General features: G+C 43.6%; 2 protein-coding genes across 4 annotated transcripts; one reads left to right on the top strand and one right to left on the bottom strand.

Moving 5' to 3' along the window:
- The first annotated feature begins 160,565 nt into the window (after positions 1 to 160,565).
- Positions 160,566 to 479,612, top strand: IGF1R (insulin like growth factor 1 receptor). Of its 3 annotated transcripts, none has more exons than XM_010382159.2 (21): positions 160,566 to 160,688; positions 220,650 to 221,195; positions 405,543 to 405,855; positions 411,605 to 411,753; positions 414,293 to 414,437; positions 423,549 to 423,763; positions 426,149 to 426,275; positions 427,858 to 428,096; positions 430,790 to 430,957; positions 431,500 to 431,704; positions 436,966 to 437,249; positions 438,639 to 438,775; positions 439,294 to 439,453; positions 444,305 to 444,404; positions 444,981 to 445,051; positions 449,564 to 449,793; positions 450,057 to 450,167; positions 454,019 to 454,178; positions 458,049 to 458,178; positions 463,646 to 463,780; positions 472,107 to 472,488. In XM_010382159.2, the coding sequence occupies exons 1-21, from the start codon at positions 160,595 to 160,597 to the stop codon at positions 472,486 to 472,488; spliced, it is 4,101 nt and encodes a 1,366-aa protein (XP_010380461.1). In that variant the 5' UTR covers positions 160,566 to 160,594. The 3 variants fall into 3 exon arrangements, with proteins under 3 accessions (XP_010380461.1, XP_010380460.1, XP_030786082.1); XM_010382158.2 differs by having other exon boundaries at positions 160,595 to 160,688; positions 444,302 to 444,404; positions 472,107 to 479,612; XM_030930222.1 differs by lacking the exons at positions 160,566 to 160,688; positions 220,650 to 221,195 and adding an exon at positions 252,092 to 252,115 and having other exon boundaries at positions 444,302 to 444,404.
- Positions 479,613 to 483,328: 3,716 nt separating this feature from the next.
- Positions 483,329 to 533,634, bottom strand: PGPEP1L (pyroglutamyl-peptidase I like). Its single transcript, XM_030931132.1, is given in 6 exon segments — positions 483,329 to 483,650; positions 483,652 to 483,799; positions 484,542 to 484,768; positions 486,481 to 486,603; positions 525,934 to 525,986; positions 533,452 to 533,634. Coding segments are annotated over 6 exon segments (657 nt in total). The 5' UTR covers positions 533,486 to 533,634; the 3' UTR covers positions 483,329 to 483,578.
- Positions 533,635 to 536,478: the final 2,844 nt, after the last annotated feature.

The following is a 536,478-nucleotide window of genomic DNA, read 5'->3' as shown; positions in this document are numbered from 1 at the left end:
ACAGTAAACACCAGAGTGCAGATATTTCTTCAGCATACTGATTTTATTTCCTTTGGATATATACCCAGAAGTGGGATTGCTGGACCATATAGTAGTTCTATTTTTAGATTTTTGAGGAGCCCCCATACTGTTCTCCATAATGGCTGTACTATTTACATTCTCACCAACAGAGTACACACATTCCCCTTTCTCCACAACCTCACAGCATCTGTTATTTTTTGTATTTTTCATAATAGCTGTTCTAACTGGGGTGAGGTGTGGCTTTGATTTGCATTTTACTGATGATTTGTTGTGTTGAGCATTTTTTCATATATCTATTGGCCATTTGTGTGTCTTCTTTTAAGAGATTTGTATTCAGCTCATTTGCCCTGTTTTTAATCAGATTATTTGTTTTTTTGCTGTTGAATTGTTTGAGTCCCTTGTACATTCTGGATGTTAATCTCTTGTCGGATGAATAGTTTTCAAATATTTTATTTGATTCTGCAAGTTGCCTCTTCATTCTGTTGTTTATTTTTCTGTGCAGAAGATTTTTAGTTCAGTATAATCTCACTTGTCCCATTTTGATTTTGTTTCCTGTGCTTTTGAGATTTTCTCCATAAAATATCTGCTCAGATCAACGTCCTAAAGCATTTCCTCTACGCTGCCTTCTACTATCAATAGTTTCATAGTTTCAGGTCTTACAGTTAAGTCTTTCATCTATTTTGAGTTGAATTTTGTATATGGTGACAAATAGGGGGACTAGTTTCATTCTTCTGCATATAAATATCCAGTTGTCCAAGCACTGTTTACTAAGGAGACTGTCCTTTCTCCCAATAAATGTTCTTGGTACATTTTTCAAAAATCAAATGTCTGTAAGTACATCGGTTTACTTCTGGGTTCTCTATTCTGTTCCATTGGTCTACATGTCTGCTTTTATGCCAGTACCGTGTTGTTTAGGTTACTATACCTTTGTAGTATATATTGAAGTCCAGTAGTTTGATGCCTCCAGCTTTGTTCTTTTTGCTCAGTATTGCTTTGGCTATTCGAAGTCATTAGTAGTTCCAAATTAATTTTAGAATTTTTTTCCTATTTCTGTGAAGAATGCCATTGGTATTTTGATAAGGAGTACACTGAATCTATAGATTGCTTTTGGTAGTATGGTCATTTTCACAATATTAATTTATCCAACCCATGCACACAGGATGTCTATTTTCTGTGTATCCTTTTCAATTTTTTCATCAGTGTTTTATATTTTCCCTTGTAGAGCTCTTTGACCTCCTTGGTTAAATTTATTCCTAGTTTGTGTGTCTGTCTGTATGTGTGTGTGTGTCTATTGTAAATGGATTTCCTTTCTTGATTTCTTTTACCACTAGTTTGTTATGGATGTATTAAAATACTACTGATTTTTTATGTTGATTTTTGTAGCATGCAACTTTACTGAATTGATTTATCAGTTCTAAGAGCCTTTTTGGTGAAGCCTTCATGGTTTTCTATGTATAAGATCATGCCATCTGCAAACAGGGACAATTTGACTTCCCCCTTTCCAATTTAGATGACCTTTATTTCTTTCTTTTGACTAGTTGCTATAGCTAGGTCTTCTAGTACCGTGTTGAATAAAAGTGTTAAAAGAGGGCATCCTTATCCTACTCCAGATCTTAGACGTAAAGCTTTCAAATTTTCCACGTTTGGTATGATGTTGGCTAGGGGTTTGTCATATATGGCCTTTATTGTGTTGAGGTAGGTTCCTATTATACCTAACTTAAGAGCTTTATCATGAGGCAATGTTGAATTTTGTCCAATGCTTTTTCTGTGTCTATTGAGGTGCTAATATGGTTTTTATCCTTGATTCCACTGATGTATCACATTTATTGATTTGCATATGTTGAGCCGTCTTTGCACCCGGGAGAAGAATCCCATTTGATCATGGTGAACAATCTTTTTAATGCATTGTTGAATTGGTTTGCTAGTATTTTGTTAAGAACATGTGCAATATGTTCATCAGGGATATTGGCCTATGGTTTCCCCTTTTTGTTGTTGTTGTGTCCCTGCCGAGTTATGGTATCAGGGTAATTGTGACCTCATTGAATGAGTTTGGAAAAATTTCCTCCTCTTTCATTTTCTGAAAGAGTTTGAGAATAATTGGTATTAGTTATTCTTTAAGTGTTTGGTAGAATTCAGCAGTGAAGACGTCAGGTCCTGGGCTCTTCTTTGTTGAGACTTTTTACTGATTCAATCTCATTACTCACCTATCAATAATAACCTTGATAGGTCTCTTTAAGTTTTCTCTTTCTTATTTGGTTCAATCTTGGTAGGTTCTATGTGTCCAGAAATATATATATTTCTGCTAGCTTTTCAAATTTGTTGTAAAGTTGTTTGTAATATTCTCTAATGATCCTGTGTATTTCTGTGGTATCGATTGTAATTGTCCCTTTTCATTTCTGATATTATTTATTTGGGTATTTTTTTCTTTTTTCTTGGTTAGCCTAGCTAATGGTTTGTCAATTTTGTTTATCTGTTCAAAAAACTAACTTTCATTTGTTGATCTTTTGTATTTTATTTAGTCTCAATTTATTTTATTCTGCTCTACTCTTTATTATTTCTTGTCTCCTACTTATTTTGAATTTGTTTTGTTCTTGCTATTCTAGTTCCTTGAGATGCATTGTTAGGTTATTTGAAATATTTTTACTTTTTTGATGTAGGTGTTTATTGCTATAAACCTCCCTCTTAGAACTGCTTTTGCTGTCTCCCAAAGGTTTTGGTATGTTGTGTTTCTATTTTGATTTGTTTCAATAAACTTTTAAATTTCCTTCATAGTTTCTTCATTGACTCTTTGGTCATTTGAGAGCATGATGCTTAATTTCCATGAATTTATACTATTTCTAATGTTCGTCTTGTTATTAATTTCCAGTTTTATTCCACTGTGGTCAGAAAAGATACTTGATATGATTTCAATTCTTTTAAATTTGTTTAGACTTTTTTTGTGGCCTAACATGTGGTCTATCCTGGAGAATGTTCCATGTGCTGATGAAAAGAATGTGTATTCTGCAGCTGTTGGATGAAATGTACTATAAATGTCTGCTAAGTCTATTTGGTCTAAAGTGCAATTTAAATCTAATGTTTCTTTGTTGATTTTGTCTAAATGACCTGTCCAGTGCTGAGAGTTTGGTGTTGAAGCCCCCACCTATTATTATATTATAGTATATATCTCCCTTTAGATCTAATAATATTTGCTTCATATATCTGGGTGTTCTGGAGTTGGATGAATATAGATTTATTATTGTTATATCCTATTGCTGAATTAACCTCTTTATCATTACATTATGATTTTCTTAATATATTTTTACCATTTTTTAAAGTCTATTTAATCTTCGCATAGCTATTCCTGCTTGCTTTTGGTTTCTGTTTGCATGAAATATCTTTTTTCATCTCTTCACTTTCAGTCTATATGTGACTTTACAAGTAAAGTGAGTTTCTTGTAAGTACCATATAGTGGGGTCGTGTTTTTTATCCATTAAGCCAGTCTGTATCTTTTACATGGAGAATTTAATCTGCTTACCTTCAAGGTTATTATGGATAGGTGAAGACTTATTCCTGTCATTTTGTTAATTGTTTCCTGGTTGTTTTGTATGTAATTTGTTCCTTTCTTCCTCTCTTACTATTTATAATTGTAGTTTGATGATTTTCCATAGTGATAAGATTTTATTCTTTTGCCTTTCTCTTTTGTGAATCTGTTCTCCCAGTGAGTTTTATATTTTCATGTGTTTTCATGATAGTGATTATCATCTTTTTGCCTCCAGATGTAGGACTCCTTGAGCCTTTTTTGTAATGTCAATCTAGTGGTGACATTACAAAGTTTTGCTTGTCTGGGAAAGACTCACTTTTTGCTTATCTGGAAAAGACTTTATTTCTCCCTTATTTCTGAAGTATTCTTGATGACAATTTTTTTTTTCTTTCAGCATTTTGAATGCATTATTCCATTCTCTCCTGGCCTATAAGGTTTCCATGGAGAAATCTGCTGTTAGCCTAATGAGAATTCCATCATATATGACTTGATGCTTTTCTCTTGCTGTTTTTGGAATTATCTCTATGTCTTTGACTTTTGATAATCTGACTATAACATGCCTCAGGGAGGGACTTTTGTGGCTGAATCTATTTGAGGATCTTTGTGCTTTCTAAATCTGGATGTCCATATCTCTCCCCAGACTTGGGAACTTTAGGTTTTCTATGCCTTTTCCCTTCTCTTCTCCCAGAACTCTCATAATATGAATATTTGTTCTCTTACTTACCTGTCATAAGCCTTGTAGGCTTTCATCACTCTTTTTCATTCTGATATCCTTTTTGTCCTCTAATTTCAAATGACTTCTCTTCAAGTTCAGAAATTTCTTCTTCTGCTTGATCAAGTCTGCTGTTGAAGCTCTCTATCGTATTTTGTATTTCATTCACTAAATTCTTCAGTGGCAATATTTATGTTTGGTCCTTTTTAATGATTTCGATCTCTGTTGAATTTCTCATTCATATTGTGAATTGTTTTCCTTATTTTGTTGAATTATATCATATTTTATTTTATCTTTTTTGGTTTCCTTAAGATCATTATTTTGGATTCTCTTTCTGGGAACTCATTAATTTCCGTTTCATTGGTGTCCGTTACTATAGAGTTATTGTGTTCCTTTGGTGATACCAAATTTGCTTGCTTTTTCACATGTCTTACGTTCCTATAGACAATGTCTGTGCATCTGATGGAAGAATCGCCTCTTTCAAGCTTTCTAGACTAGATTTTATAGAGAAAGACTTTCACCTGCAGTTGCATTTTAATGTGCCTGTTGGGAAGGGTGTGGTGACTCTTTCCAGATAGGCACAATGTTATAGTCTCCATGCAGCTTCTTTATTTGTGCACAACATCAGGAATAACTGTGGGTGCCACAGTGGCCTAGGCTGTAGAAGTTTGTGGCAGCAGCAGCAGTGGTGTAAGTTGCTAATGTCCTCAGTGTCAAGGGATTTGGGGGTCCTCCTAGGCTTATCTTCCCTACAGTGTGGAGACTCAGCCAAGGGGATCCGTACTGATGTCAGGTCTGACATGGCCTACAAGTAGTTGCAGTGGTGCTAGGTTCCAGACTCAGGTGCTTAAAGCAACTGTGGAGTCAACATCCTAGGCTCAGGGTCTCACGAACCTATTTTGGCACTCAGGTCTTGGGGTACAGGTTCACTTTCTGTAGCAGGGTTGGTTGAAGGTTGCCCACAAAGCCAGGATCTATGAGTCTGAGGCACCTTCTAGCAGCTCAGGCCCACAAGGTTGCATTGTAGCTGTGATTCTACCCACAGGAGGCAGGGCACAGAACTGGCCCAACTCCAGGGAAGAAGAGATACTCTAAGGTTTGGGCCTGGGGAGAAAGGTACAGCTGCAATTTGGGAACCTGAGTCAACAGGGTTCGGTGGCAACTTGGGTCCCACAGGATAAGGCACCATGCAGTAGTGATTCTAGACACTGGGATGGTGGGGCTCACCAGTATTCCAGACTTTATGAGACCAGGTGCAGAAGCAACAAGTACCCCAGAATGATGGAACACAGCTGTCCTTTGCTGTGTTCCTGGGGGATGGGGGATGGGGGAGGCTAGGAGGCAGCAAAGCCATAACTCCACTCCCCAAGGAGAAAGGTATCTCAGCAACTCAGACTCTAGGGATCTAGTTCAGCTTCAGGAAAGCAGGATACTAGAGTTATTTGGCCAGTAGAGCAGAGTGTATGAGCTCAGTCACTGCTCTGTTTCCCTGGGACATGGGATACTACATCAACTCAGCCCTGGGATGTGTAGCTGCTCAGCTCAGCCAAAGTTCTAATTCCCCACAGGGCAATGTACCACTTCAGCTTAGGTCTGTGGGATGTGACTGTTCTGGGTGCCCAGGCATTGATTCCCTGGGATGCTAGACATCACCTCAGCTTAGGTATTAGGATGTGTGACCACTCTGGATAGCCAAGATATCATTTCTTGATGTAGGGTGCTGCTTCAAATTAGGCACTGGTAGGCGTGGCTGCTCTGGGCAGCCAAGGACTATTTTCCCAGGAAGCAGGGTACTGCTTCAGCTCCAGCCCAAGGAGGTAGAGCTGGTGGTAGGTGGAGCCACTTTACCTCTACTTGGCCCCATGGGGATGGGTGTAACAGCTGCTGGCAACTTCACTTGGGGATGTCAGGCCATCAGGCTGAGGTGGTTCTGTGGCAGCTTAACCTCAGAGATGAAAGGAAGCTGTGGCTACTCAACCCCAGAGCCAGACATACCCTAGCCATCCTTCCAATTCCAAAATAAGAGAACGCACTAGCCATGCAAGGCACAGGGGCAGGGCACAATATTGGCTCCTATCCTGTGGGGAGCATAGCTGTATAGACTCCAGGCAGTCCCTTCAGCTGGGCTTAGTGCCTGTGAGGGCTGCGGGAGACCCCAGCAGAGAGGTCTGTAGGTGTGATGGAGTGAGGTCCAAGGTGGTAATGGGGTTTTCTGGGATCCCCTTGCCTAATTCCTTGCCACAGGAAAAGCTCCTCCTGGTTCCCAGATTATCCCAGTTGGGAGAAGAAGTGGCGGAGGCCCATCTTTCCATTCTCTATGTGGCCATCGCAAGTTTCTGTGCTCACCAGGGTTTCTCTTAAACCTCTGATACACTTTGGCACTCTCTCTCTCGGTTATTTTCATTAACAGGTAGTTGTTTATTTGTTGTTCTGGCTGTCTTTGTAGGGGGTCAAGCACTAGAGGCTTTTAGTTGGCTATCTTGCTGACATCTCACACCGAGTTCTCCGGTATCTCATTTACTAACTCCCTTTTCCAGGTGAGCCTCAGAGGGTTAAGAAACCTGCTCAAGGGCTGGGCACGGTGGCTCACGCCTGTAATCCCAGCACTTTAGGAGGCCAAGGCGAGCGGATGACTTGAGGTCAGGAGTTTGAAACCAGCCTAACCAACATGAAACCCCGTCTCTACTAAAAATATAAAAATTAGCCAGGCATGGTGGCGGGCACCTGTAATCCCAGCTACTCATGTGCCTGAGGCATAGGAATCGCTTGAACCCGGGAGGCGGAGGTTACAGTGAGCTGAGATCATGCCACTGCACTCCAGTCTGGGCAACAGAGTGAGATTCCATCTCAAAAAAAAAAAAGAAAAGAAAAAGAAAGAAACCTGTTCAAGGTTGTTTGCCTAGAAACAGCAGCACTGGAACTGAATGTGAACCCGAGTGCATCTCGCTGGCTCCAAAGCCCCTGTTCTAAGCAGTATGCCCCAGACGAAGAATGAACAAAAGACAAGAGGGCAGAGCTGGGCCAGACCCAGGCAGAGAGGTCAGCAGAAAGAGAAAGGAAAGGAATAGACGAGGAGAGGACAAACCAAGGCACTGTGCTGAGAAAAGAGAGGCCAGCCAGGGAAGACCTTAACAGAGTGAATGCCTCATGCCTGTGTAATACTATAATGGTGGATACATGTCATCATTCATTTGTCCAAACCCGTAGAATGTACAACACCAAGAGTGAACCCTAAAAATGTAAACGATGGGCTCTTGGTGACAGTGATGTGGCAATGTAGGTTCATCAATTGCAACAAATGTCCCAGTCTGGTGGGAGATGCTGACCACAAGGGAGGCCCTATCCATGTCAGGGAAGGTGGCATACAGGAAATCTCTGTACCTTCCTAAGCCTGAAACTGTTAAACCTAAAGCTGTGAAACTGAAACTGGTCTAAAAAGATAAAGTCTTAAAAGGGGGAAAAAAAAAAAAAAGAAAAAGCTTCACACTGACTGAGGGTGGAGACTGGATTAGGATAGGGGCGAGGCTGGAGGGAGAGAAAACAATGGGAAGCCATGGGGATGCAGCCAGAAAGTGAGGAGAGATGGGCGGCAGCAGTCAGGCCGACTGGGACGGAGGTACTGGGGAAGAGATATGGGCTGCGAGTGGACTCATCCACAGCAGAAAGAAGGGGGTAGTGGCCGGGCGTGGTGGCTCACGCCTGTAATGCCAACACTCTGGGAGGCGGGAGCAGGTGGATCACCTGAGGTCAAGAGTTCGAGACCATCCTGGCCAACATGGAGAAACTCCATCTCTACTAAAAATACAAAATTAGCCGGGCATGGTGGCGCATGCCTGTAATTCCAGCTACTTGGGAAGGCTGAGACAGGAGAATCGCTTGAACCCAGGAGGTAGAGGTTGTGGTGAGCTGAGATTGCACCACTGCACTCCAGTCTGGGCAATAAGAGCAAAACTCCATCTAAAAAAAAAAAAAAAAAAAAGGAGAGGGTAGCAGCTAGGGCAGCCAGCCCTCAGGCTTCAGCAGAAGGTTGCAGGTGCCTTAACCAAGAGGAAGCAAAGAGGAGGAGGAAGAGGAGGAAAGTGTGGGCTGCATTTTCAAATGCCTGATAGAGATGGCAAAGTGAGCCAGGCCAGCAGGCAGCTGGATACATAACCGGGAGCTGAGAAGAGAGAGAGAAGAAGTGTCCATGTCCCATGCCGTCACAGACGCCAAGGAGGGATCCATTCCACTCACACACATTTTATCTCCTCAAACTACCTGCAAATTGCTCATGTCTGGCCCCTGGTCTGGAAGGGGCTTCAAGTGCCCCTTCCTGCCCCTTTTTGCTCCCCCACCCATTGCTCTCCTGGAGTCTAAGTCACCACTGCCCGGTTACAAATCCAAGAAATATGTAGTTCCGCAAAAAAAGAACACAGTTAAACCAAAGTGACAGGCCATCTTCCCAAAAGCAAAACACACATAGAAAAAAAATGCTGAAAAGTTCTGGCAGAGGACAGCACATAAACACATTCCAAGGCATTGCACGACTTTTATGCAACATTGAACTGGCCAATGATATAAGAGGAGGGAAAAATACGCAAGTTGACATAGCAACTGTCACATCACATTACTCAGGCTACCACTTCCATGCAGATGTCTTCCTTAAAGACAAACACTTCCCCAGATGCCCCATGAACTTGGGCGCCTCTTTGCCACGGAGAAGGAAACATCTGGTTTGCAGTAGATTTGCATCAGCCTCCCTGTGTTTCTCAGGCCTTTCTTGCCTTAAGCAATTTTGTTTTCATGAGTCTAGATTTTAACTAGAGGAAGATGGAATGAGGTGGGGTGCCTGAATCCAGAGGTACAGCTGAACTGCAAGGTTTTGGGGACAAAAAGAAACCCATGCTAAAGCTAGCACATTTAGGAAAGGAGTCTTAAAATCACCGGCTGGACCAAGGCAGGCTTGGCACGTTTCTCGGGTTTGGAGGAAGCAAAGAGAGATGCAGACAGCACCCCAAATGTGGTGGTAAGACCTTCAGCGTGCCTCCCAGAAGCAGCCCACCCCCACCACACCAAGCCCAAGGCTCCGTCCTTGACACTCGAAATATTTTCCATGGAGCTTCCCTGTTTTCCAAATACCATTAGTCCCTTGGTAAGAATGTGGGATGCTGTTTTCCCCTATATTTAAATCCAACTCACAGTAAGTGCCATAAAGAGGGAAATCCCAAACTCTAGCCAACATGTGCTTCCAGAACATTTTGCTGCCCTTGTGAACAGCCAGCCCTTCAATTGGCACCATTTAGGGCCCAAAGAAAACAAATCTCTCTGTTCCTAGCTTGGGGCTCCTTTAGGTTGTATGAGAAGTAGCTTGGGTTGCTACTCAACCTGGGGGCCACCTAACACTGGCCAGACATCCAAGGCCACATGGGCACCTTAGCTGCCCAGAGACGCGGGTATTTAAATAGAGCCTGAGTTTCTGGACAGAGCTCTTTTCCCTCAAACTGTCAAACCTACTTAAGCGGGGCTCTGCCAGTGTGGAGGGTGGGATTTGACCTGCCTCAGCTGACGTTTCCCTTTGCATGATCCAGAAAGAAAGCACAGACTAAAACGTAAAGATGCTATGTCCACACACTCATGGCAGGGATGTTCACAGGGTGCCTGCTAACCAGGTGGTCCCTGAAGCAGGCTCCGGGAAATCTCCACTCTGCATCCTTTATGTTCATGAGCCTGTGGGGCCATCACACTTCAAAGCCAGAAAAATTGCAATCACTGCTCCACATGCCAAAACCCAGATTTCGCCAGGTCAGCGAGCCTCTCCCCGACTCCCACCACCCCCGTTGTTTTTTGTTTTTTCACTAGATATACACAAACTGTCCTCATCCTGCTAGTCAGCACTGCACTGAACACATCCATCCCACCAGAGGGTCCAGCCTCTCCCTTCAAGGCCCACCAGCAGGGACCAGGACTGCTCTAGCTGGGCCCCCTTCTGGGAGTTCGAAATTCACAACCCCCACTGGCTTCCAGCCCTCCATCCCTGACCCATCCCCAAAATCTGGGCAGCCCACACAGCAGAGAGGAGCAGCCCAGACAGGACCTCCTGGACCCAAGGAAGTTCCCTGAGGTTCCCTCCTGACCACCACCTGCCCCCCGCACAGCCCAGAGAGGGTCTGGCCACAGCCCCGCCATGTCGCAATCTCCCGGCCCAGGACAGCCATTCGGAAGGCAGGCTACACCAAGGCTCTGGTTTCAGCTGAATGTTTGCCTTGGCCCCTGCTGTCCCTGTAGGCTATAACGGGCATGCTTTTCCAGGAAAAAATCATCATTTTTTGATTCTCTGCTTGTTTTTCTCCGGGTGCACATGATGTGCAATCACCAAAAACTGTAAATCAATTAGCAGCCATTTGAAGGGTTAGTGCTATGCTTGGTCACAAAACGTCCTGGGAGTTGGCTGGAGGGATAGATGTTCTAATCAGGGAAGTCAACAACTGCAAACACTATTGCTTCAGCCTTCCTTCTCCCTCAGTGTCTTGATTTCTGTTTCTCAGCCAGGCTGCCTCCCCATCCCACATCTCCCCCATGCAGAGACCTAACTAATATTTAGCAAACACCCTCTGTGGATGTTGGCCACCCAACAGAACCCAGAAGATGTAAGTGGCAGGACCCCTCTCTTCAGAGAGATTATAATCTACCGAAGAAGGACAACCACAGGTAATGACCAGGGCGAGGAATAGCAACAGGTGATAACTGCAAGGCGTTATGCCCCACAACACAGACACGCTTAGAGCACAGGTTCCCACCCAGGTGGGGGATCCAGGCCCAGACTCCTCCTCTAGCTGCCGAATCTTACTTCCCCCTGCTTTTGCTGTTCCCCAGACTCTTCAGATGGGAGCTCAGGTTGACCTTGCCATACACTTTTTCTCCTAGATAACCGAGCATGGTTGGTACTACCAGCTAGCCATGCTAAAACCTTCCTCACTCACCGTTGCTTTCAATCCACTCCATGTGTCTCCAACCTCTGCCCCCTGCCAGGCAAGCCCCCAGCAGTTCTGCCCAGGTTGTCAGCAGCCTCCTTAAGATTCACTGGCGTGTCCTTCCTTCCATCCATCCTTCCTTCAAATCATGGATAGGGCATTTTGCCAAGGGCTGAAGACATAGAGCCAGGATCCCCATCCCCAACCCATCCCCATAACATCACCAGGCTTCTTTGGAAATCTGTGCTTCCTTTCAGCGCTCCTTCAGCATGCCCCCATGCAGCCAAGGGCTGAGAGCAAGCAGGGAGGGCCTGCTGCCACAGGTCCACAGCCCCTAGTGCTGGGGACAGAGCCAGCCTCTGCGAGAGCCAGGTGCGGGCACCACCACTAAACCTGGATGCCAGGAGGCAGAGCCAGAGGTCCTGAGGAAATGGGCAGTGGGCAGTGGACAACTTACCTGGCTCCACACCCCCATACTGGCCAGACTGCCACTTCCCTGCCAAGAACCAGGGAGGGCTCCCAACTGCTTCCATCAATACCCAAGAGCCTCCTTATTCTGAAAACTTCTGTAGCACTGTGGCATCATATCTTTGTCATTTTACTCAATTATAATTTTTTCCTTTTTCTAAAACATTTGATTACAAAAGTTTTCGAACATTTGTTACAGTGGACACCCACACACTCACTACCTAAATTTTACCATGAATATTTTCTCATCCTTACCTGTCTGCCTATCTATCTATACCTCTCCTATCATAGGTTTAATTTTGCTGTTTTTACTCTTTAGTCTGTACATGCTGAAGCTAATCTGTTGTGAATTCCTTTTACCGCAGACGTTTCCAGAAACTTAAATCATGAGTAGAAAGAAATTTTATATTCATTTTTATATTATGGGTGAGGATTTTAATTTTATCTCTTTTGGTTTTTTTACATGTAATTCCTCAATCTGTTTGGAGTTTATTTGGGTTGTTGTATAAGGCAAGGGTCTTGCCTTTGTTTATTTCCCAAACAGCTGCATTTGCCTGCATATCAATTATAGTTTGCCATTTTTAATCAGCCTCTGGAACATTCATTGCCTTGCCCTCTGATCATCTGACCTCTGGGCTTCATATGAAAAAAAATATATAAAACAAAAGTTGTCAGAAAGAGAGTTGATAAGAGGAAATCTGACAAGACAAATCAGCAAGTTTCCTGACAAGGACAACAGGAAGACTCCATGTAGAAGAACTAAAGGTGTGACCCAGGAGCTGGCAGAAAAGAGGTCCATTCAGAAAGGGTCAGATGTTACAAAGGTGTTACAGTGGGAGATGGACAAAGGTGCCCATAACTGAGTACAGAGCCCCAGGCCTGACACAATCCTTAAAGGATAAGGTGGGGAAGACCAGAGCACTGAGTAAGCTCAGGCAGGCTGGGAAACTGCTCACAAAAACAGGGTGAGGGACCTGGGTAGGCTGGCTAGACTCGGAGAGGAGAGGCTTGAGGAAGAACACACGTTGGCCAGATGCTCTAATGGTCACAGGACCATCTTCACTGGAAAGGCAAATAGTCCCCAAATTAGGAATGGGTTGGAAACTGGAAATAGTGGACTGAAGTATAAGGCAAGGGTCTTGCCTTTGTTTATTTCCCAAACAGCTGCATTCGACTCCCTATCAATTACAATTTGCTATTTTTAATCAGCCTTGGGGACATTCTTTTAGAGATTTGCTCCTTTTAGAGATGCTCAAGTCTCTAGACCCAGTGAATTCACATACCAGGGAGCAGAAGCTGTGAATGTGATGCTGAAGTTGAAATCCGCTCTCTGTAATTATACAATGACAGGAATGGGCCCAAAAGACCAAACATGAACCATTGCTACCCCAGTGCATAGGGGGATAACCTGGTTCTCCTAGCGTCCCCTCCTGACAAAGGTCTAAAGTGACTTGTGAAAGATGGTTTATAAGGACCAAGAAAAGAAAGACTAGGCTTAAAATCAGTATGAATTCACCAAAACCAGATAATACAAAACTGACCTTACCTCCTTTTCTCAGAGTGTTCCCAGGCTAGTGTTAGGAGAACAATTAAACATAAGCCATCTCAATTTCAGCAACCAGATTTCCCTGCACTCTAAATTTCAAGCATTCATTTCATAAAGTCTCTTGAAATCTTTTTGTGGATGAACCAGCAATGTGCGCTAAATAATGGGTTGAGTGTGTTTTTAAAGGTACGATAATTGCATGAATAATGATCAGCATTTTTTTAGGTACTTGGATTACAAATAAAGAAAGCACATCTTCAGGACTGGGCATGGTGGTTCACGCCTATAGGCCTGGCACTTTGAGAGGCCAAAGTGGGAGGATCATTTGAGGCCAGGAGTTCAAGATCAACCTGGGCAACATAGGGAGACCTTGTCTCTACAAAATAAATAAATAAATAAATAAATAAATAAATAAATAATTTAATTAGCCAGGCATGATAGTGTACACATGTATAGTCCCAGTTACTCAGAAGGCTAAAGCTAGAGGATTGCTTGAGCCCAGGAGTTTGAGGTTACAGTAAGCTATGATAGCTCCATAGTCTGGACAACAGAGTGAGATCCTATCTTAAAAAAAAAAAAGTGAATGAATGTCTTCAAATGACACAAGCTATACAGAAGGAAGAAAGAGCTAATATAACTGGATAGAAGGACCAACTCTTTAAACACAATGAAATAATAGACCCAAGTAAAACATAATCAGAAAACACAGGCATAAATCTTCATGACCTTGGATTAAGTAATGGTTTCTTAGATATGACATCAAAAGCAAACACAACAACAACAAAATAAAGTGAACATCATAAAAATTAAAAACATTTGTGCTTCAAATGATACCACCAAGAAAGTGAAAAGACAATCCATAGAATGAGAGAAAAATTTTGCAAATCATACAGCTGATAAATAATTTTTATCCAGAATATATAAAGACTGATTTTAAATCTCACAGCTCAGTACTAAAAAGACAAATAACCTGATTTTAAAATAGCAAAAATTAGGAATAGACAGTTCTTTAAAGAAGGTATACAAATGGCCAATAAACACATGAAAAGATACTGATATCATTAGTCATCAGGGAAATGCAAATCAAACCAACACCCAGAGACACCACTTCACATCCACTAGAGTGGCTATTGACTTACTGCCAATAATAAGTGTTGGCAAAGATGTAGAAAAATCGGAATCCTTAAACATTGTTGAAGGAAATATAGAATGCCACAACAGCTTTGGAAAACAGTACAGCAGATCCTCAAAAGGTTAAACATAATTACCATATGATTCCGCAATTAATCCCACTCCTGGGTTCCCAAGAGAAATGAGACTATATCCCCATGCAAAAACTTGTACACAAATTTTCACAGTGGCATTATTCATAATAGCCCAAAACTGGAAATAATCAAAGTGTCCATCAACTGATGAATGAATAAACAAATGTAGTGTATCTGTATAGTGGAATATTATTCAGCCCTAAAAATGAAGGAAGTACTCAAACATGCTTTACATGAATGATCCTTGAACACATTATGCTATGTGAAAGAAGTCAGGCACAAAAGGCCATATATTGTATGATTCCATTCATAAGAAATGTCCGCAATAGGCAAATCCATAGAGAAAGTAGATTAGTGGCTGCCTGGGGCTAGGGTGGGTAGAGGGATTGTGATAGATATAGAGAGTGGGGTTCGTTTTAGGGGTAATGAAAATGTTCTGAAACTGGTTGTGATGATGGATGCACAACTCTGTGTATGCTAAAAACCATGAACTATAAACCTTAAGTAGAGGAATTATATGGTATGTGAATTGTATCTCAGTTAAGCTGTTATTTATATACAGTGGAATAAAGGTAAGGTCCTATCTTTAGGTTTGAAACATCAACTACCCAAACTTTGAAAGAGAGTCACGTCTTAATAACAAGTTCGTGTGAAAAGCCCAGGGCCAGGCACGCAAGTGGTGAGTGAAGTGTCAGGTAAAGGTGAGCCAAACTTAGACGGGAAATGCCCAGGTAAACTGAGCAAAATGTCCAGTCCAAGAAGAGTGAACACTCTCACCATCCACCACTCTAGTCTCACAGTTCTCTAGACAAGCATTTCGCAGCCTGCAGTGTGCCTGCAAATCACCTGGGAATCTTGTTAAAGCCCAAGTTCTGACTCTGTAGGTCTGGGGTGGGACCTGAGATCCTGTATTTCATTCTTTTTTTTTATTTTTATTTTTTGAGATGGAGTCTCATTCTTGTTGCCCAGGCTGGAGTGCAATGGCACAATCTCGGCTCACTGCAACCTCCACCTCCCAGGTTCAAGTGATTTTCCTGCCTCAGCCTCCCAAGTAGCTGGGATTACAGGTGCCCGCCACCAGGCCTGACTAATTTTTGTATTTTTTTAGTAGAGTAGGGGTTTCACCATTTTGGTCAGGTTGGTCTTGAACTCCTGCCCTCAGGCAATCCACCAGCCTCAGCCTCCGAAAGTGCTGGGATTATAGGCATGAGCCTCCGCACCCAGCTGAGATCCTGTATTTCTAACCAGCTCCTCCCTGGTGATGCCTTCCTCCTGGGCACAGGCCACACTACGAAGTAGCAAGGCAGGAAAATAAGGCTCAGAGACACTCAGGAACTTCACCAGGGCCACCCACTCCTAAGGGTCAGAGCCAGGATCTGAACCCAGGACTTACTTACTCCAAAACCCAGGTGCTTCCCACAATGGCACCCATGACACAAGTTCTGATGTCGTGCTAAAAGAAACCTAGACCTGAAACAGGGACCCAGGATGGGACAAGCTCTGCAGCCTGCATCCCAGGAGAAGCAATTGGAGACTGAGAGATGTGTGATCTGGTGGATGGGAGGACTTTGAAAATATGGCACACCTGAGTGGAGAAGCCACGCCCACCTACCTGGATGACCCCACGGCGGGGCACAAGGCCAGTGGAGAGGCATATGGCCCTATCAGTTTGGGCTCCTCATGAAGAATGTTCTAACAATCAGAGTATCCCAAAATAGAACAGGCTTCTGGGGGTGCAGAGGCCCAGACCACAGGCCAGTGCCTCCCAGAAAACACCTTTGTGATTTTGACACATCTGGACACCACCTGTCCTCTTATTAGACCTGCCATAAATGAGGCATCATTTGCTATAATTATAAAAATACTTTACAAAGACAAAATATAGCATTCTAGCTAAGGGTACTCAGCTGGGAGGCCCACTTTATTTGTTTATTTATTTTTTTAAAAAAGGAGATTAAAAAGTGTTAGTCAAGCACTAAAGGCATATTGGCAGGAAGCAAAATCATTTTCCTCAAAATATTGAAAATTAAAACCCCAAAGATCATCCTTTTTCTCCATCTGAAATTCAGTCGCACCTCCTTAAAATCATCTTGGAAAACACTGGAACTAATGACCTCAACACCCTTTCAAATCATGAGTTTCTAGACCCCTGTGTTCCTTCTCTAAAGTGAAATAGCCCTAGTTTCCTCAAGCATTGCTCAAAAGGTTTCGAATCCTCTCATCCATCATCCCTGTTACTCTCTGTGGATAAGTGCTGTTTGCTTCAGTCACAGCCTGAGCAGCACCAAAGAAAACTGAGCTATAATTGAGCTGGACCTATGCTTCCATTAGTGCCAAATCACGCCTGCCTTAAGGCTTACCTGATGAGAGCCACTGTCTCTTTACCCAGAGGGAATCGAGACACATCCCCTCCAGCCCATCTCTGATCAACTGGGGCTTTTGGATGGACTGCATGACATTTATACAAGGAGGCAGTTTGGATCAGTATAAGGAACAACTTTCTGACAATTAATAAGAATTCAAGAAGAGGCCGGACGCAGTGGCTCACGCCTGTAATCCCAGTACTTCGGGAGGCTGAGGTGGATCACTTGAAGTCAGAAGTTTGAGACCAGCCTGGTCAACATGGTGAAACCCCATCTCTACTAAAAATTAGCTGGGTGTGGTGGCACACGCCTGTAATCCCAGGTACTTGGAAGGCTGAGGCAGGAGAATCGCTTGAACCCTGGAGGTGGAGGTTGCAATGAGCCGAGATTGTGCCACTGCACTCCAGCCTGGGTAACAGAGCAAGACTCTATCTCAAAAAAAAAAAAAAATCCAAAAAAAGTAGTTCAAAAACAGACTAAGATTGTCCCTGGGGAAGTCCCCAAGCAGAATCTGCCAGGGTGGTGATTCCAACTGCCAAACTTTCACCAGAAGCTATCCAACAGGCCCCCCACTCGGAAGTCCATACTTCTCTAACACAACATGCAAAGACAGAGGAGAAACAAGCCAGGGTGCACTTCCTGGAGGAGTCCGGGAGCCCTGCAGACTTCATGCCTAGGCTCTGCCCTGGAATGGTCCAATGCATCAGATTTCCTGCCGTAAATAATTTCATTCTTACAACTGTCTTGTGAAGTAGGTAAGCTGTTCCCATTTTGCAAACGATGAAACAGATGCTCAAAGAGGTTAAATAACTTATCCCCTCTGCCAGTCAGTTGGCAGAGCCAGGATTCCAAGCCAGCTCCATCTGACATCAAAGTCCATGTTCACCCTATTATGCTGCACAGGACACAGGAAGAAACAGAAAAAGCTGAAGGTCATCATCTGATGTCAATCTTGAAGGCTAGGATGAGTGCTTTTGATTTTACACGGAAGATGAAAAAAAGGCCACAACTTATTTGATGAGAAAAGTTTTTTTAATATTTGTAAACATTTGAGATCCATTAATAATTAACAAATGAGAATAACAAAACAAGCGGAAATAAATGAAGTAACAAATAAGGAGACATAAGTGAAAGCTGAAGTCCTTACAAAGACACAGGAGCAACCTAGGAAAGGAGGTTACTGGCAGCCTTCAGCCACGTCCCCTCAAAGAATATAAACCAGCCTCTGTCCAGAGAAGCATCCAGAAAGAGTACGCCAGGAGCCACGGGGACAAGGACACGTGCCTCTCACCCCCGCTGTATGGAAAGTGAAGTCACAGTTTCTTAAAGGGGAAAGGTGGAAAGCTTCATTACTTACATCATAACAGCAGACTGCCACCATGAACGATAACCACTTGCCACAGGGGAATTCACAATTCCAGGATGTTTTTCATTTGCTTGCGGAGTTATCGGAAGTGACTATGATGAATTCAACCACCTTATCAATAATTAACTCATACCCAGGGCTTATCAAACAGCTTCTGATTCCTTTAGCTTCCATTTAAACACACAAATACACAAACATGCACGGCCTTCACAAATAGAACTTCTCCAAGAAAGTGACAAAGGAACTAGTGATAGCATTCTCCACGGTCACAGTTAAGCATAGAGGGGAGGTGACACATTTGTCAAAGCTGTGAAGAGGGTCCCTGATACCATCGGCCGCTGCACAGTCCACATGCTTCAAGTCACAAGACATGCTCTGGAAATGTGCAATGTGTTTGGGAAAGAACTCGGGTCTGCTTCCAAATACCGGATTAAAGAGCGAGAGCGTGGGGCTCCAGGAACACCTGAGTGCTTTTTTTGAAACCATGCAAAATCACAGCCAACACAATTGAGCCCACAGCAGTAGGAAAACATTTCAAAACGTTATTTAAAGTGCTATTATATATAACGAATGGTCCATAGTGAGATGTCTTGGAGCTTATGAATATTTATTATAGTACATTCTTGAAAACAACAAAAAAAATTAAGTCCAATACAAATGAGAAACAGATTTATAAGAGTCAGTCATATGTTTACATTATGCAAATTGTAGTTAAAGACCTATAACCAGAATATTGTTAAATGCCTAAAAGGGGGTGGTGGGGCAGCTGATATGTGAGCATTTTCTTAAAATGGGCAAACAATATTCTTAGAGTTTTTGACAATCTGTGCACTGAAGGGTTCATGTGGGTACATCTTGTTACCTTCAGCGACTTGGTGGTGGAGTCACAAATCCAAGGCGACATCAAAGGCCTGAGTTTCTCATAGGCCCTCTGTTCACAACACCCAAAGCTCTACCGGACAGAGGTAGGAAACACCCTGAACCTTGACAGAAAGCTCTCACACACATCTCAGCCACCTCCAGCCCTGAAGCAATGAGGAGGCTTTGCCAGCACGCTGAAAACTCCCACACAGCTAGCTAAGCACACTTGAGTTTCACGTTTAGCAAAGACAGAGGCCTTGAGGACGTGCAGAACAGCTTGCCCCAGAGATGTCACCTTGGGCTTTGTGACATGTACCAAGTGGGGCATCTTCTGAGTACAGGTCCCAGACAGACATGCAGGTGACAGACAAAGGTCTATCTCTAAGGAAACTGGAAGCTGAAGGAGGCCCCCATTTGCAGTTATAGTAAAAAACCCATAATCCCAAACTTTCACCAGATACCACATCATCAAAGGAAGGCTGACCAATAGTATTAGCCCATTTTCATGCTGCTGATAAAGACATACCCGAGACTGAGTAATTTATAAAGAAAAAGAGGTTTAATGAACTCACAGTTCCACATGGCTTGGGAGGCCTCGCAATCATGGTAAAAGGCAAAAGGCACGTCTTACATGGCAGCAGGCAAGAGAGAATGAGAGCCAACCGAAAGGGGAAACCCCTTACAAAACCTTAGATCAGCCAGGCACAGTGGCTTACGCCTGTGATCCCAGCACTTTGGGAGGCCGAGGCGGGCAGATAACCTAAGGTCAGGAATTCGAGACCAGCCTAGCCAACACGGTGAAACCCCGTTTCTACTAAAAATACAAAAATTAGCTGGGCTTGGTGCCACAGGCCTGTAGACCCGGCTACTCAAGACACTGAGGCAGGAGAATTGCTTGACCCGGGAGGTGGAGGTTGCAGTGAGCTGCACTCCAGCCTGGGCAACAAGAGCAAAACTCCATCCCCCCAAACAAATTAGAAAATAAAACAAACCATCAGATCTTGTGAGACCTATTCACTACCACGAGAACAGTATGGGGGAAACTGCCCTCATGATTCAATTATCTTCTACCAGCTCCCTCCCACAACACCTGGGAATTATGGGAGCTACAATTCAAGGTGAGATTTGGGCAGGGACACAGCAAAACCATATCACCAATTAAGCTGTATTATTATTATTTCTTATTAGGAAAGCAGTACACAGCCATTGTAAGAGATCTGCAAAACACAAGATAAACTATAGGTATAATAGAGGAGAAAATTTCTGCATAGGATTAAAATTAAACTGAGAGCCCTCACTGAAACGAGTTCCTTCACTTCTTCTCAGGGAGGACAGATGGGCTGTACCCCTTCTCTGCTCCCCACCTCACACTGCCCACTGCCACAGCCCCCAGCCCCTGCCCCAGATGCCATGGAGCCTGGTGGTGCCTCTTCTCCAGAGGACTTACTCCAAGGATATGAAAGCCAGTCAAAAATAGTCTCTCCATAACACAAAGGAATAATAAATGAGTTACAGATTACCTAAACTTCACCACCAGAAACAAAACCCCACCCAATCATCACCTTGCAAAAAAATCCCTACCGTGCCCTAACTGTGTGGTCTTAGGTCAGTTACTCGACTACTCAGAGGCCGCATGTCCTTGTTTGAATGTGGGGGATAAGAATGGTTCCCTGGCTGCACAGGGCTGTGGAAACGCACCAACAAAAGAACCCCACTCAGCACTTGCAATTCTGTGCACCGTTAATAAGAACAGCAAGCGCCAACCTCAAAAGCAGCTCTGAGGCCTGCTGCTGTGGGCAAGAGGCGGTTCTCATGTCTTTTAATACAAAAACCAATATACAGGCCAGGCGTGGTGGCTCACGCCTGTAATCCCAGCACTTTGGGAGGCCAAGGCAGGCAGGATCATTTGAGGTCAGGAGGTCAAGACCAGCCTGACCAACATGGTGAAACCCCATCTCTACTAAAAATACAAAAAAATTAGCCAGGCGTGGTGGCACACCCATAGTCCCAGCTACTCAAGAGGCTGAGGCAGGAGAATCGCTTGGGCCGGAGAGGCAGAGGTTGCAGTGAGCTGAGATCGCACCATTGCACTCCAGCCTGGGCAACAGAGCAAGACTCTGCCTTAAAAAAAAAAAAAAAAGCTGGGTGCAGTGGCTCACACCTGTAATCCCAGCACTTCAGGAGGCCAAGGTGGGTGGATCATGAGGTCAGGAGATCCAGACCATCCTGGCTAACACAGTGAAACTCCGTCTCTACTAAAAATACAAAAAATTAGCCGAGCGTGGTGGCGGGTGCCTCCAGTCCCAGTTACTTGGGAGGCTGAGGCAGGAGAATCACTTGAACCTGGGAGGTGGAGATTGCAGTGAGCTAAGATCACACCACTGCACTCCAGCCTGGGTGACAGACTGAGACTCCGTCTCAAAAAAACAATATATATGTCAATAAACAGAAATACAAATGCACTACTGGATCCCTAAAAGCTGAAAATAAATCAGTTCTGCTTTCATGTCCTTCTAAGTTCAGCCTATGAGCACAACCATCATCTCCTAGGGATTTGATTCCATCCATTGTTTATGATGAAGTCAAGATGCCCGTTTTTGAAATCCATTAATGACCAGCAACCTGTCTTTGCGTCCTAGGAATTAACCAAAACCAGTATCTTACGTTGAGGTTCATCACGGTGTACCATGCAAAAGCAGGTATATGAAGCTTCAAGTTTCACCCGAAAAAATAATAAAATAACCATTTTGTTATTTCATCATAATATGGGCATGGGAATTTACTTAACATTAATTAGCATGGTATGCATTGAAAGAACACTGTTGCACAGAACACAGGCTTAATTTGACAGAACATAGCCACCACAAAAATGGAAACCTTACCCATGCTAAGCTAAACAAAAGGGGAATTTCAAAAACTTCTCCCATCTCCCTCCCAGCACACCTTTTCTTTCCCACATCCACATGTCCGTCTATCCATGTGTCAGCTAGACACCTACTTGTCGGCCAATTGCCCTTCGGCTCTCCCTTCCAAACACTTTCTACCGCAGCAGCCTTCTGGATCCCAATCTGCCCATCTCGGGCCCAGCTCTTCTCCCAGGGTCCCAGTGGCCACTGTATGGACACAGCCTGGGACGTGCCCGCCTCCTCCTGGGATGCCACTCAGGCTGCCTGCTGTCCTGGCTCAGTCCAGCAAGCAGTCTCAAGAAAGGCACACCTTTGGCCAGGCGCAGTGGCTCACACCTATAATCCCAGCACTTTGGGAGTCAAGACAGTTGGAACACTTGAGGTCAGGAGTTCAAGACCAGGCTGGTCAACACAGTGAAACCCCATCTCTACTACAAATACAAAAATTAGCCGGGCGGTTGTGCCATATCCCTGTAATCCCAGCTACTTGGGAGACTGAGGCAGGAGAATCGCTTGAGCCTGGGAGGCGGAGGTTACAGTGAGCCGAGATCACGCCACTGCACTCAAGTCTGGGCAACAGAGTGAGACACTGTCAAAAGAAAAGAAAGAAAGAAGGAAAGAAGGAAAGAAAGAAAGAAAGGAGGGAGGGAGGGAGGGAGGGAGGGAAGGAAGGAAGGAAGGAAGGAAGGAAGGAAGGAAGGAAGGAAGGAAGGAAGGAAGGAAGGAAGGAAGGAAGGAAGGAAAGAAGAAATTGACATGTTCTCTGGGCCCTGCAGGCCCAGTCCAGGCTCCCTATCAGCCCTGGGACAGAGAAGCTCAACTTTGGGCACTTGTTTGTCATATGAGAGAGAAACCAGTGTCTCTAATACTGAGATTGTCCCAGAGGCTTCTCACAAATGTCCATATCCAAAGCCCTCTTTGTGGTCATCACATGAAAAAGGTCAGTGTGCTCTGGTACCAAGTCTGTTTTGAAAACCAAGAACAGTATAAGAAAATTACAAAATAACACATTGGCTGAGCTAGGCAGGCAGATTGCTTGTTAAAATTTGATAGCCACCGGGCACGGTGGCTCATGCCTGTAATCCCAGCACTTTGGGAGGCTGAGGTGGGCAGATCACCTTAGGTCAGGAGTTCAAGACCAGCCTGCCCAACATGGCAAAATCCCTTCTCTACTGAAAATACAAAAAAAAAAAAAAAAAAAAAAAAATCAGCCAGGCGTGGTGGTGGGCGCCTGTAATCCCAGATGCTTAGGAGGCTGAGGCAGAGGAATCACTTGAACCTGGGAGGCGGAGGTTGCAGTAAGCCGAGATAGTGCCACTGAACTCCAGCCTGGGCGACAAGAGCAAAACTTTGTTTCAAATAAGTTGACAGCAGACCTCCACAGTTTCAGAGAACTATTTCTTAACAAATCCTGCAATCTATAAATGTCTTGGTCTTCGGTGTCACTTTAACGAAGAGTCCCAGAGCTGGCCCTCCTGAAAAGGTTGTGTGCAACATGGTTCATCCACAAGCCAGTTGTTATAGGCCATTAAACCCAACATTTAAAAAGCATTGGATCAACATGGAAAGACGGCTGAGTACAATGGCTCATGCTGTAATCCCAGCACTTTGGGAGGCCTCAGTGATCACTTGAACCCAAGACTTTGAAAGCAACTTGGGCAACATAGTGAGACCCCATCTTTACAGAAAATAAAATATTAGTTGGGCGTGGTGGCACATTCCTGTAGTACCAGCTACTTGGGAGGCTGAGGTGGGAGGATCACTTGAGCCTGAGAGGTGGAGACTGCAGTGAGCTGTGATCACACCACTGTACTCCAGGCTGGGCAACAGAGAGAGACCCTGCCTCAAAAAAAAAAGAAAAAAGAAGAAGAAAAAAGAAAAGGAAAAGATGCTTGTTATAAACCACGTTGTATTCAGAGAGTAATCTCACCTATGTTTTAAGAAATGCAAAAATACGAAAGTCAAAAGCAAACACATCCGAATACTCACAGCAGTTAACCATGGATGATTTTATTTTCCCCATCCTTTGTAACAGTTTCTAAACATTAAACGACGAGCATGTACTGTTTTATAATCAGAAAAATCGGTAAGTATTATTGTATTTTAAATGCGATAGGACAATTTCAAGACTGGAAAAAGAGTTAATTATCAGAAGGAAATATTTTTAGGAGGACCAAAGTGAAATGCCATGATGTATCCTCAAACCACTTCCTTATCTTTCTTTTTGTTTTGAAAAACTTCTCTACATTCAAAAAGAAAAGTTAAACCTTTGAAAAGCAATGAGGAGGTCCAATACTATTCCAACTCAGACTATTTCAACATCCTAAATGGCAGAAGACGGCTCCCATTTCTGTCTCTTTATGAGATGGAGTCTCCGTCTGTTGCCCAGGCTGGAGCGCAGTGGTGCCATCTCAGCTCATTGCAACCTCCACCTCTCACGTTCAAGCCATTCCCCTGCCTCAGCCTCCTGAGTATCTGGGATTACAGGCACGCGCCACCACACCCAGCTAATGTTCTGTATTTTTAGTAGAGCCAGGGTATCACCATGTTGACCAGGATGGTCTCGATCTCCTGACCTCATGATCCACCTGCCTCAGCCTCCCAAAGTGCTGGGATTACAGTCGTGAGCCACCGCGCGTGGCCTCCCATTTCTTATTAACTACAAAAATAGTAAAATAGTAGGAAATCAAATGATTGCTTTCAAGAAACTTTTTTTTTTTTTTTTTTTTTTTTTTTTTTTTTTTTTTTTTTGAGACAGAGTTTCACCCTTTGTTGCCCAGGCTGGAGTGCAGTGGTGCAATCTTGGCTCACTGCAGCCTCTGCCTCCGGGGTTCCAGCAGTTCCCCTGCCTCAACCTCCCAAGTAGCTGGCATTACAAGTGCCCACCACCACACCTGGCTAATTTTTTTATTTTTTTATTTTTAGTAGAGATGGGGTTTCACCATGTTGGCCAGGCTGGTCTCGAACTCCTGGCCTCAGGTGATCTGCCCGCCTCTGCCTCCCAAAATGCTGGGATTACAGGCGTTAGCCACTGCACCCAGCCGAAATTTTCATTTTTCAGAAAGGGAAAAGGGAAATAGGTATAGTCATTTCGCATTTCTATCACATTAAAACAACTTAATTTTAATAGCTGTCTTATGTTGTCGCCAATAACACTAAAATTCTTCACTCACTGAGCATACTACATATTTGGGTGGGGTGAAAGTAATGTAATCCATAAATACGTGTGAAATAAAAGCAGATGATTGAAACTGCATCCTGAAGTACTTCAGGGCTAACTCTTGTAATTCTCCCCACTTCCGAGATGATCTAGCAGCACCCCTATACTCCATGCAACCCTGCCCCTCACCACCCGGGCTCACTAAGCCCCTATCTTTGACAGAGCTTTCGCCTTTTTGGCTTAACAGCCACTGGGGGGCGCCAGAAGCGTGTGAGGAAAGCGACCTCCCCCTGCAGATCAAAAACGTGGAGGCTTTTGATCACGGATGAGCGCTGGATTCTTCAGGGAATGACTGCGAGCTAGCATCTCCAAAATCTCAAGGAAGCCACACAATAAACTGTACAAGCCATTGTTTTCATTAACTCAGGAACAACTTCAGTGCTGTGAAATAAAACCCTGTCTTCCTCAACCAGTTTTGCCTGCCAGATAACAACAATATCTGGTATGAGTGAAATTGTATCCAAATAAAACAAGAAAACTTTGTCTCTTTCAACAGATCAGCCTCAAATGTGAAAGAAAGGTAGCTGACATAGGTATTGACTAAGATTTACATATTCTTTTTACTTACTGCAGGGAGGAAATAAAGATCTTACACAATTTTAATACTTCACCCACAATCCTACTGTCCTAACAAATGGTTTTCATTTCTCTCTGTTGTTTTCCAGTCCCTACTCACAATGCATAGAATTTTATCAGTGCTAAAAATCAAAATTGATATAACTTCATTCTGAATCACAAAGTTTTGGAACTGAATCAAACCTTAGAGACTGAAGACCAACCAATCCCCTCATTTACAAATGGGGAAACTGAGGTAGCTGGGCATCGCACACAGTATCTCACTTAATTCTCATAACAACACTATAAGGTATGTGCTGTTATCGTTGCCAGTCTAGAGATGACAATACCAAGGCCAGAGAGGTTAAGACACTTGCTCAAGGTCACACAGCTAGTAAGTGAGTGGTAGACATTCACACAGGCTGTCTGGCTCACTGCCTGGCAGCTCTGGACTCACACTCTGGACTCCAGAATCCCAATGTAGGATTCATTCTGCTTCTCAGGGTGTGCTTATTCTAGTACTCACTCCAGAAGGGGTTGTCTTTTTTTTTTTAATCTATTTTATTCTTTCAATAACATTCTACTCTGTAAATTAGATTTTACAGAGCTCTTCGCCAAGGAAGATCACGCATACCTTCTCCCCAGTGGGAAGACAGAAAACCCCAGATGAGGCCCCAGCTCCTTCCCTAAGTGAGGCATAGTAAGCCAGAGCTGCTTCCTGTTATGTGTCAGGGTCATCTTCCAAAACATCTACAGGGTACATGCCTGCTGGGGTGAAAGAGGCAAGAAAGGACATTAGTTTTACTCTTTTGTGAAAGGAAAGTAACCTATTTCTTGAGGAGTTTTTTAAAAAGTTAACACTTGGGCTGGGCGCGGTGGCTCACGCCTATAATCCCAGCACTTTGGGAGGTGGAGGCAGGAGGATCACAAGGTCAGGAGATCAAGATCATCCTGGCTAACATGGTGAAATCCCGTCTCTACTAAAAAAAAAAATACAAAAAATTAGCCGGGCGTGGCAGCAGGCGCCTGTAATCCCAGCTGCTTGGGAGGCTGAGGCGGAAGAATGGCATGAACCCAGGAGGTGGAGCTTGCAGTAAGCCAAGATGGCGCCACTGCACTCCAGACTGGGTGAGAGAGTCTCTGTCTCAAAAAAAAAAGTGAACATTTGCTCTAAAAATTATGTTCACCTATTTTTAAAATTTTTTTTTTCCAGAGACAGGGTCTGGCTATGTTGCCCAGGCTGGACTTGAACTCCTGGGCTCAAGTGATCCTCTGAAGTAGCTGGGACCACAGACACGTTGCACCTTGCCCAGCTCACATATTTTTTTAAAAAATAAAACAAACAAACAAACAAAAAAATAGCAGCACAGCAGACGGTACCAAAGAAAACAGAAGACATTCCTGACGGCAGGGTTGGCCCCAACCCCAAGAAGATGAAGCATGAGCCCTCTTAGATGGCTGTAAAGTCAGCCTAGAGACCATGTAAACACTCTGGTACCCTGAACATGAGACTAACGGGATAGAACTTGATAACTTGGTCAAAATCCAGCCTGAGTTATTCTTTTGCTAGCTTATGTTGGCCATGCAGATTCATAAGATTATGCCAATTCTTCTGCTTTAATTGGGCTACTCTTTGTAAGACTCTGTAAGAGCACTGCTAGTATGACTTATACAACTACATGTCCACACACAGATGGGCTATCGTACATATTAATGTGCTGGTTATTCGTCAACTCTTCCTCTGCATCTCTTTCCTCTCACCTTACTTTTGGAGGTAAATTATATCCTTGAATACTCAGATGATGTTTTGTGTGTGTGACAGAGTCTCATTCTGTTGCCCAGGCTGGAGTGCAGTGGTGCGATCTTGGCTCACTGCAACCTCGGCCTCCGGGTTTCAGGCAATTCTTGTCCCACAGCCTCCCAAGTAGCTGGGACAACAGGCACGCACCACCATGCCTGGCTAGTTTTTGTATTTTCAGTAGAGCCGGAGTTTCACCATGTTGGCCAGGCTGGTCTTGAACTCCTGACCTCAGGTGATCTGCCTGCCTCAGCCTCCCAAAGTGCTGGGGTTATAGGCGTGAGCCACCACACCCGGCCAGCTCAAACAAATAGATAGCATCCAACTTCACCTGAGAAGCAGCAGTTGGTTTCCCACTCTGCAGCAACCAAAGATTCTGCCTGGCATGTCCCCAGGTGGGGAGGGGACTGTATCCCCAATCTGTGGACTCCACCTCAGCCTCTGATTCACCTCTGAGCATCCCATAGGGGAAGGAGGCTGACACAGCAACTGGCTCCTCCTCCTCCTCCTCCTCCTCCTCCAAGGTAAGCCTGGACGTAAGCACCCACTTCGTGCCCCTTGTGGAACAGCAGCTTCCCCTGCTTGTTTCAGAAGCACCATTCTCCCTGCCAATCACTATTCTGGAATCAAAGACTGCAAAAAGTGGCAAAATGTGTCAAGTCTTCAGTCCACCAAGTTTGCCTAGGAAGAATTTTACTGCTGCGAATAGTTCCTGGAGGGAGAGGAATAGTTCCTGGAGGGAAAGGCTCCTATCTTTGGAGGATGTTGACAGCTTCAGTGGACCAGGACTCAGCCTCTGCAGAAGCCTAACTTCCTTGTCTCCCACTTTCCAGGGTGAAAATGTCATGGACGTACAGAGTGGTAAATAAACAGCTGAGTAAACACATTCTTCCAGCCCCCTGGCCTGAACCTACGGGCCTTCCCTACTCCTCACTGGGCCCTCCAGGTGCACAGCTTAGGAGCCAGATGGATTCGCGATAGCACCCCAGTTCCTTACTCAGGGACCACTCAGCTCTGCCATAAAGACCAAACTGAGCCTACACCACCTCTCTCCCATCGTCCTGACATTCATCCCTTAGCTCAGGGCCTCAGCATCTTTTCTTTTCTTTTCTTTTCTTTTCTTTTTTTTTTTTTTTTTTTTTTTTTTTTTTTTTTTTGAGACAGGGTCTCACTCTGTCATCCAGGCTGGAGTACAGTGGTACGATTTCAGCTCACCATAGCCTCAACCTCCCAGGCTCAAGGGCTCCTCCCACCTCAGCCCTCGAGGTAGCTGAGGCTACAGGTGCAAGCCACCATGCCCGGATAATATTTGTTGGTGGTGGTGGTTTGTTTTTTTTGTTTTCTTTTTTCCTTAGAGACAGGGTTTTGCCATGTTGGCCAGGCTGGTCTCAAACTCCTCCTGGACTCAAGCAATCCACCCACTTCAGCTTCCCAAAGTGCCGGGATTACGAGCTTGAGCCACTGGGCCAGGCCTTCAGCATCTTGTAACAACTACCTGCTCCATCCATCCATCCGCCATCCCTCCATCACCAATTAAAATAACAGCAGCTGACGTCTTTTGGGCTCCAGTTGCCAACAAGATACTGAGCACTCCACACCCGTGATCTCACTGAATCCTGCTTAACTCATTTATACAAGAGGAAACTGAGGCCTCTAGAGGATAACGCTTGGCCAGTAGGTGACAGCACTGGGGCATAAGCCCAGGTCTATCTGATTTCGAAATCTGTGTAAAACATTCAGATGGGGCTACCGACCCGATCAAAACAGTCCCCTTTACCAAGCTCAAATGTCATTTAAAAGTCCCAGGTCAGGCCACGTATAGTGGCTCACGCCTGTAATCATAGCACTTTGGGAGGCCAAGGTGGGTGGATCACCTGAGGCCCAGAGTTCGAGACCAGCCTGACCAACATGGTGAAATCTCATTTCTACTAAAAATACAAAAATTAGCTGGGCATGGTGCCAGGCGCCTATAGTCCCAGCTACTCAGGAGGCCAAGGCAGGAGAATCATTTAAGCCCGGGAGGCAGAGGGTGCAGTGAGTTGAGATCGTACCACTGCACTCTAGCCTGGGCGACAAGAGTGAAGCTGTCTTAAAAAAAAAAAAAATCCCAGGTCCCTCCCCTGCAGCACCCAGGGTGCCCTATGCCCTCCGCTGCAGGGCTCTCTCTGTCTGTCCATCCTCAAGGCTCATCTCAAATGCAGCCAGCTCTCTCCTGGAGCCCTAAAACACAAGGGCAAGGACTCTGGGGGACACTGAGTCCTGTGTTCAGCCTAGGATAGGATGAGCACATGTGGGCCACATCCTCTATCTTGCAGGACTCTCCAACTCACACCTTAACTCTGTATCAGAGCGGTCACTCCCCATCTCACAACAATGAGAGGAGCTGGGGCATGCCGAGTACAACACAGCTTCCCTCCCCTCCCCAGCCCACCATGAAGACCCCTTCCTATGCTTTTCCCATACAAAGCATTTAGTCCATTTGGGTGGTTGTTCAACTAAGCGCTCTGTTGAAACTGCTATTCATTTCAACTCACTGGGCAAGTGGCTTCCCACAAGTCTGAAAAAAGATTCACTGAATGTTCAAAGAAATTAAGAAAAACAAACTGGAGAGAGGGCTGCTTCCACCCTGGGGCCTGCACGCATGCTGCATGCTCCTCCCATGGAAACCAACTTCAATAGCTACCTTTCTCAAAACACACCCAGGAACTCCAGCGTTAAGGGGCAAGGAGAGATCTGACCTTGATTTTCACTCTCCTGTCGCTGGCCCTGTGTTCTGGGAAAGATGTTTGTCAGATCTGGACCACCTGTCTCCTACAGCGAGGTTGCAAGTTCAACCGAAGAGCTTGATTAACCAGCCCCATGAAGACGCTGACCTTGGCCCCTTGTGAATTGACCTCCTGCCAGGGGAGTGCAAAGACACTGTGGTCATTTGGTTTGCAGGGAGGGGGGCACCTCACCCAAGGCCATCAGGTCTGAGGCCTGGGTGCTCAGGGTCCTGCCTGATTCTTGCAGGAAGCCTAGGGTTGCTTGGTATCATTTCTGGTCACATGTGATCAGGAGAAATGCAATAAACGTTTTGCTCCTTCCACACCCTGACATCGTTTCCCCTGCAGGTTATGCTGCGGGGGCTGTCAAACTCCCTCAAAGAACTCAGTGGGCTCTGTCCCAGGGCACCCACTGCCCCAGAGCTCTAGTGCTTGGGCAGCCAAGAGGCCACAGGGACAGGTCCCTGGGGGAGTGTTCTCAGCACTGAAGCCACCAGGATCAGCAGACACAGCCCAGCTCAATGATCCTGAGAGTGGGGGCAGCATCAGGCCCACCTCCGGAGACCAGGGTCCCAGAGGCCACATAAATTAACCCTCCCAGACCACAGCAAACTGGGGGAGAGCTTAATGCTCACAAAGTAACGCGGCACCCAGTGGCTTGGTTCCCTTTTAAAGACTGAAAGCAGGACGCAGTCCCCTGTGTTCCCAGGAAAAAGAGCCACAGAGCAGGCGCCAGGGCCACCTCTCCTGGGCCGTCCCTCAACGCAGCCTGGTGACAAGGGGCACCAGACTGAGGCCTGCAGCTCCAACCCACACTAAGGCCCCAGGCTGCCCAGCTTTTTTTGTTCAAATTAATTCTCTTCCCTGAGGGATACTTCCCTCTCACGAGGAGAATGTTTGGGTTGGCTTTCTGGAAAACTGGGTGGGAGTGAAAAATAGGAGCTGCTTAAGGCATGAGGGGAGGGAGGATGCAACACTCACTAGGAAGAAAGATACCCCTCCCTACCCCGGGCGAAAGAAACCCTCCTCATTACCCAAGAGAAAGACCCCTCCATCTCCATCCCAGGAAGAATGAACACACACACACACACACACACACACACACACACACACCCCTGCCCTGCCCTGGGAGCAAGGAAGTGCCTCTCCCCCGCTCACAACCCCTTCACTCCCCGAAAACCCGCAAGGCTGAGCTTTGGGAAGTAAACAAGTCCGGGGCTTTACGCAGGCGCTGGGGGCCCAGCCAGGCGGCTACACTCGCTCCGCTGGTGACGGGAGGCACAGGCTTCCAGATGTGAAATGCTAACAGGATTTAATGGCTTGAACTGAACAGGAAATATTTTTCCAAAGCCAAAAGAATGTAATCTTTTCAGTACAATGTAAAACGCTTTTATGAAAAAGGCACAGAGTTAAAACAATAATTCACTGCAGACTGTAAAGAAACTGAAACCCCCCAGCAAACCCCAAATATAAGAATTCCCTTTAAGCATATGTTGACGTAGTTACCTTAAAAACAAAAATAATGGTGCATCTTAACGTGTTCTTTAGGGAAAATACTCAAATCATTCAGAATCTTTGTATCAAAGCTTGGGTTCCCAGGGTTGCCGCAATAGAGTAATTCACTCCCTCAGCCACTGCCTGTCCCATCAGCCGCTACACACGGCTGGGTCAGCCACTGCTGATCAGTCCAGCAAGGCCTAATGTGCAAGGCCTACCACCTTTTGGTCCTTTCTGTGTAAACTGCAAGGCCAACTAATGAAGACCTTGAACGGGATCAATGTTCTGCAATTAATCATTGATTTAGTATCATTAGTAAAATACTCTCTTCAAAGACTGCCTTACCACAAAGGTTAGCAAAATCTTTTCATTTTAACAAATGTAATTTGTATCATATGGACCCATTATTTTAAGAAACATTACCAAAGGTATTTTAAATTTTACTAGCCCCACTCTTAGAAACTTGGATTTTGCCGAAAGCCACTACCTGGCAGTAACTATGAGGCAACATGTCATGGGAAAAGCTGGCTGAAATCATTTGATTTTTTTTTAGTAACATGGGCTGTCATTCTTCAACTACAGTAAGAACAATTCTTGTTCCGGATAATGTGAACACATTTCTAAGGATACAAAATTATGAAGTAGTATTCAAGTCTTTTTTTTTTTTTTTTTTTTTTTTTTGAGGCAGGGTGTCACTCTGTTGTTCAGGCCAGAGTGCAGTGGTGCAATCACGGCTCATTGCAGCCTCCACCTCCCAGGCTCAAACAATCCTCCTGCCTCATTTTTAAATTTTTTTGTGGAGACCACGTCTCACTACATGCTGATCTCAAACTCCTTGGCTCAAGCAATCCTCCCACCTTGACCTCTCAAAGTGCTGGCTGGGCTTACAGGTGTGAGCCATTGCACCTGGCCATCAAGTCATATATATATTTTGGGAGCAAGCCCCCCAAAATCTGGCCATAAACTGGCCCCAAAACTGGCCATAAACAAAATCTCTGCAGCACTGTAACATGTTCATAATGGCCCTAACGCCCAAGCTGGAAGGCTGTGGGTTTACGGGAATGAGGGCAAGGACCACCTGGCCCACCCAGGGCGGAAAACCACTTAAAGGCATTCTTAAGCCACAAACAATAGCATGAGCAATCTGTGCCTTAAGGACATGCTCCTGTTGCAGTTAACTAGCCCAACCTAGTCCTTTAATTTGTCCCATCCCTTCATTTCCCATAAGGGATACTTTTAGTTAATATCTATAGAAACAATGCTAATGACTGGTTTGCTGTTAATAAATATGTGGGTAAATCTCTGTTCGGGGCTCTCAACTCTGAAGGCTGTGAGATGAGACCCCTGATTTCCCACTTCACACCTCTATATTTCTGTGTGTGTGTCTCTAATTCCTCTAGCACTGCTGGGTTAGGGTCTCCCTGATCAAGCTGGTCTCGGCATATATATATGTTTTTTTTTTTTTGGAGATAGAGTTTCACTCTTGTCGCCCATGCTGGAGTGCAGTGGTGCAATCTTGGCTCACTGCAACCTCTGCCTCCCCAGTTCAAGCAATTCTCCTGCCTCAGCCTCCCGAGTAGCTGGGATTACAGGTGCCCAACACCATGCCCAGCTGAATTTTTTGTATTTTTAATAGAGACAGGTTTTCACCATGTTGGGCAGGCTTGTCTGGAACTCCTGACCTCAGCTGATCCACCCACCTTGGGCTCCCAAGGGGCTGGGATTACAGGCATGAGCCACTGTGCCCAGCCTCAAGTCCTATTTTTAAACAATAGTTAAGAATAGATATTGCTTATACAAAATCTTTTTTTATTTTTGTTTTTCTTTATTTTGTCACATAGGTGGTCTGTTTCTTCACAAATCAATTTTCTTGTAAAAGGAATTTATTGTAGAAGAAATCCTTATTAAATAAGAAATCTGCCCTAGGTGGGTGGGGGGGACAGTTAAATGACTAATTTTGGGCTTAGCAGAGAGCATGAAAACTAGTTTCGAGGACAACATCAGAAAATATAGGAAGCTTCTGCAAGGGTCTGAACCCAGCTATCCTACACACCCACGGTAGTGGCGTAGCATCTAAAGGGAGAATAGTTCCAAATGCCACCTCAGCAGCTCAGAATCCAGAACCAGAAATGCATCAGGGGCCCCGATTTCTAGGGAGTCGTGCACTTCACAGCACAGTCCAGTCCCCAGAGCTGCGTGTTCTTAAGCTGTATGCTTTAAGAAAACTCAATACTCACAAATGCAAACTTCATTCTGAGCCTCCAAACCTCACCACATGATGCTTTAAAACTCAGAGCTACTTTTAACTTAAAGTATGCTTATGTTTAATTTTTTTTTTAAGGAAGGCTGTTGGATTCAGTAAGGAATGCCCACAGTTGTGCAAGGCAGTGCCAGGCATTTATTTAATATCAGAGAATCTGAGGTTTTGTGCAGTCATCACTACAACCTCGCCGGTATCATGCTGGCCTTTTCCCAAGTGCATCTGCGGAACGCTAACTCCACAAGCTATGCTTGAGATGCGCTTATGAAAGGGGGTTTCTGAAGTCAGCAAGATTAGAAAAGGGTGGCATGCCGTGCCTATCAGAAATCGAGGACTTTTGGAAATCCTGCAACAACAGAGCTTGCTTAACTCAGCATTTATTTCCCAAACGTATTTAACTAGAGACGCTTTGTCCCAGAACGTTGACAGGTAACAAAACCACCTTGGAGAAGAGTGCTTTGGAGTGATGTCACAGTGGAAGGACCCATCACTGTCAGACAGAGGGCAAACAGGCAAGCACCCGGAGTTTAAGGTCAGAGCGTAAGAACTCAGGGCCATTTGAAAGAGCCACGGTGACAGCAGTACATCCCTCTACACAGAGGAGGAGAGAACAGAAGGTAAGGCAAATAAACACTTGGATATTTTTGTTGTTTTTTTGAAGAGCATTTGATTGCCAAAATATTCTCAGCAAAGAATTTTTTTTAAGTTGGAAGACAGAATGTAGAATATGTTAGAATTTCTTGAGCAGACAAGCAAAATTGTCAGGGAATGAAGAGGCACTGCTGGAGGTCTGCAGGTGGTGGCGGTGAAGGTTCTATTACCCAGTAATTGACAGGCAGCCTGTTGCTCTGTTATCACATATTTAGTATTGGACAACTTGCAACTTGTCATTGCCTTGACTGAAAATAAATCACTTTTCCCAAATCTAAGAAGGTAAAATATGCAGATGACTTTCTGTGCCACCCACAAAAAGGTTTATATAATCCCAATTGCTTTTAATAAGAAGGTCTTGTAATCTGAGCATTGTTACTTCTTACTTTTAGGCACTTTTACTAGATAAAACTATCTTTTCCCTTTGAATCAATCAAAAGGAGATGAGGTGGGAATAAAACGTACTGTTCCTTTTACATTCAAAGAGGTGTCACGTCTGGGGACCAATGGGCCTCTACATTTGGGGCAGACAGGAGGATCTAACACCTCGAATATCTGCTTCCTTTTGAATGGTAACCAAAGACAGGTCCTGACCTTGACCGTGCAGGAAGCTCAGGCTTCCCTCACCACTGACCTTGAGCCACCCCATCCCTGTGGTCATCATGATGTTGCCCTATTTGTCTAACCTTTACCAGGAAGGAAGAGGGCTTTGGCACATGCACAGGAAAACACGGAAAGCCCGACTTTTCGTATCCTGAATTTAATTGACCAAGAACTTGTAAAAATACCAAGTCCCAGTGTCAGTAATACCACAACACCATGCGGTGGCCCCAAAGCTGGTGGGAAAATGCTGTGGTGGAACAACTGTCCAGCATGGATCCGGAGCCCTAGACCACACAGCACACATGAGAAGAAAAATAACCCCTCATCACCATGATACATTTGCCCATTAGTCACAGAATAAAATTTCTCAGAACTTACCCCTAAATTGTGTCTATTAATGGGCGTTACAAACTGTCATCCAAAAATCACATCCTTACATGCTCATCTATTACATTTCAAACAATAAAACCTCTGAAAAGGAAAAAATGTTTTTCTGTTTGGCATGCCTAGTTCTGTGCAAGCAATAAGGAGACTTGAAAGCACATTGGTCCTCGTCTGCACAGCTCAGTTCTGGACTAAGTTGGTGCACACCGTCTAAGTACTTAGACTCCAGATACGCTGCCCTCAAAAAATGAATGGTGTTGAACGTGTTTATCTTAAACTTAGAAAATGATTTACTCAGGGAAAAAGGAGTCACTTCCAAATAATTGAAAATGTATTAAGATGACTATATTTTTACAAGGGCACTGAACTCATTTGTGTAAAACTGAAAAGTAAATGAGGAAATACATGCAGAATACTAATGTTTGCATCAAGGTTGCAATATTGGTACCAATTCAGTTTTAAATTGAAGAAATCGTAAAGGAATGTAACATTCTGCCTTCTGCAAATAAACAATATTTCTGAAGTACTTACTGGGAGAAAATGTATGATATTACAAAATTTGGTGATATGTTCCTATATAAAAATGTACTCTAATCCCAGCACTTTGGGAGGCCGAGGCGGGCAGATCACGAGGTCAGCAGATCAAGACCATCCTGGCTAACATGGTGAAACCCCATCTCTACTAAAAATACAAAAAGTTAGCTGGGCGTGGTGGCAGGCGCCTATAGTCCCAGCTACTCAGGAGGCTGAGTTAGGAGAATCACTTGAAGCCGGGAGGTGGAGGTTGCAGTAAGCTAAGATCACACCACTGCACTCCAGCCCGGAAGACAGAGCAAGACTCTGTCTCCAAAAAAAAGTGCTCTTTTAAACCTTACATTTGCATAGAGTTTTCCAGTTTACCAAGGGCTTTCACATTTCCTCTCTTGTTTGAAACTTACATCAACCCTACGAAGGCAAAGAAGCACGAAGTCCTAACCCCATTTTTCAGGTGTGGAAACAGAAGTTCAAAAGCAAGAAGTTATTAGTAATGAGGCTGGGGCTCAAACCCATGTCTTGAGATTTCTAGCAGAGCCTTCACTGACTCACCTACTTACTAATTTCTATTGTCCTACCCACACACTGTGCAAACAGCAGCCAGGGCTCAGCATTGCACTTTTGAAAATACCACTAAACTAACTTGCACACCCACGTTCATAGCAGCATTATTCACCATAGCCCAAAGATAGAAGCAACTCAAGTGTCCATTGATGGGTGAGTGGATAAACAGAATATGGTACACACATACAATGGAATATTATTCAGACTTAAAAAGGAAGGAAATTCTGACTCATGTTACAACATGGATGAACTTTGAGGACATTATGCTAAGTGAAATAAGCCAGTTACAAAAGGACACATGCTGAATGATTCCACTTATATGAGGTACCTAAAATAGGCAAATTCATAGAGACAGAAAATAGAAGTTATCAGGGGTTTTGGGGAAGGAAGAGTGGAGAGCTTTGTTTAATGTTTGCAGAGTTTCTGTTTGGGATGATTTAAAAAATCCTGGAGATAGATGGTGATGAAGCTTGCACAACAATGTGAATTTACTTAATGCCAGTTAAAAATGGCTAAGATGATAAATTGTATGTTATGTATATTTTAACACAATAAATAAAATGTCGGCCGGGCACGGTGGCTCATGACTGTAATCCCAGCACTTTGGGAGGTCAAGGGGGGGGGGGGTGGATCACCTGAGGTCAGGAGTTCAAGACCAGCCTGGCCAACATGGTGAAATCCCATCTCTACTAAAAATACAAATAATTAGTCGGGCGTGGTAGCAGGTGCCTGTAATCCCAGCTACTTGGGAGGCTGAAGCAGGAGAATCACTTGAACCCAGGAGGCGGAGGTTGCAGTGAGCCAAGATCGCATCACTCCACTCCAGCCTGGGCAACAAGAGGACAACTCCATCTCAAAAAATAAAATAAAATAAAATAAAATAGGCCAGGCGCAGTGACTCATGCCTGTATTCCCAGCACTTTGGGAGCCTGAGGTGGGTGGATCATGAGGTCAGAAGATCGAGACCATCCTGGCTAACACGGTGAAACCCCATCTCTACTGAAACTACAAAAAATTAGCCAGATGTGGTGGCATGTGCCTGTAGTCCCAGCTACTCAGGAGGGTAAGGCAGGAGAATTGCTTGAACCTGGGAGGTGGAGGTTGCAGTGAGCCGAGATCACACTACTGCACTCCAGCCTGGCAACAGAGCGAGACTCCGTCTCAAAAAACAAACAAACAAACAAAAACTAAATAAATTTAAAAAAATAAAATGTTGAAAACACTGAATATCTGGACCCTTCCTTCAAAAGTTTTGTTTTATATGGAAAGGCATGACACATTATTATTTTAGATTGTTTTCACGGAGGTAAAATACATATAACATAAAGTTTCTCACTTAAACATTTTTAAGTATACAGTTCTGTGGCATTATGTACATTCACACTGTTGTGCAATCATCATCACCACCTAGCTCCAGAACCTTCTCATTTTACCAACTAAACTTCTGTACTCCTTGTACAGAAGTGACTAACCCTCCCTGGCAACAGCCATCCCACTTTCTAAATCTATCAATATCACTACTCTAGGTGTTTCAGATAAGTGGAATCTTACAATATTTGTCTTTTTGCAACTGGTTAGTTTCATGTACCATAATGTCTTCAAGGTTCATCTATGTTGTAGCACATGTCAGAATTTTCTTCCTTTTTAAAGCTGAGTAATATTTTTTTCAGATTATTAGGTTTATTGAAACCATCCTCTTTTTATCATACATATAGACCACGTTTTGTTTGCCCATTCATCTAGCAGTGGACACTTGGGTTGTTTTCACCTCCTGGCTATTGTGAAGAAGGCTGCTGTGAACACAGGTATACAAATATCTGCTCAAGTACCTGCTTTCAATTATTTTGGGTATATATTCAGAAGCAGGATTGTTGGATCATACAGTAATTCTGTTTACTTCTTTGAGGAACTTCTACACTGTTTTCTGCAGCAGTGACACCATTTTATATTTCCATCAGCAATGCCCAAGGATTTAAATTTCTCCACATCCTCAGCAACACCTGTCATTTTTTGTGTTTTTGTTTGGTGGTTGTTGTTGTTGTTGTTTTGTTTATTTTGAGATGGAGTCTTGGTCTGTTGCCCAGGCTGGAGTGCCATGGTGCAATCTTGGGTCACTGCAACCTCCGCCTCCTGGGTTCAAGTGATTCTCCTGCCTCAGCCTCCCAAGTAGCTGGGATTACAGGTGCTCACCATGACGCCTGGCTAACTTTTTGTATTTTTAGTAGAGACGGGATTTCACCATGTTGACAGGCTGGTTTCAAACTGCTGACCTCAGGTGATCCACCCACCTCAGCCTCCCAAAGTGCTGGGATTACAGGAGTGAGCCACCATGCCCAGCCAGTTCTCATGTTTTTGTGACTTGAATTTCTCTAATGATTAGTTATGTTGAGCATCTTTTCATAAGCTTATTGGCCATGAATACATCTTCTTTGAAGACATGTCTATTCAAGGCTGGGCACGGTGGCTCACGCTTGTAATCCCAGAACTTTGGGAGGCCAAGGCAGGTGGATCACTTGAGGTCAGGAGTTCAAGACCAGCCCTGGCCGACATGATGAAAACACAGGAGGCAGAGATTGCAGTGAGCTGAGGTCGTGCCACTGCACTCCAGCCTGGGCAACAGAGCAGGACATCATCAAAAAAAAAAGAAAAGAAAAGAAAGGAAAAGAAGAAAGGAAGAAAAAAAGAAAAAGAAAGAAGGAAAGAAAGAGAGAAATATCTGTCTGTTCAAATCCTTTGCCCATGCATTCAAAATTTTTAACATCAACTTTGAAAAACTTGCAACAGCAGAAAGATAGATATTCATTCAGCAGGGGATAAGTAAGTGTGTGTGTGTGTGTGTGTGTGTGTGTGTGTGTGTGTGTTGCTTCCTCTAGAATACACTGCAATAGGCAACCAAATCAGAGAATCAGAGTGCCAAGAGTTCAGGCAAGATACAATGACAACTTAGTCTAGTGATGGCATTGAAGATGGAGAGAGCGAGATGGGAGACTTGAGCCAGGTTTTGGCAACGGACGTGGCAGAACTTGCTGCTAAGCTACAGATGCAGGGTGAGGGCCAAGCTGACCTTCTCCTTTAACTCTTCCCCTCTATAAAATTCAACTGGCAGCTTCCAAATTGTGACAGACTAAGACTGTTTCCAGGGTTCCTTTATAAACCTATTAAGATCCTAGCCTTCCCAAAGGGTTAAACTGATGAACACACCAACACAAGAATGAGATGCACATTACTCTAAAACAACAAATATTTTTAAAGTATTTTAAACTGAGCAAGTATGAAAAGGCAAATGAAATGCCCACAAGAGAATGGCTTTCATATATTAGATTGAAACCTGGAGAAACTCAAAAAATGATACCATGACTCTCCTCAATATTAGGCCACGCAGATGTTTGGACATGAGGGCAAGGGCACCCATTTTGAAGTCATTCAGACTTGACTTCAAAAATCCCTGAGCATATGATTAAAGAAATTGCCAGGGAAGAATAAGCATGAACTACAGAATTGGACCCACAAAGACCACAGATATTAAAACTATTTCATATAGAAGATAATGATATTATATAAGTTTCAAGACATTTAAATAAAGAATTTAAATGGCCAAGATTTTTCAAATTGCCCAATAAGATTCCAGGGGGAAAGAACTTCTAGAAAAGAATGTCTTTAATAGCCAATAAACTGGAAAATGTGTCTGAAGAAATTACCCAGAATGCAGCACAGATGAACACACAGATGGAAAACTTGAAAGGCAGGTTAAAAGACAGGAAGAATAGAATGACGAAGCCCAGTAACTATCTAACTGAGGTTCCAGATGGAGAAATTAGAATGAGGAAGAGTCAAGATTTGAAAAAATAATGCTTGAAATTTTTCCAGAATTAATGAAAAACATCTACCCTAACATTCTGGAATTCCAACCAATCCCCAAAGCAGGGAAAATAAGGGAAAAGTCCCCACTTAAACACACAGTAGTCAAACTGCAAAACAATAAACACAAAAAGATGACTATAAAAGGAGCCAGAAGGGCTGGGCATGGTGGCTCATGCCTCTAATCCCAACACTTTGGGAGGCCGAGGAGGGTGGATCACCTGAGGTCAGAAGTTCAAGACCAGCCTGACCAATACGGTAAAACTCCATCTCTATTAAAATTACAAAAATTAGCCAGGCATGGTGGCATGCGCCTGTAGTCCCAGCTACTAGGAAGCTGAAGCACAAGAATCGCTTGAACCTGGGAGGCGGAAGTTGCAGTGAGCTGAGATCGTGCCACTGCGCTCTAGCCTGGGCGACAGAGAGAGACTGTGTTTCAAAAAAAACAGAGCCAGGAGGAAATGGCAGACCCTTTCAAGAGAATGGCAATTAGGACCAGGCGCCATGGCTCACGCCCATAATCCCAACACTCTGGGAGGCCAAGGCAGGCAGATCACCTGAGGTCAGCAGTTCGAGACCAGTCTTGCCAAGATGGTGAAATCCCCGTCTCTACTAAAAATAAAAAAATTAGCCAGACGTGGTGGCACACACCTGTAGTCCCAGCTACCTGGGAGGCTGAGATGGAAGAATTGCTTGAACCCAGGAGGCAGAGGTTGCAATGAGCCAAGATCATACCACTGCACTCCAGCCTGGGCAACAGAGCAACACACTACCTCAAAAAAAAAAAAAAAAAAAAAAAAAGAAAGAAAGAAAATGGCAATTAGATTGACAGCTGCCTTCTTAAGAGCAACTATGGAGCCAGGAGACAATGGAGTACTATTTTTTAAAGTGCTAGAAGAAAAATAACTTTCATTCTCCATCTAGCAAAAGTAACTTCCAAGTCTGAGGCAAATAAAGCAATATTTAGAAAAACAAGACCCGAGGAAATTTGCTACAAGAAGATCCCCCTAACGTTATTTCTAAAGGATGCCCATCAGGGTATAGAAAAATGACTCTCGAAGAAGAGGTGATGGTTGCCATGCATGCATGAGGGCAGACCCCACTGCCACCACCCCAGTGAAGCACTTTGGCAGGCACCCCCCAGTGGAGTGCTGTGGCCAGTGGACTGGGAACACACTGGCCCCTGCAGTGCAGCAGGTACTTAACCTTGAGGGGCCAGAGAACAAAGCCATAGGCCTGGTCCCAGCCCCCCAGGGTTAGAGCACACAGCCTAGTCAGGCTGAGCTGTGCCTTTGGCCCCTGAAATCTTCCGGAAGCCAAGCCAGTTGACTGAACCCACCTTATGCCACAGTCAAACCCTTAAGGGCATCAAAGAAGATAAAAGCAAAAAAATCCATTGAAAGGACAGCAACTTCAAAGATTAAAGGAAAATCAACCCACACAGAAGAGAAAGAACCAGCAAAAGAACTCTGTCAACCCAAAAAGCCAGTGTCTTCTCACTCCAAATGACCACACTAGTTCACTTTAAACGGTTCTTAACCAGACTGAAATGACTGAAATGACAGTCTGATAGGATAGGAATGAATCTGTATAGGAATGAAACCCATCAAGATTCAGCAGAAAGTTGAAACCCAATTCAAGGAATCTAAGGAATCCAATAAAACAATACAAGAGCTGAGAGATAAAATAGGCATTTTAAGAAATAACCAGGCAGGGTGTAGTGGCTCAGGCCTGTAATCCTAGCACTTTGGAAGGCTGAAGCTAGTGGATCGCTCGAGCTCAGGAGTTTGAGACCAGCCCAGGCAACACGGTGAAACCCCATCTCTACAAAAAATACAAAAATTATCTGGGCCTGGTGGTGTGCACCTGTAGTCCCAACTACTTGGGAGGCTGAAGTGGAAGGATCTCTTGAGCTGGGGAGGCAGAGGTTGCAGTGAGCCAAGATCATGCCACTGCACTCCAGCCTGGGCAACAGAACCAGAACTTGTCTCAAAAAAAAGAAAGAAGGAAAGAGGGAAGGCAAGGGAAGGCAAGGAAAGGGAAAGGGAAAGGGAAGGGGAAGGCAAGGGAAAAGGAAGGGAAAGGGAAGGGAAAGGCTGAGAAGGGAAGGGAAGGGAAGGGAAGGGAAGGGAAGGGAAGGGATAGGGAAGGGAAGGGTTAGGGAAGAGAGAAAAGAAAGAAAAGAAAGATCAGACTGCTACCATGAGAGGATAAGAGAACGTGGTCCCCTTGGTGTGGGCCATGGTGGAAGATCAGGCCCCAGCCTCACCTCAGGGGCAGGGATGGCAAGGAGCATGGGACAGGGGGATCCAGTCTGCATTGCATCAAAATTTTGTTTTGTATTTTGTTTTTAATTTTCAGATGAATAATTCAGTGGCTATGCCAAGGTTGAAATATTTTTCTGTTTTCAGTAAGATGTGAGAAAAGGAAATGAATTTTAATGAAATGTTTTGGTTTACTTTATCTGAGGCTTCCAGTGTAATGGGATTCCCACGCCCTAAACAGATGTCAGCTGTTTTATCCTCTTGCCTGCAAAAGGCAACAGAGAGCTGGGGCTCCCCTGCTCAGCCCTCTTGCACCCGCCTCCCCTATTTCCCAGATGGGCAGGACTACCTGTGAGCGCAGCACTGGGAGAACTTTGAATGTCCCAGTCATTTAGAAAACTAAAACTGCAAGTGATGATTATGATGTCTTCACAGATGCAGACCAACAGGTCTCCATAGGTGAGACCAAAGCACCTGTTCCAGGTTCCTGAGGCCTGTGCATCCCTGCCCTGCCAGGAGGCTCAGACTTTGGCAGATGGCCTACGCTCTCTGAGCCAACGACTCCCAGGAAGAACTTGAGTGTCATAAAATTCTGAAAACAAGATTTAAGGAGAGGTGGAGAAATGTGGCAAGATCTCTAAGGAGAACGCAGAGCTGTCAGGTGGAGGTGATGTCACAGACGTCTGAAAATCTGCCAGAGCATGAGCTAACTTATAGCTGCAGGCTCAGGACATGTTTCTGAGCAGAAGTTTCTGAACTAAGTTGGCAACTAACAGACCGCATAAATTCCCTTAAAGGGGATTACTGATGGGATTCCTTCTGATTCAATAAAACACCTGCCCAAAATGAGCTGTCATCAATGGATCCATCAAAGGAATGATACACTGAGCCCTTCCCAAGTGTTCATGCAGTCGGGTGAGAAGAGGCGAAGATAACCAGACCCTGCCTGCAAGGGCTTATGAGCATATGCTTGTTGAGGCAGCGACTCTGCATGACAAACTGAAGAAAACCCAAAGAACATCTGTAACCAAGTGCTCCCTGCCTAGATTCTCAACTGCCACCATCCCTGGGGTGTTGCCATGTCTAGAGATCCGAGTGAATATCTGAAAAGAAAAAAAGAAGAGTAGTTGTTGAAAGAACACAGCTATAAAAGATTTATGTGGCCACTGGGGGCTCATAATAATTATCTTTTCATATCCTTTGCCAGTTAAGATTTTCAAATCACATTCTGTATCATTGTTCCCCTGGTATGAAAGGGTGAAGGTCTTTGTCCTGGTTTTACTGGTGATTTAGAGCACTGGGATTCCCAATCCCAGCTTCCCAGCAGCAACTATGCTTGCCTTTCCTGTGTTGTGAAGGGGTTGTCCAGCAGGCAGAAAACCCGAAGACTGGAGGACTCTAACGAAAGCCACACCAGAGCCTCCCCTACTCCTTCTTTTTCCCTAGGTCTAGTTCTCCAACATGGGAAATGTCCCAAGCCTTCCTAGTGGAATGTGATTGTGTCACTCACCTTCCCATAGGTGGCCAGCAAAATGAGAAATGCTGTTAATCAACTTTCAATGTCTTCTCTGCCCAGCGCTTTGATTCCAACAGCCTGTAAATGCTGTTTCTACACTGGATTAGTCCTTCAACCCCACCAGACACGCGGTCTACTGTGCTCAATTTCATCAACCTGCATTACCTAGAGGCCAAGCAGACACCATCGTCCTCCCTTGGGGATGAGAGGGTGATGGAGGGGACCTCAGGAGCCCAGCAGGAAAAATGTCTGTCTCCGCAGGCTTTGCAGAGATCCTGGAATATGATAATGTGGAGGGCAGAGGCAGGTGGGAGAGGCATGTGTAGATCAGGCTTGAGGAATGGATCTGGTTAGGAAAAATGGGGTCAACAGGGCAAACAAAGCACCCCAGCGTGTCGACAGCTGCAACTAAGGGATGAATGAATCAATAAAAACCTGTAGGAATGTAACATAATGCAGAAAAACATAACTATCCCTTTCTCTGCCATTAGACAAGCTGATTCTCATTTACATGGGAGCAACAAACAAGAAACACTGGACAGAAAAGCTGTGAAAAAATACAATGAGAAGGAAAATTTCCCTGCCAATAGAACAGACTACAAAGTCTTCATAATTAAAACAGTGAGGAAATGGCCAAGTGTCCACAAAAAATCCAGAAAGAGACCCAGAGACATACAGAAATATATCTGGTGACTCATTTTAGAGGAGGTAAATGTTAACATTTTAAATACATGGTGCTAGGACAAACGGATAACCATCAAAAAGACAGAGCTGGATCCACACCTCACACTGTACATGAGGATAAATTCCAAATGCATTGAAATTTAAACGTGAAAAATGAAATTTTAACAGTGTAGGAAGAAAACATGAACACATTTATTTGGAACTTTTGTGTAGAAAGGCCTGTCTATGATTTTAAAGATCCAGAAGCCATAAACAAAAAAAAATTGATTATATAAAAATAAAAAGCTTCTAGAGAGGGAAAAATATCATAGCAAAACCAAAAGATAGATAAATGAGAAAAAAACATTTTCAACTCATACCTTCTTAATATATAAAGACTTCCCAGAAATTGAGAATATGAAAAACCTATAGCCCAACAGAAAAGAGGCAAAAGATTGGAATAGAGAGTTCACAAAAAAGAAATACAAACGGCTCTTTTTTGAGACAGTCTCGCTAAGGTTGGAGTGCAGTGGCACAATCTCAGCTCACTGCAACCTCCACCTCTCAGCCGTTTTTTTTGTTTTTTTGTTTTTTTGTTTTTTTTTTTGAGACGGAGTCTGGCTCTGTCGCCCAGGCTGGAGTGCAGTGGCGCGATCTTGGCTCACTGCAAGCTCCGCCTTCCGGGTTTAAGCCATTCTCCTGCCTCAGCCTCCCGAGTAGCTGGGACTACAGGCGCCCGCCATCTTGCCCGGCTAATTTTTTGTATTTTTTTTTTTTTTTAGTAGAGACGGGGTTTCACCGGGTTAGCCAGGATGGTCTCGATCTCCTGACCTCGTGATCCGCCCGTCTCGGCCTCCCAAAGTGCTGGGATTACAGGCTTGAGCCACCGCGCCCGGCCATTTTTGTTTTTTGTTTTTTGTTTTGAGAGATGGTCTTGCTTTCATGCCCAGACTGAAGTGCAGTGGCTCCATCATAGCTCACTGTAACCTTGAACTCCTGCGTTCAAGCAATCTTCCTGCCTCAGCTTCCTGAGTAGACAGGACTACAGGTGTGCACCACCACACTCAGCTAATTTTTAAAACTTTTATGTAAAGACAAAGACGGGGTCTCGTTATGTTGCCCATGCTGGGCTCTTAAATTTATAAAGGATGTTCAATGAAGAAAATGCACATTTAAAACTACACTGAGATACCATCTTTTATACATCAGCTTGGAAAAATCCAAAAGTTTCAGAACACTCTACAGATGTCTGTGCACAAACCTAGCTCACGGAAAGAAAAAATGGTTCCATTCTTGTAGAAGGCAATCTGGTACTTAAATGTCTAACAGGATGGCTAATGTACTACTGTTGCCCAGTGATCCCACCTCTGGGAATTCAGCCACAGCTGCACATGGACAAAATTATGCATGAATAAGATCTATCATCGTAACATTATCACAAGGAGGAATATTGGAAACATCTCAAGTGTCCATCAATGGGACAGCAGTTAAATAAACCTTGTAACACCATGCAACTGTTAGAAAAAATGAATGAGGGGCATTCTGTATCCTAATATGGAAAATTCTCCATAGTATAGTCAGGGGGGAAAGCAAGTCTTAGAACAGTATGCTATCTTTTCTGAAAGAAAAGGGAGAGATAAGATTGCATATTCATGTTGGCATGTATTTGCATAAACAACACAAGAGTAATACACAGGAAACTAATAAAAGTGGTTATAGGGGCGTGGGATGGAACAGAGTAGCCAGGGGTGGGGCAAGGACTGAGACTTTTGGTCTGCATCTGGTCCCGAAGGGGAATCCAAAGTCTTCCCAGAGGAACCAAGTGGATGAATTAAATTTCAAATTAAAAAAACAGGGTTGTGCACAGTGGCAGGGGCTCACACCTGCAATCCTAGCACTTTGGGAGGCTGAGGCAGGAAGATCTTTTGAGACCAGGAGTTCAACACCAGCCTGGCCTCAAATATCAAATAGTGAGACCCCCGTCTCTACAAAAATAAAGAAATTAACCTGGCAAGGTGGTGAACCTGCAGTCCCAGGTACTTGAGAGGCTGAGTGGGGAGGATCACCTGGGCCCAGCAGTCAGAGGCTGTAGTGAGTTGTAATCACACCACTGCACTCCAACCTGGGTGACAGAGCAAGACCTTGTCTCTAAAAACAAACAAACAAACAAATAAACAAAACAACAAAAACAACCAAACAAGCAATCAAATAAAAAAAGAAAAAGTCAATAGGAAGAAATTCAAATGACAAAGAACTTACTCTGAATCTCTGCTCCATCCTCCAGATCTTTAATCTGAGTTCCATCCCTCATCCTGTCAAAACTCAACAAGGAGTTCCAAGTTTGGAGTTGGTGTTTCCTGAGAAAATCAGCTACAGGTGATTTGCAGGTTTAGCCTGGCTATTTGTGCAGTCCAAATGTCCAAGCCAGATTTCTACAAGACAGTAAGATTACACCACGACAGTGGGAGCACACATGCATGTCTCTCCTATTTCTGATGTTATGTTATAAATATTTAAAATAAAGCAATCTGGCCAGGTGCGGCGTCTCATGCCTGTAATCCCAGCCCTTTGGGAGGTCTAGACGAGTGGATCACTTGAGGTCAAGAATTCGAGATCAGCCTGGCCAACATGATGAAATTCCGTCTCTATTAAAAATGCAAAAATTAGTCGGGCGTGGTGGAGCGCACCCTGTAGTCCCAGCTACTCAGGAGGCTTGCTTGAGAATTGCTTGAGCCAGGAGGTGGAGGTTGCAGTGAGCAGAGATCACGCCACTGCACTCCAGCCTGGGCAACAGAGAGAGACTCTGTCTCAAAAAAAAAAAAAAAAAAGAAATAAAAATAAATAAATAATATATAAACATAAAAATAAAATAAAGCAATCCTTTATGATGTTTTAAAAGACTATGAAAGATGTATTTACAGGGTAGTTCCCTGCATGTTTTCTGAGTGTGTATTGCGGAGAAGGCTCTGCGTCAGACCTCAGGGCCCCCTCGCTACTAGGAGAACCAGCAAAGTCCCTGTGGGCTGGGTCTTCCCCAGTACGCTGTGCTGTAGCTCAAGCCACTCACCTTCATATTCTGTGCCCTGGCCACACAGGTCTCCTGTTAATTTCTTGCCTTCACCTGTGCTCTGCTAGATACTGTTCACGCTGCTGTCTGCCTTCCCTCACTATCTGACAGGTTGACTTCTATTCACATCTCAGGTCTCAGCTCAAGAGCCTCTCTTCACACAAAGCACACCCGTTGTTGCCAGGGGCTAGGTTGGGGGTCCTGGAAAATGACTGCTCAGGGGGACAGAATTTCTTTCTGGGTTGATGAAAATGTTCTGAATTTAGACAATACTGATGGTTATAAAACTCTGTGAAAATGCTAAAAACCACTGAACTGCAACACTTTAAGAGGCAAATTTTATGGTACGTGAATAATATTAAATCATTCTTTAAAAATCCCTTCTTAACCGGGTGCAATGGCTCACACCTGTGGTCTTAGCTACTTAGGAGGCCAAGGTCAGAGGATTGCTTGAGGCCAGGAGTTCGAGATCAGCCTGGGTAACATAGTAAGATTCCTCAATCTCTACCAAAAAAAAATTAAAATTAAAATTAGCTGGGCATTAGTGGCATGCACCTATAGTCCCAGCTACTCAGGAAGCTGAAGTGGGAGGATCACCTGAGCCCAGGAGTTTGAGGCTCCAATGAGCTATGATTGCACAACTGCTCTCCAGCCTAGGTGACAGAGCCCCGTTTAAAAAAGAAAAAAAATTCCCTTCTTCAAGGAAGTCCTCCTAGGTACACCTGGACACTCTACCTCAGAGGACTCTGTGACACCCATTACAGCAGATACCACAATTATAAATAGTAATGGTGTTGCTGGTTACTAAATGCAGTAGGATACTGAGGGTGTGGTAGGAGGGGTACACTGTCAATAATTTAAAAACAAGAACAGGCCGGGCACAGTGGCTCTCACCTGTAATCCCAGCACTTTGGGAGGCCGAGACGGGTGGATCACGAGGTCAGGAGATTGAGACCACCCTGGCTAACTCCGTGAAACCCCGTCTCTACTAAAAACACAAAAAAGTTAGCCAGGTGTGGTGGCAGGCACCTGTAGTCCCAGCTACTTGGGAGGCTGAGGAGGAGAATGGCATGAACCCGGGAGTTGGAACTTCTAGTGAGCCGAGATTGTGCCACTGCACTCCAGCCTGGGCGACAGAGTGAGACTCTGTCTCAAAAAAAAGAAAAAAAAAACAATAATAAAACCAACTAAAAATTGATCTTCTCTTTACCATGCTATGTCCTGGCAGTTCTAAGTAACATCAGTGACAAAAGTCACCTCCCCTCCTCAAATATTTTTTGGTTTAAGTTCTAAATAATTGCAGGGACTACTGTTGAGTTTGAGTGATATGCTTGTAAGCTTCAAATTAACACATTCTAATTACTTATCCTTTAATAAGCATTATCGTTCTACATATAACTTAATTCAGAAAATTCCTAATTACAGCAGCCCTCCACAGATGAACTCAAGCAATAGGGTTTGTTTGTTTGTTTTTGAGATGTTTGTTACTATAACAATTTGGAGTGGCTCAGCTAGCATTTCCAGCCCTGTGATACTATTTATGCCTGCCTTTAAAGTGTAGAATCAAAGTAAACACTGATAGCACACTGATAATAGAGAAAGAAAACAGAACTTGATGTAGCTCAATTCTCTCACTCTGTGTAACTGCGTGAGTTTTGATCTGTGTTTTAAAATTTGAAACAGTGAAACAGTGAGAAGTACAAGTTGTAATATTTTTGTTTGATGAATGCAAATTTTAGTCCATGTATAAAATATTTAATTAAATTTGACACTTAAGTTTATTCTTTTCTGCTAATTGTTGTTTGTTTTAAACTAAAGGACAAGGCCAGGCACTGTGGCTTACACCTGTAATCCCAGTACTTTGGGAGGCCGAGGTGGGCAGATCACGAGGTCAGGAGATTGAGACCATCCTAGCTAACACGGTGAAACTCCGTCTCTACTAAAAAATACAAAAACTTAGCCAGATATGGTGGCGGGCGCCTATAATCCCAGCTACTTGGGAGGCTGAGGCAGGAGAATGGTGTGAAGCCGGGAGGCAGAGCTTGCAGTGAGCGGAGATAGTGCCACTGCACTCCAACCTGGGCGAGAGAGTGAGACTCTGTCTCAAAAAAAAAAAAAAAAAAAAACACTAAAAGACAAATTAAAAAAAAATTGTTACAACAACATTAGTAGTTGACTAAGCTCTACCTTTTACACAGTTCACTTACAGAGAGAGGAAGAAACAAGAGAGACAAAGAGAGAGACAGAGGGAGAGACAGAGAGACAGAAAATCAAAGAAGGAAAGAGAGGAAGAGACAAAGAAGGAGTCAGAGAGAGAGAGACAAAGGAGAAGTCGAAGAGAAAGAAAGAGAGATGGAAGTACTAAAGAAAAAAAACTAACCTATTCCTTTAAAAGCCAGGGTAAATTTCTGTCTACCCAGCCACGGTATATTCTTCTTATGTGGAATGTTGACCTATATCTGCCTCCCCACTAACTGGACAGGTACCTGTACCTTAGTCTTTCTAAGTCCCAACATTAACATTGCCCCAGGAAATCAGACCTTATCAGTACCCCTCAAAGCTCAAGTCCATCAGCACAGAGCCATACAACTATTACGCCTACCTATAGGGCTAGGAATGGCTACTGCTACAGGAACCAGAATAGCCGGTTTATCTACTTCATCATCCTACTACCACACACTCTCAAAGGACTTCTCAGACAGTTTGCAAGAAATAACGAAATCTATCCTTACTCTACAATCCCAAATAGACTCTTTGGCAGCAGTGACCTTCCAAAACTGCTGAGGCCTAGACCTCCTCACTGCTGAGAAAGGAGGACTCTGCACCTTCTTAGGGGAAGAGTGTTGTTTTTACACTAACCAGTCAGGGATAGTACAAGATGCCACCCGGCGTTTACAGAAAAAGGCTTCTGAAATCAGACAAAGCCTTTCAAACTCTTATACCTCTGGAGTTGGGCAACATGGCGTCTCCCCTTTCTAGGTCCTGTGGCAGCCATCTTGCTGTTCCTCGCCTTTGGGCCCTGTATTTTTAACCTTCTTGTCAAATTTGTTTCCTCTAGAATTGAGGCCATCAAGCTACAAATGGTCTTACAAATGGAACCCCAAATGAGTTCAACTAACAACTTCTACTGAGGACCCCTGGACCGACCCTCTAGCACTTTCACTGGCCTAGAGAGCGCCCCTCTGGAGGACACTACAACTGCAGGGCCCCTTCATCGCCCCTATCCAGCAGGAAATAGCTAAAGCAGTCATTGACCAAATTCCCAACAGCAGTTGGGGTGTCCTGTTTAGCGGGGGGATTGAGAGGTGACAACATGCTAGCAGCCCTCACTCTTGGTGCCTCCTTGGCCTCGGCATCCCCTCTGGCAGGGCTTGAGGAGCCCTTCAGCCCACCATGGCACCATGGGAGCCCCTCTCTGGGCTGGCTGAGGCCAGAGCCGGCTCCCTCTACTTGGGGGAGGTATGGAGGGAGAGGCCCAGGCGGGAATGGGAGCTGCGCATGGCTCTCTCGGCCAGCGCAACTTCCTGGTGGGTGTGGGCTGGGCGGTCACTTGGAGCTGCTGACTGGCGCCCCAGGCCCTGGGCAGTGAGGGGCTTAGCCCCTGGGCCAGCAGCTGCAGAGGGCGCACCAGGACCCCCAGCAGTGCCAGCCCACCTGCGCTGCACTCGAATTCTAGCTGGCTCTCAGCTGCCTCCCTGCGGGGCAGGGCTCAGGACCTGCAGCCCGCCATGCCCAAAACTAGCACCCCAACCCCCGCTTCCACTGGCCGAGCCTCCCCAACTAGCGCTGCCCCCTGCTCTGCAGCGCGGAGTCCCATCAACTGCCCAGGGGCTGAGGAGTGCGGGTGCATGGCACAGGACTGGCAGGCAGCTCCCCCCCTGGCCCTGGCACAGGATCCACTAGGCGAAGCCAGCTGGGCTCCTGAGTCTAGTGGGGACTTGGAGAGGTTTTATGTCTAGCTAAGGGATTGTATATACACCAGTCAGCACTCTGTATCTAGCTAACCTAGTGGGGACTTCCAGAACTTTTCTGTCTAGCACTCTGTGTCTAGCTCAGGGATTGTAAATGCACCAATCAGCACTCTGTCAAAATGGACCAATCTGCTCTCTGTAAAATGGACCAATCAGCAAGATGTGGGTGGGGCCAGATAAGGGAATAAAAGCAGGCTGCCCCAGCTAGCCAGCAGCAACCTGCTTGGGGTTCCCTTCCACAGTGTGGAAGGTTTGTTCTTTTGTTCTTTACAGTAAATCTTGCTGCTGCTCACTCTGGGTCCACGCTGCCTTTAAGAGCTGTAACACTCACTGCAAAGGTCTGCAGATTCACTCCTGAAGCCAGCGAGATCACACACCCACCGGAAGGAAGAAGCTCCAGACACATCTGAACATCTGAAAGAACAAACTCTGGACACACCATCTTTAAGAACTGTAACACTCACCACGAGGGTCTGCGGCTTCATTCTTGAAGTCAGTGAGACCAAGAACCTAGCAATTCCAGACACATTAACTAGTTACTGAACAATTATTTACATAAAATAATGTTACATGAGGCTATAACCAAAATATTAATGTTTAATCTTTCATAAATATAAAACTGATTGAATAACTGGATTGAGTTTTTTCCCTTTTTTTGCATGATAATTTATTTTTATTCATTTATTTACAAGATTATATAGAGATTCAATAAAAGGAAATTTCCAGTGTTTGCATTTATTTTCTATCTATTTTTGTTATTCATTTCATGTTATGATTATTGCTAAAAAATAATTTAAGCATATAGAGATTATTTTCTAACACTCCCTTTATTAAACTGTAATATTCATGAAGAATATATTAATGAGCTACACACATTCTTTACTATATTTCTAAATATTCTCAATGTATATCAAATACATAATAAGGATGTATATTTTGAAGAATATTCATATTTATTTAAAATATCTAAAAAATTGTTTAATGCAAGGCTTTGGTAAATTGCTAAGTTTGGTGAATTAATTGTTTGGTGATTTAGCCATTCAGTGATTTGTTTTTTGCCCCGTGAGATAGATAGTTTTATCTTTACCTCCATGGGAAAACTGAGGTACAGGGTATGTAAAATATTTGTCTATGGTCAGAAAACCAGTAAGAAGAGCTATGATCTCAACCAAGATCTTCTAATTCTAGCCATTATACTATATTGCTTCCTTACATACCTCCCATTAAAACTAAAGTTGACCATGAAATACCATACAGCTATAACTTCATCAGAAATGCTGCCTCGGTGAGGATGAATAGCCACATGGGACTACAGACCCCCGTCTACACACCTATGAGTCCAGCTCACACTTCAGCCTAGTCATCAAGAATTACAGCGAGACTCCATCTCAAAAAAAAAAAAAAAAAAGAATTAGAGATCACACAGGGGCAACTCATCAAATGCCAAGGACATGTGTCCAAGGTGGTTCACTGGGTCCATCCTCTGGGCCAGGTTTTTTATCATGTTAGGTTCATTCCTGCCTCAGGGCCTTGCACACACAGTTTTGTTGTTGTTGTTGTTTTTGTTTTGGTTATTTTTGTTTTTGAGATGGAATCTTGCTCTGTCGTCCAGGCTGGAGTGGAATGGCGTGATCTCAGCTCACTGCAACCTCCACCTCCTGGGTTCAGGTGATTCTCCTGCCTCAGCCTCCCAAGTAGCTGGGGCCACGGGAACACACCACCACACCTGGTGAATTTTTTTATTGTTAGTAGAGACAGGGTTTCACTTTATTGGCCAGGTTGGTCTGAAACTCCTCACCTAGTGATCTGCCCACCTCGGCCTCCCAAAGTGCTGGGATTATAGGCGTGAACCATCGCGCCTGGCCTGTTTTGTTGGTTTTGTTTTGGCCTGGCTTTCCCCTCTGGCTTTTGAAATAACTCTTCCTCATGTTACCTCCTCAAAGAGGCTTTCCTTGATTACCATATCTAAAGTTACTCCTCCCAATCACTAACCACCGTCCTAGTGCTTTTATTTTATAGCATAAAGAAACAACAGTTTCTATGCACCATTCATCCATCTATATTTTTCTTTCTCTCTCTTTTCTTCTTTCTATGTCATATCAGTGACTTGTATAGAATAGATTCCTAATAAGTATTTATTAAGTTATTGAAAGAATGAGGCCAGGCACAGTGGTTCATGCCTATAATCCCAGCACTTTGGGAGGCTAAGGCAGGCAGATCTCTTGATTCCAGGAGTTGGAAGATCAGCCTGGGCAACGTGGCGAAACGCCGTCTCTACCAAAAAACACACAAATTAGCGGGGTGTGATGGTGCGCGCCTGTAGTCCAGCTACCAGGGAGGCTGAGGAAGGAGAATCACTTGAGCTCAGGAGGCAGAGGTTGCAGTGAGCCACAGTGGCGCCACTGTACTCCAGCCTGGATGACAGAGACAGACCCTGTCAAAAAAAAAAAAAAAAAAGAAAGAAAGAAAAGCATCTTCATGTAATCACAGTGCTAAGGATTCTTCTGAGGTCACATCCAGGCTCAGTGGGACATAGCAGTGAGAAATGAGCCTGTGCTGTCATATGCAGGATGTGGGGAGAGCTGGTGCACCAGCACCTGAGAACCCTGACTTCCATATTATCCATAATGAGGGGACAGGCTAGGGCACCCAGCAACACACTAGCATCTGTCTATTCACAGGTGGGAGTCTTCAGGAGGGGAAGTGGGTAAGGCACAGGCAGGGCCCTGCCCAGGTGGAGACTGGTTCTGTGTCCAGAGTTTTTTCCTTCTGGTGGGTTCATGGTCTCGCAGACCTCAAGAATGGAGCTGCAGACCTCCGAGGTGAGTGTCAGTCCTTAAAGATGGCATGGACCCAAACAGTGAGCAGCAGCAAGACTTATTGTTAAGAGTGAAAGAAGAGAGATTCCACAGCATGGAAGGTGATCCAAGCAGGTTGCCTCTGCGGGCCTGGTGGCCAGCTTTTATTCCCTTATTTGTCCCCACCCATGTCCTGCTGATTGGTCCATTTTACAGAGTGCTGATTGGTCCATTTTACAGGGTGCTGATTGGTGCATTTTACAAACCTCTAGCTACAGAGTGCCTATTGGTGCGTTTTTACAGAGTACTGATTGGTGCATTTTACAAACCTCTAGGTAGCTACAGAGAGCTGACTGGTGCTTTTACAATCCTCTTGTAAGACATAAAAGTTCTCCAAGTTGACACCTGACCCAGAAGTCCAGCTGGCTTCACCTCTCAGTTTCGTGTTCTACTCCAATACCATCTGGACACCTTCATTCTGGGATTAGGGATTTGACGGGTGAGCAGGTTACTCAATAGCGTTCAGAGCTCATAAACCAAGACTCTACCTGCTTCCCACAGCCTGCGTTCTTGGGAAAGAAGCAAGAGAATAAAACCAGCCTCAGCTATATTGAATTCTTTCCTTCTCCTCCCAAGTCATTAACAAAGACTGACACTGTAGTATTTATCAAAAAATCTTGTTCCCTAAGTGGTGATACAGAATAATTATCTCAGCATGCAATCAGCTCAGCGATCTTCTTCAAAGTAATTTGTGGCAAGGATATGCATTTTTTAAATAGATTAAATTTTCAAGAGCTTGCCTCTGAAACCTGGTCAGAATGTATTTACAACTCACCTGGTAAGATGATGCATATCTTGAAGCTGGAATTCTCTTTCGTTAGGTCTTGCTTAATTGAATCAAGCAAAGTCATTTTGGGATCGTCCCAAAAGAAAACCTTTTATCTCAAGGCAAATGTGGTTTAACAAGGCCCTAAGGTAAATAAAACCCAGGTTTCCACTCACCGGAGCTCTGTGCTCCTCCTTTCAAAAGCCTACCACTCTACTTCATTTGTTTTTCTTTTAAGTGAGGAAATTGCTTATGGAGTTAACTTGCCAGTGAAAGCAACGAGTTGCCTCTCCCCTCCTCCCCGCCTTTACTGTTAAGAAACACCTTGTTTCTCTCCCTTTCTTCCTTCCTTCTTTTAAAATAAATAAGTTATGCATAGCGGGAGCGTGCATGCAATGCTCAGGCGTGGTCCTGGTATAGCCAATAGCGTCATATTTAGCCCTGTTTAATTCCCACTGTCTTGGGTCTAGAATTTAGACTTTTGAGAAACCTTTATGGAATTAACGAAAGCTCAAAGACCAAGATTCTGCATTCCCCCAAATCCTGGAGTGCAGTAGGAGCCCATGCAGGGCTTGGGACGGGCTCTTTGCCTCAGCAGACAGGACAGCTTCTGCATCCGTGACCACCTTCCCGCCCCCCATCCCCCCCATCCCCTGGTGATATACTTCTAGCGCAGTCTGGGGCTCTGGAGGTCGGGGGGCGGTTCCGGGATTCTGCAGCTGTAACCAACTCCCCTGTGGGGGCATGAGGCTGGTCCCGGGGGCTCAGTCCAGCCTAGAGAAGTTGTGACAGATAATTGACGTGATCGGGAGGGGCGTCCAGGCAGACCTCATGTGACTTCTAAAACCAACCCCACAAATCTAGAGTGTGGCTTGCGTGGTCAGCCGCCTGCCCAGCACCCGGTAAACAGTTTCTCCCGGAGTCTCTGTATCTAGCCCCGATTCTTTGTCTAGAAAAGTACCCTTGTCTTCCCTGGCACCCTTCGTGGTGGGTTTCCTTGACTCAGCATAAACTCCCGTTCCAGCCCAAATCAGAGGCGGTCGCAGCAGCCAGTTCCTCGTCTCCATCAGCATCCGCGTTGTAATTTCCCCGTACTGAGCTGTTGCTCATATCAAATGTCACTCGGGGATGACTAATAATCGATGTTGATTACAAGCCTGCAGCGTTACGGTAAGGGAGCGCGTGCAAACTTAGACCCCAGTCATCTGACGGTCACGTGGGCGGGCGTCGCGGCCCAGGCCCCCGCCTTCTCTGTCCTCCGTGATTCGGTGCATGACACGGTACTCCGCGAAGGGCAGTCGTTACATAAACCCAACGAGCTCACACCGTGCGGCGGGCAGCCGCGCGAACACTCGACCCGGACACCTCCCTTCAGCTCCCGGCCCCTAGGCGGGACCGCTCCCGAGCTCGGCACAGGGAGGCCTGGGCGGCGCCCGAGGTGTCTGGATCCCGAAACAGGACCCCAGGAGTTTCTCACATCCAGGACTGGCCCCTAGTTGTCAATCCAGAAAAGCCATCCTCCGTCCTAGATCCAGCCTATATTTCACAGAAAGCGTTCCTCCCCCATCCCCAAAGACAGCAGGGGTGGGGCGGAGAGGGGAGGCCCGGGGAGACTGACTCTATTATATAAACTTGTAATTGGCTCCGGCTCCTGCGGCTCGGGCACTGCAGGACGTTTCCAACCAGATGGGTTGTGAGGCCTGGCGGCTTCCTCCTCCTCCTCCCTCCCCCTCCACCCCAGTCCCCTGGCCAGCCAAGTCCCACCCTTCTGCCTTCCCAAGGCTACCAGAATTTCCCTGTCTTTCCAGTCCTCCCCTGCACAGGAGATGGCACCCAGAACAGAAATGCATGATGATTTGAAAATGGTATTCCATTGTTAAACGAATGTATTCCCAGCCTGCTAGTCCTGGCTCCAACTGACTCTTAGGCTCAATCACCTCAGTAACTCAAGTGTTCCAAGCTGGGAATCAGTCATCTCAGACCAGCGTTCTCAAATGAACTGGGGGTAGGGGAGTTGTCAAAACTCAGAGCGCTGAGCCCCACGCCCAGAGTTCTGTTCAAGCACTCTAGATTGGGCCCTAGAAATGTGTATTTCTCTCTTTCTTTTTAGAGTTAGGGCCTTCTTCTGTCGCCCAGGCTGGAGTCCACTGGTGGAGTCATGGGTCACTGCAGCCTCCACCTCCTGGGCTCAAGCCATCCTCCTGCCTCGGCCTCCCTCATTATAGACATGAGCCACCACACCCAGCGAGGAAGGTGCATTTCTACAAGTTACCAAGTGATGCTGATGCTGTGGAACCACTAGTATACACAGGGGCAGTGTGGTGGTTTATATATTTTTTCTTGCATTAAAAAAGTTTGCAAAACAAATTAATAGTGTGAACAGAATGTCAAAGACCAGCCTCCTCTCAGGGATTCTCTAGCAGTCTAGAAGCACACATTTACAAACAACAAACATGTTCATTATAAATTATAACATCTATCCCTGTGCAGGATGAAACAACTCTTCAGGAGCACCTCAAATTAGCAACCAAGGTTAGCTCACTCCAGCAACTTGGAAATTAAGCATTTTATAGCAGCAGGTGACTTCAGAGACTGGCCAAGCAAAAACCTCATCTAATAGGTGAGAAACAAATGAAGGGCAGCAAGGTCGGTGGATTTGTGTGGTGAAGTGGGAAGGCCGACATCCAGGTAAGCATGTGTAACTCCCTGGATAGGGTCAAACCCCAGCCTCCACCACTAGCTAGTTCTGTAACCTTCTTTTCTCCATTTCCTAAACTGTGAAATGGGATCAAAGTCTATCTTGCTGCAATGTTGTGAAAATTATATAGGATGTATGAAAGAAAACCACATAGTTCAGATCAGACTTCCATATGTGTCATAGTATTGCTATTATTATTATTAATGGTCAAAGCCACCGTGCTCATTAGCAGGACCCCTGATTTCTCATCCAGATTGATTTTTTTTCACTGCCCTAGTGAGTAGGGAATGTTTCTTTAAAAATATGTACCTATGGCACTTACGGCTCAAGCTTCTCCAGTGAGAAGCATTTGCTCCTAATTAGTCCAAATAGATGCAATGTGTTGGACTTTGTGGTTGTTTATGAGTCTGATGGAAGTAACAGTCACAGCCCAAGAACCAGGAGGATTCAAGATGCCACTTTATAGTTTTTATGAAATGCATACCCTGAATGGTGTGACTCAGTCTCTCCTGGTATTTATTTATTTATTTATTTATTTATTTATTTATTTATTTACTTTTGAGACGGAGTCTCGCTCTGTCGCCCAGGCTGGAGTACAGTGGTGCAATCTTGGCTCACTGCAACCTCTGCCTTCTGGATTCAAAGCAGTTCTCCCTGCCTCAGCCTCCCAAGTAGCTGGAATTACAGGCACCCACCACCACACCCGGCTAATTTTTGTAGTTTTTGTAGAGACAGGGTTTCGCCATGTTGGCCAGGCTGGTCTTGAACTACTGACCTCAGGCGATCCGCCTGCCTCAACCTCCCAAAGTGCTGGGATTACAGGCATGTGCCACCGCGCCTGGCCTCTCCTGGTTTTCAAAATTGGTGCTTTCAAATGTCACGGACCAGGGACAGATGTTGTATAAATTATTACTGCTGCTCCGAGGGCAAATACCCTGAGAACTAAAGAATCTTTGAAACTTCAGTCTAGAGCTTAATATTGCCCCCTCTGAGCCCCTAAACAGGTGATATTAGTGCCAAAACTGCTTCCTCTGTATTTTCAGGAAACAGGCTGTTACTCATACCTTTGCAGCCTTTCACATCAACCCCCCTGCTGCTGGGAGAGTCCCAGGAGTGAAAGGGATGGGGCAGGAAGGGAAAGCAATGGAACGATCCAGGTGGGTAAATTGGAAATATAGAACCTCCTGGTGTGGCACTGAGCACCCTTGTGGGTGCTTGAGTACGTGGGTACGTGGCATTCACATTCCCACAAGAAATGAGATGCTAAACTGCTAATAGCCTCCCAGGGGTTTAGTTCCCTGCTGCTATGCTTTCCATGATTTCATGAGAGTTTAGGCGCATTAAAATATCACAATTTAGGCCCACATGTAAGGCGTTCACTCATGCTGTTGACATTGATGCTGAAATCCTGTAAGGAAGAAAACCTCTTTTCCTCGTAATCCGATTGCAATTGTCAGTGTCAACGGACAATTCCAAACAGGATCACTCTTACTCTAAGAAGCAGTGATATCCATGGCTTTTAAGTTGTTGTAGTGATACACAGAACAAGTTTGACCTGTTGCTTTTAATTCTCAGAATTTGTGTATTTTCCACATTAATTTGTTTTCCATCTCTCCAACCTGACGAATTCAGCCTTCAGTTTTATTTCATAATTGCTCATAACATTTTTAATCCCTCCCCATCTTTGATCCAAATGGTCTTTAAGATTTTGAATTTCTACTATGGTTCCCATAACTCTTTGGATTATGAAACCACAGGCATGGTTTTTAAATCCAATCAAGCATAGTGAGATGTGCGTGTCTAATGTGTCTTCAGGTAGGTGGCATCTGTAACTAGGTAGAAATCTATTTTAAATAAATATACTTATTAGTCTGCACATTTATTCTGGTTTTTTTCAAGTTGTTGTCATAGAGCAGTTGCTTATTTTGTCTTTTCGACTTCTTGATATTTTCCTTCTGGGTCGGTAAATTTTTAGCATGTCCTTAGGTACTGTAAGAGAAAGATTTTGATTTACCCAATCTTTTACAAAATCAAGAACATGGCTCATGCTTCTTGAGATTGCAAGTGAGATTTTGATTGTTTCTCTGACAATTATTGATGTATGTAATATATCAAGACCTGTTGTTTACAGATCCCTCCTAGGAGGCAGAGTTGATATAAAATTGAAATAATTGCTCACTTGGTGCCCTTTCAAAGTTGCCGTGTGATTGTTCCTCTTGGGTTAACACTTGGGTGTTAAACACATTTCATTATCCAGCAAACACACTGAGAACCCATTGTGCCAGCCCCAGTTCCTCAAGCTGGGCATACAGAGGGAAGCAGAGTGAAGTCTGAGAAAGGCCTTTTCTGTGGGAATCTGGTGATGGTGGCAAAATATGAACAAATTTTATCCCTAATGGAGTATGATAGGAAGAAAGGCCAGGGGCTATGGAAGCCAGAGGGAGGGGCATCTGAACTGCCTCTGGAAGGCCAGAATGGCTTCCCAGTGCAAGCAACACCTCAGCTGAGCATCACAGGAAAAATAAGAGTTAAGCAGACAGAATAGGCCAATCAGTTTAAATGGTGCTTGAGGCCAGGTGTAGTGGCACATGCCTGTAATCCCAGCACTTTGGGAGACAGAGGCAGGCAGATCACTTGAGGCCAGGAGTTCAAGACCAGCCTGGCCAACATGGTGAAACCCTTGTCTCTAAAATAATAACAATAGTAATAATAATACAAAAATTAGCCAGGTGTGGTGGTGCATGCCTGTAATCCCAGCTGTTCAGGAAGCTGAAGCATGAGAATCACTTGAACCTGGGAGACAGAGGTTGCAGTGAGCCAAGATTGCACCACTGTACTCCAGCCTGGGTAACAGAGCAAGACTCTGTTTCAAAAAATATATATATATACTTGAAAGCACTCTTTATATAAGTTAAGATCTTGCTTGTTTACAAATAGCCAAGACCTAAATGAATAATTGCTGAAACAAGATAGAAGCTAATTTCTCTCACATATGAAGAGGCTCGTGATATTGAGGCACTCTGGTGTCAGCAACATAAGGTCCTGCTATCTTGTTGCACTGCCATGTGTGGCTCCATCTCCACGTCACCTCTTGGTCTGAGATGGTTGCAGGAGCTCCAGGTGCAACAGCCTCATTCCAGGCAGCATAAACATAGAAGGGAAGGAAGAGATGCCCTCGCCTTTTAAGGAGGCCTTTTGATGTGCCATACTTTCCTCCTTGACCAAAACACATCACATTGTTCTACATAGCTGCAAGGAAGGCTGGGGTATGAGGTCTTTGACTGCATGGCAAGGTGTCCAGGTATTATAGAATTCAGTGTCATTACTAAAGAAGGGGAACTACTGGGAAGCGACCAACTAACTGTCTCTGCCCTAGTGACTGAGTGTGGGGAGAAGGCTGCCTGAGCAAGGCAGAGAAGGAAAGCTTATCATGTTTCAGAGAATAGATAAAGATAAGTAAGTCAATCTGGTTTAGAGTTTGGTTTGCCAAGCGATAAGGCTGGGAAAATAAACAGATGCTGGGTTGTGGGAGGTCTTGTAAACCGTGCCCTGATGGGAAGCTGGAGTTCTATCCTGAGGACCATAGCGAGTGGTTGAAGGAGTTTTATCACTGAGGTGGAGGGGAAAGGCATTGGGAGGTGAGAGCAGGCCCATCATTAGGAGGCACTCACAGCCTTTCAAAAGAAACTATGACAGCCTGAACTAGGTGGTGGAATCAGGGATGGGGAGGCATGAACAGATTCCAGAGATATTAGAGAGGCAGAACTGGTCAGAAGTAGGTGAGATGTAGGTGACACATAGGTGTAGAGAGATTAATAATGGCAGACACCCGGGCATCTGGGTGGATGTGACACCATCCATTGAGATAACAGGGATTCCGGAGTAGGTGGGTGGAGAAAGTGAGCATGGTTTGGACGTTGTAGCTACAAATACAGATTGGGTTGATCCATTTTTTAAGCAGCTTTGATGGGGTATAATTTACGTAACATAAAATACATCCATTTTAAGCGTACAGTTGGATGAGTTTTAGTAACATGCAGTTTTGCAACCCTCACCATTACCCAGTGTTGGAAGATTTCCACTGTCCCAGAAAGCTCCACCGTGCCCATTTACAACCAAGTTCCTCCCACTCTGAGCTCCAAGGAATCACTGATTTGATTTCTGTCAGATCCACCTTTCAAAGTGTAAATTCGATAAAATGATGAGTGCAGTGATTCTCTGACGGGGAAGGTGTGGGGGGTTGTGGGGAGTCCTGATCCCCCAGGGCAATGTACAAGAATCATCTAGGAAGCTTTTTCAGACTGCACATCTGTCTGATGCCCCCCCAAGAGTTGAGTTCCCTTCATCTCCCCCACCCCGCAGAGTGAGCCATTGTTAGAGTCCTGCATAAGAAGTATCTTCAAGTTTGCTGGCCTGGCAAGGTGGCTCACACCTGTAATCTCAGCACTTAGGGAGGCCGAGGCAGGTGGATCAGTTAAGGTCAGGAGTTCAGACCTGCCTGGCTAACATACTGAAACCCCATCTCTACTAAAAATACAAAAATTAGCCGGGCATGGTGGCAGGTGCCTGTAATCCCAGCTACTCGGGAGGCTGAGGCAGGAGAACTGCTTGAACCCGGGAAGCAGAGGTTGCAGTGAGCTGAGATCATGCCACTGCACTCCAACCTGGGCGACAGAGCAAGACTCTGTCTCAGAAGAAAAAAAAAAGAAGAAGTATTCTTCAAGTTTGTTGAGGCAGGCAATGATAGAGAATCTCTAAGTCTGTTGGTGGTTGTTTTTGTTTTGTTTTGCTTTGTTTTGAGACGGAGTCTCACTCTTGTTGCGCAGGTTGGAGTATAATGGCGCGATCTTGGCTCACCTCAACTTCCGCCACCCAAGTTCAAGCGATTCTCCTGCCTCAGCCTCTGGAGTAGCTGGGATTACAGGCCTGTGCTACCATGCCCGGCTACTTTTTGTAATTTTTTTCTTTTCTTTTTTTTTTTTTTTTTTTTTTAGTAGAGAGGGGGTTTCAGGCTGGTCTCGAATTCCTGACCTCAGGTGATCCGCCTGCCTTGGCCTCCCAAAGTGCTGGAATTACAGGCTTGAGCCACTGCGCCTGGCCACTTGTTGGCTTTTAATAACTAGCTTGATAGATATTTTATTTTACTCTACTGTTTTCAACTAGACATTGACACTCCTAGAATAGAGCTCAGATTTGTGTTATGTCCCAAATAGCAGATGAGATGGAGCTCAAAAGCACACACTATGTGACATGGCACTTTTTGAGGAAGTCCCCTTGATTCCCCGCAGAAAGTATCTCCATATTACCAATTGCACTCCTTGAATGAAGTTTTTCAAATGCAATTCAGCAATTTACAAATCCAAAGGGTGCCCCAGCCTCACTTGATACTATAACCATCTTTTTTGGCTGTGAATAATTCCACATGTAAACACAGATGGAATATTCTTTTTTAGTGGCAGTGCAACTCTGTTGAGTGGTTTGAGGACACACTGGTTTGAATGTCCCCGGTTTTCTTCAGGAAGGACTGTTCCATCAGGGACACCTTTTCTTAGTACTTGACTTTGAACTAATTACAGATATCTGAAGCCTCTCAGACTCCATTTCAATTATCTCTATCTTTAGTAATATCAAGATTTCTTAATTAGTTGCTAATACCATCAATGCTATGAAGCTTAAGATTGCTGTTTTACAGAAGAGTATTATATAGGCACTTTTTCCTCTGCTCTCTTGTCTCAAAGCATGAAGGATTCAAAGTGGCTTTTGGGTAGAGACTGTAGTTCTAACAGGTTTCCATTCCCCAAAAGGACTTCTCTACTGTCTCACCCTCCCTTGCATAGGTAGGAAAAGTGAAAATATTAAGCACCATACAACCCAAAGCTTTAAAAATCATCTTACCAAATACTCTTCAAATTCAACTTTCCTTCTAGCTGGCAGTACTGGTATTGTAAGTCTTTGAAATTAATGCACAACTTCTCCAGGAAAAAAATGGCAAAGAGAGGTTACCAGGCGTTGCTTCATCCCACACATAATTTTTGAGCATCTACTATGTGCTAGGCCCTGTTCTAAGCACATGGGATACAGCACTGAACAAGACAAGAAAGGTCTCTGCTTCCTGTGGTGGACATTCTAGTGGGACAAGAAACAAATAATAAGTAGGATGATGTCAAAGTAGCAACGTAAAGCAGACAGGGTGCCAATAAGTGATGTGAGGAGAGTCATCAGTGAGACCTTTAGAGGAGGTGAAATTTATACTGCATCCCAGATGGAGAAGGGAGTAGCTGAGGTCAGGAGGACCATTCCAGAGAGAGGGTCTGGGACAGGAGAGGGCTTGGCATGCTCAAGGCATTTCTTCGAGGCTGGGGGTCTGCAGAAGAATGATTAGGATGGGAGGAGAGTGGTGTGTAATGGGGGGACCACAGGGCACCCTTCAGATAAGCTGGCCTGTAGCTCTCAGCAGGACATTTGGATTCTATGGTAAGATACATGGAAAGTCACTGGAGGAGGGGCTTTGAGCAGGCTAGAAGCATGGCACACTTGGCTTGGTAGGAAGATTACTTTGACTGTGGAGTAAAGCATGGGTGGGACAAAAGGAGGCAGGGAGACAGGTTAGGAAGCCATTACATAATGGAGGTGAGAGATGACTATGGCTCTGAATTGGATAATGGTGTGGAGGTGGAGGGAAGGGGTGGGACTGGGGACATATTTTGGAGTTGGAGCACTGGGCTGTGATGACATGGGAGGTAAGGAAAGAGAGGAGTCAAACATGGCGCCAAGGCTCTTGGCTGGAAGACAAGATGGCAGGGGTGCTGTTTACCAGGGTGGGGAGGAGAGCGTGCGGTATGGAGAGTTCTGTTTTGAACATGTTAAGTCTGAGATGTCTAGTCATTCATTCATTCAACTCTCCTAGAATGTACATTCTGTTTCAAACACCAAGCACTCTCACTGGAATCCTAAAGATAAATAAAGCAGAGCCCCTGCCTCCTAGGCATTCCTAGACTACTAGAGGACGTGGACCTGCAGGAAGAGGGCTGCGACGGTCATAACAGAGGGGTGTCAATGGACCAGGCATGCCCACCTAAAGCAGGGCTTAGGGATGCTTAGGAGACAGGAGTTCTCTGAGCTGTGTCTTGGGGGATGAGGCCAGTAGCCAAGTTTTCCCATAAGGGAGATTTCCTTTGGGCACTGGAGATTGTGGCTGTCGGGTCATCATCATCCAGCCCTCGAAAGGAGGACCTTACAGAGCAGCAATCAAACCACAGTGACTGTGGACCAAACTGAAATAGTTACACATACCAGATAGCATTGATTTTTTAAAAAAAAGTATAAATACACTATACTACATTGGCCAAAAATAATAATTTTGAAAAGGAATATGTATATTCTTTATTTTATTTTATTTTTTTAATTTTTAGACAGGGTCTCACTCTGTCACTAAGGCTGGAGTGTAGTGGTGCTGTCATAGCTCACTGCAAACTTGGTCTCCTGGGCTCAAGTGATCCTCCTGACTCAGCCTCCTGAGTAGCTGAGACTACAGGTACGTGCCACCACAGCCAGCTAATTGTTTTTATTTTTGTAGAGACAGGGTTTCTCTATGTTGCCCAAGCTGGTCTCGAACTCCTGAGCTCAAGTGATCCTCCCACCTTGGCCTCCCAAAGTGCTGGGATTATAGGCATGAGCCACCATGCCCAGCAAGAAAAGGTATTTTTCTATGTCTGGAGGTGTCTCTCCATGTAGGGGGATGTAGAGAAGTTAAGGAACTTGCCCAAGGTCACTTAGTTAATAAGTGCCTAGCCAGAATTTTATCCCAGTAGGACTGGCTCCAGTGCCCAGTCTTGCCCCTGCCCCTGTATGTGCCATCATGGGATGATTAGCTGGTGAAAATTAGGACATTTCAGAGCAGTGTGTTCAGGGTGATCACGATCCTTTTTAAGTTTGTGGTGGGGGAGCACTTCATCACAAACATATATTCACATATATATTCTGTGCATAGAATTTTTCTAGGATTTCTTTTTAAACTTAAAGGTTACATTTGGGGAGTAGGAATGAGGTTAGAGGAAAAGGAAACTTGAAATGTTATATTTTTCTGCTGCTTGGATTTTTTTTTTTTTTTTTTTTTTTTTTTTTTTTTTTTTTTTTTTTTTTTTTGAGATGGAGACTCGCTCTGTCGCCCGGGCTGGAGTGCAGTGGCCGGATCTCAGCTCACTGCAAGCTCCGCCTCCCAGGTTTACGCCATTCTCCTGCCTCAGCCACCCGAGTAGCTGGGACTACAGGCGCCCACCACCTCGCCCGGCTAGTTTTTTGTATTTTTTAGTAGAGACCGGGTTTCACCATGTTAGCCAGGATGGTCTCGATCTCCTGACCTCGTGATCCGCCCGTCTCGGCCTCCCAAAGTACTGGGATTACAGGCTTGAGCCACCGCACCTGGCCTGGATTTTTTTTTAAGTGAGAACGTATTAATTTGTCATTAAAATCGTAAATTCAGGTCATCCAGGCAGGGCCAAGCCAGCATCCATGTTCCACCTGGCTGACCACCCATTCCACCTTTGTGGAGTTCTTAGGATCCTGGGTGATTTTCCATTTAGTTGCTGCCCAAGACCACTTTGGGGCATACTTGGGTAGCAAGGACCCTCACTTTGGAAGCTTATCTTTTGTAAATTTAGTTCCTGAACCTTCTTCGAGACCTCACACCAATCTCTATTGCCCTCACCTTGGAGCCTGAGGTCTAAAGAGAAGTCATAGAATTCTTTTATTGTTACCCTGGGCGGAACATTCTCTATTGTCTTGCCCTGAGGGATTGCAATACAAGCCAGCAATCTTTTAGGAATCAGAACCCTAGATACTGGACAGCCCAGAATAACTAGAGGGTACAGATAGCCCAAGCAGGGTACTTTCAGGCAGCAATAAAGAGGAAAAGGGGTGATTGGGGTTCAGACATTTCTTTTCTACATTATTTACCTGGCACCATCTCAATGTGATAAATACCTTAACTATAGATGTGGCAAATAGGTTTTTACCGTGAGTGCCAAATATGTTCAATGATTATTGGCTGCCAGGAGCACTAAATTGAGAAAACTTCTGAGACAGAGTCTGAGCTCTGCAGAGAAAAATGAATTAGTAATTGATTAGTGACATCTGCCATTGGCAAGACACATTGCTGTTGCCATAGATGCCTCAAGTATGTGTACCAGGTAGTTCTCATCCCAACTTGAGTTCAATCCTGCCTTTGGCTTTGTCCTCAAATGAGATGAGTAATTCAGTCTCCCAGCTGATATGTATCTCTTTCTTCCCCTACACTCATAGCACTTGGTTCATGCTTCTGGAACCACACTTGCCACAGCCTGCCTCGTGCGTGCCTGAATTAGTCACATGTGTGTCTGTCTCTCTGGAGCTCACTGCTCCAGAGGGAAGGAGTGGTGGACAGGTTTTGCTAGAGGTGACAAAGATTAATGGGGAGAGAGGGGACTGTCTTGAGGATGAGGAAAGGATTCTGCTGGTCCTCTTGTTTCCAACCCTACTGCACTCCATGGCATTCTATGGGGAATGGCACACAGGGAATGCTTGTGGGATTGAACTGTGTGGAACTGAATGTTCGTGGGGTCCCTAAGACATGGGCAAAATGGAAAGTCTGGAGGAAGCACAGCCAGAGAGGAGAGAAGCTGTGAGGCGGAAGTGGCCAATGTGTATAAAATACTCATTTCATTTAGTATTACTTACTTATTTTTTCTTTTTGGTTTTGAGACAGGGTCTCTCTCTGTTGCCCAGGCTGGAGTGCGGTGATGCAATCAGGACTTGCTGAAGCCCCAACCCTCCAGGGCCAAGCAATCCTCCCACCTCAGCCTCCCGAGTAGCTGGGACCACAGGTGTGTGCTACCATGTCTACATTTTTTTTTTTTTTTTTTTTGAGGCGGAGTCTCGCTCTGTCGCCCGGGCTGGAGTGCAGTGGCCGGATCTCAGCTCACTGCAAGCTCCGCCTCCCAGGTTTACGCCATTCTCCTGCCTCAGCCTCCCGAGTAGCTGGGACTACAGGCGCCCGCCACCTCGCCCAGCTAGTTTTTTTGTATTTTTAGTAGAGACGGGGTTTCACCGTGTTAGCCAGGATGGTCTCGATCTCCTGACCTCGTGATCCGCCCGTCTCGGCCTCCCAAAGTGCTGGGATTACAGGCTTGAGCCACCGCGCCCGGCCCATGTCTACATTTTTTATTGCTTGTAGAGACCGGGGTCTCCTTATGTTACCCAGGCTGGTCTTGAATTCCTGGGCTCAAGAGATCCTCCTGCCTTAGCCTCCCAAAGTGTTGAGATTACAAGTGTGAGCCACGATGCCTGGCCTCAATTTATTTCCATGGTTGCTGTAACAAGTCACCATAAACTTAGTGGTTTAAAACTCAGATTTCTTATCTTATAATTGTTATAAGATAAGAAATCCAACACCCTGGACCTGTGTTCCATTTGAAGGCTCTAAGATAGGATCTGTATGTGCCTTCTCCAGCTTCTAGAGGCTACCCGCATCTTTTCCATCTTCAGAGCCAACAACAGAGCATCTGCAGATCTCTAGATCTCTAGATTCTCTTCTTTCAACCACTTCTCCCACAGTCAGGGCTCCTTGTGTTTACATTGAGCCCACCAAGATGACCCCAGAGAGTCTCCCTGAATTTCCTTTGCCAGGTCAGGTGCTATATTCATAGGTTCCAGGGATTCGGATGGGACATCTTTGAAGGAGCCACGATTCCACCTATCACATCTTCAAATTAACATACAGATGACTCTGAAGCTGCTGCCGGCACAGTTGAGGGATGTTTCACCTGACTCAGTATGGGAGATCCCTCCTGTTGTTTCACAAAGACCAGAGAGGCCCATGGGGCCCCAGGGGCATGGGACTACCTGTCCTCTCCATCATAGCAGCATTATGGTGGCATTGGTCAAGCTTCGAGGTTCCTGTGGGGTGGTTTTCAGCGTCCTCTTTTTTTTTTTTGAGATGGAGTTTCACTCTTGTCGCCCAGGCTGGAGTGCAGTGGTGCCATCTCAGCTCACTGCAATCTCCACCTCCTGGGTTGAAGCAATTCTCCTGCCTCAGCCTCCCGAGTAGCTGGGATTACAGGTGCCTGCCACCACACCCGGATAATTTTTGTATTTTTAGTAGAGACGGGGTTTTGCCACATTGACCAGGCTGGTCTCGAACTCCTGCCTTTCAGTTTCTGTAGCATTATCTAGTCTGGGAGCCTCAGCAGGGGCATCCTGCTTCCTTGAGTACCAGCAGGAGCCTTTCTGTGGCCTGAAGACAGTCCCCTCTCTCCCAGCTCTTCTTTGGGACCTCCAGCAAAATCTGTCCAACAAACTGAGAGTTTTTCAAGACAGGATCCTCTTCTTCCAGACATGCACATGCTTTAAGCTTTTAGTAGAGCAAAATTCCCTGAGGTAAATAATTACAAAAGGCCCAGTGAGATGCTTGGAAATAAGGCGGAGGAGGGAAAAACACAGAGAAGGAAATATACATTAATACCTCAGAAATGTCTCAGACCACACCTTTTGCCCAGTTTTGCCTGGAGCCTGTCTAAATAAGCATTTAGCCTTATTACAACTCTGCCTGGGGTGTGCTTCCCATGTGGGCCTGGGCCATGGGAACTAATCCTCTCTAAGCCCTGGGCAAGAGGCAGCACCCTGGCCACTGGCTGTGATGCTCATAAATGCCCAGGCCAGGCTGCGCACATCAGAGCATCCCTGGGAGCTGGCGCATGTCTACACAGCTGGCAAGGAGACCTGCCTCGGCGTGAGAAGAGGCCTGTTTAGAGTAGAACGCCCGGAAGGATTTATGGAGGGCCGGCTACTGAAATAGAGCAGTCATTAAGGAGAGGTGGGCAGCCGTTGGAAGCGGGAATATTTAGTAATGACATGGGCACAAACGTTGGTCAGGGAGGGCCTTCCTAGAATGTGCTGTTTTCTATTTGCTTTGTGGGGGAGGAGAGTCTGCTGCCTTTTTTGGAAAACAGGGATAAAAAGATGTGGATTTAATGCTTGTGAGAGGCAGAGGAGAGCCCTGAAAACGAAAATCCTTAACTCAGCCCCGGAGGCACAGGTGGGCCCTGGCTGTGACCCTGGGACTTGCTGTGGGGCTGAGACCAGGGACAGGCCCTGGAGACCTACCCAAGCAAATCATGCCACCCCAGAGCTAGCTGGGAAAGACTTCTGGGTTTTCCATCTTGCCTGTACTTCATTTTATCTGCAAAGATCAGCAAGACAAGCTTTTACTCTTTCCCTTCTGGGATTCTTTTTAAAATTCCTAACGCTTTTGAAAGGACATTACCTTAGAATCTAAGGCTTAGATGGATATGTTTTTTGTTTTGTTTTGTTTTTGAGATGGAGTCTCACTGTTGCCCAGGCTGGAGTGCAGTGGCACAATCTTGGCTCACTGCAACCTCCGCCTCCTGGGTTCAAGCGATTCTTCTGCCTCAGCCTCCTGAGTAGCCGGGACTACAGATATGCACCACCACGCCTGGCTAATTTTTGTGTTTTTAGTAGAGACGGGGTTTCACCATATTGACCAGGCTGGTCTCAAACGCCTGACCTCATGATCCGCCCACCTCGGCCTCCCAAAGTGCTGGGATTACAGATGTGAGCCACTGAGCCCAGCAAGATGGATATAATTTTATATGTGCTACTGGAGAGTCTTTACAAACTTTTCCTGTAATTTTTGTTAAGTTTCTTGCATTGACTTTCCCCCGGCACAGGTAGCTGCATCAGAAATGATTTCCCGAGGCAGGAGGAACACTTGAGCCCAGGAATACTAGGCTGCAGCAAGCTATGATTGCGCCACCATACTCTAGCCTGGGTAACAGAGCAAGACCCCATCTCTAAAAAGAAATTTAAAATTTAATTTAATTTAAAAATTAAAAATTAAATAATTTCCCAAATAAATTATTGAAATCGGAAACCTCAAGTGCAGTCATTTCTTTGGGTCTGCCCAGCACCCCTTTCCTTGGGAAAATCTCCTTCCCCCCCTTTGTGGTCCTGCTGATCTGCCAAGTATGAGACTCTTCTCTCCCTGCAAAAAATGGGTACGTGACCTAGGGCAGGCATGGTGATGGGTCACAATAAAAAAAATTTTTTTTTTGAGATGGAGTCTGGCTCTGTTGTCTAGGCTGTAGTGGCACGATCTCGGCTCACTGCAACCTCCATCTCCCGGGTTCAAGCGATTCTCTTGCCTCAGTCTCCCGAGCAGCTGGGAATACAGGTGCGTGCCACCATAGTTAATTTTTTTTTTTTTTTTTTTTTTTTCTGAGACGGAGTCTCGCTGTCTCCCAGGCTGGAGTGCAGTGGCACGATCTCTGCTCACTGCAAGCTCCACCTCTCGGGTTCACGCCATTCTCCCGCCTCAGCCTCCCGAGAAGCTGGGACTACAGGCACCTGCCACCACGCCCAGCTAATTTTTTTGTATTTTTAGTAGAGACGGGGTTTCACCGTGTTCGCCAGGATGGTCTCGATCTCCTGACCTCATGATCCGCCCGCCTTGGCCTCCCAAAGTGCTGGGATTACAGGCGTGAGCCACCATGCCCGGCCCACAAATACATTTTTTTTTAATGTAAAGACATTTTATAAATTCAAATGAGCACTTAAAATAATAGTTTTCCCAGTTTCTCTCTTTTGTTCATAATGGCTCATTTCTTCATTTGCTGTATTTGTACCTAACTCATGTGTACATCTTCATTGGTCTTGTAGCATTGAGAGAGCAGAGGGCCAGTTCTTGTCTCCACCTGCATCAACAGGACCTTGCCCCAGGTCTTTTGGCCAGCCTGTGCAACTGAGGGGCCACCCTGTTGCTGACAGCCAAGTACTTGTCATGAGAACAGAAGTCTACGCCATGGAAATTGTGCCCCAGTGCTCCCAGAACTGCCTGAGAATGGTGCAAAGAAGGAACGTTAGTCATTGGGAGACAGCTTGTGTAGTTTATGGCATGGCTTCAGGAGCCAAAATAATCATAGTTCCATTCCGGAGCTACCACATATCAGCTGCATAAGGTTGGGACCTGCTCTCTAAGCTTCCTGTTCTCAACAGCCGCATCTACTAAATGGACCTGATAGTAATATCTAACCCATAGGACTGGACTGAGAAGTCAGTGAGTTATTGTTACTAATTGGACCCCAGATCCCAGAAGCAGGACTGGTTAGGCCCAGAGTCTCACAAAATCATTCATGAAACCCCAGGTTAGCCATTTCCCAGCTATATAACTTCGACGAGTCACTTACTGTCTCAAAGTCCAGTTTTCCTACTTGAGAAAAGAGGATAATAACGACAGCATCCTTATAGGAATGAGCGAGGACTGGATAAAATAGCACTTGTCAAATGCTTGGTACATCGTAGCTACTCGGGACACATCCACTGTCATGGGGACAATCAAAAAAGCTCTTTCCCAACAGATTAGAATGGGCCCACCTAGTTGTCTTTGCAAGCAGCAAACCTCTCCCAAGTGTGAGGTGTGGCAAGGGGCAATCAGCCTGAGCTGGGGCATCAGGGATTCTGCTTCTGGCACATTCTTCAGCTGCTTGCATACATGGTCACGCATGCATGTGAGCACACACACACAAGTGGGGACACCTTGTGCCAGGAAGTCTCAGCCTTTTCTTGGACAACAGGCAATTGCTATGAAAATTGGTTTCAATATTTTCTATTTGCCAATTACCCATTTTAATTCAAATGGAATCTCCTTGGGCTGCATCACACAACACTCTCCTCTCCAATTTCCCAGGTGAGGAAATGTATTTCCTGGCCAGGTATGGTGGCTCACATGTGTACTCCTCGCACTTTGGGAGGCCAAGGCAGGCAGATCACTTGAGCTCAGGAGTTCAAGACCAGCCTGGCCAACATGGTGAATCCCCACCTTTACTAAAAAAAAAAAAGGGGGGGAAAAAATTAGCTGGGCGTGGTGGCAGGTGCCTGTAACCCCAGCTACTCAGGAGGCTAAGGCAAGATAATTGCTTGAACCCGGGAAGTGGAGGTTGTAGTGAGCCGTGATTGTGCCACTGCACTCCAGTCTGGGTGATACAGCCCGTCTCAAAAACAAAAAAAAAAACAACAAGGAAATGCATTTCCATGAAACTTTACTCTTCCTTCAAAAGGTATTTATTTTAAAGGGTTTGATTTTCTTATTGTGCAACAATAAGTTGATATGAAATTTATTTATTTTAATGTAACTGGCTTTTAAGTTATCAAATTTTACCTTTAACCAACTGTGTTTTTGGTCTGATACTAACTTAATAATTTAGACATTGTCTGGTTTTAAATGTGCTGTCATTATGCTATGATGATTTGGCATGGGATATTTTATTCTCTCCAGAGAAATACTGATGCTCTGGAAACAAAAAACTGTTGAATTTTTATTTATATATTTATTTCTTATTTTTTTAATTTTTTTTTGTGATGGAGTCTTGCTCTGTCACCCAGGCTGGAGTGCAGTGGCTCAATCTCGGCTTACTGCAAGCTCCACCTCCTAGGTTCATGCCATTCTCCTGCCTCAGCCTCCCAAGTAACTGGGACTACAGGCACCTGCCACCACACCCAGCTAATTTTTTTGTATCTTTTTTTAGTAAAGACGGGGTTTCACCGTGTTAGCCAAGATGATCTCGATCTCTCGACTTCATGATCTGCCCGCCTCGGCCTCCCAAAGTGCTGGGATTACAGGCGTGAGCCACCGCACCCGACCTAAACTTTTATGTTTTTAAAAGAAAACCGATAGGCCTTTTGGTCACTTGAAAGCTAAAAACAAATCATACTGATATATTTAAACATGCTTGTGAACCATTATTTTCAAGAATGAAAAGTATGAAGAACTGGTATTTCTAAATAGTCTTTGTTGAGAGGATAGGAAATCCCAGTCTAAACATAGCCTTGCAAAAGAACGGAGAAAGGCATTCTGCTCGCAGGACACGGTGCCCACTGTGGCTCCCCTGGGCACAGAGGAACCCTTTCCAGGTCTAGCCTCAAACTTGATGGGCAGGCGGACCCGTGAGTAAATGAAAGTTCCATTCATATGGCTCTTTTCATCCCAGAATCAAAAAAGACTGCTGAGCGCCCAGGTCAATGAGCCGCGGTATAACCGCAGACGGGCAGCCACCTCTGAGACGAAACACAAACCCAGGTTCTTGCCAGAATATTCCACCAAGGGGATGGGCAGCCACCACACACACCTCCAAGGAGCCGTGTGTCACACTCTGCTTCCCTAGATGTACCAAATGTTTTGGCCCATTAGCATTCAGCTTAGCATTTTTTCCTATCTGCCTGTGTTTGTCTCTAGTCCCACTCTCTATATTTTATCTCCCCAGCCTGCTTGGGGCATTATAACTAGCCTAGCTCAGGTGTTTGTTTGTTTGTTTGTTTTAGAGATGGAGTCTCACTCTATCGCCCAGGCTGGAATGCTATGGTGCGATCTCGGCTCAGCAACCTCTACCTCCCCGGTTCAAGCGATTCTCCTGTTTCAGCCTCCTGAGTAGCTGGGATTACAAGCCCGTGTCACCATAACTGGCTAACTTTTTGTATTTTTAATAGACAGGGGTTTCACATCATTGACCAGGCAGGTCTCGAACTCCTGACCACAGGTGATCCACCCGCCTTGGCCTCACTCAGCTTTTAAAACCAGACAGACCGGCTGGGTGCAGTGGCTCATGCCTGTAATCCCAGCACTTTGGGAGGCCAAGGCGGGCAGATCACAAGGTCAGGAGTTTGAGACCAGCCTCACCAACATGGTGAAACCCCGGCTCTACTAAAAATACAAAAATTAGCTGGGCATGGTGGCGCATTCCTGTAATCCCACCTACTCAGTAGGTTGAGGCGGGAGAATTGCTTGAACCCAGGAAATGGAGGTTGCAGTGGACCGAGATTGCACCACTGCAGTCCAGCCTGGGTGACAAAGTGAGACTCTGTCTCAAAAAACAAACAAACAAACAAAAAACAGACCAGGCTCTGAATCTCAGCTGAGTGTCTTAACCAAGAATAATTTAACACATATTTATTATCTATGCATTGGAAAATTTTAATTCTAACATCCCTTCTGCGCCTCAGTTTCCTCATCGGTAAAATCACAATAGTGCCCACCATATAGGTTTGTTGTGAGGATTAAATGAGATAACCCGGAGAAGGTACTCAGCACAGAAGTTGGCACCTACTACATTCTTAATACATATTAGCTATTATTATTTGTATTTTTATTATCATCACTGGAATATGTGGGTAGCCTTCCAAGGTTTTAAATGCCCTACTTTGAAGAACAGCTGTCACTCAATGACAAGCTTCTTGCATAATGTTAAAAAATAAGTTCCACATCATCACAATCCCACAACTTTAGGAGATGACACCTTCTATAAATTTGAACACGATTGGGGTAGAAATGAAATAAATATCAGTTCAATGATCCTACCCAGCCACATGAAAAAGTGGGGAGAGATGGCCTGTGTATGGGAGGTTCTATTTAAAATAATTTAATCCTTTTGACCACCTGCAATATTTATTTCTCTTTTTAAAGTTTAATTTCATTTTATTTTAAGTTCCAGGATGCATGTGCAGGATGTGCCGGTTTGTTACATGGGCAAATGTATGCCATGGTGGTTTGCTCACCTATCAACCCATCACCTAGGTATTAAGCCCAGCATGCATTAGCTATTTATCCTGATACTGTCCCTCCCCCCAGCCCCCGGAATAAGCCCCAGTGTGTGTTGTTCCCCTCTGGCGTGTCCATGTGTTCTCACTGTTCATCTCTCACTTATAAATGAAGACATGTGGTGTTTGGTTAAGATTTTTATTTCTTTCCTGCTCATTGGAATTCCATCACAGGTGGACAGGTTGGTGTACTGCTTGGTTTTCTCTCTGGAAGCCTTCGCTTTCCCAGAGGCTGACCCTATACCTTTGTGCTGACTCTTAAGCAACAGACAAACCTAAGTCACTTTAAGTCACAGATTAAAAGCATCCAGGTTAAGACATTAGTCAACATTTTAACTGTCACTCAAAGCTCAGACTTCTCCCCTTCAGGCAGCTAAGAACTGGATGCCCATACATCAGGGTTTGCCTAGAACAGCCCCAGTTTACGTCTGTTGCCCTGACATCCTGTCCTTGTTGGTATCTGTCATGGGTTTTCCAGTTTTCATGAAGTATTGTTAATAATAGTTGCATTAAAAGAAGCTAGGATGGGTTTGGGGACCTCCATTTGGTACTTCCAGCTCTTCCAAGTTCTCTACTAGAAGCATGCAAAATTCATGCACAATAAACAGACTCATGCACAATTAACTCAAATGTGAAAACTGAAAGATGAATGAAACTCTCCCTAGTTCTTTCCAGATTCAAAGTAACTCACATCTTCATTTCAAGGATGGTATGTCGGGTGATGGCTAATAGAACAGTTTGCCCACACACAAGCATCTGGGGACAGCTGGCTCCTTTCAGTCTCAAACAGTGGTGAAAGAATAATTGGTGTCACTGGGCTGACCAGCCACATGGTGTACCAGCCAGGCATACCATGGTCTGTGCTGAGTCACAAAGCTGCCAGGCTTCACTCGGCAGAGTTAGCAAAATACGGGAAATCGTAGGTTAAGTGTGAGTGAAATATGTGCAGAAAATAGAAGCTGCAGTCCTGCTAACAGGCATTTAGAGAGTCATCTGAAAATCTTTGCTCTGGTGCTATTGTTACTTATTATATGATAAATCCACAACTATTAATTGGTAATGATTTTTATTTTATCATAGACCTGCAGTAGCAATGACCCATAAAACAATGTAGGTGCATGTTTAATGAAATATATTAAGTACTGCATTTCCATTTCTTAAAAAATTTGACGAAGAATATATAATTTGCACAAGATGTCTGTCAACATTTCTCCCATCAGAGGAGCTGTGACAATTTTACTGGCCACATGAAAACCAGAAAACACCAATCTGCTGAAAAAGCACTAACGTCTATTACACATGATGCTTGCAATTGCAGATGGGGTTTTATATATTACTCTGGGAAGCATGACTTTTCATTTAGATCAAATGTCTTTATTCTAAATGAATTTTGCTCATTTTCAATTCCACGTTTTCTTGTGCACATAGAAAAGGGAAACCATAGCTGTTAATGTGCTGGCTCCACTGGAAGCAGAAGAATTTTGCATATGGTCAAGTGATCCCCAATTTATATCAGTAACATCAGGTGCTTCAAACTGAAAAACAGTGAACTAATAATATAATGGTTTTCATCTAATTCACGGTATCAAAGTCAGGTTTTTGGAGGCTCACTCTGTCAACACTGAAATGGTTGATATATGGATAATTTTATAAATCCAAGTAAGAAGTTCTACATTAAATATGAAATTGTTTTTATAGTGATAACAGAATTACCAACTTTAGTGTAGCACATAGTATTGTAGTTAAAACATTGTTATTGCTAAATTGAGAGCCGTATGGAACAGAAATTGATTTAGAAGTGGTTGTGGTGCACAGATAATTTATTGCATCTAAACAAGCTGATACATTTTCTTTTTAAAATGGAAGCAGTGGTTATCTGTTTATCTACCTTTCTACCCACCTATTAGTAACTGAACTACAAATTTTTTGCAACTGAGATGATGGTGAGCACAAAAACATACTTTGGCACGGCAGTATGTCATGTCCTTGGCTTTTTTTCCCCCTTTTAGTCATGAATAAGATTATAAACATATTGGAGCCTTTAAAGAAATATTTTATAAACCAACCAAATATCCTGTAATGGAATTAAACATTTCTGAAAATGAGTCATCCAAATGTTGGTTGCATTTTGGTTACATTTTGTTCCAAACAAATTGGTTGGAAATATTCAATCAAATATTAAAAGAATGAAGCAACCAAAAAAAAAAAAAATCAGCTTTTAAGACTTTTTAGAGAATGGCAATTGCTGAAAACAAGGCTTGAAGTGGGAAAATATTAAATTTTTTTCTCCACAAAAGTAAGGAAGGCATAATGAAATACCATTTTCATGCTGACTAGGATGGCTATAATAATAATAATAATAAATTAGTTAAATCGGAAATAAGGCCAGGTGTGTGGCTCATGCCTGTAATCCCAACACTTTGGGAGACCAAGGTAGGTGGATCACTTGAGGCCAGGAGTTTGAGACCAGCCTGGCCAACATGGTGAAACCCTGTCTCTACTAAAAATACAAAAATTAGCCAGGTGTGTAGTCCCAGCTACTCAGGAGACTGAGGCAGGGGAGTCGCTTGAACCTGGGAGGCGAACGTTGCAGTGAGCCAAGATCATGACACTGCACTCCAGCCTGGTGACAGCGCAAGACTCCATCTCAAAAAAAGAAAGAAAGAAAATAAGTGTTGGTGAAGATGTGGGGAAATTGGAATCCTCGTACACTGCTATGAAATAGCAGTGGAATAGAAAATGGTGCAGTTGCTATGTAAAACAGTTCAGCAGTTCCTCAAAAAATTAAAACTAGGATTACCGTATGACTTAGCAATTCCACTCTTAGGTAAATAACCCAAATAATTGAAAACAGGTCTTCAAACACTTGGACAGGACTATTCATGGCAGCACTATTCACATTAGCCAAAGGGTGTAAATAATCCAGATGTCCATCACCGGATGTATGAATAAACAAAATGTAGTATATCCATACAATGGAATAGCATTCAACCATGAAAAGGAATAGAGTACTGATATGTACTACAACATGGGTAACCTTGAAAACATGTTAAATAAAGGAATCCAGAAACAATAATCACATATTGTATGATACCATTTATATGAAGCATCCAGAACAGGTAATTTCATAAAGGCAGAAAGCAGAATAATGGCCAGGCATGGTGACTCAAAGCCTGTAATCCCAGCACTTTGGGAAGCTGAGGCAGGTGAAAAACTTGAGGTCAGGAGTTCAAGACCAGCCTGACCAACATGGTAAAACCCCATCTCTACTAAAAATACAAAATTAGCCGGGCATGGTGGCACATGCCTGTAATCCCAGCTACTTGGGAGGCTGAGGCAGGAGAATCACTTGAATTCAGGAGGCGGAGGTTGCAGCGAGCTGAGATTGTGCCATTGCACTCCAGCCTGGGCAACAAGAGCGAAACTCCATCTTAAAAAAAAAGAACACAGAATAGTGATTGCCAGGAGCTGGGGCTGAGGAGTGGAGAATGGAATCGGGAATGGCTGATCTGCTAAATGGGTATGAGGTGATGAAAATGTTTTAGAACTAGATAGAGGTGATGGTTGTACAACATTGTGAATATAGTAAGTGCAACTGAATTGTACACTTTACAATGATGAATTTTATTTCAAATTTTAAAAAAGGAAGAAAGGAACTGAATATATTCAACTGTATCATCTGCAAGATTTAACTTTGAAATTCTGTAGTCATGCTTTGAAATATCTTGATTTATAGTAGGAATATTTAGGTGGGGCTTCTTTTTTTATTAGATGTTTAGTAGTATGTTCAGTCGCAGAATAGAATGTAATTGAAATACCTAAAATGAGGTGGAACTTTTTTTAAAAATAGAGAAAACATATTTAATTAATTGCGTCTTGCACAAATATTTGTCAAGGAAAAGGTATCTGAATGAATCCAAAATGACAATACCTGTGAAAATATGCTGACTGAAATATTTGCACATTTCAAAGACTGAAAAAACAGAATACTCCATTCAACAGAATTTGCTCTGTGGTTACCATGTACCTCACTCTGCACCTATCAAGAGAGGTTTTTATGTTGTTGTTGTTTTGTTTTTAAGAGATGGTCTCTTTCTGTTGCCCAGGCTGGAGTAGAGTGGCACCATCACAGCTCATTGCAGTGAGAGTATATTGTTAAAGTTATTATGGTCTACAGAGAAAACTCAGTTGAAGATGTTACCAATTTCAGTTTATTAGTCATAATAAATGCATAATAAAATGCTTCTTTGAGGATGGCTACAGCCAATTTTATTTTTTAAAAAAACAAGACGACTGCATTTTTAAAACATATGTTAGAACAAATAAGGCTAAGAAACTGATAAAAAGTATGTGAATATGCACAAGATTTGTAATTCTGCTTATGTATTTGTTGTTGTTGTTGTTGTTGTTGTTGTTTTGAGACAGAGTCTCACTCTCTCACCCAGGCTGGAGTGCAGTGGTGCAATCTCAGCTCACTGCAACCTCTGCCTTCCGGGTTCAAGCGATTCTCCTGCCTTAGCCTCCCAAGTAGCTGAGACTACAGGTGCCCGCCACCACACCCAGCTATGCTTATGTTTTTTAATGTTCAGATTAATAATCATAAAGGCATTTCATTTTTCTCTTTAATGTACAGAGATATTTTTATTTTTAAAGAAATGTGTTTTAAAAATTATTTTTGAATAGGACTATTTTTACAATATAATACAACAGGCTGGGCGCAATGGCTCACGCCTGTACTCCCAACACTTTGGGAGGCCGAGGCGGGTGGATCATTTGAGGTCAGGAGTTGGAGACCAGCCTGACCAAAATGGTGAAACCCTGTCTCTACTAAATAAATTAAAAACAAAATTAGCGGCCGGGCGCGGTGGCTCTCCCCTGTAATCCCAGCACTTTGGGAGGCCGAGGTGGGCGGATCACGAGGTCAGGAGATCGAGACCATCCTGGCTAACAAGGTGAAACCAAGTTTCTACTAAAAATACAAAAAAAAAAAAAAAAAAAAAATTAGCCTGGCGTGGCGACAGGCGCCTGTAGTCCCAGCTACGCAGGAGGCTGAGGCAGGAAGAATGGCGTGAACCTGGGGGGCGGAGCTTGTAGTGAGCCGAGATCGCGCCACTGCAGTCCAGCCTGGGCGACAGAGTGAGACTCCGTCTCAAAAAAAATAAAAATAATAAAAAAAAAATTAGCTGGGTCTCTACTAAATAATAATAATTTAAAAAATTAGCATCCTTGTAATCCCAGCTACTTGGAAGGCTGAGGCAGGAAAATTCTTGAACCTGGGAGACAGAGGTTGCAGTGAGCTAAAATTGTATCACTGCACTCCAGCCTAGGTAACAGAGTGAAACTCCATCTCAAAAGAAAAAAAAAAAAAAAATATATATATATATATATATATATACACACACACACACACACACACACACATATATATACACACACACACACACACATATATATAAATACAACAAAGGATTGTGTAACATATATTTTAAAATAACATTTTATTTATGGTTAGTGCCAACTTTCACCCTCAAAATGTCTACTTTGGATAATTAATCATATGACCGCCCCAGGGGAGTCGCGGAAGGCAGGGAAGCGGACATGCTCCACACCTACCGCTTCTCTTTCCATCCTTCCCTCCCACAGTGACTAAAGGTGAAGCGAGAAGTAAGGGTATTGGAAAGTCCAAACCTGACTGGATGTTTTGAGCTTTCCGAGTTTGGAAGATATTTGAAGATGACTGTCTTGTGGGCACTTTCACAGGTTCTACGAAGATTGTCTGCATTGGGAACCTCCACCAAAGATCCCAATAAGTCGGCAATGCATATTCTTTGGGGACCACTCCCCACTCGGCTCCCACCACTGCCATTCATTTGCTCTGATTCTGGTTATTGGAGTCATGCCATTCTCCAGGAGTTCCTGTGGATCGAGAGCAGTACTTAACATTAGCCTGGAAATGTCACACCAGAGAGCAAAGAAATGCTCAAAGACCAATGTAGTCATGTCAAAAGGACACGAGACTTCTCAGTAAGTTTCTACTGGCCAAATTTAGACAATTTGTGCATCAAACTAATAATGAATATGATTGATTAGAACATATTGACTGTTTTTGTTTGTTTGTTTGTTTGAGACAGAGTCTCCCCCTATTGCCAAGCCTGGAGTACAGTGGAGCGATCTTGGCTCACTGGAACCTCCACCTCCCGGGTTCAACTGATTCTCCTGCGTCAGCCTCCGGAGTAGCTGAACTACAGGCGTGCGCCACCACGCCCAGCTAATTTTTTGTATTTTTAGTAGAGACAGCGTTTTGCCATATTGGCCAGGCTGGTCTCGAACTCCTGATCTCAAGTGATCCACACCTCAGCCTCCCAAAGTGGTGGTATTACAGGTGTGAGCCACCGTGCCTGGCCCTGATTAGAACATATTGAATGAATAAATATTCATTAATGAATAAATAGAAAACAATGAGAATGCAGGGGGGAAAAAAGAAGCAGCTCTTCTTTACTGAAAAACGTCATCTGATAAATATACAGGTGTAGAATTTAGAAAATTAGCATTTTGCACCTTCAGTGTATCAACTGATTCAGGTAAGGGTCTTCTCTAGGTGATAAAACCATTAGATGAAAAAGTATTGGGGGACTGGATATCTGTATGATGTCAAGGCATTACTCTTTTTAAAAAGATATCTTTGACCAGGTGCAGAAGCTCATGCCTGTAATCCCAGAATCTTGGGAGGCTGATGTGGGAAGATTATATTTGTAATTTTGTATGCTAAAAAAGCTTCTTCTTCTTTTTTTTTCTTTCTTTTCTTTTTTTGAAACTGAGTCTTGCTCTGTTGCCCAGGCTGGAGTGGAGTGCCATCATGTGATCTCGGTTCACTGCAACCTCTGCTTCCTGGGTTCAAGTGATTCTGCTGCATCAGCCTCCCCAGTAGGTGGGATTACAGGCACGCACCACCATATCCTGCTAATTTTTGTATTTTCAGTAGAGACAAGGTTTCACCATGTTGGCCAGGCTGGCCTCAAACTCCTGATCTCAAGTGATCCACTGGCCTCAGCCTCCCAAAGTGCTGTGATTACAGGCGTGAGCCACTGTGTGCAGCCTAAAAAAGTTTCTTACACAGTTTCAAATCCTACAAAATCTGGTTCCCTTCAGGGATGTCTTACCTGAACCCCAAGATTATTGGGATTATCCTATGAATGCCCTAAAGGCACCTCCTACTTTTACTTGGTGGTTCTGACCATGGTTTATAGTTATACACTCATCATGGCATCTGCCTCCCCTCACACCTTAGTTTCTGAGAGGGCAGGGGCCACATCAGGTATTGTTCCCAGTTATATTCCCAGTGCTCAGCACAGTGCCTGGCACATAGTAAATGCTCAATAAACGTTTGTTGAATGAATGCATGAACGAACGAATGAATATATACACATGCCTTCTCTCTTTATCAGCATTAAGTAACCTGATACTCTATCAGTCTGATTCTCTGATTGTTTGTGTAGTGATTTTCAATTTCAACAGGTGGCCTAAATTGTGAAGGTGGTAAGGTATTGCCTTGATGTGTTTTCTAGGTATTAGCTTTTTTTGTGTATTTATTTTTCAAAAGACAGTTGATCATAAACCTTTATTTTATATCTGTAAAGTATTGTGCTGCAAAAGGTTTTCCTACTTTGTTACTTAAAAAGAAATAATGTTCTTTTTTGGTGTTCTCAAAAAAGTATGTATTTTCTCCCTCATGTACTAAGCTTTCTATGCTTGTATAACTTTTGCTATTAATGTCCATGAAATGCTATCTTCCTGTATGAAAATTAGATACCTTGGAGGAATTCATTCAGAAATCGGAAGGACTCTTGGTGGGTGTGGAGTACCAGGAGCCAGGGGTAGTCCCAGCAGTGTCAAGTTAAGTAGGAAACCACTCACTAAAATGGGGAGAGAAACTCTTGTCAGGGCAGTTCTGAGGATGGCAGGGAGATGCTGTGTTTGAAAAGTCCTCCTCAGACCATAACGTATGCTGCATTTTTTTTTTTTTTTTTTTTGAGACAGAGTCTTGCTCTGTTGCCCAGGCTGGAGTGCAGGTGGTGCTATCTTGGCTCACTGCAACCTCTGCCTCAGGAGGTCAAGTGGTTGTCCCACCTCAGTCTCCCGAGTAGCTAGGATTACAGGTGTGTGCCACCATGCCTAGCTAATTTTGTGTTTTTAGTAGAGATGGGATTTGGCTACGTTGGCCAGGCTGGTCTCGAACTCCTGACCTCAAGTGATCCTCCTGCCTCAGCCTCCCAAACAGCTGGAATTACAAGCATGAGCTACTGCACCCAGCCCATATGTTGCAAATACTAAGCTGCCCTTTTCTTTCCTCCTCCTCCCTCTCCTCTTCATCACAGTGTTTTACCAAGGTTTTAACATTATTAAATAGATAACTTATACCAATTCAAGGTACTCACAGAAAAAAATCTTGGGAAAAAACGTAATTCCATATGTTTATTACTTCTATTGCAACATTTTAATAAAATCATATTTTTGTTTAAATGAAATGTTTTCTTCTCTAAAACAAGGATATAGTAATTTTGTATGTACTATAGCCCAGTTTTAAAAATTTTAAAATGGAAAGTTCTTAAGAATGATTTTCCAGAAACAACAATACTCTTATTTCAATTCACAGAATCCATTGCCAGTTTATTCTTCAGTAATTTTACATGAAGAGGAGGCTAGATTTCTTCCAATATAAGTTCATCTTTTGATATCTATTACCATCTTGTGAGCTAAAATATAGAACTATTTTCTCAATGAAAAAGCATCCTTTCATTGAGAATGCTCACAGTGGAATATGAATTTCAGCCTTGTCCCAGTGCAAATAACAATATGGAGAAATGGGTTGAGTGTGGTGGCTCAAACCTGTAATCCCAGCGCTTTGGGAGGCCAAGGCGGGTGGATCATTTGAGGTCAGGACTTGGAGACCAATCTGGCCAACATAGTGAAACCTTGTCTCTACTAAAAATACAAAAAATTAGTCGGGTGTGGTGGTGCAGGCCTGTAGTCCCAGCTACTCAGGAGGCTGAGACATGAGAATCACTTGAACCCTGCAGGTGGAGGTTGCAGTGGGTAGAGATCACACCACTGCCCTCCAGGCGGGGTGACAGAGGAAGACTCCATCTCAAACACACACACACACACACACACACACACACGCACACACACACGAACAAACCCTGTAGGGGAGCAATGTACGTGTGAATGCATGGAAACAAGGAATCTTCTTATTAACCCTCTTAATCCTATGTCAACCAAAAAGGATTTTTTTTTTTTTTTTTTTTTACTGTAAGCTCCCCCTCCTGAGTTCACACTGTTCTCCTGCCTCAGCCTCTGGAGTGGCTGGGACTACAGGCGCTCACCACCAGGTCCGGCTAATTTTTTTGTATTTTTAGCAGAGATGGGGTTTTACTATGTTAGCCAGGATGGTCTCGATCTCCTGACCTCGTGATCCGCCCGCCTCGGCCTCCCAAAGTGCTGGGGTTAAAGGTGTGAGCCACCGCGCCCAACCAGAAAGGGTTTTTAATGTGTTTCTTTCTAAAATTAAAAATAGGCTAGGCACAGTGACTCATCCCTGTAATCCTAGCACTTTGGGAAGCCAAGGTGGAAGGATCAGTTGAGCCTAGGACTTCAAAACCAGCCTGTTCAACATAGGGAGACCCTCATCGCTACAAAAAGAAAAATTAATTAACTGGGTGTGGTGGCACATGACTAGGTTGCAGCTACCCAGGAGACTGAGGCAAGAGGATCACTTGAGCCTAGAAGGTCGAGGCTGCAGTGAGCTATGATTATACTGCTGTACTCCAGCCTGGGCAACAGAGCAAGATTCTGTCCCAAAAAATAAACAAACAAATAAATACATACACACACACATAACATTTATTTTATTATTATTATTATTATTATTATTATTATTGAGATGGAGTCTTGCCCTGTTGCCCAGGCTGGAGCGCAGTGGTGCTGTCTTGGCTCGCTGCAACCTCTATCTCCTGGGTTCAAGTGATTCTCCTGCCTCAGCCTCCCGAGTAGCTGAGATTATAGGCATGCACCACCACGCCCGGCTAATTTTTGTATTTTTAGTAGATACGGGGTTTCACCATGTTGCTGAAGCTGGTCTCAATCTCCTGACCTCAGGTGATCTGCCTGCCTTGGCCTCCCAAAGTGCTGGGATTACAGGTGTAAGCCACTGTGCCTGGCCAAAATAAATAAAATTTAAAATTAATATAATAACATGAATTCGGCCCAAGATACTTCTGTTCAGCTCTGAGCTTGCTTATGCATTATTACTCATAAAACCTACCCAGGACTGGGGCCATTGACAGACACCCACTCATACCTAAGGTTCCGTCACCCTTACTGAAAACTATCACAGGAATACAAATATTCACAGGTACTCTATTTTTATCTAAAACGAGACAAGTAGAGGCTGAGCTGATGGTTCTTCTGATTTACCAGTGACCTCTGTCACCTGACCCTCAGGTCGATCAGTCAGTTCCAGCAGGAATGTTTATCAGCAGATGGTTCACTACCACAAAGGTCAAGTGTGTTCACTGAAGAAAGTTTAGAGAAAACAGAAATGTACAAATCATATAATAAAAATTACTATAACCCTACCCCTGAGAAATAGCCTACTGTGAACATTTGTGTGGAAGTTCTTTCAGTATGTTTTCTGAGCATATATGATGATTTTTTTCATGATTGTCATCAATATGATTTGCAACTTGCTTCTCTCATGTAGTATATCATGAATGGTACTTCATATCATTGGATATATCTCTCCCTCCCTGCCTCCCTCCCTCCCTCCCTTTCTTCCTTCCTTCCTTTCCTTTTTTTTCTTTCCTTTTTTTTTTTTTTTTAAGACAGAGTTTCACTCTTGTTACCCAGGCTGGAGTGCAATGGCATGATCTCAGCTCACTGCAACCTCCACCTCCCGGGTTCAAGCGATTCTCCTGCCTCAGCCTCCCGAGTAGCTAGGATCACAGGCATGTACCACTACTCCCAGCTAATTTTGTATTTTGAGTAGAGACAGGGTTTCTCCATGTTGGTCAGGCTGGTCTCGAGCTCTCAACCTCAGGCAATCTACCCGCCTCAGCCTCCCAAATTGCTGGGATTAGAGGTGCAACCTTTTTTTTTTTTTTTTTAATTGAGACAGGGTCTCTCTCTGTTACCCAGGCTGGAGGCTGGAGTGCAGCCTTGACCTCCTGGGCTCAAGTGATCCGCCCGCCTCAGCCTCCCAAAATGCTGGAATTACAGGCATGTGTCACCAAACCCAGCCAAAGATATTTTAAAATCATGTTTAGAATATATCTCATGAGGCCAGGCAAGGTGGTTCACGCCTGTAATCCCAGCGCTTTGGGAGGACAAGGTGGCTGGATTGCTTTGAGCTCAGGAGTTTGAGACCACCCTGAACAACATGGCAAAACTCCATCTCTACAAAAAAATACCAAAAATTAGCCCAGCGTGGTGCTGCGTGCCTGTGGTCTTAGCTACTCAGGAGGCTGAGGTGAGATGATCACTTGAGCCCAGGGGGTCACGGCTACAATCAACTATGATTGTGCCACTGCACTCCAGCCTGGGTGACAGAGCAAGACCCTGTCTCAAATGAATAAATAAATAAAATATCTTCATGGTAGCCATTCTAATGCTTGTGCCATAACATACTTGATGATTCAGTATTTAGTGACATTTGTATACAATTTTGAGGATACCCTTTTCTGTACTCAGAATGCATTCTAAAAGTAGAACTTCTGGGACAAAGGATAGTCATGTTTTTAAAAGCTTTTGATAAATATCTTTAAACTGCTTTTTAGAGGGCTTCCAACAAGTTGAACCTCAGATGTCCTTGCCAAACTTTGATATTATCATCAAAGCAACAATACACTTAAAGAAAAAAACAATTGGCTGGGCACAGTGGCTTACACCTGTAATCCCAACATTTTGGGGGGCCAAGGCAGGTGGATTGTTTGAGCCCAGGAATTCGAGACCAGCCTGGGTAACATAGTGAGACCCCATCTGATACAGTTTGGCTGTGTTCCCACCCAAATGTCATTTAGAATTGTAATCCCCGTAATCCCCACATGTCTAGGAAGAGACCTGATGGGAAGTGATTGGATCATGGGGTGGTTTCCCCCATGCTGTTCTTGCGATAGTGAGTTCTCACGAGATCTGATGGTTTTGTAAGGGGCTCTTCCCCCTTCACTCCTCATTCTTCTCTCTCCTGCTGCTTTGTGAAGAAGGCCCTTGCTTCTCCTTCACTTTCTGTCATGATTGTAAGTTTCCTGAGGCCTCTCCAGTCATGAGGAACTGTGAGTCAGTTAAACTTCTTTCCTTTATAAATTACCCAGTCTGGGAAAGTGATTTATAGCAGTGTGAGAACGGACTAATACACCATCTCTTAAAAAATAAAATAATTAGTCAGGTGTGGTGGTGTGTGCCTGTAGTCCCAGCCTCTTGGGAGGCTGAGGTGGGAGGATATCTGAAGCCCAGGAAGTCAAGGCTGCAGTGAGCTGTGATCACACCACTGCACTCCAGGTTAGGTGACAAAGTGACAAAGTGAGACCCTGTCTCAAAAAATAATAATAATAACATTAATTATATGTTTATATTCATTGATCATTTGTATAGATTTTTTTGGTGAGGGAGTTGGGGAGAGGAAGAATCACTTCTCCATGTCTACTAGGGCGAGGAGTTGTCTTTTTTTTTTCTTATTGAATTGTGAATAAGCCTAGTTTTTACAAATGACAAATTTCCAGGACACCAGAATAAGTTACTTGGTGATGGTCAGATTATGTTATATTGCGCTAATATCATACTCATCTTTTGGATATAACACTCACCAGGCACAAAAAATATTTTACCGATCTGGCAAAAAATATTTATGCCGATCTGGAGTTAAAGTGCCAAGTCACTATAAACCCACCCTTGGCATTTCAAATTGGGGGTCCTTGGAGTGGGGTCCAGCCCCCACACCATCCTGGAGAGATGCCTTCTGAAGGCCACACCACCTCCAAGGGCACAGCTCCAGTGTGCTACTATATTTCTGTGAGGTCCACTTCTCTGTGATGGTCTTGGGGAGGGGGCCGGTGTCCTTTTCTGTATATGCTGCAATGGAGCACATGGTGTCAGGTGGCTGGCCCCAGACACACCTGCTCTAAAGGCAGCCTCAGGGTCGTCATTTGTGAGAAAAAAGACCAGTAGCCGGGCACGGTGGCTCACACCTGTAATTCCAGCACTTTGGGAGGCTGAGACGGGTGAATCACGAGGTCAGGAGACCGAGACCATCCTGGCTAACACAGTGAAACCCCGTCTCTACTAAAAATACAAAAAATAAAATACAAGCTGGCTTGCAAAAATACAAGCCGGGCGTGGTGGCAAGTGCCTGTAGTCCCAGCTACTTGGGAGGCTGAGGCAGGAGAATGGGGTGAACCCAGGAGGCAGAGATTGCAGTGAGCCAAGATCGCGCCACTGCACTCCAGCCTGCGCAATTAAGAGACTCCATCTCAAAAAAAAAAAAAAAGAAAGAAAGAAAAAGAAAAAGAAAAAGAAAAAAAAAGATTGGTAGTAGCATCTCACTCATCCAATTGTGGTGAGACACAAATGAGCTAAGATCACTAAAGCACTTTGTGTAACACACACACATATCAACTGCAGTGAAGCAGTTGACTTTTTCTCATCAATTTATAAGGAAAACCAGGCGGGGAGCTTGCAGTGAGTCGAGATTGCGCCACTGCACTCCAGCCTGGGTGACAGAGCAAGACTCCATCTCAAAAAAAAAAAAAAAAAAAAAAAAAAAAAAAAAATATATATATATATATATATATATATATATATATATATATATATATATATATATATGGAAACCTTGTATTTTAGAAACAGCACCAAAACTAACTTTCCAGGATGACTTAACTAGCTGGTTCCTTTCTGATGACTCAATTGTGGATTCACATGCACATAATCTCATACTCCTTTCTTGAATAAAAAGTTCACTGAGCACCAAAAGTGATGTTATTTATATTATTTTTCTACAAGCCTGGCAGGTCCAGGAGAGTAACAGAGAGGAGAGGAAAGAGGAAAGTGGGCTAAGACCTAGGCACCACAGAGCACCATTTTGGCACAGTTCGAGTTGGGTAATAGCCCCACCAATCCACCCCAGACAACCCCTGCCACCTCCTCAGAGCAGGATAGTCCTCATGAGCCTGGTCACTAAGTACGTACTTTGCTCTCTCCTCCTGAAAAGCAGGTGTCTTACAGGTGCAAGGTTCTCCGAGCTTCTAGTCCTATCCAATGTTGACTCTTACCCAACGTGGCAAAGCGGAAACCACAAGGAAAACATCAATGGAGCCCACATCCCCCACCAAAATGCTCGCTGCAGCCAGACAGCTGGCCAGGACACTGTTGTCAGTGGAGGATGTGCGTGTCACTGAGGATTCCAAGGAATTTGGCTTGTTCTGCACTCTGCCTCTCTAGCTAAATGAGTTCCACTTGTACCCTGCATTACGGGCTCTCTCAATTAGGCAAAGTGGTGGTATCCCTTCCCAGCACAATTGACAACACTAATAAAAATAGATAACGTATTTTTAAAACCTACAGCAGATTGTCATGGTAATAAATAATTGTATCATGTTGCTGTCATAGCAACGAAGTCTGTATAACACAGACAAATCAAGCCTATATGGAATTTTTCTAAATTTAGGTGTTTGAAAAGAGTTAAAATAGTCTGTAGTCATCGGGAGCATTAAGAAAAAACTCCTTAACCTTCATTGGAGAACATATTTTAGTCATTTTTTTAAAAATCTGAATTGCTTGTTTTAATATTTCTCCATTCTCTTCAAATGATAAAACTCAACTTTTTTTGTCATTATATATTTATTTATATATCCTTAAGACCTTTCATAAACAGTAGAAGACTAGATCTCTCTCTCTCTCCCTCCGTCTCTGTCTCTGTGTGTGTGTGTGTGTGTGTGTGTGTGTGTGTCTGTGTGTGTGTGTGTGTGTGTGTCTCTGTGTCTGTCTCACTCTCTCTTTCACTTTCTCAGCTTTAAAGTAATTTCCAAGGCGGCATATCATAACTCTTGTACTTTCCCTTGGCAGCTAATGACACAATATTAATGGAATAACAAGTTACATTAGTTAAACTACACCATATCAAATTAATAGCTAGTTTCCATACTCTTTGCTCCATTTTTTAAAAAAGCATTCATTACTGCATGATATCCAGTGTGTCATTAAGCACTGGAGATTACCAGAGCAAACTATGATTATTTTCTGACACAGTAAACTTTCCTTCCTGACTTCAACTAAATGCTACTGAAATGACAAATAAGTGACATTGCCCAAAAAGGACAGGATTTTTTTCACAGATATGTAATTATTGTGCCATTAAGAGAAATCTCCAAGTCCAAAATAATTGCATGAAAAAATTCTGCAGTTTCCCGCATGACAAAACAAGACCCATGTCCCTTGATTTTTTTTTTCTTATATTTGGTTTCGATGAAATAAAAAAGTCTCTTTTTTCCTCTGTAAAGATTTCTTCTCTCTGAGTCCCCACCAGGGGCTGTTGTACCATAGAAACAGGGTTTAAATCTGAGCTTAGCTACCTACATCAAGGTAATTTGCAGCATGGATGGGTGGTATTCTTTAATTCTTTAAACTATGTGTAGGTATTATTTAGAAAAAAATTAAGATTAGGTTATACATTTTTAAAGATAAAATAATTAGGCAGGGTGTGGTGACTCATGCCTGTAATCCCAGCACTTTGGGAGGCTGAGGTGGGTAGATCACCTGAGGTCAGAAGTTTGAGATCAGCCTGGCAAACATGGTGAAACCCCAAATCTCCTAAAAACACCAAAATATTTGCTGGACATGGTGGCACACACCTGTAACTCCAGCTACTTGGGAGGCTGAAGCAGGAGAATCACCTGAACCTGGGAGATGGAGGTCGCAGTGAGCTGAGATCACGCCACTGCACTCCAGCCTGGGTGACAGAGCGAGATTCAGTCTCAAAAAAAAAAAAAAAAAAAAAAAGAGAGAGATAAAATAATTAAATGAGATAATATGTGCAAAGTTAGCTGCTGCTTTCAATTCAAGCCAAGGATTGAATTATATTCAACTTTAATAAGAAAGTAAAATGATGAGATCTTTAAACAACTTCTATTATGTAAAAAAAAAAAAAAAACTACTGTAAGCATCAAAGTAAAATATACATCAGTGCCTCTAATGTTATTAATTTTTAATGTGTTGTATCCCTTTATAATTTTCATGACTTATTTTTCCCTGACGCACTGTATTAAAAGGTGACTGTCAAAGAGTGAACAGACACTGGCCTTAGGCAGAGAGGGAAGATGGTATCACATACGACAGCATTACTCTATTGGGGGCCACCAGTTTTGCTGCCTGGCACCCTGAGCGAGTGGGACGTCGTGGAAAGGGAGACAAACCTTATGTTTCTGTGCCACCCCACGGCCCCTAGCTCTGATCCAAATATCTGATGGCTGAGTATTTATTAATGCCTGCAGAAGAAACCTGAGAAGGAATTATAGAGATTACAACTTGCCAAAAAACCAGACCTGAATATATTAATAAGAATAAAGTACACAGGAAGCCCAGGAAAGGAGGTCCCGTCTCCCTGTGGATTCTTCCCCCAGAGCGGATGCCTGCCTGACCATGGCTGCAGATGTGACCTTTTCTCTTGTCAGCTGTATGCAGGCACAAGAGAGAACTCAATGTCTTTGCAGAGAGAAAACTTACTTTGGGGTGGTGCTGACTTCTTCTCTTCTACTTCTTAGAGGATTCCTTTTTCCCTTTACTCTCTGGGGTTTTGTTTGACTTATTTCGTTTTGTTTCGTTTTTAAAAACAGCCAAACTTTTGGATAATATTTTACAAGCAAGTCATGTCTTTTAAAGTTGTACACCCATAAAAACTTATCACGAGTGCAAAAACTCCTTCACCAAACACAGAAAGATGCATGGCTTTGCCATTTTCATTACTGCAAAAACTGATTTCACAGAATTACAAATCCAGGTATATAGAATGTGAATTTTAATATACACTTCTAAAGACAGAAGGAAAAAGAATAAAATTGTTACCTGAAGTGTAAAGTTAATTTGCTATTTCTAGATGATGTTACTATGGATGATTTTTATTTTCCTCTCTTACATTTTACCCCATTTCTACAACTAACATTTTTATCTGAAAAAAAAAAAAAAAAAAAAAAAAACCCTGTAAGGGGAATAAGATTCATCTTCATGTGTATCAATTGCCCTAGCAATTCTGTGACCCCTTCAGCTTTTACAACCTGTGGGTTCAATTTCCACAATTATCCATGCCAACTGAGAAGAGGTGACACAGATAAAGTCATCCTATTTTTTAATTGTTATATTTATTGTTTGGGAAGTATCATTAATATTATCATTGCATTGCATATGAATTTTTTAAACAACTTCAAATTGTTTTCACTTTAGTTATTTTATTTTGAGACTGCAACATAACTTTACCCATTTTACAAAAAAAGAAGATTGAATCACCTCATATCCAGTTTTTCAGAAGCAGTTTTTATATTGTGTCTCTCTGGGAAATCCAAAAGCCACTTGGAGTTGACATTGATTTATCAGTGGTATATGATGTGTGTGTGTGTGTGTGTGTGTGTGTGTGTGAGAGAGAGAGAGAGAGAGAGAGAGAGAGAGAGAGAGAGAGAGAGAGAGGTGGCAGCAAATTCATCTTCCTAATTATGTTTTGCTTAGGCAAACATAAAAGCCGGCTTGCATTCTCTGAGCATTCGCCAGCTGGGAAGTGGAGAGTGTTTTGTGATGGGAGAAGTTGTCTTGAGATTCAAACTTGGCCATATTTAAACAAACAAACAAACAAACAAACAAATGAACAGGGAAAAACATTTATAACATGTGTAGAATGTGTACATGAGTAGCAAGAGTTAATATCATTATTATGTAATGAGCTTAGGCAAATTGATAACAGCAACACTAAGATCTAACGAATAAAACGGGCAATGATTTCTGTTTTCAATATTTTCCATGACTAGGAAAAGAAATATTTCTAGTTGAAAATATAGAAATGTTTGCTCAAACATTGCATTTTTGTTCAACTCTCTAATAACCAAAGAAATTAAATTTAGATCAAATTGGGATGAGACATGGGGATGCTTATTGTAACTAAGCATTTACAATGTGAAATCAATACACTAATTTTGAAAATTATCCTTTTCAAACACAAATCTGTCAATGCAGATCAATATGTATTAAGAGCCATCAAAATGTCCAGAAATTTTATAGTTTTAAGGCAACAATTATATATGTATGTGAAAAATATAAAAAGGTGTTTGTGATATGTAAGAGAACTATGCAGCAATGTGAAAAAACTATTCCTGATAAAATGTACACTGGGAAAAAAAACACACAAAATTGCATGTACCCTATGGTTATAATGACTTAAAAATAACCATGGGCAAACAATGGAAAAGAAAGACATCTGAAAAACAGTGATTGTGGAGGTTATTCTTGTTACTTTCTATTCTCAAATAGTGATGGTTGGTTTTTTTTTCTGTTTTTTGTTTGTTTGTTTGTTTGTTTGTTTTTAATTTTTTTTTGAGACCGAGTGTCTCTGTAGCCCAGGCTGGAGTGCGGTGGTGCGATCTCAGCTCACTGCAACCTTCACCTCCCACGTTCAAGAGCTTCTTCTGCCTCAGTCTCCGGAGTAGCTGGGATTACAGGCACATGCCACCACGCCTGGCTAATTTTTTGTATTTTTAGTAGAGACGAGGTTTCACTGTGTTAGCCAGGATGGTCTCGATCTCCCAACCTCGTGGTCTCCCCGCCTTGGCCTCCCAAAGTGCTGGGATTACAGGCGTGAGCCACCGCGCCCAGCCATTTCTTATTATTTCTATTCCTCTCTCAATTATTTGTGTTGTTATTGCTGTTTGTTTGTTCAGTTTAGTTTTGTTGTTGTTGTTTTGAGACAAGGTCTTGCTCTATCGCTCAGGCTGAAGTGCAGTGGCTCCATCTTGGCTCTCTGAAACCTCTGCCTCCCAAGTTCAACCAGTTCTCGTGCCTCGGCCTCCTGAGTAGCTGGGATTACAGGAGTGCACCACCATGCCCAGCTAACTTTTGTATTTTTAGCATATTTAGAGACGGGTTTTCACCATGCTGGCCAGGGGGGGTCTCAAACTCCTGAGCTCACGTGAGCCACCCACCTCAGTCTCCCAAAATGCTGAGATTACAGGTGTGAGCCACCGCGCCTGGCCCCTTTCTCAATTCTTTTTTTTTTTTTTTTTTTTTTTTTTTTTTTTTTTTTTTTTTTTTTTTTTGAGACGGAGTCTTACTCTGTCGCCGGGGCTGGAGTGCAGTGGCCGGATCTCAGCTCACTGCAAGCTCCGCCTCCCGGGTTCACGCCATTCTCCTGCCTCAGCCTCCCGAGTAGCTGGGACTACAGGCGCCTGCCACCTCGCCCGGCTAGTTTTTTGTATTTCTTAGTAGAGACGGGGTTTCACCGTGTTAGCCAGGATGGTCTCGATCTCCTGACCTCGTGATCCGCCCGTCTCGGCCTCCCAAAGTGCTGGGATTACAGGCTTGAGCCACCGCGCCCGGCCCCTTTCTCAATTCTTTAACAAAAAAATACAGCCATGGACCATGCATACCTGGAAAGCTGGGGGTGGGTGCTCGATGCCAGCAAAGTGATGGAAAGCAGACCAGTGTCTCCCTCGAGGTCTAAGAATATATAAATGCCATCCTATAAACCAATAGGAACTTGAAATGATTTTATATGGAATGATGTCTTTTTGTACATGTTTTTATCATCAGGACTACAGAATCTCAGAAATGCCTTTACTCAGTTACCATTTAAGGACTTCTCTAAAGGGTGATTCTGAGAATAATCTATTTGAACAGAATTTTTCCCCCTTGTAAAACCATACTTCAGAATGGTATTCTCTGAACCACTCCCTCACTCTCTTAACAAGGACCTATGTCATAAATTCCTGCTTGGTTTCGTTCTAGGAAAAGTGTTTTTTGTTTTTGTTTTTTTTCCAGAGCGGATTAATTTGGAAGTTCTCTTCTTTAAAACAAAAACAAAAACTCTCTTTAGCCTCATCGCCTGGACGAGAACTCTTTTCTGTTACTCTGGGGTTGCCAGGGAGCCACGAGCCAGTCTTTGCCTTTTTCACTGTAATCACACCTTTGCCTATTTGACTATAATCAATCATGCCACGTGTCTGTAGCCTTGGCTTCCTTCAGGTTGTCTGTGTTCTGTGGTTTTAATGTTTGATGTTTTATCTTGAAGTTCTCTCAGAAGTAGATAGGCGCAGAAATTGAAAATAAACAAATGAAGAAAAGAATTTTGTTATACAAACAGAACATACTAATTGTTTTTATTTGAAGATGCAAACCATCTAAACAAGTAGAGAGGAAATCAAAGTGTGCCTCTACCCAATCCTGTGCCGGGAAATAACCCAGTTTGAAGTGTATCTTTTCATATTTATAATTAGACAAACTTATTTTTTTCTAAGAAAAGAAAGACCCGTGGAAACATGTGTTTTTAACAATGGGTTTAATGTTTTGAACATTTAAACTTTTTCAAAAGTGTATGCTTTTTTGAAACATAGACTGTGACATCCAGGTTTGTGCGATTGCTCACAATTCCACGTATGTGAGGCATGCTGAGATTCAGGTGTGTTTTCCAAAAATAGAAGAATTGTGTTTTGTGTGGCAGAAGGACTGCAATTTTACATATAGATTAAGAAATTACTCATAAATCAAAATAGTTAATCAAACACCTCTCTGAAGAATCTGAGCCACTTAGCTTTACAAATTCAAGTGAAAGCTCTGCAGAAACACAAGCGGGGAAGCCCTCGGTTGTCGTTTCTGGGTTTGATTGTTGGGTGTGTCGTTTTGATTTTGTCTTTTCCTTTGGTAGGAATGGAACTTTTGTTCTGATTGTTCAGACGTGTGACCAAAAGCAGTGCTTTCCAAAGGCTGCTTCAGATGAGTGTCACCATGGATCCTCTTTTCTGAACAGGAAGCTGTAGGACACCTGGAAAAGATTGGCCAGGCATGGTGACTCACACTTATAATCCAAGCACTTTAGGAGGCCGAGGTGGGCGGATCACCTGAGGTCAGGAGTTTGAGACCAGTCTGGCCAACATGTGAAACCCTGTCCCTACTAAAAATACAAAAATTAGCCAAGCGTGGTAGCACATGCCTGTATTCCCAGCTGCTTGGGAGGCTGAGGCAGGAGAATAGGAGAATCACTTGAACCCAGGAGGCAAAGGTTGCAGTGAGCCAAGATCGCACCACTGCACTCCAGCCTGGGTGACAAAGCAAGACTCCATCTCAAAAAAAAAAAAAGAATTCTTAATGATTTTAGTTGTTGTAGAAGATATAAAGATAGCTGGGGCCAGGTGCGGTGGCTCACACTTGTAATCTCAGCACTTTGGGAGGCCGAGGTGGGCGGATCACTTGAGGACAGGAGTTCAAGACCAGCCTGGCCAACATGGTGAAACCCCGTCTCTACTTAAAATACAAAACAATTAGCCAGGCGTAGTGGTGGGCGCCTGTAATCCCAGCTACTCAGGAGGCTGAGGCAGGAGAATTGCTTGAGCCCAGGAGTTGGAGGTTGCGGTGAGCCGAGATCATGCCATTGCACTCCAGCCTGGGCAATAAGAGTGAAACTCCGTCTCAAAAAAAAAAAAAAAAAAAAAAAAAAAAAAAAAAAAAAAAAAAAAAAAAAATCTGGGATGTGTATCATATCTCACTTTATAAAAACTGGAGGCAGGGAGCCACAGTTCATGCCTGTACTCCCAGCACTTTGGGAGGCCAGGGCAGGAGGATTGCTTGAGCTCAGGAGTTTGAGGCCAGCCTGGGCAACATAGGGGGATCCTGTTTCTACAAAAAAATTAAAAATTAGCCTAGTGACATGTCACATGCCAGTAGTCCCAGCTACCCAAGAGGCTGAGGTGGGAGAATTGCTTGAGCCCAGGAAGCTGAGGCTGCAGTGAGCCATGATCATGCCACTGCACTCCAGCTTGGGCAATGGAATGAGACTCTGTTTAAAAAGAAAACAAAATTGGAGTCAAGTTAAAAACTATAAAGAAAAAATTTTAAAATGAATATCATAAACATAATAAAAATACCATAAGCAACGAAAGGTTTATATAAATATTAACATACAAAATAACCTGATTAAAAATATTTTTGGAAGTATTAAAGAGAATTTAAAATCAGAATTATGTGTTATTTCCATGGCTTTCTTTTAGATCTAGTATTTATTGGTAGAGAATATGCTTGCAATTTCCCAAAAATGGATAACTATATCATTACAAGTTCATCAAAATAGAAAAATTTGAGATGCAGTTATATTATTTAAATGACTATTGATCCTTTAAAATTATTTTTAATGAAAAGAGAGTGTAATTCCTGTTAAAATAAGAAATTATACTTAATAGTTCATTTATTCTATCTATAAGCAAGCCGAAATGTCTACATTAGTTACAAAAGAGATGTTTCATTTACTTAAAAGGCTACATTTTTAAAGATGGTTATTAAACATAATAACTTAAAATTTTGTTGGAAGTCTGGCTGGGCATATTGCAGAGGATGACTAAGGAATAGGTTTAGAATACCCTATTTCTTTTTACTGACAGGAAATACACATCCCAAATCAAGAATGTTTGTATAAGAAAAAGCAAAAATATTCACTTGAAATATTCATGTGAACACTACACAATTCCCATATGGCACAAAGACAATCTCTTTGTGATGTACCATGTTAGTTTTAGGTGGTGATCAGAAATAGTACCACCCTGCTATGATTTAGAGAAACTTCCTCCAAACCACAAAATCTGAGGGGAAAAACACTACACAGACACATACACACAGACACACACACATATACTTTGTCTCTCTCTCTCTCTCACACACACACACACACGCACACACACCCCTTAAAAGCAAAGTTTTATTTTACATTCAACTTTAAAAATTTGGCAATTGACCAGGCACCGTGGCTCATGCCTGTAATCCCAGCACTTTGGGAGGCCAAAGCGGGTGGATCACTCAAGGCCAAGTTTTCGAGACCAGCCTGGCCAACATGGCAAGACCCCCTATCTCCACTAAAAATACAGAAAAAATGAGCCAGGCATGGCAGTGCATGCCTGTAATCTCAGTAACTCGGGAGTTTGAGGCAGGAGGATCACTTGAACCCAGGAGACAGAGGTTGCAGTGAGCTGAGATTGTGCCACTGCACTCCAGCCTGTGTGACACAGAGAAACTCTGTCTCAAAAAAAAAAAAGAAAGAAAAAGAAAAAAGACATGAGGAGATTTCAAAAATACGTTTGATTTTTAAAATTCAGCATATTTTACCCTTAAAAGTTGTATTATTTTGGGGTGAATGATTAAGCAAACAATGGCATAATCACACCTTGGAATAATATTTAGCAATAAAGAGAAAGGAAGTAATGATACCTGCAACGACTTGGATGAATCTCAAGGAACTTATGCTGAGTGAAAAAGTCAATCCCAAAAGGTCATATTCTATAGGATTCTATTTATATATCATTCTTGAAATGACAAAATTATAGAAATGGAGAACAGATTGATGCTTTTATATGTGGTAACAAGATCAGAATTTTGTTCTAGAGAATCCGAAAGAGCTTCTCTGAACATCTACTGAGACCAGGAGAAACCAGAAGTAAAGGAGGAAGGGGAGGGTGGGAGAGAAGTCAGAGAGGCTGTGAAAGGACAGTGATGGATGATGGAGCTGCTTTATATCTTGACTGAGGTGCTAGATACTTGAACCTACACATGTGATCAAACTGTGGAGAGCTAAATACACACACAAGTGAGTACAAGTAACAAGGGGGAAATCTGAACAATATTTCGGATTGCATCAGTTTTAACCATTTCATTGTGATATTTTATTACAATTTTGCAAGATGTTACCATTGGAGAAAAGAGTACAGTGTACATGGAGTTTCTCGGTATTAGTTCTTACAACTGCATATGAATCTACAATTTTTTCAAAACAAAAAGTTAAAATTTTAAAAAGTCACATTGTTTTAGGATTGTACCTCCTAACTTGAGTTAAAACAACATCTTACCTCTCAGAAGATGAATATTAGTAAGATATATATGCTGGGAAAAAGCAAAAAATGCTCACTTAAAATATTCAAGTGGGTCAGGCGTGGTGGCTCATGCCTGTAATCCCAGCAATTTGGGAGGTCGAGGTGGGTGGATCACTTGAGCTCAGGAGTTCGAGACCAGCCTGGCCAATATGGTGAAACCATCTCTACTAAAAATACAAAAGTTAGCCGGGCATGGTGACAGACACCTGTAATCCCAGCTACTTGGTAGGCTGAGGCAGGAGAATCACTTGAACCCCGGAGGCAGAGGTTGCAGTGAGCCGAGATCATGCCACTGCACTCTAGCCTGGGTGACAGAGCAAGACTCCATCTCAAATAAATAAAAATTTAAAACATAAAATATTTAAGTGAATATCATCCCCACTGGTCCTGTATCTTTCAGAGATCCTAATGACATATTTAATGGAGCTGAAGGGGCCTTTCACCCTTGGAACAACCCAAATGCTTCTGAACACTTGGAAGCTCCAGGTATAGCCCTGCTTCTCCTGGTCTCAGTAGATGTTCAGAGAAGCTCTTTCAGATTCTCTGGAACAAAATTCTGATCTTGTTACCACATATAAAAGCATCAAGCTTCCAAAAGCCTATGTTGTCTAAAACATTTTTCTCCTTCTGCATAGACTTCCCTCTTTCCTCAACTGGTGTTGTGTTTAGACTTTTTTAAAATTTTTTTCCTGAGATAGGTTCTCACTCTGTGGTCCAGGTTGGAGTGCAGTGGTGTGACCAATAGCTCACCACAGCCTCAAACTCCCTGGCTCAAGTGATCTTCCTCTCTCAGTCTCATGAGTAGCTGGGACTACAGGCGTGTGCCACCACACCTAATTGTTTAATTTTTTGTAGAAACAGAGTGTTGCTATGTTTCCTAGGCTGATCTCGAACTCCTGGCCTCAAGAGATACTCTCACCTCTGCCTCCCAAATCTCTGGAATTACAGAAATGAACCACCACACCCAGCCACTGTGTTTACATAGAACCAGAAGAAAAGTTCCCTCAAGTGTGCATTTTCCCAATCCTTGGGGTTTTACACGTATAAGAAGCTTGCATTCTAGCTTCATGTCCTCATTCATTGTGGCCACCAGAGGCTGTGCGCCTCCACACCCACCTTGGGTTTCTCTTACTTCTTCCCTTTTTCCCAAGCCATGGAATAGGTCCAAGAAAGCCATTGCCTGGAAGAGCTCAGAGATGCCCCCTTTTTTGGAGCCCTCAGATCCTCCTTGCTAAGCTTTACAACTACGTTATGATTCTCCAAACCAGTGGATCTTTCTGGGGAAGCTGTTAACAACTGCTCTAGAAGGAAATAACTCTGTTTCTAAAGTCAAGTATTTTAGCCATTAACACACGGAAGAGTTCTCCTAATTCATCTCTTTCTGTCTCAGAACCTGTCCAACCCTTGGCCCTGGTTTGGGTTTTGCTGCTACTTACCCTGTTCTTTTCTGCTTTCTCCTGCATTTGTTTCCCAGAAAGCACACCTGTATCTTTTCGCCTTCAAGTCTGTCTAGCCCACATATCTCCTGAACCACGAACTCAACAGGTCCCTCCGGGAGGATGCCACCTTCTCTCTCTCGTCATAGATGAAGCCCAGGAAACAGGACTGCCTTTTGCTGTTGTTGTAGGGGGTGAACCCCTGAAGGAAAGAATTGCCACGATCCTTGCGGAGGAGTTGACACAGGAAATGTTAACGTTCTTATCTGTTTGGAGGAGGCACTGTGTACTCCTTGATAGCAATGCTTAATAAATTGTCTCCCAATAAAGCCAGGGTGAAATAGGATTTACTAATTTACTAATTTACTAATTTCAGGGGGACCGTGGTATATGTTATGTAAAATAGTTTTGAAACACTCCCTTCTTTGGTTTGCCTGCAATGATAGTTTTGAAACATTAAAAAAAAAAAAAAAAAAAAAAAAAAAAAAAAAAAAGAATGAGAAACCTTCTTGATGCTAAATACAATGAGGTGGGGAAGGCTCATGCTCTGCTCTCCGGGCAGCTCCCACGCAGCCCTGCCTGGAGGGAAGGTGTGAAGATGCTAACAGCTCTCTAGGCTCTGTCACCTCCCTGCACATTTGCAGGTCGCATGGTTCCCTCAGAAAGATGACAGTCAACATGAGCCACCTGGAGGTGACAGACACACCATAGTAGGGAACAGGATAGGCCACCCCCCTCAATTTGGTTCAAAAGACTTCCTTCTCTTCCTGTGTCCCACCCCCCCACCTTGTGGCAAACTAGGGAGGCAGATGTAGAGAGCTTCAGGTGAAAGGAGTGAGGCAGCAGAGGAGTTGCTGCAAGAGCCAGCTGATGCCAGCATCCCCGCTCTACCTCACGGCACTAGCTCCAGTCTGCGACACCAGTCGCACCGCTCACCTGACCAACCAACTGCAGCCTGCTCCGCCTCCACAAGCCCCTCCTTAAAGGCTCTCTGACTTGGTTACTCCATTTCCCCTCCTCCACTCTCCCTGCCAGCCCCTTGAGCTTCATGAGAAAGGATTGGACAGTTGAAAGTTCTATTTGATTTCCCAGCTCTGTTTTTAGCTTTTCTATGCCAACATTGTAAAAGAAACAACAGGGCTGGGTGCGGTGGCTCACGCCTGTAATCCCAGCACTTTGGGAGGTTGAGGTGGGCGGATCACAAGGTCAGGAGTTCGAGACCTGCCTGGCCAACATGGTAAAACCCTGTCTCTACTAAAAATACAAAATTTAGCCGGGTGTCGTGGCAGGTGCCTGTAATCCCAGCTACTTGGGAGGCTGAGGCAGGAGAACTGCTTGAACCTGGGAGGCAGATGTTGCAGTGAGCTGAGATCGCACTACTGCACTCCAGCCTGGGCGATGGAGTGAGACTCCTCTCGGGGGAAAAAACAAAACCAAAACCAAAGGAAGTTAGCCAGGCTCAATCGCTCCTGCACCTGGATCCCTGGCTGCTGGCGGGGTGGAGGTGGGAAGATTGCATGAGTCCAGGAGTTTGAGTCCAACCTGGACAACATAGCAAAACTCTGTCTCTAAATAAATGAATAAGTAAATAATAATAAGCAAATTCCTATAAGATTTTGTGCATTTTGTGATGTGAGAGGCACAAACATTGGTCATCTGGGCCTTCAGGGACCTAATTAAAACAATCTATGTGAAACAAAACATTGGCTTCTAGTTCTGTCAGACCAGTAGCCTCAGTAAAGTCACTCTGCTTTTCCAGATCTCAGTTTCTCCTTTTGGAATACAAGGAAATTGAGACACATTATTTCTGATATTAGTTTCAAAGCTAATATCCTATGGTTCTAGGAAATATATATAGGAATTCTTTTGAAGGAGTTTCCTAAAAAATGCAATGCCATTTTAACAGAATTAGCAAATTTAGGCTGAGTGCAGTGGCTCACGCCTGTAATTCCAGCACTTTGGGAGGCCAAGGCGGATATATCACCTGAGGTCAGGTGTTCAAGACCAGCCTGGCCAACATGGCAAAACCCCATCTCTACTAAAAATATAAAAATTAGCCGCACCTGGTGGTGCTTGCCTGTAATTCCCTGGCACATGCCTGTAATTCCAGTTATTGGGAAGGTTGAGGCAGGAGAATTGCTTGAACCCAGGAGGTGGAGGTTGCAGTAAGCCAAGATGGCACCACTGCACTCCAGCCCAGGCAAAAGAGCCAGACTCTGTCTCAAAAGAAAAAAAAAAGGGAATTAGTAAATTTGTATATTTTTAAAAGTTCAAATTAGATTTAAATATTAAGGATCCTTCTATCAGTATTTATATCCAAAAACTGACAGTTATGAGGTCACATAGAGAGGTCAAAGAGACCACAACATGGAGTATTGACTGACAAACTGATCACTTTTTTTTTTTTTTCTCTTATTGGAGACAAAGTCTCGCTCTGTCACCCAGGCTAGAGTGCAGTGGCGCGATCTTGGATCACTGCAACTTTCACCTCCTGGATTCAAGCTATCTTCCTGCCCTCTGCCTCCCAAGTAGCTAGGATTACAGACGTGTACCATCATGCCCGGCTAGTTTTTGTATTTTAAGTAGAGACAGGGTTTCATCATGTTGGCCAGGCTAGTCTTGAACTCCTGACCTCAACTGATTCACCTGCCTTGGCCTCCCAAAGTGCTGGGATTACAGGCGTGAGCCACCCAGCCCAAACTAATCACTTTTAATATTTATTCTCAATTAAATAGGCTTCCAGATGTAAAAGTAACACCCACTCACACCTATCACATCACTATTTTGTTGCTGTTGTTTGTTGAGACAGGGTCTCACACTGTAACCCAGGCTAGAGTATAGTGGTATAGTCATAGTTCACTGCAGCCTCAAACTTACGGGCTCAGGCGATCCTCCTGCCTCAGCTGCCCAATTAGCTGGGACCACAGGCACACGCCGCTGTGCTCGGCTAAATTTTTTGTTTGTAGAGACAGGGTCTCGTTTTTGTTGCTCAGGCTGGTCTCAAACTCCTGGCTTTATGTGACCCTCCCACCTTGGGTTCCTGAAGTGCTGGGATTATAGGCATGAGCCATTAAATCTGGTCTCACATAAATATTATTTTAGGTCAACCTCTTTCTGATGATGATGACACTATAAATATCTAACAATACAAGGCAAAGAAAAACCAAATTGGCCACAAAATGATGATAGTATGAATTGTTTAAAAAAAAAAAAAAAAGCCTCAAAGGTCAGCCCTGATGAAAAAAATCGCATTATTTTATCACTCTGGAACTGTTCTGGCAAAACCCTACTACCAAAGACAACAGCTGAGTCACCCTTGTTCTTATTTAAATTGGTACATGGTTGCTATGGCCAGATAATTTTGGTTAAATTTTAGCTTATGTTTTTGGTATTAAGCTCCAGTTATACTGTTTTTCCCATCATTTGCTATATAATTTGGTTCCTGCTTTCAATGTTTTGTTTGTTTGTTTGATTGGTTAGTTTTGGTTTTGTTGTTGTTTAAGGGATGATTCCTCCAGTATTGATCATCAGGCAATGAGAACCCATTCAACTTACTGAAGAAGACCAAAGAGATTGCCAATTTAGAAAGAGTGGGTTGGGCGTGGTGGCTCACACCTGTAATCACAGCACTTTGGGAGGCCAAGGCAGGTGGATCACCTGAGGTCAGGAGTTCAAGACCATCTTAGTCAACATGATGAAACCCCGTCTCTACTAAAAATACAAAAATTAGCAGGGCAGGGTGGTGGACACCTGTAATCCCAGCCACTTGGGAGGCTGAGGTGAAAGAATCGCTTGAACCCTGGAGGCAGAGGTTGCAGTGAGTCAAGATCGTGCCACTGAACTCCAGTCTGGGTGACACAGCGAGACTCCGTCTCAAAAAAAAAAAAAAAAAAGAGAGAGAGAGAGAGAAGAAGAAATAGTGGCCAATATACTCAAGGAAATTGCCAAGTATAATGGATCACCAAAAACTTGCTCCATAGTGTCAACACTGAAGGGACTTGGGACTGAGCGAGATGAGGGCTGTGGGGGACTTGTTGCAAAACCTGTTCAGATAATAATAGGTATTGTTTATTGAGGACTTACTATACTTCAGAGTTTACTTATACCATCTCTTTTAAACTTCACAATAATCTTACGAGACAATGACTATTATTTATCTGGTTCTGTAGACCAAGAAGCAACCATAGAGCTGTCCCAAATGGATACATCTACTAAGAGGCTAGGGAAGACACAGACCCAGTCAGTCTGGCTCCAAAGCCCAGGCTCATATATATCAATAGTTCTTAAACTACATGGGGTCGCTAGAGGAGGGCCAGGGACCTGGGTCCTTTTTGAAAGTTTCCCAGATATGACTGAGTACAGGGGCTCATACCTGTAATCCCAACACTTTGGGAGGCCGAGGCAGGCAGCTCATTTGAACCCAGGGGTTCCAGACCAGCCTGGGCAGCATGGAGAAACCCCATCTGTACAAAAAAAAATACAAAAAAGTAGCTGGGTGTGGTGGTGCACGACTGTAGTCCCAGCTACTCAGGAGGCTGAGGTGGGAGGATCACTTCAGTCTGGGGGTCGAGGCTGCAGTGAGCCATGATCACACCACTGCACTCCAGCCTGGGTGACAGAGTGAGATCTCATCTTAAAAAAAAAAAAAAAAAAAAATTCCCAGATGCTCCACTGTACAGTGAGAAAGGAGATCATTGGCTTAGAGCAGCACTTCTTTGATTCCAACATGCACATGAATTCCTGGGGAATCTTGTTAAAATGGTGACTCTAGTCGGGAAGTGCTTCAAGTTCTGTGATTCTGTGATTCTAATAAACTCTTAGGAGAAGCTCGTGTGGATCCATGGCTACCGTCTAAGGAGCAACTAAGAAATTCTTTCTCTTTGGGGGTTGGGGGGTCATTTTGAAAACAGTTTTGGGAGTGGTAACCCCCTGCCTCATCTGCAAGCCCCGCCTTGGTGATATCACTACAAGGGACCCTTGAAAACTCACCCTCAACCAGTTTTCTACAAGCAGGTGGTCTCCCTTGCTTCACAAGGAGGGGAAGTAAAGGAAAGATTAATCTTTCATACTCTGAGCCACAGCAATGCCAATTTGATATGGGTAGGAGTGAAAGGAGAGTAACCTCCAGACACCCTCTCTAGCCCCTTCCATCTTCGGTGGCTTTAACATCAGCCCGGGCAGCTGCTTACTAGTACCCAGGACTGACGCAACTCCCTCTGTTCTGGCACTTCAAGGCCAAATCTCTGCTTTGCAAAGCGACCCTGAGGCCATTCTGGTTTCTTCTGGAGCACCAGGATCAGTGCCAGTGGAGGGGAATAGACGTGCTCCACCCTGGTGCCTGGGAGAAACGGAAAGCTGTTTTTTGAGAGGTGTTGCAACCCTCCTGCTTCTAGCTCCCGCTGCCCTCCAACAGTCCTGTCTCCCAGGGGCACACATTGCTGATATCAAATAACTTATTGTTTAACGGTAACTGAATACATTGTGTACAGAAAGATACAGTCATTACCAGATGGACCTAAAATCTACATGATACAAACAGGCACTAAAAGACACATAGAAAAAGTGAGTGTGCCAGAGAATTACATAAGGCTAGGGTAGACAGGGAGTCACGAGGATGGCGAGATGTTTATTGTCATAATGGTATCTGTGTAAAAAAGGAGCTGTGCCGTTTAACTTCAAAGTGGATGTGAAGAGCAGTGTATACATTTGAGAGCTGCTGAGACAAAGCTCAAATGCCAGGAAACTCCAAGCATTTGGCTTCTGCCACTTCCAAAGAGATGTGTGCATGTGTGTGTGTATTTAAAAGGGAGTGATGAAGAGGGAGCTATTTAAAGGTAATCAGGATGATACAATATTTCCTTTCATTATGTTGCATTGTATCTGGAACTAGATCACATGGTTTCCACAGCTTGGCCATGATGCTTGGGCTTTTTCACTTGCCAAGGGCAAGCATTGAAGTCCCCTGTGAATATGTCCCAGAGGGACCCCAAGAAAGAATGGCACTGCACACTACTCCCACTCTGAAATTTTCTCCAGGTCTTTAAAATGTCCAAACCTGGGTGGGAAGGAGTCTTCTCTCTCCAGAAGTTAAACTTCCAAAACAAATGATTGGTTTGTTTTGTTCTTTGTTTTTTACTATTGTGTGTTGTGTGAGTTGGAAGGCTCCTGAGCCAGACATGGGAGGGGAACATGCAGCTTGGCACTTCGTCATTGTTGACACCCAACTGGTTCCTGTCCCACATCTACCACATCACCAAACCATCACGCATCCTTTGCACATGCAACCTCTCCTTTCTAGAAGCAACAGCCTGTGTCCAAAGCTACCTTGCTTTGTGGAAGGGCCCCTCAGCCACACCCATTTCGATCAGTTTTGCTTTCTTAGCACTCCTCACGCCTGAAGAGTGTCTTGGAGCAGAATCTATGACTCACTGGTTTACCAGGAGTTCACAGCCCCGAGTCATTTAAGATCAGAACATCAAGAACAGAAAAAAGCCCCAGGATGCCTTCTAGGAATCTGATGGCATCCAGAAGGAAAAGTGAGGGTTCTCTGGACTCTCTAATAGCCTCATGAAAGACCAAACGTACATTTAAAAAAAACCAGAACATATTCCATCCACTGCTACATCATAAATTCTCATTAAAATGACATTTTGCTCCGAAAAGATTCCAGTTGGCATTTTAAGATATTTCTTTTTTAAAACTACTTAAATATGTGATGTGTGAAAAGCATTGAATTTTACCATTTGTAATTGGAACTAACATTAAGCAGAATTTGTCAACAAGGTTTGTGTAGAAATGTATATAAATATACAGACTTTTCATGTACATATATAGCATATGCTGGATGAAGAAACTTATGAAAATACACAACATACAATTTCGTAAAGCAATAATTTCTTAGGCAAAAGAAAAAAAAAACACAGTTCAGGGTAAATTTTAGAAGATTTAAAAAAACTTTACCTCAGAGTTGACTTTATGAGAAAGCATTCCCCTCTGGTAGGTCTGATTGTATCATTGGTGTCTTTCCCACTAGACTGTGAGCTCCACAGTCTGCAGAATGGGAATGTGCCATCTGTGTTTTCACTACCAAATCTCTAGCCCGCACTCAGCACAGCACTTAGCACCACAGTAGGGTTCTACAAGCATTTGTTGAATTAACTAAGTTATATGTGACTGCTAGGAAAGCCCACCCTTGCATTGAAAGAGAGAGAGAGAGAAAGGAAGGGAGGAAGGGAGGAAGGAAGGAAGGAAGGAAGGAAGGAAGGAAGGAAGGAAGGAAGGAAGGAAGGAAGGAAGGAAGGAAGGAAGGGAGGGAAGGAAGGAAAGATGCTGATTACTTTCAAATGAATTTATTTAATTCAACACCTGGGAAAGTAATCTTGTAGCTTGGCATTCCAGCTCTGGTTGTATATGCAAGTCTTAGTCATAGTGGCTAATATTGAGGGCTTATCACACATCATAGGTCATCTTACCAGATCCTAACAACACTTTTTTTTTTTTTGAGACTGAGTCTTTCTCTATCGCCCAGGCTGGAGTGTAGTGGAGCAATCTCGGCTCACTGCAACCTCCACCTCCCAGGTTCAAGGAATTCTCCTGCCTCAGTCTCCTGAGTAGCTGGGATTACAGGTGCCTGCCACCATGCCTGGCTAATTTTTGTATTTTCAATAGAGATGGGGTTTCACCATGTTGACCAAGAAGGTCTTGAACTCCCAACCTCAAGTTGGGACCAAATCTCAAGTTTTTAGTCCACCTGCCTCAGCCTCCCAAAGTGCTGGGATTACAGGCATGAACCACTGCACCCAGCCACAATACCTTTTTGAGTAGATAGCATTACCATCATCACTATGCCCATTTTACAGATGAGGACAGGGAGGTTAAATTGTTGCCCAAGGTCACAGAGCCAGCAAGGGGTAGAGTCAGGATTCAAACCCAGGTCATCTGGCTCCATGCCCCAGGCTGAATTGCTGTAGATGCAGTTCTGCAAAGCCATTCCTCAGAAAGAGTATTTTGTTTTTAGGTGATAAAAAAAAGCCATCTACTTCTCCAAAGGCTCACATTTTAAATTTAAAATTCAAAGCTAACAAAGCTCCAAATCAGAACCTACTGACCTCACATCCAAGCTCAGAAGATGTGACTTCCAGCAAATTACTTAACATCATTGAAGGCTGAAAAAATACCTGTCTCCAAGAGATGATGTGTGGAAATTCTCTGGCTCATGGTAGCCACGGAACTAATGATCGCTAAGTGCATTTAATGTCCTTGCTAGAGTAAAGAAAGCGCCGGGCAAAGCTTATGGCTCCTAGTAGGTCCTCCATGTCTGTTTTCTTCTTCTCTCTTCTTCTGTCTTTCACACACATTGGGAGAAGAGTGTGGATATTATGTCCACATCATTGAGATAAAAGGTATTTATCAACAAAGAATTGCAGTTGCAACGGGAAAGTAAGACAAGAGCATGGGATCCATGGTTTGTATGAATGCAGATAGCAGGGATGTGATAGCATACATGCTGGCAAATATTATGTGCCTAAAAGCTGGAGAGCTGCAAAACAAACCATTCCTATTTATAGCTGAGAATAGACAGCTCGCAGGCTTCGCCACCACGTGTTCCTCTTGCTGCTCAGATGAATGGGGGCTTCAGACCAAGTCCCAAGTTTTTAGTTAACAATCCACACCAAGTTTTAGATTTAACATTTCCAGGGCCCCTATGTCATGAACTAAATATGTGAAGTTCAAAAAACTGGAATGGAATTTAATTTGCAGTGGGATCAGGACCTTTTGCGAGTGACTGATTACCTAGGGAGGATATAATGCATACACATGTGCAGGAGAGAGCTTTAAGCATGAGGGCAGAGCTGAGGCCTCCTTTAAAAAAATGGTAGATACAATTCCGAGAACAATCAGGCCCCTATATTTCTTGAGCTGGAGAGAATTGGGCATACAGGTATGTTTACAAAGACTGGGCTCACTGAAGAGGTTTTAAAAGACCAAAAAATGTCTCAATGGGAAAAGATACCTTCTGCCCTGCCTCCCCCGCCTCCTCCTCCTCCTCCTCTCTCAGCTCATGCACATGTACACACACACACACACACACACAAACACACACACACACACTGCACTGGCAAGGATTCCATCCCCAAGGCTCCTTGCTCCAGTGAGTGGTCACTTCCCAAAGAATGTGCTCTTTGGGGTTCCCCTGCTAGGAAGCCTCCAGCCCTCTCTTCTGCCCCTGCCTGCTCTCACTCTCACTGCTTTCACTCTCACTTTCTCTCCCTGGAAGCCCTTTCCTGATTTACACTGATAGCCTGAAATCCTATGAATTCAAAGCTGCCACACTGTGTTCATAGCAAACATATATTATATTATTTAGTTCCTTTTCAATTACAAAGAAATTTCCTTGAAAACAATCATTCACAGGAACTTGGCCATGTTTTATAAATGGGAAATAACAAAGTGGCCAAGGAAAGCCTCAATAAACACGCAGGGAGAGGACACAAATCCAAATCAGTCTTCTTATAGACTTGAAACTTGAAACTTCATAACTTTTCACAGTAGAATACTGAAAGCCAGGAGACACAAATCATTCTAAAATAGTGAGTTAGCTGTACAGATATTACAGAAAAGTCTAGATAAGTTGAATCATTGGTTTCACTTTTTCAAAACACCTAAGGTTTTTAAAAAACACCTTGTTGTTAAGAAAGTAAGGCCAAAAAAAGGAAGAAAGTAAAAAAGCCAAATTGGAAAACAAAATGGGGGAAAAATATTTGAAGAGCCTTTTTTTTTTTTTTTTTTTTTTTTTTTTTTTTTTTTTTTTTTTTTTGAGATGGAGTTTCTCTCTGTCCCCCAGGCTGGAGTGCAGTGGTGCAATCTCGGCTCACTGCAACCTCTGCCTCCTGGATTCAAGCAATTCTTCTGCCTCAGCCTCCCAAGTAGGTGGGACTACAGGTGTGCACCACCATGCCCAGCTAATTTTTTTGTATTTTTACTAGAGACGGGCTTTCACCATGTTGGCCAGGCCGGTCTCAAATTCCTGACCTCAAGTGAGCCACCCACCTTGGCCTCCCGAAGTACTGGGATTACAGGCGTGAGCTACCATGCCCAGCCAGATCCTATGTTTGATAAGGGACTAACATCCACAATACGTAAAGAATTCTTTCTCTCTGTTTTTTTGTTTTGTTTTGTTGTTGTTGTTGTTGTTTGTTTTCCTAAGGCAGAGTCTCGCTCTTTCTCCCAGGCTGGAGTGCAGTGGCACAGTCACGGCTCACTGCAGCCTGGACCTCCTGGGCTCAAGCGATCCTCCAACTTCAGCCTTTCAAGTTAACTGGGACAACAGGCATGTGCCACCAAGCCTGCCTAATTTTTATATTGTCTGTAGAGACAAGGTTTCACCATGTTGCCCAGGCTGGTCTCAAACTCCTGGGCTCAAGCGATCCCCCTGCTTTGGCCTCTCAAAGTGCTGGGATTACAAATGTAAGCCCCCACACCCAACAAGAATTCATACAGCTCAATAACAAAAAGACAAATAACCCAACTGTAAAATAAGCAAAATATTTGATTAGGTATTTCCCCAAAGAAGGTATACAATGACCAATAAGCACAAGAAAAGATGCTTTGCATCAGGAGTCCACAAGCCCTGGGCAGTGGACTGGTACCAGTCCGTGTGGCCTGTTAGGAACCCAGCTGCACAGCAGGAGGTGAGAGTCAGGCCAGTGAGCATTACTGCCTGAGCTCTGCCTCCTGTCAGATCAGCTGCAGCATTAGATTCTCATAAGAGCACGAACCCTATTGTGAACTCACATGTGAGGGATCTATTTTGCACACTCCTTATGAGAATCTAACTAATGCCTGATGATCTGAGATGGAACAATTTCATTCCGAAGCCCTCCCTCTCCCTCCACCCCACATCTGTGGAAAAATTGTCTTGCACAAAACTGGCCTCTGGTGGCAAAAAGGTTGGGGACCACTGCTCTACATCATTAGCCATCAGGGAAATGCAAATCAAAACCACAATGAGATACCACTTCACATCCTCTAAGATGGCAATAACAAAAAGCAAGTAGTAGTAAGGATGTGGAGAAATTGGAAACCTCATATACTGCTGGTAGAAATGTAAAATAATGCAGCCACTGTGGAAAACAGTGTCACAGTTTCTCAAAATGTTAAACACAGAGTAGCCATATGACCTGGCAATTCCACTCCTAGGTATTTACCTAAGAGAAATGAAATCTGGCCAGGCGTGGTGGCTCACGCCTATAATCCCAGCACTTTGGGAAGCCAAGGTGGGCAGATCACCTGAGGTCAGGAGTTCGAGACCAGGCTGGCCAACATGGTGAGACCCTGTCTCTACTAAAAATACAAAAATCAGCTGGGTGTGGTGGCACATGCCTGTAATCCAAGCTACTTGGGAGGCTAAAGTAGGAGAATTTTTTGAACCCAGGATGTGGAGGCTGCAGTGAGCCAAGATGGTGGCATTGCAGTCCAGACTGGGCAACAGAGTGAGACTCTGTCAAAAAAAAAAAAAAAAAAAAAAAGGAGATAGAGAGAGAAAAATGAAATCTACATCCACAAAAGCTTATACATAAATGTTCATAGCAGCATTATTTATAATAGTAAAAAAGTGGAAACAACTCAAGTGTTTATCAACTATGAATAGATAAAATGTGGTATATCCATATAATGGAATATTATCCAGCCATAAAAAGGAATGAAGTACTGATATATACTACAATGTGGATAAATCTTGAGAACAGTATGCTAAGTGAAAAAAGCCATGAATAAAATAGCACATATTATATGATTCTATTTATATAAAATGTCTAGAATAGGCACATCTATAAAGAAAGTAGATTAGTGTTTGCCTAAGGCTAGGGGTGGTGAAGAGAGTAAGGAATGACTGCTAAAAGGTTTGGAGTTTTTTCTTGGGGTGATGAAAATGTTCTAAAATTAGACCGGGTACAGTGGCTCACACCTATAATCCCAGCACTTTGGGAGGCTGAGGCGGGTGGATTGCTTGAGCCCAGGAGTTCCAAACCAGCTTTGGCAACATAGTGAGATCCTATCTCTACAAAAAAAATAAAAAATAAAAATTAGCTGGTCATGGTAGCATGTACCTGTAGTCCTAGCTGCTCTGGAGGCTGAGGCAGGAGGATTGCTTGAGCCCAAGAGTTCGAAGCCATAGTGAACTACGATCAAGCCACCGCACTCCAGCCTGGGTGACAGAGCAAGACCTTGTCTTTAAAAAAAAAAAAAAAAAAAAAAAGGAAAGAAAAGAAAAAACTACATTTTAAAATTAGATCATGGTGGATGATTGCATAACTCTATGAATATATAACACCATTGAATTTAACACTTTAAATGGGTGAATTTTATGGTACGTGAATTTATCATTTTGTTCATAGCACACCATAGCACACCTGTTAGACTATTTCTATCCTTAATGGTAAAAAACAATGTTTTGACATTAAATTGGAAAGAAATGACAATGGTTAGGAGTTAAACTTTCCACTTTTCTCAATATAAGTACTAGAAAATGTCATCATTGCAGAGAACAGAATTCATTTACTTTATAGAGCAACAAAGGATGTACTTTTCAAGGTCTTTCCCACTGAAGAATGCTAAGCACTTTAAAAAAAAAGTAATTCTTTTAAGAATTATAAACACCACCTAAGTGTTTTTTTTTCCCAAAACTTTCAAATAAACACACCCTAACAATTATTTTATTTTCTCAGGCACTAGCTAAATATCTTAAGTGGGGGCTTTTTTGTTGGTATTTCCCACCCCGCAAGCCCTTGTGTGCAGGTGGTGCCTCATAAGTGTTTGTTAAGAAAGTCTATGCACAAAGTAAATGACATCTGCCTACAGGATAGTGGTCCTGCTGTTTACAGTATTTCCACTGGATACATGAAGAAAATATGGAATGATTTCCACACATTTTCTCTGGCTGTTAGGCTGTGTATTCTCCTGCTCCTTCTGGAGATTCCAATTCAATACGTGCTCACCCACGAAGCATCTGGGACACACAGGGCATGTGACAAGTGCTTCCCAGGGAACAAAGGTGAGGAAGGTGGTTCCCATCCTTGTGGCACCTTCCATTCATGTGGAGATGAGAAGATCAGCCAACCACGAGCATCACACAGCAGGGCCTGCCATCAGAGTGGGTGGGCTTCTTGGGGAGCCTGGGTTTGATATATACCTGGGAGAAGGAGAGAAAGCAGCAGAAGGAGGGAGGAGTGCAGGGAGCAGGAGGGGGTCTTTCCAGACAAGAGGAACATCATGAATGAAACCTGGACCCTGAGAAGAAAAGGACCAACCTGGGAGAAGAGTTTAGGGGAAGGTGGAGATGACTCAGGGAAGCAACAAAGCCCATTTTCTTTTCTTCTCTTTTATTTTTATTTGTATGTTTTTTTTGAGACAGAGTCTCACTCTGTCACCAGGCTGGAGTGCAGTCGTGGGATCTCAGCTCACTGCAACCTCCACCTCCTGGGTCAGCCTCCCGAGTAGCTGGGATTACAGGCACGTGCCACCACACCCAGCTAATTTTTGTAGTTTTAGTGAAGATGGGATTTCACCATGTTGGCCAGGATGGTCTCGATCTCCTGACCTCGTGATCCGCCTGCCTCGGCCTCCCAAAGTGCTGGGGTTACAGGCGTGAGACACTGCACCTGGCCTCAAAGCCCATTTTCAATGCCACTGGATGAGCAGCTCTCCTGGGAAAAAGTGAAGGAGAGGGAGTCAGGACCTCCTGTGGAATACAGATTTGGCAAAATGCCACCCAGGGAAATGAGGACATTGGCTGCTGATTCCAAGGGACTCTCCTCTGCACATGTGTGCTTAGCAGGATAGATGCAAAAGCCCCTGTGTTAGGCAAGGAGCTCCTATGTCAGCTGATTCACTTCTCCAGTGATGATTGGTTCTGCCATGGGCTGGGACGACCTAGCAACAGTAGCAAAGTCTGAAGTGTTGCACGTATGCTTACCATTTTTATGTTGGGTCTCAACGGACTAATAATTTATGGAAATGTTTCATCACGGTCCAAAACAGAAGCAGAAGCATTTCCAAACAAATACTGTTTGGAAGTTTGGGAAGGACCCAAGAACACAGAAATGGCAGTTAAAACTCAACATAAACCCAGCAGCAGAGGCTTAGAGGCTGCAGGTAGCAGGAATTCCATTTTCTAACAATCCCGGGAAGGATGACAGTTAGTGGGGAAAAGAAAGTTATTGGACAGTGGCTGGGAGCGGTGGTTCATGCCTGTAATCCCAGCACTTTGGGAGGCCGAGGCGGGTGGATCAGAAGATCAGGGGTTCGAGACCAGCCTGGCCAACATAGTGAAACCCCATCTCTACTAAAAATACAAAAATTAGCCAGGCATAGTGATGTGCACCTGTAGTCCCCAGCTATTTGGGAGGCTGAGGCAGGTGAATTGCTTGAACCTGGGAAAGGAAGTTGCAGTGAGCCGAGATGGCGACACTGCACTCAAGCCTGGGTGACAGAGCAAGACTCCATATAAAAAAAAAAAAGTTATCGGACAGCTTCCGTTTCTCCTACCTGTTGGCTAGGGCCCCTCCCACGTGGCACATGGGTAGTTTCTGGTATGTACCTTGACTGCTAGGTGAGCTAGTTGGGGCAGGAAAGGACACTGAGGTTCAAATGGTCTCAGGAGGAGATTCCTTCCTCCTCATTCATTGATTCCTGGAGGGAAACCATTTCATCCTGTTGTACGTCAGAGAACTGTCTACAGCTTTTCACAGAGTAGTGGACTAAGGATTTTCTCATCATCACTGAGAGAAAGCTGAATGAGAAAGCTGAAGATGGACTGGGAGATGAAAACACAGGGGCATATTGCACGGAAGATGCCTGCTTTTCACTTCTAAGATGCATCGGCCTCTCAACCTACCAGGTAACCCCGACCCTCTCTGCAAGGCCATGTTTTAGCCTCTGCTCTTCTAGAGCCTTCCTTGGCAACCTCTCCCAAGGCCACCAAGATGGCAGCAGTTCTCTCTGGCACCATGGAATCTCACCCATCCTTCCCCCCACCCTCACTGAGCTGGTTCTAAATCACCAGTCTCTCTCTTGGACAGAGGGAGGAGGCTGACACAGGCATTATCTGTGTGTCTGTAGCTTCTAGAACTATACCAGCACACGGTAACCCCAATAAATGTTTGCTGAGTGAAAAACCAATGGTCTCTTTGATATCTGATGGTAAATACAGATGGAAAAGGTCACCACTGACATCTTTTCTTCTTGCTTTGCCCTCAGTGGAGTCTACCTGGCCAGGGACCTGATCTCTTGACCTTTGAAATGGAGCAGAAAATAAAAATGTCTCAGGACTTAGGGATGCCCAAAGGTCACCTGATCTAAACTCCTACTTTTATCGATGAGAAAACAGGACTTTCCAGTGCTAATCCCAATTTAACCCCATCCCCTGAGTGCCCAGCACTTGCCATGAGATCCTGTTATACATGGGAACAGATAGGGAGGGCACTGAATAGGAACAACTCCTGCAACTGCAGGAAGTTACGTACAGATGATTGTCTCTAGAAGTGAGGGACCTTGGCTCAGGTCCCAGCCCCTCTGTCCTTTGGGCAAATCCAGTAAATTTTCAACCTCAGTCTCCTCATCTAGAAAATGGACAAGAATCATTGTTACTATACGGTTTTCATCACAGGACTATTCTGAACCATTTGAGCTGAAGGCCCTTGGAAGTCTGTAAACACTTTCTACATGTTAGCTATTGTTTTATTTGTTGTTATTCACCATAAACCCAAGGCTATTTAAGAAGGGAGAAGATGGCCGGGCGTGGTGGCTCAAGCCTGTAATCCCAGCACTTTGGGAAGCCGAGACGGGCGGATCACGAGGTCAGGAGATCAAGACCATCCTGGCTAACATGATGAAACCCCGTCTCTACTAAAAAATACAAAAAAATAAAAATAAAAAATTAGCCGGCCGAGGTGGCTGGCGCCTGTAGTCCCAGCTACTCGGTATGCTGAGGCAGGAGAATGGCATGAACCCGGGAGGCGGAGCTTGCAGTGAGCTTTGATCCGGCCACTGCACTCCAGCCTGGGTGACAGAGCGAGACTCCGTCTCAAAAAAAAAAAAAAAAAAGGAAGGGAGAAGACATATTGCAATGTGGCAGTTCATTTTATAAATGCTGAGAGATTCTAAAGATGGGACACGTGAGGATGCCCAAGGTCATTTTATTTTATTTTATTTTATTTTTTCGAGATGAAGTCTCACTCTGTCACCCAGGCTGAAGTGTCATCCAGCTCACTGCAGCCTCCGCCTCCCAGGTTCAAGCAATCCTCCTGCCTCAGCCTCCCAAGTAGCTAAAATTACAAGCATGTGCCACAATGCCCAGCTAATTTTTGTATTTTTAGTAGAGATGGGGTTTCATCATGGTCGCCAGGCTGGTCTTGAACTCCTGACCTCAAGTGATCTGTCTGCCTTGGCCTCCCAAAGCAAAGTGCTGGGATTACAGGCCTGAGTCACCATGCCTGGCTTTTTTTTTTTTTTTGGCAAGGTCTCACTCTGCTGCCCAGACTGAGGTACAGAGGTGCAATTTTGGTTCACTGCAATCTTGGCCTCCCAGGCTTAAGTGATCCTCCCACCTTAGCCTCCCGAGTAGCTGGGACCACAGGCATGCACGACCACACCCCACTAATTTTTGTATTTTTTGTAGAGTCGGGGTTTCTCCATGTTGCCCAGGCTGGTCTCAAACTCCTGGGCTCAAGCAATCCACCTCCTTCCGCTTCCCAAACTTCTGGGATTTCAGGCGCGTGCCACCACACCCAACCGGGTTAATTTTCAATCCTTCCAGCCTATCCCTCCAGGACAGATGTAGTCCAAGTTAACTGTCTGGGGCCAAGTCCTGAAGTCTCTCATTCACCTTCCTTGGCTGGCATTTTCTGCCCTGCTGTAAAGAGATAGCAAGGCCCCCTACTGTCATTGTCTTGGGTGATAAATGGATGAGGAAACAGGGGTGGTTGTGTGGTAAAGGCCCCAGGACACTAAGGAGACCCTCCACTCCTGTATTCTTCCCTATTTGGATAATACACAAAAGCATAGGACCCCAGTCCTGCCACTTGGCACCTGTTTCTATATTTTCCCTCATGAGTAAACTGCACATCATTTTCATACACACATCATTTATAAATTAGTAGGTTCAATGACTGAGATGTTGATGATTTTCCTGGGTTTATTTGTATAAGAAGTGAACACTTCTTGATTGATATCTATCTATATCTATATATGTATATATCTCTCTGTTTAGAACAGATTCCTCCCAAATACAAAAGCAATGCATGTTCAATTCATACATTTACTCATTTATCCTCAGATTTATTTGTTACCCTCTGTATGCTAAGAGCTGTCCTAGACACAAGAGAAAGAGTAATGAGCTAAAGAGACAGAAACCCCTGCCCTCATTAAGCTTAGGTCCTAGTAAACTCTGGATGCAAAAAACTAAAAATTGAGGAAAAACACAAAACATCCCCCTTAATTTCAACTCCTAATGGTTTTGAAATGCCCATCCATTGCTTCTTTTATCTCTTCATTCTGAGATCTTAATCATTTTTAAATAATAAATAATGTAGTCCATTCTTGCTACTTCTCTGTATATTTGAAAATTTTGATAATAAATTTTTTGGTGTTGTTCTTTGAGGCAGAGTCCTACTCTGTTGCCCAGGCTGGAGTGTAATGGCATGATCTCAGCTCACTACAACCTCCACCTCCCGGGTTCAAGCGATTCTCCTGCCTCAGCCTCCCGAGTAACTGGGACTCCAGGCACCTACCACCACGCCCAGCTAATTTTTGTATTTGTAGTACAGGTGGGTTTTCCTCATATTGACCAGGCTTGTCTTGAACTCCTGACCTCAAGTAATCTGCCCACCTCAGTTTCCCAAAGTGCTGGGATTGCGGGTGTGAACCACCATGCCTGGCTTTGATAATAAAAATTCGAAATCTGGGCAATCCAGGCACTTGAGCCCTCTCCACCTGTGTCACCTTTCTAGAGGAAAACAGGTTGCCCTCTCAGTCTCCTGCCTGTTTTTCCAGAATTATTCTGTGGATGTTCAGGCACATTTCTGTGCCAGCTTGGATTCCTACCTATGAATCCCAAGAGGCTGTGCTCCCTGGACAAGCCCATCCAGCTCAGCCTCACCCCTAGACGATGAGCCCATGATGATGGAACACTTCCTCAGGGCTTGGGCTGCCTCTGTTCCATCCATTGGCCTGTACCTATGACCTGGGCCAAGGCTGAAAAGGTTAGGGCTCTAGGCAGGATGTGCACCTCCCATCAACGCTGTGCAGTCCAGGCACAGAACCATGACCTCCTGAGCCTCAGCATTCACATTGGCAAGAGTGGATGACGGTCTCTATATGGCCTCACAGTGGTCTCTGTGGGGTCAAGTCGGTTGGGACAGCACCTCACAGTCCTACTTGCAGTGCATTTGTATAGTAAAAAGTGACCTCACCTTGGTGGCACATTAGGATCCCCTGGGGAGATAAGAGATACATCTACACAAATGCCCAGGCCCCACCTGGACCAGTTAAGTCAGCCACACTGGAGGTGGGGGCCCAGGCACCGCCAGTTTTGAAGCTCCCCAGGTGGCTCCAGCAGGCAGCCAGGCTGTGGACCAGGATTCAGGAGCACATGGACTCCCGGTAGAGTTTTGCAGAATGAGTCATATAGACAGGAATGCCAATTAAGTTGTGGTATGTGGGCTGTTTTTGCAGTTCTGATTTTGGGAGAGCATGGTTGTTACCAGGTTTGTTTTTAAGATCACAGGTGTTTCATAAAAGTCTGAGAGGACATCCACCAAAGTGTTCCCAGAGGTGAGAAATAAGTTAGCATTCGTGGTTGGGGGGTATGTATTCGTGGAGGGGGAACCCTGTGGGTGCTGGCTCTACAGCAGTTTTCAGTTTGCTGTGCACAGCAGTGTGCATCCAGTGGCACACAGATGATTTGTGCACTTTGCTGCAAGTGTGCTATGCTCTGTTAAAGCTTTATTTTATTTTGTTTTTGAGACAGGGTCTTGCTGTGTCATCCAGGCTGGAGTGCAGTGGTGCGATCTCGGCTCACTGCAGCCTCCGCCTCCTGGATTCAAGTGATTCTCCCACCTCAGCCTCCCAGGTAGCTGGGAAGATAGGTGAGTGCCACCACGCCCGGCTTTTTAGTATTTTGTATTTTTTAGTATCTTGTATTTTGTATTTTTAGTAGAGATGAGGTTTCACCATGTTGGCCAGGCTGGTCTTGAACTCCTGACCTCAGGTGATCTGCCCACCTTGGCCTCCCAAAGTGCTGGGATTACAGGCATGAGCCACCGGGCCCAGCCTGTTAAAGCCTTAAAAGTCACACACACACATGCACACACACACACACACACACACACACTGCCACAAAAAGGTTAACAGTAGTTACCCTTCAGGTGGTTAGAATTCAATCAATTTAGGCTTTTTTCCTTTGTACTTTTCAATATTTTTTGAATGTTTTTCTGTGAGCAGCTATCGTTTCACAAAAATAAAGCATTTATCTGAAAGAAAGTCAATGGAGAAGAAAGAGAGGGCAAAGGAAGAGAAAGGGAGAAGGGGGAGGCTTTTTTGTTTTTGAGACAGAGTTTCGCTATTGTTGCCCAAGCTGGAGTACAATGGTGTGATCTCAGCTTACTGCAACCTCTGCCTCCCGGGTTCAAGCAATTCTCCTGCCTCAGCCTCCCGGGTAGCTGGGATTACAGGTACGTGCCACCATGCCCAGTTAATTTTTTGTATTTTTAGTAGAAACAGGGTTTTACCATGTTAGCCAGGCTGTCTTGAACTCCTGACCTCAGGTGATCCGCCCACCTCGGCCTCCCAAAGTGCTGGGATTATAGGCGTGAGCCACCACACTCAGCCTGGGGAGACATTTTATTGCTTATCAGGATAGCTCTCTTGGTGTCTCATACTTCAGTAAAGCAAATAGTCATGATGTGACTGCTTCCTATTTGAGATCTGTTCCCTAGCAAGTAGTCTACCTTGGTAATTGCTTTTGCCCCTCTTCTTGAGGGATCCTGCTAAGTCCTGAGAGCCCATCTTCAGCTCCCAGCATCCCAGAAATATTGACTACCTGGGCCCTCTCTGACCTTGGGCAAGGCCTCTGTTGAAGGTTAAGCAAGAACCCAGGCATGCTCACCCCAGACACCTACCCAGGGGATGTCAAAAGAAACTGGGGAACTCCAGGTACAAGCTCCAGCAAGAGAGGTCTTTTATGTGTGGAAAGACTAACTCCACTGGGTGTCTGCATGAATGCCCCAAAATTCATCCAGCTAGACTAACTGAAAATTCATTTTCCCTCTTGGACTTTATGCTTCCCTCAAAATTTCCCTGCTGGATAGAGAGGGGAAGGAGCAAGTGTTATCAATCCACTAGTGTGATCTGAGAGCATGAAAAACAGCAACTATCACCCAGTTGTAAAGTTATTCATCCTCTAAATAAAGTTATTTTGGACTCTTATTGGTGACTTTTTTAGTGGACTCTTATTGATGACTTTTTTTTTTCCAGACAGGGTCTCACTTTGTCACCCTAGGCTGGAGTGCAATAGTGCCAGCACAGCTGGCTGCATCCTTGATTTCCTGGGCTCCAGTGATCCTCCTACCTCAACCTCTAGAGTAACTGGGACTACAAGTGCGCCACCAGACTTGGCTGATTATTATTATTATTATTTGGTAGAGACAGAGTTTTTCCATGTTGCCCAGCCTGGTCCCAAACTCCTGACCTCGAGCAATCCATCTGTCTCGGCCTCCCAAAGTGCTGGGATTATAGGCATGAGCCACCGTGCCCAGCCTGTGACTTCTTTATTACTCCTTGGTCAGTGGAAGAGAAAGAAAGTGCTATTATCTGCCAATATATCTGGTCAATTCAAAACTAGTATTTAAGTACACTATTGACCATTGCCCTGTAAACAATGAACAGGTCTCTATTTCAAGGAGAATTGTCCACAGCTGTATCAACAAAGGTTTCATTCTCCCTGTCCACCAGTGGGAGTGCACATGTTATTTTGAAAAACAGGTGTAAAATCCCCATTGCTCAGTTTAAGTGTGGTTGTGGATTTCTCCTGCCTCCTTCGGAGCTGGAATCATATCAGGTGGAAATGGTCCTGGCTAACATCTCACCAAGCACCTACTCTGAAGGACGTTTGAGGTGGGTAGAGGAGTGGAATCTGCAGAATGGAAATTTACCTTTTTTTCTTTTTCTTTTTTTTTTTCTTGAGACAGAGTCTTGCTCTTGTTACCCAGGCTGGAGTGCAGTGGCACAGTCTCAGCTCATTGCAACCTCTGCCTCCTGGGTTCAAGTGATTCTCCCGCCTCAGCCTCCCGAGTAGCTGGGATTACAGGCATGCGCCACCATGCCCAGCTAATGTTTGTATTTTTAGTAGAAACAGGGTTTCACCATATTGGCCAAGCGGGTCTCAAACCCCTGACCTCAAGTGATCCTCCCGCCTCAGCCTCCCAAAGTGCTGGGATTACAGGTGTGAGCCACTGCACCTGGCCAGAATGAGAATTTTCAACTCCCCTTCCCAGAAAGCCACATTCTGAGAAATGGAATTCTGTGTAGAAGCAGCTTTCTTTTGGAGCATGCCCTTGGTTCCTGGGACTGGAAGCAATCATCTCAGGGGGCTCTGTCTCTTCCCTTTTGAGTGAGTTCAGTGGGAACAACATCAAAGGAAGGAAGGACCTGAGTTCAAGTGCAGGCTCTGGGTAACCTTGAGCAAGCTTGAGCCTTGAGACCTTACCTCTGAAAAGGGTGATAACACATGGGGATGATGGTTTTCTCTCAGAGTTCTTGGGAGACTTCCATGAACTGGGACAAGTGAAAGTACTTTGTGGCTAGTCAACCACCATGCAGCAAGAGACAGCTTTGCTGCAACCACAATTTCATTTCCTGTTTTCACTCTATCTTCTGTTCTCCTTGGAGTCCTGGCCACCAGTTGCATGGTACTTCCCATTGAGGAGTGGCACAGGGTAAGGATTCACTTTACCAGGCTTGGAGGATGAAGGAGAAGGTGCCAAATCATTTGTTTATTTACATGCTTATTATTTGTGTTGTCACATTACAATGCCAGTTCCTTGAAAACTGTCTGCTGGGTCTATCGCAGTATCATGGCAGTCAGGGCAATGCCTGGACCTCTTTACCAATATATCAGTTATCAATCTTATATTAACATTGTCGTTGATATTTGTCATCAACTTATTATTATTATTAATTTTGTGATAGAGTCTTACTCTGTTTCCCAGGCTGGAGTGCAGTGGCACGATCTTGGCTCATTGCAACCTCTTCCTCCCTAGTTCAAGCAATTCTCCTGTTTCAGTCTCCTGAGTAGCTGGAATTACAGACACCCGCCAACATGCCTGGTTAATTTTTTTTTTTTTTTTTTTTTTTTTTTTTTTTTTTTTTAGTAGAGAAGGGGTTTCGCCACGTTGGCCAGGCTGCTCTCAAACTCCTGACCTCAGGTGATTCATCTACCTCGGCCTCCCAAAGTGCTGGGATTGCAGGCATGAGCCACCGCACCCGGCCTCATCAACATATTATTAATTATATATTATATATTACTTCCGTTATATAATATTATCAATTATATAATAATATACCATCAATATTTTAAATTAAAAACTCCCCATCAAGGGGGAGCCCATGGAGGACAATGGCATAGATGATCCCCTGCAAGAAAGAACTTGATGTCAGCTCTGTTGAAAGGTCACAGAAGGCTGGGCATGGTGGCTCACGCCTGTAATCCCAGCACTTTAGGAGGCCAAGGAGGGCAGATCACCTGAGGTCAGAAGTTTGAGACCAGCCTGGCCAACATGGTGAAACCCCATCTTTCCAAAAAAAACAGAAAAATTAGCTGGGTGTGGTGGTGGGCACCTGTAAACCCAGCTACTCAGGAGGCTGAGGCAGGAGAATTGCTTGAACTCAGGAGGCAGAGGTTACAGTGAGCTGAGATTATGCCACTGCACTCCAGCCTGGGTGACAGAGCGAGACTCCATCTCAAAAGAAAAAAAAAAGAAAGGGTCACAGCACTTTTGAGAAATGCCATCAGAACATTCAGACTTTAGGCCTTAGTGCTTTACAGTGCCTCAGTGATGTGCGAGCCTCAAGCCCTACCAGTCATTGGGGTTGCTCTTCCCCGGCCATCTGACTAAGCTAGAATACTATGATTCACACATGTCCTCATCAGAACCTCGAAGCTTCCATGACACCTCCAGGAGACTTTCCTTCTTGCTTAATATTTCTTTTTTATGAGCTCCAGAGAAACTTTCTATTCTGCATGGTATGTCCAAAGCCTTATTTAAAAAAAAAATTCTACTGTTCTCAATCCCATGCTGCGCAGTTGGATGCATTTCCCCTGAAGGGGCAGCTTCTGAAGGCTGAAAGTTCCAGAAGCTCCTTTAGTTGAGGCCCCACTCATAGAAAAAAGAAAGAGTTGGCTAGGTGCAGTGGCTCATGCTTGTAATCCCAACACTTTGGGTGGCCAAGACGGGTGGATCACTTGAGGTCAGGAGTTCAAGACTAGCCTGGTGAACATGGTGAAACCTCATCTCTACTAAAAATACAAAAATTAGGTGGGCATGGTGGTGCACGCCTGTAATCCCAGCTACTTGGGAGGCTAAGGCAGGAGAATTGCTTGAACCCAGGAGGCTGAGGTTACAGTGAGCCGAGGTCGTGCCACTGCACTCCAGCCTGGGCCAACAGAGTGAGATTCCATCTCAAAAAAAAAAAAAAAAAAGAAAAAGAAAGAAAAATAAAGACTTATCTCAGGAAGGTCTGGGAGCCACGTACATTGGCCAGGCATGAAACTGGGAAGGCATTTTGCAGGCCTGGCAGGCAGTGAGTGCCCCTCACATTTTAGTTGGATGACTAAACACAGAACATTCTATTTGTTCTTTCCAGAACCTGGAACTCGACAGCAGGCTTACGGAGAGCATCAGAAACAAAATAGGAAAAATGGAGTCGAGGTTTGGCCTTGAATACAAGTAGCGGGGAGGCTACCTGCTGGAAAATCAAGAGACAGCAGACCCAGGCCAGAGGCAGAATTAAAAAAAGTGCTGGGCCGTGCGCAGTGGCTCACGCTTATAATCCCAGCACTTTGGGTGGCCGAGGCGGGCAGATCACGAGGTCAGGAGATCAAGACCGTCCTAGCTAACACGGTGAAACCTGTCTCTACTAAAAATACAAAAAATTAGACGGGCCTGGTGGAGGATGCCTGTAGTCCCAGCTACTCGGAAGGCTGAGGCAGGAGAATGGCGTGAACCCGGGAGGTGGAGCTTGCAGTGAGCCGAGATTAAGCCACTGCACTCCAGCCTGGGGGACAGAGCAAGACTCTGTCTCCAAAAAAAAAAAAAAAAAAAAAAAAAAAAAAAAAAAAAAAAAAAAAGTGCTGCCAAACTAGAATCTAGGCATCAACTAACCAGGGATTTTGTAACCTGCACTTTGTGAACTCACTCTTTTCTCTTTCTTTCTCTCTCTCTCTCTCTTTCTTTCTTTCCTTTCTTCCTTTCTTCCTTTCTCTCTTTCTCTCTCTCTCTCTCTTTCTTTTCTTTCTTTTCTTTCTCTCTTTCTTTCTTTTTTTGAGATAGAATCTCTCTCTGTCACCCAGGCTGGAGTGCAGTGGCGCGATCTCAGCTCACTGAAACCTTCGCCTCTTGGGTTCAAGCAATTCTCCTGCCTCAGCCTCCCAAGTAGCTGGGACTACAGGCATCTGCCACCACACCTGGCTAATTTTTTATATTTTTTGGTAGAGACAGGATTTCACCATGTTGGTCAGGCTGGTCTCGAGGTCCTGACCTCAAGTGATCCGCCCTCCTCAGCTTCCCAAAATGCTGGAACATGCTACAGGCATGAGCCATCGTGCCTGGCCTGAGCTCACTCTTTTCATTTCCGTCATCTGTGTCCTTTCTGTTTTCTTAATTTTTAAGAAAGTCCCTTGTGAAAAAGGCTCCATCTTGTTCCAGCTCTTCCAAGGGTAGACAGGGACAGGTCTAGACTCTGTGTCTGGAGCCAGAGAGACAAAGGGGGCAAAGAAGGGATCCTGGTTTGGGAAGGGCTGCGACCACCCAACCTGTATTTGTGCAGCTTCTCCACACCCAAGGAATGCTGTTCTCTCTGTTTTAGCCTTATAACTGTGATATAATCAAGGTCGCTGGAGAGAATTTACATTAGAACCCCACTGGGGTGGAAAAAACTTGAGAGGAGCCCACCAGGACAGCTCTCCCCTCCTATAAATGCAGATAGCCCCTCGACCAGAACTTTTCAGAGTGGATTTTTGGGGCCAGGGTTCTCTGGGTAGTGGCAGGCGTTTCTCAAAGAGAAGGTTTCAAGGTCAAAGCAGAAAAGCAGTCATTACCACAGGACACTCAGAGCTGCATCCATTTGTAGTCAGCTGAATAATAATAATGATCTCTAAAGAGATCAGGCCCTAATCTTTGGAACCACATGTAAAGGGGTCTTTGCAGGTTTGATTAAATTAGGGATTGAGAAGAGAGATCATTCTGGATTGTCCAGGTAGATCCTAAATTGTAAGATACTTTATGAGTGGCAGGCTGAGGGAGATTTGGCATGGATGGGAGGGGAGGAGGCAGAGATAAGCAAGATGTGGCCACAAGTCAGGCAGCCACCAGAGGCTGGAGAAGGCAAAGAAGGGACTCTCCTGGCACCTGGGAGGGGGCGTGGCCCTGTGGACCTGACCTGCGGGCTTCAGACTTCTGGCCTCCAGAACTGTGAGAGAACAAATTTCTGTTGTTTTAAGCCATCAGGTTTGTGGTCATTTGTTACAGTCCCCACAGGAAACAGATATGTTCATTTAAAACTGTAAATTGGCCAGACGTGGTGGCTCACGCCTCTAATCCCAGCACTTTGGGAGGCTGGGGTGGGCACATCACTTGAGCCCAGGAGTTTGAGACCAGCCTGGGCAACATGGCAAAACCCCATCTCTACAAAATACAAAAATTAGCTGGGTGTGGTGGGTCGCGCCTGTAATCCCAGCTACTCAAGAGGCTGAAGCAGGAGGATTGTTTGAGCCCTGGAGGTCAAGGCTGCAGTGAGCTGTGATGGCACCACTGCACTCCAGCCTGGGCAACAGAACCAGACCCTATCTCAAACAACAACAAAAACCTTGTAAATTTCCTGAAGGTTTGGGACTCTGATTTGTTTCCTGTTTCATCCTGAGCCCCTAAATAAGACCCGCTTTGGTAAATGCAGGTAAATTTATGGAATAAATGTTGGGTGTTCACGGGTCTCCAAGAGGAGGGTAATAATTTGTGGTGCTTCCCAAACTTAGTTACCAAAAGAACCGTTTTCCAAAAAAACATCTTTTGATTCAAGGGTTTCTCACTCTGGGAAATACTGATTTTTGTTGTTGTTGCTGCTGCTGCTGAATCTTAGGAAAAATGTAGAGGGGGTTGTTTAAATGGTGTATTCTACAGTGCTGGCTTTTTGCCCCCTTTTTTTCCCCCTAGTAACCTGGTTTTTACCCTTGGAATGCTCAGCACTTTACAGTGTCCCATTTTTAGTGGGTGATGGGACATGCTTGTGGCTGCTGACGCTCAGATTGTGAGGCAAAGTATTTATGGGAATGAATGGCTCTGATCACACATTTGTATTAACAAAAAGTGTGATGCTTTGAAATGTTTAAATGCCAGACAGTCATTATTTATATACTGTCTATTTAAAAGGAGAGGCAGTCAGAAATGTCATGCCTACCCAGCTTTACAGTAATAACACTATTTATTGCAGGGATATAAATTGTCACACTAGCAATATTTAACAGTGGCATCCAGCTTCCCATCTTCAGCGGGTGCTAGCACGGTATTTTGTATGTCAACTGCAAATGATCAATTACAGTTCTTCTGAAGGGGGTCAACTTCTTTTCTTCTCCAAGGTGATTGGCAGTGTCTACAAGAATGAGAGAAGCCCTTACTCACATTGCCTTTGTCAGTGTGTTTATTTTAGGTTTATAAAAGAAAAGTACACACAGGTATTACTCAGATGTGTAAGACTCTGGAGCCAGAGGCTAGGTGGATGCAATTCTTGTCTTTTGTTTGTTTGTTTTTTGAGAGGAGTCTGGCTCTGTTGCCCAGGCTGGAGTGCAGTGGCACAATCTCTGCTCCCTGCAAGCTCCGCCTTCTGGGTTCACGCCATTCTCCTGCCTCAGTCTCCCGAGTAGCTGGGACTACAGGTGCCCGCTAATTTTTTGAATTTTTAGTAGAGACAGGTTTTCACCATGTTTGACAGGATGGTCTTGATATCCCGACCTCGTGATCTGCCCGCCTCTGCCCTGCAAAGTGCTGGGATTACAGGCGTGAGCCACCGTGCGTGGCTGGTGGATGCAATTCTTTCACAGCACACAATAACACATAGCAGTGGGTCCTGCTGAGCCCTGTGCATGTGGTATTTTGAATTTACTCACAAGATGCACTCCTAAGAAGGAGGTTGAGAAACACAGGAAAAAGCTGGTGAAAGGTCCAGGTGAAAGGCAGGTAATAGTGGTGGCTGTGTTGAAACCATTTCCAACCTGGTTTTTCTTTTTTTCTTTTTTTTTAATGGGGTCTGGCTCTGTCGCCCAGGCTGCAGTGCAGTGGCGCCACCTCAGCTCACTGCAAACTCCGCTTCCTAAGTTCAGATAATTCTCCTTCCTCAGCCTCCCGAGTAGCTGGGATGACAGGCGTGCACCAACATGCCCGGCTAATTTTTGTATTTTTAGTAGAGACAGGGTTTCACCATGTTGGCCAGGCTGGTCTCCAACTCTGACCTCAGGTGATCCGCCCGCCTCGGCCTCCCAAAGTGCTGGGATTACAGGCGTGAGCCACCGTGCCCAGCCTCCAGTCTGTTTAAGAAAGATTTTGTTGTTTTCCCCCCGCCCCCCTCCAAGAAAAGATAACTATTACAAATTCTAAGAAGTTCTGGAAGAGAGGGTATTACATACCCAGGTGGCAGGAGGTTGCTGAGAAACAGAAGTATATTTAAATGATTAGTAATGGGAGATCAAACTTCAGAAATCAAAAGATCCCTAAGAAAAGAGAGCTTTTAAAATCTAACATCACAGGATTCAAAGGATGAAGTAAGTTCTCAAGTATGTCTCCCTTTCTAGAATTCAAGAATATTTAGCTCTGTTTTGTTATCAAGGTCAATTGCAGTAATGGATACTATCTGTTGTTTCTCAAGATAAATTTGCATTTTCCCTGGGTTCTTTTGGAAAAGTCAGGTCACTTGGGAATAACAATGTTCTGGGTAGATGACAGAGCAAGAGGCTCTGTATGATAATTCTCTGTTAATACCATCAAGATATCAATTTAAAAAAACAGAAATCTTGAGACTATTTGATGAATATATTAAAGCTTAAGAGAGAAAGAAATTAGCCCTTCTTAGGAGTTAGGTTAAAAAAAAAGAAGAAGAAAGGTAAACACTTTAAAAATAAGTGAAACCTTTATTCAGTACACACCATTAATAGCAGGAAAGCCATTAAAGCTCCTGTCCCTTCTAAAAATAACAGCTACAAGAATCACAATCAGGATATAGATGACCTTCATTCTCAAATAAAGAGGAATGGGACAGAACAACCACTGCATCTGTTGGAGTTTTAAAACCATAAAATGTAGTGACTGCTTTAAACAGAACCATTTAGAACAGTCTAGAAGCAGTAATAAAAGAAAGAGAGAGAAAGAGAATACTCCAGAATACTGAATTACTAAAATAAAGAATAACCTGGAAAATCAAGTGTGTGATAAAGAAGGATTAACCCTTCGATAGATAACATAAAAGAAAAACCATACAACATGGTTTTCCAACCTGGCAGCCGGGGCAAGAGGTCAATAAATGTTAGCCACTGTTGAAACTATTCCTCCTAAGAAACAATTAAATTATGGCCCCAGCCCATAATTTAAACCATAAGCCAATAGAATTTCCAGAACTGATTAAAGAGCTTAGATTGGAAACTGAAACAGACAGTGGTGAATATATACATTTGATTTTATAGGCATTTAAAGTATTCCACATCTCATTCCAAAAAAGAATCTCAGCTCTATGGGGCAGTTACATAACAGACTAGCTATAAATAAAGAATGAGATCAATCGATATATAAATAAATGAACTCAGCGATAATGAAATCGTCACCAGAGGCTTGGTCTCTTTGACCACTCTCAGCAACTCTCCCAGAGTATCTCAGTGTTTAGGAGAAGATACTGCAGTCAGTGGCAGAGCTAAAACTCTAAACTCCGTGCTCCTCCCAGCAAGGGCCCATAAAGTCTGACAACCACGCAACAGCAGCCAGCTAGTAATGCTCAAGTTTCCGAGTGGAGAACAGAGAATGCGACCATGTTTTCTCAGTGTTCAGTGTGAAATGAATACAAGTCACTGGCATGATTTTACCTGTTCTATTCATGTTCTTATTTAAAATGTAATCAAGATGGGTGGTTTTCTGCTTTCAAAAAGTGCTTTACTGTAGCAGCTGAGACTGTAACCTTCCTAAAGGCAATGGAAAACTATATATAGGCTTCCTAAAAAGGATTAAAAAAAAGAAGAGATTCTCACAGATTATCTACCAGATTTGATCTCAGAAAACGCTGCAGATGCTCCCTGACCATACACTTCCCCTCCAAATAGCATTTCTAGAGTCATAGCAGTGAATGATCAGCATCAGTTACAGTAAAGTGTAAGAATTATTTTAAAACTATTTTATCTCAGACATACAAGTTATGAAGAATGGTAAAAAGGAAAGGAGGAGAGGGCAGGTGTAAAGTTAAATGTGCAAAATTCTAAATGTCAGATTTTTATGAGAAGTTGTTACTATGTATTTAAAAAATACTAATATTTGTTTTATATTTCTTTTTAGAATTAAGTGAAGTAAAAGCAGCTTAAATATAACCCTTTCCCAAGTGAAGAAACAAAAAAGAAACATAACAGAAAACAGAATAATAAAAATATGGTTACAATGGTTTAAATATAACAATTACAAGAGCATGCCAATAGATTAAATTTCTATATATTTTTAAAGAGTTTCAGGTTGAATTCAAGAAAAAAATCCAAGAGTATTCTATTTAAAAGAGAAAGAAGAGGAGATGTGGAAAGAACAAAAATAATTGGTTAGGTAAGAAAATATCAATTAAATATATTATAATATCAAAGCAGTATATAAAGCAAAAAGGGTTATGTGTGAGTTTGTGTGACAACAAAAGGTAAAATAATCACTAAAAACAAAAAGTATTAAATTTATATGAACTACAACACATTGTAACAAAGTACATAAAAAAACTTAGACTTGCAAGATGAAATTGAGAGAAACAAAATAGTAGCAGAAATCCTTATCCCATCATAAAAATTAGATGAATTAGGGGGGGAAAAAAAGAAATAAGACTTTGTAAAGCTGAAAACTACAAGAAAGAAGGCCGAATTCGCAATTTTATGGTGAGAATTTAAAGAGAAAATGCAGAATATATAAAACTTTCAGAGAAAAGAAATGAATGGAACTTTTCAATAAAGGAAAAACACCAAAAATTGTATGCACCTTGCTGCAAAAATGTGAATAGTTTATTTTAAATAGATGAAAAATAACTAAATATCAATGAAACAAAAATTCTATCACCTGGTCAAGGAAATTTAAAATATAACAACAAATCATTTCAAAATATGAAAAACGAAGATACTATTCAATAAATATTTGAACTTAGAGAAAAGATATATTTAAAGAAAATGTATTGCTTTACATGTTTTATTAATAAAGTAAAATTTAAAAAACTAGAAATACATTTCTAGATAAAAGACTAAGCAAAACCCTCAAGAAAAAAACACACAACAGCAGTAAACAAATTGATTTTGTGAAACTGTCACAAAAAATTCTGCGAAATGCTAAAACAGAGAGCTCTCTTACTTTGAAAAGATAAAAAAAAGTCAATTCACTATCAAAATTAATGAGATTAAAAACCCTAGAAAGTTTTGAAAATCAATGAAAAGACACAAAATCATTAGTGATTATGGTGCCCATTTACAATGGTGATGTACTTAGAAATTTAAATAAGATGGATGATTTTACAAAAGTTAGAGAATATAAAATGGTATCATGAGAGACAGAAACGTGAACAGGCCAGTTGCTAAGGAAGAAATGAAGAAGGGTAGCCAAGAGACTGCTTTCCTTGCCACTAGGAATTAGCTGGAATTTTTTTCAAAATTTCAAATAAAATTTAATTACACCTAATACAAATTTTTCTTAAGTTAAATAGTTCCTAGCTTATTCTAGCTGGCCAAAAAGATTCAGTTCTTAAAAAGTGTAATACTACAAAAGAAATCTGTCTCTAATCAAAACGCTTGTAAGTGTGAAAATATCTGCAAGTAGAATGTGATCCTATTTTTAAAGATTTGTTTATCATATCTTTATGATAGGGTTTATCACTGTAATATGTTTAGTTTAAAAATATAAAGTGATGAATAAAGTACACAATTTAAATAAATTCAGGAATAAAATTTTTTATGATCTTCTTGATACAATATTTAAATATTTGATAAAAATTTAATGCTCCTTGTTATAAATTTAAAGACAGAAATAGGAAAATATTTCTTTAACATGATATAACTTATCAGTCTGTAACAGAAACTTTTGAAGGACCCCACTTAAAAACAAGCAAAACAAAGATGCTTTTTCTTAAAATTATTTAGCTATCGTTGGAGATTCTTGTCATCCTAACAGTGCTTCAAAAATGTACTAGAGAATCAATATTACAAAATAAAAAACAGAATCATTAAGTTGAACCCAAAGAAACTAAGAATTCCAACTAAAAGTGTTAGAAATAAAAAGAGAAGTCAGGAAAGTGTCCAGATAAAAGTGAAATCCACAAAACCCTAAAGCATTTCTACTAAAAACCAGCAAGTAACTGGTAATTGGTTTGGGGCAGTCTCATTCACAATGCTGACGGAAAATATACAATATTTGAGAATTTTTCTGATTTGAAATATGCAAACAAAACTAGAAAATGCTAAACTTTAAAAGGAGATGTAAAGAAGGATGAACAAATGCTTTATATTAGGTGATTAAATATAAAAAAGAATTTATTTTATCTCATGGTAATTTTTAGATCTGATTTACTTTTAATCAAACTATAAAAATACTTATAAAATCTTATAGCAAAAGCTATTCCAAATTTATGTCTGAAAAATAAATAAGCATGAATGGCAAATGCAATTTTTAGAGACTTTTCCTCATTATGAAATAATAAAAACAAAATGCATGCTCACTGAAAAATTTTAGAAAACACAGAATAGTGTAAATGTGAAAATTAAAATCACCATGGGCTTGGTTTAAATGCAGAAACAAATTTAAGCGCAATAGAAAATGCAGAAGTAGATTGTGGTATGTGAGAAACTGGTGAATCATAAATATTGACAAAGCAAATGGAAAAGTAATAATTATTTAATAAATGCTCTGGGGACACTTAGAAATCAGAATGAAGAAAACAATTAACCTGACCTAGACCTCAAAACCATTACCATAATAAATAGCGGGTTGATTAAATGGGAAACTAATAATAATAGTAATTATAGTAACAATAGAAAAACTAGGAGAAGAGTAGAGCTATGTATGAAAATAATTTTGATTATTCAAACAACAGAAAAACTAGATTGATATAATTAGATTTCTAAAAAGTCATATAAGATAATGAAAAATATTTGAAATAAATTATAGGCAACTGTTTAATATCTAAAATTGATGAAGGATTTATACAAATCGATTAGAAGAGAAGCAAATACCAGTACTCAAGAGACAAATGTTAAAAGCAAAGGGAATGGTTTAAACAAAACAAAACACAAATAGGAAACCAACATCTGACAAACCAAACACCTTTTCTAAAATTTAAAGAAATTCAAGTGGAATCAATGTGTTTTCATTTCACACCCATGAAATTAAATGAAAGGAAAGAATATGATAAAACTCATTGATAGCTGGACTTTGGGGAAAAAGAAGACTCCTATTTTGTTGATGGCAATAAAAATTGGTTCATCTCTTCTGGAAAGAAATGTGATGATCCATGTCGCATATACACACATAAAAGTTCCACCCAGAAACATTCACCTCTCAGAATTTATCCTAATGAAATTAGTTTTAAAAAAAATTATATATAAAGATGCTTATAATGGCATTGTTTAGAATTTCAAATGCTGCAAGCAGTTTAATAGTAATTTAAATAGTACAAGAATAGTTGTAAATGTTAAAAATCAACTTCCGAAGTGGTTATGCAGGGCAGGGAGGGCACCCACCACACTATGTATGATCTTGTTTGATCAAAGAATTATTCTGCTAAAGAAAGTTTAAAATTAGCTCCTTTCCAGGACAAAAAAAAAAAAAAAAAAAAAAAAAATTTTTAAGATAATTGCAGATACGTTGAAAAACATGTAAAAAACAAAGTGGAAAAGCAGAACATAAAAGTGCAGGAAAATGTGTAAAACTATGGATAATGGTGGTGTAAAATGCAGTAATATAGGGATAAAAATCAGAAGAAAGGCTTAAAGTAATAGAAATAAACAATTTAATTAAAGAAGGCGAATATTGTTTTTAAATTGGTTTACATAAAATTAAAATCTTAGGTTTAAGAGTGGAAAAAGAAAGGATGAATCCTTAAACTCCAACTAGTGTATGAATAAAGTGCTTTTGAGTATGCATTTTTCAAATCTCACCTTAGCAAGACCTCCTACTGGAATAAGTGGTAGGGGGCGCAAAGCAGAAGAAAATTATTTCGGATCTGGGATCTTTGTCATTTCCTGGGGATCATTTTCCTTCAGCAAAAAATGCTCAAAGAAGAAGTGTGAGTTATTTGAGCAACTTAAAGACAAATCTGTTGACTTATTGGTGTTTATAATGTACCCATGTATGGATTGTTTTTTCTGGTATCAATTAATATAACATTGGGTAAATATCTTTATGATATTTTATTTAAAAAGTAAAACAAACATATTTCCATCAAAAACAGCACCATTCTGCCACTTCTTATTGATGTTAAGTGTATGTGTGTGTGCGTGTGTGTGTAAGTTCACGATTCTAGGAACACGTGGAGGAGGAGGGGGTCTTTGGGGCCAGTGATTCTTGCTCGCTCAGTCAAAGGAGTTTTTGAGGACAAGGACCATGTGAGTTTCATCTCTATGTGACCATAACACAGCCTAATCCAATGTTGCTCCTATATAGATCACTGCTGATAAAAATAACCAAACCAAACCAAACAAAAATACTAAAATAATTAGAAAGGAATTTAATAAATTAGAATGATGGACTAGACAACAGTAAATTCATCAATAAATATAAGTGAAGGATATGTGTCCTTTAAGAGAATTTATCCTAAACGATTTGCTGTTAAAATGTGTTCTGAGCCTCTTATTATTAAGATGCCATTCAAATTTTCATCCTTAGAGCATCCACAACATCAGCATACAGTATCTCTATGTAGTTTTAATCCCTTACTTCCAAAAGGGCACACAAGCCCTTCCTTATATTTTCAGAAAAGCTGTTTGAATGAAAGCTCTTTAGTTCTCTCTCAACTTTGCACCTTGACCTGATGTCTTAACATCAGAAAAGTTGCAAATCCAACAGAGTCGTCGCATTTTTGGAAAATCAGCTTGGGCTATCATGGAGAGCTCTCTGGACATGGGGACAGAAGTCTTTGGCGTGAGTTTCTGCTTTGTCCAGTTTTCCCAGACCTCAGAGTCCTGACATATAAAATAGGGTAATAGGCCGGGCGTGGTGGCTCACACCTCTAATCCTAGCACTTTGGGAGGCGGAGGCGGGTGGACTGCTTGAGACCAGGAGTTGGAGACCAGCCTGGCTAACATGGCGAAACCCCGTCTCTACTGAAAAAACTAGCCGGGTGTGGTGCCACGTGCCTGTAATCCCAGCTACTCCAGAGGCTGAGACACAAGAATCGCTTGAACCTGGGAGGCAGAGGTTACAGTGAGCCCAGATCGTGCCCCTGCAGCTGCATTCCAGCCTGGGCAATAGAGCAAGACCCCGTCTCTAAATAAATAAATAATACATAAAAATAAAATAGAGGTAATAATCATGACACTGTATGCACTACCAAGTTTACACATTAGTTCTAAGACTCAAAAACAATTTTTTAAACTAGATAACATATGTAAATGTTAAGGTGCTACACAAACACGTTATTCTTTCATAATACCTGAAGACTATATTTCTTATATTTGAGAATCTGAGCACTCTTCAAGAATTGTGCACTCAGTATAAAACGTACCGTGTTCCAGGTAGTGGCCTTGTCTGTCCATCCCACCCTGCCTCCCTGTCCCCACTCCCAGGCCTGGCCCGCCTGCTCATATAAGGCACAGAATTCCAATCTGGTGCATCTGCCGCCCCCACTCCCCATTCACTCCCAGCTTGCCTCCTCCCAGGTCCCAGCATCCTCATCCCTGGCCTCCCATTTGTTTCAAATGATTCTGTGCCTTTGGCAATCCCCAGGCTCTCCTCAAAGCCTGTTTTAGAAGGAGCTCACCACTCCTGCCCATTTGTGGGTTGAATTTGCACCTATGATGCTTCTTCTCCCTCATTGCCCCAGACTGCTGACCTCTGGCCCACAGCGTTTAATTAGATGGATAATGAGGATTGAATGGGTCTGTACTTGAGGAAGTGCAGAAGTATTTCATGGCAAAGAGAATGACAGTAGCAAAAACTAAGAGGCTGGAAAGAGTGGTGCACGCTTCTGCATGTGACTTGGGGAAGGCTTGGATGGCTAAGGACGGCAAGTGTAACTTCCTGGGCAAGGTAAATTCTAAAGGGATCTCGGCACAGATAATAGTGTTAAAGAATGGCTCATACTTTGAATGTGACAAATTGCTATTGATTTCTTCCATCCATTCTTAATCTAAAAAGTTAATATTTTTTCCTTTCTATACCAATACTATCATTGTCATATTTCTATGGAATTTATTCTGATCAATTTCAGAGACTTTTATAAGATGTAATACTCAGTGAAGATGCAATAAAATCTCATATTTGGTTGCTGAAGTATAAATAACAAAACTTCCTATGGTACAAATTAATAGTACATATACATTAAGAGATTTTTTAAAATTCATATTCTTTGATCCAGCAATTTTACTTTAATTTATCCTAAGTAAATTATCAAATGCTCATAAAATTTTTGTACAAAGATGGTCACTACAAAACTATTCAAAATTGAGAAAAAAAGGAAAACATTTTACATGTCCAACAATAGTTGATATGGTTTGAATACATTAAGGCTCATGGATAAGATTGAATTCTACTGATTGTTACAACATGCAGTGAGAAAAGCAGGCTCTGCATAATTCTGTGTGTTTGTGTGCATGTGTGTGTATGTGTGTATCTGCGTACATCTATACTTCTGATTAGAAGAGGAAACTGCACAACACATTAATCACGTTATCACTACTTGGTGGAAGAATAGGCGGCTTTAATTTCATTTTACTTTTCAAAGTTTTCCTAGCTTTCTTCAAGGAGTATTTGTTGCTTTATTGGAGGAGGAGTTTGAAGAAACCTAGTTTAAAATTTTTTATTGAGGTAAAAGACACACAAATTTTGCCTTTTTAGCTATTTTTTAAGTATACAATTCGGTGGCACCAATTATATTCATAATGTTGTTCAACCATCACCACTATTTATTTCTAAACTTTTTTATTTTCCCCAAACAGAAACTCTGGACTCATAAAACAATAACTCCTCATTTCCTCCACTCCCCTAGAGTCCTTGATTACCTCTAACCTACCTTCTGTCACTATGAATTTGTTTATTCTAGATATTTTATATAAGTGTAACCATGCAACAATTTTTCTTTTGTGTCTGGTTTATTACACTTATAAAGTTTTCTAGGTTCATCCATGTTATAGCATGTATCAAAATTTTATTTTAAAGGGTGAATCATATTCCATGGTATGAATATTCCATATTTTGTTTTTCTGTTCATCTGTTGATGGGCACGTGGGTTTTTTCTACCTTTCAGCTACTGACTAATCCTATAATGAGCATTCATGCATCGGTATCTGAGTCTCTGCTTTTAATTCTTTTGGGCATATACCTAGGAGTGGAGTTTTTGCATCATATGATAATTCTACAATTAACTTTTTGAGGAAACTGCTGCTTTTCAAGAGAAAAATACATATTTTAAATTTCACTGTGGTTCAGCTTTCAAGAATATAGTGTAGAAGAGGGCAGGTTGATGTCAGCATCTATCAGTTGTAAAACTGAATGCCTCAAAATGTTCTGTGTTTCATACATGCCCCCACCAGCTAGAAACTTAGGCCAACTTTTAAAAAATGTCAATATAAATTTAATTTATCCAAATATCGGTAAGAGCTTTATGTATGCCAAGCATTTCAGAGCTAGAAGCTAAAAGAAACTTTGTGATCAGTAACTCTTTTTGGAATGTTTCGAGTTGCAAAATCACCCCTGAGAAAACCACATCATTTACTTTATTGCAATCTTTTGCCAACACTTAGATCTTTTCCTCACATTTCCACATGCTAAGTTTTCAGTTCCAGGCAAACTGCAAGTATTTTCATTTAGGAATTCCTTTTTTTTCTTTATAATCAGAATGTCACTTTAAAAATTTAGTCTGAAATTCAATACCGTTTAGTTTAAAGAAAATTTTGTTAGGTAACTTGTCAGAAAAAGATGATTGATTGCGTATGGGTTGAATATTTTAAAAATGAGAATCATGGAATTTAATAAAATATACTGTTTTCTCTTGGGTTTAAGACATCTACAAAGGATCCAACTCAAATATGAAGTTTCACCTTCCCTAACTTTTTCCAAAAAAGTATTTTTTTTATTAATCTGACAAAAGATATCTGGCCAACAGTTGTCAGGACAGGGGATATCCTTTTTTGTCTGTTTTTAAAAACTCTTCTGTACAAAGAGAAGTCTCTATAAATAGGAGAATGGGTCAAGTATCCATAGAGAAACAAGAATCTATAAAAATCTGAGTTTCAAAATTTTCTAGTTATACCACCTATTTGTATAATCTAAAACCACAGGTACCTAGGATATATTCGAAAAAAAAAATAAAATCAAATAAAAGAAAGTGACCCAGTGTGTTTTATAGCAGAGCAGACATATTTTTCTAAATGGGCTTATATGGCAAGTGGGGACATTGTGAGGAGAACATAAAAGTAGACATTTAACAGACAAAGGATTCATATCTAGAATGCATAAAGAATTCCTATAAGTCAATAAGAAAAAGACAAACAATTCAGCTTACAAAAAGACAAAGGGTTGAACTGGTAATACCCGGAAGAGAAAGCTGGAATGGCCAATAAGCATATAAAAATACACTCAGCTTCACTAGCAACTGGGGGAATGCCAATTAAAACAACCACGAGAAGGCATTTTATATCCATGATATCAGTCAAAATAAAAAGATCTAATGACATCAGATATTAGTGTGGAAGCAGGGAAATAAGGGCTCTCACCTCTTGGTGGGAGTGTAAATGGTAAAACCACTTAGAAGAGTAATTTGAAAAAAAACCTAGAACAGTTGAAAACATGCATCCCCTGTGACCCAGCAATTCCACTGCTTGGCATACACCCTAGAGAAACTCTTACACGTGTGCTAAAGGAAACAAGTGCAACATCCTTCACTAAAGTTGGCAAGTGTATGGGGGAAATACAGTTGGGGCATGCTGCTCAAAACCTATAGAACTTTGTCACCCAAGCACTAACAAAAGCGACAATGTTTTAAAAATTATGACACAAACAGAGTTGGTCCCATGCTGGCATTGTTCCCAGCATCCCAGGTGTCCTTTGGAGCCTTTAACCTGAGGCTCCTCCTTCCGGGACAGGTAGGTAGAGAACGTTTTCATCAAAATTAAAAATATGGCCCCTGGACTGTATTTTTTAAGGTCCGCAGTTTTAATACAAGGAGAAATGCTTCCAATTTCTTTTTTTGTTTGTTTTTGAGACAAGCTCTCGCTCTGTTGCCCAGGATGGAGTGCAGTGGCGCGACTTCAGCTCACCACAACCTCTGCCTCCCAGGTTCAAGCAATTCTCCTGCCTCAGCCTCCTGAGTAGCTGGGATTACAGGCACCCGCCACCACAGCTGGCTAATTTTTGTATTTTTAGTAGAGACGGGGTTTCACCATGTTAGCCAGACTGGTCTTGAACTCCTGACCTCAAGTGATCCACTCGCCTCAGCCTCCCAAAGTGCTGGGATTACAGGTCTGAGCCACCACGCCTGGCTGAAATGCTTCCAATTTCTTAATGTTATTCTTCTGTACCCACAGCAACACCATATAGCTTAACAGCTGTATGGAAAACATAGTGCTCCTCGAAGGCACTAACTATGTAATTATTGGTTCTGAAGGAAGACATTTTAGTAGATTTTCAGCTCCAGGTCTTTGTTCACTGCTAAGACTTTTTTTTTTTGAGACGGAGTCTCCTCTGTTGCCCAGGCTGGAGTGCAGTGGTGTGATCTTGGCTCACTGAAGCTTCTGCCTCCCGGGTTTAAGCGATTCTCCTGCCTCAGCCTCCGGAGTAACTGGAATTACAGGCGCCCGCCACCACGCCTGGCTAATTTTTGTATTTTTAGTAGAGACGGGGTTTCACCATGTTGACCGGGATGGTCTCGATCTCCTGATCTACCTGCCTCAGCCTCCCAAAGTACTGAGATTACAGGCATGAGCCACTGCGCCCGGCCGACTTTCTCTTTTAATTGCTTTAAAACAGTAACATGTTATGGAAAATCATGTGTAAGCTAACATGACTTCCGTGTTCTAACATCCTTCCCTTATTTACCAATTGTGTGTTAGGTAATTTGTACAAGAAGTAACCCGAATTGTAATAAGGATGTACATTTCAGCATTGTTTGTTATAGCAAAGAGCTCCGTAGGGAAACCTGAAAGTCCCTCACTTGGCAGTGGTAAGTAAAACCTGGTATATTCACATCATGGGACAGTATACAATAACTAATGCAAATAAACTAGATCTATGTCTATCAATATAGATTGGTCTTGAAAATATAATATTAAGTTTAAAAAGTAAGGTGCAGAACATGTAAAGTTAAAAAAATTAAAACAATACTAAGAATTATAGGCAGCAAAAATATAAAATGCAAATCAGAAAAATACATACCAAAATAATGATCATAGTTTTCTCTGTAGTGGGCAGGAGGAGGATAAAATCATGGAAAGGAACTTCTATTTTATCTCTCAATTTTATTTCGTTTTTGAGACAGAGTCTCACTCTGATCTCGGCTCACTGCAACCTCTGTCTCCCAGGTTCAAGAGATTTTCCTGCCTCAGCCTCCTGAGTAGTTGGGATTACTGGCGCCCGCGACCATGCCCAGCTAATGTTTTTTGTTTGTTTATTTTTGTTTTTTTCTTTTGAGACGGAGTCTCGCTCTGTCGCCAGGCTGGGTGCAGTGGTGTGATCTTGGCTCAGGCAACCTCCACCTCCTGGGTTCAGGCGATTCTCCCGTCTCAGGCTCTGGAGCAGCTAGGACCACAGGCGCGCGCCACCATGCCCATCTAATTTTTGTATTCTTAGTACAGACGGGATTTTACCACGTTGGCCAGGAAGGTCTCAAACTCTTGACCTCGTGATCCACCTGCCTCGGCCTCCCAAAGTGCTGGGATTACAGGGGTGAACCACTGCACCTGGCCTCTAAATTTTATTTCTTTTAAACCAACGAAATTCAAGGCAAAAATGAGAAAAATGTTTTCATTTGCTAAATCTGGCTCATGGGTAAAGTGTCTCTTCAAAACTTTTCTCCTTAATTTTCTGTGTCAAAATTTTTTCCCAATTAAAAAAATAGGAATTTAACTCAGTTTGGTAGACACTTACTGAATGCCTAGTATGAGCAATCACACCCCTAAGTAACACTGGTAAAAGAAATGACACAAACTCTGCCTACACATCATTTACAAGGAGTGGAGATAGTAAAGAGGGGTGTGAGAATAGGAAGAAGGAAAAGCTAATTCCACCTCTGGGGAACCAGTGCTGCTCCTCCCTGAAAGACACCAGGTTTTGTAGAGTGAGTGAGTGAACAGCATTCAGGAGGGAGTTTTTTTCTTTAAGGGATGACATGCAGATATAGAAAGGTTTCTTTCTATTTCTTTCTAATGAAAAACCTAAGAAAATGAGACAAAAGAACCCAATGATGTCATCATAAATGGCACAACAAACCTGAATTCCGCTGTTTTTTGTTTTTTGTTTTGAGATGGAAATTTGCTGTTGTTGCTCAGGCTGGAGTGCAGGGGTGTGATCTCGGTTCACTGCAACCTCCACCTCCTAGGCTCAAGCAATTCTCCCGCCTCAGCCTCCTGAGTAGCTGTGACCACAAGCACACACCACAATGCTCAATGAATTTTTGTATCTTTTGTAGAGATGGGGTTTCATCATATTGCCCAGGCTGGTCTTGAGCTCCTGAGCTCAGGCGATCCACCCGCCTCAGCCTCTCAAAGTGCTGGAATTACAGGTGTGAGCCGCCAGGCCTGGCCTTAAATGTGATTTAAATAAGCCCATGGAAAGAAGTTAACCCCACTTTGCTCAATAAATTCATTTTGTAGAACATATGTTAAAAATGATCACTATGTCTGTGTTTAAGGCAGACTGTTTAACACCATAATACTGTAAGTTGCATAGTCTTCGGAACTTATGCTCTCCTTTGACTTCAGTTTCCCCATCTATAAAAACGGGTATGAAAATAGCGACTATTTCTGTTTGTTAAGGAAATGGAGGTGATGCATTGTGTGCAATGTCTGGTCAAGAGCTGGTACTCAACAAAGTTACTTTCCTCTTCTATAAGAACCTGTTTATAGACAGAGCGAGACTCCATCTCAAAAAAAAAAAAAAGAACCTGTTTATATGAGTAATGTCTACATTGCACTAGTTACAAATATTTCTTATCCATTCATTAATGTACATTCTCTTTTATCACAATTTTTATTTTAATAATAATTATTTTTATAATTTTGAAAATAATAAAAGCTACAATCTATTTAAAGGATTCTGCGGTATAAATGCTTCCCTATTTCTCAGAGCTTTCTTGTAACACAGAGGCAGTGAACACTTTGGTGTTCAAAGTATGTCTGCAAAAGGCCTCAGAGGTCTCTGAACACTAGGAAGTGTTTGCAAAATTGCATGTATGAATAGAGACAGATTTTTCCAGGGAGAGAACCCATGACTTTTATTAGATTACTCCCACCTTACTCCAACTGCTGCTATAACCTTATATTGTGTGTCTTTTACAATAACCCAGTTTTGCAACTATACAGGAAATTGAAAACTACTTGCCCACCTTTATGTTAATAAAAAAATTGGCCAGGCACAAACCCCATCTCTACTAAAAATACAAAAAATTAGCCGGGTGTGGTGGCGGGCGCCTGTAGTCCCAGCTACTCAGGAGGTTGGAGCCGGAGAATGGTGTGAATCTGGGAAGCGGAGCTTGCAGTGAGCTGAGATTGTACCACTGCACTCCAGCCTGGGCAACAGAGTGAGACTCCATCTCAAAAAAAAAAAAAAATAATAATAATAATAAAATTAAGGAGGGGAATTAGAGTGGGGTATGAGGATAAAAGAGAATACACTAACATAAAGAAAAAGAAAGGAGCATGCTACAGACCAATAACAAGGAAGATGAGGCAGGGCATAGTGGTGCATGCCTGTAATCCCAATGTGGAGGTTACTTGGGAGGCTGAGGTGGGAGGATCACTTGAACCCCGGAGGTGCAGGTTGCAGTGAGCTGTGATTATGCCACTGCACTCCAGCCTGAGCGACAGAGTGGGTACCATGGCTCACGCCTGTAGCCCCCAAATTTTGGGAGGCTGAGGAGGGAGGATCACTTGAGTCCAGTAGTTTGAGAATAGCCTGGGCAATATGGCAAGATCCTGTCTCTACAGAAAATTAAAAAATTAGCTAGGCATGGTGGTGTGAGCCTATAGTCCCAGCTACTGGGGAGGCTGAGGCAGGAATATCACTTGAGTTCAGGAGTTCAAGACTGCAGTGAGCTATGATTGTGGCACTGCACTCCAGCCTGGGAGACAAAGCAAGACTCCATCTCTAAAGAAAAATAAAAGACAAGAAGTGAAAAGAAAATAGAACTAAACAACAGCTCAGTGATAGCATCTAATAAAGTCTTCTTCTCCTCTCTTTTTTCCTACTATCCTAGTTGTAGACCAAGAGGAAATATTTAATGAAAATTCAGTGCCTTTATTGCAAATATCAAAATTTGGAGAGTGAGGAAACTTTTTTTCTTTTCTCCCTCCTCCTCTTCTCCCTCCTCCCCCCTCCCCATCCCTTCTCCTTTCCTCCTCCTCCTCCTCCTTCTTCTTCTTCTGAGACGGAGTCTCGCTCTGTCTCTCAGGCTGGAGTGCAGTGGTGCAATCTCTGCTCACTGCAAGCTCTGCCTCCCAGGTTCACGCCATTCTCCTGCTTCAGCCTCCCGAGTAGCTGGGACTACAGGCATGTGCCACCACACCTGGCTAATTTTTTGTATTTTTCATAGAGACGGAGTTTCACTGTGTTAGCCAGGATGGTCTCAATCTCCTGACCTTGTGATCTGCCCACCTTGGCCTCCCAAAGTGCTGGGATTACAGGCATGAGCCATCGCGCCTGGCTTCTTCTTCTTTCTTCTTCTCCTTTTTCTGTAGAGAGAGGAGCCTTCCTGTGTTGCTTAGACTGGCCTTGAACTCCTGGCCTCAAGCAATCCTCCTGCCTAGGGCTCCCAAAGTGCTGGGATTACAGGCGTGAGCCACCATGCCGCCTGCACATTTCTATCTTTATGCTCTAAGTGCTGCAGATTTGGGGGAGCTCTAGCTGTGATGGGAAATGTCCAGACCCCTTTCTTTTTCTTCACCCTGTTCCACAGGTTGGCGTCTTTATGCCTTCATATGCCCTTCTCTCTTTGGTCTCTCGAGAGTAACTTGGTGCTTTCTTCTCTGTGGTCTTCGGAGCCTCTTTAGGAGTTCTGCTTATTCCTCTTCCTGAGGCCAGGAGACTGTTGGCTATCCTAGTGATCTGATCACATCAACACCCACTTTTTCCTTTTGAAAGTGGTCATGGTCATTTTTTCCATAAGCAGGGAAGAGCAACTTCTTCTGAGGATTACATGGAGCACAAAGGCCACAGAAGCTTCCCCCCAGTCTAGGGGTGGGATCTTCGCGCCCACCAGTAGGTTTTAGCTCCAGAAGGAGGGCCTTGTGTGCTTGGCCTATAGGGAGCCCTAAAACCCCAGTCCCCAGCCTCCATTGTCCTGAGGCGTCCCCTCCTCTGCCCTCGCTCTCTGCCTCATTCGTCCCCACCCCACCACATGGTCTCCTCTTAGGGGATCTCATAATAGGCAGTGGTTTTAAAACTTTTTAGAAAAGGTGCTGGAATCATTCATTTCAAATGAATTTTTCATCCAAAATCTAATGTATAAAACAGCTTGAAGCCAGGCAGAGCTTGGATGGTGGAACTGATCATTTCTTCACTTCCTTAACTTCCTTTGACTCCTCCCCAACCCCTTCTTTTGACAACCTCCAGGAGGGGCTATACACTGAGGAGCCATTGATAGAAGGAAGCAAAGCAGTCACTGCTGGCCAAGCATGGTGGCTCACGCCTGTAATCCCAGCACTTTGGAATGCTGAGGTGGGTGAATCACTTGAAGTCAGGGAGTTCAAGACCAGCCTGGCCAACATGGTGAAATCCTGTCTCTGCTAAAAATACAAAAATTAGCACACCTGTAGTCCCAGCTACTCGAGACGCTGAGGCAGGAGAATCGCTTGAACCTGGGAGGTGGAGGTTGCAGTGAGCCGAGACTGCACCATTGCACTCCAGCCTGGGCAACAGAGCAAGACTCCATCTCAAAACAAACAAACAAAAAACAGTCACTACTCACTATTCCTGTCAAGGTTCTTGGTCACAAACAGCAACATCCAACTATAGGCCCTTGATCCCAGGAATTTATTGGAAGACTACACTACTGTATAGCCGAGAATTATAAGGAAGGCTGGGAGAACCAGGCTCAAAAAAAGCGGAAAGGACCATAGGGAACTAGATCAGCTGAGCTATGGTCATGCAGTTTATGTACTGTGCAGTTCCAGAGCATCAGTCACTATACTTGCGCAGTGCACAACCTGCACAGCCACCCATGTAAGTTCTGAGCAGGGCCCTTGTGACCCCCTTCAGAGGTACGTGGTGTTCAGATGATGGGCAGCCCAGAAGGACGGTGTCCTTCCTGCTCCTTTGTGCCAGCTCCTTTATTTATTTCAGCTCCTTTCATCCTCTCCAGAGCCCATCCTAAAATCACTGGGGACCTTGTTAAAATGCAGATTTCGAGGCTCTCTCCCACGCCACCACCCACCTCCCCGCCCCCAGGATCCTGTCTGATAAAAAGTTCTGGGTGGTAGCCTGGGAAGTTCCATTTAACAAGCACCTCAGCTGATTCTGATGTGGGTGGCACAGGAAACACATTCAGAGAAACACTGCCCTGCATGCTAAGCTTTATGATTGCTATTTTATAAAGGGGTAAAGTTTCACTCACCCAAGATCACATAGCTGGCAATTGAATTCAGACCCTTCTGGCTCCAAAGTGTATGCACGTTTCACCATAGTCAAGACATTTCTCTTCATATCGGTTTCTGAAACTTCAGTCTTTTTTCCTGTTCCAAATGTTACTTCATATGTTTCTTTAAATTGATTTTATTAAAAATAAAACTGACCAGGCATGGTGGTTCATGCCTGTGATCTCAGCGTCTTGGGAGGTTGAGGTGGGTGGATCACTTGAGCCTAGGAGTTCGAGACCAACCTGGGCAATAGCAAGACCCTGTCTCTTAAAAAAATAATCAGCTGGGCATGGTGGTACATATCTGTGATCCTAACTACTTGAGAGGCTGAAGTAGAAGGATCGCCCGAGGCTGGAGTTTGAGGCTGCAGTGAGCTATGATTGTGCCACTGCACTCCAGCCTGAGCAACAGAGCAAGACACCATCTCAAATAAAAAATAAATAAAAATTGGCCAGGAGCGGTGGCTCATGCCTGTAATCCCAGAACTTCGGGTGTCTGAGGCGGGCGGATCACGAGGTTAGGAGATTAAGGCCATCCTGGCTAACACGATGAAACCCTGTCTCTACTAAAAATACAAAAAATTAGCCGGGCACGGTGGTGGGCGCCTGTAGTCCCAGCTACTTGGGAGGCTGAGGCAGGAGAATGGCGTGAACCTGGGAGGTGGAGCTTGCCATGAGCTGAGATTGCGCCACTGCACTCCAGCCTGGGAGACAGAGTGAGACTCCATCTCAAAAATAAAATAAAATAAAAATAAAACCTAGATTTATTTTTTTTAAAATGTTTATTATTTTCATAAATAGAAAACCATTATTACTTGCTATTTGCTATAAATAGGAGGTAACCATAAAAGTAAACTGGCAAACTGAGAGCAGTGGGTCTTGTCTGTAGTCCGAGCTACTCAGAAGGCTGAGGCAGGAGGATCACTTGAGGCAAGGAGTTTCAGACCAGCCTGGGCAACACAGCAAGACCTTGTCTTTTAAAAAAAAAAAAGGAAAAATCTTTTAAAATTAGCCAGGCACGGTAGTGTGCCTGTAGTACCTGCTGCTTGGGAGGCTGAAGTGGGGTGATTCCTTGAACCTAGGAGTTCGAGGCTACAGTGAGCTATCTTATTTTAAAGATACAGGGTCTCACTCTGTCACCCAGGCTGGACTGCAGTGGTATGATCATAGCTCATTTTAGCCTTGAGCTCTTGGGCTTAAGCCATCCTCCCATCTCAGCCTCCTAAGTAACTAGGACTACGGGCCTGAGACATTTTGTTCTGGTTTATTTATTTAGTTTTTTGTTAAGATGGGGTCTTGGTATGTTGCCTAGGCTGGTCTTGAACTCCTGGCCTCACGTGATCTTCCTACTTCAGCCTCCCACAATGCTGGGATTATGGGCATGAGCAACTGTGCCTGGCCTGCAGTGAGCTATGATTGTGCCACTGCACTCCACCCTAGGTGACAGAGCAACACCTGTTTCTTTTTCTTTTCTTTCTATTTTTTTTTTGAGACGGAGCCTTTCTGTTTCCCAGGCTGGAGTGCAGTGACACGATCTCGGCTCACTGCAACCTCCGCCTCCCAGGTTCAAGCGATTCTCCTGCCTCAGCCTCCTGAGAAGCTGGGATTACAGGTGTGCGCCACCACACCCAGCTAATTTTTGGATTTTTAGTAGAGACAGGGTTTCACTATGTTGGGTCAGGCTGGTCTCAAACTCCTGACCTTGTGATCTGCCCACCTCAGCCTCCCGAAATGCTGGGATTAGAGGTGTGAGCCACCGTGCCTGGTGACCTTATTTCTAAACAAACAAACAAACAAAGTGAACTGTTAGTGACAGATCCTGACCATTCTGAAAACAACAGGGCTGAAGTAGTGCAGCCTCCAGACTTGGTTACCCCAGTCCTACTCCAAACACACACACACACACACACACACACACACACACACACACACACACACACACGGCATTCATGCAGCATACATGAAGCTTTCTTAACCTGAGGCCCAAGTATAGGCTCAGAGGAGAGAACAGTTTTTGTGCTGCTTGATCTATCAGAATGTTTTCCTGAGTTGAGCGTCCATTGCCCACATTTGAGTCTCAAAGAGGCTCACTATTGAAAAAGGTGAAAAACTGCTGTTTGAAGTGAATGTTTCCAATCTCGCTTTTCTCTTTAGCTTATGTTACGTGATTCCTCCTTCCATCTAATTTTCTTCAAGGATATCCTCCCGCTGTGTCCTGGACTTGGTGCTCTTTATCCCTCACAACTGGGTTTCAGAGACCTGTTCTGAAGGGACATTTGGCCTGTGTTTCCATGAATGCCCCCTGGAAGGGCACAAGACAAGCAAGTCCTGGCCCCACAGAGAGGTCTGTGCTGGGAATGGATCATGACATGAAACTGCCTCTCCCTGCAGATCTCTGCTTTGTAAATAGTCCGCACCTTTGGTCTGGATGCTGTAATAAGTTGAAGCATTTCTTAGCAGCATTTATTTTTCTTCTTAAAAAATTGTAAATTGAGGCTGGGCACAGTGGCTCACGCCTGTAATCCCAGCACTTTGGAAGGCTGAGGCAGGAGGATCACCTGAGGTTAGGAGTTCAAGACCAGCCTGGCCAACATGGTGAAACTCCATCTCTCCTAAAAACACAAAAATCAGTTGGGCGTGGTGCCAGCTGCCTATAATCCCAGTTTCTCTGGAGGCTGAGACAGAAGAATTGCTTGGACCCAGGAGGCGGAGGTTGCAGTAAGCTGAGATCACACCACTGCATTCCAGCCCGGGCAACAGAGTGAGACTTGATCTCAAAGAAAAAAAAAAAAAACAAATTATAAATTGAACAATGAGTAAATGGATGGCAGATGGTGAGAACCAGGGTTCTCACTAATGGATGGGAGCAAGGGCAAGGAGGAGGAGGCTAGGATGATCCATGTTCTAATGGAGCAGTTGGAAACTTCAGTAGGAACTTCAGTTGGCTTCACAGAGATACAGATGGTTACATGTTGAAATATTTTCAGATATGTGTAAATACACGAGTTAGTATGCCCAGATGTGTTTCCTTATTTCATCAGCTGAGAGGACCTAGAAGCAATGACACCCCAGTAGCAACAAGCACACCTGGCAGCTGGCTTTTGGTTTCTGAAAGCGTTCTCCAGTTTCCACTGGAACCAGGGCTCCTTGGAGAAGTAACTGATTCTAGGACTGAGGCAGGAGATATATGAGATCAGCCTGGAGTATCTTGTAGTGCCAGAAAGTAAAATTGCTAAAACCAAAACAAAACCCACAATGATGGGGGTATGTCAAGCGGACCCAAGAGGCAACTGAAATTACTCTCAATAGCCAAACTTGGAACAATCTGAGCAACAAAATAAATTAAGTATTACTGGGTTATAACCCAAAATATGAAATAAATACCCACAAGCCTGTACTGATATAAATAAAAAGTTATCACATAAATAAAGGAGGAGAATAGACAAACCTCCTGTGCAGAAGAATTCTAGATAACTTACATACATACGTTTCCCTTATGGAGGTGGAGAATAAGTGTGGGATATGCAGAGTGACTTCCTTTCAAAGAGTACAATATATAAAGAGAGAGAAAAATAGAGATAACTTTACAGTAGAAAACTTGATGAACATCACCTCAGGCAGGTGATCAATGTTAACATCATGTTGATAGAATGTACCCTTGTTATGATGTGATGAGAACAGCACTGTACCTCTGGAGTCTTTCTCCCAGAAACACATTATCCAACATGATGAAACTCCATTTCTACTAAAAATACAAAAAAAAAAAAAAAAAAAAGAAAAAGAAAATTAGCCCAGCTTGGTGGTGTGCGCCTGTAGTCCCAGCTACTCAGGAGTCTGAGGCAGGAGAATTGCTTGAACCCAGGAGGCAGAGATTGCAGTGAGCCGAGATTGCATCACTGCACTCCAGCCTGGGCAACAGAGTGAGACTGTCTCCAAAAACAAAAAACAAAAAATCATCACAATAATGATGTCTTAATATTGGTTCATTAGTTGTGACAAATGTAGCATAGCAGTATAAGATGTTAAAAATATGGGGAATTGGGTGTGGTTACTGGTCTGAGATATGGGACTCTCTGTACTAGGTTTGCAACAGTTCTGTAAATCCAAAACGATTCTATACTAAAAAGTTTATTTTAAAAAAGACAAAGGAAAAATTTATAAAACAGTTCAAGCCTACAGAAAATACACAAAATAACTTACAGACACACATGTACCCACTATCTTGGTTTAACAGATATTAACATTTTGGATCATTTGCTTCTGATATCTTTTGTCTTTTAAACAAATAAAAGGTTGTCAATATAGTTAAAACTATTCTCTATTTTTTATCTCTTCCTTCATCCTGAGAGATGAGGTCTGACTGATTTTATCACTTTCACGAATATTTTATACTTTTGACACCTATGTATGTATCCACAAACACCAATGCTATTGTTTTTTGTATTGATAGTTACATAAACAGTAGCATATTGTTATTTAACCTTTGCAAATTGCTCTTTCACACAATATTGGCTGTTAAATCTATGTTGATTCACTTAGATCTAGTTCATTCATTTTAACCTCTGTATAGTATTTTACCTATTCTACCGTACAAGTAAAGCACCACTATTCATCCTTTCCACTGAGGGACACTTAGATTGTTTCTAGTATTTTACTATTGAAAACAATGTTCCAATTAACAGTCTTGTTTGTGTCTCCTGGTGCATAGATCAAGAGCTTTTGGGGTATCCTCCTCAGGAATGGGGTTGCTGGGTTGTGGAGTAGGTGTATCTTTAACCTTATGGATATTGCCAAGTTGCTCTCCAAAGTGTATGTACTAATTTATCTTTCCAGGAGCAGTGAATGAGAATGCAATTCTCCCCATTCATCCCTGTGAACAGTTGGTACTGTCCAATTCTTAATTTTGCCAACCAGGTTGCTGAGTATATTTTCATGCTTATTGGACGTTCTGGCTTCTTCTTCTGTGAATTGTCTGTTTATAGCTATTGCTATTTTTGTACTAGTTTGCTTATAATGTTCTTATGAATACATATTTAATTTGTTACAAAGGCAACACAAGGTTTTCAGCTACCTTAGCCCAGTGATGTATCGGAGCAGGCTCACATCATCTTGCAAGAGACAACTGTGCACCTCTTTTCAGACTTCTGTATCCAGTGACCTTACATTGGTAGCTTAAATTGGCCATGGTGGGAATATTTCTACAAGGGAAATTGGGAAACTCTACAGATCTTGAATTTCCCCACCCCATAGTCCATGTTAAGCATTCACCAGCATACCACTATCTTAACCTCCACCTTGGCCCAAGCATCTCCCACAATATGACTGATTTGAAAATAAACCTTGATCTAAGTTGGCTTTTCAGTCTGTTGTAACTGGGCCTTGGACCTCTTTCAGGAGTGATTTCTTCAGGGTTTCTGTAATATATGATAAATTCAATATCCTTTTGAAATAATGCATCTTCTACTCTGAAGTGGATCACTATTCATTTAAAGCAAAGCAAGGCTCCTTCGGCAGCTCATCAGTCACAACAATGCAAGCACAGAGTAGAATCCAAGTATCCAGTGATCCTGCAACTGGAAGGGATGGCCTGCCATCTTCTCAATCTTGTTTCTTTGGACAATTTCCCCAGCAGGTATCAGTTCAGTCTCTGCATGGACATTCTGATGACAGAGGGATTTCTCCCACACTACGCAACTCTCCAAGCAGAGACTGCAAAATAATACTGACTTTTTGTTTCAATTGGAAAAGAAGAAAAATTCTTTAAAATAAATGAAATTTTTGTTTTCCTTCCGATTAGTCTAGCTCTGCCCATTGGCATTACCTGGATCAAGTCGAATGACCAATGGGCAGAGCTAGACTAATGGAAAGGAAAACAGATTTGAAAAGTCTAATGACTTCTTCAGGTATTTGAAACCAGAAATCATATACGACCTCTCTTAATGTCTGTATGTCTTAATAATTCCTCATGGATGTAGGAACCAGCCCTTCCCGGGTTTAGGTCCCTGTGGTCTCTGTTCAGTTCTCTGGTTGATCAATGGTACTCCAAGAACAAATATAAACAACTTGATTCTGCAGCTGATTCTCCACATTGCAGAGCTGCAGACATCTGCATAACTTCAAAATCACCTTATTTTGTAGCCTGTTCATGAGGCCAGAAATAGAGTTTGCTGCTAGTAAGGAGCCTGACACAATGATGTTGTGTTTAAAAATGTACTGAAGAATTGTGCAAATATATTCTACAGAGTAAGGTTCCACTAGAACTTAATATCATTCCAAAGAGAATGTTTTGCAGGAACATTCTCAATGATCAATTGAAGGATCCCTTTTGTGGGTTACCTGGGACCACTTCCCCCTGCCTTGGTGATGTTTCTGTTTGTTTTTCCATACTCACATTCTTAGGAGAAAATATATTGAAATTCAAAACTGCTAACAAATATTTTATGTTATACTTTTAAGAAACCCTGGCTGGGCATGGTGGCTCATGTCTGTGATCTCAGTACTTTGGGATGCCAAGGTGGGCGGATTGCTTGAGCCCAGGAGTTTTAGACCCACCTGGGCAACACAGTGAGACCTCGTCTCCATTAAAAACAAACAAACAAGCAAAAAAACAGCTGGGAGTGATGGCACACTCCTGTAGTTCCAGCTACTCAGGAGGCTGAGGTGGGAGCCAAGATTCACTACTGCACTCCAGCACTCCAGCCTGGGTGACAGAGCGAGATCCTGTCTAAAAAAAAAAAAAAAAAAAAAAAAGAAAGAAAGAAAGAAAGAAAGAAAAAAACCTCTAATATGTGAAAAATCTGTATTAATAAAAAAAAAATTAGGAAGCATTCATTCCCTGAGCCTGGCTGCTGTTGCCTGTGTGTTAATTTATAGATTTATTAATTACTTGACAGAGAAGGCAAAAGTACAAAATGTACAACTAAATTATGAGATATCAAGGTACCACTGGCAATTAAAAATCAAAAAAGAAGTCATATTTTAGAGCGGAAAGGTCAATGTCAACATGATCATTTCATAGAGGAGAAAACAGAGAGGTGAAGCCACTTGCACAGAGTCACACAGCTTTGCAGAGTAGGGCGGGGTAAGGCAGAGGAGTAGTAGCTTGTCTCTTTCTGGCATGCTGCTGATACAACATCTCAGAGCTGGTGGCATTAATCAGAGGAAACAGAACTTTTGATTTAACCCCACTTTTCATGTACATCTATGATGCATTTCAACAATGAAGAAGCATCTTTTGTACTGTCTGCCAGACAGGGATCCTTACTATTGATATGTTTGAAAGTTAATTACATGGAGGAGTGAAGACGGCACACCCATCTCAGAGACTAACCACTGCAAATGACAAGCAAAAAAGACGGAGCCATTACAGCGATCCTGGTCGGGTTTATTTTCCCAGACTACCATGTGGGGAGTCAAACATAACCACCCTCAGGTCGGGGACAGGCTTGTGACGATGCTCAGGGTAGTGGTGGAGCCCCAGAAGCCTCCAATTTCCATTTTGGACCCATGGAGATCTCCAGGGTGCCTATCACTCTTGGCCCAGGCCTGGGTTTTCCAGGAACTTCCCTGATTGATGTTTTACTGAACATGATGCCGAAAGTTAGTCACAGCAAGACATTATCTCAGCTGTCTCTGGGCAAATGCTCTCTGAAACCTCCACATCGCTTTTAAAGTATCATGGAGAAATGTAGCATTTATGCCTTGGGAGCTAGCTATCTATGCAGAGCAAAAATAGAAAATCTTCTCAAGTTGAGTGTAAACAGATCCTCAACAAGACTGAGACTCTTGTTGCTTGTGGATGTGTGGGGACTGGAGTCAGCTACATTATCACTTGTATTTTTCCTGCCCTTGGGTTGCTCTGTGGAAACCATTTGATGCCTTCCACAGCTAATGCCCCTAAGGAAAGACCTTAGGCAGATATACACTGAAAGTATACTCATCTGTAGACAGCTGTGGGCAAGGATGTTGGAGTTTAGCATCCCTATTAACTCGCATAATAGTAAAAATGGGAAGCATTGTGCTAACATTTTATTTTTTAGAACAGTTGCAACTATCTAAATTATAATACAATCTTAACAATTTAACATTCAGATACAATTATGCAGAATGAAGTGCACCCATCTTAAGTGTACAGTTTGATGTGTTTTTGATAAATGCATATACTGGCATAGCTAACATCCCATCAAGATATAGAGCATTGCCATCACCCAAGAAAGTTCTTTATGCCTCTCCCTAGTCATTTGAAACTTTCCCTTCTCCACCCACCCCGGGCAGCCATGATTCTGATTTCTAGCTCTAGATCAATCTTGCCTGTTTTTGAGCTTTACATAAATGAGCTAATACAGTATGTACTCTTTTGGCTTATACATTATGCTTTGGAGACTCATTTATGTTTTTGCATGGATTAGTAGTTCATTCCTTTTTACTGCTAAGCAGTTTTGCATCGAATGGATATATCATGATTTGTTTATCCATTCTCCTTTTGATTTACATTTGGGTTGTTTTAGTTTTTGCTATTATGAACAAAGCACCTACTGACATTCCCATAGAGGTATTTTTGTGGAATTTTCATTTCTTTTGGGTAAATAGCTAGGGGTAGACTTGCTGGATCTAAGTTAGTTGTATGTTTAACCTTATAAGAAACTGTCAAACAGTTTACATAACGCACTCTTAATGAACCTTATTACCTATGAAGTGAGGTCTTTTAAATTTTTTGTCTTTTGATTTTTGTCTTAAATTGCATCGATATTAGATGTGTGGACATTCTTCTGAAATATCTTAAGGATCAGACCTTGATTAACTGTGTTATTTTAGTAGATTTTTAACACTTCTGAGTTGTTTATACAAACAGTTCAAAATCTGAATGACTCCCACCAAAAAACCAGAATGATCTCTCTCATGGATCTCTTCCATATTTTTATTGATCTTCTTTAATGTTTTATACATACAAAAATATGTGGAACATGTGTTATTAAGCATAATTATAAAATGGAAATTCATAAATCTGTCACTCAATCCAAGAGTGAATACATTTCCAAATTACACTGGAAACCCATGTGCCTAGGAGCTTCTTATCCTCTCCAAAGGAATTCACATCCTTCATTAATTCTTTTGCTAAAACAAAAGCAAAACAAAGCAAAAATATTATTTGAAGCAAGGGATTTCTATAACTTTTAAAGTTTTTCTTGCTTTTAAGAGCTTTATCAAAATGGTGTTATGCTGTGTGCGTTTTTGATACTTGTATATTTTTACTCAGTGTGTTTCAGAGATCTGCTCATGTTGTGTGGGGCTGTAGTTTATTCACTTTTGCTGCCAACATTCCTTTCTGTGAATATATCGCAATATATTGTATTACTTGATACTTGTCAGTTGTTAGTTGTGCTGTTTCTCATATTTGCACTTGATGTATATGATATACATTACATTTTTTGGGGAGTCTGGTACATTTAGCAGAATAATTTGAGATGAAACTGTTATCAAGTAAACGACATTTTTAAGAAATGAAAACATGCAATCAGTTTCTGCTCCAAAAGAGGGAGAATCTATAAGATACCTGGGTAAAATGGTATAAAATAAAAAGTGTGGTGCATTGTCAGTGTGGGTGTAAAGCAAAGACTCCAATTAATTTTTGTCTACATGATTTTATTTCAAGGTTGAAAAACTAAGTTGGACTTGTGTATGTAGAATATAATCACTGAAGAAATACAAATCACCTCCTTTGTCCATGTGGTCAAGTTAGAGCCTAAAGACAACCTAAATTTTTGTTCTTTTTTTTTTTTTCCTAAATATTAAGCTATATAATGACACGCTTCCCACTTCACTGTTTAAAATAACTTATTATGATTGACTTCCAGCTACTTCAGGAAAACACATTTAAAAAATTCACAAATGAAAATCATTTTATTAAAAAAACACACAAAAACAAATAAATTCTACAACCCCTACAAAAACCTGCAAGTATTTAAAAATTCTATATACCTTTTTATGTTCTTGGAGACAAATACGCATCTTTATTACTAATACTAAAAATACATTGGGTAGTATTTGAAGATTTTATATTAGCACTAGCCTTTTAAAAATCAGTTCTAAATTTTTGTCTTACAAGCATGTATTAAAAATTCTGAAATCAAGTACAACGAAATTATATATCAGTATTTCTTTGCATTTAGCTCCAGAGTGGATCTGCAGGAATCAAGACCAACCTCATGCAGAGAACTTCCTGAAGAAATATTTAAAAATTAGTAGACTGGACTTTAATTCTTCATGTGTAGTGTCTACTTTTTAAACAATACATTTTAAGTTTAAGATTCTAATAAATTTCTTTTTCTGTTAAATCTAGGAACATCTAAAACTGAAACTCTTTGTTTAAAAATCAAGCTGAATTTCAGTTAAAAAAACCCATCCCATTATATGAATAACTTTCTTAGGTAAAACAAGGTTTATTTTTCTTCTATACAACTGACTGAATTGAGCTAGAAATTTCCAAGGAGAAAAATGATCTAGGAAACAACTTTAGAAAAAAAGGGCTAAGTTTCCGTTATGATAGCTTTTGACTTGTTTTCAGCTCTTAATTTAAAAAATTATTTACGAACGATGGATACACGTTCTAATGCAGAAATCTTTTAAAATTAGAGAGTAATACAAGAAACCTATTACCTTCGTTTACATCAGGTCCCCTCTTACCATCCTACCCGATTGTTTATGAGACAACCACTTCTTATCTCGACAATTCACAACTCTTTCATTAGCCATCTTAAAAAAATTTATTATTGACATCAATTAGCCTGAGTCATGAAATTGGACCACATTAAGGGCGACACATGGTCCAATCACTGTTTGTAAAAGTCCACGTATTTCAAACTCCTCTCTCCTGCCATTGCTGGGCTGTTTCCCTCTTTGAGGACCTGGTCTCCGCACCATTTATTCATTAGATGGCAGTCCTAGGGAAGTCTCGCTTTGGGGAACCTCTCCTCCTGCACATTCAAGAAAACCACCGCGGAGAGTTAGGGTCGGTACTGGTTTCTAGTCACTTACGTAGCAAACGAAGCAAGAGGAACGTGCCCGGGAGGACTCAAGACAGGTGTGGGTGGGTTTCCGCAGTAGCCGCTGATCCCGAGTGCATGCCGCCTGTTCCCGGGTAGGGACCGCAGCCAAGTGAGGCTTCCCGGCCCCAGCCTCCACCCACTTCTCGGGGCCCCGGACACGCCCCCCAGCTTCGGAGCCCCGCAGCGTGCACGCGCCCCGGCCGCTCCCCGCAGCCGCCCACGTGGTGGAGCCCTGAGCCGCGCGAGGCCGCGGAGAGCGCTCGGGGCGGGCCGCTGGTCCGGGAGGCCCCGCCAGCGCGACCCAGCCGAGTCAGTCCCCAGCCCGGGCCCCCACATTTCCTCCCCCGGAGGGAGGGAGGCGACTCTCCCCGTGCTGCCCTCCCCGGCGCCCGCCGCGCCCTCTGGCGGCCGCCGCGGGGACGCGCCCTGGGCACGCGGGGCCGCCTGTCTGGGCCCCCCTTCCGGGGCGCGGGGCCCGAGAGGGGCGGCGGGGTCCTCTTTCCTCGCGCCACTCCGGTCCGAGCCACGCGGGCCGCGCCCTTCCCCCTCCGCTCCCCGCGATCCCCGCAACTCCGAGCTCCCCGGTCGCAACGCCGCGGGTGCCCCAGCCTGGCGTTAAAGTCCCCGGCGTAGTAGCCAGGGGTCCCCTTTTTCCCAGGTGCGCCCCTTCCGCCACGTTCAGGCTTTCCAGTACATAGCGAAAAAAATGCCGCATGCACGCACTTATTTATTTTGCAACAGCTGCAAGGAACAATGAAGCTTTTCAAGAACCAGGGAAACGCGCTTTCCAGCCGCGCTGTTGTTGTTTTCAATGAACCTCTCCCAGCACCGCACTCCCCGCCCACCCCGCCCCTCGCCTGCCCACCCCGCCCCTCGCCTGCCCACCCCGCCCCTTCCCAACCTTTCGCTGCCTACCCACCCCTACCCCGCCGAGACCCGGTCGGCGGCGGGGGCACTGGTTTTGGAGTCGGGCAGGAAGGGAGGGCGCGTGCGGGGTGGCCGGCGCAGTGCTGCACTGGTGGGGGCGGGAGCGGGTGGGCACGCGCGCATTTCTCTGTGCGCGCGCGGGAGTCGGCGGGGCGGGACATGTGGGCGGCGCCTTGCAGTCTCGCGCCCCACGCCTGGGCTCCGCTCCGCACGTCTCGGGGATCCCGGGCTCCGGATTTTGGCGCGTGCCGGCCTGGGCCAGGCCCTCGGCGCGCCGCTGCTGCGGCGGTGACCGCTCGAGTGTGCGAGCGGGCGCGTGTGCGCGGAACCGGGCGCGCGCGCGCGCGCGCGAGCCCCCAGTGTGTGGCGGCGGCGGCGGCGCGGCGCGGCGAGGCTGGGGCTCTTGTTTACCAGCATTAACTCCGCTGAGCGGAAAAAAAAAGGGAAAAAACCCGAGGAGGAGCGAGCGCACCAGGCGAACTCGAGAGAGGCGGGAGAGCGAGAGGGACGCAGCCAGCGAGCCTGCCCGCGGCCGGCGCTCGCAGACCCTCGGCCCCGCTCCCCGGACCCCCCCCCTCCCGCGCCCTCCACGCCCCTCCCGCGCGGGGGCAGCTCCACGGCGCGCCTCGCCTCGGCTGTGACCTTCAGCGAGCCGGAGCCCCCGCGCAGAGCCGGCGGCGGCGGGCGGGGGCCGGGCGGGGGCAGCGTGGGGCGGGCGGCGGCGCGGAGCCGGGCGGCGCGGCGGGAGTGCTGAGAGCGACGCGGCCGGCCCGCCGCTTTGTGTGTGTCCTGGATTTGGGAAGGAGCTCGCGGCGGCGGCGGCGGCGCTGAGGGAGGAGGCGGCGGCGAGCGGAGCCCGGAGGAGGAGGAGGAGGAGGGGGAGCCGCTCATTCATTTGACTCCGGGTTTCTGCCCCTCGCCGGCCTCGCCTGCGACCCGGACTTGGGGCGATCTTGCGAACTGCGTCGCGCCCTCCCGCGGCGGAGGCTCGGGATCGGGCGTCCGGCCACCTCCCGCGCGGCCAGGGCCGGGCTTGTTTTTCCTCGCCGAGGCAGATTTGGGCTTTGCCCCCTTTCTTTGCAGTTTTCCCCCCTTCCTGCCTCTCCGGGTTTGAAAATGGAGGCCGACGACGCCGACAGCCCGCCCCGGCGCGCCTCGAGTTGCCGACTCCGCCGAGCCCTGGGCCGCTGCTGCCGGCGCTGAGGGGCTGTCCCGCGCCGCCCGCCCCGTCCGCGCACCCGGAGGGCCCCGGCGGCGCCGCCTTCGGAGTATTGTTTCCTTCGTCCTTGTTTTTGGAGGGGGAGCGAAGACTGAGTTTGAGACTTGTTTCCTTTTCTTTCTTTTTTTTCTTTTCTTTTTTTTTTTTTTTTGAGAAAGGGGAATTTCGTCCCAAATAAAAGGAATGAAGTCTGGCTCTGGAGAAGGGTCCCCGACCTCGCTGTGGGGGCTCCTGTTTCTCTCCGCCGCGCTCTCGCTCTGGCCGACGAGTGGAGAAAGTGAGTATGTGCCCGCCGCCCGTGGCCACTGCGGGAACTTTTCCTTCGAGGGGCTGCGCCCTGTTTGCGAAACCCGAGTTGCCACCGTCGCAGCTGTCGGGCCCCCGGGCTCGGGAGCGGCGGGGCGGGGCACGGGGTGGCTCTGCCGGGAGGGAGGCTGCGGCGGACCTGGGATCCGGGCTCGTTCGTCTGGAGCCCTGCGGGCCCAGGCTCCGCGCATCCCCCGTGCTGGAAGGGCCTGAGGGGCTTTCTCTCTCGCCGTGCCGACGGTCCTGTCCCCCGGCTAGGCTCGAGGACTCGGTAGGGAAGTTGGTGCCGGGGCGAGCTCCGCGGGTTCCCGGGCCCCGCAACCCGCACCTCGCCCATCCGGAGCGCACGAGCCTCTCCGCACATAGCGCTGATCCCCTGCGGCGCGAAGGCAGCGGAGACAGCACCCTGGGCCGTAACGTGTCTCCGCTGCTGGGGCTGATCCGGCAGTGGGGAGCAGGCATCCGCCCGGCCCGCGGGGTGCGAGTTGCCCTTGAGGGGGGAGGTGCCCTGCGGAGAGGCCCCGAAGCTCCAGGAAATGTCTCCAAGCGCCTGGCGCTGCCTCCCGACGCCCAACGTGCTTTTTCCCCTCGGGCTCCTCGGGTTCCTGGCCTTGCCCGTTACTTTGGCCCGCTTCTTGTTGGGTTACCTGCCCCTGGCGTCCCGGGGCTGGGCGGTGGGGTGAGGGGAAGCGCTCTCTGGGCAGCTCCCCGGGGAGTGCGAGGCTGGGAGTCTTCCTCAGCTTATCTTTTACGGGGAGTGCCCACTGGGCCCCCAGTTCAGAGGGCTCTGGGATGGTCTCTCAGTTTCTCCCGGGCAGGGGGATGGAGGGTTGCTAGGGCTGCATCCGAATGTGCGTTGGTGGGTGTGTGGTCGGAGCCGACGTGCATTCCGACACACGTGCTCGCAGCGCGGGGTGTAGTCGTCGCCTCACGGGGACACCGAGACGCCCGTGCCTGGCGAGAGGTGTCGTACGCTGTGGGTTTCAGGAGCGCCAGGGTCTGCGGCGGTGGGGGAAGGGTGTTGTGTTTTGCGAGCCCGGAGCCCTGGCCTTGGTTTTGTTGTGGGCGGCGTCGTGTCGCCCTCCCTTGTGCAGCCCCGCACTTCCTTTGTACGCAGTTAATAAGCAGTATCGTTCCATACTCGCTATGTTTTGCAACCTGATAGCTTTTGTTTTGGTGGTGTTGGGTGGGGGTAGGTAGGGTAGCGCGGGGATGCAGGGAGTGGGAACTCCCCCCAGTGTGTACGGCCACAGGAGGTGGGGGTTTTATTCTCAAAAAATTGAAAGTGTGGCTTACTGGTACATTCAAGATGGTAGGGTAATTTGAACACGATTAAAAGTTTAAATGTCGCAGAACTGGGACCGGGAACGGTGAGGGCGTGTTGGTGAGTAATGGTAGCCGAAGGTATGCAGGTGGTGCCGACTAACTTCGAAAAAAATCACGACTGAGCCTTCAAGAGTGAGGGGGAGAAGTAGGAGGCAGCGGAGGTTGTCTGGCCCCATCACTGGGGCAATTCAGAAAGGCTGTTTCTATAAACAAATCCTTAAACGTCTCTTAAGAAATGAGTGCGCGACGGAACGAGAGCAGATCGTGGTTCGCGTGTTTACTGCCGAGTGGGACGCGAACTGGGGCCGGACCTTCCACAGATCTGGGCTCTCATGCTCTTTGTTTTCTAAACTTTCAGCGGACTCGATTGGGCGAAAGCCTTCCGGCTCCCTTTACTAAGTCGTTTAGGTGATGTTTGAGGGGGACAAAGGAGGGTTTTTTATCTTTAAATGATAAGTACGATTTAGAAGACACGGGAGAAATAATCCATTTTATTATGGTGTGCAGTTAAACTGTATAGCTTCTCTGGTTTTGTGTTTTTAATGTTAGTTCTGAAATTCAAAATAGCAGGGATGGCCTTCTCCGACGCAGGAGTCGGGCATTTTAAAATAGGCTGTTTTTCTTTTGGAGTGTTCTTCTTGAAGGATATTCTTTGTGCGAGACGATGGTTTTTGAGAACACAGACAGGAGGGGAGGGGGTATTTTAATGTATGTTTTTACTCCATGATGCCAAAGCTTCCTCCAAGGATCCCTTTACAGTGGTTAGTTCCTTGACCTCATGGGTGGTCAGAAGACACCCCAAATCTCGATTATGGTTTGCTGAAGTCTTGACTGACTCAGTACCTGCCCCTCCCTCCATCTCTGAAATGTGGAGGATTAAAAGCTATGCCTGTGAACGGGCGTTCAGTTTTTAGCCGGGAAGGTGCTAGACCACTTAACTCTGATAGAAATAAGGTGCTGAGCCGTATCAGGGAGGGCATTCTTTCAGCTGTTGTCTGGTATAGAAATAAAGACAGGGTGTTGTTGGTTCAGTTGCAGGTATTTTGCTGGCGTATTGAGAGATTAGAGTTTTCTCTTTTAGTGTGATAGCAGTAGAAAGAGTGCTGTTTATCTTAGAAAACTTAGTTTCTGAAGCAAAGGCAGTCATATGGATGTGTTTGTTTTGTATCACCATAATGTGAACCAGAGCATCTCAATGAAGGAGGTTCGGAGGTTCTGAGTGATAGCCAGATAATCTGATGGCTATTTTCTTTCTAAAAAGTCAGCATGCACTTTAAATTTATTGTACCCATCTCCTTAAAAGGATTCACTCATCTTTCTACCCCAGACATCCTATTGTCAGAGAAATGTAGGTATGTGAAATGTTGGTGTTTAAAGAAGTTAGTGTTTATTACCAGATGGAGAACCCAGAAAAAGAACGTTTGAAAGAACCTAAACAGCAAATTATAGTTTAGATTCTCTAGAAAGATATAGCAAGTAAATGGTATTTTGTGGAAGGGTGGGGTTTGTGTCAGGATTTAAAATTTAAAAGGTCATATGTTTGATTTGTCGAAAAGATTAGAAAAGTCCAACTCTAAGAAATATGTTAAGGTTGAATAGATGAAGCTTAAAAATATCACAAAAAGTGAAAGAAGTCAGTCACAAAAGACCACATATTACGTGATCCGGTTTATGTGAAATGTCCAGAATAAGCAAATCCATAGAGGCAGAAAGGAGATGAGTGGTTGTCAGGGGCTGGGGGTGGATGGAATGGGGAGTGACTGCTGCTAGTGGGCACAGGGTTTCTTTTTGGGGTGATGAAAATTGTTCTAAAATTAGTTTGTGGTGATGGTTGCATAGCTCTGAATATACTTAAAACCATTGGATTATATATATACTTTAAATCGGGGACTTTAATGGTATGTGAATTACATCTCAATAAACCCGTTTTGGTTTTTTTAGAGAAATGTGCTCAGGTTGAAAATAACTTGTTATGCTACCTTAAATTACATTAAAGTTATTACATATATTTGGCAGGCTGATGTCTCTCTCTCTCTCTCTCTCTTCATTTATGAGTTTTTCAGATCCGTGAGTTGCAGCAATACAACAGACTGATAATTGAAGCTTAGCAACAGGGATTCAATCCCCTAGTAGAAATGGGCAAGCAGGAAAAAAAGAATTTTGGTTCTATGTAGCTTCAGTTAGGGATTGAGGAGCTGTATTTAAAAAACACAAATGCTGGTGGAAGGCAGATTTTTGACAATAGAAACCTCAACTGAATCTGAAATGATGGTTTTTTCCAAGATAGAGCTTTGTCTGAATGGCTGTTTGTATTTCCAGTTTTATTATGTTTTCCAACAAAGAAATGCTGTTTTAAGATGTTTTAAACACTCATTTTTTGATATGCCATATTGACCACAAGTGGTTGTAAGGACTGAGGATGAACAGTTCATTTTAATGCAGTACTGTTGTTTCTTTTCTTTGTAGTTTTATTTTATTTCTTACATAGTTTCAGGGTCTGAGCAGGAGAAAGAAACTTTAGGATGCAGTAGTTTTAGGATACAGTGTTTCAGATATACACTGATTTTTATAAAATTAAAATTCCTTACAGAACAAAAGATTTTAAAATGTGGCAAAGGCATTTTTGTTTTGAAACTGTGTGCATTTATTCCAATTTACCCTGGCCTTTCAATAGGAAAAGACCTAGAGAATAATTGTTGTTTACATTTGCTTTTCGTCTTTGTCTAAGGCTTAGTTTACTAATAAAAATGTTTCCTGCACTTCCTATTGTTGCAAGATCAGGACAGTAATGAAAATCAACTGTATCATTTTCACTTGTTGCCTTAGAGTTTTTGCCAAGAGGAACCCTCAAGGGATGGTGGTTTCCTTTTAAATCTGGTTTCATTTGTTTTGTAAGAATGTGCTGTAAGAAGCAACTGAATCCAGCCAGTACTTATTGTGCACCTACTGTATGAAAGCTGACCTTGTGCTACTCAGTGCATGAGCCTGCAAAGTCTTGCATGAAACCAACTTTCTTGAAATTCAGATTTTTTTTTCAGACTCAGTATAGGATGCAGTTTTCAAGTAGACAGTAGGCAGCATTTTAAAGGTTCTTTTAAAAATATTTCTGTAGACTTAAGACTCTAGTGTTGTTCATCCAGAAGCCTCTACCGTACCGTTTTTGCCTCATTGGTGCTTTCCATTATATGGGGATGCCACTGTAGACCATGACATATAGGTGATGTTAACCCATCTTGACTGGCAGCACTGCCTTCTTTATAACACTGAATATGGCAACTGTGATTTAAAAAGTGCAGTATTGTAGTTGCCTTTTTCCAAAAATTAGGAGTCACAGGTGTGTAGATGAACGTTGCATGGCATGTTTTGAGTTGTAAGAAAGATGGGACTTATGTCTGAAGTTTTCTGGATTACATACTGCTTAGCTAGCTTTCTAGAAATCATCAGCATTCATAATTTCAGGACATTTTATAATTTATAAATAACTTGGTGTTTTTAAAAGCGTGAGGGAGTAAGAGTGAGGAGACAAATCCTGAAAGCTTTTGTTTTTTAGTTGTAAAGCATACAAGATATATTTCTTTCTAGGTTGTGATTTTCTCCAATTTGTTTTCAAAACTCATTTAAAAATCAAACCTAGTTCGTGGAAGAGGTATTTGCCCCTGTGGGCGAACTTGCTTTGAACTGCTTTTCTTAGCCAACTTGTGACAGGTGCTGAGCCCAGGAGATGAGCTCTTCTCAATTGTACTAAATATATAATAGTTGCACACATGCTAGGGATATAGTTTCTTGATTTCAGTCTCTGAGATGTTCTGAAGGAAAATTCTGAACACTTTAAAGACAGCCAAGTTCCTAATGAATGATGCACTCTGATCCCTCCTGGAAAATGGTGTTTGGCATCAGCTTAGCAAGAGGAAGTTTTCCAGTTATTTGTAAAGATGTGATGTGGCTTTAAGTGGGAAGGGGGAGGGCAGCAGTCCCAGTGTCTGTGGACACTGAGACCTGTTGACATTTGGGAAGCATAACTGAGTTCCACTATTTGAAAAGATTAAAACTTTGATATATGTACACATCCCCTCATGCCTGCACCCCCATCCCCGAGGGTCTGGAAAAGAATTGATTTGTTCTGAGGAAGGAACATATATTTGTTATATAAAATGGTTAGTAAACAAAGGAGCTTTAAAACAAGTTAGACTGTTATCTCAAGAGAAGCATACTTCCTTGGCATGATGTTTTCTTTTGTTAAATTGCTTTAGTTTTATTTGACTCAAAGTATAAACAATACATTTGATTTTGAGACTTTTGGATTTTTGAGGACGGTTTTAAATGGTCAGTTTTACTCGTTTGAAAGTCCCAGATTCCATTTTTGAAGATTTCTCTCCCTTTTTTCACTGATGCCAGCTTTACTTATGTTTTGTTAAATTAAATTTGAAATCTTAAGGAAAAATTGATATTTCCTTACTTGAACTGAGAAATAGTTGTTTTCCCTCCCTCTTTTCTTCATCAGTAAATATGTGTTGAGTACTTACTGGATGCAGTTCTTTAGGTTTAGAAATTACTTGGTACTATAAAATGTCTTACTGTAGTTTTAAAGATATCAGTCAAACCATAGATGTTACTGCCATGTTATTAAAACAACAACAACAACAACAGAACTAGTAAGCAAGCTTAAAATTTTTATTTTTCCTGCCCTGGACTACATATATATCTATATCTATCTATCTCTATCTATCTCTATCTCTATCTATCTATCTACCTATCTATATCTATCTATCTATCTATCTATCTATCTATCTATCTATCTATTTTTTTTTTTTTTGAGACAGGGTCTCACTCTGGTCACCTAGGCTAGAATGCAGTGGTGTGATCATGCTTGCTGCAGCTTTGACCTCCCAGGCTCCAGTGATCCTCCCAAGTAGCTGGGACTACAGGCACACACCACCATGCCTGGCTAATTTTTTGTATTTTTAGTACAGACAAAGTTTTGCTATGTTGCTCAGGTTGGACTCAAGTGACCCAGCCACCTCGGCCTCCCGGAGGACTGGGATCACAGGTGTGAGCCACCGCACTCAGCCTACAATAATTTTTTAAACTCATGGATTGCTCTTCTGATTTCACTGGACCACAACAGAAAGTAGTTTCTTTTATGATGAGGGATGAACACCTACGATTGCAAGGTAAGTTGTTGGGCCTTGTGTCCATGGAGCTCACTTGATGGCTGGTGGTCTTGAAGCACTGACATTCTTTGGAGTAATGGGGTGGCTGGCTAGCCACATGGGGAAGATGTGCACACCTGTAGATGGGGCCATCACACACTGCAGCTATAGCTGGGCCTACCTTACTGCTCACCTGGCTGGGCGCAGCGGCTCACGCCTGTAACCCCAGCACTTTGGGAGGCCAAGGTGGGCAGATAACTTGAGGTCAGGAGTTCAAGACCAGCCTGGCCAACATGGTGAAACCCACTTTCTACTAAAAATACGAAAATCAGCCGGGCGTGGTGGCCCGTGCCTATAATCCCAGCCACTTGGGAGCCTGAGGCAGGAGAATTGCTGAAACCAGGGAGGCAGAAGTTGCAGTGAGCCGAGATCATGCCACTGTACTCCAGTCTGGGTGACAGAGCAAGACTCCATCACACACAAAAGATACATACATAAAAATAAAAGTAAATGAATTGCTCACCTGGTAATAGTCTGGAAAACGTTTTTTTTTTTTTTTTTTTCCATATTTTTAAAGACTTTAGAAAGTAGTCTTGCTAATCCAGAAAGTTCTTGCGGGGAGGAGTTTGAAACTTTTGAAACTTTGTTTTGACTCACTCCTCACTCTTAGCCCCCTTAATACCACAGGTCTCTACTTCAGTAAGAGTTACATAATACAAATGCCATTTGTTCAAAATTGTGTATCTCCATCCATCCATCCATCCATTGTCCAAATTCTGAGAGTTTGAAATACATTGTTGTTGCTGTTTTGTATCCTTTTGTTCTGCAATTTTCTTTTTAACATGGCACTAGCTTTCTCAAACTGGCTTTGGAATTATTTGTCAGTTTAAAAATCAATACCACTTTAAAAATTACTCTTGGCCGGACGCGGTGGCTCAAGCCTGTAATCCCAGCACTTTGGGAGGCCGAGACGGGCGGATCACGAGGTCAGGAGATCGAGACCATCCTGGTGAACACGGTGAAACCCCGACTCTACTAAAAAATACAAAAAACTAGCCGGGCGAGGTGGCGGGTGCCTGTAGTCCCAGCTACTCGGGAGGCTGAGGCAGGAGAATGGCGTAAACCCAGGAGGCAGAGCTTGCAGTGAGCCGAGATCACACCACTGGCGAGACTCTGTCTCAAAAAACAAAAAAACACAAAAATTACTCTTGACATGGGAGAACAAATGTATTTTGATAGTTGTTAGAACATAAGTATTTTATAGAGCATAACTTGAAAAATTTCCTTTCAGTTTGTCCTCTGCTTTAAAAAATATAGTCGTGATTAGTCTCCGTAAAGTTGGTTATTGGGAATGCTTGATTATGTAAATGAGACATCACCAATTTAAGTCAGCCAAAGTTTAGTCAGTAAAACCTTAAAGAACAGAAGTCTGATGGTAATTAAGGAGAGATGATTTTATTTATAAAAGTTTTTCCCAAATTCAAAGTGCCTTAGTGACCTTTGATAACTTCCTGGAAAAAGTAGGAAGCGTGGAGAGAAATTCCAGGTAGGAGCCCATGATCTAATTGACTGCGTCAGCTTACAAAGTGTTTTCTAAGTCAGCTATTCTGTCTAGATTGTAAAATCCCCCTCAGTTGTGTCCACATTTATCTGTGTTGTCCTGTATACCTCATTTCCCTGAGTCTCACTGCAGTAGGATAATACAAAAGCTTACAGACTCAGGACTTTGAAAAGAAGCACAGATTGCCACCAAAACAAATGATCGCAGAGACCAGTAGCAGCAGAGGGAAATCTGCTGTTAGGCTTCCCTTAGTTCTGTTGTCTGATTTCTGTAGATAATGAGTTACCTGCATATGTTAGGTCATAACATGATATCGTGTAGTCTGTAGGAACTTTTGTTATGGTAGCCTTTCTTGGTCAGGTGATATAATTGGGATTTTCTTTCTCCCATGCACCTCAGTAAAATTTTCAGCAACAGAGATTGGCTCAGGATGGAATTTGTGGTTCAATTTCAGTTCTGTAGCCTGTCCTTTTCTGGGGAGACTCGTTAATTGAATGTTTCCTTTCAGTCTCACTGAGTCACTTGAAATCGCTCGGATTCACCCCTATTCACCAGGTCCAGTGCAGACCTGCATTGACTCTGACTACATATACTGAGTTGGCCTCTGAACCAGTTCCTGTACCATCCCCTTGGTTTGATGGACTTGCTAGCTCCAAATAGAATGTGCCTCTTGTGGTCCTAGAATCAAGTCCAAGGTCCTTAGAATCAAGTGATGAAACAAGTCCTTAGTAATCCTTTGCTGTAGGGATCTACTGTTAGTTCCCAGTACTCCCCAGCGTCTGTGCATTAGCTTGATGGAAAGTAAGCCATGCTATGCCCGTCTCCCAAGTTTTTGCTTCTGCTGTTTCCATAGCTGACAATGTTTTTTCTCTTCACTACTCTGCTACTTCTCCTTCCACCCTCAATACTGAATAGCAGAAAGTGCCACTTAAGAGCACAGGAAGGTCACCATAGCTTTAATTTCTCCTTAGCTGCCAATTAGTTCTTTAGTCCTAAAGTTACTAACTTTTCTGAGTCTTGATAGAAATCTGGAGACTTACAAATATTTGGGGGAAGACATTTCTCCTTTTCTCACTAAACAACAGATTGAAAACATTTTCTAACATGTTTAGAAAACCAAAGTCACAAGAAAAATTGTGAGGAAATAGAATAGGTTTTTAAAATTGAAATAATTTCCAAGTTTCAGGTGGATCTGTAAAATAGGGACAAGATCATAACTTTCAAAAGGCAGAACACTAGGTCAGGTGATTCCTTTCCCCCATATACCTTTTCTGTGATTCGAATAGATCAGAGATGCCATCTTTACATTTCCAAGTCAAATTCCTTCTCTTTCTTGAAGGTTTTTGGGATTTCCCTAACTTATATATCTACTTCCCCATTACTCCTTCTGAGTTCATAACCCACAGTTTTGTTGGTTGACAGTGATTCGTTTTGTCTTGTTCCTTGCTTGTAATTTTATTAGGACTGTGGAGCCAAAGTGGCTGGTTTGAATCTCAGCTCCCCAGTAGCTAAGCTCACAGGCAAATAATTTAATCTTCTTGTGCCTCAGTTTCCTCATCTGTGAAATTATAATTTTAATATAACCTACTTTAACATTCATAAAAATCAAACAAATTCATACATGTGTCAAGTGCCTAGAACAGAACCTGTCACCTGGTATTAAGCCCTCAGACTTCAGCTGCTACTGCTCTTAGGGATGTGACATACTTGAACAGAGATGTTCTTTGGATAGAAATATAAGGCTGACTTGATGTTTGATTGCCCTTGCCATTTAAATATGTTATAGAATCTGGCACATAGGTGCTTAATAAATGTATAATAAAACTTTATTTTGCTAAGGTGCTTATTAACAAGATGGCATGCTACTTATTAAACAGTTGTGATTTTTTTTTTTTTTTTTTTAGTAAACGATGGTCACCCCCTGCAGTTTGCCTTCCATTTCAAAGATCTGTTTATTACATGTTCTCCCTTAAATCTTGTCATTTGTCAATTTCTGCTCACACCTGAGAGGTGTCCAGTGTGCACTTTGCCCATCTCACCAATGCATAGGCTCCATCTAGTGGCCAGAACGGAAATTCATCCTATTTGGTGACTGAATTAACAGTGCCCTGAGGAGGAAGATAGTGATCCCAACCCACTCTCTGGCTTGCTTCCTAGGGACTGATTGCAAGAAAATGTGGATACTACAGGCTTCTGTAGAAATCACTGGGCTACAGTTTTGGATTAAGGTTACTCTACTGTGTCAGTGCGAGCTGTGCTGAGAGAATTAGGGTCTTCCTAAACGATGCAGTACTGCACAGGGCTGTTAGACCTAGTGTTTCTTTTACAGTTAGAGTATTAAGATACTTTTACAGGACTTTAATAAATTTAATAAATTTAGAGCTCCAAAATATTTATTTTGAGATTAGAGATTTAAAAAACACTGCTGATTTCATTTGGAAAAATACAGCAAGATTGACCTTCCATTGCTCTATTTAAATAGGTAGTAACACTTTCATTATCATTCTCTTATCTCTCCCCTTTGGCTATTCTATGTGGTTAAGATGCTCGCCAGCCAGAAATACTGACAGCAAATAAGAATACAAACATCCAGGATTAGTGTTAGGTCCCACATGGTCTGTATTTCGTTAGCTAATTTTATGTATTTTCTTTCATGTTTTATTGATATTTTCAGAATCTTTCTTGTTGAGATTACTCAAAATATATAGCGGGTTATTTAGTTATACATGTCAAAATCCTTAAACCTGTTTCCTCATGATTGCCTTTTATTATTTTTAATTTGGAAATCTTTGGCTATCAGAGAGAACTTCATCCTCCCTTCCTCCCAGACATTTTGAACAACTCAGGCTATACTCATTCTTGTCTCTTTGTCTTGGCAGGTGGAAGCCCCTCTGCTTGGAATAGCAAACAATACTACCAGCTTGCCCTCTGGCAAGCTCCTTTAAGAGTTAGCTGTAATTTCACCCTCTCTCTGGCCTTCATTCTGCATGCAGAATGATTGCACTGACTTGGTCTCTTGCTATACCTCCTATTTGGGCATCTCCCCCATATTGCTTTCTCCCACCATTGGGGAGGGGAATGGTACCTTGGTTATCTTTGAATTCCCAGGAGGTGGCCCAGTGCCTGGCGTGTAGGAGGAGCTGAAGAAACGGAAGACTTCTTAAAGGGATACTCCCCATTCACTTTGAAGCGCTTTTTTGTACACATTTATTTTCATCTAATCATTGCACCTCTGCCAGCCGAAACATTTTATCACACCAGTTACTGCTGCATGGAACTTGAAAGTAATAAAATTATCTTTAAAATCATTGTTTCATTAGGTTTTTTGTACATTGAGGTGAATAAAAAAATTAGAACTCCTGAAACGGTCATTTGTGAGTCTGGCCTTGTGTCAAGATCACCTCATCCCTGTGGATAGAGACTTTGTTCCATAAGTTCCCTATAGATAAGATGTAATGAATAATTCATTGGCACCAATTTGTGTCTGTAATGTGCTTTTAAACCTTCGTGGAGCTGGGTGCCTGAGGAGGAAACATCTGCAGGCTGGACTCGGCTGCCTGGTGGTCTCCGGAGTGGCCTGATGCAGAGGGCCAGGGTGGCATCTTAGAAAGTCGGGTGGGTGCTTGCACACCTGCTGACCTTGAGTGACGGCGTGGACCTAGGTCATTTCACAGGCCCTTCCAGCCTTCAGATCTCAAGACACTAGGCAGAGAGAGAGAGAGATTTTAGGGAGATGTGGTTGGAACTAGCAGAATTACCATGTATGGAAATTGGCTTCTATTTCTTGCATTGTTTTCTTGGTGAGGCCAGTAAACTTTTGCGTTAACTCCTGGGAGGGACAGTAGCAAGGTCCTAAAGATCTCTTTATCACTTAAGCATCCTTCCCAACCCTGCCGGTTTTGGTTGCTGGTGAGGGCCTTTGACAGTCTCCTGGTGGGGCCCTTGGAGACGGTTTGAGACAGGCCAGCTCCCTACCTCTGGACAGAAGAAAGTTTACTTGTCTAGGTTGATGTAAAGAGGACTCCTGAACTTAATGAACACCTTAGAAATTATCGTGAAAGTCTCCTCTCCCGAGGAGCGGGGTGGGATATTTCTTGCAGAAAATGTAAACATAATCATTTGGAATGTTAATTTTCAAGAGCAGCTTGTAAAAATACATCTTGTGAAATTCCCATGTGAATGCTGAACCAGGTGGATGCGAACTTACCTAGACAGCCTGGCCTGCCTTTGCTCTGCTCTTCTCCATGGGGTTCGCACATATGCAGGGCTTCCTTTGAAGCCTTGTCCTCTCAAACAATTCACTGTGTCCTTCTCTCCCATGCATGGAGACATATTGGAAAGGGAGCTCCAGGCCTCAGTGTCTCTGCCTGTGATTGGAATAACACTGCTTTAGCAGGGATGCCATGAGAATTAGCAATAGATAATGTATCCAATCTGCCCAGCAAAATGGGCAAATAGAAAGCATCCAATAAATGGATGCTTTTCTCTTTTTTTCTCTTCCTCATGGTGGGTGGCCCTAGTGGGCTCTCTCTGGGGCCTCCAGTCTTCCTTCCCCACAACACCAGGGCATTGCTGCCAGTTGAAGAGGACCTTTTTTTTTTTTTTTTTTTTTAAAGACAGGGTCTTGCTCTGTTGCCCAGGCTGGAGTGCAGTGGTACAATCTCCGCTCACTGCAACCTCTTCCTCCCAGGTTCAAACAATTCTTGTGGATCAGCTTCCTAAGAAGCTGGGACTACAGGTGTGTGCCACCACACCTGGCTAATTTTTGTGTGTCTGTGTGTGTGTTTTGTTTTGTTTTTTTTTTTAGTAGAGACGGGGTTCCAGCATGTTGGTCAGGGTGGTCTCAAACTCCTGGCCTCAAGCAATCCACCTACTTCGGCCTCCCATAGTGCTGGGATTACAGGTGTGAGCCACTGTGCCTGGCCAAGGAGGGTCTTTTTTTGCACATCTACAGTGAAAGGTTTGAGCCCAGAAATCTGAGTCTCAGGCCATTGAAACCCACTAAGTAACCGCCTTGCTTCTCTGTGCCTGAAGAGAAGGGGTTTTTAAGTTGACCAGGCTGACTGGTTCAAGGTCATGTCCCTACCTGTGGAGGAGGAGTGGGAGTGGAAGGTGAGTGGTGACAAAGAGTATGGAACCCTGTTTCTGATATGTAGATTGAGGGCCTCCAGTGGTTCTCTGCTCCATGGAAAGCATGTGAACGAATATGATATATATTTGTTTCTCCTCAAGGAGCTTGCTGTCTAGTTGGGACAACTCAACTACTGGTGGAGAGTAATAGACGCTATCAGTTTAGTGCTAAGTTATGGGATGCTGAGTGGAGAGAAGTGTGTGGGCTGCAGGCAGTGGGGTCACGGCGCTGCAGAATGGCTTGAGAAGCTTTAAGGAGGATGTCTTGACTTCAGTGTGCCCTAAATATTTGACTCTGGAGATCCAAGGAGGCAGCTTCCCAGGAGAGGAAGGGACCATGTGTGGTGTGGGTGGCAGTGTGCACTGATGGAGTGGAGAGGGTGTCAGAATCCATTGTGTGCTGGGAAGGAATTGACTGCTGGCTAGAGAATGGGGAGCTTTGAAACCTTGCACCATTGCAATGGACCTGCTGAGAAGGGTGTTCTGGGGAGGCTGCTCTGGCCTCTCGATGGAGTCAGGATTGGGGGACAGATAGACACCCTAGTGTGAGCCAGTGATGGTATAGATGAGGGAGGCAGTGAGGACAGGCTCAGGGAGGGAAGTGTTGTCTCTAGACCTGAGACCAGGGAAGCAGGAACGGGCTGGACAGGTTGGCCCAGCTGAGGGAGGTGACTGGTGAGACAGGGGTCCTCAGTGTGAGGGGCTGGGTTGCCAGAGGAGCTGTGGGCTGGGCTGATTTGTCGAGAGAGGGGTCCCAGTGGATGGAGAGGCAGGACCTGCAAAACAGGTTGGCTGCAGGACTGGTGGCAGTAGCACAGAGCAGCTCCCAAGGAGACACCTGGCACTTTTAAGGCATGGAATGGAGAGAGCTAGGGGAGCAAACCTGCAGTGAGGTAATTCACATAGCAAAGTTCTCCGGAAACTGCAATGTTCAACTTTTAAAAAAAATAGCTGGATGTTAGAAAAGTGGAAGAATTCTCACCTTTATTAGGGGCATCATGGGTACCTGGTAGCATCAAGGGCCAGGGTTAAAACCCGTGGAGTAATACGCCCTCCTGTTGTGTTCCTCTCCTCTAAAAATGAAGGTGAAACCATTTCAGGTGAGCGCTCTTGTTGTTCATTTGCTGGGGCACTGCTTTCTGGCTTTTAGAGGAGTCCAGGCTGGAGACTGACCCCTGCCTTTTTCTGAGTTGGGCCGACTGGGCCCAAGGCTGGTTCTGGGTTGGGCCAGGCTGATGCAGTGGCCTTGGATTTCCTGAGGCTGGGAGAGGGAGGTGGCCTCCACTACCCTGCAAGAGCTGGCCAACGTGGCAGGGCTCTTTCCGGTCCTTACCATGCAAGTGGAGAGGAACAATTTGTTTAAAGAGGGGTGCCAGCTTCGCATCCAGGCCTAGACTTTGCTACTGGTGCTTTTGAACTTGTATTGATTTATGTTTGTAAACTGACTGGACACATTGTGGTTCTTGATGAGAAGCAATTGCCCATCCTTAGCCCACTATTAGTGCCACTCGCTGGGTGCTGCCTGTTCTGCCACTGTAACTGTTTGTTTTCACTTGACAAATAACATTAAAAAACACAGTAATGCAAGAGACTTCCTGGAAGGGTGATATCATTTGGTCTGTGGGCTTTTGTGATACTTTCCAGCTATTAGGAGAGTGAATTCTGAATTTTCAATCATGTTCACCTGTTGGAGCAAGTAGAGTTTTAAGTGTTTCAGGCAGTCTCTGCTTTTCCCAACTAGCAAGCAGGCCTTCTACCTTTTCCCCCAATCTTGTTTGATGGCACCATTCCCTTCTGAGATTAGGATTAGAGTCCAGAGCCAGAGAATTAGAAGTCTACTGATGGGTTGTACCGGGGGCACATTATTTACCCTCTCTGCTCTCCTTTCCTTATCTGTAAAATGGAAGATAATCTACCCATCAGACAGGGCGCAGTGGCTCACACATGTAATCCTAGAACTTTGGGAGGCTGAGGGGGGTGCGGATCACCTGAAGTCAGGTGTTCAAGACCAGCCTGGCCAACATGGTAAAACCTTGTCTCTACTAAAAGTATAAAAATTAGCCAGACATAGTGGCATGTGCCTGTAATCCCAGCTACTTGGGAGGCTGAGGGAGGAGAATTGCTTGAACCTGGGAGGCAGAGGTTGGAGGTTGCAGTGAGCCGAGATTGCGCCACTGCACTCCAGCCTGGGCAACTCCAGCCTGGGCAATAGTGAGACTCTATCTCAAAAAAAAAAAAAAAAAAAAAAAAAAAAAGGTGCCACTCATCTTGGAGGATCATTACTAGTACTTCATGAGCGGAATACATGCACATTTCTTAGAACCTAGGGCTTATCATAAACACTAAGAGTTTACTGATACTGTTGCTAAGGATAGAGGAAATACACATTAGAAATTATTTACTTTCTTTAAAAAAAAAAAAAAGTATCCTTTGGGTGCGTATTGATTCTGATGTTTTGCTCCTAGCTACATTTGCCTTTGTTTTTTGACTGCAGAGTTAGGAACCCCGCTTCATTTTATGTAAACAGAGTTTGACAAGCACTCCGTTGGGGATAGCAACACAGCTCCCTCCTTTTCTGTCCCTGTCTCCCTCCTGACTCTGCGTCTGCCTCAGGGGTGAAGCATCTTCCTCCAGGAAATGGGTCATTTGGATTCCAAGGCCCTTTTGAGAAGGCTGCCAGGTCAGGGATCACGGTTGTGGATCATTCACGTATCAGTGTGAACTGTGGATGTCCCTTGGTCCTTCAGTCTCTTCCTTCTTCAAGGAGAGGTAGGTAATTGGGGGTCATGTGGCCTTCTGGGGAAGAGCCTGGTCACGAGCATGACGGATGTGAGTGGGACTTTGTTTCCAGCCAAAATGTAGGGCACAGGATCTGAAAAACACTTAGATTAAGTATCTGCAAAACAAATTAGGGTATTTTAAATTGAAGGTGGAGAAACCCGAGAACCTGTGCCCTTTGTACTTTGATGGCTGCTTGCAAGGATGAGTGTCCCCAACGGGAGCAGGCCCCCCAGCTGCCAGAGCAGGAGAAGGCTTCAGTCAGGTGGAAAGCCAGCTGCAGTATGTTGCCTGATGCAGGATGGTGAGAGAAGGAGCTGCTCTCTTGCTGTGCTCTCTGGATTGCACAGGGTCTTCCTAAGACCAGAATTCAAGGTTAGTCCTGTTTAGGCAACTTGGTAGATGGGCTTGAATGGTCGTACTAAGAGAATGTTGCCTATGGTGGTATTTGCAAGGAAAATAAAGTGTTTTGAGCCCAGACTAACCAATTTAACAATGCTAGTAAGTAAAGATACTGTTTGCTTTTTGTGATGAGAGGTCTCTTAGGAGGAGCAGGAGTTATTATTTTGATTTAAAACTTATTCCTTGAGGCGACTAGGCACATGAAAAGATGATGAAAGTCACCGGCCATCAGTGAAATGCAAGTCAAACCCACAATTGGTACTTCATACTCATTAGTATGGCTATTACCAAAGACACCAGATGATAACAAGCATAGGCCAGGATGTGGAGACTTTGGAACCCTTGTGCCTTCCTGGCGAGACTGAAATGGCACAGCCACTGTGAAAGATGATATGGTGCTTCCTCAATAAATTCATCATAGAATTGCCATATAATCTAGCAGTTCCACTTTGGGGTATATGCCCAAAAGAAGTGAAAGCAGGGACTCGAACAGATATTTGTAGACTCATGTTCATGGCAGCAGATAGTTCAAAATAGCCAAAAAGTGAAAGCAACTCTAGGGTCCATCCATAGATGGATGGATAAACAAAACGTGGTATATCCATACAATGGAATATAATTCAGCCTTAAAAAGGAAGGAAATTCTATGATGTGCTACAGTGTCTTTGAACCTTCATCGAAGACACTATGTGAAGTGAAAGAAGCCAGTCACGAAAGGACAAATACTGCATGATTCTTTCCCTTACATGAGGTATGTAGAGTAGTCATATTCATAGAGACAGAAAGTAGAATGGCGAGGGGCGGTGAATAGAGGCTGCGGGGCGGGAGCAATGAGGAATTGATGTTTAATGGGTACAGAGTTTCAGTTTGGGAACATGTAAAAGTTCTAGAGATGGATGGTTATGGTGGTTGAGCAACCTTGTGAATCAATGTCAGTGAACTGTACACTTAACAAGGGTTAAAATATTAAGTTTTTTGTTGTGTATATTTTACCACAATTTTAAAAAGCTTATTTCTCAATTGTTTATGCGAGTATATACTTGGAATAGTGGGGGAGACAAATTCAAGGAGACCAGTCCTTGTCCTTGGCGGTCCTTGGTACCATGGGATCCCTGTGGGGGAACTGTGAGGTCAGGAAAGACCTTGGGAAAAAAATGCAGGTTTGAGCTGAGTCACGAGGAATGGGTCTGTTTTCCATAACAAGAGACAGTATTGCAGATCATGTTTTTCTTTCAAGGAAAGCAAGTCAGGAGTCAAACTCTCATGCCACCGTAGTCACAAAATGAAATTTATTACTAATCAGCCATGTGACATGTAATTCCTTTTACATTTTCTTTTCCAGAAGAGAGACTTGTTTAGATGTTTGGTTCCCTCACTGATTATGATTATACTGGAAGTTTTTCATTTGTTTTGACAACTCAATTTTTTTATTGTAAATGGAGTCCCTCATTACAGAGCAGGGAGCCCTTGAAAGAAAGGGATTGACCTCTGCAGACAAGAATCTGAGTGTCCCAAAAGTAGAAGAGGGCTAGAGGCTTCGCCTTACAGGTGAGGAAGCTTGGAGGGATGCGCTGCTTGAGATCTTGGCACGCGTGCTGTGTGTCGAAGGCCAGGTCCGCCTGTCTGCCTTTCCAGCAGATACTCTCTGGGGCTGTTTTTTTCTGCTTGGTTGTCATCCTTTGGTTTAACCAGGCGCCAGGGCTCAGGCCTGGACCTGCTGGATTCCAAACAAGACTTTGAGGTGGCTGAGCTTGTCTGGCTTCCAGAGGAGCTTTTTCTGTCCCGCCTAGAGGAGTGGTTCACCTTGGTCTGGGACCAATGGGAGGAATCCTGCTGCTGGCAGCTGGTCTGTGCCTGGAAGTTGGACTTGCATTTTCTGTGTACCTCCAAAGCAAACCCGAATGACCACTTTCATCCTCCCCTTTTGCTTGTTTGTGTATGTGCTTGTTTTGCCTGGTCATCAGGCAGGAGGTGGTGTCAGGTAATGAGAGGTGTGGCTCTTCCCTGAGTTGGTTCTCTTACAGGGCTGTATGGATGTCTTAGCTCACACTGCTGTGACAAATTACTGTAGACTGAGGGCTAAAACAACAGACTTATGTTTCTCACAGTTCTGGAGGCTGGAAGTCCTGAGATCAAGGTGTCGACCAAATTTGGTTTCTGATGAGGGTCCATTTCTTGGCTTGCAGATGACAAATGTCTTGTCGTGTGTCCTCTGGTCTCCTCCTGTTTATGTAAGAGCATTGTTGCCATCATGGGGGCTCTACCCTTGGGACCTCATATAAACCTAATTACCTCCCTAAGGCCCCACCTTCAGATACCACTGAGGGTATTTGGGGGTTGGGGCTTCAGTATATGAATTTGAGGGGACACAGTCATGCGGTTCATAACAGTGGAGCAGTGTGCCATAGTGAAGGGATCTCAAGACCAGGACACTCTATGGAAGTTCTTGGCCAGGTCTGAGAGTTGGTTACAGATTATTAAAATTTACATGGAATCCAGTACTTGAAAGTACATGTCTTCAGCCTGGCACTGAGCACATTCGCCTCCTTAACTAAATGCCTGAAATATTTAGTGCATCTTCTGAGCACCCCATTGCTTTCCTTGAAGTAAATGCAGTTTGAGAGGAACTGAATTATTGAGAAATTTTATATGACCCCATTTTTCTCATTTTAGGACAAATAAGTTGCTTATTTTAAACTCTGCAGGAGCTACATAGAGGAAGTTATATTCCAGGAGAGCTTAAATTTCACTCCTTGAAAACTCTGTTCCATGTAAGTACATTCCTCCTCTCTCCCCTCCTCAGTGAGCACACATACCCATCAGATCTGTGGAATTCAATTAAAAGCAGCTCCTCTTGACCCTCCCCAGGGTCTGTTTTGTAAAGCTGACACTAGCATCAGTGAGTTGGAAGGGTTGACACAAAAGACAGACTTACTGCTGCAGCCCACTTCAGAGCCCTCAGTGATACTTCTTCCTCTCCCAGCAAATCCAGAAGGCTGGGAAGGTGATTGTGAATTGTTTATAAGCTTTAACTGTTTACCAGTCATACTTGCTATTTTAAATCTGACCCTGCTATTATGTTGTTTTGTTTCTGTTCACAGCTGAGCTTTAAGCTGGGTAGAATTTTGTGATGAGTCACTGCCATGACTAAAATCAGTATCGATCAAGCCTTCTTGTTAATCCTGTGAGCAGTTTAGAGACAGATGAGACAGGCTTAAGGTTTCCACCGACTTGGCTCCCTGTGTGTGCCGGTTGGGCTTCCTGAGGGCCTGGTTAGCCCCTTTTATCTGCTGCTCTGAAACCTGCGCGGGGGTGTTTAGCATGCACCTTGGAACCTCTGCTGCCTGAAGACAGTGTGCTTAAATGAAGAGAATACCAACCCATGTGAGGTTTTCCCTTCCCTTTTGTTCCGTGAACTCCACCCCAATTACCTGTTTGAATTTTGCATGCCAGTTATTTTCAGGGAACTAGTGACCCTTTTCTTGCCACCCTGGGATTTGAATTGAATGCCAGTGTGCCACCTTTTCTTTGGCTTTGTTAGAACGTTGCCCTCAGGGTCATATGTACTGGCTGCTATGAATTCTTACTATTTGATGGACAGAGAAAGGTGAGGGTTAGATATCTGGACAGAGCATGACAGGGCAGGACATCGATTAGGAACATTGGGACCTTTTGCTTCCAGGCGTGGGCAGTGAGTGAAACACTGTCTTCCCATTAGGGCAATGGGTGAAACACTGACTTCCCTCAGTCCTCTAGGCAGCCTTGTCAGGTGGGTGTGGAAACTGAGGTGTGTCTGCTCCAGGCTGTGCAGTCAGCTCCGTGTTCTAGCTTCCCGTGCTAAACCTGGCCCCGGAGGCCATCTGCCTGGCAAGGAGGCTGCACAAAGCTCGGAGGGGCATTTCTGGTGCTTGGTAGATGCCAGGCCTGCCCCCAGTGCACTGATAAGAGCATGGGCTGAGAGTGCTGCTTGGATTCGGCTACAGTGGGCAGCAGAGTAGGGGTGACTTGTGTTGCTTTTACTCTATAGAGCAGAGGAGGCAGATGAGGTAGATCCCAGGGGCACCTGGGATGCTGAGCTGAGCTGAGTAGAGATAATTTGGTTTTGTAGGATTTGGAGACAGAGACAAATTGGAGTGTTTGGATGTTCGGGGACCTGCAGGAGGTATGTAAGGTGTGTAAAATGCAGCCCCTGTTTTAAAAAGAGCTTTACATTGTCTTTTGAGAAGATAAGGTGTGCATAGCTGTGGAATGGAATCAGATGTTTTTATGAGTGAGAATAGAGTGAGCACACTGGGAAAGAGCCCTGGAATTGGAGGAAGAGATCATTTTGCCCAGAGGGATCTTGGAGGTCTCCTGAAGGAGGGTGCTTAGATGATCAGAAGGATGATACTAGGGTGGTCTTGGTATCAGAACTTTAAAAATGTATGTTGGGGCTGGTAGCAAGGCTGGAGAGGAAGGTTTGTTTAGGTTGTAGTGGGGGATGAGGCTGGGGGCAAATCGGGGATGGTTTTCCAAGTCTGTAGAGGCTGGGCTAAGAGGAATGGTTGGTTCTTAAGAGCTAAAAAAACATCTGTTACATACTGGTTCTCTTATTTGTGCTAAGTTAAAGAAACACATGGGAGGCTACTGGTGTTTATGAAATAATTTTGGGGAGATGGTAGTGGATGTCTGTTGGAAGAGATAGAGAGAAGACTGGTCCCAAGGGTTCTGGGTGGTACCTCACTCTCAGGTCATAGCTGTGCTTTTGCTCATTGCAGTTATATTTGACTACATTTGATTATGGCAGATTTACTCAGAAGGACACTGGAAAAAAGCCTCCCAAATTACAGCTGACACAGGAAATGACTTTATTTTCTTCTATTTTTTTCTTTACTTTTCTCCCCTAATCAACTTACGTTTTTAAACCTGTCATCTCACATGACCTGCCAATAGAATTGATACGTTTAATTTCTATAGAAAATAATTGGAAATAATTTCACAAGCTCCAGTAGCTTCCTGTTGTAGGACTTTGGAATGAGAAGTTTTCGATTGAGTTGTCATATTTGGAAGGATAAAGATGCCCTCTTTTCCCTCGATCCACATACTAGATTCCCACGTGCAGGCATTTGTTTGGTGTCTCACATTGATGCACATGCAGCCATTGCAGAGTGAGCCCTGCTCTGTTACTGGATCTCCATTTGCTCAAAAGAGAATAGTGCCCCCCTCTTTAAATCTGCATATCTGAAAGCATTCGTGCAGGTTCGTTGCATGGGTCTTTGCATTTTACTTAGACTTAGCAAAACTCTGGTATAGTCTTTCCTGAAAACAAAAGTGACCATTGTTTTTAATCAACTGTAGGGTGTTTGGAGTTGTGAAATATTTGGGGTCCCGAGTCCATTCCAGATTCAACATTGGGAAAGAATGAGAAAGCTGAAGCCTGGGTCTGCAGAAACCATGGGCTATCACCCCCTTCTCCTTAGCAGCATTGTAAACAAAACCCCATTTGTAAGGAGCATGTCCCAACTGAGTTTGTAATTATGGGGGCAAGATTTGTGTGGTGATGGGGGCATGGAGCTGGAGACTGAGGGCTTCCTTATTGGTTCATTTTTCCTGGCCCTTCTCTTTTCTCTCAAGTCTCAGCTCTTCTAAGATTCAGAAAATAATGCAAAATGCCTAAGATTTCTGAAATTCCTGGCCTGGGAGACTTGACTACATAAAAGAGCCAGGATTTTCAGGCTGGCCATTTCAGGATCAGCCATTTCCCACTTCCTGATTCATAGCTTCCAGGATTTGTAATGCCTGTAGATTTTTTTCTCTCTTGCTTAAAAGCATCCATTGAAAGAAAAAATAAATAGCAAAATCCCTATCCCAGAAGTCCTACTTCCTGTTGTTGTACTATTGAGCTCTGAAAAATAGCTTTGCAAGTTTAGGCTCTTGTTTGGGCTATTTCAATGGAATTCTTGAGATCTTTTTGTTTGGACAGGCAAGTATGAAGGCGATAAGTGAAAAAAGTGCAGCTTAATCAGCACAGAAATACAGAGACTAAAATTTAAGTTCTTTCTTAGCTTTGTGGTGTGTATATTAATATAATCCAAGCAATAGTGAGTTGCTTAGCCAGGGTGCACAGACATTTTCCACAGTGCCAGTTGTTTCCCTCATAATGTTTAATGTTTATTTTTAAAGGACATATTTGGGTACAAGTTTCATTTTTGCCTGTAAAAGAATTGGGAATATTTATGATTCTTGCAACAAAGGAGAAAGATCCAAAGTAACCAAGAAAATGATGGACCCAGGCTTCACTTTTTCCCACAACTCTTTTCATGAAATAAAATGTAGATAAGGCCAGGCGCCATGGCTCAACGCCTGTAATCCCAACTTTGGGAGGCCGATGCAGATCACCTGTGGTCAGTGTCTTACGCGTCCGTGTGAAGAGACCACCAAACAGCTTTTGTGTGAGCAATAAAGCTTTTTAATCACCTGGGTGCAGGCAGGCTGAGTCTGAAAAGAGAGTCAGCGAAGGGAGATAAGGGTGGGGCCGTTTTATAGGATTTGGGTAGGTAAAGGAAAATTACAGTCAAAGGGGGGTGGTTCTCTGGCGGGCAGGAGTGGGAGTCACATGGTGCTCAGTGGGGGAGCTTTTTGAGCCAGGATGAGCCAGGAAAAGGACTTTCACAAGGTAATGTCATCACTTAAGGCAAGGACCGGCCATTTTCACTTCTTTTGTGGTGGAGTGTCATCCGTTAAGGCGGGGCAGGGCATTTGCACTTCTTTTGTGATTCTTCAGTTACTTCAGGCCATCTGGGCGTATATGTGCAAGTCACAGGGGATGCAATGGCTTGGCTTGGGCTCAGAGGCCAAGCCTGAGACCAGCCTGGCCAGCATGGTGAAACCTCGCCTCTACTAAAAATACAAAAATTAGCTGGGTGTGATGGTGTGCACCTGTAGTCCCAACTACTCGGGAGGCTGAGGTGGGAGAATCACTTGAACCTGGGAGGTGGAGGTTGCAATGAGACAAGATGGCGCCATTGTACTCCAGCCTGAGTGACAGAGCAAGACTCCATCTCAAAAAAAAAAAAAAAAAAAAAAAGTGTAGGTTAGCAAAAGTGCCTACAGTTCAAATGCTTCCATGCTAAACATTATATTTCTTCTGGTCTCATTTGTGATGAGAGTCATAAAATTTTGAGAAATACAAAAACCTTTCCAGCTTTATAGGATGATAATGTCTTGGTCACTCAAATAGTTCTGATTGGGTTAACTAATTTTGGTCCAATAATCATTTCATTTGTGGTGAATGGATTTTTTTCCCCCTAAATACAGGTTCCTAGAAAGTTGAAGCAGCGTATTTGGTGATACTTAATCAGCGATTTCGTAAGGATTAACACAAATGTTTCTGGGTGGGATTCCTAATGTCCAGCTTCCTTTGTGTAGCTCAGTAAGTCTTCTTTGGAGACACTAGCTTGCATTGTAAGACTGTCACATGGGAGCATCTTTTTATTTTATTTTACTTTTTTAAAAAAATGAGGTCTTGCTTTATTACCCTGACTGGACTGCAGTGATGCGATCATGGCTCACTGCAGCCTTGAACTCCTGGGCTCAAGTGATCCTCCTGCCTCAGCCTCCCGAGTAGCTGGGCTGATAGACATAAGCTACTGTGCCACCTAGCATTCTTGGGGATTGCTGTAGGGTCCTTTTGGACCACACATGGTTTTATACTCTATATCTGATTGATGTACTGGCATGTCAGTGACACTGTGTGTATGATTACACTGTTTGGTTAATTGATGTACTGGTGGAATAGCCATCTTCTGAGGCTCTTGTTTGCATACTTCTGGTGGTGGACTAGCAGGTTGTACAGTAAATAGATGATCATTCTCTGTTTTACCTTTCCTCAGCTGCTCTTCTAGTAGGAAAATAACAGCTGTCTTAGCTGTAGTCTTCTGGAGGCTCTCTCAGTAATAGAAATGGAAAGAAAAGACTCAAATCCCTGGGCAGTGACTTTTTAGTTGTTTTGTTTGTTTTTAAAGCAGAAAGATCTTTAACTCTTAGTAGCCTTACAGATCATCTTTGAAAACACCTGTGCTTACATTGAATGGGGTGGTGACCGCTGGATTCCCCCATGCTGGGTACATGTTGTGCAATCACAGACACTCCTGGCCTCACCTTTGGCGGTGAAGGAATCTTTGCAATTTCTGCTGATGGTGTGGTGCTCTTAGAAGCTGGGTGCTGTGAATGAGCAGATGGGCAACTGCTTTTTTAAGCCTGCTGTTCATTTTGCAAAATAGTTATTGTGCAAATACCTGATAAGCACCAGGTCTGTGCCAGACGCTGTATTTTGTATTTTGCATGTCTGAGGCCAGCATCTTTTACCCTGTTCCTTTTTCTCCTCATCCAGTGAACTTTCCACTGTGGTTGTAGTTTCTCTGAAAAAAATTTGGAAAAAATGTACAGCCATGCTTCTCTTGTTTAGAGAAGCTGTCTTAAGGACTTAGACAAGTTTCATTGGCAGAGTGAATGAGTGGTGGCCTCTGAATAGTTGAAATGTTAATGCTATCTATAGGTTCTAGAAAACTGGTGTCTTCAAAAGTCATAGCGATTAAAGTCTCAGCTTTTTGAGAGAGTGGGTTTCAGACATATTTTAAAATAATTACTATACAGGAAATCTGATTGTTGCATTGAAACAGAATTTGTTACCACATCATGATTAGACATACCCGAAAGGGAAAAGTACAGCGGTCATGATTGCTTTACATAAAATTTTGGAGGAGAAACTGTTAACTACGTGAAAGCAAGAACTGTGTTCATTCTTGAATGTCTGGTACCTGCATATGGTGGATGTTCTATAAATGTAAATTAAAGAAAGGGAGATCCTTAGAGTTCCAAGATGACCATCAGTGTCATAACCCTAGGCTTCCTCATCCTTCCAGTTACTTCTCTTCCAGAAGAGCCCATTGTCTCCTTTATATGAGGTCTACAGAGTGCGTTCCGGGGCTCTTATCATTGATTCAGCAATCACGTGTACGCATAGCACTAGAATGACTTCACATATTTGACCTATTTAAAAATAACGTGCAGCTATGACGAACAATGAACCTTTGATCAGGGACACATTTGCTTGCCGCCAGACACTACAAGTATTTTATTATGTGTATTGCTTTTTTCAAATTATAATAGTAATAGATGACTGTGAGGAGAGAATTAGAAAATAAGTTTTCTGTCTCTCTCTATAAAAGGAAAATAAAAATTATCCTTAATCTCAAGGTAACCATTGTTAATATTTTGTTGTATTTTCCTGAGATTTTTTCCCCCTAAACTTGTATGTGTATCTATGTATTTTAAAAAATAAAAATAATAGTATACTACGTACACACACACTGTGAATTTCTGCCCATAACATTATATCTTTATCACCTGGAATGTGGTTTTTAATGAAATTATTAAAATTAAAATTATTCTATAAATGCTAAATTTAGCTATTTTAGTTTTTTTTTTTTTTTTTTTTTTTTTTTTGGAGACAAAGTCTTCCTCTGTCGCCCAGGCTAGAATGCAGTGGTGTGATCTCAGCTCACTTCAACCTCTGCCTCCCAGGTTAAAGCAATTCTCCTGCCTCAGCCTCGAGTATTTGGGACTATAAGTGCATGCCACCATGCCTGGCAAATTTTTGTATTTTTAGTAGAGATGGGGTTTTATCATGTTGGCCAGGCTGGTCTCAAACTCCTGACCTCAAGTTATCTGTCCACCTTGGTCTCCCAGAGTGCTGGGATTTACAGGTGTGAGCCACTATGCCTGGCCTATTTTATAATTTCGATCATTAAAAAATAGTGATAAAATTATTGTGTATTGCTGTTGATATGCTACTTTGATAAATTCTTTGGACTAGATTCCTGAAAGTGGAGATTAAGGAATAAGAATTGTATAAGTGTGCATGATCCTAGATAAATATTGCCAAAATGTTTTGCAGAAAACTCTTAGTTTCAGCTTCCAGGAGCAGTGTCTGTCATCCATCCTCCACCAGAATTGAACACTAAATTGAGCCTTGCAATTTTAGCATTTAAAAAGTTGTATCATTTTAATGTAGAACAGCAGTCTCTTCATTATGATCTTTAATTCTCTTGCTTAGTAAGTTTATACTCAAGTCAAAATCAGTTAAAGTTAATCATGCATATTGATGCTTTATCTTTTTCTTTAATTCTTTAATATTTCTAGAATGTATTTGTACTTAAGTGAAGTAAGATACCTCCTCCTGTTGACAATTTAGTTTCCCCACATTGTGCTGTTTTTTTCTTCACTGGATTATCGAACAATATGTGTCCTTTTTTTTTTTTTGAGACAGAGTCTGGCTTTGTTGCCCAGGTTGGAGTGCAGAGATGCGATCTCTGTTCACTGCAGCCTCCGCCTCCCCGCTCCAAGTGATTCTACTGCCTCAGCCTCTTAAGTAGCTGGGATTATAGGTGTGCGCCACCCCGCCTGGCTATTTTTTATTATATTTTTAGTAGAGACGGGTTTCTACATGTTGGCCTGGCCCGTGTTGAAGTCCCGGCCTCAGGTGATCTGCCCACCTCGGCTTCCCCAAGTGTTGGGATTACAGGCGTGAGCCACTGTGCCCAGCCTAGCTAGAGACTCTATTTATTATTATTATTAATTTTATTATTTTATTATTATTATTTTTTTTGAGACGGAGTCTCGCTCTGTCGCCCAGGCTGGAGTACAGTGGCCGGATCTCAGCTCACTGCAAGCTCCGCCTCCCAGGTTTACGCCATTCTCCTGCCTCAGCCTCCCGAGTAGCTGGGACCACAGGCACCCGCCACCTCGCCCAGCTGGTTTTTTGTATTTTTTAGTAGAGACGGGGTTTCACCGTGTTAGCCAGGATGGTCTCGATCTCCTGACCTCGTGATCCGCCCGTCTTGGCCTCCAAAAGTGCTGGGATTACAGACTTGAGCCACCACGCCTGGCCTATTATTATTATTTTTTGTAGACAGAGTCTCATTCTGTTGCTCAAGCTGGAGTGCAGTGGCGCCATCTCGGCTCACTGCAACCTCCACCTCTCAGATTCAAGCAGTTCTCCTGCCTCAACCTCCCGAGTAGCTGGGACTACAGGCATGTGCCACCATGCCTGGCTAATTTTTGTATTTTTAGTAGTGATGGGGTTTCACTATATTGGCCAGGCTGGTCTTGAAATCCTGACCTCGTGATCTGTCCGCCTCGACCTCCCAAAGTGTTAGGATTACAGGCATGAGCCACCGTGCCTGGCCAAGACTCTTAAAGCTCTCTTCTCCCACTATTTTAAAGCCGTCTTCTCCCACTGATCTGCCTTTTAGTGGTAAAATCATTTTGTCTTAAACACTGTAGCTTCATTGTACATGTTGACATCTTCTAGGAAGAATCTCCACTCAGGTTAAAACAAAAATTTGAAGCACCATTATTTCAGGTGAACTTTGTGTGTGTGTATGTTGTTTTGTTTTTGCAGTTCTCTGCTACTCATCCAAAAAAACACAAATTCATTAGATTTTGATTGTGATTGTTAATAAATCAGTTTGGGAGAAAGCATTTCCAAATATTTGAATTACTCATTCAAGGACATTCTGTGTTTCTCCATTTACTCAACTTTTATCTATCTGTGAAGAAATCACAGAAGGTCATAGAGGTTGTATACTTTTTTCCTTTTGGGTTATTTCTGGTTAATGAACACTTTTTGTTGCTCATGTAGGAGCAGTCTTTATTCCCCATTTTTTTTTTATATTAAAAAAATTTTTTTTATTAAAAATTTTTTTTTTCCATTTCTGAGACACAGGGTCTTGCTCTGTTACCCAGGCTGGAGTATGCATCACCAGCTGGGACTGCTGGTATGTGCCACCATGCCTGGCTAAGTTTTTTCTTTTTCCTTTAGAGGCAGTGTCTTGCTGTGTTGCCCAGGCTGGTCTCAAACTCATGACCTCAAGTGATCCTCCCACCTTCACCTCCCAAAGTGCTGACTTCGCAGGCGTGAGCCAGCATGCCTGACCTCCCTTGTTTCTTTTAGATGGTTATTGGTTGTGTGTGAGGAAAGCTCTGGTATTTTCTGTACTTATCTTGTATCTACCCAATTTGTTGATTGCTCTTGTTCGTTGTAATAGTTTTTCAGTTGACTCTTGCTGATTTTTTTGTGCCGAAAATCATTGATGATAGATAAGGATAATTTGGTCTCCATTTTTCTGGTACATAATACATCTTTACTTACCATCAGGTGTGTGTCATTTAGGACTATAAATGGCTGAAAATAACTGAAAGCCTGCTGCCTAATAAGGGAGTAGGCTGGCAGGGGCTGACTTTTCTCAAGTTCAGGCAGTCTGCGGGGAAGGAGTCTGTGGCTGCTGTGAGGTGCTCGAAGAGCGTGTGAGGACTGGGCTCCTGGCTTCTGTTTCTTCATCCTTAGCCTGTGGCTTTTGTCCTCGTGAACACAGAACGACCTCCAGGAATTATGTCTGTGTTTCAGGCAGGAAGAAGTTGGGAAGGGATGAAGACAAAAGGCTAAAAAAGGCAGAATGACAGGTCAGCAAGTGCTGCTCAACCAGCAGGCCCTGCTTCTCCTTGGCCAGAACTGAGTTGTATGCAGCTGACTAGAAGGTGGGAGATGGAAGTGGGTACGGCTAGTGGGTTGGGCATGGGGGTTGGCCCAACCAAGCAGGTTTGGTCATAGGGTCTTGCTGCATTAGCCTGCACATCCAGAATTGTTACATGTTGATTACAGGCATATTTGTCCTTTTTTGTCTATGTTAATGATAATGCCTCTGTTTCTCAATATGTAAGGTATCTTTTGGTTTAGGAGAGGTTTTCATCATATTGAAGAATTGCCTGTCTTGTTTTCTTGGGTGATTTATTAAGGATGGGTGTTGAATGTCATCAGATGTCATTTTGGCATTCATTTAGATTCAGATGTTGTTGTTACACCTATTAATGTGATGTAGGAATAGATTACCTAGTAGTAATCCCTCCTCAGATTCCTGTGTTAAACTATTTTTGGTTGCTGTGGGTGGCTGTTTAAATTCCTAATTAAATTTGGTTTGCTAACATATTCAGATTTTTTAATATCTTATTTTAAATGAGATAGCTTTACAGTTCTCTTTAGATGCATTCTTTTCCAGATTTTGCTGTCAGGTTTAGGCTAGTTTTGTAAAATGAATTAGTGACTTTTCCTTTTTATCTTCTTCTCTGTAACAGTTTTTAGAGTGTGGCAATAAACTGTCCTTTGAAGGTTTGGAACAACTCACTTGTTAAATGCTTGGAGGCTGACACACACACACACACACAAAAAGAATAGGTTTTTTTTTTGTTTTTTTTTTAAGACTTCAGTGCAATGGCATAATCTTGGCCCACTTCAGCCTTGACTTCCCAGGCTTGAGCAATCCTCACACCTCAGCCTCCCTGGTAGCTGGGACCACAGGTGCTTGCCACCACACGTGGCTAAAATTTTTTTTCTTTTTGTATTTTTTGTAGAGATGGGGTTTTGCCATGTTGTCCAGGCTGGTCTAGAACTGCTGGGCTCAAGTGGTCTACCTGCCTTCGCTTCCCAAAGTGCTGGGATTAACAGGTGTGAGCTACCATGCCCGGCCTAAAAAAATGGTTAGTTTTTGTGACAACTTTAAAAAAGTTTCATGGGTATTGGTCTGTTCCAGGTTTCTAGTTCTTTCCTCTGATGCTCTTTTTTTTTTTTTTTGGAGACAGGATCTCACTCTGTTGCCCAGGACAGTGGTGCAGTCATGGCTCACTGTAGCCCCAACCCACTGGGCTCAAGTGAGCCTCCCACCTCAGCCTCTGGAGTAGCTGGTACCCATACCTGGCTAATTTTTAAATTTTTTGTAGAGACAGAGTCTCACTATGTTGCCCATGCTGGTTTTGAACTCCTGGGATTAAGCGATCCTCCTGCCTTGGCCTCCCAAAGTGTTGGGATTACAGGCATGAGCCACCATGCTGGCCTTCTGGTTCTTTTTTTTTTTTTTTTTTTTTTTTTTTTTTCATTTTTTTATTATACTTTAAGTTCTAGGGTACATGTGCATAACGTGCAGGTTTGTTACATATGTATACTTATGCCATGTTGGTGTGCTGCACCCATCAACTCGTCAGCACCCATCAATTCATCATTTATATCGTGTATAACTCCCCAAGGCAATCCCTCCGTCCTCCCCCCTCCCCATGATAGGCCCCAGTGTGTGATGTTCCCCTTCCCAAGTCCGAGTGATCTCATTGTTCAGTTCCCACCTATGAGTGAGAACATGCGGTGTTTGGTTTTCTCTTCTTGTGATAGTTTGCTAAGAATGATGGTTTCCAGCTGCATCCATGTCCCTATAAAGGACGCAAACTCATCCTTTTTTATGGCTGCATAGTATTCCATGGTGTATATGTGCCACATTTTCTTAATCCAGTCTGTCACAGATGGACATTTGGGTTGATTCCAAGTCTTTGCTATTGTGAATAGTGCTGCTATAAACATACGTGTGCATGTGTCTTTGTAGTAGAATAATTTATAATCCTTTGGGTATATACCCAGTAGTGGGATGGCTGGGTCATATGGTACATCTAGTTCTAGATCCTTGAGGAATTGCCATACTGTTTTCCATAATGGTTGAACTAGTTTACAATCCCACCAACAGTGTAAAAGTGTTCCTATTTCTCCACATCCTCTCCAACACCTGTTGTTTCCTGACTTCTTAATGATTGCCATTCTAACTGGTGTGAGATGGTATCTCATTGTGGTTTTGATTTGCATTTCTCTGATGGCGAGTGATGATGAGCATTTTTTCATGTGTCTGTTGGCTGTATGAATGTCTTCTTTTGAGAAATGTCTGTTCATATCCTTTGCCCACTTTTTGATGGGGTTGTTTGTTTTTTTCTTGTAAATTTGTTTGAGTTATTTGTAGATTCTGGATATTAGCCCTTTGTCAGATGAGTAGGTTGCAAAAATTTTCTCCCGTTCTGTAGGTTGCCTGTTCACTCTGATGGTAGTTTCTTTTGCTGTGCAAAAGCTCTTTAGTTTAATTAGATCCCATTTGTCAATTTTGGCTTTTGCTGCCGTTGCTTTTGGTGTTTTAGACATGAAGTCCTTGCCCATGCCTATGTCCTGAATGGTACTACCTAGATTTTCTTCTAGGGTTTTTATGGTATTAGGTCTAACATTTAAGTCTCTAATCCATCTTGAATTAATCTTCGTGTAAGGGGTAAGGAAAGGATCCAGTTTCAGCTTTCTACTTATGGCTAGCCAATTTTCCCAGCACCATTTATTAAATAGGGAATCCTTTCCCCATTTCTTGTTTCTCTCAGGTTTGTCAAAGATCAGATGGCTGTAGATGTGTGGTCTTATTTCTGAGGACTCTGTTCTGTTCCATTGGTCTATAGCTCTGTTTTGGTACCAGTACCATGCTGTTTTGGTTACTGTAGCCTTGTAGTATAGTTTGAAGTCAGGTAGCGTGACGCCTCCAGCTTTGTCCTTTTGATTTAGGATTGTCTTGGCAATGCGGGCTCTTTTTTGGTTCCATATGAACTTTAAAGCAGTTTTTTCCAATTCTGTGAAGAAACTCATTGGTAGCTTGATGGGGATGGCATTGAATCTATAAATAACCTTGGGCAGTATGGCCATTTTCACAATATTGATTCTTCCTATCCATGAGCATGGTATGTTCTTCCATTTGTTTGTGTCCTCTTTGATTTCACTGAGCAGTGGTTTGTAGTTCTCCTTGAAGAGGTCCTTTACATCCCTTGTAAGTTGGATTCCTAGGTATTTTATTCTCTTTGAAGCAATTGTGAATGGAAGTTCATTCCTGAATCTGGTTCTTTTTAAATCAATTTTAGTAATTTAATAATTTCCAGCAAGTCAATTAAAAATTACAGCTGAGTTGTATGTAGTATTTTCTGTGTGGTGTTATTCCCTCTGTATCTGTTTTCTCAGATGTTTTAGTTGCTTTTCTCTCTTAATCTTTATTAGACCTGCCAGAGCTGTGCTTATTTTGTGTCCCCATCCAAATTCAGAATTAATTGTAGTCATGCTCCACATAATGTTTTGGTCAGTGGTGGACCTCATCTGTAACAGTAGTCCCATAAGATTATAATGGAGCTGAAACAGTGCTGTCTCCTAGGGATATCATATCTGTTGTAGTGCACGGCATTACTCACATGTTTGTGGTGATGCTGGTGTAAGCCTACTGTGCTTCCAGTCAGATAAAAGTGTAGTTGTGTAAGGTACCTAATACTTGATAATAAACAACCCTGTTACTGGTGTATGTATTTACTATGCTGTACTTTTTATTGTTAGAGTGTATTCCTTATACTTATTAAACAGAAAATTAATTCTAAAATAGCCTCAGGCAGGTCCTTCAGGAGGTATCCAGAAGAAGGCATTGTTATCATAGGAGATGATGACTCTGCGTGGGTTACTGCCCCTGAAGACTTCCAGTGGGTTAGGATATGGAGGTGGAAGACAGTGACATGGATGATCCTGACCCTGTGTAGGTCTAGGCTAACGTGTGTGTTTGTGTCTGAGTTTTTAACAAAAAGTTAAAAAAGTTAAAAAAAGTTAAACATAGAAAAGGGCTTATAGAATAAGAATATAAAGAAAATATATACAAGAACCAAAATTTAAGAAAAATAAAGTTTGTAAAAGTAAAAAAGTTATGGTTAAGCTAAGGTTAATTTATTACTGAAGAAAAATGTTTAAATAAATTTAGTGAGGCCTAGGTATACAGTATTTATAAAGTCTACAGTAGTGTACGGTAATGTAGTCAACCTTCACATTCACTCACCACTCACTGACTCACCCGGAAGAGCAACTTCTAGTACTGCAAGCTTTATTTGTACTAGTACTCCTATATATGTGTGTGTGTGTGTGTGTGTGTGTGTATATATATATACATACGTTGTTTTGTTTTTAAGAGACAAGGTCTAGCTCTGTCACCCAAGCTGGAGTGCAGTGACGTGATTATAGCTCATTGCAGCCTTGAGCTCCTGGGTTCAAGCGATTCTGCTGCCTCAGCCTCCCTAAAGTAGCTAGAACTGCAGGCTCGTGCCACCACACGGCTAATTTTTGTTTTTTAATTTTTTGTAGAAATGGGATCTCACTATATTGCCTAGGCTGGTCTTGAACTCTTGGCGTCAAGTAAGTGCTTGGCCTCTAAAGTGTTGAGATGATAGGTGTGAGCCTGGCCATTTGTACCTTTTTTTTTTTTTAATCATACTATTTTTTTTAATTGTACCTTTTCTATGTTTAGGTATGTTTAAATACACACATACCTACCATTGTGTTAAAACTGACTGCAGTATTCAGTGCAGTAACACACTGCAGGCTTGCAGGTCGGTAGCCTAGGAGTAATAGGCTATACTGTATAGCCTAGGTATGTAGTAGTAGGTTATACCATCGAGAGCACTCTGATCACACAATGATGAAATCACCTAACTGTGCATTTCTTAGAATGCATCCCCGTTGTTAAGTGATACATAACTCTGCTTCTTTAAGCCTCGTTAGCACTTTGGTTATGTTAGCATTCTGTCTCTTTACGAGTCTGCTTTGCTGATAAATTGTGATATCTTGAGGGCAGCTGCTCTACTTTCTGCCTGCACCTTGTTTCACATGTCTACCTGGCACATGACGTACGCCTCGTTGTTTAGTTCTTGCTTCTCTGCTTGTGTCTTTGCATTCACCACCAGCTATTCCGATAGTTATCAGGAGGTTTTCATTGATTGCAGTCTTGTGCAATGGGTATAGGTAATGGGTAGCCTTATGGAGGAGAAAATGCTTGCCTGTTTGGGTTCATTCCAAGCAGTAGTTCAAGGATAAACCTCTAAATTGAGGGAGTTCTGTAATTTGCTGGATATGTGAGCCACAGAAGATGGCTTGGATGACATCTGATGCCTCCTGGCTGCAGGGATGGAGGCAGCAGACTCTCCTGCCTGGGGTGGTTGGATGCCATCCCTGTCGGGAGGCTTATGCTCCAACCTCAGGGCTATTCTTGGGGGAGCTATGACATGGCTTTCATAAAACTCTGTGGAATTTTACCCCGTGTATTAGTAAAGGTGAGTCTGGTTCATTTGGTTTGATTCAAAAATTCTGTTCATATCTCTGCTTTAGACCTGCATCAGGCTAATACTTGAATTTAGGGTCTGTCCCCTGGTGTCATCTGAATTATTGTTTGCTGTGTGTGGCCAAGGAGATGGTCACTCTTCAGGGTGGGTGGTTGGAGGGGAGAAATGCTATGATTTCTGTTGAGTCGTGTGAAATCAATTTGGAATGTGGATGGGGGCCTTATACTTTTTCTTTTGAGCTTAGTGATTTTCTGTGTAGGGTGGAGAGCGATTAGGAAGGAATTCACCACCCTTAGGTCCTCAGGCATAGGGTCTTCCTAGGGGCAGGACTGATGAATGAGCAACAGGGTGGATGGAGCAGAACGGTTGAAACCTTCAGGGCCTGCCACCGTTATTTGGTCACAGGAAGCGTTCAGTGGTGAACTTGCTTGAAATGATTTTGAGTAACTTCCGTCTCCTAAAGCATATTAGGTCTCTTTGGTCTCCTATGGTTATCTGAGTTGTTTTCCAGGAGAGGTACCAGGAGAAAGATGACTGCCCCTCTCATGTTTGCTGAGGGTGTTCCTGTAAGGTGAGCTAGTGTTCCTTTTAGGGCCCATGGAGACCGACCTTCACGTTGAAGAAGCATATCTGTGCTCCGAGATGTTTTCATGGGGAAAAGTGTCAGATGTAATTATAAAAGGAGTCTTTCTCTTTAAATACTGTAGTTGATTTGGAAATATTGGAGGTTTAATTGAGGAGCTTGTCTACAGTTTTATGTTTTCCTTAAGCACACAGAAACTAGTATCTTTCTCTGGGTTGCGTTTTTTTTTTTTTTTTTTTTTTTGAGACGGAGTCTCGCTCTGTCGCCCAGGCTGGAGTGCAGTGGCCGGATCTCAGCTCACTGCAAGCTCCGCCTCCCGGGTTTACGCCATTCTCCTGCCTCAGCCTCCCGAGTAGCTGAGACTACAGGCGCCCGCCACCTCGCGCGGCTAGTTTTTTGTATTTTTTAGTAGAGACGGGGTTTCACCGTGTTAGCCAGGATGGTCTCGATCTCCTGACCTCATGATCCGCCCGTCTCGGCCTCCCAAAGTGCTGGGATTACAGGCTTGAGCTACAGAATCTCACTCTGTCGTCCAGGCTGGAGTGCAGTGGCGTGATCTCGGCTCACTGCAACCTCTGCCTTCTGAGTTCCAGCAATTCTCCTCTCTCAGCCTCCCGGGTAGCTGGGATTTACAGGCACGTGCCACCATGGCTGGCTAACTTTTGTATTTTTAGTAGAGATGGGGTTTCACCATGTTGGCCAGGCTGGTCTGGAACTCCTGATCAGGTGATCCACCCGCTTTGGCCATACTTACTGTCTTATTTGGGTCTCAAATGTGATAAGTGGTTATACTTTTCTTGCTATGCATTTAAGTTGGAGCAGGCTCCCGGGCACCACTTCTCTCCCCAGAGTTGATTAACCCCTCATGCCAGTGGCCTCCCTACCTCACAGTGTATCTCGTATCACTGCTGGATATTCTGATCGCACAGTGCTGAGAGTATCGGCTTCTCTCCCTTTCTCTTTCTATGGTTGTAGGGATTCTTTAAGGGCAGGAAACGTGTTCTTTGTTTCCATAGGATCTGACAAAGTGCATGGCATAGTAGGTGTTCATCAAAAGAGGTGGATATCAAGGGTTTTAGGAGAGATCTGACTAGTTTGGGTGTGTGACTTAAAAAGCAGATATAGTGCCTTTTCACGGATACACCTCCGTGATTCCTCAAGTGGTCTGGCTGTGTTTATTTTAGGATTCTAAAAGTAAAGTATTCTGTTCTGAGTCTTTCACAATCTGAAGTTCTCCAATTCTGTTAAGTCTCCTCCTTTAGTTCCATCATTGGGGGCTGTTTCTGCTTGGAAGGCCGGGAAGTTGCTGGGAAGTCCGCTGGGCTTTGCAAAGGGACTTTTGCTTGTGTGGGCATTGCCCAGTTGTGTTACAACTTGTTTACAGCCGTTGGTTTTTAAGGGATGAGGTAATCTTAGCTCAGTTTAGTGTAATACACAACAGTTTTGTTTATTGAGAAAATCATTGTCTGTTGAAGTTTTTCAGATGTTAGAGATGTTATGAATTGCAATCAAGTGGGTATCCTCTTATATAAGTGCAACTGACAAGCCCATTTCACAACTACATCTCATCAGTCACAGTTGCATGGCAAGGTTTATTGTTTAAAGTTTTCGTTTCTTCTTTTTTAAGTTGGGAAAGGAAGACAGATGGTTTCAGAAGCCAAGAAAGGACACAAAGGCATGGATATTTGGAAATCTGGACATAATTCACCATTCTTCTTAATTTTTTCTGATATCTGAGACACTGAGACAGCTGTTAATTGAATTGCTTGTTCACAGTATTTGAATGTAATGAAATGTGAGTGTCCTAATCACCTGGTGGGCGTAGATCTTTGGGATTCACCTGGAGGGCTCAGTAGGACTGCCCTGAGCGGTATTGTCTTCTCCAGCTGGGCCTCTGAGCTGGACCATGTGCCGTGTTCAGCCTCAGTCCATCCCTCAGCCAGCTGTTAAATCACTTTGGATGTGTGACAGCCTCAACATGTCACAGCTTTAAAAGTTCAAATTTTAAAAAGGTAAGGAAATGATCTCCTAGTGAGACAACTTCTGCCTAAAAAATAAAAGCTTCTAAGACATAAATTCTGTGTTATGAACAACTTGCAATTTTCATAGTTTTCAGTTTTAGCTCTGGCAGCTTCTATGATAGATCTTAAATATGTTTATCACAGCTGGAAAAATGTTTTATTGTCATCTTTGTTTATCATAATATGCCACCTACTCTGGTTGTGTCTTAAAACTGTAGCTCTGTGGGTTTTTTTGTTTGTTTTATGCTTGCTAATGGGGGAGGTGGGGGTGGGGGCTGATGAATATAAATGATACCTAGAAATTGAAATAGAAGAAAAAATGTATTCAGCCAGTACTCTTTCCAGGTTATAGCTAAACATCAATTGGCAACCTCCATGCTGTGGTTTATTGAGTAACACTTAATACTTAGCACAGCCCTCAGTGAAGATCTTTTATGGCCTTTTCTGAATGTTATAAAAACATAGCTAAAGCTTATCCAGATGAGGACAGGGACCTTTCCTTCCTTTTTAAATGGGGCAAAATTTGGCCACTGGGTTGCTGCAGATGAGAGAGTAGAAGGAGAAAGGCAGTCAGTGGGAGACCCTCTGTGTGCTGAGAGAACGCATGTGGGATTTGGCTTCAGGAAGTCTGGGCTTGCATTCTATCCAGCGCTAATATTTAGTGAGTGTGATTTGGGGCAAATTATTTAGTCTCCCTGAGCTTCAGGATGTTTGAAACTTTGTGAGCAGTCTGACCCCACACTGTGGGCTCCCTCCATGTATACGTTTCTTCTTTTCCTTTTCCTTTTTTTTTTTTTTTTATTTTTGAGATAGTGTCTCGCTCTGTAGCCACAGTTGGAGTACAGTGACATGGTCACGGCTTACTGCAGACTCAACCTCCTCCCAGGCCCAAGGGATCCTCCTGCCTCAGCCTCCTGAGTAACTGGGGTCACAGGTGTGTGCCATCATGCCTGGCTAATTTTTTATAGAGATGGAGTTTCACTATGTTGCCCAGGCTACACTCCAAACTCCTGGACTCAAGCAGTCCTCTCCCTCCAGCCACCCAAAGTTCCGGGATTACAGGCATGAGCCACCAGGCCGAGCTGGAACTGTTGGCTTTTAAGAAGAATGATGCCGTGTTTGCGTTTACAGTCATATCACCATACTTCCTGGAAAGTGGATGGACACATTGGATGGTAGATGTTGAGTTCTTTAGATGCCTGGATGCTTAGATGCTTTGTGTGGGTTCTTACTGGGGCTGTAACTTACTAGAGGACAGACCCCAACTTCTGCTTACTTAGTCTGGGGAGGTTAATAATGATCTAGGGCAGCAGCTTCCCAGTGGGTTTCCATCCTTAGTCTCCTCCAGCCCACTCTACTCTCTGTTACCCAGCTGGGCACCTCTTCCTTTGTGTCCCTCTTTGTCTGACCTTGGGTATCTTCCCAGTGGCTCTTTCCATGACTGGCTCAGACCACGCGTATATCTGCCTGTTGTCTGTCCAGGGTCCCTCCAAAGATGCCTCTGTGGGCTGGGCCCCTGGTGGTGCTTCCTCCAGATAACTGTTGAAGATGGAATAAGAGTGTGCAAGAACACCAGCATGTTTCCAGTATTCAGGTCTAGCAGCAGGTCCCAGGCATCAACAGCTTGCCACTGCACCCCAGGTAGCTTGATTACCCAGCCTTGGAGCTGCAGCCTCCTTGGACGGTGCGGCAGCTGTCAGTGTCTGAAACCATTTTGAACTTTATCGTAGCGTGGTGTCAGACAGCAGCTATTGAGGCTACTTAAAAGAATTTTTTTAAATGTACGAGTTCAGTGGTATTAAGTACATTTACATTGTTATGCAACCATCACCACCATCCATCTCCAGAACTTGGTCATCTTCCCAAACTGAAACTCCATATCCATCAAACAACTCCCCATTGCCTTTTTCCCCTAGCCCCTGGCAACTGCCATTCTACTTTCTGTCTGTAAATTTGACTATCTGGATACCTCATGTAAGTGGAATCATACACTATTTGTCCTTTTGTGACTGACTCATTGTATGAGCATAATGTCCTCAAGGTTCATTCAGGTTGTAGCATGTGTCCAGAGTCTCCTTCCTTTTTAAGGCCCAATAATAATTAATAATATATGTATGTTTGATAGATAACACATTTATATAATGTCCATTACCACATGGTATATATGCTTATCCATTTGTCTGTCGACGGACACTTGAGTTGCTCCCCTGCTTTGGCTACTGTGAATAATATAGCTATGATCATGGATATACAAATATTTCCTTAAGTCTTTCAGTTCTTTTGTGTATATACCCAGAAGTGGAATTGCTGGATCATATGGCAGTTCTATTTTTGATTTTTTGAGGAACCACTGTGCTTTTTTCCCTATAGACTGCATAAGAATTCCAATTTTTCTATATCCTTGCCAACATTTATTTTGTTTGTTTGTTTGTTTGTTTGTTTTTTTAAGTAGCTGTCCATTCTAATGGGTATGAGATGGTATCTCACTGTGGTTTTGATGGGACTTTTGAATTTTAGCAAATATCAATGAAGTATTTTTCTTTCTTTTTTTCTTAGAGACAGGATCTCACATTGTTATCCAGGCTAGAATGCAGTGATGTGATCATAGTTCACTGCAGCCTCAGCCTCCTAGGCTCATGCGATGCTTTCACCTAAGCCTCATGAATAGCTGGGACTACGTTACTGTGCCATCACTCCTGGCTAATTTTTAAATTTTTGTAGAGATGGAGTCTTGGTATGTTTTCTAGGCTGGTCTGGAAGTCCTGGCCTCAAGCAATTCTTCCACCTGAACCTCCCAGAGTGCTGGAATTACAGGCGGGAGCCACCACGCCTGGCCTATTTAAATTTTTATGGGTACAAATTCACTTAAAAGCTGAAGGCTTTGAGAGGAGAGGGAGCATGTGAAAAAACTGAAGGTTTTGGGAGGAGGAGGAGGAGAAGGAAGAGAGGGAGCATGTGAACAAGAGCAACTGATTACTTCCTTGTCATTCATTTGCCTGGTGTTTACTAAGCACCTGCTATTTCTCAGACCTGTGCTGGTTTGGCCCTTGTGAAGGACAGTAAATACAATGCAGTTCCAGCTGTGCATGGGATCACAGTCCAGTAGGTAAGTGAGTGCCTAAACTTGAGAAATGAGTGCGGTTGGGGTCCTGTGGCAGTGAAGGGGTGAGTCTGCACCCAGGCGAGTGTTAAAGGCCTGGCCTAGAGAAGATGGGTGTTTTGATGGAAAGAGCTGCTGGGAAGCATGTGTACTCAGTATCTTGGAGTTTAGAAACCTCAGTTGCCTCCATGTCTTGTCCTTGGTGAAGGAATATCTGGAGCTGAGGCTGGATGTATTGACACAGGTCAAATCACAAAGAGTCTTAGGCCATTTCAAGGAGGTTGGATTTTTCTCTGGAAGGCACAGGGAGGTTTTGAAGGACTTAATGCAGAAGAATGGGCACTGTCAGGTTTGTGGTTGGGAAAGTCTGCCTTGGTAGTAGGGTGGAGGGTGCATTATGGAGGGCTAGACCAGGGCCCAGCCCCCAGCGAGATGCTGTGTGGTAACCAGCGGGAGAGAGAGGTGATAGCGTTGGAAGCCACGACTTGGCATAGAAGCCAAAGCATCCCCAGGTTGTCATTGTGTAATTAATGGTTAAGTTTGGGCAAGAAATAAAGCTCTTAAAAGTTTCCAGTTGTGGAACTCTCTGTCTCTCTTTATCTTCAGATTTTTGTCTTTGCCATCTGTGGCCTCCAGTGGAAGGCCGAAGTTACTTATCTTCTTGCTGGAAGCAGAGTTCCTCATGATTGCCAGCCGCTGTTTGGCAGTGGTCCTGGAGTGCCTGTGGAAGTGGGATATTTGGTGCCACTTAACTTGGGGCTTTGCTCCCGAACTGCAGCGGTGTCTTGTGCTCTGTGGTTTGTAGCATGGAACAGAGGCTGATGGGCGGGGAGTTTGAGTCTCAGTGATTGAGGCCCCCCTGCCTGCCTGCACCTTACTGAAGGAAGGACATGGTGACTTCTCAGTGTGCTCTCTGGTGATCTGAACCTAGATTTTTGTTTCACGGGTGGGGGGCAGGGTTTTGGATTAAGCCCTGGCCAGACCTGGCCCAAGTTCATAGTGTCAGTAGTATAGTTCTCTTTCTCTCTCTTCTCCCACCACCCCCTTCTCTCCCCCTCCCCTTTTCTCCTCCTCCCCATCTCTCCTACTCTCCTTCCTCTCCCACTCTCCCTCCTCTCTCTGCCTTACATTCCCCCCCACACACTGTCTCTCCCCCACTCCCAACTTACTTTCTCTCCGACTCACAATACACAGCTGTGTGTGTGTGTGATGGCACTGTTATTTCATGTGTGTACCTTTGGGTAGCGTTGGCACATATGGGAATGCTATTATAATGCTTTCGTTGGGGGTCAGTGCTAACCGCTGCTGAGTGTGCTGCATGTTTTCCAGAAACATCCTGCCCAGCAGTATGAGACCAGAGCTCTCCACCCTGCCATTAGCTGGTGGGAGAATTTTGAGAAAGTCACCCAATTGCTCTAGTCCTCATTTAAAAAAAAAAAAAAAATCTGTAAAATGGTATCACAGATGCTTATAGCTCAAGACTAGTTGATGAGAGTCTGTGACTCAAAAGGCCCTGTAGATGGGGTTCAGAGGACCTTTGGAAATGGCGTGCAAACTCTGTGTAAGTATATTTTTTTCGAGAAAGGGCCCAGCTTTTTTATCAGACTTCCTGAGAGATTCAGGACCTAAAAAATAAACCCTGATTAATCTTGGAGGCCTCTTTTTACGCAGTATGCTTTGATTCATCAGTATCTGCATGTGGACGGGCTCTCAGATGGCCTGATGTTTCTCCTCCTTCCTCTGTATGGCGGGTGACGACTTCGGCTGCCCAGATGTTAACATCAAGTAAGCAGAAGCTCAGTCAGTGTTAGCAAAATTAAATTACTCTGCAAAAATCAATGTTAGTGAAATTAAATCACTTGATCTTGAAAGCAGCATGAAATAGCAGTTTTTCATCTTCATTGTGCTGTTTTCCCTCTAGATATCTTGCAGATTTTTTTTGGTTGCTTGTTGGTTTTTGGCGTCCTTTTCAAGGACAAGCAGCTTTGGACAGTGCACTACCTTTTTTTTTTTTTTTTAGACGGAGTCTCGCTCTGTCACCCAGGCTGGAGTGCCGTGGTGTGATCTCAGCTCACTGCAACCTTTGCGCCTCCCAGGTTGAAGTGATTTTCCTGCCTCAGCCTCCCAAGTAGCTGGGATTACTGGTGCCTGCCACCACACTCGGTTAATTTTTATATTTTTAGTAGGGACAAAGTTTCATCATGTTATTCAAACTCCTGACCTCATGTGACCTGCCCGCCTTGGCCTCCCAAAGTGCTGGGATTACAGGCGTGAGTCACTGTGCCCAGCCAGTTGCACCACATTTTTTTAGATGCCGTGGTTGAGGATCCAGAGGTTTGTCATAGATTGATTAATCAGAAAGTATTAATCTAAAGTATCAGAATATATTTATTGCAGGCAGAGACCTTGCATAAAGATGACACAGAAGGCACATTAGGTTCTTGCCATACTTTGCTGCCATCACAGATGGATATGGGTTGCCCCCTTATATAGATCCTTCAGGATGCCCCAGTGTAGAGCAGCATTGATGTTGAACAGATCCTGTCCGATGGAGAGAGACCAGCGTTTCAGCCAATGGTGTGAGCGAGGGCAGGGGCCACTTCTGAGAGTGCTTATTCCCTCACACTGTCCTCATGCTGCCCTCAAGCGGTGGGCAAAGGAGGGGGACCCTGTGCCTTCACAGCCCTAGAAGCAGAATTCCAAAATGTGGGCTCCTTTGGGTGTGGTTTGGGGGGGTCAAGGAGATGGAGCAAGTGAGGGATGAACTTTGAGGATTTGTGATCATATTCATGATGATAATGACTTAAAAACATGCTTGGCTGGGCGTGGTGGCTCATGCCTATAATTCCAGCACCTTAGGAGACTAAGACAGGAGGATTTCTTGAGTCCAGGAGTTCAAGACCAGCCTGGGCAACATAGTGACACCCCATCTCTACAAAAAAATTAAAAAATTAGCCAAGCATGGTGGTGTGCACCTGTAGTCCCAGCTACTCACGAGGCTGAGGCAGGAGGATCACTTGAGCCTAAGAGGTCAAGGCTGCAGTGAGCCTTGTCTGTGCCACTGCATTCCAACTTGGGTGACAGAGCAAGACCCTATCCCAAAACAAAAACACATGCTTGTGGTAGGAAATTAAAACAGAAGGTAAGGAGTAAACATGTCAGGCTCCTCCTCCTCTCCTCTGACTCTTCCTTCTTCCACCCTGCTTCCCAAGGGTAAGGTTTGCAGATACTCCCTATGCAAGCAAAAATGCTATTCTTAGCCGTTGTTTAAACACAGATTTGCAATTTGTGGTTTTTCTTTTTAATAAATTTTGGCTCTCTTCCTATAGCAGAATGATCTTTGTTTTTAAAATGATTTTAAGTATACAATTAATACGTGAATGTATGTTTCTTATGGAAATTAGAACAATACACAGTCACAGAGTAGAAGGTGATGGGTGATACAACTCACCCTCACCTCTTCCTGCTACTCTGAGTCTGCTTCACTCCTCAGAAGGAACTACTGGCCCATCAGCATGTCTCCTTCCAGGCATTTTTTCCATGTGTTTATGTCCACCTGCATAAGAAACTGAAGGCGGCAGGGTAGGGCGGTGTTGGTGGGTCAGGCAGAAGCAAGCCACAGAACAGTAAGGATACTTTTTCAAAAAACATTTAAAATAGCCCTGTTGTCCTGCGGCTTACATGCTCATGCATACTCACTCTTTTCTTTAAGTAAACTTTTTCTTTTAGAATAGTTTTAGATTTACAGAAAAGTTGCCGTGATAGTCCAGAGAATTCCCATGTACCTCCTAACAGCTTCCCCTCTTGTTAACATTCTCTGTCACCATGGTAATTTGCCACAACTAAGGAACCAGCATTAGTCCATGACTGTCAGTGAATTAAACTCAAGACTTTCTTTGGATTTTACCAGTTTTGCCCAATGTTCCTTTCCTGGTCCAGGATCCTGTGCAGAATAGCACATCACAGCACATTACATTTAGCTGTCTCCTTCACCTCTTTTGGTCTGTGACAGTGTCTCAGACTTTCCTTGTCCTTGGTGACTCTGACAGTTTTGAGGGACACTGGCCAGGTTTTGTGCATACTGTCCCTTAATTTGGAGTTGTCTCATGGTTTTCTTCTTCTTCTTTTTTTTTTTTGAGATGGAGTCTCACTCTTGTCTCCCAAGCTGGAGTGCAATGGCACAACTTCGGCTAACTGCAACTTCTGCCTCCTGGGGTTCAAGCAATTCTCCTGCTTCAGCTTCCCGAGTAGCTGGGATTACAGGTGCCCACCACCATGCCCAGCTAATTTTTGTATTTTTAGTAAAGATGGGGTTTCACCATGTTGGACAGGCTGGTCTCGAACTCCTGACCTCAGGTGATTGCCCGCCTCGGCTTCCCAAAGTGCTGGGATTACAGGTGTGAGCCACCACGCCTGGCCCATGGTTTTCTTGTGGTTAGACTGGGACCATGGGTTTTTGGGAGCAAGACCGCAGACCTGAAATGCTCTCCCTTCAATCATTTGTCAGCATGACTTATCACCATTGTTGTTAACCTTGACCACCTGGATGAGGCAGTGTATGTGTTGGGACATATATCTATTTGCCCCACTGACATGAGGATTGGATCCTTAGAAGAGGAGTCACTGGTCAGAGGTTATAGGCATTTGTAGTTTTTGGTAGCTGTTGTCCTCCAAAATGACTTGTACACATATGCCCCTCCCAAAAGTAGGTGAGTGCCTGTTGCCCCGTGTCCTCACTCAAGCTTGGTGTTATTAGATTGGTAGTTTTTTGTGTGTGAATATGTGAAGTTAAAAATATTTCTTTGGCCGGGCACAGAGTGGCTCATGCCTATAATCCCAGCGCTTTGGGAGTCTGAGGCGGGCAGATCACTTGAGCTCAGGAGTTCAAGATTAGCCTGGGCAACATGGTGAAACCCCATCTCTACCAAAACTACAAAAAATTAGCTGGGCATGGTGGTGCTTGCTTTTGGTCCCAGCTACTTGGGAGGCCGATGTGGGAGGATCACTTGAGCCCAGGAAGTTGAGGCTACAGTGAGCTGAGATCTTGCCACTGCACTCCAGCCTGGGTCCAGCCTGGGTGACAGCGTGATACCCTGGCTCCAAAGAAAAAAAGAACATGGATTGATTGAGATAGGGTCTTGCTCTGTTGTTCAGGCTGGAATGCAGTGATGTCATCATCATAGTTTACTATAGTCTTGAACTCTTGGGCTCAAGCAGTCCTGCTGCTTTAGCCTCCCAAAGCGCTGGGTGTATAGGCATGAGCCACTATGCCCAGCCAAGTTAAAAATATCTTGGTTTGCATTTCTCTAATTTTCAGAAGTGTATTTACCATACCCTGGAAACCTTAATGTAAGATGATGGTGAGACTGGACTTTCCAGTTAACATTTGGAAACTCTGTTTAGTACCAAGCTCTGGTCAACAATATAAACAAAATAGGGGCCTACGCCTCAAGGAATCAAAGCCATTATCTAAAAGCTATTTCCCACAATACCTATCTAAGATGTTGTGCTTGGTCATACGCCCCAGCATTTAAAAATGGAGTTAGTGAGAGTCTGTCATTTACCACCTGATACATTGGTAAGAGCTGCTTGATGGTATGGGGACATCAGTAGGCAGGATATAGACATAGCCCCCCCCCCCCTCGATGCTAGGGGCCTCACGGTGGGGTAAGCCTGGGTGGGAGGTATGAGTGGTGGAGCAGTGGGAGACCCTGATGAGTGGTGGAGCAGTGGGAGACCCTGGATCCTTAGTCTCCAGCGTGATTGCATTTTGCCAAGGCTTTGTCCCATGTCCCTTTGTCCCGTGTTCCCTTTGCCTGTGGTGTTGCCTAGAGAGCATGGAGGGGCTGGTGGAGCATGTTCTGTGGTTCCCTAACCCAGGGCTGTGTGGTGAGAGCTGGCAGTGCCCCCTGAACCCATATGAACATCCTTGCTGTCTCCTGCTGTGCCATTCCGCAGCTATAGGCTGCTGTGCTGTGGCTCGAAGATGTATTTGGTCGTGGAAGCTGGGTCCTGGATGAGCAGAATGGAGCAGGCATAGAGATGATGTTGGCCATGGGCGAGGGAGCATTCACTTTGCCTCGGAGTAGTGCCACTTCCATGTAGGGGGGGACAGGATTTACCACCCTGTTGTGGGGATTTGATATTTTGGGTTTTGTTTTCCTTCACACCTTGAGCTTTGTTCTACAGCGGGTCCCTGGGAGGACTGGTCCACAAAGCTGCTGAATGGGGCTGCTATCCAGCAGCCCTGCCTCCCGCTGCAGAATGCAGAGGACGCTGTAGACTCGCTTGGTGGGTGCCTGGGGCTTGCTGCCTCCCTGGTGCACTGGGCACAGCGGCTTGCCTGCCTTTTTGGTCATCTCCACCTTCCAGGGATGTTTTTGTTCCCTGATCAAATGACCTCCTGTTTTGTTTGTTTTTTGAGATGGAGTCCCACTCTGTCACCCAGGCTGGAGTGCAATGGCATGATCTCAGCTCACTGTAACCTCCGCCTCCTGGGTTCAAGTGATTCTCGTGCTTCAGCCTTCTGAGTAGCTGGGACTTCAGATGTGTGCCACCATGCCATGCTCATTTTTGTATTTTTAGTAGAGATGGGGTTTTACCATGTTGGTTAGGCTGGGCTCGAATTCCTGGCGTCAAACAGTATGCCTGCCTCAACCTCCCAAAGTGCTGGGATTGCAGGCGTGAGCCACCGCCTGGCTTGACCTCCTGTCTTCTGTTTTTGCCCACTGTCAAGGGTAGACTTCTTCAAGGCTGCACTCGTGCTATCATAAAGAGGAGTAATGGGAGACATTTCTGACTTTGTCAGCATGCTGCTTGGCAGCACCTGCCTCATTTCTGGTGACCATTTGGAAATGTGTCTTTTATCTGGTACCAAGGAGCATTTACATTGATCCCTTTGCCCTTAATTGGTATACTTTTATTCCTCTGGATTTTTTTTTTTTTTTTAAAGCATAATTGTTCTTGTCTACATGATGTAACATGCTGCTGACTTTTAAGCAAATTAACAGAGTTCTTGCTGGAGCGCAAGGGTGCAGGGAAACAAAATTGAAGGGTTATTAAAGGGGTGAGGCGGCTCCTCAAAGATGTCACTGCACCATTCATTCATGTGTTCCTGGCCCATGGCAGGCTCATTAATCCTCTACGACAATCCATTAGCATGCCTGTCAGCCCTTCAGAGAAGATGAGCCATAGGGAGGCTTAGGGACCCCCACTTGTACTGCTGTGTAGCTCTGTGAACATCCGCACCTTCCTGGAGTGATGTGGTTGTGGCAGCCTGACTTTCCTCATTTTTTCTTTTTGGACCTCAGCCTCCGGTGCTCCTGGGCCAGACTCAGGGTGGGGGGATGCAGGTGCCAGTGACTGACACTTGGCCCCTCACACTTCACTGCCTGGTTTGCTTTAAAGGCAAGGGTTACTCATGCTTGTCTGAGCTCTCCATCTGTTTGAGAATTATATTGTTCTCAACTGGAACTTGTAAAAGAGAAAAAAAAAAATGTACTTCTCAATTTCCATGGAAGAATGTATAGATTTTCTGGTGGGGTGGAAACTTTCTTAGCATGAAGGGATCTTTGTGTGATCTGAGCATCAGCGATGAATAAAGAATGGGTGCGCCGAGGTCAGGGAGGCCAACTTTCCTGTGGCTTTCAGGGGAAAGTTTGAACTGTGTGTAAGCAGTGTATGGAAGGAACACTAAGTGTGGAGATAATGAAGGGAATGGGATTTAATAGAAACAGGGTGTGATGAGTGGCAGTTGCCTGATGAAGTGGAAATCTTGTGTTCCAAATTTGTGAGATCCATTTCTGTCCTCTAAGGAGAATGTTGTATGTGCAGGAGGAGTTCATGTAGTTGGGTTAGATTGTGTTTTCTGTCTTTATTTTTTTTTCTTCCTCTCTGGGTTGTGAACAAAAATAAGAATTTGATATTCCGCAGTATAGTTAACTTGTGAAAACAGTCTGTGCTTTTCAGTGGAATATAAAGGCTGAAATAATAGCATTTTCCCCAGTAAGTCAGTTTTATTCCTTTACATATGGGTTATGAGATACAAAGTGAAGCTCTGTAAAGCTTTTTACAAGCTCCGTATGTTGCCTTCCTTTGACGGGTCAAGGCATTGGGGTTGACAGAGGTTTCTATTCTCAGAGGCTTTAAAGAGGTGCCCATTCTGGTCAGATGGCTCAGCATGCACGATGTGTGTGAGAGAGCCCCTCTTCCATCATATGCACCTGGCTGTAGCATCCTTGTCAGCCTTAAGAGATACCTCCAAAGAGGAATTTTCTACCCCTGGAATCACGTGAGGTCATCTGAATTTAAGCCTCAGCTCTGCTCCCTAAATTAACTGAGTGATCCCAGGTAGGTCATGTGGTCATTGTTAACCATCAGTTTCCTTAGCTGCAAAACAGAACAAATAACACCCCAAAAGAGTTATCATAGTAAATCACATCAGACTTATACAATCTCAGAAATGTGCAGCTCTGCAGAAATCTTCATTATCTCTTTAGGCAGTCCAGTCTGGTTTCAAATGAATCCCACTGTCTGTTCTTACATGAAACCACAATCTCTCACCCTGTGTTGATCTAAGTTTTCTGTTTCTGTCCCCCAGCAGGGTCATAAAGAGCCTGACCAGTCCCCCTCCCTGGAGACCTTTGTGTGCTGGGTTTCTGCAGCTGTTCTCCATGAGAAGGGACTTCTGGTCCCTGCTCCCACTTGGATGTTCTTCCACTGACTTACGTGTCTTAATGTATGGAGGCAGAAACCCAGTTTTCAGGGTCTCTCCCCTGGCCCCTTACTAAGTCTCCCTTAGGTACAGTCTAAGACTGCCTGATTTTTTCTTTTTTTTTTTGGCAGCCACAACATCACATCGTCACATACAGAAATTATATCCAATTAAATCTCCTAAGTCTTTTTCACACCTCCTACATTTGTGCATTTCTTTTTTTGCACCCAAGTGTCCAAATAGCATTTATTTCCTCTCTATTGCAATTCCAATCTGTTGATCTTTTTAGCTCTTGACTCTGTCATCCAGTGTATTTGCCATTGCTCCTGGAAACTTGTCATCTTTGAATTAGATAAACATTTTATCTGTGCCATCCTTCAAGTAATTGATAAAAATGTTGAAATATACAGTACTCAGAAAGAGCCCTGTGTCCTTCCACTAGAGACCTTCCTTGGTCTATTCATTAATCAGCATTTTGGAGGGTAAACTGAACATTTACTAAGCTATTCAGATGTAGTTCATATTTCTTCACCTTGTCAACAAAGAGATTTTAGCAAGGTATTGTAGACAAAGTATGTGTTCCTGGAATATACCTATTAAGAAAAAATCCGTATACCAAGAAAATTGGCACATCCCCAAAACCCAGGTTATTGTGGTTTATGATAGTTTATGGCTTCTGACCCAGGGCTTCACTTTGTAGCAGTGTTTTTCTTCTGTTTTTGCCTTTGGTTGATACCACTGCTAGAGTGCAGATAAGAAAATGTTACTACCAGGAGGCTTGAGTGTTGGGCTATGATTGGCTGTCATCTGGAGCAGAGCGGGATTGAGCTGCTCGGGAGAAAGGTCTTCAGGTGATTTTTTTTGGGGGGGGGGAAGCTAAGAGTTCTGGTTTTAGACATCCTCTCCTGGCTGATGATGGGATTGGCCTCCATGGGGTTGCTGTTCAGCTGGGCTGGTGGGCAGAGGTTCCTGTGGGTGTGGATGGAGAAGTGCTAAATGCCGAGGTTGCCTGGTCTTAGTAGAAATTGTGGCAGGCCCCAGCGAAGAAGTCAGGGATGCGGATTGTCCTCCGGATGCTCGGATGAGCATGCAGTGGAAAAAGTACTCCTTTGGGGGAAGAGGTGAATCTGGAGGTGTTACAGCAGAAAAGTAAATGCAGAAGTTGTAGCAGATATAAAGGCTTTGGCAAGAGTGGGAGTGATCACTGAAGGGAAGGCAGGGGCTTCCTGGGACAGACTGGAGCGGTGATCGACCCTTGTAGTAACCCTGCTGCATTTTACAAAGAAAGCACTGTGTTGAGGTACAGATGTGCCGAACACTCAGACTTAGAAAATCAGTACAATGGGTTGTAGCTTCTGCCCTTGAATCATGTCAGTTAGTGAGAACCTGCCACAGTTCAGTTGGCAGAGTGGTTGGTTGCATACAGTGTTTTAGCTCCTGCCCACTCAATACAGAGGTTGCATGCGGGCATCCACTTGCTCTGCCACCTCTGCCTGCTTGTGGCTGTGTGCCCAGAGCCCATTTCCCTGGGGAGTCAGTGCAGCACTCTTGGGGGACCCTTCTATTTGTGCCCTGATGAATCTGACTGTGCTGGATGCAGGCCCACAGCCACACCTGGTATGGGTGGCATCTTTAAATGCCTGGCCTGTGTGTGCTGTATCTGCAGCAGAGCTGTGGCTGAACCTGCTTTCCTTCCATCTGGGTTCCCCTTCGTTCTCTGTGGTGTATGGACTGTGTGGTCTGCCCTCAGCTGTCCACTTGCACTTGTGTTAAAATGCGGCAGAACTTTCCCCCATACTTAAATTGTGGTGAAATACATATAACATAAAACTTACCATCTTTTTTTTTTATTGAGACAGGGTCTCATTCTGTCACCCAGGCTGGAGTGCAGTGGCGCGATCTCAGCTCACTGCAACCTCTGCCTCCTGGGTTCAAGTGATTCTCATGCCTCAGTCTCCTGAGTATCTGGGATTACAGGGGTGTGCCACCACGCCTGGCTAACTTGTACTGTTAGTAGAGACGGGGTTTCACCATGTTGGCCAGGCTGTTCTCGAATTCCTGGCCTCAAGTGATCCCCCAGCTTCAGCCTCCCAAAGTGCTGAGATTACAGGCATAAGCCACCACACCCGGCCTCCCTTCTTCTTCTTTTTCTTTTTTTCTTTTAAAAGAGAACGGAGTCTTGCTCTGTTGCCCAGGCTGGAGTGCTATGGTGCGATCTTGGGTCACTGCAACCTCTGTCTCCCAGGTTGAAGTGATTCTCCTGCCTAAACCTCCCCAGTAGCTGGGATTACAGGTGCCAGGCACCACGCCTGGCTAATTTTTGTATTTTTAGTAGAGATGGGTTTTCACCATGTTGACCAGGCTGGTCTTGAACTCCTGACCTCGTGATCCACCCGCCTCTGCCTCCCAAAGTGCTGGGATTACAGGCGTGAGCCACTGGGACCGCTGTCCTCCCATCTTAGCATTTTAAAGTGTACAGTTTAAGTACATTTACACTTCTCTCCAATCAGTATCTAGAACACTTTTAATCTTGAAAAACGGAAACTCTGTACCCATTAATAATTCCCATTCTCTCCTACCCCAGCCATGGGCAACCACTTTCTGCTGTCTCTGTGAGTCTGACTACTTTGAGTACCTATGAGCAGAATCGGCAGGATTTCTTCTTTTGTGACTGCCTTATTTCACTTAGCATAATGTCCTCAAGCTTCATCCAGCTTGTTGTATGTGAGAGGATTTCCTTCCTGTGCATGAACTAGAGTGATGCAGTGACTAACCTCTGGCCATGTGGTGGGTGGTTAGTGATGGAACCAAGAGGTAGCTGATCTCTGAATACTAGCCCAGTCCTTTTCCTCTCTAGGAAAGTCCCCAGATCAGATAGAAAGCCTCAGTATTTCAGGAAGCTTCTGTTTTGACACCACATCCATGAAGAATCACACTGCAGGGTAGGGGAATAGATGAGTGGGATTTCTACACTGTTATCAGCTAGACTTAGAGAACTGGCTAATTGAAAAGAGTACAGGTCACTTAAGGAAACTGGAGCATTGTAGGGCAAAGTAAAATGCTTTTGAAATGAGGATGTGAACTGTAACTGGAGTGATGTAATGTGTTCTACAAAATGAAGCCAGTGAGAGGACAGGGGACACAGGGCTGACTTTTATTTAGGACATTTGCCTGGTTCTGAGCAGAAAGTTGAAAGTCACGAGAGAGAGAGAGCGCGGAGAGAGAGAAGGAGCCTGGTTTTTGCAGGTGCCTGCTTAGCATGGGCCTTGTCCTAGCTTTGCTGCACCTCACGGCACCATCTTCTGGCTGTACAGTCTACCCTTCAGAGGTTTAGGGTGCTGTCTCATGCACGGTGGGTGCTAGGTGGTAGTGAGGACAGGGTGTGGGACTAGGCAGGGGCTGCCCCTCGGAAGGCCTCATGGTGAGGCGATGAGCTCTGACTCTGAGGGACTCTAGCTCCTGGTGTCCTGCTTCATCGAGAAGCCAGCCACCCATGGGAACTGTGGATAATTAGAACGGAATAGAGGCTCTTATAAGGGTGTTTTTTGAAATATAGAGACTTAGAGAGTATTGGGCTTTGGGATATTTTAAGATCAGAAAGGCATTTGGAGTAACTGTCAGAGCAGATAAAGTTGTTTTTATGAAGATCCAGGAAAACAGTTGTTGCAAATACAGCTCTGCACCAATTCTGCGTCAGTCGGTGGCTACAGATACTTTAAGTGGCGGGGACACTGGGGCTTGTGTTCCCTTTAGTCTTTGAATTAATTCCCGTTAAAGTTTCTGTGTCTTAATTGGTATGGCAGGATAGAAACATCCTACCCATCTTTGTAAGTTCTTTGCTGTATGTAGCACTCTGTTTTAACATTCTGAGCCTTCAGGACTGCCCTTTATGTGTCCATTTATTTTGTTTATGTGCATGATGTAGGTGGCTCTTGTGGCAGTAAAAAACAGCGTTCACATTCAAATTACACTTAGTTTTTAATTTCTGTTCTCAGAGTTACCTCTATAATGGTAATCCCTTACATTCTTATCATTGCCTTCAGTTATTGAATGTGTTAGGTGGCCAGGATTGCTGTCTGTGTGAAATGGGAATGTACATATACAATGTAAACACATTCTGATTGACACATGAAGATAAAGGGCTTAACATGAATTGTGTCTGTTTACACTTACACAGAAAATTCTACTGTAACAAACTGAAGTGTCAGTAGTGTTTGTTATCATAACATTGTCTTTTTCCTCCTTTTCTGATCTCTGATTTTTCTATTAGGAATGAGGCCTAAAGAAACCCATGCTCTCTCTTCTCTGAGCACAAGGAGGGTATGCTCAGACCTTGAAGGGCACAGCACGGGAGGATCATGTACTAGGGAGAGTCTGTCTCCACCCCATTTTTCTTCTGCTTTGCTTTGTTTCGTGCATAGTTTCTACGGGCTTCTTGGGGTTTTTTGAGAGAATGTCAATTTGAGAAGTAACAGGTGCACAGGCTATACCTGCCCCACACTGCAGATAAGGTGGATAGGGAGAGTAGTGACAGGTGGTGGGGTGGGTTATTCAATTATTTCCTAGGGCAGTGGGTTTCACAGGGTGCTGCTTAGGCCAGCAGCATCAGCATCACCTGGGTGCGTATTAGAAACATAAATTTTGGGACCTCACTCTTGTGTTTTAACAAGTCCTTCACGTGGTCCTGATGCATGTTGAGGACTTTCAACACTGTCCTCCTACATGCAAAGTGAAGTTGACTTCCCACACACTTTTGTCTCAGTTTGCTTTCTAGCATCTATCCCATTGCCTTTGTTGTGCTCCCTGCCATACGGGCTGCACCCCTGGGGTTCTCCCAACTGCAACCAGGCATCAGCTCCAGCCGCCTCCCAGGGTGTGCTCCTGCCTCTGCTTGGAGTACCCTGCCCCCCACCCTTCCTGGCAAGACCCTGCTCATCTTTCAGGGTCCTCTCCGCTGAGAAGTCTTCCTGACTTCCTCTAAGATTAGGGAGTCGTGGGGCCTTGTCTTTGTGTTCCCAGGGTTCTGTCCATTGCTCTATTAAAACTTTTCTTTCATTTAATTTGCTACTTGGTAGAGGGACGGTTGCTCTGTCTTCCTTGTGCAAAATTCAGTGATACACTAATCCTCTCTTAACTTCTTAAATCATTTTGACTTTCACAGAGGGATAGTGTCTAGAGAGGGTTTTTGTTGTACTAAGTTATTGGTTCCAAAGGATTCATTTTAAGAGAAGTAAAGAACTATTATAGTATGCTGCTTACTGAGACAAAATCGGCTTCTCATATAAGCCCAAAGGTTTTGTTATGTTGGGTTTTACCATCAAAATTAAAGATGATTGGTTCACTAATGTGTTTTACCTTCACAGTGTGCCTGTAGACCTGTAGTAGAAGAAGGCTAATTATGTTTCCCAACGTCTTTTATTTCCAACTGTAAGATAAGCCTATCCCTTTTTTTTTTTTTTTTTGAGACGGAGTCTCACTCTCGCCCAGGCTCACTGCAAGCTCCGCCTCCCGGGTTCACGCCATTCTCTTGCCTCAGCCTTCTGAGTGCACCACGCGTGGCTAATTTTTTTCTGTATTTTTAGTAGAGACCGGGTTTCACCACGTTAGCCAGGATGGTCTCGATCTCCTGACCTCGTGATCCGCCCGCCTCAGCTTCCCAAAGTGCTGGGATTACAGGCGTGAGCCACCGCACCCAGCCAACCTACCCTACATTTTTAAAGAAGAGTTGATCAAGTAGTTATCCATTTTAGCTAAATGGGTAACTATAACATTCTTTAATGGAACTGTTGACAGAAGGGTAATCAATGATTTTGCTAATTCATGCCACCTTCTTTTGTTGTATATTAGTAATATTTACATTGGGGCAACAAAATAGATCAGTATTTCCATTAATATTTACTTAATAACAGCTATTAAAAGTTATTATTGTTTACAGTAACACAGAAGCACTTACCTGATTCTTATGCCAGCTTCTATAGGGTAGGTAGTGACAGCTCGTTTTGCAGGTGAGGAAGATGAGATTTAGAGGTGAGGTGTGTCTGCCTGAGGACAGGAGCTGGTAAATGGCACTCCAGGCTCATGGGAGTCACGCTGTTTTTCTTTTTCTAGGACCACAAGGTTGTGTCTAAGATATAAGTTACAACTGTCATGTAGCTCTTCCAAATACTTAGATACACAGCTTTGGGGAGTTTTCTCAGCCAAATGCTTTTCATTAGCCCTTCTCATATTAACATTTAGGTCTTAGGGATTTATTTTCAAAATATGTATAGCTTGTATAAGCCATTCACCTAAGTTCTTGGAGCAGACATTCTGCCTCTTGATCTTTAGAAAATACCTAGGAGTATTTTGTTAACAGTGCTCATTTCAACTGAAAGGCTTAATTTTAAAATTTAATTTAATTTAATTTTTTAATTTTTTTTTTGAGACAAAATCTTGCTCTGTGTCTCCCAGGTTGGAGTGCAGTGGTGTGATCCTGACTCATTGCAACGTCTGCCTCCTGGGTTCAAGTGATTCTCGTGCTTCAGCCACCCAAGTAGCTGGGATTACAGGCGTGTACCACCACACCTGGCTAATTTTTGTATTTTTAGTAGAGATAGGGTTTCAAACTCTTGGCCTCAAGCAGTCTACCTGCCTTGGGCTCCCAAAGTGCAGGGACTACAGGTGTGAACCACTGCGCCTGACTTTTTAGGCTTTCTTTAAAATGGCATCTTTTGGCCAGGTGTGGTGGTAATCCCAGCACTTCTGGAGGCTGAGGCTGGAGGATTGCCTGAGCCCAGGAATTGGAGATCAGCCTGGGCAACATAGGGAGACCCTCTGTCTGCCAAAAAATTAAAAAACAAACAAAAACAAAAACAAAATAAAACCTAGGTGTTATGGTGTACCCCTATGGTCCCAGCTACTTGGGAAGCTGAGGTGGAAGGATTGCTTGAGCCCAGGAGGTTGAGGCTGCATTGAGCCATGATTGTGCTGCAGCACTCTAGCCTGGGTGACAGAGTGAGACCATGTCTAAAAAACAATTAAATAAAATGACATCTTTGTAGAAGTGAATTTTACCCAGGTACCAAGCCCCTGTCTGTCCCTCCCAACTCCCTTCCCTGCCTCCTAGCACCCCCATCTGTTTTGGTTCTGCTGTTGCCATTCTCTGGCTTTGGGGACTTTGCTGAAGCCCCACTGTCCCCATCTTCCAGCTGTACACACCCTTCTCTCTGCTTCCCTGCTTGTCTTATTCTTTACAGGGCTGCCTGGGATCTCACATTCCTAAAGTTTTTGGGTTTGTTTTTGGATCATGCCAATATCAGTTGTTTTGAGAAGGGAGAAAGGGTATTTTGCATTTTCCTTTTAATCATCAGTGAGTAGCCACAAAGGGTGTGTCTTTCCCTCCTGTGCTGTGTTTACTATGTACTCCCTCGGTGCATGAATTATTTCATGGCACCAGTGGAGCATGTTTTATTCTCTTTCCTGTTTGTGGCTTGCACATCCTGAACGCTGCTATCATTCATGGTCCAGCTTGGTTTTCTTTTTCACTGTTTCTATCACAAAACATCCTGAAGACCAATGGTATCAGTCATAGGATCCAAAACAGCTGGTTCCTAGGCCCTGCCTCATGCTCTGTGGCTTGGGCTTGTCTTTTCTTCCAGAGTAAGTAGGTAACTTCTTCCTGCTTTTTTTCTCTTTTCTTCTGTAAATGGGAGGAAAAGTGTTGAGTATGGAGACTGCCCTTTCATTTGAAGGAAATTCACAGTTCCAACTCTGTAGCGTGGCCTCTCTTAACTAGTGGTCAACACTGGCTGTGAAAGGGGGGCCAGATAGCAGTGAAGCAGATTCGTTCCTCCTGTCTGCAGTTTGATTGCAGTATGAAGTTCAGCTTGCTTCAGTCTGTATCTTCGTGTTCTTTCACTAGGTACTGAATTTTGTGATCTGTTGTAAATAACAAGTAAATAGATGCCTAACACTTTATACAGATTGAGCATCTTAATCCAAAAATCCAAAATCCAAAATGCTCCAAAAGTTTCAGCTTTTGGAGCACTGACATGACACCACAAGTGGAAAATTCCACACCTCATGTGACGGGTCACAGTCAAAACTCAGGCGCACGACCCACAGTTAATTTAGTGTCCCCAAGGGAAAAAAGACCCTCCTGGCTCCCTTCAGATGTGATGTGTCTTTTCCACACATGCTTAGATTCACTCAAACACCTCCACAAAGGGTAATAAAATGGTTCATTGTACACAAACATTGTTTCATGCACAAGATTATTAAAAATATTATATAAAATGAGCTTTTAGAGAAGTGAGAAGAGAAATGAGAGGTAGGGGAGGGAGGGAGGAGTTGGGGGACAGTTGGGGGAATAGTTGAAGGTAAGGTGTTTAGGCCGAGCTCTGAGGAGGTGACGCTTAAGTAGAGACTCACATGGTGAGAGAATGGGGCAATCTCCTGAAGGAGCAGAAGCACTGTGGGCAGCAGGGTATGAGCAGAGGAGGAGTTCAGTGTGTTGGAGTTTGGCGACTCCTGTGGAGTCTTGTGGGATGATGTTAGGACAGGGATGGACCATGGGGAGGCTGGATCATGGGGAATATGTTGCTCCACCAAGCTGGAGACGATGGTGGCTCAGATCAGAGCTAAAGTAGTGGAGACACACAGACACTGAATGAATGATGAAGTTCACTCATTCTGCATGTGTCCCATGTGATGCATCCGCTGCACACCAAGTACTGTTCTAGGCACTGGGGATATAATAGTGAACCAACTGGAGCTGCCATTTTGTTGGTAGTGATGAGAGAGACCATGAGAAGAAAGGCGAGAGCCATGTCCTGTAGAGAGTGGTGTAGCCTGGGAGGGAAGTGTGTGGGGTTGTTGAGGAAGAGTGTGCTGCTCAGGGAGGAATGAGGTGGGACAGCATTATGGGAAGAGCAACCAAGATTCTCATAGGCTTGGGAGCTTGAACCCTGAGGTCTATTGCTGGACTAAATATGTGAGGTGTGAGAGGAGAGAAGAATCAGGAATGACTCTTTGATTTTTAACATGAGCAACTCAGAATGAGAGTGCTACAGTTTAGAAGCTTGGAAGGTGGATTTTGTGGGGGAATGAATGAGTTATTAGACACCTCAGGGGATATACTCAGCTGAATATATACATTAGAGCTCAGAAGAGTCTGGACCAGTGACATGAATTTGATCATCATCTAGAGTATGAGTGGCACAGGAAGCCACTTGTGTGGATGAGGTGACAGAGGAAAAGGTTGAGGACAGCAACCAACATTTAGAGGTGAGGTAGAAGGCAGAGCAGTGTGGAATCAGGGAAGCCGAGAGCTTCCCTCAGCACAGTGGCACGAAGCTTGGACACCACCTCTTGTCTGTCCTGCTTAATTCCATTCACATCTAGAGTAGACTTGCTGTGTGCACACCGCTGACCACCTGCCTCATGTGGCAATTGTTCCTCATGGATCTTAGCCCCTTGCCTTTACCATGAGCCTCCTCAGAGGTCAGGGCACTGCCTGTTGGCATTTCTTATGGTGTCATACACGTTGGGTGCTTCCCAAATTAGTTACATCCATCAAAAAACTTCACTCTATCTGAGAAGCTTTAATAGTGGACTTGGGGATTATTAAATCCTAAAAAACGTTATAACAAAAAGTTTTCTTGGTGTGTGTCTGTGCCTAGAATTGAGAAAATAAGTCATCCAGTATTGAGGCCATTTTATGAAAAGCCTTTAAAATCTGCAATGCATTGGCCCAGCAGTTCTACTTCTAGGGATTTATCCTAAGAAAATAGTCTTGGGTATCTGCCAAGAATGTTCACTGGAGTGTTGTTTATAATGTGCGAAACAGGAGCTAACCTAAATGTCCAACAATAAGGGATTGGTTAAGAAAAAAAAAAAAAACAAAAAAGCCTCATGGTGTGTATTCATACTCTGGAATTACTCTCCCCTTAAAATGACGATGTAGAAGGACATGTATTGACTTAGTAGAATATTAAGTGAAGGAAATGTGTTTACAAATGTCGTATTTTTGTCTGATTTCACTTACCTTCATTTATAGAGAGTGGATAATTGGCATAGTGTTAACATTGTTTATCTTGGAATGTTGAGATCATTGATGATTTTTACTGTTTTTTTTTTTTTTATTGTTGTTATTACCTCTAAACTCTCTGTAGGAAGCATACTTTCTTGATCAATAAAACAAAGTTGGAATTTATGCTTCTTTTATTCATAAAAAAATCATGTTTTTAATCTTAGGTTATCCTTTATGTCTACATTAATGCAGATATGGGGAGAACACAGTCTACCCGGCTCATGTCGAATGGTAGTGGGAAGCATGGAAGCATGCGTTTTGGAGTCCCCACTTTCCAGGTCACAGTGACAGTTTTCCAGTATAGAGCAGACTGATTGCCCTGTACCCTTCAGGCAGGGTGCAGTAGTAAGTTATTGATAGTTGGCTGCTGAGCTGTTGCTCAGGCGTTGGCAACTGACACTCTGCAGAAGGGACCAGGAGTGTGCAGTGGTGGAGTCAGGCTGGCCTGGGTTGCAGATTTAACTTTCGCCTGTCCCTCTGTGTGCCCCTGGGCTGTAAGTTTTAGTTTGCAAGGTTGACAGGGATGGCCTCTCCCATAGTCAGTTGGTGTGTGCTGCATAGTCTGGCCCAGAATGAATGCCCGCTAACTAGTTAGCCACCTAGACTGTCAGTCTGCAACCCAAAGCTCCACCGTGAACAATTGAACCTTATTTCTTTTTCTTTTTTTTTTTTTTTTGAGACGGAGTCTCGTTCTGTCGCCCAGGCTGGAATGCAGTGGCGCAATCTCAGCTCACTGCAAGCTCCGCCTCCCGGGTTCACACCATTCTCCTGCCTCAGCCTCCCGAGTAGCTGGGACTACAGGTGCCCACCACCACGCCCGGCTAATTTTTTGTATTTTTAGTAGAGATGGGGTTTCACTGTGTTAGCCAGGATGGTTTCAATCTCCTGACCTTGTGATCCGCCCGCCTCGGCCTCCCAAAGTGCTGGGATTACAGGCGTGAGCTACCACGCCCGGCCGAACCTTATTTCTTTAATAATAATACAAGATTCCTGAAAACCAACTGTATTATTGTTTGAAAAATAGTTTTAAAAATTATTTCCTTTTAACTGAGACGTTTACCCTCTTGTCTTCCTTCAGTCTGTGGGCCGGGCATTGACATCCGCAACGACTATCAGCAGCTGAAGCGCCTGGAGAACTGCACGGTGATCGAGGGCTACCTTCACATCCTGCTCATCTCCAAGGCCGAGGACTACCGCAGCTACCGCTTCCCCAAGCTCACGGTCATCACCGAGTACTTGCTTTTGTTCCGAGTGGCTGGCCTAGAGAGCCTCGGAGACCTGTTCCCCAACCTCACGGTAATCCGCGGCTGGAAACTCTTCTACAACTACGCCCTGGTCATCTTTGAGATGACCAATCTCAAGGATATTGGGCTTTACAACCTGAGGAACATTACTCGGGGGGCCATCAGGATTGAGAAAAATGCTGACCTCTGTTACCTCTCCACTGTGGACTGGTCCCTGATCCTGGATGCAGTGTCCAATAACTACATTGTGGGGAATAAGCCCCCAAAGGAATGTGGGGACCTGTGTCCAGGTACCATGGAGGAGAAGCCGATGTGCGAGAAGACCACCATCAACAATGAGTACAACTACCGCTGCTGGACCACAAACCGCTGCCAGAAAAGTAAGAATGATGCTGACTGCTGCTTTCTCTCTGCTTCTCTCTCTTCTCTCCTTCTCCTCCTTGACCTCCCTTCTCTTCTGAATGCACGAGTTCCACTGGGCAGGGTGCAGTCGTGTTGCATTTAGGACGTGGCACGCCTGCTGTGCGGAAGTGGTTCCCAGCAGGGGTCTTGGTTGGCTTTCCTTTGCATCTGGGACTCTTGGATTGCGGGACTGTGGCATGGCTGGAGGCCATCATGGCTGCTGTCAAGACTATTCAAATCACATGTTAGAAATAATCCACCGCACTCCTGGGCTAGAAACTTGCTGACCTTCAGCTTTGAATTCCTGATGAGAAAAGGTGACCTGGTGTGCTTGGAAGTCCCTGAGCCTTGGCAGCTGGGGGCTGCTTATGTGTCAGCTCTTTCATCCTTTGTGCAAAGTGATATTTTTTGTTCTGCATGACTTCCTTAGTTTGAATGGACTTGGAATATGGGTAACTAAAGGGAAAGTAAAGTACTCACTCATATCCTGTGAAAGCAATCCTTGGGTCCTAGTGATGATGTTATGATGCTCAGGTGTCCTGGTTATGGCAGAGCACCTGGCCCAGGTGGGAGACCTCTGGACCCATTTCCACAAGTCCCAGGTTCAAGCTGTACTTGCAGTTAGCTGTGTAGCAGGGTGCATTTTTAAATCTCTGGGATTCTGTTTTCGTTCTTTTATACCTGTTTACTAAACAGTTGTGAAAATCTTAAGAATTCACAAGTGAAGGAAGTTTGGAAAGTGTTTACTGCTCTGGGGGTCAGATAGTGGTATTTTGAAGTTCTTGTATATTTATCTGCAATATGCTTATTTTCCCTTGAGAATAACTGAGCTCTTGCCTTCATGTGATCAATTCCTTGAGAGCCAGGCTGTTTGGTATTAAAATGTGACTCTGAGCCTTCACCTTATTGCATTCAGCAATATTTACATATATTGGCTAGGAAGCTTTTCCTCACTAGTTGGAAGTCAATGTGTTAGCTATAAATAGCTATTATTTAAGTGTTGGCCTTGCATAATAGTTAAATATGCAAGGAACCCATGTTCTCCAGTTATGAAGAGCCAAGAAACCCCAAATTGTTAGACTTGCCTAAAATAAATAAAAGGTGAGACCCCACGGAGGTGAAGTGTGTAAAATAAATAAAGGCCAGACCTCAGAGGTAGCCCTTACTTCAGTTCCCCTTCAGCCAGGCCTGAGGAAGGAAAAGGATCTGTGTACCCTGATCTGCCACACACTTTTATACTCTGCAGAATTGGATCAGTGTGTATGTGAACATTGATTAGTAAGGGCAGGGGTCCCACTGGCTGCAGCCAGTACCTCGTAGAGCTCTGAGAATGCGGTCAGACCACTTTAAGGTTGGCCAGAGTTGAAGGGAGATCTTACGGTAAAGTCACTTGTATGGTTGATTAAAACTGCCTTATCATTAAGTTACCCACTGGTTTGAGAAAACAACAAAATAATGTTTTTTAAATAACCTTGACATTTAAAACTTTTATCTGAAAAGTAAAAGGTGTTATCAAGGGAGGCAGCATGGAGTAGAAGACAGATGTTGAATGTAGTGATGAGGGCCAGGAATGACCTTGGATGAGCCAGTCCCTCTGGGCTGTAGTTGGGCTTTTATAGACTATTTCTAGGGCAGTCGGTACATCCCTTAGCGGTGATCATATATGGGCATGAGGATGTTTTGAAAACTCATAAGCTCTTTACAGAAGGGACGTGCCGTATGAAACGTCATTAAGTGGGGAGTTGTTCAGGAACTAGGTAGGTAGTTACTTTGGTCTTGCCATGGGTTTTCGGCTGTTTCTGATCAGCTACTTATTGAAGACCCCTGGGATAGGGGTGAGGCCTGCATTCTGGATCCAAGTCTAAGAGGGGCAACTAGAAATTAGCAAGTTATTTAAATTGCCTGGGCTTCGGTTTCTTCATATGTGGAATGGGGTAAGGCCTGCCTTCCTCATAGGGCTGTTGGAAGATGAAAAGGAGAAAGGAGAAGCACCGTGGAAAGGTAATGATGGTTAGAAGTTGGGCTCTGCTGGTGACAGACAGAGCCTTGATAACACCTGTTGGTTGGTCACCTGCTTCCCCAAAGGCCATGTCCTGCAGCCTTCTTGACCATCCCAGCCCTGCTGATGTTCATTGTGATTTCACAATGGAGTACTTACATAAAATTCATAACTGCTTTCAGGGAAATTTACTTCCCTTCCCCTTGTCCTGAAAACTCAGGCATGGGCATATTTCTTGGAGATTTTCTAGTTGAATCAGAACTTTTCTTGGTTTGCTTAGATTCCATTTAGACCTGCATTGTCCAGTGTGGTAGCGGCTTATTGAGTACTTGAACTGTGGCTTGTCCAAATTGGGACTGCTTTAGGTGTAAAATATACACTAGATTTCCAAGACATATAGGAAAAACCCTGTACACCATTTTATTAATAATTTCTATGTTGATTACGTGTTGAAATATAACATTTTGGATATATTAGATTAAGTAAAATGTGTTCTTAAAATAAATTTCACCTGCCTGTTTCTTTTTAATTCTTTTTTTTTTTTTTTGAGATGGAATTTTGTTCTTGTATTCCGGGGTGGAGTGCAGTGGTGCGATCTCAGCTCACTGCAACCTCTGCCTCCTGGGTTCAAGCGATTCTCCTGCCTCAGCCTCCTGAGTAGCTGGAATTACAAGCATGTACCACCATGCCCGTCTAATTTTTGTATTTTTACTAGAGACGGGGTTTCACCACCATGTTGGCCAGGCTGGTCTCAAACTCCTGACCTCAGATGATCCGCCTGCCTCAACCTCCCAAAGTACTGGGTTTATAGGCGTGAGCCACCATGCCCGACTCTTTTTAATTCTTAATGTGGCTACTTGAAAATTTGAAATTACAGATGTGACTTGCATTCTGTGTTGGTAAGCTGCTTCAGAGCATTTCTTTTAACACCAGGAGTTCTTCCCTTCATCATCTTTTTGGCTGAGTGGTCACTGCAGTGCTGACAGCCTGCACCTCTCCAGCCAGAATCCTTAGGAATCATTTGGGGAGCTCCATGTAGGGCATTGAGAGTCCAGGCAGAATGGCTACCTTGAGTTCAACGTAAGTGTTAAGATGGCCATTCGAAAAGATTAAGCACAGAAGAATCCCATTCAGTTAATCTTCCGTTGGCTGGCTGTAGAACTAAGGAGAACATCTGGAGAAACATGTCAAGGGCGTGTGTGAAATCGTTGAGCCTACTCGGTTTTGTCATGCTGATGTACAGTTTTCATTTGGCACTGTCCTTTAAACTCCTTCTGTGCCATGACTCTGCAGTGCCTGGCAGCGTAGTAGACTCTACTCCCACTATAGACGTGATCCCTCTGTGGTTTCTCTGCACACTTCTGTATTTCTCAGTTCTTTTTGGATTTGGGAGTGGATTTTATACATTTTTGACTCATTCTTAAAGAGCGATTGACCCTTAAAGAACTGTGTACAGCGCTTTCCTTTCAGTAAGAACATAGTTGTGTGGCACCCCCTGACATGTGGTGTGGTTGATTCCTCTTCCCTTGTCTTCTGACACTACCCTCTTATGGGTCTCTTACTGCCCCCGCAGCTGCTGCTTCTCTGTCTCCCTTCCCTCAGTCTGGCTTTTAATGGTGGTCTCCTGACATAGTCCATTCAGGCTGCTGTAACCAAATCCCATACCCTGAGTGGCTTACACACAACAGAAATACTGCTCACAGTTCTGGAGACCAGAAGTCCAAGTTCAAGGTGCTTACCAGATTAACTGTCTGGGGAGGGCCCACGCTGTGGTTCACAGAAAGCACCTTTTCACTGTCTTCACATGTTGGAAGGGGTGAGGGTTTTTTTTTTCTGGCCTCTTTTTTAAAGGGCACTAATCCCATTTGTGAGGGCTCCACCCTCATGACCTAATCACCTCCCAGAGCCATCACACTGGGTATTAGGTTTCAACATAAAAATTTTGAGGGGACATAAACATTCAGATCATAGCATGGCTGGAGTTCTATCCTGGGCTCTCTTTTCACTTTCCTTGTTCTCATCTCATCCACTGGTAACTTCATTGCCTCCTGTTTCCACCTAAACTTCCAAATATCTCCAGCCCAGAACCCTTTTGAGCCCCGGACCTGTCATTCATATCAGACCACCATGAGCATTTCATTACAGCGTCTGATGGTCTTCCCTGTTTCCTCACTTTTGCCTTTTTTTTTCTTTTCTGTTCCCTCTTCAGTGGGCCACACTCTTGTTCCTCTGATTCTTATGTCAGGAATGTGAGTGTCCTTTGGACACTTCCTTCTCCAGTTGCACACCAGGCCCTTTCCCTCCCGAATGGAATGGAAATGCTGCTTCAGCTGCCCTCCTCTGCTCCTCCCCCTTACAGCATTGACATAGCCTCTCTCTGCTTTGTGCCCTGTGGCTCCACCGAGCACTGGGGAGCTTTCCAGTATGCACTTTTTTTTTTTTTTTTGAAGAATGAGTCTCGCTCTGTCACCCAGGCTGGAATGCAGTGGTGCGATCTTGGCTCATTGCAACCTCCGGCTCCCAGGTTCAAGTGATTCTACTGCCTTAGCCTCCTGAGTAGCTGGGATTACCGCGCCACCACACCCCGCTAATTTTTGTATTTTTAGTAGAGACAGTGTTTCACCATGTTGACCAGGCTGGTCTCGAACTCCTGACCTCAGGCGATTCACTTGTCTTGGCCTCCCAATGGTGCTGGATTATAGGCATGAGCCACTGCGCCCAGCCATCCAGTGTGCACTTTGGACTGATGTGCTTCCCTACCTGAAATCCTGTAGCAAGTCCCTATAGGATAGGCATACGGTACAGTGTGAAGCTCCTGAGTGGTCAACAGCTACCCCACGACAACATGCCACACTCTATGTGCCACTCCCTCCAGCCTGCCTGCCGAGTCCTTGGCCCCCGTAGTGCTCTCCCGTGCTGACCAGCCGGCTTGGCTCAGCTAGCCGAACTCTAGCCTTGCCTTTTCCTCTTGAGGATGTAAGGGCTTTGCAGATTTCAGGAGGCCTGTCTCCCAACACCTGACGGGACACTTTTTGCCCCACTGTAAATTCTGGGTGTATCCTCCAGTGTATGCTGTCACCCCAAAGGCAAGCACTACATCTGCTTGGTGAAGGGTTTATTGTTAGGAAGATACATTTTCCCCTTGAGCGAGAGTAGCATATTGTGGCAGTCTTCAGTGAGCCAGTTGTGCCAGGATTATGAAATGCAGATGTTTACCGTGTCATTGTTGCTGTCATTGCTGCTGAAGAGTACTGACCAAAACCATCTGCAACTCTTAGTTGAAAGAGAGGACCACTATGGTGGGTAGCTCTTTTCTTTCCTGCCATTGTCGGGATGATTACAGGTCAAAGATGATGGAGAAGTATGGAAATCATCTGAAAGGTTCAAGCTTGGCGCATGAAGCCATTCATGACTTTGTAAGGCAGTTATGCTGAAGGCCAGTTCTGTGCTGGGAGGGACAGAGGTGAATCCCCCTGAGTGCCTGTGGTTTTATTTCCCGGTGAATTTGCCTAAGTGCCTGTTGTTTGCTTGCCATGGAGGCTTTCTGGTATTTCATTTCAGGTGCAGATGCCCACCTTCCCACAAAAAAACCCCAACAAAACCTAAGACCTTACTGCAACCAAGTCTCCAAGTACTTTTTAACCCGTTGGGATGAACAGCCTGTGGTCTACTCAGATCACCCTGAGTGAGTGTGAGAAGGCCTGCCTGGGCTTTGCCAGGAAATCCAGGAAGGCAGGGTCGGGCTTTGTTGGAACCCGGCTTAGCTGTTGGGGCAGCCTCATTTCAATTAAAAGGACATTGACTGGGAGCAGCAGTCCTGGAGTTTGTTGCATTTCCTGTTGCCCTCAAAATGAGAAACCAGGAAAATAGCAGATTGGAGCCTTTGAGAAGGCAGTAAATGGCTGTTTTTATTGACAAAAGGAAAACATTTTACTGCCATCTCACTGATGGCATCTCACTGACTTAAAATGAAGGCAAGTTGTAGTTTAAAAAAATAAAAGTGTACTTTTTTCCCCCCTACACGTTCTTATAGTCTTGTTTATCAGCCACTGCTCATAAGGGCAGTGTTGTCTTGTGGAGTAGAGGCACTCTCCTTCCCTCATTTTCCTATGTAGGTTAGTATGGCTGACCTGCTAGATCAAGGTGGAGGACCTGTTTAAGAATGTGTAAATTTAAGGCTGGGAGCAGTGGCTCACACCTGTAATCCTAGCATTTTGGGAGGCTGAGGCAGGAGGATCGCTTGAGTTCAGGAGTTCAAGACTGGCCTGGGCAACATGGTGAGACCTTGTTCATATAAAAAAATTTAAATAATTAGCTGGTTGTGGAGGCGTGTGCCTATAGTCCCAGCATTTTGGGAGGCTGAGATGGGAGGATCGCCTGAGCCTGGGGAGATGGCGGTTGCAGTAAGCTGTGGTTGTGCCACTGCACTTCAGCCTGGGTGACAGAATGAAATCCTGTCTAGAAAAAAAAAAGAAAGAATTTGTAACTTTAAGTTTTATGGCTAGCTTTTTGAGAAAGGAAAATAATAAAAAAAAGAATGTGTAAGTCACCTGCTGGATGGGGGGAAGAGAGACACATTGTCTTTGTAGTGAAACTTCACTCATGTGATGTGTAGTATTTCATCTTAACTTTTTTTTTGAACTTAAGCTACTTGTGAAGAGCTGAAATGTTTCTGTTAAGCGCTGTGTGGTCTGCGCCAGTCTCCTGCAGGCTGTTGTTCCCCAGACTGCTAAGACGATCATGACACAGGCCTGCATTTTCAGGTGGACCCTTGGGAGGGGCTTGTGGACCCTGGAGGAGAAGGCAGCCAGGAGAGGGGTATCTGGCTTTGTGTTGTTGGTAGGAACTTGTCTCGGTTGTCCTGGAAGGCCTCTGCTCTGGTCAGCTGCTCCCAGTGTGGGGGTGATCTTTATTTAGAAGGGGGTCACATGCCCCCAGGCCTCATTGCAATGCCTTTTTTAGTCAGGCGTGGAGCTCACATTCTGTTCTGCCTGTTTGCCGACCCCTGTTGCCAAGATGGTGAAGCAGTTTGTGTGCAGGTTCCCTGGGACCTGGCTTAGCCCACCTCCTTTCTTGGGGCGTGTGCCTTGTGCCTCAAAGACTTTGCTTTTGGCTAATTGTCATGTAATGATGGTGTCACTATCCTGGGCCCCCTTCAGAAGTTTTTAATAGGGATCTCATCTAAGAGACCAAAAGCTTTCAGAATGACTGTCTTAGAGTGATTTTTGCAATGCCAGGTATTTGGAAAATATCTGGAGCCCCTTCAGCTCTCACCAGTTAAACCTATTTGTACAATCGTTCTGGTTTCTTCCTGTGCTTGAAAAGCCTCTTTGTTGTGTTAATACCTCTGTCTTGCTTTCCTCATGTGTATGCCAGTGTGACATTCTCGGCAGAGTGGGGATGACGTGGAGCGTGTGGGCCCGTGGTTAATCTTGTCCTGAATTGCCTTGCTCAACTTGCGTGTATAGGGTGGTTCAAAAGTTAAGTTTGGCTGGTGGTGAAGTTGGAAGCATCACTTAGAAACACGCCTCCTTTGGGCATATGGTGTGAATCAGGGACTCTGGCTATAAAAGGTGGGGTCTCTGAGCACCATTCTAGTTGCAGCGTTCCCCTGACTTGGAGGTAGCGAGAGACAGCCAAGGTGTTCGTTCCAGGGAGGCTGGTGGGTGGGAGATGGGATTTTTCTGTCTGTGGCACAGGCAGTATTAAGTAGAGCAGGCTGGTTAAATCACATTTTAAGTAAAAACCAAAGTGCACAGATGATCGGCAGAACTTCTGGGGGATAAGAAGCTGCTTTCCTTGAAGAAGTTCGCCTCCAAACCAGCGCCCATGGCTCAGCAGCCAGCATGGCAGCCCCAGGGGTGCATGGAACTTGGGCATATGAGGCTGGTGGGGGACAGGGACAGCTGGGTCCAGCAGTGCCATTCCCAGGGATGGTTGCCACGTCATCTGTCTGCCCTGTCCTTCCATTTCCTTTCTTTGAACTCAGGGGGCTTGCATCGGACTACCTGTGCCATTTCCTCAAACTCTAAAATTGAGTAAGTTACCGAGGGGTTTTCGTGGTCTGCGCTGAGAAGATTTCTTGCTTCCTGATCTGCCTATGTGTTCGTGTTGCTTGCTGTCTCTCTCTTTCTCTCTCTCTCTCTCTCTCCTCTTTCATCCTAGTATATACAGGCAAGGTATGCAGCATTTAAAATGTTCATAACTCATCAAATGGCACACTGATCATCATGTATAAGTTGGGAATCAGGGTTTAAGAAATTTAGAGATCATTTATATGGAAGAAGGAACCCCAAGTAGAAACCCAAAATCTAGACCATTCTGGGTTCTAGTTTATACCTGCCACTGGCTAACATATGGCTTTAAGCTGGATGTTATAATGAGAGCTGGATTTTCGTCTGGTTGCACACAGCGTTGCTTTTCTGTCTTTGGAAAAATAGCTCACTGCAGAGCCCTGGTAACCGTTTGAACTGCATTGCAGGAGTAGGCAGAAGAACAGAACAGTCCTTGGAGCTTGGTAGGAGGTGTGAGGGCTTATGGGGGACAGTTGTCTTTTCAAGTCAAGGAGGAATAAGGGCTCTGGGGCCAGTGGAAAGGGTGAGTCTTAGACAGGGAAGGGTGACCATTCAGGTTAGATCACTTCTTCTGCAGGGTCAGCTTGGCGGCTGTTTTTAGGTTTTCAGGCCCTCACCCTTGATATCCCTGAGCATCTGTTTCTCACAATATTGTGGAGTCCGTAGGGGTAGAAGCTACCATCCTGTGCCTGCCCTCACCCTCATTGCAACTGGTCTTCAGGATGTTTACGTGGCCCCACATGTGAATGTACAGCTTTCCCCTGTTTGTTTTCCCTATGGCATATTAACAGTGAGATCTGCAAGAATGCATAATTTTGTACAGAATGGGATGTATTTCTTTTAAACCACGTGCCTGAGTGGACAAGTGGTATCAGATGCAAAGGTTTAAGAACCATCGATGCATTGAGATAGTGCCATCTGTTTGCCTCAGGTATTTGGTGCTAGGACAAAGCTGCCAGGCCTCACCTTCCTTCAGTGAGACAGGAATAGGACAGTATTTGGAAAGCATCTAACGGGTTTCCAAGCACATAGTAGGTTTTTGGTAAATGGTGGCAGCTGCTGCTATTTTTTTTTTTTTTTAAATTGAACTATCTAAGAGTTACATTCTGAGACCATCTAAAATTCTGAGTCTTAAGCTGGATTGAGTATGTATGTTCACTACCATATCTTAAATGGTCCTTCTGTATTGCTTTTCTAAATTGTAGAATTTCAATTATCATAAATAGCAGGCCATACTGTAGGTGTAGTTCTTGCTAATTTGATTTGTACTGTTCAAATTCTTGTGTCTGTCCAGATAAACTGTATCTTTAAAGAACATTCAGTGAGGTACATATGTCTATATCGGGGTGCCAGTGGAGTCCCACTAGTTATATGTAAACTCTATTTATTTGATTCTCAAACTGAATTTATTCTGTTTGCAAGTTTGGTATTTGGGAGCATTTCAGAAATATCCACAGATTCTTGTATGATACTGACATTAAATACTATCTCTTTGAAATGCCTCTCTCTGTGTCCATGGAGAGCATTAAAGTGGTTAGAGTGGGCACAGTTATTGGTAAAGATAACAAAGATGTGCATTTTTATGGCAACTTTAGGTCTCATATAGGTAGCCAACCATCTGCTCCAGGATGAAGCATGTGCCTGTTTATTCTCTTCTTTGGTAGTGCTAGCAGTATATGTGTGCGCATGTGCACATGTGTGTGTGTTTGTGTATGTGCATACCACTTTATTCTCCCACCCAGCCTCTTCTCCTGTTTTGTTTAGTTTCATTTCCCTCCTCTCACCCCCATTGCAGGAAACAAACACTGGCTCTCTGTCCTCCCTTAGATATTCCTTCCGTTCAAGGGGATCAGGTGGGTGGGAAAATGTTGTGCAGGAATGCCAGGCCTCTGCCCAAAGCCGGGCTTCTGTTTCATCTCATTATTGAACAGAAGTCGCTTTTTGTTTCTTTGCCTTGGTCACAAACAAGCACCCAGTCCTCTCTTCTTTCTTCCTGCCATTTTTCACAGAATCCATGTGGGATGGGAACAGAGGCAGCATATTTAGGGACTGTCAGTTGCTTGATACCTATGGCCTTGTTTAGAGAAGCTGTACCCACTGCCTCAATGTGGAGCTCCATCTAATTTGTTTTTGCAATTCCTAATGAAGGGACCTGGATGAAGTTAGTGAGATTGCTCTTCCTGGGGTTTATGCAGGGTGGCCCGTGGAGCTTAGCCACCCTTCATGCAGAAGGTGGGGCTGAGGGCAGCCAGTGTGACTGAGGCTGGCTGGCCCACCCTGAGTTGCTTATGCCCATGGGGCCCCTGGGGAGGAGGGCCCAGCTGCAGCGCGCATACATCTGCCCTTGGCAGCAGATCTGTGAACCCAGGCTGCCATTCTGGATTTCCGGATAGATGCAAAGTGCTTGGATGGGTTTTAGCAGCTGCTGAGACCAGGAGTTGGGCTTAGTAGTAAAAAGGGGGAACAAAATAAAAGAAGATCAGGAGGCAAAGAACCTACAGTACAAAAAAAGAAAGACGAAGGTTGATATTATTAGAAATACTTCCTGGGCAGCCTTAGTGTTTGGATTAGGATCCCCCCCCCCCCCCACCTCCCAGAGGTATTAGTTGTAATACAGAGACAAATGGAAACTAGTCATCTCCTTAGGTCCTAGAAAAGACCAGCTTTGTTCCTGGGGTGGTGGTAACCTAGTACAATGTTTCCGTTCCTATTTCTTGACCTCTGAATGGCCCCTTCTGCTTTGCTAAGTGGATGATATTATTAGTTGCTTAGACTATTCTTCAGATAGAATGTAGGGATATATTTTTGTTCTCTTCCTCAGTGAACTTGAAATGATTGGATTATTTTGTAATACGTCGATACTACTTTTAGAAGCTTTTGAATAACTGTGTCAAAGAAGCTTTAGAACAGGTTTTAAGCAAGGTTGCAGAGAATGTACTGAGTGTGTTTTTCCACTCACAAGGAAAGACAGCAGCTGAATGCAGAAGTGTGTATCTGGTTCTAACTCTTTATCACTTCAGGGACTGTCCAGGCGGCACCGTCCATTGGATCTCCTGCCCCTCCTCTTCCAGCCCCCGCCTCATCCCTGTCCATTCTTTTGTGACCAGTAGTTGCTTATGAATGGAATTCTGAGGATGTATAATTTTCTCAGAAGAATACTTCTTTAGCTCACTAAATATTTCTTGTTTGCTGAGAGGAAAAAAAAATGCTCCTTGGAAAAGTCATTGGATGCCAGAGGTGGGTGATTAGGAGGGATGAACTTCTAGGTGTGCCTAGCAAAGCCGTTTCTATTGATAGGCAATTAATAAAACAGCCAAACTTGACCTAACAGACTGCCATTTTGAGAGGAATTTGTTTTGCAGGATTAATTGGCTTCGAGGTATATTAGTGGCTGTGCAGTGATGATGGCTGTCGTGCCTCCTGTGTCTTCTGCCCATTGTGATGCAGGGCAAGTGCTTAGGCCTCAGACACAGGCTCCTTGAACTTCACATTCAATGCTTTAGGGTGGGGGGACTTGAGACCCTTGACTTGACTCCCACTGGAGTCCCACTGGAAAGTTTCTGTTGCTTATTTGGGTAATTCCAACTCTATCTTGTTGGGCAGTAGTGTTATCCTAATTCTTGGAAATACTCAGAGTGTAGAATAAAGAGCTGATGAAAATGTGTAAGAAGGGAGTAAGTGGTTATTAGAGAGAAATGGTGACTGGGATGATGCTCTGACCCCTTCAGGAAAAAATACAAGGTGAATGGTTTATTATGAACTAGTTCAGATTCTGTTTTTGGAAACGAGCTTGGTTATACATAGTGCATTTGAAAAGCATGAAGTATGGACTTTCAGATGCCAGTTCAGCCTCCTGTAACTCCAGTCGCAAAATCCCTCTAGTGTATCTAAATAAATGCAGACTCATCAGTGCCTTACCATTATGAAGCTAGGCTGGAGAGGCAGGTGGCCTGGATAATCAAATGGCAAGAAGTATAGGGAGCAGCCCAGCGTCATGATTTGGGGGAATTTGCATGAAAATTGTGTACACTTAAGCACCATTGTTTATTGCAGAAAGCACGATCTGGCCTCTTCTACTGAATTTCCTTCCAGCTCTAAGATTCAGTGTTGAAGACAAGGTTGTTGGGGACCTCGGATAGATATGTTGGCCCTGGCTTTCAGTAAACACTACTAGAGACTGAAGACATGTTCTAGACTTGGAATTGTATGAAGCAGTCGAACTTTTTAGGATGAGTCCTACCCTTAGGGACTGCCTACAAGACTAGATGTAGAAGAGGAGGCTGTGGACATCAAAAAGTGGCTGCAATTCTAGAGTTCCAGAGAGCTTACTGAGGGGTAACAGATATAGGACAGGAGACTGGCAAAGCACCTCAGTGGTAGGGCAGAAAGAAGGAAAGTGGTTAGGGAAGGAGTTGAGGGCAGGAAATTCAGGTAGGATTGATGTTAAGTCTTATATCTTTGAAGTGACTTTCTCTGGTCTGGCTTTTGCTGTTACCAAAGTGAATTATTCATAAGTGCATATGAGAAACACTGATGTAACTCGATTATGTGGAATGAATTTAAATTCATTTAAGTCATTCTTTTAAACTAAAGTAAGCTTTCCCTCATCCAGAATCTGAGCAGCCCGATAGCCAAGCAAGAGTTTCCTTTTGCCATGGCCAGTGATTGATGTCTTCTTCTATGATGCTGCTGAAATGCTGGGGACTCTGAAGCGCTATTGGAATGATCAAAGCAAAATTAAAATACTTTCTCAGTGGTTTGGGAGTTGGGTGCGTTCTGCTGTGTTTTTCGGTTTTCAGCATCTGGGTTTGGTGTGCATGCATGGTGAGCTCCAGCTGGAGCAGACGTTACCTGCTGAGGCCACGCTCTTCATGGCAGCTGGAGCAGACGTTACCTGCTGAGGCCACGCTCTTCATGGTTTCTCCTTAACCGTCACCCACTTGATCTTCCATGAAGCCTCCCAAATCTCCCTTACTGAGGACTCTTGCTTCCAAGTTGCTTTTGTGGTCATCCATTGCTGGGTTATTTGGGCAATGATGATGGTTTCTCTGTACTTTTTATCAGTAGATTCAGAGGACCTTGTTTACTCCTCATTTATCTTTCTCCTCAAACAGTTGAGAAACCACTTGTGGATTAGGACTCACGCTTTGTTTATAATGTTTGATTCTCCAATCTCGCAGCTAGTGGGAGTCCCATGGCGGAGATACTCTGTAAAAATCCATCTCCCATGTGGGCTTAACCCCACTTAGTGTCTGAGTGGTTTGGTCCTCATAGTTCTCTTGGGGGAGGAGCAGGAGGAGGAAAGGGAGGAGGAGGAGGCGGTGATGGCAATGGCAGTGGCAGCAGTGGTGGCATCTTGGACCAGAGTGAGAGATCTTGGACCAGAGACAAGAGAGGTCTTCTCTCAGGGTAGTGCACCATGAGAGGGAGCACTTGTTTACATTTTGTGCCCTGGACACCAATCTTGCCTTGCTCTAGTGCTGGCCCTGAGAGGTGCAGGAATTTTATAAAGAGATTTATAAAACCTTTTTGGATTACCAAATTGGTCCCTGGTTCTAGCTGGAATGAATAAACCAACTAAATAACAGTAGAGTTTGAGAGTAAGTGTGTGCTCTGAGAATGTGTGCACATGTATGGTCTGGGTGAGTTCTTCACTTTGCTGACTTGTGAATTATTTGGGGTCCTGTGCTCCTCCCTACCATTCTTATTCATGTCAGTCCACCATCATTAAGGAAGTGAAAGTTAACACTTTGTATACGTATCACTTCCATAAAGAGGGAGACTGGTGAAGAGGTTTGAGTTATAAGTCACACCTAGGTTAGGTTTGGATGTGTCTTTGCAAGTTTCCTTGGCCAGTTTCCATCGGGTCCCTCAGCTACACAATTAACATACCGCCGTTTTGTGCAAATCTCATGATAGGCGGTATGAGATGACACAAACTAGGATTCTGTTGTGAGATAAGATAAAAACACTTGACACTAAAAAAAGAGAGAGACAGCTTATGCTGTGTGACGAGACACTCTATGACTTTTGCCAGAAGAGAAATAGAGGCAGCAAGTGCTAGGAGCTCAGAGGAGAATGAGTTCCACATTTGAAACTTTGCATGGAAAGAATGTTTGGGTCTGGTGAAATCGAGGCCTTTCATGAGGAATGTCCACACTTGCTCAGTACTGTTTGCCGAGCACTGTATACATGGCCCTTGACTCGTTGAATGAGTCGTGCTGCAAAACTTTGCCAGGCATTTGGAATGTGAAGTATGTTATTTTGTAAAGATGAGGTCTGAATGGGTGGTTTAGGTCCTAGGGCATTGTCCCTCTGTCCCCCACCCCCATATGTACCCTCAAGCCAGTTTGGCTTAGACATTATTTATCTCTGACTACTGTGTACAGCCTTAGTTCCATGGGGAGGAAAAGGCTTGATGAACTCTATCCTGGAAGGTTGGTGGCTCTGTTTTCTGATGGATGAGGTAGGAGTGGTGGGAAGCTGGTAGTTTCTACTTTTTGCCTGTTTAAAAAGCCCCCTCTGAGGCCTTAGCACTTACCAGATGTTCAGGATTGGGGAAACAAAGGAGCTGCCTTTGCAGAGGTCTGTGGGCATGCAGTGGGCGAGAGAGCAGGCACTGAGTGCCCCGAGCTTCCTGCCTGTGTGGGCAGGAGGATTCTAAGTGGAATCAGGAGCATCTCCGCTTGATGCTGGAGGAGGTGTGGAGTTGAAGGTGGGATTCTTCCTCTTGAAGGACTTGAATGAGTTTCTGTGTGGCTGAACAGAAACTGGTTCATCACTCATGTCATGATTTTTGTGAAGCGAGGACTTGGGGTCCAAGTCTAGGTTTTAGGTTCCCTGCTGTAACCCATGGCCACCGAGAGAGAGTTTTATGATAAAAGGTCAGCAAAGTATCTGACAACATCTCACACTAGAATGGGCTTCGTTCATGTTTAGTTCCCTCTCTTTTTATTCCGCGCCCCCACCAACCCCAACTTTAAATCAGAAACGTGAGGGTGCTGATTGAAACTTTTTATAACTTTTCTTATTGAGAATTGTTCTCTAGAGTTGTCTCCAAAAACAAAGGAATTCCAGACGTTCTCCTTCTCTCCTTGTCTCTTCCAACCTCCAGTCAAAGAAAAACTCTGCATATGATCTTTGGCCCGGAGAAATATTAAATCTATGTTAAGTATGCAGACATGAATGGGCAAATGAAGGATTTGTGGCAAAGAAGATTTGCTGAAACAAATAAGTAATGTAAATGGGCAGAGGGAAATATTAAATTGATTGCATCTTTCAGCTCCTGGTACTTAACGCAAAGATAAAGTAGTGGGAAAAGGTTGTCATTTGAAGTTAATGGAAAGATGAGGGAGTTTTGAAGCTAGCTGGGATTTTTCTGCCTGTTAATAGAGTGACTTGGATTACAGACTATAAAAATAAAGAGTAGGGCAGTTCCATTTAGTATGGATCATGATACTGATTGCTCTCTGAGCAACCTCTGTACTAAGGGAGGAGAAGCTAACATCCCCAGGCCTGGAAGATACTAGATACCAGCTCATTAAACTCTTGTCAGAAGCCTTCATTAGCATCATGGGAAGATTTGCTATTTCTATATTATGAAGCCATTTAGATTTTAAAAAAAATGTATGTTCTTAACCTTTTTTGTTTATTAAGTGGGGCAGTAGATTAGGACTGAATGGATTTGATTCTCTCATTCTACATAGTATGCCTAGAAGCCAGAAGGTTTCCCAGAATTTGTATTATAGTAGTGAGGGCAAATTTAATTAGCAGATAGGAAAATCTTTGAAGCAGTTTAGGCCAATCCACTTAATTGTATCAGCAATTAATATTTTGAGAAAATAGAAAGAAACAAATTTACATTTCTTCTGGGACTTTGTTTTGTTATCCTTTAAGGTTATTGTAAATGAGGAGACTTTTGAACTCACAGACTAAATCTAACTACTGCAGATAATCATTAACTTTTTCTATTGTGTGCCACCCTTCCCATCCAGATTATTCCATTAGTATCACTTATGAACCAAGAACCTGTGAGCTTGCAAGATGCATTTTTAAGAAGGCTCAACTTTTTGACTTGTGTTAAAGAAAGTTTAGGTGTGAGTCCCAGAAATGAGTTTCATGGAGGGGAGAGGTTGTCTCTCTGGGTGGGTAATATAGGGGCCACTAGGGGCTCACTGTGGCTTTCTGGCACTGACAGTTACGAAGCAGGGGTTACTAAAGTGGGAGAAAGCAGCCAGTTCTCCAGTAGCCCCAGTGAGAGCTCTCATGGATCTGCCTATTTTCACTGGGGTAGGAGCCATCACCATCAGCCTTTCTGTGGCCCACAGTGCCATTTTCTGATTAAGCTGAGACCTCTGTAATAGACACGTTGTCATTTTTTCTTGTATCTAAAAGTTTGCTTGACTGCAGTGGGTCTCCAGCTCAGAGCAGGTCTGGCTAGAGAAAACAGGAGGTGATGACTGGAGCACTTTGCCCTTATAGAACATGCTCTGGTGTAAAAAGCGAGAGGATTTTCCTTGCAGTTACTGAAGGTACCTTGTGTACACAGAAAGAAGACAGAGGGAGTCCCAGATGCCTCCTTATCCCTCATAGCCGGATCCTTTAGACCTGTGCAGTGTCCGTGGATTTGGTTATTCAGTGATGTGCTGCCATTAAAATAAAGGCATCGGCCCTGGAATAGAGAAGTTCAGTGAGAACCTCCGTACTCCAAGAGCATTTTCTAGGAAATAACTTCACCTGCCCTGTGTAATTCTCTGGAAGAATCACAGTGAGTTGGAAGGAAACTAAGACTTGGAAAAGGATTGGAGAGGTTAGCCCAGACCACACCAGGGCTCTGAAGGCCAAGCTGGGGTTAGAACCTGGGACACCCTCCAGCCCACTGTCTCCTGTTCCCTGGCGATTTACTGCCCCACTCCTCTTTCCACTCTCAGGGGCTCTGGATCTAATGAGGGGATTAATGCAGTTTGCTGCACTAATACATTGCAAATGGTGCCAGCCTTAAGATATTTTGGTGGTGGAATCAGAGCTACGGCATCTTATTAGGTCAGAATCTATATCTCCTTTTCCAAGATGTTTATATGATTTAGTGTTTTCTGAATTGGGGTGGGGGGGAAGGAAAAAAAAAAACCCGATGTCTAAATCCTAGCATTTCATCCAATGTTGATGAAAGGGCTTTTTTTTTTTTTTTTCCTTAATCTGTGGTTAGAACCCTTCAGACACTTTTAGAAGATCCCTCCTATGTTTTTGGGTTTTGCAAATTTGAACCCCAGTTCCTCCCATAGTGCTTCTCTAACTCCTGGAATGAGGTAAACCTCCAGGCAGCCTGTTGACCCAACCCATGCATGCCAGTCTTCTTTGGGACTCCTAGATGTGGACCCTGGGGTGTATAGGGATCAGGTGGGAAATGAGTTATTTTGATCGAGATCTTTGTACCAGTGAACTGACCCCACTCCCCATCTGGATTCCTGTGGTGATTACCCTCTGTATTAGTCCGTTTTCATGCTGCTGATAAAGACATACCCAAGACTGTGAAGAAAAAGAGGTTTTAATTGGACTTAGAGTTCCACATGGCTGGGGAGGCCTCAGAATCATGGCAGAAGCAAAAGCAGAAACCACTGATAAACCCATCAGATCTCGTGAGACTTATTCACTATCATAAGAATAACTCGGGAAAGACCGGCCCCCATGATTCAGTTACGTCACCTGGGTCCTTCCCATAAGACATGAGAATTCTGGCAGATACAGTTCAAGTTGAGATTTGGGTGGGGACACAGCCAAATCATATCACCCTCTTAGCAAGGACTAAGTTCATGATCATGACTGGCATTCACTGAACAATGACTAGGTGCCAGGCACCTTGCCAGTAGTCTTTAATCGTTGTCACAATCTGTAGGGTGGATATGGATACTACTGTTCCATTTTTTGTGGAAGAGGAAATGGAGGCAAGAGACCTGGTTATAACTTGTGCAAGGTGCCATGCAGCTAAGCAGCCAGCCCAAATTCAGACCTGCTTTCCTGTGATTATGCTGCCCATTACTCTCCCGTTGTAGCCCACCTAATACTTCCTAGTGGGGTCCTGATGAACACACACCCAGGGATGACTTAGTGGCTTGTCTTGCTCTGAAGAAGGCTAGGCACCATGTTGGATGAGTTCTTGAAGATGTCTTGCTCTAGTCGAGAGACTTTTAGATCTTTGGAGTTTTTGCTCCCGTCTACCTACTGCTTAGTAAACATGATGTGGGTTCTGTTAGCATGGCGTCCTCCCTCCCTACCACCTTTATACGAGTGGAGAACGTCTATGACTCTTAGGATAAAGGAAAGATTAAAATGAGAGTGACACAGCATAGTTAAATTATAGATGCTTAATTATAAAACAACTTGTTTCTGAATTTTAATACCTTGCTTTTCTCTGACTTTTTAAATTCCCCTCCTTAGACAGAATTCATTTTTACATTGATGATTTTATTTATTTATTTATTTATTTATTTATTTATTTATTTATTTATTTTGGAGACAGAGTCTTCTCTTGTCACCCAGGCTGCAGTGCAATGGCGCGATCTTGGCTCGTTGCAACCTCCCTGGTTCAGGCGATTCTCCTGCCTCAGCCTCCTGAGTAGCTGGGATTACAGGCACCTGCTATCACGCCCGGCTAATTTTTTTGTATTTTTAGTAGAGACGGGGTTTCACCATGTTGGCCAGGCAAGTCTCGAACTTCTGACCTTAGGTGATCCACCCACCTTGGCCTCCCAAAGTGCCGGGATTATAGATGTGAGCCACCGCACCTGGCCTGATGAATTATTTTCATGTGTGGAGCAAAACTTTGATGCTGATCAGTGATTAGGTACCTTTGTTTGATTCATTTTTAACTAGGGAGATTTTCTTTTTAAAACCACTCTTTAATCTTGTGAAAATATCTTTTAATAGTTGGATGTTTTAGCTGTGATGAATGAGATTGTCATAAAGAAAGGTATGTGGTTTCCAGTAAACTTTTAATTCTTTTGCAAAATAAAAATAATAGTCATACAGAGAGTAAAATATATGAAGAGTCAGGAGGTGATTTATCAAAATCAGATCGTGGACTCTGATTTTACCGTGAATTAGGCTCCTGGAAAGTGATTGGGCCAATGTAGCTTTACATTTTTTTTTTCTTGTTTAATTTGTCAAAGCAAACTTGTGGTTGCCTGCCCGTAGTTTAATTCTGCCTCCTTTGGGCAAACAACTGACTTCTACTGGGGGTCTTTCTTGAGAAGATAAAGGTGCACCTTGAAACTGCTCTCTGATTCCTCAGCAAAGTAAGGCCTGGGTGTCTCTGCAAGGCCTTGCAAGTGAGATGGGCTGTCACCTGAGCTCAGGTGGGGCTGCTCCTGCCTTCGACAGCCTCCTGAACTTCTTCTGCAGTATACCCAGGGGCTGGAGAGCAGAGAGCAGGTTTTCTTCCGCTGGGCTGGTCGGGGCAGCCACAGGCTTTCCTCCCAGCCTGCTTGTCCTCCGGGTGGGTCCAGCACCCGCTGGGATTCCTGTGGGCTTAGTCACTGTGCCGCGGCGGCAGAAGGACTGGGGAAACCACCGGCAGGCCCTGGTGCTCTGTCACCCTGAAGGAATGTGGGCCAGGCCGGGGCTGCTGGGCCTGGAAAGTTCTCCAGTCCCTGTTGCAGATCCAGCCTGCCGACTCAAAGTAAAAGGAACACGAGGTAGCCTCTGTACTCACTGAAGATGCATTTTTTTTTCTTTTTTTCTTTTTTCTTTTTTTTTAGTGAGCAGCAGCAAGATTTATTGCGAAGAGTGAAAGAACAAAGCTTCCACAGCATGGAAGGGGACCCGAGCGGGTTGCCCTGAAGATGCATTTTTTAAACTTGCTTTTTAACTAAGTATTTTTGTTCTGAGCTTTCCTGGGTCTGTGAACACACCCCCAGCTATTCAAGATGGACTTCTCAGTGAAAAGAGATGTGTCCTAGGAGAAATCACGCCTGTTGTTGCCGCTGGCCATCACAGATCCCCGCGCCTGTCTGTGAAAGGCTGGCTGGGTTGGGTGGTGGGGATGAGGATGGTCAGGTTGTCTAGACTCAGCCTGGACTGTCTTTGACTGGAGAGGCCTGAGCTTCTCCTCCACTACTCAAAACCCCGGTTAAGGGGACAGCAGAGCAGGGATGAGAGGTGGCCCTCTTCACATCACCTCCCAGCGAGAGGGCCTGACTTAGTGCTACCGTCATTGCCAGCCCTAGTTTCAGGGTCCCACTCAGTTGCATTTGAATGGGTCTCATGACATGTGCTTGAAAAGCGGCTGTTAGCAGCAGACCTTCAGGAGGCTGAGCTCAAGCAGGTGAGCATGTTCTGAGCCATTGTAAACCTAGTGAGGTGCCTATGCTGATGCCCAGGGCCTCCTGGGAGGGTCAGGCCCCCATCACTTCTTCATCCTACCTCTGGGAGCACATTCTGCGCTCTCTCCCAAGGCCAGCTGGTGTCCATTGGTGATCACTCTCTCTGTAAGTTTTTTAAGTGGCTTCCTTTCCTCTGGTGGAGAAGCCAGCACCTTTATCCTATGACAAGAAAGCTCTTTGTAGTAGGTGGTAGTAGATCAGACAGATCTGGCTTAAATTCTTGGCCGTGCTACCTCTTGGCTCTGCTATGTTGGTCAAGAGAATTTACCTTCCTAAGGCCTCTCAGCTGCATGGCTCTGGACACTCAGCTTCCTTCTAAGGTCGTTGTGAGAGGTAAAGAAAAGGGGTTAGCCCAGGGCCAGACATGGCACAATGCCTCAATGAAATATTAGCTGATACTATCATAATTTTTAAATTCCCATGGGACTCATTGTTGAAGGATTACAAGGCAGACACAAAAAATACTGCATTTTGAATTTGTGTCTGATTTATACATTTCCAAAGAGTGGAATTCTCACTGCAACGGCTGTTCTTTGAAAGGTTAGATCTTTGTTCTGAGATAAATTAAGTGGAAAAAGGTGTCGAGCATTATATGTACTGTTGTTCTTCAGGGCTAAATTTAAAAAGAGCATGTATGCTGATGAATGCTGGTTCAATCATTAAGAAGTTTTCGAGAAGGAATCCCAGAAAGTAATAAGCACTTATTTTTCATGGAAAGGAAGTGCAAGTGCTGGGTGACCTCCACAGGTAATCTTGTATTATTTTTGCACTGTTTGGAGTTTTTTTTAACCATGTGCTTTTATTTCTTTTATTCTTTTCAAAGAGCAGTAGGTATTATCTGGACAATAGAGTTCTGGTCTGTTTTCTGTTTTCTTCATTGTACTGTGCATTAAGAAAAACCCTAATGTGCTTTTTTTTTTAAGTGGACCTTTCCGCATCTGATTGTCCTTCAGTGAGAGCAGGCTGTGTGTGTGGTCTTGGGGAACGGTCCTGTTCCCTGGAGACAGTATCTTGGGGCCTCCCTGCCCTTCCCAGTGAGAGTTGGGCCTTCACAGGAGTAGAGGCATAGGATTCGCCTTCATCCTCTTGAAGAGCCCTAACAGTAGGTCCTGCCTGGGGTCTGGTGTAGAATGCCCTTGGGACGATGTGTGTGAGTGTGTCTTTCCTTAGTAAATGGCCTTGAAAATGCCACGTGCTTCTGGCAGGCCTGGATAAAGTTCGCCCTGCATAACCCTTGGAAAGTACGGTTCTCACTTGTAACACCCTGTCTGCAGGTCCATGATATTGTAATTAAAAAATTACGGGATCACAAGGGCCTATTTAAAGGGCATCTGGTATAAAGGCACAGTTAAAAGCAGAATTTGTGTCAGTGGCTCCCTTAATTTCTCAAATATGGTTCTATTTCTAAATTCATCCCACTGGATGTCTGTGTTGAGTTTTCTGTTGATGAAAGGAAAGAATGTTTAAAAATGAGGCGGACCCAAATTCTAATGTCTGAGTGTACCGCTGCTTAATTACTTTGGGAAGGTCACCTCACCCGTGTCTCTTGGAAAGAAAGGTATTATACTACATCTGTGATTTTCAGTTTTTTTTTTTTTTTTAACTAGACCCACAGTAACACATAGATACACACCATGATCCCAGGACAGAATAAGTATATAACTAACATAAGTGTTTCCAAATCACTTCTTGTCTGACACAGCACTCACCGTTTCTACTCATGTAGTATCACAATATTTTCTTCTCTTCTAATGCTGGTAAGAGATGCCGTAAACTGATTTTGAGAACTACCAATGGGTAGCAGCTAGCGGCTTAAAAAGCACATTATTAAGTTCCTTTTCACCTCTGATTTTGAGTCTATTGGCTCTCAGTTGAGTGTCCCGTACTTAGTGCATATAGAGTTGGCCTTTGAGGTCAGCCTCCTGTTTTCCTATGAAAATGAGGATGGAAAGGAGTCACTTGTTTCCCTCCTTCATGGCTACCCCCTGAGGACTGGGAAGAATTGAAGAATTTGAGTATATGTTCCCAATGGCATGATTTGATTGTTCATCTGTAAGCATTTTTAAATATTTGAGATGTGTATCTTGGGTAATTTTTATCAACTTTTTATTTGTAAAATAATTTCAAGTCAGTTTTTAAAGTAACAAAAATAATGGCAAACTTGATACCTTCCCATATTTTTTTTCATGTTTTTCCTTGAATTCTTAGAAAAATATTAAAGAATATTATCACATCAGTGTAGTCACCAATGAATTATTTTCTGGTGGCTTATGATTAGAAAAGCTGGATCTGGAGTGATAACAGATAACATTTGAGTGCTCTTTCTGTTAACTCATACTTGTAAGTAACCCCATTAGCTAACTTCTAGCAAGGCTTTGTTAGGAATGTGGAATCAATTAGATGAATTTTGAAAATAACTCTGTCTGTTCTAAAAGGCCCTGTGAGATCCAAACTGTTGTGGCCTGGTGCCTGGTAACTTTGATGGCCATTTTGAAATGTTACCATAGTGATAATTCTTCTGGAATCTCAAGTCATTAAAAGTGATATGGCTAACTCTGGGCCCTGTGCTATAAAAATAGATGTCATGGGATGTGTGAATCCTTTCTTCAGTGTTATAGTTAATAGCAACTGAAGGAACGTTTTGGTCAAATCCTGAATACTTATTAGGGGCTCACTGCTTGGCGGCATTTTTCTCCTCTGCGTAAATCATCTATCCATGTAATTATTAACCCCTAAGAATGAATAGCATTTTTAAAAGGGTTCCATTTTTCCCTCATTTGACTTTGTTTTATTCTGCTCCTTGTTTCTGTCTCTCAGTGAACTTTTCAAAAGATGGGTTATGACGAGAGATTAATCACTGATACTGCTCTTGCAGATCTGTATTTTGAAACTGCATATAGTGCTCTTCAGCTCTGTGGCTGGATTTAGTACCTCTTCTAGGGAGGAGTGGGTGTTGGCACAAAGCATATCCCATTTCCCTGAATGTCATGTGGACACGTGAGAGGACAGTGCACCCTTTGGGCTTGGTGCTGCCCCCTTCACGCTACTGAACCCCAGGGTAATAATTAAAAGCTGTGTTAGCTTTTCTCTGGTTAGAAGCATACAGGTTGGAGGCTTGTAAATAGCCATGGGCCAGTTGGTCTAGGCCAGGAAGCAAACCATTGGAAAATGTGGTTAGCAGTGAGAGTTGACAGCATGTTTGCCTGCAGTGGTGGTGGCTGGTTCTGCTTGTTGACTGGAGTTGCTTGCATTGGGAGAGCCTGACTTTATTTGGTCAAGTGTGTAGCTTGAGACCAGTTGGATTCCTTTCACAGAGACAGTCTTCACCCCCAAGCTCTGGTGTTGGGTGTGCAGCATTCATATTCAGCAAACATTTGCTGATTTCTGCCTCTCCAACTACTGAGCTCAGCTTTGGGGATCTGAAGATGAATAGACACAGCCACACTTCTGGGGGAATCTCCCTGTGGGGAGGCTGACATGGAAACCAACCAAATGGGAGTGTGGTGCATATGCTATTAGGGCTTTGTGCAGTGCCACAGGAGGCAGGAGAAAGGGGTAGATTGGTGTGGAGGGGGCAGGGGAAGACTTGCCTAGGAGCAGGGCCTTACAGGATGCAGAGGAGTTTGCCAAGTACCAGAGATTGTGGGGTAAGTGAATAAAGGCTGAGTATAAGGATAAGTCAATTCAGGCAGATGTCCCTAGGAATGAAGGTGAGAACGCTAGCAGAAACCGATTGTGGCCCTGTCTGCCTGCCGTAGGAGACTGGACCTGACTTTACAGGCAGTGGTGAAGCAGAACAGTGCCACGAGCACATCTGTGTTTCCTGAAGGGTCTCTGGCAGTTGTCTGGGGAAGGAGGGAAGTTGGCAGAGCTGTGGGTGGAGGCAGATGCCATTGCTATGGAGTGAGCATGGGGAAGGGAATCGGAGGCGTTTTGGAGATAGATTCAGCAAGACTTGGTGAAGGATGAAGTTGGGGCAGGTAGAGGAAAAGCATTGAGCTTACAGATGACTGGAGATGACTGGAGAAAATAACCACTGTTGCCATTAGCTAGGATAGAAAAAAACAAAGGGTAGGAATTTGACAGGGGAGAATGTTTGTGCTGTTGAGATGCTGAGTTTAGGTGCTTGTGGCGTGAGCAAGGGGAGTGAGCTGGTCTAGGAGGTTTTTGGAAACACTGACCTGGTTGCAGAGAGGGAGAGCTTGGGACACCTGTTTTGGGAGTCATCCCAGTAGGGAGCGATCACTGGGAAGGGGGCCACCACTTTGGGAGCGGTCACTGGGATGACTCCCAAGGGAAGAGGTTGGTTGTAGGAAGTTAAAAGAAAGGAGCACCCCTCATGCTAGCCCGTTTTCAAGGATATACGTTTGTTTTTTAGATTCTATAAGAAGTAGCTTCTACACAGAAAGATACCTATGTGTGGGTGAACACCTGGCGTATCCCATGCAGGGAAGCTTCAGCAGACCTTGGTGGTGATGGAACCACCACACTGATTCGAGGATTGGGTCTGAAGGCTTCTCCCAGCCGCCAATAAAAGCGGTTGTTTTGAAGGGCTCAGGTTCTTCCTGGGCTCTTTTGAGACAGCCTTGCTCTGTTGCCCAGGCTGGAGTGTAGTAGAGGTAATCATGGCTCATTGCAGCCTCAACTTCCTGCCTCTGGGCTCAAGTGATCCTCCTGCCTCAGCCTCCTGAGTAGTTGGTACTATAGGTGCATACCACCATACCTGGCTAATTTTAAATTGTTTTTTTGTAGAGATGGGGTCTTGGGCTCAAATTATCCTCCCACCTCAGTCTTCCAAAGCGCTAGGATTACAGACATGAGCCACTGTGCCTGGCTGAGAAGGTTTTGTTTGTTTGTTTATTTGGTTTTTCCTTCCAAACCCCCTTGTGGTCCAGAGGAGGCCAGAGGATCTCAGGGGAATTCCCTCTCTGAGGAGCCTCCACTGCTATTGCATGGCCCCCAGTATAGTCATTTGAGCGAAGAGCCCTCCAAAATCATTAAGCTTATTTGTAGAATCCATTTGCTGTCTGACTATCTGATAAAGATGAGAAGTGATAGAACCGGCCCCCCCCCCCCCCCCCCCCCCGTAAGGTCTTAACAAGATCCAGGTGGAACATGGGACTGTTTGCAAGCTACTTCTGTTTCTGAAATCACATGCTTGGGATCCCAAGTAATCTACTGAAAGATGTCTTTGGGAGGCAAAGCCTAGGGATTTGTCTTGTTTGCCCCTAATCATCTCTTCCATCCTCTTTCTCAGAAGTCTTATGTCCAGATAATTTAGTACATTTGATCTACTAACAGCCAGGGCCATAGCAGAAGCTGATATTACATACCCTGGAAGTCCTTTGCAAACACACTGTAGTGGCGATTGATTAGTATTCCGAGCCATAGGTAACATTAGCCTGCCTCATGGGACCCTCAGACACTGACCATATCCATTGCAATTCTTAGATGTAAAAGAGCATGCATCATATAAATAAAAACCTATATGATTATTTCCATTTGAAGTTTTTGTTGTACTGTAATTTCTCGGGATTTTGTATTTTCCAACAGTAGTGTCACTTAATGGGAAGATCGCTCAGGCTTTGTAACTGGGCATGATACCAGGTATTCTCGTTTAGTCATTCTGCTCGGTAGTATTAACCTGAAGCCATAGGACATGCCAATGTTTTATTCCATGGTTTTTAAAAAAGTTAAAACGGCCGACTACAAATCCATCCTTTTTTACTTCAGAGTAGGTCAGCCTTGGTTAAGTCTTAATATTTCTCATGCCTTTTTTTTTTCTTCAAATGAAAACATATGGAGAAAAAATAGCATGTTTATGCCTTTTGGTTGTACCCAGCACTGCCCAGAATGGCTTACAGAGTTTATACCCATGGAGGCTTCATAAAGGTGACATTAACTTTGCAGTAAAGTCACTGACCCCAAACCTGTGTCACTTCAGGCTTAGCCAAATGCTAACAGGGCAACTTAAAGCTTAAGCAGAGGTATGTGCTTGCTAAGTAAGTGTGTGTTTTGGACTAATTGGTGACTACCATTCTGAACATTAACTGCTCTTTGTATTTTAATGTTGCCAAGAGGCTGATTGTGTAACCTTTGAAGGCTTCCCTGAGTTTGGAGAACTGAATTTATATGGTGACTTCCTATTTATAATGTCTTTGGGGGAGCTATGAAATAACTTTTCTTCTAAGTGAGATTTTTGCTTTTTTTAAAAGTTTTTTATGTTGTTGTTAATTGGGTAGTTCCCTTCCATGCCAAGACAAATTGTAGGTTCGAGTTTCTATGCAGCCCGTATGTAAAAATTGGTCCTAAAGAAGGACTGTATCACTCTACTTAAAATTTCTTGCATTGAAACAAGTATGGGTAGCGGTATCCTTTCTTATTTCTGCTTCCTGGTGATGTTTGAGACTCTGAAAGGTCCTCATGGCAGTGCTGATTAGATTGTGGCTGGGGTTCACCCACAAGTTCCTAAGTTGGGGAATGTGGAAGTGCTGTTGACGGACTTGTCCCATGTGTGGGGTTTTGCAGTCTGAGGAGAGGTGACCACCCCTGGTTTCAGTCCAGGTAGGGTTTTGTGTCCCTGTCAAAAATGTGTTGTGTGAAGTACCTTGACTTTCATTTCCCAGGGAAGAAGCCCATTTTAACTGACTTATGCAGAAAGGAGCACTGTGGGTCCACTTAATGGAAGAGTCTAATCTAACACTGGCTTCAGGAAGTCCACTGGGGGCTCCCCGTGACTCTGCCCACCTGCATATTGGCTTCATTCTAAGGATCCATGTGGTAGCAAAATGGTTGTTAAAACTTTAAGCCTGCATCCCCACCTTCACGTTCAGTACCCAAGAGTGAGCAGTCTGTTCCAATGGCACAGACCTGTTACAAGAGCTTTCTAGCTGTTATATTGCTAGGCCACCGCCCTCCACCAGTGTGTTCCAGAGAAAGATGCTCTGATGCGCCAGCCCAGGCCATGAGGTTCTCAGCCTCAGGAAGGAAGGAGGAGGACAAGGTGGTCCCTTAGGAGAAAATGTGGATATTCAAGAAAGAGGGTCGCAAAATAGCAAACACCCACTATGGCTGGGCAGTGCAGGGTTGCAGAAATACATTTTGATGTGTGAGTGCATTGGAGCTACTTCAAAGGGCAAACACACCACTTTGATTTATTTCTCTTAGTGATACGGTATTTAGAGAGGGAGATACTTTTTATCTTCATGGGATACTTAACAGTGGTGCTCTAGAAGCCATGCACTGCTTCTGGCTTCTCCTTCCTTTCCTCCAAGGCTCCTCCTGCCTCCTCCCAAAGCTCTGTGCCCTGAAAGAGCCTTGTGCCATTGCTCGGTTGTCAAAATTGTATTAAGCAGACACATCAAATTAAAACTTTTGCGATCACTCACCAATATGGTTTCCTGTACAGTACTGCCCTGAGGGGGGATTACAAGTAGTTATGCATCCATTTCATTGATATATCATTTTTATTAAAAAGAAAAAAAATCCAACCAAGAGAGGAAGTGTAGCCAGCTGCCTAAAGAGTGGCAATGATGGGAGATGATATGTTGATTACATTAATCCATATCCTGTTAGTTCACTTTGCTTCTGTCACTGCTGCTGGTGAAGTTACTAATGTGAACTAATTACATTTGCTCTGAAAAGCCAGAATTTTTAATGCATCTCAGCAAGAAAGGTTAATATTATCAATTTAACAGCATGAATGAAACATTGTGTGTATTGAACTTGAACTGTCCTAAAAGCTTGGATAATAAAAACCCAGTGGCTTCTTTTATAACTCACTGGATAAACAGTTATTGGTGAGACATGGATAAGGCTTTCTTCTCTTTCAGTTTTATGGGGGGGGTGGTAGGCAGTCAGCATTAGATGCTGTGTGTTGACAGGGTGATATTGTAACTTCGTGAAATTGGAGGCCACATTAAAAAAGGCACTCCTTCCTGTTAAAAGCTTTGCAAGGGGGCTGTATATATTTTCCTAATTAGTGGGAATATTTTCTTTTTCTTTCTTAATTTCTTTTTTTTTTTTTTTTTTGGAGACAGAGTTTCACTTTGTTGCCCAGGCTGGAGTGGAGTGGCACAATCTCGGCTTACTGCAACCTCTACCTCCTGGGATCAAGCAATTCTCATGCCTCAGCCTCCTGAGTAGCTGGGATTACAGGCGTCCACCACTTCTCCCGGCTGATTTTTTTGTATTTTAGTAGAGACGGAGTTTCACCGTGTTGCTCAGGCTGGTCTTGAACTCTTAAGCTCAGTCAGTCCAGCCATGTCGGGCTCCCAAGGTGCTAGGATTACAGGCGTGAGCCACCAAGCCTGGCCGGTGGGAGTATTTTCAAAGAGAAAAACAATTCACCATACCCCAACATGGTAACAGTCTTCTTGTTTTAGAAGCATCTATGAATCGCCAAGACTTGTATAACTAAGATGTGTTAAAAGTCAGTCAGTTTTCTGGAAACGACCCAGCCCCTGAAGATAGTCTTTTGAGTAGTGGAGTGTTTTGAGAGGGACACTTCCTCTACAGGAACTTAAATGGAATGGCTTTTTGTGTGTGCACATGGTACCTACAGTGATTTCTTGTATTTAATTACTTCCTGCACTCATCTGACTTACGTAGTGGTAAACAATGAGGATGGGAACAGGTGGCAGCTGCTCTGTGCCATCCACCGTCTTGGGAACCCTATCATGGCATTCTCTCTGGGGCAGCATGTTGAAGTGTTTGGCTGGTGACATTTTGGTGACCGGTTGGCTCCTCATTGTCTTTCAGTGTGGAGATTAGGAACCGAGTGAGGATTTGGAACCCTTGCATTTGTTCTGCCAAGAACATGACTTGCCTCTCGCCTGAGAGCAGTGGAGTAAGCTGATAGCTAGAAATACTGTTTTGGGTAGGACTTACCCAAAAGAGTGGGCTGAGTCCCAGAACTCCAAGTTTGAGACCTGTCAAATAAATTCTGAATTGTTCTCAGGTATGTTTCTCAATTGGAATCTTTTTAAATTTAATTTTAAAAAGACTTTGAAAAGTTATCTTGTTCTCATTTTTCTTCTCCCTCTTTGCCCCCTCCCCCCAATATCTTAGGGTGAAGAAATGCAGGTTTGAGAAAAGCTTTTTTTCATCGTGTATTTGTAATAGCTGGAGCCTGTTGAGATCATGAGGTGGAGTGGAAGGAGGAAGAGACCTTGAGGAGGTGTGGAGGGGAAAGGGGTGAAAAGTTCTGTAGTCTTCTGTGCCTCCCCCCCCCGGCCCCCGCTCAGGGTCTCCAGTCAGCCCTCTGGGTTTGTGCCCTTTGTGCTGCACTGACAGGTCAAAGCTGACTCAGGCCTTTGATGTCTGCTATAGGAGCAAAAGCGATTCCCGGTCCCGCAGCCATTCCTGCAGCCTTGTGTATGAAGGTCTGCTGCTCTGATGTGGATGGCGGCTCTAGGCAGGCTGTTTCCGCTGGCTGTGGTTGTTGCTGCAGGTTTTTCCACATAGCTTGGTCATGCTCTTGTATCTAGATTAAAATCCTGTGACAGTTGGGCCTCTTTATCTCTAAATTTATTCAGAGAGCCTTATGATAGGCAACAGGTTACCCTTTACCTGGGTAAAACATGGTTTATTCTACAGTTTGGTCCCATTGTAAGGCCAGGAGATAGGGTCTCATTAGTTTGCCTAGGCTGAACTCAAACTTCTGGGCTCAAGGGATCCTTTCGACTCAGCCTCCCAATTAGCTGGGACTGTAGGTGTCAGGCATACACCACCTTGCCTAGCTTGAAGATCTTTCTTCTAAATGAGTGGGCTTTAAAGTGAGCAGTGGGACCTGGGCAGGTTGGCTCATGGCTATAATCCAAGTGCTTTGAGAGACCAAGACAGGAAGATCACTTGAGCCCAGGAGTTTGAGGCTATAGTGAGCTGTGAGCACACAAGTGCACCCCACTCTGGGCAGCGAAGTGATACTTTGCCCCAAAACAAGATAAAATTATCCCACAGATTTAGTCCTGACTTGTGTATTACTAAGCAGTTGTGTCTGAGGCTCAGATTCCCCCTACATTTAGGATTTGTGTAGCTAAATCTCAGATCTCATTTTCAGGCAAATTTCTCTATTAAGGTTATAAAAGACCAAAATAACTGGAAATTCAACTCTGTACTTGAATACTTGGTAATGCCCAGCATTCCCTTGACTATCCCCTCCCCCCGCCTTTTTTTTTTGGAGACAGAGTCTCGCTCTGTTGCCCAGGCTGGAGTGCAGTGGCGCAATCTCAGCTCACTGCAAACTCTGCCTCTCAGGTTCACCCCATACTCTTGCTTTAGCCTCCTGAGTAGCTGGAACTACAGGCGCCCACCACTACGCCCGGCTAATTTTTTGTATTTTTAGTAGAGACAGGGTTTCACTGTGTTAACCAGGAGACTATCCCATTTTACAGTTTGCAGGTCATTGCCCCAGTGGACTCACCGGATTCTTCCCGCAGCCATGAAAGGTAGGTATAATTAACTCCAGTTTACGTTCAGGAGGCTAGAATGTTCGTCAGAATGCCTTTGCAGATGTTTTTTCACCCTGAGTGGCTACACTTGTACTATCATACCCTTCAAACTCTAGGATGTATACTCTTACATACCAAAACACAAAGAAACAACAGGAAGTAAGAGCAAAACTCAGGTCTAAGTGACATCTTGCCTTGCTTCGCAATTTCAGAGTTTGCATTGCTTTAAAAACATTGGTTATAAGTGAATGTGGGAACGGTGTGTTCACTATTTTTATGCCATGGCTGTGCTGTGCAGGAGCTGAGCTTTTCATGCATTCTAGACAGAATTGACCTTGGTTAATGCTTGACTCGGGAACTATGCAGAAACATCCAGGAAGTGGTGGTGGCTGATCCTGACTGTCCTCAGTTTTGTGAAATAACAGCCCCTGTGCCTCCTCCTGTGCATGCACTGTTGGCGGTCTAGTCTTGAGAGAGAACCTGCTGCTGTCCCATGTGTCACAGCCTTCCTAGCAATTCTTAGGCCTGGGTGCTGTGTTTTCGTGATCTCCCCCGAAGCAGCACTTTGATGTTTTTTCAGAGTCGAAGTGTCACTGTGGATATTTGTTCTAAACAAAATTGCAAACTGATCAAATGTTACATCTTTTGATACCAAATCAAAAACAATTCGTGGTGGCTGATGAGGTTGTCTCCTAAAAATTTGCCTTTTGAACCTATACTGCCTTCATGAGATTATTATGAAAGTAGAAAATAGCCTGTGAAAAATGGTACCTTTGCTAAAAAGAAAAAAAAATTTTTTTTGAGACTAAGAGTCTTATCTGTTGTCCAGGCTGGAGTGCAGTGGCACTATCTTGGCTCACTGCAACCTCTGCCTCCCAGGTTCAAGTGGTTCTCCTGCTTCAGCCTCCTGAGTAGCTGGAACTGCAGGTGCATGCCACCACACGTGGCTAATTTTCATATTTTTAGTAGAGACGGGATTTCACCATTTTGCCCAGGCTGTTCTCGAATTCCTGAGCTCAAGCAATCTGCCCACCTTGGCTTCCAAAAGGGCTGGGATTACAGGCCTGAGCCCCACTGCGCCTGGCCTGCTGCTATAAGAAAATATTAACCTTAGGATGGGAAATGTGATCTGAACAGGATTCCTGTGAAATGTGCCCAGCGTAGGTCTTAGTCTCCTCTCCAGTGTACGTTTATGAGGGGCAAGATTTCACCATTCTGTGAAGAACTCTGGGTGTTGAGGACTGCTCACGCCTAGGGAATAAATTTCAGAGCATGCGTAGATAGTGACATTTTCTACTTAAAATATTATAATGCATTATTTATTTTGGAAAATAAAACATTAAGGCTGAAAGTTTTGGGTTAGTAATCTTGATGTTTTAAAATGCCTTAGCATTCCTTCATTTGTTTTGCTTGCCCCACGTGATTTTGCTCTAATTTACACACCTCTATGCATGGTTAATCCACTGTGTCACTCTCGTGGCTTTATTAACTCTTCTCTTCCAGTTTTTCACTAAGAGAATGTCATGTCCATGCTTAGTAAGATGATAAATGGGACTAAGAGTAAATGCAGGCTGAAAAAGCATTTAACAGATCAAGGATCTGAAGCTTTTAAGAAAGCAAAACAATAAGCAAGAAACCCAAATAGAGTCTTGAAGCACACCCATTGAAACCCAAGTTTCAGAATTTGCTATAGCCTTGCTGCCAAATCACAGTAAAAGCTGAAAAGGCTTTTGTGGTTAGTTACGTGTGACACAAGAAATTGATGTGTCTGAGAGAAGTAGGATTTCTCTTTTTGAGGGGAGAAAAATACAACAGGGGAAATGTTTCATTAACAATAAATATGCAGCTTACCATATCTGTAAGGCACAGATTTGATTAGTAGTATTTTGAAGGCAGCATAAAGGAAGATCCTAAAATCTCTGTGCTGCGTAGCTCCCATTCGAGCTGCACATGTTAAAAACATTCTAGAATTCACACAGTTGAAACAAGGTGGCTGGTTTAGGAAATACTTCTCCCCATTCCTTGGTATTCCCCACAACCCTATTCCCTAACTTTCTGTTATGTATCTGGACTGGCTTTTAAAAGAGATTTAGTGAAATTTAATTTTCTAGGGAAACTCCACTTTGTCAGAAGTGTAGTATTCCTCAAGGACAGCCTTGCTGGTCGGCAAATCTCAGTTGAGTGTATTTGTGGTTAAAAGAAAAAAATTCTTTCTGAATAGAAATATATAAAGAGTGATCATGTTTAACTTTTTATTTTTTAAAAATCTTTTATGCTGTGTAAATTGTGGGTTGACTTCATGTTTCTAAACTTCCTGTTTTAGAATGACTCTCTTGGGTAAATTATTAGCAGACACTCTCGTGTTGACATGTCCATTTTCCTTTCCATTAAGCTGTCTCCATTGCAGTTCTGTTGATATGGCTTTATATAGTTTTCCTGAGCTTTTTTTTTTTTTTTTTGGTAACAAGATATCTATGCAAGCTGAAAAACTCTCGGCGTTTCAGTTTATATCACTTCCAGAAACTTTTAGATGCTATGTATAGGAGTGACTTTCTTCTAGGGTTAGGTAAGATACTTCCTTTTTTGGAAATAATTTTGCCATTTGGTCTCACTGCCTGATTTGTGCTTTTTCTTCTTCAGCAGGTAGTGGGAGACTGTATATTGTATTGCCTTTTACCAGACACCGAGAGGAGTCATGTTGAAAAATAGCATCCTCTTAGCAAAAACACAGTCCCTTCTCTGAGAATAAATTGCCAAGTCCTTCCAGGTCATTGATGGGCTCTCAGGTGCTGCTTTTCTGTGTGTCGGGGAACAAGGGTGAAGAGCAGCGCTAGTCCAGCACTGCTCCCTCGTCCTGCATTTCTTCTTCTGTAGAGTCCTTTGTAAACTAGAGAGTCTTGCAGAGTTGTTGGGTTTTCCCAGGAGATACTGTATGCAAAGAATTATCATGAAGACATAAAATCAAGTCTTGGTGTAAAACTTTTTTAATAAATTTAAAGGCCTGTCTCTGTTTTTCTCCTCCTACATGGAGATTTTCATGTGGTTAGTAATAAAACTGTAGGCAATTGTATGTCTAGATTTCTATGTGATTTGTTCATGTTCATATATGCACACCTGTATACATGTGCATGCATATTCAAGAAAGACCTCCAGTATGCTTGAAAGGATTGAGGTGCCTAGTTTATGGTAGTATCTGAATGGAGTGAGAGGTAAAAGTTAAGTCAGTGTGAGGCAAGGGAACTTAGTCCTTTAAGAATTGGTCTGTCCCTGCTAAGCCAAGACTTGTTTTCTTCCCTGGCTGGGTCCTGAAATGGTCCACCTGACATTCAGCTAGGTTGGGGGAGAACCTCTTTAAACGTCAGATCTTATTCTGGAGGTGTGTACCCAGCCTTCTCACAAGCATATCCTGCTAAATATCTGTTCAAGGTTAGCCTAGGCCTGGAGTATGGAGAGCATGAAGCCAGAGCTAAAACAGATCAGTTCATGGATAAATGAGGAATTTAATAAAATTTGAAAATAAACCCCACATAACTAGTGCTGCTATTGATCATTCTTATAGCCAGCAAGAGTGGTAAGGGGCTTGGTCTGCCTGATGTGTGGAGATGCTTGTGGTGGGGGGCAAGATGGACGAGGGCTGGGGCTGCTTCTTGAGCATCTTTACATGGGCGGAGGAGCTCTGACACAGTGGCAGTGTTTGTGACATTTTCCAAAGCGATTAAAATAATTCTGTAGAGTTAACTCTAGGCTAGTGTGACTTGATCTGAAACAGTCCCAGCCAGAAGGTAAGAATTCCTGTGTTATGCTGTTAGCATACCATTTGCTGAAGTTCAAATTTAAAATTTTTAATTTAAAAACCAAAAAGTAGTACTGATCATTTTGGATTGTTTCAAAGTAATATTATTTTTGCTTGTTACAAACATTGGCTTGCCTGCATCTAATTGCACTCATAATGGGCCGGGCGTGGTGGCTTACATCTGTAATCCTGGCACTTTGGGAGGCCGAGGTGGGTCGATCACCTGAGGTCAGAAGTTTGCGACCAACATGGCGAAACCCCATCTCTACTAAAAATGCAATAATTAGCCAGTCTTGGTGGTGAGTACCTGTAATCCCAGCTACTCGGGAGGCTGAGACAGGAGAATCACTTGAACCCGGGAGGAGCAGGTTGCAGTGAGCTGAGATTGTGTCATTGCACTCCAGCGAGTGCAGTGTGAATCCTTTAAGGGAACAATGTGCTGTGGTAATCATGATTTCATAGTAAATAGGTTTCTTTTTTTTCTTTTGCTTTTGCTTCCCTTTCTATCAGTGACTAGCCCTAATGTGTTCTAACTTTTGAAAATAAAGTACAAATTAGATGGATTTAAACGTAAGGGAAGTAAGATGGAAATTCATTACTTTTAAAAAACAATTTGTTGTGGATAAGATTTAGAAATCGAAACACAATAAACTATGTTTCCATGACACAGGTGTACTACCAAGTTTTTACAGTATACCTTTGAGGTAACTGGAATTTTCATGTCATTTGGAGTAGGGCTGGGCCAGTGATTCATTCATCTCCTTGTTCATTCATTATGCGAATACCTAGTAAATGCCCACTAGGCACCCTGGAGTCATTTGTGTAGAATGGCATCTCTATACAACTGTTGGACTAACTGTCGGAGACACCCTAATCATCCCAGCCACAAACAAATAGAACATTGTATGTGTGCTGAATCCCACAAAGGCCAGACATGATGCCATGAGACCAAGAAGGAAAATAAATAATGTGGAAAGGACCTGGGGTGGAAAGGTGGGGAACCTGGATGGTAGGAGTCAGGCCACATGGTGCCCCAGAAGCCATATTGAGTGTTTTGTCTTCACCAAAGGATCAGTGGGAGATTAGTGTAGAACATTAAACAGAAGTGGGGTGTGCGTCATATTTCCATTAAAAAATTCACCCTGGCCACAGTGTGAATAATAGATTAGGGAGGAAGCCAATCAGGAAGCAGTTGGAGTAGACAATGCAAAAGGCAAAGTGAACTTGGACCAGTGGTGGAGATAAGTTGACTGCAGAGAGAGTAGGAAGTAAAATTGGCCAGGCCTGTGTTGAGGGTGGGCTTGTGAGCAGGATGTCAAAGATAATGTCCAGGATTCTGGCTTGGATGGCAACTATGGCAGTGCCCATTACTGAGCTAGGAGATGCTGGAGGAAGATCAGGTAGAGACTGTGAGCATGAGTTTGATTTTTGCAGATACTGGGTTTGAGACACTTCTGAGTCAAGCAGGCATTTGGAAATGTGGACTGGTGCTGAGAAGGAATTCCTGGCAGATGACTTGGTTTAGGTGGTCCTGGAAAGTAGAAACACCCATGAAATCATTCTGGGGATGGAGCTCAAAGGGATGTCAGCGTTCAAGGGCCAGGTAGAGGATCATGAGCTGTAAAGGGGACCCAGGTGGTTCCAGCACAGCGAGGAAAGCATGGGAGTGTGATGGCCAGGCTTCCAGGGAGAGAGGAGGGTTTTAAGGAGAACAATATGCCAAAAGCCACTAAGAAGCCAAGCAGAGTGAGAAATGAAGACATCCACTGGGTCTTGCAAGAGGGAGGCCTTTGAGGACCTCACCTGAGAGCTGATGAAGTGATGGCTGGAAGCAGCTCTGGAGAAGGAGGAGGACTGTAGGGAGGGGAGGAACTGAAGAAGTGGAGAAGTGTGGCTGTGCACAGGGGAGGCGGGATGGCAGCCAAGGAGGAGCAGGGGTGGAGTATGGATCTTGTTTTCCTGAACAGAGACTAGAGGGGGGCTAAAAGTCCATGGAAGGGACTTTGCTGAGAGGGAAGGATGGATCCATAAGACAGAAGGGGAGAGCTCCAGTAAGGACCCAGAGGCCTGAGGATGGGCCAAAGCACAGATGGAGGGATTAGCTTTGGATAAGAGGAAGGACAGATGGCCCCTTAAAGATGATGGTAATGCAAACTGCTCTGCTTTTTTTTTTTTTTTTTTTTTGGCATTTGTGATGAACTTTGTATATGCTGTCCTTGTTTGATCTTTATCAAACCCTATGAGAAGAAACTATTCTCCTAATTTGACGGGTGAGGACCCTAAACCCTGGAGAGGCCAGGAAACATGCCCAGAGTCCCTCAGGAGGAGGGCTAGTGCTGGGCTCCTTTACTCTTGTTCTGCTGCCTCTGAGAGGAGCCAGGATTGATCGTAGCCTTGTCCTCTGATCTGGAGGTCTGGGAGTAACTGTCTCATGACTTTTTTAGCCTAGTAAAATTGAACATGAACTTTACATTTTAAGGGATGATTGCATTTGTTTTAATGGTCACTTCTGTTTCTATTAGTATTAACTAATACAGGGAGAAGGAGGTCAAATGCTTCTCAAGTAAAGCAACAGTGTCTGTGTATCCATTTACTTGCTTGAGGTTTCTACTAAATTACAGAAGTTAAATTATACTTTGTTACACTCTTGGTATTACAAAATGATGGCCATGCCTTTATTATAAAATGACACCAGTTACTCTTTCCTGGAGGATGTGTCTTGTGTCACTAGCTCTGCACTAAGCACTTCCCCACTAGTAGCCCCATGTGGTTGTGTGTCATCACTGACTACCTGTTACAGGTGAGGAAGCTGGGCGGTGCAGAGACAGAAAGCCGGTGGCCCAGTCAGGAGCTCCTAAGTGGCACAGCCGTGTCTCCTGGGTTCCTTCTCTTGTCTTTCTTGACTCTCACTTGAAATAAAAGAGGACATCAGAACTGGCCTGAATGGGGCCCTGGTAGGGCAGGAACAGGACACCTCTGGTTTTGTTATGGTGTCCTGAGGATAAAGGAGTGAAAAAAAATTTTTTTGAGGAATTGAAGATTTCTCTATGAAAGCTGGCTGAAACTCCTGACAGCTTTCAAATTCATCTTTGGAGAAACTTCTGTTTCTCTTTCCTGTTCTGAGGCTTAAAGCTGCCCTGACATCTACACATTTGTCAACATTCTCTTGTCAAGACTGCGGGGAACAAGAACTCTTAACACATTGCTGTTGAGAGTGTGAAACGGTACAACCTTTATGGAAGGCAAATTGGCGTTATAAATTCATGTTACCTTTGACCCAGAAATCCTACTTCTAGGAATTTATCTTACCAATACACCTGCCCACATAAAAATTGCGGCATTGTTTTTGATAGTAATACGTTAGAAATAACCCACGTGTTGTTCAGTGGGAGACTGGTTAATACACTAAGATATATGCACAGAATGGAATGCTCTGCAGCTGAGAGAAACCACAAGTATGCCCTGTGCCCCATGTGAATAGATCTCCAGTATATTAAGTGGAAAAGGCAAGGCAGGCTTCTTTTTTGTAAAGTTGAGGGTAAATAAGACTGCATGTTTGCATCTGCTTTTATTTGTGCAGATTGACACTAGAAGGGAAACCAAGTAACTAAACGCGATGATTCACGGGGGTAGGTGGGGAAACATCTAGGTCAGGACAGGTATGGGAGTGACACACCTCAGTGTACATCTTTGTATCGTTTTTAAAAGTCTGTGCTTGCATTATGTATTAAAACTTAGTGCTGTCTCCTCAGGTCCAGGGGTCTCTGGAACTCTCCCTACGTTGGTCTCAGATGGCATTCTTGCAAACTTACAGGAAAACCAAACAAAAAGTGTGAGTGCATGCCTCTTGGATAGATGTCCTTTTTGTGTAACTTAGCACACCTTTTACACTGTCAGGGCACCTCTCAGATAAGTCATCCTGGCAGCCCCTGCTCCATGAGTGTTTTCCCCACAATCCTGAGTGTTTCTAAAATCATCCACACTAGTGGAGGCAAAATGAGATATTTTCTTAGTTTGCAGAAAGGAATATTTCCAGACAACAAGAACTTGTTCTCTTTTGATCTCCTTTTCCTTGTCATTGTTCAAGTCATAGAGTCTGCTGATTAAATTTCCCCTTGGGTTTCAAAAGAACTTACTTTTTTGGTTGTTGTGTTTTGCCTTTTAATTTGAGACTTGAGGCCCCAAGGTGCATGTGGTAAAGAATTCAAAGGGCTAAATGGGTGTGTGTTGTTAGTTATTTCTTTGAACCTCTTGGCACTTGAATGATGTCAGTAATTTCACTAATTAAGGTTGGCGAAGAAACTCTGACACGTGGGTTTGGAGCTGTGTTGTTCTTACACCGTATCTCTTGAGTTGAACCTATGATTTCTTGATGGATGAACTCATAATTCACCAGGTGCGTGGATTGCTATGATTAATTTTTTCAAGCTATAAATTATTTAACTCTCTAGTGCCAAATGTTCAGGAGAGAATGTAAGTGCAGTGTAATGTAAAATCAAGCTGGCAACTCCAGCAATTTACTCTTCAAACTATAGCTCTATCAGTTCCATTCATTTATACACTTATACTACTCAATTTGTCGTCATTGTGGTTTTTTTTTGTTTGTTTTTTGTTTTTGTTTTTGTTTTGTTTTGTTTTGTTTTGAGATGGAGTTTTACTCTTGTCACTCAGGCTGGAGTGCAATGCACGGTCTCGGCTCACAGCAACCTCCACCTCCTGGATTCAAATGATTCTCCTGCCTCAGCTTCCTGAGTAGCTGGAATTACAGGTGCCCACCACCACACTCCGCTAATTTTTTGTATTTTTAGTAGAGACAGGGTTTCACTATGTTCGCCAGGCTGGTCTCGAATTCCTGACCTCGTGATCTGCCCACCTCGGCCTCACATACCATGAGAACTGTGTTGGGTAGTCCTGAAGAGATTCGTGGATTAGAAGGAGATTTGGAGATTTTTTTAAGAACTAACCCAAACAAAACAAAACGAAAGCCTCTGGACAGTGAGTTAAATCGTGGGTTGATACTCTCTGGTCGGGACTTTTTGGGGAGTCTGGAAAGTTCTGCTTTATTTCTCAAGAGCTAGAGAGAGATGATACTATGACCAAATTTGGGTTGAATGTATTATAATGTACTGAGTATCACTAATTTGTCGGAAAATGATTGTTAAAAATACTTACTGACTCTTAAAAGTATCACCTATAGCATTAGTTTAAGTAGCCAGCTGGTTTACTTATATTTCATGTGTGTGTTGGGGGAGGTGTGTGGATTAGTTAGGCCAAAGATTTCTGTAATATATTTGGAAGAGAGAAATAAAGGTAAAGAGATAAATTAACTTCTGAATAATTCCAAAACTAAAAATGCTTCCCTTAATTTGCTTATTTCTATCAGGGAAACGTTCCTCATATGACAAATATAATGCTTTCATATTTACTTCTGCATGCACAACTTTACTTAAGTATTAATTGATTAATTTTTTAGAGACAGGATCTCGCTGTGTCATCCATGCTGGAGTGCAGTGGTGTAGTCATAGCTCACTGGGGCCTCAAACACCTGGGCTCAAGAGATCCTCCTTTTTCAGCCTCCTGAGTAGCTGGAACTGCAGGCATAAGCCACCATGCCCAGCTAATTTATTATTATTTTTATTATTTGCAGAGATTGGGTCTTGCTATGTTTCCCAGGCTGGTCTGAAACTCCTGGCCTCAAGTGGTCCTCCTTCCCCAGCCTCCCAAAGTGCTGGGATTACAGGTGTGAGCCACCACATGCAGTCCATGTGCACTTTCACACCTTTTAATTTCTTTACTCATTAGGTGCATTCTTTAGCAATTATGTGTAAAGTGGAAATGTGTGTGCAAATCGTCATTTTCTATTGACTTGCACCGTAGAATTGGAAAATTGGAAAACTGAAGGAAACTGGAAAATTGGAAAACTGTAGGATCTAAAACAAATATCTTCTGTGAGTTATTCACTTATAGAATTCACTGGCCTTTGTCAGCTTTCAGAGTGTGTGAACACTTTTTGCCATGTAAGCAGTTAGTTCATTGGCAATTGATATGCATAAGTGGGTATCTTCACTGCAAACATTTAGTTAATTGCATTTATTCTTGAGCCATTCTTGCTCTACCCTTAGAACTTGATTTTCAGTAGCTACAGTGGTTAATCCAGAAGTTGTTAGAATTAAGAGCCAGGGGGAGGTGCTATGTAAGCTACATTTAGACTCCTCTGGACACTCACATATTGCACGTGGAATATCTTAAAGGGGTTGTGTGCTGTGGTCAGGGTGGGAATGTATCTCTTTTCTTTCCGTGAGACCTCCACTGTACGTTATTTAAGTGCCTGCCAATTGCCCATTATTCAAGTTTTGTTGTTCTTGGAAGACACTCTTGCCTATTTCTTTCCTTGTTAGTTTAAAAATTTCATTTAGGTAGGCTTAGTATTGTTGGAGTAGAATGTAATAAATCCTTTTTTTAAAAACAGAATAAAACCTTTTATTACACAAATACCCTTTAATTTGCCTATTTTTAAAATTCATGTTTCTGTGCTTACCTTGTTATTAGGTAGCCAAGGGGATATGCTGTTCTTTTTAGTGCCAAGGTAAAAGGTAAAGCTGTATCTTGGCCGGGCGCAGTGGCTCAAGCCTGTAATCCCAGCACTTTGGGAGGCCGAGACGGGCGGATCACGAGGTCAGGAGATCGAGACCATCCTGGCTAACACGGTGAAACCCCGTCTCTACTAAAAATACAAAAAAAAAAAAAAAAAAAAAAAAAAAAGGTAAAGCTGTATCTTAAATATTTGTATTTCTCTTTGGTCTTGGTGACCCAAAGTGATTTGGGTCATTCTGACATTTAATCAAGTTTAAACAACATGGCTCTTAGAAGTATGTTTACCAGGTAATCTGAGGGCTGGTTACCTGGTAACGCAATTGAGAAATTTCATCAAGACTAATTGATTAATTTATTAAGTACTTCTTGTCCAGTTTGCCTTTAACTTTCATTTTTCTAAGTTTCTGTTAGCTATCGTGGCCTCACTTGTTATTTAATAATGAATGGCTACAAATTGTTTGTGTGTTTTTGTAATTAGAATGTAATAGCAATCGTCTACCAGATGAGCTGACATTGTAATGACATGAAGTCAGTAACAATTATGCCTTACAGGAAAATTAATTATGTAATCCTATCATCCCATATTTTGCCTAAGAGATTCGATTTGGCCGCTACTAGGATGCTTAGGCAGGTGACAGCATGGTGTAACACTTCTCATTTTTCTGGTTAGACTACTTAACCATAATGTTCATGGTGTCTCCTGAAAAAATCATTTTATCATTTTAGACTTTTAAAATATTTTTAGGCTTTATTTTTTTTTTGGCTTAAAAAAAAGACTCTGTTCTACTTGGGTATTTTGTTCTCCTTATTTCTTAGTGAATAAAGATATTTGCTCGATTTCTGTCCCAGAAGAACCATCCTTTCTTCTTCCTTTTCCTTACATCTAAGGGACATGAAGCTGTGAGAGGGAATTGCATATAGCAATAGCATTTTGATTCCAGTGAAAGTTCTTACCTTTCTCTTTTGTCATTCTCAACCTCTTACCTGAAGAGTCCATTCCTTCAGTATATAGAGCATCTGGAAGTCTAAGGTACAGGTAGGACTGAAAGAGCTGAGAAAGGCCTCACATCAGGTGACACTGGGGCACCTGGCTGTGCTCTCTTGTAGGGGGGCTTTGCGCTCCTCCCTCTTTCCCTGTGCCCTGAGACTTTGTGGGTCACAGGCAAGGGGGCTGGCCTCCCTGACCAGGTGCCCTTTTTCTAGGAGGGACCCTGGATTTATCTAGTCCAGCTTCTCATCATCCAGGTGCAAAACTGATGCTCTGAGATGTTTAGGGATTTTGTCCAAGGGCAGAGTGGGAGCCACAGTCCAAATCTTCTGAGTCTAGTATGGTATTCCGTCATACCTTGGTTTCATTTTGTTCTGTTCATAAAAATTGCCCAAAACTGCTGGGCAAAGTGGCTCATGCCTATAATCCCAGCTCCTCAGGAGGCTGTGGAGGGAGGATTGCTTGAGGCCAGGAGTTCAAGCCTAGCCTGGGCAACATTGGGAGACCCTGTCTCTTAAAGAAAAAAAAATGCCTAAAACTATTCAGGGATAAGAATTTGTCTCTAAGCTTAAGAATTTGGAAAAACCCAGAAAAGTAGTCACATACAACTCCAGCATTTTGAGAACAGTTAAGTATATTTTCTTAACTAGTTTTTTGTTTGTTTGTTTTTGAGACGGGGTCTTACTGTCACCCAGGTTGGAATGCAATGGCATGATCCCTACTCACTGCAGCCTCTACTTACCCAGGCTCAGGTGATCCTCTTCACTTCAGCCTCCCAAGTAGCTGGGACTACAGGTGTGCACCACCATGGCCAGCCAATTTTTGTGTTTTTTTTTTGTAGAGATGGAGTTTCATCATGTTGCCCAGACTGATCTCAAACTCCTGGCCTCAAGTGATCCACCCGCCTCTGCCTCCCAAAGTGCTGGGATTACAGGCATAAGCCATCATGCCCGGCCTTCTTCTAGATGTTTAAAACAAACACATTTTAGTGTAAGTTGAGCCTCTGATAATTATATGTTTATTTCCTAGCATTTAAAAGCCTTTCAGCGACATATACTCCTTATTAACTCAATTTTTTCTTTTAAGAACTGTGTTCTTGCTCTGTCACCGAAGCTGGGGTGCAGTGGCACCATCATGACTCACTGAAGCCGTGAGCTCCTGGCTTAAGTGCTCCTCCCAGCTTAACCTTCTGATTAACTAGGATTACAGGTGTGCATCACGACGCCCAGCTAATTTCTAAAAAAAAGTTTTTTGTAGAAGTGATGCCTCGCCATGTTAGCCAGGTGTCTTGAATGCCTGGCTTCAAGTGATCCTCCCCCCTCAACTCTCAAAAGGCTGTAACCCTGATTTTAATGGTGGTGTAAAGTTACGTGGGATGAAGGAACCATCATGTTCTTAAAGTTTCCTCGATGTTGGGCATTTGCATTGGTCCCAATTTTTCATAATTTTCCATAATTATAAGTAAAGAAGGCTGCAGCAAACTCTGTTGTACCTTATCTTTGTCCTTTATTTCAAATTATCTCCCTACAATACATCCCTTGAAATAGGATTTATGTGGAAAGGTATCAGTTTAAAGCTCTTGATCCATATGGCCAGGTTGCTTTCCAAACAACTTACCTGGTTTAGACTCGGACCCATGCTTCTAAATCCTATGTGTGAAATGTTCACATTGTCTTTGGGAGAAATTCCTCATGAATAAGAAAAATAAGGGAAGAGCAAATAACATAATTGTTTGGATATATGCTGTGGTTTGTGTGGACGTCTCCCACCCTTTCCCTTCCCCAGCCCAAGTCAGTCTTCTGTATAAACAACTTACATAATACAGAATCTTCACTGTTTGTATTAGACATGTATTTTGTGAGTCTATGTCAGTATTTGTTTACATGGGAATTAGGGCATAAGGCTGTCTTCCTAGGGTTCCTCTATGCAGACTTCTAGACAATATTGGTTCTTTGGGTGCTGAGTTGAGGTGGCCCCAAACCTTTTAGACAGTTGCTCAGATACTGGCAGTTGCTCATTTACCCTTCCGGACCTTCCTGACTCTGTGTTAGCCAGTGACAAGCACATGCTTTCCACAAAACATTTGTATGTGAACTGTTGATATGTATGACTATTTTCTGAGCCCACACCAGGTCATTTTTCTATAAAATCAGAACTGTGAGAACTCAGGGCATGTGGCCATCCTGGATAATGGGTCCTGCTGTCTGTGGAGTTGTTTTCATCAAAATTCACTTTTAAAGAATAGAGTGTTTATTAATGAAAATATGTGAGCCTTGGCACAGTGGCTCATGCCTGTAATCCCAGTACTTGGGGAGGCCAAGGAGGGTGGATCACGAGGTCAGGAGATCGAGACCATCCTAACACGGTGAAACCCCGTCTCTACTAAAAATGCGAAAAAAAATTAGCCGGGCGTGGTGGTGGGCACCTGTAGTCCCAGCTACTCTGGAGGCTGAGGCAGGAGAATGGCATGAACCCGGGAGGTGGGGCTTGCAGTGAGCCGAGATTGCGCCACTGCACTCCAGACTGAGTGACAGAGTGAGACTCTGTCTAAAAAAAAAGAAAAGAAAATATTTGAGCCTTATCCCCCAAATGTACCTGATGTGGATAATATAGCTCAAACTAATGATGTGTATAATAGTAAATTGACTGTTATTATAAGCAATACATAATTCAATTTTAGTTAAAATGCATTATTTCAATCAATGTCAAGTATTGCAGAAGGAAAACCTAAAATAGTAGCCAAAGTTACTCAGATGAGATAAAGAATATGTTTAGGGCTGGAAAATCATACTATTTTTTGGCAGGGGGGGATGGAGTCTCAAAAAAACAAACCAAAAGAGACAGGGTCTCATCTCACTTTGTCGCTCAGGCTGGAGTGCAGTGGCACGATCTCTGCTCACTGCAGCCTCGACCTCCTTGGCTCGAGCAGTCCTCCTGCCTCAGCCCCCCAAGTAGCTGGGACAAGTGTGCACCACCATACCTAGCTAATTTATTTTTTTAATTTATTTTTTATTTTTTGTAGAGACGGGGTCTTTCTATTGCCCAACCTTATCTTGAACTCCCGGCCTCAAGCAGTCCACCTGCCTTGGCTTCTTAAAGTGCTAGGATTACAGATGTGAGCCACCATGCCCAACCTATAATCATATAAATTTTATATAAATTCCTGCTTTTAAAGGAGATGTGGGTTTTTTTCCTCCTGAGAGTATATTTATAAAGTTAATTGGATTTTACACAAAAGAAGCTTTTGACTTATTTCATTTAGCTTTTAACTTTATCATCCAGGAGGAGATTGTGAAGAATTCTGTTAGCCAAACCATGGCGAATTAATGTTTCTTACAGATGGTTTTATTACTTTTTATGATATTATTTGGATCATGAAACAAGTATCTTGGAAAATGTGAGATACAAAGATGTGAGTTGGGAGGTCTCTCTTGTATGTGAGTCCTTCTGTAATAGAGAAAGGATACTTTCAGTTTAAGCTGAGATGCTTTTCCTTTTCACTCTTGAAAAGTCTTTGTTGCTAGAAGTTTCCGTGCCCTCCCTCCTCTGGGACAGATCTGCCTCTTGATATTGCAGGGCTCCAGCCTTCCTTCCAGCCAACTCATTTCTCAGTGAAGCCTTGTTTTCCTTTTTCAGAAAATTTAAATGTATATTTAATGCACAGTTTAACTCTCTTTCCTGTTGATAATTTTTTCTTCTTCATATTTTGTTATTAATAATAGCTTACAGAATGGGATCAGTATCAGGATTTGGGAGGTAACCAGGTATCTAAATTTTCCCTTTTGTTTTTCTTTTCTGCTTTTAATGACCCTTAATTAATCCAGGCAGCTTGGCTGCAGTAGCCGTGGCTCTCCCTGATGTTTTCTTTCTGCATTTCTGTTTTGGAGGAGAATCTGAGGATTTGGAAGTAGAGGGCTCTGCTAGTGCTTCCTTTGTCCTTTTCTGATTGTCCAAAAGAGTCTTAAGAGATCTCCAGGAAATCCCCGGCTCCTGCCAGGAATCTGCCTGTGAGTATTTGAGTGAGTTACTGCTTTTTAAGTGCCAGTTGAGAAGGTAAAGGATGGTGGTGTGGTTGTGATAAACTCCCAACATGAAAACTGAGGACCCACGAGCATTTTCAGCTCACCTTTGACTCACACTGGCAGCTACAGTAACACCGAAAAGGAGTCCCCACTGAACCTTTGCTGCGTTCCGAAGCAGCACAGCCATGGTTAGGTACTGCCAGGCAGCTCTTGGAAACCACAGGGAGGGAAGTTTTGTTCCTTTTCTGTCTTTGTTTTTGAGAGGAATGAGCTTAGAATAAAAGAACGCTAGTAATGACTGATTTGCAGGTTAGGTGTAAACATTTAATCCTCGTAACAGGCTAATGAGAGGTGGGAGAAAATTATCCCCATTTTACAGATGAGGGAACAGAGGCTCCTAGAGACTGAAGAACTTGCTACTAAATGAAGTCAGGATTCACACTTAGGTTGGTCTGAGGATAGCTGCTGCAGTGCTCTCCCTTCCTACCTTCCCAAGAAATAATACACAGAGAATTTCTTTTCTAAATGTTGTGTGCCTAGAAGGTACTTTGTGTCATCAAAACGGATAAATATGTATATATCTGGTCTCTTTAAAATTCTATTTAATAAAAAATAAAAAGTGATGCAAGTGTAAAATAAAAGGTATATGGAAAATTTTATGTCCACGTTAATCTTTCTTTAGGAATATTAAAATATATGCATATATGCAGTATACTTTCAGGTGTTTATAAAAATGAGATCATGCTATTAGTATAATGAATAGCCTCTATATAGTATTTTGTAACATTTTTACTTTTTCTCGGTGTACGGATGTCAATTTAGGTCAGTTGCTGTGGAGTTTGAAATAAGTTAAAATTTCAGCAGTTCACAATATGGATGATTCATAGTTTAGTCGAGCCGTCATATGTTGATGGACAGTCATGTTGTGTCTTGTTTTTTCTGTTTCACTAATGAAACAGAATTACAGTAAATTAAGTTGTGTATGTGTATACATCTATCTTTGCTGGTACTATAGAAAAGTGCATTGGTGGCTGGGCATGGTGGTTCATGCCTATAATCACAGCAATTTGGGAGGCTGAAGTGAGCGGATCACCTGAGGTCAGGAGTTTGAGACCAGCCTGACCAACATGGCAAAACCCCATCTCTACTAAAATTACAAAAATTAGCTGGGCGTGGTGGTGGGTGCTTGTAATCCCAGCTACTCGGGAGGCTGAGGCAGGAAAATTGCTTGAACCCGGGAGGCAGAGGTTGCAGTGAGCCTAGATCGTGCCACTGCCCTGCGCCTGAATGACAGAGCAAAACTTCATCTCAAAAAAAAAAAAAAAATTACTGCCTTGTTCCTGATTTAAATAAAAATGTGTTTTAACAAGGAATATGTTAAGTTTTGTTAAATATAGTTTATCATATTTAAGATGTGTATACTCATTCATGTTTTAATTTTTATTGGAAGAGGCTGATGAATTTTATGAAATGCCTTTTTGGCATGATATAATTGTGAGCTTTTGCTTTTACTTGGTGGCGCAATAAATTACGTTGATTAGATTTCCCAATATTGAATCATCTTTGCATTCCTGGAATAAACCCTAATTTGTTATGGTGTGGTACTCTTTGGATATGTTGCTAATTGATTAGCTAATTTTTTTTTTTTTAATTGTGACTGTAGTCTACAAACCCCTACAGATAGGGGTCTGTAGTTTTCTTCCTTGTTTGCATTCTATCAGTTATTGATATTAGGATTATGTTTTTAAAATAATTTAAGAAGAATTTCACCCTTTCCCAGAGTCTAGAAGCATTTACATAATATAGAAAATACCTGTTTTTTTAAAAAAAAATTAAAGTAAAACTAACTGGAAAACTTCACAGGCATCCCCTATGGTCCCATCCCAAAACATTTTAAAACAAATTTTTTAGTTTTTCAGTATGTTACAATTATTCTGTTCAGCTTTTTAACCTTTTCTCTGGATTTTGATGTTTCTACTTGCTGGGAAAGAATTTGTCTATAATTTGAGTTTATTGCACAGAGTTATTTGTAATATTGTTATAATTTCTCTGGTAATCATAATAAACCCTTTCTCATTACTAAGACATATTTTTGCTCTTTTTTTGTTTTTTTCCCCTTAAGTTTGTTAGAAGTTTATATATTTTATTGTCTTCAAAAAATTAGGTGTATTAATTTTATATTTATTCTGCTTTTAATTTCATCTCAGTATTTAATTTTTATTCACTTTTTTATTCAAGTTTATTAAGTCGAATGCCTGTCTCATTTGTTTTTTAGTCTTCTTAAAATAATGGCATTTAAGGCTATAAATTTTCTTTGAACATTGCTTTTGTTATGTATTTTTGTTTTTAGAGAATTGATCTCCTTTTTGTTGTTTTCTAGATGGTTTGTAATTAAAATGTTTATTTGACCTTTGATTCTGACATTACTTAGAAATATGTCTGTCCCTGAATTTTTCTTTTGCTTACCTTTTGGTATTGTTTATATGATTTATGAATGCAGCTCTGAGGTATCTGAGGGGATGTATTAACATTTACTTATGTCCAAGTACATGATTAAATTTTAATTGCTTTGTGGACATTAAAAAATTATGCCCTTTGTAAAATGCAAAGGTTTTATTTTCTGTATTTAGTAAATCAAACTAATATATAATGATTGCGTTATAGTTCGATCTTCCAAATTCATGTGTGTTTTCAGTTGTCAGATTGACAGTTAATGATGTACCTTTTATCTTTTTTTTTTTTTGAGACAGAGTTTCACTGTTGCCCAGTCTGGAGTGCAGTGGCGCGATCTTGGCTCACTGCAGCCTCCGTCTCCTGGGTTCAAGTGATTCTACTGCCTCAGCCTCCTGAGTAGCTGGGATTACAGGCGCATGTCACTATGCCTGGCTGATTTTTATATTTTTAGTAGAGATGGGGTCTCACTATATTGGCCAGGTTGGTCTCAAACTCCTGACCTCAGATGATCTTCCTGCCTCAGCCTCCCCAAGTGCTGGGGTTACAGGCGTGAGCTACTTTATAATTTTTAAACTTTCATATTTCTAAGAGAAATGCTTAGTGTATTTATCTGCCATTTTGCTTGATGCATCAATATGTGTAATTTTTTTTATTTTTCAGGGATTACATATTAATCACGTAATATACCTCTCTGTCCAGTTTAATGCTTAATGGCCTTGAGTTCTTCTTTGTTTGATTTTGCTGTTGCCAGCTTTGCTTTCTTTTTACTTGACTTTGCTTGGTATACTTTTGTTCAACTGTTTGTTTTTAACTAGAGCTGGACTGTTAAAACCCAGTGAGACAGTTTTGTTCTTTAATAGGGACATTCTGCGTTGTCTTTCTTTACTGTGATAATGTATAAATTTTGCTTTACTGCTTTCATCTTATTCAATGGTTGCCATTTATTTTACTTTCTGTTTTTCTCAATTCCCATGTTAATTGAACAAGTCCTTTGCTAATTTGAAAAGTGTGTTATTTTCAAACGTACCGATGCCTAACAATTCGAAAATAGATCTTTATTTTTTTTCCTGAAATAGTTACCAGCATTAAATCACTAATTCTTCCACCAAGGTTTGCATTTCTGCAATTTCTGCCATTCCCATGACTTTCTCTGTCTTCTGGATGTGTTCTCTGTCTTTTCATTTATGGATTCTAGTAGATTCATATTCCTTGCTCTTGGGTGCTCCCATTTCTTCTTCTTAATCCTCCAGAATCTGATACTCCAGAGCAATAGATCTTTTCTGTTCAATTTAAAATGTTAACGTGGTTTTTTTTTTTTTTTTAATTCCTGAAAGTTTTTATACTCCAATTGTGTCTCCACGTATGCTCTTACCTCCTTTTCCCATCCAGTTCTCCTTTCTTGGTTCGATTAGTTCTGTTTCAGCTGGTGCCACCTGTTGCAGCTGAGCTTGGTCACCCTCCCTCAGGCTCCTGCATCGTCCTCAGTGGGTCATGATTTTTCTTTGCCTGCTGATGGCTGCCCTCAGCCATCACACAAGTCATGGGTTAGTGTCACTAAAGGAATGGCAGACCAGCAGATGGTAGATGATAAGCCAGGAAGTAGATACTGTGCCGCTAAGTTGCTCTGTTCCCAGTCTCTTCTGACTACATAAGGCTTGAGAACAGTTCCACCTTCCATGGAAGCCCCCCTTCCCTCTAGTTTCAGCTGGGACAGCAGGATGAGCTGGGTGCAGGGCCTTCCTCCCTTTGGATATACTCCCAGGTACGCTGACCATGGAGAACTGTACCTGCTCTCCGTCTTGGAGATTTGGGAGATCCTGAGGGCCTCAGAAGGCTCTCACTCTCATCCCATGCACTACCTGTAAGCTCATTAGATTACTGTTCTTGTTACTTTAGAGAGTGGACTGTGAGGGAGGCAGGATCAAGTATGTTTCTTCAGGCCACTGTCTTCCCCATAAAGAATGTATTTGTGTACATTTTTCTTTGCTGTATTGTGAGATGGAGGTAGAAAAAAGATGTGCATGTCTGCATTTGGAAACAGTTCTGAGAGTGGTGCTGCATCAGTGGAGCTGGATTGCCCTCAACTATGAGAAAGTAGGATACTTATATAAAGGAAGCATAATACAGTATGTTTCTCTTATAGAAAGGACTGTGTTTCTTAGAGTCCTCATCCTCTGTCTCCATCACTCAGTATGATAGAAATCATACATTCTATCAATGTTAATGACATCAGTTGTATGCCTGTAAGTATGTACACATGCACAGGGGGAGGGGGCACTTCTTCACTCCACAGCTGGAAACTTGGGACAAAATGCCTAACCAGCTCAGCCCAAATTTGAGGGTATTGCCATCTGTATCTCAGTGCAGGTGTTTCTGTCTCATGTTCACAGTCTGTTTATCCAAAGTGCCCCAGAAAAGACAGTAGTATTAGGTTAAACCTGTGTATGTCTGTTCTTAATTTTAATAACAGTCCTGTCTTTGGAATTATTTAGTGTGTTCTCTCATTTCTCAGGAAGTCAGGATGTAAGTGCCGAAGCACTTCTCTGACTTGGTCCGGCATGGGAAGTACCTTCCCCTGCATTACAGAAGAAGGACCCCCCCAGGGGGGCTGTTTGATGAACACGTGTATTATTGCAGTGAGATACTCTAGAAATAGCTTCATGTCCTTTCAAATTGCCAACACAAGTAAGGACCTGGAAATTGTTGCTATGCATGTATGTCAGATTTCTTTCTTTTTTTTTTTTTTTTTTTTTTGAGGCGGAGTCTCGCTCTGTCGCCCAGGCCGGAGTGCAGTGGCCGGATCTCAGCTCACTGCAAGCTCCGCCTCCCGGGTTTACGCCATTCTCCTGCCTCAGCCTCCCGAGTAGCTGGGACTACAGGCGCCTGCCACCTCGCCCAGCTAGTTTTTTTTTTTTTTTTTTGTATTTTTAGTAGAGACGGGGTTTCACCATGTTAGCCAGGATGGTCTCGATCTCCTGACCTCGTGATCCGCCCGTCTCGGCCTCCCAAAGTGCTGGGATTACAGGCTTGAGCCACCGCGCCCGGCCCAGTCAGAAGATTTCTTAACCACTTCTGTACTGAATAAAAGAAGATTTATTTTCAAGTTTTGTAAGGATCTGGGGCAGTTTTTCAGGTAGAGTTGAATATTTTCAAGGCATTTTTAGTTCATGGAGTATTTTGTTTAAGATATCTATGTGTATCAGGTCTGAAAGGTAAAGTACCTGAACCTGCTAATTAAAGAGGTTCTTGTGCTGACCATCTGAGGTTCAGCCACAATGTGTCTTGCAGAATTACTTTATTTTGCTAGTTTTTAATTCCTCACACATTTCACCTGGCTGTCCCATGGTACTGTGAGACTTCTAATTCAAGATGACCATTATTTGCAGTCAGAGCCACTGCCTTTGCTGCCACATTTTGCTTGGTTATTGTGTGAGAACACCATCATTTTTCTCTTTTTAAATGAATCGTTTTCCTCTTTTTAAATTGAGCATCCAGCTGGATGTGGTGGCTCACGCCTATAATCCCAGCACTTTGGGAGGCCAAGGTAAGTGGATCAACTGAAGTCAGGAGTTCGAGACCAGCCTGGCCAACATGGTGGAACTGCGTCTCTACTAAAAAAAAAAAATTACAAAAACTAGCTGGGCGTGCTGGTGCACGCCTGTAATCCTAGCTACTTGGGAGGCTGAGGGCAGGAGAATGGCTTGAACCTGGGAGGTAGAGGTCATAGTGAGTCAGGATTGTGCCATTGCACTCCAGCCTGGGCAACAGAGTGAAACTCCGCCTCCAAAAAAAAAAAAAAAAACCCGTTTACATAGTGATAAATAAAGTAATTACTATAGCGGTGGCATTCTGCCTAAGTCATCTTGAAAACTGAATGCAAAATCTTTTTAATAGCTCCATAATGGTCTCTTGAAGTGTTACAGATTTTTATAATGACAGCTGTAATACAAGTGCCATTATTTACTGTGAGACTTGAACATTTTGACCATTTACATGGGTACTTGTGTGTCTCCAACTGAGCTGAGTGCATGTCACTGTGGCATTGCAGGCGTGTGTGCATGTTGGCTCTTGCAACAGGGCCTCTGCCAGGGGTTGTCTCGGGCAGGAGAAGGAGACCAGACTGGCACCACTTGTAGTGATTGGAGTGTGTCTAGTCCAGCTCTTCAGTTCCATGTAGGAGGTTTGAGGATGGAGATTGTGTTTTGGGAACTCCAAGTCACTGTCCAGTCTGGAGAGTATATTATGTAAGAAGGCTTATTTCTTATGTTTCTTGATTACCCATCCTTCGATACAGACCAAATAACACCACAGTGATAAAAATGGGAAGGGAGCTGTCGCTCAGCTCTTGTTGGCCATGTTGTTTGCTTTTCGATGTCTAATTTATGAAAGCATTTCAAAGTGACATATATACTGAACAGCTTCCTCTTGCCAAATGTAAAATAAACTGGAGATGAGTTTAGCACAGAGCTTTGTAGATCGTTATCCTCTTGGTAGAGTCGGGGCCTAAACACCACCTGGCCTCTGTGCCAGTGGACAGGTGACCTGCCTGCCCTACTGCTGGTCTCTGCAGCTCTGTGTCTTAGGCAACCCTGGCTCCGAGTTCCAGAATGTTCTCCAGTGAGAGAGTCTACAGGGGCACTGTGGAGCACTTCGGTGTCTGCAGTCTGTTATTGGCTGATGTTGTCTCTGATGGCTTGGGGTGTCACAGAGACATGACAGTGCTGTCAGTGCATACCTCTCAAGCTTTTGCTGGGTCCTGTGTGAGTTGCAGGGGCAGAGAGGGAGGGAGAAAACAATGCCTAGCCACACTGGGAAAGGGGAAAGTGCTACAGAGTCCTGGAAGGAAGCAAGAGTGGACATGGACAGGGAAGCATTCAAACCAGGCAGGAAAAGTGACTTAATGGGCCAGTCACAGAGGACAGGGCCAGGGATCAAACTTTCGTGATTTGCCTCCATAGTTTGTCTGAGACTGGCTACCTGGTTGAGTCTGCCAGAGCCCTGTGTGCAGGTACTACTCCTCACTGTTGCCTCCCAGGCAGGAAAGGCCATGTGAATGTGTGCATCTTTGCAGGAACTTGCCCCTTTCTGCTGAGGTTGAGGCAGACTCTCCAACCACATTTCCATCCTTAGTGGTCTTACCTGTGAGCTTGAACTGTTGTCCCTGCCAGAACAGTCTTTGCCTCTGTAAGTATCTCTGCATCTCTCCATCCTTTCAGGTGCCATTCAGTCCCTAGCTCCTCCATGATGGAATATTGGTTGATGCACTTATTCCACAAACATTTGTTGGCCACCTTTCAAGTGCCAGGCAACCCTTCTAGGTATGGAGGGGTACAGTGATGAGCAAGCCACTGTTCCTGGCTGCAGAGGGCTCACTGTTTAGTGGGAAAAATAGACAAATCATACATAGTAACTACACAGCCCTTGATTGCTCTTTACCTGCTATATCAGTCGGTCTTACCTGCCTAGCATTTATTTCCTGTTTGGGGGCCTGTATGATGTTCGTTTAGATACTGCAGGGTACATTTTCCCATCTTTGTGATGATGTGGCTTACTTGGTCTGAATAATAGTAATTCTGCACATGTAGAGTGACCATTATATTTGCATAAAAAACATTGGAAGAATATATAAGAAATGAATAAATGTTGTTATATCATTTTTCTTTTTCTTTTTTTTGTTTTTGAGATGGAGTGTGGCTCTGTTGCCCAGGCTGGAGTGCACTGGCACAAGCATAGCCCATTGTAGCCTCCAACACCTGAGCTCAAGTGATCTCCTGCCTCAGACTTCATTTTGATTTGTGAACCTTGTGATTCTATTACTTATTCCACAAAAAGTTTTAAGTGAAAAAATCTTTCAAAAATACGTATATTCCAGCCAGGCATGGTAGCTGACGCCTCTAATCTCAGCACTTTGGGAAGCCGAGGCAGACACCTGAGGTCAGGAGTTTGAGACCAGCCTGGCCAGCATGGTGAAACCCCATCTCTACTAAAAATACAAAAATTAGCTGGGCGTGGTGGCGGACACCTGTAATCCCAGTTACTCGGGAGGCTGAGGCAGGAGAATTGCTTGAACCTAGGAGGTGGAGGTTGCAGTGAGCCAAGATTGCATCATTATGCTCCAGCCTGGGCAACGAGAGTGAAACTCTGTCTCAAAAATAAAAAAAGGGCAAACAAAAACAAAACAGGCCGGGCACATGGTGGCTCATGCCTATAATCCCAGCACTTTAGGAGGCTGAGGTGGTCTGATCACAAGGTCAGTAGATCAAGACCATCCTGGCCAACATGGTGAAACCCCATCTCTACTAAAAATATAAAAATTAGCTGCGTGTGGTGGTGGGCGCCTGTAGTCCCAGCTACTCAGGAGACTGAGGCAGGAGAATCGCTTGAACCTGGGAGGCAGAGGTTGCATTGAGCTTAGTTGTACCACTGCACTCCAGCCTGGCAACCGAGCAAGGCTCCATCTCAAAAAAAAACAAAACCCTTGATAACATGTATTCCAGTGGTTAGTTTTTCTGTTACAGAGATCACGTGTACTCTAACTTGTCAACTAAATTTAAACGGAAAAGGAAACTTTGAGAGAAGATTAAAACGAATGCAATGTGTGTAAATGCCATTTTGATAAGCTGTCATTTCATATTGACATGTTCTGTGGTGCTTGTCTTATATAGCCTAGTTAGGGGAAATGTTTTGTTCTAGTCTGGCTTTGTTTTTCTTCATGTGTTCAGATCTTTCCACTTTCCTTTTGTTAATTTTTGGTGTCGTACTTCAGGATATGAATTGAGGGTTGCAAATAACCTGGAGGGCCTTAGTTTGTTTGCTTGTTTGATTTTAGCAACGGTCAACATGGTACAACTGATGTGGCTGGGACTCCTGATTTTTTTTTTTTAAAGAACAAAGACTGTGTCCTTGTCTTGGCATGGACTGGGTAGCCTTGTCCACCTCCCCACCTGTCTCTCCTTGTTGGTGAGGCATTGTAAACCATGTTAACAGGTAGCATCCACAGAACCCTGGAAAGGTTGTGAAGTCCCTTTGGAAGCCTAAGGGTTTTGATCTCATCCGGGTTGTAATCTTAAATTCTGGTACAGATTCCTTTGTTACAACTAGGTTAAGTGGTTTTAACTTCTTTTGTGCCTTCATTTTGAATGCTTAGACTGGAAAGTTCTTTAGAGACTCCTGACCAAATAAAGCCTACTTCCAAATGAGTGGGTTGTCCACGTGTGCTCGTACGTGTCACATACTTCTAACAGGGCTCTGCAGCTGTGATACCGCCTTGTCCAGCGTGACCCCATTAGCATGTATGTGGCTTTCAGTGGCCATGTACTGTGCTTCTAGAGCTTTCTTTCCTATCTTGGGTCCTTAGGAGGGGGCGTGCTTTGTGTGTGGCCAGGCAGAGGTGCATGTTTTAGCTTTTCAATTCTCCTGAAGAAAACAAATGTTGTTGATAAGAACACTTGGCATGGCATCTGATTTATTCTTGTGAGGGCTGTATTACCAATAAATAGACATTTAGTTTGCATATTTAACACCCCATCTTCTTTCAGCCCACACCTCTTCACTACAGGATTGGCTTTTCATTACTTAGTAGACCTTTTAATTACCTGAAGCTTTCTCGTCTTTACTGGGATATAACTTTTCTCCTTATTAACCAGAAAAAGTCAAGAAAATCTTGTAATTTATAATGGAATGGAGTAATATTCACAAACAGGCTTTAGCAGGATTTTTTTTGTTATTGTATTTTTTTTTCTTTCTTTTTTTACACTACTTTTATCACAAGAAAGGGGAACTTTTAGAAGTAAAAATTATGTGCTAAAATAATTAACCATCATGAGTAACACACATAGAATGTTGGTACAGTGTTTGCACCAAAGGAATTACATATGGAAGAATGCTGGAATCTTTTACCAAATAAGGGAAAGTAGAGTTCATTACAGATAGAGGCTTCTAGCACAGAAAAGAGGACATTTTATAAATACTGTGAAGCATTTTCAGAGATAATTAAATAATAGAAAATATTAAACCAATTTAAACAATTTGTAGATTTTTTTCTAATAACAGTAAGTTTGTCTTCGAATAATTGTTTAAACTGTTCTATTTCCAGCTCCACTGAGTGCCCATGTGTTTTCAGAGAAAACAGGAGTCTTTGATATATGTGGTGGAAGATTTGTTTAAAAAAATTTTTTATAGCGGTAAAATTCATATAACACAAAATTGTCCATTTAAAGGTGAACAACTCAGTGACATTTAGTATATTCATACTGTTGTGCAACTACCATCTCTGTCTAGTTCCAAAATATGTTTGTCATGCCGTAAGGAAAGCCTGTACCCCTTAAGCAGTTACTCACCATTCCCCTTTCTGCTCAGCTCCTGGCAACCACCAGTCTGCATTCTGTTTCTATGGATTCACCTATTTTGGATAGTGCATATAAATGCAGTTATATAATATGTGACCTTTTGTGTCTGGCTTCTTTCACTTAGCATATTTTTTTTTTTTTTTTTGAGACGGAGTCTGGCTGTGTTGCCCAGGCTGGAGTGCAGTGGCCGGATCTCAGCTCACTGCAAGCTCCGCCTCCCGGGTTCCGGCCATTCTCCTGTCTCAGCCTCCCGAGTAGCTGGGGCTACAGGCGCCCGCCACCTCGCCCGGCTAGTTTTTTGTATTTTTTTATTAGAGACGGGGTTTCACCATATTAGCCAGGATGGTCTCGATCTCCTGACCTCGTGATCCGCCCGTCTCGGCCTCCCAAAGTGCTGGGATTACAGGCTTGAGCCACCGTGCCAGGCCTAGCATAATATTTTTAAGGTTCAGCCATGTTGTAATGTATCAGTACTTCATCCCTTTTTATGGGTGAATAATAGTCCATTGTATCCAGTTGTATCCAGAAGATTTGTTTTTCATTGCCTAACTTCAGAGCTTCAGTCTTCAATCTTTGTTCTGAAATGGATATAAAGTTAATGTATGTCTGTCTCTCACCCAGTGATCATGCCAACACCTTTTCTTTTTTTCTTTTCTTTTCTTCTCTTTTTTCTTTTCTCTCTTTTCTTCTCTCTCTCTTCTCTTCTCTCCTCTCTTCTTTTCTCTTTTCTTTTCTTTTTATTCTTTTCTTTCCTTTTCGAGACAGTCTTGCTGTGTTGCCCAGGCTGAGGTGCAATCTTGGTTCACTGCAACCTCTGCCTCCCAGGTTCAAATGATTCTTATGCCTCAGCCTCCCAAGTAGCTCGGGCCACAGGTGTGACCCACCATGCCTGGCTAATTTTTGTTTTTCTTTTCTTTTCTTTTCTTTTTTTTTATAGAGGTGGAGTGCCGCCATGTTGGCCAGGCTCGTCTCAAACTCCTGGCATCAAGTGATCTAACCACCTCAGCCTCCCAAAGTGCTGGGATTATAGACATGAGCCACCTTGCCTGGCTGTGCCAACAATAATTATTTAGAAGTATGTTGAGAATACATCCCAATAATAGAAGTGAAAGCTCTTTAAAAAGAAAAATATTCTAAACTTACCAGCTGATCTTATGTTTCATTTAGAATGGCTATATTCTTTGCAGTACCCTAGCGTTGTAGGAATTCTCCCCCATGATTGCACAATCCACTCCTTCTCAGCCAGCGTGCACCTGGAGTCAGCTTTGTTTGGCCTTAAGGTGTCCATGGTCCAGCAGGGAGAGGGCAGATGGGTCAGTGTTGTCCTGCTAGTGATGAGTATCCCATGGTGGGCATGCTGATGCCACGCAAGGGAGAGGGTGTCCAGTTCCAGTTCTGTGCATGGCAGTGGTGCAACCCCTTACCAAGGTACAGGTGGGGACCTAGGTTAGGGCAGGAGGAGGAAGGTGTTCTTTACAGACTGCAGGACTTGGAGGCAGCCTGTCGTGGGGAAGGGCATGGGTGAAGGGTGAGCTGGGACCCCAGGCAGGTATGGAACAGTTCAAGGCCATCAAGTGTGCTTCATTCTTCAGTCATTAGGGTATCTCTGAAAGGTTTTTCATTGAATCAGAATTCCCCTAATTCATTAATTCTAAAGCTTAAGTAAATTCAGTAATAATAAACTATTGATTATCCAAGTGATGAATATAAATCCATAAGGTTTTCCAAATCCCCAGAAATCCCTTTCCTCTCCCACCTGGTTTTGCTGAGTGCCTGTCTCTGTTGTCTCTTTCTGATTCCCACCTCTCACTTTTCCTCCATTTTTCTGCTTAATGGATTTATACTTTAAAGTAGGTATTCTGAAAATTCCAATTTTATGAATGTTGTAACGAGAACTTTGATCCATTGAAAGATAAAAATAATCATTACATTTTATACTTCAAGGGTCATCCTTAATATTCTTCATATTTTTAATGTAGCTGCGTGATTTGAGTAGTTGAGTTGGGGATTGGATAATGTATTTACCGATTAACTCTCTGTGGGTCCATACATACCCCTCTTAATATTCCTGTGGTCCCTTTTTAGTCCTCTTGTAAAAACTTGATAATATTAATCTCTGCCAAAGTTGATGCGGTTGTTGTGAGTGGTGGGACGCAAGTGTGTTGATTTATTCTTGGAGACAGCAGAAACAGCACCACCTTCAACTGTTTTGTCATGAGCATCTTGTATCTATAATTCTGTGCTAAGTCAGAATTAATGTTATTTTGTTAATTCAGGTTATTGTGAAAATCTCCACAGGAGGTTACTTAAGCAAGTAACAAATTTATGATTCTGTTTGTAGAAAAACTCCAGCTCATCTAGCCAGCTACATTGTTCCAGGGCTGCATGGTGTCAGCATAGGGATGAGGCTCAGAGTAGAGACCAAGCGTGCCATTCCTTTCCCTTTCCCCCCGTTAATTGCCTATCCGCCCAGTGGTACCTTCTGAACTTTTTAGAAGTCCTGGTAGGATTTCCACATGGTTCATTAGAATTCATTTATTTTTTTTCCATCTGTATTTCTTTTTGTTGTACTTTCTGGATCATTATTTTTAGATAGTTCCTTTTTACATGCATTGGTTAGGTTTCTCATGTAATCTCTCAGTTAAGCGTACTGGAGGATGAGTGACCTCAGTATTTAAATTTTTCATAGGTAGGATGAAATGTCTTTTCTGAGTGTGGGTATTTCTGTTCCATTCTTCTTTTCCAGGCAGGTTTTCATTCCGTGCTGCGGTTTGGATTCAGGGAGTACTGACACTTCTGTCAGGGTCGCTACTGCTATGAAGTATGGAAGGGCATTTTGATACATGAGGCATAACTGTAATTACCCGGTGGGGCTTGGTTTGTGCCGTTTTCCACCTCTTCATCATATTTTGAAAAACTGAGGCCAAAAGCGAAGTTCATTTTCCCTTTTAAAAGCTTTTTAAAAAATGATGAAAGAGCTTTATCAATGTTTTGAATAACCAAGAAAATATTTCTTATGGTTGATAATCTGCAATTTGCAAGTGCAGCGAATCTTTTAGGTAGATTTACCTTGATATGTTTTTTGAAATGGTAGAATTTAATATATTAAAACATGGTTTTTAGTTAAAATAGGATGTTAAAGGAATAGAGCACATGAACAGAAAACTTTCCACTTGAACCCATTTTGTTTCATCTGGCAGTGGATATGGTGTCCCTGGCAGGATAGGGCTTCCACCTCCTGCTGGTGCCAGTAGGACAGGGAAGAGGTGGGGAACACTATGTCTCCACCTCCCAAACGTATTACCTCCCAAGTCAGATCCCTGGCATTGTTTGAATACTTGCGTGTTTGTGTGTGGGTGATGTTTTCCTGAGAATGTGGTAAAATAATAGAAGGTCCCAGGGTTCCTCAATCTGCAGACCACAGCTGAGGGGTGGTGTGTGCCTCTAGTCATGAGGTGAAGCATAGGTGAAATTCGGATCCATAGGAAGACAGACAGACTTTGCAAGTTAGTAAGCTAACTTGCTAGAAGAAATGGTAGACTCCTGTGCTGGCTGCCAAATAAAAAGCCTTTCTCCACGGTTCTGTTCTCATGTACACCTTCAGGACCTTGGATGAGCTTGTGTGTTCAGGAAGTTGGGCACCAAGATTTTTTTTTTATCTTTGATTCTAGTTGATAAGTAGTCCTTCCAAGGAAAGTATTCGTTGGATGCCCTTTCTACACTGTGGCATTGTGCAAGAGGTATCAAATTTTAAAGTAAAAATGCCCAACCCGGCCAAGTGCAGTGGCTTATGCCTGTAATCCCAGTACTTTGGGAGGCTGAGGCGGGTGGATCACGAAGTCAGGAAATGGAGACCATCGTGGCCAACATGGTGAAACCCCATCTTTACTAAAAATACAAAAACTAGCTGGGTATGGTGGTGCATGCCTGTTAATTTCAGCTACTCGGGAGACTGAGGCAGGAGAATCAACTTGAACCAGAGAGTTGGAGGTTGCAGGGAGCCAAGATTGCGCCCCTGCACACCAGCCTGGGTGACAGAGTGAGACTCCATCTCAAAAAAAAAAAAAAAAAAAAAAAAAAAAAGGGCTCATGACCTGGCACGGTGGCTCACGCCTGTAGTCCCAGCACTTTGGGAAGCTGAGGCAGGCGGATCACGAGGTCGGGAGATCGAGACCATGCTGGCTAACACGGTAAAACCCCGTCTCTATGAAAAGTACAGAAAAAAAAAAAAAAAATTAGCTGGGCGTGGTGGCTGGCACCTGTAGTCCCAGCACTTTGGGAGGCTGAGGCAGGTGGATCACGAGGTCAGAAGTTCGAGATCATCCTGGGTAACACGGTAAAACCCCTTCTCTATGAAAAGTACAAAAGAAAAAAAAAAAAAAAATTAGCTGGGCGTGGTGGTAGGCGCTTGTAGTCCCAGCTACTTGGGAGGCTGAGGCAGGAGAATGGTGTGAGCCCGGGAGGCAGAGGTTGCAGTGAACGGAGATCGCGCCACTGCACTCCAGCCTGGGCGACCGAGCAAGATTCCATCTCCCCCGCCAAAAAAAACAAAAACAAAAAAAAACCACGACCCTGATCTCTCAGAGCTTCCATATTAATACATCTACACAATGTGAAATGCAAATCCACTTAATATTTGTTGCAAAAATAATTTATTTGACCTGTTATTTTAACTATTTGACATAAAATCTCTAAATCAAAATAATCAGCAACAGTTTTAAGTGTATAAATATGTATTTCTTTCAGTTCTGTGAACATTTTTAGACAGGAAGACTCTTGATCTTCTTTGTAAGCAAATAGCATCAAAGAGTAACATTTCTGCGCCTTTATGGTATGTACCTTGTGACTAATTTGTCCATGAAGGGATAGGCATTGTGTTTTGTTGCTTAAGTCACGTAAGGCTTTTAAAACATATCCAAACTCACCTATTTTTGCTCTAAGGGGTATAAGGTGTTAAAAATGAATGGAAGTTAACTCATTCTCACCTTGTCTGCTGACTTCCTTTTGTTCTTTTTCTGTAAGATCTCATAAAGCTGTATGCATCAGCCGCTCCCAGGGGCCTTCTAAGGCCTCAGTCCAGCAACAGTGCTACAGATGAGGAAGGGAAAAAAAGACACTATGTCATCATGTCATTCTTTTAGACTTGGTAAGAAGTATATTCAAGCAAATCAGATGCTCTCAGAATCACAATGTGTTGTACAGCTAGTAATTAAAGCTGAAGTCCACATTGAATAAGAAATAATTTTTTATTGATTGCTGGCGTTTGTGAAAAAGGTTTAATTAGACCAGGATATGGAGGGGACTTATCGACAGTGCCATTATACATTGTTGACATGGTTATTTTCTGTATCTCATTTTGCCTGGGAATTTGTCATTCTCTTCTACTTTCTTATCAGTAGCACTGCTTTTACACTTATTAGCCATAGCTGTTTGTCTTGCTTATTTAAACTTGCATATGGCACATGCCCAAAGGTTTTTCCAGGCAAAATTTCTTTAAAGCAGGATTTGAGATTTTCCATCCCCTTCCATCTGGTGGATTATTCTGGTGAGTGTTAATCTCCTGTCTTTGTCTTAGCCTCTCTGTGGTCTTTGGTTGCCTCCTTGTTCTCTGTAGATCTCTGAGTTGGTCATTAACTGTCGACAGTCAGCACTTGCTGCCTCTCAACCCTTTTCCCCTCCTGGCTCTGCCCTAGTTTTTCTCTCTGACAGGGATCTAAGTTGGAATTCTTTCCAGTGTGGAATCCTGGGTGTCCACCGTGTCATTCTGACTTCCAGATGATAATGAGTGTGATCATGGGCAGAATGAATGTCTCTCTGCTGGGATTAAAAGTTAGGGGAAGGCAAAGACAAATATCACATGTTCTCATGTATATGTAGGAGCAAAAAAGTTGATCTCTTGGATGTAGAGAGTAGAGTGATGGTTACCAGAGACTGGAAAAGGGGGTGGTGAAGAGGGGTAGAGATTGAGTACAAACATTCAGTTAGACAGAGGGGAATACATTCTAATAGGGTGACTATAGTTAACAGTAATTTACTGTATATTTCCAAATAGCTAGAAGATTAGAAATGTTCCCAACACAAAGAAATGGTAAATGTTTGAAATGATGGATATTCTGATCATTAAACATCGCAAACATTATACATTATACATTGCATACATGTCTCAAAATACAATATTTACCCTATAAATTTGTACAAATATTACACATCAATAAAAAGTAAAAGGGGAAGACATAGGTTTAGGCATAGATTTTCACCCTAAGGACCTTTTGACAGGAAAGACCAGGGATGGTTTTAGGATATGGAGAATCTGTGTAAGTTGGCCATTAGTAGTCAACAGGCGGCAATAACTGTCTCAGGTCCCTCCCGCTCCTGGCCCTGTCCTGGTTCTGCTTGCCAGCAGGGATCTAAGTTGGAATTCCTTTCCAACACAGAATCCTGAGTGTCTACCATGTCAAAATTGGGTCAAAATTTGTCTGTATGCGTTTTTCCTGATAGGAGGGTCCCCAGAAGGCACCACATTCTCAGAGACTTCTCACCCCTAAAACTTTAGAAATCAACGGTCAATAAAAAGGTCACAGTTGTGTCTTCTTAGTCCCCATGGCAGTACATTTGAACATTTAAAGGTGGAGAGTCGCTACTGACGACTTTGTTTTGTGGATGAAACTTTGAATGAGGATTGTTGGTGAGAGTTGGATTGTTGTTGTATGAGGAAGTGCACCTTGGAATCTAATGGGGTCTTCACGGTGGGGGAGTCAGCTGTGTCACTGTTTGTATTCCATTCATCATTCATCCCTCCATCCAGGCGCCCAATGTGGAACTCAGAAAGATGACTAACACATACCCCCTGCTGCTCTTGTTTTTCTAGTGTGTGCTGGGACCATTTACGTTTAGTTCTTTGGAGAACACAACTACTTAGGATTTTTATTGTTGTTGTTGTTTTCCTGTACATTGTCTTCTTATTTCCCTTCTTCTGGGTACCCACCCACCCTCTCTCCCCTTCCTCACTGCTGTTTCATAGGGGTTCCCAGATTCCTGTGAATAAAGCAAACCAATGTGCAGATGTGTGTGCTTACACGTGCAGATGTAATTGAGGAGGTAAGAGGAACCTGCACAAGGCTTTAGTGAGTAAGCTGAGAAGTTATTTATATATAGTGAGACCTAGTAAATGGTGATGTTGCAGGTGAGGCAATTGATTTGGTCAGAATATGCCTCCAGAGAAATCACTGGTGAGGCCTGCATGCACATTGAAGAGTATCTTAGATCTAGGCTTGGGTTCCCCCCTGCAGCTCACTTATGAATAACAACTTGTGCAAGAGGTTTAAACATTTTCTATAATGAAGGGGGAAAAAATTAAGGTTAGGGTTAAGCTTAGATTGTTTGCTGATTGGTTTGGATATTGGCAATTGCTACAAAGCCCAGGGTGTTCTTTGTTTATCAGCAGCAAGCTTATCAAGTTACTGACATTCAAGGTGAGTTTCCTTCCCTCCCCCCTTCCTTCTTCTCCATTGACATTTTTTTTTTTTTAAATAGGTAGGGAGGCATTTAATCTTGTAACAGCATGAGAATAGCTTAAATGTCCCTCCTCTAGCAGTGTGTTTATAGCAGCGTAGGTTAGGAAAGCCCAGCTTGCACAGCTGAGCTCTAAAGTGCATACGTCCCTTTAGTTCTCATGCACACACTGGCCAGTGAGACTCCCAAACTGCGAACAGAGAATTCTAGTTGAAGTAAAAGCATGAAGTTTTTCTTTATTGACCAAGTAGCAACTGTGGAATCATTTAAAAATTTCTGAAAACATGAAACAGGTGTTTATAAGGAATTTTCTGACTTAAAAAAATTTGTGAAATACCAACTTTACTAAAAACTACTAATTCATAATTTTTTGATTTATTGATAATTTCTAGTCTGGAAAATAATTTTTTGAAAATCACTGATATTTTTAGTATACTGTTGTTTTCAAATTGAGTCCTCATAGTGTGGTCGACTCTATTCTATGAAATTAATATTGAACAAGCTGTTCTGAACCTAAGAAAGGTTTGTGAAAAATAAGCATGAAGGAAGACCTCAAGTGATCACTTAAAAAATATCTATCTATCTATCTATCTATCTATCTATCTATCTATCTATCTATGTATTTATTTTTTAAGAATTAGGTCTCTGTTGGCCAGACTGGAGCACAGTGGCACAATCATAGCTCACTGAAGCCTTGAACTCTTGGGCTCAAATAATCGTCCTCTCTTAGCCTCCTTAGTACCTAGAACTACATGTGTGTACCACCATGCCCAGCTAATTTGTTTATTTATTTATTTAATTAATTTATTTTTACTTTTAAAGAGGTGAGATTATAGGCACTAGCCACCGTGCCCAGCCAAAAGGTCACTTTTTTTTCTTGTTGGGGAGGAATGAATAACAGGAACACCAGTCATGATTTGATGTGTTTTTTTCCAGGGCAGACAAATAAAGATCATGTTATGATGTTTGTTATCACAGAATGTGTTTGTTTTTGATAGGGGGTGGGTGCTGAAGGCTAAGTGGTTAGAATCATTCTTTTTTTAAGGGTATAGTCATTAATACTCCTTGATTCAAATCACTGTTACTTAAGTTATAAACACGTGGATTTATTTTCTAACCTCAAAATTATAGTATCTTACCACATACTTGCATGCCTTTTTGAGTTAACTGTTGGTGATGATTCTTAGCTCAACTGTGGCCAACTATGGGTAAGAGAATTAGAAAGTTGTTTTCAGTGTGTGAACTTTTATGATTTTCTTCCTTGGTTACTATACTCAGTTTTTTCTTGTTCTCTTGCTATACAAGATGAGTAGCTGGTGACTCAGATGTCCCCCATGCTGCATGTACAGTCCCATCCAGAGAATGTTGTGGGCTGTGTAAACCTCGAGGCTCAGAGTGGCTGCCATTTTCCTAAAAGAGAAGTATGGCTGCTGTTGGCTTCAATGTTCAACTTTACAAAAATTCACATAATTAATGAAGATCAAGGCATCTGCAAACATTAATGTGATCACAAAGGACAAATCAATTCCCTGAGAGGGGAAAAAGTTAAAATGCTAGTTTGCTTACTACTCCAATCAAGGCCTTCTCAAGAAGTATGTGAAATTTTGACACAAGGATTAACATGGAGCATTATTTAGGCCATGGGGTGCCTTGGGGGACATGGATCGGCAACCATTTCCCTTTGCTCACAGCACCCAGATTTTGTTCTAGGGACCACTCTTATCTGCACTGCATAGCAGCCACGCATTTTGGGTGAAATTAACCCCAACCAGCATTAGAGCATCCTCCCTTCCCCAGAAGATGGACTATACCCTACCCTGTAATCAGCAGGGAGGCATTTCCCGGCCACAGTTCAGGTTGATCCCTTAGAACGCTGCTCAGAACTGTAGTTTGGTGGTTCTGGGAAGCAGTGTTCTCTCTGGATGTGAATAAGGGTCCACATAGCTCCAGTAGGTGTCTGAGGACATCTTGTGATCCGGAGGGAAGCCACCCTAAGGATAAAGTCATTGTGGGGTGAGAGACAGGACTGGAAGAATCACTGAAAACTGCAGTAGTAGCCCAGAATAAACTGTGCCTGAAACCTACCCTATTTTTGTATTTTTCCAGTTTTAAGGAAATAAATCCCCTCTATTTTATAATCAGTTTGAATCAATTATTTTTATCTCTTTGGGATTGGTTTTTGGTTAATCTCAGCAATTCAGAAATAGCTGAAGAACTATGCTGTGGTTTTAGACATCATGCTATGACAAAAAGAAGAGGATCTTAGAAGCATGGGACATTCACTGAAGTTTATGAGCCTTTCCTGAATCCCTTCAAATCAGATTCAATTCTCTCTCTTCTGTGCTTAGAAATGCTGCCTGTTAAGTCGGGTTGGCTACAGCACCCATCTCGGATCCCTTGTGATTCAAATTGTAAAGCAGATTCTTGTGGTCTGAATATGAGGCCAAAATACAAGACAGATCAAAAATGGAGAACATACTGCAAATTTCCCCACAAAAGATTGAAGGATGCATTTACCATTCATTGCACAAGAACTGTAGTGTCTGTGCTTTTAGGCATGGAAAATGCAGGGTTTGACTATAGAGTTTAGACTTTAAAGTTGAGAATTGTTTCTTTAAGAAGAAATATAGAATATTATTCAGTCCTAAAAAGGAAGGACATTCTGACACATGCAACAACATGAATGAACCTTGAGGACATTATGCCGAGTGAAATCAGCCAGTCACAAAAGGACAAATACTCTATATGATTTCATTTAGATGAGGTTCCCTAGAGTAGTCGTATTCAGAGACAGAAAACAGAAGGATGGTTGCGGGAGGTTTGGGGAAGGGAGCGAAGGTTTCACTTTTGCAAGATGGAAAAAGTTCTGGAAATGGCTGGTGGTGATGTTGTACAACAGTGTGAACGTACTTAACGCTGCTGCGCTCTATACTTAAAAATGGTTAAAATGGTAAATTTTGTTATGGATATTTTCCCACAATTAAATTTAAAAGGAAGATGAGTAGTACTCTGCTCATTATTGGATATTACATCAGGGAACTGGAGGTAGGGTCGCACTTACTGGTTTCGTAGCTCGAGAACCTGGAACCAGACTCCTACTCCAGCTGGGCAGCCCCAGGTTTGAGTCCTGACTTCTTTGGAGGTTGTCTGACTTCGAGGTTAATAATAACCTGCCTTAGTCCCAGAGTCCTAAGAGGGAAAATCGGTTATAATACCTGAGTCCATGTGCATCAAGCCCTTGCCGGTGCCAGGCCCCTGGAGCACTCAGAAATGGATGACCCCCAGCTGGTTCAGGCCAAGTCCTCCCTGGTGTAGCAGGCGGGGCCATTGCCTTACTCCCCTCCACTTCCACGTCCACCTCCACATGGAAGGTGCCTTTTGTGTCCTGCCCCATCTCTGTTTTAACAGTCACAAGACTGTAGGCAGATCTAAACTTGTTTGCACATTATTATCACCTGGGGAGCTTTTCAGATTCCAAAGTCAGGCTGCCACCCCCACCTCTGGACCAACTGAATCACCATTTCTAGGGGTGGGACTGGGCATCTGTGTTTTCAAGGCTTCTGGGTGGGTACCTTGTGCAAACAAGTTCAGGGACCGTTGCCCTAGACATTGTTCTTCCCTTCATGTCTCAACCTGGGCCTCCTACCACTGCTGCCACCACCACAGCTATGCCACCTGGGAAGTGTCCCAAGCCCCCACCTGTGGGGGAAGCAGCTGGGGAGGGGTCTTTGGCCATCTCTGCAGCTGTAAGGATCAGAGCAACATCTGGCTTCTGTGCCTGTGGCCCCTGCTGGTGCTGGGCCCCTGGTCCGCACTGAAGGATCCAGGCGGAGTACAGTGGGTCTACCCCACTGCTCAATCAGGGTTTCCGATTCAGCAGGTCTCAGGCTGATTGGATGATGAGAATTTGCATTTCTGTCAAGTTCCCAGGTCATCCTGTTTGGGGTCTGGGACCACACTTTGAGAACCACTGGTCTATTAAACAAATCTTTGCAAATTAGGGAGGTGTGTTGTGGGAGGAGGAGACTGATAGTTGAAAGAATATTTGCTTAAATACAGTGCCTAGTATTTGCCGAGTACGCAGCCTTCTTTCTGGCTTTAATCATACAGAGACTTTCTCAATCACATGCAATTGCACATCCTTTAAGCAGCTTTTGACTGACTTTGGTTTTCTCTTTGTGGTGATTTTCCTTAAACTCTTGAAGGAAGGGTGGATGGGGCAAGAGAGATTTTATTTATTTATTTTAATTAATTAATTTATTTTTATTTATTTATTTATTTATTTTTTGAGATAGAGTCTCACTCTGTCTCCCAGGCTGGAGTGCAGTGGTATAATCTCGGGTCACTGCAACTTCCACCTCCCGAGTTCAAGCAATTCTCCTGCCTCAGCCTCCTGAGTAGCTGAGACTACGGGCATGTGCCACCATGCTCGGCTAATTTTTTGCATTTGTAGTAGAGATGGGGTTTTGCCGTGTTGGCCAGGCTGGTCTCAAACCTCTGACTTCAGAAGATCCGCCTGCCTTGGCCTCCCAAAGTGCTGGGATTACAGGCGTGAGCCACTGTGCCCAGCCAGATTTTATTTCTTTAAAAAAGAAACTTACTAGTTAACAGGACACTTGCATTCTTGGTACTTGATTTTGTCAGCATTATTTGTAAGAGCCTCTTCCCTTCTTCCCCTGTTGAGCCCAGGCTCTGAAATATTGTAGGTGCACGTGAAGTCCCCCTACCTGCCGTTTGACCAGACATTGGTGCTGGGCGGCCCTCACCTCCACCTCCTCTCACCTGAGGCCCCAGCGGTGTGCAAGGCTGTGGTCTGTCTTAAGTGTGTTTTCAAAGCGGCTGTTTGGTCTGTGCCTTGGATGTTTTTCCACAGATAAGCCTTAAAGAGAACCACATCTTAAAACGCCCATGACCTTGAATGGTCTTTCCGGAGGGGCGGCTGGATTTATGCTCTTATCGTCTCAGGTATGTGTCAAGCCACTGTTGGTTCAGAGCTGGACACAGGTGCTTAGGAAAATTCCTCACTGAAGGGTTTTCAGGATTTACAAGTTCTTGCTGTTTTTGTGACCTTGTGTGGTTTCTGGTTTCACAGAAGGCTTTGTTTCTTGGTTCTTGTTGCTGCTTTCAGCCTTGGCCTGTAATCACTGGGCGCCAGGGAGGGCTGCGGTCTGTTTCCTGGGGTGTGCTCAGGGGTGTGCTCAGATACCGTGTCAGTTCACATGTGTCGCTGCAGCGGCAGAGGGCCAGGCAGGAGGGGCCGGTGTCCTGAAGCACACTCAGTCACTAATCAGGGCCTTTGCTTGGATTTTGCACTTGCACCAGTGGAGACACTCCTCGGAGCTACTCAGTGTGGCTTGTTTTAAGTGGACCATCCCTTAATTCGTGTGACCTGGAACTTGGTTAATGTGCTTTCCAAGGTTAAAGTTTAGACGCTGTTTGTTAAACCTTTCAAAGAGGGAAGAAGGTTGCCTTGAATTCATTTCCAGGGTTTGGGAGTCTGAGAGGGAGGTGGTTAGGGACCTGGGGAGGCCCTGAGAAACAAAGTGCTTGTTAAGGACACAGTCTGCTCACTGACCTCGGAAGTCTCTAGACTTCTGAAGAAGTCCAAGCAAGGAACGATGACCAAAGAGGAACTTCAAGGGTGCAGGCAACTCTGGGATCTCAGGCAGCACTTCTTAGGGACGGAACGAGCTGCCGAGGAATGACCCCTCTGCGGGCTGTCCAAAGTCAGAGCAGACACAAGCTTAGCTCTCCAGGCCCCATACCATGGTGGGCAAGAGGGCGCAAGTGCATTCTCACAGCTGACGGGGAGAGCAGCATTTCAGCCTAAGGAAAAGAGAACCACACAGATGTAAGATGAGGTCTGCACTCACTCGCCTGGTCATGCAGAGACGGAGCTGGGAGCAGCTGCTTGACTTTTCAGAGAGGTAGCACATGTTTACTGTAAGGGTCCCAAATGTAGACCACTGCAGATGGTAAGGTCTAGATGGAAGGACCAATAGTAGGGAAGTAGGGGAGAAGAAAGTAAAACCTTACAGTATAAAGACCCATAGATGCTCTTTTGTTTTTGATATGTGTACAGAGGGTTAGGTATTGTCATTTATTGAGCACCTACTGCATGACAGAGTATTCAGCAATGACAATGCAGAGCTTAATAAGAACAGGTTCTAGACTAATCTTTTAGGGGGTAGGAACAGAACAGAAATGGATAATTATGCCACTGTCCTGAGAACATGAGAGAGTGCTGGTGGACAGAACAGCGACATATCCCCAAGGTCGACGGAAGCCTTCACAGAAGATGCAAAGCCCATACGTGGTCCTTGGAGTCATGCTACATGGTGACTAGTTATGTTAACAGTCGTAGGAAAACTGAGAAGCTGTGAGGCATGTTCCATCTGTCTTTGTGGGCGTTAACTTCATTATTTGTACAATTCAGAGTGCTTGATGCCCTTTGCTTCATTCTCACAATCCTTGACACTAAACTATGGGCTTGGGTTATAGTCACTCTTTCTGTTATTCATGTCATCTTGTCCTACCCCTCCACTTCACAGATGAGAAGACTGAGACCCAGAGAGGGTCATGATTTTCAGTTGACCAAATGGTGCAGAAACTCAGTGGTCACAGCGGCCCTCTAGCTCTTTCTCACCCACAGGGCCCTTGACAAGAGTACGGTCTTTCTCCCTGGAAGCAGGGTTGAGGAGTGGGTGCAACCCTGGCCTGGGTGGCCATATGCCGATTTCCCCTCCCTTAGCCCATAGGTCTGTATCTTGGGTGAGGTGAGAAAGTAAGGCTGCTCCTTGACTGTGGTCCCTTTTGTGTCTGTCCTGCACTGGGCCACCTTCCCAGGGGCCTTGCATTAACCTGGTAGTGGCCTTGAAGTGAGAGTGGGTGGATCACATGTGGCAGATCTCTGGCAGTGACCTTTTCTGTGGATTTCCAGTGACTGATGATAGCCTCTTTGGAAGTTAGCCTATGCATAGCTTTCTGTCTTTCGAAATCAGTGGGAAAACCCACCACCAGCCCCAAAACCAGCTGTTTTTCTTCTTATGAACAGATATCCATGAAGAGCAGAAGAGTAGTTTTCTTGTAAGTACTCTGGGAGTGCATAATAAGTTTTAAGTAAGATTAAAAATTATGTCTTATTCTTACTAGCATCACTGTCAGATAATTGAGCGTGAGAGCATTCAGTGCTGTGTGCTTCGTACGAAGTAGTAACATCAATTCAGTGTTCAGTACATCCACTTTGTTCAAGAACAGTGTATTCAAGGTCAGTGTATTTTGGCTGTGCTACAGAGTTCTGGAAATTCCCAAGAGAATAAGTTTTCACCTGTTATATAATCCAGCACAAGTGACTGTGTAGCAGCAACCTCATGTTTAGTGATGACTTTAAAATGCAATTGATTCTAAAATTTAGCTTTTAAAAATTTTGGCTTAAAAAAATTTTCTCTTAAGGTATAAGGTAGGCTTCCTTATTTATTTTTTTTCAAGAAATACTTATAGAACACTGTTCTGTGCTATATACCATTCTAAGCACTTTACAAATACTAATTCATTTAATCCTCAACCTTGTTAGGTAAGTACTGCTATTCTCACTGTACAGATGAGGAAACAGCCTCCGAGGAGTTAAAACAAGTTGCTCAGGTTACACAGTCAGCAGTTTGGACTACTTCAGTTTCAGATAGTCACTGAAATTTTAACTGTTTTGAGCTACACGTTTCAAAATCTTTCCTGGTGCGGAACTATCATTAAACCATATAATCTGCTCCTCTGGAGTCAAAGGTTGACAATACATTAGCACTTGACCTCCAGCACCTCTCCCTGGAGGAGGACATTTCATCTGCAGGGAGCCAAGTTGGACGTTGGAGCAACTCTGGGACCACAGCCCTCCAGCAGAGGGAACACGAGAGCAGGCTATCTGTGGAGATGTCCTGTTGGCACAGGGGTGAAGATGGAAGGAGGGGAACCCAAGCAAAGAAAGGTGGGGAGATGAGTTAATTAGCAGTTTACCCTCCAGGCTCAGTGGGCAAGTCAGCCTGGGGATCTAGAGTTAGTTGTGACCATTTCTGTTGTGACCATTGAAGACGTTCACCAAATTCTCTGGCCCCGGGATGTCAGCTGTGGTAGTGACTTGCATAGGAGGTTTTGATTTTCCGACATGCCTCACACACTTTAACTCCACCTCTTCAGTTTGTGGCCAACCAAGAATGGAGCCAGGTGGCTTTTTTTTTTTTTTTTTTTTTTAATTTATGTAATAACAGCAAACATTCGTGTTTATTGAAAACTTATTTCTGTGTCAGGCACTTTCTAAATGCTTTGCAATGTATTGTCTCATTTAATAGTTGTTTAAATTAAGAGAGTAGGCCAAGGCAGGTGGATCACCTGAGATCGGGAGTTCAAGACCAGCCTGACCAACATGGAGAAACCCCATCTCTACTAAAAATACGAAATTAGCCAGGGTGGTGGCGCATGCCTGTAATTTCAGCTACTGGGGAGGCTGAGGCAGGAGAATTGCTTGAACCTAGGAGGTGGAGGTTGCGGTGAGCCGAGATCATGCTATTGCACTCCAGCCTGGGCAAAAAGAGTGAAACTCTGTCTCAACAAATAAATAAATAAATAAATAAATAAATAAATAAATAAATAGTAAGGTGAATATGTAATCTACTTGATGGAATTTTTTTAAACTGCCTTGAAAAGTTTTATAATTTCCTATTTACAGATGAAATTAACATACTAATTATAAATCATTCCTCACTATTCACTTTAGGCAGTCTGTCTCCTTAAGAATCTCCTTACGGTTTAGATAGATAAGTGAATTGCTTTATGTTTTTGGAAGTAATAAAACCGCATTTCTTTTTAATTAAACAATCCAGATAACAAGTAGTATTTCTAATAGGAAACTTGCAGGATGTATTTACAGAAAGTCTACACAATCTTACTGAACAATGTAGAAAAGAAGATTTACCAGCCTGGGCAACATGGCAAGCCTTGTCTCTTAAAAAACAAAACAAAACAAAAATTAGCTGGGAGTCGTGGCATACACTTGTCACGTCCACTTCTTAGGAGGCTGAGTTGGGAGGACTACTTGAGCCCAGGAGGTCAAGACTACAGTGAGCCATGTTTGTGCCACTATACTCCAGTCTGGATGACAGAGCAAGACCCTGTTTCAAAATAAAGAAAAAGAGATTTAAATGAAGCAAAATACCGTTTGATCTAGGTGAGAAGCTGGAATATTAATGTCACTTCTTCCCAAATTGATTTATAATTTAAAAACAATTTCATTACTTCCGCAGCTTGTTTGGAGCTTGATAAAAGGATTCTAAAGTTTGTCTTGAAGCTTTAATAGTGAGGCAGGTTTAAAATTGGGGGCAAAAAGAAATGGGTTAGGGTGTAGAAGGGACTTGACTGATCACTTGTGCTAGAAATAAATGTCCCTCCACATTACTAATGTTGCACATCAGATCGTATTTAAATCCATTAGAAGATTTTACTGTTCATTAGAACTACCCATAACTGGTGAAGGCTCTGCTTATAGTGGAACCCAGTTTCTCAGTTGTCCATTTATATTTATTTACTTGAGCTTTTTGTAAAGTAGCAAGTACTTGACTGAATTTCTACTATTTGTCAAATGCTTTTTGAATAGAAATAATGAGTTAATAACATTTAACCGTTTTTTAGTAAATAGTATTAACAAGATAGGCCAAATATGTAAACTACGTAGAACTTTATATACCTTGCATATTTTGTGCCTCTTATTTGCATATGCTTGTCACATGCTCCTTATGTGCCATGTGCTGTTACTGTGCCAGGGTACTGAGGCTATATTGAGTCTATTTCCTGTCTTTATGGACTTGATGGATAATTTGGACAACATTGTGGTATTCTAGGGTTAAGGGAATGTAGTCTGAGATTTCTCAAACTCTGAAATCCTCTGAGCATCTTTTCATGCACTGGCCTAAAATATTTTCATAGCCCAGCAAAAGGCTAATTACCTTATTTCCCTCCTGTTGATTTTTTTTTTTTTTGAGATGGGGTCTTACTGTGTTGCCCTGTCTGCTTGTGAACTCCTGACTCGATGATCCTCCTGCCTTGGTCTCCTGTTTATGTTTTAAATAGCATTTCTCAAACCTATTTGAGCAAATAATTTTTCTGTTAATATGTAGTGTTCCTTGAAAGAATTGAATCTGTGATTCCCTAATCTAGACACTTTTAAAGAAGAAACAAAACTCAGTAAACACTTGGATAAAAACCTGAATATGTGCATTTTGAGATGAAAGGAAGCAGCTTTGTTTACCACATTGAATTAAGTGGAAAACATTTTAATCATGATTGATAGAAATCTAAATTTGTAAATTCTGATTTTTTTGTTTTACAATGAAAATATATTTTAAATGTCACCATCCCCTTCCCCATGAGGTCTTCATTACAACTAATTTTGAAGATACTCTCATTTATTTATGTTATATATGCATATGTTCTACTTTATAGTTTTAAATACTTAAATGGGGTTATCTTTTTGCATTGTTCTGTATCGTTTTTCAGCTTAATTTACCTTGCTTATAATTATTGTCAGTGCATGCTCTTTATGCATTTTTAACCATTGCGTAAAGCTGGAATGATGGACATGATTTCTTTAATTGCTCCAAATTAGACATTTAGTTGTTTCCAATTTTTTAGTATTACAAGTAACCCTGCAATAAACATGTCTTGGGTATGCATTCTTTTAGTTTAAAATAGTCTTGTTCCTTCAGAAAGTTGCCCAATAATGGACTTAGAAATTCTTTAGTGCTAATTACTGTAATTGCTTATTTTAAGATCTTCCTTTAGTTTATTGTTTTCATAGTATATAATCCTAAACTATTACAACTGAAATAGTCCTTGAGCTAAGAAAGCAATGTAACTTAAAGATGGGATTTATAAATAGGGACTTAAAAATTAACCTTTTTGGAGCTGTGACTTCCTGATGAAGTGGCAGCACACAGGCTGAATATGTTCTGCATCTGGACGGCCCAACATCATGATGATGTGATTTGCACAAAGCTATCTGCCTGCCTAAGCTGCTGGAGGATGGCAAGTTAACTTATTTGTTATTAGGAGACCTCTCCCCACCCCCATTAAAAAAATTATTTTGAGATACTTGTAGATTCACGTGCAGTTTCAAGAAATAATAAAGAGTAATTCCATGCACCATTTTCCTCCATGAGTAACATTTTGTGAAACTGTAGTATAGTATCACAGTCAGGATGTTAACAGTAATATAGTGAGGATATATTTCATCACCACAAAGGTATACCTACTTCCCTTCTATCTCTCTTCTCTCCTTTATGCCTGTTTACAAACTAACCTGTTCTCTCTCTATAAAATTTTATCATTTAAGAATGTTCTATAAATGGACTCATAGTATGTAACCCTTTGGGACTGACGTTTTTCCATCAGCGTAATTCCTTATAGATTCATTCAGATTGTTGCGTTTATCAGTAGTTTGTTTCTTTTTATTGCTGAATGTAGTCTGTGGTATGAATGTACTACCTTCCATGGACGTGGCATGTCCCTCTATTTATTTAGTTTTTCTTTGATTTACTTTATTAGCATTTTGTAGTTTTTGTTGTCCTGTGTATATTTTGATAGAGTTATACCCTAAGTATTTAATTTCTTTGCTCATTGCCAGTATATAGAGATACTATTTATTGAACTCACTTTTCAGTTTATGATAGTTTATTACTAGTTATTAATATATGCTCAATATATGTAAACTCCTTTTATTTTTATTAGGTATCACTTGCTAAATTTTGTGGAGAATACTGATGCTATTGCTAGAAAGTGCTGCTGTCACAAATTGGGTTTATATATAGTACCATGCTATCCTTCCTAGGCTGGATTATGTGCTATGTGCACATAGAGTTTTTGATTGGTCTATTGCAAATACTATGGCATCTGAATCCTTTTTTTGTTTTTGGAGATGGAGTCTCCCTCTCTTGCCCCTGCTAGAGTGTAATGGCGCAGTCTCAGCTCACTGCAGCCTCCACCTCCCGGGTTCAAGTGATTCTCCTGCCTCAGCCTCCCAAGTAGCTGGGATTGCAGGCACCTGCAACCACGCCTGGGTAATTTTTGTATTTGTAGTAAAGACAGGTTTTCACCATGTTGACCAGGGCAGTCTCAAAACTCCTGACCTCAGGTGATCCTCCCGCCTTGGCCTCCCAAAGTGCTGGGATTACAGGGGTGAGCCACTGTGCCCGGCTTCTGAATCCTATTTTTAAGTATAAAAAGTCTTTCTTCACCTCTGGATTATGGTGCCAAAAGCTGGCATTATTCTCATGGCAGTAAACAGAGAAGTCCTAGGGGTAATCCTACCAGTTGTGGGAGTCCAGGATATCTGAGAATCTCCCTTTTCTTTTTACTGCTAGAAAGAATTTCTGCTAGAAGAATTTTTATTTTGGCCAACTCTGACCCCCTTAGGTTGACATCAGAATGAGGTGTACCAACCTAGGTGATCAGAGTTGGCCAAAATACACATTTTCCTGCTGAGCAATTGAGACTGGGTTAAGCCATACTTGACCATATGCCCTAGTTTAGTGTCCAGTTTGTGAACATCCTTTATCTGAATTATACTAGACTAATTAGAGTTAGACTAGACTAATTCTAGTCTCTTACGTAAAACTGCAGGTAATCAACCCTTTGTCTCCTTCAGTTCTACATCTGCAGATTCCTCCAACTACAGATTAAGAATGTTCGGGGGAAAAACAGTAAACAAAATGACAATACAACAATAAAGATAACAAATTTAAAAACTAGTATAACAACTTTTTACAGAGCATTTTTATTGGGTGTTGTAAGTAATCTAGAGATGGTTTGAAGTCTGTGAGAGGATGTGCATAGGTTATATGCAAACACTGTGCCATTTTATTTCAGAGACTTGAGCATCCAAAGATTTTATATCCGTGGGAGTCCTGGAACCAATCCCCCTTGGATACTGAGGGATGACTGTATTTACAACATGTCTAGATTTTCGACAACTTGAATTAAACCAGAAAGAATATGAACACGCAGAAGTTCGTGTGTATATATATGTGTATGTGTTTAGAAGGGAGCAAGCTGTTAAACATGGGAAATAGTTACTAGTAGTTTGTAATTTTATGATTACAATTTTAAAATTTAATTTTGCAACTGGAATTTGACTTGATTGGTTAGTGCCTTATAGTAATTAACCTCCAAATCATCAGAATGTCATCTTGTTATTTAGGGAATTGAATCTAATTTTCTAATTTTCTTGTCTACAGAATGCTTTTTAGAAACAATACACTGTATATCTAGTTTGTGCCAAGAACTGATTGTGCACAGTCAGATACTTGCAGTTCTTTTGGACTTGAGTTTCTTTATCCTTCTATCAGATGTCACAATTCCGTCTTCCCTTTGTAGGATATGAAAGTACTTGTGTGTGCACTGTATTTGGGAATATCAAGTAATAGAATCTCTAGAAAACATTCACGATTTCAGTCCCAGGTAATCTAGAGTTAAAAATAATGTTCATATGGAAAGGCAGCAAAATTTATATTTTAATACTTATTATAGGAGGCATGTTAATTGGCCCCAGGGTCACAGGCTTTAGGATCCAGAAGACTATTGCCCCAAAGGTTTTGCGGAACTTTTCCAGAGTCCTCACCAGTACATTGGGAATAAATGGAATGCCTTTGGAAGTGTTTTGAAGATTGAATTAGATAGTGTAGGTAAAGCAGTCTAGCCTGCTATGATTATGCTGTTGATGCAAATATTCTCTATCCTGAAATTATTTTTCCTCGGAGCTCAGGAACTGATCCCCACCCAACTCAAGCAGTAAAGGAAAGAGAGGCAGGAGGGTCTGACTATGTGAGGTGCCCCAATAAAGGATCTGTATTGTAAATCAGGAATGTAGGTATTAGGTTTCCTTAAAACAAAGCACACCTACATGACCACTAGCAGGAGCACAACGTGGGCTTGGTCTGCTGAAAGAGTCAGTAGGTTGCGGCTGTCTAATCCAATTATGGATGGTCCCAGCACTCAGTCTTACAGCTGCTGCCCCTCCCCTGCAGACCCTGCCTCTCTCACCCTCCCTTTTAGGGCTTGGTCTGTGGCTATCCCAGAAATCACGTGCACTCCTAGGCTTCAGCAAGTACAGCCTTGTTAATCCCAGATATGGAAAGCAAGTTGCCTAGGTCTATAGGTGAGTATTCAGTTTCCCCACAAGTTGACCTCAATGCAGGTGTTGTTGGTTCCAGTCATTTGGGGTCAGCACCTGTTTGAAGCTAAGACCCTTAGAACAAGGTGGAGGAAAACGTGAAGGCACATACAGTGTGGTTTCCTTGGCTCATCTAATGGAGAGTCAGAATAATTCGTCATATTGCAAATTGTCATTACTCTGTGGTTTAATTGTTAACCAGGGAGTTTTTTTTTTTTTTTTTTTAAACAAAGAAGAAAAAACCTCTAGATCTTTCTGGGACAGATTGCCCCGTTGAAAGAAAGCTATGTGCTGCAATGAATGGCCAGGCCTCAGGTGTGACCAAGTGCCTTCCAGCTCGGGGTTGCTTTGTGCTCCTTTGCGTATTTGAAGACATGTGGATGAATCAAAATCCATAAGCTTATTTCAGTCAAGTATTCTAAGGAAACTGGAAACACAGAGGATTTCTCTGTTGCCTCTAATACAGTGAAAAACCACCGTCTCTTTTATTTGCTTGGGGGAAGAAATTCCAGGTTTGCATGTATATTTTCACTCATAGGATTTTTTTTTAGAATAGTTTGGGGAGGACATTGTGCTCTGGCTAATAACTGGGCTTGTATCTGGTCACAAGATGATCAAGCAGGTGCCTGCATGACTGTAGGACAGAGAGCTGGGCAGCTGGAGAGCCTGTCTGAAATGTGAAGCCTCTCCCCACTTTGTTGCCATCCTAACCTTTTCTTAAGTCATGGAGAACTGATCCTTAGACATTCCTTACCTCTCTCACCCACTTGAGGATTCTCATAGCCTGGGTTTTGGATTGAAATGGCACTATTTCTGGTTGGTGATGACATTCTGTAAGCCGGCAATGCAGTTTAAATATCCACAAGAGTGCCCTGGTTCCATCAGCACCCCTTAGTAATTGGTCATGAGACTTGGACCTCCTTTGGGGCTAGGACTCGGGTGACAAGGGAGTTGAGTAGAACTCGTCTCTCTGGGTTCCCGGGAAGGATTCATGACATAGAAGTGGGACTTCAGCATGCTCCAGGCACAGCTGTCTCTGTTTTGTTCTCTCCTGAATCTTTCTGGCCTGCAGAACAGAATAAAGTCACTCTGTGCCAACCTGACTTTTATTCATGACTATATTTGGGGTGTGAATAGAAAGTGCCCCCATAGCACTCTCAGATAAAACACCTTCAAACAAACCCAGAAACCCATGCTCACAAAACCACCCACTTAAATTATGAAACTTTCAGGCTGACTAAATCCTGAAGGCGCTGGAGCCTAAGCAAAGGGAAAATGGTTACCCAGAGCTTTGCCCTTCCTAATCCAAATGAAAAACTCTATAACCCTTCCCCCACCTTTGCTATCAATAAATCTTGGACCTTTGGGAAGTAGATGTAGAGTATTGATCCTTAAAACAGAGACCCGTCACCCTAGGTAGATTTCTAACTGAAGTGGGTTCCACATTGGAAGTACTTTGCAGAAACTTCTGTTACCGCAATTACTTTTGCACCAACAAATAGTATCCTCAACTCGAAAAGAATTGAAACACTTACCTGGAAGTGTCTGGTAGGGACATGTGTCTGCTTTTTGAATCAGTCATATATACTTTTGTTCCTGTTCCTGGAGGCGCTTTGTGGTGTGAGAACATTGAATTTGGAGACGGAAAGGGAGACAAAAGAGAAATGGGGATGATGCTTAAGGAAAAGGGGGGTTTTCCGTTCATTCACCACGCTTGATCACAGATTTGCCCCTGGATCCTCAGGCCACATTCCAATGGTAGGTAGGGATCTCGCTCCCTGTCTGTCTCTGTCTCTCTCTCTCTCCGTGTGTGTGTGTAGTGATTTCTGTGAATTAATAAAGAATGTGGGGTGACCTCCTGCACATGCCCATATGATATTGAGGGGCTTTGTGTAGGAAGAAATGCATGGTATGAATGGATAGACTAATCTGAAAGCATCAAGTTGTGTGCATCTTCTGCAATTAGGAATCTGCTCACCAGCGTGAGTGCTGTGGTTTTTGTATTTCTGGGATTCAGAGGAGCACTTTAGAGATGTAGGGTGTTAGAGGAGGAGGTGCAGGGATCTCCCCTCGGGTAAAGAGTGGAGACAGTCTCTGAGTCATAATCTGGGACCAGTGGAAGGTCAAAGGGAAGAACTGTCCTGTTGTCTGCTAAGTCACAGGCTTCCTTCCTGTTCTCAGCCCTGTCACTTACCCAAGGTGCAGCGGCATTAGTGTCTGTTCACACGTAACAGACATCTCTTTCATAAAATAATTTTTAAGGCATTTGTCTCATAGAAGTTTCCCTGTTTGGGGGAGTCTTTTCCCTGACTGCGTGTAAATAACCTCACAGTTTGAGCAATTTTGCAAACGGTCTGTACTGCTCAGCCTTGATTGGGGCTACCCAAGGATTCTCCCGTCCTGCTGAGCTCTGACAGCTCTGGGAGGCCAGTGAGGCCTGTCCTCATTCTTCTTCTAGCCGGTGATTCAGCTCCAGGTGGAGGCTATGCAGAAACAGCTCCGGTCATCTTTGTGTGAAATACATTTGTTGTTTACTTCTTTTTCTTTTTTCTTCTGCTGATATCTTCATGGTTTTCAGCAAAACTGTGTACATTACATTTTTTTCTTTACCGTTTCTCCATAGTTATTTCTAGCATTTTTTTCAGCTGATGAAAGCAAATAAAGAATTTTTATGCTCCATAGTCAGTCAAACATTGATTTCTCTGACTTTTAACTTAAAAAGTCATTTTGCAGTGGCGTGTGTGCGTGTGTGTGTGTTTGAAGTCAGACTGTGCTTCTACAAAAAAGCACACATAGGCTTATGGCTCAGTTTACTTGTTCCAGCTCACTTTCCTGTTCATTTACCTTCTTGTAAAATGGAAAGACAAACAGACCTTGAACTTAACTCAGATCGTGATTGCCAACTTTTTTCTTTGTAAGTAGTTGTATTATTCCTAGGTTATGGCATCTTGATTTATCTTTGAAAGGAAAAAAACCCTCACTCAGTTTACAGGGATGCATTGTTCTAGGCTTGTACAATTGTGCTGATGACACTTTTTCCCATTGGAACCATGGGGATGATAAGGTCGGTCGGCTAGTCTTTTTTTAAAATGTAAATACCACAACTTCATAGCATCATCATTTTCCTTATGTATGTAGTATGTTTCTAAAAGAATCCAATGTCATATTCTTGCTTCTATGATCAAGGTCTTGTTTTTGCCCTTTCTCTGCTCCCCACCTCCCTGCCCCTGACTCCCAGTCCTTTCCTTAGAGGAGGTGGTCAGTTTATATTGGAACATTGAAAATGTTATACCTTACAAAGGAAGTGATATGCCATTTCTTAATTATAATGATGTGCAACAGTGACTTCTGAAGTAGACCTTTAAAATTGGGCCACACAGCTTTTTCTTTGGAGGAGGGGCATTTCAAATTGGTTTATGCTCTTATAGTGTAGTAAGGAAACAAGCAAACAAAATAAACAGGCTATACAGGGCGTGTGTTCTTAAACTCTATGACAGTGGAGGTGAACCCAGGGCCCTTTCATGGCCTTGGGAGGGTCCTCAGCTTTGGGGGCGGGTTATCTGGGTGGAAAAGCACCATTGGAGGGAGAAGTCAGGGAGGTGGGATTGCTGGAGCTCAGAGAATAAAAGCAAGTCCCTGCCCTGAAAATGGCCCGGGATTTGCTTCAGATGTACTCCATCTGCCAACATTTAGTGTCTGTGACTTAGCCAAAGGAAATGTACATTAACTGTTCAGTTTATATGTAGTTTGTGCTCTGGGACTTTGCCTCCAGAGGATTTCTGTGAAGGAAGCTCTGTTCAAGTGGCTCTGTTCCACTTGGGTTTGGAAAGAGGCCAGGACAGGTGATAGAAGGAAGGATGCATGGGCAGTGGAAGAGATGGGCTTGGTCATTGCAGTGTGTGAGGTGACCCAGCTTACCTGGCATTTTGGGGTACTATATGTGCCATATGAGATGGGTATGGGTGTTTGAAGGGAAAGGGGGCGGTCTGGGCAACTTGTGTGCTTGCCTAGAAAGATCATTACTCTTTTTGTTTAAAAGAAACATGGAAAGGGCCATCAGGGATAGTTTTGTCCTCCCTCTTCTTACAGGTGATCATTCCCTTGATAGGGCAGTGCCAGATCCTGCTTGTGAGCACAGAAAACTCTGTAACTTCCTCATGAAAGCATGTCTGGGGAAGCTTATCTCAAATGCAATGTGCACTTGCAAAGGTCCTGTGGTGTAGCGGGGGAATGGGAAGATGGAGTCTGGGAGCAGTGAAGCCTGGGCCATTAGCTGGCTCTGTAGCCTCTGGGCCTGTTGTTTTTATCCTCAGAGGGGACACTGCACCTGTTCCACGGTCTTCCCACTGCAGACCCTTTGGTCTCTGTGCCTCGAGAGGCTGTATAGAACACAGAGAAGGACTGAACCAGAGTCTTCCCCTCATGGAAATTGGAAGGAAAACAAAATTAACGGCATTAAAACTAAGTATGTATTAAAACTTCTGTCTTACAAAATTTAGTTTTGTTTCTTTTATTTTTCTTTCACTTCATGTTGACTCAGTAGGTAAATGCACTAAACACACATTCATTTAGGGCAGGAAGAACTTCATCATTTGATTACCTTTAGTTCATTTATCTTATAATGCTTAAAAGCAGAAAATGACATTGGTTAATCAAAAAGATCATTTTCTTTTTTGTGTTCTTTTGTCCTATTGTGAGATGCCTCTTCTCCCACAAGCTGTAGTTGTACACAAAGTAAAACTGTTCCTAAGCCTTCATTAGATTGAAGCTTGTCCCAGACTTTCTTTAAAGAAGTTTCCGTAGCTTAGTTCATGCTCAGATGATTCAGTGATGATGATGGGTTCTTAGTTAGAAATTACTTAACAATGCCTACTAAATTATTGACTGATAAATGTTAAGACATATTCTTTAAGTGTCTCAATCCTATTCTTGTGGAGCTGCAAAGATCTTGGGGGTGTGGTTGCCCTTGTCTGTTGCATCATCTTTCAAATGCAACAACTATACTGATATTCTGTATCTTGAAAAACTTAAACAACAACTAACTTATTTGTATCTTTTCCTCTAATACTTAGTTTTTACCTCACTTTTAACTTACTACATTTATTAAGGAGTTTATTTTTATATTACATTTTACTCATAAAAGGATGAAACCAAGATTGGTGATCTGTTCAATAGATTAAAATCCTGTTTGTGACCACTTAAGTGTGTAATGTGTGACTTGTGGACTGTGTCAGAGGAGGATTTTCCAACCAAAAGTCCCACTGGTATCACAGATGAAAAGTCCTTATCCCATCTGAAAAAAAGTAGAAGGTGAGGAGAAGCTTGAAAACCTAAGAAGGCCATTAGGAAAGGCCATATATTTTCTGATTCCATTTAAAATTGTAAGTTGGTGAAAATGCTGTGTGATCGAAAGATGAACATATTTTAGTAAATAGAGTTATAGTGCTACAGTGAGATAAATTTCACAGGTAAAAGTGGCGTAGCTAATGCATAATCATTATCTTTCGTATTGTATGGTAATTCTGTACAAATAGAAGGTAGCATGTTTAAGGTTCCTGTTATTTCACATAAATACAAACAGAGTTTCAGTGGTCTGGTTTGAAGGGGAAGAAATAGAAGGCGGAAGGAGAGAAGTTGGCAGAGGAGCAGTCTGCTCTGATATCCTCCAGTATGCAGTCTAGATATAGGTCCTAACCTGCCAGGGTTTGAGGATCAGAATGGTGGCTCAGGTTTAGACAATTCTCCCTGTTTGTGGAGCCCAGCAGCTAGTTAAGAGAAAAATCTTTTTTCCTTCCCTATTACCCTGAAAAGTCCCCAAATTCATTGTACGTAGAATACTTGAGTGAGATTAACCTTCCTAACACTTAGGTTTCAGGTTTGTTAGGTATGGCTGACAGCTCTCTTATCAACCCCCATTTATTTGATAATCCAAATGAAAGTTTGACAGGTAGAGTATTGTAAATGTAGGGAAGGTGAAGTCTTCACCTTCAGATGGTAGCTGTTTGTCTCAGTAAGAAGAGCAGATGACTAACGCCCAAATACATACCCATTATTATATCACTTAGCATTTATAAGGCGTTTCTATGCATCCTGAGAGACCAGAGCACCCTCAAATGAGGTTTCAGAGTAAGATTCATCTTAGCAAATGAAGACAAATTAGCAAAATCTTCCTGTTTTTAAAATGTTCCTTTTGATTGAATATCTATTTGTTTGGAAAGAAGCTTTTAAAATCAAAACTGTCAATCTGTGGTTATCTTCAAAGGATAAATTATGGTAGGTAGTTGTTACCCAGGTCACCATTTTAAGATGATTATGGCTGGCCCAAATTAGGCGATCTTTTCATATATGTATTATATATTTTAATTTCAGTCTTTTAAAGATGAATATTCTTAGGTGGCATGGGAGGATGGGAAGGTCAAACCCCAAAGCCCAAACTTCAAATATTATTCCTCTTACTTATTGACTGCTTCCTTGAACTTACCGTTTTTCTTTTGGAAAAGTGAGCTTTTGTTTTTGGATATTTTGTACTGATATTCTGTGCCTACACAAATTTTGTTTTGGTTCAATAAGAGTTGATATTTTGCCAGGGGTTGCCTCCCATGAGATTCCAAATACAGATGTAAGTTCAACAGGCTTCTGAACTGGATGTTTCTATGTGCCAAAACTCTGTAAACACGTGTAGCTTTGTCTACCATTGTATATTGCTGTATTGATTTGTTGGGTTGTTTTTTTTTCTTCCTCCTGAAAAGCTCTGGCCTGCCTGTTCTCTGCTGATACAAAGACTGGTCTATTCCCCAGGGTCACTGCAAGAGAACCTCCAGGGCCTGACCACTGTTAGATATTACTAATCTGCGAAGTTGCTCCAAATTCTCTTGCCCCTGATCATAAAGTTCCATTTAGTTCAATTTTATATGAAGTTTATTTGTGAAAAGGAATAAACGTTTATTCAACAGATCCAGTTGTTAGCATTGACAGATGCGAAAATTGGTAAATAGAAGTCTCCCCTTTAGAAAAGGAAAACAAGTACTTTTAAAAAATCTTGTATTGTCAATAAACAAGTCCATTTTAAAAGCATTTTTGAACATGTGTAATGAAAATGGAGGCCTTAGGATGTTTTAGGGTTTATGAAGAGCCAGCTTATATGTAATCAGATGCTCCTGTTACTGTTATCACTGTAGTACTAGGGCTTAGTTCTGCCCTTTAAGTCACAGACTCAAGTTACTCCTGATTTTACCAGCAGTCAGAATACATTTTTTTAAAAAGAGAAAAGAGATGATATCCCGGTGCTTCTCTATACTAAAACAAGAGGAGAAGCTTCCTTGTTAAAGTGACAGTTTAGATGTTATTTTGACAGAAATATTAGTAAATACCTCACATTATCCCTTGCTAAATATTTATAGCATGGAATGTATACTCTGATGCATAATATTGTGTGAAAGAAATATCTTTTGCCTCAAATCCCTTTCACTGCTTTGACATGAATCTATAATTTATACCCAGAGATCTGCAGGAAAAAGACTTCAATAAGACCCTTTTATTTCAGCCAAGATAAAACTCCATCCTAAGAAGGAACACCCTGGAATCTTTGAGACCCTTAAAGGCAGAGTATTCTAAAATACATGCGTTCGTTCCATTGCTAGAATTTAGATAGGTCCACTTTTGCAAAAAGGCACAAAATGAGGGCAATTTTTGATGTAAAATTTTAGTTTTTGAGATGAAGCAGGGGGCACAGTGGCGAAGTACCCTATTTTAGCGCTTAGGTAGCAGCCGTAACAAGTGTCCTGGGTATTCCTCTGTAGAAAGAAAATGTTGGTCACAAATGGCCGTGTCCTCTGCATTCAGTTCAGCTATGTGACTGAAAGACATTGTTCAGCAGCCGTGAGTTTAGAAGATGTCGCACACTGAGTATTTTTCTCTAGCTTATTTAGAAATGCCAGTCTAGACTTCCGCAGTTTCGGATTCATGGCCATGGTTTTGGCCTTTATTAGATGGCTCTCAAAGGTACTTTTCAGGTAGACATTGATTTCATGCCAGCTGTCAGAGATGATTTTCCCTAGAAATGGCTGGGCATATGGAGGCATTCTGTATTAGAATAGATGTATACACCCATCTCTTCTGTATTAGAGAGCAGGTGTTGCCCCCCAGGGTGCTCAGGTTGCTTAGTGTGAGAAGAAAAAGACCAGAGATAAGAGGAAGAAAACTGTGCCTTCCATGTAGCTCAGTTAACAGCATCATGATTCTCCAGGATGGCCCCATTTCTGTTTTTATTTACAAAATGGACTTGAAAATTAATTAGTAAGCAAACCATCTCCATTAGGTAAGTGGCATTCTGATTGTCTGTGTAAAGTTCCATTTCCCAAGTAATGTGTTCCAAAGCATTTTTATGTACAACTACTAGAAACTGCCATACAAATGTTTGCTGTTATTTGGTTGTAACAAAATCAGTAATGAGTTTCAAAATGGAATAATTTCAGAGCCCTTCATTTACAGTAGTTTGGGAAACTCTTGAAATACCAAGTGATCTTAATTCACTGCAAGCTCTCTAACTGGAAAATGTGCCTAGTGTCTTCTTGAAGCAAGAATCCCCCACCCCTTAACCACTGCTGTTTTAGACTTGAATCTTCAACATTGTTTTGTAGACTTTAGCATTCGTATTGTGTAATCTTTGACATTCCCCCAACCCCAGCCTCCCAAGCGTTGATTGCTTACCTTAGCAATGCTCTCAGCTTGGACCAGAAGGCACGGATGTTTCCCTGACCTTAACCTCACTGTGTATCAGCTCAAGGAAGAAGCTGGATTTGCTGATGTTATAAGCACTAAATTATGTTCGTAACATTTAACCCTCACATCCATAAGCAAACTAAGTGGGAAAATAAAGATTTACTATTGTAGCAGTCATAGATTGTTTAGGAAACAGCAAAAAGGCAAATTTTCCTTAAAGTTCAGAAAAGTGGGGCGAAAGAGGGTGGGAAAGGAAATGTTTATTAAGAAAATTGTATACTACATTAATTTGACTTTGCCATCGAGACTTGAATTAAATTCATGTATTTTTTGGTCTTAAAAATGCATTCACATGTATCAGTAAGTTAAAAACTTAATACACAAATGATTATATTAGCATTATGTGTTTCTTATAGAAAATCTCCCTAAGTTTTTAATAAGTATGTTTTACAAATACTGTTTCCTGAGAACTGTCGCTCCCAGATGGAACATGCCAGGTGTTTGTGGGTGGTCCCTTCATATCACCTGTGCCGTCTTCCTAGTAATTTGAGACACCCGTGTAAATTACCTTTGGCAAATAGGATAGCTAAATCACTGCTAAGATTTATAATTTACTTTTTGGTATCTGAAACATCGACAATATAGCCATCCAGGGTCTGCTCCTCTGGGGTGTGGTTTGTGCCGTCTCTGGCTGCTCCATCTGGCTGATCCCAGGCGGGCAGCTCAACGCTCAGCAGACACAGATCCCCAGCACATGTGAATGCGAAAGAGGCTTCTCTGTGGGAGCAAAGTGGCCAGCAGGTGTCACAGGCTGTGTGGGCCCAGCATCGTGTGGGCACTGCTGGGGAAATCCCATCACAGCATGTGCTGGCGTTAGTAGTAGACAGTATGTGTCTCAGAGGGTCCAGAGAGTAATGCAGTAAAGGTGCCTGGGGGTGTGTGGGGGTGGTTGGTTGGGGTTTGCTTGTTAGTTTGTTGTAAAAGCCCAGCTTTTCATCCTTGGAAAGATTTCAGCCATATCGAGAGGGTTACCTGCCAGGAGTGCTGCAGCAGCAAGAACTCAGTGGGTGAGCACTTCCATTTCTTCAACAAATGCTTCTGGGTCCCTGACCTGTGCCAGGTGCTCTTGAGCTGAGAATCCTGCAGGGAATAAAAGAGGTAAAGATCCCATAGTCCTGTGGGTTACCTTCTAATGAGCACACTTTTGTCAGTCAAACAGGGTGGCCTCTCTGGTGTCTCTGCACACTACCTGTATGGTCTTTCCGTAGCTGATGGGGTCTCGTGACTAGTGATTGGTGATTTTAATCTGGATTTTGCCACAATGCTTATTTTCTAACATATGACTTAATTTACTTAATAATTGTGTCTATTGTATATATTCTTATACACACACAGGCAGGCACACACAGACATGAATATAAGCTTTACAAGGACAGAAACCTTATCTTTCATTTCTTTCTTACTTGTGTATCCTGAGCATTGAGAACAGCCTGGCACAAAGCAGAGCTCAGGAAATGTGTGCTGAATGCATGTTCACACTGGATGTGTTTGAAGGTTCTCACTCACGAATCCTGTTGGCGTGTGGAGAGTGCATCTAACTATAAAAGCCATGGTGCTTGTGTGTCTTGGGGTGCTGAGCTTGTTCCCACCTCATTTGTGGGTGTGGCGCTGTGCTGGTGTTGGGGTCCGTTCCCCGCGTTTCTGATGGCTCTCCCCTCTGCCCTGTGTGGGGTGGCAGAGTTCTGTGTACACAGAGTTACATTTCGTGGTTCCTGGCTTTTCTATGGATGACGGCAGCACTGATAAATGCCGCAACTGCTTTCTCAGCAGTCTTGCGGGGTGATTTTTCCTCTTTAAGGAAGTCACCTGATGTCTATGCTGAGTAGGAAATGCATCCAAAGCTTTGGGAGCTCAGTGTTGGCCCCTGGGCTGCAGTCAGAGCCCCGTTTTAGAGCTATGTCTCCCAGGCAGCTGTGATGACTGCTTGAAAGCCCACTCAGGGGGAAGGTAAACCTGATGCCCAGGTGTTTGGACAGTGAGCATGGCGAGTGCACCATTACCTGTGCATAGAGTTGTTCATATGTAGTGACAGATGTTGGGCTGTTATTTAGTAACTTCAAATTGTTTTTCTTTTCATTGGAGCCATGTCTAGGTTCTGAGTGCTTCTCCCAGGTCAGATGGTGAGCTCCTCATTTGGGGGCAGGGCGGCGTTTTCAGGTGCCCAAGGCGTTCCATGCACGTGCACCTGCAGGGTATATGTCATCTGGGGTAAGACAGAGCCCTCCCGGTTCCTCTTCTAGATCTGTGCTTTTAGTTTTTTAAGAATGTTAGTATATACATTGCCATTTATTCAACAAATGAGCATTCTGTTGTACTGACATAGCTACTTGGGGTTACAGAGACAAAGCCAACGCCATGCTCAGATGGAAACATTCTAGTGGTAGAAAATAATGTCAAACAGCAGTAAGTGCTACGAAAAAAATACAGACTCACTGATTGTGACGGAGACTTTAAGTTGAATTCTCATAGAAGGCCTTTGTGAAGAGGGGACATTTGCCCTGACACTATGAATCAGCCATGAGAAGACGTGGAGAGGAACGTGAGGTGATAGGCCCCAGCAAGGGAAAGATTTCCATGATGGCATCAGTTATTCATTCCACAAATTTTATTGAGCACCTGCTGTGTGCCAGGCACTGTTCCTGGTGTCAGAGTTATAGCAGTGGACAAAATAAGGCCTCTGCCTCTGTGGAGCTCTTATTAAAATAGGGAAGGGGATCGAGGGCTGTGTCACGCGTTGGATGTGGGGTACGGGGTATGGGGTGCCGGGCAGGTATCCGGGTGCTTTTTTATGTAGGGTATTCAGAGAAGATCTCTAGTGAGGTGACATTTGGACAAAGACCTAAAGGAAAGGGAGGAGGAAGCCGAGGAGCTTGGAGGGCTTGGTGCAGCTTGGTGGAGGATAGGGTAAACTGAGTCAGTTATGTAGTGCCCTGGAGGCCACGGTCAGGACTCTGAAAGGAGATGGCAAAGTTTGGAGCTGCTATGTATATTAACAGGACCATGCTGGTAGCTGCGTTAGGAGAGACTGTAAGGGGGCAAGGACAGACGTAGAGAGACCAGAAGGAGGAGGCTATTGCCCCAGTGTAGGGCAGAGAAGATGAACCTTAGACCAGGGCGGTGGAGACGGTCAGTGGAAAGAGGTAGTCAGAGTCTCAAAGCACCAGCAAGACTGTCTGGCACACACAGGATGCACATGGGGTGTCCGATGAGGAGAATGAGATGAGGTTAGGTGGCTGGAGCCTGGTGAATGAAAGGCAGAGAGGGCTATTGGATCACATGGGCCCTGGAGCCATGGTGAAGAATTTGGTTTTTGTTCTCTGTGTTGGAAAGTTAGCAAAGAGCTTATACAGGGGGTGAGATGACATAGGGACAATGTTAATAACAGCAGTGAATATTTATTGAACACTTACTGTGTACCAGCTATTGCAACAGCCTCTCAAGGGTTGGTTCTGCTGTTATACCCATGTTATAAATGAAGAAACTGAGGCACAGAGAGGTTAGCTAACTTGTCCAAGATCACACAGTTAGGGACAAACTTGACAGAATTATGTATGTCCTGGTATGTATTTTAGTTTTTTTAGGGAAAGTACCACAACTTCAGGTAACTATGCCCCTACCCCAGGATTTAAGATGTTTTGATGGTCGAAAGGCGATGTTTAAGAGTGGGACCAGAGAATATTGAGGTAATAAAATCTCACTAAATCTGTATTCATTAAATCTGTATTCATTATATAATTCATGTACCTCCTCCTTTTGTGAGCCCCTCAAACATCATGGGTATGTTTTCTCCACCTGTAAAGTACGTTCATATTCATAGAAAACTCACAGAGACTACAGACCTGAAGGTTTCTTTGTAAGAGCTTTCATTGGATAGCTAGAAGGGCTGCAGTAAGTTAAAAAACAAAACAAAACAACCCAAACCACCCTGGATTCCAGGCTGCACAGCCTCTAGGTGTGGGTAATCTCTTTATAAAGTTTGGCATAATTTCTGTAAGACTTGCTTATTTTGCTCTCAGCTTGCTATCTTGATATGTTTGCCTTTGAAGAGGTTAGAGTTATTGTGATTTAATCACAGACCATGTATTTCACAAGATTCATTTGGTATCTCCAACTTGTTTTCTTGTTTCCTTGGCTGTCAGTCCACAGGCAGAGGTGGGAGGAGGCCGGCATGGGGGACAGAGTGGTAAAAAGGAGCATTTACTTAGCAGAGGAGAGTGCTGAGGGTTGCTGTTACCTTCCCAGAATGCCTGATCCCCAGCAGTGATGAGCAAGCTGGGATCGTGGTGTTGAATTTGGTATTTTCTAGTAATATATAGCAGGTTTTCCCCTCCACCTGCCCCCCTTCAAGGTTTCGAAGCCTTGTGTTTTGCAAGAGTTGAGAGGGGAACAGTTAATAGCTTGGATCATCTTGTCTCTGGAGAGAATTTATGTATCAATTCACCGGAAGACTGCTCTGGTATTAGGGCAACAAGAATGGTTTTATTTCTCCCTTCCTTTCCTGCACTCTGTTCTTATGTAATTCTTGTATTAAAACCATTCCTGGTAAATTAGAACATGCTCTTGTGTTTGGGCCCTGCTTTGAAGAAGGGTGCTGAGTCTAAAAAGTTTGGTAGCCTCTCATTTCTCATGGTGATTTCTGAGATTTCTGGAGACTTTGTGTTTTACAGAGCTTGTTCTGTTGCACAAACTAGCCTCCTTGGCCCTTCTAGGTGGTAAAAGATGCTGGGCCAGGAGGGTAGCCGTGGAAAAGGGAGTGGGTGAGGGAGACAGTGCTTCATCCTGCTGAGATGAAGCATGTTGGTTGTTGGTTTATTCATAATTTGGAAAAATATATTAAGAATTGAACTTGTTCCTTATCTCGTAAGATTTCTAGCAGGCTGTATAAAGTCTGTAGATGGTAATATCCATTTAAAAGTGGACAATGAAAAAGTTATCTCTTTGGGAGTTGTGTTGCTCGCTCTACCCCAATTTGGCAATCTTTAATTAACTTGAGCAACCCCCATTTTACCAACAAAGAACAACCTTTGATTAAAAAAAAAAATGTCAGGGAGTGAAAGATACGGAGCGTGACTCAGCAGATGGGAATTCCTTTAATAACACACTGGGTGTTAGCATTAGAACTGCCACTGAACAGCTCTGCAAGATGCCCTCCAGCCCTCCCTCCGCCTATTTGGATAAGACCAAGAGACTCTGCAGCAAACTTCTCAAGGGGAGGCGCACTTGGTGTTGGTGTCTGAACGACTGTCTGTTGCAGTTGTTTCCCTCTGTCTTGGAAAACATGGACACAAATCCAGTCCCGGTTCCTGCAGCTGCTGGGGCAAAGCAGGCTTTTTATGAATGAGGCCCAGAAGGGGGAGGAGAGGGCTTGTGTTACAGCAGCGGTTGGGTAATACATTTCATTCACTCGCAGCCATCTAGCCCAGGCTTCATTTTAAAGGATATTGTTCATTTTTGGCAATTCAGATTAGACTTTTTTTCTTCTTTGTGCAACTGTTGGTAAGTTAGAACACTAAGCATGTGTGTGCATTCTTTTTGCTTGCTTTTTTGAGTGTTTGCTCCTTTAGTTGGGATAAATGGTAGGAGAGGTAGGAAGACTGTCATCCCTGGGGGCCTTAGTTACTTCTCCCTCCCAGCACCACTTAAGAAGAGGTGGCCTCCCTCTCCAACCTCAGAGCCCTCAAACCCCTTGATAGTGAGTCTGAGCAGTTGTTAGGAGGTGACTTCTACCTGGGGTCTGCTCGAGTCCACATGTGCCAGTCTCCCTGCCCTGCTCCCCATGGGCGGATCTTTATTTGTGGCACTTGAGGCCCCATTGTTGTGGCCACCAAAACCTGAATTGGAAGCTGTGTGACAATGCTGGTCCCCTTCCCTGCACTGCTTCCTGCTGGGGGCAGAACAAAGAGAGCAGGCATTGTCTCCAGCATAAATGAACCTCTATCAAAACAAACACCCAGAGAGAGGGGCGGCCTGGTTACAGCTGCCTGTGTGAGCCTCCACAGTGGGCCTCATTCTTCACAAAGGGAGCTTTGAGGCCGGGAAGAGGCCTTTCCTTGATGATCGAACTGTGCACAGGGAGCAAACCCCAAACCGACTGCTTGTCCATGCCACCCTCAAACAATGATTTCCCCAAATTGGTCAGGCTGGGTTTGTATCCTTGAGCACGTTTTTGGGAAGAGCATTCCCCATGAGGCATTGTAGCTATGTGTATGGAGTATAATTCTGTTTTCAGATTCCTCTGCCACAGAGGTTAAGAACTCCCTCCGCCAAGGTAGACATTGAGAACAGAGATGAGGACCCTGGGTTTTCACTCCAGCTTTTAAATAGGATGATTCCCAGCCCCCACCCCCATGGCTAGCAGCAAGTAGGGACTCTGAAACTGCAAGCCAATGGACTGAACGTCTAACTTTTGCTGTCCATGTTCTGGTGTTTTATAAACACACCTGGTAATGACCCTGATGCCCCATGTCCCAGCAAGGGCATAGGTACCTGCCATTGTGTACCGAAGTCCCTTTCCTCGTGGCCCTGGCTTTTCTCCTGCATGGGGTCATGTGTGTCCTGTTACCAAGTAGTGGCCCCTTTTCAACCTTGAGTGCCACATCTGGGCTGTTCTAGGCATGGGTACTACAAGCTGGGTTTGTTACTCTAAAAATGAAAGGGAGGATTAGTTGTTAGTACCTTCCTGTAGATATGAGAGGGAATGAGTTGAGGACTCTATCTCCGTTTATAGCCAGTCTTGGATCCTGATTGTGAAGTCACTCTTTCTGGATAATAACTACCTATATCCAGCATCTTAAGCGTATAAATTAAAGGCACATGTTGTACGTCAACTCTGGGATGTGGCAATGGCTTGGACTTTGGAGGCTGATTAGAGAAAACCCATGGTGAGCTGGAGCAGGTTGTGGCTGGCGGATTCTAAAGGTGCTAGCCTTAGTTTTACAGCTGACCAGGGAAGGTCATTGAACCCCACAGTCTAGGCCCTGAGAGACCCTTGGAGGACTTAAGGGTGGAGACAGGTGACAAAAGAAATGCAAGACAATAGCAATTTTGTGGAACAAAGTATGTACAGGATTTGAACTTAACTCTGCGAAAGACAAGGGTTGCTTGTATGCACAAATTCACATCTGAAGAGTGCATCTGATTGTGGCTGTTATTTCTGTGGATGTGCAAACATCTACATGTACATTTTATTTGTCTAGTATCATTGAAATAGTTTTTTGCTTGAGTTGATTTCTTAGGTAATTGAAGCTTACTTCTCAAAGCACAAGATACTTAGATTTTTCCTCTTAATCGTGATTGACAGCATTTTGCTATGTTCAGGGCACTGTTATTAAACCTGGTGCCTCAGAATCTATTGACATGTAGCATTCTGATTTTCCTAAAAGTAAACAGCTTCAGACATCTATGTATGTTTGTATTTAATGCCTGGTGTCCTGGCATCATACATTCTGATCTTAGGCTAACTCACTCTCAATAAAATCGGTCTCTGTGTTTTTTTTGTCTGGTTTTCCATGAAGCTCCAAAGACTTTTGTGATTGCTTTTAAGTTGGTAATCAGGTTCTGATTGTTTCATGGTTGAGATAGTAGAATTCTGTCCATCAGATACATAGAGCTATAAACACATACTCAGATATGAACTGCAAATGAGAAAGACATTTAATGGTTTTAGATTTTGAACCACTTCTAGTTTACATCATTTTATATATTTTTTTCTGATATGTTAGCGGTCTTAAGTGAGTGAGACCCCTAAGAATTCTTAATTCCTTTATCTTACTTTTCCTACAGGAAACTTCTTATGTTTTCCTAGATAGCAATTGTGCTACCAAAAATGAAAAGTAAACATAATGTGTAATGTTCTATTGGTAATTGTTTCCATTTTAGGTTGACACCGAACTAATGATTTCTAAATTATAACTGACTTGAAACAATGAAAAAATGGTTTCCTGCTGTTTTTTAAAGCTGGATTCAGTAACATGAAGGTAATTAAAACTGTACAGATCTCAGTAATATACAGTCATATGTTGCTTAATGACAGGGATATGTTTTGAGAAATGCATTGTTAGGTAATTGGATTTTGTCATTATGCCAGCATCATACAGCGTACTTTCACAAACTTAGATGATACAGCCTAGTACACACCTAGGGTCCATGGTACAGCCTATTGCTCATAGGCTGCAAGCCTGTGGAGCATGTTGCTATACTGAACACTGTAGGCAACTGTAACACAATGGTAAGTATTTCTGTATCTAAACATAGATAAGGTACAGTACAAAATACAGTGTAAAAGATAAAAAATGGTACACCTGTATAGGGCACTTACTAGGAGTGGGGCTTGCAGGACCAGAAGTTGCTCTGGGTGAGTCAGTGAGTGGTGAGTAAATATGAAGGCCTGGATAAATACTGTACACTTAGGCTACACTTTGTGAAATTCATTCATTCATTCATTCATTCATTCATTCATTCATTCATTCATTTATGAGATAGGGTTTTGCTCTGTCCCCCAGGCTGGAGTGCAGGTGGTAACAATCACAGCTCACTGCAGCCTTGACCTCCCAGGCTCAAGCGATCCTCTCACCTCAGCCTCCTGAGTAGCCGGAACTAGAGACACACCACACCATGCCTGGCTAATTTTTGTGTTTTTAGTAGAGACGAGGTTTCACCAGGTTGCCCAGGCTGGTCTCGAACTCCTGACCTCAAGTGATCCACCCACCTCGGCCTCCCAAAGCGCTGGGATTACAGGCATGAGCCATGGTGCCTGGCCACAGTTAACTTTTTTAATAAGTAGAAGGTGTGCACTCTTAAATACCATAAAAAGTAGAGTAAATATATAAACCAATAACAGTCATTTATTATCATCATCACATGTTATGTACTGTGCACTGTTGTACATGCTGTTCTTTTTTACAACTGGCAGCACGGGTTCAGCCCCACAAACACATGAGGAATGTGTTGCACTACATCTAATGATGGCTGCAGTGTCACTAGGCAATAGGAATTTTCTAGCTCTGTTCTATCCTTATGGGACCACTGTCGTATATGCACTTCATCTTTGAAACGTTGTTAGCTGCCTCATGACTGTATTTCTATTCTGCAGTCATGGTCTCACCATGCAGTACACATGTGTGGTCACTGGATGGAATGAAAGAACACTGAGGAAATGCATAGCCTGTTTCCTATATTTATTGCACTATTATTTATTTAGAGGAATATTAAAAAATCTTGCTTTTTTTGTAATTTTAGAGTGCCATGAAGCGTCTAGTTGGGGCATTATGCTATTTGCAAGGTAATCTTCCATTTCTGGATAGTGTTACAAGTAGCCCACATTTGGAGGACTGATTTGGGACTAAGGCAAGGAATTTATGGGGCACAAGTAGAGGAGAAGAAATAAACACATGACTTTTTTTTTTTTTTTTTTGAAAGAAGGACAGTGGTTTGCTTGTTGATCCTGCTTTGAGAGGATGGGGATGCTCTCCAGAGAAAGTCAAATGGGGCTCTGGGAGGAAGAGAGCAGCGCACACACAGCACCTGCATTTGATAGTGAATGTGATTGTGACTCCTTAGGCAGGAAGGAAAGTGCTAAAACCGTCATCATAGACACTCAGAAAATACCTGCTAATCCATTTACTGGAAGATACAGGGAGCTGCAGAGAATTATTTTTTAAGATGGAGTTTTGCTGGAGTGCAGTTGTGTGATCTCGGCTCACTGCAACCTCCACCTCCCCAGTTCAAGCAATTCTCCTGCCTCAGCCTCCCGAGTAGGTGGAACTGCAGGCATGCGCCACCACGCCTGGCTAATTTTTTGAATTTTTAGTAGAGATGGGGTTTCACCATGTTGGCCAGGCTGGTCTCGAACTCCTGACCTCAGGTGATCCTCCTGCCTTGGCCTCCCAAAGTGCTGGGATTACAGGCATGAGCCGCCACTCCCGGCTGCTGCAGATAATTTTTAAAAGAAATGATAGATTCTCACAGATAAGAAGTACAGGATAATTATTTGCCAAAGTTTGAAATTGTCATTATGTTCAAAGGCATTCTCTTTTGGGAGTGGTTTTATATTTAAGGTTTGAATTTAGATGACCTCAATCTTGAGATGTTATTGGAGCATTACAGGGGAGACTCATAGACATGCAGGTGCAATTTAATTTGAAGATAACTTCCATTTAAACTTTATGCTGCCAGAGTTGGCCAGCTAAGCAAAAAGTTAAACAGAATTCTGATAGGTCTTATTCCCCTCCCTGTTCCACACGCTGAATTCCTTTCTCTCTTTTTTTTTTTTACGTTTGGCTGAAACATTTTACTTTTCTCATTTTTCACAGAGCTAATGTTTCTCTAGGATTGTTTTCCCTGAAGTCTGTACCCTGTGTTTGGGCAGAGCAGCAAGACCAGACTTCCAAATGGCATGCTGCATTTTAATGTGCTTTCATAATTGTCTGTTCTAAAAGGGTGCCTGTGTGTGTATGGGTGTGTGTGTGTGTGTGTGTGTGTGTGTGTGTGTGTGTGAGAGAGAGAGAGAGAGAGAGAGAGGGAGAGAGATATTCAGGGCACCTGAGAGCACATTGCCCATTGTCTCCTCCAGGCCCTCTGAAATGCAGGCCACCCTTTCTGTTTCAGTTGCCCCTTGGGTAGCAATCTGTGATAACTCAAGGTCAGGAGGAAGTATTTGTTTTGGTTGTCTTGTTTAACTAATTAAATCTTTAATCTTGGTCCTTAAAAGAAACTAAAATAAAATTGTAAAGTAGTTCTGATAAGTCCTTGCCATAAATTAATTGCTTTTGTAAACGCACACAAAGGACTCTGAACTGTTGCTACTCATAACATTTCTGACGCCAAATGTGTGGGTTTTTTCCATACCAACAACCAGTTCCCTAACTCTCCAGACACCAACTGGGTGCCTTACAATTCAGTGCAGTTCTGACACGCACTACCTGGAATTAGCACAGACTCCACAGGGTTGAGGGCTCAGTCCCGCTTCAGATGCCAGTAGCAGGTATGGGGTGCCCACACTTCTGTCTGACTTGCCTGCAAGGTTGAGAATTTGTAGCTAGGCCCCTTGCTTTCAGGTTTGATAATTTGCTAGAATGGCTCACAAAATTCCAGAAAATAGTTGACTTCCTATTACTGGTTTAATGTGAAGGCTGTATGTCCGGAGTGGACAAGTGGAAGAGTTGCACAGGGCAAGCTGTGGGGGTGGTGTGGAGCTCCTTTGCAAGAGTCTAAGAAGGTGGGACTCCAGCGGCAATACTTGTCCATGTGCTAAGCCAGCTGAGGGTGAGCTAAGTGCTGTGTGGTATCCAAGCTGACTTGGGAGGGACCAGTTTGGGGCCAGCCTCCCAGCCTCGCTTGTCATGTCCCACCTCTGCTGGCATCTGTGGGCTTAAAGTGCCTTCACTCCCATCCTTTTCAACTATTTCTTGATTTAAAAAAAACAAAAACAAAAAACAACTGGTTGAATGGTAGCAGCCTCTCTCTGTAATTGGTATTTGTGGGAATAAATATTAAATAAACACTTTCTAATAGGTGTTACCAGGACACCTATGGAAACTATCTCACAGTTTTCAACACTGTGAAAAGAGAAGCTGACTGCCAGGGAGATCCCTTTTTCCTAGTCCTTGTGAACATGTGCTGGACAGCCAGGAGTGGCACTATGGCAAGAAACACCTATCCTCTGGCATTAGTAAGAGGGATATAGCCAAGGGTATGTGTATACCAGTGTTAGACCCATACATCCACAAAATACTGATGTGAGAGCTTTAGGGCACAGCTGACCCTAAGCCTAATGTGATCATTAATATCATGAAAATTGGAGAATTGGCCAGGCGTGGTGGCTCACACCTGTAATCCCAGCACTTTGGGAGGCCGAGGCGAGTAGATCACTTGAGGTCAGGAGTTCAAGACCAGCCTGGGCAACGTGGTGAAACCCTGTCTCAAAAGAAAAAAAAAATTGGAGAATTTATAACATCTGATGTGACCTATTCTTTAGGTGTTGAAATTAGAACAGCCTCACTCACCTGAGACATTCCTCAGCTCACACCCTATGCATGGCTTACAGTTGCTCAGTAAAATGCTTTCTTAATTGTAGCATGGTGGGATTTTTATAAATCCAAATGCCTTAGAGGTAGGTGTCACATTTTTAGCAGCTAAAATCATACTAATGGTAAAGCTCAGCTTCCTCTAAGTAGGGCGCTGAGTACAGGCTGCATCCTGGGTATATGAATAGATGAACCAGATCGTGTACACATGGGACACATTCTTTGTCCTTTGGGACTTTTTTTTGCTTGGATGTTGGTAGTAACCATGTAAGTTCGGGCAGCTTTCTAGCTTTCTAGAAACTTTCCTTGTTGTGCAACACTATGCAATAAATGCACTGCTTTGTGATATCTGAGACATTTTGGTTCTCTTCAGCTTGAGTTAAATTTAGACTACTGGCATAGTTTTAGGTTTGAATGCATTCTCTGAGATAGGATAAGGACCAAAACATCCACTCAGCAGCCAGATGAGGTTTTATCCTGGTGCCGCCATTTTTGAGACCCATGCCTCTGTTTCCCTCTCTGTAGGATGGCATTAATAGTGAGGGATTATTGTGCTGTGAGGTTTAAATGAACTAATCCCTGTGAGGAATTCACAGCAGGGCCTGGACCATAGTGAAACACTATTTGTATATGTGGAAGCCACCTTCGCTTTTGTCATAACTTGGTTGTCATTAATGCATACCCTGTTTCCTTGCCATTTTTTTCCCCCTTCTTTCAAGCAGTTGGATTTTCTATCTGACATAGTATAAGCTTAGAGGAAACAATAGCAGCTGTAAGATAATAGTAATTTTCCTTGTGAAATTGTTTTGGTGAATTTAGTCAGAATATCTGATCCGTAAGCTCTCGTTATAAAACATTGCCTTATGATTGGAATTTTTTCTGAGAACAGTTCCAATGAACATGATTTTTTGGTGGTGAGGTGCTATTTCTGTGCAGTAATGAAGTTGTGAGGACACACAGATACCAAATCCATGTCGTTTAGGAAAGGTACTCGGGACAGCCTGGTGTGGGGAAGAATGATGTTAGGATATTCTCCTCGAGGAGCTTAGAATAACCAAAGGTAAAGCATTTGGTGGTATAAGATATATTAATCTTAAAAATAAATTGAAAATAATAAGATTCTGGGATATGTTAGCCACCAAAGTAAATAACTACAATGAAATAGCTCTTTATTAATTTTGAAACCTGAAGTCAAAAGAGTTCCATATTATTTGTCAGGATCTTTATCCTCTTCAAAAATATTTCCAGCTTTGTGATAAATTGTGAATAATTATTTCACTTTGTTTTTTAATATTGGCTCTGCACTGATGTTGCATTAAACTGTGATATAAGAATGATCATCAGCCCCTTGGGATTACTCTGTGTACCTGTGTCACCAGTGGCATGTAGGGGCTGAAAAGCAAGTAAGTTTAATGTATACATTCATTGAGAACACACTGTAGGCTGTTAGGATTTTTGGTGCTGCGGCCATAATGATGAATATGACAAGGTCCCTCACCCTTGAGGTGCCTGTAGTCATGTGGAACCTAGGCCCATGCAGGGATTCTAGGGCAGGTATGTTCTTGAAAGGTTTTTTTTTTTTCTTTTTTAAGAGAAAGGGTCTTGCCTTGTTGCCCATGCTGGAGTACAGTAGTGCAGTCATAGCCCACTGCAAGCTCAAAGTCCTGGGCTCAAGAAATCATCCTGTCTCAGCCTCCCGAGTAACTAGGACTACAGGTGTGCACCACCACGTCTGGCTAATTTTTATTTTTATTTTATTTTTTTTAGAGACAGAGTCTTACTGTATTGCCCAGGCTGATCTTGAACTCCTATCTCAAATGATCCTCCTGCCTCAGCCTCCCAAAGTGCTGGGACTACAGGCATGAGCCACTGTGCCCCATGTAAAAGATTCTTTTCAACAGTTAGAATAAGAAGCTGCTGAAGACATTTACTTACCCTGAATGTTCTAGGCCCTCAAAGTGCCAGGTAGCTTGCAATATTGTTCTAGTGTAGATAAGAAAACCCTGATGAGGTCTGTATATTCCAGGGCTCTGTCTGAGGCCCTTTGACACTCCAGGGGCACCCTGCCCTGACTCTGACTCTACTGCATGTACTGCATAGGAGGCAGCCTATGGGTGGCACAGAGATTTGCTGCCTGGCTAGCAGTACTTCAGGGTACTGTGTGGCTTGAAGACCTCCTGTTAGAAGCTTGGATTCACTTTTCCCAAGGCAACCAGAATTGGATTCTATTAGTTCTGGGTCTTGGGAGCCTGCAAGGGCTTGCTTCTGTGAAGGTGAGTCTGGGAGAGAAGCCATGGAGTCAGCGGAGTTCTGCCGCCTCCCAAGTTCTGCTGGCGTGAGAGGCTTGCCTGGTGCCAAGGCTCTGGGCATTGGGAACATTGCCTGGTCTACCAGGCAAGAAACGTGAACCACCGCAGTGAACTGGCAGTGCATTGGCATTTTTCCCTCTTATGTTTTTATAAAACTGCTGAGTAGACACCAGATTATAAATCCTGTGTAAATAGTCTTAGAGTTTCTGGGTTCAGCCCCAGAGAAGACTGGTTTGGGTTTTGAGGAATACTTTAAGAAAATGTTTATTGGTTCTGTTTTCCAATGTAAAGTGCTGCACAAGGACTATGCTGTGAGATCCAAGAGTGTCTTTTCAGCCCTCAGTGAGTGCCTGCAGGGGACACAGCTGCTTTGGAGGAACGCAGTTCCGGAGGGTTTCCCACCCTCTATCCTAGTTGCTAAAATCATGTTACATGTGTTGTGTTCTGATGATACAATGAAAGCCCACTACCTGCACCCTGGGGTCTAGGTGGGGAAACAGAGGTGTATATGGGATAGCCACAGGGTTTGGCATGAACTCAGTAGAGACAGCAAACTGACCCAGACAGACGCCCACTTTAGGGAATTTGAGATGAACTAAGTGAAGGTGGGTCATGGGAGCAGTGCCGAACCACTTTGGTGGTTACAGTGAAGACTGCTACACACCCAGTTTTGGGAGGTGGGGCCCAGGGTATCAGCTTTGTAGAAAGACATGGTGTGGGGGTGGCTGGCAGGGGGTAGTTTTCCTCTTGCATCCCTGAGAAACTTGACTGTTGTACTGCCCTCCGCTTTCCTAAGGGGTCCTTACTGTGCTGGTGGTTTCCTTGGTATCTGCATAACATCCACTCTGTGCTTGAGCCTGTTTGTCCAGTTACTGTGTCTAGTGAAGCTAGCGTTCACATATTTTAGATTAAATTCCACACCCCACCCCCAAATTAAAACCCTCCTATTTAAGGTAAAAATAATTTTAAAATGTTTTTTTTTGGTCTCTTTGGATAAATTAATCTTGAGGAAAGCAAAACTTATTGAATGTTTATGTGTGTATATGTCTTTCTCTTTATACCATATTTACAAGCAAGCAACTCTCTTGTAAAATCAGATTCTAAATGATTTTCTTAAGTGTAGTTCAAGAGTTGGTGAACTACAGCCCATGCTGCCACATCTGGCCTGCCACACCTGTCATTGCACATAAAGTTTTATTGAGTCACAGTCATACTTATTTGCTATAATATTATCTATAGACAACTTAGAATATTAGAAAATTCTTTCTGTGGCCAGGCGCTGTGGCTCACACCTGTAATCTCAGCACTTTGAGAGGCCAAGGCGGCCGGATCACCTGAGGTTGGGAGTTCAAGATACCAAGGAAACCACCAGCCTGACCAACATGGAGAAACCCCCACTAAAAATACAGAAATTAACCAAGTGTGGTGTCACATGCCTATAATACCAGCTACTCGGGAGGCTGAGGCAGGAGAATCACTTGAACCCTGGAGGAGGAGGTTGTGGTAAGCCGAGATCGCGCCATTGCACACCAGCCTGGGCAAAAAGAGCAAAACTCCATCTCATAAAAAATAAAGTTCTCTATGTAAACAAAGAAAACTCTCCTTCCCTGTAACTTGTATGTGTTGGGTCTATTTGTATTCTGTGAACCATAAGAAATAAGTCGACTTATAAGGTAAAAGATAATTACCCTTTTGAATACTTGAGGACATATTTTCTGTACCCTCTGAATATTTCCTTCTCCAGATAAAATACTTCTAGTTTTTTTTTTTTTTTTAACCTGTTCTTTGTTTCAGAGTTTTAAGTCTTCATTTGATAAAGTATAGTTTAATAGCTTCCGAAACCGCATCATTGAGATTTTAAAAGCCCTCCTTGAGAGACACAAGCAATCAAAATCATACCAAGACCGTTTGGCACTCTTACTCTGGGAGCCATGGCTCTTGGGATGCAGCTGAAGATTGTGTTATCGTCCTGGAAGCCCTCTTGGACAGCTGACTCAATGACTGGAGCCAGGAAAGTTCCTTGAACTCTTTTGCCTTTCCAGCTGTGAACTGTGTCACCATTGTATTATTTTTACATTGTTGTTGTTCTTGAAAAAGCTTTTTTTTCTGTTTTTTTTTTTGTTTTGTTTTTGGTTTTTGTTTTGTGGCAGAGTCTTACTCTATTGCCCAGGCTAGAGTACAGTGGTGCGATCTCAGCTCACTGCAGTCTCCGCCTCCTGGGTTCAAGCATTTGTCCTGTCTCAGCCTCTCCAGTAGCTGGGATTACAGACGCCTGCCACCATGTCCGGCTAATTTTTTTATTTTTAGTAGAGATGGGGTTTTGCTGTGTTGGCCAGGCTGGTCTTGAACTCCTGACCTCAGGTGATCCTCCCACCTTGGCCTCCCAAAGTGCTGGGATTATAGGCGTGAACCACCGCGCCCTGCCGAAAAAGCTTTTAAAAACTTTGTTGTATAATGTTTAGGCCATCCTTCCAAACGTGACCTTTTTATGTCATATTTTATCTAACTAATTTGCCCTTGCCCCCAACTTTTATCTTGGAATTTCTTACATATTAATACACCGTCAGGGTCCCTGCCTGGGGCATTGTCCTTGGGCTTGCCATTATTAGATAACTCCAAGTTGACTTGACTCCAGAGGAGCTGCCTTCACATGTGCTGTGAAATGTACTGTTGTTGACCAGAGACCATCATTATCATTAAGTCCACAAACTCGCTTCCTGTCTCTTAGGCTGTTCCAATCTTCCATCGAAAAACAATGGTTTAATTGGCTTCTCCAATAGTGCTGGTGAATTGGAAGCTTCTTGTCATCCCCCTTGGCTGGGACAAGGCTTATTTCCTGGGGCCTTGGCAGTTTTGATCTGATTGACTTGTGTTACCTTTCTGTATTAATCAAGCCTTTTTATTTTCTATACTTCTGATGCTTTGACATCTTGGGGCCTTGCCTTGCTGACCCTGAAGAGACCAACCCCACTAGGGTTAGCCAGTTTCTAGATAGTGAATGAGCACAATGCTCATATGCAAAATAACCAATCCACAGGCCACACCCCTCACCACCTTTATTGGGATTTCATACTCAAGACCAATATTCCCCTGCCTTAGTCACCCCAGGGCCAGATACCAGACAAAAGATAGCCCCTATACCCCAGAGCCTGTCAAAATTACTCCAGCCAGCTAGTCCTAAACCTGCTTACCCTGTGTGATTTATTCCTTCCCAAGGAAACCTTATTGGCTTTCCTCCATGTTTTCCTACCGTTCCCTCTGCCTCAGGAGCAACCCTGGTTCTTCTGCATGTGCCCCATCATGGCATGGTGCACTCCCTTTTCTTGGGGACTGTGAGTAACTTTTTCAGTGGCAATTGTCTCAACTGTTGGCTTCACCATACCAGAATAGCAGTAAACCCTACATCTTAAAATACTTTGAGATTGTCACATACAGTACCCAGAATAGATGAGGACAAGGGCAATTTACTGGATGCAGAGTGGCCCCAGTCCGTTCCTTATATCCGAATGCTAAGACTTGAGAAAGGTAGAGAGGAGCCTGACTATCAAGAGTTGCCTTCTTGGATGAAGTGAGCTGAAGACACAAGAACCCCTTCCATTAATACATCTACATATTTTCTACCATTGTAATTGTATTAATAATTGGAGAAAATAACAATGACTGTCAACAACAATAGCTTAATCCAGTAGAGGCGAGGTCCGGAATAGATTCTGGCCTACCATAGTTCATGTTTTTTACTTTCAATGCTGAAGCACAAGCAAATGCAAAAGCTCTTGAATGTTTTGTAAATTGTGGGATAATTGAGGTATGCGACATGGTTAGTTAACTCAGTTTCTCCTCATTGAGCACTGGGTTATTAACCAAATAGCAAATGAAGCACAGCATCATGGGTTGCTCGCCTCACTAGATCCTGTCGCAAACCAAGATTCAACTTTAAAATACCTTTTGATTTAAGTTACTCTTTCCAGCATGAATGATACATCACTTTGGAACAACACATACCAGGCAGTGAAAGCTTTTTTTAATGCCCTGTGTAGCGCTGCTTTCTGTGCCCTTATATGGTTGGGATGGATGGATGGATGGATGGATGGATGGATGGATGGATGGATGGATGGATGGATGGATATAGCCATGGGGTCTTGCTCTGTTGCCCAGGCTGGAGTGCAGTGGCACCATCATAGCTCACTGCAACCTTAAACTCCTGGGCTCAAGCGATCCTCAACCTCCTGAGTAGCTGGGACTGCTACAGGTATGTGCCACTATGCCCAGCTAATTTTTAATTTTTTTGTGGAGATGAGGATCTCACCGTGTTGCCGGGGTTAGTCTCAGACTTCTGGCATCAAGTGATCCTCCCACTTTGGCCTTCCAAAGTGCTGGGATGTGAGCCACTGTGCCCAGCCTGTTTATATGGTTTTAAAAACAAAAATGTATATGTTCTCAAGATGGCTTTCAGAGAGCTTATTAGTGTCTTGGCCATTTGGAATTTCATTTCACTTCATTTAGAAGAGTGAAAGAGAAGTGAATGGGAGGAAGACCAAAAACGGGGAGGAGAAACTTCTTTGTATCTGATATAAGCATGGCTGTACCTGGGAGAATGGCCATTCCGAATTATTGGAAACAGGAAGAAGACTTGCTGCGATGCTTCCTTTTATCTGTGGGGTATAAGCAAACTTAAATTCTGAAAGGAAACTTGATACTTCATGTTTTTAAACACAAAAGGATATGTTTTTCAGAGTAGCAGTTATAAAGTTGTGAGTTTAATCTTTTAGTTCAGCTTTTTTTCTTACCAGAAAAATAATTAGTAGTACAAAAATATATGTGCTTGTTTTCGCTCTGTTCTGATACCGTTATGAAGATACATGATATAAAAACAGGAACATTTTCAGAGTCAGTGATTACAATTTAAAATCCTATTTGAAATTGAATAAGAAGTTTAGAAGAAACCACCAGCATAAGATGTTGTCATTTGGATCTTGGGGCAAAACAGCCCTCTTCTGGTGAAAGAACTTTCTGGATGAGGTCAAAAGGCAACAGAAAACCTGGGGAACAATGACTGTCTTTTTAATGGGAGTTGCTCCTATTCCTGGTGGTAACAACCCCTTCCTGTTGCTCCTTTCCGAATGGAATTGCCTCTGAAGTTGTTCAAGAAGTGAGAAGGGCGAAATATGCCCATCCTTCTCCAGTGGGGAGAGGCCTGGCGCATGAAAGCAGGCCTTTGTGTATGCCGGGCTGGGTCCATGCAAACAGGGCACAATCAGGCTATTGTTTGTTTGGGAAAAGCTATGGCATCCTATTGCAATTATTTATGGAAGAAAATATTTGATGTTTTTGGAAGAGGTTGGGTGTGGGGGGTGATGAGGGAGGGAGGAAAGAGGCTGGGCTTACCTCTTGTCCCATTCACTCCAAATCTCTCAGTGTGTAGGATAGGGCCCATCTGGTCCAAAGGAGTTTTGTGTGACTCTGTGTGTTGGAATGTTTTCTGCAGAGAAATTCAGAGCTTCTCTAGCTTTGTCTAGAGAAGGAACAATGGAAGTGAGTCTTACTCTACCTAAGGTTGGTGTGAGGCAGTCTGTTCTATAGTTGCCTTCCAAGCCCTTCTTCTTTCTGATGCTTTCTTGGTACCATTGCCCACATGCTGCGTCTACCCTGGATGAGGTGTAGACTTGTTACATTGATTCTCAACTAATTAAAAGTCAATAAGGTAAAATATTTGCAGCATTCCCTCTCCCTCTCTGTGTTTGTTTCTGAAGTTCAGTAGTCTTCCATATTCAAGCTGCAGGGAGATCCCTTTCTCCTTTCACACCAGCCATTTCGTGATCTGCCCTTTCTGACCACCCCAGCCCTACTTTCCCAGTCTTGCCTCTGCCTACTTCACCTCTTCTCTCCAACCTCAGAAGCTTCCGGAGGCTTCACAGTGGCCCTAATCATGGGTCTCATCCTTGTTTTCCTGTCTCTTTGAGGTTCCAGCAGCCAGCTCTCCCTCATCAGGCCTTTCTCTGAAATTCCCATCAATAACTCCAAGAGCTGCCCAGCACCTTGTGCATATCAGGTCTCAGGAAATTGTGAGTTTGTTTCATTAAATGTTTTTCTTTCCAGGAATCACCATTCATCACATTGCCATGTGTGTCCAGATCCCCCTTTTTCAGGGAGCCAGTAATTCGAAAGCACCTCCCTGTGTTGAATATGGTGGAAAAAACAAATATCAACCCTAACCAGCCGTCACTCCCCATTGGCCCACCCCATCCTCTTGTGCCAGTAGGACTTGCCTGTGTTTTCTTTGGACAGTTCAAAGTTGGGCTCTTGAGAAGTTGCCTGTAAATTCAATTGAAGTGACCTGATCTCATCCTTACCCACTCTGTGGGCTGCAGGTAATAAACACTGGGGACTTCCCTTGGGCCTGTGTTTTAATGTAACCTTAAGACTTGGTGCTCCCTGGAGTGTAAGAATATGAATAACTACTCACTATGGATATTGCAATTAATTACTCCTTCCTGTCCCATGTGGTCCCCAGAGGAATATGAGAATGCCACAAACATGGCAGCTTTCTTTGGGGAGGTGGGAGAGGGAGATGGATCTTGGGACAAGGCACATTCTCATGGCCATGTGGCTCCAGAAAGCTGCCTGACTCAGAGAATGGCTATAAATGCCCAGTTGTATGGATCTGAGATCCTCAAAGGCAGGTTCATTCACTTATTTATTTATTTAACAAACATTAGGCACCTGTGGTGCTCTGTCTGATCCAGCAGTGATCAAGACAGAAAAGGTTTCTTCAGTGCCGCGTGCTGTGGCTCACACCTGTAATCCCAGCACTTTGGGAGGCCAAGACAGGCAGATCACCTGAGGTTGGGAGTTCAAGAACAGCCTGGCCAACATGGTGAAACGCCATCTCTACTAAAAATACAAAATTAGCTGGGCATGGTGGCCCATGCTTATAATCCCAACTACTCAGGAGGCTGAAGCAGGAGAATTGCTTGAACCCGGGAGGCGAAGGTTGCAGTGAGCAGAGATCATGCCACTGCACTCCAGCCTGGGCAATAGAGCACGAATCTGTCTCCAAAAAAAAAAAAAAGGTTTCTTCTATACTAGGGTGGTAGGATGCACAGTAAAGAAAGAGTAATAAGCTAGTGATGAGGATCTAAGAAGAAAACACAAGGCCAGGCACGGTGGCTCATGCCTGTAATCCCAGCACTTTGGGGAGGCCGAGGTGGGTGGATCACAAGGTCAGGAGATCGAGACCATTCTGGCTAACATGGTGAAACCCCATCCCTACTAAAAATACAAAAAATCAGCCGGGCGTGGTGGTGGGCGCCTGTAGTCCCGGCTACTCAGGAGGTTGAGGCAGAAGAATGGCATGACCCTGGGAGGCGGAGCTTGCAGTGAGCCGAGATCACGCCACTGTACTCCAGCCTGGGTCACAGAATGAGACTCCGTCTCAAAAAAAAAAAAAAAAAAAAAAAAAGAAAACACAGTACTGTCATCACAATGCAGGAGTGCTGGGTTAGGGGGCAGGTGTGGTTGAGGAGTGCTGTATTAGTTTGGGTAGTCATTGAGGCCTCTGTGAAAAGGTGGCATTTAGACTAAGGGAGTTTGGAAGGTCCAGCCATGGGATGTTCAGGAGAAAGAATAAGAACAAAAAGCTGTCACATGGGCACAGACTGATGGACCAGCAAGGCTGGAATTTGGAAGATTAGGGAAACAGAGTGTTAGCTCAGGCTGCTATGACAAATTGCCATAGCCTGGGTAGCAATAGACATTGCAGCATTCCCTCTCCCTGTCTGTGTTCATTTCTGAAGTTGAATAGTCTTCCATACTCACGCTGTGGGGAGATCCCTTTCTCCTTTCACACCAGCCATTTTGTGATTTGCCCTTTCTGACTACCCCAGCCCTGCTTTCCCAGTCTTGCCTCTGCCTACTTCACCTCTTCTCTCCAGCCTCATGGTTGGAGAACCATATTCTCATGGTTCTGGAGGCTGAAAGTCCAAGGTCAGGTGTCAGCAAGGTCTGGTTTTGGTGAGGGCTCTCTTCCTGGTTTGCCAACAGCCGCCTTCTCACTGTATCCTCACATGGTGGCGGGAGAGAGCAAGCTGTGGTGTCTCCTCACTGATTAAGGACATTAATCCAATTGTATCAGGGCCTCACCCTTATGACCTCTTTTGACCTTAATTGTCTCCTTAATGGCCCTACCTTCAACAGAGTCACATGAGGGGTTAGGGTTCTAATATATGAATTGGTGGGGTGGAGGTGGGAGGTGGCCAGGAGTGGGACACAATTCATTTCATAGCATAGAGTTATAAGATGGGTCACAGTATTAGATGGGACCAGAGCAGAGAGGGCCTGTAGGCCATGTCAAGAGTGAGAATTTACTCAACACATAGTGGAAGCTGAGTGAGTGAGAAGCACAAGAGTGGTGCACTGATTTCTACAACAGTCACTCTAGCTGCTGGGTGGAGAAGGGGAGAGGGAGGAAGAGTGGAAAAAGCAGGGAGACCACTTAGGAAGCTACTGGGACAACGCATATGAGAGATGTTGGTGGCTTGAACCAGTGCCAGGTTTCTCAGCATTGGCAGTATTGACATTTTGGGTGAGATAATTAGTTAGGGGGTGGGAGGGCAGTCCTGAACCAGTGCCAGGTTTCTCAGCATTGGCACTGTTGGCATTTTGGGTGAGATAATTAGTTGTGGGGGACTGTCCTGTGTATTGCAAAATGTTCAGCAGCATCCCTAGTCTCTACCTGCTAGATGCCGGTAGCCCACCCACCGTGCCCCCCAGTCATGACAATCAAAAATGTATCTAGACATTGACAGATGTTAACCTGAGATTGGGGGGTGGGGGAACCAAAATAGTACCCTGTTGAGAACCACTGGACCAGAGTGATAGCAATTTGTAGTGGTTAGATTTAGGAATATTTGGGGACTTGTAAAATATAGCATGAAGGGAATGGAGACGGGGAGAGTGAAAGATACCTCAGACATTTTTGCTTGGACAGAACAGGGGGTGGAGGCTCCCATTTCTGAGTTGCAAAGGAGTGGGGAGGAAGGCAGCATAGTTGGGGAAGTGTGTGGTGGAGAAGGCAGATGGAGCAGGAGTTGTGTCTTGCATCTGTCAGGTCAGAAATGCCTCTTAGACATCCAGGGGGGCAAGCTAAGATGGAGTTGAACACAGCAGTGTTCAACTCAGGGCTCAGGGGACAGGCCAGGAATGGAGAGAAACGTTTGGCACTCATCTACTTGTAGCTTCCCTGTTAATGAGATCATCCAGGGGTTTTCAAATTCAGTGGTCTCTGGACCCCTTCACACTGTTAAAAATGGAAAACCCTGCCACCGTCTACATGTCTATGTCACCCCAGTAATCTATACATAGAAACCTAATCACCATATGATGATATTAGGAGCTGGGGCCTTTAGGAAGGGATTAAATCGTGAGGGTGGGGGACCTTTATGAATGGGATTGTGCCTTTATAAAAGAGAGCTGCTTTGCCCCTTCTGCTAGAAGATGCCCTCTGTGAACCAGAAAGTGGAGCCCTCACAAGACACTGAATCTGCCAGCGCCTTGATCTTGGACTTCCCAGACTCTAGAACTCTGAGGAATACGTTTCTGTTGTTTAAAAGCTACCTAGTTTATGGTGTTTTGCTATAGGTGCCCAGACAGGCTAGGACAAACCCCAATGAGCTTTCGTTTATGTGGGTTGTATCCATTGATATTTGCTGTATGAAAAATTAAAATTAATAACTTTAAAAGGATTTATTGATTCAAAAACAGTAACAGACTTAATATGTGTTAACATACTTTTTTGCTGAATGAAAACTATACCCCACCCCAGTGTATGAGTACAGTGGCATTGTTTTATGTGTTTAATCTCTGGCTTAATAGAAGGTAATTAGATGGTCATATCTACTGCGTTCATTCTGCTGCCAATATCACACAGCTTCTGGAAGCCTCCACTGCACACATTTATGAGACAATAAGAGTTATAAAGGTAAATGGTGTCTTAGTAGTGTATGAAAATAGTTTAATCTTGTAGACCCCCGAAAAAGCTGCAGAATCCTTAGGGGTCCACAAACCGCACTTTGAGAACTAAAGATCAAGGGATACATTTTTCTCATTTATATGCTGTTCAGAGTGTGGTTGAGGTTCAGCCATCACTAGTCCTTCACGGATAGTTCCATACCCCAAGTTGATGTCCTTGTGGAATTGCTGACGCTGTTTTCATATATGTGTAATTCTAGGTTTTTTCTCTAGTCTTATAAGAGTCACATACATAGGTATTTTCATATCACACAAATATATTCTAAACAACAGAATATTCCAGGAAACCTTAAGTGATAACTGAGTTGAACGAGTCATATTTTTTAAGCTGCACAATTTAAATGATTTTTAAAGGAAGCATTTCTAAAAGACATTTTACATTGCTTGCATTAACAAGAATATAATGAACATAATCCAGCTTTTTCTCAATACTCAGGGTCATCACTGTGAAAGTAACTTCATTCTATGATAAGATAATGGTGCTCCCAGGTGGGCAAGGCAGTTTTTCATCTAAGGTAATGGAGACCCGTTTTAAAAGCAAAAGATGTATTCACAGACCCTCAGTGTCATTATAAATTACTTTGTGTAAAGATACTTAAATACCTACAGCCTTATAAAGCCTAGGTGTCCATTTCTTAGGCTTGCAGATCTTTTACAACTATAAGTTAAATTATTTTACACATTAAGTGCATATAAAACAAAAAGATTCAAACCCAAATATTAATTTAATTACATGGGTAGTATTTTGCTAAAACTAAACCACTGCTCAGAATGTGAATAAACTTACCCTGAAAGCATGAGTACGTTTGAATTACGGAACACCTCTCTTTGACATTACAATTGAATTTTTTCTTAAGTATTGCAAGGCCCCAGTTCACAGAAGTATCACAACATAAATTGGTCTTCAGTTGGTGTGTAAACACATGTTTATATGTTAAATGTGCCTTTTCTCTTTGGTGTACAACAGCTAGAGTAATGCAGTTTGCTTCCGATGTGTTTTTTATGTAAATGCTGATGCTGAAACCACTTGGCAACACTGAGTTATAAGAAGGTTTAGTAGATGAACTAGAAGATAAATAAACAGATTATACTCAAAATGAAGAAAAACAAAAATCAAGGAGAACTCAAGCATCCAAGAGTTGTAGAACAACTTCTGGTGTGAAGCAGTACGTTGTGCTAAATGGCCTATGCACTTCTGGTTTTTCCCTTCCTCTGTTGACTTTTTATAGTTGTCTTTTATTTTAAACCCCTCCGCCCCTTTTTTTTTTTTTTTTAACTGATTTTACCATCACTCTCTCTAGCCCTACCTCCCTAGAATTAGCTGCTGCTTATCTCCCTTGGATATGGAACTTAAATATTAATGTGTATATAAGGTAATAGTAAGTAGACCATGAATTTAGAAGAGTAAAACAAAGACATGAATACGTAGTCACTGTGGCCCCTTTTTTGCTGGATTTCAAGTTTGTAAGCATTTTTGGAAAGGAGTGGAAGGAGAAGGGGTCACTTGCCAGCCAGTTGAGTTATGCGTAAGGGAGGCGTTAAATGTGCGTGATGCTCTAAAATGCATGTTTCTAGGTCCAGTATGACTGCTCTTCCATAGATGATAAAACCAAGGCAGAGAAATATGGTGTCTCTCTTACCTTGATTAGTGATGAGAATGGGACTGCTTTGTTCATGAAACCCTGAAACTACTAGCCCATTCCTGGGATGATTGATATCTGCAAGGATCTTCAAGAATAGTGTATCTGGGGTCAGGAGCCAAGACTTTAAGTGTTGAAAGGTGAGCAGGAATTAGCTGCTGGCCTGCGATGTGGAGAGACACACGTGTGTATGTGTGCGCGCACACACACAGGCACATGTATATTCATGATGGCTTCTTAATTCCAACTCCAGGCCAACTCATTTCCCTTTCCATAGAAGGTATATAAAGTGCTAAAAATACTTGCAGGGTATGTTGTCAATATGAGCTACTCTGTAAATGATAAATAATAATTGACTGGTGAGTCTAGGCAAGGCAAGTCAGTGAGATTACAAGAAAAGAGATGTTAAGGCCTTAAGAAAGATGGAAAATTCTCTTTGTCCCTGCAGGGACTGTTGCAGAGCATTAGAGTCACCCTCAAATAGTTACCCAGTGAGTCTCCTCAAAGCAAGTGACGCTGAGATAAACCTTCCTACAGGCTTTCAAGTCATCTTGTGTGGTGCACAGTCCTGGCCCTACCTCAGAGGCCCGGGTGGAGTTTTCCTGAGTGTGTATACTCATCTCTTTGTGTTGTCTCTGGCAGGGAGCAAGTGAGTACAGGACTGGGGTAATAGGCATTTTTAGGCTTGAGGTGGCTTTGCATGTTCGGTTAATGTCACTACATTTCCTAGGGGATAATAAAAGTCTAGCATGATCTTGTCTTACAAGGTCCTGATGTAAAGTATGGAACCTAACTTACAATTTAAAATAAAATACATTTTGACCCATTGTATTGAGAGCTGGTGTAATTTAATATAGTGAGCCCCTGGGCTTCTGGTTGGTTGGGTTATAAAGCCTGTTATTCATTCGTTCATCCATTCATGCATTCTCCTATGAGGAAGCTTTTTCCTTTGAGCTGAACATAAAAAATTAATCTTGCTCAAACTCTCTAAATTTTGTGACTTCCCTGGTAACTCACTATATGGAAGACCGAAATAAAAATCAGAATAAACTTTTATTTTCTGAATCAGACAGCAGTCGCTCCAGCTTCTCATGGTCACATTGCTAAGATGTAAAAAATAGAAGTTAGGTGAAATAAATTAAGAATAATTATTTTGGAGAAAGAGAGGGTAGTATTTGACTAAATTAGAAACATTCTCTGAGTTTTAGAAGCGTGAATGATTTACATGAGGTTCCAGCATAATATTGCATGTGGTTTCTATTTTGTAGTTTTCCCACTTGAAAACAAACTTTTGAGGATTTTTATTGAAGTCCATCAGTTTTAATTTACTCAAAAGTTTAGCAGCCACCTTTTGCTTTTCTCCCTGTTCCCCTCCTGATGCTGTGAAGAAAGCATACACCATTGTGGTATTGATTGAAACCTTTATTTCTCCAGGTCTCCTCTCATAAACTGGGCTAAGAAACACAAGGGACATTTGACGCTTCATGAGTACATAAGATGTGTTCTTCCTCTCTCTTTCTCTTTGAAAGTGACTTGGGAGGGTGAGGTCGAGAAGCCCCCGAAAAGGAGGAAGCCGAAATGCAAACAAAGTTGAATAATGAAGTGATGTCACTCTGAACCAATTGGAACAGTTGGCGTCATGTGCCTGGCAGCTACTTCAAATGCCCACAAAACAGGAGTAATGGTTTAAGCTGTTTCCCTCTTCCCCTCCCACCACCAATCAGCAGCAGACTGCTAGAGAACAGATGCAAAACAGTTATTAGACCAGGCTTAGTTTTACATGGAGGATGCATCTTAACAAGTTAGTACGTTTTTGCAAAGCATAAAGACTAATTCAAAGCTTATTTTCTGGTTTTGCCCTATCAGTATGGCCCAAACCATTTCTTTTTAAGTGAGAAGTGAGGATATAGTCAGGTTTGATTCCAGTTGAGGTCGTGAGCTGCACAGGGCTGGTCAGAACCCAGTGGCATCTTTCCAGGTGTCAGAGCCATGATTTTAAGCTACTGTTACATTCACAGTGCTTAATAACCATAACTTCTTGGTTTCATGATCACAGAGGTTTTTGCATAGCTGCCACCCCCATTTTCTGTTTGTGATCCAGTAGTTAAAACTCTCCCAGAAAATATTTCTCACCCTGGCTTAAATAAACAAAACCACCACAAAAACAAACAAAAACTTGGCTAACCACTATTTTCAGGCATATTCTGAGAGAGAAAGAGGGGAAAAAAAAAGACTAGACATCCTAAAATTGAGCAACATTATTTTTGGAATTGTGTTGTTTCTTATACTCAGTCATTTGTGAATGATGTGGTTCAAACAAAATTGAAACAAAAATAGTTTTTCTCATTAAAAATATGTTTGTTGCATAGCCAGCACTCGGAACTAGGGAGGGTAACATGGAAGTATTGTCATTCTCGGGGCTGACTAGTTAACTGCAGCCTATACAGGAGTGGAAAATATTGACAGGGCTGCCCGTTCTCCCCAGGTGGAAGAGAGCAAATGCACATCCCTGTGTGCATCCCCACCTGGTTCCTCTCCTCACTTGCTGGTGAGTACTGAACCGCTCACATAATTAGGCAGGACTCAGGAAGTTTCCTCCCTATCTCTTTCACTCTTCTGCAGTGCCCTTTATGTTTTCCTCTGCTCTTTTAGTCCCAATGCCTGTTCTCTGGTGCAGCCTCATGGTTGGAAGCTTTTCCTTCCCTCCAGTACATCCTGTAAATTATTGTCAGACTTTTCTTTTTATCTAAATAACTGGTTTAGGTAAGGTACTCATATGTTCAAAGTACCATGGTGGCTCCCTGTTCTCTGTGATGTGAAGTCCTAACCATTAGACTCAGCTTTCCCCCTGGACACCTTGGCTTATCTTCTTGCTGCTTTCCAGAGGCATGGGCCATTAGACTGTTTTTCTGAAGGTTCTGCCAAAAGGCTGGGCCCTTGTCTCCTACCCCCCTGCTATTACTTGTGCATTCTCCCACTTACTCAGCATTCTTTCCCATGCTTTTTCCTTGATCATCACTCCCTAGCTAACGTCTATTTTTCCCTAAATACTCTGTTGCAGTTGTAGTCTGCAGTCACTCTCCTAAGACTTGATCATGTATTATGCTGTTTTGTTCTTCATTTTTAATTTTTTTATTCTTTTTTTTTTTTTTTTTGGAAGCGGAGTCTCACTCCAAAATGTAAGCTATATTTTTCTTGTGATTCTACACACTGTCCATGTCTGTCACCTCTGCTGGAGTATCCTGGCATAATCTTGGCTCATTGCAACCTCTGTCTCCCAGGTTCAAGCGATTCTCCTGCCTCAGCCTCCCTAGTAGCCGGGATTACAGGCACGTGCCATCACACCTGGCTAATTTTTGTATTTTTAGTAGAGTAGGAGTTTCACCATGTTGGCCAGGCTGGTCTTGAACTCCTGACTTCAAGTGATCCACCCGCCTTGACCTCCCAAAGTGCTGGGATTACAGGCATGAGCCACTATGCCCGGCTGTTTTGTTCTTTAATTTTACCAACTTGGCATAGCTTAGAAGACTTCACAGTGGCACCATATACAGTTTTCCTTGGGAAAACAGGGACCCCCCCCCCGCCCCCCCGGCAGATACCAAAATCCACAGATGCTCAAGTCCCTTTTATAAAATGGCATGATATTTGTGTATAACCCACCCCCATCCTTCCATATACTTTAAACCAGGGATCCCCAACCCCTGGGCCACGGACCAGTCACAGTCCATGGCCTGTTAGGAAGCAGGCTGCATAGCAGGAGGTGAGTGGCAGGCCAGCTAGCATTAACTGCATGAGCTTCGCCTCCTGTCAGATCAGCAGAGGTATTAGATTCTCATAGGAGTGAGAACCCTATTGTGAACTGGACATGCAGGGAATCTCACTAATGCCTGATGATCTGAGGTGGAACAGTTTCATCCCCAAACCATCCCTTTCCCCCACCCATCTGTGGAAAAATTGTCTTCTATGAAACCGATCCCTGGTGCCAAAAAGGTTGGGGACCACTACATTAGACCATCTGTAGATTACTTATAACACCTAATACAATGTAAATAGTTGTTATATTATTAGGGAATAATGACAAGGAAAAAATTCCATACATGTTTAATACACAAGCATTCTATTTGTTTTTTCTTGAATATTTTTGATCTGTGTTTGGTTGAATCCATGGGTGTGGAGTCCTCAGATATGGAGGGAATGCTGTACTGATCACCTCTATGGGTGTGAATTTTGGGCAGATCCTCCAGTGTCACCAGCCATGTGGCCTTGGTGACCTTTCCATACTTTTCAAACAGAGTGATGATCTCCACTTCTCAGGAAAGTTGTGGGGATGAAATGGTATAGTCTGTGTGCGTAGAGTTCTTCGGGTGGGGCCTGCCATGATAAATGCCCATGAAGCAGGTAATTAGAATAGTAGTGGTTGATACCTTGAAATCAGGGGAATTCCCAAATTTCTACCCCAAATCTGGATAACTACATATTGCAGGAGTTCAGTAAATATTTGTTACACTAATACTTATGTGCATACGCTGAAATAATCTAAATATTTAAAAACCAAACTAACAGTAGCACTTTCTTCAGGGATTTAACATGTTTGCTGTAGAAGACTGAATGATAGAATATGTAAGCTATATTTTTCTTGTGATTCTACACACTGTCCATGTTGCAACTTAAATATTTTTGGAATGCAATGTAAAAATGATTTACTGTTCTGTAATTGGTTTCCTCAAAGCAAAATGATATTTATGTGAACTGCAATGAAAAATGCAACGACTGTAATTTATCATTGAAGAGCATTTTCAAAGTGTACAGAATGACTATAGCTTAAGTGTATTAAATATTCTAGAGGAAGACATATTTAGGCTATAAATTTAGACTTCCTTTGGAATTTGTTTCCTTTTCCTCTGCCAGGTGTATGAAGATTTTAAGTTCTTAGGCCTCAGTGGGAAGAAGATTTAAGGTTCCAAGAGTACATTTGTATCTCTTTTAAATTTTCTATTGTTTATCAGTGACATATGTAAATGTTTTAGGGAACTGTTTACTGTAACATTACCCACTTTAGCTCTGTGCAGTTGTCTGGCAACCAGTGTGATCAAGACAGAAGGAAGTGCTTATTTTGTTGCTGACAAGTGTATCTTAAAAGTGCGGGAGCACCTGAATAGGCAGTAAAGTATTAAGAGCTGCTCCTGGAGCAGTTTGCTCTCTGTGACGTGTGAAAGTCTACGGGGTTTATAATTGGTCTGGCCATACGGCTGCCTAGGATTAGACTCTTTTCATATCCCACTAAACACTCTCCTTAGAAGCAAGCACAAGGAGATAGTTTATTTTAAAATGTAATTGCTATGTTACTAAGATTTGAATTTGAGTACCAAGAATAAACCATATTTCTGTTTAGAGGCTCATTGGCTAAAAATTGTGTCTAATCCTCCTCCTGCCCCCCAACCCCAAATCAGAGAATGAATAACAAATAAACATGACAATGCAGTCTCATGCTGTTGTTTTCATATTTGTATTTAGGAGTTTCAGAGCAAATGACTTGGAAAACAGGCAAATCCACTGACATGGGCATTTTTAGCCACCTTAGAATCCATGGAGGGATTCTGCACTGTGCCCTGTAACCTCGTTCACATGCCATTTGAATGTATACTATGAAGACCCCCTTAGTCCAGGGAGCTTTGCTCTATTTAAGTAATGTTTACATTTTTAATGAACCAAAGAGGAAGTGGTTATGGGAAAAGAGCCAGGACTTGATTTCATTCTAATGCTTATAAGGAGAGTACTAGGAAACCCTCAGACTTGGTAAACCAAGGCATTTAGAGATACTATGAGTTGGTTTAAAAGGCCATTTACCACTTCTTTTTTAATTGGCCTTTTAAACCAGCTCTCACTTAGCTGATTAAATGTGGTCATTTAAACTGCTAGTTAACAATCAGAAGTGCAGTGGTGCAGTCTCAGCTCACTGCAACTTCCGCCTTCCGAGTTCAAGGGATTCTCCTGCCTCAGCCTCCTGAGTAGCTGGGATTACAGGCGCACCGCACCACACCCGGCTAATTTTTGTATTTTTAGTAGAGACGGGGTTTCACCATGTTGGTCAGGCTGGTCTCAAACTCCTGACCCCGTGATCCACCTGCCCTGGCCTCCCAAAGTGCTGGGATTACAGGCATGAACCACCGCGCCCAGCCTAAGATTTCTTGTTGTGGTATTCTGCAGTGGAGAATGGGAGTTGGAAAGAAATGTTTTCTCCCACAGCTGTCCCGCTCCTGTCTACTGAAAGCTGATTAATCAGTCAGATAGTGAGTCCCTATTGGTAGTAAGCCTCCAAAATTTGGAAGAGGGGAGGTGGTGTGATGTGAAAAAGCAAGGCGTTAGGGAGAGATACCCCCGGAGGCATTCACCTTCTGGTCCAGTGTGCCTGTTACAATGATCGTTCCATAGTAGTTTTGCATGAACAGGACTGCCCACTTTGCTTAGGAAAGAAACAAAGGACAGAAGTTAGTTCTCATGTCTTCCCAGCACCCTAAATACTTGGGCTAAACTTTCACAGTCAGACCCTCAGCTTCAGGAAGGGCTGCTGCTGGGAACTTTCTTTTAGTTTGCAGTTAGTTCAGCTCCAGCCAAAAACCTACAAAAAGCCACTGCAAGCCCTCTGCCTGCTCGTGTAAGACACCTTGGTTGGGCCCTTGTGACTGTCCATCCATAGGATGGTTGGCCATTGGCCACACAGAGAGGCAGGGCAAGATAATATGACTCATTTGTGGTTCTGACTTCTTGTACTTCTGTTTGGATTCAAACAGAGGAAGATAAGAGTAGTGGTCTTGGGAAACGAGAGAAAAGGCATAGTCGAAATGTTTTCAAAGGAGCACGGACTTTTCAAAACCCCTCTAATCACATTCCCACTGATCTTCAATTCCAGTGCTCTGGCCATATGGTCTCTGCACCCCAACCTCTTTGCCAAGAAATTAATGATCTGTGAAGACACACAGCCGTGAATAGGACTTACTATTTAGAGGAATCCTGAAACAAGTATTTTTCTGATACATATTTATCCTAATATATTTGCTTAGCATGTCCCCCCCCCCCCCCCATTTTGGAGTTTTTGGGTTTTTTAAGCCTAGGAAATGCATAATATGCACTGTGGAGTGCATTTGTTCATTTATATCCCAGTGCATTGTAAAGTCGAACAATTCAGTTCAGTGCCTTAGAATCCTTTATGTGAATTTGATGCTACATAAACTACTTGAGAACAACTACTTTCAAGCCCTCAGAAGCACTTTGTTACAACTGTTGGTCTAATTGCACATTATTCTAATTCATTAAAAAAAGTCCCCAAGGGCTTCTTGGGATACTACCCCGTGTTATTGGAAGTCCTTCCAAATAGAAAAACTTCATTAATTTAAAAATAACCGCCAATTCAGACTTTCATTCAAACAAGGCATTTTACCAAGTCCAGCTGGAAGAGCTTCTTACCACATCTGGCATGTAGAACGACAGAAAACTATTTTTGCTAGATTCCTTGTTGCTACAGCCATTTCTGATGTCCTTTTCCCCTTCACACCTTTCGTGTTACACGCGTCTGAGATGACATGATGCTAAGTAACCAAAGTACTGATGTGATAGAATTGCTCTGATGTTTTTTTCCAGAGTGAAAGCTGCTATTACTTTAAAAAAAAAAACTTGAGGTTTAGGTTTTTCCCCCTTTATCCGGGTGTTATACAAATATATAATTAAGATGTTTGGGGGTTCAGATGACAAACAAAGAGTCTACTTCTAAGAATGCATTTGCAAGCCAAAAGAGTGGTGAACCACTTCAGAGTGTGGGTCTATAGGGGGTGATGTCTGTTTTGCTTCGTTTTGTGGAATAATTTTTAACATTTCTATTTAGCATTCATGATACTCTAAATAGAAGCAGGAGAACACTGTGGCTCTTGGATCCAGGAGAGGCAGGCCATGAGGGCTCCTGCTGTTTGGGGACAGTCTGTAACTCTAAATCTTTTTATATGCAGCAATTATGACCTTAAAAATGGGTGGCTCTAATACTGGCATTCATTGCCTAAAAATAATTTTAACGTGCAAATGCCAGAGACCAGGTCATCTCAGAGATGGACTAGAATTGACCACTGCTATGTTTTGGTGAAACCTGATAACCTTGCTTTTCTCTGTGTACCTTTTTTTTTTTATTGTAAAACTATTTAATTATGAAAATAAGAGTGTGAAAGGCAAAGTATAATTGAATTTAGGGGGCAGTTCCATATAGTTTTAATGAACTGATTATCAGATGTCCGCCATTAGTATGTTAAATACGGTTTTCTAGTACCGAGACAACAGGGATGGAGCAGCCTATCCACTGAAGTCTTGTTGTTTGTCCCTGCTGTGTCCCAACCTGGAATCTCTTTCTTCTTCCTTCAGCAGACCCTTCGAGCTCAGCTGAGGCTTCACTGCCTTAGAGAATCTTCCCCGTCTACCTGGACTCTCTTCCAGATTTCTAGAGCAGTGTTCCTGCCCTTTTCCTTTCTAAATGGGGTGGGAGTTCTCAGAGAACTCATCTCCTTTATGGCTCTGTCCATCACAACCACAGAGATAGGTTCTGTCTGGACCACCTTTTTCCCTGAGCTTTTTTCTTCTTTGCCATATGTTTTCATTTCTACCAGACACTTGCATTGGGGAAGCCTCGCATCATCTCAGACTCAGGGCGTGGAAAACAAAACATACTTTGAAAAACAAACCTGCTTTCTGGACTCTACAGTTCATGTACTAGCCTAAGCTGAAAATCTTGAAATCTGTCATCAGTGACTATTACAGTCAATTTTGCATTGATATAAAGGAATACCCAAGACCGGGTAATTTATAAAGAAAAGAGGATTAGCTTTTTTTTTCAGCTTGTGGTTCTTCAAGCTGTTCAGGCATGGTTCCAACATCTGATCATCTTTTTTTTTTTTGAGACAGAGTCTCATTCTGTCACCCAGGCTGGAGTACAGTTGTGCCATCCCACTTCTGGGTTCAAGCAATTCTCCTGTGTCAGCCTCCCAAGTAACTAGGATTACAGGTGTGCGCCACCACACCCAGCTAATTTTTGTATTTTTAGTAAAGATGGGGTTTTCATGTTGGCCAGGCTGATCTTGAACTCCTGACCTCAGGTGATCCCCCCCACCCCAGCTTCCCAAAGTGCTGGGATTACAGGCATGAGCCACCATGCGCGGCCAGCATCTGATCATCTTCTAGGAGACCTCAGGAAGCTTTTATTCATGGTGGAAGGTGAAGGGGGAGCAGGTGTGTCATGGCAAGAAGAGAGAGATGCCAGGCTCTTTTAAACAATCAGATCTCCTAGTAGATAACTAACTGAGTGAGAACTCACTCTTTACTGTGGGGAGGGCACCAAGCCATTCATAAGGGATCCACTCCAAGACCCAGACATCTCCCACCAGGCCCAACCTCCAACAGTGGGAATCATGTTTCAACATGAGATTTGGAGGGAACAAACATTCAAACTATATCTATGACCAAATTTTCCTAATTCCTTTCTACTTAAATGCTTTCTTTTCCGTTTATTTCACCCACATCTGACCCCAGGATTTCAACATGTTCTAAAATGAATTTCTTGCACCCGTTTTCACTTTCTCTCCACCAGAATCCATCTCACCACCCTACCTGCCAGTTGCATACTCCTTGCATAGACCTTGCAGTGGGCATGAGTATAGCCCACTGTTATCTGTTGTAGAACCTCATGCCCAGCTTTCCACCCTATGTGAAATCTTCACCCTCTTTACCTGGCTTGTGCCATCTACATTCTGATCTTGATGACTCTGGTTCTCTTCTCTTTGACAGTGTAAGGTTGATCCCTTCCTTCCCCATGATCATAAAGGATCATGCCAACACTTCTAAAACAAAAGATAGATTAATAAGAGAAAAACCTAACAAACCTATTGTATGTGTGCATGGAAGTCATACAAAATATGAAAACTCAAGAAAATGGCCAGATGGTTGATCCGTAAATACTTTATTAATTGGTGAGAAGGTATTGGGGGTGTAGGAGTAAATGATTTTCAGAGAAAATGAGTATTTCCCTGAGATATAAATTTACTTGTAAATGATGCTCTTTAGAATTTGAACAAGCTCCAGAGGCAGAAATTATCTTGTGGAAAAGTCTGTCTGGGTTATGGTTGCATTCCTCAGTCTTGAGCTGGGGGATGGCGGGGTGCAACGGCAGGCCATTGTGTTCCTCTTTGGGGATCTGGTTTCTAGGTGGATAAGGGAACTTCAGAGAACAGCCTTATCCTGTGCTTTGCGAGAAACAAAGGATGAGGAAGGAGAGTCAGAGACTTTGAGGCTGCTTCAGCATGTCAAGTGCCATGTTTGGGGCGCCCCAACACTGGAAGTAGCCTTCATTCCTCTGCTCCTTGTGTCTGGATCCTTTTCTTTAGACTCCAAGAAATTCTTCCTTTCAACGCCCCAAACTCACATTGTTTTTGTCTGTCCCTCTATTTCTATTTAATTCTATTACTATGCACAGATTCTGTGTGCCCAAGAAGATTGTAAACTCCAGGAGGGCAGGGATTATGTCTTAAAACACTAGAGGTTAAACAGTTAAGAGGTATCTTAAAACATTCCTGTAGCCCCAGCTACACTCTTGGGTGCAGGAATAACAAGTGCCTTATTCCCCACAGGGTCCCCAGCATATTCCAGGAGCTCATTATTTTTTTAAATGATTGACTGAAGGAAAGAGACCAGGAAGGAAAGTTTGTAAAAGTTTACATTATTAGATTATCCCTGAGATGTTTGACTTCCTCACAAGTTAGATTTCTTGAGCCACTGCCTGGGTATATTATTCCTACTCTAGGAGCTTGAAAGATTAATGATAATCCTTTTACAGATATGTTCACAAGTTTCTGTGAGTGTGATTAAATATGTAGATCTTGATTGCCTTTCTTGAGTACATGGTTTTTTCTAGAAAAACAAATTTAAGTTAGGTGGGACACCTAATGAAGCTCTAGGCTCCTTTCTTTTCCTCTTTTAAGACACAGTTGATTACCTTATGCTAAATTGGAATATAGGAATTATCTTCTAAAACTGTGTTTACTTGCTATGTCTACATAAAAATTGATACGAGGTATGCCATGGTTTGTACAATTTCTGGCACATTTACCTGGTTTCTGTTACAGGTTTGTGAAACCTATTTTTTATTGTAAATAGTACTGTTACCAGCTTAATTGTTTTAGAACCTAGACAGTGTATGTCTGTGATAGTAATTACATTCTTTCATGACTGTGTTTGGTAACCTGAATGTTGAACTAGCTCTACAGATTTAGGTTGTATCTGATGCTAGCCATTACTAGGAAAAAGTGGTGAGGACTACATTATGGGCCTTTCCCCCTAGACTTAAAACTGTGAAGAAGTCATTTTGGGTTGAGGTATCCCCTGGTACCCTCTCCTGAACTTCAGTAGAATAACATGATGTGGTGAACCATGTTAGAAAAACCAGCCAATCAACCGAGATTCTTATGTTGACTCATTTGATCTCCCTCTACCTCTCCTTTCCCCATCTGCCAAACAAAGGGTTTGGAACAGTTAAATTCTAAAGTGGTGTAAATAATGGTTCTTAGTGTTCTGTAGACTTTCCTGGGTGTGAATGACCTGGTACCCCTGGTTTGGTCCAGCCTTAGAATGGGTTTGCAGGTAGACACCTTCCTAATGTTTGTTCCATGTAGGCCCCCGGAGTACAGTATTTCCGTCAGCTATTTTGTGGAAGAGAGCAATTCTCTTTTGGTTGTAAACCTTCACTATTTCATGTAAGTGACTTGACAGTGGCTCCATTTTTGAGTGGCCCATCGATAGTTGTAGTCTAAAAATTTCCAGAGATTACATAAGGGTTTATTTAAAGAGAATGGGAATAGGGAGAAGGTATAACCTTTCTAAAACAATCTTTAAGGCAATTATAAGCTGTTAGGAAGTGTCATGTAATAATAACACAGATACCCAAACTTATATCACATAAATCATTACTTTTGCATGCTTTTGACAGGGAGATTTATTTTTCAGACTTAAAATAAAAAAGAAAAATCTTAAAAACATAAGCTTTTTTTGTTTGCTTTTTTTATTAAAAAGTAATTTGGAGCCAGTAACTTAACCTGTTTTTTATAAACATGCTATCTAGAGGCAGCCAAAAAAATTCGTGCTTGCATAGTCAGGGTCCTCAAATGAACTTATGTGTTGGATCATGATAACTCTGGTAATTACTCGAATTACCCTTGTTGAGTAATAGTATGGACCCTGAATACAAGGGTTTGATTTATGTGGCCAGCTATGTGCTGCTGGGTTTATGAGGACTTGCCAGATGTCATCTCCTAATTAAAACCCTTCTTTACCGTTAATATCCTCTCTCTCTGTCCCCAGGAAATTCATCCATTCTATTGTTGGAGCATGTAACAGTTATGTTGAAGTTACAGGTTTACAACTTGAACTTTGTCTAGACTGTACCTTTTTTGGGAAAGAGTTTGCAAAGCTTTTAAGCCTGACTCTTGCTTTTAGATCACCAGCATCATCATGGTGCCTGGCATCAGTGGAGCCTCAGCAAGTGTTTATGGTGGAAACATAGAGCCTTCCACAGAGCTGTCACTTCCTCTGGCTGTAACAGTTGTCATCTTTGTTTACGGAGAGAATGCTCTTGAGAAAATAGAGGCCATTAAACACTCCAGCTTCAGCAATATCATCAGAGCTTTCCGTTGTGTGAGTTACCTCACAAAAGGGTCAGATTCTGGTAAAAACTCTTGCCTTCACACTTACTTCTGTTTTATTTTGCCTTATTTAACACTTCACTCCACCAGAATTGATGCATAGGTTCAATCAGCCTCCAGTCCTTTTCGGACAAATCAAACTAGAAAGATACTGAACTCTGGGGGTTACCAGAAATACCTGAAAGCAAAGCAGTGACTGTGAGGTGGGAATCTCCCTGAGAATCCTTTGCAGAACCACGTAACAGCTCTGCATCACTCGATGAGCCAAGCAAAGCGGTCCTGGATGATTTAGTGGGCTCAAGCATTGAGGATCTAGAGCATCCTTTGCCCCTGGGCATGGAAGTGTTTTAATTGGGAGGTGGCATTTAGCGCATTCTTATAAACTAGCAGGCATAAACCAAGCAATAAAAACCAAACCTCTGCCTTCAGAGGGTATATTACTTATGCTTAAACCGTTGTCAGAGTTAACAGCTTTGGTTAGGGAATTTTGTGGGGCCAGGGCACGCCCAGACACCCAGATGCTTGTCTTTGTTTGTAAGATGGCGAGTGTTGAGATGTCTTATAGGCTTATATTGAGTGAAAAGGAATAGAATCCTTTGTCAGTAGTAACTTAGTAAGCTTTTTAGGTGGCCAGCGCAAGAGAACACCCGCCCCCCCCCCCCCCCCCACCACCACCACCACACACACACACCTACACCCACACTAGGATTTGAAGGCTCTGCTAAGAGGCTACAACTGTAGGATACAACTAGCACAATTGTTGCTCTTATGTGTAAGTGACTCGATGGAAAGAGTGCAGGTAGGACTACTTATCATTCACCCCTACCAGCTAAGTGGAAGCACTCATCTTCTTTCCCTTCTTACCCTTTCAAAGCAAGTTGTTGGGGGATGAAGAGGGGAGTGACTTTAATCGTGGCTTTAAGCAGAGATTTTCTCTAGGAGTAATTGTTTCTCTCAACAGAGTAGATAGGCTTCCATAGTTGTCTTAATGCCTTTTGTCCACCCCAAGGATTGACCCCGGCAAGGAGGATGAACCCTCTTCAATTTGGGAAAGTTAAATTTTAGGCACAACAGGTCAAAGAATAGGGAAGAGCTGCAGTTCTTGGAACCAAGTGATGTTGATTTAGTCTGGAAAGGAGTCACAGAGGAATCAAAAGCCAGACCCTCCTGGCAGCTTTAGATGCGGTTGGGGTCTGGGAAGAATGCTGGTCCCAAAATCACCTCTGGAACTAACTCTTGTAAAACAAAGCCTCTGCATCCTTCAGTAACTTACTTAAAATTTTGTTAGGGCTGCATTTTCTTCAAAGCCAAGTTCTGAATAAGAAATATTTGTTGTGGACTCTAGCCAGATTACTGAAGTATTGTTGAGGGAGTTTTGCTGCAGAAGGGGTCGGTGGGGGGCAGGGGGGGTTACAGGGATTGTGAAGATAATGTAAAATATTTAACATTTAAAAAATTTTCAGTAAGTTCTTTTTCCCCAATGTCAGGATGACTTCTTCATTCATGTTCTTCCATCACTCTCCATTCAGCTAGAATCTCAATTGTGTAATATCAGTGGTAGTGAAAATTATGAAATTCATCCAGTGAGGAAAATCTGCAGAGCTAGAGCCCAAACCAGCAACTTTGTAGTAAGGATGACCCCACTGGCCGGGGAGAAACTGAACTGATTCTGTTTTTTTGTTTTGTTTTGTTTTGTTTTTTCTCTCTCAGCTTTTTATTTTGAAATAATTTTAGACTTACAAAAAGGTTGAAAAAGCAGCCAGACATGGTGGCTTATACCTATAGTCCCAGGGCTCTGGGAAACCAAGACAAATCACTTAAAGCTAGGAGTTTGAGACCAAGCTGTGAGACTATCTCTACCAAAAAAAAAAAAAAAATGTAGCCAGCAGTGGTGGCAGGTGCCTGTAGTCTCAGCTACTTGGGAGGCTGAGGTGGGGGATCGCATGAGCCAGGAGTTCCGGGCTGCAGTGAGCTATAATCATACGATTGCACAACAGTCTTGGAGACAGACACGTTGAGACCCTGTCTCTTTAAAAAAAAAAAAAAAAAAAAAAAAGCAAGAGTTTACAAAGTATCACCCAGTTTTTCCTAATGTTAGCATTTTACATAATCTATAAACCAGTTCTCACAGCCAAGAAATTAACGATGACACAATACTGTTAACTATAGACTATATGAATTTCACCAGTTTTTCCATTAATGTCCTTTTTCAGTCCCAACATCCTTCATTGTGTTTACTTACTATATCTAGTCTTCTGCAGTCTGTAAAAATTTGTCTGTCTTCCCTTGTTTTTCATGACCCTTGATACTTTTGAAGAGTACCGATAGGTTGTTGCATAGAATGCTCCAAATTGGTTCTAATGTTTCTCATCATTAAACTAATTTTTATACATTTTGGGGAAGACTACTACAAGATTGACATTGCATCTCTCTCAGTGCATCACATCTGTGTGTGATGTCAGCATCTTATCACTGATCATCTCTTAGCCTTGAACACTTGATTGAGGTGTTGTGGTGCCTGCCAGGTTTCTGAGAGTAAATTTTTTGCTTTTCCCATTGTTACTAATATCTTAGGGGCTGATACTCAGAGTATGCAGGTGTCTTGTTTCTCTTTTCTTTTTTTGAGACAGAGTCTTGCTCTGTTGCCCAGGCGGGAGTGCAGCCTCAAACTTCCGGGTTTGAGCAATCCTCCCATCTGAGTTTCCCAAGTAGCTAGGACTACAAGTGTGCACCACTTGTAGTGGTAGTGCCCCACCAATTTTTTTTTTTTTTTTTTTTTTTTTTTAGGTGGAATCTGGCTCTGTCACCAGGCTGGAGTGCAGTGGTGTAATCTCGGCTCACAGCAACCTCCAACTCCCTGGTTCAAGCAGTTCTCCTGCTTCAGCCTCCCAAGTAGCTGGGATTACAGGCACGTACCACCACGCCCAGCTAATCTTTGTATTTTTAGTAGAGACACGGTTTCACATGTTGGCCAGGATGGTATTGATCTCCTGACCTCCTGATCCACCCTCCTTGGCCTCCCAAAGTGTGGATTACAGGCGTGAGCCACCGTACCTGGCCTTCACCAATCTTTAAATTTTTTGTAGAGACTCACTATGTTGCCCAGTCTGGTCTCGTGAACTCCTGGCCTCCCACCTCAGCCTCCCAGTCACAACAGGCCAAGGTCTTGTTTCTCATCACATTGTCACTCACTGATCTTGTCATGCTTTGGTGGAGCTTATCTACAATAATTATTACTGCCGTGCTTTAATGGCAATTTTCTGTCTCATTGTCATTTATTCATCGGCATTTTTACATAAGAAAGACCTGCTCCTTCTCAAACTTTAAAGTTTCATTCACCATACTTTTCTCCAGGTAACTTTCTGGGTGGCTGAAAGTGACTTTCAAAGAATAGAGATGTCTTTTCAATGTTGAAAGAGTAGCAGTCTACTAGTTCCCAAGATGCCTTTTTCACCTAGCATTGAGACGCTGCAGAATGCCTTGACCACAGTTGTGATTTGGATCTGTTGGCTTGCAAAGCCCATTGAAGAATCTACAAAATAATTTTCATGTCCTGAGAGTCTTTTAGGTACTGATTTTTTTCATCGCTTCTTTACTAACAGACTTTATTTAGTAGAGTATTATTGGACAGGTTTGGGGTTCACCTTTATGAGAAAAAACTTAGATTTTCTAATTTCAGCCTTTTTATTTTCTTCCACCAGCGGGACAAAGTTGACATCGTTGGCTAAAAGGAATTTCTGTGATTATTTGTAGATTTCAATTAACCATGCTCTTTGGACTCACTGTGGTCTTCAGCAGGGAGGGTGGCCAAACTAACTACATTTAGAAAAATAAAAATTTAAAATGACATCTGCATCCTGCATGTAAACCAATAAAAAATAGCACATGACCCTGAAAATCCTCTGCCTCTCATTCCAGGTTTTACAATTGAAAATGCTATCTGGGATGTTAAAAACTAAAACTATTCTAGGACTTATTGGAATATTGATAGTTAGGGAATGCTGTTTGCTTTCTTGAATTTTAAACCTGTTATTTAGAAGGTAGATGCCACCTGTTTGCCCCGGGAAGGCTCCTGTTTGAAGACTGTGCCCCTGCAGCACATGGCCTTCTCATGCCCTTGCCTGTCAAGGCTTTTCCAGTACTCTAAGGTCAAAGGGCAGTGGGCCAGGCTGATCTAATCATGGTGTTACCCTTGCCTCACTCATCTTGATTTATTCATAGATCCCAGGGCCCAGAGCATCCCTTTAGAGCCTCAGAAATGGGACAGAAGACAGCTGAAATAAGCCCGTGGCCAGAAGGCACTCTGAGCATGAGGGAAGTATGCAGGCTTCCCTGACACTGCTGAGGCTCTGTCGTCCTGCCTCAGCTGTCCTCTTGTGATCACTCAGCAGACCCGGGAAAAATTCAAGAATTTGTTTTTTAGTGTCAATGGGAGACGTGGGGATCCTGCTTTTGCTGGGAGAGCTTCAGTTGTCTTGAGTCCCCACTCAACCCCAGGCTCCTGCCAAGGCCACCAAGGGCAGGAGCACTGGAAGGCTGACTATGGAGTGAAGAGGCCACTGGGTTTCACAAACAGCACTGTCAGCCAAAGCTGTAGCTTGTTAGCCATCCAAAAGAATCTTGCACCTGCTGCCAGTGAACTTACACCTAGATGACAATTGGAGCTGACACTCATTCAGCCCTTACTCTGTGCCAGGTACTATTCTAAACACTTGCCATATACTCAGTTGTCCCATAGATACAACTATTTATCCCCACTTTAGAGACAAAAAATTGAGGCACAGAAAGGTTAAGTAATTTGGCCAAGGAAGTGCAGCTAGTAAATGGCAGATCTGGGATTTGAACCCAATCAGTCTGACTTTAGAGTACCTACTCTTAGACCCTACTCTCTACTGCCTCTCATTAGAAGTATCCCCCACCTCCCTACCACCACCATCACCACCCACCCTCCCAGCCACATACTCACACTGGGTGGTTCAGATGGCTAGAAGTGGCAGCTCAACCTTGTGTGTCTCAGACATGAAAATACTAGGTTCAGACACCACTCAGACTTCAGATTTTCATTAGTTTTGGGTAAAGGAATGAGAATAAATGTTCAGCGAGACAGCCTTTTCTAGTTGTTAAGATTGCACTCCTCTTATTTCTAGATGTAGTGGCAAGAACAGTACCCTGGATGGTGGAGCTGGTAGTGGTAGATGACATATAGCAGTCCCCTGATTCTGCTTTGTCCCCATTAATGACAGGTCTGAGGGCATCCAGAAGAAATCTCCACCAGCCCAGCCTCTACAGTGGCTGCTTCCTCTCCATGGTAGAGTGGTGCTCACCTCCATTCCTCCATAGATGCCAAGTCATCTATGGTATAAATGTGGATGTCTTTTTCAAATGGGCCTTGAGTCTTTGCTCAGATGATCCTTGGTTCTTCATTTCACCTGGGAAAGAAAATAATTTGCCTGTTGTCATTTTATCTGTAATCTTAAGAAAACTTGATGGCACAATCTAAGCTTTTTACCATGTTGTTTATCATGGATTACTTTCTTCAGGTCCCTTCTGAACATTCAGTTGTCCCACCAAACTTTGACACTGCCCTTGTGATTAATTTTTGCCTACATTAATCACTCTCCCTTGGTTTAATTGCACGTTACATTCTTTTCTGTCCTTCCCGGACATTTTTTGCTAGCATAGTGAGTGCAGGCAGGACTGTCACGGACTCTCTCCCCACTTGAATGGGGGCATTCCAGCAGAGTATGTTACATGAGCCCAGAGCACATGATGTGAGAGCCTTGTGATGAAAGATACTGCAAAAACAATGTGCACTGTTATCAAACCTGACTGCCTTCACATCTTGCTTTCTGTGGTAGCAAAATAAGGTTTTTATAGTGTCCTGCTTCTTCTGTTATCATCGAAACCAATGGGGAACGGTGAGTAAGTAGTAATCTTTAGAAAAAAAGAAAAGGCAGAGAGGCGAAAGTATACTGGAGGCCTGCCTTAGCACTAAGTTGTTAAGATGGAGTTTCACTCTGTCACCCAGGCTGGAGTGCAGTAGTGCAGTCGTAGCTCACTGTAACCTCCAACTCCTGGGTTCATGCAGTTCTCCTGCCTCAGCCTCCCGAGACTGGGGACTACAGGTATATGCCACCACGACTGGGTAATTATTTATTTGTAGAGATGGGGGTCTCATTTTGTTGTCCAGGCGGTGTTTTTTTGTTTGTTTGTTTTGCTGTTTGTTTGTTTTGAGGCAGAGTCTTGCTCTGTCACCCAGGCTGGAGTGCAGTGGCGCGATCTCAGCTCACTGCAGCCTCTGCCTCCCGGGTTCCATCAGTTCTCCTGCCTCAACCTTCCGAGTAGACCAGCACACCACCACACAGGGCTAACTTTTGTATTTTTAGTAGAGACAGGGTTTCACCATGTTGGCCAGGCTGCTCTCAAACTCCTGACCTCAGGTAATCCGCCCGCCTTGGCCTCCCAAAGTGCTGGGATTACAGGCGTGAGCCACCGCATCTGGCCTCTAAGTTGTTTTTGAAAGTGTGTGTGTATGTGTTGAAAAACAATCTTACTGCCATCATAATGAAGTTACCTAGCGCATTTCTTCTTCAGGCTATGAAAAAAAAAGTATGCCCTGTGGTTGATAGAAGTCAGTAAAGTGGAGCCCAGTACAAGGAAGTGCTGGTGAGACTCCAACTAACTCCATTGAGATGAGCTACAAAAAAAAATATTGATTGGGTTTAAATCCTAGCCGTGCCATTTACTGGCTGTGCTTCCTTGGTCAAATTACTTAACCTCTCTAGCCTCAATGTTTTCATCTCTAAAGTATGGAAAATAATTGTTATCTGTGAAAACTGAGTTATTATATGTAAAAGTTTTTAGAATAGTACTTGACATACAGTAAGTGCTGAATAAGTATCAGCTAGAGAGAGAGAGAGTTAGTTTCCAGCAGCCTGTTTCTGTTTGGGATCACATGTGATCTCTGTCCACCTGGCTTTGCAGGCCTCTCTTACCTGTTCCCTGTTTATCCTTGCCTGCACCAGGGAGGAGTTTGAGTTGGTACGTCTTGACTGGGTACTCTGCCTGTGGTTAGCAAATACTCTGCATATTGAGTGCTTTCAAAATATAGAAACAAACAACTTGTGGAGGCATTTGAAAAGTATATTTGAGAAATAAGCAGCATGCTTCACCATGAATGGAAGTTTGTTTCCCTTTCTCATCTTTCTGGTCATCTGCTGCACAGGCAGGAGGAGCTGTGGGTTGCTTTTCTTCCTTGGAACGTGGAGCGCTGCTCTTCCCTGTGCTCATACACTTACAAAGAAGTTCGTCTCCTTGGAAAGTTCTGGAAAAGGGGCTTCTACACTGTTGGCCTCTTGAGGAGAACGGTTTTTGTTTCTGTCTTCCTGGAAAAGAGGTGACTCCTAGCATCATCTTTCTAGATAAACTCCTTGCTGTGACGCCATTAGAAGCAATGTTCTTTGTGTTTTGCTTTTGTTTTTCCCTGTAGACAGGAATAACATTTTGACTAGAAACTTCCCTGGTGTAATAACTAAGATGGCCTCCTTAGAAAACTCCAGAACAGACCCCTTCACCTCTGTCCCTAGAGAGAAGCAGAAGCAGGTGATGCACTTTCCTGGCAAGCCACATACCTACCATTTCTATACAATCGAAGCTTAGAAATCTGTGCTTATATATGTTCATTTTTTGTTTTTACTTCTTTACTTCCTTTGATAAGACAGAAACTTCCGTATTAAAACTGATTTTACTCTGAGGGGCTAAGTGAACAATAATCTGTTGCCCTGTAGAGGTCAAGGGAGTGCTCACAACAGGATCATTGTGCTGTTGTAGTTCAGTTTAGGGGACAGGGGGAATGTTTATAAAAACAAAGTTTTGAAATGAGGACGGAAAGGCTTTGTTTACCTGGGGCTCTAGACTTAAGGTACTCATTTTGCCTGCAGAATAATGAAATGCAGAGTTGTAATTAGAAAAGGTTGATGTAATTGATATGTTAACAATTTTTGAGGTTTTTCTCTTTCCACTTTAGGACAGTCATGCAATTATTTTTCTGAACCAAAATCAGAACCATCAGTCGAAGGCTAAAACAGGCCTCGGGAAACACTGTCTTTTGGCAAAGAAAGACAAAGATCCTTGTTGTCTAGGCCAGTGTGTGTATGTGTGTAATGCTTTAAAGAACAATTTTGACAAGAACTCTTAGGATGCAACCTGCAGAGTGATTTTTAAGGAGATGCAGTAGGATTTGTGCAAGTATTCTGCTGTGAGCCTAAGATTTTCAACATGGAAATCTAGCCATGCAGTGACTCGTTCACTTTGGCAGTGTCTGTCTTACTCTGGGGGAGAGCGTTTGTAGAAAATATTTAGAGACTCAAATACACTCATTTGAATTTTTGCTGTTAGCAAATAAATGGCAATATGTGTAACGTGGTGAACAGGATGTAAAGCTTTCTTTATATTACCACAGTTAGAATTTAATTTTGAAAGTTGCAAGTTAAACTACTTCCTTGCGTCGTTAGGTTGTGCCTCTTGTTTGCTTACCGGCATGTGTGTTCTTGTGTCATTTTGGTTGCTGTGAAATTGCTCTTATCATTCTTTCATCCTTCAACCTGCTATGCCATAATCCTAACATGCTGTTTAGTTTTGTTCAAAATTCATTCACTTTTTTTGGCATCTTTTTTCCCCAAAAAGTTAGAATATTGGGAATTCATTGGTATTAGTGAAATTCCCACCTAATGCAGCGGTTTTTTTCTCTTACCTCCATAATAGAAGCAGAACAAATTCACTCTAAATGGATTAGAGCTGTCAACTGACAGATACTGTGCCAGATACTGAGGAAACCTCAGAGATACAAATAAGCAGAACAGAGCCTTCTTCATGTTTCTACTTCTCTGTCATTGGTTTGTCTTAGCAATTTTGAGTTGCACTGAAAAGGGAAATTTCATAGGTACACAGTACAACAGTTTTAAATATTTTTAAAAAGACTCTTTCAGCCCATGTATTACCTGTGTGAAATAGGAGACCTAGCTTTTCTTCCCTCTTACCTTGATCCATAGAGAAAGCAACCCTGAAAGAAGTAAAACTGACCCATTTGAGCTTTCTTTTGTTCCTACCGAGCAATACGGAAGAAGTTCACTGCTGGTTATCGGTCTTCAGTGCTTTTTTCAGAATGGGATTGTTTTGTATTTCACCATAAGTAATAGTCTATTAAATTAACAGTTGCTAGAGAAGAAGCTACATCTATATATGAAATTATCTTCTTGTCAAGCAGTACATTTTCACGATAGCAATGAAAAAATTCTATCCTCACCAGCAGCTGAAACATACGAATACTGCAGAAATTCCTGTGAACTATGTGTTTGCTGCTTCCTTTTGTTTGTTTGTTTTCAGAGCAGATGGGCTTGTTTGCTTTTTGCTTAAACATTAATCAAAAGTCAATTTATGGCTATGTAAGTGGCATTAGATAATTCTCATTCTGACTACAGTAAATAATATCTATTTGTTCATGTTAGATAAGTCTGGGTGGCAGTGAAATGTAAAATAGAATTACACGAGATATGACATATGGCTATGTGTTTTATAAATTAATGCTTTTATGCATGTGGGAGGAGAAGTAATTTAGCTTACTGACAAAAGCAAAGGAGATTCCAGAGAAAGAACAGGATACCAAGTCTAAATAAATTTGGAAGACGAAGAGAATATCATAATTTAGTTCAGTCTTTTAAACAAATTGTTACAATTTATATGTTGGGATAAGAGAACTATGAGAAAAGGAATATTCTAAGTCTTGAACATCTTTCTATGCCTCGAAGATGCTTTTATATCTCTTCTGCTGATTACCTGCCAAAAAAAGTATTCAGGGTTTGGGGCATGTCATGCCATACAGCTAAATACGCTTTTTTCCTAATCTAGCAGTCATATCTATTTACAAATAAATTGCTTGAACTAGTTATGCTTGTGTAAATGTAACTGACATTTCCTTGAGATTAGAGAAAGTTTTGCTGATTAACATTTGTGTATGTGTGTATTTAGAGAGAAGGAGGGATTTTATACTTATTACAGTTTGATTTGAAATATCTAGAGAAAGTGAGAGATTACTGAAATTACCATAAATGCTCCCTTTTTCATAGATTTAGATCTGTTAATTGCAAGAAATCTGTTTTTAAGTGAATCAATGGGAACTTTTTATTTCTTCCCTAAGATTAATTTAGCCTTGAAAAGGCCAAAAGTTTAATGAAGTTTCTAAATGCCAATCTTTCCCTCCTTCTGTTAAAGAGTATGCTTCAAATATAATTACATTTGCATTGTTTAAAATATTAGTAATTCTACAGCCAGACCTCTGAGATAGCTGAGAAACCAAAAGGTGAAGTTCAAAGACATCATCAGGCATCCTCTCCACACACAACATACTGGGCCCACCAAGGAGTTCACATAAGTGTTTCTGCCTTGTTAGCCGTGGAAGGACCTGGGCAGTACCCAAAACTTGGCAAACTCTTCTTCAGTAGATGGTCAGTAGCACCGAGAGTAGGGAGAAGAATAAATATGTTTCTAATACTTTATTCAATGTACGTTATTAAACAGCGTAGACACTCTGACTTTCCCTGTGAATTGCACCTCAGAATTTTTCATTTACCCTGGATCAGATAGGGCATGATAACCTTTGAGGGGCTTTGTGTGTATGTAATTTGGAATCTAAGTCAGTCAGGCTTTGTCTCTCCCTACTTCCCTTCTCATATTCGTCTCTCCCCCCCCCCCCCCCCTACCATTGCTGTCAGTTGAAGTGAGCCTGTGCAGCACTTTGTTTGTAGTTGATTGGCAACCTTCTGTTCTACTACTGCATCTGAATCATCACTTGCTTCCACCAGTTTTCTGAATGTCTTACCTAGTGATCCTGGTGGGGAAATTACAGTGATTAGTGTTCCAATTCTTGTTTGCCCATAAGTGTTTCAAAGTAGTATTTTTAAAAACTCTTCTAAGACAGTCTCTCTTCTCATAGTAGATGCAGTGAATCTTAAAGGTGCCCTAACTAAAATTTTTGTACTATAAAATTGGCAGCTTTACAAAATAAAAGGTTAGAGGTATGAGCCTGATTAAGGCTCCACATTTGTAACAATATCCTTGGTTTGCCTGGCCCTGTTGTATTTTGCTGTTGTGATACGACTCCTGTCAGTGCTATTTTCATTTAACCTTTGTTTTTCTAAAAGACAGTATAAGTTTTCATTTCTAGGAAGTCTCTGACATCAGCCAAAGGAAAGACACTTTTCTTTGACTATGTGTACATTTCTCCTCATTTCATTAATATCAAAGTTACTCTTTCAAATGGCTTATAAAATTTTAAAATTACACCAGTTGCATAAGCCTGCATAAAAAGCAGACTCCTACATAAGCTGACAATGCATTTGTGTTGTGGTGTTGAGCAGTTTTAACATCCTCCATTCCTCTGTGCTTCTGCTAGCTACTGCTCTGATAAAGTTATCAAGGTATCATTGGATGCATTGACCAGGATGAAGACACAACAGTATGGCCTTATTAAATTTGGAAATAATAAATAGATGAGTAGAGAATTTAGGAGCAACATAGGCAAGCATAATAGATCTTTACTTTGGGGCCTGTAACTCCAACTACAGATAGAAGAATTTAGGTACAGGAAAAGTTAAGCTCCATTCCCAGTAGTTCTGCTGACAAGTTGGGTGACTTTGGGATGGTTACCTCTTCCTTTCATGATACCACATGGTGATGGTAACAGAGGCACTGTCCAGTCTCTGGTTCATGCACACTGGTCTTCTCAGGGGTCCCTAGATAGGTGACACAGTGGAGAACAGGGCAGTACTGCCGGACTCAGGGACCCAGTTCATCGAGAGGGGCAGTGTTTCTCTTATGCCGCCTTAAAGGCATTGGATGCCTTTTGGAAAGCCAGTGGACAACTCCTGCATCCACCCAAGATTAATGTTAATGGCTTAAAGAATCATTGCAATCAAGGGAAATTATGCAACATTTTGTTGGGATATTTTTAAATAAATGTGTGAACACCTTGTTTTAGGCTTGCTGAATACCCAGGAATTCCTTGACCCAGGAATATAGTATACGGCTGCCAATTATTATATCTCCTCATAAGACAAAGGCAGAACACTTCACTCTTTTTTTTTTTTTTGACACAGATTCTCACTCCGTCACCCAGGTTAGAGTGCAGTAGTGTGATCTCGGCTCACTGCAACCTCTGCCTTCTGGGTTCAAGTGATTCTCATGCCTCAGTTTCCTGAGTAGCTGGGATTTCAGGCGCATACCACCATGCCTGGCTATTTTTTGTATTTTTAGTAAAGACAAGGTTTTACCATGTTGGCCAGGCTGGTCTTGAACTCCTGACCTGAAGTGATCCTCCTGCCTTGGCCTCCCAAAATGCTGGGATTAAGGTGTGAGCCACCTTGCCCGTCTACCGGACAGTCCACTCTTTACAGGGAGGTATCTTGGTATAAGTATGGAAACCTCTGCAGATGCCATGTCAGTCCATACCACACCAGCTTTTTGACCCTGTGCTGATAAACTAAGAGACATGGGCAGTGTACCATCAGGAAAGGAAAAGGCTTTGGAGCCAGATAGGCCTGCCTGCATTTGAATCTGGTGTCTACCACTTACTTACATCAGGTTTTCCTTGTCTGTAAAATGGAAGTGCTTGTACCTACCCCCAGAATGGAAGTGAAGATTAATCCAGACCAACAGTGACGAGTCCAGCATGCAGGAAATGCTCATTTATAACCATGGGAGCTTCAGGGACTTTTGAAATTCGATGACATTAACCTTTGAGGTACATTTTAATTGGCTTGTGTGATGAGGCCTTTCTACTTCTAGTTCCAGAATTGTCTGGTTCTACATTATGTGGGAATTTTTAATTCCCTCCTTTACTCTCCCAAAATTTGCTAAACATCTTCATTGCCATTTGAGTTTTTTAGGAGACAGACTGAGATGAACTTAGGGATGTGAAAGGTTGACTGAGGATAACACCAATGAAAGGAATAGAGGAGGAAGATGATGGGTGTGGGGAGCGGTTCAACCAGAAGTCTGATAGGACAGACATTCTGCCAGCCTTCGGGGAGCTCATTTGCGAAGCCCCCTGTTAGATGGATATAACCGGACCCCTGGGACCATTGCTGTGCTCAGTTACTGGCCGGGAACTGCCTAGGAAGAGTGTGACCTAGGCCAGAAGTTGAAGTGGACCCTAGAAGAGCTAGCAGCTGGCGGCCATCTGCTAGTGACACTCTGCAGCTGGACAGCAAGTCCTTTCTGAAAGAGGATCTGAGCCGGGTATCTCCGTGGTCCAGTATTTCAAGTTGGAACCTCTAGGTTTGAAAAATACATGTTTTGGGTGAGAGTTTGATATTCTTAAAGGGACATATCTTTCAAACATATGGCTGTGGAAGAGGAAACTTGTTTTTGACTTGTAAAATACCAGCAGAGCCTTGCAGTGATCACAACTTATGTGAAATATAGCCCATCACCCATAGTTTACATGTTCACACTAAAGTGCGAGTCTCTCTATGGGTTTTAGAGCTGATTTAGATATGTGCATTGCTAATACAGTCAGCCTAGCCAAGATAGTGCCATCCTCCGCAAGCATCCACTAAGGCATGGAGTCAGCTTCCCATAATTGTTAGATCAGTCCTTGTTTCCTTGCCTTGCTTATTTTCCCTAACCTCTCTGAATCTGCTGTTGGAAGCTTAAGCAACATCATCCTCTGTTTGGCCGAATCCTTCCTTGGCCACCCCAGCATTATGCCCCACACCATTTGACTTACTCATTTGTGAATGCCAAGCCAGAATGTATTGCTTTGATTCTTGATTAGAATCTCAACCTCTATTTATTGTTAAGATTATCACCCTTTGATGTTCCCCCCATCCCACTGTGTCCTTCTAAAGGCACAGAATAGAACATCTTCTGCCAGAAATAACATATACAAATTTGTCATAATACAACTGTACAATAGGCAAATAACTTGTTAGATGATATTACTGAAGATTCTACATCCAATGAAAATAAAAAGAGAAAACACCTTAAAATAACCATACTATTAAAAGATACAGAAGACAACTGGAATAAATGGAAAAACATACCATATTTATTAGACAATAATCATCATCATTAGCAAGATGGCAAGATGTCATTTCTCTCTAAGTTTATCAATGTAATATAAATCCAAACACAACAGATTTTTTTTCTTTTACTTAGATTCTGAGGTTATCATTAAAACAATAACAAAAAAACTGAACAAGAGCAAGGAGTCCTTACCAGGTATTAAAAACTTCCATAGTGCCTAAATAATTAAAATAGTGAGGTACCAATAGATAAAGAGACAGACCAATGGAACAGAATAGGAAGTCCAAATGTAGATGCAAGTACCTGTGGAAATTTAGTTATTTGATAAAGGTAGCTTCACAAATCATTGGGACTAAGATAAACTCTTAATTTACTGGATTGGGGCATGTAAACTATGGCCCAATCATGCCATCTTTCTTTTCTTTGGAAAAGAAAGTAAGTTAGGTTCATACATTATACCATGTACCAGGCTAAACTCCAAATGAATCCAAGGTAAAAATGTAAACAAAACTATGAAAGTCCTGGAGGAACACATAGTGAGTTCCTTTTTATAACCTTGGAGCAGAGAAAGCCTTTCTAGTTTCAACTCAAAATCCAGAAGCCAGAAAAGAAAACATTCATAAAAATTGAATTTAAATTACAAAAAAACTTTCTGCATGGCCAAAAACCATAAGCAAAGACAGATGCCAAACTCAGAAAAATACTCAAAACTTCTATCACAAAGAGCTAATCTCCCTTGTTTAAAAAACAAAGTAAAACAGAGCTCCTAGAAATTAAGGAAGAGGCTAACAGTTCAATAGGATTTGGGATGAAGTATTGAACAGATAGCTCACAGAAGAAGAAACACAAATAGCTAATTAAGCATAGGGAAAAAAAGTTTGATCTCAGCCATACCAGAAATGCAAATTAAAACTACACCAAGATATCATTTTTTCACTTCTCATATTGGAAAAAATCCAAAATATTTAATAATACACTCTTTGGAAAACAGCCCCACATGACTGGGAGGACTGCAGAATCTGTAGAGGAGAATTTAGCAATATCTCTTAGGTTACAAATACGTATTCTTTGACTCATCAATTTTGGAGGGGGCATTTACCCCATAGATACACTTGCACACATGTGCAATGACAGTTGTGCAAAGTCATTCATTGTAATGTTGTTTCAAATGGCAAAAGATGAAAATGTCCCCAAAATTCCATCACTGAGGAAATAAGTAAGTTAGGGTGACAGCTCCCAAGCTTATTTTCTCATTAGAATCACCTCATGAAGAAAATTAAGGTCTGTGTGATAGTGGCTGGCAGGTGGGCATGGTGGTGGGGATGATGTTTGAATGGAGACCTGAATGAAGGTTGAGAAGGAGCCAGTCACTCACAGGCACAGAGAAAGCCTTCAGGCTGAGACAACAGAGAAGGACCCTGTGGCAGAGACAAACTGGAAACAGCACTGCTACCATGGTCTGGAGACTGGAATATGTGGGTTCTGCCGACACCTGGGGGGGTACCACCTGGTAAATCTGCCTTTCAGCTCTTGGTTCTTCCAGCAAACCATGCCAGCTGTGGCTCTGTAGCCATGTCCTCGCAAGAGGGCAGAGGTTGCAAGGAGGTCTCTCTGAGGTGCTCTGGGAGTCCAGGGGAGTCGAGTGGAACTTGTGACAGGTAGCCACGGGAGGAAGTGATTTTTAGAATAGGAATTTGCCAAGTAGAGAAGGCAGAAAAGCATAACTGGCAGAGGAAGCAGCCTACATTACAAGTAACTGCATGTGTATAGGGAACCACTGAGCGATGGGCACTTGATGGGGGGGATACCATGTTAACATGTTAGCAAGGAACTAGGTAGGGGTACTTGACTTGGGGGCAGCAGAAGCAGGTGTGAGTGTTGGAGAAGAGGAGAACTGAGTGTTTGGCAAGACTTGAGTGAGTGCTTATTGTGGACCAGACACAAATCAGAATATAGCAACTTGGCCTGGTATGCTCAGGGTCTACTGAGGTGGAGAGACCTGCAAGTAGAGTCTGAATACAGTGTTAAAAACACCATCTGCAACATTGACACAGGGCTACCGAAACCGATTTCGGAGCCCTTCTGCAGGAAGTGGGATGGCCAGGGCAAGGGAAGCCGTGGAGAACAGTGGCCTCTCCCGGGCAGGCAGGGTAAGGCCTAGAAAGAATAAGTTGAATGAAGGTTTGTGTGTGGCCCATCCAGGGACCTGCGACAGGAACACAGCGGCTGGAGGAGGGGGTGCTTCACATGCCAGGTGGGCAGGGCCAGGGTGGGGCCAGATTCTGGGGGAGAGGGCTGGCCAGGGGGTGGCAAGTGAGTACTCCGTTGCTTCCTGCAAGGAGCTTTTGTTTACGTTTTAAGCTCGGACAGTCTGGCTGTCTGGCCAAGAGTGACAATGTGACTTATCATCAGAGCGAAGCACCAAGGAGCACATAAATGAAGTGGAGATCCCTCCTGTGTCCAGCCTCTCCCTACCTGTTGCCTTCTCCTACCTTCCCAGTCCTCCATCAGCACCCTGGGGCCTTGCCAGAATCTCAGAAAGAATCTCTGGAATCTGGCTCCGGACCTCTGAGGTGATTATGCACCTAGAGGCAGCCCCAGGTGCTGCCTAATTTGGGGAAGCAGCACCTCCCGCTGGAAGCTGGGAAGTTTCCCCTGGCTGGGGGTCCTGTGAGTATGGGGAGGCCAGAATGAGGAATGGGTTGTGAGTCAAGACCAACCAGAAGGGGACTTACCAATGTCAGATGATAGCCTGGGTGAACTACACCCTATGTGGAAAAGGCAAGGTAACTGCTTATTTCTTGTCAAGTGAGCCTAATACCATCTTGTTTCTTTTTATACATGCTCCCAAACTCACCCCCTCCGAGTGAGATCACAGCCAGGAACTTGCAGGGAAAGGGACTAACGGGGCATCTGATTCACCCGTGTGCCCTTAATGGCGTATTGTGTGAATAAAGCAACAATTTTTAGTACAGAGACTTAAAACAACTTCTGCAAAGACAGAACTAAAAATTAATCTTAAAAGGTGGAGGGTGAGGGTGGAGGGCAGGAAGGAGGAGAAACTAAATTGCCATTCTCTTTGGAGACTTTCTAAAACCTAAGATGAAGAAGAGGAGCCGAATTATGGAAACAAAACCTTTGCGGTTTTCCACAGAACAAAAATGATGTGAAGCTGCAAGTCAGCAGTTCTGGCGCAGGGGCTCTGGGGGACGCCCGCTCCCCAGCTCTGGTGTGCGCCTTTCCTGCTCTCCCCTCCGAGGGGCTGAGGCTCCTTTTGTCTGGAGCGCGCCCCACCCCGCCCCGGGCGAGGGAAGAGGGAGCGGGCACCCAGCGCCCGCGCCGCCGTGGACCTAGGTTGTTTACTACTTTCCACTCCGAATAACACGCCAATCACCAGGGCCCACCCTCCCCGCCGGCCAATCGGTGCGTTGGGAAATTCCACCTTTCCGCGGGGCTCGGGCAGCGACTGGCTAGAGTGTCTTGTCAGTCAAGTGGCATCCCGCAAGGATGCAGCAGGAGTATTAGGGACGCGATCACCAGAGCAGAGGAGGAGCAGCCTTCCTCATAAACAAGATGTGTTCCCCCCACTAGGAAAGCGGGTGGGGGGGGTGGAGGAGCTAAAGCACATCCCAACCCCAGGGCCCCACCGCAGCGAAGCGGGCCGAGCGCAGAGTCGGGGAATCCCTCCACCTCCTGCCGCCGCTGCAGTTGTAAACACGTTTCCCTCCATGTCTGTTTTCCCTTCTCTCTCACCGTGGCCATTACGGGCTGCTGTTTACAAAAATTCTGCAGGCCTTTGACACCCCGTCCTCCCTTTCCCCGACATCCCTGCCCTTATTCTGTCTTTTTTCTCTTCCTCCTCCTGGTGAGCACAGCATACTGTGCTCAGGCTAATTTTCCTTTTATTGCTCTCCATGTGGGACAAGTCATGCTTTATCAACATGTACCATTTTCTACAAATGCCGCCCTTCCTCTTTAAATTGCTTGGATGGGCAGATCGATTTTGATTAGCAACACTGCAGCAGAAACAAGGTGCATCTCTGGAAGGACTGGGTGGTTTTCTCGTTATTGTTGCTGGTTTGGGTCACATCGAATGCTATTTTAAATTCTGTGTTTTATTCCACGATGGGTCTTGAATTCTTTCCCCATTCCTAGGTTTGAAATATGTTTCCTCCCTTTAAAAAAAAAAAAAAAAAAAAAGTAGTATTGTGTTGAACCGAATGTTTTTCTACCTTCTCCTGTGATCTGAATCAGGTTTCCCATTTCCAGCAGTACAATGTGGTTGTATTCAGTGTGATAGGGGCGTAGTGGACATGAATTATTTGCGACAGGGCTGCCTGGAAGATGCGGAGCGGAGTTTGCGTGGCCCGGAGCAGCTCCAGTGTTTGACGCTTCTCTGTGTCACAGAATCCAAGCAGGAAGCACAGGCAAAATGGCAAAATACAGCATGTGGCATTCAGTTCAAAAATGCCCTTTTTTAGAAGTCAGTATTCTAAATGACATCCAGTCTTGTTTAGTTTTTTTAAAGAAAGGAAAAATAATCTATGAAGATGGTTTGGAATATTTTGTGAAAAGCCTTTTCAGCATAAAAAAGATGATCTTGAGGATCTGGTTTGCTGAGTGGAAGATAAGCTTCCCTCCTGCGATTCTGAATTGCTTTTTGGTTTGTAGGAATTTCAGGGACACGTTGCAAAGCTGTGGCCGCCTCAAAGGGTCGGTGCCATGCGCCCATCTCAGCCCCTGTGGCCTCTGCACTTTTTCAGTAATGGGGCACTAGAGGAGAAATGCGGGAAGTGGAGGAGGAGGGGAAGGTACATTGCAAATAGAAATGTAAGGCGTGACCTGGGTGGCCAGGATGTGCCAGAGCAGCCTCCAGACCTACTTAAATCCCAGGAAAAGTCCTTCCTCAAGTTAGGCACAACATCTGACTTGGATTTCTCTCCGTTTTTTTCTCTTCCAGTTGTCTGTCTGTGAGCCCTCCCCCACAAGGAATAGTTTTCCAGACTGGTGGAATTGATGGAATTAATGCATATCATGGGTATTATTGGTGGAATATGTTTAACCTTTGTTTCATGATTTGAGAGGAATGGTTCTTGTGTATCATGTGGTGACAGCAGGTTAAGGAGAGTGCCAGAGGTGGGGCAGAGTTCTGCCTCAGGGCCACGAAGTTCTGGGCGTCATGACACTCTTACGAAGTTACAAAACCGGGTAAGTGATTGAAGGCAGAAAGACACTATAATGAAGTGTGCTCCAGTGATGTGTGCTCCGGCTTCTCTCCCTTACTCATCTGGGTCAGGTGCTTTCGCCACAGTGAGCCTGGGTGTCCCCTGCCTGAGATGGGAACAGTGATACCAATGTGAGGTTGTAGGACTCAATGAAGTGCCTTAGGGATTTTGCCTGGCACTCCGCTGGGCTCATGAGGTGCCTAGGGTTGAGACTTTCCCTTCTCTGTCTGGTAAATCATCTCCCCCATTCTTTCTTCTGTGGCACTTCATGTGAGCCTCGTAATTTACTCAGGGTGGCTGGGTGAACTCATCTTTTGCTGGGTTTCTGCGTCACCTGCTCCTTTCTGGCCAGGTCAGCCTGTTCATTTTTTCCATGCCAACAGCCTCTAAGTGCCAATAAGTCACGTCTGAACAACCAAAGCATGTTTCCCTGCGGGAGAATGCCAGGGCAGGCGGGTCTGGGAGCCAAGTGGATTTCTCCTGTTCAGATAAGTTGGGGAAATAGAAGAGCCCTGTGACTTGAGACAAGCTTTGAGTGACACCCAGTGAATCTCCCACCACTACTTTAATCCCCACCCCAGTGTTCTGGTTCCCTCTTTCCTGCATGAGACAGTACAAGTACCCTGGCCTGACTTTGATTTCTACTCGATCTGACTTTAGCCTGCCTTGGCCTTTGTTCCCCTCTCACTCCCTCCACCTCCCCCTCAACACGTATGGAGTACCTTACCCTGCCTTCCTAGTTCTGGAATGGCTACCCCTGTGCCAGGCCACCCCATTTTCTAGAACCAACTTCATACAGCCTCTGTGCATCCCACTGTACTATTTCCTTGTCTGTTTTTCCTGTCAATCTTGCCTTCCGCAGTAATGGGACACTGATGCTGTCTGGTGATGTGTTCTCCCACAGTCATCTTTTCCTCCCTTGGTTGGGGTGGGGAGCTTTCTATATGTCCCCCCATGAAAGTGAGGGCAATCTCATTTAATGGCACCATGGGCTGCGGAACCAGGCAGGCCTGTGTGTCTGACTCCACTTAAGCACTCTCAGCACAGCGTGGGCACCTCGGACCCAGACAGATGCCCCAAGCCTGTCTTTCTGGAGAAGGAAGTAGTAATACCTTTTCCTTGAGGGAGTTGTGAGGATTAACTGTGCCTGACCCTGAATTTGTGCCTTGCAGGTACTCAGGAAGTGAGTTATTATAAGCAATGCTTTTTATCATCCATAGGTGGAGATGTTATCTACACTATAGGACTGCAGAGAGAATTATGGAGAATTATGCAAAATCACTAGGACTTGATTAATATTTGTTTACCTTTCCCCCACATGGATAGATGCCCTTTATTATACTTTTGTACCCCTACTTGGCAAGCCCTCGACGAATATTGATTCAACAAAAAATTAGCTCTTTATATGTATACACTTAGAACCTGTTGCTTTGTCAGTAGTGGTTTTTATGAAAATGAATGCTTATAGGTCAGACTTCTGGAAACCCTAATCTGAGGGAATTGGGCCAAATAGGAAAGTGAGCCCCTTACAGGCAGTTGTCTGACCAGTACTTGGGGCACAACAGGTTCTTGCTAAATCACTGTGTGTTTTTAAATTAGTGGAGTTATTAGGTTGAAATTCTGAATAGCAAGAAAAATAATAATTGAAGTGCTGCCAGCTTCTTGATGCTGGTGCAACTGGTCAGTTGGCAGAAGCAGGCCAGTTCTTGGAGCAGAGTGGCCATAAAGGCTACAACATGGTGGCCAAAGCATGAAGCTGCTGTATAGTGGCAAGGTCACAGTGATTTCCCCGCGGCCACTGTTTAGAGGGAGACAGGATGTGCTGAGCTGTGCCTGCTTCTGTAGAAGGGGCCTTCTCCAAGTCTGAGTAGCCTTAAGCCATTAGGACTGCTGAGTCTTTCTCCACAAAAATATGTGGGAGGCCTGCAAGGCACGTGCTCAACTAAGCTCTGGGGCTACAAAGATCCAGCACCATGCCCCTCCTTGGAGGCCCTCATTGTAGACAAGGACCATCGTAGCCTTCCTGATTAAAGCAGGAATTGTCCAATCAGGCTATATGACAGGCATGGTCCATAGTCGTCACCAGGGGAGCTCTTCTGACTATACATCTATAGCCCTGTGACTTGAGCCAGTCACTTAATTTCCCCTAAGCCTTGGTTTTCTCCTCCTGGTAGCAGAGAGACTATCAGAGTGAGGGGCAGATGCAATAGCATATGTAAAATGCTTAGAGTTGGGCCTGGCATTTAACTGCAATAAATGTTAGCTCATATTTTACTATGACATAGATGCTGTATGCCTTTTGCTGAGTATTAAAGATATTGAACTGTAGCATGCATACTTGCATGAATCAGTCTGCTGAGTTATTTTAAGTTTGCATTTGAAAATAAAGGGTGGATTGCTATCCAAATATAAAGAATTGGAACCAGACTCTAAAAGGATGTTTGCTGTTCTTTAGCAAAATACCATTCTTCTTAAGTTTCATTCAATCATTCCACAAAAATTTAAGCATCTGTTTTGTCCCAGGCAGGCACTGTGCTTGTAATGGGTGTGCAATAGCAAACAGAACACTTGCTTTCTGCTCACACAGAGCTGACTGTTGGGCAGAGAATTTCGACAATAAAGAAATATAAATGTGATGAAGGGGAAACCCTTTGGTACTACCTGCTATATGTTTTAATATTTAAATGTTGACTTAGGGAGGTCTTTCCATCTAAAAGTAATGATTTGCCCTTTCTCCTGCAAATGACCCCTTTCTCTGTAGGCAACAGGAACCATCTTTTTAAGTTTTGGGTGAGAGGTTCTGTTTTTAAGGAAGAAAGATATTTTACAATCGAATGTACAACTGAGATAATGCTTAGGAGAGAGAATGTTTATTGGGTTTGTGCCTTGGAAGTTGCTTAGGGGAAAGACTTGTGTGCAGTTGGAAAGGTGATGCTTTAAAGCAGCTTCTATAAAGTGACCCCATAATTAAACTGTTTTGTGCACATCTTTATTTTTTAATTTTTTTTTTTTTTAAATTGAGACAGAGTCTCACCCTGTCGCCCAGGCTGGAGTGCAGTGGTGCGATCTCAGCTCATTGCAACCTCTACCCCCTAGGTTCAAGCAATTCTCCTGCCTCAGCTTCCTGAGTAGCTGGGATTACAGGCGTGTGCCACCACATCTGGCTAATTTCTGTATTTTTAGTAGAGACAGGGTTTTGCCATGTTGGCCAGGCTGGTCTTGAACTCCTGACCTCAAATGATCCACCCACCTCGGCTTCCCAAAGTGCTGGGATTATAGGCGTGAGCCACCACACCCAGCCTACGTCTTTAAAAATAAATGTAAAATACCCAAAGCTCACAGTTCCATTCTTCCATTTAGTCCAGCACCATTCAGTCGAAGTTTCCACCATGATGGACTGTTCTATGGCTACCCTTTCCAATACAGGAGCCACTAGCCACATTTGGCTATGGAGCACTTGAAATGTGGCTAGTGCTACTGAAGAACTGGATTTTGGATTTTTTTTTTAAGTTTTAATTTAAATTCGAATAGCCGCATGTAGCTAATGGCTACTGGACATCACAGATCTAAACACAGGATTAACTGACAAAATTCTTTCCTCTTAAAAATATGTGTTTATTTTGATAAGGATAACTGAGACCTGCACATTTAATTTTTCCTGTCATATTTAGGGGTCATAAAGGGGATGGTATGCACATTTTAAAAAATGCAACACAACCAATTACAGCAGCTGTTCTAATTGTACACATTTCCTGGAGCTGTTGGTGTTGATTATTGGCAAATGCTAAGTACTTGTAATGATCTAAGACTATAAGACAAGCGAATCATCTTCTGTAACTTGAGTATCAGTGGATTCAAGCGTTAAGGAAAATGATTGAGAGAAAACAACCAAGAAAGTTTTTTTTTTTGAGACGGACTGTCGCTCTGTCACCCAGGCTAGAGCACAGTGACACGATCTCAGCTCACTGCAAGCTCTGCCTCCTGGGTTTACGCCATTCTCCTGCCTCAGCCTCCTGAGTAGCTGGCACTACAGTTGCTCGTCACCACGTCCGGCTAATTTTTTTTTTTTTAGTAGAGACGGGGTTTCACCATGTTAGCCAGGATGGTCTCGATCTCCTGACCTTGTGATCCGCCCTCCTCGGCCTCCCAAAGTGCTGGGATTACAGGCGTGAGCCACCGCGCGCAGCCCAAGAAAGTCTTAATGGTTCTGTCAATCAGGTGACTGTCGTTTCATGGCTATTGAAAAGCTTTTGTGGCTATGAAAATAAACTACATTTTTAAAATGTTGAAACAAAATTGAAACACTCATTTGAGTTTAAAATTTTAGTTGAGTTGATTTTTATTTCTGCTTTTGGTTCATTTGTAGTTTTCCCCCCTGCTTCGTTGTTTCCTCAGATTTGGAGAATAAATAAAGCCTGGCTAGTCAGTTTCAGTTTTATTTAAATTCATTTTGTCTTCATTCCTTTTAATCTAGCACAGTCCTGTGATGTATTGGGATCACAGTGCTCTGGGAAAACATTGAAATATAAAAACATTTTCCTGAAAACATTTCCAGTTATATTTAATTTTCCTTCTTGAATAGAAAAATATTTCCAACTTAATCCTCCCTCTCCTCTCTTGAAATGAATTGCATGCTTTAGAAATAACATCAATCCACCCAAGTACACAAGGACAATCTCAGCCATTTAATGGAGATATAAAGGCTCAGAGAACTCTGGGCTTCGGAGGCACAGACTCAACCTTTCAGGATGCTAATAAACGTGGACAAGGTCTCGCCTGGGCTTCCTCCTCCATTGTGCAGCACAGCACTCCGTGGCCAGGGTTTGCCGGAAGAAATCTCATCGTCATCCTTATCAGCACCCCACTTTTATTTTTTAGCAGCCAAACTTCCTCTTTCCAAATTTCGTGTGACATCTGGGACCAGCTATGCTTGAAGGAGTCTGAACATGCCACAGAGTGGCTCACTGTTTTAAGGGAGGAAGGCCAGTAAGCCTTACTCAGTGGCAGAATTCTACTTTCAGTCTACCCTTTGATTCTGTTGTGGTTGTTCCTTAGAACTTTATTCTGCTCATTAGGAAGCCCAACCTCCGGGGAAGGTTTAGCCTGTCTTTTAAGCAAGAAGTAAAATGTCATAATGGAAGGGGAAAAAAAAAAAGTCCAACTAGAAACACATCCAGTTTGAGCTCCACTGGGCTATCATTCCAGTTACAAAGCCTATGTATATTGAGATCAGTGTAAAAATTCAGCATGTCCACCTGCATAATAATGACTAGTGTGTTGAAAGCACATTTCATTTAGTTTTGCAACAGCCAGTGAGGTAGATGCTACCAACATTGTTTTACCGAAGAACAAATGGAAGCCTGGAAGAACAAATTGTCTACCTCACATACTTCGTAGGTGGTAAACACAGGATTTGAACTAAGACATACTTGATTTTAAAGTGTTTGCTTTTCCTTTGCACTACTGCATCTACGATCTTTGCACTGAGACATTCTAGAATATTTAGTGTTGCATGTTTTTGCCCTAAGAAAGCGCATTAAAATGAAACTTTCCAGTTTGTAAGCTTTGCCCTCAAGAAGGGAAAGAACTTGCAAGGTTTCTAAAACAAAAAATGAAAAGTAACTTTATTGTATCTGGGTTTTCTGATTAAATAATGGTTTTTGTGAGCTTGTGAATTTCTCATTGTCCAGATAGCCAGGATTTTTCCTTTTAATAAATGTCACTTTTAAAAACAAACATCACATTCTTAAATACATGATTAACTGTATAGCTTGATTTTGTTTTAAGATGTCCCAACCTAAACAAACATCACATTCTTAAATGCATGATTAAGTATATAGATTAATTTAGTTGTAAGATGTCCTAGCCTAAATATAAGAAGGTATATGTGTTAGAATTAATTTCTTCCATAAAGAGAAAGAAATTCAGGAATTGTGGTTCTGTTGGTCTTCTGTATTGTATATTTTTGTGCAAGCAGAGCAGCATGCCTTGGTTCTTGGTTTCATGACTACATGCATAGTTTCTTGAAGTTTTTTCTTTTGAGATGGAGTCTCACTCTGTCACCCAGGCTGGAGTGCAGTGGCTCAATTTCGGCTCACTGCAACCTTCACCTCCCGGGTTCAAGCGATTCTCCTGCCTCAGCCCCCCGAGTAGCTGGAATTACAGGCATGTGCCACCACACCCGGCTAATTTTTGTATTTTTGGTAGAGACGGGGTTTTGTCATGTTGGCCAGGCTGGAGTTTCTTGAAGTATTGACTAATCCTTGACTCTTAACTATATGATCAAAGACTTTTGAAATGGCACACCGTTTCTGAACACTTAGGCCAATTTCAGTTGCTCATATCCAAAAATAAGTCAGACCATCCTGGCAGAAATTTGGACCTTGAGTATCTCAGATTCTTAGTAGATTTCGAACTCCGTGAGAGCAGGAGCCAGGCCTCTCACAGCAAGTCTCTCCAATATGCTCAATAAATATTTGTCAAATCGAGCAATGACCAGATGATGAAATACGTTAAAGCCTGAGGGAGAACTGAGACTACTGCACCAGTTTTTGTGCACTATCATGCTGGAAATCTTTCCAACATATATTCTGTACTTCTTTGCTTCTTATTCCAGTGAATATAATTTAATCATTTCTGGCCAACTTGAGGACATCAGCGAGCATAAATTGTTGTATTATGCGTAATATAGTGATATCCTCAAGGCCGAGTGGGAGGCAGTTTGCCCTCTGCTGAAGGTTTCTTGTGCTTATTGTGTTCTTATGGTTTGGTTTTATCATTTTTATGTCTCCATTTCTGTTTAATAGACTTATTTCAGTAAGAAGAGAAAGCTGTCTCCATCAGCACCTCTGTAGGTGATTATTTGCCGCTTCCTTTTTGCTGTGAGTGCTTTGAAAACAGATTTCTAAGCTTGTTAGAATTATGTGTTTAGAGTAAATAGGCAGTAAGTGAAACCAAACTTCTTCCTGGTGCTTGACTACCCCAGAAATGTATATTTGCTGAATAGTTGAGTTCTGGAAAGGTGTGTGAGAAATTTATTCCTTTGCATGATTTTTTGTTTTCTTTTACTTCCCTCCCTCCCTCCATCTATGTCTCTGTCTTTCTCTGAACATCTCTCCATCTCAGTCTGTCTCTCTTATGATAGTTGCTAGAATAATTTAAAGGAATGTAACTCATTTACCCACATTGAAGCCCAACTCAAGTAGTGAAAAAACAAATTTTCCAAATGAATGCACTTTCCCCTTGATGTGCTATATGCAAGCCCTTGGCACACCTAGTTCAATGACATAGTATTTTAGAAGGTCCTCCGTATACCTTGCTGTCAGATAAATATACATGCAAGGACATTCTGAAGAAGTTTGTTATAGGTCTTCTCCCCTCCTGCTATTAGCTCTGCCCTCCTAGTCTTTCTCTTTCACCATGTCCACCCTAGTAGGGAGGACCCTTATCATACCCTCTGCATGCAGCACTTGTGCTTCTTAGTGTTCAGAACCCCAGCCTCCATGGCCTCTCTTGCAGTTCTCAGGTTAGGCCCTGCTTCTAGGGGACATTAGCTTTCCACCCTCCACTACATACTTCTTAGTTGTTGCAGCCTTTGCAAGCAAAACTTGTTTTGATTTGGGAGACAGCATGGTCTGATAGAGCCTAGATCCTGGGGTAAAGACATTCTGAGTTTACATCCCATTTTTACCACCTCCCAGCCTCTGATGCTGGACAAGTCAGCAAGTCTTTGCACCTTAGTCTGCTTTCTGTAAAAAGGAGCTTATGGGGATGTAAACAGAGAAGCCTAGCACAGCTCCTGGTACAAAGCGTGGACTAAATCCATGGCACACTCACTCCTTTCCTTTCAGTAATACTGCCTAAATAGGGCACATGTACCTAAAAGGATTTTGTATGTTCCTTGACAGCAGAATTCTCATCTTCTATTGCATATCCCATAATGCTGGGAACACCAAAATAAAAATGGTAGCTTTTCACATTCACTTTTGGCCTCAATTTTTTGTTATTCCCTAATGAGGATCATTTCATTTGGGGCTGGTCTCTGGAAAAAAGTAGATCAAGCTTTTCAGATGAGATTTCGGTGAAACCCTAACTCTTTTTATTGCCTTCACTACCACGTAGTGGTGGATCAGGAAACTGTAGGGCTTGTGATGCTGGGAAATTGCTGCTAATGCAATAAAGATTTTTGCTGTTGAAAGAATTTGATCTGTTTTATGTATAACATGCAAAGAGCAGAAGCATATATTATCTGTAGCAGATGATAGAGCAGGGTATATGGGCAAGTTAGAAAAACACAGTTCTTACTACATTTAAAGAAAAAGGACAAGGAGTTGTCACAAGGATCCAGGAGAGTCTCACATAATTTTCTGTTGTGCTGCATTTTGTTAACTATTCCTCTTTGCATCCTTCAACCATCTTACTGTCCCACTTTCACCCCACTGGAAGACAAATCTAAGATAAATTAAATGCTAGGCAATATGTCAGAATGGAAAGGGCCCTCAACTTGGGATGCCCAGCTCTCTACCAGCTTGAATAAACTCCAGCAACAGTATTTCTCTAGGAATCATCTGTAAAAAGTAGAGGTTTGTCATATCTCTATAATAGGGATTCACCTTATTTATTAAACTATCAATGACATCATCTTGAAGTGCACGACTTCTAGTAACTCTGGTTCAAGTGCAAGGAATGAAAAGTTAAGTGTATCATTGGGGTGGGATTTTTGTCAGTCTTTTATTGATTTGCATGTATCCTTATAGTGCAAAGGTCTTTTTCTCAGTTTAGTTGATGATCATGCTGTAAGCTCTTTTCTTTTGCTTTATCAACTTTTAAAAACGTTTATTAACTTTTAAATTTGAAATAATTTCAGACTTGCATAAAAGGTTACAAAGAGTACCAGGAGTTCTGGAACACCCTCCATCCAGTTTCCACAGATGTTAACATCTTACATAACCATAATACAGTTACCAAAACCATGGAGTTAACACTTACACAGTGCTTAACGTTACTCTCCAGACTGAATTCAGATTTCATGATTTTCCCACTGATATCCTTTTTTTTGTTCCAGATCCAAGAGACGATCCTACCTGGCATTTATTGTGTTCAGTTTTTCTAATTCTGGGATGTTTTCCTGGGTTTTCTTTTTAGTTTGTTTTTGTTTTTGAGACGGAGTTTTGCTCTTGTTGCCCAGGCTGGAGTGAAATGGCCTGATCTCAGCTCACCGCAACCTCCACCTCCCGGGTTCAAGCGATTCTCCTGCCTCAGCCTCCTAAGTAGCTGGGATTACATGCATGCGCCACCACGCCTGGCTAATTTTGTATTTTTAGTAGAGACGGGGTTTATCCATGTTGGTCAGGCTGGTCTGGAACTCCCAACCTCAGGTGATCCACCCACCTCGGCCTCCCAAAGTGCTGGGATTACAGGCATGAGCCACTACACCCGGCCTTCCTGGGTTTTCTTTAGTCATTCACCATGTTCGCACTTTTGGAGAACATGGGGCCAGTTATTTTGTAGAATATCTTTCTGTTTGAGTTTGTGGATGTTTCCTCCTGATTAAATTTGGGGGGTACATTCTTAACTTGGAGATCACAGAGGTGCTGCTGTTTGTGTCTTTGTGCATCCTGTCAGGATGATACATGATGTTTCCTTTCTGGTGCTGTTAACTTTGATCCCTTAGGTAAGGTGGTCTCTGTGGGTTCCTCCATTACCATTACTATTTTTCCCTTTGTAATTAGGAAGAAACTTTTGGAGGTAGATACTTGAGACTATCTAAACATTCTGTTCCTCATTATTCTTTCACCCACTAATTTTAACATCCATTACTGTGATGTTTGCCAAATGGTGATTTTCTATTTCTGTTTTCTACACTTAGTAATTGGATTCTACTCTCAGGATTTTATGTATTTTTTAACAATAAGGGACATAAACTTTTTAACTAGCAGTAGCAATTCCACTTTTATTGGGGGGACAATTCCTAGTCACATGAAGAAGAAAATATGCAGAAGCTTAAGAAATCCCAAATATGAATGTTATTTGAAATGTTCTTGCCATTTTTCCCTACAAAGGAGGTGAAGAAGATGACAAGAGATGTTAATTGCCAAAATAGTCTAATTAGTTTTGGTCCTGGCTGCAAATCTCTCTTGCTTTTGAGTACTCAAGAGAATGCTATTGGGGAACTGACTCGGAAGCACAACCCAAATGCGTTAGATGGGTTGGGAAGGTTTACATCAACACCATGCATTTAATTTATCATATGACATTTTATTTCTGAGTTTTTAAAGCTATAATTAAAAGAAGTGTTCAAAGTGTTGCTTTCCTCTTTTAGAATAAATGTGGCTGGGTTTGGTGGCTCATGCCTGTTATCTCAGCACTTTGGGAGGCCATAGGCTAGAGGATTGCTTGAGCCAGGAGTTGGGGACCAGCTTGGGCAACATAGGGAAACCACATCTCTACCAAAAAAAAGAAAAAATTAGCCTGTCATGGTAGCATGTACCTGTGGTCCCACTTACTTGGGAGGCTGAGGTGGGAGGATTACCTGAGCTCAGGAGGTCAAGGCTGCAGTGAGCTGTGATTGTGCCCATGCCCTCCAGCCTGGACAACAGAGCAAGACAGTGTCTCAAATAAATAGGCTAACATTACCAACATGGCAAACAAGTTGGAGGAGGCCCCCTATTTAATTAAATTTCAGCAGTCCCAAATCTAATTGGTAAGAAGAAATAATTATTCAGAATTTTCCATCACTGAAATTCTAAAATCACTTGTTTGAGACATCTTGGTCTGTCACCCAGGCTGGAGTGCAGTGTTGCTTTCATAGCTCATTGTAGCCTCGACCTCCCAGGCTTAAGTTATGCTCCCACCTCAGCGTCCTCAGTAACTGCCACTACAGGCATGTGCAACCATGCTCAGCTAATTTTTTATTTTTCATCGAGATGGGGTCTTACTGTGTTGCCCAGGTTCCTCTTGAACTCCTGGCCTTAAGCTGTCTTCTCCAATTGGCCTCCCAAAGTGCTGTGATTACAGGTGGGGAGCCACAGCACTCAGCCTAAAAATAACTCTTTATCCAAAAGAAAGTTTTAAAAAATTGTCTGTTGTATTTTTTGATTTGTATCTATGTGGTCTTTTCTATTATTTTTAAAATAAAAGAGATTTATACTCCTCAAGTAACATTTTATCAAATTTCATGCTTCTGTTTGATGAAACTGAATGGCTAAATTTTTTAAATATTCTGCAATCCACCCTAGTTTGTAATTATATTATGGCCCTCAGACAAGAGCATGCATGCTATACTAAGCTTCCTGTGGCCCTTGTTTTTTCTCCCTGACATTTGTAACTCATCCCAAATTAAATTTTAGGAGTCTGAAATGTAGCTGTTATGTTTGGGAGATATGGAGAAAAGAATCTTAGGCATCTCAGTAGGATAGGCTATCGGATCACACATGCTTGCTGGACCAAAGGAGGACAAAATGATTCTGAGTCAGTTTGTATACTAACTATATACTACATAGCTTTTAAAGGTGCGACTAGCACAGAATTCACAATAGCATGCACTAAGAGTTATTTTGTGTTTGCAATTTCCAGATGAATGTTTTAAAGTTGGCTGCAGAATAGAGCGAGATAGGTAAAATCTATTTGAGTATTACTTATAGACCCCAAAGGATATCCCAAAGGATATGTTAGACTAATTCCAAAAATATCCTGTAAGTCATTGCAGGTACAGGCGTGGATCTGGGCGTGAATCTGGGTTTGGAAACGCAGTCTGGAGCCCTGACTGGGCTCCTACGTAGCAGCCAAGGAGAGGCTAGCTGGAGGCGGGTCTCGGCGTGCATGGCGGCCACGTGACTGTGCCCCGGTCACGCCCACCGCCCCTCACGTGGTCCCAGGCCACGCTGGGCTTCCGGATGTGCTAAAGTGGATGGAAAAGGGAGTGGGGCCCGGGCGTGGCTTTGTGGTTTGGGAAGACATGAACTCCTTGGGGTTTTTTTCGCCTTTTAATTCTTTAATTTTGATATCTGGAAATACATAAAGGGTTTTTCATTTCTCCTTGACCACGTGGTCCAAACCCCAATTTCCCTAGCAGAACGCGGTTTTTGGTCACTGGTGGATTCGTCTCACTCGTGCTGCCTCCCTGGGAAGGGGAGGGCTCAGGATTCCCGTGGTCCACGATCCATTTTGTGTTGGAAGGAAATCATTTTGAACTATCTCAATACACACCCTAGTGTATCTTTAAACATAATTGAGTGTTGATGGAAAATCTGCCGTCTGAGAACCGTAAGAAAAGGGCGCACCCACCTCCCGCTCTGGGGCCGCCACTTGCCTGGCAAGCGGGGGGAGGCTCCCAGAGTAGATAAAACTTGCCCGTTACCGGAATGGGTTGGTAATGCACATATGCACGGGGCACAATTTAAAATGAAAGTAAAAGATGCAAATATGTTTGCAAAAGAAAAATTAACATAGGATATGTGCTGGCGTTCTCAGTTGAACTCGGTCTTACTGTTCTGCGCGACCACCCCATGACTCAGAGCCCGAATCTCAGCGGAACAGCCCGGGACGCTCGTCCACGGGAAGACGCCTCTGTCTCTGTCCCCCGCTGCCACCCCACAGACGCACGTACTCTCTTCACTTCCGTGTACCCAGTAAATGCAGATCCTGATTTAAATCTGCAGCACGCTGCTTTGTTCCCATTTCGTGTGGGAAGCTTCAGGTTCTCTTCGGTTTATTTTCTCATCACCTTTATTAAAATGCAGTAAAACAAGGAGTATATTAATGCGGGTCCCCACAAATAGAGGGAATTTATTGAAAAGAATGGCTTGAAAGATTCAACTTCATCTTAAAAATCAGAAACAGACTCTTGTTATTAATAGCTTTAGAAACGAAAATCTAACTTCTGATAAATTATTTCAGAGGAGTGGTTCAAACGTGTAGTAGATAGCTCTGCCTGGTCATCAATTATAGTGATGTCCTTGCATCAGCTCCAGAAAATCAGAATATTCATGAGCTTTCCAGTCTGACTCAGACCTTCAGGAGCCATGAAATTTTCCTGTTTGGATGAGAGGAAGCGCTGGCGGTCGTTTCAGCAACTTAATGAAACCAGAAGTAGATAACCACGATCGAGGGGTGATGTCCACTTGTTTGCTCCCATCATGTTGTTTTTAATGTGTGAAAGTGAAAGTTTTAAAAATCGTACTAAATGTGTGATCCTTTTTAGAATTCACTGGGTTCGGGTTCGTGGAGGAAGTGTTTTTGTTTTTTGTGAATTTGTTTAAACAAAATGCCTGAGGCTTTGTTTTCCACTCTGTCTGGCCAAGCACCATTGCTACACTTTTTTAAATTCATGACATCCTGAGCAGTGAGGCTGTTCTTCAGCCCGCCTCTCCTTTTGTGACCGGAAGACAAGGAGGCAGACACCAATGGCGCCTCTCACAATGGAGGTTTGTTTATTTTTTTAAATTTAAGGGAGGGATTGTAGATGGTGTAAAACTTCCTTGTGGCAGGAGAGAAAGGGAAAGAGAGAGAGAGAGAGAAATAACCCATTCTAAACAACTTTAGGAATAGATGATCCATAGGCATCAACTTTGCACAGCAACAAAAGCCGCTTTCTGTTCCTCATTCTGTCACGTTTTAAAACAAATTGGGTTTGTTTAATTAAAGTATTTCTTAAAGGCAAAAAGCACTGAGCTAATTTTTAAGAATTTTAAGTTATATATTATGAGTAGTGATTTATAATTTTCTGTTGAAACATATAAATTCGAGAAGCCCCACCCCTACCATCTCCCAGTCTTGGGTCCCCATGGCTCCTTTGCCTATTTTTAAAGTCACTACTTGCACACTCCTGCCTTGCACATGCCTTGCCATTGTGTGGGCCTCTTGGCTGGAAGTGTTCTTGTTCTCCTGATAGGCATCTTTTATGACATGAATCCTTACCGCGAATATATCTGTGTATATATCTCCTGCATCTGACCGCGCCTTGGGTATGTCTCTTAGCCCTCACAATTGCCTGGCATGCCTTACAAATGGGTAGACCAGGTGTTAAATGAACAAGTATTTAACTAATAAGAGCTTAAAAGCTTTTTGACTTTATATATTTTTAAAGCCATTGTGGTTAAACACTATGTTTGATGTGTTACTAATTCTGTGCTTTATCAACTTGTGTGAATTATAGCATTTTTAAAGTAGGAATAATTGAGAAATATTTTGAAGTTAGGTTAAAATATTTTGAAGCAGTAAAGTTTCTACTTTTTAAAATAGCCAAATCCAGGCCAGGCTCAGTGGGTCGTGTCTCTAATGTCAGCACTTTGGGAGGCCAAGGCGGGCAGATGACTTGAGGTAGGGAGTTCAAGACTAACCTGGCCAATGTGGCGAAACCCCGTCTCTACTAAAAATACAAAAATTAGCTGGTCGTGGTGGCGCCTGCCTGTAATCCCAGCTACTCAGAGAAGTGTTTGAACCCGGGAGATGGGGGTTGCAGTGAGTTGAGATTGCACCACTACATTCCAGCCGGTGCAAAAGAATGAGTGAAACTCTGTCTCAAAAACAAAAAACAGCATGGTGGTGCACACCTGTAGTCCTGGCTGCTCGGGAGGCTGAGATGGAGGCCAGGCCTCAGTGAGCCATGATGGCACCACTGCACTCCAGCCTGGGCAACAGAGTACGAACCAGTCTCCAAAAAAAAAAAAAAAGCCAAATCTGTTGTTGTTTTTTTTTTTCTTTTTTTCTCTCTTTTTTTTTTTTTTTTTTTGTCCTTTAGAATGGCCCTGACAGATCTTTAAGGCATAGAAATGAGCCTTATGCAAGCTCCTGGCAATCAGTACATGAGTTCTGTTTTCTTGGCAAGATACAGCCTCTTAGACCCTCGGTCCGGGGAAATAATGCTGATTCCTTCCTATGAGTTAACAAGAATTGCGCTAGAAAACTCTGTGACATGTACAGGTGCACTGTAGCCTGTTGGTTAGAAGCATTGACCCTGGAGTCAGGTCGCCCAAGTTGGAATTCCAACTCTGCCTTCTTCAAGCTGTGTGACTCTGGGAAGCTACACACTCTCTCTCTCTCTTTGTGCCTCAGGCTCTGGTTCTGAAGATGGGAACAGCAAGCCCTCCCTCTTTGGCTTGTCACACAGATTAAATCTGACAGTGTATGCCAAGCGCTTAGCACATGTAGCAATGAGTGCCCCATAAATGTTCAGTACCTTCTTCCTACTACTAAACATTCATTGTTCCCTTCCCTGCTAGTACCTTTAGCTTTTACTCATCTCACACCCTTGAGAGAGAATTACTTTCATTAACAAGTTTTTAGTCTGCCCAGAAGCAAGTGTTACCTATAAGAGAGCTGGGCTTATGCATAGGTTAAATTATTTCTTTGGGTTACTCCTGGGGAAACCTGCAAAGAAATGCAGCCAGAGGGCTCTGGTTCATTTTATTCCTCATCTCCTAAAAGAGATTTCTCAGATTTTTATCCTTTTTTTTTTTCTTTTTCGAGGAAAGGGCAAGGAAATATTTTTTCATATTATTCTTGTTATCATCTATTTATTTAATAACAATTGACTATTGAAACATAGGAAAGTACTTATCTGCCAGGAAACTCTCTTCTATTATTGGACTTCCTTGCTTTCCATTTATATGTTGCCTAATTCCAAAGAGATTTTGAGACAGCTTTCAATTTAAAACAAAACAAAAACAAAAAACAACAAAGCAAAACACCGCATGCCACGTGGATAACACAGGACCTGTATGGTCAAATTGGCAACGACCTTGCCACACGAGAAGGAAGATTATTCTTCCTGGAATCTGGCTCTCTTGAGATTCTTTTTCTTTTCTTTCTTTTCTTTTTTTTTTTTTTTTGAGTCGGAGTTTCATTCTTGTTTTCCAGGCTGGAGTGCAGTGGCCTGATCTCCGGCTCACCGCAACCTCCACCTCCCGGGTTCAAGCAATTCTCCTGCCTTAGCCTCCCAAGTAGCTGGGATTACAGGCATGTGCCACCATACCCGGCTAATTTTGTATTTTTAGGAGAGATGGGGTTTCTCCATGTTGGTCAGGCTGGTCTCGGAACTCCCAACCTCAGGTGATCCGCCCGCCTTGGCCTCCCAAAGTGCTGGGATTATAGGCGTGAGCCACTGCGCCCAGCTTCCCTTGAGATTCTTATAAGCCAAGGCAAAAGAAGAAACACCTTAAAGTCTATATGTGCACACCTGCCTCCCCCTCATTTTATATACAATTCAAGGGCTTTGCTTTTGGAAAGTTTGCCTATGTAGTCGTCCAGGGCTAAATTAACACCTGTCTCTATCTTTGTGTAAGGCTCTCTGGGAGGAGCTGTGAGGCAAATAAAAATAAGGAATAGTGTCCTGCAAGGAGCTTACAATGTGTGCATTACAAGTATATACTGAGCATGGCCCTGGGAACACAATGAAAAAACAGTATTCCTGCCCTAATGCAGTGTACACTAGTAGAAGAGAGAGAGAGGGGCAGTAAACCTAAAAATAAGTCTTTAAAGAACTGTGGTAAAATGCACATAACATAAAATTTACCATCTAACCATTTTTATGTGTACAGCTCAGTGGCAGTAAGAACTTTCACATTGTTTTGCAGCCATTACCATCATTTATCTTCAGAACTCTTTTTAATCTCACGCAACTGAAGCTGTACCTATTAAACAGTAACTCCTCGTTCTCCTTTCCACCTAGTCCTCTAGCCAAAAACAAAAATAAGTCTTCGATCATAAACGTGATCAGTGCTTTGAAGGAGTTGGGAGGGATGCTATCATAAAATGATGGGGCTGCAGGAATGGCACCTACCCAGAGAGGGCAGTCAGGAGAAACCTCTTGGGAATGATGACATCCAGCAGGCAGGTCATTAAGGCATCTCTAAACGGGTCGAGAGTGCAGGGAGGCATAAGCCCGGCAGATGGAGCAGCATGTGTGAAGGCCCAGAGTCAGGAAATGGTCTGCTTCCTTCCAAGGAAAAGAAAACAGCCAGTGTGATTGAAGCAGGGACTAGGAGAGAAAAGATGTGCATGTGTATGTGTGTTTGTGTACCTCCATCATGATTTAGTAATATCAGCGCCACTGTGTACTGAACCTGGAGTACAGACAGACACAGCCGCATCCCAAAGCTTAAGAGTGCTGGTACCAGGAAATTACAGAAACCTTTGCCGAATGGATGAATGAATGCATCTTCCTTGATACAGGGTCAGAGAGGGGAAATCTGAGAAAAACAGGTGGGCAATGTACTCCCGACATACTGCCTTCCATTGCAGTGGCCTTGAGTGATGGAGCAAGGGTGAAGGAATGTTCCCATGGCACTGGCACCAGGATGATTTTTTGTGAAGCAAGAGCAGTGGGTCTTAGATAGTGGAGGTGCAGGAGGCGTGAGAACTGGGCAGTCTGACGGCTACACCAGCCAGCTGGCTGTCCTTGCCACCTCCACGCCCAGGAGCTGGCCCAGGGCGCCTGTGCACAAAGCCAGTGCTCTTTTCAAACAGAAAACAGCCTGTGTATGTTCTTGCTTGTAACTCAGATGTCCAGCCCACTGATCCAGGAAGAGATTCCTTTGACCTGGGAAGTCATAATGACAGATATTTAGACCCAGCTCTCAAGCTAGCCTCCAAGTTGTTCCAGTGAACCCCTAACCTTGAGTAACCTGTGCTTGAACCAGAGAGCAGGAACTAGTTGCAGAACCTTGTTGAATAGAATTATTTAGCATTGTCCATTTATTTGAGCATTTCAGGATGCCTATCCTAAAATTTGGTATCATCATGGTATTTACTCCTCACCCACCTCAATCTCAGCCCAGTAATTAATAACAAGGGACTTGCTTCTTCACCTCTTTCTTTATTGGTTGTAGGAAGTCTTTTCCTTACCACAGAGGAAGGAACATCTGGATCCCTTTGCTACGCACAGAGAGTTTTCATCTAATCTGTGTATTAGTCTGTTTTCACACTGCTGATAAAGACATATCCAAGACTGGACAATTTACAAAAGAAAGAAGTTTATTGGACTCACAGTTCCATGTGACTGGAGAGACCTCACAATCATGGTGGAAAGTGAAAGTTACATCTCACATGGCAGCAGCCAAGAGAAGAAGAGCTTGTGCAGGGAAACTTCCATTTTTAAAACGATCAGATCTTGTGAGACGTATTAACTAATAACAGCAAGGGAAAAACCCACATCCATGATTCATTTAGCTCCCACTGGGTCCCTCCCACAACACGTGGGAATTATAGGAGCTACAAGATGAGATTTGGGTGGGGACACAGAGCCAAACCATATCACTGTGTAAAGGTTGAACAAAGTTATTTAGGAGCACATTGCATGGGGAGTTTGTGTTTTGAAGAGCCAAATAAAGTCACTGGAAATCCCACCCTACCTCCCCTACCCCAGTAGGTACCTGCATCCTGTGAAGACCCTTCAAAATAGCATCTGAACTATACTGGGCCTTCAAATGATGTCTTAGGTAAACACATGTCCAACCTGCACTAAATGAAGGTTATTTTCCAGCGAATGGATTTAAGAACAGTACTGAAAAACTAAAATTTGTAATGTTTTTATTTGAGCAGTGGTGAAATTTGAAATATTTTAGAATCTTGTCTTACGATATTTTTTTCTTTCTTTGCCATATAGTCCTCCCCTAGAAATTAAATCTCTGGATCCCTAGTATATGATCTAATCAGAGACATGGCTTGGGGTCTCCTCCTTTGCCCGCTTCCCAGCACATTATAATCCACTGGGCACCTCCAAGGATGAGAGACCAGCAGGTCATATTGTGAGACTGGACATCTCTCCTACCCCATGTACACTTCAGCTGAGCAGGCAGAAATAGCAGAGTCAGGACTAGAAGTTCAGTCTAGGGATCAAATAATAACAGTAGCTAATGTCTAAAGAGTACCTAAGATCTGCCAGGAGACATACTCAGTATAGTTCCATGGTTTGCCATATTTCATCTTATACCAGTAGCACAGATGAAATTTGTCTTATGTGTATACTGAGGAAAACAAGTCCCTCTGATACACAGCAGCCAATAAATGACAAAGCTGGGATAGAAACTTACTTCAGTCTAACCTGAGAGTCCATGTTCTTGCATGGGCACAGCCTGCCCTCCCCATGCTCTGCTTCCTAAACAGAGGATGAACTTAAGCATCTTAAAATTTTAAACATTGACTTTCCCTAAATCCAATTAAAAAAAAAAAAAAAAAGACAGACAGACATGACTTGGGCCCTTAAAAATGCAGCCAGGCTGGCATATAAATGGGCGTAGGCTGTTTTGAAATTTTTGCTTTAAATTTTGCCAGCATAGCTTCTAGACTGGTAGTTTTGTTTGCTTTTTAATATAGTTTTGACACTGTTTATGTGCAGAGGAATGCTACCTCATGTCATCATGCCCTCCTCCCTGAAGGCAAGCCAAGGATATCAAGGGGCCACTTCAGGGGATGTGCACCCTGAAGGGTAAAGCTGCCTCAGTGGGAGGGGTTGGGGTAAATGACGATGTTAGCAGCTGGTAAATTTTTTTAACATAGGATATCTCACAAGACTTACTGATGCATATTATACATAATAACCTGAAGCACATCAACATTTTCCACTTTTTCCTGTTCTTTCTGTATTTTCATTGATACTTTTTTCAAAAAATTCTCCAATAAGTTTAGGATCAGCTTCAAGATTTCTCTTCAGGTAAATCTACTTGTATTCTTGATGGCCATCCTAGTCCAGTGTAAAGATATAAACAAGAAACCCCACATAAAGGAAGCAAGATCACTGGCTGCTTTCTCTTGGTAGCTTGAGTTGTATACTAATTAGTAGATTATTTCTCTTCATCGAAAAAGCAAAACATTCTACAGAAGGCAGTCATGTGTCTGCTGTGCCTCTGCTCCTGTGTGCACCATAAAACTTGAAAGTGAGCCAGAATTTGAAAATACTGGATTGGGATGTTATTTCTTTAAGCCCCTGGCTAATTTAATATAAAGTGTTTACACTTCATTTTTCTGGCAGTGGATTTTCTATGTAGGTGGTGGAAGATTTCCTGTAAGTTTTGCAAGTTCCAGGGCAAAGAGAGTTGCAATATGCAATATCTTTCTGTGGTCACAGCAACAGAACAGGCGGTTTCTTAACCTGCTGCTGTTACCATGTGTGTAGGTGGATGCTGGATATTACAGATGGTATCCTTTCAACCCTCAAAATTGTTGCAAGTTCACAGGTATGTTAATGAAAACGAATAAGTGGCATTTTTAGGAATTCCAAATACTGAGTCTCGGAAGTAGATAATCTTTTCTCTAAATGTGTACTCCGGTCAGAACTGCTGCCTACCATACCTCGTGGGTGAAACAGATATTTCGAGCATGACTGAGCTTATTAAGAGCCCTGCGGCGCTTCCTCTGCCGGGGGTTTAGAAATTTCAAAGGATGGGGGTTGAGGGAGGGAGGAGTTATGGGCATGTGATGTGGACAGGGTAGGCAGGAGGATGGAAGTAACAGGTTCAAAATGTATCTTTGGTGGCCCTGCAGAGCTCTTGCATGGGGTGAGAATGGTAATTTCGGAAGAGCAAGTCTTCCCATCTCTGAAGCAGAAGAAAAAAGTGGACTTAAGGAGAAGTTTGGGTGCTGTTTATTTAGATAGGAGTAAGGAGAGTGCAGTTGGGGGGGGAAAGCATTTCATAGGCTTTACTTAGACTAGCAGAAGTCTGTTTGGGGGGGTGGGAAACAAGTGCAGTTGGGGAGAAAAATGCTTTCAATAGGCAGTTTCAGAATTGGAAGTTGGAAGAGGGCAGTCCATTTCAACATTTCCAACAATATTAAAGAAAATTTGTAGGTTGTTTGTCAAAAGGGGTCATACGCTTTAAAGACTGAGAGATCTCTTCTTTTCGGTGAAGTAGGGGAGCTGGGGACATCATGATGTGACAAGAGCCCTGGGCTCAGAGGCTGGGGACCTGGGTATTTAGCCCAACTCTTGTGAGTGGTGTGACTTTCATAGCTTTGATTTTCTGGTCTTCACTTTATCTGCCAAATGAAGACATTTGACTGGATGTCATGTTCTTGAGTTGCTTTCAGCTCCAGAATCTGATGACCCCTTCCATTGGGCATTCATCTAATTTCTTTTTCTTTTTCTTTTTTTTTTTTTTTTTTTGGTATACATCATACATTTATTAGTGAATATCCCTCTGAAATCAGCAACAATATTTTTAAAAATAATGATTGCACTACTTGGTCAAGCAGAACTAGCAACTTTCATTTTTAAAAAAGTACAAATCTGTTAAAAAATTTCGATCAGTATACACATATATATAATACAACATACTAGTTATGTTAAATGCTACAAACCAATGTGAATCCCATGGAATGGAAAAAACCACACATTTAAGCTTTAAGAACCATTTTTTCCTCTATATATTAGCATTTTCTCAAATACATACATGGGAAAAATGAGGTAACTATAAATGTGCAAGGAACAGGGCCCCCAAAATTACATATATTTCTATATATATATGTAATTATATATATATAAAACCTTTCCAACACAGAACACAGGCTCTGGGCCCAGCCGGGTCTGGAGGAAGGTGCCCACTGTGATGCCTAGGCCAGAAGTTGGTAAATAAAAGAGTAAACAATGGCAAACCCCCACCACAGGAAATCACTGGTAACATGGCATCTATAGCAAGGTCGGCTAATCACAAACATCCTAAGTAATTGTTGTATAAATCAGCATTCATCTAATTTCAAAGATGCTCCCTGCTTCTAGCTCTGCAGTGACGTAGAACAAAGTGAAACAGCCTAGCTTGGGGGTGAGGAGTCGGCCCTCCTTTTCCCCTTGCTTCCCAGGTCCTCTGGGTGAATGGGGGAAACTGAGAAGACGTTCTCTTCTTCAGAGCGCTCTATTTAACAAGCATTGCAGAGCCTGGCTCGTGCTGCAGTGAACAAATGCTGACTTCAGCCTTTACCCTGGGTTTCAGGTCACACTGATTGTTTGCAAAACATGTTCTTTTTTTGTCACTTGCCAGTACTTGTTCTCTGTGAGTAAAACACAAACACATCCTCAGGGATGCTGCACGCTGGTTTGTGGCACTGCAGCTTCTGCACTGTGGCCTCCCCAGGCCCTCGGCTCCAGGATGAGGATGCTCCAGAATCTCGGGAGACAGCAGTTGTTTTGACATGAATCTGAAGGAAGTTCCTACAAAGCTTATTTCTTTGAAGAAGACAAAAAAAAAAAAAACTTAAACATTTTCAGATCCTTGTTTTCAGATTATTCAAGTCTAGAATGTTGGATAAGATTTTTGAAGAAGAGATTTGTGCTTGAGATTGCTTTTGGTTTCTTTTTTTTTTTTTTTTTTTTTAGGTGACTTGGCCAGTTTGGGTTTTTACAGTGTTCAGGGAAGGGGTTAGGAAGTTAATTTGGGAAGCACAGTCATGTGTTGTACAAGTTGCTGTCTACTGATCCCTTCATTTAGCAAGTAAACTTTACACATTCTCGTGGTCTGCAAAGCATGTGAATGCATGGGCAGTTACTGGGGCTTACGTGCAATTTGACTCCTTTGTGTGTATGAACTTATATATATATATATTTTTTTTTTGCGAATGGCTTTAGTGTTCAGACCAAGGATGGAATGAAAAATCACGTATGCTTTCCACTGTAGAGCTGCCCTGCTTGATTTGATTTTATAGTTATTCTGAGTGTTAAGTTCCTTCATCTTTCAAAGCAAATTCCTTTGATCCCTGAAAATCAGCTAATGTCTGAGAGGCAATTAAAAGATGAGGCTGTGGGGTGGGGTGAAGGCTTCTCCAGCAGAAAGAGAGGAGAAGCCCACTGTATCTTGCGGCACCATCCTAGGACTCTCTAAGCCTGACCTTCTTGGCCCAGAGTGGTCAGATAGTTTGCCAGGGCATGGAATGGATGACAGGCCTCATACCCACTACATCTGAAGGGAAAGCCCTTGAATTTTCCACCCTACTTTTTAGCAACAGTAGGCTTTGTCATAATTAGCTTCATGTTCCAGCTTTCCTAGAACTGTAAGTGATGTTGGGTGGGCTGGCAGCAAAATAATTCACTTTATAATTTGCATGATAGTCTGGAATGAACCGAATACTTAAAACCAGGAAATAATAGTAGATATTTAATGGCTCAGGGATCAAATAAGAATTTACTCTCAGATGTTTCCTAATTAATTGGAAAAAGCAGAAGGTTTCTGGAAGGCCATCTCCATTGGGCATTTACAGATGAAATTCACTCTTTCAAATAGGATTTTACTCATGGGATGTCTGTGTTCTTCATTTGAACCCAGTTTTACCTATCATCTACAAAAAGAAGAAAACTGTTAAGAGTTAAGAAAAAAAAAAAAGAGAGAGTTTTGAACTTTGAAATCCTTCATCCACATTTTATAAAGTATGGGGTCAGATTTTTTTCCCTAGTTGAAATTGAGGAAATGAGAGTTGCCAATATGATTGGATTTGTACTGCCAAGATGGGATTTTAGCACTTTTAATGCATTCTGGCAAGGTTGGTATGTTTTTATCAAGTGCACAGCCCCACTACCACCACCTCTACCACCCACAAAAATAAAAACTAAGCAAAATAAAATATGAGCCAACAGAATTTTGTGGGAATGGCAAGGGTCTGGGTTTTGTTTTTAGTAGTAATCTCTGCGAGAACATTCCAAAGATGATAGTTTTGCATTTGTATTTTTTTCGAGGCACTTTTGAATCATCAGATAGATTAAATATAAGTTCCATATATTTTTGAAGGTGGGAGTGTTCTTTGGTACAGTTCCCCCAAAAAAAACTGGTTCTCATAAGGCTTCTGTGGTAATTCCGTTAACCAGAATGTGTGATTATCTGGGATACTCTGTTCCGCTCTCCATCCTGGAGAAGAGTTTACTTTGAAAGTCTAGTTGATCTCTTGTGATTTCTGCACAGTGTAAAAGGTACTTTAACTTCAGGAGATAAGGCCAGTAGTCAGATTTGATGATGGAAAAGAGTAGTGTAGCATTTGAGCATAATGTATACTCTATAATAAATGTTTACAAGTCCAAAAGTGTGCCATCAGGAAGTAACCAGATCAAAGGAGAGGTGACCAGAGAAGCTGGAAAGGTAAGAAATGAACAAGTTTCAAGGTTACTGATCTGTAGCTATTGCTGTCCATGCTTCTTGGCAGATCTAATTATGACAGGGAGAGGGACCCAGAGGGAGAGAAAGAAACTGACTTACACATAAAGGCATTTTATCACCAAGCCATCTAAAACAAAAGTGTTAAAGGCACAATGCTCCGTTTAGAAAGCATGTACTTCTTTAAGAGCTCAAATTTAAATATATAATACAAACTTAAGATCCAAGGAAGAAAATGGACCCAGGACATGAAGAGAAGTTAATGCAAGAGGTAATGCAGATGACCAGATGTGTGAAACAGATAATCCAGCCTCACCAACAGCCACAGAATTGAAATGAGATACCTGTTTCCGCTTCTGACATTAGGAAAGAAAGAAAAATGGCACTAGCGCCATTTTTTCCAAAAATTTGCTCCTCTTGAGGTTCTGTCAAAGAATGTGCCGTAGCCTCTAGAAGCATTTTTAAAAAGAGACTTTTCACAAGTGATTGTGCGAAATTGTGAGGTCACTGAATAGGTGTGTATCCTACTAAGGAGGTGGCGTTGGAGGAGCTGTTCTCATTCAATTTACTCAGCACCTGTGAAGAGGCTTCACTGTGATTTGCATATACAGGTGTGCAGATAAAAATCTAAGTTCCACAGGTACTACAAAAAAATCTACCTCCCCAGGTACCTCATACATTTATCACAGTGTCCTGGTAAATAGTTCTGCTGCTGTTGACAAAATTTTATCCGAAACATTGCATACTCTTCTCTAAATAGTAATTTCCCTACAAGTGGCTGTCTTCAGTTTAGTCATTTAAATTATGTTGATATAAATGATTATGTGTGTGGCAGGGGCTTTTGCATAGGTGTTTGAAATATTACACCTTTTGGACTAACAGTTTCTACCAAAATGGGCAGAAGTGACATTTGCAGCTCCAGCTGTGTAACACTGAGCTTCTAAGGGTATGTGTAATAGACAGTGTATCGGTAGCATTGATACTTTGGTCAACACCAGTAAGCCATGTAATTGCCCAGAAGTGGGCCCTAACACTGGTTTTAGGAAATGCAGCCAAAACCACAAAGCTGGAGGCCTCTCCCTCTGAGCTTGGCCTCCACTTGGTCAAAACAGTCCCCAGTTTGTCCCTATGGGACACAGGCCTGCCTTGTTAGGAAATCAGCAACATTTAGGAGCCCACAATACCTCACATAACTCTGTGTACAGTAACAGAGAATGGAAATAGGGCTGTAAGCACGAACAACCGGTCAAGTTATAAATATAGAATACTCTCTCAATTCCACTTTAGTTAGTCATGGAGGGACAGTGTGAGTTTTATAAACTTATAAGGAATATACAAACAGTTCCAAATTTAAAATAACTTGAAGTAACTTTAAAGTGTGTGAAAAGGATATTTTTTCCACCCTGTCCATTTAAGTATCTGTGACAGGCAGTATTAAGTGATGGGTGTCTTTATGTACATATGCCTGTTGCTCACAGCACTTGGGAAGAGTTGCAGAATAGTCACCCATTCTGCAGTGATTTCTCTTATTTGTGAAAGACTCCTGAAAGAAAAAAAAAAAAAAAAAGACCGTGCTCAGTGGCTCATACCTATGATCCTAGCACCTTGGGAGGCCAAGTCAGGTGGATCACAAGGTTAGGAGAGCGAGATCATCCTGACTCACACGGTGAAACCAACCCCATCTCTACTAAAAATACAAAAAATTAGCTTGGCGTGGTGGTGGGTGCCTATAATCCCAGCTACTTGGGAGGCTGAGGCAGGAGAATTGCTTGAACCCGGGAGGTGGAGGTTGCAATGAGCCTAGATTGTGCCACTGCACTCCAGCCTGAGCGACAGAGCAAGACTCTGTCTCAAAAAAAAAAAGATGCGGGGGATATGGGTTGTGAGAGAGACACTGTATGTCCATGTGTGAAGAAACCTGGCCCATGATGACCTCGTGCCAGGACGCCGGAGCAGGCCCATCCAGCCTGGACTCCATTGCCTTTGTCCTTGATTTTTTTTTTTGTTACCATTATAGCTTATCTCTCTTTCCCAAATTTATAAATGGGCTTTGAATATGAGATTAAAAGAAAGAATTTGGGGATGATTTCAAAGTACACTAGAATATTTTTTAAAAGAATATTGTTTTATAAAAATGCGGTGATAGTAAAAGAAGTAGAAGGTCAAATTCCACACCCAGCCCCTTCTTAATATTGGACTTTATTCCTTTTTTTTTTTTTTTTTTTTTTTTTTTTTTTTTTTTTTTTTGAGGCGGAGTCTCGCTCTGTCGCCCAGGCTGGAGTACAGTGGCCGGATCTCAGCTCACTGCAAGCTCCGCCTCCCGGGTTTACGCCATTCTCCTGCCTCAGCCTCCCGAGTAGCTGGGACTACAGGCGCCTGCCACCTCGCCCGGCTAGTTTTTTGTATTTTTTAGTAGAGACGGGGTTTCACCGTGTTAGCCAGGATGGTCTCGATCTCCTGACCTCGTGATCCGCCCGTCTCGGCCTCCCAAAGTGCTGGGATTACAGGCTTGAGCCACCGCGCCCGGCCTGGACTTTATTCCTTTGCTTTTCCCTTACTGCCATCTAAGGAGGCTTTCTGTGATACAGCATCCAGTTCCTCTGCCAGGCATTTCTGTAAAGATGAGGCTCATTCCATTATTTTATTCTCCCTCATTAGAGCAGGTGTCCTGCTGACTTGGAGCAGAGGGGAGGCTCACGGGGGTTGAACATTCCCTGACAGATTGGATGTCTCTCTTTTTTCCTGGTATCAAAGAATGGCACAATTTAGTCAGTTTGATAGAGTTACCAAATCCTTTTTCCTTTCAAATAAATCTAGAATGCAGATAGATTCTGAGATCCAGAAGGGCCTCTCTCCACCAACCTGTGACCAGTGTACCTGTGATTTTATCACTACACATTAATAGAAAGGTTTACAGGGCTAATCTTCCCATGATATGAATCATGAAAGTCAAAATTTATGAAGGAAAAGAAGAAGGAAGGAGGTACTGATATATGCCACACCAGAAATAAATATTGAAAACATTACCTATGCTAAGTAAAAGAAGCCAGTCACAAAAGACACTACCTATTGTCTGATTCCATTCATGTAAAATGTCCAGAATAGGCAAATCTATAGAGACAGAAAATATAATAGTGATTGCCTAGGGAAAGGGGATGGGAAACATGGCTAATGAATGTTGGGTTTTTCTTTGGGGTGATAAAAATATTAAGATTAATTGTGGTGGTGTTTGTTCAACTTTGTAAATATACTAAAAGCTACCAAATTGTACACTTTAAATGGGTGAGTTATAGGGTATGTGAATTAGATCTCAGTAAAGCTGTTGTAAAAAATGTGTGAAGGAAGGGGGAAATCATATAACCTATACCATCCCAACAGCCCAGCTAGAGGACGATTCCTGAGCCTCCTTCTCAGCCTTTGTGTTAATTCTTTGCTTTGTGTTAATTGACGGCTTCTCTCTCTTCACCCTTACTAATTAGCTCTCAAAACCTCTATTTAACAACGATGCTATTTATAACTTTCCTCATTCTGGTTTCTTGCTTGCCCTTTTTGTGGTGTTTGTTTGTTTTTCTTTTTTCTTAATACTCTGCCCAGTGTTGCATGTTGGTTCCGGAGTTCCGGAGGCTTAAGTGATCCAATGGGCACTGTCAGACAATTATTTCTTTTGCTCATTAATTAAGTGTTCACAGATACATTCAGCAGCCAAACCTTGTGGCATGCCTTCTGTCCCAGGCAGTGAGAATCTACTTGGAACTTGAATATTTCTGTGAGCCTTGATTATATGTACCACCAAGGGGATGGCGTGCGTAGAACTACATTTTTTCTTGTTCTCCACAACAGACTTTGTTCTTTAATTTCACAAGCTTGACAGCCTGTAAGATATCATACTGGTACCATAGACAGTTTTCTTTTGATGCCCATGGGGGATTCGTTCTGGGACCTCCCACAGATACCAAAATCCACAGGTTTATCAGCAAGGGTCACTGCTCAATTGCAACAACTGAAGCAGAAGCTCCTCTCATCAGAGGCAGTTACTGCAGCATGTTCCTTAGGGCAAATATAACCATATATATAAATGACTGTACTATCAGGAGATAGAACAACAAGACCCAGAAAGACTCAATGACCCACAGAGCCAGTTCTACCCAAACAAGTCTTACTAATGAGATTAGATAATGAGAGTTTATTTTCTTCATCAATTCATGTAGCTCAGCAAGACTGAAAACTCTGCGTGCACACTTCTGCAGAGAAGAAAAAAAATGGAGTCCTTGAGGGCTCCATTTGCTGGAACTCAATAAATAAAGAAGGCCTTAGTGGGTTCATGTTATCTCCTTAGCATCACCTGGATGCCTGACTCTTTTCCAGAGTGTCATATTTCCTGGGTTTTGTCCTTCAGACTAAGTGGTACACCTCTTAGTGTGGCGGAGAAAAGGGTGCTGTCTTTTTGGATGCATGCTCAAATGGAAAAGTAGCGTGAGATGAACTCCCATAGCCCTTCATTATTTTTTTAAATATTTATTTATTTATTTATTTATTTATTTATTTATTTTTGAGATGGAGTCTCACTCTGTTGCCCAGGCTGGAGTGCAGTGGTGCGATCTCGGCTCACTGCAACCTCCGCCTTCCAGGTTCAAGCAATTCTCCTGCCTTGGCCTCCCGAGTAGCTGGGACTACAGGGGCGTACCACCACACCTAGCTAATTTTTGTATTTTTAGTAGAGACAGGCTTTAACCATGTTGACCAGGCTGCTCTTGAACTCTTGACCTCAGGTGATCCACCCGCCTCCCAAAGTGCTGGGATTACAAGCATGAGCCACTGTGCCTGGCCGCCCCTTCGTTTTAGACAATAGAGACATGCTGCAACCACATACCACCATAAACACAGTGGGGAAAGAGGCTGCAATCAGCAATCAGGAGGATCTGGGTTCCAAGCCCAGGTTTGCAGTTTTCAACAGCTGTGTGCTCTTGGTTCCACCACTTGGTCATCTACAAATGAGGATAATGATACCGCCCCCTTGTGATCATTAGGGGGATTAAGTTAAATGCAGAAATGTATGTGAGATGCTTAATGTATTGCAAGGCACATGGAATATACTTAGTGAATATTAACTGTATATTAATACAGAGTCCTGTATTCAGAATCTCCAGTATAAATTACATTCATATAGTAGAGATTTGAGTAGTTTCTCTGAACAAGAAGACCTAGGAATTTCAGGTGACTAGAAGCTCAGAGTGAGCCAGCTATGTTTGATGATAGTTATTCTTAAGATCATACAGAGAAACTGCAAGCAAGCTGCTTTGGGCGAAAAAGAGCATTGTTGTCTTTTCGTTCTGTCATATTCTACACTGTTCAGACTGCCTCTGTACTGTTAGAATAGGTCTGGGGCATGTTGCATGAGTGGTGACTGAGTAAGGTCTTCAGAGGGAAGCCATGACCATCATTTTGGAATATTGTTTGAAAGTCTGACCTGTACAAAGCAGCACCCACTTCCCCTGTGTGTCAGACGCCTGCATGAGGGCTGAGGAGGGTCCAGTACAGGAAAGTGCCTTTTTAATATGTGTATGGAGGAAGTTGGTCGAGATGGGTGCTATCTGGCAGTGGAGTAGCACTTCCTGGAAAGTAATGAGTTCCCTTAGACTTTGTTTGAAGGGTCACCCAGGTTTTTGTAAAGAAGTGCTTTAGATCAGTATGCGATGGATAACTGTAAATTTCTCTTCAAATCTAAGAATCTGTGATTGGATGAAAGGGAGAAAGGACTGCATAAGTACTTGTTGCTGGTAAACTGGGCCAAGTAACTGGGCTGGTAAACATGGCCCTAGAAGCTGCTTGCCTGTTTTTGCATGTCGTAAAGCAGTCCTGCAACCCAGTGTCACCTCAGAGGGACTGGAATGTAGAAGAGAGTGAACAGGGACAGTGACGAGGGGTGAAAATACGTAACTCCTTGCCCCTTCTGTATACCCTAGTACTTTAGGAAGTTCACCCTTGTCTAGGCTTCTTCCTGTTAGGAAGACAGCAGACTCAAAATCAACCCCTTTCAAAGACTGCAAGATCTCCTTGCACACACTGGACTTGGGAGAAAATGAGAGCTTTCAGGCCTTCTGTCTTAACAGGTTCAGAAAGGTGTGGTCCAGCCCTGTGACTAACCAGCCGTGCCATGCACACTGAGAGTTCTGTTTGGGTGTACCTTTCTGTGTGCTCCTGGGTGCACCCCCAAAACGCTGGTTCTCTTGAAAACCTTTTTATTTAGGTTCAGACAGACAAACTGTGATATCTTCCATTCTGACCATAAAGTGTTTCTTCTGGGTCTAACTACTGTAGTGGGATATTTTCTCTAGAATGAGGTTGTTTCTTTTTGGCATTGAGAAGAGACATGTTGCCGATGTGATTTTCTTTTGTGAATGTTTAAGACACAGAGCTTGCCACTTGAGCTTTCTTTTGCCATGCATAGCTGCTTCTGCATAATGGCTGCAGCTCCAGGCAGAAACCTGTTTGGAAGTTGTTTTAAACTCTTCCTGGAATCTCTAGGCAGTGGCTCAGTGGGGTTTTTCTTTAACCATTCCTTAGGATGACCAGAAGCTTGACAGAATCCTCTTGTCTTCATTTTGAGAAAATATTTCTTTACTGTGTGTATGTGCAGCATTTGGTTTTACCTCATGGATCTAAGCATTTTCAACTAAGCTTCCTTTTCCAGACTAGCAGACTTGTTTAGAGAACTTCAAATTAATATGCCGAGGTACAATACAGTGGCTCTCTGAGCCTGAGAAGCCTGTGCTCACCATCACTCTGTTCTTCACTGTGGTGATAGGGGTGGAGAGTAGTATGTGTGAGAGGACAGAGGCGAGGGCTGATTGAAGATTATTTTACGAGGTGAGAGCATGGTGGCACACCTGTCGGCTGAGTGGACTCAGCGCCTGGCTGTCCAGGCTGGCCAGGCTGTCCTCCTCCTGTGCCAGCCATGGGCTCCCTGAGCCCTTCTGCGGTCATTCGTGGGTGTTGGAAATAAAGATATCCTTTCTGTCGAAAGTGTTTGCTGGGCTGCCTCTGCCTCCCTGGAAAAGCAGCAGGGCACACAGGCTTCCTAAGTAGCCCCTGAGGGAGGGGCTCTTTTTATTGTCACTCTGGTTAGTTTGAAGACCAGACAGAAGGCAGCAAGGACCAACCCTTGGTTGAAAGCTCTTTGCCTTTAGGCCCTCGGTACCATGTTCACAAGGCTCCAGATAATTCCACAAATACATTATTATTGTTACCTAGACTTGGGGAGAGAGAAGGGTGAAACATGGGTCTGGGAATTCACAGATGAATATACTGTAATCCACTGGAGCACATTTCTTTTAAAGGAGTGGGGTATTCTAAAGGAGTGAAGACTCTGCTGGGGGTTGCTAGGCCCCTGTGAACAGTGGTAGCCTTGGCCACAGTGTGTGCTGGGATCTGTCCTGGGTCCCCCGGGCATCCTCAGACCTCCCCCACACCCCACCCACAATCCCCTCTCCATCCATCTGCTGACCACACTTCAGGACATTTCCAGCTCAGATTGCGCCTGATTGCATCCATACAAACTGCACGCCAGGCCATTTCCGTTTGGATGTGTACACAAAAACAACATCCCAGACTGAGCTAATCTTTCTGTACCACTCAAAAGAAAAGTTCTGTACCCAGCGGGGCGCAGTAGCTCATGGCTGCAATCCCAGCACTTTGGGAGGCCGAGGCAGACGGATCATGAGGTCAGGAGATTGAGACCATCCTGGCTAACACTGTGAAACCCTGTCTCTACTAGAAATACAAAAAATTAGCCGGGCGTGGTGACAGGCGCCTGTAATCCCAGCTACTCGGGAGGCTGAGGCAGGAGAATGGCTAGAATCCGGGAGGTGGAGCTTGCAGTGAGCAGAGATAGCGCCACTGCACTCCAGTCTGGGCGACAGAGCGAGACTCCGTCTCAAAAAAAAAAAGGTTCTGTACCCTTCCAGATGGTCCTGGACATATCTTGAATCTACCCTGCTTTTCCTCATATGCACTTGATCTGGGTCGCTGTGGCTAAAATGCACATCTGATCATGTGCCTCCTGCTTAAAATAGTCTTTTTCCTCTTAAGAGTAGTCCAAACTCCTGTTGCTGGATTAAAAGACTGTTCCAGGCTCTCCTACCTCGGGGCACACCATCTTTCCTCCCAGTCTCCCCTCCCCTCTGTCCCCAGTACTTCCATCCTTCAGTCGTGCCGAGGTTTTCTTTGTTACCTTTGCTTCTCTTGGCCCACACTCTCTGTCGGCTCTGCCAACATCCCCATGCACCTGCTAGCTCCTACTCACTTTTCCATCTTTGGCCTGGAACTCCCTTCCCCTGGCAAGCAGCCCTAATCTGCCCTTTGCTTGCTACTGGCTCATATTCCCACTGCTTGTCCTCAGGCTGTGAGCCCTGGGAGGGCTGGGCTGAGTCCTGAACCTGCCAGGTCTATAGGGTGTAACATACCTGAGGCCTGACTGCTAAAATCGAAAGAAGCCTTTCTCATTCCCTCAGCTGAGCTAAGTCCTTTCTGGAGAAGAATGCCCATGGCCTGGGTGGACTTCTGTTCGGACTGGGGGAGGACCCTGTATGTCAGTTTACTTAGAGCCCCTTGCTTGCCCTCCCCTCCTCTCCCTTTCCTTCTCCTCCTTGTGTTGTCTGATGGTCAGTTCCTCTCCTGGCAAGGCAAGAAAATCATAAAATCTCTTTGGACCATGTGTGTCTCTCTGATGCACTTTGGAGGTTGAAGCTCACTTTCATGAAGTTAGGAGCAGTTAATACTCCTGCATAAGGATGCATGCCTGCTAGGGAAAGCCTCCCTGTGTTTATATGGAACAGCGGTGTGTCCCTTAGGGCAACCCAAAAACAGCTGAGATGGCCCTAAACGCTTCTGTATTTTGATTCAGAAGCTTTACCTTATTTGAACATCTACAGAAATAAGTTCTTTCCTCTAGAAATTATCGCGGATAAAATTGTTTGCATTGTAAAATATTGTATGGCCAAGTGACCCCCCCTTTCATGTTTTGTTCCTTGTGAAGAGGTTATCTTTTTTTTTTTTTTTTTTTTTTTTTGGAGATAGAGTTTCCCTCTTGTCCCTCAGGCTGGAGTAAAATGGTATGATCTAGCTCTGTCGCCCAGGCTGGAGTGCGGTGGTGCCATCTTGGCTCACTGCAGCCTCCGCCTCCTGAGTTCAAGCAGTTCTCCTGCCTCAGCCTCCCAAGTAGCTGGGATTACAGGCACGTGCCCCCACACCTGGCTAATTTTTGTATTTTTAGTAAGAGATGGGGTTTCGCTATGTTGGGCAGGCTGGTCTTGAACTCCTGACCTCAGGTGATATGCCTGCCTCGGCCTCCCACAGTGCTGGGATCACAGGCATGAGCCACCACGCCCGGCCTATGGTGTGCTTTTAAAAATGGTTTCTCCAAATTAATGATTATTTTTAAAAAAAAACTCTGGCAAGAACAAAAACAAATGGTTTTTTTAAAAACTCTAGAAATAATTTGATACATTCAAGGACTCTGGAGAAGGAGAGAGTTAAAGGCTGATGCGTGTGACTCTTTTTCCTCTCCCCCCAAGGAAAAAAAAAAATGAAGAGAACGAGCTTTTAAATGCAGTGCCTCGTTTTTAATGTGATCGCGACCCTGAACCAATCCTTTTAGCGGTGGATGTGGGACATATTGTTAGCTTTTCCAGCAGTTTAGATGGGCCTTTGTTTTTATTGTTGGTCACTAAGAATTCCAAGGAATAGAAAGATCTCATGGGCAAAATCAGTTTGCTTTTTTCTCTGTATATTTGTTAGTTTATAGCAGCTTCTGCTTTCCTCGTATTTTTAAAAGCTGAAATGCCTTTAATCGCACTCAGTGTGTTTATTCATAGAAGCCAGAGAAGAGGGTCCCTTCCTTTCCCCCATAGTGCTGTAATGGAAATTTGGTACTAGATGAAATTCTCAGTTTTGGCGTTCACATGGAACAGCCATCCATCTGCTGGCGAGACACACTGCCCGGGGCTTTTCAAGAAATCCCTTAATGGTCCTGTACACTAATAATATTTATATACATTGAGATGAGACAAAATTTACAGCGGGCTTCTGGAGCTGGCTCCAGGACTCTAATCCCGCACTTGCTCGAGTTCTCTTGCTTGCCTCCCAGATTCTTTCAGGTTGTGCTTCAGTGAGGGGAGCATGGTGGCCATCTCTGGAGCAATGCTTATTGACACAGTTCGTCCTCTAACAAACACATCACCTTTCCTTTTGACCTTCCCCTTTTCTCCCCATCACATTCCATTGCTACTCCCGCATAGAGCATGTGTTTATGCATAGTTTGCATCATTTAACACAAAGGAATCCCTTGATTTGTGATCCCTTTAAGAAGTTGCTCTGTATATAAAGAAAATGATTTTTCCTGGTTGGTTTTACTGAAGTTCCTTCAGAAATAGCTCCCACCACCGAAACAAACCCGACTTCCCCAGCCTGTATATTGGTTGTGGCACGAACTGACTGACTGGATGATACAATTTCACTCACTCCTTTGGGAGTTTTCAGGGGACCACTGTTCAGATGTGTGGGAAATGCAGAATATGTCTACAAGTACTTTGTCAAGTTTTTTTTTCTTTCTTTCTTTCTCATCCTGGAAAAGCCCGACATTGATATTTAGGTATAACCATTTGCAAGCAAGTGCAGAGGGACATTTTTCTGTTCTTTTCAACATTCTTGAGTTATTACTATTGCATTAATAGCTACTTGATCTTAATGTCTATTACACATCATTTTATGTAATGTTTTCTTTAAATTGTCAGGGAAAGGGATTCTGCAAGTAGATGTTGGTCCCCCCAGTTAGTCTCTGATGATGACGGTAAGATTCTCAATCAGTGTTTCCTTCCTCTAATGACAAAGCATGGTGATGGTGATGTCTGAAGAGCAACCTCCAGGGACTTCAGTGCTCCGAGATGGGTGTATTCTTAATACAGCTGGCACACGCCTGATGAGCAGGAATGTGAGAGTTGTTTCTCTAGCCAGTTTTATTGAACCTCACAGATCTATTATACGACGTGAATTTTGTGGGAATAACATAGGCTGGAAGTCTGCTCTCTTCCAGCCTGGTCCCTCTCTCCTTTCAGCCCTATCCTCTCTGATCATCATGCCCCTTGCACTGCTGCCAGGTAACCTTTCTGATACGAAAATCTGGCCATGTTGTTCCCTTGCCTAAAACTCTCCATGGTTTCATATTATACACAGTTGGGCTAAACCCTTTTGGACAGGCCTTCGGTGCCTCCCTGAGCAGTGGTCCCTGGCCTTCTTCATTAACACCCAGCCCTTGCACCCATAGTGACCCTGTTGCTTTTACAAGCATTTACATGTGATTGTGCCTACCATGTTCTTTATTCCTCCCTTGCTCATCTTTCCACTTTCAACTCCACAAAACCTTCCCCAGCACCCAGAAGTCCAGGAAACACCAGGCAGCTACACTCACTCCTGTACTTGCTGTGTCGTCCATTCCTTGGGGACAGGATTGGCACTGGTCCTGCGTGCATTTCTCTGGCACACAGGTGCAGCACACATTAAATAGTTGCTAAATGAATAGATGAAGAATAGATGGAATTATATTCTGTTGTTACCAGTTTAAACACATGAAATTGGGATACCCAATTTCATTGTGTCTTTAGATCTTGGACCTTGACGTCACCTCTGTAATGGATATATTTGAAATTATTAACTGTCTTCAAGTGGGGGCTTGATGATAGAGAGAGTGTGTGTGTGTTTACAGCAAATATGCTAGGTTTGTAAATTCAAATTTGTGTTATCCTCTTTAAGAAAGTCACCTTGTCAGACAGCATATATATCCCAACATTTTAGGAACTCATAAAATGCATACTTTTTTGATGTGATCATAGATGGGTAGCTCCTTATTACTTGTGGGTTAGATTAGTTTTTGGAAATAGTCTGGAGTCATTGAGAGCCAATCCTTATCAACAAAATGGCATAAACTGACAGGAATGGGTTTCTTCTTTACTTTATAGATAGCTCTGAAGACGTGTCTCAGTTGGGATTAGTTCAGTTGCATATATGAATAGCAGTCATTGAAACAAGATAAAAGTGTATTTTCTTGCATCTAATGATGTCTGGAGTAAGCAGTCCAAAGTTAGCCTAGCGACCCCACTCTCGTGAGGTACTAAGTTCCTTTTACCATGCTTCACCATTCTTGATGTTTCACCTTGTGGTCCAAGGTTGGTACTTGAGCTCCAAGCATTACTACTGCATTCCAGCCAGCAAGGAGGAGGATGGCCATGCCCTCTCTGTTCTCAGGAGTCTTCCAGGAAGTTCCAGTCAAAAAGTTTGTTTATATCTCGCTGGCCAGAACTTAAGTCATAGGGCCACCTCTAGCTACAAGGAAGACTGGGAGATGTAGTCTGCAACTGGATGGCAATATTCCCAACTAAAAGTTACTGAAAACGATAAGAAGAATAAATAATGGAAGGCAACCTGTTGTTTCTGTCAAAGGATGACTTCAAAAGAGAAAGTTGCAAAAGTATTTTAAACTTGACAGTATCACAGCAATTTTCTTCAGAGGTGACACTGTTTATTTGCATGTCCAAGTTCTGATATCTGTTTTCAAGTTCACTTATTTGCAGCGAGATAGGAACTCTTGGAGGCAACTCGTGGGTATATAAACTGGTACAAACTTTCTAGAGGACAGTTTAACCCAACAAGATGAATTCTGGAAATTGATCCGAACGAAATGTTAAGGGTGCTCATGAAGATTGCTTTGCTGATTGCAATAATAAAAAGTAAAGGAAATATCTTATAGTTGGGAATAGGTGTAACTTACGATACAGTCTACAATGGGATGTAGTACTGCTGTTAAATGTTTGTGGAATTCACAATCTTTTGTGCCAAGAAAAAAAACTTTCAGAATGGCTTGTCCTTTTTATAGATACTTGTATTTATATGTCCATGTACATACATAAGAAAGGACCAGGAAAGGTTTGCATGAAGATATTAATAAAGGAGTCACTTGTGGGTACGTGGACTTACTTGTTCTCTATATTCTCTCGTTTGTGATCTCTGATTTTTTTCATCATGTATTTTTATTACAAGAAAAAACGAATTCTAGAATCTCCACTCAGTATTGCAGGTCAGAGTCAAAAACATACACATTTAAATAATTTTTTATTTTCCAATTTGAGGATAAAGTAGGAAATGTATAATGCAAACCAGATTTCATATTTTGTTGATTTATACTTAATTTACAAGTAGGACTAACAGCCCACAGAGTGTGATCATGACAGCATTGTTATGGAAATAAATGCCAACTCATCTATTTGGGATGTACACCATGGATCTGTGGTTATTAGACACTGATTTAACTTTAGCACATGAAGAGGCTTAGAGGAGATTGCTTCTAATATCCTGTGGTTCCGTGGGCTCAGAGATACTACTCACCCACCTGTCAGAGGCATTGAAACCAGAGCAACTCCATCATGAATAGGAGCTAGGTAAAAAGAGGCCGAATTCCAGACGGTTAAGGCATTCTAAGTAATAGGATGAGATTAAAGGTCAGCACAAAATACAGGTCATAAAGACCTTGCTGATCTAACAGTTGCAATAAAGAAGCTGGCCCAAACCCACCAAAACCAAGATGGTGACGAGAGTGACCTGTGGTCGTTCTCACTGCTGCACTCCCACCAGCGCCATGAGTGTTTACAGATGCCATAGCAACATCAGGAAGTTACCTTATATGGTCTAAAAAGGAGAGGTATGAATAATCCACCCCTTGTTTAGCGTATCATCAAGAAATAACCATAAAAATGGGCAATCAGCAGCCCTCCAGGCTGCTGTGTCTGTAGAGTAGCCGTTCTTCTGTTCCTTTACTTTCCTAATCAACTTGGTCTCAGTTTATAGACTCACCCTGAATTATTCTTGCGTAAAATCCAAGAACCCTCTCTTGGGGTCTGGGTCAGGACCCCTTTCCTGTAACAAACGCATGTTCTTGGACTTGAGAATGACCCTCAGACATGGTGACTTCTTGGTCATCTTACAGGTTAGGATATCATGGCTTATTTGGGGTAACACCTTTGATATCATCTAAGCCAACAGAAATTTTCCTGAAGTCATTTTGAATGCTATCATCTTTACTATAAGTGTAGTTTAATCATTTTCAAAATAAGCATTTCTACACACTAAGACTTTAAAAGAGTTTTCAGTAAGGAACATATTTGAAATGCAAAGTGAGCATACACAATACCTTTTAAATTACTAATGAACCATAGGGTCCCTGTAGGGCTTCTACTGGCTCACCCATGCCTGAGGCAACCTTCAAAAGTGGGTATTATCTCCCTCATTTTACAGATGGGAAGAGAGAGGATCAGGATCACAGAAGCTAATGGTTTGTCCTAAACAAGGAGTTCCTAGGACCGGCTGAACTTTAAATATATTTACTCTCTGCAGGTCTAAGTGGGTTGAAAGGACAGTGGTTGGGGAGAGGATTTCGTAGTGTGTTTTTGTATTGTCTCCTCAGTGAGCGATCTGGTGCTGGTGGTAGCAGTGAATGACCCAGAAGGATGCTGGCCAGGGCCAGAGAAGGCAGTGCTGACCCTGCCTGGTCTCACCTCCGTCTCTCCTCTGTCTCCACAGTGTGCCCGAGCGCATGTGGGAAGAGGGCATGCACCGAGAACAACGAGTGCTGCCACCCCGAGTGCCTGGGCAGCTGCAGCGCGCCTGACAACGACACGGCCTGTGTAGCTTGCCGCCACTACTACTACGCCGGTGTCTGCGTGCCTGCCTGCCCGCCCAACACCTACAGGTTTGAGGGCTGGCGCTGTGTGGACCGTGACTTCTGCGCCAACATCCTCAGCGCCGAGAGCAGCGACTCCGAGGGTTTCGTGATCCACGACGGCGAGTGCATGCAGGAGTGCCCCTCAGGCTTCATCCGCAACGGCAGCCAGAGGTCAGTCGTGGCCACACATGTGGTCACTACCCGTCCCCACTCCACCTGCCACCCTGGCACAGAAAAGTAGACTGTTGGTTGTTTCATCTGGGTGCAACCCTCAGGAAGTTAACTGAGGTGGGTCAGTTTGAGAGGGCTGGCTTACCTTAAATGTTTGGTGAGATTCTGGGAACAATTGGCATGGCTTACTGGCCCCCCTCACCAGTTTGTTTTATATTTTGAGTGCATACTGCCTGGCTGTTTGAAATTAAGTATTTGCTTGCTGGTTTCAATACCCAGAGTTCATGGTCTCTCTGGGTACTTGCCAAGCTGGCATCTAAGAGAGGACAATAGTTTTAGATTTTCCTAGTCTAGGTGTTGCTAGCCAGGTGAGGCTTTGGAAATGCAAGAGAAAAGACAGGCCAAGCCCCCACCACCATCCTTGAGACCAGCAAGCAGACCTAAACATCTTAGTGCAAGAGCCAGCAGCAGCTCAGAGTAAGCAGTAGCTTAAAATAAGCAACATTTTCCCATCAGCACTTCCTTCCTCTCATCCCCCTCTACCTTGACCCTCCCTCAGTGCTCATCATGTCCTTCATTTTCCTTCCTGAACTTTGAGACTTCACTTGGGAAGCAAAGAATTTCCTTATGGCCGGGCACGTGGCTCATGCCTGTAATCTCAACACTTTGGGAGGCTGAGGTGCCTGGATCACCTGAGGTCAGAGTTTGAGACCAGCCTGGCCAACATGGTGAAACCCTGTCTCTACTAAAAATACAGAAATTAGCCAGGTATGGTGGCACATGCCTGTAGTCCCAGCTACTCAGGAGGCCGAGGCAGGAGAATTGCTTGAACCTGGGAGGCAGAGGTTGCAGTGAGCCAAGATCACACCACTTCATTCCATCCTGGGTGACAGAGCGAGACTCTGTCTCCAAAAAAAAAAAAAAAAAAAAGGAGTTTCTTATAACAAATGCCATCCCTTTTGTACATGTCAACTGGAGTTCTATAAATTTGTCATTGGTTTATGCTTTTGAAAATAAGATGCTAACATTGTTTAGAAATGTGGTAACTATAACTTTGAAAGCAAAAGAAGATTGGGTTTATGCTTTTGAAAATAAGATGCTAGCATTGTTTAGAAATGTGGGAACTATAATTTTGAAAGCAAAAGAAGATTGGAGATTTGGGGTTGCTGTTCCCTTTCCTGGAGCAGAGTAAAGAACTTTTAGGGGCTCACCCCTGTAATCCCAGCATTTTGGGAGGCCGAGGTGGGCAGATCCCTTGAGCCCATGGGTTCAAGACCAGCCTGGGCAACATGCAAACCCCATCTGTACAAAAGATACAAAAATTAGCTGGGCGTGGTGGCACACACCTGTAGTCTCAGCTACTCGGGAGTTGGAAGTGGGAGGATCACCTGAGCCCTTGAGGTCAACGCTGAAATAAGCCAAAATCGCCTTACTGCATTCCAGCACAGGCAACAGAGACTGTGTCTCAAAAAAAAAAAAAAAAAAAGAGCTTTTAGGAAAGTGCTGTTTTAGTGAACAAAATGCCTTCTTCATGATTAGCACCAAGGGGCCTGTCTTTCTGAGTCTGTCAAAATGTATTCTACAAATATAAAAATATCGGCCGGGTGTGGTGGCTCATGCCTGTAATCCCAGCACTTTGGGAGGCCGAGGCGGGCGGATCACGAGGTGAGGTCAGGAGATAGAGACCATCCTGGCTAACAGGGTGAAACCCCGTCTCTACTAAAAATACAAAAAATTAGCCAGGCCTGGTGGCGGGTACCTGTAGTGCCAGCTACTCAGGAGGCTCAGGCAGGAGAATGATATGAACCCAGGAAGCAGAGCTTACAGTGAGCCGAGATCGCGCCACTGTATTCCAGCCTGGGCGACAGAGTGAGACTCCGTCTCAAAAAAAATAAGTAAATAAATATCATTTATCATTAGAAAAGTAGATGTTAATTTTAAATATAATTTTTGCTGCAGTTTATTTCTATAAAGTACATTGAGCAAGTGTTCATAAAAGGGTTCTTTTTCTAGTGTATTATTTGGAGATGCAGCTTCTACTGTAGGTTTACCTTCAAATCAAAGATAATACTCATTTTCTTTTATAGTATTAAATGTAGAGCGACTTTCTGCCTCTTATAATTTGTATAACCATTAGAATAGTAACGAACAACAAAATTACTCTGAATACTTTAAAATGATAAATAGGCCAAGGACTTCAGTGAGCTGCAGAGGATACATATTATGTCCAAAATCAGTCTACCGCATTGTACTCACATTTTGTTGGCAGCCTTCGAGTGTAAAAGGGCCTTTACTGGTGCACACCTCAGGCCCAGGGGCAGTGTCTGGAACCAAGTTGAGGCTCAGCCACTATTCAGACGTCACCTTGCTCCTTGGGGTGGGGTTAGGGGAGCGGTAGCTTGTCCATGAACTCAGTATGCTATCATCTTTGCTTTGTGAATACATTTTCTGAATGACATTTGGAGGCCTTTGGTCATTCTGCAGCCACCAGAGTTGTGGCAAAGTGGGAATGCTGTCCATTTGACAGTGTTGTTTCTTCCACTCTAGCGCACTCTTCAGAGAATTGAGCCATTATTTCCCCTATTCATTCTTACAGTCCATTCAAAACTATACATCTACCTTTTTGTTTAAAAATAAAACACCATAAAGAATAATAAATTCCCTTCTCTCTGCCTTTGAGGTTTACTTAACAATTACTTTAAAATATTTTGTTTTTATCTTGTTTATACCTTCTCTATACCATAATGGATTTGAGGAAGCTTAATCTATAAACATGTTATCAAAACATTTCTTAGAAAAACATTTTTTAAGTGCCCGATGACTCCTAGACTTTTTACCAAAGGCAGTTGTTTCCTTTTTTTTTTTTTTTCTTTTTCTTTTTCTTTTCTCTTTGATAGACTGGCTGTGTTGCCCAGGCTGGAGTGCAGTGGTACGATCATAGCTCACTGCAGCCTCAAATTCCTGGGCTCAAGTGATCCTGCTGCCTCAGCCTCCCAGAGTGCTGGGATTACAGATGTGAGCCACTGTACCCAGCTTCAGATTTTTCTGTTTGAGTGAAAGATGGAGAGAAACTAAATATACACTTAGGTTACAACCCAGCAGTTGTAACCATGGATATTTATCCCAGAGAAATGAAATTTATGTCAATACAAAAACATGTACACCATCGTCCATAGCAGCTTTATTTGTAATAACCCCAAACTGGAAATCACTCAGATGTCCTATGATAAGTAATTAGTTAAACAAACTGTGGGACATCCACATTGTGGAATATTATTACTCAGCAATAAAAAGGAACAAACCACTGAAGTACACTACTTGGATGGATCTCAAGAACGTTATGCTCTGTGAAAAAGCCAACCTCAAAAGATCACGTACTGTATAATTCCATTTGTACAACATCCTCAAAATGACAGATTATAGCCGGGCGAAGTGGCTCATGCCTGTGATCCCAGCACTTTGGGAGGCTGAGGTGGGTGGATAACCTGAGGTCAGGAGTTTGAGACCAGCCTGGCCAACATGGTGAAACCCTGTCTCTACTAAAAATACAAAGTTTGGCCAGACACAGTGGCTCATAACCTATCTCAGCACCTTGGGAGGCTGAGGTGGGCAGATTGCTTGAGGTCAGGAGGCCAACATGGTGAAACCCCATCTCTACTAAAAATACAAAAATTAGCCGGGCGTGGTGACCCGTCTCTGTAATCCCAGCTACTCAGGAGGCTGAGGCACGAGAATCACTTGAACCCAGAAGGGCTGAGGTTGCAGTGAACCAAGATTGCGCCACTCTACTCCACCCTGGGTGACAGAGTGAGATTCTTGTCTCAAAAAAAAATACAAAAGCCAGGCATGGTGGTGCAAACCTGTAGTTTCAGCTACTCCAGAGGCTGAGGCAGGAGAATCACTTGAACCCCCAGGAGGTGGAGGTTGTAGTGAGCTGAGATCATGCTACTGCACTCTAGCCTGGGCGACAGAGTGAGACCCTGTCTCAAAAAAAAAAGACAGATTATAGAGATGGAAAACAGATTAGTGGTTGCCAGGTGTTAGGGACATTGGGGAATAGGTTGGGCAGGGCAGTGAGTATGAACAGGTAGCATCAGGGAGAACTGTGTGGTGATGGAACAGTTCTGTATCTAGATTGTAGTGATTATACAAATCTACACAAGTGATCAGTGACAGAGCACCATGCGGGCATGCGCATGCATGCGCGCGCGCGCATACACACACACACACACACACACACACACACACACACAGAGTTAATTTCCAGGTTTGATACTGCATTATCATGATGTAAGATGTAGTAACCGTTGGAGGAAATTGGGTGAAGGCTATGTGGGATCACTCTGTAATTTTGTAAATCTTTGCAGCTTTTTGTGACTCTATAATTATTTTAAAATAAAATGTTTTTTTAAAGGGAGAGTGAGAGTTTATAGGGTATGTAGATAAATTAGAAACAACAGAAGACCAAGTAAAAAAGTGCTGAAGGAAGCCCCCATCCCAGGCTAGAAATGAGAATGGTGAGTGCAATGGTAGAGGAAGGACTCCCCATCTGTGGGTGGGTCCAGTTCCTGCAGGAGCCTTCTGGAAGCCGTGATCCCCATTCTCGCAAACACGCAATAGGAAAATACCAGAGAAGTTATGTTTACCTATTAGCTTTTAAACAAAACAGAACCCTACATCTTTGTCTGAGATAAAAAAATAACCTTCATAGGTAGGGGGAAGGGACATTAATAAAAAGAGCTATAATTTACACTGTTTTTCTGGAATGTTTTTACTTCATGAAATTTGAGAGATGATTTAAGAACAATAATGTACATGTAATGGCTCCCCAACTTACCATCCTGTTAACACACACATTGCATAAGGTCATATCATTTGTCTTGTTTGGAAATCAATTCAACTATCTGACCCTTTTTCTGTATATAACTATAGATCCCAAAGGTTCAGCTGCTAGGTTAGCCTTTTGTCTGCTATTTCGTAAATAACGGCAGGTAAGCAGGAAAAGTGCCAGTCTTACTTGTCCCTGACTCTTGGTGGTTTGTGGCATGTTCAGGATAGCATTTGAAATAAGAGCTCATGACAAAGTTAATGGAAACCCCTTGCTTTTATTGTGTATGCAGCGAAAACAACATTTGGATCAATTTACAAGTTTCTGCAAAACACTGTCAAGAAATAATTTCAGTTGTGCTTTAGCAAGAAAATAATGGATCTGCGCTATACCACATGCCTTTTGGCATCCGTCACTGGGCTTTCCTGAGACACTGACTGCAGGAGCTGGACTACCATTAGGCAGAGACACTATAGTCCCTTTGCTGTCCCTGTCTTCTCTCCTAGCTACTCCTCCAGGTACACAGGCCAGGGTCACAATATCAGAAAGCAGCTCTGTGTTCCTCCAGAGAACCCCCAGAGCTTCCTTTCTGCAACACTATCTCTCCCACATGGAACCAGCTGGCTCATCAGTCAACAGCCTATGATACACAAATGCCTTGATGATGCATCATGTATTTTGTCTGGAAGCAAGCAACACGCTCTTCCTTTGTAGGCTTTTTCTCCTTTTGGTTGCAATGTGAGTGGCTTATCTTGGGTGGGCTTGGGAATGATATACCATGTGACCACACGAACACTTCAAAACAGTTGCTTTTTCTAATGCATGCTGTAATAACAATAAAAAGCATATCCTTATGACTTTTTTAATACAAGAAGACAGACTCAATTATCTGTGTTTTTGATTTTTTTTTTTCTTCAACAGCATGTACTGCATCCCTTGTGAAGGTCCTTGCCCCAAGGTCTGTGAGGAAGAGAAGAAAACAAAGACCATTGATTCTGTTACTTCTGCTCAGATGCTCCAAGGATGCACCATCTTCAAGGGCAATTTGCTCATTAACATCCGACGGGGGAGTAAGTACTTCATCCCACTGGAAAAATGGCTAGATCTCATGGTTTTCTTTTGTTGATGCTTTTCATGCTCCCGTCCCTGAGTCACCACTAAAATATGGGCTTAGATAAACAACATGGTGTGTAAGCCTCATGCATGACGTCTCTTCTTTGAGTTTCCCTAAAAGATAAAAAACAGATTGAAAGGCAATCTGTTTTTTAGCCATTGGCACATCATTTATTCCTGTAAAGAGAGTCATCGCTCATCTTTTTGTTAGTCACATCTTGCATAGGAGAGGCAAGCCCTGACACATACAAACCCCAGAAGAGACCATTGGATCAGAGGTGTGATTCAGCAGACTCAGCAGACTCCAGCTGTAGCCAGATCCACACATCTTTCAAGTCTAAAGAGTTTTCCTTACTTGAATTTACTGAGAAGACTGAGCAAAGGGAAGTTTAGTGATATCATGTTAAACTTTTATGAAGTCCAAAAGAATGCTAGATTTCCAAATTTACTTGTGAGAGACAAAAGGATACAAGTATGTATCGTTGTGTACGTAAAGTTTCAGTCTCACCCCGGTACAATGACCTGTATTTGCAGTAGATGGCATTCCTGGTAAGTTGCTTCTAAGTTGGATATGTGCAAAGGATTTCCCACTGACTTAGCCTGCGATCTCTTCACTTCTTTGTTTTTTTGTGTGCTTGTTTCTTTGTCTTGTTTTGAGACAGAGTCTCACTGTGTAACCCAGGCTGGAGTGCAGTGGCACAATCATAGCTCACTGTAACCTGGAACTCCTGGTCTCAAACAATCCTTCTACTCAGCCTCCCACGTTGCTGGGACTACAGGCACACCCTACCATGCCTGGATAATTTAAAAAATCTTTTCACTTCTGATTTTTTCATTGCCAAGGGCTTCTAGTAATGGTGCCTTAAATTCTCTCCTACTGGGACCACTTGGTCAAGGTACTGATAGTTTTATAAGCTAGAATAAATACTGTAAAAAGACTTTCAAGTTGAAAGGAATTTTTTGGGGAAATCCTTTTATGAAGAATTTTTTTTTTTTACAGTTTGAGAGGAAAAATAATGTATTTTGAGAATTTGCTTTTCCTTAATATGTTAAATGAATAAACTGTTTCCTTAAGGTTTAGAAAGGACAGAAACAAGTTTTTGCTTATTTCTTCTGAATTTGTTGATATCCCTTGCTGTTGTTCACAATATACCCACTCCCAGTCCTCCACGATGAAGGTAACTCTGTTCCCCACAATTAGGGCTTCCCTGCTCTCATGGTACTTCTGAAGGTTAATTCTTTTGGCTGTGTCTGCATTTTCTCATTCACTTTTAATTTGCTTATCCCTAGAACATACCTTTTGAGTGCCTAAACTTTTTTATCTTCCTCTGAAGATAAAATTTCAATCTGTGAATTAAATCCATGGAGAAGTATCATTTTATGAAGGAATTGGTGCATATTTATGCATGATGATGAAATGTGTCTTCCGGTTTATGTCCATTGCAGAAAATAGATTGGATTTAGGATGATGGGACATCTCATTAGAGGGGAAATTTCCTGATCTTGACTAAGGCATACTTCCTGCCCCACGTTTAAAATTCAGGATCTCTTCCTTAAAACATCAACTGCATACAACCTCTCATCTTTTCAACTTGAATTTCCCTTTAATTTTTCTTGGAAAGCTGTTAAATTAGATGTAGGGCTTTATCCTTTAGTACCCTTATTTTATTTGTATCAACTCAAAGCAAAATAGAGCCTTTTATTAAATATGTCTTCATAAATTATACACAGTAAAATCCCATTAATTGAACCACACCCAGTTCATTATAGTCTTTATTAAAATTTTAGCATTAGTTGAACTGAAAATTGGTTTTTATTTACTAGGGGACAGGGTAGACTAAACAAGATGAAAGGAAACCTGTTGTTTGCATATTATGTTTGTACATCTGTATTAGCAACTATTTTTCCTCCTATTTTCTAGTTCCAAAAGCAATATGTAAATATTATAGAAAACTTAGCAATGCAGAAATGAATTTTTAAAAATCCCTCATAGATAGCCATTGTTAACATTTTGGTATATTTTCTTCTAGTCTTAGTAAAATGGAACCTTTAAATACAGATTCCTGTATCTTAGGAATTAGAAAGGCAGCAAAGGCAGTTCTGAATGAGACGGAGAAAATGTTGTTGATTTAGTCATGCCCTTGTACTGTGGAGGCCATACTGTCTGTTGACAGAGCATATTAAAAGACATTCCCTACAATTGTCAGCCTTAGCTAATTGCCAGTCTGGTATTTATGATCAGCTTGAGAGCTGCAGTACCCCCAACCTCCTAGAAACTTGCCTTCCCCTGCCTGGGAGGCCTCATTCCAGGAGTGGTTGTTGCGAGTCAAGCCAGGGAAGCATGCTTTTGTCAGGGAATGGCCAGTCCTGTGCTGGGAGCCTGAGCATCTCGGGGGCACCTGCCATTGAATTGTTCTCACTTGTGTTTGTACGAATCCAAGTATGTCACCCTTACACCAAGTGAGCACACAATGACACGATCCCCTTTCAATGTAGATAACATTGCTTCAGAACTGGAGAACTTCATGGGTCTCATCGAGGTGGTGACGGGCTACGTGAAGATCCGCCATTCCCATGCCTTGGTCTCCTTGTCCTTCCTAAAAAACCTTCGCCTCATCTTAGGAGAGGAGCAGCTAGAAGGGTAAGTGCCCCAAATTTCATGAGCTGATGTTCTCCTATTACAAAATAAGCAGCATACTTGTAAAAGTGTTGCTAAGGTAAGAGCCCTCCCTGCCTTGTTAAATAGAAGAAAGGAAGAAGCCTCAGTATTGCCTGTGCTGCTCAAGTAGGTGTTGGGTAGAGTCATAATTCTCCATTCTTAAGAGGTTGCTGTTTTGGAAAACAGATGTTTTCCCCCTTACTGGATTTTGCCTCGTCAGTCAAGCGTTGCGTGTCTGACTGTGACCAGTGAGACGGCTGACTTGGGGCAGACTTGGTGTTCTTGGGGCTTTTCTGCCAAGACTGACAGCAGTTGATCTGGAGTGCTCACCTCCCTGTGAAATCATTCACACAACCCTCATCTGCCTCAGGATGCTGTACTCTACTATGCACAACTACTCCATCTCTTAAGATATTGAAAGTGAGAGCAGCGGAGGAGCATGGGCAGTTCGTTTTGTTATAAAGAAATCCAGATTCACAAGATTGTTTTTATTGATTAGTTTACAGGATTTGTACTATTGATAGAATTTTTGCCTTGGCACAGGAGTGCTTTGTGATAGGGGTTTTAAAATAATCATGGGCTTTTCACTGGAGGATAAAAGCTGATGCTTATTGCATGCACAATTGCTTTCCAGCCGTCAGCCTATGTGTACCTTTGCATGTGTACTTTTCTCTTAAATACTCCCTTTTAAGTACGACTCTTGCCTGGCTTTAAGCGAATGCTTCAAAATAAAAGGAGTTATCAATTAAGGAGTGAATTCCTTCTAAAGAGAATTTGGGAAAATAATTTAGGAAAAAAAGAGGCGAGAAGGTCATGGGAAAGGTTGTCCTTGCTGATTTATCTGCCCCAACTGGATAAAGTTACTGCATAAGGGTTTCTTTACAGCCTCCCTGTTTTTCTCAGACTAACTCTTGGTCAGTCTTAAATTCTTAAAATTCCATCATCTGATAGAACTAACAAGAGCAGGCAGCTCTTCATTCCATCCTTGAAAAGCACAGTGTCCTCCCCACTGGGAACACCAATCTTTGAAAAACTTCTTTCTCATTACAAATCGAAGGAGGCTGCCACTGCGCCCAGCCCCAGACTCCTCAGTCACTTACCTGGCAAGCTGAGTTCCTACCAATTTAAGGTGATGATTATTGTTCGTTGTATTAAATTTTAAAATGAATTTTTTATCCGCCTTTTTTTTTTCTAAGTAGGTTTGTGTTTCTGGAATCCCGGATATCTGTGAGCTCTTTTTCTTTAGCAGATTAGTAGCTGTCAGATTTTCCTGTTGCTTAATGATACACCTTTTTTTTTTTTTCTAGACTAAGCAAATGATAGACATAAAGGTGAATGCTGAGAGGAGAGTTTAATTTCTATTAGGAATTATGTGATTACCTTTTCATGGAGTGTTAACTAACTATTGTGCACTTAAATGTAGCTAGAAATTAAAGCCTGATTTTTATTTGCAAGAATATTTATGATGTCTTTCTCATTATCTGAAACTTGCATAAAACCTGAAGTATCAGCAAAATCTTTTAAGGATGCGTGCTCAGGTGTTTGCGAGGCTTCCCAGGTAAGCCTGGGCCCCTGGCCTGCTCTTACCATTTTAGATGCAAAGGAGGGCAAGTGGGCCTTGGGTTTTCCCTGCTGCTGCTGCTCCCCAGTAGCCCTGCAGCTCCAAGGATGCCGGCTGCAGCCTTTCATTCCTGCATGCTGCTTCTAAGAGGCTCTCTTTTGAGCTAGGGCTCTTAAGAATCTCTCACCTCTCGATAGGAGCTCTTTTCTCTCACCCTGTCTTCCTGGCACATGACCACAAAGGTATAGCCCGTCCTCACGATGATGAGCTCCCCGAGAGCTCTGTTTGCTTCAGGTGTTGAGACCACTAGCAACACCTCAGCTGTTCATTTCTCCTTAGACTCAGGGACAGAGTTAAGTCTGGCCCCTTCACTGGCTGCCCTCACTTCTTCTGCAAGAAGGGCGAGAAAGAGAAGGACACGATACGATAGACAGATAAACATCAGCAGTGCAAAGCAGAACTCGCACAGTGTTACCAGGGAAAGAGAGAAATGTGCCCTAGGCATGGAGAAGAGCCAGATACCTGAGAAGATCAGACAGGCTTTTGAGGAGGTGGCATTTGAGATGGGCCTTGAAGGCTTTCGGGAAAAACTTGGGGAAAGCAGAGGATTGAAGTGAAGAAAGGCAATTCGAGGTAGGGTGGCAGGAGCAAAGGCAACAAGTTGGGGCATCCTGGGGCCTGTTGGGCAGCTAACGCTGGAGAGGTGGGTGGTACTAGAGTTACGTAAGATGTTTTGCACCCAGGTATAAAGGGTTATAATTTAGGTAGACCATGGAACATATTCAAGGCTTTTGAATAGAAGAGTGTTAGCAGAGCTGAAATTTTTATTTCGATATGCTTTTGGTTTAAGCCAAGATAACTTTTATCCCAGTGTTTCTCAAACTTTGCTACACATTATGAAATCACTGGGGGTGGGGGCGGGGGTGGGGTTGAGAAATCCTGATGTCCAAGTTGCACCCCCACCCCAATTCAATAGGAGTGTTTGGGATTAGGATCCAGGAATCAGTGCTTGCCTAAGATCCCTAGGTACTTCAGCAGGGAGCAAAGATTGGAAACCACTGCTTTATCCCTTCATTTCTTCCCATGTGCATATCACAAAGCACTTTGACGGTTTTTTTCCTAAGTATTTTCCCCTCACACTGCTGCCTAATGTCTTAGAGGTTCACCCATGTTGTTACACGTGTCACACTATTTTCTTAAACTTTTTCTTTTTCTTTCTTTTTTTTTTTTTTTTTTTTTTTTGAGATGAAATCTTGCTCTGTTGCCTAGGCTGGAGTGTAGTGGCACTGTCTCAGCTCACTGCACCTCTGCTTCCTGGGTTCAAGCAATTCTTCTGCCTCAGCCTCCTGAGTAGCTGGGATTACTGGCACGCACCACCACACCTGGCTTATTTTTGTACTTTTAGTAGAGATGGTCTTTCACCATGTTGGTCAGGCTGTTCTCGAACTCCTGACCTTGTGATCCACCCGCCTCGGCCTCCCAAAGTACTGGGATTACAGGCTTGAGCCACCACGCCCAGCCTTCTTGAACTTCTTTTATAGCCAGTGATAACATAAATGTTTCCATTTGGTTCAATAGGATGAAAGTTTTGTAGCCTTTTGTTTTTGATGGAGAACAGAACAATTCAAGATACAGAGATCCTTCAACTCTGACAACCTTGACATTCCAAAATATCACTGAGATCCCTCTCAAAAAGTCTCCTGAGTCATCCAGAACAGAGAATTCAAGCATTTTACCTTTATTCCTCACTCAGAGCCTCACTCAGAGCTCTTATTCCTCACTCAGAGCCTGTTGACTCAGTGTGAGCTGATTTTGCAACCGAGGGACAAAAGCCATAGTCATGGTTTCCTCAAGGACACCACTAGGGTGTATTTCTAGAGTAATGACCTTAGACGTTAAGAAAATCAAGGCCGCTCTGCTGTTTACAAAGGAAACAGGTTTTGTAATCCACATGTACACGATTTTTATAAAATAGTTAATTTTTAAGCTCTTAAATAAGAGAATATTTTCACTATCTGGAAAGTCCCCTTGTTTGGACAATCTTGTTTCCTGATGGCATCAGGTAACTAAGGAGTTAAAATTTCACATTCTTTGGTGCTACCAAGGATTGTTGCCTTGAAAAGAAGAAGGAAAAAGTAGATAGAGGGTGGTGAGTTAAAAGAATTGACAGTCGCAGATAGGCATTTCTATGCTTTTGTTCCTACCACTTGACTTTGCAACACACAATGCTTTGTAATACCTTCTTGGAGCTCTAAGGCTGAAACATGGCCGCTCTTTAACATTTCCCTGGGACTTTTGGAAAATATACACTCAACCCTGTGACCCAGCAATTCCAGGATCCACCCAAGAGAAATGAAAACATGCCCACACAAGACTTGTGTATGAATTTTGGTAGCAGTATTACTCATAATAGCTTCCTGGGACTTCCCTGACCCCCAGGCCAAAAAAAAAAGACCCACTGGAAACCATTCAGATGTTCATCAACAGATGAATGGATAAAAAGATAAATTGATAAAGTGTGGCACAAAGGACAACTGACTACTGAACAATAAAAAGACGTGAAGTATGATGCGTGTTACAACATGGGTGAACCTCTAAAACATTAGGATAAGTGAAAAGGAAAAATCCAGACACAAAAGGCTACATATTGTATGACTCATTAGTATGTAATTTGCAGAAAAGGCAAAACTATAGAGACAGAAAGCAGACCAGGGATGGCTGCGGGGAAGAGGCGGAGATTGACCACCAATGGGAGTGAGGGAACTCTTGGGTGATGGAAATGTTTTGAAACTGAGTAGTGGACAGTTGTGTAAATTTACTGAAGCTCATGGAATGATGGGTGAATTTTTTTTTCTCTTTTTTTTTTGAAACGGAGTCTCACTGTGTTGCCCGGGTTGGAGTGCAGTGGCACTATCTCGGCTCACTGCAAGCTCCACCTCCCAGGTTCACGCCATTCTTCTGCCTCAGCCTCCCGAGTAGCTGGGACTACAGGCGCCCACTACCATGCCCGGCTAATTTTTTGTATTTTTAGTGGAGATGGGGTTTCACCGTGTTGGCTAGGATGGTCTTGATCTCCTGACTTCATGATCCGCCCGCCTCAGCCTCACAAAGTGCTGGGATTACAGGCGTGAGCCACTGCTCCCGGCCTGATAGGTGAATATTTGATAGGTAGATTATACTTCAGAAGTAAAGCTATTTTTAAGAAACACCTAACAAACAAAGTGGAAACATTTTCTGAGTATCTGTATGGTGCCTGGTTCCACCTAGATAGACATTCCCACCCTTGCTGAACCCCTAAGGTTGATGTAAATACTGCACTTGCGGGAGGGTGGACATGATATAAACCAACGCGTTTGCAGATTAATTGGTGGGAGCATCTGCAGAAAGTGAAAAAAGGCCAAATACTCTATCAGTTGCAGATGGCTCTGTTGCCGATGACAGCCTGTGTCCTGGGTTCTGATGCCCTCTAGAGACAGCCGTGAAGAGGCAGTTTTCTCCTCTAAGAAAGGAACTAGAATGATTGGTTGTATAATTGCAGAATTGTTTTCAATATGTCAGCAAGTACTGAAAATGGGGAAACTGTCCTTCCTACCTCTGTAGGCTGGAGACCTCAGGTTCAGCTCCATTTATCAGGGCACAGGACCTTCCTGTTCTGAGACTTTGTTCCAGGGGACTTTTTACACTTCAGAGAGTAGCACAGGTCATCCTGCACTTTTGTGGGGTGATTAAAAGCTCAAGGTATCCTCTTATGTTTAGCCCATCCAATTCTTCCAGCTGGCCTCGGCCAGAAAGGCAAGGAAGACACCCCCAGTTTGCAGCTGAGAGATTCCAGCCTGGGAGAGCTGAATAAATCTTTTGCCCAGAGTTGTTCCTCAGTAAGTGCTGGAGATGAGGCTCAGACCTGACCTTTGGATTCCCAGATGGAGTGCTCTGAACCCTGTACCTGGGGCTGTCTTCAAACAGCACTCAAATATCGATAGAGATAACATAAAGATGTCCTCAGGAAGATAACCAACTGTTCCCACCCCGTGTGGTCTACAGATTGGGAGACAGGGCCTACCCAAGTGTAGAAACAAACATTTTTTACAACATAGAGAAGGCTGAGAACCAGGATACCAGTATCAATAAAATCTGGATATCACAGCGCATATGGAAGCTAAAGAAAAATAAATAACTGGTCAGGTGTGGTGGCTCACACCTGTAATCCCAGCACTTTGGAAGACCATGGCAAGGGATTGCTTGAGCCCAGGAGTTTGAGACCAGCCAGGGCAACATAGTGAGATACCAGCTCTTAAAAAAAAAAAAGAGAAATTAACCAAGCATGGTGGGGCATACCTATGGTACCAGCTACTTGAGAGGCTGAGTTAGGAGGGTAACCTACGCCTGGGAGGTTGAGGCTGCAGTGATCTGTCATTGCACCTCTGCACTCCAACCTGGATGACAGAGTGAGACCCTGTCTCAAGAAAAAAAAAACTAATTTTTAAAAGCATTCTTTGAAGGTAAAGGCAGTAAGCTTAGAAACAATGGAAATCACATTTACTGAGTTATTTACTTAAGTAGTCTTTTCCTTTAGGAAACAATGATAACTTTTATGCATATTTTAAAGATGTGCAGACAGGTCTCTGCCTTTTACCCTCTCTTAATTCTCACCTAATCATGGAAGGAATTTAGCAGGGAGCCTTACCCCAAGCTGCGGCTGGAATAACAAGCACAGTATTGACAGGCTGCTCATGAATGACTTGATTATTATTTTGACAAGGGTTTTATTTTTATTTTTCTTTAGCTTCCACAGGCTCCGTAATGCCTGGGTTTTATTGATATTGGTATCCTGGCTCCCAGCTTCTTCAATGATTGTAAAAAATGTTTGTGTTTACTGTAAAAAGATAATCTTGCTTTTCAAAGTGATTAATCAAATACACAGAATTTCAGTGTGCCTGCCATTCATTTGTCAAATTCCTGATTTATAATTCATGCTTCCTCCCGTGGGGAGAAGAATGTTTTGTTCAGAAGGTATTTTTGGTGTGGTTCTGTTCCCTGCTAGTGAAATTAGTTTACTAAAAGAGGCCTCATTCTGGGTGTAGATGGAAGTTTGGCCTGATTAATTGGTCCTTACCGGCAGCCTAGAGGTTTCTTCACCAGCAAGGATATTTTGTCCTGTAACACTAACTCAGGTCCCTGGAAGCAGCCCCACACTAGGGCGTGCATCACTGCAGAGTCTCCTTTGGAGCTGGAGAAACTCCATGAGCAAGAATGGGCTTATGATAGGACACATCCATTTTCACCCCATCCCTCCTTCAGTTGTATGACTGCATGGAGCCCTTCTGACCTCCAGCAGTGTCACCTGGCTGTGAGAAAGAGCAGGTGTGGATGGGGCCTACCCCCAGCAACAGTAGAGCCAACTGGGCCATATCCCAGCACTGCTCCCCAGGAAACACGCCTTGTGTTGCATTGACCAGATCTGGGATCATTTGGACAATGTCTTACGCGGCTTTTCCAGGATAGCTATGTGTTCAGGAGTGAGCCCTTACTGAAAGCGAAGAATTGTTGACTCGCAAGTTTTTGCTACCAGTTTGGTAGCCACTAATGTGTCCAGAGGCCTAAAGATGGGCTTGTGAGGAGCCTGACTTAGCTTCAGAGGCGCTGTCTTTCTACTCACTTGTATGTTCACTGCACCCCTCTGCTGGCAGGACTCCCACCTCCACCCCCAGCACTTGTGTGAACAGAGAGCCCAGTGCTCAGGGAAGGGTTGGGCTTCAGGCTTGTAGGGTGGATTCCGTGGCAGCTCTGTGACTCCTTCTGGGCATTCTTAAAGTAGACAGGGAGCTTAGATGTCACCTATGCATTCCCCTTGTTGTCCTACGAGTGAGTAAACAGGGCTACAAATAGCACTAAGGGACCTGCATGTGGCTGTGCAGTCATTAATGGCATTTCTGGTCCTGGGTCCCAGTCTCTGAACTCCCTCCTGGTCCGACCTCCGTTTGTGAATGTTCAGGAAAATGTCACAGGACTGCTTTGGTAGCATTGTAACCATAATGAGAATCAGGCTGAGGATTGACCAGCTGGTTAGAGGTCCTGGTTTGGGTGTAAATGAAGACCCTCACCAGATGCAGAGAGATCCACTCCATTCATTTGTCAAATTCCTGATTTATAATTCATGCTTCCTCCCGTGGGGAGAAGAATGCAGAGTGGACGTAGCCTCCAGGGCAGAGGAAGGCTTAGGGATTCTGTTCTGTCCTGGCTATGCTGGCTCTGTAGGGAGGGCTGGGGTCCTTTTTCGTTTGTGTATTTATACATTAGATCTGTGAGTGGATCTTAGAAATCACTCAAAGTACTGCACTGATTGCTAAACTTAGTAAGAAGCGGAGCAGGAAGAGGAGAGGAAGGATTCATGGTCCATGGGGATCAGGCCCATCAGCACAGAGAACTCAGACTGTCAGCCCTGGCATTGTCTGCTGGCTTTCTGGGGAAGCCAGAGAGAAAGGCCCACTGCAGGGATCTTTCTCTAGACCCAAGCCGTAGCTGTCTGCTTTCTTGCCTCCCCGGGGATGGACTTGTCCTGCCACCTGGGTAGCCAGATAGAACGGCTTCCTTTGCTGGTTGGATCCGCTACTTGTGTGTACACCCTCTGGGGCAGAAGCCACTTCTGGTTTGGTGGGCTTTGGCCCTCCAGCACCTCACTGGAACTCAACCTCTCCTAGATTGCTGGTTCTCCACGTGTGGTCCAGGGACCACAGCAGGGGTCAGCACCACCTGGCACTTGTGATAAATGCAGATTCTTTGCCTACCCCAGCTGAATCAGAAGCCGTGGGGGTGGGGCCCAGCACTTTGCAAACAAGTTTTGTGCACACGGAACTTGGAGAACCACTGTATTGGATTCCAAGTCCTCTTGCCTGGATGAGAGGCCCGAGGGCACTGCCTGTTGGTGGCTCTTCCTCCTCCCCCACACCTCCAGGGACTGGAACTGGGGCTTCTTAGAGTGAAAGATGAATCGGGGAAGGAGAAGGCCCAGGGTTGACCCCCCACAAGTTTGTCTCCCTGTCACATGCTGTCTCCTATCCCATCATGCTGCTGATTGGGCATAGGCAGGATTTACTTCCATGGATAATGGGAGACTTTAGAGCAAATGTGTAAGCTGTTCCGGTTGGGTAGCAGAGCATGTCTGTTCTCTCATGAATTGCTTTCAAGCACGTTGTGCATACTTGGCTGAGAAAAATAACCAAAGGCATTTCTTGGGAATGATTCTAGTAACATCCTCTGGTACAAGAAGCATTATTTGATGGTAATAGAGGTCATAAAATTAATTAGCATCTTATCGATTTTGATACATTGTCCTTGAATCATGTTGTTGCCATTGTTAACAGCAACTATCTGTTCTCCTATAGTTTTAATAACTAAATCTCTTATTGGCAAAGGAAATGTGTTGTGGAGCAAGTGGCAAAGAGGACCTATGTTATGTGGCCAGCAGGCTAGAGGGGACTATGGCCAAGGGCAGGTGCGCTAACATAACATAACATCGATTTCTATGCTTCTAGGAATTACTCCTTCTACGTCCTCGACAACCAGAACTTGCAGCAACTATGGGACTGGGACCACCGCAATCTGACCATCAAAGCAGGGAAAATGTACTTTGCTTTCAATCCCAAATTGTGTGTTTCGGAAATTTACCGCATGGAGGAAGTGACGGGGACTAAAGGGCGCCAAAGCAAAGGGGACATAAACACCAGGAACAACGGGGAGAGAGCCTCCTGTGAGTAATAGCATCCAAAACACCGTGGGCCCAACCATCATGATAACAGCAGACCCTCCTCCCATGTGTGATGGCAACTTCCCTCTGCGGCCCTTTCTTGTTTCACATGGGGGACCACTAGACCATCTTCACTAGTGCTTTGCTGCTACTTATATGTCTTCAGAATCAGTAGTGGGCAGATATGTGATGTATTCATATTTACAAATTCTGTACATCTCCGTGAGTGTGTGAAACACTTATGAATAGGTTCTCTCTCAAACTTTAAAGTGCTGCTTACAGAATGCACAATTAAATGTCCTTTTATACACAGGTGCACAGTTAGATTATTTCTTTTTCTTTTTCTTTTTCCTTTTTTTTTTTTTTTTTGAGATGGAGTCTCACTCTGTCACCCAAGCTGGATTACAGTGGCATGATCTTGGCTCATTGTAACCTCTGCCTCATGCCTCAGCCTCCCGGGTAGCTGAGATTATAGACACCCGCCACCATGCCCAGCTAATTTTTGTATTTGTTTGGAGAGGCGAGGTTTCATCATGTTGGCGAGGCTGGTCTCAAACTCCTGACCTCAAATGATCCACCTGCCTCAGCCTCCCACAGTGCTGGAATTACAGGTGTGAGCCACCATGCCCTGTCCGATTATTTTTCAGGGAAGAGCCAGGATGCTCCAGCCCTGTGAGCTCTATCCTCCCGCTCCCACAGAAGGGAAGCACAGGCCTGTGAGGTGGAGGGGGCTCTGCCCTAAGAACAGCCCCTGTGGGCCACAGGTTTCCTGTCCCTTACACTCGGCCGCCTTGTTTCTCCCACCCCAACGTGAAAAAGATGGAGCCTGCATCCCTGAGTTGATACCACTTTTTAAATTTAGAACAATATAATTATAGCCTTGTACTGGTTATAAAACTTAAGGTCTCGTATCAGAGATACAGCAGCCCCTTTCTCATCTAACCCTGTGTAGAATATGGCTGCTGAGAATGGTGTGGCTCTCTTTGGCTGGACAGGGTTATAAAAGTAAATCGTCTTTTCACCTTTGGCTTTTAATAAGGGAAGGATATTAGGGAAAAAAAGTAGTTTGTATGATTAAGGGTGATTTGTGCGTGTGTGCACACAGACATACATGCGGGGAGGCAAATCAGAACTGATACGTGTTTGGCTTTGACTTGTTTTCCTGGTGTCTGGATTTACCTGGCAACACTCGTTGCTCTGGGGGATCTGAGAGGAAAGCATACTGACTGACCTAGGGCTGAACAGCAGGCTTAGGACCAGTGCCGCCTCCCTCCACCTGCCCACTCTGTCCCTGCAAAGCCCCTGCCTTGCTCCCTGTTCAGACCGTACTAAAATCGGATGTATCAGAGCATTTCAGAGTGCTTTTCTCCTTAGAGTCAGCCAGTCTGACCTGTCAGATCATAAATATAGTAGCTATTTATTTTCTTTTGAAAGAAAAATCATGGTTTCCTCTCTTTAAGTAACACTTCAGCAGGAACTGTGACATTTTCCGATCTCAGTTGTGCACATTTTGCCCTAAAGACTTCTTAGCTCTTTTACTGTCTTCAGTCCCTCTGCTTCACCTCTTGAGTGTGTAGTGGGATTCAGGCAGATAAGGGGGCAAAAGGACAACTCATCAGAGAGCTCTGGGTCTCCATGAGGGTAGGCAGTCATCAGTTTTTCCCTGGTCCTTACCGTACTTTGAATTTGGTCCAAGGAATAAGAGAGGGACTTGGCACAGCTTCCCTGCCATACCTGTCAACCAGGCCTACTTCCCATAGAACACATTAGGCTTGGTCAAGTGAAATCTTCTTGTCATTGCTTAATCCAGCCCCCTATTGTTTGTCAGCCCTCACTGGAGGCCTCACAGGAGTTCCTGTGTCCTTCCAGTTGGATACCAAGTTTAGACCAAGAAAAATTGCTTTCTGTGGCACACCTGTGGTCTCTTGCCTGTCTTTGGTGGTTGTACAGGAACAGGCAGATATCCACAACTGCAGAACAAGTGTCATCGTCTCTCTAAGAAGATTCAGGGCAGCCTAAAGGCTCATTCTCACCCTACCAGGCCCCCTTTCATAGCCAGGATCTTAGGGATGGAGAAGAAAGATAAGTTCACCTTGTTCACTGAAGTTGCCCTTTGTTTTCAGGTTAGGAAACCCAGGTTCATGTCCAAGTCCCTGGGCAAGTAACCAGTGCAACTGATTGACCTAAAACAAAGGATGGAACCCTTGGAGCTCTGCGTAGTGAAATGTATGATTTCTTAGTGGAAAACGAGAAAGCCACTTAGGAAGCCCAGCAGGGAACTTAGCACATATAACAAGCTTTGGGGAAGGAGAAAGCAGTGCCGAACAAGACAGGTGCTTTTCAGAGACACATGAATCCCTGTCACTCACGGTGTACTCTGTGCCCCAGGTGAAAGTGACGTCCTGCATTTCACCTCCACCACCACGTGGAAGAATCGCATCATCATAACCTGGCACCGGTACCGGCCCCCTGACTACAGGGATCTCATCAGCTTCACCGTTTACTACAAGGAAGCGTGAGTTTCTGCTTTGGGTGATGCCGTTCTGTTGACAGGGCTACGAATGGGGAGAGGCCAGTCTTTTGATCCTTGAATGGTTTGGCTCAATATGGGGAGTCAGCAGAGTCTTCAGGGAGAGCCACATCAAGCATCCCCACTTCATCCTCATGCACCCTCTCGGGCTGTCCCCGTGATGTCAGTCACAGCCAGTGACAGCCATGAATGGGCAAGTGTTAGCTTGAGGCCTGTCATTCTTTAGTGAGTGATTAGAGGTGTTTGAATAAAATAAACCCAAAGTAGGCAAAGCTTGTTTTTTCCAGAATTAGGTCAGTCCAGACTCATAAAGGATGATGGAGGACTTCACCGAAATAATCGTGTCAGCCTCCTTACCCACTAGCCCTACCCCAGGAACACCCTGCAGGCACATGGCTCTCTTGTATCATCTTATTCCTGTCTCTCTCTGCGTGTGCCTCTCCCAAGCTGTGGCCCTCTGCTCTAGGTCATGAGCCTTCCAAACAAGTGAAGGAAAGTGGAGAGAGAACAACCTTCATGTCTTGGGCCTTTTGTGACTTCTCCCGGACTCTGTTGGGATCTTTTCTTGTGCAATCACATGACATTCACCCATCTAAGCAGCCGACGGTTGTTCCTCCCAACTGCAGCTCTCTTTGGTCTCCCTCTTCCTTCCTTTGCCTCCTGTACCCATGTGGCTACCCTGGTCTACTTAGCCATCCCCCTTCCTAGGTCCCATCTTAATCTCATAGTTCTCTTTCCCAGATGAGTGGCTTCCAAAGAGCAGGAACCAGAGGCACCTTATGACAGCAGCTTGTACTCTTTCCTCCTGCCAGAGCTGGGGTCCTATGAATGAGAAATGGGGTTACTAGGCTTTCAGGGTTCGTACATAGGGGAGCCCCTCATGATCTCCCATCATGACAGCAGACAGGGTTTTGTTAATGTTTGTTTCAGAAGCCAGTGACCAGCAGCTGTCCAGCCCTTTTATCTGATAAATGTAAAATATCTACCCAACCATGCATCTGTGCAAAGTACTATATTCTCTTTGATAGTCACACCAATGCTTTGGCAATGTCAGCTGGTAATTTCACTAAGGACTTGATGCTAGTTTCTAAGGCAATCTGGAAACTAAATATTTGAATATTATAAGATGCTTAAGCATCAGAATTCTTGATGAGCAATTTGAATTTTAGAAGCTACTTCTGTTTGTCTGTAGGACAGTCATTTTTCTCCAACAGTTACCTTTTATCAATATCTGATATTTGCATTAACTGACTATGCTTGTTTTTTTTCTTAATGATGGAAAAATGCTGCAATCAGAAGAGAGAAAAATAGTATTTACATCTGTTCTTAAGGAGCAGTAACTATCGAATCCTGGTAACTGTTGAACTGGTTTTTCCTGAGGCAGAACATTCAATTCTGTAGTGCACGATGGGGGAAGCGCAGAGTCCAGTCGCTTCATTTTCTTCTTCTATAAAAGTCTAATTGATTAGTAAAGAAAGTGTGACGTGCTGGGCCTCTGGGGAAGATTTTTGAGGATTTTGATGTCAGAGCCCCGAACTTTCTCTAAACTTGATTGATTGTCTTTCAGACCTTTTAAGAATGTCACGGAGTATGATGGGCAGGATGCCTGCGGCTCCAACAGCTGGAACATGGTGGACGTGGACCTCCCGCCCAACAAGGACGTGGAGCCCGGCATCTTACTGCATGGGCTGAAGCCCTGGACTCAGTACGCCGTTTACGTCAAGGCTGTGACCCTCACCATGGTGGAGAACGACCATATCCGTGGGGCCAAGAGTGAGATCTTGTACATTCGCACCAATGCTTCAGGTATCCATGCCCAGACAAGCCCCCAGCATCTATGCTTCTTCACAAACTCACTGGGCTTGCTTATACAAGGTGTCATTGTAGAGTTACCAGTGAGCTATGCCTGTTGTCTTTCTTGTCAATACGTAATACCGTGTTATATTCTTTTTCCCCACTGCTAACACGTTAGGCTCTTCCGTGCCATTTTCTGGCCTCAGTACCATCTTCCATCATCTCTCTCCTGCTCTGTGCCTTTGAGCCCAGGTCCTCCAGAATGCTGGGCTGGTTTCATTGGAAAGCCCAGCCTGGAAACAGCCATCTTCGGCTGCCTTTCTTTCTTGTTTATTTTGATGTTCAATCCTCCAGGAACTGAAACCATGCTGATCTGTGTTCCACTTAATTCATGTGGCTCACTGGTTTTCCATCTTCATTCTGGAGCCTGTAGAGTTCCAAAGAGTTCAACAAAAGTTGAAAGATTGCAGATGTAGTATGTTGTGGATATTCAAAGTATTCACTGATGATGATATTCCTCCTTCCTCTATCTTTAGGTTCTAAACCACCTCATTTCTCAACTCCAGATCTGGAAACAATAAAAGCAAACATAAATATTTTCCAAGTATATAAAAGCTAGTTTAGAAGTAGGAAAATCCACTTCAGTTTTAAAGACACTGATTGTTTTAGTCCATTGGAGCTTCTGTCACAAAAAAACAGCATAGCCTGGGTGGCTTATAAGCAATAGAAATGTATTTCTCACAGTTCCAGAAGCCACAAAGTGCAAGATCAAGGCACTGGCAGATTTGGTGTCTGGTAAGGGCCCACTCCATGGCTCATAGATGGCTGTCTTTTCGTTGTGTCCTTGCATGGTGGCAGGGATGCAGGAGCACACTCTCCAGGGCCTCTCATAGAAGGGCCTGAATTCCACTCATGAGGGCTTCACCCCCATGACCCAATCACCTCCCAAAGGGCACACCTCCTAATTCCATCACCTTAGGGGTTCGAATTTTGACATGTGAATTTTGGTGGGGGGCACAGACATTCAGCCTATAGCACTGATAAACTTTATTTGATAATAGCCATTATTTTAGTGGGTAAGGTGTTTTTAAATACCCATAAGCAAGCACAAAATGAGTTTAAATGGCAGAGAAGAGGGTGAGAAGAAAATGCTGGTGGGGAAAACCTTTTGCTGTGCGCACCTGCTTCTTCCTCCCCTCCTACCCCATTTCCATGACCCTGTTAAGTGGCCACAGTCATGTCACTGGGTGAAGTGCTTATTAAAGAGAAGTTGGCACAGGCTTCTGATCCTGGGTGTGGGTTGGTATAGCAGAGATTCAATGCAACAGAGTAAGTTTTTCATCTTAAAATTTGGGAGTAATCCCTGCCTAGCAATTCACTGTAGCATTTGGGAAACATAGGAATATCTGCTTATTGTGACAGATTCTCAAGAAACCTGCTTCCTTTCCACAAAGATGGAAGCCAGGCACTGTACAAATGAGTCAGTTCACGACGTTTTGTCCTCTGTCCTTACACGCAGCAGAAACAGACAAGAACTTGGTCCTCTGCCTCTGCTTTTTTGTGACACCTATCATAAGAATGTATCTAGGAATGAGCTGTTTGTTTTTGAAGTACTTATTTTTGGAAACCCTAAAGTGGCTGAGCATCAAGTGGTTATGTTTTCTCTGAAAACACTAGTATTAGTCATAACCTTTTTCCAAAGTATTATCCCTTAAAGATGTTCAGAACCTTGTGTGTATTGTATAACCTGGAGCACCCTCAAGCTCTCCACCCTTTTCAAGTTTGAAAAATGGCTTAGGCAAACATGTTGCTTAAGCGATATCCAGCAAAGGTGTCTCCTGCACTTTGGAAAAACCGTCAACATTGGTGCTTTTTTGTGACCCAATAAGGACAAGATTTCAGTGGTTCTGGGATACATTTGATCTTTATGCACACTTCAGCTCTGGGTTTGGGTTCAGGGGTCAGCATAAGTAAAGCTTGATCAAATAACTATGATTTGCCTATAATCAGCATTTATTCTGCTGGTAACAGAGTCTTTTGCTTGAAATGAGGCTTCCATGCATTTGCAGTTTTAGACTGCTTTTCAGAGTCATACCTCACTCATTGTACTGAAGGATGCTTGTGGAAATGGTGGACTTCCATGTTCTTTACATTGCCTCTTCCCCATCCCTCTTACACACAGCTGTGACACGGGCATGCACACTCCTTCACACACACAGGCTCTCCAGCCCCCTTTCCACTTCCCTCTTCCCATTTGGCTTCATGACATTTTTATCAGAGATTCAGAATCTCAGATGAAATCCAAGTCAGCCTATTTTACCAGTTGTCGAAACTGCCGGAGTTCAGCGCTGTGGAGAATGGCAGTTGTAATAAATGAGAAATACCAGGTGTTTGAATTAGCTGTAGATTTTCATACTGTCTCTTCTAACTCTGCTTGTGCCCCCGCAGCCTTTTTCCATTTACAATTCAGTAATGTTTGTTTTCACAGAGATAATCTGAGGAAATAAATTATAAAGGGAAATGTTGGCATTTAAAGTAGTACTATTTCAAAATAAGGTTCACTTTTCACTTTGTATTTCATTGTTCATTGTTATTTTCTTATCCAGGTCAAACTTACAGTTTCCTGTTGGCTTGCACAGAGTATCTGATAGCCTGAATCTTATGTTCATTTCATTTTCTGGAATGTTCTTTGTTCCCCTTTGCAGTTCCTTCCATTCCCTTGGACGTTCTTTCAGCATCGAACTCCTCTTCTCAGTTAATCGTGAAGTGGAACCCTCCCTCTCTGCCCAACGGCAACCTGAGTTACTACATTGTGCGCTGGCAGCGGCAGCCTCAGGACGGCTACCTTTACCGGCACAATTACTGCTCCAAAGGTAAAGGTGCACCAGCGGCCTGCACGTAGGGTGTGACCGTTCATTCCTGTGGTTTGAATGTACCTGAGCCCTAATATTATATATATATCAGATAACAGTGTAGTTCTCCATTACACACCAGCTATCTTTTTTTTTTTTTTTTTTTTTTTTTGAGACAGAGTCTCAGTCTGTTGCCCAGGCTGGAGTGCAGTGGTGCAATCATGGGTCACTGCAATTTCCGCTTCCCAGGTTCAAGCAATTCTCATTCCTCAGCCTTCCGAGTAGCTGGGATTACAGGCATGCACTACCATGCCTGGCTACTTTTTATATTTTTAGTAGAAATGGGTTTCACCATGTTGCCCAGGCTGGTCTCAAACTTCTGACCTCAGGTGATTCCCCCGCTAAAGCCTCCCAAAGTGCTGGGATTATAGCCTTGAGCCACCGCATCTGGCCAAGACCAGCTATCTTCTTGATTAAAGGTGCTGAGAGCTATTATTTTTCTTCACAAGCATGTATAGTGGCTTTCATTCCCACTCTTGTTTTGGCTTTTCTTTTCCGAGAAGACAAAATCCCCATCAGGAAGTATGCCGACGGCACCATCGACATTGAGGAGGTCACAGAGAACCCGAAGACTGAGGTGTGTGGTGGAGAGAAAGGGCCTTGCTGCGCCTGCCCCAAAACTGAAGCTGAGAAGCAGGCTGAGAAGGAGGAGGCTGAGTACCGCAAAGTCTTTGAGAATTTCCTGCACAACTCCATCTTTGTGCCCAGGTATCGAACTCATGTGAAATTTCACTTGGCAAAACCCACTGCTCAGGTGGGTTCTGTTGCCTTTCTCCCCACCAGGTAATGTGTAAGTCAGCAGCTGGGAGGTACGATACAGTAGCCATTGAGATGGAGCCAAAAAAGATGACAGGTTCGGTGAAGTGAGTCCCTGTGGAAGCCAGTCATCCCTGAAGGGAACAGGGACCAGGGCTTGGGTTGCTGGGGCCGCCGATGTGACAGGTGCTGCTGTCTCAGCCACAACCCCCTACAGAGAGCAGGTGGGCACCCTGTGGTAGAGGCAGGGAGGGGAAACTCAAAGAGTACTGAAATCTGCTGCCTGGTGAGAGGAAAGGCCAGGATCTGGGCTCATCTCTGCCCTTCCCAATTCTCTCTGCCGCCTCTCTCAGCCTGACAGAGGAGGAGTGAAGCAAGAGGGAAAAACATCAGAGTCTGTTGGAAGGGGCCTGACTTCAAAACATAGCCAGGCGCCGCAGGCATCATTTACAAGTAGGTTTAGGAAGCAGTGTAGGGAGACAGCCTGCAGTGACTGTTTATTCCGTGGTTACTCTGCCTTTCAAAGCAACACAGCCCCTGCCCCAGGGTCTCTGCTCCTTTGCTGTGGTCTTGGTTTCTGGGGAGTGGGTACAAAAGCAGAAGAAAGTAAATGTTCATAGTAGCCAAATCCGGAAACAACCCAGTGTACATCAACAGGTGAGTGGCTCAACAAAATGGGCTCGAACCATACAGTGGAATATTATTCAGCCATAAAAAGGGAAGGAATTTCGATCCATGTCACGACACAGATGAACCTTGAAGACACCATGCCAAGTAAAACAAGGCCAGACACAAAAAGACAAATAGTGTATGATTTTATGTTGTGTGAAATATATGGAAAGGGCAAATGTATGGTGACAGAAAGTAGATTTGAGTTTACCAGGGGATGGGGATAGAGTGTGGAGAGGAATGGGAATTATTCCATAATTGATAGATTTTCTATTTGGAGTGATGAAAATTTTTGGAAATAGATGATGATGATAGTTGTACCATTCTATGAATGCAATTAATGCCACTGAATTGTACCCTTAAAATGATTAAAATGGCAAATTTTTGTCTTACATATATTTATTTTGTTTTAAAATTTTATTTTAACACAATAAAAAATGTTAAACAATTTTTGTTTTCCTTTCAAAAAAGGATTAGCCCAGTAGTGTGTGGGAAAGGAGATGGAAGCACAGTGGTATTCCCTGGCCCCCTCTTCATGTAAGATTATAGTGCAGATTTTGGAAACGACCTCGTGCCTGAAAACTAGGCCAAGAAGTTGGATTTAAATCAGCATGGTACCCATGAGTTGCCCACCTGCAGTCCCCACGGTGCCCCTGCTGCCAGTACCCCACCCAGCACGTTCCCTTCCCCTCACTGCCCCCAACTCTGAGAGGAGCCTGTGGTAGCTATTTGTTCTGCAATGACTCTGCCCTTATAGACTTTCTTAGGCTGTAACAACAAATGGTTTTTAAAGTGATTTTTTTTTTCTGCCAAATGACCTTTTTGATATTTGCAAAATGGTTGAAATAGCTGTTTTGAGAAATCAGTAAAATGAAAAATAAAGACCGGTTAGAACTGGAGGCACTGTTTCCTTTTGAGAGTGAGCCTCTTCATTGCTTGGTGGCTTTCTTCCCCTCCCCTCCTCTCTCGAAGTTAAAACCACCAGAGCAGCTGGACGTGGTGGCTCACGCCTGTAATCCCAGCACTTTGGGAGGCTGAGGTGGGCAGATCACGAGGTCAGGAGTTCGAGACCAGCCTGGCAATGTGGTGAAACCCCATCTCTACTCAAGATACAAAAAATTAGCCAAGCGTGGTGGCACACACCTGTAATCCCAGCTACTCGGGAAGCTAAGGCAGGAGAATCGCTTGAACCGAGGAGGTGGAGGTTGCAGTGAGCTGAGATTGCGCCATTGCACTCCAGCCTGGGCAACACAGCAAGACTCCATCTCAAGGAAAAAGAAAAAAAAAAAAACACCAGAGCTGTGAGAAGGGCCTGCGAGCCCCTCACGACCTCTCGCATCCTGCCCCGCTGGGGAAATCTTCTGCCTGTTGGTAGGTGACAGGGCTTTGAGTGTGAGTCTTGAGGTTCAGTGCCCAAGGCCATTTTCTTATCCAGGATATCTGTGTATCACTGGTGGTTCCTAGAAAGCAGAAAGTTTGAGGACTAGAAAGATTGCAAAGAGGTGTGGAAACTGGAACTCAATGAGGTTTGGTGACTTCTCCGACATCCTAATTAATTAAGAATCGGTCTGGGACCTGGTCCTCATTCCCACACACCAACTCTCTTTTCCTCCTCTTCTCCTCCATTGTGTTGCTTCTCGTGGTGCTTTCCACCTAGACCAGCAGAGGCTCAGCTCGTGGCAGCTCCTGCTGCCTGCCACATGGAAGGATGAATTTAGAGTGTCCCAAGCAGACTGGGTGGGAAGTTTGTTCATTCTCTATCAAAGGCCATTGGTTATGTTGCTGTCTTGTTCCACCAACCAGCAGGAGGTTTGGGTTGTGAGTCAAGGTTTTGGAAAGATTTTGCTGAAAGGCCCCTTGCTTTCAGTTGTAGTTACAAGGCAAGACCTGTTTTTTTCTCATCAGATGTGGAGCACAAGATTATGTGATGTGTGAAGGCAGAGCTGCGATTGACACTGATGTTATTAATGCACAGTGTTGGTGGTGTTGGGTTCAAAACAAGTTTTCTCTATTCCACTTGAAAAGTGTGTTTATCTGTCCCCCCAGTCCTTCGTTTCTGTCTCCTAAGACAAGTCCAACTTATGATTCTCCTTTTCATGGATGTATATAAAGACAATATTTTGTTCATGGTGAGAGGCCATACTTTATAAGAAGTTAATGTTTTTGTTTTTGTTTTTTTTTGCCTCCTACTGAGTTCTGGCGGAGTTAGGTGAAGGAGTGTCCAGCTGACAGTATGATTGAATCATAAAGGCTGGCTTTCTGTCTTACAAGTGAAATGTCCGAAAATGGATTTGATTTCTTTCAATTCATTCTGAGAACAATTTATTTGTGGGATAAAACCAGTTAAGTAAGATTTAGTTCCTTATAAATTGTCCAGAATATCCTGTATGTTTTGAAGTAGAGTGGAAGCTAGAGTTTGTAAAACTAGTTTCTAAGTCAGTATTTGGCAGTAAATGCCTTTCTTTGACTACTGTCTTTATTTTGTAAATCACATAGTTTGGTTTAACTAGCTAAAATGTTGACAGATGTTGGAAAGTAAAAGGTTTTCCAATAGGGTTAGGTTGTATCATGGGGTGGAGTGGGGAAAGTTGGCAGTAATGTTTGCTGTTGGGCACATGATTTGGAAATGTAGTTGTTTACCAAAAAATGATGTATGAGCCATTGTGCTTCCCCTGTTCCTGCCTTCCAGATAATGTTCTGTATCACCTCCCTCCCCTTGTCACTGCCTTGATGTCATCAGCATTGAGAGCTGTGCAATCCCTAAAAGTGTAGTGTTGATAAACAACTACTGAATATACTTAATGATGTAATCCCAGTTAAACGTGGTGGGCTGGGCTAGGAGAGGGGTTTTGACACAGAATTACTTTGCAGTGCATCAAACCTAAGCAACTTCTGACAGACACAAGTGTATATTGTGTTGGTTTTGAAGGAAGGGCTGGAAATTTGTTGATGTGTTGACAAAGATTTCCGTGGCAGTACATGTGGTTTCTTGTGTTTTTCCCTTCCAGGAAGCTTGGTTAGCTGGTTGGTTGGTTTGCAGAGTGTGAGGATTGTGGATAATCAGCCTCATGTCCTTAACTCTTCCTTCCCCAGTATTGTGAAAGCAAATGTACATGCCCTGACCTTGTGGTTTTCTGCTCGTTAGATTGAGCCTATCTGTGTTGGGCAGTTTATGCCTTTGGTGGGACCCCCATGTGCCACTACACAAAGAAGGACCATGTTTTCTTCAGGGGAATCCATGGGCTGAGAAGACTAGGGAACCAGAGGCCCTTTCCCCAAGCCCCCTGCTCTCTCCTTCCCAGGTTCTGGCCTAAGGACCAGCCAGAAACCTGCCCAGCGTCAGCTGAACCTGCAAGTGGCTTCTGGGCTGCTCCGTTCCCTGTGTGAGCTTTCCCTCTCTGCTGCTGCTGCCGCTCTCTCCCCTCCATGGCACTGATGAGCTTCCCATGTTCTGGACTTTCTCATTTCCCTGGGCAGATGGAATTCATCCCATTTACTCCCTGCCTTTTGCCTATTCCTAAGACCAGTGACCCCAGCCAAAGGCCTCAGCCCTGTTTTCTCACCATTGGTCCATGGCTTACCTGAGGGTTGCCCTTTCTCCATCTGGGTGCTCCTCTCGTATTCTGTTTGTTTTTGTTGGTTCCTGTAAATATTAGGATTCTGTTTTAAGGTTTCTAGGGGGAGCCACAAAGCCCATTTTTTCATATTTGACCAAAGCAGCAATTAGAGGGTCACACCCTCATGCCTCATCTGCCCTTTTCGGTGTGAATGTCCTTTTTGTGATGACTTTATGCACTCCCTTTTGCTTTTTGGTTGTTCCAGTCCCCATTCAAATCCATGACAAAGACTCTGCCCTCTCATGGGCAGGACCTTGGTGAGGCCACAGGTGCTCACTGCTGAGTTGGGAGGAGGACTGGGTGGGCTTCAGGGACCTGCAGAGTATAGCAAGCACAGATTCTTGGGGTTGGGGGTGGGCCCGCAGCAGAAGCTCCCAAGAAGAGACCTGAGGTCCGTGGAGCTGCTTGCTGCTAGGCTCCAGGCATCTTTATTTCCACAGTCAGAGCAGATCCAAGGAGCCACCACCATAGGCTTTCGTATCCCTCTGCTCCAGGTCTCTGGGGCCTCTGCCACACACCTCACCTCTCCCCTCCTGCCCTAATAAATCTTAGCACAGCTGGTAGGTTTGCCACCTTTAATGCTTAACCATAAGGTCTGTGACCAGATGGCTTGAGTGTTCTGATGACACAGCCAGGACTGCCTGGCCAAGAATGGCAGAGATACTGTTTGCCTCTAGGTAAAATCGAAGAACCACTCTGAGAGCCGGGGGTGGGGGTGAGAGTCTGTGTGCCCATTCTGACACTTGCAGAGTAGAGAAAGCAAGATAACGAGGAAGGACATCCCCATGATTCATGCATTCTTATCCAAGGGGGCTGAATAGCTCCTTCTATTCCATGGTTAAGATTCTTCTGTTACTCTTACTCAAGTCATAGAAAAGACGAAAGAGGTAAAAGCACTTAAAAGCCACATTTATCTCTTCCTTGCAGACCTGAAAGGAAGCGGAGAGATGTCATGCAAGTGGCCAACACCACCATGTCCAGCCGAAGCAGGAACACCACGGCGGCAGACACCTACAACATTACAGATCTGGAAGAGCTAGAGACAGAGTACCCTTTCTTTGAGAGCAGAGTGGATAATAAGGAGAGAACTGTCATTTCTAACCTTCGACCTTTCACATTGTACCGCATTGATATCCACAGCTGCAACCACGAGGCTGAGAAACTGGGCTGCAGCGCCTCCAACTTTGTCTTTGCAAGGACTATGCCCGCAGGTACGGTATATCCAGGTAGCCCCATTGCCACCTTCCTCACAACCTAGTGGAGAAGATGTGTTTTATGGACAAAGGGTCTGACACCCAGGGCCACGACCCTTAGACTCAGGCCTGCCTGCTAAATAACGTGCGATCATTGGCAGGTGGTGTGGTAGACCAGCTGCCTAGGGAACAGAGCCCATGCTCTTCTAGTGACACTACTCCCAGCCTGGTCTCTCTGTGGAACATACTGGGAGCAGGGAGCTGTCTGCCTGGTCCACCCTCCACCTGCTACTCGGTGCACATCGTGCACTCCCGCTGTCTTTTGCCCCTCTTGCGCACAAATCGGGTTGCCCCCTCCTGAGCTCTGACATATTCAGAGATGTCTCCAGTTAGTTGCCTTGATCCAGAGTAACCGTTGCCCCTCAAGATCAACTCCTGGAGTAGCCTCCAGTCTTGCTTATTTAGCCTTTGGCTTTCCCTTGTTGTTAGACACCGCCTGTCACTCGGGCATTCATCTGTCTTTGAAGGTGGGTGCCTTCAAAGACAACAAGAACTGCCCTGTTCTTTAGGAAGCCTCAGGCGGTAGGAAGAGCATGGAGGTGATAGGAGTCTGGGGCTTGGGGTCCTCCTCGGTGCAGTTCTGGCACTGAAGTCCATTGTAGCATGCCTTGAGGCAATCATCAGGCTCCCTGCCTCAGTTTCCTTAGCTCTCCCAGGAGAGACATAGTCAACTGACCCGTCAGGTGCCTTTTGCAGCTGTAACTTTCCGTGACCTTTGCTCATCACCACTTTGTTCACTGCTTCAAGAAGCAAAAGCAAGAAAGGAACCACCACAAGGTCAATCAGCTGCTGGAGGAGTTGATGCCAGCAGGGAGAGCTTGCCCTGCTCTCAGCACCAGCCTCCCAGCAGCTTCCTCACAGGCTAAGCTTGGGGCCATCCTTTGTGCCTGTGTAAAAATTGCAGTTGCCGTGTGTAGCCATGGGCCACGGAAGGTCCCTGTCACAGCCAGCAGACCCCGCGCCCTGCTTCTGCTTATTCAGCATCTTTTCAGGGCTGCTTGTGTTTGATGGCTTCACAAAGCTTTCTTTTTTCAAGTGGTAGGCACAGAAGAGAAGAAAGTTACTTAGGTTGCCAAGATTTTCCTACTGTGCTTGGCAGCAGGCTTTTTTTGTTGAAGGACTGGGGAGAAAGGAGGATCTTATGGCATCTTGAGACGTGCAAGTTGTGGGGTTGGTGGGATTCTGAATCCTCCACTGTGTGTGAGCAGCCTGCTCAGGGGCAGTGTACGTGGCTGATCTCCATAGTCCTGCCCGCGTGGATTGGGGGGTTATTCTCAGGTCAGCCCAGTGTTGGCCTCCCTCCCTGGGAACCCAAATCCAACTGTGTCACTTGTTTAAATTGTACAGAAGGAGCAGATGACATTCCTGGGCCAGTGACCTGGGAGCCAAGGCCTGAAAACTCCATCTTTTTAAAGTGGCCAGAACCTGAGAATCCCAATGGATTGATTCTAATGTATGAAATAAAATACGGATCACAAGTTGAGGTAGGACTGGGGCCGTGGCCTGTGCCCGCATGTATGTATTTCCATCCATTGACAACATATGCTACCTGACTGCGCAGGATACCTCCTGGTTAGCATAGGAGTTAAAACAATAAAATACGTGCCAAGCTGGTGAGGATTGGGTCTTTCTACCCACTCCATACTCTCTAAGGAGTACTCCATAGAGGGCAAAGAGCCTTCAAGAAATGATTTCATTATATAAGATATATATATCTTATATGCCACAAGGATGGCATAGGCCAGATCAGTTCTAATAACTTCCAATCCTTCTGGAGTTCTTGGTGACAAAAATGTTTGGTTAAAGCTTTTGGGTGTACTTAAAGCTACCTGAAGATGACCTTTTAAGATTTGATTTCTTTATCTTTACTGACAGTCGGGATCATTGTTAGGTGGGAGGTCATATCAGGCAGCTGGAGCCCCCAGTGTGGTGAGTTTAGTTAGCAGGCCCCAGATTTCTCCTGCGTTCATGGGAAATTGACATGTATGTTTTATTTCCCCAGGATCAGCGAGAATGTGTGTCCAGACAGGAATACAGGAAGTATGGAGGGGCCAAGCTAAACCGGCTAAACCCGGGGAACTACACAGCCCGGATTCAGGCCACATCTCTCTCTGGGAATGGGTCGTGGACAGATCCTGTGTTCTTCTATGTCCAGGCCAAAAGTAAGGCATGTGGAGGGAGAAGAAGTGTGTAAAACTGAAAGCAGGGTGGTCCAGGATTAGGACAGCCTGAGTGTTTATGGCCCTCTTATTTCTGTTAAAATAGAGTTGGCCAGCTTTCAGAAGGGTCATGCTAAGGTGCCGGCACATACCAGCACTTTGTGTGAAAGCTTGGGCGGGGCAGATGGTGAGCTTTGGGCCCCTACCTCATGTGGCAGGAAGGGAGAGGAACTGAGCCTCTCTTTTGAGGTGGTACAACCACTGGAGAGCCAGAGGAGACTGTTGCTTTCAACCTGGCTTATATTCAAAGACCTTTCTTTTTCTTGCTTTCTTTTTTTTTTTTTTTTTTTTACAAAAGACGTTTTATAAAGCATTGAATTGACCATTCCACCTCCTACTTGGTCAGTAAAACTAGATAGGGCTCAGATTCAGGGCTTGAAGTCCTAAGGGGTGAAAGGAACTCCAGAGGTCATCTGGTTCGGCCTGCTACAGGGCAGGAATTTCCATGGTAGCATCCTAGACCCTCCAGTGCCCTTTTAAAGCCCCCATGTGCCTTGGAAATGTACAGTGCTCACCCTTTGGTGCAGAGACGGAGGAATGTGAGTTTATGCTCAAGTCATTAACAAGAAAATTCTTAGGCTGTTCTGTGTGATGACTTCAGATTTTAAAACAAATTATAAGATGTATAAGTACAACAAGAGCCACATATTTGTTGTTTGACCAACAAAATTTAATATTTTGGTGAAATTATTTCTGTATTGAGTTTCTGTTATTTCTTATTAGAAACCCAGTTTTTAAGATTATTTCATGTTCATGGAATGGAATCAAATTTGGCATAACACATAAAATAGCAATGCAGCCTTGCTTAGTGGTAACACTTTTGGGTCTAGTGGGCTGATCTTTCCTGGTGTCCACATTTCTACTACTCAGATCTGGAGTTACATTAAAACATGCACTTGGCCTGGTGCAGTGGCTCACGCCTGTAATCCCAGCACTTCAGGAGGCCAAGGCGGGCGGATCACTTGAGGTCAGGAGTTTGAGACTAGCCTGGCCAACATGGTGAAACCCCGTCTTTACTGAAAATACAAAAATTAGTTGGGGGCAGTGGTGCAAGCCTGTAATCCCAGCTACTTGGGAGGCTGAGGCAGGAGAATCTCTTGAACCCAGGAGGCTGAGGTTGCAGTGAGCCAAGATCATGCCGCTGTACTCCAGCCTGGGCAACAGAGCAGGACTCCGTCTAAAAAAAAAAAAGAAAAGGAAAAAAAAAACACGCACTCAACAGGTCCAGCAATCTCACTTCTAGTGTATTTCCAAAGGCAATGAAATCGGTATGTCAAAGAGCTCTTTGCACTCCCGTGTTCACTGCAACACTTTGCAATGGCCAAGACATGGAATCCACCTAATGTCCATCACTATGTACATGAATGGGTAAAGAAAACCTGGTACATACACATTATAGAATACTATTCTACCATAAATTAGAAAAAAAAATGTCATTTGTGGCAACCTGGCTGAACCTGGAGGACATGATGTTAAGTTAAATAAGCCAGACACAGAAAGACAAATACCACATGATCTTACTGATAATGTGGAATCTAAAAAGTTAAGCTCATGGAGAGTAGAATGGAGGTTACCAGGGCTGAGGGTGAGGGAGCAGATTTGGGAATATGTTAGTCAAAGGATACAAAATTTCAGTTAGGAAGAATAAGTTCAGTAGATCCATTGTACAACATGATGACAGTTGTAATGATGTATTCTTAAAAATTGCTGAGACAATAGATTTTAAGTGTTCTCACCAAACACACACAAAAAATGTGTTGTAATACATATGTTCATTAGCTTAATTCAGCCGTTCTACAGTGTATACATATTTCAAAACAATATGTTGTACATGATAAATATGTACAATTTTTATTTGTGTATTAAAATTAACTAATAATAATTTAAAAAAAAGAAGGTCTCCAGTAGTCACCTGGTCAGCACCCAGTACTCTAATCTGTTTGTGATATCTGAAAATCCTAATACAGCAAAAGCAGGATGGGGGTGAATAGAACTGCAAATCTTGAGCTAACATTTTATGTGCCTGGCACTGTTCATGGGTTCAGGTTTTTAGAGGTAAATGGATGTTTAGGCAGATAATTTTGTCAATTAAAATAGTCAGAATTCTCCCATCTAGTCCAGTTAACCTAGTCTCACCAGTTAGTCTGTGTCACCTTTGCAACGCCTAGAACCTTCACAATATTCCTGCAACCTTGTCCAGAGTAGTGGCTTGCTTGCTTTCTCTCCCCAGCCTCCTTCCCTCCTCTTTTTCCTCCCTTCCTTCTTCTAGAAACAGAGCCTACCTGGTTTAGGGGTCTGTGATCTGTGAAACAGCAACCTTGGCTTCTGGGGTTGAGTGAACTCAGCTTGTTTTGGTGACATGACATGTTCCTGTCTGCCTATGCTGCTCCATTTTTAACCTTGTAAGTGCCAGGATGCCAGTGGGAAATCAGGAGTCCTTCTGATGGAATTTTTCCAGCAGATATTATCATATACTGCAGGGAAATTGAATCTACGTGCTGGCCTTACTGCTGAGAAATTTTTCCTTATGTCAGACAAGACTCTGTCCTACTACAGTTTAGTCTCATTTCCTCTTATTTAATCCTCAGAGGATATGGAAGGTTTGGAAGCTTTCAGCCAACTGCCTGCCTTTTAGGAACTCCTTGTGTGCCTGAATACTATTAAATTACTCCTCAGACTTCTCTTTTCCAGATGAAATAATCTCAGGTCTTTTGGCCTTTTCTTGTAGCCCAGTATCATACACCAATTTCCCAGCCATTTAATCATTTTGTTTTTCTCTGGATGTGTTCCAGTTTCTCCATGTCCCTCTTGAAATGTGAAACTCAAAAAGAACACCATACAGCCTGACCAGTAGTATAAGTGATACAAACAGCAGGCCTCAGTGGGGAAGAAAGAAAAATCTGCCAGCTTCCCCTTGGTAATGATCACCTGTGAGTGTTTTGAGGAATTATAAAATGCCGGAGACTGCATCCATTTTGAGAGATACAATATCAATAAAAATATCTTTTTTCTTCGATCAAAATACTTCTAATTTTAAAAATTAAAACAGCTTTAGTAGTCTTTAAAGAGTAACCATGATCACAGTTTTTAATGGCAAAATAATCATTGATAGGGAACTTATGATTAATGTTAACTTGATCCCCAGTGATTCCAAGCCCATTTCCGCATAGACATCTGTGCTTGGATGTCTCACAGAGGTCTCAGATTCGTTGTGTCAAAACCAAAATCACAGTTGTTGCCGTCAAAAGGCCTCTTCTCTCCTTTGCTGCTTAGCTCAGTCAGTGGCCTTGTAATCCATTCGTTACCCAAGCCAGGAACCTCACAGCATCCCTCACTCTTCTTTCTCTCCAGCCACCCCTTTTTCATTCCAACCCAAGCCTCATGGATTCTGCCTGTTAAATGTCTCTGGAATCCAGCCATCTATCACCACCAGCACTGCCACAGCTCATCCAGGTCACTCGCCCTGGGGGGATGGTATGAGCTATCATATTGTATGAGCCTCTTCCTGGGGCCATGACTTACCAAGCCAGATCATCTCTGTGAGTCTGCCTGGTGTATAAACAAGGATTGGTGACTTCTTTGTAGGTCTGAACTGAGTAATGCAGAGCATGCCCAGGAGACATGGCTTGTACCCCCAATTCTCTAAGACATGACAGTGCCTTCTCTTACTGCCAGATCCCTCAGTCAGTCCTCAGCACAGCCATTTCCCTGGAACTCCAATCTCATCAGTTCACTGCTGGGCCTGAAAGCTTTCACTGACTCCTTTTAATCTGCAGAATGAGGTTGAAACTGCTTAGCTTGGACAGGGTCCCTTATGAGCTGGCCCTGACATCTCTCCAGTATCATCATTTTCTAGGAAAGCCATTTCCCCACAACCCCCAAGAAAAGCATATCATAAAGAAGTTTTCCCTTGGGGAGGTTCCCTTGCCTCCCTTTTCTCCTCTCCTTTCCTCTCTGAATCCTTACCTGTTGACACTGATTTCCCATGTCCCACAGAATGTTTCAGGGTGTGGGTCCATGTCTCTGGTGCCCAGCCAGGCATCTGCCATACAAGTGCTGGTTCTGATGATCAGTGGTCTCTGTGGTCTTAGACTTGTAACAGGACTCAAATGTTTGCAGCAGCATTGGAAAGGGGTGCCATCCGGTGCGTGAATGTGTGTGTTTATTTTAAATTGTCTGTGGAACTATCTCAGAGATTAAGGCTGGCAGGACTTGATCTATACATAGATGTAGACTATACATAGATGTAAGAATTTCTGTTCATTTTATAAAAATGAATAGAAATTTTCATTCTATTTATTAGAAATAGAATGCTTGCTGCTGCAAGTATTTGAGTCCTTTTACAGGTGTGAGATCACAGAGACCGCTTACCGCCAGAACCAACACTTGTATGGCAGATGTTAGGCTGGGTACCAGGGACATGGACCAAACCCTGGAACATTATGTGGGATGTGGGAAATTAGTGTCAAATGTGTGCATTTTCACTAACAGTCATTAAACTGCATGCAAAGATTATTTTTCTTCAGTCTATCATTGAAACTATTACGCCAGAATATACTGTACTTTAAAAAATGAGTTTATGCCTCAGTCTGCACGTATTTACTCTTTTTTCAAATAATTGTTTGCCATGTTCTATTTCTGACACCATTTACCTTCAGGAATTCTTACCGTATGATGGGGAATAAATGAATATACAGGCATTTTTTTTCATACTTCTGACTGAATGTGAAAAAATGAAATGAGCAGATTCTTCACCTGGTGATATTTATCATTTCCTCCTCTTTGCTGCAGCAGGATATGAAAACTTCATCCATCTGATCATCGCTCTGCCTGTCGCTGTCCTGTTGATCGTGGGAGGGTTGGTGATTATGCTGTACGTCTTCCATAGAAAGAGGTCAGTGATGTGCAAAGTTACGACACTTTCTGTGGCAAAGTGGTTTGATGATTTGAATGTGAGTGAAGGTAATCTTTTTGAAGATTTCAAGGAAATATTTTATGGACTGGAAAACCTGATTTTCCCATCAAGTGTTCTTCCAGGAAAAGAGAACCTTTTCGAATGATTTTAACAACAGCCAAAATAATTTTTCGATAGTACAGACCTTCCCCTGGCTGGTTTCTCTGGTACACAGAACTGCTGCTGGTGCATGCTTTTCCAAACGTGTTGCACTAGCCCTCCCAATCAAATAAGCCTTTTTATTTCCAATGAAGTAAAGAAACAGATGTTTCTTAAAAAGCTCTAATTTCAGGCTACTGAGGAAGCCAGAAGATGTGTTAGCAAATGTCTGCTGGCCCACCCAGGCCTGAATTGGGAGTGTATACAAAAGCTGCTGTAAACAGTGAGCTCTCCCCATTCTCTTCTGCTGATACTGTGTGAGACAGAACAAATGAAACTGTTGTAGCAAAGATGAAAGTATATACAGAAATGTATGGAGGTGGGGTTTTGTTAACGTAAATTTAATATTTTTGACAGAAATAACAGCAGGCTGGGGAATGGAGTGCTGTACGCATCTGTGAACCCAGAGTACTTCAGCGCTGCAGATGGTAAGAGTCCGGGCCACCGGCACTGCTAGCGTTCAGGGGAGGTAGATCGGGAGCTTTCAGGAGGGTTGCTCATTCGGGAAAGGAAGGAGGTTTGCATTGTTTTGAGCTACCTTTGGCCTTGGACCTGTCTTCATTAATATATCTTTTTTTTTTAAATCAAAGTTTTTTAGCAGTTCAGTGAATATGTCAAAACTTGTGAACTATATGGGGTGCCCCAAGGAAACACAGGCTTTAGAGATGAATGTGGCCAGCACAGTAATCAATTTATTTAATTGCTTGAGATGTTATGCTAGAATGAAAACAGCTTTTTAATTGTTAACATCTAGTCAGAGGATATGCTGCAGCTGACAAAACAGTCCTTTTAAACTAGTTTCAGCTTGAGTATTATCTCATTATAATTGTCTTTGATGAATTACAGCTCCGCTTTTTTTTTTAATCATGGAATTTTTCTGTCATTCCCTTCGACTAGGGTTATACGCTCATGGCTCATTCACGTTCCCTTTGGTAGTAACTAATGAGGGTCATTCAGTTAAGCGGCTGGGAAGGTCTGACATGGAAGTTGGGTGATCCTCACTGGTTATTTCCTTTTTTGCTCTTTTCTTTCTAGTATTTTTATATCCAGACCTTTTGAGTGAGTCGGATTAGAGTGAGGGGTTGGTCATTGAGTCCAGTGATACTAGGACCCTTAACTGGCACTTTGCTAGGGGCTTTTACAAACACCATCCCATTTGTTTCTTAAACCCCTGCAAAGTGGGTTTTCTTAATGCCCATCTGCAGGTGAAGAAATGAGCTCCTGAAGAAACTTGTGCAGGGTCACATAGCTAGACAGTTGAGAAGTCAGGAGGAGAATGGAATCACTGTGGAAAGGGCTGTGAGGTCCCCTGGGCAGGCAAGGAACTGGCCTGCAGGAGGGGCTGGACCGGATTCATCAAATGAATAAATAAGTGCATGATGTTGAGTGAGTATGTTTAGAGGAAAGTGTTTGCTGTCTTCTTGCCTCGGGAGAAGTGAAAGTAGATGCAGGAGATGTGAAATAAAGAGACATGATTATTGTAATTATTGTGGTCAAATGAGAAAACATAAGAAAATACTTTGATAATGTGAAAACACTGTTATACTGTGTAGGATTTTACTATGGTTTTTTTAATCATTTCTAATTCGGTTTATGGTTAAGTCAATAAAAAGCAGCCTCCTCTGAATGGGAATCAGGTGCAGAATAATAAGGACATTATTTCTGTCTACATAAAGATCTCACAAAGTTGGTTTCTTAATAGTATATATATGCATACATCTGTATGTTTGTGTATGTAAGGCAGAAAGAACATTCTGGACGGATGCACACCACACTTAAAAGAGTTGTTACTTGTGGAGAGGATCTTTCCCTTTAAAAAAAAAAAAGCCAGATGTGGTTGCATGCACCTGTAGTCCCGTCTACTCAGGAGACTGAGATGAGAGGATTACCTGAGCCCAAGAGCTGCAATGAGCTAGAATCTCACCACTGCACTACAGCCTAGATTATAGAGCGAGACTGGCTCTTAAAAACCAAAATCCATCAAGAAGATAAATACGCATTGTTTGTATAAATAATAGCTTCTAAAAAAGAAAAAAACAGGAAGGGGGTCATCCCAGATAATGGAATTGATAGAAACAAGGCAAGACCACTTTCCCCCTCTGTGAGGGTGGACTGTGACCGTACCAGGGAAGCTATTCTGCCTTGAAATGCAGCACTAGAGGTTGGTGTGTGTAGTTTTTGACTATGACGTGTCCAGGAAGAGAAAGCATCAATACAACAAAATCAGATTCTCATGGTGACTTTAATTCACATTTTGTGTCCTTCTAGAATGCTTTCATGATATGTCTTGGTACTTCATTAAAACAAAAACAAACACTGCCACCCATGCCGACAGGTGGGAAGAGTGTCACCTTATTTGAACTTAATTTATTCGGCCTTTGACAAGCACCTTATAGCCAGTATCCTCAAGGGGCAACAAAATGACATTGCAGTTCAAAAGTGCTTTAAAAACTTGTTTTTCCCAAAGCTAATCTGCATGTCACCATTCTCCAGAGTACATTGAAAATCCCCTACAGGAAAGTGCTGATAACATTGAGCACGGAAACCACTCCTGGCTGGTGGCGCTGGGGACTGCTGCTTAAAGTCAGAGCTGCTGGGTTGAATGTAGAGAAAAGGATTGAGGGTATTGACTTCAGAGATCTCCCAGGGAATGAATGTGATTGGTTTTAACTCCATGTTTTATGGCAGGCGAAATAGTTAATTCTGATTAAAAGCAAGCCTGGATTCTCAGAGATAAATGGTTGGAGACAATGAACTCTGCACTTTCTGAGGGGCATTGTGAAGAGCCTTATCTCCTGGGTTGTCTTGCATACTTACTCTCCTCTGACAAGCACCCCCCTCTTCTTCAGGGGTGCAAGCCACCTATGCCAGCTGGAGGGCAGAGTTCCATTCGTGAAATCCTTGAGACATATGTACTGTAAAGTACAAAAATGTATAGGAAAGAAAACTGAAGATGATTAATAAAGTTCATATTGGACACCCCTCAGAGGTCTAAATTGATGGTGCCCCACCTGGGCCTAATTTATAATAAACATCTGTCCTTTTAGACATCACTTAAGGGTCGATAGTTGGGATATGGAGATGTTGGGATACAGTTATCAGCCTCTCACATCCAGCCACAGGCCCAGGGTCAGCATCTGAAAGCATTAAAGCAAAAACAGGCACCATCTCCACTTCCTTTCTGAGCCAGGACCACCTCCTTCCCACAGTCAGTGTGTGGTAGAGCCTGGTGGCAGGTCCCGGCAGGCAAGGACATTAGCACACAGCATCAGAGGAATTACTGATGTTTCATATGGATCTTATGGAATAGGTTGATTTTATTTTCATTTTTACCCTACCCATTTGGAGATGTAGAATAAAGCCTCTGGTTTTGTTTTCTTTCTGATCTTTTTTCTTTTTTTCTGTTTGTTTTGCCTTCATTCCTGCCTAAAAATATTTGTTTATTCATTCGTTCGTTTTTTTGAGACAGGTTCTCACTCTGTTGCCCAGGCTGGAGTACAATGGTGTGCTCTCAGCTCACTGTAGCGTCAACCTCCTGGGCTCAGGCAATTCTCCTGCCTCAGCCCCCTGAGTAGCTGGGATTCCAGGTGTGTGCCACCACACCTGGCTAATTTTTTAATAGAGATGGTGTTTTGCCATGTTGCCCAGGCTGGTCTCAGATTCCTGGGCTCAAGCAATCCTCCCATCTTGGCCTGCGATTACAGGCATGAGCCGCCGCACACGGCCCATTTATTTTCTTAAACCAGATCGAATCTAAACAGAAACTGGAGAAGAAATCCTATTCAGGCTTGGTATTTATTGTGCATTCCTCCCAAATCTTTACTCATTGCCAAAGGTCCTCCTGAGTTCACAGAACCCAGGCCAGAGCCCTGGAAACGCCTCTGCTCATCAGCTGCCTAATTGCCTCTCTACACTGGGCACCACCAAGTCTCTCCCTCAGTCTCAGAGCTCAGTTGCTTCTGCACCTCATCAGGGATCCAGCCATCAAAGCCAAGGCTGGGGACACTTTGATTAGAGTAATCCTACCAATAATGCAGTTCACCTTTGTAACTGCAAATTTTCTAGTAGCTGTATTTTTTAAAAGTAAAAAGAAACAGATCAAATGCATTTTAATAATGTTTTTAGTTCAAATAATATGTTTTATTTAACCCAGTATAGCCAAAATATCCATTTTAACATGTAGTCAGTATTAAAGTTACCTAAATATTTCACTTTTTTTTTTTTTTTTTTTGGCTGGTCTTTGAAATCCCATGTGTATTTTATTTACACTTACAGCATGTCTCAAATTGGACTAGCCACATGGAGTGCTCAGGAGTCCCATGTAGGGACCAGCTACCGTGTTAGATAGCCCAGGCATAGCATCTGTGTTGTGGGCCCTGACACCCCTTTTTGGATTCATCCAGGAAGTAGGACCTCACATGCACCATCATCACCTCTCACATGCGACTCTGACCTTTTTCCCAACCCAGCGTAAGAACTCTTCCCTCTCGCTTCTGCTCTCCTCCTTTTCACATCTGCATTCTAATCTGTTGGTGAAGATGGGTACAATCCTGCTTGACCATTTCATTCAGTTTCTCTATCCCCTATGGTTAATTTGTTTTTTTCAAAAATGTATTTTTATATGATGAAATTTTAAAAAACAACTGCTTTCTTTCCTATACTGGACTTCTTTAGTTTGTTCTGGTCCTTATATCTGTTAGTATCCTCAGATTATCTTGAAATCCTCAGAGATTTGAAATACTAGTACTGACTGTACAGTTTCTTACTCAAATTGATAGCATGTGGAAAGTTGAGAGCAAGCCATGCCATGGCTCCCTGGTATTCTCCTTCGTGGGTTTAAGGAAGCAGCATTTTACATTCTTTGGCTTAGAGTTCCCCCAAAGCACGTTCTGTCTAAGGGCTTGTTTCTGTACCTGCTTTAATTACGGTTTCTTCTCCAGTGTATGTTCCTGATGAGTGGGAGGTGGCTCGGGAGAAGATCACCATGAGCCGGGAACTTGGGCAGGGGTCGTTTGGGATGGTCTATGAAGGAGTTGCCAAGGGTGTGGTGAAAGACGAACCTGAAACCAGAGTGGCCATTAAAACAGTGAACGAGGCCGCGAGCATGCGTGAAAGGATTGAGTTTCTCAACGAGGCTTCTGTGATGAAGGAGTTCAATTGTCACCATGTGGTAAGAGAAAGTTCCTGAAAAGCCAAAATGCTGCACAGGAAGAGGGTATCACACAAGCCCCTCAGTGTGTTCTTGGCTACATATACCCGTGGGTTTGGTGTCTTGCCTTTGCCTTCTGGATAGTTACCCCATTACCTCACTGTTACCTTCCGACCCCTATGCTCAGACTAGGCCATAGCACCACAGAGACAGTTCCAGACAACACAGGCACCAGCAAGGGCCACCCTGACCCTCTCAGTCTTTCTCTTTTTGATTCCTCCCAGGTGCGGTTGCTGGGTGTGGTGTCCCAGGGCCAGCCAACGCTGGTCATCATGGAACTGATGACACGGGGCGATCTCAAAAGTTATCTCCGGTCTCTGAGGCCAGAAATGGAGGTCAGTTTTCATTTCCACCAGTATTACGTGTTGCCTTGTCTAGCTGTCTTTCCTTTAGAACCTCTCTGCAAGGAAATGCTGTGTCTTTAAATCAGTTTACTTTTCCAGCGTCCAGTGTTTCTTACTGCATGCTCGGTTATAGGTCATTTGTGCAAAGGATTTCCCCAACTAGAGTCAGATGCTGATCTTTGTGAGGGGAACTTCCTGTCCCTTGGATCCCCTCTGCTAAGCCCCTCTGTGCCTTTGTTCCTGCATTCCCTCTGCCCCCAGTCCCCTCCCCACATCAGTGTCCACCTGCCAAGCCAGGCCAGTGCCACTCTTTCCTCGAAGTTTTCCTGTCCCACTCCAGTAACCATCTCCTCTGCTAACTTCTCGATGCGCTTGACTCATGTCCTTGCATGCATTCTCTCTCGTTGTGTTGTGTTGTGTTGTTGTGGGAGTGTGTCCCCCCGCCTCCACCCCGTTGTGTTTAGCTTTTCACGTCAGTCCAAACATGTGGCTCGGGGCCGCATTTGTGGCAGGCACTCTGTCAATAAATGTGTGTTACAGTTGAAGGTTAAGCTGCCTGGATTCTTGCCCTTGCATCTGAGAAGTTGCTGGGTGATTTCCTACCCAGCTCTGTGCACAAGGTGTTCACCCATTCATAAACCTACTCCCCACACACAGTCCCCTTCCTCGACATTGTTGGTGGTCCTTGTCTTTGCCACTGGGAATCTGGTTTCCTCAGACTCTACGTCCACCTTTCAGGATTGATCCAGGGTCAATGTCTTGCATGCACTTTTGAATGAATGATCCCACCTCAGTGGCAGGATTTCTGCTTAGTTTCCTAAAAATTTCACTTTGGGTTATGAGCTTCAAATTCTAAACCTGCTGAAGTCCTGTGCAATTTTTCGTTAGTCACCGTGTTATCTCCCCACACTGTAGTATTAACCCACAGGCCAGCTTTTTAACATACGCAGGCATGACTTTTGAGTAATTAATTCTACAGATAAGCTGGGAGATAAATGCTGAGAAATAAAGCCAGCAACAGTTAACTGTGTTTTCATTTGGCTGCCTCCATGGATTCGAAGTCCTCATTTTGACCCTTATTTTGCTACTTACGGGGAAGCAGTGTGTCTGCTTTTATTCCTTAGATGCAGTAACTTCCCCTTCTCGGCCCCTTTGGAAGTTCTTTTGCCGTTCTTCATTTGAGCTTTTTTTTTTAATGTGCTTTGAATCGGCAACTTAATCGTCTTCCAAGTGACAGTTTCTTAATTTTAGTTCCAAACACCTGTTCATGTATGACTTCATTTATTTGCAGCACATGGTGTTTGGGGCCAAGTGTGGACTGGGGCTCCAAGCAGGGTGGTTTACAAAACTCCCACCCTCTGTTCCGCCAAGTATTGGTACCCAGCACCCCTGGGTGTTAGTGCCTCTTCCTGGTTCACTCACTCACTTTCTGTCTCTCTCTCTTTCTCTCTGTCTCTCTCGCTCTCTTTCTTTCTCTTTCTTTCTCTTCTTTCTTTTCTTTCTTTCTTTCATTCTGTCTTTCTGTCTGTCTGTCTTGATGGAGTTTTGCTCTGTTGCCCAGGCTGGGGTGCAGTGGCGTGATCTCAGCTCACTGCAACCTCCACCACCCAGGTTCAAGCGATTCTCCTGCCTCAATCTCCCAGGTAGCTGGGTTTACAGGTGTGCACCACCATGCCCAGCTAATTTTTGTATTTTTAGTAGAGACGGGGTTTCACCATGTTGACCAGGCTGGTCTTGAACTCCTGACCTCAGGTGATTCACCCACCTCAGCCTCCCAAAGTGCTGGGATTACAGGTGTGAGTCGCTGTGCCTGGCCCTTGGTTCACTTTAATACACAAAACAGCATGAAGGAGAAAAGCTTGATGAAACAGGTGACTGGAGAGTTGGCAGAGTATTTCTTGCCAGCATCGTTTGAGGCACCTCTGAAAAGTCCGAAACTTACTCCCTTCCTCCCGTTTCAGGCACAGAATAAAAATTCAGAACATGTGGCCTCGGTCGTGGCTCTGCGGCTGGCTGCCTGTGGTCCTCAGCCAGCCACTACAGGTTCCTGGGCTTCAGTATTCCCAATATAAAATAAGAGGGTGGGACAAGATTATTGAAGTCCCTTTCAGAACTAAAATTCACCTTTAGATTGGTCAGATTTAAATTTTTTTTTTCTAGCTCATGTCAAGTATTAAAATGTGCGTGCTTACCCTGCAGTTTCATTATATTCTGTCTGCTCCCCCGACCAAGATTCACTTTTTTCTCACTAAGCGTACGTGTATGTGTATACTTGCCTTAAATAGCTCTAACCAAATTAAAGATTTCTGCTAAGACGAATGAAAGAATGGCAGTGCAACACCATAAACTGACAAAATTTCAGCACTCTCTTTCTCTGTGCTTAAAGTTGAGTGCTTTTGTTGATTCTTTTGTTCACGGCGATTATAAATGACCACTTCATAACACATATACGTCATATTGTAATATTCAAGTATTGTGAGCGTAAACTTTACGTTTCACATGCATATTTTCTAATGCACCACACATATCTAAAGCCCTAAAAAGTAGTGATTTGGACTTACCCTCAGTGACTTAGAGTCACTTCCCCAGATAACCACGTGATAAGTATTTTAAGTCACCAAGAGACTGCTTTGACAGCCTGTTCAAAATTCAAAGGTTTCTGTCACTGAGTGTAGAGAACCAACCCAGAAGTACTGCAGAGTTGTTATACTGATTCCAAATACTAGCTTTCAGTAGAAACTAGCACCTCGCAGGGCAACAGCCACCATCCACTGAGCATTGACTACGTGCCAGGCACCACTGGGTACTTTCTGTGCGTGGCCCCAGGTCATCTTCTAATCAGTGAAACCATCGTGATACCCCATGTGGAAGAGCCTGGGCATGCTCATCCGGTGGCCAGCCTACAGGTTTGAGACCTATCAGAGCCCTGTGGCTTTGCAGTGTTGTATGAGATGCTTTGCGGTCAAGAAAACCAAGGTAAAGTCTGTTGCACTTGGATATGCGAAAGTAAAAGGTAGCGTGAAAATTAGGGACTAGTGATTGTTTTAGGATGGAGAAACTTGGGCATGTTTTATATAAAGCTTTTTTCTAAATGGATGTATTATTTAGGGGTAATTGTTTTTAATTCCAAAGCCAGCATGTTGCTGTCCTCTGCAAACAGGAGATGCTTATCCATGTTACTTATTCCTGGTCTCCTCCAAGATAAGCTCCAGCTGGACTTCAGTTGTCAAGGGCTTGTCTTCCATAATGCCCACAGAAAATAATAATGCCACACTGTAAGGTGAAAAGAGTAATCCTGGTATTTTTGTATTTTAGAAGAAGGTTGAAGGGAAAGAAAAGGATTAAATAAGTTATAATGATGCTTTTATGGGAAACAAAATATACCATGTCTATTTGGAAACACATTTGCTTACTTCCACACAGCCTTTGTAATGTGCTCTCCTTCCTCTTATCTGTACTTTGGTGATGGAAATAAAAGGAACATATAAACGAATAGTAATTTGAGTAACTGAGAATCCTTACTACCAAAAATTGCTTGTTTCACTTTAAAAAATTTTTTGCCCTACCCAAAATAGAAACTGCTGGTCCTAGAGAGAGCAAACTGGTGTTTCCCTCGGCAGCTCTGTGATGTGGTCAGGGAGCAAGCGCAGATAAACTTGCAGGAGCACACAGGTGCCATGCTCTCCATGATGGTTTGTTCCTTCCGAGCAAGTCCTGGTTTCTTAGCATAAACAACCCACGGTGCCCAGATTGGACAAAGATGGTCTGCAAACCTCAAAAGAAAACTGGCATGGAAAAAAAAACCCAAAATTCTCATGTGAATTTTTTTTAATCTCCAACAGAATAATCCAGTCCTAGCACCTCCAAGCCTAAGCAAGATGATTCAGATGGCTGGAGAGATTGCAGACGGCATGGCATACCTGAACGCCAACAAGTTCGTCCACAGAGACCTTGCTGCCCGGAATTGCATGGTAGCCGAGGATTTCACAGTCAAAATTGGAGGTGTGTCCTTAGCTTTCCAGATCTGAGCAAGAACTAAACTCAAAGGTGTTTTGAGGACCTTGTTGGCATTAGTCTGCCCCTGGAGAGGTTTTCTAGTGTGTCCCTTGAGTGCACGGACTCTTTCTTGGGAATGATATGATCGTCTCCAGTTGATGGTCACAAACCTGGCGTGGTTGGTCCCAGTGCTGATCGCTCGTGGACATGGTGGTTCAGCTACTGGGCATGGTCCCTGAGGCTGCCTCTCCAGATATTTGAGGCATTTCTTGGTAGGACACATCTTAGCATTGGTTACAGACATAATCAAGACAGTGTCTTCGGGAGATTTTGACTTGGGAATAAAACTCATTGTCCAACCTTGCATTCATCCCTCAAATTTTCCTAGCTTATAAGGAGCATTGCTCCCCTTCCAGGGGTCCACATTGTTTTCTAAGAGGCGAGCTGTTGAAGCCTCTGCACAGAGCAGGAGAAGTGGCAGGAGCTGGCATGGCACTGCCTTAGGTGAGGGACGATCACTGCTCACTGGGTTTCACAGCCAGGGCCGGCCAGCCTCCAAGCTCTCGACCACTCTCTCACAACACTTACTGTCCTGCTCTTAGCTGAGCAGCCTACCGGTTAGACCCCCTTGTTGCCACCACCCACTATCACACCGGAAAAGGGGTTGGATTGAATTTCTGAGCAATGGTTAAAACCCACTTCAGCCTTTAGATTTGTGTTTTTACTTTGATCTTTTAATCTGCCTAATAAAACACACATAACATCAGGGCTGCTCAGGAAACCACTACTTTTACCAGGATTCTCATCTTCCCACTATGATATGATGATAGTTTAGAAAAATACCAAATATTTATCCTGAGAAATTGCAGGGGAGATTTAACACCCAAAAGAAGCTATTTCAAATAGACCTCTGTGTCTAGTTCTTGAGCTGCCTTTTCTGGAAGTGTTCGCCTTCCTTTAGTAACATATTTTTTTCTTTTAGTAGTGATTTTTAAATGAAATGTTTTAGCACCTTTAGTGAACAATTAGAATCTTTTAGAGAATGGTTTCTTTTTTTGAGACGGAGTTTTGCTCTTGTTGCCCAAGCTGGAGTGCAATGGCGCAATCTTGGCTCACCACAACCTCCACCTCCCAGGGTCAAGCCATTCTCCTGCCTCAGCCTGCTGAGGAGCTGGGATTACAGGCGCATGCCACCACACCCAGCTAGTTTTTTGTATTTTTAGTAAAAACGGGGTTTCATCATGTTAGCCAGGCTAGTCTTGAACTCCTGACCTCAGGTGATCCACCCGCCTCGGCCTCTCAAAGTGGTGTGATTACGGGCGTGAACCACCGTGCCCGGCTGAGAATGGTTTCTAAAGTAGGAGTGAATGTCTCTTTTTCCTCTGTAGGAGCTAGAGGTATTGAAACGGAACCATGTCCCAGAGCGCACATCCCTCCATCATCAGAGTTCCTTGTTCAGGATCCACCAGTGCGTCCCTAAGTTTGGCACGTTGTGGTGTCCTCACGTTTGGTGCCCTGTGAAGCTGGGCAGCCCTCAGAGAGGCAAAGGAGTCCCGAGAGGCCGTCCTGCCTCAGGGCTCCCGGGAAGAGTTGCCCGCGTCCCTGGCTGGGCTTCCTTCGTGCACCCAGCTCACTTCTTCCCCTTCTCCTTCCCCTTCCCTCTCTGCAGAACTCAGATTGTCCCCATGGAAATGCCAGCCAGCTCCCCTTTCCCAGCGCAGGGGAGAGCACAGAGACTGGGAAGCCAGGTGGGCCTGAGGTGGGCCAGTTCTGTCACTTATTGATGAGGGACTTGGGCCAGGTGCCTTAACCCGGGAGCCTCAATTTCTTCACCTCGGAAGTAGGGTGATAATGTAACAGACCCCATGGGATTGTGAGGACTTGGTACAGGAAAGCAGCAGCATGTGCCTGGCACGGGGCAGGGCCTCTCCAGATGGCAGTTCCTGTCTGTGTCGTCTTCCCACCCTCCTGGCACATGGGAGGAACTCAGTTTCTCCCCACTGTGCATCACACTGGGAGAGGTGTTTTTTGTGCCAATTGCCATTTTAAATCCAAATCAGCAGGGATCATGTTTGCTGTTGAACCATGTGGCATATTTATAGTGATTTTTTGTGTGTGATCATGGTTTTTCTTTCTAGAATTTTAAGCTTTTCATGTGTGCTGAGGAAGATCATTTGTGTTTTTTAGTAGGATTCCTTTTCCACTTTGTGCAAGTAAAGGCAAATCCCCTATTTGCATGTGACTGGATTAATTCACAGATAACACTGTCGCACTTCATTTTTATTCTTCACAAGGGTTCAAGATGTTTTCCCAATGCCCAGCGTCTCATGGATGACAAATATGACAAGTAATTTTACCAGAGGCAGTTTGAGGGCTCTTAGCATAGCGCAAGTAAATTATGTTGGTTCAAGTCCAAGGAACTTTGTTCTCTTTGTGTTTGCTTTTGTAGCCTTACCTCTTTGTGGCATGAGTTAGAGACATACATGAGCATTTTAAAGTAGAGAAGCCCTTTCTCCTGGGAAGGAGAATGGAAGAGTCCACTTAAGAAAAGGTTGTATTAAATCTGACAAAGCAGCAATAATTTAGCATTATAAAGCGAGCCTGCCATCAAACATCATTATGTGGCATCTTCTGGAGAAATGGAAAATGGAAGAAATTTTCAAAAATGAGTGGGAGTATTATGTTGAAAAACATATTGAGTAATAGCTTCAGGGGCCTCGTAAATAGCATCTCTTCGGCATCTTACTGGGTACTTTTGTCATCATGAATTGTTACTCCGAATATTTTCCCCCTTATTAAGCAGTGAAATTATTTACTTTTCTCCAATGATGGGGCAGTGCTACCAAGTAAATAAGCATCTGTACTCTCCTGTTTATTTGGTCAGGTTTTAAAACCGTGTGTAAATGACCATTGGTCTCTGCAGTACTACATATTTTCTTAAATCGTGGGACTCTAATTTTTACACTGCCTCCGTTTTTCTTAATTTTTATTTTCTTTTTTTTTTTTTTTTGAGACAGAGTCTCGCTCTGTCACCCAGGCTGGAGTGCTGTGGCCAGATCTCAGCTCACTGCAAGCTCCGCCTCCCAGGTTCACGCCATTCTCCTGCCTCAGCCTCCCGGGTAGCTGGGACTACAGGTGCCGCCACCTCGCCCGGCTAGTTTTTTGTATTTTTTAGTAGAGACAGGGTTTCACCGTATTAGCCAGGATGGTCTCAATCTCCTGACGTCGTGATCCGCCCGCCTCGGCCTCCCAAAGTGCTGGGATTACAGGCTTGAGCCACCGCACCCGGCTAATTTTTATTTTCAAGACAGGGTCTCACTTATGTCACCCAAGCTGGAGTACAGTGTTGTGATCATGGCTCACTGCAGCCTCGACCTCCAGGGCTCAAGTGATTCTTCCACCTTAGCCTCCCAAGTAGCTGGAACACAGGCGCACACCATCACTCACAAGTGGCTAATTTTTTATTTTTTTTATACAGACAGGGTCTTGCTATGTTGCCCAGGCTGATCTTGAATTCCTGGGTGCAAGCAGTCTTCCTGCCGTGGCCTCCCAAAGTACTGGGATTACAGGTGTTGAGTCACTGCACTCAGCCTGCCTCCCATTTAAATGCAATAAACGAATTAACTTCTTAAGGGAATCAGATTGTAAATATGTTAAAAGTGGAGATTGCTTGGTATTTGCTTGTCATGTGATTAATCATCCCTTACTGTCTCCACCTTATGAAATTGCAAACCCTAATATTTGGCCGCCTTAAAGTGGGACATGTCTGTGTCTTGCCTTGTTTCTCTCCACACATAATGAGTATAGGGTCCTCTGCTGCGACAGTAGTGGTGCCTGCTCCAGCGTGTGACTCTGCACTCTCTTTTCCCCTTATAGATTTTGGGATGACGCGAGATATCTATGAAACAGACTATTACCGGAAAGGAGGGAAAGGGCTGTTGCCCGTGCGCTGGATGTCTCCCGAGTCCCTCAAGGATGGAGTCTTCACCACTTACTCAGACGTCTGGTATGACAGCCTTTACTGCAATGCCAGCCTGGAGCCCCCAGCCTCCTCACTTCCCACCAGCTCAGTCTCCAGGGCTTTACCTTTCTCTGTTCATTGTTACCCATTTCCAGCTTTAGCTCAGTGTTATGTGAGCCACACTTCTTCATCATTGAGGTGTTCCTGTTGTCAGTGGGCTAGCTAAGGGCAGAAGCGCATTTGTGGGATTTTAAAGAATTTGTGGGACCACCATTTCTTTCCATCTTCAATGGATACCAATTATGTTTCCAGGAGCTGGGATGTGCCAGAAGCCATCATCTCTTTTTGTTTCTTCCCTGCCTGCCTTCTTTCTCTTTTCCTCTTTCTTAATAAACAGATACTGTCTGTGTGTCTGCCTCACCTAATCTAACCCTCAGATTGCAGACAGTGCTTTATTTAGACCCAAAGCTTATGAGCCCTGATTGTTTTCCTGCTGGTCCCATCTGCTGTCTGTCTTTCAGTGGGCATCCACCGTTGCTGACCCAGGGATGGTTATGGGAAGCAAAACGTCTCCCTTAATTGTAAACAGTGTCTTCTAGCAGAAGCTCATCGGCCGAGGGATCAGAGGCCTCTAGGTAGTATTGTTTATTGTGGTTCCTTGGCAACGTTGCAGAGAGGCGGTCAGGTTCTGAAATACAACTGAGGTTATTGGCAGGCTGAGGCCCTGGCACAGGCACCTTCTAGAATGTCAGCTAGTGTCTTGGCTTTCCTCTGGGGGGGATCCCATTGCTGTTGTGTTACAGAAATGGTAGTTGTTTACTCCAGCAGTCTGGATGACCGCATAGAGGAACTATTTCAATAGTGACTGACATCATTTTTTTTTTTTAACCTCGTAAACCTTTCACAGTTCAAGGACCTTGGATCTTATTTTGAAGACAGGTGCAAATTGGAAATAGCATTTAAATATGACCTGGCAAAGCATAGTTGCTTCTTGAGCTCAAGTATGAGATCTGTTTTGCAATCAGCTTGTCCCAGATGGTTATCTCTTTACTGTCAAAGCCAAGTGCTCTGCATGGTTTTTAGAGATTGGGATGGTGAGTAGAGGGCAAGCCTGGGTACGTGCATGCATCTGTTTATTCTAGGCTTTGTGCCTCCAAGAGCTTGGAGGTCAGCTTTGTAGTATAATAAAATAGAAAGCTACACAGCCAGGGAGAACAGAAGCAGGATAGAACAATAAAGTGTTGTTAATATCTCTCAGGCAAATTTTACCCAAATTCTGACTAGCAGTTATTGCTACAAGGAGCAACAAAGGGACATAGGGTGTGTTCAATGCCAGTTTCTGTCCATTTGACTGCATAACTACTATGAACCAATACGAAAAGATACGTATAAACATGAATAGACGTTTGGTATTCATTCCATGAAATGTTCAGGCATTGACTGTGCTTCAGGTTTTGTTTGTTTTTTAACACAGGCTTTGAGGATAGCACAGGTCAGGAAGGCTAGGGCGTTGGAGTAGGTTTCTCAGCTGTCTAGGCTCTGAACTAAAGCTGTCCCTCTCAAAAGAATGGAAATGATTTTAGATTGTACTCAACAGCACAAAGCAATGATTCCTAAATAGTTAAAAATCTAGAAAGAAACACAAATTTATTTGACTTTGTAGAAGAGACCCCAGAATTTTAGGATTTGGGATGTATCCCTGCAGTCAGGCGCAGTCCCCAACGCACCCACAGCATCTTTGACAGCTGGTGGTTGAGCTTCTGCTAAGAGGTTTCTAGGGACTCCATGTTCACTTCCTCACAGAAGCAGGCCAGCCTCATGCTTTAGACGTCCTTGTTCTAGGCAAGTCCCTCGTGTTCTGCTGCAGCCTCTGTGTGACACCCATTGGACCTTCTCTCTGTAGCACAATTGCATACCTTGCTCTGTTCTTGATAAGATAGGTCTAGGAGTCATCTAAGGATGTGTATCTGTTCTAGCCAGAAAACCTCCAGGTTTCCTGCTGTCTTCCAAGACTTCATCCCCAGGCCCTTGGGCACTGTAGCTGCTCTCCCCGCAGCTCCCTGTAGCACCTGTCCCTTTGAAATGACAAGGGTGCCCTCTAGGCATGGAGGAAACCAGGCAAAAGACTGGGGAACTGCACCTCATATCCTAGAGCTGTGTCTTCTTCCTGAGCATCTGGATCACCCAACACATAATCTTTATTTTTTATTAAGAAGCCTTCCAAATAGTCACAAATTGCCAAGGTTATTTGCTTCTTTTCATGGCGAATTACCATCTGTGGGGAATGTGGATTTCTCTCTAGGTTTTAATTTGCTGGTGAGTGGGCCAGTACTACCATCGCCTCCTGGTGTGGGGAAGTGTAGTTACTGAATGCTGCCTCCATCCAGCACGGGCATTGCGGGGGGACTCACAGCCGCAGGTCTGCTCCCTGGGGAAACAACCTCAAGATTCCTAATTAGAAAGGGATTTACACAGAGACCTTTATCTAATGTTTGAAGATTAAACCTGTCCATGAAATGGAAGACTTGATTTTACATGAAGTCATGAATAGCCAACACCACATAGGAAAATACCAGCTTTGAAAACCACAGAAGTGTTGCATATTTCTCAGTGCTTCTGACTGGCTGTGTGGCCTTGGTTAAACCTCAGCTTCTCTGGCCTTCAGTTGCTCCATCTGTAAGGTAAGCTCTGTCTAGAGAAGCCTGTGGTACCTGAATAGAGGTTTAAATGGCTGCTGTGACAACTGGTATTGGGTAGAGATGGTTCAATCTCCACACCTTGCAGTTGTCACATTAAGCTGTGAAGGGCGACAGACTCCAGCACTCGGTGGCCCTCAGTGACAGGTGATGCTGACCTCAGACAAGAGTTGCTCAGGAGATAGGCTTTGCAGTTCAACTTGACAAGCATTTGTGGAGAGCTGGGTCTGCTACCTCCTGTATAGATGCCTATGTGTGATGATAAGGCTCTTGGGGGTGTGGAAGATGCAGGGATGATGATGATGATGATGTCGTCGTCGTCATGGTCCTTGAAGGATAAAGTCTTGTGGAGAAGAGGAAGCAATTCTGACAGTTTGGGGTTGCAGAAGCCTTCACAGAAGAGATGAAGTTGTATAGGCACCCTAAGTATGGATTGTCACAAAAGGAGCACTAGGAAGCGGGGCAGGGTGGGGTGGGGGGGTTCCTGGCAGTGAGAATACTAGGCAGGCATGGCAGTAGGGAGCGCCTGCTGCAGATGGGGTTGGTGGGGTTTCCTTGGGGGACTTAGGCTGCAGAGAGATCAAGCCAGGCCTCAGCTGTTGTTTTAGGGATTCTGGACTAATTCTTTAAGCCTTGTTAAGGTTTCTGAACCGGAGGGTGATTAGAGCTGTGCTTGAAGAAGTTCTTGTTAGCCGGAGTATACGGCCGCGTTGAGCAAGACACTGTAACCAAAGAAGAGAGGGGTGTGGTGGACCAGGCAAGGAGGATCCTGCACACTGAGGGAGCTCTGGGGGACTGAAGGAGGGTGCCAGACCTTGGACAGATGTGAGCCTGGGTGGACAGGTCACAGTGGGACTCCGAGGATGCCGAGGGCATGGGTGACAGCAGGCAGACTGCTCAGGTGGAATGGGCATCAGCTGCAGGGAAGCCGGGGAAGAACAGGGCACAAATCAGAGTTCAGTGTGAGACGCACTGAGTTTGTGGGTAGCCCAGTAACCGGGAACTTGGAATGGAGCAGTTGGGCCGTGAGGGCCAAGGTGGGAGCCATGCCGTGAGAATTGGCTGCCTGCAAGCCAGTGACACAGCCAGGAAAGGCACGTGGGGCAAGAGGAGAAGTGGGCCTGGGAGGGAGCCACATCCTCAGGCCATTTCCCAGACCAGCCTGCAGTCAGCAAAAGCAGAGAGCTAGTCATTTCTTCTTTTTTATTTTATTTTTAATTCTTTGTTGTTGGAGAGCTAGTCATTTCTTGTACCAAGCTGCATTTCAGATGTGTGCTCCTACTGCCACTGGCATCTGAGGCATGCTGCCCATATGACTGGGCTGGTTGCAGAAGGCAGAGCTTCCTGCAAAAGCTGAGGGAGAGCCCCTTCTCCCCTGGGCCCAGGCCTCTCTAAGCTGCGCTTTGGCCTCTGGGTCTCTTGTACAACCTGAAGATGACAGCATTTCTTGGTCACTTGCAGTTAAAAAGGACCTTGGGTTGGTCTGTCCTCTGATTGCTAAGATTCTATTTCTGTCTAGCATCTACTTTTAGTATCAATTTGTACAAAAATTTTTGATTCACCAAAAGTAGCTGAAGCAGTGAATAAAACATTCTCATACAGTCAGGGGCCCTGTGGACTTGGGGACAAGGTCAAGGTCCCAAGAACTCTTGGTGGAAAATCTCCTGCCCCAGGTTCTTCCATGAGGGTTGACCAGCACCTGTAGCCCAGGACAGGTCCAGTTAGAATCCCTGCCCCTACTTGCTGATGAGTAGCCTACTTTACTCCACCAAAGGGAACCACGTGGAAAGGCACACAGGCCAGGAAGAATTTGTGAATTATGGAGATTTGCCCTGGGAGGGCACATTTGTTTTGCAGATTTCAGCATTGTCTTTTTTAACATTCTGTCTGAAATTTGTGTACGTGTACTATCTCTTTTAATTTGTTTACAGTAGTTTGATCTTTTAAACTGACAAAGCTGCATGCATGGCAGAATTGCTCACTACAAAGTTATTCCTCAGCCCACTTCTTTGCTTAAGGATTCTTCCTCCATGATACCCCCTACCAGCCAGTGCAGCCCACCCTGGTCCCCCCACCTATGACACAGAGGCCCTCCAGGCCAGCAGCTCCCCAGCTCTGTTTGGAGGTGGGGGAGCAGCAGGAGTTGTCTTCTCCCTTGGCCCGACTGGACCTCAAGATCCCTATACATTCCAGGACCCAGGCCCTCACCCGAGACCAATCAAATCAGAGTTTCTATTGGGTGTCCAGGCCTCTGTTTAAAAACCTCCCCAGGAGATTCTCCTGTGCAGCCAGCAGTGAGAACCACTTGGGTAGAGGTTTCCAAAATTGTCTGATTATAAAAATCACTTGAGAAGCTTGGTAAAGCTTGACCGTCCCAGGCCTCATTCGAGGCTACCAAGTCAATGTCCATGCTGGGGCTTGGACAAGAATGTCATTTTGGGTTAAAGCCGGTTTGGGAGGTACTGCCTTGCCAGGTAAATGGCTGGGACTAGGTAGATGACGAACCCAGTACACTCTGCGTTCAAAGCACAGATGAGGGGCTTCCTGACCATGCAAGGGATGCTGAAAGTGCCCTCACCATCACCTTCATTAGCTCTACCATCAGGGCTGAATTTAGTCTATGGGGAACATTAGCAGCAACAAAGGGAGGATGATGTCCTACACTTAGCCCAGGGCCTGGCTTGCTGTCTGACAATCACTGTCACCATAGTAAGGACAGTTTCTCTGCTCAGGATGTAAGAAGTGCTGGAAAGTAAGGGGCAGCATGGTCCACTCCATCCCTTTCCAAGCTCCTCACAGTTTTTTTCTCCCTGTAGGTCCTTCGGGGTTGTCCTCTGGGAGATCGCCACACTGGCCGAGCAGCCCTACCAGGGCTTGTCCAACGAGCAAGTCCTTCGCTTCGTCATGGAGGGTGGCCTTCTGGACAAGCCAGACAACTGCCCCGACATGCTGTATGTACTTCCTGGGCCCCCTCAGTGCTCTTCTGATTTCTCTTCTCAAATGCCTGTTTACCTGGGTCACAGGAGATTAGATTAAAGCCATTCTCTCTGGTCCTTCGCCTCTCTGGCCAGGCGCAGCTGAGGAAAGAGGTTCGTCCTCATGGAAGGAGCTGAGTTTGGTTGGTAGACCTGTGCCTTTCCATGGGTACCTTAATTCTACCCTATATTCCTTAATGCTTTCGTTCTGATTTGCAGTTCGCACTATAGTTTCTCAGGCCAAATGTCTCTGAAATGTTTGGCCAGAGTAATCCATCCTTACTCATCCTCTCCATGTGAGGTTTTGTTTCTTTTTAAAGAAGGCAACAACACAACACTTACTACTCTGAAGTCAAATTCAAGAGCCCCCCGCCCCACCTCTGGCAGGCCTGAGAGAACTGCTGCAGTGAGTGTACACAGAGCTGCATGGTCAGGACTCCAGCATGCGCCATGTAGGGTCAGCTTAGTGTCTTCTGAACCCTGCCCCACATGTCTTCTCTGTTAAGTGTTCACAAAAGTCATAAACCATCCAAGTAACATGCTCTCCAGAGCTTCATCCACTGACCAGTGTGGACCTGGAGTGTGTGTGAACTGACATCCCTGCGAAGCGCTGGTGAATTTGTCTTCTCATTGCACTTTTTTTTCTTTTTTTTTTTTTGAGATGGAGTCTCGCTCTGTCGCCCAGGCTGGAATGCATTGGCGTGATCTTGGCTCGCTGCAACCTCTGCCTTCCCGGTTCAAGCAGTTCTCCTGCCTCAGCCTCTCAAATAGCTAGGATTACAGGCACCCACCACCACGTCCAGCTAATTTTTAGTGGAGGTGGGGTTTCACCATATTGGCCAGGCTGGTCTCGAATTCCTGACCTCAGATGATCTGCCTGCCTCAGCCTTCCAGAGTGCTGGGATTATAGGCATGAGCCATCGCACCTGGCAACCCCACTTATTTTGAAAAAACACTTTGCAGCTTTTAGTCCTAAGTTTTGTCAGATGACGAGAGAGAGTTTGTGATGCCTCTTGGTGGTTGTGAGGCCTCACTACTAAGCACTCCCTGGAGAAGCCCGACTTTTGGTGGAGGACTTACTCTGTGTCCATGGATGGTGCTGTTGGTGGCTCAGTGGAGGTCAGAGCTACTGGAGCTGGGAGGCCTCTTTGTCTTTCCTGGAACGAGTTTGAGGAGGGGGTGAAGGTGTTCTGGTTCAGTCGTCAGTTGCACAACAGGTACAGGTTGGGAACAATGACCTTGCTTTTGACATGCACTTTAAGGCAGGCTTCAGAGATTGTTCTGGATCTCCATAGGTGAACATGAAGGTAGACTCCCACTCGTATCTCAAGACCAATTCAGGAGATTTCCAGAAATGCTTTTCAGGACAGGCCTGGCTTCACTTTGGAAAGGATCCTGAGGAATTACTGGGCTGTTATGTCTGCATGAAGGCACCCAGCTCCTATCTCTCACCCATCCTCCCACCTGGAGCCAGCATAGACTCAGGCCGGGTTCACAGTGGCGGGATGATAAATACGAACCAGACGTGTGTCAGGTGGACAGGAGGGAATGAGGGCTCCAGCAGCCACAAAAGCTTTGCTCATTTGGTCCCATACAATGTGGGCCAGGAATCCAGATGCAGGTGTTCTTGCTCTCAGCTCAGAGTAGCAGGAGGCAGAAATCAAGATGTCAATGGGACTGTGGTCTCACCTGAGGCTCAGGGCCATTTTAAGGCACCTCAGGGTTCTGCAGTTGCAGGACTGAGGTCCCCATATTCTTGGCACCTGTCAGCTGGGTACTGCTTTCAACTTCTGGAGGCCAAGGCCACTCACAGTCCTTGCCGTATACACCCTCCGTAGGCCCTCTCATAACAGCAGTCTATTTTTTCAAGACTGATAAGAGGATCGCTCTCTACTGCTTCTACTGGTTTTTTACCTGATTAGGTCAGATCTACCTGAGATAATCTCTCCCTTTTAAGTGATTCAGTCAACTGATTAGAAGCCTAATTAGAGGAGTGAAGTATCCTCTCGTGTTGACAAGTCCCACCCATACTCAAGTGAGGGGATTATATGGGATATTTACACCAGGGGCAGCAATCTTGGGGGGCATCTTAGAATTCCATAGTCTCAGAAATCATTGTCCTTATCAAACAATCAAGGTGCTATTTTTGTTTCAAAGCACTTTGAGTGTTGCTACAAATACTGAATCCCTAAGCTCCTTGTAAATGGCCGGCCTCTGGAGGGCATGGGGTGGGGAAGACTAGACACACACCCCTGTGCTTTGGGAGTACGTTGGCTGGGCGTCATGCTCAATTAGCTGCTGCTGCTTCTGAACATAGGTTCAGCTAAAGTGTATCCCAGGCAATGGACACTTTGTGTGGAATTCAGAAAGGTGGCTGCAGGAAGGATGCCAGGGAAAGCCAGAGTGAAGGCATCACCCTTGCACACCTAGCACACGTCAGGGTCCCCATTGTCCTATTGAGGCAGGGCCAGAACCGGAAAGCTGGCTGGTGCCCTGGGCCTGTGCCAGTGATGGGAGGCTCCTCTTCTCTGAGGGTGGCACCTACAGATGCAGAAGCACTGGGTTTCCTGGAGCCCTCATCAAGCAAACTTGCCAGCACGGCCTCTTCAGAACTCCACAATCCAAACTTGGAAGAGACTCGAAAGACCACGTAGTACCTTTTCTTGCTCAGTATAGAAATTCTTCTTCTCTCCTTCTGTGTTAGTTTTTTATCGCAGTATAACAAACTACCCAAAACCCACTAGTTGAGAGCAACAGTAAACATGTATTATCTCTCAGAGGTTTCTGAAGGTGAGGAATGCAGGAGCAGCATAGCCGGCTGACTCTGGCTTGGAGCCCTTCTCATGGTTGCAGCCCAGCTGTCCGCTGGGGCTGCAGTCATCTGACAGCTTGCCTGGGGCAGGCAGACTCACTTGCAAGGTGTTGCTGCATGGGTAGTATGCCCTTTATGAACCACCCTGTTCTACATGGGCCTCTCCATAGCACTGCCCGAGTGTCTCAGGATGTATAGCTGGCTTCTCTTAGAGCAGAGTTCGGCACACTCTTTCTCTAAAAGGCCGGCTGAAAAATATTTTTGACTGTGTGGGCCCATACAACCTCGACTGTGACTACTTGACTCTGCCATTGTGGAGCAAACACAGCTGGAGGTGTCATATAAGCTAGTGTGGCTGTGTTCCAATACAATTTTATTTTTGCATACTGAAATTTGAATTCCACATAATCTCTTGTGTTGTCACAAAATATTCTTATTTTGAATTTCTTTTAGCCATTTACATGAAAACCATTCTTAGGCCATAGACCTTGGAAAACTAGGCAACAGGCCAGATTTTACCCACAGGTACATAGTTTGCCTGCTGTGCCCTAGAGTAAAAGATCCAGGACCTGAGCAGAAGGCACGAAGTCCTTTCTGACCAGATCTCAGAAGTCACACTCTGAAGCTCCTACCTTCTCCTTCAGGTTACACCATGTGGGAGTCAATCACATGGGGATGTGAGCTCCAGGACACGAGGGAGAGGACCACTGGGGATCCGGGAGCCTGGCTACTCCCCTGCTCCTCACCAGCACACACACACACACACACACACACACACACCCACACACACACACACACCCAGTGCCCCTCACAGGTGACCATCTGCTCCACACTTTGGGTAGTACAGCCACTGTTTTCTTGTCAGCCATTATAAGAAAAATCATGCTTTCGAGTCTGAATATAAGCCGTGGAGTATGAGAGCTGACGACCACTAAATTTGCATAAAGGTACAGTGCCAGAATCTCGGCTAATATTAGAACTGGTGGTATTTTAGCAAGCTTAGAAACAGCCCATGAAAGCAGGTGTGAGTTTTGCTTCTGTGATTTGGGGTGGGTGAGGGAGAGTGTGTTGTTTTTGTGCTTTCTCTTTGACTCGGGTAAACGTTTATCTACAAGAGACTTGTGGGATTCTTACTTGGTCCACCTCCAGATAACTGGGGTCTTAATATTAACGTAAGCTGCCTGGGATGCAGCCTACCTGCCATGGGAAGCGCAGGGCACTTCCTGTTCCCAGCATAGAGTGACAAGGAAATTTATTCAAAGCAGTTACTGTGACATTAAATGTTTACTTCAGGAGGCATTTCTGCTTTGTCATCGAGAATTTTTCTCCCTTCCAAGAAAAGAGTAGAATGAAAGGAGGCAATTTGGTTTCATAGGGAGTGTCCATGTTGTCATTCTGAGTTTACTGATGAGCTTACGTGAGAAAGGGGGGTTCTGGGATGGGAGTTCTGTTGTTACAAGACATGAAACAATGGCCTCTGTTTATCCCAGAGAGGAGAGTCCGTGAGCCCTTGCGAGTTGCCCTGAAACCTCTCCCAGGTCCCAGTTGAGAAAGTGTGTGAGTTGTGTGGTTCTGAGATCTGAACAGGCACTACCTGGCGACACTGGGGGGCTGAAGGAGCTCAGTGGCTGCAGGTGAACTGGAGCTCACCATCAGGAAGTAGCCAGATTCTCACCCCTCAGTGTCACCGAATGTTCCGGCTTTAGAGGAAGGACTCCATGGTCCCCAAGCAACAGGGTGTTGAGGTCTGAGTCTGAATGCCATGACTCAGTGTGAATTAACTCAGCAAGTACCACGGCATCAGATTTGCGTTGTGGTTCCCTGTTGGGTCTGTACTTTAGATTGATGACAAAGCCCATCCTCAGCCTTATTTCAGCCCAGATCTCAGTACTTATGCCACAGATGTTGTTAAGCCCCTCTGGGTGCATGCTGACACTGAGGTCACAGATGAGCCAGGAGTGGCCCTGGCTTTCATGAAACGTAGTGACGTAAAAGGTCCCAGCTCTGATGCTCCAGGATAAGGACCGGGGCAGAGGTGTGAACGCAGCCGTGGAAAACTTGGGCTAGGAAGCCATTTGTTCTGCTGGTAACACTTCCACAGCTCCACATGTCCGGACTCTTGCCAGAGATGTCTTCGGTCTGCAGGAAATCTGAACTTTTAACCTGGAGCATTATCAACTAGTAGATGAGTCTGAAACAAACTTAGTGAAATCTGATTTCTTTTTGTAGTTTTCCAAAACAGTTTTTCCCATTGCTGGAATCCTGGTTTGGTTCTGCGGGAATCGAGTGCTTGAGTGGGATCCAAACAGGCAGGAAGGGCGCTCCTGCTCAATTATTCCCAGTGAGCTCACGGAAGCACACAGGCCCCATGTCCTCCTGGCTGAGGCGTGGTTCCTAAGACAACCCTCACTGTTGAGGGCTGCCAGGAGAGAGACACATTCAGCCCTGCAGGTCCTCTGGGAATCTGGTGAGCGTCGGCACCGGGCTGGGTTGGTGCTGATTCCCGGCAGCGTGCAGGAATGTGCGGGTGCCTCGTGGCCTGCTGACATCCCACACAGGTCACAGCCTGTCCAGTTCAGGACATCAGGGCCAAGAGTGGAATGGGAATACAGAGGCACCTCCGTATGCTCATCCTGCTGACCATCACCCAGCCTCCAGGGGGCACAGCTGGCCCCCAGGAGGCTGCTTCCCAGCAGGGCAGGAATTCCATTTGAGTCTTGTCCCTGTTCCAGGAGAAGGGCCGGGTATGTGTCCCCCACAGGGGAGAGCATTCGAGAAGGATGGCTCCAGACTCGCCAGAGCTGACCCATGGGGGAAAAAAAAAAAAAAACAGTGCTTTTTAAAAGATGAGTTTTATCAGCTCACACATCCTTCTAGAGTCTAATGGAGATTTTTTGTATGTGTGGAAATAGTAAACAAGGTCTTGAATCCCACAGAGCAAAAAAGACTTCCTTTTTTGGGCAGCACTGGAAGGGTTGTTACTGTGGAGTGGTTTAAAAGAGGCATCACATGGCTTGTTTGTGCTGATGTCACTGCCTCGCTGCCCCTCCAGTGGCACCTCCTCAGTCCCCGGCCACAGGGCACAAAGCCAAGCACATCTCATGCTCTTGGCCCGGGTACGCTTCTGCCCAGGGGTAAGTCAGCCGGAGAGGAGTTCACATCCCAGCCATATGGAGATGCATTTCATGTCATTATGGCCCATTTTAATTTTTTTAACCCCAATCTTTTTTCTTAGGAAGTGGTGGGGAGTATGGAAAGGCAGGCTTATTTGTCATCAAGCTGCCAGTTTTTATCAATGCAAACCACATCCCTGTGACATCTGTGACTGTCCCTTGGACAGTTAGGCAAGGGAGGGTCTCCTGGTGGGCCCAGGGTTACTCTTACTTAGATTAAGAGAAAATTCCTTTTTCCAGGGTCGTTGGCAATCAAAGTTGTAGTCATCCTGTTGCACAGAGAACTCCATCCCAGCTCCACCCTCGTGAATTTCGTAACCTTGGACAAATTATTTAATGTCTGAGTGCTTCTATTCCCCGGTCTGTAACATGGGTGTATATTATAGTCAGTAGCACCTGCTTCACAAACTCGTGAGGACTTCCTCAGTTCACACACATAACTGCCTCACTGCCTGGCACCTAGTGTGCACACGGCATTCTACTGTGGGGTAGACTTAAAATTGTGGCTAAAGAGATGCTTTTCCGGAAAAGTGGCTACATGGAACTCTCCATATCTAAGAAGCATACTGTGGGGTGCTTCATATTTTGTCTAATTCCTTTACCCCCAGAACAAGAACCCACAGCCTTCCTTCTGTAAAGGGCCACATGGTAAATAAGCATTTTTAGACTTGCAGGCCACGGTCTCTGTCCTAATGTCCTCAGCTGGTAGTTGTAGCTGGAAAGCAGCTGCAGCCCACATGGAAATGAGGGAGCATGGCCCATGCCAGTGCAGCTGATGTGCAGAGGTGGGTAGCCCCAGGTTAGACCCTGTGGAGACGCAGGCCCCCAGGCTCCAGAACGCTGAATTCTAGTGGATTCTGGATGGCTCTCCCTCACACCTAGGCCTACCCTCCCTCAAGGTTGCACCGTCTTCATCTGAAGGAAGCTGCCAGGTGGCCATAAGAGCCCTTCTCTTGGCAGGCCAGCTTCCAGGCTGAGTGGCTTATCTTACTTACATCAGGGGCCTCCCCTTGGAATTTTCCCTGAAAGCCAGACATGGGCAGGTAGTCTGTGGTTAAGCAGCCGGCCTAACAGGAGGCTAGATGCCATTGGGTGCTTTGAGTTTCCTAGATGTGGAGAGTTCTATGTGGCCACTTTTATGGAAAAGCATCTCTTTAGGAAGAATTTTAAAACAAAGAGTAGAGCTTCCTGGTGAGAACAGAGGTAGAAAGGAAGGCACTTTGGTTTCACGCTCACGTAAGAGAGGGCTGTTGGCAGTCACTCTTCAGAACTATGGCCAGCCCTGGACGGTAGCTGGCTGTACCTTTTTGCCCCAAAAGTCTGTTTACCTGGGTCTTTCTGCGTTCTGGAAGCTTGTCAAAGCCCGGGCCTTTCCTGGGTCAGGGCAGCCGGCTTTCCTTGTCCGCGTGCGACTGACTGTTTTTGTGGGGGGCCTTGGCCACAGCTGGCAAGACTTCCTTTGTCCCGTACAACTCTGAGGGCCTCACAGATATTTGCAGCCCAGGTGCTGTTGGAGCCCAGCCGATGCGACCAAGACACAGCACAAGCGTCATCCTGTTCTGCCTGTCCTTGCTTGTGGAGTGGACTCGTGCCCAGGGCTCTCCTTGCTGGCTCATTGGAATCTGGCTTCGGGTCTACACTGGGCCTCTTGTTTGGTCCAGAATAGCCTGGCTCATCAGCTGGGGTTTGCCTGTGTAGGGCTGGAGCAAGCAGGTGCTAGATGGAGACAGCACACTCGGAGTATGCATTTCTTCGTGTTGCAAGCCTGGCCTCATGGTGCCTTCTTCCTTTGGTCCTCTGCCAGGGGTAGCCCTGCACCAGGAGGAAGCTTAGAAATAACAGGTGGGACCTGGAGAGAGAGCACTGTTGGGGAAGCTGCGGTCACTCATCAGCCTTCTTAGAAACCGGGGGTTTCCGGCTTTCTAATTCTGGAAAAGATGTTTCAGCAGTGGCTGCATGAGATGTCTCAGATAGAAAACTGCTTATTTTTATTTCTTAGCACTGACACCATAAATAATACCTGTAACGATGGACAGTGTGGACCTAGATTAGTGCTTCTTGGGAAAGGAGAGTTTGGGTTTTGTACTGTGGTGGTTCTGGGTGAAGTGAATGGAACCATACGAGGTAAAACAGGAGACTCTGAAGGCCACTTGGGCCATCCAGGCAGAAAGCCAGGGACAGAGAGGGACAGTAGGGTTGTATTCAGTGCTCCCACCATATGCTTACAGGTGGGAAACCACTGCAGGCGGCCCATGAAGCCTCTTGGCCACATGCGCCCTCCCAGTTTGGACCCCCCTTCCATGTGTCTTGGCTGCAGGTTTGAATTGATGCGCATGTGCTGGCAGTACAACCCCAAGATGAGGCCTTCCTTCCTGGAGATCATCAGCAGCATCAAAGACGAGATGGAGCCTGGCTTCCGGGAGGTCTCCTTCTACTACAGCGAGGAGAACAAGCTGCCCGAGCCAGAGGAGCTGGACCTGGAGCCAGAGAACATGGAGAGCGTCCCCCTGGACCCCTCGGCCTCCTCGTCCTCCCTGCCACTGCCCGACAGACACTCAGGACACAAGGCTGAGAACGGCCCCGGCCCTGGAGTGCTGGTCCTCCGCGCCAGCTTTGATGAGAGACAGCCTTACGCACACATGAACGGTGGCCGCAAGAACGAGCGGGCCTTGCCGCTGCCCCAGTCTTCGACCTGCTGATCCTTGGATCCTGAATCTGTGCAAACAGTAACGTGTGTGCACGCTCAGCAGGGTGGGGGGAGAGAGAAAGTTTTAACAATCTATTCACAAGCCTCCTGTACCTCAGTGGATCTTCAGAACTGCCATTGCTGCCCGCGGGAGACAGCTTCTCTGCAGTAAACACATTTGGGATGTTCCTTTTTTCAATATGCAAGCAGCTTTTTATTCCCTACCCAAACCCTTAACTGACATGGGCCTTTAAGAACCTTAATGACAACACTTAATAGCAACAGAGCACTTGAGAACCAGTCTCCTCACTCTGTCCCTGTCCTTCCTCATCCTCTCTCTCTCCCTCCATTTCTCTCACTCTCTCACTTTTCTCTTTCTCTCTGCTTCATAATGGAAAAATAATTGCCGTAAGTCCAGCTGGGAAGCCCTTTTTATCAATTTGAGGAAGTGGCTGTCCCTGTGGCCCCATCCAACCCCTATACACACCCGCCCGACACCGTAGGTCATTACAAAAAAAACACATGGAGATGGAAATTTTTACCTTTATCTTTCACCTTTCTAGGGACATGAAATTTACAAAGGGCCATCGTTCATCCAAGGCTGTTACCATTTTAACGCTGCCTAATTTTGCCAAAATCCTGAACTTTCTCCCTCACCATCCCTGCGCTGATTCCTTGTGTCTGGAGGCGTGGGTGAGCGTGGCATCTGGTTGCTCCGTTTGAGAGACACGCTGGCGACACGCTCCGTCCGTCTGACTGCCCCTGCTGTGCTTCTCAAGGCCACATGCACACAGGTCTCATTGCTTCTGACTAGGTTATTATTTGGGGGAACTGGACACAATGGGACTTTCTCTCAGTGAAGGTGGGGAGAAGCTAAACTGGCTTCCCTGCCCTGCCTCCCCACCCCCGCCCAACCCCCAAGAATCTGGTGGCCATGGGCCCTGAAGCAGCCTGGTGGACAGGCTTTGAGTCAAGGGGCCCCATGCCTGCTTCTCTCCCAGCCCCAGCTCCCTCGCCCACCCCCAAGGACACAGATGGGAGGGGGTTTCCAGGGACTCAGCCCAACTGTTGATGCAGGTTTGCAAGGAAAGAAATTCAAACACCACAACAGCAGTAAGAAGAAAAACAGTCAATGGATTCAAGCATTCTAAGCTTTGTTGACATTTCTCTGTTCCTAGGACTTCTTCATGGGTCTTACAGTTCTATGTTAGACCATGAAACATTTGCATACACATCGTCTTTAATGTCACTTTTATAACTTTTTTACGGTTCAGATATTCATCTATACGTCTGTACAGAAAAAAAAAAGCTGCTATTTTTTTTGTTCTTGATCTTTGTGGATTTAATCTATGAAAACCTTCAGGTCCACCCTCTCCCCTTTCTGCTCACTCCAAGAAACTTCTTATGCTTTGTACTAGAGTGCGTGACTTTCTTCCTCTTTTCCCGGTAATTGATACTTCTACGACATAATTTGCCATGAACTGTTTGATGCCTTTTTATAAATTCATCCCCCCTCCCTGCTCCCACCTGCCCCTTTAGTTGTCTTCTAACCCGTAGGCTCTGTGGGCACGAGGCTGGTGAGGGCACGAGGCGGAAAGAAGGCCAGGCACCCGTCCTGAGAGGGCCGTGCTCCTCTCCCCAGCCCGCCCTCACAGCATTGGAGTCTGTTACAGTGCAAGACATGATACAAACTCAGGTCAGAAAAACAAAGGTTAAATACTTCACACGTCTTTGTTCAGTGTTTCCACTCACCGTGATTGAGAAGCCTCACCCTCTCTTTCCCTTGCCTTTGTTTAGGTTGTGACACACATATATATATTTTTTTAATTCTTGGGTACAACAGCAGTGTTAACTGCAGACACTAGGCATTTGGATTACTATTTTTTTTAATGGCTATTTAATCTTTCCATCCCATGAAAAACAGCTGCTGAGTCCAAGGGAGCAGCAGAGCATGGTCCGGCAGGCCCTGCTGTGGCCCTCGCCACCACCCTCACCAGACCGACCGACCTGTCTTTGGAACCAGAACATCCCAAGGGACCTCCTTCGCACTGGCGGGGAGTGGGACCCTGGGATCCAGGCTGGCCCAGGGCGGCATCCTCAGGGCTGTGCCAGCTGGAGCGCCAGGTCGGGGCAGTGCAGACGCCACGGTGGCCCAAGAGCCGCTTTGTTCCCTGCCAGGGGACCGGGGCTGTGGTGCTGGCCCTCTTTCCCTCGGCCAGGAATCCAGGTCCTTGGGGCCCAGGGGTCTTGTTTTGTTTTGTTTTGTTTTGTTTTTAGCACTTCTCACCAGAGAGATGACAGCACAAGAGTTGCTTCTGGGATGGAAATGTTTAGGAGTAAGAACAAAACTGGGATACAGTGATTGCTAGTTGTGACTGAAGATTAAACACACACAAAAAGTCTGTAGTGCTTCTTTGCTTGTCAGCAGTTTGTCTCACTGCTTTCTCTAGCCTCTGTCCCATAGTGTGTTCCCTTTTAAAAAAGAAAAAAGAAGGTATTATATGTAGGAGTTTTCTTTTAATTTATTTTGTGATGCCAGTTTCAGTCACTGTAGAGAAGCCCCATTATGAATTTAAATTTCAAGGAAAGGGTGTGTGTATGTGTGTGGGGTGTGTGTGTGTATGAGTGATGGGACAGTTTTTTATTTTTTGGGTTTTTTTCCCCCCAAACATTTATCTACCTCACTCTTATTTTTTATATGTGTATATAGACAAAAGAATACATCTCACATTTCTCAGCACCTGACAATAGGCCGTTGATACTGGTAACCTCATCCACGCCACAGGCTCCACACCCAGGTGATGCAGGGAGAAGCCAGGCTGTATTCCGGGGTCAAAGCAACACTGACTCACCTCTCTGCTTATTTCAGACAGCTTGCCTTTTTCTGAGATGTCTCGTTTTGTGTTGCTTTTATTCTTTTTTTCTTTTTTTTTTTTTTTTCTATCTTGGTTTCCACCAAGGTGTTAGATTTTTCCTCCTCTCCTAGCCAGTGGCCTTGTGAGGCCAAGGAGGGCACCAGAGCACACTTTCGGGGGGCCACCAGGCTGTCCCTGGCTGGTTGTCTTTGGAACAAACTGCTTCCATGCAGATCGAACACATTTCATCCTTAAGAGAGCAATTGTTCCTCAGGTTCTGAGGACAGGAAGGTGTCCAGGCAGCGTAGTCTGTGAGAATCTCCTGGGTAAAGGCATATTGGGTTTGCTCCCTTTGCTGCTGCTCCTGCATCCCGGGAGGAGGCTTGCACCAAGGCAGGGCCATGCAGCCATGGCTGCTGCATTCATTCAGCACAAAGGTGCAGCTGCAGCAGCAGCTGGAGAGTAAGATCTGCCCAGCCTGTGCTCCAGAATGCAGAGGCTCCTAACCTCACAGCCAGTCCCTAATAGAACACACGCAGGAGCAGAGTCCCCTTCCCCTCCAGGCTGCCCTCTCAACTTCTCTCTCACCTCCTCCTCCCCTAGGGGTAGACAGAGATGTACCAAACCTTCGGGCTGGAAAGGCCAGTGGTCAGCGCCGAGCCTCCGTGGTGTCTCACCTCCTGCCAGGGCTGTACCTCCGTCTGTCCCTGGTCCTGCTGCTCACAGGACAGACAGCTCGCTCCCCTCTTCCAGCAGCTGCTCTTACAGGCACTGATGATTTAGCTGGGAAACGTGGCGGGCAGCTTTCCCCAAGTGTGGATGATTCCTTTGCAATTCCAGTACTAAGTGAATGCGCTCAGGAGCCTTTTTCCTGCTGCCAGAACGTGACCCGTCTCTCCCAAGACCCCGGGGATCTTAAGGTCATTGAGAAATACTGTTTGATCAGGGTTTTCTTCTTCCACACTGTAGGTGACCCCTTGGAATAATGGCCTCTCCTCTCTTTTGCACATACCTACCGGTTTCCACAACTGGATTTCTACAGATCAATCAGCTGGTTATAAGGGTTTTGTTTAAACTGTCCAAGTTATTGATGTCATTTTGTTTTTGTCTTATGTAGGTGGCTTTTCTTTAAGTAGAAAACACTAGCAGTGTAGTGCCCATCATAACAAATGCTTCAGAAACACTTCAATAAAAGAGAAAACTTGGCTTGTGTGATGGTGCAGTCATTTTACTGGACCAACCCACCCACCTTGACTATACCAAGGCATCATCTATCCACAGTTCTAGCCTAACTTCACGCTGATTTCTCCGCCTCTTGATTTTTCTCTTTTGTGTCCAAATAATCTTAAGCTGAGTTGTGGCATTTTCCATGCAACCTCCTTCTGCCAGCAGCTCACACTGCTTGAAGTCACGTGAACCACTGAGGCACATCATGGAATTGATGTGAGCATTAAGACATTCTCCCACACAGCCCTTCCCTGAGGCAGTAGGAGCTGGTGTGTACTGGAGACATTGTTGAACTTGAGCTGTGTGAGACCCAGACCACCCCAGGTCTCCTTCGTTTGACATACCATTGGATGTCATGACGTTTGATATACCGTTGGAACGAGCCTCCTCCTCAGAAGATGGAAGACCATGTTCGTGGCTGACCTGGCCTCTCCTTCTGGCCTGTTTCTTAACATGCGGAACCACATTTCAGTGGTAGGAAAAGTGGCTTCGTAAAATAGAAGAGCAGTCACTGTGGAACTACCAAATGACAAGATGCTCAGTGCAAATAGGGGTGCTTTAGGATAAAAGATTTATGAGCCAACTATTCTGTGGCACCAGATTCTAGGCCAGTTTGTTCCACCGAAGCCTCTCCCACAGCAGTCCACCTCTGCAGGGTGGTGGCCGAATGGCTTGTAAGTGGCTCTGTGGCAAGATCACACTGAGATCAGAAGGCTAGGATGCTTGTCTAGTGTCCTTAGCTGTCACATTGGGTCCTTCCAGGGTGGCCAGACAGTGTTGGTGGCCACTCCCTTCTAAAACATAGGCACCCTCCTGGTGACAGTGACCCGCCATGGTATGCCTTGGCCCATTCCAGCAGTCCCAGTTATGCATTTAAAGTTTGGGGTTTGTTCTTTTCGTTAATGTTACTCTGTGTTGTCAGCTGTCTTTTCATTTCCTGGGCTAAGCAGCATTGGGAGATGTGGACCAGAGATCCACTCCTTAAGAACCAGTGATGAAGGGCACTTTCTTCACTCTGAAGAAGTTGGTGGTACAAATGAGAACTTAAAGAGAGGATGTTATTTAGACTGAACCCCTGTTGCCAGAGATGCTGAAGATACAGACCTTGGAAAGGTCAGAGGGTTTCATTTTTGGCCTTCATCTTAGATGACTGGTTGTGTCATTTGGAGAAGTGAGCGCTCCTTGATGGTGGAATGACCAGGTGGTAGGTACGGAACCATTGTCACAGGGATCCTGGCACAGAGAAGAGTTATGAGCAGCTGGGTGCAGGGCTTGGAAGAAATGTGGGCAATGTTTTGAACTTGTTGGTTTCTGAAGCTATCAGACCATATCAAGGCTCAGCAGTCATCCATGGGCATTTGGTTTCAACAAAGAAACCTAACATCCTACTCTGGAAACTGATCTCGGAGTTAAGGCGAATTGTTCAAGAACACGAACTACATCGCACTCATCAGTTGTCAGTTCTGGGGCATGACTTTAGGGTTTTATTTTGTTTCTGCAACAACATAATCACTCATTTGTATGTCCACGTGTGTGTGTCCGCATCTTTCTGGTCAACATTGTTTTAACTAGTCACTCATTAGCGTTTTCAATAGGGCTCTTAAGTCCAGTAGATTACGGGTAGTCAGTTGACGAAGATCTGGTTTACAAGAACTAATTAAATGTTTCATTGCATTTTTGTAAGAACATAGAATAATTTTATAAAATGTAGTTTATAATTGCCGAAAATAATTTAAAGACACTTTTTTTCTCTGTGTGTGCAAATGTGTGTTTGTGATCCATTTTTTTTTTTTTAGGACACCTGTTTACTAGCTAGCTTTACAATATGCCAAAAAAGGATTTTTCCCTGACCCCAGCCGTGGTTCACCCTCTTTTCCCCCCATGCTTTGTGCCCTAGTTTATAACAAAGGAATGATGATTTAAAAAGTAGTTCTGTATCTTCAGTATCTTGGTCTTCCAGACCCCTCTGGTTGGGAAGGGGATCATTTTTTACTGGTCATTTCCCTTTGGAGTGTAGCTCCTTTAACAGATGGAAAGAACCTCATTGGCCATGGAAACAGCAGAGGTGTTGGAGCCCAGCAGTGCATGGCACCGTTCAGCATCTGGTTTGGTTGGTCTGGCTGCCGTCATTGTCACGCAGTGCCATGGACATGGGAAGACTTGACTGCACAGCCAATGGTTTTCATGATGATTACAGCATAAAAGATGACAGCTCTGGGGCACACAGGCTATTTGCTTACATGCCTCGTATCATGATTAATGCTTTTTGAAGGCAGAATCCTGAAGATACATATCTCCAATACAGAAAACAATTCTTTTTAATAAAAACTACAGCATACACAAAAATTTGTTCTAAAGTTTGACTCCACTTCTTCTAACTCCAGTGGATTGTTGGCCATGTCTCCCCAACTCCACAGTATCTCTGTTGTGGGAAACACCTGGGTTTTTGCACTACATGGGAGAAAGACCCGGAAACTATTTGGGTTGTTTTCAACTTTTCATTTGGATGTTTGGCGTTGCACACACACATCCGCAGGTGGAAGAGACGCCTGGCGAAAACACCTGTCTGCTTTCTAAGCCAGTGAGGTTGAGGTGAGAGGTTTGCCAGAGTTTGTCTACCTCTGGGTATCCCTTTATCTGGGATAAAAAAAATCAAACCAGAAGGCGGGATGGAATGGATGCACCGCAAATAATGCATTTTCTGAGTTTTCTTGTTTAAAAAAAGTTTTTTTAAAAAAGTAAAAAAAAAAAAAAAGGTAATAACATGGCCAATTTGTTACATAAAATGACTTTCTGTGTATAAATTATTCCTAAAAAAAAAAACCTGTTTATATAAAAAATCAGTAGATAAAAAGAATTTCAAAATGTTTTTGTATATTCTGTTGTAAGAATTTATTCCTGTTATTGCGATATACTCTGGATTCTTTACATTATGGAAAAAAAGAAACTGTCTATTTTGAATGGCTGAAGCTAAGGCAACGTTAGTTTCTCTTACTCTGCTTTTTTCTAGTAAAGTACTACATGGTTTAAGTTAAATAAAAGAATTCTGTATGCATTTCTGTCTCTGGTTTTGTTTTGTCCCTCCTGGAAGCATCACCACACTTTGGTGGCAGGGAAGCTGAGCTACGTGGGGCACGTGTGTTCACGCATGTTGCCTGGAAGCATTCTCCACAAAAGTATTGCCTCTTCTCTGACAGCTGAGCTTTCTCAGCATGCAAATTGCTCGTGAGGATGACAGGGAAGCTATTCTATTTCTCACTCCATTAAATCATCTGGAAAGAAATTTGAATGCATAAATTACGGAAATCGGTACTACAGTTCTGACTGATTTGTGGACTTTTTTCCTATACCTTCCACTAACAACAGTCAGGCCAAGGCAAGTCTGATCTGCATGACTCCAGGGCAGAGGACTTCAGTTCTTCACATTTCCCATGTGCTTTTTGGTCTTTCACAGCTGACATGCCTGCCTCAGGGGATGCTGGTGAGAACCCAGTGGGCCACACACAGGATGCGGCTCACTGGAGGAGCTCCAAAGTCTTAAGTTACTTTCTAGCTGCTGCTTAGTGATCTCTGTCTGCCCCCAGGGATGCTACAATGTAAATATCATTATTTTTGTCAGGGGAAATGGCTATGTATGGCAAGGTGCGAATGTTCTAGAAAATCAGACTAAGGATTCATAGACACATCAGGAGGAGAAGCTGGTCATTTCCCTCAACTCTATCATGGGAAAATAACAAAATCAGGCCAGTAGAAGAAGAGCTGCCTAGCTATATGTAGGTAGGAGAAGTAAACCAAAGACCATGGTTACTTCAGACCTGTTGAGCCTCGGAAGTGTTTGCACCTAAAAGCAAAAGGTCTTTCTGAAAGGGGACTCTCTGCTGGGTGCGGTGGCTTATGCATGTAATCCCAGCACTTTGGGAGGCTGAGGCGGGTGGATCACATGAGCTCAGGAGTTCGAGACCAGCCTGACTAACATGGTGAAACCCCATCTCTACTAAAAATACAAAAAATTAGCGGGACATGGTGGCAGCTGCCTGTAATCCCAGCTACCGGCTAAGGCAGGAGAACCGCTTGAACTTGGGAGGCAGAAGTTGCAGTGAGCCAAGATCGTGCCACTGTACTCCAGCCTGGGTGACAGAGTGAGACTCCGTCTCAAAAAAAAAGAGGGTACTCTCAAACTTTGCATTGCTTCAGGGTTACTGCTCACTCTTGTCACCAAGTGCCTGGCACTCAGGGGATCTTCATTAGGTGACTGATGACAAGGAGGTCTCAATTCTGAGGCTGGAAAGCCTAACAGGGCCTCCCTCTTCCCTGGGCAGGTTGGTGCTGCACTTGCAGGTTGCCACAGTGCAGTCTGCACTTGGCCTGCCCAGCCAGAAGGAGCAGCAATGTCTAAGGATGAAGGTGCTGGGTCTTTAGAAGCGTTAGAACTTTTCCCCCTGTGCCATTTCTTAAGACTGCAAGCCCTCAAGAGCTATTTCTTCATTTACCCTCCCCAAGTCCAGGTGGGCGATTTTTGTAGTGTTCTAATGTTACTAAAAGACCTTCACATTCATTCTCTCACCAGATGTTCACAATCACCCTGCAAAGAAAGGATTTTAATTACTCTTACAGATGAGCAAACATACAAGCATGCTCAAGACCCCCCTTCCCACCTCCCCGCCAACTATTAAATGACCAACCCAGGACTCAGCCTTTTCTGCTGTGGTTCTCAAACTGACTTCAGCACTGCCAGAACTAAGCAGGCTCTGTGCATACTGACAAGGGATGGTGGGCGAAGTACACAGCCCAGGATGTGAATGAGCCTTCTGGGGTTCTCCCTGGAGAAGTTCAGAGGCCACAGTGGGGGAAATGATGGGGAAGTTCATGAAGAGGGAGCTCTGGGCCTCCCAATTGGATAATATCTAAAAATTTTTAAAATGTTGTGGCATGCTGCCAAGGAGTCTGAAATATAACACTGGAGCCCAGTCCTGGGGGCCCCTTGCTTGACAGTGTCCTGGGACAGAATTGCCCATAGCACAAGCAGATCTCCACATTACCAACCATGCAGCCAGACCTGTACACACCACCCAGCACCACCTCCCCGATCCCCCAACATGCGGGCTTTGATCGGTTTTCTAGCAAATGATCCAGGTATACTTGCAAAGGGAGTCCTCTAAAGGCCACTCCAAATGCAAAAAGTGTGCTGGCGGCCTTGACTGGTTCCTTTGGTTTTTTGTCTTCTTGGGTTTTTCTTGTTTGTTTGTAGGTGTGTGTGTGTGTGTGTGTGCGCACGTGTGTGTGTGTGTTTGAGACGGAGTTTTGCTCTTGTTGACCAGGCTGGAATGCAATAGTGCAATCTCGGCTCACTGCAACCTCTGCCTCCTGGGTTCAAGCGATTCCCCTGCCTCGGCCTCCCGAGTAGCTGAGATTATAGACACCCGCCACCACACCCGGCTAATTTTTTTTGTAATTTTAGTAGAGACTGGTTTTCACATGTTGATCAGGCTGGTCTCAAACTCCTGACCTCAAGTGATCCACCCACCTCGGCCTCCCAAAGTGCTGGGATTATAGTTTTGAGTGCCTGGCCTGGTTCCTTTGTTAGGAAGCTGCAAATGCTTTTCTTAATAGTGAATGAATCTGAACACTAAATGATGAATTTTTAAAATTTAGTCAAGTGAAAAATGGTAGCTGTAATCACACCAACAAGAAATTTCCCAGAGCTTACCTATCTTCACTCACTTCCTCCAAAAAAAAAAGCAATGTTACCAATAGGACTCCCAACGGAAATCTGCCTCTAGAAAACACTGAACAGGTAGAATCTTGCTGGGAGAAGCCTGGCACAAGACCCAGCGCTGTGTCATAAAAGCAAAACAAAAGATGAAACAGAAAGGAGATTCTGTTTTTAAAAAGGGATGACACCATGGACAGAAGCTAAGTCCAGCTATTAACCTGTGCTTTAGGACCAAACACTACCAGTATGACTACAAAATGGTGCAGCTGCTGTGCAAAACAAAACAGCAGTTCCTTAAAAAATTAAACACAGAATTAGCATTGAATCCAGGAATTCACCTCTGGATGTTTACCTGAAAGCAAGGACTCGGACACGTATTTGCACACCAGTGTTTGTAGCAGCATGATTTGCAACAACCAAAAGGGGCAAGGAACATAAGCGTTCATCTCAAGATGAATGGATAAACAAAATGTGGTCGATACCTACACTGGAATATTATTCAGCCTTCAACAGAATGAAATCCTGTCCCATGCTACAACATGGGTGAACCTGGAGGACATGAGGCTGAAATAAGCCAGATGCAAAAGGACCAGTGCTGCATGACTCCCTCATGTGAGCTACCTAGAGTCAGATCCATAGGGATGGAGGGTGGAATGGTGGGCGCCAGGGGCTAGGAGGAAGAAGGAATAGGGAGTTAACAGGTACAGAATTTTGGTTTGGGATGAGGAGAAAGTTCTGGAGATGGATGGTGGTAACGGTTGTGCAACAAGTAAATGTACTGTATACTACTGAACTGTAAGCTCGAAAATTATTAAAATGAGTAAGTAATAAAAGGGGCAAACACAGAGACAGAGAAATCATACAGTAGAGCCTCAGTGGCTTCAAGGCTACCCAGGACCTGGACACACAAGCTCAAAGGCAAGGAATGGGGCCCCTGGAGCAGTGGCTGTCTCTATGCTTCTGTAAGCCTCTCCGAAACAGGTCTGTGGTCCCTGTAGTCTGGGCAGGATCACATAGACCCACTGTGCAGATTTTTAGAAGAAAACAGATGACTCGGATTTCATTTTATTGTCATGAAAACCATAACTGAAGCTAGTTCATCCCGTGAAATGTCCACCTTTCAGAGTGTTCTTTCTCCCGACATTAAAATAGCCCTTTGTGATTTTGTTGGGCTAACAAAATCACATAAAGTTTTTCCCCCTCTTTGTCTTACAAGCAATTTTTGAAAAACTTTCTCAATGCACAGCTGAATGCTACACACAGGATTGAAACGTTTAATCTTCTTTCTCTAAAGGAGCAACGCCCCGGTCAGTTCCCTTTGGCTGGTAGCACCATGGTTGAGTTTTCTTCGAACCGGGCTTTGCACTCGGGCTTTCCCACGCTCTTCCAGCATTTCCTGGATGATGACTTGCAAGGCTCTTCCCAGCAGGCTGGCCTGGAGCCCACGCGATAGTGGAGGGACATGAATGAGTGCCGCGCAGCCCTTTCCATGATGCAGAGAGAGGTAATAGGTATAATCACAGACGTATCTGCAACCACAGGAAATGCCACATTAATTCTTGGACCAGCCTCTAACCTTAGTGAAACATAAGCAGAAGTGGCAATGCAACACCCACAAAGCCTGAGGAGGGAGGACTGACACCCAAGGGAGACTTAAGTTGTGTTGTTTCACCTCAGAAAGAACATAGTGCCGGGGATGAGGTGGGGAGAGCTGGCTGTTGGCCTCATGATCTCATGACCAGCAAGTGACCAAGACAGAAAGGGGTCAGATATTCCACAAACCAGTCCATAACACCTGCATCCCAGTGAATCCCTGTCATTCATGTCTTCTTGAGTCACTCACTCATTCATTCCTTGGGGAAAGGGGAAACCACCTACTGGGGATCAGAGTTTGGAGAAACAAAGGTAAATCAATCTTTATCTGGGGCTACATCAACATAGTTAACTCACAAATTCGGTCACCCCAAAAGTCAAAATTAGAAAACATTCACGAAATGTTAGTGGCTCTTGAAGTCCGCCTTCCCATCTCTTCTCCTAGATCCACACACCAAAGACCGTGTTTCCACAGGGAGGTCTCACAAACGAGCCCCCAGGCAAGGTGTTAGCAATTGTGCTGACCTGCACGCAGCAAAGAGGGGCGATCTGGGGGCAGCGCCGCATGGCCAAGTGGCCAGCTGGACGGTACAGGATGGCTTCTTGGAGGCCGGGGTGATGCCGAAGGCCATTGCTTCTCTCCTACCTGCTCAGAGGCCTAACACCCACAGAACATACCTGCCTGCATCTCGAGAAAATATCACCTCGACATCCTCCACAGCTACGTGCTTGCAGACTGCCTTCATACAGACCCCTGACTCCAGCATGTCTGGGCCGCCAGGTAGGCACACGCCGCCCTCCGGCCGGAAGCCCCGGATGTCGGCCTCCCGGTAGCCTTGGTTCTTGCCAGACTGTTCCAGAATGATCGCCTTGGCGGAGGTGTCCATGCCCACATGCACGACGAGCTGTGTGAACAGGCAACAGCAGAGAGACCCCAGGAAAATGAGGCCCACCCTGCTCACCGAATGTGCGGAAGGACCACTCCTTTAGAGAGCCCGGCTCCATGCAAAACATCTCAAACCCCAAATCCACTGGAAACCCCAGGATCCCCCACCAGTGTCTCCCAGTTAATATGGCTGGAAAGAAAAATAGCTGGATTCTTTTGGCTGAATAAAAACTCATGCTGCATTTACATTTAAATACTTTTTACTTCAAATTATTCTTACAGGGCAATGTATTCTCTTTTTGTAGGGGGAGGGTTGGAGGGAGGAGAGGCAAGCTGGTAAGTGGCGAGGCTACCACAGCAGAGGCTTCGTGTTTTGGTGGAATCCTGCATCATTTTATTTTGTTTTATTTATGTATTTATTTATTTTTATTTTTGTGAGACAGAGTCTGGCTCTATAACCCAGGGTGGAGTGCAATGGCACCATCTCAGCTCATTGCAACCTCCGCCTCCTGGGTTCAAGTGATTCTCCTGCCTCAGCCTCCCGAGTAGCTGGGACTACAGGTGCACCACCACGCCCGGCTAATTTTTGTATTTGTAGTAGAGACAGGGTTTCACTATCTTGGCCAGGCTGGTCTCAAACTCCTGACCTCAAGTGATCCGCTCGCCTCAGCCTCCCAAAGTGCTGGGATTACAGGCGTGAGTCACCGCGCCTACCTCCTGCATATTTTTTAAAAATGAAACTTAGTAAAGGGAGTTAGTAGCAGTCCAGTGAAATCTTAGAATTTATTAAAGCTGATTATTTTTCCTTTTTGAAAAATAGCTGCCCAAGTATTTTATCAAAACATCTGGGGCACTGTCTGAATGGCTTGATAGCCATTTTTTGTTTTGTTTTGTTTTGTTTTTTTCGAGACGGAGTCTTGCTCTGTCGCCCAGGCTGGAGTGCAGTGGCGCTATCTTGGCTCACTGCAAGCTCCACCTCCCGGGTTCACGCCATTCTCCTGCCTCAGCCTCCCGAGTAGCTGGGACTACAGGCACCCGCCACCATGCCCAGCTAATTTTTTTTTGTATTTTTGGTAGAGACGGGGTTTCACCATGTTAGCCAGGATGGTCTTGATCTCTTGACCTTGTGATCCACCTGCTTCAGCCTCCCAAAGTGCTGGGATTACAGGCGAAAGCCACCGTGCCCAGCCTTGATAGTGTATGTTTTATTAACCTCATCATCTGGTCCTTGTTTGGGGAATTTTTTTTGGGGGGGTGAGGGTGTACCTGTTTTTTATACAGTAATTATGTCCAGATAAAATGGGCTGAGTGCTATGAAGATGGGCCTCCCCCAGGTTGGCCACCCTCCCAGTCGTTCCCTGGGCACAGAGGTCCTTGCCTCATGCCCACTTTCAAACCTACCTGCCCCTCATGGGTATGGATGGGGCCCAACCCAAGGGACTCTCCCTTAGGTGGAAACTATTTTTGAGTCCTGGCTGGGAATATACTTCCATTTCTTTTCCTCCTCCTTTCTCTCCAGATTTTCTATTAAGACCTACTCCATATTTTGGCTTAAACTTTTACAAACAGACCCAGAACCTTACACAATCAGCTGGGACCTTGCAGGACTGGTGGGGCCTGGGGATGGGGTGCCCCTCAACCATCAACCCTAGAACCAGGGCCTGGGGGTCTCAGGGTCCAGCTCCACCACATCGCCAGCCCCATGCCCCGCTGCCTCCCGCCATCATTTACTTGTGGCTGATGATCTTCCCAGATTCTGGTGACCCTCCGCTTAGCCTCTCTGTAATCTACAGGCAGCTCCAGAGTCCGCAGCTGCACCACTGTGTCATTCCCCAGGCCCAGGTTGGAGAGCTCCTGTGGAAAGCGGCAGGTGGACTTGCCTCAGTTAATGGTGGGGGGGCACCAGGAGTCCCTGAAAACCCAATCCTTGAGGTCTGTTTCCGGGGTCTTCTGTGGCCTGGACTTTGCCCTCAAGGAGCTCACGAAGTGGCAAGGGGCCAAGAAGAGAGTCACAGTTCCCACCCAAGAGGCAAATGCACACAGCAGCACCTATCTAGGAGGGAACAAAAGAGAGGCACGTCTGACAGCCGTGTTTGCCAAGGGGATGCAGGTGACGTCTGTGGACAGGCGGGAGTGAGCCAGATGGAGACACTGGAGAAGAGCATGCCAGGCGGAGGAAGCTGCAAGGGCTGAAGACATCATCAGAACCTGAGGCCTGGCCGGGCACAGTGGCTCACGCCTGTAATCCCAGCACTTTGGGAGGCCAAGGCAGGCAGATCATGAGGTCAAGAGATCGAGACCATCTTGGCCAACATGGTGAAACCCCATCTCTACTAAAAATGCAAAAATTAGCTGGGCTTGGTGGCGCGTGCCTGTAGTCCCAGCTACTCAGGAGGGTGAGGCAGGAGAATCGCTTGAACCCAGGAGGCAGAGGTTGCAGTGAACTGATATGGTGCCACTGCACTCCAGCCTGGTGACAGAGTGAGACTCCATCTCAAAAAAAAAAAAAAAAAAAAAAAAGAACCCGAGGCTTTTGGGGAACTTGGCGTGACCTGGTGCTCCTGGCAAGGCTGAAGGCTTCTTCCGTGTGTCTTGCATGCCTCAGGACAGGACATTTTGCACCCCTGGACTCTTAACAGCATCCCCAGATATTTTGACAAGGAACCCACCACCTCCACCCACCTCCAGTGCCAGGGAGTACTGCACACCAGGGAAGGCTGGGAACAGACACTGGGGCAGTCTGTGGAAGCCAGACTGAGAGCTTAGCTCAGCGTGAACTTTATTCTTAGGGCAATTGGGAGCCATGGAAAGGTTGTACTCGAGGAGCTAATGAGCCAGAGCTGCTTCCTAAGGGGATAGAGGAGGAGGCAGAGCTGGGCTGGGGATATCATGCCGGTGATTGGGGTCCTGCCAAGTTTGAAGTGCCCCAGGAGGCTGGCCTCTTGGCTGTTGTGTGTCTAGAGCTCACAGACGGGCTTCTGGGAGGACACTGCCATGTCTGGGCAGCAAAACCTATAGGTTTAGGTGAGACACAGAGAGAGAGACAGAGAGAGAGAGATTCAGAGAGAGATGGAATGGGGAGGAGGTGAAGGGCTGTGGAGCCCCAGAGTCAAGCAGCACCCTCCTGCCCAAACAGCCAGCAGTTTGCAAGGAAGAAAAGAAGCAGCGCAAGAGCTTAGAGCTGTGCGTTTCGCTCTTGGTAAAAGTCACATCAGGAACATAACACCATCTCCAAAAGGCCCAGCCCTTTCCCAGCACCAGGAGCTATGCTTATCATCAAGACGGTTTTCAATTTACGCCTCTGTTTTTCCTGACTACTTTCCTGGCATTTCAGGGCACTTGGGAGAATGCTTTCTCTGACAGATAATGGCCAAGCCAGGCTGTCTGGCCTGTCCCAAGATCCCAGATAGGAGGTTCCAGGCCCCTGCCTAGGCCTCAGAGGAGTCAGGTCTACCTGGATGCTGCAGAGGCAGGTGGGGACAACATGCCCAGATGAGGCTCTCCCTGAGCTGCCTCATCCAGGAGTGGGGTGGCCAATTTCTGGCATCTCGGGTCTGTCCTTGATCAGCTCAGCCTCCCTGCGGGGCTCTGCTCCACCCTCCAGACACCTGCTCAGTTTCCTCCCCAGCTCAAGCTTTGTTCTCTTCCAAAAATCAATGCCAAGACCAGCATCCCCACTGGGGCCCTGAGTGGGAGATCACTGGCCTGACTGTGATGGTGGGAGGCAAGAAGGAGGGCCGGGTAAGCACAGGGCGGTGGGCTGTGGGGCCCAGGAGGAAGGGGCTGCAATTCCAAGTGGACCTCCCCAGGCCCAGACAGACCAAAGGGGCTCCAGGCAACCCTGCATTCTAGGTCTTGTGCCGCCATCCATCTTGGGCCTCCTGTCCTGAGGGTACCTGTGAGGCTGGTCATGGAGAGGGCACAGTTCAAGGAGTGGGGGCAGGAAGCCATCATGTTGGGGTCCCCTTCAGCTCTGCCAGAGGATCGCTTGAACCCAAGAGGCAGAAGTTGCAGTGAGCCAAGATCCCGCTGTTGCCCTCCAGCCTGGGCGACAGGGCAAGGCTCCATCTCAAAAAAAAAACAAAACAAAACAAAAAAGAAAAAGAAAAAAGAAAAAACAAGAAAGAAAAGAAAAGAAAGTGATATTTATTAGAATCTGATGAGCCTGGGGCCGGTCGGAAGTAGAGAGAACACTCTGCACAAGCAGACTGCAGGCTGCTGGCTGCAGCCACCCTTTCTGCCAAGAAGGGCTGGTTGTTTTAGCAAAGGGCATGTCGGTTCCATGCAGACCTAGGAGAGCCAAGGGTTTGTGTTTTCTGAACTGGCACACTTTCTCGGCTAGAATTTCAGAGTGTTTTGTGCTAACGCAGGGAGGACAGAGCCGGTGTAACCACTGTCCGCAGAGTGAAATCCAGGGCATTGCTGAAGCTGCAGGAATGAGCCGGCTCAGCAGGGTGCTGTGTGCCCAGCCCACAGTCCCTCGAAAAGGCGTGAACCTCCCCACCTACAAAGGTCCCGAGGAAGCAGAGAGCCCTGCCTTTGGCCTCTTTCTCTCACTTCTTCTGAATTCCACGTCTCCCAAAATCCAGTTGCCAGGAACACATGGCAGTTTAACAAAGGGAACTGAAGGAAGGAAAAAGACACCAGTTGCTCTCTGAATTTGTTCAAATCCATTGAGGCTGTGGCACCAGCTGGTGTTGAAAAACAGTTGCTGTTTTTCCAAGATCTGAGTCTTCTCTTATCAAATATGAGTTCGGAGCTAGCACCAGAATGCATGAATGCATTCATTTATTGAATTGTTCCAGAAAACTCCCTGAGAGCCTGAAATGCAACCTCAGCTCATGGATACATGATGGAGGCTCATGATCTTGGCAACGTGTGAACTAGAGGCGGGCAGGGCTGGGCTGCAGAAGCTGAGGGTGAGGACTCAGGGTTACAGAGAAGGAGACCAAGCCCCCCGCTTCTCCTCACTGCTGTGGGAGTTTGGGCAACTCATTGTAATTTTCTGAGCCTCAGTTTCCCTATCTGTGCATCACAGTAATAACAGGACTTTGACAAAGGTAAGCGAGGCCATGCAGGTGAAGGGCTGCATGAAGGGAAGGCTCTGTGACCAGGGCTTGGAGGATCAGTAGAAGTCTTCCAGCAAAATAACTTTTGTTGTTGTTGTTGTTGTTGAGATAAAGTCTTGCTCTATCACCCAGGCTGAAGTACAGTGGCACCATCTCGGCTCACTGCAGCCTCTGCCTCCCAGGTTCAAGTGATTCTCATGCCTCAGCCTCCTGAGTAGCTGGGATTACAGGTGCCCACCACCACACCCAGCTAAGTTTTGTATTTTTAGTAGAGATGGGGTTTCACCATGTTGGCTAGGCTGGTCTCGAACTCTTGACCTCAAGTGATCCTCCAGCCTTGGCCTCCCAAAGTGCTGGGATTATAGGCGTGAGCCACCGTACCCGGCCCCAGCAAAATAACTATCCACAGAGCAAGAACAGTGAGGCTTGAAAGTATGTGGGAAGACCTTCCTTCCTTTTTTTCCTTCTTTTTATCCTTTCTTCCCCTTTCTTTCTCTGCCCTTCCACCTTTTCTTCTTTTTTTTTTTTTTTGAGACTGAGTCTCGCTCTGTCGCCCATGCTGGAGTGCAGTGGCCGGACCTCAGTTCACTGCAAGCTCCGCCTCCCGGGTTCACACCATTCTCCTGCCTCAGCCTCCTGAGTAGCTGGGACTACAGGCGCCCGCCACCCCGCCCGGCTAGTTTTTTGTATTTTTTTAGTAGAGACGGGGTTTCACCGTGTTAGCCAGGATGGTCTCGATCTCCTGACCTCGTGATCCGCCCGTCTCGGCCTCCCAAAGTGCTGGGACTACAGACTTGAGCCACCGCGCCCGGCCCACCTTTTCTTCTTTACTTCCTTCTTTCTTTTCATGTTATCTTCTACCCATCAGTCATGGGGCATGGATGAGGCACCTACTGCTTGCAGTCTCTGTGCTAAGCTCTGGCTGAGGGTTTCGGGGTATGTGTTGTGGAAGGGAGGTCAGGGTGACAATGGAAGAGGGAGAGATGTGTTCCTCTTCACCTGATGGGTTGGAAGGGACCTGGGATTTGGGAGCCATCCCATGTAGCTGAGACCCAGGCCTGGCCTCCAACACCATCCAGGCTGGAAGCTCCATGTGAAGACAGAAGCTACTGCCAGAGCCAGAGGCTTGCCAGGCACAGGAAGAGGAGCATGAGAGATGAGAGGAGGCCAGGCAGAGCAGGGAGGGGAGAAGGAGCAGGACAGCTGTCAAGGAAGCAGCAGGCAGCCATTAAAAACGACGTATAAAGCATAGATTGACATGAGAAAGCCCTGGAGAAGGAAAAAGTTTAAAAATCAGGGTCTCAGACTGTTGCCTGCAGCCATGGATGGAAATGGAGCAAGACTGAAATGGTCATCCCTTGAGGGAAGAACTGGGGCTGATTCCTATCTTTCTATACTCTTTATAAGATTTTTATAATTCATATTTTATAATGAATATACATTTATATATAATGTATATTCATTATATATTATATTGTATATTATATATTTATATATTATATTATATATAATATATAATGAATATACATTTATATATAATGTATATAATATACATTATAAAAATCTTATGATTTTTATAATGAATGTATATGTACCATATCTCTGGTTTTAAAAAGAAGGGTTTCAAAATAGTCCAGTAATCCTACTAGCTGTCTCTGGAGGACCCTTACTGTGTGCAGGCACCATGCCAAGCACCTCGCCACGACCCTCTTGATGAGGCACTGATGATGTCCCCATTCTACAGAGGAGGAGACTGAGGTCTAGGGAGGGTATGTTTATTTATTCATTATTGATTTTGGAGACAAGGTCTGGCTCTGTTGCCTGGGCTGCAGTGCAACAGTGTGATCATAGCTCACTGCAACCTCAAATTCCTGGGCTCAGGTGATCCTCCCAGCTCAGCCTCCCAAGTAGCTGGGACTACAGGTGTGCATCACCATACCCAGCAAATTTTTTTTTTTTTTTTTAGTGATGGGGTCTCGCTTTGTTGCCCAGGCTGGTCTCGAACTACTGGATTCAAGCGATCCTCCTGCCTTGGCTTCCCAAAGTGCTGGAATTACGGGCATGAGCCACCACACCTGGCTGAGGGTACATATAAAAGAACAGAGGAGTTCCAGGAAGCAGCCACACAGGAGATGCTACCACAACAGTGGGGGTCCACCATTTAGGCCTGATCACAGCCCTCACAAGTGGGGAAATCCTGGAATGCCAGTTAAAGATCACTCTCTTCCTTCACGATGCCAAGTTCCATCTTCCAGATGTGACGCTTACCCTAACCCACTCCCAGTATCCTTTAGGTCGTTCTTCCAAACTGCTGGGTTGGTCTTCCCTGAAAAATCCAGGAAGGAAAAACAGCAATGTCATAATTCCCAATCCTCTATCTGGAGTGGTTGTCTCCAAATATTTTTGATCACTTGTCCCTATTAATAAAAATATTCTAGTGTGCATAAGCGTGCGTGCATGCACGCACATTGCCATTAGCTCATGTCTTGATGTCTCAAGGCACAATACACACTTCAAGTGAGCCTCTGGTTAATAAGTGGATGTCAATCTATATTTTAAGTGGTTTTCTTAGTTCCTTCCTTTTTGGCCAACTTCTCAGCTTGTCAGTTTTTCTATTGAAATGGGCTGACAAAGAGCTCCTGTGAGTGGTAGGAGAAGTGCCACTCAGCTGTTTCCTCATGGTTTGCCCAGATTTGTATTACGGTCTTCTTCTTCTTCTTTTTTTTTTAGGTCATTTTTGTGAGGATTCTTTGGTCATCATTTGAGGATTAGTTTAATTAAAACAGGATAATATAACCCTGAAACCCATTAACTGGGCTGAAACACTTTGTAATAAATTAGAAGTGAATCAAAGAGGGAGGACCTCTCTATCACCACAGCATCCCTTGCCCCACCAGTGCAAGGCTCCTCCTCCCAGGAAGCCATGCTGTCCGGGGAGGTAAGGACACACAAGGCAAGGCATAGTGTCAATGTCAGTCCAGCTATGACATACTGACGAACGTTAATTTCTTATGTTTTATAGACTAAAACTATAGAAATTCACACCATGAGGATGCCCACTATCAAAAACTGGAAAAGAACAACTGTTGGTGAGGATGTGGAGAAATCGGAGGCCTTGCACACTGTTGGTAGAAATGTAAAACGGTGCCGCCATTGTGGAAAACAATATGGTGATTCCTCAAAAAATTAAACCCAGAACCACGTTATGATCCAGCAATTCCATTTCTGGGTATATGCCCAAAAGAATTGAAATCAGGATCTCAAAGAGATATTTGCACACCATGTTCACTTCAGCATTATTCACAATAGCCAGGAGGTGGAAACAATCCAAGTGTCTATCAACAGATAAATTGATAAAATGTGGTAAATACATGCAATGAAACATTATTCAGTTTTAAAAAAGAAGAAACCAGCAGGGCGCGGTGGCTCTCGCCTGTAATCCCAGCACTTTGGGAAGCCAAGGCAGGTGGATCACTTGAGATCAGGAGTTCGAGACCAGCCTGGCCAACATGGCGAAACCCCATCTCTACTAAAAATACAAAAATTAGCTGGGCATAGTGGCACGTGCCTGTAATCCCAGCTATTTGGGAGGCTGAGGGAGGAGAATCGCTTGAACCCAGGAAGCAGAGGTTGCAGTGAGCCAAGATTGTGCCACTGCACTCCAGCCTGGGCAACAGTGTGAGACTCCATCTCAAAAAAATAAATAAATAATAAAAAAGAAGGAAATCCTGTCACGTGCTACAATGTGGATGAACTTTGAGGATATTATGCTAAATGGAATAAGCCAATCACAAAAATACAAATACTGTATGGTTCCACTTACATAAAGTACCTAAAATAGTCAAATTCACAGAAACAGAATAGTAGTTACCACAGACTGCAAAGAGGAGGAAATGGGGAGGCCTTATTCAATGGGTACAGTTTTTATTTTGCAAGATAAAAAGTTCTGGAGATCTGTTGCATAACAATCTGAATATACTTAGCTCTACTGAACTATATACTTTAAAGTGGTTAGGTCATAAATTTTATGTTGTGCGTTTTTAAATCACAATTTAAAAAACATAGAAATGGAAATCCTAATACTGTATTTTTTCCTATACCCCAATGGATCACCTTGAAAACCCCACTTTGGAAATGACTGAGGATCCTCAAAGAGGTGATGATGTAGGAAGTGTTGTAAAAGGCCTGAAGGATGAAGGGTAGAAGGATCTGCAGGAAAAGGCTGTGCAAGAAAGGGCTGGCCTATGACTCACTTTAGGCAACAGAATTCAGCCAGCTTGGGGCCTAAGTGTAAGAAGTCCTGGCAGCTTCTGCATTTCGCTACCCAGCTGTGGAGACCTCAAGGAGAGATCACAGGGCAAGGGACAGGCCCTGCTGTCCTCACACCTGAGTCAAGCCCCCATGACTCCACCTTCTGCCTTCATCTCACTGCAACCACATGAAAGCCCCAAGAAAGATAAGCAGAAGAACTTCCCTGCTGAGCCCCGTGGACCTACAGAGCCAGGAGAGAGAATGGTGGGGTTTTTTGATACTGCTAAGTTTCAGATTGGCTTAATTTGCAGCCATCGACAGCTGACACAGAGCATTATAATAAATATTGTGAGGAAATGCACTATACTCAGAGTTATTTTTAGATGGTGAATTACAATCTGATTTTTAAAATGTTTCTTTTTGGTGTTTAGAGGTTTTTTGTAATTGGAAAAAAGAACAACACATGTTGTTAAAAGTAAGACGCATGTTTTTGCTTCCTCAGAAATATAAACTTTTTAAAACAATGATATTCCTTCAACAAATATTAATTTTGCCTCTACCATGTGCTAGGCCCATGCTAGATACTAAAGACAAAGTGGTGACTAGGACAGAGGAGAGGGAGGAAGGGGCAGATACAGAGAACGTTGCCATGGGATAGGAAAGGTGCCCAAGTTCAGTGGCAAACATGGGAAAAAATAAAGATTTATGGAGAGCGACATCAACAAGATGACAGAAGAGAAGATCCGCTGGCACCACTCCTTCCAGAAAAATACCATTAGAAACTATTTAAAGACAAGAATGCCACCTAAATAAACCCGAACAAAAAGGAGAAACAGAGAAACCCTCTGGTCCCACAGAGTCAAGACAAGCTTCAACCAGTAAGAGAACTGGTCATTTCAGACTGTGGTATCCCTCCCCTAAGCCAGCATAGTATCACTCACAGAGCATTCCCCTAGACCTGTGGTTGCTGAGGGGAGAGGAGGGAATTGGAGGTGAACATTCAATCTTCCCACCAGTCTGGGAATCTTCATGAGAAGCCTACTCCAGTCCCATTCCATGGGAACCACTGAGAGTGCCAGGAGGACTGAACCACTTGGGGTGCATTGGGAACAAAGAGTGGGGCACTGATCACAGAAACTGGCATGTCAATCTTGGTGGCTATGCAGCACTCAAATCATCAAGGACATCACATTAAATAGCCTGGCTGGTACCACAGCATCGCAAAGACAATAATTGGTGGGAAGGTCTGAATCTTTAGTTAGATTTTTCCATAAAGCCCAGATGCTCATGTGGAGGCTTCCCCTGACCTTGAAACAACCTAAAGGCTGGAATGAAGTTCCTGTGCCTGCTTGTCTTCCCCAGACTGGGAAACAATGGCTGGGCAGTGGTTAAGTTCCGGTGTTCACTGTATGTCTTCCTCAGCCTGGGAAACAATGACAGAGCAACAAGTTCTACTGCAGTATTTTAGTTCCGCTACTCATTATAAGTCCTCCCTAGAAAGGGAAGAAACAACAGGTCAGTGTTTAAGTTCTGATATTAACAAGAATAGATCTAACATCAAAGAACACATGAAAAAATGTAAGAAGTGGCTGTCTTTTCAAGTTCACAGATATTGATGTGAAGACACAAGGAATGTAAAAATTCAGGGAAATATGACACCACCAAAAGAAACCAACAAAGCCCTAGCAATAGACCTCCCCAAATTGAGTATTTGTGAAGCGTCTGACGGAGAGTTCAGAATAATTCTCTTAAAGAAGTTCTGGGAATCACAAAAAAAACTAGGAATAAAAAGCTAAATAAAATTTGGAAAACAATCCAGGAACAAAATGAGAAATCTGACAAATAAATAGAAACAATTTTTTAATCCTAGAAACAAATAATGTAATAAGTTGAACTAAAAAACTTATCAGAAAGTTTCAACAGTACACTTGGTCAACCAGAAAAAAAGAAATAGAGTGCTTGAAAACAGATCATATGAAGTTACCCAATCCGTGAAGAAAGAAAAAAAACAAGAATAAAAAAGAGCAAAGAAGGCCAATGAGAATTATGAGACACCATCAAGAGAACTAATCTCCGCATAATTGGAATTCCTGAAGGAGACAAGAGAGAAAAGGCCTAGAAAGAATACTTAAAAAAAATAATGGCTGAAAATTTCCCAAATCTGGAGAAAAACAACAGCATCCAGGTCCAGGAAGCTCAGCGATCACCAATCAAATTCAACTAAAAGAATAATTTCCCCAGGCACATCATAATACAACTAGCAAAAAATACAAAGAAAGAATACTCAAAGCAGCAAGAGAAAAGAAAGGTATCATGTTTAATAGGGCCATATCGGCCGGGCACCAGTGGCTCACGCCTGTAATCGTGAGCACTTTGGGAGGCCGAGACGAGTGGATCACGAAGTCAGGAGATCAAGACCATCCTGGCTAACACGGTGAAACCCCGTCTCTACTAAAAATACAAAAAAAAAAATTAGCCAGGGGTGGTGGCAGGCGCCTGCAGTCCCAGCTATTCGGGAGGCTGAGGCAGGAGAATGGCGTGAACCCGGGAGGCGGAGCTTGCAGTGAGCTGAGATAGTGTGACTGCACTCCAGCCTGGGCGACAGAGCGAGACTCCGTCTCAAAAAAAAAAAAAAAAAAAAAAAAAAATAGGGTCATAATATGACTTTCAGAAGATTTCCCACCAGAAACTCTGTAGTTCAGAAGAGAGTGGTATTTTATATTCAAAGTGTGAAGGGGCCAGGCATGGTGGCTCATGCTTGTAATTCCAGCATTTTGGGAGGCTGAGGCAGGTGGATCACTTGAGGCCAGGAGTTTGAGACCAGCCTGGCCAACATGGTGAAACCCTATTTCTACTAAAAATACAAAAATTAGCCAGGCATGGTGCCACATGCCTGTAAACCCAGCTGCTTAGGAGGCTGAGGCAGGAGAATCACTTGAACCCAGGAGGTGGAGGTTGCAGTGAGCAGAAATAGCACCACTGCACCCCAGCCTGGATGACAGAGCGAGACTCTGTTTCAAAAAAAAAAAAAAAGAGAAAAAGAAAAGAAAAAAAAAACCCAAAATGTGACGGAAAAAAAACCCACCGACAACAATACTGTACCCAGCAAAGCTATCCTTCAAACATAAAGGAGAAATAAAGACTTCCTGAGGAAGTTGAGGAAATCAACGCCAGACCTGCCTTACAAATCTAAAAAGCTGAGGAAATCAACGCCAGACCTGCCTTACAAATCTAAAGAGAGTTCTTAACTTGAAAGAAAAAGATACTAACATGTAACAAGAAAACTTCTGAAGGTGTTAAACTCACTGGCACAAGCAAGAAAACAAATTCACAATACTCTAATACTGTAACTGTGTTAAGTAAATCATGTATGTCTTAAGTATGAGACTAAATGACAAAACTATAAAAAACAATAATTACTACAATTGGTTAAGAGATGGGCAACATAAAAAGATAAAACTGAAACACTAAAAAGTCAAAATGTGGGTGAAGGGTGGTGTTAAATTGTAGAGTTTGTTTTTGATACTTTTCTTTGTAATCAATGTTCAGTCGTTATCATTTAAAAATAACTTATAACTATCAAATTTTTTGTAAGCCTCATGGTAATCACAAAAGAAAAACCTATTAGAGATACATTAAAAATAAATAGCATGGGCTAGCCATGGTGGTTCACACCTGTAATCCCAGCACTTTGGGAGGCCGAGGCAGGTGGATCACTAGAGGTCAGGAGTTCGACACCAGCCTGACTAACATAGTGAACCCCTAGCTCTACTAAATTACAAATACAAATACAAAAATTAGCTGGATGTGGTGGCAAATGCCTGTAATCCCAGCTACTTGGGATACTAAGAACCATTTGAACCTGGGAGGCGGAGGTTGCAGTGAACTGAGATCGTGCCACACACCATTGCACTCCAGCCTGGGCAACAAGAGCAAAACTCCGTCTCAAAAATAAATAAATAAATAAACAGCATGGAATAAAAACATTCTACTAGAGAAAAGCACTTAACCACAAATAAAGATAGTAAGAGAGGAAAAAAGGAAGAAGAGCTCTACAAAGCAACCAGAAAATCAGTATGAAAATGGCAGTAGTAAATATGCCTATCAATAATAACCCGGAGTGTAATGGATTAACTTATCCAATTAAAAGGTGCAGTGTAGCTGAATGGATTTTGAAAAAAATAAAACAAGATCCAACTATATGTTGTATACAAGAGATTACTTTACCTAAAAAGATATGCACAGACTAAAAGTGAAGGGATGACAAAAGATATTCCATGCAAACAGAAATCAAAAAACAGCAGGAGTAGCTATGCTTATATCAGATAAAATGGACTTTAAGTCAAGAACAGTGAAAAAAAGGACAGAGAAGAACATCATATAATGATAGAGGGATCAATAAAGCAAGAGGATACAGCTATCATAAATGTATATGTACCTGACACCAGAGCACCTGAATATATAAAACAAATATTAATAGACCTAAAGGGAGAGATTAACTGCAACCAATAATGGCAGGAAACTTTGATACTCCACTTTCAGCAATGGACAAATCATCCAGACAGAAAATCAGCAAAGAAACATTTCAGTTAAACTGCACTCTAGACCAAATGGAAGGAACAGATGTTTACAGAACACTCCATCCAACAGCTGCAGAATACACGTTTTTCTCAACAGCACATGGATCATTCTCCAGAATAGTCCATATGTTAGGTCGCAAAACAAGTAACAAATTTTGAAAAATTAAAATTATACCAAGTATCTTTTCTGACCACAGTGGACTAAAACTAGAGATCAGTAACAGAAGGAATGTTGGAAACTGCACAAATTCATGGAAATTAAACAGCATACTCCTGGACAATAAATGAGCCAATGAAGAAATTAAAAAGAGAATTTAAAAATTTCTTGAGACAAATGGCAATGAAAACACAATATATCAAAACCTATGGGATACAGCAAAAATGATTCTAAGAGGGAAGATTATAGCAATAAGTGCTTTCATCAAAAAGATAGAAAGACTTCAAATAAACAGCCTAATGATGCACCTAAAGGAACTGGCACTAACAAACCAAACCACACATTAGTAGAAGGAAAGGAATAATAAAGATCAGAGCAGAAATAAATAAAAACTGAAACAAACAAGCAACACAAAAGATTGCTGATATGAATAGGTGGTTTTTAGAACAGATAAAACAGAATCAACAAGCCTTTAGCTAGACTAAGAAAAAAGAGAGAAGACCCAAATACATAAAATTTGATACGAAAAAGGAGACATTAAAATTGATACCCCAAAAATACAAAGGATCATCAGACATACAATGAACAACTGTAAACCAACAAACTGGAAAATACAGAAGAAATAGGCTGGACACAGTGCCTCATGGCTGTAATCCCACCACTGTGGTAGGCCAAGGTGAGCAGATCACTTGAACCCAGGAGTTCAAGACCAGGACAACATGGCACAACCCCGTCTGTACTAAAAAATACAAAAATTAGCTAGGCTTGCTGGTGCACATCTGTAATCCCAGCTACTCAAGAGGCTGAGGTAGGAGGATTGCTTGAGCCCAGAAGGTTGAGACTGCAGTAAACCAAGATCATGGCACTGCACTCCAGCCTGGGTGACAGAGCAAGACCCTGTCTCAAAAAAAGAGAAGAAGAAAAAAAAAGACACAGATAGATTTCTGGACATATACAATCTACCAAGATTGAACCATGAAGAAATAAAAAACCTAAACAGACCAATAATGAGTAACAGATTGAATCAGCAATAAAAAGTCTCCCAACAAAGAAAAGTCTAGAACCTGATGGCTTCACTGCTGAATTCTACCAAGCACTGAATGAACTGATACCAATTCTACTCAACTATTCTAAAAAGTTAATGAGGGGCCGGGCACAGTGGCTCACGCCTGTAATCCCAGCACTTTGGGAGGCAGAGGCAGGTGGATCATGAGGTCAGGCATTTGAGAGTAGCCTGGCCAACAAAGCAAAACTCCATCTCTACTAAAAATGCAAAAAAATTAGCTGGGTATGGTGGCCAGCACCTGTAATCCCAGCTACTTGAGAGGCTGAGGCAGAAGAATCGCTTGAACCTGGGAGGCGGAGGTTGCAGTGAGGCGAGATCATGCCACAGCACTCCAGCCTGGGCAACAATGCGAGACACCATCTCAAAATAATAATAATAATAATAATAATAATAATAATAATAATAATAATTAATGAGGAAGGAATATTTACAAACTCATTCTGTGAGACTAGCATTATCCTGAAACCAAAACCAGACAAGGACACAGCAAAAAGGAAAACTACAGGCCAATGTCCCTGCAAAAATCTTTAACAAATTACTAGCAAAATGAATTCAGCAGCACATCAAAAAGATCATTCACTGGCTGGGCGCAGTGGTTCACATCTGTAATCCCAGCACCTTGTGAGGCCGAGGCGGGCAGATCATATGAAGTCAGGAGTTCGAGACCAGCCTGACCAAAATGGAGAAACGCCATCTCTACTAAAAATACAAAATTAGCCGGGCGTGGTGGCACATGCCTATAATCCCAGCTACTTGGGAGGCTGAGGCAGGAAAATCACTTGAACCCGGGACGTGGAGGTTTTGGTGAGCCAAGATTGTGCCATTGCACTCCAACCCGGGCAACAAGAGTGAAACTACGTCTCAAAAAAAAAATATCATTCACCATGATCAAGTGGGATTTTTCTGAGGGATTGCAAGAATGCTTCGACATATGTAAATCAATAAACCTGATACATCACATTAACAGAATCAGGAACAAAAACCAGAGGATCATTTTGACAGATACTAAAAAAGCATTCAATAAAATTCAACATCACTTCATAATAAAAACTCTCAACAAACTGAGTATTGAAATAGCACACCTCAGGCCGGGCACGGTGGCTCAAGCCTGTAATCCCAGCACTTTGGGAGGCCGAGACAGGTGGATCAGGAGATCAGGAGATCGAGACCATCCTGGCTAACATGGTGAAACTCCGTCTCTACTAAAAAATACAGGCTGGGCGCGGTGGCTCAAGCCTGTATTCCCAGCACTTTGGGAGGCCGAGACGGGTGGATCGCGAGATCAGGAGATCGAGACCAACCTAGCTAACACGGCGAAACCCCGTCTCTACTAAAAAATACAAAAAAAAAACTAGCCGGGCGAGTTGGCGGGCGCCTGTAGTCCCAGCTACTTGGGAGGCTGAGGCAGGAGAATGGCGTAAACCCGGGAGGCGGAGCTTGCAGTGAGCTGAGATCCGGCCACTGCGCTCCAGCCTGGGCCACAGAGCGAGACTCCATCTCAAAAAAAAGAAAAAAGAAATGGCACACCTCAAAACAATACAGGCCATATATGACATATCCACAGCTAGCATCATACTAAGCAGGTAAAACTCTTGCCTGTAAGATCTGGAACAAGACAAGGTTATGGCCATTTTCACCACTTTTATTCAGCATAGTACTGGCAGTCCTAGCCAGAGCAATTAGGCAATAGAAGGAAATACAAGACATGCAAATTGAAAAGGAAGAAGTCATAGTATCCTTGTCTACAGATGACATGGTGCTATATTTAGAAAAACCTAAAGACTCCACCAAAAAAATTGTTAGAATTGATAAATTCAGGCCGGGCCTGGTGGCTCATGCCTGTAATCCCAACACTGGGAGGCCAAGGGGGGTGGATCACCTAAAGTTGAAAGTTCAAGACCAGCCTGGCTAACATGTTGAAACCCCATGTCTACTAAAAATATAAAAATTAGCTGGTGTGGTGGTGCACGTCTGTAGTCCCAGCTACTCGGGAGGCTGAGGCAGGAGAATTGCTTGAACCGTGGGAGGCGGAGGGTGCAGTGAGCCAAGATCACACACTTCACTCCAACCTGGGCAACAAGAAAAAAACTCTGTCTCAAAAAAAAAAAAAAAAAAAAAAAAAAACTAAAAAGAGATGGACCATATTATCCAGAAATCTGACTGCTGGGTATATATCAAAATAAAGGAAATCAGTGTATCAAAAAGATATCTGCATTCCCATGTCTTTTGTAGCATTATTCATAATAGCCAGGATATGGAATCAACCTAAGTGCCCATGAATGAATGAATGGATAAAGAAAATATGGTATACATACACAATGGAATATCGTTCAGCCATGAAAAGAATGGAATCCTGTCATTTGTAGCAACATGGATGGAACTGGAGGTCATCATGTTAAGTGAAATAAGCTGGGCACAGACAGACAAACATTACACATTTTCACTTATATATGAAAGCTAAAAAAGTTGATCTCATGGAGGTAGAGAGTAGAATGATGGTTACCAGAAGGTGGGAAGGGATGAGGGGGAGGAAAGTATGAAAAGAGGTTTGTTATTGGACACAAAAATGCAGTCAGACAGAAGGAATAAGTTCCAGTGTTCAATAGCATAGTAGGGTGGCAAGAGTTAACATTTATTTATTGTACACTCAAAATAGCTAAAAGAGATTTAGAATGTCCTCAGCACAAAGAAGTAAGTGTTTGAGGTGATGGATATCTTAATTACCCTGATTTAATCATTACATATTGTATGTATATGTCAAAATATCACTTGTACCCCATAAATATGTATAATTGGCTGGGCATGGTGGCTCACACCATGATTATAGCACTTTGGGAGGCTGAGACGGGCGGACTACTTGATGTCAGGAGTTTGAGACCAGCCTGGCCAACATGGTGAAACTCCATCTCTACTAAAAATACAAAAATTAGCCAGGCGTGGTGGTGCATGCCTGTAATCCTAGCTACTTGGGAGGCCGAGGCAGGAGAATCGCTTGAACCCAGGAGGCGGAGGTTGCAGTGAACCAAGATCATGCCACTGCACTCCAGCCTGGGTGACAATATGTACAATTATTATGTATTAAGAAAAAACTGAAAAGAAAAGATGCATGGTGAAATAAGCCAGATTAAAAAAAAAGACAAATGTTGTATGATTTCATTTATATGAAATATCTAGAATAGTCAAATTCTTAGAGAAAGAACATAATAGTGATTACCAGACATTGGGGGAAGGAAGGCATGGAGGGTTATTGTTAATGAACACAGAGTGTTAGTGTGGGACGATGGAAAGTTCTAGACACTATAGTAATGATAGTTGTACAACAATGTGAATGTACTTAATGCCACTTACTTGTACACTTAAAAAGGGTTAAAATGGTAAATTTAATGTTATACATAAATGTTATATATATTTTACGACAATTTTAAGAAAACTATGGCTTTCACCATCACCCTCCCCCACCAACATTTTTTAACTTGACTAAAACGTTTGCTCTGAAGGAAGACTAAATTCATAGTAAATCATTTAGCTTAGGCTAACATCCTTCAGGGATAATAACTAAGTCGGGATTTTAACTAAGCTTACTCTTTTCCATATCTGAAAGCCTTCTAGAGTTCTATGGAATCACAATCTAAAAGTCATTTTCCACGTCACAACAATAAAATCTGAAGCCTAACAGTATTTAAGCTGCTGGTTTGCTGAAAATGTCTCAAGACTTGAGGTGTCTTGAAGAGAAGTCATTATGGATGGCAATTATTCCCATATAAATGCTGTATTGCAAACCCAGAACAATGAAAACATAGATGTTTTCCTAGGAACAGAAGAGGCAAGGAGGGGCAGTGGCCACTCCAGAATTTTCTGGTGGCTGAGGCCTGAGGATAGTAAGCTGGTTGGAGGAGGGCATGGTCTTGGTAAGGGAAGCTCATGAGTACATTATATTCACTTGCTGCATCCCAGAGACATTAGTAAAGATATGAAAATTTTAGTAAAGATAATAAATTTTTACAGATTATTATTTTATTTCACTGAATTATCACAGCAACCTTTTAAGTTAATAAGAGGAAAAACAGGGAGGTCCCAGTCAACTTGGGCCTCATGCTCCTCACCTGTATAATGGGTACAACAATACTGTATCCACCAGAAGGATTATTAGGACCCCAGAGAGGTCAAGTAAAATGGCAAAAAAAAAAAAAAAAAAAAAAAAAAAAAAGGTGTGTAGTGACTTTGATGAGAGTAGTTTGAGTATGGAACCAGGCCTGGAGGCCAGGCCATGGTAAATAAATTTAAAAGTTAATAGGAATGGTCTCTTTCTCTCCTTTTATTTATTTTTTCTTGATCAGTCTAAATGAAGGTTTATCAACTTTATTAATTTTCTCAAAATACTAACTTTTGGGTTTTGGTTTCTTTGATTTCTATTATCTTTCTACTACTTCATTGATTTCTGCTTTCATCTTTACTATTACCTTTCTTCTGCTTAGTTTGAGTTTAATTTGTTCTTTCTTTAGTTTCTGAAGATAGAAATCAAAGTCACTGATTTGAGAACTTTCTTCTTCTATAATATTTTTAGTGCTATAAATTTCCCTCTAAGTTCTGCTTTAGCAGCATGCCACAAAATTTGATATGTTATAATTTTCATTCATTTCAAAATGCTTTCTAATTTCCTTTTTATGTCTCCTTTCATCCCTGGCTTATTTACAAGTATCTTGTTTGGTTTCCAAAATTTAGGAAATTTCCAGATGTCTTTCTGTTATTGATTTCTAATTAAAATCCATCATGGCCAGAGAACATACTTTATGTGACCTGAATCCTTTTGAATTTATTCAGACTTGTTTTATGGCCCAGGGTGTAGTCTGTCTTGGCAAAAGTTCCATATGCATATATGAGAGTGTGTTCCATGTTGGGTGGATTGTTCTGTAAATGTCAATGAAGTCTGGTAGGTTGGTAGTGTTGTTCAAGTCTGCTGTATCCTTTTTGGTCTATGTGTTCTCATTATTGAGAGGGGTACTGAAATCATTGACTATTAACTGGGAATTTATCTAGTCTCCTTGCAGTTCTATTAGCTTTTGCTGCATGTATTTTAGAAGCACTGTTATTAGGAGCATGAATGCTTACATCTGTTATGTCTTCTTTATTTATTGACCAAGGTTCATTGAATGCTTAATACCTAATTGCTACATGACTTTCTGACTCCACATTGCGAGCTCTAGAACACAGCTACCAAGGGAGGTAAAAATCAGGAATAGTCTTACAAGTGGGCAAAAAATAGGGTGAGCCCAGTAGGCTGTTGGCTGAGGGCTGCTGCCCAAAATGCATCTTGTGCCTCCCCAACCATTTCCCCATCTTTAGGAGACCCAGTGCCTGAAATTTCACCGTCAGAGATCTTTTCCGTTCATTAGTCCCTGTCTAGATAGTTTTGCAAATGCCTGCAAGAGAGGAAACACAGCAGCACACATGCTTCCCTGCTGAGAGAGAAGGTGCTGCATGTGAGCACTGGGGCCCAGAGTGGAACCCAAAACTGGGAGAGTCGGGGGCACCCCTGAGAGGCGCAACTTCCCAAGGTTGGTCTGGGGTGTGGAGTAATCATCTGTGATTACAGATGTCAGTGTAGAGTCCAGGGACCTGATTAATGGCATCTCAAACTGGCTCACAGCCAGCAGGCCCAGGCGGGCCTACTGGATTTTGGAATCCCAGGTTTGGCATCTGTAATGTAGTGCTGACATTTTTCAAGATTTGTATAGCGGAAGTGGATGTGAGGATGGAGATGAGAAAAGGTTTGCCCAGTAGACTTCCCTTTTTTATGTTTCTTCCCCCAAAAAATGTTTAGAATGGAAAAGAACTAAGATTTGTCTTTTGAATTACAGTCCCAATTAGACATTCTTCTGCCCTAAGTAACCTGCCTGATTTCCAGGGCCCCACTTACTTGTGTCTTTTTCTCTGGCATTAGGCTGTGTGTGTTGCAGGGTATATATATGTATATATATGTATGTGTATATATATGTATATATGTGTATATATATGTATATATATGTATATATGTATATATATGTATATATGTGTATATATATGTATATATATGTATATATGTATATATATGTATATATGTGTATATATATGTATATATATGTGTATATATATGTTTGTTTGTTTGTTTGTTTTTGAGGCAGAGTCTTGCTGTGTCACCAGGCTGGAGTGCAGTGGCACGATCTCGGCTCACTGCAACCTCCACCTCCTGGGTTCAAGCGATTCTCCTGCCTCAGCCTCCAAAGTAGCTCAGACTACAGGCATGTGCCACCACGCCCAGCTAATTTTTGTATTTTTAGTAGAGATAGGATTTTACCATGTTGGCCAGGATGGTCTCAATCTCTTGACCTCGTGATCTGCCCACATTGGCCTCCCAAATTGCTGGGATTACAGGTGTGAGCCACCACGACTGGCTGCAGGATATATTTTTTATTGCATATATGGCAGTACAAATATAGCCCTAATGCCTTCAAGATTCTGGTCTGGATTCTGTGAAACAAGATAAACATGTTAGAATGTTTCCCATGCTGATACAGTGCATAACCCAGGAAGGACATGATGGATTTCATCAAATCTAAGTCCCAGAGACGGAACACCAAGCATTATTTTAGGAAGCAGCAAGATAGTAAAAGTACTGCTCAACTATGACAAAGTGTAAGGTGCAGTTGACTGTGAGATTCATCTGATTTCAGGATGCCAAAATTAAAACAAAAACAAAAAACAGAAAACACCTGGCTCTTTGCATCAATAAAATACGACAGGCGATGAGAACAAGAACAGGAGGACATGCACATAGCAACACAGCACAGACTTCTATATAAAAGTAGTGTGGTTATTTAATAAGTGCCCAACAATTTGCAATTGCAGAAACATGGAACCAGCCCAAATTCCTATCAATCAATGAGTGGATAAAGAAACTGTGGTATATAGATAGGATGGAATACTACTCAGCCATAAAAAGAAATGTATTAATGGCATTTGCAGCAACCTGGATGGGATTGGAGACTGTTCTTCTTCTTCCTTTTTTTTTTCTTTTTTCTTTTTCTTTTTTTTTTGGAGACAGAATCTCACTCTGTCGCCCTGCCTGGAGTGCAGTAGTATAATCTCGGCTCACTGCAACCTCTGCCTCCGCCTCCCAGGTTGAAGCAATTCCTCTGCCTCAGCCTCCTGAGTAGCTGGGACTATAGGTGAACGCCACCACACCCAGCTAAATTTTGTATTTTTAATAGAGATGGGGTTTTACCATACTGGCCAGACTGGTCTCGAACTCCTGACCTCGTGATCTGCCTGCCTCGGAGACTATTATTCTAAGTGAAGTAACTCAGGAATGGAAAACCAAACACCGTATGTGGTGTTTGTGGGCTCCACTCACAAATGGGAGCTAAGCTATGAGGACGCAAAGGCATAAGAATGATACAATGGACATTGGGGACTTGAGGAGAAAGGGTGGGAAGCGGGTGAGGGATGAAAGACTACATACAAATTGGGTTCAGTGTATACTATTTGGGTGATGCTGCACCAAAATCTCACAAATCACCACTAAAGAACTTACTCATGTAACCAAATATACCCCATACCCCAAAAACTTATGAAAATAAAGAATAAATAAATAAATAAATAAATAAATAAATAAATGAAAAGTGTCCAACTTAGTCTAACTTTCAATACAGCTAAACACACAGCCGTAAAAACAAAGCATGGACTCATGCCATTTCCCTTGGAGCAGAGAAACCTGAATGATCAGGGAGGCATTGTCCCAAGATAGTAAAGGGAGGAGGGAGGAGGAAAAGGTTTCAGGAGGAGATAGACTTTCCAAAGGAAACAAGCCATAGGCCAAAATATGAGAAATAAATATTCATGAGTCCATCCTGATCTAAAGAAATGACTACATAAATAAGTAAACAAATAACTAAGTGGGTCCAGGAGGAGGAGTCAGCTCTCTCACGCACATGCACTCCCAATAACTGATGTAACTCCTCTGCCCTGAAGCGGAGAGGAACTCCCCACTCAGGTGTGGGCTGCATAGAGTTACTTCCTTCCAAAGAGTACAGGATAGAAGTGGGGACAAAAAGTAACTGTATGTAACTATATGGCGGCCGGGCACGGTAGCTCACACCTGTAATCCCAGTACTTTTGGAGGCTGAGGTGGGCGGATCACCTGAGGTCAGGAGTTTGAGACCAGCGTGGCCAACAGAGTGAAACCCCGTTGCTACTAAAAATAAAAAAATTAGCCAGGCATGGTGGCATGTGCCTATAGTCCCAGCTGTTCAGGAGGCTGAGACAGGAGAATCACTTGAACCTGCGGGACAGAGTTTGCACTGAGCCAAGATCACCCCCATTCACTCCAGCCTGGGCGACAGAGAGAGACTCTGTCTGAAAAAAAAAAAAAAAAAAGAGTAACTGTATGGTAGAGAGGCTCGACAAACCCTCCCTCCACCAAGTAAGGTCAAGGTCATCATGGACAGTGCTAAGTCGTGTTGATACTGTGTGCCCTTGATCCGACAGGATGAGAATGACACTTTACCTCTGTCTTCCTCCCATTAACCTCAGTCTGATCATGAGAAAGGCAGCAGAAAAATCCCAGTTGAGAAACAAACTATAAATTCCTGGCCAGATTCTTCAAAACCATCAAGGTCATCAAAAACTAGGAAAGTCTGAGAAATAGCCACAGCCAAGACAAGCCTACTCGAAGACTTATGAAAGTGGTGCTCTGGGTGAGATTCTGGGACAGAAAAGAGGCATTAGGGAAAACTGAGGGAACCCGAATAAACTATGGACTTTATGTAATGGTAATATATTCATACTGGTTCTGTCTTGTGACAAATACACCATACTAACGTACAAGGTAAATAATGCGAAGAATTGAGGAATATGTATTCTGTGCTTTCTTCACAACTTTTCTGTACATATAAATGTATTTTTAAATAAAAATTTCTCTAAAAAAATAAACAGGAAACAAGCTGGAGAGGCTGCTCTGTTTAGCACCCTGGAAAAGGGTGAGGACTCTAGACTTGCTGGGGGGCCATGTAGGAAGTAGGGGGACCCACAGTAACACCTGGGGAAAATGTGGCGGTCATTCTGAAAGACCTATCATCTTGGTCTGGTTTTTCTGGCTTGTCTTCCTGTCAATGTGGGAATGGATATGGGGTTTAGCTAGAACTAAACATATGACTCACTTGTCTGTGAATTGCAAACTTTTCTCCAAATAAGCAGAATAAATCTGTCTCCTTGAGTGTTTACTAAGAGCATGGTGTTTGTGGGGAGGACTGTGAAGCCACAGCAGACTCTGTCCATGCACGTGGACCGTGGGGTCTCCTCCACCAAGGTGTGGGTTCCATCTGCACTCGCCTCGATCCTTAGGAGCTCCCTGGAGTGCTGCCCCTTATGCAGGCGGCTGGGGCTATAAGAGCAAGCCTTCTGCCCAGGGCACAGGCTCTTTGCCATGGGCTCACACAGTCCCCATATTCTTGTGGATTCTTGTGTCATTTCAAAGTGAGAATGCAAGGACAGTCCTGTTTCATGCTGTTCCAAGGCCAGCATGAACTGTTCATCACTACTTGGTTACTTCTCTTCCCAGACAAGGTGGGCTCACAATACAGTCACCAGACTGAAAAAAAGGAGGTGTAAGACATCATGGGAAAGCGCATTTGGGTTATCCAACCATGCAGGCCAATGTTCAGACAACTCATTGAAGTGGCTGCCCAGGACATGGTTGGCGCTGAGCTGGTGGCTATCATAGGTGAGATCTCTGTAAACTAGAGACACGTCTGAGGTCTCCCTTCCTCCTCACTCTGGTTATTTTTATCTGACGCTTTCTCTGTCTCTCTCTCTCTCTGTTTTTTGAGACAGAGTCTTGCTGTGTCACCCAGGCTGGAGTGCAGTGGCATGATCTTGGCTCACTGCAACCTCCGCCTCCCAGATTTTAGCAATTCTCGTCCCTTAGCCTCCTGAGTAGCTGGGTTTATAGGCACCCACCACCATGCCCAGCTGATTTTTGTGTTTTTAGTAGAGACAGGGTCTCACCAGGTTTCACCTAGGTTGGAAAAATATTTTGTCCTGGGATTTGGTGGGAAGAATAAAGGTTCTCTTGGAAAAAAAATAAAGAAGAATCAAGAGGAACAATTCTCTTTTACTTGGAAAGGTTTGCAGTTACTTGCCTATCTCCGAACAGGACTCAGCTTTCATCCTAAAGCGCCGTTCAGCTTGGAAATTCTTTGACTGTTCTGATTCACTGCCTTTTATTCTTTATTATTATTATTATTATTATTATTATTATTATTATTATTGTTGTTGTTGTTGTTTAAAGCAACATGTAAGAAAGGCACCAGGCCACCTCATCTTTGGGGCAAAGATAAATTATTCTGCATATCAAGTTTATCAAACATGAGAAGAGCCCTGACCTCTTGGCTCCCTAGGCTGTGAGTATTTTAAGTGTGGTTATGTAACATCTTGGCCCAACTGACCTGGGGTGTGTTTTCAAAAACCCTTGTTTTATTTGCTGACTCTCCAGGCTGAGGCACTTAAGAGAAGAGCTAAGCATGTAATTTCTTTTGAATGAATATGAGGTGGTAGTGGCTCCAAAATCAGAGTATCCAGAAACCAGGGGATAATGATGTAACCACTGCATAGGTCACTATGTAAAACTTGAGACTAGGAAGGGAAGCGTGCCCGTCATAGTCTGGCTCAATGTTAAATATTTTGGCACATACTGTTGGTAAACAGCATTAAGTCGCTTTTCTGGGAGTTTGTAGGAACCGCCTCTTTTCCTTGTGAACTTTTAGCATTTACAATAATCTTTCTGTATTTTTCTTCTTTTCAAAACATCCTTTTCCCATTTATAAGCAACCACAATAAAAATGCATTTTAGTTATTATTTGTTTTTTTTTTTTTTTGGAGACGGAGTCTCGCTCTGTCGCCCAGGCTGGAGTGCAGTGGCTGGATCTCAGCTCACTGCAAGCTCCGCCTCCCGGGTTTACGCCATTCTCCTGCCTCAGCCTCCCCAGTAGCTGGGACTACAGGCGCCCGCCGCCTCGCCCGGCTAGTTTTTTGTATTTTTTTTTTTAGTAGAGATGGGGTTTCACCATGTTAGCCAGGATGGTCTTGATCTCCTGACCTCGTGATCCGCCCGCCTCGGCCTCCCAAAGTGCTGGGATTACAGGCTTGAGCCACCGCGCCCGGCTAGTTATTGTTTGTTAATAGCTTACCTCTCTTAGAGGCAAAATGCTGCTGGTATAGAATTGAATACTTTTTTCCTTACTATCTATGATTCCATGAGTTCCCATTTATAATGCCTGGCAGTGGAGTAAGTAGTCTTTTCTTTTTTTTTTTTTTTTGAGATGGAGTCTCACTCTGCCGCCCAGGCTGGAGTGCATTGGCGCAGCTTACTGCAAGATCTGCCTCCCAGGTTCACGCCATTCTCTTGCCTCAGCCTCCTGAGTAGCTGGGACTATAGGTGCCCGCCACCACGCCTGGCTAATTTTTTTGTATTTTTTAGTAGAGACAGGGTTTCACCGTGTTAGCCAGGATGGTCTCAATCTCCTGACCTCATGATCCACCCGCATGGCCCCCCAAAGTGCTGGGATTACAGGTGTGAGCCACCGTGCTCGGCCTGGAGTAAGTACTCTTTAAACATTGCTTGGTAATCTTCATGATACTGATAAAGTTGACTTTTGCTGGGAGAATGCAGGAGGATAGAAAAGAAAAATATTCATTCATGTAACCAGTGAACACATAGCCGGGCCCTCGGTGGAGATGGGGATATGTTACACAGGTCCCTAGAGACAGTGAGATGCTTGTATTGACACAAGATGCTACGTGCCCTTTTGTTCATTATTCAGCCCATCTAAGTCTATTTCTGTATCTGTGTAATGGGTCAAATGAACGTACATGAACTTTACCTTAATACAGCCACTTAAATGATTATACCTACTATGGACACTGTTCGCCATATGCCGGCACTTTCAGTGGGTACTACCAATGAGGTCCCAAACCAGAATCCCGGTGGAGTCTACAGACATGTTGGTGGAGGACCTGGAGTGACCCAAGATAGCCCAGAAAGAGAGACAGTGGTCCTGCAGATTGATAGTGAAGAGAGCTTCTAAAGAGGTTGCAATGGACTCTGCCCAGACGAAAATAACACCAAGAAGGGGAAAATGAAAGCTAGAGACTGATAGCAAGGATGGCGGAAAAGGCAAATTCGACTGGCAGAGGGTACCGGAACCCTGGACGTGGGCCTGCCAGCCTAGGAAACTGCTGCTTCCAGATGCCATTTCTGGTAGTGCTCCTTGCGCATCATCCGCTGTTACTGGGGCTTCTGTTCTGGTCACCACACACATGGCCCTGTGGTGAGCAAGAAGATTGAGCAGCCTGTAGTGCAGTCTATGTCTAAGGCACTGGAAGCAGAACTTGAAGAGAGGCAAATATGAACTCATGGCAGAGGAACAACCGTGAAGAGATGGATGTAGGGCTGAGGCATTTGAGTGAATACCCTCACTTTGCTCGCCTCAGGTCCTCGGGTCCTTCTATCTCTTGAGTTTTACTAAGTTTTAAACCCACTGGCTGGGTGCAGTGGCTCACGCCTGTAATCCTAGCACTTTGGGAGGCCAAGGCAGGCGGATCACCTGAGGTTAGGGGTTCGGGACCAGCCTGGCCAACATGGTGAAACCTCGTCTCTACTAAAAATACAAAAATTAGCTGGCGTGATGGCAGGCGCCTGTAATCTCAGCTACTCAGGAGGCTGAGGCAGGAGAATTGCTTGAACCCGGGAGGCAGTGGTTGCAGTGAGCCAAGATGGTGCCACCGCACTCCAGCCTGGGCAACAGAACAAGATTCCATCTCAAAAACAAAAAACAAACAAACAAACAAAAACCCATTCTTGTGCTAGAAGTGATCCTCTTCCTCTGAACTAAATGTTTTCTGGTCCCAGGGGAAGAGCACAAGTGGGCTGAACCTGGACTTCTTTCAACAGGACCAAGTGAGGTTGGAAGGCAGGCACCTCCACTTTGTGGCAAGTGCCCTCAGGTCGGATGTGCAACCTCTCTGAGCATCCCTTTCCTCATCTGCAAAGTGGGAACAATTTCAATGTCTCTGGAAGGCAGGAAGAATTCAGTGAACTACTCTGCATAGTGTCTGGTACGGTAAAGAGCATGTGATCGTTTTGAGAATTTATTCCAGCTTTCCGGAAGAAGTTAGCCTTCATTGCTGCTTCCACCAGGCAGCCTTCCCAGCTACCCTCCCTCCAGGGTACAGTTTCTTTTCACTTTGCTTTAGCTTCCTCATTATGTTGCTTTCTTCCACATGTTCTCCAGAATGAAATTAATCTCTTTTCTCCCTCAGATGTCTATAGTGCAGCATGCAGCTCTTCTCAGAATCTGCTTTGTGTTATAATTATTTTGTTTATGGACCATGTCCTCTCCCTAAACAGGAATGCCTATAGGGAATTGTGGTATAAGACAGAGTATACTTAGCCTGTGTCCCTGGTTCCAGGCACAGAGCTTCAAAAAACCCTTAGAATTTCATGAGTGATAGAAGTGTCTTTCATGGGAATGAGGTGACTCATGTGGGCCCCCCACTGAAGACAATAGCTTCAGGATGGGATCTGGCCACCAGAAAAAACAATCAAGTGATCAGAGAGTTACACTTTCTGGTACCAGATCTTCAAAAAGGGGAGGTGGACTGAAGATTGAGTTTAATCACATGACCAATGATGTAATCAGTCATGTCTACATAATGAATCTCCAATAAAAACTCTGGATACCAAAGCTAAGTAGAGCTTCTTGATGAGTGCCTGGATGTGCCAGGAGGGTAACATACCAACTCCATAGTGAGAGGGCATGGATTTGGGATCCTCCCAGACCTCACCCTTCATAATGAAACTATAATTATTGTAAGTACAGCACATTACTGAGTTCTGTAAGTAGTTCTGGTGAATCATTGAACCTGGGGTTGTAGGAACTCCTCAATTAATAGCCATTTGGTCAGAAGTGCAGGTGGATCTGGTGACCCCTTGAAGTGTGGCTGGCATCTAAAGTGGGGACAACTTAATGGAAAACTTTGCTCTTAGCCTATGGGGTCTGTGCTAACTCCAGATAATTAGTGTCAAAATTGTATGCAGTACACCCAGTTGGGGTGGAAATGGAAGTGGAAAAGACTAACATTATAATAGTCTTTGTGCTCCACATCAGGAATGGATAAATATATGTCAGACTTCAAAGAGCTGATACAGGCTGGGCGTGGTGGCTCACGCCTGTAATCCCAGCACTTTGGGAGGCTGAGGCAGGTGGATCACGAGGTCAGGAGATGGAGACCAGCCTGGCCAATATGGTGAAACCGGGTTTCTACCAATAATACAAAAATTAGCCAGGTGTGGTGGCGTGTACCTATAGTCCCAGCTAATTGAGAGGCTGAGCCAGGAGACTTGCTTAAACCCAGGAGGCAGAGGTTGCAATGAGCCAAGATTGTGCCTCTGCACTCCAGCCTGGGAGACAGAGTAAGACTCTTGTCTCAAAAAAAAAAGAGAGATGATTTAATTTTTGATATTCATATGGGCATTTGTTATTTCTTTTACCTTCCTCTGTTTGGGGCAACCCCTGATATTGGAGTGTTGGTGGTAGATAGAGTCTGGCTCCCACTACATCTGCTGAAAAGGCTAGACAGTCTCTCATGCAGCCAGGACAGGGTCACATGACTTAGGCTCAGCCAATATGATGCACTCACCCTCAACTTTCTATCAGGAGCAAATGTTTCTGATAGAAGCAACAACACCAAGCTTCCCAGGGCAAAAGTAAAGTCTTACGAGGTGGGCAGTGGTGGTGATGGGGTGGTGGTGGGTGCAGTATCCAGTGGCATGAGGACAACTACAGTGCCTCGTGTTCAGCAGAGACGGCAGTGGTGCCTTTACCCACCTTGTTCTATGGGGTGATTTTTGGTCTCTATGACTAAAGCTTTGTTTGTTTTCTTATCTGTTTTGTAATTTTATTGAAACCACATAGTCTATTTCTACGCTTTAATAGTTACTCTTGAAGATGGCCAAATAGGAGTAGCTCTAGTCTGCAGCTCCCAGTGAGATCAACACAGAAGGTGGGTGATTCCTGCATTTCCAACTGAGGTACCCGGTTCATCTCATTGGGACTGGCTGGACAGTGGGTGCAGCCCACGGAGGGCGAGCTGAAGCAGGGTGGGGTGTCGCCTCACCTGGGAAGCACAAGGGGTCCGGGGATTCCCCTCTCCCAGCCAAGGGAAGCTGTGACAGACTATACTGGGTGGAACAGTGCACTGTGGCCCAGATACTGTGCTTTTCCCACAGTCTTCACAACTGGCAGACCAGGAGATTCCCTCTGGTGCCTATGCCACCAGGGCCCTGGGTTTCAAGCACAAAACTGGACAGCTGTTTGGGCAGACACCTAGCTAGCTGCAGGAGTTTATATATTTTTTTCATACCCCAGTGACACCTGGAATGCCAGCGAGATAGAATCATTCACTCCCCTAGAAAGAGGGCTGAAGCCAGGGAGCCAAGTGGTCTGGCTCAGTGGGTCCCACCCCCACAGAGCCCAGCAAGCCAAGATCCATTGGCTTGAAATTCTCGCTGCTAGCACAGCAGTCTGAGGTCGACCCAGGACCCTTGAGCTTGGTGAGGGGAGGGTACCCACCATTCCTGAGGCTTAAGTAGATGGTTTTACCCTCAGAGTGTAAACAAAGCCACCAGGGAGTTCGAACTGGGCACAGCTCAGCAAGGCCGCTGTGGCCAGACTGCCTCTCTAGATTCCTCCTCTCTGGGAAGGGCATCTCTGAAAAAAAAGGCAGCAGCCCTGGTCAGGGACATATAGATAAAACCCCCATCTCCCTGGGACAGAGCACCTGGGGGAAGGGGCAGCTGTGGGTGCAGCTTCGGCAGACTTAAACGTCCTTGCCTGACAGCTCTGAAGAGAGCAGCGGATCTCCCAGCACAGTGTTTGATCTCTGATAAGGGACAGACTGCCTCCTCAAGTAGGCCCCTGACCCCTGTGTACGCTGACTGGGAGACACCTCCCAGTAGGGGCCGACAGACACCTCATACAGGAGAGCTTTGGCTGGCATCTGGAATGTGCCCCTCTGGGATGAAGCTTCAGGCAGCAATCTTTGCTGTTCTGCAGCCTCTGCCAGTGATACCCAGGCAAACAGGATCCAGAGCGGACCTCCAGCAAACTCCAACAGACCTGCAGTAGAGGGGCCTGACTGTTAGAAGGAAACTAACAAACAGAAAGAAATAGCATTAACATCAACAGAAAGGATGTCCAGACACAGAAACCCCATCCAAAGGTCACCAACATCAGAGACCAAAGGTAGATAAATCCACAAAGATGGGGAGAAACCAATGCAAAAAGGCTGAAAATTCCAAAAACCAGAATGCTGCTTCACCTCCAAAGGATCACAGCTGCTCGCCAGCAAGGAAACAAAACTGGACAGAGAATGAGTTTGATGAACTGACAAAGCAGGCTTCACAAGGTGGATAATAACAAACTCCTCTGAGCTAAAGGAGCATATTCTAACCCAATGTAAGGAAGCTAAGAACCTTGAAAAAAGGTTAGACAAATTGTTAACTAGAATAACCAGTTAAGAGAAGAACACAATTGACCTGATGGAGCTGAAAAACACAGCACAATAACTTCATGAAGCATACACAAGTATCAATAGCTGAATCGATCAAGTGGAAGAAAGGATATCAGAGATTGAAGATCAACTCAATGAAATAAAGTGAGAAGACAAGATTAGAGAAAAAAGAGTGAAAAGAAATGAACAAAGCCTCCAAGAAATATGGGACTATGTGAAAATAACAAATCTACATTTGATTGGTGTACCTGAAAGTGACAGGGAGAATGGAACCAAGTTGGAAAACACTCTTCAGGATATTATCCAGGAGAACTTCCCGAATCTAGCAAGGCAGGCCAACATTCAAATTCAGGAAATACAGAGAATACCACAAAGATATTCCTGGAGAAGAGCAACCCCAAGACACATAATCATCAGATTCACCAAGGTTGAAATGAAGGAAAAAAATGTTAAGGGCAGCCAGAGAGAAGGGTCGGGTTAGCCACAAAAGGAACCCTATCAGACTAATAGTGGATCTCTCAGCAGAAACCCTGCAAGCCAGAAGAGAGTGGGGGCCAATATCCAACACTCTTAAAGAAAAGAATTTTCAACCCAGAATTTCATATCCAGCCAAACTAAACTTCGTAAGTAAAGGATAAATAAAATCCTTTATAGATAAGTAAATGCTGAGAGATTTTGTCACCACCAGGCCTGTCTTACAAGAGCTCCTGAAGGAAGCACTAAACATGGAAAGGAATCACTGGTACCAGCTACTGCAAAAACATACCAAATTGTAAAGACCATTGATGCTATGAAGAAACTGCATCAACTAATGGGCAAAATAACCAGCTAGCATCATAATGACAGGATCAAATTCACGCAAAACAATATTAACCTTAAATGTAAATGGGCTAAATGCCTCAATTAAAAGACACAGACTGGCAAATTGGATAGAGTCAAGACCCATTGGTGTGCTGTATTCAGGAGACTCATCTCACATGCAAAGACACACATAGGCTCAAAATAAAGGGATGGAAGAATATTTACCAAGAAAATGGAAAGCCAAAAAGAAAAAAAAAAGCAGGGGTTACAATCCTAGTCTCTGATAAAACAGACTTTAAACCAACAAAGATCAAAAGAGACAAATAAGGGCATTACATAATGGTAAAAGGATCAATGCAACAAGAAAAGCTAACCATCCTAAATACATATGCACTCAATATAGGAGCACCCAGATTCATAAAGCAAGTTCTTGGAGACCTACAAAGAGACTTAGACTCCCACACAATAATAATGGGAGACTTTAACACCCCACTGTCAATATTAGACAGATCAATGAGTCAGAAAATTAACAAGGATATCTAGGACTTTTCAGCTCTGGACCAAGAGGACCTAATAGACATCTACAGAACTCTCCACCCCAAATAAACAGAATATACATTCGTCTCAGCACCACATCACACTTATTCTAAAATTGACCACATAATTGGAAGTAAAACACTCCTCAGCAAATGCAAAAGAGTGGAAATCATAACAGTTTCTCAGACCACAGTGCAATCAAATTAGAACTCAGGATTAAGAAACTCACTCAAAACCGCACAACTACATGGAAACTGAACAACCTGCTCCTGAATGACTACTGGGTAAATAATGAAATTGAGGAAGAAATAAAGATGTTCTTTGACACCAATGAGAACAAAGATACAATGTACCAGAATCTCTGGGACACATTTAAAGCAGTGTGTAGAGGGAAGTTCATAGCACTAAATGCCCACAAGAGAAAGCAGTAAAGATCTAAAATCAACACCCTAACATCACAATTAAAAGAACCAGAGAAGCAAGAACAAACAAATTCAAAAGCTAGCAGAAGACAAGAAACTAGGATCAAAGTAGAACTGAAGGAGATGAAGACATGAAAAACTCTTCAAAAAATCAATGAATCCAGGAGCTGGTTTTTGAAAAGATCAACAAAATAGGTAATACGCTAGCCAGACTAATAAAGAAGAAAAGAGAGAATAATCAAATAGATGCAATAAAAAATGATAAAGGAGATACCACCACTGATCCCACAGAAATACAAACTACCATCAGAGAATACTATAAATACCTCTACACAAATAAACTAGAAAATCTAGAAGAAATGGATAAATTCCTGGACACATACACCCTCCCAAGATTAAACCAGGAAGAAGTCGAATCCCTAAATAGACCAATAACAAGTTCTGAAATTGAGGCACTAATTAATAGCCTACCAACCAAAAAAAGTCCAGGACCAGATGGATTCATGGCCAAATTCTACCAGAGGTACAAAGAGGAGCTGGTACCATTCCTTCTGAAACTATTCCAAACAATAGATAAAGAGGGAACCTTCCCTAACTCATTCTATGAGGCCAGCATCATCCAGATACCAAACCCTGGCAGACACACAATAAAAAAAGAGAATTTCAGGCCGATATCCCTGATGAATATTGATGCAAAAATCCTCAATACTGGCAAACTGATTCCAGCAGCACATCAAACAGCTTACCTGCCATGATCAAGTCAGCTTCATCCCTGGAATGCAAGGCTGGTTCAATATATGCAACTCAATAAACGTAAGCCATCACATAAACAGAACCAATGACAAAAACTACATGATTATCTAAATAGATGTAGAAAAGGCCTCCAACAAAATTCAACACACCTTCATGCTAAAAACTCTCAATAAACTAGGTACTGATGGAATGTATCTCAAAATAATAAGAGCTATTTATGATAAACCCATAGCCAATATCATACTGAATGAGCAAAAAACTGGAAGCATTCGCTTTGAAAACTGGCACAAGACAAGGATGCCCTCTCTCACCACTCCTATTCCTTTTGGGAGTTCGGGCCAGGGCAATCACGCAAAAGAAAGAAATAAAGGGCATTCAAATAGGAGGAGAGGAAGTAAAATTGTCTGTTTGCAGATGACATGATTGTATATTTAGAAAACCCCATTGTCTCAGCCCAAAATCTCCTTAAGCTGATAAGCAACTTCAGCAAAGTCTCAGGATGCAAAATCAATGTGCAAAAATTACAAGCATTCCTATACACCAATAACAGACAAACAGAGAGCCAAATCATGAGTGAACTCCCATTCACAATTGCTACAAAGAGAATAAAATACCAAGGAATACAACTTACAAAGGATGTGAAGGACCTCTTCAAGGAGAACTACAAACCACTGCTCAAGGAAATAAGAGAAGACACAAACAAATGGAAAAACATTCCATGTTCATGGATAGGAAGAATCAATATCATGAAAATGGCCATACTGCCCAAAGTGATTTATAGATTCAATGCTATCCCCATCAAGCTACCATTGACTTTCTTCACAGAATTGGAAAAAACTACTTTAAATTTCATATGGAGCCAAAAAAGAGCCCGCATAGCCAAGACAATCCTAAGCAAAAATAACAAAGCTGGAGGCATCATGTTACCTGACTTCAAACTATACTACAAGGCTACAGTAACAAAAACAGCATGGTACTGGTACCAAAACAGATATATAAATCAATGGAACAGAACAGAGGCCTCAGAAATAACAGCACGCATCTACAACCATCTGATCTTTGACAAACCTGACAAAAAAAAGCAATGGGGAAAGGATTCGCTATTTAATAAATGGTGTTTGGAAAACTGGCTAGTCATATGCAGAAAGCTGAAACTGGATCCCTTCCTTACACCTTATACAAAAATTAACTCAAGATGGATTAAAGACTTAAACATAAGAAACCTAAGACCTAAAACCATAAGAACCCTAGAAGAAAACCTAGGCAATACCATTCAGGACATAGGCATGGGCAAAGACTTCATGACTAAAACACCAAAAGCAATGGCAACAAAAGCCAAAACTGACAAATGGGATCTAATTAAAGAGATTCAGCACAGCAAAAGAAACTATCATCAGAGTGAACAGGCAACCTACAGAATGGGAGAAAATTTTTGCCATCTATCCATCTGACAAAGGGCTAATATCCAGAATCTACAAATAACTTAAATTTACAAGAATAAAACAATCCTATCAAAAAGTGGGCAAAGGATATGAACAGACACTTCTCAAAAGAAGACATTTATGTGGCCAACAAACATATGTAAAAAAGCTCATTATCACTGGTCGTTAGAGAAATGCAAATCAAAACCACAATGAGATACCATCTCACGCCAGTTAGAATGGTGATCATTAAAAAGTCAGGAAACAACAGATACTGGAGAGGATGTGGAGAAATAGGAATACTTTTACACTGTTGGTGGGAGTGTAATCTAGTTCAACCATTGTGGAAGACAGTGTGGCGATTCCTCAAGGATCTAGAACTAGAAATACACAGATACAGAAAATCAAACACCGCATGTTCTCACTCATAGTGGGAGTTAAACAATGAGAATACATGGACACTGGGGGTGGGGGTGGGCATCACACACTGGGGACTGTCGGGGATAGGGAGCTGGGGGAGGGATAGCATTAGTAGAAATACCTAACGTAGATGATGGGTTGATGGGTGCAGCAAACCACCATGGCACGTGTATACCTATGTAACAAAACTGCATGTTCTGCACATGTACCCCAGAACTTAAAGCATAATTTTAAAAATTACATGAAAAAATTACATGAATTACAGAACTTAAAGTATAATTTAAAAAATTACATGTCTTTGCTTCATTTTTCATGTTTTTGAAAGATAATTTTGCTGGGTATACAATTTCATTTTGAAAAAACAAAATGAAAAAAAAATAGTTACTCTTGAAATTTTTCCATACATATATAATTTAACAAAGTCTAAAGCTGATATCTGGATGCTTGTCCTGTAGAATACAAGGACCTTAAAAAACTTAAACTTTGGCCTGGTGCGGTGACTCACTCCTGAAATCCCAGCACTTTGGGAGGCTGAGGCGGGTGGATCACGAGGTGAGGAGATCAAGACCATCCTGGCCAATATGGTGAAACCCCATCTCTACTAAAAATGCAAAAATTAGCTGGGCATGGTGGCGCACACCTGTAGTCCCAGCTACTTGGGAGGCTGAGGCAGGAGAATAGCTTGAACCTGGGATATGGAGGTTGCAGTGAGCCAAGATCATGCCACTGCACTCCAGCCTGGGTGAAAAAGCAAGACTCTGTCTCAAAAAACAAAAACAAAAACAAAAAACTTAAACTTTGATCATCCTTCTTGGCTTATAAAAGCTTTCATTGTCTTACATTTTAGTTCAGTTCTCTATTTTAAGCCTAAAAAGAAGCTATTGGCTGGGTGTGGTGGCTCACACCTGTAATCCCAGCACTTTGGGAAGCTGAGGTGGGTGGATTGCTTGAGTCCAGGAATTCAAGATCAGCCTGAGCAACATGGCAAAACCTTGCCTCTACTAAAAAATACAAAAACTAGCCAGGCATGGTGGCACGTGCCTGTAGTCCCAGCTATACTGCATTCCAGCCTGGGCAATTGGAGTGAGACCCTGTACCAAAAAAGAAAAAAAAAAATGGAGCCATTATTACTACGACCTTATACAAATAATGCTAGTTTAGATTTTGCCTGCAGGCTCACTACCCCTCTTTGCATTTCACAGTCTTTCTCAGATCATTCTCTTTCCTTCTGAAGGACGTCCTTTAGTTGTTCCCTTAGGGTTGTGCCTTTGATAGTAAACTCTTGGTGCTTGTTTTTATAAAAATGTCTTTGCTTCATTTTTCATGTTTTTGAAACATAATTTTGCTGGGTACACAATTATAGGTTGATAACTTTTTGGCACTTTGAATATATTACTCTATGTATTCTGGTTTTTACTGTTGCCTTTGAGACATTTACTCTTAGTCTAATTAGGTTGTCAGTTTTTGCAAGCAATCTGTCTGTTTCTCTCTGGCTAAAGACCTCCTTGTCTTTGGTGTTCTGTAGCTTAACTATAATGTGTATAGGTGTGGATCTTGTTTGTCCTTGCTTGGTCTATTTTGTGCTCATCTCTGTGGATTCATGCCTTTCTTCACTTCTGGAATATTCTTAGTCATTATCTCTATGAATATTGCTTCTGTTCCATTCTCATTGTTCTCTCTTTCTGGAACTCCTATTAAATGTATTTAGAACATTATATTTTATTGTCCACATTTATTTTCTGTCTTCTTTCTATAACTCCTTATGCTACCCTTTGAGTAATATCTTCAGATCTATCTTCTAGTTCACTAATATTCTCTTCATTTTTCTCTAAACTTCCATATATGCATATGTATGTATATATATGTATATCTAATCTGTCTTTATTGAGATATAATTCACCTCCCATACAATTATCCCATTTAAAGTGTGCAAGTCAGGCCGGGCGCGGTGGCTCACACCTGTAATCCCAGCACTTTGGGAGGCTGAGGTGGGTGGATCACCCAAGGTCAGGAGTTTGAGACCAGCCTGAGCAACATGGTGAAACCCCCATCTCTACTAAAAATATAAAAATTAGCCAGGCATGGTGGCACATGCCTGTAATCCCAGCCACTTGGGAGATTGAGGCAGGAGAATCTCTTGAACCCAGGAGGCGGAGGTTGCAGTGAGCCAAGATGGCACCACCACACTCCAGCCTGGGCGACAGAGCTAGACTGTGTCTCAAAATAAATAAATAAATAAATAAATAAATAAATAAATAAATAAAGTCTACAATTCAATGGTTTTTAGTAGATGCACAGAGTTATATAACCATCACTACAATCAATTTTAGAATCCTTCTATCACTCCCAAAAGAAACCCCATATTCATTAATTGTCACTCCCCATTTCCCCACCACCTTCCTCCTCTTCATCTACCCTAGAAAACCGTTAATCTTCTTTTTGTCTCAATAGATTTGCTTAATCTGGACAATTAGGTAAGTGGAATCTTACCATATGTAGTCTTTTGTGATTGGTGCCTTTCATTTACCATAATTCTAACCTACCTTTTAAATCATATGTTAAATTTTTCACCTCAACAATTGTGTTTTAAATTTCTGTAAGTTTTATTACTCTCCTTTTCAATTTACCCGATCTTTTCATAGTCTTTTTGCTTACTTTTGTGATTCTATCTTTAAACATTTCACATGTAGTTATGCTATTTTCTGATCATTCTTGTAGCTGAAGTCCTTGAGCTCCTAAATCTGCTTCTGCTGATTCTTACCCATGGTAGTTTGCTTCTCTGTATAGCTGGTGATCTTTAATTGGAAGCCAACATTTAATTCATCTTAATTTGTGAAAAATCAGAGATTTTCATTCAAGAGAAATTGCACAAGCTTCTGCAGGAGTCAGGGTGCTTGAGACCACAAGGTCCCTTAAGGGACTGACTTAAAGAAAGGTCAGGCCGGGCGCGGTGGCTCAAGCCTGTAATCCCAGCACTTTGGGAGGCCGAGGCGGGTGGATCACGAGGTCAGGAGATCGAGACCCTCCTGGCTAACACGGTGAAACCCCGTCTCTACTAAAAATACAAAAAACTAGCCGGGCGCGGTGGCGGGCGCCTGTAGTCCCAGCTACTCGGAGGCTGAGGCGGGAGAATGGCGGGAACCCGGGAGGCGGAGCTTGCAGTGAGCCGAGATCGCGCCACTGCACTCCAGCCTGGGCGACACAGCGAGACTCCGTCTCAAAAAAAAAAAAAAAAAAAAAAAAGAAAGGTCAGACCACAAGGTCCTTCAAGGGTCTGACTTAAAGAAAGAGCCTTAGTTTCATCTCCACCCCACCTTGCTGCTCACAATGCTGATCATGAAATTCACCCTCACCTGTGTATGTGGGCTAACCACTCACCTCAGCCTGAAGCTCTTGGTATGTGTGTATGTGTGTGCGTATGTCTAGGTGTATACATGCATGTGTATATGGGGTGTGTGTGTGTACATATGTATATGTATGGGTGTGCATGTATGTATATGTGTGTTGTGTGTGCATGTTGTATATGTATATATGCATGCATGTGTATATGCCTGCATGTGTGTTATGTGTGTGCATGTTGTATATGTATATGTGTATGCATGTGCATATGCCTGTGTGTGTTGTGTGTGTACGTGTTGTATATGTATGTATGCATGTGTGTATGCATGTGTGCATGTGTGGGTATGTGTTTGGTCCTCAGTGCTGTCCTTTACCTTCTGCTTGCCCAGTCATGCACAGAGGCTCTATCTTATCCAGTGATATCTACCTTATCTGTGAATCATCAGAGTCAGATCCTATTTGCCTGCAACTGAGAACCCTGACTCATGGAATAGCCTTTTAGTAATAGAAGAATTATATCTGTGAGTACTGACAGAATGCCCCACCTGGTTCTACGGGGTTTACATGTGTTAACTCCCTTAATCATCACACCTTCCCATTTCACAGATGAGAAAACTGAGACACAGAAAAGCTGGGTGACTTGTCTTGGGTCTCACAGCTTGCAACTGTTGGAACTGGGAGCTAAACCCAGGAGGCTTGGCTCTTTTCCATTCTCATGACTGCAAAAAGAAATGGAAGGTTTCAGGATCATCCAGGATTTGGCAGAAAAGGTCCTGTTTTTTGAGGAACTGCCTGCAGACACACAGGAGCCCATGAAAGCCCCAAGCTGGCCTTTCTGTTATGTTGTGTGCAGCAGTGAGGCTTGGCAGTGGCTCTGGGATTCCCTCAGCATTTTCCTGGTTGAAAGAAACCTAAATTCTAACTCAAGAGTTGAGAGTTTCCTTGACTGCATCTGTACTGACAGCCTAGAAATCCGATGCTACAGTTGCTGCAAATGCATGGTACAAGTGGTTTTGCTGCATTTTCAAATTGACTGAGAAACTCAGAATAGACTAAAGACCCCACCTTGATCCAAAGGAGACATGAAATTGATGGCCAAGTGTGAATAAGCAGTTGGCGGTGTGTCACCTGAGTGACAGCTGTATGGGGACAGAGAGCAGACAAGTGCCCCAAGGAGAAGAGGCAGTTCCCTCCTCAAGGCCTGTCTGAGGTTGTGCTTTGTCCTAGTTGGCTACTTTCTTACAAATAAGCATGCTGTGTATGACAACAGACATTTATTAAGTGCTTACTCTGTGCCCAGGTGCTAAAATAGCTGCTTGTACAAAGTGGTTTTACATTACATATTTACCTCTTTGGATCCTCAGAACAATCCTGAACATCTGCTCTATTATTCCCTCATTTCATGAATGAGAAAGCTGAGGCTGGGGGAAATGACTTTCCCAGGCCCCATAGCCAGACGGGACACAGACAATAGAAACCTAGCTCTGGGCCAGCGAACCTGCTCTGGGGACACTCCCCATCCCTCCCAGGAGGGTCCCTTTAGGCCCCTTTCTTTATTTCAGAGGCAGGAGGGGCGTGAGGTAGTCAAGTCATAACCCAAGGGCCAAAAACAAGCTGTTCTCCCAGGGGCCCATGCACTTGTTTTTCCTCCCGCCCCTGCAGATCTGGTTACTGAGGGGCCTGCAGGCTGGGGGTTTCTCAGCAGCCACAGAAGAAACTCACTGGGCGCTGAGTTCCTGGGTCTTGAGCTGCAGGGTTTTTACCTTCACTGCTTCCCAGCTGGAATTCACCAAGTGCTGCCGGAAGGGCCCAAAACCTGAAACCAAACATGCCCAGGTTTGCTCATGTCAGACCATGGGACTGGGGCCTCTACTCCTGGCTGCTCTCGAGCACCAGGCCCCACCCCATAAGACTCTCTTCCTGCTCCTCCGACCATCTTGGGCCCTAGGGATCTTTGCACGTCCCCTTTCCCATGGAGGCTGCAACTGTGCCAACCTGGGAGCATTCTCAGAGTCCTCATCTGTGAGGCATTGTTGGGGAGCAAAGAAAGAACATGGAGCTGACCCACTGCCAAGTTGGGAGGGCTTAAGAACATGTGTGCACAAATGTCTGAATAAAAAGCATGCTTTGTAGAGAACCCTGAAACAGACCCACATGAATACGCCCAGTTGTTTGTTGACATAGGTGCAAAAGCAGTTTCAATGGAAGAGGGATAGGTTCGTAAACAAATGGTGTTAGAACAATTAGACAACAACAGGCAAAAAACTGAATCCTTCAACCTAAGCCTCACCCCTTACACAAAACTTAACCCAAATGAATAATGGACTTAAATATAAAAAGCAAAAGTAGCCCAGCACGGTGGCTTATGCCTGTAATCCCAGCACTTTGGGAGGCCGAGGTGGGTGGATCACCTGAGGTCAGGAGTTCGAGACCAGCCTGGCTAATATGGTGAAACCCCGTCTCTACTAAATATACAAAAATTAGCCAGGTATAGTGGTGGGCACCTATAATCCCAGCTACTAGGAAGGCTGAGGCAGGAGAATCGCTTGAACCTGGGAGGCAGAGGTTGCAGTGAGCTGAGATTGCACCACTTCACTCCAGCCTGGGTAAAAGAGCAAAACTCTGTTTCAGAAAAAAAAAAAAAAAGCTATAAGTTTTCTGGGGGGAAGGTGAAAATCTTAGGCTATAAGGCTAGGCAAAGAGTTCTTAGATTTGAAACCAAAAGCAGGCTGCATAACAGGAATAATTAACAAACTGGATTCCATCAAAATTAAAAACTTTTGCTCTGTGAAAGACCCTGTTAAGAGGAGGAAGAGATAAGCTACAGATGGAGAAAACAGTTGCAAATCATGTATTTCACCAAGGCTTTGTATATAAAATACATAAAGAACTCTTGAAACTCAAACAGTTCAGTTAGCAGATGGGCAAGCCACATGAAGAGACGTGTCATTGATGAGGATATACAGTTGACAAATAAGCACATGAAAAGATGTTCAACATCACCTGCTATCATATAAATACATATTAAAATCTGGATGAGATGTCACCACACACTTATCAAAGTGGCTAAAATAGAAACACTGATAACACCAAATGTTGACAAGGATGAGGAGAAACTAGGTTACTCACACATTGCTGGTGGGAATATAAAATGGTACTGTCGCTCTGGGAAATAGTTTGACAATTTTGTTTGTTTTTTTAATTGAAAGTGGATTTACCAGCATTTGCACTACTGGACATTTATTTCAGAGAAATGAAAACTTATTTTCATACAGAAGTGTATATAAAAATGTTCATAGAAGTTTTATTTGTAATAGACCAAAGCTGTAAACTACCCAAATGTTCTTCAGTGGGTTAACAGTCAAACAAATCATGGTTCATTCATCTCATGGAATACACTCAGCAGTGAAAAAAAAAAGTAGAAACATCAAAATGTCCGTCAACTGATGAACGGCAAACAAAATGCGGTAAAATCCACACAATGAAATATTATTTGTCAATAAAAAGCAACAAAGTACTGATACATGCTACCACGTGGATCAACCTTGAAAACATGCTAAGCGAAAGAAGCCAGACACAAAGGACCACACGTAAAATGATTCCGTGCATATGAAATGTCAGAATAGGCACATCAATAGGGACAGAAAGTGCATTAGTGGTTGCCAGAAGCTGGATATGTGTGTTGTGGCGGGACATGAGTGGTGACAGCTAAGGCGTGTGGGGTTTCTTTTTGGGGTGCTGAAAATGTTCTAAAATTGACTGTAGTGATGAATATGTAACTCTGTGACTATACTGAGCCACTGATTGTTACTCACTTTAAATGAGTAAATTGTATGGCATGTGGATTATATCTCAGTGAAGTAGTTTAAAAACTTTTTATAATGAAGTGACTATTGATACACACAACTTGGAGAACCTTAAAGAAATTACGCCAAGTGAAAAAGAACCAATCTCAACAGGACATATACTGCATGATTTTATTTATATAATATTTGTGTTTTTTCTTTATTTTTGTTTGTTTGTTTCCTTTTTGAGACAGTCTTGCCCTGTCACCCAGGCTGGAGTGCAGTGGTGCAATCTCAGTTGCTCACTGCAACTTCCACCTCCCGGGTTCAAGCAATTCTCCTGCCTCAGCCTCCTGAGTAGCTGGGATTACAGGCACCCACCTCCACGCCCAGCTAATTTTTTATTTTTAGTAGAGATGGGGTTTCACCATGTTGGCCAGGCTGGTCTGGAACTCCTGACCTGGAACTCCTGGTCTGGAACTCCTGACCCCACTTGGCCTCTCAAAGTGCTGGGATTATAGGCATGAGCCATCGCACCTGGCCCTATTTTTTTTTTTTTTATTTATTTATTTTCAAACAGGATCTCACTCTGTCACGCAGGCTGGAGTGCAGTACCAGGATCATAGCTCACTGCAGCTTCAATCTCCTGGGCTCAAGTGATCCTTCCACCTCAGCCTCCCGAGTAGCTGGGACCATAGGTGCATGCCACCATATCTGGTTAATTTTTTGTATTTTTGCCATGTTGCCCAAGCTGCCCTCGAACTCCTGGTCTCAGGCGATCCACCCCTCTCAACCTCCCAAAGTGCTGGGATTACGGGTGTGAGTCATTGTGAGAGGTGACAACGTGCTAGCAGCCCTCACTCGCTCTCGGCGCCTCCTGGGCCTCAGCATCCACTCTGGCTGCACTTGAGGAGCCCTTCAGCCCGCTGCTGCACTGTGGGAGCCCCTTTCTGGGCTGGGGGAAGCCGAAGCCGGCTCCCTCTGCTTGCGAGGAGGTGTGGAAGAAGAGGCGCCTGCAGGAACCCCGGCTGCGTGCCACGCTCCCGGGCCAGCCCGAGTTAGGGGTGGGCCCTGGCTCTGCGGGCTCTGCCGCTGGCAGGCAGAGCTGCCCGCGGGTGCCGCCTAGCCCCGGGCAGTGAGGGTCTTAGCACCCGGGCCAGCAGCTGCTGAGGGTGCACCGGATCCCCCAGCACTGCCGGCCGCCCTCACCACACTTGAGTTCTCGCGGGGCCTCAGCTGCCTCCCTGCGGGGCAGGGCTCCCGACCTGCAGCCCGCCATGCCGGAACCCCCACACCGGTGGGTTCCCACACAGCCAGAGCCTCCCAGATGGAAGCCGCCCGGGACTGCCCAAGGGCTAAGGAGTGCGTGTGCGCAGCGCAGGACTGGTAGGCTGCTCCCCCTCCCTGTGGCCCCTGCTAGGGGTCCACTAGGGGAAGCCAGCTGGGCTCCTGAGTCGGGTGGGGACTTGGAGAACTTTGGGGTCTAGCTAAAGGCTTGTAAATGCACCAATCAGCACTTTGTGTCTAGCTCAAGGTTTGTAAAGGCACCAGTGCTCTCTGTCTAGCTAATCTAGTGGTCACTTGGAGAACTTTTGTGTCTAGCTAAAGGATTATAAATGCACCAATGAGCACCCTATCAAAACGGACCAATCAGCTCCCTGTAAAATGGGCCAATCAGCTCTCTGTAAAATGAACCAATCAGCAAGACATGGGTGGAGCCAGATAAGGGAATAAAAGCAGGCTGCCAGAGCCAGCGGCGGCAACCTGGTTGGGTCTAGTTCTGTGCCCTAGAAGCTTTGTTCTTTTGTTCTTTGCAATACATTTTGCTGCTGCTCACTCCTTGGGTCCATGTCTCCTTTATGAGCTGTAACACTCACTAGGAAGGTCTCCAGCTTCACTCCTGAAGCCATGGAAACCACGAACCCACCAGAAGGAAGACACTCGGGACACATCTGAACATCTGAAGGAACAAACTGCGGACACACCATCTTTAAGAACTGTAACACTCACCGTGAGGGTCCGCAGCTTCATTCTTGAAGTCAAAGAGACCAAGAACCCACCAATTCCAGACACAATCATGCCCAGCCTACATAAAATATTTGTAAAATAAAATGATTATACAGATGGAGAACAGACTAATGGTTGCCAGGTGTTTGAGATGGGAGGAAGGGGGTGGGTGTGGCTGTAAAGAGCTAGCATGAGTGAGCTTTGCGGTGATGGTACTGCTACGTATCTTGATGGTGATGGTGGTTATAGGAAGCTACACATGAGATGAAACTATATACCCTGCATGCACATACAAATTTTGAATTATACCAATGTCAACATCCTGGCTTTTACATTGAAAATGTTAATATGCCAATATCAGGAGAGGCTGGGTAAAGGGTATAGGGGACCTCTCTGTACACTTTGCAAATTCCTATGAATATTTATTTCAAAATAAAAAGTTTTAAAACTGTGTGGCCTCCTCTGTGGGAGACTATCCAGTGCCAGATATGCCTGTGATGGAGTGGGGTGCTCAATTAAGTGGGCTGCAGGTACAAGTGGAATTCTTTAACTCAGCTTTATCCTGGAGCACAGCTGAGGTTTTGTTCCATCTCTGATTCCTGTGACACATTTCTCAATTCATTCAAATTCTTAGATGAGGAAAGGACTGTGATTAAATGTCAGTCTCTGAAAACCCAGCTCCCTGGACCTCAGGCCTTTAGAGTAGGAACCAGTTCTGCAGAGAAACTTGAATTATGCCTTTGCAATTCCTGAACATCAGAGTCTGGACCCACAAACAGGGTTGACTCACAGCGGGTAAAAAGTTTTGGACAGGACGTCCCAAAAAGTCCATGGTGTCCTCTGATTTGACCAAATCCTTTAGAATAAATAAGACTTTAGCTGCCTCTGGAAACAGACAGAAAAAAAAAAAAAAAAAAAAAAAGCAGTTATAGAAAATGGTGAGATTAAGAAAAAAAAGCACTGAGAAGCCAGGTACCTCCTGGGATAATAAAAATGCAGTAACACACAAAAATCACATTCTGCTTTAGAATCATATTTTTATCAGCAAATATGACATCTCTTATCTGTTTTAAATTAGAAAAATCAACTCTGCAAGTGAAGGTTTGAAGCTCTTGTGTTGCAGGGTCAAACCTCACTTTAAACTTGGTCGGCCCCCCAGTGGAACTTGCAAAAGGAGCTGGAGAAATCTCTTAGAATTCTGAGAGGCCCATGGGAGGGATGCATGTTTTCTCACTCTTGTTATTATTGTTGGTACCAGTCTGAACACCTTGATCTCGAAGCAATTTGTCGGAGCCCTGGTTCTCCCACCATCTATCTACATGCCAATTGTCTTGGTGAGATTTACACATGAAGCAAATCCAATTAAATGAAGAGACTGCCCCTGGCAGCTCAAAGCATTTCTAACACAGGAAGGCCATGCTCTGGAATCCAGCGGGCATTCTCAAATCGCAGCTGATTATCAGGTACTTCATCAAGCAATCTCCAGTTTGCCAGCAAACCACAGGCTGACAAGACAAAGGCAGGGGTCAGTGTGATTCTAAGATGGTGCTTCAATGTTCGTATTTCATTCATGACAAGCATTGCATGTACGAGGAGTACAGTTTCCTTAGGAATTCAAGAGTAATTTGAACCTTTCAATCTCCAGAACCAAAATAACACAAATAAGAGCAAGGGAGATAAAAGGTTTCCCAAAGAACTTTCTTTTTCTCAGAAGGTCGATAGGAGTTTGAATTACAGTCTGAAAAGATTAAGCGACACAACTTTCAATTTCCCATTCATCCAGGAAACCCTGTCTCTTCACCCAACACAATTCAGAAAACTTAAAACTGGCCAAATGTGTCTAACTAAAAATGAAGGCTGGACACGATGGCTCATGCCTATAATCCCAGCATTTTGGGAGGCCAAGGCGGGAGGATCACTTCAGCCCGGGAGTTAGAGACCAGTCTAGAGAATATAGGAAAACCCTGTTTCTACTAAAAACTAAAACAAAATACATGGTGGGTGTGGTGGTGAGTGCCTGTTGTCCCAGCTACTCGAGAGGCTGAGGTGGGAGGATTACTTGAGCCCAGGAGTTTGAGGCTGTGGTGAGCTATGACTGAGTCACTGCACTCCAGCCTGGACAACAGACGGAGACTGTCTCAGAAAAATTAAAAATACAAAAATAAAAATAGGGCCAGGCGCGGTGGCTCATGCCTGTAGTCCCAGCACTTTGGGAGGCTGAGGCGGGCAGATCACGAGGTCAAGAGATCGAAACCATCCTGGCCAACATGGTGAAAACCCGTCTCTACTAAAAATACAAAAATTAGCTGGGCGTAGTGGTGGGCGCCTGTGGTCCCAGCTACTCGGGAGGCTGAGGCAGGAGATTCACTTGAACCAGGGAGGCAGAGGTTGCAGTGAGCCGAGATTGGGCCACTGCACTCCAGCCTAGTGACAGAGTGAGACTCTGTCTGAAAAAAAAATTAATAAAAATAAAAATAAAAGAGCTTTGTGAAGATCAGACCCCCAGGGTCCCGCTGGGATGCTGACTTGGTGAGGCACATGTGGGTGGGGGTGACTTTGGATGTACTGGTGTTTGCAGAAGTGAGCAGCCACCATTCCTTCCAAGTTGACCTTCTGGGGCTCAGGGTCTCCAGCTAGTGGCTGTCAGGGGTGCTTCAGAGCTCCCTGAGAAATGGAAGTTCTCACTCTGGGAGCGGGGCCTGTGTGTTCCTTCGCGGGTGGCCTTTGTAGACGGGCTCGCAAGCCCTGTGACGGCCCTGTGGTTTCTGGGCCTACAGATTCCTCTTCCTTGCTATGAGCCTGCACCCCCAAGGGATACCTCACGTGCCTCAGGCCTCACTCAGGGAAAGCAGGTACCAGCCTCAGCTTCCTCTCTGCTGGGTTGAAGGGCAAGGTCTGAGCCTAAGCCACCAGCGACACCTTCGTGCCTGCCACTCAAGAGTTATTTGAGGCCGGGCGCGGTGGCTCAAGCCTGTAATCCCAGCACTTTGGGAGGCCGAGACGGGCGGATCACGAGGACAGGAGATCGAGACCATCCTGGCTAACACGGTGAAACCCCGTCTCTACTAAAAAATACAAAAAACTAGCCGGGCGAGGTGGCGGCGCCTGTAGTCCCAGCTACCCGGGAGGCTGAGACAGGAGAATGGCGTGAACCCGGGAGGCGGAGCTTGCAGTGAGCTGAGATCTGGCCACAGCACTCCAGCCTGGGTGACAGAGCAAGACTCCGTCTCAGAAAAAAAAAAAAAAAAAAAAAAAAAAAGAGTTATTTGAAGCGAATGAGCCACAGAAGCAGAAATGCCTGTGTTCCTGATTGTTTATTAATGGGGCACAGCAGGAAGTCCGTTTCCATCTGGAATTATTGGCACCACCAGTTGCCACTCTTTTTTCCCCTCAGGAAACTGTTTAAGACCCAGGATCAAGCCAGTGCACATTCCAGGGCCAGGCTAAAATCAGCAACAAATAGCAGAGAAAAAAATTATATAGTCTTACCAGTCACCACCACGCAGCTGGGCTGGGAATCCATGAAGACGAAGTGGGAGCTCGCGCTGCGCTTCCGGGGTCAGGCGGCTGCCCAGTGGCCGGGCTCTGCGCTCTCTGAGCTCCGGGCTTTTCCTCCGCCTGGCCGCCTGCTGGCCTGGGGAGGGGGGACCGCTATGGAGCGGGAGCCCAACCCCTCCTGGCCTCCGGGCTTCCGTAGCGTTCTGGGCCCCGAAAGGCCAAGGATCTGGGGGAGGGTGAAAAGGCGATACCCCTTTGAAGTAGAACGATCCAGCTCAGGACAGTGGGTTGGAGCGCCAGCAGGGACTTTCTGGACATTTGGGCCTGGGTCAGTTTGTTGTTCAGGATGGTTCAAAGGTGAGCTAAGGGTTTGGCCACCAGCTGTCCGGGTTTGCCTGGGATGGAGGGGTGTCTGGTACGGGTAGAACGTGCTCAAAGGGGTGCCGTCCTGGGCACTGTGGGCTACCCTACAAGTCGTTTATTTAGATCTTATTTTTTCCTCTTTAGTAATCCCCGCTCCCTGCCAGAGCCCCCTCATTGTGTTTGGCCGTTGTGATTTGGTAAAATTTGATTGCTCTGGAAACTCATTCCACAAAATACGTGACATGTGAGCAGAAGAAAAAAAAAAGAAGAAGAAAAGAAAAAGAAAGAAAACAAAACCATAGATGAATCTTACCGCGCCTGCCTTTAAAATATTGATTGAAAGCACTGCTGCTGTGGGTCCTCAGGGAAGTTAACCTCTGTGCTCAGGTTTCCTGTTTTGAGAAATGAGGATCACAGCACCGGATCATGTATGGATTCTTTCTGTGCCCCAGGCACTGTCCCCAGCTTCATCAGCCCTGAGGGACAGAGGCTTGCCACCTAGTTAGTGTCTGTGCAGGCTTGGTAGCTCTGCGCTCACCGTCCTGCGTTCTGCCTGCGAAAAGTGCTTGCTTGACACTGTGCTGGACTCCTTAAATGTGCCACTGACAGTGAGCCACAGCCGTGGCATGCCACCTGGCTCTGCAGACAGTCCTCCTCTTTTTAATTGTGTCAGAATAACTGAAAAAGCTAACATTTGGGGCTATTTCCTCTATTGAAGAAGCTGTTATACAACATCTTGATCTTTCAGAAAATACTATTTAAAAACAAAACAAAACAGAACAAACTTTTGGCCAGGTGCACTGGCTCGTGCCTTTAATTTCAGCGTTTTGAGAGGCCAAGGTGGGAGGATAGCTTGAAGCCAGAAGTTCAAGATCAACCTAGGCAACATGGCAAGACTGTGTCAATTAAATTTTTTAAAAAGTGGTGTGTGCCCACCATAGTCCTGGCTACTCGGGAGGTTGAGGCGGGAGGATCACTTGAGCCCAGTCAGGCATAACTGCACCTCTGCACCCTACCCTGGGTGACAAAGCGATACCCTGTCTCTAAAAATATTCTTAAAAACTTTTTTTCTGAAGTAAAAATACTATTTTTCAAAAGCTATATAATAAGAGGAAGAAGAGCCACAATTATCTGTCCCCATCTAGGCCTGGGTAGGAGAAGCTCCCTTCAGGGAAGCAGGCAGACCCTCTCAAGCACCGTGCGGCCTCTAGAAAGCTCAGTGTGACAGCAGGACCACATGGCTGCATCTTCTGAATTGTCCTCCTGATATAAAGCGCTCCCTTTTAATTGGGATCACCTCCAGGGATTAGACCCCACTTGATGGCTTTCTGGGATTCTGAACCAGGCTCAGTTCCCTTTAATTGGCTCCTGGTGTGGGCTGCAGGCTTCTTTATAGCCAAGAACAGGTGGGAAGTGCCATTTGCTCCCACTGGTCTCCCACTCCCTGCCCTGAGAAGCTGGGGCCCACCTTGTGTTGAGTGAGATGCAGAGGACTTTGGACTTCGCCTCATTTCACGGAAGTTACCCAGTTTCTCATATTCCCTGAGGCACTTGTGGACTTGGTCTCAACTTCCTCTGGTGAGCAGCTCTCCTGGCTCCTATCAACTTACCTAGTTCCATCATGGGGGCTTGGCTTCCCCTGCACAGTTAAAGGAAGAGATTGGGCCATTAAGAAATGCCCACATTTGGTGTTTTTGTTTGTTTGTTTGTTTTTGAGATGTAGTCTAGCTCTGTTGCCCAGGCTGGAGTGCAGTGGCGTGATCTCGGCTCACTGCAACCTCCGCCTCCCAGGTTCAAGCAATTCTCTGCCTCAGCCTCCTGAGTAGCTGGGGTTACAGGCACCTACCACCATGCCTGGCTATTTTTTGTATTTTTAGTAAAGACAGGGTTTGACCATCTTGGCCAGGCTGGTCTTGAACTCCTGACCTCGTGATCCACCTGCCTCAGCCTCCCAAAGTGCTGTGATTACAGACATGAGCCACCGCGCCTAGCCAGAAATGCCCACTTTTGTAAACTTGGTTGCTGCTAGGGACCAACCCCGCTGTCAGCATTCACCGATGAGGTCTGGGAATGGGAACCTGTGTTTAAGCAGACTCCCTAAGTGCTAAGACTGCCCGTCTTTAACCATACTACTTTTCTGATAACAAAGCTGAAATTTTCATCATTACTTTTTTTTTTGATTTGACATGAGCTGTTCTTATTTTAACTAAACTGGAATGTGTCCTGGAGTTTTCACTTTCCCATAATTCACTTATTTTTTTCTGTTCTAAAGTTTTCTCTAATTTTGAAATTAATAGAAAAAGAAAACAACAGATATAAAATATTTTACTTAGTCACAGTGATATGTCTATTTGTGTATTCATTCACCTCCCCTCTCCCCACACAAGAAACCCCCAGCACAGTCCTACATTCTGGAATGAAAATAGCTCCAAGAAGTATGGATTTTGAGGTTCAACATCTGCACTTTTATTTCTTTTTCCATTGTAAAAACAAATGGTCTCTAATAATTGATGTCAAACACAGTCTTCAGGCCGATGAAATACAGTAAGCCTGAGAACGAATAAGGGAACGAAATAGAGCTGTTTTATTTAACAGAAAGCACAGTGATCTTCCTTACAAGCTAGATTCCCGAGAGGAAAATGTTTGTAATCAGAT

Source organism: Rhinopithecus roxellana, chromosome 5 (assembly GCF_007565055.1).
Source record: "Rhinopithecus roxellana isolate Shanxi Qingling chromosome 5, ASM756505v1, whole genome shotgun sequence".
In the NCBI taxonomy this organism is placed as follows: Eukaryota; Metazoa; Chordata; class Mammalia; order Primates; family Cercopithecidae; genus Rhinopithecus; species Rhinopithecus roxellana.
This window is presented reverse-complemented; position numbering and strand designations above follow the sequence as displayed.

Coding starts and splice junctions, on each gene's coding strand:
- IGF1R (XM_010382158.2), top strand. CDS start 160,595: ATGAAGTCTGGCTCTGGAGAAGGGTCCCCGACCTCGCTGTGGGGGCTC. Junction 405,856..411,604: donor ATCCGCAACGGCAGCCAGAG/GTCAGTCGTGGC, acceptor TTTCTTCAACAG/CATGTACTGCATCCCTTGTG. Junction 458,179..463,645: donor ACCACTTACTCAGACGTCTG/GTATGACAGCCT, acceptor TTCTCCCTGTAG/GTCCTTCGGGGTTGTCCTCT.